The 561,419-nt window shown below is 47.2% G+C and overlaps 4 protein-coding genes, 3 long non-coding RNA genes and 1 other non-coding gene across 23 annotated transcripts; 5 read left to right on the plus strand and 3 right to left on the minus strand.

Moving 5' to 3' along the window:
- Positions 1-13,494: 13,494 nt before the first annotated feature.
- EHD3 (EH domain containing 3) lies at positions 13,495-43,108 on the minus strand. The gene is made up of 6 exons (XM_006079616.4): positions 42,221-43,108; positions 31,710-31,886; positions 27,798-27,895; positions 19,597-20,009; positions 18,731-18,895; positions 13,495-15,658 (listed from the first exon to the last, which is right to left on the minus strand). Exons 1-6 carry the CDS (start codon positions 42,445-42,447, stop codon positions 15,131-15,133), a joined length of 1,608 nt encoding a protein of 535 aa, XP_006079678.2. The 5' UTR covers positions 42,448-43,108; the 3' UTR covers positions 13,495-15,130.
- Positions 43,109-60,250: 17,142 nt separating this feature from the next.
- CAPN14 (calpain 14) lies at positions 60,251-98,081 on the plus strand. Of its 3 annotated transcripts, XR_006543481.2 has the most exons (23): positions 60,251-60,350; positions 69,624-69,894; positions 71,144-71,213; positions 72,076-72,194; positions 72,309-72,445; positions 72,862-73,036; positions 73,678-73,743; positions 75,661-75,746; positions 79,208-79,282; positions 80,474-80,637; positions 81,973-82,136; positions 82,657-82,665; positions 84,531-84,736; positions 86,125-86,161; positions 86,880-86,936; positions 88,268-88,325; positions 90,867-90,931; positions 92,122-92,190; positions 93,352-93,430; positions 94,225-94,341; positions 94,706-94,761; positions 95,038-95,179; positions 96,638-98,081. XR_006543481.2 is itself a non-coding variant. In XM_025261308.3 (22 exons), exons 2-22 carry the CDS (start codon positions 69,670-69,672, stop codon positions 96,662-96,664), a joined length of 2,061 nt encoding a protein of 686 aa, XP_025117093.2. In that variant the 5' UTR covers positions 60,251-60,350; positions 69,624-69,669; the 3' UTR covers positions 96,665-98,081. The 3 variants fall into 3 exon arrangements, 2 of the variants coding, with proteins under 2 accessions (XP_025117093.2, XP_025117094.2); XM_025261308.3 differs by lacking the exon at positions 95,038-95,179; XM_025261309.3 differs by lacking the exon at positions 95,038-95,179 and having other exon boundaries at positions 69,696-69,894.
- A 3,616-nt stretch (positions 98,082-101,697) lies between these two features.
- LOC123328567 lies at positions 101,698-110,866 on the plus strand. Of its 3 annotated transcripts, none has more exons than XR_006543483.2 (4): positions 101,698-102,008; positions 103,940-104,062; positions 104,325-104,480; positions 106,828-107,000. It is a non-coding gene; the product is annotated as an uncharacterized LOC123328567 (long non-coding RNA). The 3 variants fall into 3 exon arrangements; XR_006543484.2 differs by lacking the exon at positions 101,698-102,008 and adding an exon at positions 108,386-110,866 and having other exon boundaries at positions 103,595-104,062; positions 106,828-106,909; XR_006543482.2 differs by lacking the exon at positions 101,698-102,008 and having other exon boundaries at positions 103,683-104,062.
- A 15,621-nt stretch (positions 110,867-126,487) lies between these two features.
- Positions 126,488-343,588, plus strand: GALNT14 (polypeptide N-acetylgalactosaminyltransferase 14). Its single transcript, XM_025261310.3, has 15 exons — positions 126,488-126,741; positions 267,203-267,372; positions 289,581-289,679; positions 298,271-298,338; positions 300,678-300,743; positions 300,870-300,991; positions 308,949-309,036; positions 309,755-309,839; positions 312,945-313,048; positions 323,946-324,072; positions 326,165-326,257; positions 331,105-331,188; positions 331,671-331,815; positions 341,702-341,821; positions 343,008-343,588. The coding sequence occupies exons 1-15, from the start codon at positions 126,613-126,615 to the stop codon at positions 343,164-343,166; spliced, it is 1,659 nt and encodes a 552-aa protein (XP_025117095.1). The 5' UTR covers positions 126,488-126,612; the 3' UTR covers positions 343,167-343,588.
- LOC123328568 lies at positions 131,413-133,749 on the minus strand. Its single transcript, XR_006543486.1, has 2 exons — positions 133,611-133,749; positions 131,413-131,720 (listed from the first exon to the last, which is right to left on the minus strand). It is a non-coding gene; the product is annotated as an uncharacterized LOC123328568 (long non-coding RNA).
- On the minus strand, positions 165,950-166,021 carry TRNAW-CCA. The gene has a single exon. It is a non-coding gene; the product is annotated as a tRNA-Trp (tRNA).
- A 78,798-nt stretch (positions 343,589-422,386) lies between the features above and the next one.
- CAPN13 (calpain 13) lies at positions 422,387-511,570 on the plus strand. 12 transcript variants are annotated; one of them, XM_044926106.2, is made up of 23 exons: positions 422,387-422,912; positions 445,470-445,698; positions 454,767-454,845; positions 456,452-456,567; positions 461,758-461,891; positions 468,746-468,920; positions 469,861-469,935; positions 476,283-476,368; positions 480,645-480,719; positions 482,749-482,894; positions 484,875-485,014; positions 489,053-489,064; positions 491,139-491,341; positions 492,586-492,622; positions 492,951-493,007; positions 494,625-494,682; positions 494,776-494,834; positions 496,722-496,790; positions 498,989-499,064; positions 501,053-501,254; positions 502,294-502,349; positions 502,912-502,969; positions 511,053-511,570. In XM_044926106.2, exons 2-23 carry the CDS (start codon positions 445,501-445,503, stop codon positions 511,063-511,065), a joined length of 2,124 nt encoding a protein of 707 aa, XP_044782041.2. In that variant the 5' UTR covers positions 422,387-422,912; positions 445,470-445,500; the 3' UTR covers positions 511,066-511,570. The 12 variants fall into 12 exon arrangements, 11 of the variants coding, with proteins under 11 accessions (XP_044782041.2, XP_044782046.2, XP_044782042.2 ...); XM_044926111.2 differs by having other exon boundaries at positions 501,126-501,254; XM_044926107.2 differs by lacking the exon at positions 511,053-511,570 and adding an exon at positions 510,068-510,260.
- Positions 511,571-540,088: 28,518 nt separating this feature from the next.
- On the plus strand, positions 540,089-542,134 carry LOC123328569. The gene is made up of 3 exons (XR_006543488.1): positions 540,089-540,216; positions 540,762-540,888; positions 541,943-542,134. It is a non-coding gene; the product is annotated as an uncharacterized LOC123328569 (long non-coding RNA).
- Positions 542,135-561,419: the final 19,285 nt, after the last annotated feature.

Consider the following 561,419-nt stretch of genomic DNA (forward strand, 5'->3'; position numbering starts at 1 on the left):
GTCCTGAAGGAAATCAATCCTCGATGTTCATTGGAAGGTCTGATGCTGAAGCTGAAACTCCAATACTTTGGCCACCTGATGCAAAGGACTGGCTCACTGGAAAAGACCCTGATGCTAGGAAAGATTGAAGGCAGGAGGAGAAGGGGACGACAGAGGATGAGATGGCTGGGTGGCAGCACTGATTCAATGGACATGAGTTTGAGTAAGCTCGGGGAGTTGGTGATGGACAGGGAAGCCTGGCGTGCTGCAGTCCATGGGGTCACAAAGAGTCAGATACGATTGAGCAACTGAACTGAAGTGAATTAGGCTTCTAAGTTATAGGCATTATAGACCCATTTTACAGATGAAGAAATAGAGGTGTGGAGAGCTGAAATTCCTTACCCAGAGTCCCTTGGGTAATAGCAGAGCCAGAAGTTATTCTAGTTCTGGTTTTTTCCAGGATACCTTGTTTGTGTCTAACTCCTGACAAATATAAAGGGGAGAGATTTGTCAGCCTTGGAGAATTTCCTAAATTCTAAGAAAAGATGCACTAATAAGGAATTGTGTGCCTAAATCCTGCTCCTGTGAAACCACTGTTAAAAGAATTGGACGCAGGCTGGGGGAGCCCGGGGGAGGTGAGAATGTGGCTCTGCAGGGATGTGGCCAGATGGGAGTGAGAGAATGTCGGTGGAAGTTCTAGCAAGTCCACCCCTACCACATGGTATAGGTCTGAGATCTTGCTGCCCAGGCAGCACTTTGTAAAAATGTGATCCAAAGCAGAGGCCGGGCCTGGGACCTCGGCTGTAAGGAGCTTTATATGTCAGGGGCCGAAGACTAACAGTGAAAGCTTGACCTTAGTTGAAGGGCAGAAAGCTAAAAGGTCAGTGACCAGAAGGTTCAAGATAGCTGGAACAAGTTAACCGAGAGCTTCAATGGGGAATGGCAGAAGACACTAAGCCTTCAGCCCTGAGCCAGGCTAACTGAGAAACTGAGAATGTACCCAAGTGTTCTTTGTGTACCAAGATACTCCCAGTGGAATAAACATTGATGTAGAGAAAGCCTTCCTTTCCAGGTCAGTCTTTCTACCTCTCCCAGGATCCTGTAATTCTCTCTACATCCCCATACTGACCCATTTGAATTTTGTAGGATAACCATCTCTTTCTGGTTTGCTTGGAACTTCGCTAGTTTTAATGCTCAAAGTCTCATATCCCAGGAAATTGTCAAGTTAAGGGCAAATCAGGATGGTAGGTCACCAAAGATTTCCCCCCGACCATTGACTCCTTCCTAACCTGTGCACATGCATCCTCTTTGCGAAACAATTCAACTTCCTTTATATATATATATTTAAACTTTTATTTTTTAATTTTTGGTTGCACTGGGTCTTCTTCGCTGTGCGAGGGTTTTCTCTAGCTGCTGCAAGCGGGGGCTATTCTTCATTGCAGTGTGCAGGCTTCTCGTTGCAGCGGCTTCTCTTGTTGCGGAGCACAGGCTCTAGGGCACACGGGCTTCAGTAGTTGTGGTACATGGGCTTAGTTGACCTGTGCGTGTGGCTTGAACCCCTGTCCCCTGCTTTGGCAGGCAGATTCCTATCCATTGTACAACCAGGGAAGTCTTCTGCTTCCTTCTGAGCTCCTATTCCATTCTTCTTTGTTTATAGGTTGCTAAACCTCCCCAACACGTAGTCCTTCATCTCCCTATGTCCCCAGCCCCTTCTGCGTGACTCCTGAACTTCCCCCATCAAACTTCACCAGTCTTTGTTTTTGGTAGCTTTTCTGTTGCATTTAGTGCTGTTGGTTTCTGAGATCCTGTCTTCTCCTCCCAGTTCTGAAGCTGCTGCTGCCCTGTCTCAGGTCTAGGGAACAAGTGTACCCTCTGCTCCCTCTGCCTGCTGGGATGCCCTTCCAGGCTCAGGTCTTGGTCCTGTGCTCTCACTGATCTGCAAGATGCCTGAAAGAGTTAGGCAGTTGACATGATCTATTCGGCCAACTGAGTAGGGATGGCATGGACCAGAGAGTCTGTGCTCCAGATAGAGAGGTATTCTCTTTAGTAGATTTTCATAAGAGCTGGCTACCCTTGGTTTGTGTGTTTTTGGAGACAGCTGTTATCTGAAGTCCAACGTGGGAATGGGATATTTCTACCCAAAGGCACGGAAGTATATCTGGATGTGCCTTAGGCAAGAATTCAGGCATTTGAGGGAAACATCCCATCCTTGTCTTGGGAGAAGAATTCTTGTCCTTACACTGGGGTGAGAAGGCTCTCTCCTCACCTGACCTTGTGCCCTTCTTCCTCTCAAGCAGGGAATCAAGTTCCTAGTCACCAGTCAGAACCTTGATGGGGACAGACAAGGACTAGCTTGTCAAGTCCTAAGAGCATTGTTAATGTGGAGAAAAATGCTGCTATATGATGAAAGGCTTTTCACTCATCAGAGACTTATTATTCTTTCCACTGCAATTAAGGTGTAGAATGGAGCAATACCATGACAGTACAATGTCAGCAACTATGGATCAGATGGGTCACGAGACATTTCAGACATGAACAAGGTCAGCAGCCCAACTAAGCTGTTTTAGTGACCAGTGTCACAAGTCCTGAAAGTACTTTGGAGAATAATTTGTCTATTCTTCTGGTCCCTAGTGGAGCTGTATGAGGATAACCTCAAATTTTCTATATTCTAAATGTTTCCCTAAGGAGTTTGAGCCCTTGGCTCCTTTCATGAAAAATATTCCTTCATTTCTTTAGAAAGCATTTTTTTGGGATATTAAAAGTAGACACAGTTGTATCTCTCTTCTTGAAAATTCTCCAGTTAAAGACGGGAAGAAAACAAGAATATACCTAAGAACAGCCACCCTTCCCATGGCTAATCCCAGCCCTGACACTTCATGGATATCAACCTGGGCCAAGTAACAGTCAAGTCTCATCCGAGTCCATGCAAGGCTGGAGGTTTCTCGGATGGCAGCCCTCAAGGGATCCACTCACTGGGCCTCTGCCACTCTGTCCAGCTCCAAATACCAGCTTGTTGTCCCTGACTAGTCCAGGCAGTTTGGGAGAAAGCAACAAGAATAGGAAATGCAAACCTGCTCACAGTAGCTTAGAGCTGCTCAACAGACAAAATAAAGACACTTCAGACCCTTAACCAATAGCTCTGACTTATGTTATTAGGTGCTGAATTTGTGGGTGCATCAAGTGCAGGAAAGGGAGAGATGGTCGAGGACTTGTGACCAGGGCTGAGAAGAGAGGAAGGCAGTAACAAAGCAGGGTGGATATATTGCAGAGTTGCCTTCTATGGGAGGGTGTTGGCAGGCGGCACGGGAAGGAAAGGGTGCAGAGCCTTACATCTGACGGATGTGGCTCAAAGAATAGCCTGTCCAGGTGATGGGCTGCAGAGTTGCTGGTAATGGCATTGGTGGCTGGGTGAGCTGACTGGTTCGTAATAGGTTCACATTGTCCTGCATCTGCAAATGGCTCAGTTGGAAGCACTTTTCAGTGGTGCCTTTCCAAAACTGGAATTTCTTAAAAGAGACAGGATAGGAAGATTCTGTTTTGCAAAGTTGTTCTCAGGTACCCTTCAAAACTGTTGTATCACTGAGGAAACAGGACAAACACAAACATCAACACACATACATACACACACACAAAGATTCTCAGCTGCTCTCTCTTACACACACACACACACACACACACACACACACATACACACACACACACACAAATGCTGAAGCCCTGTAGACACAGTGATACTCCTAACATTTGGAAAAATTGTTGAATTAGGGCCAAAACCTACAATAACTGAAATAACTTTGTATGATATCTTTTCGGGCAGAGGGAAGAAGTCAGGGGAAGAGCATTGGAAGGATTGCCTTACTCTTCATCCTTGTTTGATTAATGCTCACAGAGAGACGGTGTGGGTTGAAATCGATCATATTCCCCACACCCCACCCCTCAATCTGCCTTTTTTATTTAAAAAAATGACTCTGGTTTGAGATACATGAATGATACATTTAGTTTTCAAGGGAAATTTTGCTTTTGTATTAGAAGAAAATGAAAGAGTGCATTTTTAGAAACTTATCTAGAGAGTTGTATTTCCTGAGCTGTAAGGAAAAAAACAAATTCTTTCCCTTCTCGTGACTTATCTCCTTTTCTCTCAACAATAAGTCATCTTGGGTCTTTTTTTTCCATGCCTGGATCAAATGAGACCAACATGGAGAGAAATGATGGGACATGATGGTTTCGAAACTTGGTCATGCTGGAAAGGCAGGCCCTGAATGGTAGAACTAAAATGGGAGGGGCTGAGAAGGAGGTGTGAGAACCAGGGGACAAGTGCTCCCAAGATAAGCTGCAGCTTTGCAGACAGCTAATTAAATGAGCACCTATTTTCTTTTTTAAAAACTTCTTATTTTGCATTGGAGTATAGCAGATTAACAATGTTATAATAGTTTAGGTGTACAGCAAAGGGACTCAGCCATACATATACATGTATTCATTTTCCCCTAAACTTCCCTCCTGTCCAGGACTCCACATAACATTAAGCAGAGTTCCAAGTGCTTTACAGTAGTTCTTTGATGGTTATCCATTTAAAATGTAGCAGTATGTACATAAAATAAGCATCTATTTAAATCTTTCTTCTCTAGACCCCGGATCCCTCAACTCAAAACTCAACCCCTCTTAACACCTAGCAATCGTTGACTGCATTGTCTCAGTGAGATGGGAAGGGAGCCAGGTGACCCAGACCCCAGAGTTCATGCCAGGCAGCACTTCCCTCACTGTGACATACAGCTACTGAGTGCCATGTGGGCAGAGAGGGATCTGATTTCTTTCTTTCTTTTCCATTAATTGGCTTTATTTTTAGAGCAGTTTTAGGTTCATGGCAAAACTGAGCAGAAGATATAGAGAGTTTCCATACACCACCTGGCCCCACATACACACAGCCTCCCCAACTCTCAACACCCCCACCAGAGTGGCATGCTTGTGACAATGAATGAACATACACTGGCGCATCATATCACTCAAAGCCCACAGTTAACCTTAGGGCTCACTCTCGGTGTTGAACCTTCTATGGGTTCTGACAAGCATATTTTGCTCCCATATATCCCACAACCATATTTTGCTCCCACATTATCCCACAGATGCAAGTGTTATGAAAATGATATCGTGACTGTGAAAGATACCATATCCAGAAAGGATTGGTCCAGACATGCGGGTGTTGATGGATAGTTGTAGAGATCCAGAGCTCCATAGGTGCCTGTCTGAGGCTGGTTGGACACGATGATTTCCAAGGTCCCGTTCAGCTCCAGGACCCGTGCTTCTGTGGCCTAGGCCAGACACAGTCAGGAACTGGCTTTATGAAGGCATGTCCTACAAGGGGTGCTGTCCTCTCTGACCAACATGGTCTTCACACAGCAATTCACTGGAGGTCACCCTGTTGCTTGAAAGTACCTGAAAATTTCCTTTTTTCTCAAGACTTTTCCAAGATTATAAAATGATTGAGACTATGGAATAAGATCAACATAATTCATTAAACTATTAACTATGTCTAGCTTATGCGTGTGTGCTAAGTTGCTTTGGTCGTGTCTGACTCTGTGTGGCCCTATGGACTGTGGCCTGCCAGGCTCCTCTGTCCATGGGATTCTCCAGGCAAGAATACTGGAGTGGGTTGCCATGCCCTCCTCCAGGGGAATCTTCCTGACCCAGGGATTGAAGTTACATCTCTCACATCTCCTGCATTGGCAGGCAGGTTCTTTACCGCTAGAGCCACCTGGGAATGTTATTTATTTAAAAAACTACACATAATATATAGTGTGGCTCTGGTGCTAAATTTGATGCCTCTTCACTGAAGCACTGGTGACATTTTACTTTAGGAGGGATGTCCTACTGTTCCCCTTTCTGTGACCACAAAGCCATAGTAGACTGGTCACGGAAGGTACCTTGGGTCCTCCCATCAGTGTTCCAGGCAGCTGTTACTTGTCCATGGCCACTGGGATGTGGAAACCAGCTCTGCAGAGGCTGATCCCCATCAGATATTCTTTTGTTGCCCCAGTTTTTTTTCATCCACTGATCTTCTATTATACCATACAAGTCTGCAATTAAAAATTGCAATCTCATCCTTATCACTAGGGCTTTCACAGCTAATGTGGGGAAAAGTGTGTATGCAGTGGTTCTAGACTTTTGCTTAAGGACAGCATCTTCACCAATTCAGGTCCTAAGGAAGTGTCCTTCCCTCTAATGCTTCCTTTTGAAAAGTATGCTCTCTCCATCATCTATGGACCCCCATCTCTCTCTGAGCTGAAGCACATCCAAGAACAGGAGAGACATACTTTTAGTAAGAAAAGACAAAATTACAGATTGAGAGTGATTTGGAAAAAAATGATTTCATTATACAAAGGAGAGTCCTATGGCCCTTCTCCTCATCACTAATAAACAACCCTTTGGCTGGAGCTGCCTGAGATGTAACTCTGGAACCATTTCACCTTTTCCCCTGCATTCCATGGTGCCAGCTTCTCCCAGTAATTCACTGCGGTGTGCCAAATAGGTTTGGTGCCACATGGCACTTATTTTCTGGGAAGGCTGACTCTTCTATTTGCATGGTCAACTCACTAGTCCCCATGAGACCAATCTCTGGTTGGATTTATCACTGAACCATTGACTGTTCAATTGTGCCAACCAGTATTTATCGGGCAACTTCTCTCTGCCAGACCCTTTCTTTTATTGCAGGTTGGCTTCCCTGGGAAGCATCCATCCCTGGGATGGAGTTTAGCATTGTTGTTATTGGTTAGTTGCTAAGTTGTGTCTGACTCTGCAACCCCATGGACTGTAGCTCGTCAGGCTTCTCTGTTCATGAGATTTCCCAGGCAAGAATACTGGAGTGGGTTGCCATTTCTTTCTCCAGGGGATCTTTCCGATGTGGGGATCAAACCCCCATCTCCTGCATTGGCAGGCGGATTCTTTACCACTGAGCCACCAGGGAAGCTCAAGTTTAGTACGCAGCAGGTTTATTGGAGGATGCTCTTGGAAAGGGGAAGGGAAAGATACAGGAGGAGGCTGAGGGAGGTGTTGGGCTGCAATGTAGTCATGAGGGGTGGGCTGAGCCCGTGTGGAGCTCTAAAGTGAGAGGGCTCTTCAGAACTGTTCCAGGTGGGGCCAGGCTCTTATAGCCCCTCACTGACCTTCACTGGTGCAGCTGTCCATGGGAAGAGGGGGTGGCATCGTGGGAGGCAGATCACTGCCACCAAAGACAATTTCTGGAGATGTCTTGAAGTTAAGGGCTGGCAGCTGGCAGCCCTGCAGCTGGGGACATAAGCACTTGAGACAATCCAGGTGACACAGCAAGGCAACCCCTGCCCTGTGCTTAGCTTAAGCCTTCCAGGCCCTGGGGAGGAGTTCATTACCTGGATGGTGAGAACCAACAAGGATGCAAATGACAGTTTCATGAGGGGGCAGCTGCAGACAGAGGTGCCAAAGCCCTAGGGATCTGCAGGTGGTGGGGCTGCTGGTGGAGGTGGAAGGGCCACTTGCTTGGGGGGAGTGTTTGAACTGGGTCTGAGAAAAGCCTGGCTTGCAGATTTTTGTTCTTATCCAGTCGAGACAGCTTGATTGAAATCCTTGGTGCATGAAGCGGGCTTGCTTGTACACAGACCATGAGACCTGGATTCCAAACCAGATGTTCGGTCAATCCCCAGGGCTGGGGAGTGACGTCTGACCAAGTGCAGCAGCTTGGAGTCAGTTTGCTTGTTTTCTCTTCATCTCAAGAAGTTCCAGGAAATGTCACTGCAGAGGTCAGGGCTGCTATTATCTCAGGCCTCACTTCCCGTGGCCCCTGGATGTGCCAGGAGATCAAGAGGACAAGCTACATCTGCTCTGGGGCCTGGACAGTTACTCTTCTTGGGGCAAGAAGCACCCTCTGACTTCTTTGCAGTTCTCTATTTTCATGCCATGGTCTGTTCCTGAGGGGACTTGCTGAGGGAACTTTCTGGAATGAGGGGAATTACTGTGTGCTGTAGGGAAAGCTGTAGAGGCCTTTAGGAAGCAGATAAGATCCAGAGGGGAAGCCTCCATAGGAGCAGGTGCCTGCATGGTGATGTGTCCCAATACCCACCCAACCCTGAATCTCCTGCCTTCTTTGCTGGATTGATGGACCCTCTCCCACTGGGCCATGCTGCTAGATTCATGCCTGCGGCCAGAGTCACAGCCACAGCATCTGGCCCCATGGTCACAGTTGCAGACTGTTGGTTCCTCCAATCAGCCAGTGGTCCCCATGGACCCAGCCCTGAGAGAGGGAACAGACATGGCTGTTGGGAGTAAGGGTGTGTGTGTATGTGCTGGAGAGGGCAGAATGTCCAGCTGGGAAGCAGTGGTCCTCTGGCAACCTGGATGGAGTGGGAAGGAGAGCAGGAGAAAAAGAAGAGTGGAAGTGGGCTGTGAAAAAGGAGCCCTGGACTAAAGTCAGATTTCACCAGCAGAACCATTACACCAGTATGTCTGAGATTCTCTCGAAGGTGAACCAAATCCTGGGCCCATCCCACAATGGGGTTGGGAAACAATGAGGGTCATCTCCTCTTTACTCTAACCTGGTGTTTCCTACCCTCTCAGCTCCTTGTCTCAAACCAACATCAAGAGGTGCTATTTAAAAAAACACTGGCTGGCAGGAAAGGAGACTTCACCTTACCCAATGCTGTGATTCTGGGACTTTGTGAATGAGGATAAACATTTGACATTTGGGTGGTGTGTTCAATACCCTGGAGGATCTGCTCTGACCTCTCTGACCTATGACATCCATAGGTGGTCTGTGTTGGAGCCAGGCTGTCATGCTGCCCCTGCAGCCCACCAGTGAGTGCACCATGACTGTTCACAGCCCTCAGCACCAGACTGTGGTGGCCAGGAGTCCAGGCAGGGCTGCAGGGCTCTGCATTTATGCCAGTGGCAGGGGCCCCAGTGGTCTAGGGCCTATGGGTCCCTACAGGTTGTCTCCGGGCCCAGGGCACCTTTCAGGTATTCAAGCACTGCAAGCCTTGCGCTTCCCAGCTCCTCCACACCTCCTTGTCCATTCTCCTTTCTCTCTGTGCCTTTTCAGGCTTGGTTGCTTTCCTTCCTCCTTGTGCATAGGAGTCTCGCCTCTTCTGTGAGACATGAACTGTGCCTCTTCCAGCACATAACAACAAAGCTTACATATACAGTGTGCGTGTTACTGCTGAGCTTTCTTTGTGTTCTCATGATAGCTCTGAATAATTAAAATGATCCCTACTTAGGGGGAAAATGAATGGGGGCACAGAGAGGCCACATGGTTAATTTTGATGCTGGACTTCAGGTGGCCCAAGGCCCTGCACTTCCTGTGTCATCTTTGGGTAGTGATGTGCGTACATGCTGACGTGCATGTACACTTCCCTGGGGAGGGGAAACACTACCCATGAAATTCTACGGGAGGAGCTAGAACTGCTATTTTTAAAAAAAAAACATTTCCTCATTTTATGGTCTTAAGTGTTCTGAGTGCATACATCCATACACCCTAGATTCTTAGAAAGGGATTATTACTTTGAAAATTCCCCAGTCATTTTTCTTTCTAGAAAGCCCTATCATCCCTTCTCTTGCTCATTTATCCAGTAAGAACCACTTCAGGGTATCCTCCCAACACACACACACACACACACACACACACACACTGTGGTTCTTGGGTATGCTAGGTATGGAAGGACCGAAATTTCTAACCCTTTCAAGTTGGGTGACACACAGCACCCCCTCCAGGAAGCCTCCCCTGCTGCAGCCTGGTCCTCTCTGCACATCTTAGCGGTGCTCAGGCGCCCTAGTTAGGTGGCATATGATCATTTACATTCCTGTCACTTGCAGGCCCCTGTTTCATCTGACATCACAAGCAAGTCTTCTAGCTTCTTGAGCACAAAAAGGAAGCTGTAAAGTCAGGAAGCTTCTGTGTGAGCTTCTGGGTCCACCTCTGGCATGATCCACTTCAGCAAACTCTCCCTTGAGTATATCTGGTGGGCAGGACTTAAAATCACAAGGATGTGACTTGAAGGATGTGAACCTGGTTGCAAGGGAGTCTGGGAATTGTAGTTCTTCTCTTTCCAACCTGTGCATTCTCTGTCTACCTCAAGGCAGACAAATACCCAGTCAATCCTCAGTGTCTATATAATCACAGAAAGAAGACAGGTCCTATGAGTATTTGCCTCCATTAGTGCAAAGTTCTTCAGCTTAAAAAGTGACATTGAAGGACTGGGTCTGGTACATTACAGCAGATGCCTCAGACACTAAAGGACTTTGTGCCTATCACCTATGCCCTCAGCTTCAGGTGACCTTGGTTCTTGAGAAAGCAGAAGCTCAGTCTCCTAGAAGACTTGCCTGTACACTTACTCAATGGATTGAACTATGGAAAGAACTTAGCAGGTATTTTGGCTGTGATAGTTTAGGTAATGCTGGAGGAGAAATAGCCCATGACTGTCAGTGGCTTAAAATTAAAATGACTATTATAAACAGTGCTGCAATGAACATTGGGGTACATGTGTCTCTTTCAATTCTGGTTTCCTCAGTGTGTATGCCCAGCAGTGGGATTGTTGGATCATAAGGCAGTTCTATTTCCAGTTTTTTAAGGAATCTCCACACTGTGCTCCATAGTGGCTGTACTAGTTTGCATTCCCACCAACAGTGTAAGAGGGTTCCCTTTTCTCCACACCCTCTCCAGCATTTATTGCTTGTAGACTTTTGGATTGCAGCCATTCTGACTGGCATGAAATGGTACCTCATAGTGGTTTTGATTTACATTTTTCTGATAATGAGTGATGTTGAGCATCTTTTCATGTGTTTGTTAGCCATCAGAAGCAACCTAGATGTCCATCAGCAGATGAATGGATAAGAAAGCTGTGGTACATATACACAATGGAGTATTACTCAGCTGTTAAAAAGAATACATTTGAATCAGTTCTAATGAGGTGGATGAAACTGGAGCCTATTATATAGAGTGAAGTAAGCCAGAAAGAAAAACACCAATACTGTATACTAACGCATATATATGGAATTTAGAAAGATGGTAACGATAACCCTGTATACGAGACAGCAAAAGAGACACTGATGTATAGAGCAGTCTCTTGGACTCTGTGGGAGAGGGAGAGGGTGGGGAGATTTGGGAGAATGGCATTGAAATATGTATAATATCATATATGAACCGAGTCGCCAGTCCAGATTTGATGCATGATACTGGATGCTTGGGGCTGGTGCACTGGGATGACCCAGAGGGATGGTATGGGGAGGGAGGATGGAGGAGGGTTCAGGATGGGGAACACATGTATACCTGTGGCAGATTCATTTTGATATATTACAAAACCAATACAATATTGTAAAGTTAAATAAAATAAAATTAAAAAAAATTAAAATGACTAGAGTTTGTATCTTGCTCATGCCACCTGTCCAGTACAGATTGGTAAGGGATTTTAGAGAGACCCAGGGACCTGGGCTCACCAAGGCTCCCACATGCAATCCTGGCCAGGCAAGAGAAGCAGAATGTGGCAAACTGCATGCTTGTTTCTGCCCAGAAGGGTCATGTTGCTAACCACCATAAGTTGGCAGCCAAAGCCTAACTTTAAAGGGATGGAAAGTTCGGTCCTTCCTGTGCCTAGAGGACCCAAGAACCACAGTGTGGGGAACACTAATTACCTCCACAGGGAGGTGGGGAGAGCAGCGTCCTTACTTCCTCCCGTTTCCCTCATGGCTCCAAATAGGATTACTGACATTTCCTATTACCATTTTTTTGTCCCTCCAAGCACTGAAAATTTCAACTTTAAAGATACTGATAAAATTTTTACTTGAAATGGCCTGTGGGAAACCAGCACAGTCCCCAGGGGCAAAATTCTCATCATGCTTTTCCTCAGATACATCAGTTTTTCTGAGTCTGTCATGATTTTGTGGGCTGGGAATGCTATGTGTTTATTGTTGTAGAAAAACCCCGTCTTCCTTGGATTAGAGAAGGGAGACGATGGGCCCGAGAGGCAGACCCCAGAGGTTTGGGGTTCAGCTCGAGCCCCACCCTCACCCCCAGCTTTCTCTGACCGCCTTCCACCCTCCCGCACTATTGGAGGCCATTTTTGACTCTCATGAGCCCCCACTTTGCCTGCCCACCCTCATCCAGCACCTGTCATAGTTCCTCATTGTATTATCGATGTTTGTATAGATGTCTCACTTCCCCATCTAGGCTGTGAGCTCTTTGAGAACTGGAACTTGATTTGATTTGATCCACCTAGAACTGTCCCCCCCTGCACAGATGGCATGTATTCAGTATTTTTGAACGGCTCAATGGATGTCTGAGTCTCATCTTAGGGTCTTTTCTGCAGGAGATTTTCAGTGTCTTCTGAATGGAAAAATGGATGGATAGAGGCATGGATGGATGGACAAATTAGAGAATAAGACTGAATCTGTACAGAGGCTGGTTAGCATCTCACAGGGAAAATAAGTCTGTTCCCCCAACGTGGCTCTGCTAATCAGCTAACACGTAAACAAACGTCTGCTCCTGGAACAGAGGAGACCAGTGGGAATGGGGTGATGCAGGGCAACCTCTCACCATTCTGCAAACTGAGGCCAGGCCCTGCTATGGCAGTAGTGTTCCCCGTACAAGACTGAGCGCTCAGGTGCCAGGGGCAGGTTTTCTGGGGGCGGGGCATAGGGTGTGGCTCTTCCCGTCTGAGCATTTCTGTGGTCCAGACTGAGTGTGGGGAACGGCAAGCCAGGCCAGTGGGGCCTCTAGGGCTTCCTGCCAGCAAGACTGCCATGACAAGGCTCTGCCCTCCACTTTAAATGTCCTCCAGGCTGAGGCAGGAGAGTTTCCCAAGCCCCCAGAGACTACGAGAGGTCAGTAGGTCCAGGCAACAGGGGCAGAGGGACAGCCCCAGAGAAAGTGCTCCCCATCTGTCCCCTCATCTGTGGGGAGAAGGCTCAAACACCATTTCCTCTTTCTCAGGAGATGGGAGAAGTGTCAACACGGAATTCCCATGCCTCCCAGATCTCTCCGGGGTGGAGCCTTGAAGAAGGGAGGGCAGAGACACAGGGAAAGGAAGGGCAGGAAAGTGGCACATGTGTGTGTCCAAAGGTGGGGTGAGGGGACCAACAGACAGCCCTCTCCATCTAAAATAAAGACAGAAACCTCCCCTCACTCTTCTGTCCTTCCCATTCCTCTTCAGTTGAAATAAAGGCATAGAGCTGAGAAATGGTCCTCTGTTGGGCTTGGCAGCTGAATTAGAGGAGGCTGGACCTCTGTGCCTTGGTTTCCCTTTGGCCTTCATTTCATGAGAAAGAGAAATGTGTGGATGCAGAAGGAAGCCCAGGAATTGGGGACCATCTTCCCTCCAGAGTGGCAGGGTTGTTCCACCGGGCAGCCTGGGTAGTCAGTGGGCCTGGAGAAGCACCAGGCCAATGGGACGCTACCTGTGGATGCTGGCTATGGGTGGCCCCGGTCCTCTGCCAGAGATGCCCGAGTTAACCCAACTCCTCTCCATCAGCCTCCCATGGAATCATGCTCCAAGGCCGAGCAGATACCAAAGGATAAATGTGCTATATTAACATGAATACTAATGACAAATGCACTGCAGTAGTAAGCACATAGTAGATACATAGAATATTTTCTATATAGTCTGAACATAGATACAAAATAACTTATACTTGTTTTCGTTTTTCCATCACAGTAGGAGCATAGCGTACAAAGTGATTGGTTCAGTGGCCACAAAGCAAGCCCAGGGAGAGACTGTAAGGGCGGCTGTAGGGCATCAGGAATGGTGGGGATTTGCCAGACACTGCAGAGTCGTGGGTCCTGCAGAGACCACGGCCTCAGACCTCTTGAACTGGCCTTCTCGACAGTCAGCAGGAGGTCCCACTTGAGAAGAGTTGGAGGCTGCATTTGAGCCAGGATGATTCAGGCTGCGGGGTGGGAGGCGGAGCAGAGTCAGAGGCAAACAGCACCCAACAGGCCAGCTCACATTCCTGCTGCTGCTGTTGGGCTTCTGTGAGGTTGGGAACATGGGGCGAATCTCCAGAAGGCACGGTTTGCTTCTGTGCTGTGACAGATGGCCAGACTGATGGCCCACCAAGCGCTGGCTGGCCCCTCTCCCTTGCCAGCCTTCTCTGGGAGCCCGCGCGGGGACTGCGTGCTCAGCTAACTCCTCACATTTTGTCATTAGCCGGAAACACAGGGATCCTGTCCATCATCACAGCAGAGGCCAGTCTGTGGCCCTAGCTCCATCACATGTGAGCTGTGTGACCTGGGAGGGTCACCTGAACTCTCCTGAGTCTCAGGCTCAAATGGGAGGGGCTAACACAGACTTCCTTGGAGCATGATTAAGGACAACTTGGAATAAGGTATATGAAGCGCCTGATGCAGCTCCTGGCACTCAGAAGGGGTGGATAAATGTGTCAAGTACAAGCATCCACACAGAGGCCAGGTGGGAAAAACAGGAATCTCACAAAATCTGTGGAATAAAACCACCACTGACTGGCTACGAGAGCAACGGATGACAGGACAATTTCTTTGCTTTCTTTCCTGCCAAGTTTTTCCTTTCTCTCTCTGGTTCTGGGATTCTTTGAAAGGAAATGCAAGCAAGTTTAAAGCCAGGTCTGCTGAGGCAGTCAGAGCCTCAGCATGGGAAAGAAGAGGGCTCACGGCTGTGGCTACGTCTCTTCAAGTCTGCGGCCTGGTTCCCTGAGGACACTTCCCCCTTCACTCCCCTCCCTGCGGAAGCCCCCTCCCCTCCCATCTCTTGGCCCCAGAGCAGATTTCATGTTAGCAAGTCAAAGAGGTGGGGATAAAGCATAGAAAAAAGTGGATTGTCTATTAAGTGAAAAGCCTTTTCCATCTGCTCTGGGTCCGGGGAATCTGGAGGTGGGTGGGCCATCTGTGGCCGAGTGAAAGGCCTCCACAGGAGAAGGTGGGTCTCCGGGCAGTGGGACCAGGGAGGGAAAGAGGGATGGAGACTGAAGCATGACTCCTGGGACTCGAGGTGCTTCTGTGTTTCAGCCACAGATACTTGGAGATGTATCCTGGAAACCTGGGGATCCTTGTTCCCTCTTATCTGCAGTGCCAGTCTCAACATCTGTGTGTGTGTGTGTGTGTGTGTGTGTGTGATCGCCTCTCCCATCTCCTCTAACACCTGCCTGCTCTGGACCTCCCCCCCTTCCATCACTCGGTGGCCTTCCTTTTGGAGGGGGGTAGAAGGTGGGCGGGCAGCTCGTTGGGCAGCTCGTGCCCCTCCAGCTTGACCTTGATGAGGTGGTTGGCCAGTGCGAACTCCTCATCATCCAGCATGCCATCCTTGTCGATGTCGGCCAGCTTCCAGATCTTGCCCAGCACGCTATTGGGCAGCTTGGAGCGCACCATCTCCTTCTTGGCGTTGGCGCCCGTGATCTTGCCATCCACCGGTGACAGGGTGTAGAAGATCTCATCGTACATGGGCTTGTCCCTGGCTACCACCCACTCGGCATCATCAATGCCCTCCCCGGCCCCCTCCCCATAGCCATGCCCGAAGGGGCCATGGAGGGTGCCCTCGAATGCTCCACCCTTCACTATCTGGGCAGGCCGCTGGGTCTCCTCCTGGCGCACCAGCACCATGAGCTGGGCAATGTCATGAGCCAGCATGTCATCCACCACCTCCAGCAGCTTGCTTTTCAGGGGCTGGAATTTGCTAAAGTCCTGGGCTTGTAGCTGGTCCTGGGAAGAGAGAGAGAAAAAAGGTGAGGACAGAAGACAGTGGGCCCAGAAAAGATATGAGAGAAAGAGACAAAAGATATATTGACTCTTGGTGGATTTTTCAGAAGAGAGGCTATTGCAAGGGTTGGAGAAGAAAGATTTAACAACTGGTTTGATCTATTTGGGGCTTTCCTGATAGCTCAATTGGTAAAGAATCTGCCTGCAATGCAGGAGACCCCAGTTTGATTCCTGGGTTGGGAGGATCCACTGGAGAAGGGATAGGCTACCCACTCCAGTATTCCTGGGCTTCCCTGGTGGCTCAGTTGGTAAAGAATCTGCCTGCAATTGAAGACCTGGTTCGATCCCTGGGTTGGGAAGATCCCCTGAAGAAGGGAAAGGCTACCCACTCCAGTATTCTGGCCTGGAGAATTCCATGGACTGTATAGTCCATGGGGTTGCAAAGAGTCGGACACGACTGAGCGACTTTCACTTTCACTTCATTTTGATCTGTTTGGATTCCTTTAGTGTTCTAGGCAGCAAATACAGTCAGGCCTCCATATCTGAGGGCTCTGCTTTTGTGGATACTACATCATTTTATATTATAATGAACTTGAGCATCCATGGATTTTGGTATCTGTGGAGGGTCCTGGAACCAATCCCATGTGCATACCAAGGGGCAACAGTCATTAAATTTCTCAGTTCCTTTTGGCTATTGATTGAACAGTGAGTGGCTCTTGAATGCACCACCCCTCTGAGACTGAGTCATGTGGGTCTCTACTTCAATAAGGGTTACACTTGAAAACACACTCCACTACATGAGCTCATTCTCTTCTCTTCCTCATGACCTTCTGAGAGTGGGAAATCACATTCTATCACCATTTAGGAAGGAAAAAGGGAGGTACAGGCAATGAGAAATAAATCACAGTAGAAGCCAAAGGTCATTCTCAAGCCAGTGGTTCTTAATCAGGATGCTTGAGGGACTATCTGGAGAGATTTTTCAATGATCAGCTTCTCCCTGAGGGTTCTGTCTCAGGAGGCAGGAGCAGGTAGGCAGGTTTTATAAAAGCTCCCCTTCTTGCCTTCCCATGACCACCACACTACATGGTAAAAGAAATGTGTTCTGCTTTGCATGTCTTTGCCATTTTTAAAGGTCCCAGGTCTCAAATATCCCCAGATTCTCCTTGGCCGCTATAATGACAAGATGAGAGCTTCCGGCTCCCACCCTGGCTCTGGCCACAGCAATCTCGGGACACTGGGAGGAGGCCAGTTTACAGGGGACAGTCTCAGGACAAGCACACTACAGAAAAATTTAGAAAACACCCATGGCTATATTTCAAGACCAAGTGTGAGCCTGGGCATTCTCACCTCCATTCCAGGGTGGGGCTGGGAGTGATGTGGAGGGTGGAGCAGACAAGCCCTTTCTCCTGCCCTTGGGCACAACCTCCCTGGCCCCTGCCCCTCCCAGCCTGTCCATGTCGAGGTGTGTTTTGTGGGCTCCCAACTAGGGGTCCCAGTGTCTTCCACAATGAGTACTCCCATCAGCCCACACATATGTCCCCACAGTACAGTTATTTATGTACTGAACCAGCATCCCTAACAGAACCTGACATCAGGTGGGCAAACAAGCGAGAAGGTGAAACCATCTGTGTTGCAAAAGAATTCCTCACATTAAAAAGTCATATGATCCCTTTCAAATGTCATCTTCCCCAAAGTTTGCTTACAGATCATTAAATTCTTAACAGAAAGAGAAAGTGAAAGTTGAAGCCCAAATTATGTGAAAACAATTCTGAAACAAGTGACTGGCTCGATGTGGACAGTTACAGGAACGAATGGATACACGAACAAATGCATACTCTGGACGTCTATGTTTTTCTTTCTTTTTCTTTTACTAGATAGGAAAGTAAAAATGCATACATTTGGGACTACACTGATGTTCTGAAACCCTCTAAGCAACAAGGGCAAAAACAATATTACTGCTACATCTGCTATTTTTCCTAATCCTCTAATTCTTGAAAACTTTTCCTTTTTAAATAATTACAGAATCATGGAAAGTTGCAAAAATTGTGCAGAGGTAGGTTCCTTGTGGTCATCTCCCTGCCTCCTCTACTGGTGAAATCTCACCTAACTTGCTATTGCATTTAAACAGCATAGTCTGTGCCAGGCCATGCTAACTGCCTTACAAACATTAATCTGATTTCTGCTCACAATATCCATATAAGGTGGTGCTTTTGTAGCCTCAACATGTAGACAAGAGACAGAAGGTCAGAGAGGATCCAGTTAGCAGGGTGTGGTAGGTTTTTGCTTAGACCTTGGACAGCTCCTGGGGTTTTTATTTGCAGCCTATGTGCTGCTACTGCTAAGTCGCTTCAGTCGTGTCTGACTCTGTGCAACCCCATAGACGGCAGCCCACCAGGCTCCCCCGTCTCTGGGATTCTCCAGGCAAGAACACTGGACTGGGTTGCCATTTCCTTCTCCAACGCATGAGCCTATGTAAACATTACTAAAACCACAGGCAGGTTAATTACATTTGTAAACCTCAGTTTGCTCACCTGTGAAAGGGGGATGAAATGCCTCCCCGAGAGGGTTGTTTTGGGGGACATAAGAAACTATGTGTGACCGACCCTGGCCCAAGAGAGGTGCCCATGGTGCACTCCAAAGATGACAAACTCCTGTGCAGACTTCTGCTTCTCGGTGGCGTATGTTCAAATCACTGCCAAGGCAGATCTCAGCAGTAAGCTTAGGCGATGAAGGGCCAAGAGACTGTTTGTCAGGTGACTCGTCCTGTCTCACATGATGTGGTGGGGATCCCAAACAGGTGGTGACCAGGACAGGGGAAGGTTATAAGCTGGAGGTATCAGAGCCCCCTCTAACACCGCTACCCACTGGGAGCATCAGGGCTCCATGTTTCTCCCAGGGCCCAGGTCTGGCACCTGTTGGGCCAGTGTCAGCCCAGCAGGAAGGGCAGACCCAGGGCTACCTGCCTGCCTGTTGATTCTGGGCTGAGTTTCTCCAGGACATCCAAGGGTGGTCTACTCCAAGCTTGAGCTGCTCAGCCAGCTCATCCCTTTCCTGGAGCCCCCATACACTGGTTACCTGCATCCTCTTCAGGTTGGGGAAGTCCCCAGGTGAGATCTGGTGCTCCCGCTCAATCTGGCCATAAATCTCAGCCAGATTGTTCACCAGCTCCTTCTTCTTGTTGTCCTTTCCGAACATGGAGGGCATCTCCTTCTTCAGAGAGCTGATGATGTAGGCGTGAACCTGAATAACAGGGGCAGGGAGAAGCCTTCAGATCAAGACCTCTAGTTCTTTCCTTTACCATCAAGATCAAGTTCTTTCCTTCCCTCCAGGGCACCTCTCACCCCATCTTTTCCCACAAATCCCTCCTCCTGCTCCTACTTCTGAAATAAGTTGTCTCCATCCTCTTTCTCTTCCATTGCTTACAGCGCTGAGCTGTTTCACTAGATCTTGGGGAAAGGGGAGCTTGTGAGGAGGTTGAGGTCAAGGCAGTAACAGGGATGGTAATTCTGGTGATGATGTTGATGAGGAAGACGGTAACAACAGCTGACACGAACAGAGCACTTGTGAGGATGCCGGGCACTGTGATCAGGGCTTTCCCATCTTTATTCTATGTTGTCTTCTAACCCTTTCATTTCACAGATGTGGAAGCAGGCACAGAGCAGCTAAGGGCCTTGCTGAGATTGGGATCACACTGTAAACTATGGAGTTGACTCCGACCTGGCCATCTGACACCAGGGCATGTCATCCTAACCACCACACTACCCTGCCCCACCCCCTCCGAGTGCGCATGGCTGATGCTCACAGGCAGTGACTACCGGACATCCTCACACGGGCAGACAGTAGCTCAGGGCTGCAGGCAGTGGCCCTCTCCCCTTGCAGCTGACCGCATCCCCAAACCACCGGCCCCGCCCATGCTGGCCCTCTCCTGGAGGCAGCCTCACCTTGGCCAGCCTGGCTCTCTTGATGAGATCATTCAGCTTGCGCAGGGCAGCGTTTCGGGGCAGGCTCTGGATGTCTCTGAACAGGTCCTGCTCCTCGGCCTCAAAGAGCTTCCGGTTGTCTGGGATGAGAAGCGGGTGGGACCAGAAGGAGCCGATGTAGACCCGGATCACCTCGGGCGTATTGACGATCTTCCCCAGGGACCACATGAGGGCCCCGTACACCCGCATCAGCTGCTGCGTCTCGATCTGGTCGGCCTTGTTCAGCACCACTCGCATCTTGTCCTCGTGGTTCTTGAGGGCTTTGATGACTTCCGAGAACTCATCGGAGATGTCCAGCTTGTGGGCGTCAAAGAGCAGGATGATGCGGTCCACCCGCTCGGCGAACCACTCGAGGATGGCAGCGAAGTCGTACCCTGTGGCAGAGCAGAGTCAGGGGGAGGGGCCTTTGGGGTGAAGGGTAGGGATTTGGGGTGGGGCAGCGGTGCAGTGGAAATAACATGGTCTCAGGAGTCAGATCTGGGTTCAACTCTGGCTCCTCCATCTTTTCACTATTTGGCCTTGAGCCAGTTACCGACTGTCTCTGAGTCAGTTTCTCCATCTATAAATGGGCATACGAAAAGTATCTAGTTAATAGATTTTTAAGGACCAGAGATGCTCAGCTCACCTAGCAGCTAGAGAGGAAGCAGCTTCACCTCTCAGTCTCCTCTTCCATATAAAGGGCAATAGATGGGAATGTGAGGCTTAAGGAGGTAAAGTGCCTTGCTCGAGGGCACACAGCCCAGGAGCAGCAGCGCAGGGATAAGGATGGAAGTGTTGGGCCTTCTGTCGCTCCCCACTGCCACACCGCTGGCAGGGCAGTAGGAGCCCTTCCTTAGGTTCTGGGTGGGCTCAAAGACCCTGGCTTCCAACACCACAGGGTTTTATAGGCAGAGACCTTGGGGTCCCACAGCTCTCTGGCACCATTGAGTGGGAGACTGAGCCAAAAGGAAAAAGCCAGAAGTTCCCGCCCTGTCTCACAGAGGAAGATTAGAGACCAGGGAGGGTCATCCGGCAACTGCCTTGCCATCGAGAGAGAGGCAAGCAGCCCTGCTTGTCTGTAACAAGGTCCTCAGCGTGAGTACAGCAGAATCCCCTGGAGAGACTGTTAGAGCCTCAGACTTTGATTCAGTTCACATCACGACCTCAATTCACCCCCACACCACCCTCTGAGGCAGGCACAGTCCCACTTTCCAGAGGAGAGACTCAGAGATGAGAGGAGAGTCAATTGCTGGTGTGTGTGTATGTGTGTGTGTGTTGGGGAGAGGGTGTTCAGGACTAGACCTGGCTACAGGGCCCTGGGCATCCTACACAGTCCTGCGGGCAGTGGTCCTGCACCTGCGAGCCCCCTGCCTCCTGCTCCCCTCCTTGTGCCCAGGCCGGACTCACAGCTCCACCGAGTCCCAAGGTCCCTGCCCGCCTGCTCCAGGGGGGCCTGCAGCCTGCACCCACTCCCTCCCCCGTCCCTTCCAAGGGCTGGCTCTGGCTATATTTAATCTTCCTCAGCACAGCCAGGTGGAGGGCGGCTCTCACCTCAACTCCAGAAGGCAGTCCCTCAGAGCCATAGGCAGGAAAGTAGGCAGAGGGCTCAGAAAATCAAGGCAAACTGACTCCGGGCCCCAGTGCCCCAACAACCTGGAAAACAGGTCGCGACCTTGGTGCTGCGGTGCCTGGAACCAGCAAGCTTGCCCTCTGCCGTGGCTGGGGAGGGCAGTGGGGCTCAGTGGCCTCTGCCCTTCTGCTGAGGCCTGCTCCCAAATCTAGCTGGACAAGGTTTTGGCTGTGGTGGTGCCGGCTATGGGGAGGGCGGCTGCGAAGAGCAGACTGCCCCTTCCCTATGTCCCTCCCTCCTGTGTGGTAGATTTCAGCCCTCACTGCTCAGCACACCTCATGTGGCCGCTGGTGGTAACTGCTCACCATCAGCTGGGCAGTCAGAGCAGCTAGTCCTGGACACTTGACACGGCTCAAAGCAAGCCGCTGAGACTGCCCAGGGCTTAGGACCAGAACGCAGGTCTTCTGGCTCTAAGCCCAGCTCTCCAGCCACCCCTCCACGGGCTAGGGAGATCGAAGGGGCCAGCTAAGCTACAGAGAAGAGGCTCTCGGCCTCTGAGCCCTCGCCAGTCCACAATGATGGTAGCCTTGTACAAGGAGGCTCCGCTGCAAAGACCTGGAGGGAGTGGGGCAAATCCCAGAAGCCTGACTGGACCCCGCGTGGGGAGGGGCAAGAGAGGGACGACACCGGGTCAGTGCTGCCAGAACAGGGCCGTGCCTATCCCTACGGCTGGGTCAGGTGCCCCTCAGGCAGGCGCCGGCCTCTCGGCTGACCCAGGGAACCATCAGGATGCATTGTCCCCCCGCTGCATGGGGAGCTGGCGGGGCAGGGCCTGCGCATCCTCCTCTGCTTCCCCGCTCTCAGCATGGTCCCCTGCACACAGTAGGTGCTCTATCAGCATGTGCTGCTCAGAACTGAAATGTGAGACCTGGTCTGCCTTTTACATCCCAGGGACAGTGAATAAGCCATCCCTGGGCCTCAGTTTCCTGGTCTCTAAATTGGAACCTGAAGGAAAGCTACACGGCTCAAAATAGCCTGGAGTTGAAACTCCCCTCCAGATCCTCCCCACCATTCTATACAGAAAAAAGAACTTTCTCCCCCGAAGAAAGGAATGGATATTAAGATTGATTATGTTCAGTTCCCAGCTAATCCCAGTCTCCGGCCGGTCTCAGGAATTCCTTGCGCCAGTTGCTGAAAGCTAACTAATCAAAAATAATCACGAGGAAAAACAGACCCCCTCAAAACGATGTATCTCTGCATCTATGTTTTCTATATATACCTACTCTCTTCTTGACTTAGCGCAGCAGCTCACTAATCTGACTGCTGCCCCTTTTCGCCTCATTAAAGGTGATCTGTTCCTATCAAGTGCCGGTCTCCTTCTTTTTCTGAACTTTGCCTTCTCTAGTTCCTATACCTTACAGAACCCACCACACCCTGCCAGAGGCTGGTTGTGAGGATCCAATCAACAACGAGGATGCAGGTGAGACTGCCTGTGACCCTGGCTGCTCCTATGGCTCTGCCCCTCTATGAGGCTTCTTTCAAGCCCGAGTTTCCATGACTTGGGTGTGCTCTGAAGGGGTCATCTGAGGAGCACTGGTCTGGACACGCCCACCTCTAGTTTCTGCTCAGCTATCAACTTGCTGTGTGTCTTGGGGCAAGAAGCCTTCCTTCTCTGGTCCTTGGTCTCTTTGCTTGTTAATCCCAGGGAAGGAAGGCTGGGGGCTGCTGTCTTAGATGTCCTGGCTGCCCATATGAAGGCTGCTCCTGCCTGAGGGCAGGCAGATGGCTTCTGGGAACCCTTTCTAGGATTTCAGAAGCACCGAGGCCTCCTCTTCATCCTTCCACTTTTGCAAATTCTGCTTGCTCTGGCAGGGCTGGCTATCAAATTACCAGTGGGGGGATGCTGAGAAAGCTTCCTCCCCTGGTGTGGCTGCGAGGAAATGAGAGTCAAGCAATGACTCTGCCAGCTGTCTCTGAAGCTCAGCCTCCCTGCTCCTGGCTATAGAGTCTCGCGGGCTCCAGGCTGGGTATCTAATTGGTTTTGTAGACTGAGATTATGCAGATCCAGGAAAGCACGGAGTAGACCTATTCAGGAAAGGGGAATGGGTTGCTCTCCCATTTAGTTTCTGTGTGGATTTAGGCAAGTCTGAACCTCAGTTTTTCAGCTGTAAAATGGGGATAAAAATGACTGACTGGTGAGGGATCAATGGTAGAACCATGGTTACAAGAGAGCCATGGGGAGGGCCCAGACTCAGTCTGGAGGCTCTGTCGGGACATCTGGGGTGGTGAGCCCCCTTTCCCTCGCTGGTCCTGGGAACGGCTCAGAGCCCCACAACAGAGCTCTCAAGTCCCTGCAGTAACCCAAAGGCTTATGAAATGTGGACTAGTGGGTGGTGGGAGATTCAAGCCCTGGAAGACTGGTGGTGAAGCTGGCCGTCCTGGAATTCCAGGTAGCAAGTCTGCCTCCTCTGGGAGAACAGGTGAGCAGGCCCCTGGAGCAGAACCTGGGCAGCCTACAGGCCTGCCCCCCACCCCAGGCAGGCTCCAGGGCACTGGAAGGAAGAAAGCATTTCTAAGTAATTCCAGGCAGGAGGAAATCAATGAGACAAACAACAATAAGTGCAGCAACTCCTTAGTCATCAACCAGCTTCCTTCACAGCCCGAGAGGCAGTGCAAGGGTGCTGACAAGGCAGCACATTTCTTGGTATTTTCAGCCACACAGTCTCATCTGACTCTCATAATTCTCCATGTGCCAGAAGGTAAACAGGCAGACACATCTAACAGGGAAGGGAGAGGGAACAGAGAGGTGAAGGGGCTCGCCCCAGCTCACACAGCCAGGTGGTGGTAAACTTGGGGCTAGGACCCAGATCCTGACTCCCCTCTGTGTTCCCTTTTCGGCTCAGAGCCCCGCAAGGCTGGAGCTCTGGGTGCTGAGCTTATTTGAGGTGGGTACATAAAAGGTCCTGTTCCAGAATCTGTCAAGATTTAAAGACATCTTAGAGAAAGAGAAATTAGAAGGTATCAGCTTGCAAAGTGTGGGACCAGTTAAGATGACAGAGGCCACACTACATGCCTCCCAGAAGTCACCTTGAAAAGCGGCCCAACAGCCTTGTCCCAGGCCTCCCAGGCGGCCACAAGGTGTCCGTGCACCCTTTTGAAGGGACTCGGGACTCTGCTACTCCGCCCTGGCATGTGACAACCCTACATGTGTATGTATAGCATGTGGTCTGGGGGCCTGGAGGCCCCTAAGTGAGGGCGCCAGGAACAGGCCAGGGACGGGAGACTGAGGATCGGCCCTGACCCTCCGGTGTCTCCAGGGGAAAGCTGCAGAGGAGAGAGTGCCCCCTGGTCTGCAGATGACAGTGTGCCCCCATTCCTCTTCTCTGAGCTCCTCGTGGGCAGGCAGGCCATGCTAATGTGCTGAAAAGCTACTGGACAGGGAAGCAGGAGACCAGAGTTCCCATCCCGGCTGTGTGACCTGGGCAAGTGTTTTCCTGCTCTAGCCCTGCTGAGCTCACCTGCACAGGGCGGGGTCCGCTGGAGTGATGTGTGCAGTGCACCGTGGGGTTGCTTTTCTAAGGTGGGGCCTGTGGGGGTTTCTAGCTGGGAGGCGGACAGGAAATGTGGTTCCCAAGTGTGAGGACACTCAGGCTTCCGGAGCCTTCCTCTTCCGCTGCATCCTTGCTTCTTCCCAGTAATGAGTCCCGGGCTGGACACATCCTGTCACTTCCAGCAACTGCCTCCCTGCCCCTCTCCCGCCCACCCCAAAGCATCTGCATCCAGAGACAAGTGTGGGCCGGGACTTCCCAGGTTCAGGTTCCCGGATGTCCCTGTTTCCACTCTCCCACAAGACACACAAGACACCCCCAGATCTGGGCAGAGGGGCCACATCCTGACCAAGGACCACACTTGGCCCAGCTCTAGCCTGGCGCCTGAGTGCTCCACCTGTGAAGTCTGAGGCCTGGGAGGGGCCTCTGGGAGAAGTGGCACACCAGGCCTTGGCCCAGAAGAAGCTCAGTGTAAATGTGATAATGATGCCTTGTTTCCCTGGTGAGACACAGCCTTGACCCTGGCATGAGGCTCAGTGAGTGGAACATGGCTGGATTTCAGGCTTGACTCACCGCCTCGGTCTGGTGTGTGCCTGCTGGGCTATCCAAGGACTATCCTGGCCCTGGGCTGCAGGAATGCAAGAAGCACCAAATCTGTGCTGTGGCCAAACCCAGAGTTCTGAGAGCCTAGGCTAAAGGCCACAGGAAGAGTGTTTGGTTCCATGCACATAGCCTGTGTGCGTGCATGGGGGGATGTGTGGAGGGAGGCGTGATGTATATAGATAGAGGGTTATATGTATATAGGTAAACACTGAATTACCGAATTCTATGGCTGATTGTGAAGGATGGGGGGTGGTCTTCATACTAGAAACTTTCCTTATCTAGGGTGTCCCTGATATCTGAGGGTATCCAATCCCCATCCTCTATTTTCCTGGTCTCTGTGGAGTGCTGAGGTCAGCCCTGCTGCCCCAGGCTAATAATGCAGGACTGGCAGCTCAGCTCTCAGCTCTTGTTTTTATCCCAGGCTACTTTGCCAGCAGCTGCATTTATAGTCTAGGCTCAGGAGGGCAGAGATCAAACAGCTCTGCAGAGACACACACTGGGCTATCACTTCTCCCAGAAGTGGGGCGAGACCTGGTGGCAGTTGGCATGGGGTGGGAAGGAGATAGGAAGGGCAGGCAGGAAAACTGAGCCCCCAGTTTACTGTAGAGAAGCCACTGAGGTCCAAAGATAAAGTCAGGAGAAAGAGGAATAGGAAAAGAACAGAATGGAACAGAAGCTGAGGAAGGCAGGCATCTCTAGAAGCAGGGTTGCCATGTACAGTTGCACAGGGAGTGCACTGCACAACTGCAAGGAAGGCCATTGTATTGATAGATTGCCTTGGCGCTGTTTAATAGGGAGGCCCTGGGTGTCATAAAAACAAAAGAAGGGAGCTCACTGTGATCCAGTTCCAGAGCTGATGTCCAAGTTTGCATTACTGTCTGTGGACAACACGAGGTCAAGTGATTACCCTTTGTTACTCACAGGGACATTAAGACGCAGGGGAAAATGTGACCTACTGAGACCCACAGGTTCTAAAACCCAGTGCTCTAAACTCCCAGTCCAGTGCCCTTGGAAACCCAAAGGCTGGAATCTTCTCTGGACCCGCGGTCAGGCTGTACTTGTAGGAACGTAGCCACCCAATGCTTGGGGAGTTCAAGGGGAGAACTTTGTCTTCCCTCTTCCATGAGGAAACACAGGCTGTCTGTGTAAATCCCCTTTAGGCCTAAACTCAGGAGGACCTAGAGAAAGACTTAAGGGGTGATGGTAGGGACTGGTCAGGAGGAAGGGAATAATTAGGGAAACAAATAGAAGCATACAGCTGTCCAAGCTGCCCCCTGCACCCCACTATGGGGCCCTGAACAGAGTGCTTCCAAAGGGCAGGTAGACCAGAGGGAGGGGGTGAGATGCCCCTCCCCACCCAGGCCATTGGTTCTATGCCCGCCTCACCCCTGCACCACCATACATGCACCTCACCCCAGGCATGTGTGGGAGGAAGGTGGGTCATCACCAAAGGTCGCCCAGAGAACTCTTGCCTGTGCAAAGTCTTCCCTTCCCAGAAGCTGCCGTCTGAGTGCTAGTTTGGCTCCTGCCCAGCTCCCAGCTCCAGGACTGGGGTGGGCATGGCTTCATCAGCTTTTCTTACCAGAAATACAGCATCAGCACAGAAAGGGTAGGGGGCTGCCTGGGGCACACAGCCTGGTGTGGCTGGAGAGGCTGGGGGAGCATAGTCATGAGCTGTAGCTTTAAGACTTTTGCAGTATCCATCTAGTATTTTAGAGCTAGGAAAAACCCAGTGATGCTGGTGGTGGTGATGACTGGTAAGAACTCATTTTTACTGGGCACTTGCTACGTGCCAGACAGGAGATTTTTCACTTGTGTTATTTCTTTTAATCCTCAAACAACCCTAGAAGGTAGATAGACTTATGTCCCCTACTGTACAGGTGAGGCGGCTGAAGGAAAGAAACCCTCCAGGTCACTCTGCCAGGTGTTGCAGGCTCAGAACGCTGGTGGTCTGGTTCCCAAGTTCAGGCTCCTGACCTCCCAGGCCAGGGACCTTCCTCAATGAGCAGTCACCCACATCTGCCGGAATGAGCATTTTCAAGGATCCAGCTCCCTGCTCTCACACACCAAAGCACACTGTCATCCTCACGCTGTTGGCTGAAGTCCTCTACCAGCACTTGCCTCCCCTGCAGAGCTGCCAGCTCCTGGGGCAGGGACAGCAGGACCTTCAGAACAAGCCAGGGTCTGGCCCAGGAAGAAACCCAATGAGGTGAGTAAGGCAGACGCTGATATGTCCATTTCACAGATGAGAAGCCTGAGGCCAGCTGCTCCTGAGTGACAATGGACCTAAACTCTGGTGCTAGCCCCTGCCTAGGACCACCCCACATAGCACACGAGGCAGCACTGACTCATTAGGAGGCAGCAAGGCCCCAGGAACCTCTATCCTGGTATAGAAGCCGGAGAACATTCTGGAAAGAACACAGCACAGAGCCAGGGCCAAGCCTACCAGGGCCCTCACTTACCTCTGCTGATCCTCTGCTTTTCTCCAGACAGGATGCCTGGTGTGTCGATGACGCTGATGCTCTCCAGCACGGGGTTGGGCAGCTGGGCACACACAAACCTGCACGGGTGGGAAGAGACGCGTGGTGAGCCGCCATTCTGCCCTTGCCTCTCAGGCACCCTCCTTTTGGCCCCATACCAACCTCTCCTGCCCTGGGCAGAGGTTCCAATGCAGACTCCCAGCCCAAGTTAGACCAACCCCCATAATGGACCCAGGATCTGTACTTGGAGGAAGCCCTCGGGGGCATCCTAAGGCAGCTGTGGGACTATGTCTGTGAGCTCCTGCTGGCAGGGCCACCAGGATGTCCAGCGCTCAATCCCTGCCTCCCTAGGAGCACAGTCTGGTAGAATAGTGGAGGTGTGCACAAGGATATGGGTACCATGGGACCAGCACCCCCACGAGGTCAAGTGAAGGACTCAGGAGATCCAAGGTGGAAGGAAGGCTTCCGGGAGGAGGAGACACTACAACTGGAGTTGAAGAATAGGCCACACCACGCAGGAATGCTTATGTGGGCTTTTAAGAGCCTGTCCAAATACCAAACATTGCTATTAGGATAGCGTGCATGCACGCTAAGTCGCTTCAGTCATGTCCGACTCTGGGTGGCCCTATGGACTGTAGTCGGCTAGGTTCCTCTCTCCATGGGATTTTCCAGGCAAGAATACTGGGGTAGGTTGCCATTTCCTTCTCAAGCCTTAATCAAGGAAACATTTCCAGTGTTACATACCAAAGTCTCCAAATACAAACTGGTAAACCTCAGCTGGATCCTTCTTACTTCAAGCCTTCTCTCTTAAATGCCATTTTTGGTGGAAGCCAACAAGGTGTCTGACCATCACAGTTCATGGTCCCACTGTCTTGGGAACAGACAGGGAAGGGAGCCTCTGCTCTCCAGTGAGGTGGCTGCAGAAATGCAGGTCAGGTGAGGAGGCCAGGGATGCATGGGAAAGAGAGTCCAGGAAGCCGCACAGGAGAGACAGAACCTGAAGTAAGACCTCAAAAGGTGACCAGCTTTGCTGGGAGGACAGGGGTGCAGGCAGGAAGCCAGGGTGTGTGTGTGTATGTGTGTGTGTATGTGTGTAGCTAGGTGAAGATACAGAAACGCACAGAGTGGAGATGGCCATGTAAAGATGGAGTCAGAGACTGGAATTATTCTGATACAAACAAAATGCCTGGAGTAACCAGAAGCTGGAAGAAGCAAGGAAAGATTTCCTCTATGGGCTTCAAAGGGGGCATGACCCTGCCAACACCTTGATTTTGAACTTCTAGCCTCCAGAACTATGAGTCAATATTTACTTTCAAGCCACCTAGTTCATGGTAATTTGTTCTGGCAGTCCTAGGAAACTAACAGAAGCAGGTGGAGATGCCACACGGAAATGAGAGGGGGGAGGGGAGCATGTGTGTGTGTGTGTGTGTGTGCGTGTGTGTGTGCGTGTGTGTGTGTGTGTGTGTGTGTAGGCACCAGGCCAGGGGACACTCTCACTGAGATGAGAACCAGAAGGCTGGAGCAGCTAGACACGTGGCCAGACAGGGAGGTAGGGGCCAGATTATGAGGGCCTTGAAAGCCACATTAAGAAATGCAGATTTTATACTGAGGGTGATAAAAATCCATTGGAACGTTCTAAGCAAAAGAGTGATACAATCTGATATGGTGGTTGTCAGCTTCTCCAGATCAGTCTGGTAAATACTTACGAAGCACATGCTGCGTTTCTGGCACTGTGCTCGATAGTCCATGGCGCAGCCCCTGTCCTATTAAAGCCCATGGTTTCCTCTATGCCTTGGGCCCAGCCAGATTCTTGTCCATAGGTTCTAAGGCACACCCCAGCATTCCTCAATAAATTCCACATTTTGCTGAAACCAGTTTGAGCAGGGTTGCTGTCACTTGGTGACCAGGAGGACATGTACATGGGGCTGGTGTTTGGGGCCAGGGCTCTGGTTGAGCATCACCCAGGCCAGGTGCATGGAGTGAGAAGGGCAGGAAGCCGAGGGGAACGCCAGGTCACAGGGGCCAGAGCAAGAGGGGGCCGGGGAAGACTGGAGAGGGTCTGCCAGGGAGACAGGAGGAGGCCAAGGAGCTGAGAGGGGATGGTGGTTGAGAGATGGGGTGGGGTGGGGACCGAAAGTGCTCACGGCTTATCACAGAAAGGTCACGGACAATGTTCACATGGGCAGCTGTGACAGGGAAGCCGTGTTCCACAGGGTCGGGGGCAGGAAGGAGTGAGGAGGTGAAGCTTGGCTGTGGAAGGAAAGCGAGGGGGTAAGAGCTAGTAGGGCCTGCTGCAGGGTTCTCAAGAAGATAGTTCCCTGCAAGGGAGGGTGGAGCTGTCAGGAAGAGGAGTAACCGACAGAGCCGTCCCTGGGAAGATGGCTGGCTGTAGGGGGTTCTTGGTGGGGGGTGGGGAAGCGGCAGACCCGAGGGTAAAAGAGGATGTAGCTCTCTGGGCTGCATGGCGGGGGAGGACCGACGCAAACAGGCTCCACTTATGGACAGATTGGAACCAAACCAACTGCAGGGAACCCGGGGATACATGATTCCATCTTCTCTAGAATGGGAAGCAAGGTCATCCACTGCAAGAGGAGGCTGAGGAAAAGGCTTGGGACACCCCTCAGAGAAGGGGAAGGGAGATGTCAGGGGGGAATAGGGTCCCTGGGCAGTACAAGGACAGGAAGCAGGCACCCGGGGTGCCGCCATCCTGTACATGGCTGCAGTGAAGCCGGTGGTACATGGAAGGGCCTCCCCGACTCCCTGCCCTGCCACGCTCCTTGTTTTTCCTCCCAGGGGACGTGCCTGGCTGGTCAGTGAACAGTTCATGTATACATCTGTCACTCAGCTGTGGCGGCTGTAGCAGAGAAGTCACAGTGTTCCCGCATTAAGCCACATTCTTGAATCCTCTCTGCTTATACATATACACACACACATATATATATACACATTTTTTTTTTCAGTTTTCTCTTCCTGAAATGTCGTTTTTTTAACCCTTTGCATGTGACTTCATTCATGATTGAATATCTGTGTCAAATGCCAACTTTCTCACAAAGTCCTCTTGCCTTGGAGGAGGACGTTTACTCTCATCCTATTTTACAGATGGGAAAAGTGAGACGCAGACCAGTTATGTAATCTATCTAAGAGCATGGTGCTGTTGGATGGGCTCTTAACCCAAAGCCCATAGTCTTTACTTTTACTCTAAATGCCTTCAATTATAGAAAGTAGCTTAAATTTTTTTTAATGCAATATGCATGCAAAATTGTGGTGTGGACCTACATTATAAGCCTGATCAGGGGATCAGCGCACACTCTAGGTAAGCAGAGTAATGGGAAGGCCTGGGTCAGCTTGCGGAGCAGCCGCTAGAGCTTCTTCCACTCAAACTGACCCAGTGACCCTGGTGTTTACGGGCTGACTTGTCTCAGGGGAGGGGACTTGTCCAAGGTCACATAGTGGGTTTAGTAGGAGAGACAGTGATCAAAGCCAGGGCTTCTACCTTAAGTCCAGGGTCCCTGCCACCAAGTAAAAACAATGTCCAAAACAGGAGAAACCTTCCTCTGCCTCCTTCTAGCTGGCTGAAGAGCCCTTCCATAGGATAGGCAAAAGCTGGGATCTACAGAGGGCAGCCCTCTCTGCTTTTCCTGGAGGGACGTGTGGATTAGAGATGGGATTTAACTAGTTGGATCCTTCCCCCAACTTGATCAGGAGAAATCAGGCCAGTGTTAGCAGCTTCCATATCCCTAATCAATGGTGGTTTCATTCCCACTAAGAAAGGGACAATCAAGAGAGATTCCAGGTCTGGAAAAGATACAGGGTCTCCCAAGACCCTGCCCTGCCCTTTCATACTCCAAGGAGAAAAGAGAGCACCCAGGATGCGTGCGTTCCCTCTGTACCCACCTGTTCAAGAAGGCATTGCCAAAGGCGTTCAGTTTCCTGAAAGGTTTCTTAGGATCCACCACCAGGGCATTCCCGGGGATGATGCCCTCCATCTCGCCTTGCATCACCGCAATGAAGGAATCAGTGGTCGGCTCGGGCCCAATCCTCATGCCCGGGAAATCCTGTTCCAGGAGATACCTGGTGGAAGGGAGCACAGTCATAATGGACGGATGCTGTGGGCAGATCAACACCGCCTGCCCACAACAAGGCAGATGCTGGGGTGAGTCACGGTGGAGGGGCAATCAGGGAAATTTCATGGAAGGGAGAGATTTTCACGGATGCAGAATCCAAAGACCTTTGGGAGGAAGTGGGATTTCAGTTGAACTTAAAATATCAAATCTGTCCTTGGTCCTTTTCTTTTCACCTCCATGATGTGGAGGGGTGGGTGGGACAAGCAAGGTTTGGGCTCAGAAATAAAGCATGGCTTGAAACTGATTCCTACACAGAATACTGTGGACTTTACAGCTAATGGGAGTCTGCCAAAGTACCTGTACACAGATGTGGTTAGAATTAGACCACCCCGAGGCTCTGCTGGCTGGCCATAGGTGGTTATTGATCTGTTTAGCCAGTCATTTAATGTAAAGAGAGCTCATACATGATAGAAAGCGTGTGAGGGGTTCACTAGGAAGAGGATCCCCATCCCACCCTAGACTTTCAGTCCCACCCTCTAGCACAGCCCCCAGGCTGTGGCCCCAGGGCATATGTGTTTTTCTTTGCTCTCCTCCAGGCCTGAGCATAGAGAGCCTGAGGCCACCGCCCCTCTCCACAGCCCCCTTTGGAGCCCACGGTGAGCCAGAGAATGAAGAGAACAAACTGGAAGGAAAACTGGACTCTTTGGCAGGAGCTCAGAACAGCTTCGGAGAAGGCAATGGCACCCCACTCCAGTACTCCTGGCCTGGAAAATCCCATGGGTGGAGGAGCCTGGTAGGCTGCAGTCCATGGGGTCGCTAAGAGTCGGACACGACTGAGCAACTTCACTTTCACTTTTCACTTTCATGCATTGGAGAAGGAAATGGCAACCCACTCCAGTGTTCTTGCCTGGAGAATCCCAGGGATGGGTGAGCCTGGTGGGCTGCCGTCTCTGGGGTCGCACAGAGTCGGACACGACTGAAGCGACTTAGCAGCAGCAGCAGCAGAACAACTTTGAGCCCAAATTAAGGCTGGACTGCAGGCTGAAGAGTCCAGTGCTGCCCTGGGCTGGGACTGGCCAGAGGAGAGTCCCAGGGGCCACGACGGACAAGAAGCTAAGGGGTGGGTTGCCCAACAAACAGAGACCCTTGGGTGAGCCCTCAGCGTGTGCCAAGACCCTCCCCCTAAACCTTAAGGGGCCATGTTCATGCCCGGAGGGAAAGGTCAAGGAGCCCTTAGGAGAAGAGATGGCAAATCAGAGACTGCTGGCCAGGAAGGGAGCCTGGGAACTCCTGGGCCAGTGGGCCTCAGCCACTGCACGTGGAGCCCGTGGAGCTCCAGCTAACAGTGCTGGGTCCAGCCCAGGGGTTCTGACCCGCTGGTCCAGGATGGGGCCCCGACCACTGGTCTTTTTCAGGAACTCCCTGGTTGATTCAAATTGCAGCCGGGGTTGACAACCTGCTCTGGACACTGTCAGTATGCCGATAGCTCCACTGATATCACCCTCATCGCTTCAGGAACGTAGCTCCTTCTGGCAGCCCCAGCAGGTGCAGCTGGGGTCTCTGTATCTGAGCCCTCCACATCTGAGAACACAACCAACTGTTGAATGTGGGCCCTATGGATCCGGAGGGTCTGCTGTGCTGTGCCATTTTATACTTGCAGGGGCTTGAGCATCTGCAAGGCAGGTGGGGTCCTGGAAACAGCGCTCCGTGGACACCAAGGAACGAGGGACAGCTGTATGGAGGAGCCCAAGGCTTTGAAGGGTTATGGGGCTTCCTCCACGTTAAAGAGCTAATAATGGAGCAGGAACCCAAACCCTTATCAGTCTAACACCAAATCCTTCGCTCTTCAACTGTCTCTACCCTAAGGAAATGCTCTTTGTCACCACCACCCGCCCCCAGCCCCGTGCCCACCCTCTGCGCAGCAGGCGGCAGCCAGGGAAACTGGCCGGGGTTTCTTCCAGCTCATGGGCATCTCATTGTGTTCTGAGCTGTTAGGTTACTCTGTGCTTCCAGAGCAGTTCAGTTGCCACAGGGCTCGCTCCCCAAGGAGTTAGCAGGTGAGCTGCCATGGAGGATATGCTGCTGGGGGCCACCCACCTATACTGGCAGTTTTAGGTTGGTGAAGCCCCCTCATCTCCCTCCAACATCTGGGTGTGAAGACAGGATTCCCTCCCATCAGAGGCCCATTCTGAAAGCTGGGTTGTGATGAGAATGTATCACCCCAGCGGCCCATGGGCAGGGCTTCCTCTTTCTCAAGCACACCTCCTTCAGAGCCTCAGGGGAGAGGCAGGGAGCCTCAGGGCCTGGGGCCAGCAGACCTGGTTTCTCTAACCTTCAGAAGGTTCTCGACCTCTGCGAACCTCGGCACTTTCCTCTATAAAATGGGAGGTCATTGTCCTGATTTATTAAGCACTTGTGCCAGACAGTGTTCCAGACTGTCCATGAATTATCTCGTTTCATCTCACGTTTCCTCTGATGTGAGCACTATAACCCTTACCATCAAATGGGCCTCATAGGTAAATCCATCTCACTGGGTGTTCTGAGGGTTAAATTAGTTATAGACCATAAGCGCATAAACCAGTACCTAGCACCTAGATCACCATCCCAAAGATCAAAGTATTTGTTGCAGGATCAGACGGTAAACAATCTGTCTGCAATGCAGGAGAACCCAGGTTTGATTCCTGGGTCAGGAAGATCCCCTGGAGAAGGGAATGGGAACCCACTCCAGTATTCTTGTCTAGAGAATCCCATGGACAGAGGAGCCTGGTAAGCTCCATGGTGAGGAACAAAGGGTGCTGCTCCCCAGCAAAGCCAGGGCCACTTCCTGGGATGTTTCCAGAGCCTCAAGCGGCCCAGCAAGAGCCCTTCGGCTAAAACCACATGACCCTGGATTTGCTGACCACACATGGGTCTGGAGAAACACAGAGTTCAGTGAGTCCCAAAGCAAATCCAGGGACGCAGTCAAGCCAAGCAGAGAACCCGGGGCTGGGTAAATTCTCAGGGACATCTGGGTATGACCTGCAGCCCCGAGGGCCCCCTTAACAAAGCCAGCACTGTGTCCAGAAAGGAAAATCTATTGAGGGCTCTCGTGGCTGCTTTCTCTGTGGGGAGAGATACAGATCGCCTCTGTTGTCAGGCAAAGACATTCCCACGGCAGGGTAAAAAAAGAAAAGTTAATTCAGGCCCGGGTGGCAGCAGCAGAGATGGGGAAGCATGAGAACAAGGAGGGGCTGGCGGGCAGAGCACCCACTGTGAGCCAGGTGCTCTTCTGTGCCCCTTCCCTGAATTATTCCACTCAGTCGGTCCTAGAAGTGCTGCAGGATGGCTGAGTTATTTCAGTTTTGCAGGTGAGCAAATGGAGATGGAGACTGCCCCCATTCAGGGCCAAATACAAATATTTAGAGGCCCAAAGAGCAGAGAAGGTTTGGGTGTCTCCCCGACCTGCCATCCAATGTAAAAGAAATAAAATGGATATAAGGAAGACAAATGCAATTCAGGTTTTTCCCATGAGGACTATTTTTCCTAAGTTTCCTATTGTTTCCTAACATCATCTCCCTCATTTTCCAGTGTCCTTCTTGGCTGGCAATCTAAGCATGTGGCTTGTGTTACTGGCACCTGAGCACTCAGGGTGAGGCGTAGCCAAGAATCAAGCTAGTCTGCTTCTGGGGCCCCTGCCTCTGCCACGGTGGGGCCAACCCTCCCTGCTGTTGGGACAGCACCCAGGGCGGGGCACAGAGGGACCGGGGCCACCAGCAACGCTGCCCGAGGCCGTGGCTGGGCTGGACCCGATGCCTCAACTCAGTTAGGGAATGCGCCTTGATGGGTGGCTGCTTCCCTGCAGATGTGACCTTGGACAAGTCCCTCCAGAGCCCACTGCCTCAGTTTCCCCAGTTTTTATAAAGTGGGGCTAATCCTGGGTTTCTTACTAGCTCAGGGGGGCAGAGTGAAGGTTTTGCAAAGACACACATGAGTTTTGGAACAGCAATGGCTACACCAGATATGGGCTCACATTGGCACAGATAATAATTAGAGAAAACACATGTCTGTAAGTACCCAGTGCATTTCTACCTGGACGGACTCCAAACCCAGGGTCCTCGCACCTCCGTGAAGATCCACATAGCTCTTAATTTGCATATCTTGAGGTGGACACTAAAGGCACACAGCACTTTCTGCCTTGTGTTACGGGTACTTGTGTTAGGTTAGTTAGTGTTAGTTGCTCAGTTGTGTCCAACTCTTTTTGACCCCATGGACTGTAGTCCACCAGGCTCCTCTTTCTATGGAATTCTCCAGGCAAGAATATCGGAGTGGATTGCCATTCTCTTCCCCAGGGGATCTTCCTGACCCAGGGATCAAACCCAGGTCTCCTGCATTACAGGCAGATTCTTTATTGTCTGAGCCATCAGGGAACCCTATTTGCATTATACATCTGTATCTTTGGTCTCTCTAAACGTTGTGTACTTCAGCTTTAAAATGGGGTCAAGACAATACTACTTGTCCGGTTGGCCTCACAGGGTTTCGGGGAGACTGTAAATCACTCCAAAGACACAAAGCGAGGTAAGAGATGGGTGACTCAATGGCCGAGTTGAGGTCTGAGTCAGCTCTTTGCTTTATGGAGTGGTCACCACTGTCCCTGGCGTACAGAAACGTCTACCAGGGGACAAAGTGACCCAAGCGCAAAGGAGACCAGTAGCCAGACCAGTAGCCAGACCTCCTACTAGCCTTGCCTTGCCTAACCACCCCTGACACAGGCTGGCCTAAATAACCCTATGAGGTATCTGACATTATTTGCATAGTGATAAGGACACTGAGGTTCAGAAAGCTTAGATCCTTCTTAACAAGGTCTCCTGGCTGGAATGGGTGGAGCCTGGGTTCTGCTGAGCTTCCCAGGTTCTTCCTGTGGCTACATTCTCCTGTCAGTGGGAGTGGGATGAGCCTTTCCCCAGAGGTCCTTCTCCCAGTCCCGTTTCTCCTGATGACCTCTACACCTGACTCTCAGTTCAGTCCCATTCAGTCACTCAGTCATGTCCGACTCTTTGTAACCCCATGGACTGCAGCATGCCAGGCTTCCCTGTCCATCACCAACTCCTGGAGCTGACTCGAACTCACGTCCATCGAGTTGGTGATGCCATCCAACCATCTCATCCTCTGTCGTCCCCTTCTCCCGCCTTCAATCTTTCCCAGTATCAGGGTCTTTTCCAATGAGTCTGTTCTTCACATCAGGTGGCCAAAGTATTGGAGCTTCAGCTTCAGCATCAGTCCTTCCAATGAATATTCAGGACTGATTTCCTTTAGGATGGACTGGTTTGACCTCCTTGCAGTCCAATGGACTCTCAAGAGTCTTCTCCAACACCATAGTTCAAAAGCATCAGTTCTTCAGTGCTCAGCTTTCTTTATAGTCCAACTCTAGCATCCATACATGACTACTGGAAAAAACATAGCTTTGACTAGATGGATCTTTGTTGGCAAAGTGATGTCTCTGCTTTTTAATATGCTGTCTAGGTTGGTCATAGCTTTTCTTCCAAGGAGCAAGCATCTGTTAATTTCATGCCTGCAGTCACCACCTGCAGTGATTTTGGAGCCCAAGAAAAAAAAGCCTGTCACTATTTCCATTGTTTCCCTATCTATTTGTCATTAAGTGACAGGACCGGATGCCATGATCTTCATTTTTTGAATGTTGAGTTTTAAGCCAACTTTTTCACTCTCCTCTATGACTTTCATCAAGAGGCTCTTTAGTTCCTCTTCACTTTCTGCCATAAGGGTGGTGTCATCTGCATATCTGAGGTTATTGATATTTCTCCTGGCAATCTTGGTTCCAGCTTGTGCCTGACTCTCAAGACAGATCTTAAGCCAGACATCAGGAGGTAGACCAATGCTCTGTCCTCTTTCCCTTGAGTAACACTCAGGCCTTTGTAAGAGGCAGGCAGATGTCCACCTAGTCACACTTATGGACTAGCAGATCAGATCCCTGACAGGAAAAGGATGTCCATGGACCTCGGAGGGGTGACAGGAGCAAGGAGCTGCCAGGGCTGTGGCTAGCAGGAGCCTGGCAGAGGACAGTGGGTCTACTGGAATGGAAAGGGGCCCCTTTACTAGCCCTTCAGCTTATTAGAGAATCATCCTTTCTTGGGGTGATGCTGCTCTGAGCCCTGGGCAGCAGAGATGCCAGAGAGGTGACAAGACAGGGTACAACCACAGGTAAATGCTGAGTCACCTTTACAGGAGGATGCAAAGAGCCCCCTGAAAAAGGGAGAGCGAAAGGACCAGCTGAGTAGCCACCCAGCCCCCTCCCCACCATGTGCCCGTTCATACTGTAGAGGCTCAGTCATGCTACAGAAGGGCTGGGAGATGCTCAAGACCAGCTGAGCTCTCCCTAAGGAGACACAGCCCACTCAGCTCCAGCAGCCCCAAGCCCCACACCCAAAGCCCCAGGCCCTCTACTACAGCATGGCCACAGGCCAGCGAGGCCCTCTTTGAGGCCTTGGGATCCCGGGCCTTATAGCCCCTGGGGCAGCCAGCCATTCATCTCTGTGACCAGGGGGCCAAACGGTGCAAAGGAGGAGGGACTTGAGATTGCAGGCCACAGTGAGGAAGAATGAAGAGAGAAAAACAGCAGAGGCGGGAGGAGAGGCTGTCAGGCCAGAAGGACACAGAGCTACTGTACTAGGAAGAGGCAGCCTATGTTGGAGGAAGCAGCCACCCGGCCAATTTATTGTTTATTTTATTACCCTGGGTTGCTGGGCCTTAGGCCAGTGAAGTTGTTTCAGGCAGAGATCATAGCACATTAATTAGTTATTAGAAGAATGTCCTTTTCTGCATGTTCTTCCTGAGACAAGAAATAGACCCTGAGGCAAGGAAATGTAACTGAAAGGAGATGGACGCTAGGAGACGGAAGGCTAAGGGCCAGGGGATGAAGAGGCAAGTCTTTATTTCCAAGGGAAGGGTCCCTCTCAGGTTCAGGCTGGAATACAAGATGTGAATGGCCGTACTCAAGGCAAGAAGCGGGGAGGGGAGAGGCTGCAGCTGTGAAGGAGGCTGGATTCTGCACCCAGGCGCTCCTAGCCACCCCAAGTGGAACCTTCTCTGCTTTGGGGAAGGCGTGTGGTATCAACTGACTCTTTTGAAAAGCAACTTAAAAATGTGACTCTTACTACCAAGATTAAAAAATCAGAAAAAATTAAACAAACAAACAAGCCAAAACTCTGTACAACCTTTGGCCTAGTGATTTCACTTCTGGGAATCTCTGAGAAAACAGCCTAATACGTGGAAAAGTATTATACATAGAGATAGTCAGATTGATCCTACAATAATAGAGCAAAATAAAACTAGAAACAACTTCAAATATTCAGAAGAAGTAGATTGGTTAAATGAATAACTGCATATACATACAGTGAAATATCATGCAGCTCTTAAAAATAATGCTTACAGAGATTTAAAAATTTACTCGAGAAATGTTCATGCTATAAGTGAAATAAATCCACATACAAAATTACATTATGGTATGATCTCAACTGTGTTATAAAATAGCTAAAAATACTGGAAATATGTATTATATGTATTATATAATATGTATATATACACATATACATATATTATATACATACATCATATATATGTGCTAAGTCACTTCAATTGTATCCGACTCTTTGCCACCCCACAGACTGTAGCCCACCAGGCTTCTCTGTCCATGGGAATCTCCCAGTCAAGAATAGTGGAATGGGTTGCTATGTCCTACTCCAGGGGATCTTCCCCACCCAGGGATCGAACCCGAGTCTCTTATGTCTCCTGCATTGGCAGGGCAATGGACATGAGTTTGAGTAAGCTCCAGGAGTTGGTGATGGACAGGGAAGCCAGGCGTGCTGCAGTCCATGGGGTCGCAAAGAGTTGGACACGACTGAGCGACTGAACTGAACTGAACTACATATAAAATATTTAAAATGGTTTCCCCTGAGTTGTAGGATGATGATGGGGCATTTTTTCATCTTCCTCAAATTTACTCTTGTCTGCATTTTCCAATTTTTTAAAAAAAATTACTGTTCAGTGGATTTAATGAGAAGAAAGGAAAATATGTAATTTGGTTTTGGAGGCCTTCCCTGTGCTGCCACCCCTCCTCCCCTGCTGGGATCTTCTCTCTAAAAGAGAGACAGCTTTTGATGCACGAGCTAAATTCGGTTACTGACATGAGTGGGGAGGGTGAATGCTTGTACTCAGCGGATAAGAAAGAGGAGGGCTCTGCCTCTCCCGGCCTTCCTGTCTCCCTCAGATAAGGAGTAATCTATAGCAATTCGGCTCTGCCACCTTCTTAGACCCAGTTAACAGCCAGCATGACTCAGGCAAAGCCAGGAGAGTGTCTCAGACAAGAGGCACTTAAACACGTCTGCTGTTCTGGGATCTTGCCCTCGGGGATGTTGGCTTCCCCCCACCTCCCCTCCCATTCTGCAATGTCTACTGGGAGCTCCTGTAGCAGAGACCCCCCGCACAAGGCCCCAGGGAGCTAGGCAGTAAGTGCTGGTGCCCCAGGAAGGAGAAGTTCTAAACAACCTACTAAGAATTATAACCAAGGTGTGGCCAGAGGGCTGGGGAAGGCCACGTGATGGGCAGGAGCCATGTGTAAATGGCCTGTGCTTCCCATGGGGCCAGGTGGAAATGCATGTTACAAAGGAAACCTTGCACAGAACCAGGAGGCTCTGAAGTGTCTTTGCTGCAATGGGTGTTTAACAAAAAAAGGGAGATGGATTAGATCAGGGGCTCTTGCCCTAAGGTCCAAGGCTTGGACTCCCAAAATTATATGTAAATTTGGGATGTAGGTACTTTTTTGTAAAGATGGGTTCACAGACTTTATGAAAAATTAAGAAGCAATGAATTAGATTATTTGCAAGGGTCCTTGCAGTTCTAACAATATAAGACCTCCAAAAGCCAACAATCCCCCTGGGTACCCAACTTCAGAAATCACTCAGCCTCTCAAGCTGAGTGACTCCAAGGCTGTCCACCCCACAAGGAAAAACTCAGCTGATGTCCTGTTCAGACATGTCATGTTAATATGGTGTGTGCCCTGCTCCTGGCTTGTGTTAAAAGCTTAGCACTAAAATTTGAATCTAGAAAATCAGGAACTAGACTGTGAACTTTTCTGCTCTCCTCACCAAACAAAGCACAGTGCTTTGCATGTTGCAGGTCAATGAATGGAAACAAGAGCATCCCTGCTTTGAAACCTTCCATAGGAGATGAGCACCATTGACTCTGCGGGGGCAGAGGGGAACTGAATCCATCACCACTTTCTACGAGCATGACTCTCAACACAGAGGGCCACTCAACACAGAGCACCCTCAACAGCTTTCAGGCCTGTGAATGTGTGAATGAGGCCAAGGAAGATGGCCTGGCCTTGAAGGCTATGTGGCCTGAGGGCTGGAGAGAAGCCTGTCTTCTAAAGATACGAAAGGTCCTTATCGCTCTGGTGGACAATAAGTAGACTTCTCTTGAAGGCCAGGAGGACAGCTGACTTCCTGAGGATCCCTACAGCCTGAGGATTCTGTAATTCAAGGGGATGGATGACTCACCCTCAAAGTTATAGGCATTGAGCCAACCATCTCCTCCCATGCATCTAGGACCGCATTCCCAGGTCAGCCTCCCATCCTGTTATATGGCTTTGGACAATTCATTTAACCTCTCTATGCCTCAGTTATCTTGCCTGCCAAGTCAAGGAGCTGGATGAGACCGTGGCCAATATTCTGTCCACCTCCAAAAGACTTTAATATGATTACGAAGCCACGAAGATCAACAGGAAACAAAACAGCATTCTGCCTCTAGACACTGCTTGTCTTCAGTCGTCAAGAGATATTTGTAAAGAGCTCTGATTGGAAAAGGAAACTGATGAAAGAAGGACAAGCGGGCTCCCTAGCCCACCTCCTTGGCTGTAACTGTAAAGCCCCCGTGTGAGTGACTGAAGCTTTTATAAGGCAAGGGAAGTGGTCCTGACCATCAAGCGCATGTCGCTACAAGGAGAGGGTGTCAGACACCCCCACCAGCCTAAGGTATTCTTGTGACCAGGATATGTCTCACTTGTGCCTCCTGGGTTTCAGTTTCACCATCCATAAAATGGGTAGCATAGGGATGGCTCTGAACTTTACACTTCATGGGCTGAGTGCAGTGGAGAGGTGCTAGGTAGGATGGAGCAAGGGACCATCCAATGAAATTATAGGGTAAGCTTTGGACAACCCCTACACAAGGATTTCTTCAGAGATTTCAAGTGAAGACTTATCTCTTGTCCCCAGGAGGGACATCGGGAGTGAGCAGAGGGTCTAACGCTGGGCAGCTGGGTGGGCTGCTGGGGGACCCTGGCTGGCTCACCTGATGAAGGTGGTCTTCCCGGTGGAGTACTGGCCCACCAGCAGCACCATGGGCTTGTTGTCGAAATCGGCATCCTCCAGGGCAGGAGAGTGAAACTCGTGGAAGCGATAGTGCTCTTCCAGCGGCAGCAGCTTGGTCCTGTAGAGTTTCTTGAGCCCATCGCTCACGGTCTGGAAGACCTCGGGGTCCTTCCTCCGGCGGTCGTCGGAGCGCAGCCAGCTGAACATCGCGGCCACCGCTCGCCTGCTCGCCCCCGGTGCGCAGTCCCAGCAGGAGGGCGTGGAGTCGGCGACCCCGGGTCCTTGGGGAAGGTGTCCCGCAGGGAGGGCCCGCCGGGTTCCCAACCGCGCCGCCGCCTCACCGGAGCGCCGGGCTCAGCCGCACCATGGCCAGGACTCAGGGCTCGGGGGTCCCCGGGTCGACGGCGTGGGACCGCGAACGCGCTCTTCCCCTGCTCCCAGGACCAAGCTCAGCCCCGGCTTCATCCAGCAACCAAGGCCGGAGAGAGGAAAAATATCTGGGTTGGGCGGGAGAGCTGCGATTTGGGGAAAAAAGTCAAACCTGCAATTAAAATGTCAGATGCCCGGTCCCCCGGTCTCCCCCAGCTCTCTCCCACTTTGGCTCGGGTGCAGTTAAGGGATGCTTCGAATCTGCTCCCGCCCGCCCCGGAGGCTCAGAGGAGGCGGCGGCGCTGCCCAGCCCGCGGACAGCTCAGCATCTGCAGCCGCAGCCCGCAGCCCCAGGCTCGGGTTTAAATGCCAGCCGTGCAGGAAGCCGGCTCGCGGAGGAAGTCCCCGAGTACTGGCAAGACTGGCTCTGCCCTGCGGCCCCGGCGGGGAGAAGCTGAGCAGGGCGCCGCCATGTTTGTGGGCAGTGGCCCCACTGGGGACCCGCGACCGCTCTCTGCATGGGAAGGAAGGGATGCTGAGCTCTGTGGGAACGCTCTAGTATTTCATTCCCGGCCTCTGGAGGTTTGATTTGGGAACAGCGCCCTCTCAGGGACAGCTGCGAAGACAGAGTTGACCTGCTTCACACTCTCCCTGCTCTTTAAATATAGGCTTTCTTTTAGTTACTGAGTTCAGTTCCTTAGGATGACAGGTTCTCTATTGTTAGGTAGTATTTTTCTTAGCGCATGGAAAGAAGAGTCCAATATTAGCTTGCCCCAAATGACCAACCCTATCACTACACAAACTTTTCGCTAGATCTAGGTGAAGTTAAACTACTCTCATTCATTCATTTGTTCATTCCTTCCAATAAAATCGAACAAAATAAGCAAAACGTCCACAAGCATTAAGCCAGTATTACGGCAAGATTTTGGTGACTGTGGTTACAAATTTGATCACCAAAATAAGCACATAGAGTCTCTCTCTTCCAGGAACTCCAGCCAGGCCAGGTTTTAAGAGGAGATAGGAACAGAAGGCCTGGGTGCATAGCAGGAGGAGGCATCCTTTTTGTCTGGATAATTTGAGGAAGGCGTCACAGAAAGCCTGACTGTGAGCTGGGTCTTAAATGATGAACCCACAGAGAAGAAGGGGGACATTCCAGGCTGAGTAAAGGGCACTTGCAAAGGTAGGGGAACATGGAAGAACTTGGTGGGGTGAAGGCAGAGTCAACAGTTTGCTGCCAAGAGTATGGAATTCAGGAGGATGGGAGGGAGTGACTGAGGCCAGGCAGAAAAGGTTTTACAGAAACAGGAATCACAGAGGGAATAAGGAATCAATAATAATGTTATTATTAATCATGGTTAACATGGACCAAATGCTCACCATGTGCAGGGGCCTGGGCTAAGTTCCCAGCAAGTATTGTTTCATTTAACCTTCGTAGCCTCCCTGGTGGCTCAGATGGTAAAGAATCTGCCTGCAATGCAGGAGACCTGGGTTTGATCCCTGGGTTGGGAAGATCCCCTGGAGGAGGGCATGGCAACCCACTCCAGTATTCTTGCCTGGAGAATCCCCATGGACAAAGGAGCAGACATGACTGAATGTCTAAGCATAGCACACAGCAGCTCTATACGGCAGATCACGTCCCCATTTTCATGCCAAGGAGAAGCGGATGAGAACAGCTGGCCAGGCAGGTGTAGGCAAAAAGGGGTGCATTGTCTGCAGGGAATTTAAACACAATAATAAAACCAACTCAAAGTCGATCTGCTTTATATTTGCACCAGTGACAAAACACTCCCTGCTGCCAGGGCAGATGGCTTCCACATACTCCTCTCCACAGATGAGGAAACAGAGTAGGCTCATAGGCCAGGTGGGACTGTTAATATGGGTAGCGGTGCAGGGGAGGGACTGGAGAAACAAGAGAGGCTGGAGGCCAAAAGACTGACTTGGAAACTATTCAGAAATTCAGGAGTTGGAGTAATTGGGATAGAGAAAAGATTATATTTAGGAGATTTTTTTTTTAATGGCATAGAATTGACAGATCTTGGTAAGCAGTACTATGGGTAAGGCCGAGTCTAGGATAATTCTGAATTTCCTACTGTTGTGGGCAAGGTTATGGCAACCCACTACAGTGTTCTTGCTTGGAGAATCCCAGGGGTGGGGAAGTCTGGTGGGCTGCTGTCTATGGGGTCGCACAGAGACGGACACGACTGAAGCGACTTGGTGGCGGTGGCGGCGGTGGTGGGGGCAAGGTGGTTGGAGACACTATTCCACCAGTTTGGAGTCAGGAAGAGAGCAGACTTGGCATTTAAAGTCTGAAATATGCTCATGGTGCCTGTGGGAACTCCAAGGGGAGGAGCGAGGCAAGGTACAGAGATTCGGGTGGGGATCCTCAGAGGTGGGTGCTGGCTTGCGTCTCCTTGGTTACAATTCAGATCTCTTGACCCTCTTCTTGATCCCCAGAGCTGATCTCCTCTTTCTGAGCTTTCTGCACCTTGATTGAGAAACCGCTCAAATGAATATTTCACCCTTGGTGTTACTTTAGCACTGGCATGTGAGCGTACAAGGCAACTTTCAAAATTTTTAACAACGCACATGGCATAGGAATGGAGCAATCAGAACACTCATCTATCTTACCAGTGAAGCAGGGCCTAAGGCCCCCTGCCCTTTTTGGGTAGAGATACAAAAAAGAGTGAAAGCATATTACAATAATAAGACCCACAAAGAGCATTCAAAATATACAATTAATGCCTGTCTTAATAAGAAAAAATTCCAATAGAAAGAATTAGCAGAAGACTCAAAAATTCCTTTTATAAAAAGAGACTACAAGACTGTCCTATAAATATGTTAAACCACATTAGTAGTGTTTGGGTGATGGGGAGGTCTGGGTCTGTCCATGGAGAGAGGCCAGGATGGCCAGGGTGCCAGCAGGGAAGTCAGGGGGTTCCTTTATTGGAAATATTTCAATATTTTAGTAACTAGTACAACCATGATATTGTGTACAACTCAACATCAGCCTGAATACCTAATTTACTCAGTACACATTGATACATGTTACTCTAGCTCTTGGTGGTAAACAGTTGGTGAAGGTCTTTGGGACACTATGGACTTTAGCCCGCCAGGGTCCTATGTCCATAGCATTCTCCAGGCAAGAATATTGGAGTGGATTGCTGTGCCCACCTCCAAGTGATCTTCCTGACCCAGGGATTGAACCTGCATCTCTTATGTCTCTTGCATTGGTGGGCTCTTTACCACTAGCACTACCTGGGAAGCCCTAAGAGTTGGGAAATATATCTTTTAAAAAAAGAACCAAGTAATAATGCAGCATGTCTATATACTAGCAATAAAGAGTTACAAAGGAGAGCTTTTTAAAAAGCTACAAAAAAAAAATACCCTAGGGATAAATCTGACAAAAGATGTGCAAGACTGTTAAATGAAAAATGATAAAAATCAATGGGAAGACATGAAAGAAGTTCTAAATAAATGGGAGAGATGTACTATGTTCAATTATGAAAAGATTTCGTGTAAGAAAGATGTGAATTCCTTACAGCATAATTGCTAGATTCAATAATTGATAGAATTTAAATTAAAATCTCAACAGGGTTTTTCATGGCAATTAACAAGGTGATTCTAAAATGTATATAAGACAGTAAATAGTCCAAGAATAACTAAGGTATTCCAGAAGAAGAATGAAGAAGAGAGGCAAGTATAAGGGTAGAAGGAGGAGGAGGGGAGAAAAAGGAGAAACACAGCAACAACGGCAATAGCAACAGTTAGAGGAGGGAACTTGCCCTAGTAGGTGTCATTATCAAGTTGCAGTGGCTAAGGTGCTGAGGTTTAGCATAGAGATAGACCAAGAGAAGACTGACCCAGTAAAATAGCCGGCAAATGGAAACCTGATATATACAGAAGTTGCAGTAGAGAATGCATTTATAAAGTTAAGAAGAATTCCTTCAATAAGACACCAAAATCACCGCACATGGTGATTGCAGCCATGAAATTAAAAGACACTTGCTCCTTGGAAGAAAAGCTATGACCAACCTAGACAGCATTAAAAAGCAGAGACATTACTTTGCCGACAAAGGTCCGTCTAGTCAAAGCTATGGTTTTTCCAGTAGTCATGTATGGATGTGAGAGTTGGACCATAAAGAAAGCTGAGCTCAGAAGAATTGATGCTTTTGATTTGTGGTGTTGGAGAAGACTCTTGAGAGTCCCTTGGACTGCAAGGAGATCCAACCAGTCAATCCTAAAGGAAATCAGTCCTGAATATTCATTGAAGGGACTGATGCTATAACTAGACCTCCAATACTTTGGCTACCTGACGTGAAGAACTGACTCATTTGAAAGACCCTGATGCTGGGAAAGATTGAGGGCAGGAGGAGAAGGGGATGACAGAGGATGAGATGGTTGGATGGCATCATCGACTTGATGGACATGAGTTTGAGCAAGCTCCAGGAGTTGGTGATGGACAGAGAGGCCTGGCATGCTGCAGTCCATGGGGTTGCAAAGAGTCAGACATGACTGAGCGACTGAACTGAACTGAAGACACCAAAGTGCATATTGCAAATGAGATTAATACATTTGGTAGTAGTAAACTTAAGTCACTATTATTCAACTGACGATACAAAACAGAATGTGAAGATATTTGCAATACATGAAGTCAACCAAAGGACATTCAAAATATACAATTAATGCTTGTGCATCTATAAGAAAAAGACAAACATTCCAACAGAAAAAAATATATTAACAAAAGACACAAAGATTTCTTTTACAAAAAAGACTATGTGACTCCTACCCTATAAAAGTAAGAAAAGATGTTGAACCTTATTAGTAGTTAGAAAAATGCCAAAACACAATTGGACAGCACTTCACACACCAAAATGGACAAAAAACACACACTGGATGATACTGAGTGGTGGTGAGGATGTGGAGCGATGGGAACTCTCGCTCATCACTGGTGGATGTGTAGACTGGCATAAATGCCTTGGGAAATGATTTGGCATTGCCTGGCAAAGCTCAGGGTGTATGTGTCCTCTGTTCGCTCTGCAATCCCACACCTACGCTTTATCTAGAGAGACTCTTGTCCATGTGCAGGTGCATGGGGAGAGAATTATGCTGAGGGCAGCATTGTTTTTAACAGCAAAATATTATAAGCAATGCAATTTTCTTCACCAAGAAAGTGGACAAATTGTGCCATGTTTATATGATAAAATTAATTTCATACAGATTCTTTACCATCTGAGTCACCAGGGAAGCCCATAATAAAATAAATAGTATACAAATGAGAAAATGCGGAGACCGGATCTGATGCCAAAACATAGCACTGAGTAAAGAAAACCCGAGGTAGTCTATGATGCGAAGCATATGAAATACCATGACTCTTAAATTTTAAATCATGCAAAAAGCATTTCTTGTTGTTCATGATGCTCAGAAGTTTTTTAAAATGTAAGGGAATATGTGTGTGGCTTTCCAGGTGGTACAAGTGGTAAAGAATCCATGTACCAAGAATGGAAGAGAAATTGGGGATGGGTACACAGGTGTTTTCTACTCTATTTGCAGTGTTTTATTCCTTAAATTTGAAAATGAGTATTTGGCTATTTATTTATCATTCCCCCTATTCTTTAAAAAAAAATTCCTGGGTACACAAAATTAGATTTTTTTTTCATAATTTTGATTGAAGACAAACTCCTTATACCTGGCTTTTTGGTTATATTTTTTTCTCTTTTTGTTAAACACACTTTTAAATAACATAATAAACCCCTGGTGTACCCATCATCCAGTCTAAGAACTGGAAAAATTAGCAGTAATTTGGATGTATCTATGTGTTCCTCCATTATTCTGTCCCTGTCTCCTAGCTACCCCCAGAGCTAGACACTATGGAATTTATTCCCTTGGTTTTTAAATTAATATTATCATTAATAATGGCATATTGTTGAGGTTTCATGCTTTAGAACTTTGTAAAAAGCATATCCTGCAGCACATAGTCCTGAAACTTTATTATTTTCCTACTCAACATTTTGTCAGCATTTGCTTTCAGCCCCATCTGGCTCTTAGCGGCCTCCCTCCTACCACGTGCTGCTCTTAAACACACCACCTGGCTCCTATATTCTGTTACCCAGAGGTTCCCAGGCAGTCAGCCCACAGTGCCTGTCCCCCCACATCCTCACTGACCTCAGGAAAGTGGCTTCACTCTTCCAGTTTCAGCTCCACTATGAGTAAGAGTGTATTTTTAGGGTGAATGGAGACAACGCATGTCTATTGCTCAGTGACTGCCTGATCCATTGACAGTGCTCAGGGTATATTGTTGGCTCTTAATATAATAGTCTGTTATTTTTGTTCATTTTGTGGGTACTGCCTTGTGTTCTAGACCTATTTAATAAGCCAGTTTAATTTCATCATCAGTGAGTCACTTGTTTTGGTTCATTTGTATTGTAACCGAGGGTGACTCATGGGGTCCAAGAAATACAATTGCTAATAGTGGAATCTGTGGCATTTGCTATAGGCCCCTGAGGGTGGCACTATTAAACTGGGCTTTTGCCTTTTTTTCCCTTTTTCTTTCCTTTCTCACCAAGACCACCAAAGTCGTGTTAGAAGTAGAGGGATGAGAGTATGGAAACTACACTGGGAACCTGGAATTAAAAAAAAAAAAAAAAATGTGCCCTGGCTCTAACTCGGGGATGTTAGAGAAATCAGAGTGACAGTCCAAGTAGGGACCAGTGTCCACAACCCTAGAACCTGAGCCTCTACCAACCTGGCCCCTCCCAGGGGTGTACACCTTAGTTTACTCATTTTGTTGCGCTCTGTTGAAGAGGAAAGTGCATCAGCTCAGCCAATTCCTCTTATTGGGAATTAGGCTAAGCTGTTTAACTTCTTTTTATGACAGTATCCTCATGTGTGAAACCAGGTCTAAGAATGACTGCACAATGCTGTTGTGGGGAAAAATGGACACAATGTAGGTTACGGACCTAATACAGTTTTATAATCTCTGTATAAATATCTATCTATAGACATATATGGCACAATTATATATAAATACATATATAAGTATGTATAAACAGTAGTTTATGCTCAGTGAACAGTAGTTCACTTTCACCCTGAATGAATGAAAACTGGCTACATACAAAGAAAGGGAAGTCTAGAATAAAAATAAGGAGATGAGGAATTGTACTCAAGAAATTTATAAACAGAAAAGGAGACGAAGTAACAGGCTGAGTCCAGTTGTTCAGTTGTCCCTCAGCAGCTTGCCCCATTCGTACCTTTATTGCCACATGTGGTTAATTGCTGAGACTGTCATATACAGCAGCTCTCATGGGGGAAAGATAGTTTCATCCTTAGGTGTACCAGGCAGGAGCTCACCTGAAAAGTCCAACATCACAAGGAGGAAAGCCCACACTGTGGCAGCGGATGTCTGGCTTTATTAAAATGTCTGCTTGATGATCCCCTACAGCTCAGTTTTCTCTCTGAGAACCTCATCTCCCAAAGGCAAGACATTTGTAACTTACAAGGTATGAGCTGTAATTAGAAAACCTCATCACCTTCATCATCAGTCTCTGTTTTCATAACACTTGTGTTTCTAGAGGGTAGGCATTGCCCTCGTAGCATCTGGCCCTCACAGCAATGCTGAAAGTGAAGATAGGAATGTTTCCTAGAGAGGCACGCTCATGCCCAGAGAGGTTGAAAGCGTTGCCCATGCAGGCATCCTCTGTGGAGCTATCTAACATCCTACTTCCTTTCTCCTTGACCCACAAAAGATGTGGGGCAGCCTACCCAAGTCTCCTAAATTCTGAAAAGTAATCCAACATTTGAGGCATTAGATGGAAGGGGAAAGGGGCAAGTAGAGGGTGCAGGGAACATGTTGGGTGGAGGTGAACTCATCCAGTGCTCCTTAGAGGCGAGCAGCATGTGCAGCTCTGAGCTTCTTGATGAAAGCAAAACCAGAAGCCAGCTCTCGGTTCCAAGCCCAGAAACATTAATCTGTCCCTGCAGGTAGTATGTTGATTGCACCATCCCACCAAACAACCCCTCTTGGGTCATAAAAGTGACAAAGCAGTGAAATGACAAAAGTACAGGAATCCAGAGGGACCCCGGAACCAGTACAAGTCCTGAGCAGCTTTCCTAGGTGGTGAATTTTGCCTGTCTCCCTATGAGGGGAGGAAGAGGAAGCTCCTTGAGGAAGGCTGAGTTCTCATCTCTCTTAAACTCTAAATCAGGGGCTCCAAACTTGACTCATTGTGGAAGTGGCTCTTGATGAACAGAGAGGCTGGAAATGGGAATTGCCTGCAGTTGGCCCATGAATGTAAAACAGTAAGGCTATGACCGTCACAAAAAGAACCAGCAGAAGGAACCTGGTAAAGGCAGTAGATAGGAGTGGGCATTATTTAAAAATACAAAAACAGACAGTAGTGGACGTTAGAGCCTGCTCCAGTCTTTAAAAATCTGCTACTCAGCAACTGCTGTCTCAATTTTTCTCTATTTAAAAATTGTATCTATTTTTATTTTAGTTAGTTTGTGTTTTGCTTATAAAATTATTTTTTTTACTTATTGAAGTTGAAAATTGTTTTCTAGGAAAAGCTATTGGTTTTATTCTTTATGATTTCTTCTATTACTACATTAAACTTAGAGTTCTCCTGCTCAGGAATTTGAATTTTTCTCGAAATTATTCCGTAGTTTGAAATTTTTATATGTAACTTTAAAATTCATTATCAGATTTTTTGTTTTGGTATAAAGTTGTGGGATGGTGATGTATTCAAAATTATTTCCAGATTCTTTACAGTTCTCTGTTAAATAGTCTTCTGTTCTCTTTTGGTTTACCAAGTCTTCCTAAAGATACATCATTATAAATTATTGGATAATTAAAGCCTTATTTCAGAGTTATCCTGTTTCAGTGAGCTATGTGTCTATTTTTAGTAGCATGCCACCTAAATTACTATGATCATATGATACATCTTAATATCTGGTATGACTATGCACTCTTCCTTGCTAAATCGTTTTAACAATTTCTGAGTTTCACTTTCTTCTTGTCTTTGCTGTCTTCCCCCTCCTCTTCCTCTCATTCTTTTGTTCCTTCTAATTGAAAAGTAATTATGAAATTTGGGGGAACTTAGTTTCCATCTCATTTATGTTGATAGATAATTATTTATCCTCTACTTTTTCCCCAGTCAACATTATACCATGCGTGTTTCACATATCCTGGGAAACTACTCGAATAATTAAATTGGGATGAAGGCTTATAATCAACAGTATGGAGATTCCATAATTTAATTAACCATACTTCAATTGTGAGCATGTAAGTCATTGGCAGGAATAATTGCCAGCATTAATGAAAGCTCTATTTCAGAGTTATCTATTGTGTTTCACTGAAAGATGCACACCTTTGTACATAGTTCTTCATCTATAGTTTTATTTACTTAAAATATATTTTATAAATGGAACCATTGGGAACATTGTTAATTCTTTAGATACTTAGATCAAATTGCTTTTCAAAAGAGGTACAACAGTTTGTGTCTCTATTGCAATGATGTTAGAGTTCCTATGGTTTTTTCCACCCTCTAACACTGTATGTTATCATTTAAATGAATTCACCAATCTCAAAGTGGAACATAGCTCATTTTAAAAAAGGAGTGTATATATTATTGCAAAAAAGTTTGAAATTTTTATTTGTTTAGCCTGGAGAATCCCAGGGACGGAGGAGCCTGGTGGGCTGCCATCTATGGGGTTGCACAGAGTCGGACACGACTGAAGTGACTTAGCAGCATAAGCCATTTCTATTTCTTATGTGATTGTCTATTTTTGTTTGTCCTTCATTTTTCTAAAAATATTTAGTGTTTTTCTCGTTGTTTTGAAAATTGTTCCTTGTTTTCACAATAAGGACATTCATCTTCTGTCTCTGTGTTTATCCCTCCAGACTAAATTTAAAGATGTTTTGTCAATTACCTTCTCCTCGTCTCTGCCCTCCCCAACAAAACAAGATCATTGGGGTATTTTTTTTTTTTTAATCAGAGTCTCAATAAAACTATAAATTAAATTTTGGAGAAGTAACATCTTAATATTTGAATTTTCAATCCAAGAATATGATACAAGTTTCCACTTACTGTTTTACATCTGTGTAAATTTTTTGTAGTTGCCCTCAAATAAGTAAACAAGTTTCCCTTAAGATTATTCTCAGTTATTTTATATTTTTATTGTTACTATGAAAGTTATCTCTATTATGATAATTTCAAAATGCTTATTGCTATATGGACTTCGTTGGTGGCTTAGATGGTTAAGAGTCCACTTGCAATGTAGGAGACCTGGGTTCAATCTCTGGATCAGGAAGATCCCCTGGAGAAGGGAATGGCAACCCACTCCAGTATTCTTGCCTGGAGAATTTCGTGGACAAAGGAATCTAATGGGGTTGCAAAGAGTCAGACATGATTGACCAACTTACACACACACTTACTGCTATATATAGGAATGCCAAAATATCTTATGTACTTTTTTTTTTTTACTAAATGCTCATTTATACAGTACTTTTTAGTTTATTCTGTTTTCAAGTTAAGTGAGGATCAACTAGTGTTTTTCTTCATTATTAATACTATTTAGGCTTATAATTATATTTCATATTTTGCCAGAAATTTTAAAACAATGTTGGGAATTTTAAAAAGAGACTTCTTGTTTTGTTCCTGATGTCAGTGCTATTCTTATAACTATCTGGATTCTTCTTTCTTTCATCTCCTTAGCTTTGGAATTGTGAACTCTTTCAACACTTATGCTTTTTTTTCTTGGTCAGATAAAAAATATTCTTGGCATCAGGCACGTAGCATCCTCTTAGATTTGACAGATACATGTGTTTTGTATATAGAGGGCTTTATATACATAATTACGTATTTGTGTTATGTGCTCTGAGTGTTCTTTCTTAGAAGCCTGGGTATATGGTGATGCTGTGAATAGAAACTGAGAGCACAGGAGAAGCAGTAGGTTTGGGGAGTGAAATCTACGATAGCCATAAGGATACGGAAGCTCAGGCTAGGATCTTCTCAGTGGGTTTTCCTTTTGTAGGATGAGACAGAACTCACATGTCTTAACATGTGACATGAGATTACATTGACAGCAAACTCAGTGTGAGTCAACACTAAAATGTAGCTGCCAAAAATAATTATAAGATTGAGCTGCATGAACACAAACACAGGAGATGAGAACTATCAATGCTGCCTGAAAGCCTGCTATAATGGTGGGCACTATGCTAGTTGTTCTTAGACAGATGGCTTACTTCATTTTCATGACAATTCAACCTCATGATTCTCCCAGAGAGTGAGCAGAAACTTAGTACCTAGAATGACGCAGAGCAGGGCATGTGCTACGGTTTTTATAAGTGTAGGTAAACCAATTGATATACCCAGATGTGGTCTGATGTGGTATGGTTAATAGTAAGGGAACCAATCACTATGTAGCATTATGAATAATAGCATTATGAATAATTTTAGGAACTGAGATTTTAAAAGTTGTATTTGGAGGACTATTCCCTGTGAGGGCAAAAAATATGAATATAGGACGAGCCAGAAAGAATTAATCTACTACTGTGATATTACCACTTGCAAGATTTGGGTACCGTCTGTATGCCAGTAATCTTAAACATTCCTGTCTCCTGTCTGAGCTTTCCCTGGATATGCTGTAGGCAGCTCACACTCAGGCCCAGGGGTTAAGAGTTTCCTAAAGCTCTCTGTAACCATTAAATCCAATCATTAAAGAACAATCATAATTATTATTTTAACACAATTTACTTATTATTATGGACTGGCCACTGGACTAAATGTTTTGTATTTATTATGAAATGAATAGAGTTGAATTTTCCCACTTATGTTACAAGGTATATATTATCCCTATTTTGTAGATAAAACTGAGATGTTAAAGCTGAGCCAGTAAGTGGTTGGAGCTGGGTTCAAACCCCAGGTTTCTCTGGCTGTAAGCACAAGCTCTCTCTAGGACACAGACTCCAAAATCCTAGAAAGGGCAGATCAAGGTAAAACACGCCAGGTACTCAGAAGGCTCAGACCTGAGGGTGACTAAGTGACTAATGTTTTCTGAGCTGCTGCCTCGTCTCTGAAAGTCCAGACACTCAGTCTTCAGAGATCAGGTTCTTGGATTAAAAGGAGATTTGATTTTCTATATTTTGAAAGGCATGTACAAACCCTTCCATGGAACTGTGATGCCAGGTGTGTGAGTGCTTAGTCACGTCCGACTCTTTGCAACCTCATAGACTGTAGCCCTGAGGCTCCTCTGTTCAGGGAGATTCTCCAGGCAAGAATACTGGAGTAGGTTGTCATGTCCTCTGCCAGAGGATCTTCCCAACCCAAGGATCAATCCCAGGTCTCCCTCCTTGTAGGTGGATTCTTTACCATCTGAGCCAACAGGGAAGCCCTAAGAAGCCCATAGGAGAAAAATATATTTCAATATAAACCTCTGCCAATGTCCTGTTGAAAACCTGAGTCCACATATTCCATAAAAGCCTGCTGTTTTTTTGATATAGAGAAAAACCCTTATTTTAAGAAAATGCAAGATTGAGGATAGCTAGTAGACACAATTGTTAAGGTGAGGGTTTCCTTTGATTGGCGGCCTGGAAGCCTTCAAGCTAGAGACACCACTTTTAGAGGGTCTTGTATGGCAGAACTCTCAAGAATTAGAGCTGCTGTATCAGCAGTTCTATGGAGTCATCACCCCGGGTGGGATGCTACTGGCCTTGGGGCTTTTTCCCCTTTCTTTCTTGAATTTTCTGGGCGTTAGGCACTATGTCTTACTCCTTTTGTACCCCTGAGATTAGTCATGGTTTATTTACCATCAGAGCTTCTGTCTTAACAGAAACCTTGCCACTACCTCTTGGAAGGAAATATAAAAACAACACTGTTCTCCTTAGCAATTAATTTTCCCTGCAACGAGCATCATAATGGCAGACAAATGTACTGCCAGTAGCTATAGTCGAGGTTACAAGTCAAATGGAAAATAAACAAACCCACACCGATAGATAAGTAGAGGTAAAATTGTGAGACACTCACAGGAAAGTGATGTCAGGAACTAAATCAAGGTAGAGAAGAAGAATGGTAATATGTTCTGTAGTTGTGTATCAATTTGGACAAGTTTAATAATTCCTAACACAATTAAGAATAGAAGCAGAAAACAAGAAATGTACCCTGTGAGGCACTGAAAGAAAAAAGCCTAGACAACATTTTTATTTGTCCAGGAACCAGACTAGAAGCTAAAAAAGAAATGAAAAAACAAATCATAAAGTAGACTTTTTTGTTTGCTTGTTTTCTCTCTTTGATCAGTCTTTGTTTGGAAGAATAATTCATAACTTCATAATTTTATGATCTGAGGGGGATACCAGGAGGGTCCATCATGTGAAGACGTTCTCCCCCAGGCTTATTGTTAATAGAAGTTCTAGGTTTCAAGGCTTATGTTTTGTCATTGAATCATTGGCATTTGACAATTTAACTGTCATCAATCATGCCTATCTTTTCATAAGTAAGGTTATCAAATTCTTTCCAAAGGTCATGGGGGAAAGCATGTTAAAAAAAAAAAAAAGAGGTGAGCATGATAGATTAATGGATGTTTTGTGAACTTGCTAGAGAAATGCCAAAATGTACTTCCTGTCTAACTGAAATGTTATGTACCATATATGATACATATGTCATAAATACATGTGTCCCAGGCATTGCCCAGTATGATCCCACGTGCTACACAGACCTGCTCCCCTGGACCAATATTAGGTCAGAGAAGGTAAGGTAGGGAAGACAGTAACCTGAATGGAGGGTGATGGAGGGTTCTCTTGGTTCTGCTCCCGTTTCACCTCCATCCATCCATCATTTAGTGACCAATTCTGCCCCAAGGCTGGGGAAATAACCAGGGCCTAATCTGGGTATTTTATGGGCTCTTGACATCTGGTCAATAATTCTGCTCTTTTCTTATTTGGTTTTCTGATAAGCAATTGCCTTACATCCTAAACCATGACTTGCCTATAGCTCAAATGCTAAAGAATCTGCCTGCAGTGCAGGAGACCAGGATTGGATCCCTGGGTCCAGAAGATCCTCTGGAGAAGGGAATGGCAATCCACTCCAGTAAACTTGCCTGGAGAATCCCATGGACAGAGAAGCCTGGCAGCTACAGTCCTTGGGGTCGCAAAGAGTTGGACATGACTGAGCGACTAACTCACACACTAAACCCTCTGCCCTGAGACAGAGGTCAGCCACACATCCGTTACTTTTCTAGGAATCCAGCTGTGCCCTGTGGTTAGGTTGCCATGCTGTTTTTGACCCTCTCTGATGCTGCCTGCCTAGAGCTGGATCTCAGTATATTTCTGTGTCTTTTACCCTCATCCATTCCAGACCATTCTGCCCTGATGCCTGCCCTGCCTCCCCCATCTGAATGACTCCTGGGGCTTCCCCAAGCCCTTCCCAGATACAGCACACCTTAACAATTCAAGTTCACTCAGGTTAGAGTCCTTCAAACTCTAATTAAGTCTCTGACAACTTAGGGAAACACCCTCCTGCTGAAAAAGTACCTTGTCTGTTTTTATTTCCAAACTTCCCAGTGAGTTTCTTAAAGAATATTTTCCTATGACATTCTGAATATATTTTCAGTGTGAAGAAATTAATAACTTAGGTCTTAGAATTTACTTTGGAAACTTGGAGATGACTTTTAATTTATGAGCTAGCCCACAAAGCCTCTTTTTATTATCTTGGTTTTTGGAAAAATTTCTAATGCTTAAAAGTTATACATGGAACCACCAATTTTTCCTTTTCCTTTCTTCCACTCACAAATCAAATCCCTTCTCTTTTCTTTGTTGGATCCTAGTTTTAAAGACCTGCAACCAACTGAATAGTGATCAAGCAGGAAGAAACAATGGAGAACTTGTCAATTTATTTTATGAAGCTTTGGTGTTGCCATAAACACCAGGACTTTAAATCCCTATCTATAGTGCTGCCAGAAGTAACACTTGATATAACAGTTCCTGATTTTCTTGTTTTACTCTTACAACCACAAAAAAGGAATCAATGCAGAGAATGGTTAGATTGCTGTGAATAGGTTCATCAGTAGCATTTTTCTTGAGTCCATATATATGCATTAATATATGATAATTGTTTTTTTCTTTCTGACTTACTTCACTCTGTATAACAGGCTCTAGGTTCAGCTACCTCACTAGCACTAACTCAGATTCATTTCTTTTTATGACTGAGTAATATTCCATTGTAAATACTTACCACAACTTCTTAATCTGTTTATCTGTCAATTGTCATCTAGGTTGCTTCCATGTCCTGGCTATTGTAAATAGTGATGCCTTGAACATTGGAGCACATGTGTTTTTTAGAATTATGGTTTTCTCAGGGTACCTGCCCAGGAATGGAACTATTGGATCATATGGTAGTTTTAGTCTTAGTTTTTTAAGGAATCTATCTCCATACCGTTCTCCATAGTGACTGTGCAATTTATATTCCTACCAATAGTGCAAGAGGGTTCCCTTTTCTCCACACCCTCTCCAGAATTTATTGTTTGTAGATTTTTTGACAGGGGCCATTTTGACCAGTGTGAGGTGGTACCTCATTGTAATTTTAATTTGCTTTTCTCTAATAATGAACTCTGTATATTTTATAAAACATGTTTGAATTCATGCCTTGATGGGAGCCTTAAATTGGTGATGAACTGATTTTTCAGAAAAGAAAATTGAATTTTCCTTAACTAAACCAGCAGAATTTTACTCCCTAGTCTTTTGACTCCCCCAAACCATTGCTCCCGTGAACCCCACACCACTTTCAGACCAAATATCCCGAGGATGGGATGGCTCTGTAAACATGAGGTCTGGCCAAAGGTTCGAAGCTTTGGATTTGACTCAGGAGAAATGGAGACACACTTTCTTGATCAACATGATGGAAAGTTAGTGGAACATGACATCCCTGGAACTTCGTCACCTCTCTGTTGTGTACTAGTTATAGTTATCTTGATCAAATTTCTGCTCTGGGCCTCAGTTGCCCCTTTGTAAAAGGAGTATGATAAGAAGTTGTGAAGATTCAGAGATTCTGCATGCAGTGTGCCTAGCATTGTATCTGGGATGTCAGATGTGCCAGTAAATGTTGGCTATTGTTTTAATGTGCTCAGGCTGCCATACTAATATACTGTAGACTTGGTAACTTAGACAACAGAAATATGTTTTCTTGTGGTTCTGGAAGATAGAGAACCCAGATGAAGTCTGGCAGGGTCAACTTCTGATGAGAATGCTCTTCTTGGCTCATAGATGGCTGCTTTCTCAGTGCATCCTCAGATGGCCTTTCCTCAGGGCACAAAGAGAGAGAGCATAGGGACACTAATCCTATCAAATTAGGGCCACATCACAACAGACTCATTTCTTTCCTTATTCCAAATACTCCAGTATTCTGGCCTGGAGAATCCCATGGACAGAGGAGCCTGTAGGGCTACAGTCAATAGGATTGCAAAGAGTCAGACATGACTGAAGTGACTTCACATGCATGCATGTGGGGTTATAAGGTTTCCATATATGAATTTTGAGGAAGATACAAATATCGAGCCCATAACAACTAATATTACCAGTATTCTTTTCTTTATCAGTATTACTGAAATGGGGCCTCCCTGGTGGCTCAGTGGAAAAGAACCCACTTGCCAGTGCAGAAGATATGAGTTCAATCCCTGAATCAGGAAGATTGCAACCCACTCCAGTATTCATGCCTGGGAAATCCCATGGACAGAAGGAACCTGGCAGGCTCCAGTCCATGGGGTTATGAAAGAGTTGGACACAACTGAGTGGCTAACAACAACAACAAACATTACTAAAGTGAGTGTGATGGTAGTTGTACAGAAGGAGCAGGGTGTGAGAGATTAGAGTCAGGGCAAAAGGCCATTGCAGAGAAGCAGGTAGGAAGGGAGAGGAGGGAGGAGTTCTAGAGGTAAGGGGCTCTTTACCATTGACATGTATTGAGCACCCACTGGGTGCCAGCCATTGCTCTGGGGCCTAGCGATCCAAGATGTGCAAGCATGGAGTCAGACGAGCTAGAACTGACTTAAACACTATGATGAAAATCTGTGCAAGTCATGGTGGGAACCCAGGAGATGTCTTCATAAAAGAGCAGCCACATGAGTGACAGGAATTGTTTGGAGGAATAGCCCGTATGAAATGGAAGGGAACAGTCACTAGGGGTCACCATTTCTAGCTTTGAGTAGTCAAAACCATGAAGACCAAATTGGCAGACTAGTGGGACTTGGGAGTAGATTTGGGAAGGGAAGGGGGCTCTTTCAATAGCAAAAAGGAGTCACAAAGTTCCTCCTCAGTGGGAAATATCCCTGGTTGCGGCATCAAACTCTGAAGACCGAAAAAGAAAATAAGAATTGTGTTATTTCCTGCAATGAAATAATGCTCTAAGCCATATCGTCACATACCCTCCCGAGACTGGAAGTGAGAAGATGACTAACCCTTCTCAAGGCATTACTGGAACATGTTCTGTTCCTACGTTAGCTCAAGAAAATGATTGGATTTGTATGATAACATCACAAAGCCCGGGGCATTCCCCGCCCTTTCAGAGAAGTTGGGGAGGAGGGGGAAGGAGCAGGGTGGGGAGGGGCCAAGGCTCTGGGAGGCGGGAACTCAGACTCAGCCCAACACCTGTGCCTAGAATGAACCGGTTATATAAGGAGCTATCTCTGGCAGCTGGGTTCTATCTGCATTGGGATTAGAGCCTGTCCAGTTGCTTAAAGAAACAAGATCTCCTGTACAGGTAAATTTCTGTGGCTTCAAAGGTGGGTCTAATTTAGCCTAGAGCCCCCCAGGTCCTCTGTGAGGTCTGGATTCAGAAAAGGAGAGGTAGTGGCTTTTGCTGATATGAACTTTGCAGGTCAGAGTGTCTATATAGGCAGAGCCCTGGCATCTGGAGATCTGAATTGTGTTCTCAGCTTTGCATCTGCTCACATGTGTAACCAAGAACAGTAGACTTCAGCCCTTTGGGCTCTGTCTCCTCATTCAGATCAGGGGGTCTTTGGACCTGGTTGATTCCTGGGGTCTCTCCAGCTCTGATTTCCATCCATGGTGATTTGGTAGAGTTAGCAATGCTGCAAGTTGCTGTCATTTCCCAGGGCTCAGGCCCTTCCAGGGATCTTCTGAGCCTGCTCGATTTGAGGAGGGCGCTGGAAGGGGCCTGGGCCTTGTGGGTCTGATGTTCTGGGAGGCTAGCTGCTCTCTGGGTGCTAATAGGAAGCGAGGTTGGCTTGATATCCTCTGTCAAATCAGATGTGAAGAAACACTGATGATGATGCTCACCTTCTGCGAGAGTGAAATGGTCCCTCACGTGATAGGTGTCAGTGTGGTGCTAAGGGGTGTCCTTGGCTTAGATGAGAAATCTAGAAATCACAATGCTGAAGCATTTTGCTGGCCTCTAGGCATCGGAGGCTGGCAGTGGCTGTGGCGGGAGGTGGTTAGCCCTCAGCTCAGCGTGTAAGTCTGTCCCGTGAAGGCAGAGGGAGATACTTCGAGACACAGACTGAATACTGGTTAAACATTTTTGTTCCAGACATGCCAGGTCCAATCTATAGGAGCTCGGGGCTAGAACTGTGATTCTAACTTTGAGCTAGTGAAGTGGACCTAAGTGTCTCAGTCTGGGGTGATCTCCTGGACCTGGCAGGGTGGGATGATATCTCTAACTTTGGAGAGTGAGGATTCTTGGGTGGGCTGGGTACTGACCATTACACAGAGTGAGCTTCACGGGGAAGAGAAGACAGCCCTCTCTCTGGGCCTGTGATGTAGTTGAGAGCGGAAATTCTGATTCATCCTGCACCCCTGCCATTGAGGGCCCATGGAGAGGAGTCTAATATAAAGACTTGGTTAACAAGTTGAATCTATTGCTTTTTAATTTCCATTGTAAATCTCTCTACTGACCGTCGAAACAATCAGTAGGAAGGAATAGAATTGATATAACTATTAGCTGCACAACTGTTTTGGGGACAAATCTCTCCACCTCGAGGGTAACCGCTAAGCTGATTTCCAACACATAGACTGGTTTTGCCTTTTTTGGGAAGTTATGTAAATGGAATCATAGAGTTTCCGTGTCTGGATGTTTTCGCTCTGTACTGAGTTTGTAACTTTCATCTGTAGGGTTGGGTGTAGTTCATGGCTGTTCACTCTCACGCTCCGTAGCATTCTATTGTGTGAATGTTCCGCAGTATTATTTATCCAGGTTCATGGCCTTGTGGGGAGTTCTCAGTTCAGGACTATTTTGAATAATGCTGTTATGAATTTCCTTGTACGTGTTTCGTGGTATACAAGTCCAAGTGTTTCTATTAGGTAATACCCAGGGATTGCTGTGTCAGAGGATGTATATGTGTTTACTTTTAGTACTGACTGCTAGATAGTTTTCCCAAAAAGATTTTTTTCCAAAGGATTGTTATTTTAAATTTATTTTTATTTGTTTATTTTTGGCTACACCGTGCAGCATGTGAGATCTTAGTTCCCTAACCAGGGATTAAACCCGTGTCCCCTGCAATGGCAGTGCAGATTCTTAGCCACTGGACAGCCAGGGGAGTCCCCCCAAAGATGTTTTCGATTGGCTTCCTTTTTCCAAAGTGTTGCCTGGGTGTCTAACTGCATAGCTCGGTTTTCTGGAGTTGTGCTTATCATAGCCTGAGATGGGAGGCCATCCATTTCTCGAGTCCAGGACCAAGGTTTTTTGGGGCAGGAAGTGCTGTTACCCAGCATCATCCCCCCTCCCAGGTCATAACAGATTCAGGGTTGTTCTTTCATGGTTGCTCCTTTTACAACAGTCTCCTTCTCATACAGCCACACAAGCTCAGAGGTCCTGAGAATACCTTTCTTGAGGTGTAAAAAATCTGTGCATCTGTCAGGTAACTCAGCTGTGAGGAGAAGCAAAAATGTGCCGAGGGCCAGAGAAGGCTTTTGTGGATGAGGGGAAATGAGCTGAGCTTTGAAGAATGAATGCAATTTGAACTAAAGAGGGCAAGACACATCTTGTGTTTGTGTGCGACTGAAAGGTGTGTTGGGATAGAGCAGAGGGTGTGCGCTGTGGGTTGTTTACCCAGAAAGAGGTCCAAACCCTGAAAGTCTGACCATGTGGGTTTGAGGCCACCCTCTGTATGGAGGAGGGGAAGGAAATCTATTTTTATTTAATCAAATAATGCAGTTCAAAGCCTGTGACTCTCTTCAGATGCAAATACTTCTGAAAATAAAAAAGAACTCATTTACATCTGTTTTAAAACTCCTTCCTATTGAGATGTGTTTTGAAATGTCCAGAGGGAGAAAGATCAAAAAGGTTGGTTCTTCAAAAGTGTGGGAGATGGTGGAGAAATCAGAGTAGGGAATGGCTCTAAGACCAGGGTGCTGCTGTTTCCTGAGGTGGGAACTCTAAGAGCAGAAGCAGGCGAGAGGGCAAGAGCATGACCCCACTGAGGTTCCAGTCTAAGAGCCTGTAAGAAAGTGAAAAAAGAAGATGTGTGAAAAAGATGCCCCAGGGCTCACCCTAGTGAGTCTGGGCAGCTAGAGCCGTTGGAACTGCTGCTCAGGACACCAAGTTCCTTCTAGCCTGATGTTCAGTTCAGCTGCAAAGAGTGACTAATATCAGGGTCTGCCTTCTGCAGGGGCCAAGTGAAGGTTCTTAAGCCCATGGAAAGTTACATGGCAACTTAGGGTGTACACTCCCGTTCTGGGGGTGTCTGCACTTCTACAAAGATCTGTGGCAGTGTAGTGTCTCATGGAGTCAGATGGAAGATGAGGCAGCTGAGAGTGGGCAGGGAACTCCATCAGCCAAGTTCTTACATCTTCACATAGGCATGTAATCACCCCAGCATTACCAGTGAAGGCAGGGAGCTTCCGGCCTTTTCTCCCCACCAACCCCAAACCCAGAATCCTCTCCAGGTGCCTGGTTGCTATGGAGACTCCTTTGCTTTTTGAAGCTGCCCTTGATTTTACTTTGTGCCTTAGGGCATTTTGCTTTAGATCCCGCATACCACCCCCTACAGCCAACCTGGATGAGAAGAGGTGTTGTTAGGGAGGCCACTGAAACCAAGTCTCAGCCTAAACCAGTCCCAGGGATGTGATCAGAAAAGCAAAAGAGCAGTCACATGGTTGATATCTCACAAAAAGTTTTTCCATCCTTTTCTCCTTCAGCTTTATACTAGGAGGGGTGGGGAGGGCAGGTTTTATGATTCCTTACATTTTACAAATGAAACATCGATTCATTCATTCAGTCAGCTGGTCAGCAAACACATATCAACCATTTCTTTATTCATGACTGGGCTCTGCGAATCCAGGAAACAAATCTTATTCTTGTCTTCAAAATAGTTCATAGTTGGACTGTGTTCTTTATTGTTTCCTGAAAGACAAAGTCTTGGGATTTTCTATTAAAAATGCAATCTAAATGCAGACAAGTGTCTAAATGGTAAAAACTTTCAAGATCCTTTCCAACCATTAATTTTGTAAAATCATTTCCCCTTTCATGAACCGGTCATGATCTGTTCATAGAGATATGGGTTTTCCTATTCGTCATCGGTACCCACAAAGCCACCTGAAATCTGCTCAGGAATGCCTGATGTCATCACCTGTAAAAAATGTATTAGAGACCAGACTTTAGCAGAGAGAAATGGCAAGCCATATCTTTAAGTCTTTTTGAGGCACAAATGTAACTCAAAATGTTAAAGAGTGTTAAAAAAAAAACAGCCCAACAATGAATCAATTAGAGATAAAATTCTGTTGCATTAAGATAATTTATCAGTGATGAATTCAATTAACCACATTTTATTCTGTGAATTCCTCCTTGGAGCTTACCCCTGTGTCTAGCACTGTGTAGCAACAATCCATCTGGGTTAGATAGTGCTTTAAAGCAGACTTCCCTGTAACAGGCTGTGGTGGTTTAGTCGCTAAGTCGTGTCCGACTCTTGTGACCCCATGGACTGTAGCCCGGCAGGCTCCTCTGTCCATGGAATTCTCCAGGCAAGAATACTGGAGTGGGTTGTCATTTCCTTCTCCAGGGGATCTTCCTGACCCAGGAATCAAACCCGGGTCTCCTGCTTTGCAGGCAGATTATTTACCCACTGAGCTACGAGGGAAAGGGCTAGGCCTTAAATATTTTTACTTGCTGGTCATATGATCTCTGTTCCAACTATTCAACTGTGCTGTTGTATGTTGCAAAAGCAGCCATGAATACATAAATGGGTAAGCATGGCTGTGTTTCAATAAAACTTTGTTTACAAAAGCCAATGGTGGGCCACATTTGACCCATGGATCACAGAATGCCATTCCCTGCTTTAGAGTTTTTTCAAGTCACTTTACATTGTTGTCTCTTTGAGTCCTGAGAGTGGGCACAGGATATGTCATCTCCATTTTACAGGTAAGCCAGACAGCTGGGAGATGGTAAAGTGTCTGCCCATGGCCACACGGTAAGAGGTAGCAAAGCCAGCCACCTCTGGGTTTTCTAATTCCAAATCTGGCACACCATGAACACTGTACAATGACCGTTACAGAAAAGAAAGATAGCTTTGCCCACGATAAATCAGCCAGGGCTGATTCTTAGTCTTGTTCTTTTGTTCCAACTGTCAAGAGAATGGAATTGATCATTTTTTCAATCCGATGCTTTTTATCATGTAGACAGAGCCATTGTGCAAGGAGCTTAGGTTTCTATTCCAGTTTTACTCAGATAACTCAGTGGGCTGTAGCGAAATGCCAGAGCTCTCCGGGAATCAGTCATCCTGTAGGAGGATTCTACAGGTCCACAGTACCTGTGAGCAGGGATGTACTTACTTCATTTCCTTTTCAGAGCCCTAACTCTACCCTTACTGGTGGGTCAACACCCACATGTATGTATGTGACCTGGTGCTGTGCCTGCACACAGTACGTCCTCAGTAAACATCTGAATGAACATCAGGGTAGGGACCTGAGGCATGGAAGAGACCAGAGCCTCACCTGGTGCTGCTGCTCCAGTTACTGTTCTAAGGCCTCTTTGGGATCACAGGCACCAGGGATCCTCCTCCCCATCATAAAGCTCTCTCTTACCCCCAACATCTACAGAGAAGGCAGGTATAGCCAATAAGGCAAGGTGAAGACTGAGGTTCTGACTATTGATTTGCTGAGTTCAAATGGATCCTGACCTGAAGAATGTGACAGAGAGGTCCAACTCCCTCTGGGGAGCCAAGGAAGCGCTCAGGCCAGACAGCATGTCTTTAGGCTTTGCTGGCTAATATCTGTGCCCTGGTTAGCAAGGCTCTGTTCATTTTCATGATCTTGTTTTACTGGCCTGCTCCAACACTGCTCACTCACAGTGTTCGAAGTGCATTTCCAAATATGACCGAGACCCATTTAGCCCTTTGTGGAGAGCTGTGGCAATCTGGGAATAAGCCAATTTCTTGAACAGCTTGTTATACACGGAAGACAGGCAAGAATTTCCAACAAGCCACATGTGGGTCTAGACTCTCCTGAAGGTGACTTAGGAATACTTCTTTAAAGATATATATGTATATTGCCTCATCCTGAAATTTAGAGCAGGGGTATCTTGTGAAGGGCATGTTGTTCTCTGAGCCCCACAAGACACCAAGGCTTGTGTTGAGATGCAGTGTTTTCAGGCCCAGAGAGGAAACTGAGTGTGAGTCAGCACTTGGTGAGGAGGTCATGACCCTGGGCTGGATTCTGAAGCCAAGGGACCCACTACCGTTTGTCATGTCACAATCAGTGAAGAATGGCTGTTCGTCCGCGAAGGACAAAAAAGTAAGAACTTGCCTTTAGGTGCCTGATGTTTACAAATGTAAATGGTGGAAGAAACTTGTTGGGAAGGAGGTGGGCTGGAGGAAGCTTTGCCTGATAGTCCATACCAGGAAGGAAAAAGCGCGGGGAAACACAAGACCAGACTAACTGCTTTTGGATCCCTCTAACCCAGGTTCAGGAGAGGATTGAGTCTTCCCCCAGGAGGTATGCCAGCAACTGTGACAAATAAGAATTTTCAGGAATCAGAGTGTCCTAACCTCAGAGGGAGGTGAGGGTGTGAGGCTAACAGAATTGCACCAGCATTAACCCCTTGGGGGATAAAAGACTGGTATCAGGCAGGAGAGGTTTCAATGCATGAATCACTCAGTGCAGAGCCCACAGTGGGGTCCAAGGACAAGGCCATTCTGCAAACAGGTCACTATCAACGCATGACGAGCTAAGTGTAAAACAAAGGTCAGTGTTTAGAAACTTTCATAGCAATTGACCAAAAAAAAATTATTTCTGTTGAATCTGAATTTTCTTTTTAAAAGGAGGGCTTGCATTTTGTATTATTCTTTAAAATTTTCTGTTTCTATTTATTTATTTTGATTAGATTTCAGTGACAAATTGAAAATAAAAGAATACAGGTCTTTCATGAATGATAATTTGAGAAGCACCAAGTAGAGGGCAGTAGGGATTCCTCTACAGTAGGGGGTCAGAAGGTAGTCAGGATGAGGGAAGCTCAGTGATGGTTAGACATTCAAAGAAGGCTTCCTGGAGGAGGGATCAAGTTGGATTTTGGAGGATGGGTAAGATCTTGACAAATGAAGAGGGCCCTCAGGTCACTTCTATTGCTGTGGGGGAATGCTCAAACTTCATTTGACTGTGTGTAGGTGGCTTTTAGTGCAAATACATTCTGTCCCAAGGGCTATACTTCACACAAATGTGAGTTTCTGGTATCGAGGGCTGAGCACTGTAATGGGAATCAGAGTCCTGGGTCCTGAATTCTGGGTTGGGCTTTGATTCAATTTCCTCTTGCAACTGGAAAGGTCATTTAACCTCCCACTAGACTGAGAAGTCAATGGCACCCCACTCCAGTATTCTTGCCTGGAAAATCCCATGGGTGGAGGAGCCTGATAGGCTGCAGTCCATGGAGTCGCTAAGAGTCGGACACGACTGAGCAACTTCACTTTCACTTTTCACTTTCATGCATTGGAGAAGGAAATGGCAACCCACTCCAGTGTTCTTGCCTGGAGAATCCCAGGGACGGGGTAGCCTGGTGGGCTGCCGTCTATGGGGTCACACAGAGTCGGACACGGCTGAAGCGACTTAGCAGCAGCAGCGGCAGACTGTCAGAGCCATGAAGATGGGGACCATCTCTGGAGAATGGTGCCTGGCCCAGGACTGGCAGATGACAAGTTTCCAACAAAATTTTTGATGAATGAATGGGTGAACAGATTTCAGTTTTAACACCTGGAAAATGAGGCAGACTAGAAAAGGCTGGTGATTTTCAAACCATACAATGAGAAACTTTGCAAATATGCACTGGAGTCCAAGCTGCAACTTCAAGTCTCCACCCTTGAGTTTCTGTGGGGTTTCTTTCATATGAAGAAAGAACCCCACTGCTAAAGTAATTTTGGGAAATACTAGACAACATGTTTTTCAAGGCATATTATTCTGGTTTTGACATTTTCTTTTTCTAAGTGGATAAGAATGCAAATAATAGAGGCCATGAAATCACTCACTTAACCAATCACAACTGCACAAAAATAGATGCAGGAGATCCAAGGATATGCTAGAATATTTAGATTGGTAGGGCCTATGGCTTGCAGAGCTTTTAATATGAAACTCATGGATTAGCTTCAAAGGAGGGACCCACTGACCCCCTAAAAAATACATGTAAAATTTAATATGCCATTGAGTACCAGTTGAGAATGCTATGGTTGAAGCATAGCATTCAACCAAATGCATGAAGCAGGCATCTGGACAGTGGCTGACATAAAGAACCTTACAGAGTCTGGATACTACCATGATTTAAGTAAGCCAAAGTTTTATCCTTCTCATGTAAGAAGATATCTACAGGAAAACCACCCAAAGCTGGTGCTTTGTTCAAAGCAGTCACTGAGATCCAGACTCCTCCTAGCATGCAGCTGTTCCCTAATGATTTCAAGACAGCTGCTGCATCTTTAGGCATCACATCCACTTTCCAGGAAAGGGAGTGGGAGGAAGTAAAAAATAGTGCCCATTGAGGCTTTAAAAAAAATATTTATTTATTTTTGGCTGCATTGGGTCTTGGTTGCAGCATGTGGAATCTTTCATTGTGGTGCATGGGCTCCTCATTACCCATGGGCTCCAGAGAGCCTGGGCTCAGTAGTTGTAGTGTGTGAGCTCAATTGTAGCATATGGGATCCTAGTTCCAAGACCAGGGATCAAACCCTGTGTTGGAAGGCAGACTCTTAACCACTGGACCACCAGGGAAGTCCTGAGACTATCTTTTTTTATCAGTGAAGTTACAGCTTTTCCAGAAGCTCCACCTAATAGACATTCCCTGCCACCTTGTGAACCAGGTGCTATGGTGGCCATCTTATCCGTCAAGAAGCCCAGGGAAATCAAGTTTTGCAGCTGGACAGCCAAAACTGGAATTCTACCAATAAGAAAAAAGAGTGAAAGGCTAGGTTCAGGCAACTCTTGGCCTTTGCCACTACACATGTGTGACTTTTTTTTCACATTGCCAAAAATATCTTCAAGGAAGTCGTTTTGAAGAGAGTATCAAGAGAGGAAAGCAAGAGACATGGTTTTTCAGGGAAGATGGAGGAGGACATGGGAGCAGGCGGAGGGCTGAGTGAGAGCTCTCTGACTCCCTGGAGGGGCAGAGAAGGGGCAGCCACGGCCGCCTCCAGGTGTAGCACATGGACCCCAAGTCCATGAACAGAGCCTTCACTCCTGCTCCTCTCCTCCCCGTGTCCCCACTAAGCGGGAGTATCCCTGTGACGCTGGCACAGTCAGGGGCCCAGGACTCAGCCCTGAGACTGGGGAGACCCTCCTTTCCGACAGGACTCCTGTGGGAGCCCGGACCTCCCGCCAGGAGCCCCCACACTTAAACAAGCAGTGCTCCAGGTCCCCCACTACCTGGGATGAGGATAAACCAGGCGCTTCAGTCCTGTTCTCATAACCTGCACCCCCGCTCCCCCACCGCCACCCTCAACTCGCCCGCACCACCAGCACATTCCCTCCACCTTCCTCTTCCTCCCGGGAGGCCTAGCAAAACCTCAACAGAATGTGAGGACACTGGGCACCCTCTGCTCTGTTTCAGGCGCGGAGACTGTCCAGAGCGCCCTGGGGTCTGTGTGGTCCCGGCCATGGCCATGTGTTTTCCTGTCTGCAGAAACTGGAAGCTGGGGCGTAAGGACTCAATGGGCGATTTTTCGCAGCTCGCCAGACAGGACTACGAGGCCCTGAAGGAAAGGTGCCTGAGGGACGGCTGTCTCTTTGAGGACAAGAGCTTCCCGGCCGCCCTGAGCTCCATCGGCAGCGGGCCCCTGCTGCAGAAGCTGCCGAGCCACCTGCAGTGGAGGCGGCCTCCGGTAAGGGGCCTCCGGACCCCACGCACGCAGTGTGCGCCCAGACCATCTTCCCAGGGCTCGGGGCTTACTCACTGTCATTGATCCCCATGTGAAGGGCTCCAGGGAAGTCCCCACATTCCCATTTTCCAGAGAAAATCCAGGGTGATCCTGAAAGGGGTCTAAGCACTCCCTTACCCCCTGCCCTGAAGTACACGGAACAGTTGTGTACTTCACCAGAAGTGTACCAGAAATATATCTCAGTGTACTGCTTGGGTCCATCTGACTGACCAATACCATCTATCAGAGAGGAAGTTTAATACTCCCCTTCCCAAATCTGGCTGATGAAACACTTAGGTGAAGAAGCTACTAATCACTTTACAAAAGTCTTCTCTTTGTGAAATGCATCAACAGTTCCTTTAAAAGGCAACTTCTTAATGTGTTGAAAGGCAACCAGCTCCCCCAAAATTGGTTAACAAGTTGAAGATGGCTGGTGAACGGAACGAAGTTACTCTGGGCTACAAATCCTCCCCTTTTCTGTCCCGGATCAGCCAACCCCATCAGAGCCTACAACCCCAGACTTACTAAGTCCCTCTGTGTGTAAATTCCCCAGTAAACCTCCTACACTAAATGATAGCCAAGACTCTCCTTCTCCTAGAGAATCTAGGGAACTGCTGAGGTAGCGAGTCTGTTATGCCCCTGACTTTGTGGTGTGGTGCCCAGGTCTCCCGTTTGCTGGGAGACCTTGTGGAAGGGTGCCCAGGAAAAGACAGAGGGATTTAGGGTGTGCTGTGGAGCAGAGACCATCCCCCACTCTCCCCTTGACCCCACCCCTGCCTGCATCTCAGCATGGAAGCCAAAGAGACAGGTTAGACTGGGGGTTGGGAGTGGGAAGGAAGAGTTGCAAGGAGAATAATGGGAATGAGAAGATCTCTAGGAAAAATGAGAACACCCCAGAAAACAGATGCTTCCATTTGTCACAGGTACTCCAAGAAAAGTCCTTTTAGGTACAAGTGCTACTTCTCACTATCTACCCAGGGTTCTCTAGCACTCTGACTTAACACAAGCAGCAAGAAGGAATGAGAAAAAAAAAAAAAAAAAAAGAAGGAATGAGAAATACAGTGGGGAGAATCCTGAAATAGCCCTGATTTCACACATGTTCTGTATCTATGTGCCCAGAAGTCTAGTTCGGGGACATGGGAAACTATGGTCACTGTAGCTCCAGGGGCTTCTTTGTTCTCCATCAGAAGGACATTTCTGTCTGTTCCTGCAGGAGCTGCACAGCAACCCCCTTTTCTACTCTGCCAAGGCCAAACGGCTGGATCTGTGCCAGGGATTGGTAGGTAAGTCTGCACAGCCCCGAGACACACCTGGTACCTGCCAGCCCAGCTCAGCCAAGGCCGAGTGGGGTGGGGAGGAGGGGGTTCGAGAGATCCCAAGAGAGGAAATGGCCACCCTGAGATCCATCTTGACATGCTGTCATTTTCTGGGAGAACGATCACAACTGGTCGGTCCTCTGAGGATGCATGGGAACGCCACACCTTGCCTAACGATCCTCCTCCCTAACCAGTCTCCAGGTCTGGGTTTCATCTTGGGAAAATGGACTCACTCTACCATAGTTCCTGTAATGAGTCCTTCTTGGCACACCAGTCACTAGATGCTTTAGGATCTGAGCAGACCTATCTTCAACCCAACTCCCTTTTTAGAGGAAGAGGAAAAACCCTTGGCCATGAGGAAAGGCACATGTGTAGTCATACCCATTTCACAGACAGAGAAATGGAGTCCAGAAGGGTTGAACTTTTCTCAGAAGTGCATAAATCAGTTACAGAAGCAGGATTTACAAAGGTGTGGTTGGGTTTGGGTCCCAGTTCCTGATGTTGGGGCATATGGGAAACTAAAAACTAGTCTGGGAATATAGTTCAGTTCTTGGTGTCAAGTCTGATTTCCAGACAATGTTCCCTACCCCTTGCTCTGCTCACTCACCATCTTTCTCTCTGATGCAGAATTCCCTTCTCTTAAACTAGGCCACAAGTCCAGAGAGGGTAGCAACTGGGACCAGGCATTTCTTGCCTGCAGTTAGTCCTCTAGATGCATGTGGACACTGGTAGCTTGCGCAGGCCTGTACAGTACATCCACGCAGATACTTGCGGTCTTCGCATGTATGTCCAGCAGATTCATGTGAATTCCATGTGCTCTCTGGCTTAGGTGACTGCTGGTTCTTGGCGGCTTTGCAAGCTCTGAGTTTGCACCAGGACATCCTGAGTCGTGTTGTTCCCCTAAATCAGAGTTTCACAAAGAAGTATGCTGGCATCTTCCAGTTCTGGGTGAGTGTCCTCTGGGTGCCCTAGCCTGGAGGAGGCCATAGGAAAGAATGTTCTGGAAGAGTCATATCTCTGCTCCCTGGGCTAACCATCCTCCATGGCCTTCTCTCCTTTCAGTTCTGGCACTTTGGAAAGTGGGTTCCGGTTGTGGTAGATGACCGACTACCTGTGAATGAAGCTGGCCAGCTGGTCTTTGTCTCTTCTACCTACAAGAACTTGTTCTGGGGAGCTCTTCTGGAAAAGGCCTATGCTAAGTAAGACAACCGCACAAACCTTTCACCTTTGCTTCCTGGCCCTTCCCTCCTCCTCTGTCTCTGTCTCTCTCTCATGAACATTGAGGGAGGGCAAGAGGAGGCAGGGGAAGTTTATCAAGTGAGATACGAGGCCTAGCTCAGCAAATATAGAAGTGACACATCCAGGGTCTCTTATGTGAGGGTCACCCCATCGGAACAACCTTTCTGGAGTCTTACCTTTCCCTGATGGATGGACTTGTGCAGTAGGGATAGAAACTGAGTATGTATTTCTTTTTTGCCCCTGGGATGGGAGGAAGGGATACCAGACACATGGCCTAGAAATAACCAAGCAGAGGGGTTCTTTAGACTTGTTTGGGCTGTCCTGTGTACAGTAGAAACACTCTTCCTTCTCTCACATCTGTTCCTTTCCTGGGCAGGCTCTCTGGCTCCTATGAAGACTTGCAGCGTGGCCAGGTGTCTGAAGCCCTTGTGGACTTCACTGGAGGGGTGACAATGACCATCAAGCTGGCAGAAGCCCCTGACAGCCTCTGGGATGTCCTAACCCGAGCCACCTACAGCAGAACCCTGATTGGCTGCCAGACCCACTATGGGGTGAGACTGGGCTGTGCCCTGGCAGGACAGCGTCCTCCCCACTCCCCTTCCCTTCACCCACCAGCTGCTGCTCTTGCCTCAGTGTATGCCCTGGACTCCCCCAACTCCCTCACCCAGAGTCCTGATGTTCAAACTAAACCATCAAAAAAAAAACAAAACAAAAAACTAAACGATCAGAGCCGAGCCCCCGGGGCAGGCAAGAACCCCATAGAACACAGATGGTGTGCAGAGAAGGGAGCTAACATTTCTTGAGTGTCAACTACATGCAAGGGAGTTTACCGGCTCTGCTAGCTATCACTGTCTGATTTCATAACAAACAAGAACCCGGAAACTGTAGTAGGAAGTCCTCAGTTTAGCCCTGCCTCCACTAATGACCATCGTGTCACCTCACATGACTTAGCAGCTCTGAGTTGAGTTGCCCTCTGGAAAGCAGGGTGCCAATCACTGAAGAATGGCACCCTGACTTCTTCAAAGGCTCAAATGAGACTGTGGGTGCTGAAGAGCTTTGAAAATTGTAGGGAAAGACCACATAGGTCTCTCCCAACCCTTCCCATAAACCCTTGCTCCAGCCAGCAGGTCCCCCTGACTTCCAGGTTGGCTCTATCCCACAGAGCACTGACAGGAGTTCTTTATCTCTGCAGAAGGAGCGGGTGCTGGAGAATGGGTTGGTGGATGGCCATGCCTATACACTCACAGGCCTCAGGAAGGTGAGTGGAACCCGGGCCCTCTGTCTCTCTTCTGCCTCTCCCTTCTCTCCAGGGCTTCTTCCCAATGCCTTACCTCATCTTGGTGAATGTTACTATCTGTGTCCAGTTTAGGGGTCAGTTCTCTGGTGGGCCTGCCGAAGCAGGTGGTGGGCTCCCCAGACCTCTGTGCCACTTTTCTCGGGTGAAATGGTGGGTTCAGGCTTTGCTGCCTCCAAGTATCATCCCAGCCTCTCTTGCCATGGGGCAGCCCTGGCCAATCAGCCATTTAGCCCCGATGGCTCAGCGGGTAAAAGAATCTGCCTGCAATGCAGAAGACACAGGAGCTGTGGGTTCGATCCCTGGGTTGGGAAGATCCCCTGGAGAAGGAAATGGCAACCCACTCCAGTACTCTTGTCTGGAAAATCCCAGGGACTGTAGCCCATGAGGCTCCTCTGTCCATGGGACTGCAAAGAGTCAGATACGAGTGAGTGACCAAGCATACACACAGCCCTCTTGTGTCTCGTAACCATTTCTTGAGCTTTGCTTTGCCCTGGGCTGCTAAATGATAACTTTTCTATCTGGGATTTCCCTTCAAATTCCTGCTTCTTTCCCACATGCTCCTTTTCAACAGTCTTCCAGTTTCCTTCCATTGCTCTCTACCTTTTGAGCTTTATTAAACATTGAGAGGAAGATGAACCAGACAGGGACCCTATCTACAAAGAGCTTACCATCAAGTATGGAGACAAATCATATTTAAAATCTATAGGGAAGCAAAGTAGAAGCTGAAAGAAGGAAGCAATAATGAAAGTCTTCTGGGGTTTAGAGGTAGGAGAGAACATTTATCTGGTTGGGTTGGAGGGAAATCAGAAAAGGCTTTGTAGGGTAGGCGGCCTTGAGTTGGCCCTAAAAGGTGGGTAGATTTGTGTCAGGGGAGAAAGGCCTTCCTAATGGAGGGAGCAGCAGGAGCGGAGCATGGAGATAAGGAATCAGCAGGTTGAATCTTCGAGAACTTCTGCTATTCTGTAGAGGATGCAAATTCCCCAAAGTCCTCCAATTCCCTTAAACTCTGGTTCAGATTTTTTCAACTCCATTCACACCTGACTTCTATCTCCTAGATCTCCATCAATCATATTTGGTGTGTTAAGAACTTTTCCATATTTAGATAACAAAATTTATACTTTAAAATATTTATTTTTATGATTTTATATTTATTTAACAAAATTTAACAATTAGTGTGTGATACTGTCTTAACTGCTTTACCAGTGTTAACTCAATGCTCACAACAGTCCTATGAGTAGGTACATTAGTAAGAAATTGGGAGATGTAAAGCAAGAGAAATATCTTTTTTACAGTGTTTTCTAAAGCCAGATGTCTGAAATCCAGGGGACCTTAGTACTATCTTCCCTCTGATGGCTTGGGGAGAATCCTTCTGTACCTCCTCCCACGCAGGGTGTCTCCAGCTTTCCCTAGCTTCACACGCATAGCTCCAGTCTTTGCCTCCATCTTCACATGCCCATCTCCTCTGTCTTTCCCTTTCTCTTCTGTAAGGACATTTGTCATTGAATTTAGGACCCACACTAATCCAGGGTGATTTCGTCTCAAAATCCTTAACTTAATTATACCTGAAAAGACCCTTTTTACAGATTAGATCAAATTGACAGATTCTCAGTAGACATATCTTTGAATGTTCAACTCATGCAATAGACGTGATCATTAACTTCTTTTCACAGATCAGGAAACAGACACGGAGAGGTTAAGTAACTTGCCTTAGGTCTCACAGAGAGTAAAACAGCAGAGCCATTTTCTCCTCTGCCAACTCCTAGGGCCTTTGAGGTTCATGTCAAGGTCTCAGCTGCAGGCATGAAATCACCCAGATATCTGCAGCATTTGCTGTTGGCCCTCAGCCCAGCCACCCAAACTGGTTCTCATTTCGTGCAGGTGACCACCAGACATGGACCTGAGTATCTCGTCAGGCTCCGGAACCCCTGGGGGAAGATAGAGTGGAAAGGAGACTGGAGTGACAGGTGAACGTCTGAGGCTGGCTGGGAGGGGTGAGGACGGGGTAGGTGAAGGCTGCAAAGAAGTTTGTTGTTGGGACACAAATTCCAGTGCATGCTTTTGGTCTCAGGTTGAACCAGGAAAGCTTTTAGACTATGTGGATCAATCCCTCATGTTTATAATTATTATTATTTTAAATTGAATAATAGTTGATTTATAATGTTGTGTTAGTTTCAGGTGTATAGCAAAGTGATTTACACAGACACACACATGTACATATACAATGCTTAAATATACAGACCAATCTGCTTGTAATGCAGGAGACCCAGGTTTGATCTCTGGGTGGAGAAGATCCCCTGAAGAAGGGCATGGCTACCTGCTCCAGTATTCTTGCCTGGAGAATCCCATGGACAAAGGAGTCAGCGGGCTATAGTCCATAGGGTTGCAACGAGTCAGACACAACTTAACGACTAACACTTTCACTTCATTCATTGTAATAATTAAAGTTAATATTTATTGAGAACTTGCCAGCATTGTGCTAAAGCTTTTGAATTTTGATCATTTCATTGAGTCCTCCAAACAACACTATTATAAGGTAGGTGACTTCATCTCCATTTACTTATGAAGAAACTGATGCTTCAGTTCACTTCAGTCACTCAGTCGTATCTAACTCTTTGGGATCCCACGGACTGCAGCACACCAGGCTTCCCTGTCCATCACCAACTCTTGAAGCTTGATCAAACTCATGTCCATTGAGTCGGTGATGCCATCCAACCATCTCATCCTCTGTCGTCCCCTTCTCTTGCCTTCAGTCTTTCCCAGCATCAGGGTCTTTTCCAATGAGTCAGTTCTTCGCATCAGGTGGCCAAAGTATTGGAGCTACAGCTTCAGCAACAGTCCTTCCAGTGAATATTCAGGACTGATTTCCTTTAGGATTGACTGGTTTGATTAGGTGAATTCTTTAAGGTCTCACAGCATGACTCAAGCAAGGTCTTTGGCATCTAGTCCAGTGCTCTGTCTAGTCAGTGTACACTTGGACTTGTCGAGTCAGCGTCAGACAGATCAGGCTTGGCCCCTACACTCTAATTACACTTAATGACCTCTGGGCATTCTGATTAGATGCCTACTTTTTGATTGTTTCTGCCTAAAATCAACCCTGTGGGCTTTACAGGCTACAGGCTGGCATAGGGCACAGGCAGAAAGGCAGACCAAGTGTTATAGTCCTCCCCCCTCTGGCAATGAAGATTTATAATACTTAACTCTACATATCACTTGGGGGCTTTCTTGATAGCTCAGTTGGTAAAGAATCTGCCTGCCGGAGACCCTGGTTCAATTCCTGGGTCGAGAAGATCCGCTCGAGAAGGGATAGGCTACGCATTCCAGTATTCTTGGGCTTTTGTTGTGGCTCAGCTGCTTAAGAATCTGCCTGCAATGCAGGAGACCTGGGTTGGATCCCTGGGTTGGGAAGATACCCTGGAGAAGGGAAAGGCTACCCATTCCAGTATTCTGGCCTGGAGAATTCCATGGACTGTATGATCCATGGTGTAGCAAAGAGTCAGACACAACTGACTGACTTTCACTTTCACATATCACTTAAGAGTACAGAAACATTTTCACATGTGTATTATCACTGAATCATTTTTACGGGTGAAAAATTGAAGGCTCAGAAAAATAAGTGGAATTTTACTCCTGTTAGTTTGTACTGCACTCTATTTATTATATTTTAATAAAGAGAATTGTCAGAGGGACTGGGTCTATGTAGAAAAATGGCATCCAAAGATATAAATAAATTTTAAAGTGTTACAGAAATATAGCATCATAATGTTGTTGCTAGTAGTTTGTTTAGGAAAACAAGTGCTTGTTTTGAGAAAAAATGATGAGTTAAATTAGCTTTGTTAGCTGTGTGATCTTAAGCAACCTTCTTTGAGCCAGAAGTGTGATAAGGATTAAATAAAATGATGGGCTTTATTCCATAGTGTCTAATCTGCAGTTAGTCTCATCCAAAGTAGTTTTCATTTTGAGTAAATATTTTTTAAATCTAGAGATACCATTTGAGAATATCGTTCACTTCGCTTTTTATTATGTCCATAGTTCCCTTTACATCTTTGGGAACATGGAGCATATTTATAATAGGTGTTTTAATGTCCTTATTGACTAGTTCAATCATATTTCTCTTATTTCTAGGTCAGTTTTTATTCCTGGTCACAGATCACATTTTCTGCTTCTTCATACGCCTAGTAATTTTTTATTAGATGCTGGACATTGTACATTTAGTTGCTTAGGGATTAAAATGATACTTTGAAGTTTTCTTTTAAGACAGATCTAGGAAAAACTGTATTGAGGGGATAATTTGACCTCACTACTCAGGTGTAGACTCTGGGTTCTTTACGGAAGACCCCATGTATTCTGTAAGGGCTTTTAACCCTGGCTGGTGGGAATTCAAATGATTTCCAACCTGGTGTCAACTCTGGGAATTGTTCTCCATATAATCCAGTCTTGTGGGGTTTCATTTCATGTATGCACAGATTCTGGTTTAGCCAAAGACTCAAGGGACCCCCTCTGAAGTTCTCTGGAGCTCCTTCCTTAAGTGGCCCTCTTCTCTTGGGCACTGTCTCCAGCAAATTCTAGCTGCCTGGTCCTCCCTGAACTTCAGACTCTGTCTCCTCCACTTAGCAAGACCGCCGGCTCTTTCAGGGTCCCTGTCCCTGCATCACTGTCTGGGGAATTAGTTTCAGGCAGGAGTCTAGTCAGCGTTAGGGCTCACTTCATTTGTCTCCCTCCTCTTGAGGTCACGGTTCTGTGCTGCCTGCTGTGTCCAAAAATGATTATTTCATGTATTTTGTTCCATTTTTAGCTGTGTATAGTGGGGAAGTGATACATGAATGCCTTACTTTTTTATGGCCAGAAATAAAGTCCAAAATGACAGGTTGTGAAAAAAAGAAATAGCAATATAGATTCCAGTGGTAGTTCTGACATTTAATAACTTTGTGGCTTCAAGCAAGTGACCTGATCTCTTTTAACCTCAATTTCCTTACCTCTAAAAACGACAGTGGGGCTTCTCAGGTGGCGCTAGTGCTAAAGAACCCACTGGTCAGTGCAGGAGGCATAAGAAACACGGGTTCGATTCTGGGTCGGGAAGATCCCCTGGAGGAGGGCATGGCAACCCACTCCAGGATTCTTGCCTGGAGAATCCCATGGACAGAGGAGCCTGGAGGGGTACAGATCATAGAGACACAAAAGAATTGTTCACAACTGAAATGACTTAGCACGCACGCACACAAAAATGACAATAAAAATCCCTAGTTTGTAAAGTTGTTGTTATCCTTAAATAAAACATGTCAAGAGCCTAGTCCAGAGCTTGACTCAGAGTAAGTGATGTGCCTAGACTGAGCAACTAAGCCCATTATAGAGCATTTACTGAAGAGTTTCTTGCATGTCCTCTGTAATCCATTCCTCCCCCATGAAAACATTTCTTTTCTGTTTTCAGCTCGAGTATGTGGGACCTACTGAGCCCCAAGGAGAAGATTCTGCTGCTGAGAAAAGATGATGATGGAGAATTCTGGTATTTGACACAGGGACCCAGGACGGACGCCCTGGCTTACATTAGGACATCCATTCAGCAGACATTTATAGGGTGCCTCATATATGCCAGGCATTTCTTTTAGGAGATCAAGAAGACCCTTTAGGGGCTCACAGCCTAGCAGGGCAATCCAACATCCACAGTCTCTGTGCTAAGAGCAGAGACCTGTGGCATGGAGCTCAGTGGGTGCTCAGAGCAGAGAGTGTGGGTGGCCACCACCTCCTCTATGATTGCTGTTTCTTGCCAAACTATAAGCTACTCCACCTGCGCCCTCCAGAGCAAAGCGGTACTACCCTACCCACCCCAAAGCCTCTAACCTCTTTTTATGAATGGCCAATGCCCTAAGCTGATGCTGCTTTTGGGTGTCTGACATGAGACCCACCTGTTCCTCGTTTCCTCCGCATTTCACCCTTTCCAACCTGTCCCACGGGCCCCTCTTCTCCCCTTACCAATCCTTTTCAGACTTATTCTTAAAGAGGTCATTGAACTCAAGAGCCCTGGAAATACTACTTTCCTGTTACAGAGTAAACTGAGTATTTGCTGGTTCAGGTGGCATGCCTCGGGCCATAACATTAGCCTGTAGGGGCAAAGATTTTTTTAATCAATAGATGAGTAGGAACAGATCTGTGTGATTCTCACTGAACGTGTCTAAATCAACGCACAGCTATGAATACCCCAATTCTGCTTTATCACCGCCATCAGTGGCACAGGATCATTGCCCTCAGGCAGCCGTTGCTGGAGGCTGCTTTCAGCCACAGAGTAGGGTTTCTCCGTAGCACCACTTGCTGGTGATGGACCCTCATGCTGCTCCAGCCAGCCCCACTCACCTGGGTCTGCATTAGGGCATGACGGATGGGGCCCTGGGTCTGGAGAGGGCTAGGCGGCTGATCCTTAAGTTGCAGCTTCCCTCTGGTCCTGATGACTGAATGTCATCTCCATGGGCTTCCCTGGTGGCTCAAAGGGTAACGCATCTGCCTGTGATATGGGAGACCCAGGTTTGATCCCTGGGTTGGGAAGATCCCCTGGAGAAGGAAATGGCAACCCACTCCAGTATTCTTGCCTAGAGAATCCCATGGACAGAGGAGACTGCTGGGCTACAGTCCATAGGGTTGTAAAGAATCGGACGCAACTGAGCGACTACACTTTCTTTTCTTTCTTTTATTGTCTGCACAGGATGTCACTGCAGGACTTTAAAGCACATTTCATGCTTCTGGTCATCTGTAAACTGAGCCCAGGCCTGCTGACTCAGGAGGTGGGCCAGAAGTGGTCATACACCATGCTGGAGGGGAGATGGGAGAATGGGAGGACTGCTGGTGGCCAGATGAAGTCGCCCCGAGGTGAGTGTGTATATGGAGGCCAGAGGCTTTTGCGGCTAAAGTGGCAGCTTCTCCAGGCAAAGGCAGGGCTGTGGGCAGAGCCGTTCCCCGGGGCACCTAGCTGAGGAGGTAGGGGGCTTTGCTGGCCAAGCTGTGTGTGCTGGCCCTGGGCTGTGTCCAGTGGGAAGATGGGACACCTTTGTCCTAATTTGCACAGAGGCATAGAACTCTGTCAAGCTGCCCATCTGTTGCGGTTGCAGCTTTCTAGAGGGTGGGTTCTCTTTCCCCCAGCACCAGGAGGCCATAGGTGCACATGCATAATAGATAAGTTACATCTTTCTGTGATTTTTGGACAAGCCCTTTGATATGCTGAAGTAACAACCCGGTAACAGGCAGGATTGAAATTAGTATTTATATTGTATGTATCAGGCCCTCCTTACTTAGAGTTTGATAGAGAAACAAAGTCAAGGATTCCCAGGTCATCAAGTACAAGAGATGAACATATATACATTCTCCAAGTGGAGTGGTTTGGGGACTGCATCCCTTTCTCCACAGTGGAGGTACTGAGCCATCTCCATGGTAGGAAAGATTAGAGGGGTAGGATCTCAGCAAGGTCACAGTGGTCTTAGCTCTGACTTTCTCTCCCCCTCAGCCCTAACTTTCTCTCTCCTTCAGTGTCCCCCCAAAGGCTGAAGCTGCTCATAAGCTAAGGCTTGGTCCCCGTTAAAATGCAGCTGCCCTGGCACCATGGGCATCTTCTCTCCAATTAGTTAACACAGTCACCAACCCAGGCAGTGAACATACAGGACACAAAGTCTGTGCCAGGCAGTGTGCTGGGCCAAAGCTATTAATACAGGGAGAGTAACCTTTGGTCTCAGAGAAGGCAATGGCAACCCACTCCAGTACTCTTGCCTGGAAAATCCGATGGACAGAGGAGCCCGGTGGGCTGCAGTCCATGGGGTCACTAAGAGTCGGACAGGACTGAGCGACTTCACTTTCACTCTTCACTTGCATGCATTGGAGAAGGAAATGGCAACCCACTCCAGTGTTCTTGCCTGGAGAATCCCAGGGACGGGGTAGCCTGGTGGGCTGCCGTCTATGGGGTCACACAGAGTCGGACACGACTGAAGTGACTTAGCAGCAGCAGCAACCTTTGGTCTGTGTGTCCATAAAAGAACCCGAGGTGGAGGAGGTGGGTGGGAAAGGGACAGAGCTATGGTGGAAGAGGCCCCAGCTCTGTTCAAGTGGCCCTGGAGTGGGAATCCCAGGGAGGTGCCCGGGATCTGTGCCCCTCCCTGTGGTTTGGCAAGCAGGATGCTAGGGAAACCTGTCTCACCTTGCTGTGTTTTGCCCCAGACACATTTTGGAAGAACCCACAGTTCCTGCTGTCAGTCTGGAGGCCCCAGGAGGGCAGGAGGTCCCAGTTGCTCTGCAGCGTGCTGGTATCCTTGCTCCAGAAGCCCAGACACAGGCACCGGAACCGGAAGCCTCACCTAGCCATTGGCTTCTACCTCTTCAGGGTCAGTAGGCCTCTCATGGGGTCTTATCCTTTCTTCCTGTTCCCTGTCCTCTTTACCATCTGTCTCTCTGTCTGCCCACCTCCTTTGTCCACCATGGGTGCAAATCCTGTCTCTGTCCCTTGGGAATATGTGATCTAGAACAAGCCACCTCCTTGCATTTGAATATCAGTTTCTCCATCTGTAAAACGGGGACAGTGATAATTATGCAAAGGATGGAGCAGAAGAAGATCCTGTGGATAAAGCTTAGCATTGTACATGGCACAGTACAATGTCGATACAGTTGATACAGTTAATTCTGGTTCCCTTTGTCCCTTTCCCCAGGCCAAGCTTACCTTGCCTCACCCTTTTCCAGAATTTCTAAAGATGGATTAAAATGTCACTGACTAGAACTACAAGTCTGCTGGGAGGGGCGGTGGCCTCTGGGTAGAGCCTTCCTGTAAATCAGCCTCTATTAGAATTTGTGTTTGTGAAAGAGCTGGATTCAGCACCTCATGAGGCCTCTTTCTTTGTTGTTTTTCAGGTGAACCAGGTGAGTCGCACACTTGCCCGCTGGCCCTGGTTGGGAGCGATGTCTCCCGTGGCCGGGGTCGCTGTGACTGCAGGAGCCTTACGTAAGGAGCTCTGGAAAGCGCTGGCAATAATGCCAACTGCCTGTGTGTGCAAGCACAGAACATCTGCTGCTCTTTTTAATCCAAGGTCCCCCCTAAAGTCCCTATGCCTGTGCAGAGAGGTCTGAGCCTGATGCAGAACCAATAAATTTTAGAATTTATTAAATCTCTACATAAATACCTACGGCAAATATTTCAGACTGTCACAGCAAAGGAAGAATGATAAATCACAATCTTGCCTGAGTTATGAAGCCCATCATAAAATAGATCTATAACAGAGGGGACAACAGGAGTCTCTGCAACCCTCTACCTAGGAATCAGGGATGAAAGCTTGGGAAAACAAAACAGAAAACGCAGGCAGAGGACAAGGATAGCTCTGTTTCAGCTGCAGTGGCAGCTTAGAGGGATCAGTTAAGAAGGCCTGAGCTCTCCTGGCCTCTGAAGGGTGGCAGCTATTATTTTGTTTCCCAAAGAAAACAGGAGTGAAAAACTTAATTTTCTCAGATTAGACGCATTAGAGTAAAAGGGTTTTTATAAAGAAACCATTTTGCATTGGGTGTCTTAGTTCGGTTTGGGCTTTTTTTTTTTTTTTTTTTCTTCACTCCCAAGGGAATACTGAGTGCTCCCAAAGTTACCTATTAATTTAAAAAGAAAAATTTATTTATATCAAGCCTATTCCTAAATAGAATTTAGGTCAACACTACAATAAAAAGTGTAAACAGAGCAAAACCATGAACCAGTTATAGAATTCAACTGGCAAGAAAAAAGTTATAAATGGACAAGGGAGAAGGAAGCAATTGATTCTACCAGGAACACTACACAGAGGATAGCTACTGCAGCTGATTGTAAAAGTGAGTTCTGAGATTCCTGAAAACCAGGGCAAAGACAGCAATGGACTGATTCTCTAGTTCTTATTGTCTCAATAAGAAAGCAAGCATGACCAAGAGATACATTTTGTTTCCCCAGCCCTGAGTGGAATCTGGGCAATGTCTTGATGTGGTAGGTAGTGTCTTTATCAGCAAATGTATGCATCCCCATGTGGACCACCCCTCCCTCCATAGCCCTGCATGAGCGCCAAGGGAAGAGGAAGTGAGAGAGAAAAATAGGGCCAGAGAGGGAAATAAAAGAGGGAGGGAGAGAGAAAAAAAATATGTTGTAAAAACCAAACACAAACCAGATCTCTGATTGGGTCTTCTGGATTTTGGCCAGTCCTCTTTCCCTTTTATGAGGCTATATTCCCTGAGGTGGTGTGGAATGTCCAGGTGATCAGTGTGGAGGCAGATGGCTGGTGGTATGTGTGTACCTGTGACCATAATCATGTCATAATCAACCTTGAAACTATAGCGCATACTTAGAGGCAGCATCAGGAAGGATCTAGAACATGGGCACTGGGGCTTAGCTGCCCTGGATTCCTGTCCTGGCAGAGACTCTTACCTGCTGGGTAACTGTGTGCAGATGACCTAACTTATCTGAGCCTCAGCCCCTCAACTGTAACGTGGACGTGTGGACATAGTGACCTTCCTCACCTCATTCTATGCATGATGTTGTTTTAACACAAAGTCAAATCAAACGACCTATGTATTCAGCCTCATGTAAGGTCCCAGCAGAGGTGCCTACTCAGGACATGTCCTGGTGTTTTCTCTCCACTCCTCACCCCTCCACTGGGGGAGGTTGCATTTGGCAAATCAGAGGCCACTTTTGTCCTGGCTCCTGGACAAGGTGCCCAGGCCTGACCACAAGCCATGGGTGATCACCTCATCTGTTGCCTTCTGTCCTCCATTTATAGAGCTTTGATGCCCAGAAGAAACTGCCCTCTGAGTTCTTCTGGAAAAATGCTTCCCTGAGTTGCCGTGCGACGTTTTTCACAGAGAAGGAAGTGAGCCGGGAACTGTGGCTGGAGCCAGGGACGTACGTGATCGTACCCTGCACATCTGAGGCCTGCCAGGAGTCTGAGTTCGTCCTCAGAGTCTTCTCCAGGAAGCACGTCTTTTAGTAAGGGCCAGGCCTCTCCTGGACATTGGGGTCCACTTGGGCCAAGGGAGGGAGAGTAAGGGGAAAATGGTGGAGGGTGGGGTCTCTGTGACCACACAGAAGAGAGACAGGGCGAGCCCGAGAGCAGGACAGCCTCTGCATGGAGACACCGTCACTTTTTCCTCCCTACTCTCCTAACAAATGAACACTCTGCTAGAGAAAAAGCTAGAACAGGCCTGGGCCCTGCCCCCCAGGAGCTCAGTCTGCAAAGGACATAGGTATGTGAGCAGTTATTTATGTTACACTTTGTCTGGGGCAAGTGTTTATTTGCCCGGGGTGTTAGGAGAACATCAGGAGGAGCATCTGAGCCAACTTCCCATGGTCCTAGGGGAAGCAGGGGTGGCTTCATGGAGGTGGTGATTCCTACAGGAGGCACTGGGATTGTTCAGATGAGGGAGGCTGTCATCAACTATCAGGCTCAGACAATTCAATATACACACCCCGCAGCCAAACTTATAACAGGCCTATCTTAGGTTTAGTTCCAGACCACTGCAATAAAGCAAATACTTCACTAAAGAGAGTCACAGGGGTTTTTGGTTTCCAGTGCATATAAAAATTATGTTTATACTGTATTGTAGCATTGTGCAATAGCATTGTGTCAAAAAAAACCCCAATGTGCATACCTTAAGTAAAAAATACTTGATTGCTAAAAAATGGCAACTATTGTCTGAGCATTCAAGGAGTTAGAATCTTTTTGCAATAATAACAACACTGATCACAGATCACCATAACAAATAAAACAATAATGAAAAGTTTGAAATATTGTGAGAATTACCAAAATGTGACAGAGAAATGCAGTGAGCAAATACAGTTGGAAAAATGGCGCCCATAGACTTGCTCGACACAGGGTTGCCACCAACCTTTAATCTGTGAAAAATACATTAAAGGAAAGCACAGTGAAATGAGATAGGCCTGTATTTTGCCAAGGATTGTTTTGACATGACTGCCCTTCAGTACTTAGGACCCAGTTCTTTCTCCTTCATGTTTTGGGCGTAGGTAGTTTAACTTGGTCCTGGGTCTCACCGCCCTGTGAGACTTCTGAGTGTTAATGTGTGAGTGGAAGTAGTTAGATGAGGGCGTGGGGGGAGGAAAGGGCACATGGGGTCGGGGTAGAGGGCTCATCCTGAGCAAATGCAAGGGGTGAGAGCGCAGGGCAGGTGGAGAAGTACAGCTGAGTGCTGAGCTGTGTGCCAGACTGCACACTTCAAGGGCCGGTGGGGCATGAGGTGGAGCCGGGCAAGGCCCGCATGGTGCAGTAGCTAAGGAGCTGGGAAGATGAGGGAGAGTATTGGCTAAAAGGCTCTCAAGGCTATCCCCAAGAAGTAAATCTGTCTTTTCTCCCCTCTCAGTGAAATCGGCAGCAATTCCAGAGTCATCTTCTCTAAGGTGAGTTTTCAGGTAGATTTGCACGTGACTGGATCTGTTCACAAAGCCAGGGGGTAGGCTTCTCCCCTCACCTTTAGGGTTTAGGGGGAAGAGGTCCACAGGTCCTGCAGGCCCTACTCTATGGCACATGTGTGCGTGCTCAGTTCCTCAGTTGTGTCCGACTCTTTGAGACCCTATGGACTGCAGCCTCTGTCCATGGAATTCTCCAGGCAGGAATACTGTAGCGGGTTGCCATTTCCTCCTCCAGGGGATCTTCCCAACCCAGGGATTGAACTGGAGTCTCCTTATCTCCTGCATTGCAGGCAGATTCTTTACTGCTGAGCCACTGGGGAAGCCCTTGATGGCGCATATATTGTGTTACCTATCATGCCCTAAAAGTCCTCAGATTCTGCTGTTTTGGTACCAGGAAAATTGCCCTTCTGATCAGGTCCTTGGTCTTGAAGGCCCAGAGCCCTTGTGCACGAGTCACACATCCATGCTCTTATTTCTCTCTACCTGGTGTTTCTTCTGCCCCTTAAGTGGTTTGCTACTTCCCCCAAGCCACTGAGGGTTAGAGAAACAAGGGATGTATGTGAAGGCTATGGCAGAAAATTTAAAGCGGTGCTCAAGGTCAAGTTTGTAGATTTCAGAGGCCTGGGGGCCATGACCCATTAGCGTATGCATGAGAGTCCATCTGTCCAGGGAATGACCTTGTCCTTCCGTATGTCTGTTTCTATAGGAAATTGTAGACCAAAGTGAAGGGAAGGATGAATTCTTCACCAAACTCTTTGAAAAGGTAAGTTGACTAGGGAAGATAACGAGGAGCAAGAGATACTGCGGAGCCTCTAATTTCATGAAGCATGGGTTTGTCTCTGCTTGATCCTGGGTATAAGTTGTGATTTAAGGCTTCCTAGTCCCGATTGCCACTTTCCAGGAGAGCCCTCAAGTTTTTAGACAAATGGGTAGAGCTGTTGTTTTCAGAAACTTCTTATAAAATGCATATCTGCTCTTGGAAGCTACCTTGATTTGCTGTGGGAGAAACAACTTCAATTTTTAATCCCTGAAAAAATGGAATATGGCAGGGGTGAGACTCAGTGTTGGGAGGGGAGGGTGGAGCGAGCCCTGGGGTGTCTGGAGGAGGGAAACCCAGGGAGAAAGACCCCGTGGGTGGCCCCCTGTGGACGATGGGACCAGTAAGAGGCACTGAGGAAGAGGAAGGCTACCCACTTGGTAGCCTTTCAGGTTCTTTGCTTGGACTGACCCAGGTCTGAGCACCAGCAGAAAGCCACCCCATTCTTAACTTGTAGGACAGTAAACTCAGTTAGGAACAGGGCAAGAAATCTGGGTCTGACATCCGAGAGATGTCATTAACTGGAAGAACATGCACTTCCTGCATTAGTAACACTCCTGATTTAACTCACAAGTTGCCTGCCTTCCCATCTTTTCTCATTTTCACACTGGCATTTGCTTAGTATAGTCAGAGAGGCTACATCAAAATCTTCTGTGTGTTGTTTTTAAGAATTTTCCTCCATGCCAGGGGTTTCCAAACATTTTCTGCTGCAGTCCTTTTATCAAATGGAATCTCATAGAGAATCCAGATATATAAAGATATATAGAACAGATAAATATAAAGGTATCATATCCATTTTATAAGTTCAAATTTATGGTACTTACATTTCATTAACATGTTTTAAAGTCAAATGCCCATGTAAAGAGTGGCTTCTGATGAAGTCTAGAATGGAAATCTGGACTCTTGGCTAAGGATAGTTAAATAAGAATAAAATTGAAACTCAATTGCTAAACTTTTGCAGCATCTCTATAGAACCCAGTTTGAGAAACACCTCTATTAGTCTACCTCTTAAGAGTCCTGCCCCGCTGGGGCACTCTGAATTTGACACCCAATTAAACTGTTGTTGAAGTTCTTATGAAATTTTGGATTTAATTATATGTCTAGTCATGTCCTTATGTATAAGAAAATGGTGTAACTTATTCTGCCCAGAAATGGCATATATGCTGTGCTAAGCAGATGTGGGAGAGGCCTTTCGCAGGCCTGTTTATCTGTGGGTTCTACATCCAATGAGGCTTCAGGAATGATGATTTTCTCCTGACCCTCTGCTTCCACTTCAGTATCCAGAAATAAACGCAATCCAACTGCAGAATATCCTGAACCACATGCCCTGGTCAGGTGAGTATTTCAGTCATTCCTGTTGGACTCAGGGGACACGACTTTTCTGAACTCTGGGTCTGCTTCTCTTTCTCCTGATGGGCCATGTGAATGCCCACTGGTCTCCCCAGCAGCTGTGTCCTACACCAGGGTGGGTCGTGTGGTCTGACAGAGGTAGAGGAATTTATGCAGCTTGGGAAAATAGCTCTTTTTTTTTTTTTTTTTTTTTTTGCTTAGTTGTTTGTGTAGAGATACATGGTAGAGAAAATAAAGATTTCTGCTAGTTTGTGAAGAATAGCTGAGTATTCCTTTCTTGGCTTAGAAAGTCATTGTGGAAGAATAGCACTCATTTCTTCAACTCAGCAAATAAATAATTAAGTATTGAGTAGCTTACCAGGGAGATCTCTGATGAGCTCATATTTAAATTGATTAACCTACAAAAATCGGATAGAAGGGAGCTCATCACATAGGAGAACTTCAATGTGGATGCCTTTGTGTGAAGCCTGGCATAAATCATCAGGAAAGCTTAAAGCCCATCTAAAAGTATTTTATATGTAGATTTTGAATGAGAAGAACATAATTTCTCCAGGCAAGAGAATGAACCTCAAAATGAAAAAAGTAAACCAAACAATTGAAGGGTATTTGATTGCTTCTCTTTTATATGAAGCCAAGACTTCAAACCCAAACAAACTCAGAAATTGCATAATTTCCAGATGGTTTCTCAAAGCCACACTCGAATATCATAAAAGAGCCAGAAGGCGAGGCTCTAGAAATGATAGAATATGAGATGCGCCCCCTCCCTACCCCTCATCAGAAAAAAAAAAAAATTCTATAGAAATTATCTAAAAGAGATGGCTTCTGCACATTTAAATTTTTAAAAGAATGGATGGACACATCGCTTTCATTTATTCCTATGAGAGGAAATGGACAGATCAAAGAGCTACTATAGATTTTGGCAAAATAGTTGGTAAAGTCTCCCATAACAAGTGATGAAGTGGGGGTTGGAAAGTAGCAATATGATTCAAAATTTTAGCATCAATCCCAAGAGTTTTATAAAAATGAAACCAGAGGAATAATTCTATGTTATCGATCAGAGTCTACATGTTTAGACACTTAGATGAATCTCTGTATTCTGCCCTTGGTCCCCCTACACGTCCTCAGCTTTTATCAATGGCTTGGAAGAAGACAAGACACAAAGGCTTATGAGATCTGCAGATGGCACAGAGCTGGGAGGAATCATTAATAGACAGCAGAATTGAAATTCAGAATGCTCACCACAAGCTGTGCCCAAGCCAAAAAGATGAAATGCAGTCAGGGTGATAATTAAAAACTGCCATTTTGTAATTTTTAAAAAATCGGTTGCACAAGTTCATAACAGAAGAGACCTCATCTTTGTGGCAGTTTATTTGAAAGATATCTGGTTAATTTAGTTGACCTTGAGTTTAACATGTGCTAATAGTTTTAAGTTGCTGCTAAATAAGCTAATCCAAATTCAGACAGTATTTAATGGAAGCTTTAGATGTGTGTTTTTGAAATCGTGTTCCAAGAAATGTTAGAAACCAAAAGGTTTTAGTGAGTGTTCCATGAAATAAAAAGGGTTAGGTTCTATGGTCAATTGAGCTTAGGTAATTCTGCGTTAAACAAAATTCCAATGTTGACTCCTCTATACCAATCACGTGCTAAGGTACATGATGATGGAGAAAAGGCTTGTAAATACAAAATATTTCGAATGTATTTGAACTCAAAACCCTTTCTCTGCAAAACATCTCCCTTGGAACCTAATTTGGGAAATGGAGACTGAAAATTTTGGAAGTGATAGACCCACTGTACTCTGCTTAATCCAATTGCAGCTGCAGGCGTGTGTTCCAGTCTTGGTATCACATTTTAGGGAGATGCTGGCAAAGCATAGCTCATGGAACAGGGAGGTGTGGATTTAGAAACCATGTCATCTGGGGAAGCGTTGGAGAAATGTTTAGATATTTAGAATGGAGGGGAGATGTCAAGGAGGGGACAGATAGTTATTTATGTTTTTCTGGAGGTAAAACTAGGGCTAGTGAATGAATGAGAAAAGAGGTTCCTTTGGAATTAAATGAGAAATTTCTCCTGACCTGGAGCTATGGATTCACGTGAAAAAGAGAGGTCCCATCGCTGACAGGAGCACTGTCAAGATGTCTGAGGCTGTCTCCCAGTTTGGGTGGGAGCTTGGACAAGTTGCTCTTTCAGGCTGGGTAGTCTGTGACCAGCTGGCTACCTGCCTCTGCCACTCCCCCAGTTACAAAATGTCACCTCTCTGCCACTCCACCAGGTACAAAGGGCCATGTTCATCTGTCCCACTGTGTAAGCCAGAATGTTCTCTGCAGGGTTTTACTGATTTCCTTGGGGGTAGGAATCACCCCCTGCGCCCCCACCCGCCAAGCCTTCTCTCTCAGTCTCCACTGCTCTTACTCTCCCCACCCCCAACATAAATGATGCTCCTTGGAACCTCCGGAGGGTCTAGACAGCACTGCCTCTCCCTGCAGTCCCAGGGCCACTCCCATGCAGACTCTTTCTGTTCCTTCACAGGTCTAGGAAGCAAACAGCCTCTCTTCAGTCTTGAGGCCTGTCAGGGAATCCTGGCCCTGCTGGATGTATCCTTCCAGGTTTGTGGGTGGATGCATTCTGCTGTTGGAGATCTTTGGCCTGGAGCCAGACTTCCTGGGGTTGAGACCCAGCCCTAGCACTTAACTAGGGCTCCGAGGAGTGACAAAGTCCTCATGTGTAGCCTAGGGGTGGTGTTAAAGCCTATTCTGTAGGAAGTGAAGTGAAGTTGCTCAGTCGTGTCCAACTCTTTGCGACCCCATGGACTGTAGCCTACCAGGTTCCTCCTCCGTCCGTGGGATTCTCCAGGCAAGAGTATTGGGGTGGGTTGCTGTTTCCTTCTCCAGGAGATCTTCCCAACCCAGGGATTGAACCCGGGTCTCCCGCATTGCAGGCAGACGCTTTACCATCTGAGCCATCAGGGAAGTGGACAAGTTAACTGGAGTTTAATTACCCACACCGCAGAGAGGCACATAGAATGGATAGTATGAAGAGGGTTGCAAATACAAAGAATCTTGTTAGCAACTTTGCAGAGGCCAGGGGCGATGGGGGATGGTGGTCAGGTGTGCAGGCTTTGGGGCAGGTCCCAGCCTTGTCACCAGATGTATGGACTTGGGCGAGATCATACTCGCTGAGCTCTCATTTCATCATCCAGAGCAGGGGGCAGTTAGTAACTACCCCAACTGCTAGGTGAAAATGAAGGTCAAGTGCGTAGCTCAGCACTAGGCCCACCGCCAGGGCTCCAACAGACCTGGCGTGTGGTGGTATTTTTGACTCAGTCTCTCTGACGTGGGGGGACTTGGACATGGTCTACAGAGCCAACCATTCAGCTGTTAACTTGTCACAAAATGACTAAATAGAAAAGGCCTCCTCATCTACCCTTGTGCCTGAATCCATCCATAAGTTAGTTTTAACAACAGTGATAAAATATTTACCATGTCTTATTTAAACTGTATCAAATTGGCCACATCAGAATACCCTGTTTCACTAGATGGAAGCTGTTGTTACGACCATCATCCCCACCTCTCTTCCCAGCGTTGCTGTATTCCAGCTCATTCTGTCCTTTCCTAGCAAGGGCCAGGGAGCCCTGGGCTGGAGACCAGTCAGGTGAGGCCAACTAGGCACGTCCAACATTGACTGTGGTGTCCCAATTGCCCGCGACTCTGTGAAGGGCCCATCACTGCCTCCAGAGGCGAGCGTGAAACTCCCGTGGTGGCTTTGACCTTAACCCTGCTATCAGCTTAACGCATCCGGCACTGTGAGTATCCAGGAATTCAGGGACCTGTGGAAGCAGCTGATGTTCTATCAGGTGAGAACAAGTGTTGAGCCGGCCTCCCGCAGGACGGCGCAGAAATGGCAATTCTGCAAAACTTGTAAAAGACCTCTCCCTTTCAGCCCTTTCTACTGTGAGGTAGTTAGAATAGGAAACACGAGTCCAGAATGGTGTGGCTAAAAGACAATGAAGGGAAAAGCCGGCGAAAATAGAACAAAGAGAGGTCCGAGGACTGGAGTGAGGACTTCAGGTAGAACAAACAGCACTCCTGGCTAGCCCAATTTACATAGGGCAGGCCCGGGGGGAGGAAAAAACATATAAAAAGAGGAGCCAAAGGATCGGGTCTCCCCCTCTCTTTACGTCTTTGGGTTGGCATGCCCTCACACCTCAAGGATGTATTTTCCTGCTATTTTCTAAATAAAATTGAGCTGTAACACGGAGCTGTAACACTGATCTGTCTAAGAGCTATAACACAGTCTGTTCAAGACCTGAGAGCTATAATGTGGTCTGTCCAAGACCCAAGAGCTATAGCACGGTCTGTCCGAGAGCTATGACACGCCGAGGGCTCTAACGTCTGTCGCTTCCAATTTTTGCTGAGATGAGACAGAACCGAGGAGAATACCCTCGCCGGACACTACCCAACCACTCACCCAGTTTTCCCGAGTGTCCTTCTAGTGTTTCTTACTTTCTCTTCCAAACCCAGAGAGCCTGTTGCAATAGTCCTCTGGATTTTGAAAGTGACATCCGATCATGTTGCCTCCTTCCTTACCTAACTAAAAGGAAGAGACTCCCCGTGGCCTTCAGATCAAGTTCACACCCCTTAGCATGGCATTTAGAGTCCTTCATAAATTGGCTCCTGCCTACTTTTCCAGTCGTTGCTCACAACCGTCCTCCTGTCTCCTGAGTCATCAGGTCGGAAGCCCTTCCAAATTTGGATGATTCGCTTAGATTAAGCATGTTTATCTGTATCCCGACTCTCCATCCCTCATGATGGAAACACTGCCCGCTCTTACAGCCTAAAGGACAACTGGGACAGGGGGTGGGATCCCGGCCAGGAGACCGCAGCCTGTTCTTGTCTGGGCATCTAGGCCTACGCTCACTAGCAGTCTTGCAGGCTTGACACTGGGGTGCAAGGGGCTCTCAGGGGGTGCTTGGAGATGGCTGGCTTCCTCAGCCTTTGCTTTGTGTTCTTCCCAGGAGGTTTTCCACAAGCAAGACACTAACCGGTCAGGATCCCTGAATTGGGCCCAACTGCGGGCTGCCATGAGGGAGGCAGGTAGGCACACAGCAGGCCGGGAGTGGGGCTGGGGGTGGGGCAGGGGTGCGTGATGTCCTCGTGGTGGTTTAGTCACAAAGTCATGTCTGACTCTTGTGACCCCATGGACTGCAGCCTACCAGGCTCCTCTGTCCATGGGATTTTTCAGACAAGAGTACTGGAGTAGGTTGCTGTTTCCTTCCCCAGGGGATCTTCCTGACCCAGGAATCAAACCCAGGTCTACCTGCATTGAAGGTAGATTCTTTGCCAACTGAACCACTAGGGAAGCCTACAGTTGTTCTAAAGAGCAGAGTTACTCCCTGAGTTCAGAGGCCCAAATATGTGAATCTGTGATTAACTGAAACATGGATTATTATCAGTATGTTCACAGCTAACATTTACTGAGGGCTGGCACACCCACACTTTAGTCTTTGCCAACACCCTGTCATAATCCCCACTTTACAGAGGAAGAAATAGCAACTCAGATAAGTTAAGTCACCTGGGGCTTATCTCCGGGACTCCCAGACTCCAAAACAGATTGTCTTGACCACTAAGCAGACTGCGTCCTGCCTGGAAGGCCAGTAACCCACTTGATCAAGAGATCCTCCTGGTTGCCTAGGGGACAGGGACGGAGAATGGAGAGAAAATAAGATTAGTAAGATAAGTAATTAATTCACAATGAACCCTGTCAAAGAAGACCCTGGGCTATTAGAATTCAGGTCCTGGAGATAGAGGGACAATTTAGGGGCGTCAGGTGGGAGGGGAGCTAGGTGTGAGGTCCCAGCGCCCACGGCAGGAGCCTGTGTTCCACGCAGGAATCATGCTCAGTGATGACGTCTGCCAGCTGATGCTTATCCGCTACGGCGGCCCCGACCTCCAGATGGACTTCGTCAGCTTTGTCCACTTGATGCTGCGTGTGGAGAACATGGAGGGTGAGCTGGGGAAGGAGAGTGGACCAGGGCTTCCTCTGCTCTCCCCGTGGATTGCCTGCCTGTCCCCAGTTCAAGCGAAAAGAGGACGCTGCCAGTGCAGGGAACTCTGGGGAACGCTGGCTCTGTTTCTGTGAAACCTGGCTGTATCTCCCCAAACTCACAGATGCCTTGCCTATTCCAGGGCAGAGGTGTGGGGCGGCCTGCTTAGAACAAGTGTGGCACGTGTGGTTGCACCAAGGCCAAAATTGGGTTCCCGGGTGAGGGGATGTATGGGAGGAGCTAGTCCCTTATGTTTCCAACACACACACACACACACACACACAAACACATATTAACTGTGTTCCTTTCTGCTGCATTTTCACAGATGTCTTCCAAAACTTGACCCAAGACGGCAAAGGGATATACCTCCAGAAGCCAGAGGTAAGACCTTCTCCACGGGATTGAGTCTCATCATCTTAGGGAGTGGTGGCCAGTGCGGGTCCAGGGTCTTGTGAAGGAGAAGGGTGCTGGGGACCCTGCATTCTGCTGAGTTCAGGGGGCAGCACTTCATTCATTCATTCAGGCATTGTTTTGATGGGGCACCTGCTGTGTGCCAGGCACGGGGGAAGGTACAAGTGTTTGTTGAATGATTGAAGTGATATGCTGAGGGGAAAACAACACTGTGTCTGACACTGATTATCTTCCCCGATGACTCAGGTTGCATGGATTTACTGAGCACCTTCTATGGGCCAGATGTGGTGTTAGATGGTGTTTGCTGCATAGACATTGGAGTCTGGAGTTGAATCATCTGCCCTTTCTTTCTCAAACATTCTCTGGGACTTCCCTGGCAGGCCAGTGGGTAAGACTCTGTGCTTCCACTACAGGGGGCGCAGGTTCAATCCCTGGTCGGAGAACTATGATACCACATGCAGGGTGGCCAAAAAAATAAAACACATTCTCTGTTTGAGCTGCTTAGGAAGGGACTGATAAAAGCTGGGGTTTCTCTCTTGACCCCAGATGTCCATTTTATGGAATAACCTTCTAAGATATAGAAGGTTCCCTGGTGGGCTTCCCTGGTGGCTCAGATGGTAAAGAATCTGCCTGCAAGGTGGGAAACCTAGGTTTGATCCCTGGGTTGGGAAGATCCCCTGGAGAAGGGAAAGGCTACTCCCCACTCCAATGTTCTGGCCTGGAGAATTCCATGGACTGTATAGTCCATGGGGTTGCAAAGAGTTGAATACGATTGAGTGACTTTCACTTTCTAAGATATAGGGACCCACAATGTGTCTACCCTCAATCACTCCCATGTTTGAGTGTGAAGGTGGGATGCAGCTAGAGAGGCAATGGTTTTAGAACTCCTGAGCCCATCCCCAAGCAAAGGTCCCCAAGACCACCTCCTGAACTCAAGCAGTCCCTCCATAGCCACAGACTCAGCACTGAGAGAGCAGGACAGTGTCAGTGTGGCAATCGACACAGGATAGCCCACAGCTTGAGGAGGCTTCTAAAAAGCAATGTGCTATCACAAGAGAATGGATGTTACAAGCCACAGCACCCCTTGTAACCATCTGTGGGCAAATCATGTTACACCTCTGGGCCTCAACGTCCCAATATGTGAGATGAGCTGGGTGAGCGAGGTGGTCTCTAAGAGTCTCTGCAGCCCTGATCATCTCTGGTTCCTTAAGGAGATCCTCAAGGTCATTCAAGGAGGTCTGAAGGGAGCAGCAAACTTGTCAGGATTTCACTCTGGGGTTTTCTCTGATCCCTTTGGTAATGTGACCATTATCACCTTCATCATCACCAGCGTCAGCATCACCCTTTTTATGTAATTGGCCTGGGGTGTGGCCTCTCCAGAGATCCCCACTGTGTGAGTTAGAGGGACCATTCATCACACACACATAAAGCTGTCAGACCAATGCGCTCATAAATGTAAACATGTAGAATATGCTCTAATGGACCTCTGCTGCCCAGTCGGTCCACACACCTGCACACTGCTATCAAGAGCATGCCAAATTGAATTCATGGGGGAAAATTGCATTGCGAATTGAATGTAGAATCAACCAGCATCTCTGACTATCATCATTCACAGGCACCAGGAGAAGTCAAGGTTGATTATATTTCAGGTTGATTTATACTTACCACCGGATGGTGTGGTCCCTCTGGCTAAGTCATCCATTAATGTCCTGTCTCCATGGCTTCCCAGGAGTGAGGGGGAGGAGGCCCCAAGTCCAGTCACCAGGTGACTGAGAGATGAAGCATCCTTAACTGAATGTCAGAGATGGGTCTGAATGGACTGTAACTTGCTTCCCCATTATTCCAGTGGCTAATGATGGCTCTGTACTGCTGAGAAGGCTGGAAGCTCACTGATCCTCACTGAGGACTCTGCATATGGACCAAGGGTGGCCTTTAGGTGAGACCAACCCACGTTCAACCCACCTACAATTCTTCAGGACTGTGTCTCCAGCTATCACCTTCTCATCTGGGAGGATGGGCAGCATACAAAAAGAGAAGTGAGGGAGTAAAGATTGCCTTGGGGTTGTCAAGACCAGCTCTTTTCCACAGTGACCACAACCACAAGCAGAGACGTGGCCTGAGTTGACTCTGGGTTGGTGTGCTTGTCTTTGTATGATACTGCCTCCATGGGTGTCCAACTTAAATGACCTTAGACATGCTATGTCATCATATTTGGGGTAAGAGTCTAGGTTTCAAGATCTGAAGAGGGAATGATATGTTTATAGACATATGTAAATTGGCATCTATAAACTGGTAGCAGCATAGGCTAAGTTTTAACTATCTGGGGGTGGAGTAGACCCATATTGCACTTTCAAGAGTGCAGAAATAATACAATTGGCAAGGTTTGGGGGGGATGGGCTGGCTCTGGCTTCTGAGGTCACTGAGTGATCTTCTGCTAACAATATCTCCAGATCGTTGGATTTGGTGTGTACCAGTAGATTTGGTGGGCTGCCGTCTCGGGTCGCACAGAGTCGGACATGACTGAAGCGACTTAGCAGCAGCAGCAGCAGCAGCAACAGTAGATTTGAAACACCCAGCTTCTTAAAGGGCTTCCTGCATATGATGGGTGTCAGTCTGTTTACCTGACCTATGGGCTATCAGGTCTACTTCAAAGAAAAATAACAAATCCATGCTACATCATAGAATTAATCAGTAAATGGTCAGTATATCTGTTTTTTTTTTTTTTTTTAAAACTATGTTCATACCTCATTTTCATGGGATCCCTACCAACCCAGAACCCAGATGGAAAACCAGAGCATTGGCCATTTTCCAAGGCCATACATTCTATTTATAAGTTAGAAACCTACAGCCATTTGTTAAAATTCTATTTATTATTCATTTACAAACTGTTCTAACCAATGTGACTGCCTGGTTTCCGGGCCCATAGCAGACTAGAGGAGGAGACTGAAAGCGGGGGATCAAAGGGTGTCTTTTGGCAGAACTAAAGGAAATTTGACAGCCTGGTAGATGGGCAGTATGGGAGAAGGAGGGAGCACTTTCAAAGCATGGCTCAGGGAGTAGAAAAGCATTTTATTTAGAAAAACCTTTATTTATTCCAAATGATGAAAAATACAATGGTTTGTCATAAAATGACCTGTATACTACTACTTGAGGTATTACTGATTTTATAAATAGTGATCCTGTATTTATATTCTTTTAAAGAGTTTTATGTCTGTTTATTTATCAATATCTCTATCTTCGGATTCTGCCATTGTAAATATTTTGTTTAATTAAATTGTTATTGCTTTGCACCATGAAGGCAATTTTTCAGATTTTGGGGGAAGGTTTCATGACATGTGGATTGCAGAGTGATGGTTTTGCTGGTGCGGATGGAATCAACGCTGCAATGAATTCCGATAGTCCCTCTTTCTGCTCCTTGGTGGTGGTCTGAGAGGGCCTCCTGTCACTCATGTATAACCTCCACTCCCCTGAGTTTACGTATCACTGTGTGCTGTGGTGACTCACAGATGCCCTGGGCCTGCTGACCTCCACCCCCGATGATTCCCTCTGCGCCCCCCAAAGCTGAGTACTGGAAATGAGGGGCAAAGCCATGTCCCTACCCACATAACCCCTCCCATCTGCTGTTACCCAGGGCGTGGGAGCAAGTAAAGCTCCAGGGCAGGATAGACTACTGAAGGTCAGGATGAAGTCACGCTGAAGATCTGAGTGCTGGACGTCAGTGATTTCCAGAAGTCAAAAGCCTAAGCTTGTCATGAGGTGGAAAGTGTGCAATCCAGAAGTCCAGCGACGAGGGAGCAAGGAACCAGTCCTGAGGTGTTAGGTGAGGGCAGGAGTCCAAAGGGTTGGGTTGTCCAGAAGACCAGCCCAAGTAGGCAGAGCATGCCAAGGGAGCCTGTCCTAAGCTTTATCTCAGGGGGAAAAAAGGATTCTTATTGATAAAAGAAAAGGGACTAAAGTACCTGCCCTGTTTATTTCTTTATTCTGGTTTTTCTTTTCTCCTTTCTCTCATGGTTTGTATAAAGGTTCAGTTGCTGACTGGGAGCTCAACCCAATGCTCTGTGACAGCCTAGAGGGATGGGATGGGGTGGGAGATGGGAGGGAGGTCCAAGAGGGAGGAGATATATATATACTTGTGGCTGATTCATGTTGATGCACGGCAGAAATCAGCATAATATTATAAAGCAATTATCCTCTAATGACAAATTAAAAAAAATTCAGTCACCACAGAGAACCTTCCAGATTCCAGTTAAGGCCCAGGGCAGGGCAGTCAGTTGCCAACTGTAGAGAGTACTGCTTTCCTACTGTTGGAACTCTGGATTAGAGAAATGATTTTAGCCTCTAGGATTTCCAAGCTGATGTTTTCCCAATGGAATATATGTTTTTATATTTAGGAAAAAAAGGCAAAAATGAGTTCCGTGGGCCCTAGGTAGGTAAGAGGAGGCCAGCTCTGCCTGGCTTGTGGGTGAGCAGGCTGTGTGTCCAGCTCTTGGGGAGTTCTGGTAAGACGGCCCTTTGGGGTCATGTTGCTGGCCATAGTGTGTGAGTTACCCTGTCTCCAAGGGTTCTGAAGATTGAGGGGTACAAAGTTCAACAGCAATGAAAATGGGGAGGGGTTGGGCAGGAAGAGTCTAGCTCTACGACCTTGGACCTCAGGTTACCATTTGTAAAATGGAGCCCAAAATGTCTACATTACTGGGTGATTATGAAGACTAAATAATGCCGGTATGCTATCCGCACTCAGTAAATGAAACTCCTTTTTTTTTCCTTAGGCAGTGCAGATTTTTTCTTACAACTATTATTTATTTTTTAAAATAAATAATGTATTTATTAAATATAAAAAATATATAAAACAAAAAAAACATGTCTTATGTTTTTAAGACATGGTCACTTATAACCACCACTCTTCTGAAACGCCCAAGGTCTCACTCTCCATCTTTACTTTCCTCTTCCTCTACATCTCCTCTCTGAATGTGTTGATTGTGATTATGATTTTGACTGTTAGTCACCCAGTAGTGTCCGACTCTTTGCCATCCCATGGACTGCTTGTAGCCCGCCAGGCTCCTCTGTTCATGGAATTCTCCAGGCAAGAATACTGGAGTGGGTTGCCATTCCCTTCTCCAGGGGAGCTTCTCAACCCAGAGATCGAACCCGGGTCTCCTGAATGTGTTACTCCTTCCTTGAAGTGTGGTCTCAGGAGGTCCAGCCCAGTCTCCAATACCAGGGGTCCAACTCCAGGCACCTCTGAGAAAGGGGCCCTCTTGTAATGAGAGCTCCTCTCAAGTCAAACAGACGCAGGTGCTGCCTTCTGCTCCCCTTGAACTTCAGAAGCAGGAGAAGGTTTACTCATCAGAACCCCAGGTTGTCAGCGAGGGGTTTTCTGGACCACAGACCAAGCAATTTCTGGAAACCATGCTGACCAGCAGTTGTTCCAGCCTTGAAAAATACAAGCTCACAGACTTAGGGAACGGACTTATGGTTGCCGAGGGGAAGGATGAGGGGGAAGGGATAGGTAGGCAGTTTGGAATGGAAATGTACACACTGCTATATTCAAAACGGATAACCAACAAGGACCTACTGTACAGCACATGGAACTCTGCTCAATGCTATGTGGCAGCCTAGATGAGAGGGGAGTTTGGGGGAGAATGGATACATGTATATGTATGGCTGGCTTCCCAGGTGGCTCGGGGATTTAAAGAATTCACCTGCCCATGCAGGAGATGCAGGTTTGATCCCTGGGTCAGGAAAATCCCCTGGAGGAGGAAATGGCAACTCACTCCAGTATTTTTGCCTTGGAAAAATCCTATGGACCGAGGAGACTGGCAGGGGCTACAGTCCTTGGGGTCACAAAGAGTCAGGCCTGACAGTAACTGCACACACACACACACGCATGGCTGGGCCCCTTCGCTGTTCACCTGAAGCCATGACAACATTGTTAACTGTCTGTATCTCAATACAAAATAAAAAGTTTTTTAAAAAAGATGTGAGCTCAACCTGATTTCTCAGATGGGGCCGGGGGCGGGGGTGGGGGGCTCAGCCATCTGTGGCATGTACTGAGGCTGTATAGACACTAGATGGCGCCCTGTTCCCATGCTAGGGCTCCTTCCTGGGAGCTGGACTGCCGCTAACAGCTTCAGCCCCTAGCCTGGGAAACCCTGGCTGGTTTAGAGTCCTGATACCTGACTCAGCTCAAAAAGCCACTTTCAGCCCCACGTGGGTTCACTCCCTTTTTCTTGTCTCCTTTTTCTGCTTAGGTTCTAATTGTTGCACTGCACTTCATTTTATACAGCTTCTTCGTTTCTGGGGGAAAAAGCAGGCTGTGCTTCTAAGCCCTTGTTTCAAATGCATCTCTGATGATGCACCCAGTTCTCTCACCCTTGGACCTCAGGGCCTGCCTTAGTGCCTAACTCACGTTTGGTTTTTATTGAATGAATGGATGACTTTTGAAACAATTCAGGTGAATCCTGTCATTTAAAAAGCCAGCATCTATTCAAGTTTCTAGCTGAAAATATTAGTACATAAAGGTCGCCTAGGGACAAACGACTTTCCTCTGAAAGGTCCCTCAGATGTTGTATAAGGTTTGGTTGCATGCTGATGCTGAGCGCAATTTGCCGACCAAGGGGACAATTCGGACCACCTGTGAAAAGCGTTATCAAGCTCTATCTGAAAACATTTTCCACATCTTGACATTCCGGGGACTCAGGCATCATTTTCCCTTACACATTCAGAATTCAGTGGTATTAACCAATTGGGGAAAGTTCCAGAGACTTTTGCTTTCAGGGTGGCAGTGGCAGCTCTGTGGGCAGTGGGAGGGAGCGGGTCCTGGTTGTTGAGACATGCATGGGGTCGCAGAGTCGGACACGATTGAGCGACTGATCTGATCTGAAGCCTCAACAGCTCCCCCTGCTGGCAGAAGTATATGAGGCCAGCAGTCGCGCGGCCCAATACAGGCAGGGAGAGGAGGTGGAAGGAACAAGGCTCACCTAAGTGGGGAGTCTGGGTGTTTTTTGTTCTCCTGGAAAGCTCTCCATGGGGCCTTAGACGCATTTCCTAACTTCTCAATTCAACTATTTACAAGAGTTATGTGTGCAGTTGGAGGAGGCTGGACTGTGTAACTTCTAAATCTGCCTCTGGCTGGAGATAAATTTGCCAAGAGCACAGGCTGGGCTTGAACAACAACAACAAAAGCCTGCCTGAGTCTGGCTCCACCATTTACTGGCGTAAGTTACCTTTGGCAAGTCGCCAATGTTTCTGTGGTCTGCAGGATGGTGTGGATCACGTGTCATGTGTGGTTAGGATGGTGAGCTGCTTAACACCAAGCCAGGCCTCTGCTATGGTTTACCGTGGACCCACAGGAGGGGCCGTCTCCACTCTGCAGTGGCCCCAGGATTCCCCCAGGCATGAAGCCAAGTGGTTTCTGAACCAGGGCAAACCAGAGGCCTCAGGGCTCTGATGCCTGAAACCCAAGCTTCAGTTCTGCTTGGAAAACATGGCTTTCAGAGCTTTGATACAAAGAATGTTCCCCAGATTCATTTTCCTTTTGGCTGAATGAAAGGATCAAAATGATCTTTTTGTTTTGACTTCCTATTGACTTCACATCAAATCACCCCCAAGAGGGAGTGTCATCGAGCTTGACTGTCCACTCACTCAATTAATGGCCAAATTGCTCTTGAGCAGTAACAGGAGAGGCAGCCCAGCCAAGGCCACACAGTGGCCACAGCAGCCTTGCTCAGGCAGAGAGAGCAGACCAGCCTGCAGCCCTGGGCCAGCCCCTCTGCTCTCTCACCCTCGGTTTCACACACACACCCAGGGAAGTGGACTTGTTCAGGCCCCACAGCAGGGCTGACTCCCATTTTGCATGGTCCAGGGTTCTCTGGGTACAGCTTGGATGGTTGACAGACATAGAACATTCTTTTCCTGGTCGTTGGCCAGGAATCAGAGGAGTCAGAGATTGTTAGAGGGCCTTGGCCAGGACTTTTATGCTGGAAGGACCCCTGCCTCTGGGTGCGGGCAGGGCGCCTGGAGGAGGGAGTTACAGGGAGCAGTCCTGGGGACTCTGGAGGTTGTGTGTTTGCAGTTTGGTTTGTAGGTGATACCTGGAAAGGGGCCTGAGAGACTGTTGCTCAGGGCTGCTCATTGCTGCTTGGGTGCATGTGTGTCTAACGCCCAGGGTCCCAGAATCGATGGTTTCTTCAGATCAGGGTATGCGGGGCTGGAGGCTCAGGAACTGAAAGGAATTCTGAATCCTTCAAGTTCTGCTGTGAAAGTTGGGTCCTTAAGGGAGTAAGAATGACTCAGGAGTGGGCTAGTAAAAGCGCAACACACCTGACCAGAAGCCAGATGATGTGAGCTTACATCCCTTCTGCCAGCAACTGGAGGTGAGGTTGGTAGCCTTAGGAAAGTATCTGACCTCTCTGAGAATCGGTATAGTCATCTTCTGATTTGGGATGGTGACTCCTTCCTCCCTGGATGGTGGCAAAGATTACGTAAGATTGTGAGTGTAAGAGAGAATTGCAAATTGTAAAGTGGGAGCTACTATTCTAATGCATAGACCTGGAGTCATGTGTGTTTGCTGGATTATTTGAGAATATTTGATTCTACTCTAGAAAATAAGGGAGCCAAACAAATAAGGAGGATAGATAAAAATTAGTATAGAAGCAAATGGCTTGAAAGACCAATTAGAAGTAGATAAAGAGAGTGAACCACAGCGTGAATGCAGATAGGAAGGGATGGAGAAGAGTGGGCTCTGAATATTCATGATTCGCACTAAATATACATGAGGCACGTGAAGCATCAAATATTCAGGCTATGCCAAACGTACACGAGACCCATGAGACACTCGATCTTCAATCAGCTGCCCATTGGTGACGCCCATCTGGTCCCATTCTAACCCTTAGAAACACAGATAAGCACCTCGGCTTTCAGCTGACTAAATTGATGATCTGCAGCTGTGCCCCGCTGTCCCTGCCTGAGGCTCACTGATAGAGCACCTGTGTGGCTGGGCCCAGAACCTTCTGTCTTTTACTCAAAGCCTCAGCTCTGTTGCTTGTGATCACACCAACAGCAGGAAGGGCTGATGTGGCAGCCAGGACGGAACACCCAGGATTCGGTGGTGTGGTCTTTTCACAATACCCTGAGTATCTCTCCCCAGCTTGTGTTCGCTGTTTTAAATTGATCCAGTCACCCACTTGAGCTGCGGCTCTTGCTTTGGTCTGCGAGCCCTTCGGCTTGGTGATCTGTTGGCAGTGGAGTTGGCTGCTATCCTTGCAGCAAGGTAATCCCCCCACGACACCTGGGGCCAGAAGCGGGGACTGGGCGCTGGGGGTGGGAGGACTGCATGCTTCCAACTCTCTAGCCCAGCTGCTGAGATGCGGGTGCTGTGTCTGCATGTGTGGTGGGTGGAGGGGTCCCTCAGGACTCCCCTGCACCCCCGGTCAGGTGGGTCAGCTCGCACGCAGAGTGCTGAATGATGCCCAAGAATACACTGTGGACAGCACCCCAGGGATCCTGCCACCCTTCTCCCCTTGTCCTAGAAGGACAGAAAGTCAAGTGACTTCAGCAACCACCTGACAGAATTTCCTGCTCTCCTTATTGGCCTGGCCAGTGTTTCAACTTCCTTACCATCGCCTTCCTGCAGACTCTTCTGAACGTCATCCTGAAGAGACTACGTGTCAGAGAGCAAAGAAAACTGGGTCAGTGCCCTGCCTCGGTCACGTACTCGCTGTGAGATGTACATGAGTCACCTAAACTCTGGGCCTCAGTTTCCTCATTAGTAAAACGATGCCTGACCTTGCACTTACAACAGGTGATGTTTATTCAATAACCCCAAGTACAAACAAGGCAGGTAGTTCTTTATTTTATTTTACTTACTGTGCTGCTGCTGTTGCTGAGTTGCTTCAGTCATGTCCATCTCTGTGCGACCCCATGGACTGTAGCCTGCTAGCCTCCTCTGTCCATGGGACTCTCCAGGCAAGAATACTGGAGTGGGTTGCCATTTCCTTCTCCAAGGGAATCTTCCTAACCCAGAGATCAAACCTGTGTCTCCTTCATGGCAGGAAGTTTCTTTACTGTGTGAGCCATGATTGGAAGTCCCTGTATTAAGAAGCAGTGGGAGGTTGAGGAAGAGAAGAGATCAGCTCCTGTCTGGGCCTCTGAGGGGCTGTACGGTAGTGGGACTTTCACAGCTCAAGATGCAGCAGGTCAGAAACCCCGGGTCACCCGGAAGTGACCAGTCTCTGGACAATGGGTCCCCAGTGCCTGCTCATGTCCTTGTAATGCATTCTGGAAACGCATCCACCCAGAGGAGGCTCCTTCAGGGTGACCAAATGCTCATGCCCACCCTCTAAGAAGCACCACCTCTGGGAACCTGGAAAAGCAAACAGATCATTAAATGGCTAAACAGACTTAAAGCCCAGGGAGTGAGACAAGCCTGTGCCACTGCTGCACAGGCCTTCCGAGTGATTAAATATTTGTGCTGCCAGATGCGCACTCCCATCGTCTCCCTGGACAGCGCTCCACAACCGGCAGGCTCTGCCTTCCCGCTGCGCCCCCATCAGCTGTCAGTTACTTCCATCCATCTGCTGGCGCTTGTATGACATCATCTCCATCTGAACACATGGAGCGTCTGTCGCAGGCCGCGCCGAGTTTACAGATCATTATACGTTGATTGCGTTTTTGAGTGGCTGCTTCCCTGAGCCTGTGGGGAGGGCCTGTAATTCACCAGGGCAAACTCTCAGTCACTGCCCCAGCCCGACTTACTCCAGGAAAGATTTCCTTTTAGACAGTTAATCCCCATCAGGAGTGTAGATTCCCATTAGTTTTGATCAAAGAAATTCTCTGTGATCTGTCCTACCCTTCAAGCACCATGAGTGTTAGTTTATTTCACTAATAACTGCTGCCTTTAATGTTGCTGGCAGCCCATGGGAGCTTACATAAATATCCTTTAAGCTAAAAACAATAGAAAGTGTTGCAGGGGCCTTAAGGAAGGCCAGTCTTTGAGTTAAGAGTTTGGGATTTTGAAACAGAAAGCTTTTCCACTCCTCAAAAATAATTTTTTTTTTTTTAATAAGGCAAGCAATTCAATCTTGTGAATAGGCATTTAGAAATTAATTTTTTAGAAGAAACAAAGACCTTAAAGTTCAACCCCAGGTCTTTATCTTCAAGTGTGAATTTCTCCCTCAGACTCCTACATTTTTGAAGTTCCATTTGGGGAGTACCTACTTGTCGCCTGCAGCTTGGTTTCCTAATGGTTTGTAAGAGCTCTCACTATTCACTCCCATTCGTAAGGGAAGTGGTCTTTAAAGGAGCTCAGTTTTGCTTCAGAACTGAGGTTCTTGATTGTTTGCTTGGTTTAGACAAGTGGACTCTGGGATTTGGGTAACTGACATGCTGTGGAGAAGGAAATGGCAACCCACTCCAGTATTCTTGCCTGGAAAATTCAATGGACAGAGGAGCCTGGCAGGCTCTAGTCCCTGGGGTCCCAAAGAGCTGGACATTACTGGGCAAGTTTCCCTTTCGTTTTCAGAGGACCTGGTTACCTCTTCAGTGTGTCTGACCAGTGTGACCTTATATCAGATTACCTGGGGCTTTTAATTGCACAGCTTTCAGGGGCCCATGTGGCACTTTCAGGGCATGGCATGTTCTCCCAGCTTATAGATGATTTTCTCTTGGTTGAACTTCAGAATGGTCGATTCTCAGGGAATGCAGGGAGGCACCTTCATTCACCACTTAAATCTGAAATCTGGGGCCAAGATATGAAAGTCCAAGTTTTCACACACACAAAAAATCACTAAAATGATTCTGATGTATGCAAGGTTCTGATGTTATTCAGAACTGACTTTGCTTTGCCAGATTTCATTTGTTCCCTGTTTCTTTCCAAGATGCGCTCCAGAGATAGGTTTCCAGAACACACCAGAGTCATATAAGGTACCCATAAGTTGGGCACTGGTAGCACTTACCTCTTGGCATAAAGGAGAATGCTGGGCGGTGTACATTTCTGTATCCTTCCTCTTATCCCTCTTAGATCTGCACTTTCTCCAGAGCTCCCCAATGTAAAGAGATCTGAAGATGCCTAATGTGACCTGTTGGCAGTGTGTGGGTACCTTTCTGAGAAGAGGACGAAGTGAGCATTTAGCTTCCTGGTGCTGGCATGTACACGTTCATTTTAGGGTCTTCATCTGCTTTGGTAGATAAATCACAAACATTTCCATGAATAACTGTGTCTGTTATGCAAATTGGTTTCCGTCTGCTGGTCTGTTGAGAATAATGTTCCATAATTACAACAGTTATTTACTTATGGGCAAATCAGCTTTCCTACCACCTTCTCCATTTGGGGGAGGCCTCCAGCTGCCATGGGAGCCTGTGTATCTGGAAGGGCTGGGGGGGCTCTGCCTTTGTGGGCCTGTGGTCTGAGTTTGCAGGTCCTGAGACAGAGAAGGATCCAAATGCCATACATTACTTACTTGTACATTTATCCTAGGAGTGTTTATTGAGCACCTACTTCATGCCAAGAGCTTTGCCAGGCTAGGTATTTAGAGATGAACAGACCCAGTCTTGTTCTTCATCATTCACAGTCTGGTTAAAGAGAAGTCAGCATGGTGTTCTGGTAAGGGGGTCAGTGCAAGGGGTCATGTAAGTCCAGGGGGGATCCATAATCCAGGATCAGGAAATGCTTCCAGGCAGAGGTGACGTTTTCTTACTATGCAGGTCTGTCCTGCTGTTACAGATTCCTCCAAACACCAGGGAATTTTCATTCTCTGTTCCCTCAAAATTAAATGCTGTTCCCCCCTCTTTTTGGCTATCTCCTCCCGTACATCTTCAGGTCTTCGCATAAACACTGTTTTCTCAGGGAGGCTTCCCCTGGCCTTACTCCCCACAAATCTAAATGATGATTTCTCTGGCGCTTTTCTTTCCTACATTCCCATTCCTTTACAACACAATATATGTGTATCTATGAGCCTGCGTGTGTGCTAAGTTGCTTTAGTTGTCTTTGACTCTTTGCAACCCTATGGACTATAGCCCACCAGGCTCCTCTGTCCATGGGATTCTCCAGGCAAGAATACTGGAGGGGATTGCCATGCCGTCCTCCAGTGGCTCTTCCAGACCCAGGGATCGAACCCATGTCTTCAGCACCTCCTGCGTTGGCAGCTTTTTTACCACTGGTGCCACCTAGGAAGCCCATTTGTATCTATGTGAGTCTTTAACTGTTTATTGTTCCTACCAGCTGTAAGCTCCTCAAGGTAGATTTTCCTCTGCTGTGTATATAACTGTCTGCCACACAGAAGACACTCAGTAAATGTTGGGACACGTGAATGAATTTACCCAACAAAAGCAAGTCAAGAAGCCTTCTGGATCTCAGTTTGTTCCTCTGAAAAATGGGATTCAGGTGTGCCTGCTTCATAGGATTTTAGAGTGTGGTTACCTGAGCAATGCCCCCCTCTCCCCCAAGATTTTCACATCCTTGGAACCTGTATCTGTGTGACCATATATGGCAAAGGGGACTTTGCAGATGTAATTAAATTTTGTAATTTGAATGTAATTAAACCTTGAGATGGGGAGATTATCTTAGATTATGCAGATGGGTCTGGTGTAATTGCAGGGGTCTTTGTAAGGAAGAGGCAGAGAATCAGAGGGACAGAAGGTGATGTGGTCACAAAGGAAAGAGAGACCAGGAGATGTTGTGTGACTGGCCTTGAAGGTGCAAGAAGGGGCCCCAGACCAAGGACTACAAGTTGGAAGAGGGAAGAAACAGATTATCCCAGAGCCTTCATAAGGAAAACCCTCCCTAACCCCTCTGACACTTTGAAGCAGCCCTGCAAAACTCATTTTGAATTTCTGACTTTCAGAGCTTTAAGAGAAAAAAAGGTTATTTTAAGCCTCTCTATGTGTAGTAATTTGTTACAGCAGCAATAGAAAACTAATACATGTAGGGATCCAATAAGATCTTGTGTGGGAAGACTCTCAGAAAAACACAAAGCCAGGAGTCATTATTAGTTTATGACAACTCACCCCTTGTTTATTCCATTTCTGTGCAGTGCTATGTAAGTTTCAGCGACGATAATGAGGCGAGATGCTTGAATAATAGCCTTACACCCCAAGGAAGGGTATTTTTTTTCATAGTTTATAATTGCCATAGAGCTTGAAAATCTTCCAGGTCTTATAGTTCTTAATTATGCTCTCATGCATATGTATCAATTACCCACATGCTCCTACCTAGCTTGTTACTGCAAAGATATTTTAAAATATATATATTTGGAACAGTTTCCTCTGCATGCATCTCCATCTGAAAATATCCTATGAAATATTTCACCTCCACTGCAATAATCCGTGCCGGTTGGGACATGCTTGCCAATCTTCCCCTGCACGATGAAATTAAACCTCCTCTGTTGTCTACTGCAGTCTCAAGCCTGCTCATTCTACCTGGCAATTCTCTCCTTATAACTCTCAGTGGCTTCATTGCAGATTTGGTTCTCTGGGTTTGTGTCTGCTTTGGTGGGTATGGCCTGCAATCCAGGAAGGATCAGGGATTGCCTGACCCAGGAAGTTATATTGAAATGGCAGTGCAGGGGAAAGAAAGGGTGTTGATAGTTTTGCTCACTGTTTCTCCCTATTAGAAGTGACTCTGCAGGGTCTGTACTTCTGGGCCAGTGAATTCTCAGAGAGTCTCAGTGCTAGGGAGGCAGTTTTATCTGCTGGTGAATGACTTTACCAAGTGATAGCACGTGAAGTCCTCCAGTGGCCCTTTCGTGGTGATCTTTGGATTTACCTGACTCAGTTTTCCAATTTGCAAGTCGATTTTCTTCTTTCCTGATTCTCCCTTTTCCTGCTACTCCTTTTCTTCCTGACTATTTCTCTTGTCCTGGAGCTGCCCATAAGAACTATGCCTCCTTGTCTCTGTTGGGAAAAGCATCTGTAAATCTTCATCTGGCATTTTCATCTAAAGGACCGATGGCATTCTGTGGGTGCGCTAAAACATGGTGGTCTGCCTTGATTTTTTAGCTGTTATACTGAACTTAAAAAAATTTTCTTTTGTGAAAGGGGAGATTTTACCTGTGGAACCTCTATTTTATAACGTACATGTTTTATCATTAGGTAAAACATTTAACCTCTCTCCATCTTGGTTCCTTCATCAATGGAGGTGGTAATATAAACACTGTAGTGTCACTGGGAAAATTACATGAATTACGATGCAAAATGCTCGTCACACCTGGCCTACAGTCACTTGTAAAGTACTTATTGTCTCCTCTGCCCCCTCACTCCATTCTCATGCTTGAGATGCATACATGCTCTCTGGTGGATTTGCTTTACAGAAGGATTCTGGGGTTCTAGTTGAGAGAGTCGATTTGGTTTGTCCCAGGAGAAGCCTGGGAATCTGTGTTTGGATTCCCAAAGCTGCCCAGGTGACACTGACTCGGGTGTTCTTCAGACTGTGCTTTTAGAGGCTGTTCCGTGGGCTGTAAAGACGGCGAGCTTGCACCTTGAGCATCCTCAGGGCAGAGCTGTGTGCTGCCGGTTTGTGGTGAATCACAGTGTCCGTCACAGACGAGACGCCCGACGCACACTGGTCAAAGTTCAGTGAGTACCTCCATGCACTTTCCATATTACCTGATTTATTTTTTCAAGTTTTACTCCTCACTGGGCAATCAGAAGGCTGTGTATAAAGTACACTAGTGTGACCACTCATCCTCAAGCCTGAAACATATCCTAGGCAACATTTGAGTCCCCATTCCCCTCCATTCCTGCAGGTCTACAGCTATCCATCTTTCCATAAGCCCCAGTTCCAAGCCGTGTTCTCTATGACTCCCTCTCTGGTTAGAGTTAACATTGCCCTTCTCTCCAACCAGCTTCTGCATATCATGTAAGATAATTTAACTCACACAGGTTATGTATATTCATTGTCTCTCTCAGCAAACCGCACGCTCTCAGTGGTTTCCAGACCCACCCCCCTTTCCCATCTGGACCACAGTTGGCTCAGTCCCAGCTCCATCATCTTGCTTGTGTTTATGACATGAGCTTCTTCTTTGACTGAGTCGGGTGACTGTGAGTTCTATATCTTTTCAATAAACTCTCCTTTAAGTAGGCTAGCTTGAGTGGGTCTCATTCATTCTTTATCTTCAAAAAGAAATGTGAGAAGCAATTGGGCATGTCATGGAGCAAACAGTTTACATTTGAATTTGAGATGAACCTGGGTGTACTCACCTTTCTTAAAGACGAGAGCCACAAACACAGCTTCAGAAGAAGCAGGCTGGAAATATCATGCTTGTCTGTAGCTAAGCTGAAAGCCAGTTCCTGTGTTCATGTATAAAGTCAACATTCTCTGTTACTCACAGCTGCGTGAGGGAGACTTTCCTGACTGGATATCTGACCCAGCACGACTTGGGCTCATAGCCTGCTATGGGGGAACTGCTGAGACTGAGGTTCAGTGTGGAAAGTCTTTTCTGCTGCCTCGGGAGATGGTTGTGGAATTGACAGGCACAGAAGGAATCGACCTAGCTCTTCCCTCTTCCAGTACAAGGGCAGCCTGGCCTGGCAAAGGGCTTATACAGAATTTCCCCTGTTCTTTAGGTTATTTCTAAGGTGTTAGCACCACGCCGATGCTCTTGTAAAATCACACTGGCTGCTAGTCCCCTTGGATGGTGTCTCAGCCACCAGCTCTAAACGCCTTCAGATGTTCGAGCCAGCAGACCCTGCACTGTCCTCGTTGGCCAAGGCACTGTCACCTGGTCAGCAGGTGCTTATGGAGAGTCCCCGGGTGCCCATCTCTGTACCAGGCGCTCTTGCATTTGGCTTATATGTGTGAAGAAAACTGTTAATTGCCCGCTGGACGTGCTGTTCTGGAAGGGTTCTGACACTTCGGCGAGCATTGCCAGGGCAACCAGACCAAGAGTCTGTTAGTTAATTAACATTGCAGTGATCGCGCCCTATTCTAGCTTCTAGAGAAGAGGAAGCTGGCTGGGATGTTTTCATCCTCTGTGAGGGGTGGGAGGGAGAGAAACAAGGAGTTTCACAGTAGAGGCTTTTTCTCAGTTTAAGGCCAACTGGGACCAGACACGGAGAGAACTGATGTTGCAGAGAGTTACAGACAAAAGGAGTTCAGCTCATAATCATGTGGATGTTCAGCAGAGAAATGGTTGAGGGTTTCTTAGGACAGAAGGAAACCACAGCACTAAGGGTCTATCAAGGGCAAAGCTTAATTGCTCTGGGGTTGAGCTGGGGTCCAGGTTTCATGCAAAGGTTAGCCTTCCAATCAGGGCTCCTGAGAAGATCACTTAGAAGGGCTTTTGTAGAAACAGTTGGGAATTCATGAAGAAAGACACGCCCATGTGGATTTTGTTTAATTTTGTGTGTATGTATGTCATCACAGAAAGCAAGGAGTGACTGTTCAAGTTCCTCATGGATTATCTGGGGCAATCACTCTTTGGTTTTTGTGATCACACACACACACACACACACACACAATTAAACAAAGACTGTGCCCATAATGGGCTTCCCAGGGGGCGCTTGTGGTAAAGAACCTGCCTGCAATGCAGGAGACATAAGAGATGGGGGTTTGATCCCTGGGTCAGGAAGATCCCCCGGGAGGAGGGCATGGTAGCCCACTCCAGGATTCTTGCCTGGGGAATCCTTGGACAGAGGAGCCTGGCAGTCTACAGTCCATGGGGTCACAAAGAGTCAGACACGACTTAGCACATGCCCATAATGGTTTTTGACATAGGGATACAAATCATTTCTGCTCATAGTCCTGGCTGCCTTTTGGTGCTCTGAACCCCATTATGCAACCAAAGGTCTTTGGAATTAGGGTGGACTCCTAAGGAACTCATTTATAGGTTGGGCACAGCCAATCAGATTCTATCTTCAAGAATTGCACTAAAAAACTGAATTAGTTGCTAGTCAGGAGCCTGTTTGGGGAGGGCAGGACACGGTCACCTGTGCTAGGCAGCCATGTCGGCACGAGCACCCAGACACAGAGAAAGCACTCGGGCAGCAGAAGGGGCAAGGGTTATTCACTTATTCATTCACCCACCCATTCATTCTTCACTCATTCAGTGCTATTCACTGGGTTACTTCTATGCACTATACCCTCCTCAGGACACAGGTGAGGCAGCAATAAGTAAAACACAGTCCACTTCCTCATAGAGTCTATGTTCTAGTGGGGCAAAAGGGAAACATAAAACAAATAAACGTACACTACATGCTCTGGCAGTAGTAAACACTATGAAGAAAAGAAAAGTCACTAGGACCAGAGAGATAGATGGAATTGAGAGGCTGCTATTTTAGATAAAGAGGACAGGAAAGGCGAAACAAGGGAACTATAAAGGTAGCGACCTAGGAGGAAAGAGTGAAGGGGGTGGCTGGGAGGATTAGGGACAAGGTTTCCTCTGGCCACAGAAAAGGAGAGAGGGATTCTTTTGAGATCTGGCTGTCCTTACTCTCCTTGGGTTCTGTGAGATCCCCTGCTGTACATCTAGTGAATTACCCCTTTTTGCTTAAGCCAGTTTGAGTGGCTTTCATTTTCTTGCAGTTATCGGATTTCAAAGTCATCTACAAATCCACAAGGTGAGTCTAAAGCTTTTACAAGTCACCCTAGAATTTCTGTCAAGGCGCCTTAGTCGGAACACATGGCTCTCTATCGCCACCTGGTGCCGGCTCCCTTGAGGTGCAGGTGCCTTAACAAAGGGACAGAAACCAGTCTGTGAGCAAAAGAGATAAACGCAATTGTTTCTTATCCCAGTTTTAGCGAATTTTGAAAATGGAAGGAATTAAAATCTTGAAAGCATTAAAAGGCTATTTATTCATGCTGGGATCCACCCATTTCATCTGGAGGATTCCAGGGAACTTAGATTAGTTGTGATTTCTTTGAACTGAGGGCAATAGCTGGTCCTGTCTTGGAGTCTGGTCCCATCGCTCTGGATGGCTCTGAGTGATTCTACATATAAACCTGGGGTACAGTTCATTCCTGGCCTTTTGATCTCAGTCTAGCTAGAGAATCAACCAACAATATGGGATCTCTCTAGAACTCTGTGGATCCCCAAGATCCCACAGATACCCCAATGTCAAAAAGGAACATAAAAAACACTGTAGCTTGAGGTTCTGACTGCTGTTGGACTTGTGTTTAAGGGAAACGGTATTTCTTGAGTTCTCTGATGCCAGGCACTGAACATAGGCCATCTTTTTCTATCCCTAAGGAATTAACCTTATTGTAAAGATGGGGAAGCAACTCCTGAGATTAAGCATGTTGCCAGATCAGTCAAATTCTGGGTTGCGAGCTCCAGAAGATTACTCTGGTGGATGGAAGCAGAATATTAAAAGGAATTTGGGAAGCTCACAGAGAACCAGGGCTAAGTTTTGAGAGGTTTGCCTCCAGTTGCTCTGGTCTGATGAGCAGACAAGTAGATACCAGATTCGCACCACTGCCATTTTTGTGCAGGTACTCAGCTTCTGCTGCTGTGAGTACCAGGCCTCTTCTGTGCCAGAGATTCAGCACTTCAGCTGTCATGACTCCCACACCCCTTTGTTCTTTCTCTTTTGTCTCATCAGCTCCCATGTAAAAATTTGGCCAAGCGGTCTGAGCAGGAGAGCATAAATCTGGGTTTTAGCTGCAAGGGAGGCTAGGAAAGGATGTGCTGGTATTCCTCAACTCTTTTGAGAGAGGCTGTTTCAGTTCCTTATCAGGGAGGGAATTCCCCCTAAATAGAATGCGGTTCAGGTGTAGGCAGCCAAACAGAGTCATGTACCCTCCAGAGCTGCCAATATATCATGTCTGGTGCCACTGGGGAATTGGCATCTCTTTCCAGAGTTGTCCTTTCTGTCAATACAATGGAAGGAGATGCTGGCTTTTAAAAATTCATCAAACAAATGGAGTATTGAGTATTTTCATCATGTCGCTAAGTGGTGGGGGAGGGGAGCCAAGGTCAGAAGACACGGTCCTTGCCCTCAGGGTGATAGCTTGTCGAGGTCATCACATGGTGGTGAGTGGTGATGATGGATGACTAGTGTATTGATTGCCTTCTGCACCAGGTGCTTTGGATCTGTTGTCTCTAAATCCTGACAACAACCCTGCAAGGAGCTATTTGTAATGCCTTTTTTTTCAGATGATGACTTGGCGCTCAGAAAGGCTCCATAACACGCCCACATTACACAATTAAGAAGCAGCAAATCCTAGACTACAAGCAGAGTTCTGTCTGGCCAACTCTGACCTGGGGATACTGGGGGCCAGAAGGATTCAGTAGCTTGACAAAAGTCTGCAGCCGATGGCAGAGGTGGGATTAGAACCCAGGGCTCTGACTCTGGTCCCTGTGTGCTTAGCCGCTAAGTCAGATTGGCTTGACATCATCTCATGCCAGGTGTAGGCTGGCCTGCCTGCCCCCTCTTTGCATTTGTTGTTCTGAAGGCCTTTTATTCAGCCTCGAGGTTTAGAACTTGTCCTTTCCAGTCCCATGTTTTTGAGGGATGCTGTCCACCTCAGGTGATTTCAGGAGATGCGGTGTGTCATTAAAACCAGATCACCAGAGACCCTCTGAGGACAGGCTAAGTGAGAAGCAGGACATCGAGCAGCTGAGCATGGAGGTCATTTCCCGTTTGACTTTCCATCAGGAGGGCTCACTCTAGCCTGTGTGACTCCTTCAGGAGAGAAGCTCTCGATATTACCTCCCCTCTGTGAGATGGCAGGATGCTGTCATCTGAGGGCAGTCACCCTAACCACTGGTGAGCTCTTTCCATAAAGGACAGGGACAGACTGCTTTCTTTAAAAAACAAAAAGTTGCTGTATTCATACCAACTATTAACATATACACACAAATTGTAAAGCTTAAGTATAGAAGTCATCGCAAACCGATGGCAATTCAACATTTGGGGCTAGTGGCCAGAATGCTCGAGTGGGATGGGACCAAATCAGACTCCCACGGTGGAGGGGGCATCTTCAGAGGTTGAGGTGGCCAGGACAGGCTGCTGGTGGTGATTAATTTCCTAATGAGGAAAAAGGACTCCTGCAGAAAGAGCATGCTCAGAGCCTTGGTGGGAGATGTTTTGTGAGTGACATTATGAGGACATGCCTTCCAACTGGACAGGTCTGGGAGCATTGAGGGCAAAAAGGAGAGGATAGTCTGAGAGAGGTTGGGGGGAAAACAGACCGAATTAGAGGAGTTGGTTCTTTACACCTTTCTCTCCCACCTCCCATCACTGGTCCAGCTTCCACCGTAGTGATGTAGCCTTGTTTTCATCTTGCTGCTTAATGTACCCATGGTCTGTATGCAAGTGCTTAAATATGTTTATAGTTGTTGTGTGAGCATTACTGGATCATTTCTATGCAGTTCCTGTAAATGTGAGCCTATTCCACCTTCTCCCCTTTCATCTCTCTCTCTCTGTCTCTCTCTCACACACATACACACCACCCGTGAAAACCTCAGAGCTATTTGCTGCACCCTGGGGATTGCTTTGTCTTTGAGAGGCCAAAGAGAAAAACCCATCAGCCGTCAAAGATTTTAATTATTTATTTTTAATTACATAAGCAATGCATGAATATGTTCTGGTTGTAAAAAATTCACATGATACATATAAAATTAACATCTCCTTCAAGTGAAGAATTTTAAATAGCTCTGGTCCTCACCTGTCAGACAACAGGTTTGCCGTGGACCAGTTCCAGGGGATGTGGGAGGACCAGGAAGGGGGTTAAAGCAGCATGGAGCCCTTGTTATACAGGGAAGGGTGGGGAAGCTGGGGTCACTGGTTAATAAAGTGGGGGGGTCTCTAGTTGAACCTACCCTTTCTGTTTAGAAGCTGTGGACTCTGCAGAAATATTCTTTTAGGTTTTTGCAGTTTTCTTTTCAAGGAGTGAGGAAGAGGATGTGTGGGCCCCTGCTCCTGTATAGAGATTCACTCTCTTCTCTAACACATGGTGCTTTAAGGCAGTTGGCATCAGAGGCCACTGCTCAGCATCTCGGCCCGATGGCTTCTCTCCAGGGGGCTGCCTTCCTGGCTCAGACAGAAGAAGAAGAATCTTCCTCACACATCCTCTGTCCCGTCTGACTTACTGAAGGAGTTTTGTGATATTGGTTCATACCCTCCTTTAGTTTAAAGGACCTGGACCTACTTGGCCGTGGCAAGCAGGAAGACTTTCATCAAGTACATCTCTTCTCATCAACGTTTTATTAATGAGTATTTCCCTGTGACTCAATTTACCCCTTTTCACATTTGCTGCAGAACCACATGGAGATAAGCCAAAGGTTTAGGAGGAGGGGCCAGAAGGGCACTGAATCAAAGAGAGGTTGAAGTGGAAAGAATCTTAGAGACCATTAACTTAGTGCCTCACTTTACAGGTGAAGACACTGAAGGCCGGGGAAGTTTGGCCTAACCCTCCAAGTTCCACAGGCAGGGTTAGAAGCAGTAGGAGAACCAGGATTCCCAATTCCAGGCTCTCAGGTCAGTGCTGTGTCTACTGCCTCAGAGTCAGAGTCCAAGCTGTCACTGAGATCCACCTGCAGGACCTGGGCACGTCATGACAGTTCTTGGTCCCAGTTGCCTTGTCACTCCTATCTACCTTAGATAAGAACCACTGCTAAGAACGTCATGAAATAATGACTAGGTGCCTTGCAAATCACCAAGCAATTTTCAAGTACAAAAAGTGAACTGCATTTCGGTTATTGGCAAGACAAACTTCTTCATCATTCAATCAAAAATCATCACCTATCTGAATAAACTTTTTTGGGAATCTGATCAGAAAGGTTTGCTTTTCAGTTTGTTTTTAAGTTTCCTAGGAACATGGTTATGAACTGAGTGTTGTATGTCCTTAGGAAATTATTTTTAATTCAGTTGTTGTTGTTCAGTCCCTAAGTCATGTCCGACTCTTTGTGAACCCATGGACTGCAGCACACCAGGCTTCCCTGTCTTGCACTATCTCCCAGAGTTTGCTCAAACTCATGTCCATTGAGTTGGTGATACCATCCAACCATCTCATCCTCTGTTGCCCCCTGCTCCTCCTGCCCTCAATCTTTTCCAGCATCAGGATCTTTTCCAAAGAGTTTGCCCTTCACATCAGGTGGCCAAAGTATTGGAGCTTCAGCATCAGTTCTTCCAATGAATATTCAGGGTTGATTTCCTTTAGGACTGACTAGTTTGATGTCCTTGACATCCAAGGGACTCTCAAGAGTCTTCTCCAGTGCCACAATTTTAAATCAGTTAGGTGTGATCACAATGTTGTAGTTATGGCCAGGATGTCATTAATTTGGAGGACTGTGTGACAAAGTGCTTCTGAGTTATTATTTAGGTGTTACATATCATGTCTGTAATTTACTTTTTAATGGTTTAGCAATTATAGATGCAGGCTTGTGTGTGTATACACACATATGGTCAAATATTAATATTTGAGTCTTGGTGGTAAGTGTGTTCTGTGCCTGGCTGTTGAGTAGATTCTTAGTCTAACTTCCTATATGTATGAGAGTATTTTTAATAAAATGACTAGTAAAACAAGTTTTCCAGGTGATCCTGATTTTCTATAATGGTTGGAGCCCACTGATGTGGAGCTGTGAGCCACTGACCAGCGACAATGTGTGAGTGGAAAAATCTTTTTAATTCCCTGCTTGGTGTCTTGTCAGAATTGGAATCACTTTTCCTCAGCAATACTGGTGAGGTTCTATTTCCCATGGCTTTGTTTCTCCTGTCTGAGTCATCTATAAGACCAAAGCATTGGAATGACAAACCATCTTTAACATTTCCAGGCAGACCTAGAGGTGACACTCAACTTGAAGGTACTGATTAGAACAGTGGTTCCCAAACCAAGGTGCCGAGGAACACTACCCAGAGAATTTCAGCAGGCTTAGGATGAGACACAGGCATCTGATTTAACAGCCATCAGAGGCAATTCTGATACATCTATATTTGAGAGCCATATTTTAGACTACAATGATCTTAAAGCCAAGTTCATGGGTTTGATTCCAAACTGAAGAGCTATTTAATTTTGCAGGAAGCAAAGTCGTGTTCCTTAATGATATCCTGCACATCTCACTCTATTCTATCATTTTTTAAATAGGGGTCCTGGTGGGAAAAAGTGAAAAATAAAAAAGAAACAGGACAAAGAAGGTGAATGGATCAGAGCAATTTACTATTGTAAACACATGCACAATTTATTCCCCTTCTTATGAGGACCTGATGCAGTCTATCGTAGAGGTGGCTGCATTTTGTTGGTGGGAGAAAAGAGGCTTTATTTGTTGTTCTCTGATTACCAAGTATATTCCTACCTCAAGAATTTTGGATGAAAAGGTAAAAAAATCTCTTGTTAGAATCAGTGAACTATGATCCAAATGAACCATGCTTTTAATGAAAAACATTTTATGGACACTTACATGGCAAGCCTAGAAGGAGAAATTGAACCTTGAGAAACAAACAAACAAAAAGAACACTCCCCCTTCACCCAACTACTTTTCTTATGAACACTTCCTGGACGCCTTACACCACCCTCAAAGAAGCCAGGAATCTCCCCGCAGCCCTGGTTTCTGCAGCAGGAACCAGCAGGGTCTTTCACAGGCATGCCACAAAGCACCTTCCTGTGTTCTTATGTAATACGTCTTTGCAGCTTAAACCTTTAATTAACCAGAGATGTCATCGAGAAAAGTTTGCCAAGGAAGAGGATGCCTGGTTTAATTAAAAAGATCTTTAATAGTTATTAAGGAAATCAATTTGGAATTCAGGCCTGAGAGCAGTGATGGGGGAAGAAGTCACTGAAAGGAACTTTGCCATCTCTCTGGGTAATGGATTTTAACCCTTTGATCTGCATTGCATCAAAATCCCGGGGACAGTGGTCCAGGGGGAGGCAGAGGGATGCTTATCACTCATCACTTTTGAATCTACCTTCCAGATCCAAGAGGCGGGTCTGCCTTATATATGGAAAGCCTAACCTTTCTGTTATGCAGTTATCCTGGCAATTGAAGGAAATATAAAACCATTATAAATTGAAAATCTCCTACCTCATAAGTATAAGCTATTTTTTTTTCCAAGAGATGCATTATTTCTCCCTGAGGATTTGTGCTTGGACGGTACATCAGGCATCTATTACTGCTCAAACCCACCTTCTTTGGATCAAGCCAGAAAAAAAAAAAAAGGGATTTGGCTCTAAGGAGCACAAGGGAAATATTATTTTCACTTGTCTCATGAAAATGATGACACAAAAGGTGAACTAGCCAGAGGATGGGCAAAATAAATTGTCTGTGTTGAGGAAAACTGCAAAAAGGAAAGAGATTTTATTTTTTTTTATAAACAGCATCCTGCCAACAGGGAGTTAGTTTTAATATCATCCTCTGAGGCAGCCCTGTTGAGTTCAAATGTTAAAAGCACTTTTCAAATAATCTATGTTTAATTAATATTTGTACAGCACTTAGCAAGGGTATCTGAAGACAGGTGCAGAGTATGGCTACAAAAATGATTTTCCTGTTGCAATGTTAGCTCATTCTCAGGCAGATTGAAGCACCTCCACCTGGAGTTCCTATCATTACTCAGTGGGAACTGAGTGGAAACTGAGAGGATGGACTAGATCTTTCAGCACTCAAGCCTGCATCCTAATCATCAGCTTACACTTTCTTGAGGAGATGAGAACAGGCTGGTATTTATTGGTATTCCTTACAGCAAATTGCCCAGAATCTGGGCCCACAATATCTTTGTTGATTGCTTGGCTGATTACCTGAAACTTCTGGGCTTATTAGTCCCCAAAACATCTCAGTTCCCTGTTTCACTTGGTCTGTTGAACCTAATGAGGGGTGTCACTTGGGAGAATTAGGGGTTTGGGGTAGAGGCATTATAATGCAGGCTCCACTGAAGAACTTGTCTTGCTGGAAATAGATCAGGTAGCTTCTCTAAGCTCCACTTTCCTCAATTACAAAATAAGAAGCCTTGGAGTAGATGGTCTCCAAGATCCCTTCTGGTTCTAACATAGTTTGATCCACTATTTCTCCTTTGTCTTCACTGGGTGTGTCTGTTCTAAGTTAGTGGACTGATGGTACACAGGAAATCTCAGTGCTTATTGGAACATTTCTGCCTGAGTACGGATTGTAAACTGGCAAGCAGCAGCCTGGATCCAGTCTGCAGATCTGTTTAGTTTAGCCTACCTAATATTTATTTTGGAGGAAGGGTGGGAATTGAATTAGTTTACAACAGTTAAAATCCAAGATATATCCTGAAGTTGGACTTGTGTTTCTGTTGAGATGTTGGAAAATTTTGGTACTGCTTCATCTTCACGCTCAATGATCAATTAGGATTACTTTCTTGTGAGTCCTAAATGGACCCCACCACTTCCCACTATGTCTCCAACAAGCTGAATGTCAGTCCCATTGTTTTCATTGTGTTTATGCTGTTCCTGACCTCATCCCACTTCACTCATTCATGGCCCATAGAGGCATGTGGGTAGAGGAAAAGAGAATTTAAGGAATAATTAGAGTCCAATGTCAGGAACCTCCTGTCCTTTGAAGAGACATCTGTGCCAGGATGCTTCTTGAGATGTGTGAGTTTCTAGGTGGATAAAGTGCCTTCAGTTGGGTGGATAGGATCAGACATCCATTGACTGATATGGGTAGCACAATGATTTCCCATTTAAAGCCAGCTCAGTATGTCCACATTGTCTCTCTCCTTTGAACAAATGTTGTAAATATCATTCACTCAGAATAGTGCCCCGCAGGAACACTGAGGCTACCCCAAACTCAGCACATACACAAAAGAATTTGAACAGAAAAGACCCTTTTGTCACCTAAAATGATCAATCCTCTTTTAGCAACATCAGTGGAATCCCCTTGTCCATTAGAGTGGCCATCTAATTTATTGCCTAAAATAGAAATTTATTAAAAGTGAAAGGAGGCACTATTAATAATTATGCCAGGAAAATACTTCCCTAAACAAACTGGGGCATGTGGTCACCCTGCTCAATGTGCAACACCCACTAATGACTTGATTACAAAAAGCTGCCATTGGCCGCAGCAGGTTGTCTTGGGACCCAGGTTCGTCCCATTTCCACCCCTGGGGCCTGTGTGGCTCCTCTCATTGTTGAAATTCCAGATTGGAGAGGACTCATCCTGTTTCCATTTCTTCCAGGAATTGAACTCTCCTGTCCACTTCTACCTTTCTCTGATGCTCTAAACTTAATATGGCATCACTGACTCAATGGACATGAGTTTGAGCAAACTCAGGGAGATAGTGAAGGACAGGGAAGCCTGATGTGCTGCAGTCCATGGGGTTGCAAAGAGTCGGACACAACTTAGCAACTAAACAACAACAAGACTGTCTTTGACGCTCAGAGATGATGCACGTGACCATTAGATGTGGCTCTCTGAAATTTGGGTCCTGCGGAATGGATGAAATCTCTGTTTGGATCTCTCCATTTTTTTCCTGCCCCTGTTCCCCTCTTTCAGAGACCCTGCTAGGTAATTCAGGTTAAAGAATTTCCCTCTACTTTTCTTTAAGCTAATTGGGTCATCCGTTCATGCTGCTAGAACTTTACATTTTCCATGGGGGGAGGGGTGGTCCCTGGCTCAGGTCCCTGCAGGACACCAGCTCTGAAGATCACACCATTTTCACAACCAGCAAAGGCATATCATTGCAGCAATAGTGAGTTTTATACTTGGCATTTGGGTGAGGAACAAAGAAAGTTTGGGGGCATTTCAAATAATGAAAGAAAGGAGCAGGCTTTTGAAATGCAAAGATATAAATCCCTTTCCAGGAGGCAAATTATACAGTGGAACAGAAGGGAAAAGAAAGGGAAGGAGGGGTTGAGGGGAGTAGGGTGGTGAAAGGAGGTGTTTAATGGATAGAGAAAGATCCAGAAAGGTGAGGCTCAGATCCCTCAGATAAAGCCACCCATCTACTCAGCGAAGATAAGAGGAAAAGCTGGTTGGCTTTATTCTTTTGACAAAGATGTACCAACGTGGCAGAGAGAGGAAGGAAGAGGGTTGGTGACAGCTCATTCTCATTTACCACTGAACTATCCTATCACTCACTCTATAAAAAGGAGTTGCAGGAGACACGGGACATACAGTTTGACAGAATCTACAGCGGCAAGGAAAAAGAAGAGGAACAGAGAAAAAGGGAGCTGATGTATTATTTACAGATAGAGAACTTGAACAAAGCAGGATGCAAAAACAGGTCCAAAGACTCATGTTTGTACGACTGTGGGATAAAGGCAGACACCTCTGAATTCTTGCTGCTGTACCTTTTGCTGCTGGAGACCTCTGTCAGTGCTGGGCCGGCGTGCCTGTGTGTCAGCTCATTGCTGTGCTCCAATCTGCCCTGCTTTTGGTTACATTTCCCTGCGGCCCGGAAGGGGTAAAGTTCTCACCAGGAAGCTGCTGGGCCTCTGTAGGTGCAGTCTCATTAGGCTGGGCACAGAGGGCATCTCGCTGGTAGTGGCAGGTCTAATAAGCATGCAGATGGAAGACACACGCGCACACACACACTCTCACTGAAGTCACGCAGTGGGCAGAGAGGAGGGATGCGGGGAATCGGATCCAAAAGGAACAAAAGGCTGCAGTCTCTGCAGTGAGCTGAGTGAGAGTGACAGGAAGACAGCGAAAGGCAACCAGAAGCAAAGTGTGAAAACCCACAGCCAAAGGCGCTGGGGAGCATATGCCCTGGACTTCAAGGCTTCCTCCTCTTCTCAGCTTACATTGGCTCCATATGCTGCTTCACATAGCGTTCCCGGGCCATAATGGGTTTTATTCCATAGTTTTTATACGAACGCGGATGACTCACATCTGCTCCAATACCCAATTCAGTCTCTAATGTCTTCGGCTGCTAGGAGAGAACTTGCCAATTGACAGGAGTGGCCAAAAAAAAAAAAAAAAAAAGCTTCAATTCAGGGATAAGGAAGGTTACCACCCCATAGGTGTGAGCTGGAAGGCCTTTGAGAGGGCAAGACTTTAGGGATGGGAAACAGACCCTGGGAAATGAGGAATTTGCTCCAGACTATCAAGACCTGAATGTACTTATTTTTCGTATTCCCCTGTCATGTTAAATCTTTTGCTAGGAACTTTTCTTCCCCATATAGACTGTGATGAGAAAAAAGTCACTTGGATTAATCATCAATGATAGCTAATCCCCCACTGGGATCAACTGTGTTCTGCATTACTTAAGATGGTTATTAAAGTTTTAAATATTTGGGGGAATGCCTGGATAGGCTGGAGGCTGGGAGAGACTTAAAGGGATGGGCCCTGCATGGAGACTCAACCTGGCTTCCAGATGTTTGAAGTCCCATCCGAAATCAATTTCAAACCTAATGACAGTGACTGGCTTGATAACCCAAACTAATATGGCTTTTGGCTGGATCAGGTAATGACACTTGGCAAAACTGGATTCCCTTGACAGCTTTCATAGGCCCAGGGAATCTCCTCCACTTGAATGGAGGACAAAGTAGTAATCAAGAAGCAAGCACCTTGAAAGTTGATAACCGCACTCCCAGGCATCACAGGCCCCGGATGGAGCTGCCATGGGGAAACCAGGGCCTCAGTTCCCCAGATGCCAGACAGCACGAAGCACCTTACAGCCTCAGCAGCAGGCGGTGTGTGCTGCTGCGACCATCTCGAAAGCTTGGCGGTGGTGTTGTGTAACTGTTTGCCATCTGTTACTCAGAAGCAGCACCACAAAGCGCTGAGCAATGGACTACGGAGCTGCGGCTTCTGCCTGGAGCTGACAGCATCTCAGCGACTTGCCTGGGGGTCCCCTGCAGAGCCTGCCGCAGAACACTTTGCAGGCTCCAGACCGCAGGTCCAGGGCAAGGCTGCTGGAAGGGATCCAGGAAGCTCATGATACTGCAGAGAGGGGTTCTCTTGCTGCTGCCCCCAGCCCTCCCAAACCGTGATCTACCTGGACCTCTGCCCAGCCAAAGCAGTGGCTGGGGAGCCTACCCCAATCTTTCAGAGTACAGAGTTCTAATAAAGGCAAATGGTTCTGTGTGATGGTCTGAGAGCTCAGCTGAATCTTGAGATGGGCTGGCAAGAGTGCTCAGCTTTTCTGGGCTGTTTTATTTTCTATCTTTGTTCCCACCCAAAACTTCTTATCTACAGCTTAGCCAAAAACATGATGGAGCTAGGAGGAAAGACTGTCCTGTGACTGAAAGACAATGTACCAAATACAGGAGCAGATGCCTCCATTTTTGACTCCACTTTTTTGCTGGCTTTGTCTTCCTGAAGAGTGAATTCTGGAGCCCTACTTTACACCTGCCCTGCCTCCTATGCTGGGCCCTGTGGGGAGAGGCAAAGAGGATGATGGCTACAGTAGGAGGTGCATCACTTTCACCTCACCAACAACTTGATGAGATAAGCATTCTTCCAAGTCAGGCTCACATATAAGATGGCACTGTTCCCCAGGGAGAGCAAGGTGTCGTTCTCCCCCTCTTTCAGGGATCAGATGATCAAGTAACACCAGCACCTTGCACTTAGCTTTCACAACTATTCATTCACTTGTAAATCGTGCCCATTTCACAGATGAGGAATCTAAGCCTCCTGAGGTCTCCATGATTCACACAGCTATTGCGGCTGACTGGGGCCAGGAACCCCTCATCCAGTGTTATCAGCGTCATTCCAGCCTAGCTGAGGCCCATGTAGCAATCCGGTTCAGACTGTGCTCTGCCTCTGGACCCAAGTAGTTTTAATCTTCAAGAGGAAGAAGGATGCACTTCCAAAAGGCAGGCATTTGGGGAAAAGGGCTTTTGAAAGATAGCCCTCTGCACCCACTATCCACCTCCCTCCAAGTCACTTTGCAGTGTTGACTTTGCAGTGTCAACCACATGGTTGACCCAACTTTGGACCCCACCCCACCCCCTTTCTGCAAACACAGAGCCCTGATCCTCAGGGAGAGAAAACTCTTAAGGGAGGTAATTGCACCTTAATTTTTAAAAGGATTTCTTTAAAGTTAAATTTAGACCAACTCAGCGTTCCATTAAGCAGAAAAAGTTGCCAGGCACCTGCAGGCAGGCAGAGAAACACCCTGGGGAGTTGGCTGAACTGGCCTTGGCCCTGAATGGCCAGGAGAGTGACCCTGGGGTGAGGCAGCAAGCCTGCCAGCGTCCTAAGGTCCCAGCGCCAGCTCCCCTAGGGTGGGTGCACAGAGAGCGGGACCAGGCTGCGAGCGCCACGTGCAGACCCCCGCGGCGAGCGGGAAAGTCCTCCCAGACACCGCTCCTCCAGGCACCGGCTGGCCTTTGGGTCCCGGCGTGCAGCTGGGGGCTGCGGGTCTCGCGGACGCACCGTTCCAGCCCCGCCCCGCCCCATCCCAGGATGACCCCCGAGCTGCGCGCGGGGCTCGGCGCGGGCGGCCCCAGAACAGCACGCGGCGGTGTCTCGGTGGGCAGGCGGCGGTAGCGTCCGCTCTTAGAGCCCAGCTCGCTCCCGCCCGGATTCCCCTTCGGAGTCGGTCTGTCTGTCGGTCCTCCCTTCCTCCCTCCCCCGTCTCTCCCTCCCTCCACTCCCCGCTGGAGCTCCTCGCGGGGTGCCGGGCACAGCCTCGGATTCTTCCCTCCCCGCAGCTCGAGTCAGTTTCCCTCGCGGCGGCGGCGGCGGCAGCGCGGGGAGCATCTCGGCGGCCACCGCGCTTCTCCGGCTGGAGCGGTCGTCCAGCTTGGCGGCCCCTCCGCCCTCGCCTGCCGCGCCTCGGGGCACCGCGTGGTCCCCGCTTCTGCTCGCTGCTCTCCCGAGCAGGCGGGGCGCCTGGCAGGCTCCCGCCGGTCCTCTCCCGCTCCGGATCCCGGGGCTAGCGCTCGCGGGAGCAGGGCACTCTCCAGGACACCTGCCCCGCCGACCCTGACCGCCAGGGGGTGCCCCCGGGGCGCAGTGACGCCCAGAGGAGAAGGCAAGCGGGACCATGCGGCGCCTGAGTCGCCGCCTGGTGCTGCCAATCTTCGGGGTGCTCTGGATCACCGTGCTGCTGTTCTTCTGGGTAACCAAGAAGAAGTTGGAGGTGCCGACCGGACCCGAAGTGCAGACCCCCAAGGTACGGGGTTTGGCTGCGCGCCAGGCGCGGGGCAGTGGTTGGCATGAGGGCGCGCAGCTCGCGCGCGGGGTTTGCGGGCTCCCGGGAAGCCAGGGCGGGGGTCTGGGCGCTGCGAGCAGGTAACCCGGCGCCGGATGCGGCTACAGTGTGATATTTCTGGATTTTACAAAAGCTCAGGGGGCATCCCCGGCCCCGGGCTGTGTGGAAGTGGGAGTGGGTGTGGGTGGCGGGCGCGAGCTGGCTTGCGGTGCGGGGCTCTTAACTTGGGTACAGCTCGCCTGGGTCCCGGGGCGGCGGGGGCGCAGCGGTCGAGCCGCCCGGGGGTTGGTGGTCCGTGGACTCTGCGAGATAGTAGCTGGTGGGGGTCGGGTGGCAGGGCCGGCCGGCGCTTGGCGCCCGAGAGAAGTCTGGCGGCCGCGCTGACCTGCTTCCTTCCTGCAGCTGCCAGGCCGGAGCAGGGGAGGCCGGAGGCCCGGGGGTGCTCCGCGCGCGCGTGTGCGGCGCGGGGGAGCGCCCTGCAGCGTCCCGGGCGGCTGGCGCCCGGGCCCACCCAGCCTGTCGCAACCCTTGCTTTATAATTGTCTTCGATCTCTTCATCTGCATTGGAAGTTGAAATGAATGTGCCCTGAACATCACTAAAGAGCCTGTAAAAAAAGACGCCTTGGTATTGGTGGGGAGTTGGGAAAATGAGAGTCTAAGTGGCTTTTCCAACTCCTGCCCAGGCGGTTCATCTGAGCGGAGCCACTGGGCTCTCCCTGCAGGCTCAGTCTTACCTTTACTCAGAGCCCCCATTCCTCGGTCTCTTCTTCCACAGACCTGGCCGTGGGACACAGAAGGGGGCCTCAGGGGGGTTTCCTGACCAGCCAGGCAACATTTATGAACAGGGTCCAGAGAGGTCATCCAGTAACTGTGAAAGAGCCCTTGGAGAAGCTTATGGTCCCAAGCAGGAGACTGAAAATAATGGGGAGAGAGGGGAGTAAGCACAGCGCAGAGGACCGACTAGGTGCCAGGTACATGTGGGTGCTTCATAAATAGTTGTAGGAGTTGGGTGGGATTCTCCTTATTCCATATATTAGGAAACTGATTCAGGCTTGCCTTATTATGCTACTGATTTGAACTCAGACCTCTGATATTCAGGATCTTTCCACTGTATCAAGTTGCCTCTGAGATTGCCTTTTAACTGTCTTTGGGCACTTATATTCTGAAATCTTGCCAATGCTCGATTGAATTCCCCAAGCATTTATTGATGATCTGCTGTGTGCCAGGCAGTGTGCTAGCTGCTGTGGGTACAGAGATGCAGAACGTATTCTCTGCGGGCAGGGGATTTGCTCAGGAATGGACCAGGACCATTCAGTGTGCCGTAGGTGTCATGGGGGCCTGGGGACTTAATGGAGGAGGAGGAGGAGGGCACAGGGAACTGAGTAGAGAAGGAAGAACAGTAGGTTTGGCACTAGGTAGGGAGGGCATTCCAGGTAGAGGTTAATCGCACCAAACAGGCTGAGAGGAATGACACAGCATGCTGGGTGAGTTTGGCACAATTCGAGCGTCAAAGCATGTGGCTGATGGCGGGGATGAGCTTGGGGGTAATGTGTAAGAGTCCTGTGGGTAGGACCTTGAGGGTTCCAGGGGGCCTTGAGGCTGCATTAAGCAGGGGAGTGACAAGGTCAGATGGATGCCTTCCAACAGCCTTCATCACACTGGATCGATTTTCTCACTCACTTCGGACCCGCCCATAGATCTGGGGAGCTTTTCCTCTTTTTCCCTGGGTGGTTCTGCTCCTTGTGATGCAGTTAATGATGCCTGCGGGGACATGAACTCTCTCTGTTTTGTGTTGAACTTCATTACCTTAAGCTTGCTTATTCTAGTTTACTCCAGGGAGCTGGGACCAGAGGTCTGTTTCTCCCTTTGTGCACTTTGTTGTTCTTCCTTACCTGCTTCTTCTCATCCCGCCGTGCGTTGAGCACACATTTACCCAGTGCAGCCACAGGCCAGGTTCTGTGCTGGGTTTGGGCATTGCTATGAGGAGCACACTCTGCCTCTGCCGTCTGGGGGTGGCTCTCACGACTTCCTGGTTGAGGCAGAATTGCAAACAAATGAGTAGTGGGATGGGGTGGGAGCAGGGGTCTCATGTCAGATATAGTGCTGTGCAGTCACGGAACAGGGGTCTCCTAGTTTTGACCACTTGCTCATTGTCTTAACATCTTCTTTCTCCCCCATTTTCTGTCTCCTTTATAACCATGAATTTTTTAGACTTTAACAATCTTGATACTTCTTATTGTTGGTCACCCTTTCTTGTTAGTCTATTTCTTCTTTCTTTCACCTGTATTATGACTTTGTGTGTCTACTTATATATGTTGTGTATATTCGTGGGTGTATTTTGTGTCTGGTGGATGAGCACCCCTCTGCATCTTGGTGCATATGTATCTGAGGCGAGGGATGGAGAGACAGAGAGAGGGCCTTCTCAGTGCCGCAACAGTTGTTCCCATCACTGATCTATCAGGAAATTTGCATGTCGGGTCCCAAGGAGTGCAGTAGGATTCCAAACCTGACTCCATGTCAGAACCAACTAAGAGAGCTCGTTTAATATACATGTTTTTATATTTACTGCAGAGATTATGATTCTGTGGGTTTTGGCAGAAGGTCCTAGAATCAGTATTTTTTTTTTTTTTTTTTACAAGGGCTCCATATGAATCTGAAGTAGCCTATTGATGGGTGGTTTTGGAAGCTAGATGAAGAATACCAAGTCTATGGGGTCTTTTGTGGTTCAGTGGGCCCTGTGTAAATATGGCCGAATAATTTCATTCTTCTTGAGTTCCTGGTGGTCCAAGCTTGTGTGAGCATGTGCATTCATGTGAAATAACAATAGCTAGCATTTGCATTGGATCTCACAAATTCACAAACTCCATTTCACATGTATTAGCTCATTTAAGCTTCACAATGACCACAAACAATAAGGCAGATCATACTTTAATGCACATGAGATTGAGTAATGAGGTTAAACAATTGGCCCAAGATAGCAGGGCTATTATTAAGTGGCAGCATCAGCACAAGAATGGAAATGGATCATCCTGGCAACCACCCACAGCCTGTGCTCCTTCCTTGCCACAAGCCACCTGGATGCCTGGGTCTTTGCTAGGGGATGATGGGGTGAGGTCAGGGATGTTTACAGCTGCATGGTGCCCACCTACTTTCCAAGCACTTCATGACTCATCCCTAGGTGCTGGTCTTTGTGGAGCTCCAGGGAGGTTGGTGCAATCTGTAGGTAAACCATCTCAGAGGGAGTCCTGCCCTACCCATGGAGGAGGCCATATGGGGCCGTGGAAGCGCTTCTGGCTGGACAGAGTGAACCCTGCTGGGACGGGTCCAGTGGGAGGCTGCATCGTCATTGGGTGGTTGCAGCACCCTTGGTCTAGGAATCATTTGCCAGGGCAGAGATTGTTTCCTCAACAGTAAGAATTATCCAGGGACATTTGTCTATTGTAGGGCAAAAAATTTGGTTGTTGGGTGAGTTCAGTATCCCAGGTTTCTCTAGATGTTGCTTCTGCCCAGTCCTGGGGAGAGCTCTTGCCTTGGATGTGTCTGAAGCCATGGGGACTCTGCCTAGGGCTCTTCCCAGTGTGGTAGAGGGGTCAGTTTATTTTCCAAAGCAAGAGCAGTGGGCTCCCTTCCCTCTGAAATATTTAGAGAAGTTGAAATGGTGGAGGGATTGGACAGGAGAGGGCTGCAGCCAGGGCTCCTTGGCTGGGGACTTCCCAGCTTGTCCATTCCATGCAGCCAGTTGCCTTTGCTGGGGACCAGGCCCTGACTCTCTTCCTCAATGTAGGAAATATCCTCACTCACCTGGCAGTGGGATCTCCAAAGTGGGCCTGATAATAAAATAAAACCTATGCCCCGTCACAATCCAAGTGATACGGAGAAGCCAGGCTGCACTCTTGGTTTAAGAAAATTAATTGGGTTTTTTTCTTAGTTTCAAGAAGGGCTGGTTCTATTAATAGCTCAAATAAAGATTTAAGTTTGACTTTTCAATGTTGATTTGATTTTTATGGGGAGTCCCACCCCCAAATTCAGCAAAGCTCTAATTCCTAATTGAAAATCATGTAACAAGCTTGATGCTTTCATTTAAACAGGATTTTAGCAATAAGTACTGTACCACTAAAAAAAAAAAGAAAAGAAAAATGTTTCCATTTTTTCTCTCCTCTATCATTTGTTTGCCATTTGGAGAATTATTCAATAAATGACAGAGTTTTGTTGTTGTTGTTTTTTTTTTTAAACAGCATATTTTTCTCTTATTTTCAAGAAACTAAAATTTAGGCCAGGGGCTTGTTGCTGCTGCTGCTGCTAAGTCGCTTCAGTCGTGTCTGACTCTGTGCGACCCCATAGACGGCAGCCCACCAGGCTCCTCCGTCCCTGGGATTCTCCAGGCAAGAACACTGGAGTGGGGTACCATTGCCTTCTCCGAGACCAGGGGTTTAGGGCTTAGTAAAAGAAGAATGTGAGGCCTGAGGGTACTTTTGGAGGAAGGTATTGGAAATGTAAAGGCTTTGAGTAAAGTGCCTCGGGCCCGTGTAAATGTATTTGTGCTGTGCTAGAAATATGGCAAACGCTGTCAGAAAGGAGCTTGTTTTCTGTAATATTTGCATACTGCACACGCCTTATGTATATAGCACCGTCATTGTATTCCTCATTTATTAGATAATTTCTTCCACACACACACACAAATTCATCAGTTTTAGAGAGAGGCCCTAATAATCCGCTGAAGCTCCGAGGGCATATTTTAGATTCTGTTCAGGGAATTTCAACTCTGGCACGACCAGAAACAGCCCGTTTTCAGATGAACCTTCATCCTTCGTGAACATTCGTGCCTGTGTGTGCTGGTGCCCATGCTGGGCACTGTGCTGATTTCACATCTAAGGCAATTCCTGGAGAAGGTGGCGGGGATGATGCTGCCTTCGTGGCCCAGATGTGGCTACCATGAGAAGCTGGGAAATATGAGACTAGCAGTTTAAAACTCCAGGTATTCAAGAAATGGCATGCCTTGCTTTCTAGATATTAACAAGCTTAAAGCAAAACAGAACAAAACAAACCACCGCCCCCCCTCCGCCCACCTCCCCAAAAAGAAACCAAACCCTGAGCTCCCTTGTACTCCTCTCTTGCCTTGATCAGCCCCATCATGCTGGTGGGAATTTCTCTTCCCTGGGTCATTTTTGGCCTGCCTGGGGTTGTACCCTTGTCCCAGCTGGTATGCTCCCCCAGGCTGTATCCCAGGGACCCACAGATCTATTTTAAGGGAATCTCTTTGAGTCAATCTGGGGACCTGTCTCTCCCTCTCTGTCCCTAAACCCTTGTTCTCCTAAGTTGCCTGGTGCTTTTGGAAACAAAGACCAGGAATCCCCATCTCAAGATTTCCCAGAGGCCCAGAATGATACTTGCTGCAATCAGAGAAGACACAGGGACAAAACCAGAAAGGAAAGAGAAATTAATGTCCCTGTCACAAGCTTCCCCAGCCTGTCTAGAGACTACCCTTTTCCAAGGTTGCTCATCTGTTTGTATCATTTAAAAGTGCTAATCTCCACTCATAAGAGGTCATTTATTAGCTCAACAGGGACAGAATGAGGTTGCCCTTGGCTGATGCCTAAGGCCCAGGATCTTTACAGGGCCAGGTTCACATGCCATCTCATCTGCTTCCTCTGCCTGCATCCTTTCCCACACCTCTCCCATCCCAAATTTCCAAAATAGTCTTATGCATTATCAGGCACCCAGGAACAAATTTTGAAGTTAAAGAAATGTGTTTCTGTGCCTCTGTTTTGTTTCTAACGTTTACAGTTATGTCATTCTTCCAGAGCATTTTGAAGTCCCTGATGTATTTTTCGGAAAAGGAATCTGAATTAGAAAGTAGGGACAAACTCCCGGCTCCCCTCTCTGGGGGTGTCTGTGAACCCTGCTATGACTTTTGCACATTCCACTTGAGATCAGTGTTATAGACCTGCCATCTGTTTGGGGAAGTGAGTCTCTACAGCTGACTGCTGCCTCTTCCTGCTTGCCCACAGTGACCCGGAGCTGGGTAGTTGTCCTTCTTCCTTGTCTGGACCTCAGAGACTCAAACTGTGCACCAGGGTCAAAAAATGGAGACCCCAGCCCTCTCGTGGCAGCTCCCATCATGTCATAATCAAGTGTGGGTTTGCCTTCTGTTTTTTCTAATATGCCTGGGAGCCCAGGTGTCTCTTTCTGCCATTGGTGGTGCCAGGGATCACTCAGATAGTCTTTTCTGGGCTCAGTCTCCCCATCTGTGAAATGGGAGCAGCACACTACAGCCCTGTCTATCCATCTCCCACTTGCCTTGCCAGCAGTCTGAGTCATTTTGCGTTACTTGTGAATAACTCTTGAAGTGAAACCTCATGGCTTTAAATAATTATACCACGGATACTCTGAGTCTATTACTTATCTTTTAATTATTTTACCAGAAACGCTAGATTAACCAAACACTAAATCAGTTTCTGAGTCCTGAGATGTTGAGCTGATTAAGAAAGAACCCCTTTGGGACAGTGAAAAACACGTGCATGCACACACACGTGTACACTGGCACCCTGGGGAATTCTGCAGAAGCTCCTGAAATTTGCTGGCTCTGGCATTTTGGTATTTGAGGATAAATGGCCTGAGATGACCTTCTGGGGCAGCAGCCTTTGCATTCGGTAGCAGCTGCCGCCATCAGAGGACCTAATGGACACTAGGAAGCTGATGGCAAGAGGAAGGGAGATACGTCTACAGTGAGAGGAATGTATATGCCTCCCAGGGAGTCCTCTTTCCTCCTGCTTTCCTTTCCATCACTTCCCTCCTCCCTTTACCACATTCTTCCTCCTTCTCTTACTCACATTTTCTGGGAAGCAAGAGGGCCCTGGAGCAGAGAGGCACAGGGCACTTGGTCAGGAGTCCCGGAAAGAAGTCTGGAGGCCTGGGAGCCTAGTACCTCCCTGCAGGCTCCGACCAAGGTCAGGAGCGGCTTGCCTAGCTGCTGGTCTGGATGCAAAGGCAGTTCTTCCCGAAGGAGGGATGTGTCTGCTCTGGCCACCCTGATCCATTCTGCTCAGATGCCCTTTATCAGCACAAGCCCTCTTGGCTGGAATTAAGGGGCCAGTGGACCACTGCCTTCAGACAATACTGATTTCAAGTATAGAGTCTCTTCTGCCTACCATTTCCCACAGACGAGATTAGGCACTTAAAAAAAATAATTAAATTCTCCTCATATCACTTGTCTTCTTAACTGTGAGCACTACAGAGATCTTTCAAGGAAATGCAGGGGCGAGCAGCACAGGCACTTGTTCCTGCCACTGGATCTGAGTGCCCAGCCAAAGAGAGCCACCACCCAGCTGCCTCTTTCTAATGATCACGTTGTTTGAACCCAATTTGCATCTCATTCACGGCCAGGAGAGCATGAGGAACGTCTCCAGGGTGGGTAGGACCGCCCCATCTTGACACGCTCTTTCCCAAGAGGCAATCAGTCCCTTTCCTCAGTCCTCACTAAGGTTTGGAAATTAGGATTTTTTCCTCTAATGGCCCAGGCTGAGGATTTATGTAGCTCCTGTTGTTCCTCTGAGAGCACTCTAATCGTTAATTTCCCCCCCCCCCCCCCCCCCCCCCGCCCCCAGCCACAGAGAGACTGAGCCGATCAATATTTATGCTCCCATCACTTGCAGCTGCAGTGTGTAGGCACAGTGGAGGCCAAACTCCTTGATGGTCATTGAGAAATTAGCTGGCATTCGTGTTTCAGGCTCATTGTTTTCTAGGATCTCTGGGAGATCAGACCACGTGGTCCATGGATTAACTAAGCCACCCAGATAATTGGCTGTTAATAGACGGGCAGTTGATAGCTGCCAGCTGAGTGCTGAATTGACAGGTCCTGATTGTGGTGGGCTGGTGGTCTTCACCTGCAGAGGGACTGCTCGAAGACCTGAATGATTAAAGGTGAATCAGAAACTGGAGGATAAGAGAGACCTTCCTCCCTCCTCCTCTTCATGTGATGTTACCGAGTTTACAGAGCATTTTTATTCACAAATGCCTCCTTTGATTCTTCCTGCAACCGCATGTGGTGGGTGTTATTGTTACCCTCGTTCTCTGAAGTAGGATGAAAACTGAGGTTACAATAGGGAGGAGACAGGCAAGCTCGCCCAACCGTTACGTGGCCTTGAACTCACTCTTCTGAACTGTAAAGCCTGTGCTGTTTCTATCATGGCTGTGCTCAATGTCCGGCTAGCTTCCTTTTCCAGGGAAAGTGGCAGTTCTTTTATATGTGTATGTGCTTTGTGTATATTTTCATCTGGACAAAAAGCTCATGCTCTTGCTGAGAAATGATCTCTCTACCTCTGATAAAACACCAGCATTGCTTTTCTGCACGTAAAGGGGAATGGTGGGTCAGGTTAAGGGAACTGTACAACCTGTCTCTGAAGGGCCACCAGGACTTTGTGTTTTCTCCCAGGACAGGCGAGTTTAACTCAGTCTCAGACCCAGCAGAAACATGCTATGGGTGATTTGGGGAAGATCCTGGGCTGGACTGGCAGACTCGTGGTCCTGGGAGAAGTGGAGAGAGGCTTTCGTGCCCCTTCAGTCCTGTTGTCGGTACTGGCTCTGTCTTTCTATTAGTGACCGCCCCCCACCCAAGCCCCCACCCAGGATTGGCAAGGTTTGACAGCAGGAAATGAAGCTCTGCTGTCATTCAAGAGGCTGCTCAACGCAGAAGTCAATGGGATCCTGCAATTAAGACGGAAACTGTTGATCTGTATCCGTTTCGTGATGAATGTGGTTCTTAAACAATCAGAAGCAATTCCCCTCTAAGAGGAAAAATGTCATTTGAAAGAACCTAAGATGTATATCTTATTTGAAATGCGAGGCAGGTAAATGGGGGAGTGACTCCAGGGAAGTGACTTTGGAAGGTACCCAGCATCACCTGAGAGAGCCTCCCGGCTCAAAGAGAGAGGGCGCCCCGCTGCGTCGTGCTCTTCAGCCTTGAAGGGCCAGGGTTCAGCCATTTGTGGCTGCTTTGGGGGTTGGGTGTGAGTAAGGGAGTTGCTGCCCGTGTATATGCTTAAAGTTATGACAGCATAAAATCAGGAGGTTGCTGATATCGTCCTGGTATTGTTGTCTGCAATTCTGGTGAGCTCCTAGAGAGCTCATGGTAATGCTTTTGTGATGTGGCCTGAATGTCACAGTCTGTATTGCGGGATCCTGGGCAGAAGCATGACTTTTCCACTCTTGTGCATTTCTGCAGAGCGTGGCAACATTAATGGGGACAATATTTTTTAAGGATATGCTTGGAGTAAGAATGGAAGGAAACGTAAACCTAGTGAACTCTGATATTTTCCCTCTCTGCTCAAAAGTCCTGATGGTTTTCTAATCATTTGTTTAATTCTGGATCAGATAAACTCTCTGTAATTCTCTCTGCCTCTCTTAACACTGAGATTATGGCTTTTGCTTCAGGTTTTAGCTTTTCTGCTAAAACTGAGTGTGATTTTGGAAGCAGTGTCTTCTAAGCTGAACATATGTATAATATATTAATATTCCTATAACCCTGCAATGTCACTCCTAGCCATAAACCCCGAAGAAATGCATTTGTATTTCAACGAACGCCTTGCATTCCAATTAAAGTCAGCATTTTTTTCTGTAAAGGGTCAGATACAGTAAGTCCCCCATATAGAAACAAGTTCCATTCTGAGAGCACATTCGCAAGTCCAGTTTGATCGCTAAGTCCAACAACGTTGGCCTAGGTACCCAACTAACATAATCAGCTATATAGTATTGTACTATAATAGGTTTATAATAGTTCTCACACAAATAATACATAAAAAACAAAAAAATAAAACATTTTTAATTTGGAAAAGGAAATGACAACCCACTCCACTGTTCTTGCCTGGAGAATCCCACGGACAGAGGAGCCTGGCAGGGGTCCTCTGGGGTCACAGGAGTCGGACACAACTTAGCGACCAAAGAGACAGAGAATCTTACAGTACAGTACTTTGAAAAGCACAGTATACAAAAACTGGCATACAGGGGCTGGCATCAAGTGAACAGGCAAGAAGATTTACTGGCTGGAGGAGGGAGAGGAGGTGGGAGAAGGTAGAGCTGAAGGACCGTCAGCAATAGGAGACAGAGGGCAAGCTGCCGTTTCACTCATGCCTGACATTGATGGAATGCACGTTTGCATCTTTGAAAGTTTGCAATTTGAAGGTTCATATGTTGGGGATGTACTCAGAATCTTTTTTTTTTTTTTAGATCATATGGTTTCTGTTGTAACTATTCGACTCTGATATTGTAGAGTGAAAGACATTATGTAAATGAAATGAGTGTGGCTGTGTTCCAGTAAAACTTTATTTATGGACCCTGAAATTTGAGTTTCATGTAGTTTTTCCCGTCTCATGAAATGGATCTCTCTTGGTGTGATTGTCAAAGATTTACAAATGTAAAAGCCATTCTTAGTTTGCAGGGTGTCCTAAGACAGGTGGCAGGCCAGATTTGGCCTTCAGGCTGTGGAAAGAAAGTAAAAGTGCTCAGTCATGTCCGACTCTTTGCGACCCCATGGACTGTACAGTCCATGGAATTCTCCAGGCCAGAATACTGGAGTGGGTAGCCTTTCCCTTCTCCAGGGGATCTTCCCAACCCAGGGATTTAACCCAGATCTCCTGCATTGCAGGAGGATTCTTAACAGCTGAGCCACCAGGGAAGCCCAAGAATACTGGAGTGGGTAGCCTCTCCCTTCCCCAGTGGATCTTCCCGACTGATGAATTGGCTGTGGAATTCTACTTAAAGTACAAGAACAGGCCAAACTAATCTTTGGTGTTTGGAGTCAGCTTCATGGTGACCCTTGGTTGGCCTCAGTGACCAGAAGGGAAACTGTGGGGCCGGGGAGTGGGGAGGGCGCGTTTGGGGAATTGGTACCCTGTTAGTTTCTTGATCTGGGTGCTTGTAACTTGCACAAAGTATGTTCGCTTTGTGGAAATTCACTGAATGCTTACTCTTTTCTGTTTGCATATGCCACCTCAATAAGGCTTTTGAAAAGAAAAGAATGAACTGAGTGGGTGGCTTCTGACTCCGGGTGTTAGCAACTCCTTTGAGGTCAGGGTACAGAAGTTTTCATTCTTGTAGCCACTGGCTTCTGTTTCTGAATGGAGAACTGTCTTGATAGATCTTCCTAATTTCCCAATTCCTATTCTCTTTTACATACAGGGAGATGTTTCACAGCTAGTGTGGTACAGGTACCAGCCACCCAAAATACCATACCTGAAAGAGTTAACCTTTTAGTTGCTGAGTCATAGGAAGATGGATAAGGGAGGGGAATTCTAAAGGAGACCCAGGCAGTGGGAACTGCCAGTAGGAATTCGGCTGTTGGAGCTGCTCCATAGTGAATCTGGGCTGAAATCTACCTTTTTATTGTTAAGATGTGGAGGCTTAGTTACATTTGTTGTTGGTTAGTTGCTCAGTCCTGTCCGACTCTTTGCGACCCCATGGACAGCCCAGCAGCCCGCTAGGCTTCTCTGTCCATGTGATTTCCCAGGCAAGAATACTGGAGTGGTCAGGATCTTCCTGACCCAGGGATCGAACCCATGTCTCCTGCATTGGGAGGTGGACTCTATATTGTCGAACCACCAGGGAAGCCCTACTTACAGTGAATGGAATTATATGGCATAAGCTACTGGCTTGTCGGAGAAAGCAATGGCACCCCACTCCAGTACTCTTGCCTAGAAAATCCCATGGATGGAGGAGCCTGGTAGGCTGCAGTCTATGGGGTCGCTAGGAGTCAGACACGACTGAGCAACTTCACTTTCACTTTTCACTTTCATGCACTGGAGAAGGAAATGGCAACCCACTCCAGTGTTCTTGCCTGGAGAATCCCAGGGACAGGGGAGCTTGGTGGGCTGCCATCTCTGGGGTCGCACAGAGTCGGACACGACTGAAGCAACTTAGCAGCAGCAGCAACTGGCCTGTAGAAAACCAGTTTTCCCTACCACCCCCCATCCAGCAAAAGAGCAGAGAACTAAGAACTCGAGCTCCTGTGAGTGCCAGGTGCTTCCTGTGTCAGACATCTGTCCTAACAGCCCTATGCAGTAGGCATCGGTAGCTTTGTTCTTCAGGTGAGCAACATCAAGGCTTAGGGAAGTTAGGTGACTTTCCCAAGGTCATGCCACTTACCAGTGGAGGAAGTGAATTCCAACCCAGATCTGTCTGGCTCCAGAACCCACCTCTTCCCACTTCACCATGCTCACCCCGGCTTCTTTCTCTCCCCTCACAGTCACACTGAATCTGGTCTCCTAAAAGAGATGCTGAATATATTTTCCCCTTAGCAACCTGTCGTTATAGCTGGCCTCTGTTCTGCTTCCTAGAATTACACACATCTTGTTGTGACCAGAAGCGGTTGAATGAAATAGTTTATATCAGAAGCTATCTCTTCCAGGACAAGTCATTTTAAAACAATAGGCAAGGAGAAACTTTACAACACTTTCAAAGAGAAATATACTGTGCTTTCAGCTTTGTTTGCTATCCCTTGTGAACACGTCCAACCTATAGAGGACTGGAGATGTTTCTGGTCCCAGGGTTAAACTTTAAAAAAGGATGTCTTCAAGCTGTCACATTCTTGAGAGTGTGAAGGAGCTTTCGGTATGCCTCCAGACTGATTAAAGAGGGGATGGCATGGACTTAATCAACAGATGCTGAAAATGCAAAGGCCGTCGTGAATTGAAAACAACCCCTCCCCCACAGCACCCCTCGGAGAGGAATAGTCCTGTATTCAGCATAATAGCACCAATTATTTGGTTGTTTGTACTGAGGAGTTGAAAGCTATCATGTGCCGGGAAAATACTCAGCATGGAGCAGTAATTATGGATCAGCTGATAATAAAGGATGCTCTGGATTGACTACTAATTAGATTATTAGCACCAAAAACAAATACCTGCTATTAACCATGAATAAGCCACATTTATGATATTTCCTACTTTTAAATATATATTCCTTTTTATAATGTGCAATTTCCTTTCTTCCCTTTTTGTGCCAAGACTTCCCATTTTCCCCAGTCATATTAAGCATCGTTGTCTGTTCAGCTGTAACCAAGTGGTTTTCTTGTTTCCTTCCAGTCTCTCGAAAGGGGCTGAGAATGCTGACGAATTGAGTGTCACATGTCAGACCCTATGTGAGACGTGCTAGGTGTTTTCAGGGGAGAAGTCAGGGTTATTCCAGAGCAGGATCCAGGTCTTTCCCAAGGAGCACAACATCTTTATAAGGGGTATGGGGATGTATGGACTTCCCTAGTGGCTCAGATGGTAAAGAATCCGCCTGCAATGTGGGAGACCTGGGTTGAGAAGATCCTGGAGAAAGGAATGGCTACGCACTCCAGTATTCTTGCCTAAAGAATTCCATGGACAGAGAGCCTCGTGGGCTACAGTCCACGGGGTCACAAAGAGTCAGACACGACTGAGCGACTTTCACTTTCACACTTTCTTTTCACAAGGGATTGTACGTTTTTCCCTGTCAAATACGTGCTGGAGTTAATTGCCAAAGAAATGACCCAGTTGCTTTTTTTGTGGCACTTTGAGGCTTGGTCCTTGTCTTCCCGATCTGAGGAGATGGGATGGGCATTTGGGTGCTTTGAGTGTCTGCTCCCACCCTCCCCGGCAAGTAAGCCATCTTCCTACAAGTAGGTTGACAATGCATTCCCAGTAGAATGAGAGTCTAGCTATCTTCTGCCCAGGGCAGATGTGTGTTCTGTGGGTAGGACCATGTGGGAAGAGCCCTTGGGAGCCCCCTGGGATGTCTGCAGGGAGCAGCTGGCTATGGTAGGAGTCAGAGGGCAGCTCTGGCCACACCCTCAATAAGTGGTGAAAGAGACTGTCAGGAGTCCTGCAGGAAGTGCTAGTGATGGAACTTGTTTGTGACCACCATTATAAGCTAGGAGGGAGAAGCTTCCTTGGGGAGAGGGGTGAACAGCTGCCTATCAGGAGAAATGCAAGTTGCTCTATCTGTGTTAAGTATTCGTTCTTTCCAAGGCCTACCACAAGACAGGCAGGCGAGATTTAGCTGGTACTTGCCAGTACAGTCATACTTGGTGTTTAAGACTGGCACCTTTCTGATTAAATAGTGTCTGAGCCATATAGATTGTTCAGATGTTCTCTTTTGAATATTATCTCTGGATGATGTATTGATTACTCTTATTTTACCATTGAAGAACTTGAGGTTTTATAGCATCCAGTGGGAACTTGCCTAAGTCTACAGAGCTCAAAAGTGTTGGAGCCAAGACAGGTCTGGTTGATGCTGGGGTGCCAGTGAGGGAGTCAGCAAGTGAGAAAGACAGTGATCTCTTTGAAGGAGTATCTCCCTTTGAGCACCCATTCAGCCTGGGGAGAGAGGCTTGTCAAACACGGGGAGACAGAGTGGGCCAGTTCCCCTGCACCAGGCCATGGGGTCAAGCTCATCTGTTCATCCAGCAAACCTATATGGGCATTGTTGGGTGTGAAGTGCCGTGCAGGACGTGGGAGATGACTGAGCCTGATTCTGCCTGCCTTGCCCTGGATGAATTCTTAGAGAACAGTAGAGTGTGGCCCTGTGGCCCCTAGCTGGTGCCTGGCTATTTCTGTCTCTAGAGCCCTGACTCCTTCTTGGACTTTAAGGTGTGTTGCTTTATTCCTGGAAAGATAGAACTGTGGCCCTGGGATGGCTGTTTAATGGTGAAAGGGGCTGCAAGATGGCTGGAAGTCTTTTCTGTGCTTTGAGTTAAAATGGGATGTAAGGCCAAGGGAAATGGAGAGAATCTTTACACGGGTTCGTCAGATGGAAGTTTGAGACAATTGCTTTTGAATTTACTAGCAGTTGTTCTGCAAGGTTGAATTTCTTCCCCTGATCATGTCAGTCTGCTGTTAGCTCAGAAAACTGTGGTTGAAGTTTAATCTCCTCCTTAAAGCTTTTTCACTAAAACAGGAACCTGTTATTCCACAGGGCCTCTTATTAGAAGTAGAAGGATTTAGGGTGGCCTTTTAAAGTCAGTTCAGTGAGTTTTGAAGAAGTCCATTTGCCAGGACCCACTTGTCCCCAAAGTGTCTGGTCTTTGAAAAGCACAGCACTAGTGGAAAGATAATGGGAAAGGAAAACCAGTCTCGGGATAGAAAAATAGGCTAACTGAGCAACCCACTTTAATTTAGTCAAGGATGCCTATTGTGGCTTTTATACTGTTTTGGACACTGTAGACCGGGGTTGGCCCATGGGCCAAATTCAGACTCTACCTCCTCCTCTGCTTAGTCTGTGGGCTAAGAATGTTTTTTTAAAGATATTTTTAGTGGTTGGAAAAAAAAAAAACTAGAAAGGAAAATATTTTGTGACACATGAACATTATCTGAAATTCAAATTTCAGTGTCCATAAATATAGTCTTATGGGAACCATCACCCGCAATTCTGTGTTGTCTGTGGCTGCTCTCACCCTCCTGTGGGTGGCGGAGATGATAGCTGAGATGGAGACTAGGTGGCCCACGAAGCTGAAATTTTTGCTGTCTTTTTAGGAAAAGTTTGCTAACCCCTGCCTTAGACCTTCGGAGAAGGCAAAGGCAACCCACTCCAGTACTCTTGCCTCGAGAATCCCATGGATGGAGGAGCCTGGTAGGCTATAATCCATGGGGTCGCTAAGAGTCGGACACAACTGAGCGACTTCGCTTTCACGTTTCACTTTCATGCATTGGAGAAGGAAATGGCATCCCACTCCAGTGTTCTTGCCTGGAGAATCCCAGGGATGGGGGAGCCTGGTAGGCTATAATCCGTGGGGTCGCTAAGAGTCGGACACGACTGAGCAACTTCACTTTCACTTTTCACTTTCATGCATTGGAGAAGGAAATGGCAACCCACTCCAGTGTTCTTGCCTGGAGAATCCCAGGGATGGGGGAGCCTGGTAGGCCATAATCCATGGGGTCGCTAAGAGTCGGACACGACTGAGCAACTTCACTTTCACTTTTCACTTTCATGCATTGGAGAAGGAAATGGCAACCCACTCCAGTGTTCTTGCCTGGAGAATCCCAGGGACAGAGGAGCCTGTTGGGCTGCCGTCTATGGGGTCGCACAGAGTCGGACACGACTGATGCGACTTAGTGGCAGCAGCAGCGGCATTAGACCTTTGCTTCTCAAAGTGTGTTTTGGTGGTAGTTTGTTAGAAATGCAGTTTCTCTGGCCACTCCACAGCTACTGATTGAAAATCTGCATCTTGACAAGATGCTCAGGTGGTCAGTGCCACATTTCCCTATTTATTGAATTCAGCCTGATTCTGAGCTCCCATTCCCCTGGGTTGAGGTGGGGATTCCACATCTATCACAGGTTCACAAGGGTCGAGAAGGCTTCCTCATTGCCTGGTGACATGGGAAGAGCCTGGACCCTTTTAGCATCATGGTCATGTCTGTAACATCATCATTTTAATGCTCTCAGGCTGGTGGGTTCCTTGTGATGCCGGGAGCCTGGAGCCCAGGGCCCAGCCTCCCTAGGGGCACCACAGAGCCTTTCCTCTTGGACCCTGATGTCCCGGGGGTACCCACCACTTTCAGGACTGGCTACCTTTGCTATCTTGCTAAGCTGGAGGAATTCCCTTTTTCCATCACCTTCTGGGCTACTCATTCTTTCAACATACCTAAGCTTTTATGTACCGTTTCCCTGGGAGGGAGGGAGTGTCCTGTCCGGGTTATATGCTGAGGTTGGGGGCTGGTACAGGGCTGGGGTGAGAGTGAGTGGGTGGAATGCAGTGAGGATGAATACAAATGAGGATCCTGGTGCATTATTCTACCACTGTAGTGTGTTAGGGTGTGGCTGGGGGACATGACCAGTGCAATGCAGTGGCAAATCTAGGATATCTTTCTGCAGAACAGGAAGAAATTCTGAAGGAATTTAGAGAAAGGGCGATTGTGTGGGTGGCAGGAGTGGAGAAGTTCTTCCTAAGTTAGTGGGACTCAGCAAGAGTGGCCAGAGGTCCATGCAAACCAGGAGCAGCCCAGATGGCGGAAGAGTCTGAAAATAAAGCCATTTGCTTATTTTTGTTCTCAGATGTGAATGTGTATGAAAGTAAATGGATCTCTTCAGTTGGGAATGTTATAGTCTACTCACTGGGACTTTGTTCAAGAAATGTTTTATAATTTAAGAATTTTTAACTGCTTGGAGTACATTAATTGCTCTTAAAGGGGCAATTCCGTGAAACTTGGACATGGCATTCCCTTTCTTTTACTCCCTGGCCTAAATGAGAGCTGCTGTGTTCTGCATTTCTCGTCAAGGCTGATTCTGGTTTTTCTTGACCACCTATTTTCCTCTTTAGTTTATGTAGCTGCTCTTAGTGAAACGCCTCATGGAGAAGTCATTTTTTCCATCTTGAATGAGGTCTTGGCAGGGCCATGGCCAAAAGTTACCTAGAATAGTGAAGTCTTCTGAGTTCAGAAGACCTGAGTCTGTGTGTATTCATTGATGGATCAAGGAGTGAAGACATCCTGGCTGGTGTTACCAGAAGGATGGATTGAGATCAAGGCCAGGGAGATTTCATTCTTCTTATATATACCAGGTAACCCAAAGGCTGGTGCCTTCCCTGCTGGCATTTGCTGAAATGTATGGCTAATCCACTGTATCTCTCTCCAAATTATCTTCTTGGGAAACTAGACTAGAGGAGGACCTAACACAGTGGACATGTGATGTGCCAAACTTAAAAAAAAGGATTCAAAGTTTTGTCCATAGTAGAATCCTATTTTGTTAAAAGCAAGATCAGTTCAGTCCAGTTGCTCAGTTGTGTCCGACTCTTTGCGACCCCATGGACTGCAGCATGCCAGGCTTCCCTGTCCATCACCAACCCCCAGAGCAGCACACTAGGCCTCCCTGCCCATCACCAACTCCCAGAGTTCACCCAAACCCATGTTCATCCAGTCGGTGATGCCACCCAGCCATCTCATCCTCTGTCGTCCCCTTCTCCTCCTGCCTTCAATCTTTCCCAACATCAGGGTCTTTTCAAATGAGTCCGCTCTTCGCATCAGGTGGCCAAAGTATTGGAGTTTCAGCTTCAACATCAGTCCTTCCAATGAACACCCAGGACTGATCTCCTTTAGGATGGACCAGTTGGATCTCCTTGCAGTCCTAGGGACTCTTAAGAGTCTTCTCCAACACCACAATTCAAAAGCATCAATTCTTCTGCGTTCAGCTTTCTTTATAGTCCAACTCTCACATCCATACATGACTACTGGAAAAACCATAGCCTTGACTAGATGGACTTTTGTTGGCAAAGTAATGTCTCTGCTTTTGAATATGCTGTCTAGGTTGGTCATAACTTTCCTTCCAAGGAGTAAGCCTCTTTTAATTTCATGGCTGCAATCACCATCTACAGTGATTTTGGAGCCCAGAAATATAAAGTCAGCCACTGTTTCCCCATCTATCTGCCATGAAGTGATGGGACCAGATGCCATGATCTTAGTTTTCTGAATGTTGAACCTTAAGCCAACCTTTTCACTCTCCTCTTTCACTTTCATCAAGAGGCTCTTTAGTTCTTCTTCACTTTCTGCCATTAGGGTGGTGTCATCTGCATATCTGAGGTTATTGATATTTCTCCTGGCAACCTTGAGTCTAGCTTGTGCTTCCTCCAGCCCAGCGTTTCTCATGATGTACTCTGCATATAAGTTAAATAAACAGGGTGACAATATACAGCCTTGACATACTCCTTTTCCTATTTGAAACCAGTTTGTTGTTCCATGTCCAGTTCTAACTGTTGCTTCCTGACCTGCATACAGGTTTCTCAAGAGGCAGGTCAGGTGGTCTGATATTCCCATCTTTTCAGAATTTTCCACAGTTTATTGTGATCCACACAGTCAAAGGCTTTGGCATGTCAATTAAGCAGAAATAGATGTTTTTCTGGAACTTTCTTGCATCCAGGTTGTTAGTTTGCTTATTTTAGAGTGGAGGGGAGAGATGAGTAGAGGGCATTAGGGGGAAGATAAACCTAAATCAATCAGTCAATAAATAGACAGCAATGAGAAATACATGGGCTTCCCTGGTGGCTCAGATGGTAAAGAATTCACCTGCAACACAGGAGACCTGGATTCAATCCCTGGATGGGGAAGATCCCCTGGAGAAGGAAATGGCAGGAAATGCCATAGACGGCAGCCCACCAGACTCCCCCGTCCCTGGGATTCTCCAGGCAAGAACATTGGAGTGGGTTGCCATTTCCTTCTCCAATGCATGAAAGTTACAGATAGCTTTTTATCAGTCATATGTAGTGCAGATTTGTTTCTAGTTAATTGTTAAACTCTTGACTTTGTTTATAGTATATATTACCATATAATTTTTGCCTGTTTTTAGATAGTTAAATATGTCTTTAAAAGTAGTTAATGAGTGTTCTGTCTTGTTTTTTCATTAGAAAGATCTTCCTAACTACTAAGTTGTATATAGAACATCCTAAATTTCCTCTTCTATATGAATTAAAAAAAAAAACTTTTGAATCTTAAGTGCATCTGGATTTTAATTTCTAGTTTGCAGTAGGGATTTAACTCCGTTTTCTTCCAAATGGATAGTTATTTGTGTCAGTATCATTAATTAAATGTCATCGTTTTCTCCACTAAACATTGAGTTTTAACTCTAGGAACTCTACTTGGCTCTATTGATCTATTTATCTTACTATACCAATATCATACTTTTTACTAGAATTTTCTTAGTAAACCTAGAGGTTACGTGTTAATTAGTTCCATTAGATTTTCTAGGCATAAAATCATATAATTATCAAAATGAATTAAATTATCTCTTCTTTTTGAATATTGATCTTGATTATTTCATTATTTTGTTTTGTCACATTCATGAGGACATTCAAAATGAAATACCCAAGCATATAAGACTCTTGATTTTGATGCACATGGCTATAGTATTTTATTATTTACTACTTCACATTTATGAAATATTCTTTATCATACTGTAGTAGTTTCCTTTCATTTCCTGCATTACTTTAGGTTTTTATTAGAAATATTTTTGGATTTTTAATTACATTTTTATTGAATCATATACTTTTTCTGTTTTATTGATGCAGTGAATTATTTTGACTTCTTTATTTCTGAACCATCCTTGCTTTCATGGAATAAACCCTTCATAATTATAGTTTATTTTTATTTATGCTGCTGGATTTTATTTGTTGGCATTTATTTGGAAGTTTAACAGCTATGTTCATGAATTAGATTGATTTATAGTTTTTTTGGTACTCTATCAGGTTTTAAATTTAAGAGTATACTGCTTCCATAAAGTTGAGTAGACAGATTTGTGTCTTTTTAAATGTTAAATAGTTAACATAATAGTTTAAATAACTTTGACATATCTGACATACATAAAAACTCAGCTCTGAAGCTGTTAACTTCTTAAGTGGTAGCCATTGATTCCTTTGAATACCTATTTTCATTTTTCAATCCAATCTGAAAATGTTAGTATCTTAATAGGAATATTGAACATATCATAATTAGTGAAATAATTGATATATTGAATATTTACTTCTTATTTTTCTTTCTTCTTTTTATTATTGTCACTATTTTAGCCAGTTGTTATTTCAATTTCTGTTTCCTTTTTGAATCTGGACATCTTACTTTACCATCAACACTGACTGTTACCTTCTTTTTCAGGGCGTTCAAATAAGTACTTCTATAAAAACAAGATACCGAGTTTTCCCCACAAAAATGTTTCACTCATTTATTATCAATCTAATACATCAGGCTTTTTAGGGTACTTGTACTTCTTTACTCTGTCTTACACTTAAATAGGGGGGACCTTTACAAGATTTTTACTCACCCTCCCCCCACTGCCACTAATTTCTAGGTTTTGCTAAGATAATTTAACATTTCTAGAACTAAATGTTAGTTTTCTCTTTGCGGAGTGTCTCTTTTTCAAGTATTCTTGTCATTTTTGTTACTTTATATTATCTGTTTAGAGTCAACTGTGCAAATTACACAGTTCATCACTCACCACTGTTTTCTCTTCATCTCATTTATCTTGAGATTTTTGTTTGAATTCATTCATTTTTTGACCTGAGTATCTTCCTGAAATGGGGTATGTTGGTTATATTTTCTACAAATGCTTGCATATCCACATATATCCTACCAGTCAGACAGGTGGGGTAACCTCTGGCTTACCTGTCTGGCCGTCTGTGGATGGCTTTCCACTGTCTTCTAGGTTCCCAGTTTGCAGATGGCAGGTAATTAATAGCTAATTACATTTCCTTTATAAGTTACTTGTTCTTTCTGTCTGGAAGCCTGTGAGATTTCCTTCTTACCTTCAGAACTTAACATACTTTGGGTTAAGTCCTTTCCCGAGACTCCTGCAAGAAGCCCAATTCCATTTGCAGACATCAAGGGAAACCCTCTTCTTTCATTTGTTTAATTCTTGTCTATTCTTTTACTTGTTCCTTTTTCTCCTTCTGGGATTATTCCTATTCACAAATTAGGTCTTCAGAGTAGATCTGCTATCCAAATTTTTCTTTTCCCTAATTATTATTTCTTTGTATGTTTGCTCTTATTTATTTTTTATTTTTTCTATTTGATCTTCTGAGCCACCAATTCTGGTCAGTACTGTAACCATTCCTTACTCATTCATCTGATGAGATTTTTACTTTGAAAATCATGATTTTTTGTTCTAAAAAGTCTTCTCTTTTTCGTGTTGTTGGAACATCAGTTCAGTTCAGTTCAGTCGCTCAGTCGTGTCCGACTCTTTGCGACCCCATGAATCAGTAAGTGCTGTTATTTTTGTTCGTGTTGTTCTTTGGCTTCAGTGGCTCAGTTGGTAAAGAATCTGACTGTGATGAGGGAGGCCTGAGTTTGATCCCTGGGTTGGGAAGATTCCCTTGGAGAAGGGAACGGCTACCAACTCTAGTATTCTTGCCTGGAGAACTCCATGGACAGAAGAGTCTGGCAGGCTACAGTCCATGGGGTCGCAAAGAGTTGGACACAACTGAGCAACTTTCACTTGCCCTCTCCAGCATCTCTGTTTCATCAGCAGACTTCCCCTTCTGTGTTCTGCTCATTCATCTCTCTGGCTTCTGGTCTTCTCTGTGGGCAACTCTTTTCCTTTGTTGGATGATTCGCTGCCTTCAGGTGAGAGCAGCAGAGGGTGGTGATGGGATTACAGTCTTGGCTCCTGTACTTTGGAGTGGTTCCACCTGGCAGGTAGCCAGTTCTTGGAAATACCAGAAGGAACTCCTGAACTGCTCTGGCTCCAGGCTAGAGGGGACTTAGCAGGATTATCCAGCTTCCAGCCCTTCCTCTGGGCCACAAAGCAGGAGGTCCTCTCTGAACACTCACACCAACTGAGCTGCCTTGCTCCTGGGGTCCATCCCGCTCTGGGCTAGGCTGCCCACAGGATTTTGGGAGCTCCAAGTTCACTCTGGCCTCTCTTCTGCTGCTCTCCAGGCTCTCTTTCAACCCTGCATCACTTTTTCCATCCAGCTCTGCAGGACCTGAGGTCTCTCTCATCGTAGACTCCAGACCACACCTGCGTGCTGGCTTCAGCGACTGCCAGGCTCACAACAGCAGCCTGCAGTTATTCAGATTGGCATTGAGAGAGATAACTCCAACTGTCAGCAAGGGCATGTTCAAGACCATTGTCTAAAATTGCTCCATCAACTCCTGAATTTTCAGCAGTGAGTTTTCAGAAACTTTCCAGCACATTGTTTTGAAATTTAGATCTCTTTGTGAAGCAGTTGAGTTCTAGGAGGAAGATGAGAAGACAGTCTTTGCCTCGACTTTTGTATCTTGCCATCTTCAAGGAGGGGCTTCCCTGTTGGCTCAGTGGTAAAGAATTTGCTTGCCAATGCAAAAGACTCAGGTTTGATCCCTGGGTTGGAAAGATCCCCTCAAGGAGGAAATGGCAACCCTACTCCAGTATTCTTGCCTGGAAAATTCCATGGACAGAGGTGCCTACAGTCCATAGGGTCACAGAGAGTTGGACGTGACTGAACACCGCCCCCCCCCCCCCCACACCCACACCTTCAAGGAGAGGGGGTTTTACTTTAGTTTTGAAAGAATGTCTATGCATTGGAAAATGTTACTGTGATTTTATAGTAGCTGCATAGATAATACCACTGGATTGGCCGAATTTATCTGGACCAAAATTACTTCCTTATGGAGTCGTTTAGCCCACCACAAAGTAAGAGTTCCAGAAGCATATGGCGGTGGGATTCTCAAATCAGAGGAAGGAGGACTTGGTGTAGCCTGAGGATCAAAGAGGAGTGATTGGGGCTGGCAGGAAGTAGAAGGTTTGAAGTAGAATCAGGGCCAGACTCAATGGTGTTGTAGATAATGAGAATGTTCCATAGAGTGGACAGGATGCCAAGTGGACCCTGGGTCACTAGAAAATTCTTCGGTCAAGATGTTATCAGATGTCCTTTTAGGTTGGGAGAACTGGAATATGACCTAGGTCATGAATGTTGGCCGTTTTCCCTTGAAGACCGTGACCTGTCACAAAGCCTACCTTACGAAGAATTCAAGAGATCCTCGTGTTTTTCAGAATTTATTAAACATTGGTTCCATACAAAAAATTGTGCCTAATGCCCTCCCACACATCTGGTTTACTCTTCACCCAGTGATCTATGTTAAGCGATGTTTCCCCAGTTTACCTAAAGAGCAAGAATGAGAAGTGAAGTGACTAGTTCAAGGTCACAGGTCAATAAATGCCTGGCATGATTTATTTGCTGGGCAGGAGGCCCAACTCGCATGTGATAGAGTGGTTGAAAAGCATAGGTTTTTGCCCAGAATTTACTCAAACGGTGGTCGGAATAAGAAAGCAACCGTGGTACATTGGTTACCCTGTGCCCTGTGCTGGCCCTCTGTGAGGAATGTTTCAAGGACCTTCTGCTGTATGGGCAGGAGTGTGACCACTGGCGGTCTCCCCAAGGACAGCCTTTTACAGAATTGGCTCGAAATAGTAGATGAGGTCCTCTGTGAAACAAGGAGGCCTACAAAGAAGAAAAGATGAAGAAACACACAGAGCTGGAAAGAGAGAAGGTGCCCAGCTTCGTTCGTAGAGGCAACAGCTACGTGGGGGACTGTCCTGTTGCTAATGGCACTTCTGGTGGCCTAGTTTAAAAATAAAAAGCAAATAAGATAGAAGAAAGAAGCAAAACAGATGTAGTCAAAGGAAGAGAAAATCAAATTGAAACTCCCTCTTGCATAGAAAAAAATGACAAAAGCTGATAAGGACCTTTGAAAAAAGTCTTAAGCAAATGTCAACTTACCTGCCTCAACTCACCTCATTTTAAAAAGAAACAGAGGCTCTCAAGGTACACTTCAGGAGTCTCCAGAGGGCTAGGTTTAAGGGTGAGCTTTGGGTAGTCTATGATAGTTTATTTTCGGTTTGATGGGCTGTGGTTTGAAGTCCTGGATGAAAGCCACACAGGGGGTGGACAGGAAAGCTGTCCTAGTCAAACCAGCTTGGAAGCCAGCAGAGACGGGCTTTCCTGCCATTGATTTAGTGAACAGATTAAATTCTACAAACGTTTAGATGAACATCTGCTGTGTGTCCAGGGAGGAACTCAGCCTTGTGGGAATAAAAGTTTAGCCCTGGTCCTTATCCCTGGAGACTTGTGAAGTCTTGCAGGGTGGCCACCCTGGGAGGCCCGCATGTCCTTGGGGGTCACTTCTGCAGAGTCCTGGGGTCTGCCTTTTGGGCAGCTCAGTGATAGCATTTTCATATCTGCAGCCTAGACGGTTCCCTGGGGCTTCAGAAAGGAAGCAGGGGGCCTGCGTGTGTTTTCTGCCTCATCCCGGCTTGTTCCTTTGAGACTTTGGAGCACCCATGGGTTTCAGTTCTCTTGCTCTGCTGGGAGAGGGGATGGTTTGTCTAGCTGCGTCTTACAAATGGCCTGCATACACCAGGGAGGACTAAAGTCTTTGACTCCAAGTCATTCAGGGGTTTGGAGTTACAGTCCAAGTTTCCTTAACCCACATGAGTCGGGTTGAGTCACATCTTTGAAAATCTGACTTGGAGATTTTTTTCCCCTTATGAATCGAGTGCCTACGGGAGAGTTGATGTGAGTCAGTTTTCCCATTCAGAGAAAAAGACCAATCAGCTTGACATTAATCCCCCCAGATTTTCAAGCAGATGGTTTTCTGAGCACTTAAGAAAAAAAACATGATGGTTGCCAGGGCTAACATGGCTCTTCTCAGGACAAAGCATGTCTTCCTTCCTGTGGCCATTCTGTGGGGGTCAGGGCAAAGACACAGCAAGGGAGGGCCAGCATCTAGCCCGGGTGCAGCCACTCCTTCCCAGCACTCAGCCCAGGGGAGACAGTGCTAACGGTCCCCTCTGCCAGCATACGGCCACAGTATTCATGGGAGCCAGCGCCAGGCTTGGTATCTCCTGTTCTGCTTTTGTTTTGCTCATTAAAGACTGCCTTCTGGGTAAGAAGCAGGGTTCTTTCTTTCTTTGTGTGACTTTTTAAATCCTTGGCCTGTTTAATTTCCAAGATGCCCAGTGTGTGGAAGACTTGTTCTTTGGGGTCAGTGCAGGTAGACAGCCTCTGACTTGATGAGCCAATGAATGGAGTATCTGAAAATGGGGGCCAGGAGGAGGTATTTGTGTACTTCTTTGTATTTATAGTGAATAAAGAGATTGAGGAAGTAAGAAGGGGAGAGAGAAGGATTGAGTCTGGCAATTCAGACACCTGGATTATTGTTTCAAAGACAGGCAGTGCAGAAATTAAACCACTTTTTTTTTTAAAGAGATGGGGCACAAAGACAAGGAAAGAATGGATTTGTTTTTAACGATTTCAAGTAGAATTGAGGCTGTTCCTGCAATTGTTGGAAATAAAATTGGTTAGAAAATGATGTCAGCAGAGTGGGGACTGTGAACCAGGAAAATAAATGAGCTCTGAAATCACCTTCTATTTTATAAATATTGTTTCTGGAGCTGAGAAAATTGAGACAGATTATTCCTTCTTCTCTCTCCCCAGCTATGGGTGGAAGAAACCCTGAGTATCCCATTTGGACCTTGTGAGGAGCGTCCCATCTTGTCCTGGCGCGCTAAGTAGCTTTGTCTGCATTTAGACACACTCCATTTCCCTCTCAAGGACCGCTATCAGCAGTAGCCAATTACAAACACACCTCATAACACATTATTGAGACACACTACACACAAATAAGCTGGAGAGATGTTTAATGATTGTACCGCATCGCGTCCATTCCAATCTGTCCGCACTGCCAGAGGACGGAGGGGCCAGGCCGGGGCACGAGCATCTCTGTGTACGTGTTCTTATGTGTATTTCATTTTCACTGTGCCCTAATTGGACATAATTCGGGCCAAACCAGTTTACACTTTCAAGGAGGGAGAAAGGGCATCATTTCACAACCTGACAGGCTCCTTTTAAGCCTGAGATTCCTTGTCTTCAGTTTTCTAAAAGTATTGGAGCTATTAGCTGCCTGAATTCATCTGAGAACAAGGGGTGATGTGTTTTCCGACTCCATGGGTGGTTTTCTTCTGTTGTCTGTTTCTCATGGAGAAGCAAAAGGTGGGCAATTTAGAGAAATGCTACTTAGGCAGTCACTTCCTCCACTCTTACATCTATGGGTTTGGTTTTGCAGTAAGAGTTTGCTGAATTTTATTTTCTCTGCCATTTGCCATCTCTGTCGGTTTTGAAGTAATGACTGCATTTTGCCACAGCGACAGCTGCATTCCAGGCCTGGGAGAAGTCGTGGCTGGTTCAGAAAGCATAAGGCCTTCCCTTGCAGTGTGGGGTTAGGGGGATCAGAGCTGGGAATGACATAACAGACAGGCTCTGGAGGGTAAACTGGAATTCTCACATGTTGAAGCAGGGAGCCTTTGGGTTTATCAGACCCACTTGCTCATCTTACATCTGAAGATGTTGGGACTAGAGAGATGGTACCCTCACAATAGTACTCGGGGCTTCCCTGGTAGCTCAGCTGGTAAAGAATCCACCTGCAATGTGGGAGACCTGGGTTCAATCCCTGGGTTGGGAAGTTCCCCTGAAGAAGGGCAGGGCAACCCACTCCAGTATTCTTGCCTGGAGAATCCCCATGGACAGAGGAGCCTGGCGGGCTACAGTCAATGGGGTCACAAAGTCAGACATGACTGAGCAGCTAAGCACAGCACAAGAGGACTCACTAGTTGGTGGTGGAACTTACCTGGAACCTGGCCTCTTGGCACTGAGTCCAAGCTCTTTGCATGCTGCCTGTTTCAAGCTGGGTACATAGGCCTTCATCCAGTGTAGAGCTCAGTGGGGAGGTGGGAGCAGCTGAGGGGGATGTTGGGGGGCCCGCTGCACCCTCCAGCCATGAAAACCATCATGGAGCATGCAGACAATGAACACTTGTGTAGTTCTCGTTCCCCAAGGAAACTCTTCCCCTTCCACAGAGCCTTCTGAATGAGGGCATATGATTTCAAAGGATTATTTTATCAAAGGGTTGTTTTAATCCTCCTTCTTTTGGAGAAATGGTATGCCCAGCGTTCCTCCCCATGTTGCCTGGCTTTCATTTCACGCTTGTAGTTCTGAGCCTTTCTTGAAGGGTAGCAGAAAGAAGAGAGAGCAAACCTTTATATCTGCCTTGAAATCAGTGAGGAAGGTTTTCAGCTGGACGGAAACCTGGGTCAGGTCTTCTAGAGCCTGTTTGTATAGCTGAGCGGGTGACGTGTCCAGCCTCCCAACTTGAAAAAATTTACTGTTCACACTTCATTCATATGTTCCCTAGTCCTTGGCAAGCGAATTGCTTTTGAAGAATTTATGTTCCCATCTGCCACTTCTATTACTAAGGGTGATGTTTGTGACTGATACGGTGACGGCAGAGTCCTGAGGCCTTGGTGATTTGACATTGCTCGTCTGTAGCTGAAACTTTGGGGTTCATGTGGGGTCATGAGTTTGGTATTTCCTGAATCACACCACCTGGCTGAGGGAGCCCGTGTTTGCTCCCAGCCAGGAGGATGGTGCCAAGTAGTGGCACATTCCTACTGCTCCTTTTGCAGCCAGCCAGGGAGATGAGACAGGGCAGCCAGCAAATTGGTATTTTGAAGAACCTGCTATGTCTGTGGGTGTGAGTGTGGGTGGTGTTCGGGAGGTGGTGAGAGTCTGGAGTCTAGTCCTAAAGAACCAGCTGTTTCCTGGCTGGTGGTCTACAGAAGAGCTGGTGCTGAAGGGGACGTAGGATGGGAGGTAAGACGATCAGCACCATGGAAAGCATCCTTCCTAACCACAGGAGACTTGCCTCACATTTGCACCTCCCATACTCTGCTTTCATCATCTTCAGAAGGAGCTGGGAGAAGCACAGCTGTTCCTTCTGCCCATTCTGCTGACGGGGACACTGAGGCTCACGGGGTGACAGGTTTGAGATGCTGTGATGACCCAGTAGAACAGGCAGGTGGAACTTTCAGCATATGATTGTTTGTGTAAGATGTGGTGACCCAGTAGAACAGGCAGGTGGAACTTCCAGCATATAATTGTTTGTGTAAGGCACCCTCTTTTGCTTTCCATTCTTGGATATTCTACAAAAGCAACAAAGAGAATAACTTAAAACTGCAAAGTGTCATTTCAGGTGGAATTAGAGAATAGGTATAGTCTGAAATCTGTGAAATCTGAAATATGTGCAAGGGCTACCCAGGCAGCTGGGTTCTGAAGAGGCCACTGGCAGATATGAAGAGGTGTCGAAGAGCAGTGGAGGGGCCTCAGGGCAGCAGATGGCAGAGAGTGTCAGCAAGATATGTGTCCTGGAGGTGCGAGGGCATCCCAAAGAGCCCCAGCTGTGTCCCTTATTTGCAAATATTGGGCAGGGACTGGCATGAGCCAACTGAAGGATGGTGCCTCTTGGTCCTCTGTTTTGCTTTAGAAAAGCAGAGGAGGTGGGTTGATACAAAGGATCCTCCAGAAAGACCTATTTGCAGAAAGTAATGTCTGTGTGCAGCAGAAAAACATCATTTCTCCCTCCCTCCCTTCCTTCTTACCTACATTTTTCTTGAGATCTAACATACATGCAATAAAACATGTAACTATTTTTTAGCTTGATGAAATTTTATACATGTGTACACTGTGTAACCATCTCCCAGTTCATGATCTAGGGCATTTTCAGCACCCGAGAAATCTCTTTGTATCTCTTCTTAGTCATCCAGTCGTTACCCCTTCCCACAAAGAGCTGTGTTTTTTTTTTTTGTTTGTTTTTTTAAATAGTAGTGAAGGGTTATCCTGGTTCTTCTGTCTGTCCCTCAAGGACTTCCTGCAAAAAAGCTGGTCTGAGAAAGTCCACTCATACAATAGTAAGTAGTAAAAGAGAAATGAGAAATTGAGAGTATTGGTAGAATAGAAGCAAATATTTTACAGTGAAAAAATATCAACAGTAGCCATAAAAAGTACCCCAAATAAGGAACATTCCCAGGTAAATGTAAGGAGGAGATGAAAATAATTGCAATGAAGTATTTCACCATGAATTTAAGGAACCCAATGAAGCAATCATTTCTATGAAAGAAAACTACAAAGCAGAAACAAGAATTCTGGAACGGAAGACAAGATGGCAAGAGGTGGTGAAACACGAGCTGTCAGAACTCAAGGAGGAAATAGGAGAAAAAAGGCAAATCTATCTCAGAAATGAAGATCAAGTTGGAAGGACCTCAAGGGAAAATAGACACTAGAAAATTCAGTGCAGAACACAGATAATAGAAATGAGGACAGTGAATAATGCAATTGAAATAAGGGAAGTGCTCATAAAGATTCGGGAAAAAAAATGGTAAATGTAGAAGACATGTAGGAAATCCAACAGAAGCATCATTTAAGTTCCTGAAGGAAAACACAAACAATTGAATAAATATTTAAAATATAGATTAAGAAAGCTTTCATGATATACAAGAAGATTTAATATCTAAATGTTGAAAGAACACAAACTTGGGCTTTTGGGGGAAAATTACCCAGAAAAGTTAATACCAAGATATAGCCTTAGAAAGCTATAGGCATTATAGAAAGGAGATCAGTCCCTTCTTTCCTTCTTTCTCTCCTGCCCCTCTCTTCTGTGTCCTCTCTTCCCCTTCACAGCAGAGTAGAGAGTAGGTGTGGAGCTGGCAGGCACAGAAGCTGGCCGGATGATTGGGAGATTAGTTATGGGGCAAATGAATTAATTTACTGAGCAAGTAAATATATAGAGAGAGGCTAATTGGATCCAGGTTTTTCACTGTTCGTGAGAAGATTTATAAACAAGTAATGAGGGAGGGCTAGAAAGAACCTGGGGTGCTGGGATGGAATTAGAAATATGCATGTGTATGTGTATATATGTGCGTGCTGCTGCTGCTAAGTCACTTCAGTCGTGTCTGACTTTGTGCGACCCCAGAGATGACAGCCCACCAGGCTCCCCCGTCCCTGGGATTTTCCAGGCAAGAACACTGGAGTGGGTTGCCATTTCCTTCTCCAATGCATGAAAGTGAAAAGTGAAAGTGAAGTTGCTCAGTCGCTCAGTCGTGTCTGACTCTTAGCGACCCCATGGACTGCGGTCCACCAGGGTCCTCCGTCCATGGGATTTTCCAGGCAAGAGTACTGGAGTGGGGTGCCATTGCCTTCTCCAATGTGTGTACATACATACATATATTTCCTAACTCATTCTTCTGAGATGGTCTGGAGGCAGTAGAACTGCAGCAGCAGTGACTGCACGCTGAATACTCAGATCCTGGTCTCGAAGTACTATTTTCCACTAGGAATTACTGGAGCTCCTCAGAGAAATGGCTGATTTAAGAGATGGGGCAGAGAAAGTGTAAAATGAACCTGAAATATTGTTTTGCAGAAAGTCTGGAAAAGATTGTAACATGTCAGAAGGACACAGAAACCAGTTTGGAGTATCTACGGGCCAAATTGAGGACAGTATGAGCATCAAAGTAAATAATGATTATCAGATTACAACCTATTGTGTAAAATAGGAATCCATGTGATAAATGAATGAATAGATGAATGAATGGATGGATGGATGAATCAGTCAATATACAGATAAAGAGATAAGTGCGGGGGGAGGGGGAAAGTTTTCCTTATAGCAGAATGCCAACTGAGAAACAGAAGGAATGATGGAAATAGATATTCATCACTTGACAGCTATCATAATGATAGTTTAAACAGGCAGGAGTTGTCAATGAATGCTAAGTCTTGTGGATGGAGATTTCATAAGACTCAGTGTTTCTGGCAAACTGGAATAGCTTCCCCCCAAGTTGTAATCAAATACAGAGGAATCATGGTAAATTGTCAGTGGCCAAACCTGGCAGACACTGCCTAGGCCAGATGATCAAAGTTAGCATTTCTAGTGGTGGAGTGGGTTGACCTAGGGCACCCTGGATGTGATGCGCTGAGAACACGGCATCATTTCTCTTGTATTCCTGCCAAGAGTGCATGGTCTTTGGTCATGGGGAAGCACTGAATGTACCGTCGCCCTTCAGAATGAAAGGCCTGAAACTGAAGCTTTGAAGGACTTGAGAAACAAAGAAAGACTGAGGGATTGTTCCAGATTGGAGGAAACTGATAAGACTTGACAATTAAGTGGAATACATGTTGATGGATAGAATCCTAGACTGGGAAGGGAAAGGAGGCTTTGTTAGGACAGCTGGAGAAATTTGATCCGGCCTGTGGATCAGGCTGTACCATATCAGTGTTGAATTTTTTACTGGAAGGGTTTGTATGGTGGTTATACTTAGGAGAAGGATCCTTATTTTGGGGATGCATACATGTATTTAGAGGTGATAAACACCATGTCAAAAGAAAAATCTCTCTCCACAGATGGGAAAATTACAGTAAAATATTCTCATTTAGATAATTTGTGTGGAGAGGGTATAAGAGTTTGTATTGTTCTTGTAGCTTTTTTTTTTTTTTAATGTTTGAAAAAGTGAAAAGTGAAAGTGTCAGTCACTCAGTTGTGTCTTTGTGATCCCATGGACTATAGCTTGCCAGACTCCTCTGTCCATGGAATTCTCTAGGAAAGAATACTGGAGTGGGCAGCCATTCCCATCTCCAGGGGATCTTCCTGACCCCCCAGGAGCCTGGGTCTCCTGCATTGCAGGCAGATTCTTTACTATCTGAGCCACCAGGAATGCTCAAGGTTTGAGATTACTTCAAAATTAACGAAAGGACCATGAAAAACACAGTTGCAAAGAAGGAAGGAGAGAACAAAGGAAGAAATAAAAGAAAAGAAAGGTAGAAAGGAATGAAGGACAAGGGAAAAAAGATAGGAAAAAGGAATTCATAGAGAATCTGGGCAAAGAAATCAAGTCACTTAGGAGGAGAAAAATAGCAGGTTGCCCCCAGTTTCCTCTGCAGAAGCATTAAACTCCTGGAAGTCAGTGAAACGTGTACAAGATAAGCAAGGGAAAAGGATATGAGCCAAAATTTACATCCATCCTAGCTGTCTTTTATGTATAAAGACAGTTTTGAGCATGTGATAACTCAGGGAATATTGTTCCCGTGAGCACTTCCTGAGCAAACTAGTAGAGGATGAACTTCAGCCAACAAAGAGAAGACAGAGGGAGAACAATGAGTAGTTCCAACTGTCAATCTATACTAAAGCAAAAACAAATATAAGGATTAGAGCGACAGAGGAGAATGTAAATATTCTGTGTCCTGATAATGCAGAAATAATACAGCCAAAAAATACTGGAAGGGGAAGGGGTAAAAGTTAGTTGTCTGCCTCATTCAATACTAGCAGGGAGTCAAATAATAAAATTTAGAGCTGACAAATGAAGTAATATAAGCATAATTATATTTAACAATAAATGGTAAACATTACGAAAGATAATATTATTGACTAAAATCAGGTGATGGAAGAGAAACACAGCCTAGCCAGAGTCCGTGGTGCCAAGGGGCTCTGTAACGTGCTTGTCATCTCCCGCCCTGTGTACGGCTGCCACTGTGTGAAATCTCAGTGAATTTTTATAACCGGCATCCAGGGATTTGTATCTTTTTCTCTTCCCACCCCAACCACGTCTTTGCTATTCTGCCTCTGTGGAAAGGGAAGTGAAGGGGAAAGGAGGAAATACACCAATTTTATCTTTGCTTGTACTATAGGACTCATAAATCACATCTAAAGACATAGATTAAGATTATTATATAATGTTGTAGTTATGAAATGTAACCACTAGAATAAAAACATGAACCTTCCCAGAAGAATCCTACAGGATAAACAGTCACAGAAAGACTAAAAATAATGCCAAGAAGCCAAGAAACATGATATAAAATGAGAATGAGGAACAAACCCATTTGTCATATTGCTAAATATAAATGAATTTAACTCACATTTAAAAAAAGATTTTCAGATAGGATAACAAATCACAACCCAATTCTGTGTTGTTTAGAGTGACATCCCTAAGGAAAGTGATATAGAAAGGCTGAAACTACAGGAAGAATGCATAAAGGAGCGCCAGGAAAATGCTTAAAGTGGTTAATAAAAAGTAAGCATAAAACTAAAGTAATAATCACAGGCTTGCATCAGAAAAAGTAGTGTGTGCTGTGCTTAGTTGCTCAGTTGTGTCCGACTCTTTGTGACCCCATGGACTGTAGCCTGCCAGGCTCCTCTGTCCGTGGAATTCTCCAGGCAAGATACTGGAAAGGGTTGCCAGGCCCTCCTCCGGGGATCTTCCCAACCCAGGGATCATACCCAGGTCTCCCACATTGAAGGCAGATTCTTTACCATCTGAGCCACCAGGGAAGCCCAAGAATACTGGAGTGAGTAACCTATCTCTTCTCCAGGGGATCTTCCCGACCCAGGAATCGAACCAGGGTCTCCTGCATTGCAGGCAGATTCTTTACCTCCTGAGCCATCAGGGAAGCCCAAGTTAAAATGCATTAAATGAAATAAAGGAATTTCATTATGCTTAATTGTACATTTCACAATGAAAAAAACCCAGCAATACTGAGAAAAAAGAAATGTCAGGAGATGCAAGAAATAGACCAAAGCACACTAGTAACAGATCACTTTAATTTGCATGTTTTAGTCTCCAGATAGCTGGACAAGAATAAAAATCAATATTGAAGACCTAATTAACATAAGTGATAAAGCAGATCTGATTGATAAATAGCAAACCCAGTAGATTAAGTGAAGACAATGCACCTTTCAAGGGCCCATGAAACATTCACAGATATTGACCATGTATTAGCAGGCAAAGTTAACCTCAATAAATCCCCCAAATTGAAGAAAAAATGCACACAGTATTTTCTGATTAAGCAGCATTAAGCTAGAAAATAATACTAACTCAGAAAATCAAAAGGCCATTCCATTAAAAGTAAAATCAAATCAGAACAAAAAGACCCCTTCAATGTATGGCTCAAAGAGAAAAATAGAAACTGAAATTTCAGATTTTCTGGAAAACAGCAACTGATATAAACACTAAAATCAGGACAGATGTGATAAAGCTAAAGCAGAACTCAGAGGGAAAATAATGACTTTAAATATTTACACAAAAGAATGAAAACACATGAATAAAGTCATCTAAGTCAAGGAGTTATAACAGAATAAAAAGATTATAGTAGAGGGAAAGCAGAAGGAAGAAGTAGTTAAAAGTAAAAATTAAGGAGTTAGAAAACAAAGCAGTTGGAATAAATTTCATACCTGGTTTTGGGGAAAAAACCATGAAATGGATAAATTGCTAGTTTGTGGGAGCAAGTGCAGAGATATCAAATAAAAATGATATGTGGGAAATAGTGACAAAAAAAGGAAGTTAAAGGAACCACAAATGCTACTTTGCTCAGATTTATGTAGATGTATCTGAAAGTCTGAATGTACTGTATTATTTTCCAAGAAAATAAAATTCACTAAACTGACCTCAGAAAAGAATCCAAAATGTCTAAGGCAGAACACAAAAAACAAACAAAAATTCCTTTTCAAATGGGGATACTCCACCCCAAAGAAAAAAACAATGCAGATGGTTTTACAGAAGAAATTTTATAAAACCTTGAAGAAACAGGCAATTCCAGTACATCCCAGAGCATAAGCAAGCAAGATAAATAGTTACCAAAATCTAACAAAGAAGGCAAAAGTAGAAAGACAAAGACTAATCCCACTTATGATATCAATTCAAAAATCCTGGGGAAAATGGCAAAGCAATTTCAGCAATACAGTTGAAGACTAATAAATCATAATCAAGAGAGTTTTAGTCTTGGAATGAAGATATAGTTTTACATGAGTGAACATTAGCAGAAAAATGATATGGTTATCTTGAGAGAGTAGCACTGACATACATATATACATTCAGTTCAGTTCAGTTCAGTTCAGTCGCTCAGTCGTGTCTGACTCTTTGCGACCCCATGAATTGCAGCACGCCAGGCCTCCCTGTCCATCACCAACTCCCGGAGTTCACTCAGACTCAGGTCATCGAGTCGGTGATGCCATCTAGCCATCTCATCCTCTGTCATCCCCTTCTCCTCCTGCCCCTAATCCCTCCCAGCATCAGAGTTTTTTCCAATGAGTCAACTCTTCGCATGAGGTCGCCAAAATATTGGAGTTTCAGCTTTAGCATCATTCCTTCCACAGACCACCCAGGACTGATCTCCTTTAGAATGGACTGGTTGGACCTCCTTGCAGTCCAAGGGACTCTCAAGAGTCTTCTCCAGCACCACAGTTCAAAAGCATCAATTCTTAGGCACTCAGCTTTCTTCACAGTCCAACTCTCACATCCATACATGACTACTGGAAAAACCATAGCCTTGACCAGACAGACCTTTATTGGCAAAGTAACGTCTCTGCTTTTGAATATGCTATCTAGGTTGGTCATAACTTTCCTTCCATATATAGATTACCATGTGTAAAATATATGGCTGGTGGGAAGCTGCTGTATAGCTTAGGGAGCTCAGCTCTGTGCTCTGTGATGACCTAGATGGGGTGGGGGTGGTGGGAGGAAGGCTGAAGAGGAAGGGGTGATATGTATACATATAGCTGATTCACATTGTACGGCAGAAACTAACACAACTTTGTAAAGCATTATATTCCAATAAAAAAGATATGGTTATCTTCATAGATGTTGAAAGGCCTTGGAGAAAGTTCATTCATCATGTTTTATTAAAAATACATATATATAAGAAAACAGGAACAGCTGGGTACTTTCTTAACATGCTAAAAATACATTTATTTCAGACTAAATGCCAGCCTCATTCTTAATGGGGAAATGCTACAGGAATTCTTAGTAAAGAAAAGAACAAGGATCTCTACTATTAGTACTGTTATTCATCACTGAGCTGGTGATACCTTCCTATGCAACTAGATAAGAGAAAACAAGTAGAAGAGAGAAATGGGGAGGAGCCAATAGTCACTATGTGAGATCCTGTGGCTGCATGACTGGAGAACATGTAAGAAATCACTGTAAAACTATTTCAGACAGTAAAAGAATCCCATGAGATGGCAAGGTACAAAAATTAGTAAACAGAAATCAATACCTTGCATATATACAGACGTCAAACAGAATGTACATTGGAAAAGCCCTCAGTTATAATAACAGCAAAAAACATAAAATGGTAATAAAACTTGGCAAGAAGATATATAGGGTATATAAAAAGACTTTTAAAATATTACAGAAGGTTACAAAAGGAACCTTGAGCAAATGGAGAGATAGCTCATGTTCACTGATAGAAAAACAATAGATGTCATTCTCCTTATAAATTTAATACAATCTAAATAAAAGTACCAGTAGATCCCTTTTTTTAAAAAAATAGGTGAGTTTATTTTAAAATTCACATAAAAAATGAATAAGAATAGTCAGGAAAATTCTGAAAAAGAAAAACCGTTTGGGAAGACTGGCTCTACCAGATATTAGGATTTATCATAATGCCTCATTTATTGAGGGACTTCCCTGGTGGCTCAGTCGTAAAGAATCTGCCTGCCAATGCAGGAGACTCAGGAGATGCAGTTTTGATCCCTGGGTCAGGAATATCCCCTGAAAGAGGAAATGGCAACCCACTCCAGTATTCTTGACTGGAAGATCCCATGGACCGAGGAGCCTGGCGGACTACAGCCTGGCGAGTCTCAAAGAGTTGGACACAACCGAGCGTGCACTGCACACTTGCACTCATTCATTGAAACAGCGTTGTAGGCACATGCACAAATAGTGAAACAGAATGGATAGTTTAGAAATAGACTCAAATACATGTGATTATTCAGTATTTGATAAAGGTAGCATATCAAGTCACTGGAGAAAAGTTTAAAAGTTTAAAGAGATCCCTATGGGAGAAGAATAAAATTGGAATACCATAGATATGCCAGGATAAAATTCAAAACAAAAATAAGATTTAAATGTAAAAACAAAACTATAAAGATGTTAAAAGAAAACACAGAGAAGGCTTTTCTAACCAAGATTTAAACCTAGAAGCTGTAGAAGAAAAATCTGATATAACTTGATATGTATTTACATTTGCTTCTATATGCATGGAAAATTCTGGGAGGATATGTAACAGACTAACAGTGGTTTGCATTTAGGGGTGCTGATGTGAACTAAGGGTGGACAGGGGTGGAGGGAAACTTTTCATTGTGTGCCTTTTTTCCCCCAACATGTAAATGCATTCATTTTAAAAGGGATTATTATACTAATAGGATTATGACATATTCACTGATAGATTTATATCACAAAATGCACATCCTCTTATCCCCTACCTACAGAACAGTTACATCTGCTTCTACTCCAACAAGATGTAATTTGCCTAAACATTTCCCCCTTAATAAGTCTTGAAGATAGAGGCAGAGCGTCTCTGAGTCCACTGTTATTCAGGTAACGTCAGCATCATCTCGAATGACTGACTTTTACAAGGCACTGGAGGGTTTGTTTGCAGAATGCAGTGCATTTGCTGAGTGTGCGGTTTGCATCTCCCTTGACAGTTTGGTATGGATGTGGATCAAGTGTTAGATGCTTGTTTTGCAGGTTTTTAATAGAGATGTGCAATGATGACTAATAGCAGTCTTGACCATAAGACAGCCTAGGATGTAAACTGGCAGGCGTGGAATGGATCATTGAATTCACTGGTCATCATGGAAGGCACTCGGCTAGTCAGTGCTGAGCTAGAACAAAAGCCTTGAGGTTCTGAGCTGGAACCTGCCAGTTCTGGGTTCTTTCCTATCTCCCCCTTCCCCATGGCTGGGTCAGTACAGTGTGTCTCTGTGGACAGAATGAAGGAGGCTTAGTACTGGAGGATGAATGCCCCTTGTGTTAGGGCACTTGCACGTGGACTACAGGAAACAAGAATTAAGCGAAGGTAAACTCAAAGTCCAGGTAATACCCTTGGTCTCGCTCTGTAACAAAAACCCTATTTTATTTTCTCATAGCCCGTAACACTCTCAGAAAGATCTTTCTGGATTGTTGTTGCTGTTCGTTTGTTTATTTTTTAGTTCTGTGACTGAAGAGTCCTCATCTGGCTTGTCTACTCCTGTATCTCTGATGCCAAGAACTCATCCCAGGTGCTCAATAATTACTCATGGGAGCAGTTAGTTCTCTGCCCTTGGAGTAGACAATAGAGGATGGAGCAAACATGTGGTCTAAGTGTGCGGAGAGGAATTGTCCCCAAAAGACATTGAGAGGTGACAAATAGATGCCAAAGTATAATAAATTTTGGCATGAGGCCAAACTGTAACAAATGTCCACTGAAATATAACAAATGTCCACCCTACCTCAAAGACTTGCAGGTAATCTTTAGTTCTCTTCTCCTTCCTTGTGCCTGAAGCAATGTCTTGACATTTTTAGGGCACAAGGAAAACATGTTTTCCCTTTTGTTGGATTTGACTCAAGAGGATGGGGAGAAGCTTCCATAATGGTGATAGGCACCTCGCACACCACTTAATACTCACACTGCACTGTGGGACTCTCCCCAATCCTTCCCCAGCTAGAGGATCCTGACTGCTTCTCCTTGATCTAGACCCAGAACTAACTTGATGGTGTGGAGTCTAACAGCAAGAAAAGAGGAGTATGGTTTTAGGAATGAACTTTCAGTGGGACACAGCCAGACAGAGGACTGAAATCCAAAGATGTCTTGATTCCTAGAAGCTGTGAGTATGTTAGGTTACATACTAATATGTATATTAGGTTACAAAGGGGAGTTAAATTGCTGATCAGTTGACCTTAAAATAAGGAGATTATCCTGGGTTATCTAGGTGAAAGTGAAAGTGAAGTTGCTCAGTCGTGTCCAACTCTGCGACGCCATGGACTGTAGCCTACCAAAATCCTTAGTCCATGGGATTTTCCAGGCAAGAATACTGGAGTGGGTTGCCATTTCCTTCTCCAGGGGATCTTCCCGACCCAGGGATCGAACCTGGGTCTCCTGCATTGGAGGCAGACGCTTTACCGTCTGAGCTACCAGGGAAGCTATCTAGGTGAGTCCAATGTAAATATCAATACAAGAGTCCTTAAAGGGGAAGAAGGAGGCAGGAGAGGTCAGAGTGATGGTGTGAGAAGGACTAATCCAGTGTGCCTAGCTTTAGCAGGGGTCCCCAACCTCCAGGCCGCAGACCAGTACCTCCTGTCAGATCAGCAGTGGCATTAGGTTAGAAAGAAAGTGTGCAATAAATGTAATGCCCTTGAATCATCCTGAAACCACCCCTCACCCCACCCCCAGTCCGTGGAAAAATCGTCTTCTACAAAATCGGTCCCTGGTGTCAAAAAGGTTGGGGACAGCTGAGATAGAAGTCAAAGTCAAGAAATACAGGAGGTCTCTGTAAGCTGGAGAAGAGAAGGGAACCCATTCTCCCCTAGGGGCTCTGGAGGGACCATACCATTGCAGACACCTTGATTTTAGCTCACTGACTTGTGTTAGCTTTCTAACCTGGAGAACTGAAGGAGAATAAATTAAACATTGTTTTAAGCCACTAATTTATGGCAATTTGTTACGGCAGCCATAGAGAAGGAATACAGGTCCCATCCCTCACATTTAACTAGGCACAGAAAGGAAGAGGGACTTTTTCTAGGTCATAAGTGTCAGCTACTTTGGGAACTTGTTTTAGATAAAGGAGTTGCCATGCTGAAAATATTCCATAAATACTATGGGAGATAACCTGGGAAAGCTTAGGATATTAAATAGCTAGTCTCAGAAATAAAATTTCCTCTGTTTTTAGCTAGCTTGCATTCCCTCTATGGAGGGTCAAGAGCTGTAAAAATTTTCAGTGACCTGATGTAATCATTGCTTGTCCTGATGAGCTGGCAGGTTGACCTTCTCAGGACCAAAGAACATCTTGGTGAAAGGTAAAACATAGGAAGTTGAGGCAGAAACCATTTTCATATAAATGGAAGTGGGGACTTTGGCATATGCACTTTTTTTTTTTTTAGGATGATTTACCCTGTATTCAGTTAGCCTAGGTAGGAAAGGAGTGGGCTTCTCAGGTGGTGCTCATGGTAAAGAACCCGCCTGCCAATGCAGGAGAGGTAGGATATGCGGGTTCAATCCCTGGGTTGGGAAGATCCCCTGGAGGAGGGCAGGACAACCCATTCCAGTGTTCTTGCCTGGAGAATCCCCATGGACAGAGGAGCCAGATGGGCTACAGTCCATGGGGTCGCAAAGAGTCGGACATGGCTGAAGCCACTGAGCACGCACACAGGGAAGGAGTATCTTAATGCAGGGCCCGTGCTGAGGCAGATACTCAGTCTGCTCTGTTGTCCAAGCTGAGGCATCTTTGTTAGCACACCTGGAACAAGGACACTGAGTTCTGGGTGGGATCCGAGTGGTTACCCTACCTTGTTTCGTGTTGATGACATTAAGCTGTTGCAGTGACAGATGTCTGCCACGATGCAGTCATCTCTGGTTTTGCCACCTTTCTTTTTCCACTCCCAGTTGTTTCCATGATTGTTCTTTTTTCTTTTGTAGTTTTCTTGGTTTATTCAAACATTTTATGGCAGCTTGATTTATAATAATATAATTAAACTTATTTTCAAATACTTTTTATTTGAGTTAAAAAAATTTATTTAAATTGGAGGATAAATACTTTACATTATTGTGATGGGTTTTGCCATATGTCAACATGACTTGGCCATAGGCATACATGTCCCCTCTCTCTTGAACTGCTCCCCCCCCACCTCCCTCCCCATCCATGACTGTTCTGCTGTTCATCCCTCTTTAGTTCAGCACATTATTTGTACTCTCAGTGACTCAGCCAGAATATGTTCATTGATTCCACGCAAGACTTGACATTTGCCTGGTGGTTCTTTTGTATCAGTGTCCGACTCTCTTTCTCATTTTGATCTTGATACTCCTCCCCCGTGCCTCTAACCTGACTTCTGGCCCAATCCGTTCCTTGGACAGATGAGCTACTAAGGGCAGAGAGGAGAAATGACCCACGTGGGGTCCCATGTTATTGGGGCAGCAGTGGAACCAGAGCCCACTTGCCTCTACTCCAGTCTTTGCCCCTCACCAGCACATTGCCTAGTGTCTCTATGGGGACATCATTGCTGGACCAGAGGCAGCCTGTGCCTTCCAGTCTCAAGACCAGCCTTGTGTTCTATGGGAAAATTACTTAATCATAAACCTCCATTCTCCATAAGCAAAATGGAGAGAGCAGAGAAGAAGCTGAGAGATATCTGGGGAGTGGTAAAGTCTGGCATGTGCAATAAAAATGAATCAAGGGAAGCTCAAGGACATCCTATTGCAAAGAGAGTGATCAAGTGCTTCTGGCCACGTGTTGCCCACGGCCACTTTCACAGATAGCTTTGGTCTCTGAAGGGACCAGGTTAAAGCTTGCAGCCAGGGTAGATCTTATTGCACCATAAACAAATGTGACTGACCTGAATTCAGTGGGCTTCCATCCCATCAACATGCTCGGGAGGGACTTCTCAAGTCCTGCTCAGCGTAGGTCTTGGAATAACCTGGCAGCCTTACTGTTATGCTCCCGGCTGTTTTTCTTTACAAGAGGTTGCAAGTCTGCAAAAGGGTTTTTCAGTCCATTTGCATTCAACACCTGCTGGATGCTACAGAAATAAAGTGATGTATACATGATAGATAATAATAAGAAATGTAGCACTTGTCATTTGTTAATGCTGCTATTCATTATTCTTTGCAGCAGTGTGGTATGATAGATTCGCGTTATCTTCCTCCTAAAGAGGAGAGACAGAGGCCTGGTGTGTGGGAATCAACATACCACGTCTTTGGTTCCTGCTCAGGATGTGCAGCCCAGAGTTCCCAGGCGCTGCTTCTAGAAGTAGCATGGCCTTCTCAGCTGTACAAACATGGCCTCTGGGAATATTCTACCCTGTGGATGCTTGTGGTGTAGTTAAGGAAGCCTCTGTAAGACGAGCAGTCTTCTAAAAGATGAACAGATGCTGGTCACTGATCACTGCATTTTATATTCACAACATTGTATATTCACTACTTGGAGAATATGTAGTGATGGGGAACTCATTGCTTGAGGCAGCACTGATAGCCAGGATGCTTCTTTAGGTTGAGCTGAAATGGGTCTTCAGTCTCTCATTTACTTCTTACAGCCACGGAGAAAGATCCTTATCTTCCTTCTTCCTAATAGTGTTTTGGATAATTGAAGCTCCCCTTTAATTATGTCTCTAGCCATTCTTCCTGTGACATGTGTCTGAGTCCCTGGACATTCCCGGTTGACTACCTGAATGTGATCCATTTTGCCCATACCTCTATTAAAGTAGAATTCCCAGAGTCAAATCGAGACTCATTCTAGATCTTTTTCTGGAGTAGCCTTGGGGTAGTCCATTCTGAAGGAGATCAGCCCTGGGATTTCTTTGGAAGGAATGATGCTAAAGCTGAAACTCCAGTACTTTGGCCACCTCATGCGAAGAGTTGACTCATTCGAAAAGACTCTGATGCTGGGAGGGATTGGGGGCAAGAGGAGAAGGGGACGACAGAGGATGAGATGGCTGGATGGCATCGCTGACTCGATGGACGTGAGTCTGGGTGAGCTCCGGGAGTTGGTGATGGACAGGGAGGCCTGGCGTGCTGCGATTCATGGGGTCGCAAAGAGTCGGACATGACTGAGCGACTGAACTGAACTGAAGTAGAAAGAAGTCTATATTGGAAGTTGGCAGACTTTTCCATTGAAGAACAGTTAGTAAATAATTTGGCTTTACAGGCCATATGGTCTCTGTTGCAGCTACTCTGCTCTGCTGGTGTAGCTTGAAGGCAGCCGCAGATAATATGTAAACAAGAGAGCATGGATGTGTTTCAATAAATCTTTATTTATGGACATTAATTTGAATTTCATATAACTTTCGTGTGTCACAAAATACTCATCTTTTGACTTGTTTTTCCAACTGTTTAAAAATGTAAAAACTGTTCTTAGCTCATCTTTCATACAAAAATAGGTGGTGGGTCAGATTTGGGCAGTGGACCATAGCTTGCTGACCTCTGGTCTATGTCTGTATTTAAGATCTGGGGATCTCCTTCAGTCAAAAAAAATACAATTCATGGTATTTCATCCATGCTGGAAATACCACCATTGATGAAGATGGAAACATTGCCCTCCATGTAAAAGGGAAGGAAGGTCAGAGGGTCTGTTTAAAAGTGAAAATATTTTGGGGTGAGGGACTCCAATCTTTACAGTCTTTAGTATGAATCACTATTAATGACTTACCTTGTAAAACGCTTGCCAGTTCATGAACACACATTATTTAATTCTATCCTCATGGAACCTGTGAGGTGTATATTAAAATATCTAGCTTCACAGTAGAGGCGGAAATCCCTTAAAGATGAAGTGACTGCCTCGGGCTTCATGGTTCAGGCAGAACTGAGGCTTAGTCCAGGCAGGTTGAATTCTCTGCTGCCTCCACTGTTAGGCCATAGCAAAGCATTTACTCAGCACCCACCTGTGTCTAGCACACTGCTAGAGAAGGAAATACAGGTGGTAAGACACAGCCCCAGACCCAGAGAGCTTAGAGCCTTAAATACTCAGGCTCAGGTATCTTAGATCTTTAGATACCTAATGTTATTGTCATTGTTTGGCTAGAAGGTAAGAGTAGGGTGCTTCTGGAGTCTCAGTAGAGGGGACCTTCACCCAGCCCAGCCATAGACTGGAGGGCTTCTTGAGGGACCTGCATGTGTTCATGCTAAGTCTCTTCAGTCGTGTATGACTCTGCGACCCCATGAACTGTAACCCGCCAGGCTCCTCTGTCCGTGGAATTCTCCAGGCAAGAATACTGGAGTGGGCTGCCATTTCCTCCTCCAGAGGATCTTCCTGACCCAGGGGTCAACCCACATCTCTTCTGTCTTCTGCACTGCAGGTGAATTCTTCACTATTAGAGCCATCTGGGAAGCCTTCTTGAGGGATGCTTTGCTCCAGTAGAGAAGGGAAGGTGGGCTGGCTTGATGATTCTGGCGTCTGGAAATGAGGGGAACTTGGGAGGGTAGATTGAACCCCTCTAGGGGATGGAACGTGAGCAGCCTCCCCAACTTTACATGTTTGCTGTGGTAGCCCTGCAGCCTGGGGTGTTCTCTGGACCAGTCCTGTTTCCTCCACATATAACTGGTGGGTGTTGAGGGACCTTGTGAAACTGTCAGGCTCCTTGAACCGAGACTTCAAGGCACACTCTGCTACCCTGGCTCAGGCTAGGAAGGCCCTCGAGAGCTAGCTCCCTCTGATCTCTCCCAGGTATAAATAAGATCTGCATAACTGGGATGCAGGAAGCAGTCCGGCTGCTTGTTATTTCTGGGACCCCTTGTATGAAATACAGGCTCCCAAGCATCACCTGTCAGATCTGCTGCCCTTTGTTTCATTAAAAATAAAACAGAAAACCCTCTAAGCAATGGCATTAAAGCGCATCTGGAAAATAACCCTTCTGCTTTCCCAGGGAAGATGTCAGTACGTCTGAGGCAGGATTGATGAAGGAATTTTTGAAGCAGTCCAGAAAAAAAAAAAGACGGATCAGGCTTCAGGGAAGTTGGCATAAGAAGTGAGAAATAAAATAACCCCAAACCAGAAAATGTGTCTGTCTCCAAAAACAGTAGTTCTAGTGGGTAACTCTTTAACAGCTGGCCTTGCCTGATTTGTTTTGGTCCAACTCAGCTATTCTAGAAGATGCAACAGTGACAGACAAATACTTTTTCTTCTTAAGCTGGTTAACATGTAATTATTAAGCCTCCTCAGCATGACCAATGACATCACTATGTCATTGGTAAGCAGACAGCATGGCCCACGTGTCTTATCAGGCTCAGGTCCAGCAGAGTGAAGGGGAGGCGTTAGTCCTGCAGGAAGCATTGAGAAGGCTAATCAGTATTGGACGGGGGTTGAGATTACAGATGCTGGAGGACAAGCGAGGTGTCATGGTAATCTAGGGTAGTTAGGAAAAGGTTTCAAGGAGAGAGCAGGGCTTATTAGAATCTAAATCAGTGGAGAAAATTAGACATTTAAGGAAAGGCATATAGCAGGCAAAAAGGCCCACCCCCCCACCACCAAGGACACGTCCTACAAATGACCTTGCATCTTTATTCCTTGAGAAGTTCGAGTCCATCCAACCTGAGCTCCTCATCATCCCTCGACCAGACTTTTAAATCTTCTGATGTCTGTACCCATTTTTTTCTCTGTTATTATAATGGAGGCTATATCACCCTCCACTTACCTTAGGCCAATGTTTCCACTTGTTCTCAGGACCTCCTTCCTTCTTGCTTTCTCATGGATGATGCCCTTCCAAAGCTATCTCACATCTCCCAGGCAGCAAAATCCTCTTTCATGTCAGTAGATCATTTTCCCATTGGTATACACACATACTCTAGTATCACCTATCTTAAAAAAAATAAAAATATTTGAACACATACTTCCCCTTGTATCACTCAGTCATGTCTGTAATCATGCTGCATAACAAATAAACACAGTGTCTCAGGCATTCGTATAATAAGTGTTTGTGTTTTGCTCATTGGCCTTTGTGTTGTGGCTAGGAGTCCACAGATCTAAGCTGGGTTTCAGGTTGTGGGTTGTGTCCTAGTCTGTTCCACATGTCATTCATCCTCCTTCATCCAGAAGCTACCCAAGGTGTGTTCTTCTTGTTGAGAAAGGCAGGAGCCACAGAGAGTGGGCCCCATCAGGCAAGCGCGTTTAAAGCCCTTGTTCAGGGCATATCTGCACATCTCATTGGCCAGATCAAGTCAGGTGTCCAGGTCCAACGTTAGCGGAGTGGGAAACACGCTCCTCTCCTGTGGGTGGTGGGAGAGAGATCTACCACAGTCTTTCATCGTCAGTGCCTTTGCTCTGTTCCTACTGATAGCCAGACCTCTGGAAGGGGTTTGCCTGCACATGGGTGTCCCCAGTTCCTCACCTCCTGTTCTGCCTTCCGTCTCTTCCAGTGGCTTCTGCCACAACCACTCCACTCTGGTCAAGGCCCCTCTGGTCAAGGTCACCAACACCGTCCACATTGTCAAAGCCAATGATGTGTTTCTACCCTCATCTTACTTTCTCCATCGCTCAGCAGCATTCCACCCAGGAAGCTGCTCCCTCCTTCCAGAACTCCTTTCTCTTTGGGAGTTCATGGCTCCACTGGGTCCTGGTTTTACTCTCCCTCCATGACTGCCCCTCCTCAGCTCCCTCTTCTCTCCACCAGCTCAGGGGTGGTGTTTCTCAGGATGGATCTGAAGCCACTCTTGTTTTCTTTCTCTAAACTCCATCACTGTTCACAGAGTTTGAGGTGCTATCTCTGTGCTGATGACTCCTGGAGGTGGGTGTCTGGCTCAGGGACTGGGTGTTCGCCTCCTCTCTATTCAGCTGTCTTGATGGTGCTGTTGGGATGCCATGCACAACCCTTGGAGTCGGTACATCCAAATGGAATTGTTTTTCTCTATAATGTGCCCCTTTAATGTCCCCATCTACAGCCATAAAGATCTTAAACAGACTGCATTGGCACCTGCCTCAGAGCCTTTGGAAGGGCTGTTTCTTCTTCCTGGAAAGCTTTCTGCCCTCCTTCTCCACACCCCACCCCTTCTCCTGGCTGGTGTCTTGCCTTTGTCCAGACCATATGGTCCAGTGTTACTACCCCCAAGAAGCCTTCCTTAACTGTTCTCTCTAAAGGAGGCCACTCCCCTCACACTGCTCATTCTTTATGTCCTGTGTTTCCTACCAGTTACCGTAATTAGTCATTCTTTCAAACTCATTTGTTCTCTTGGATTTTTTTCTGTCACTCTAACTAGAATGTACACTTCCTGGCAGGCACTCAGTAAGTATTTGTTGAATTAATGACCTTGAAAGGCCCTCGGAGATTATCTAGTCCTCTGTTTGCCAACCTACAGGCTGTGGATCCCTGGAGGACTGTGGAATTATTACCCTGGGTCCAGGAAGCCACAGTGTGCCAGTAATAATAGACCTCACTCATCGATGTACTACTGCTTTTCGGATGATGGTGTTGTAATGAATAAGGTACAAATTCATCTGAAGGTATTACTACATTCACAGGGTCTTTTTATCTTACCTTCTAACATAATTCATAGAACTCTGTCCTTAGCTGCAAACCCAGCTCCAGAGGGTTGAAGTTACTTTCTCAAGGTCACACTCTGCAGCAGTAGGAAGGTCTGGAGGGGGATGGGAAGTAAAGGTCAGGGGCCTGGGGAGCCATGCAGCCTGCTGATTAAGAGCATGCTGTGAGCAGATGCTCTGGAGAGATCTGCTTCTGCAGGCAGGCGGGCCCGTGGGCCTGGGCTGACGTATGAGACTAAAAGACAATGACCTGGAGGGTAGTAGCAGGTGAAAGGGTTGACGAGGTTTCAAGTCTATGTGCCCAGAAATCACACTTTAGCCTGGAATAGTGTGGTGTGTCCAGAGGTCTTGGAACATAGTGAAGGCCTGATGGCCAGGGTGGGACGAGACAGAGTGAGTGTCACCCACGGGCAGGAACTGAGCATTTCAATGAGAGAAGTGATGAGAAGGCACAGGTGAGCTGAGGGGCCACAGCAGTGCACAGAAAGGAAGTGGAGTGACTTCCAATGATCTCATTAGAAGGCGGTGGGGGAGCGATGACAGGGAGATGGAGAAAGTGTGATGGAGGCGGCGGAAGTCAGGGTGCAGCTTGGGTTTTCGTGGTGGGGCCACCAGTGGTCAGGCCCGGGACTGCAGAGGCAGACTCTGCGGCTGTGCTTGCGAGCATCTTTTAGAGACTCTGAAGTTTATGTCTGAGCACTGGCTCCCCTCTCTCTGTCTGGAAGCCCTTCTTGTTGTTCTGATCCTGGTTTGCCTTTTGGGATGACTGCAAGACCAGGAGTGAGGAATGGAGGCTTCAAGTCAGGCTCCTAGCTAGACAGGTCAGTCTGGCATGGTTAAAAGCTGTTAATGGGGGGATGCCCATCGATTCTGTTTGGCTTAATGGCCTGGCACCCGGGTGGGTTAGCAAATGTTGCTCAAAATAATCTTCCCTATGTATGGAGGGCTACTCTGTACTGCATGCATGCTAAGCATGCCAAACGTGCTATTTTTTAATAGTCACACCAGCTATGGGTGAGCCAGGTTATAGATGAAGAGACTGAGGTTCAGGGAGGTTAAGTGACTTGCTGAAGGCTGCCTAGTTACCAAGGGGCAGAGCCATGATTCCAGTCCTAACCTGTGGGATGTATGAAGCCATGCTTCTCCTTCAGTAGGCACCACAGCAGTGTTTCCAAAGAGAAACCCCCTGTCCATCCCACCCCCCAGGACCCAGTGAAGCTGAGCATCAGGTCAGGGTGTCAAAGAGCTTAATAAACATAGAGGAGCTGGATACATCAACCACGAGGCTTCGAACACCACACAGGATGGCTGGCCCAGGGAAGACTGCCTCCAGCCCCAGGTCCCTGGGTCCTCACATCAGCCACCATCAGTTGGGAGCATGTTCCTAATCCCCATCCCCACCCACATCTTTAAAGTTCCAGAATCAACTGGTTTTGCTTCAGCCAGCACACCCAGCTCCTCAGAAGCTTCGTTGCATGAACAGCTCACTTCTCTTAGCCTCGAATTCCACCTCACTGAGATTGCTTCCTCATCAAAAAAAAAAAAGAGACATAGTAATGCTTATTTTGGAGTCTTATGCTGAGAATTAAATGAGGGTAAAATTTGCAAAATAGCCTTGTGTGGTGGCTGCTCCCAGTGCCTGTCTGGCGTGTGTTAGCTCAGGCTGAATTTGGAGGGTGATAAACATGCAGTTTGGGGTTCCCGGGTGGTGCAGTGGCAAAGAACCTGCCTGCCAATGCTGGAGACGCAAGAGATGTGGGTTCGATCCCTGGGTTAAGAAGATCTCCTAGAGAATTAAATGGAACCCACTCCAGTATTCTTGCCTGGAGAATTCTATGGACAAAGGAGCCTGGCAGGCTACAGTCCATGGGGTCACAAAGAGTGGGACACGGCAGAGCACAGCAGCAAAAGTGCAGTTCTGTCTGTCAAGGGTGCTTTTTCCGGATTTACTATATAGCAGCAGCCTCTAGGAATCGTGTTCCTAAGCCCATCCCTAAAACCTCAGGGAACCGAGCGGTTCCTGGCAGCTTCTCCCACCAACAGCCTCTCACCAAGCATCCTCCAGGAGAGACTTGTTTCCCCTGTTGTGGGATTCATCAGCGGCAGGACAGGGAGTTGGAGCTCCATTGCTCAGTCATATCCTACACTTTGCCACCCCATGGACTGCAGCCCACCAGGCTCTCTGTCCATGGAATTCTCCAGGCAAGAATACTAGAGTAGGTAGCCATTCTGTTCTCCAGGCCATCTTCCTGACCCAGGGATCGAAGTCGCGACTCCTGCATTGCAGGGAGATTCTTTACATTTGAACCACCAGGGAAGCCTCTGAGGTTGAATAACTGCCCTCTTGTTGGGTTGCATTTAGGGTCTGGTGACGGATTATAGGGAAGGCCTTAGGCCTTGGCCCCTGACCCAGGAGACCAGGGCCTGCGCACTGAACCAGGGCTCCCTGACAGTAACCCCAGCTGAGAGCCTAGGCCTCTCTGCAGAGACACATCCCAGAAGGCAGCAGATCAGAACTCTGGGCTCGTCACACCACTTATTCAGATGCCATGCGTGAGGCTGAGTGCCCACCACCCTCCAGGTTCATGCAGTGAGTGAGGCTCTGTCGGTACCCAGTGAAGGGTTGGGAGACCAGCTGAAACTCAACGATCCCAGGAGCAGCCAGACCCGGCTTCCTACCATTGCCTCCCATCCTCTTGTTCTGTTTTCTTTAACTGGAACTGACGGGAGGAAATGATTAGACCGGGCAGCTCATTAGCGATCATTGATTTACCACATTCACTTCACCAGGTGCTGTGACGGGAAAGGCCAGACCATGATCCGCAAATAAGAAAACTCAGTTTTCCCCACAGGAAGATGCAGTACCTGCCTCCCTGACCCTGCTGGCCTCTGATGGCCACAGCTGAAGGCACTTAAGCCCACCTGCAGCTTCTGCCCCACCCCAGGCTCTGTGATCAGTTTGAAGGGTGAGAAGGACCAGCCATCCTGGTTTGCCTGGTTTAGTACTGGATAAACCACATCTTGGGAAATGGTCAGTTTTGGGCAAACTGGACAGTTGGTTACACTAGCAGGGATGATTTCATCCGCCTCCTCATCAGCAATAACTAACATTGAGCACTTCCCATGTACCAAGTTGACCTGTGCCACATATTCTAAATCTTTAGAAAGTCGATAATCCCCTTCAGGAAGCTGAGACCGGGTGACAGTTAATTTACCTGGTCAGTTTCTGCATGACTCTCTTTCCCCAAACCCCTAATTCATGTTCTTAGCAGCAGGTCAGCCTCCTGCAAGGACTTCTGTAATCCTCTGGTTCCCCCTAAAATCCTGCCTTGTCCCTGTCTCTGGCTCTCAGCCCCTGCTATGGCTGACATCCGCTGAGTACTGCAGTCCCCCAGGACCAAGGTCAGCCTTGTTCCTGACTTCCATCCTGGAACTGAACAAAAGCCTGAATTGTCACACTTGAACTTCTACCGCTGAGGCTTGGCCTTTATACCTGCACTTAGATCCCACGGGGCTGCCTGCTTGTCACTTAGTGATTATCGTTGGTGCTTGGTTGGCCTTTCTGGAATTATCTGCAACTGGTCTGGGCTTGCAGAAGGCTGCGCTCTTGCTGTGTTGGCAAGGCGTGGGGAACACAGCCCTTTTCATATCACTCTGAATATCCTATAACTAGAGAGACAAATAGACCACTGGAAATAACATCATGCACTCCAAAGGCATGTATAAATGACTTTTGGAAAGGGTGGGCTCGATTAAAATCAAATTGATTCAAATCATGATTTGAATCACTAGTCAGGAAGAGTCGATTAAATCAATATTTTCCCTTCAAAAATGCATTCGTTTTTGATATAATTTTAATGCACAGCCTTCACAACTCTGACAGAGATAGATGTGGTTTTCATTTTTAGAAGTTACATACCATGCATTTTTAAGCTGTGATTTATTTTGACATTTCGTTGAATCAATTTTGCAGCCACGTCTGAGTCTTGAGTGATGACTTGGTTATTTTATTTACCAAAGCTAATCAAACAAATGTGTATAATTTTCCCAACAAAATAAGCATGTGCACTTTTGAATGTTCAACTGTTTTTTTCTGTAAATGTAAAAATGTGTCTTTGCTGAGATGAAATTAGGCTGTTTTGGGCAGATCCAACCCCAAAACACTTTTTATAGTTGGAGTTAACTCAGTCTTTACCTTTCCTTTCTGCTTACGTGCATATTAGGAAAGAAAGGGTAAGCTTTTCTACTTTTGTGGTTCCCAAGTGATTTTAAAATTTAGACTGAATTTGTCTTCTTTGGGAGGCACTCTTGAACCTGTCAGTCCTAAAGGAAATCAGTCCTGAATATTTATTGAAGGACTGATGCTGAAGCTGAAGCTCCAATATTTTGGCCACCTGATTTGAAGAATGACTCATTGGAAAAGACCCTGATGCTGGGAAAGATTTGAAGGCAGGAGGGGAAGGGGATGACAGAGGATGAAATGGTTGGATGGCATCATTGACTTGATAGACATGAGTTTGAGCAAGCTCTGGGAGTTGGTTATGGACAGGGAAGCCTGGCGTGCTACAGTCCGTGGGGTCGTAAAGAGTCAGACATGACTGAGTGACTGAACTGAACTTGAACCTGTAGAGAAGAAATAGCTATGATCACACAAACTTGATATTTGTCCTAATCGTTGTTGAGAATCCAGTGCTTGACTTCTGCCAGCCTTTGGTACGACCTTCATGAAGCTTTGTCAGCATCTTTCGTGATTAATTGAGCTTTACCCTGTCTGAAACAAATTGTCTTCATGAGGATCAGTGGATTTTATTTTCAGAAAGTATTTTCACAACAACAAAATCTTTTAAGACATACCTTTGGAATTGGATACAGCCTTAATAGGGCTGTTTATGGAAGGGCTATTCTCTTTCCTTTTATCAGCCTGGGAAGGTTTTGGGATGGACCCCCATACGGTAGTAGAGGTCCAGGTAACTTACTTGGGTTCATCTTTTCTGATCCTATTTCTGTCCTCAACTCATGACATTTTCTCTTAGCGCAGGACCACATGAATTCTGTGCCTGCTGGGAAATCAAGTGTCTACCAGTAGATGAATGGATAAAGAAAATGTGGCTTATATATGGAATGGAATGTTATTCAGCCATAAGAAAGTTGGAAATCCTATCATCTGTGAGAACGTGGATGAACCTGGAGGACATTATGCTAAGTGAAATAAGCCAGACACAGAAAGAGCAACACTGCATGATCTCATTTATATGTGGAATCTAAAACAGTTACACTCATAGGAGCAGAAAGTGGAATGGTGATTACAGGGGGCGTGGGAATGGGGAGATGTTGGTCAAAGGGTACAAAGTTTTAATTATGAAAGATGAAGAAATTCTGGAGATCTAATATATAGCATGATGACTCTAGTTAATTAGATTATATACTTGGAATTTACTAAGAGGGTAAACTTAATTGTTCTTACCCTCCCCCCAAAGTAACTATGTGAGATGAAGGATACGTTAAAATAGAAAGAAGAGACCTGCAAAGAAAGAACCTGCATCTTTTAAGCTGAAACGGGTGCCCTCTAGTTTTGTTTTTCTAGGACTTGGAACATAAATACCTTTGTTTCACCCTGTTCCTATAGTTCTAATTGAATTGAATCATAACATTTTAGGATTGGAAAGAAAATACACATTTCCTAGTCCATCCTCAAACTAATTCTTTAGTGTAAAAATTATTGTATGTGACTTGTGTAGGTCACAAGCCTGGGACGAGAAACCCTGTCCTCTGAGTCTCCTAGCACAGTGTTTCCTGTAATAATTCATGCTTGGGTTTGAGTAATTTCTCCTCTTAGTCTCCCTCTTCTGGAAAGTAATGGTTTTTAAAAACTAATTTCCATATACAAACATCTAACTTTTGTTTATTTATAGCTGTCCTTTGCTGGACTTTCACAGAAGTGCACTTAGAGTTTAGGTATAGAATGGATATTACATGGTTTTCTGGATGCCAGATTTAGCAAATGAAGATAGGGGATGCCCAGGTAAATTTGGAGTTCAGATAAGCAATGAATACTTTTTTAGTGTAAGTATGTCCCAGATATTGCACGGGGCAATGTATGTTTTACTTATACCAAAACTTAACTGGGCTCCTGTATTTTACCTGGCAGTCCTATTCTCCCTATTATTCAGGGTAATATATTTTATTTGGTTTCCCATGCTGTTTCTAAGCATACACATGAGCACGTGTGACTGTTTGCAGGAGCAGCTCTTCCTGGCCATCATCTTCCCTCTGGATGTGGTGCCTGGGCTATGGCTCTTGGTTCAGACAAGCTGGTTTCCCAAAGATATGGTCACTTGAGCCAAAAAGCAGAGCATGCATTTCTGTTTCTTGTTGCTTGATGTTTTCGTAAATTAAAAATGGTCTACAGCTGAGAATCTGGGCCCCTCATCTCTGAATCCAACCCTGGGCCCGCTATGAAGCTCCCTTGCTCTCCCTCCAAGGGCCTGGGATGGGTGTGCACAGTGGAAGACCTGCCCATGCAGCTTCCTGCTCCAGTGGACCCGAAGTGTCTGAGTCTGCAGCCCTGTGCTCCTCTGATCTATACACTAACCCTGCTTTGCCCTGTCTTTCTGGCACCCGCTTTCTCCCAGCCTGTATCTTGTCCCGTGCCTTGACCTCCCTTACCCGTCTCTTTGTTGATCATCTTGGTGGCCTCACCAGGCTGCCCAGCTTCTGAATCTTTGCCATGAGTGAACACTGTCCTGAGTGGGCAGGAGCCAGAGCCTAGGGGCTCCCTGGTCCTGGCACTGCAGCAAGGCTGGCCCCAAGACAGCTCACGTCAGCAGGGTAAGTGGGCTGGTTTGACCTGGGTCCAGGGAGTGGAAAGAGAAACCTTTAGTAGGCCAAATCCTCCCAGGATTGCTTTGATGAGAAATTCCAATCTTGACCCTTTCTTCTAAAGTCATTTAGTTGGCTTTAACTCTGGGTGCAATTTTCTGGTAACCTTTAAAACAATAGGGTTTTCTTATCAATCTGTGTTCCTTTAATAAGGGAAGGGCTGATTAAGACAGGAATGGAGCGGCAAACCTGGTGAACTTATGTGTCTAATGTTATCAAACCTAATTACCATCTTCAAAGCCTGGCTGAAACGCGCAAGTTGTTGAGCAGGATCATTACCATTCAAGTTTTCTCCTCCTTAACAAGCCTGAACTTTCTCTGCCACAGCAGAACCTGATACTTTTGACGGTTGTCCCTACTGACTAATGAACATAATTGGTCGTGGCCTTTTTTCCAGCCTACTCATTTCAGACCCAGCACAGTCTGTGCTGGAGCCAGTCTTTTCTTAAGATTTCCTGTATCTCTGCACTTTTGCTCCTGCGTTGTCACTTCTGGCATGACGTAGCAATGTCCTTAGCTCCCAACCTGAGCCTTGTGGCCTCCCCTGGTTGCTCTTGTCCCCAGGGTGGTACTGAACCAACTCCATCTGTGACCTGGTACACACTTCCCTGTGGATACAACAGGAGGAATCTTACGTTCCTCGGCCCGTCCACAATAGCCTTTCAGTGTAGACCTACGCTGACGTGCGATGCATGTGCGAGGGAAACTAGGCAGTGCTGTGGCTGCCCACCTCATCAGGGGATGAAACCCAGAGGTGATGAAAGTGAGTGAGAAAGGTATGTATTTTGCTGGTACCTAGGGAAAAGTCGGTTTAATTAAAGAGAGATGAAGAGGTAAATAGAGATTTCTGGGGATTGTACAAGGGAACTTCTGGGCACTTTCGGTGTCATTATTGGATGATATAACTGTTTAGTATTTTAAATTTTATTTTACGACTTAGACTTTCATTTGCCTTCATGAAGGAACTCAGGCTTATCAAACAAGATTAGTGAGCATCTTTGGAGATTTGTAACAGGAATGGAAACGGAGAAAGTGATATTTAGAGAGAAGGAAAGAGTATTATTTCCTGAGATAACTGAAGGGAAAGCAAGGACAGATGTTAAGTAGGGAAACAGATGTTATAATGGAGGGAAGAAAACTGTCTGAAATGGCAGGAGCTGAGCTGAGGGTGGTGAAAGATGGGTGTGCATATTGGATTTCATAACCTCCTTGAGGAATACAGGTCAGAACCTACACTTTGTAATTAAGACAATGCCCTTTATATTCAGGCAGTGCGGGAGTACTCACTGTTGTGGCCACTGGGCATGTCACTGAACCAAAACTCTTTGTTCCCTGTTTTACTATCTATAAAATGGGTCTAAATAATGCCCCTCTCTTATCGTGAGACTCAAACAAGCTGATGTCTAATGGCTTAGCACAGTGTCAGGCATACCTAATCAGCAAAACTGCATTTATTAAAAGGATTGTTACTATAATAATATAAATAATAACAGGATTCAGTGCCTTGTCACAGGGACAAGGATGTGGTGGGGTGGTACTGTGCAGAACTCAGCACTTGTATAGGACACTTGAAAGGGCACTCTGTGTATGTCTGGCTGGGGTTTATGACCATCTAGCTACCTGAGGTGACCTTACATCCTGGTTCACCTTGGCCAGTTCCATTTATATCTTTTTCCCAGTGCAATTATTAGCAGTGTCTCCTTTCATTCTTGAGAGCATTCCAGTGTGGATGACAAATCATATAGTTATCCTACATGTGGTTCTTACTGTCTAAATCAGTTAGACAGTGTTATTGTATTATTCATTGTTTCCTATTTTCTCAAATGGATTATGAGTTTCTTGAGGCCACTCTTTATATGCGTATGTGTAAGTCTGTGTGTATATATCCACACAGGTACACACACACACAATTTAGTACTTCTTCTGTATTTGCATCAGTGCTTTAACAGTGCTCATCAGACAGAGAGGTCGTGCCCTCATTCTAAGTGGTCATCTCTCTAAGACCCTCCCCTCCCACTGTTACTGCTTTATGAGGCCCTCCCTCATTGCTCAGAGGGAGTCATCAGAGGACATCGGGTATGAGGAGACGTGGAGACAGAGTGTTCATAGGAGCAGGGTTAGTTGCTCAGTCATGTCCGACTGTTTGCAACCCCATGGTCTGTCCGTGGAACTCTCTAGGCAAGAATACTTTAGTGGGTTGCCATTCCCTTCTCCAGGGGATCTTCCAGGGGATCTTCCTGACCCAGGGATCAAACCCAGGTCTCCTGCCTTGTAGGATTCTTTGCCATCTGAGCTACAAGGGAAGCAGAGTTGGTTCTAAATGAACTGTGGACTGATGGGTTTGCACCCTCAACTTCTCCTGGGTCAGTCACTGAACTTCTTCAAGTCTCCGTTTGCTCATATAGAAGAGTGAGCAACCTGGAAGGTTTGTTGGAAGGATTGCATTGCATGGTGCCTGACCGTAGAGGATGCTCAATAAATGGGAACCCTGAGCAGGACAGCCCTCTAAATACACATGGACAGCATCATGTCCCTGCTTGCTACTTCTCAGTCTTTCCTCCACTTCTCCCAGCTGTTCCTTCTATATTGTGGCTTCTGGTCCATGGGTGACCTGGGTCTGCTTGTGAGAAGACAGTTTCTGGCCGGATTGACAGACAGGTCAGTTCACATGGCTGTTGGAGTTCTGGAGTACTTTAGAGACTTCTCTCCCAGATTCATGAACACATGTGTAGAACCTGCCAGAGTCTCAGAGCCCAGTGTTAGGGAGAGGTCTTCCTACCGTGGGCTTGGTACTTCCTGCTTGCCTTGAAGTTCACTCATGTTATGCAAACGGGATATTTGTGATTCAATAATCAATTCAACAGTGAAAGGCAAAGGAGCAGCCTGCCAGCCCTGGTGGAGTAAATCACCCCGTAAGCATACGAAGAGCAGCAGCCCCTAATAGCTCTTGTAAACATGCTGTCACTCTTGGGCTTGGGCGCGGTCCAGCCAGACCTCTCTCTGATGTTTGTCTCTATTTCTCGGAAGCGCTGTGAGAACCAGCTGTGACATGCATCCTGTACCAGTTAAGAAACACTTTTCCAACACGTGTCTCTACCATCCCAAGATTGTTTCTAATTGTCTGCAGGTCAATCAAGAGGTCTTTTTGGAGCCACTTCTGGGTGGGGACCAGGGGGGAGGCTCAAGGATGGTTGAGCCAGATTTGTGTGTGAAAGATGCATGGGGATGGTGGAAGCCCTGTTCTGAGTCACACTCTGCATAGAATAGTTACATCTTTTGTCCGAGATCCTAGAGCTGCTGAGTGTTGGGTCCAGGCTGTTAGATTACAGTTAGAGCCCTTAAGGTGCTATTCCCAGGCGACCACTAGCTCCGATCACCAAGAAGAGGTGATTTTCCCAGCAGAGATTGCCTGGCCTCTTTGATTCCTGGTGTTTCCTCTGAACCCGGGTATTTTCCTTACCCACATCTTCTTCCATGTATCCAACACTCAGGTGTTTAAGTGCACAAGACAGTTTATCATCATATGTTGAGAAAGTAGGGCTTAAGATACACAGACAATTAGCAAGGCCAGAGCAGAGCGCAGGAGCACAAGTTTGGAGTCTGGTGGCCAGGCCACCCTATTCGGCACTCTTCTGCCTGGGGTCCTAGTGTGAATGGCTTCCCTCACCCTCTGGCCCCATCTGCAAGGGGAGGGGAAGTCTGCTGGTCCCCATGCACTGTGAGGAGTCCTGCAGGGACATCGTCTGTTATGGGACAGGATGTTCTCCAGGTCTGCTTCAGCTGCAGGAGTCTGTGGGTCAGTGGGTCCACTAAGGGGCAAGCCGAGGAAGGCAGAACTGTTCAGGCAAACTAGAGCAGGGGAGGGGAGTGAGCACCCCTGAGCCGGGGCCACCCTAGGCTCCCCCTACCCCCCGTCCACCCAGCACAAGGTGATCATGCCCTCCATTCCATCCTCCCATCCTGAAATGCTTCTCTTTCCCCAGGTTCGTCTCTTCTTCCATGTGTCTCTGTCACTTCCCTTTCTGCCCCTCCCGATTCCCTCTTTGCTCACACAAATGAACTCTATACCCCACAGTCCACACTGTCCCAGGGTGACAGCTCCTTCTGGGGGTGCTCAGCACCTCCAGTCCAGATGTCTGATTCAGGGCAGCTCCCACAGCATGGCCGGCTTTCTGGGCCTGCAGTTCATGTAGCCGCACATGGCTCTGTGCTTGGCTTTAAGTCTGCTCTTGAAATTCTTAATGATTTTTTGAACAAGGAGCAGAACAAACTGCACTTTTGTTTGCACTGGGACCTACCAGTGATGAAGCCAGTCCTGCCTCAGAGAGTAGAAGCTCACCGAGGGGTCTGGAGGATGGGAGAGACACCAGAACTGAGAGAAGGACAGAGGTGCGAGCAAGGGAGGCCCAGACACACCAGGCCAGGTGAGGGGGAGGGCCTGGGAGCAGCTCCGAAGCTGTGGGGCAAGTTCCTGGGGCCAGATGAGCCTATCAATTCTGTAAGACAGGACAGGCCAGTAGGGACACTCAGAGTCAGAAGCTCCTGGGCTCTGACTCTGTGTGGCTGGGCAATGAAAGAACCTGGAACAGCTGTGATGAGGAAGAAGATGTCACTCTTCACCAGTTTCTGAATGAAGCTTCTCTGTCCACCTTTGGTTTTAGATCCAGGTGACTCCTTGAAGCCTCTGGCTCTCCGTTATGCTCCACTGTCCTTTGGACATTGTTCAAGAAGCAGCTGCGGAAGCACAAGTCCGAGGAGGACTCAGGTTCATGATAAGCATCCTTGGTTGACCTTGGTTCTACTTTTCTCCAGGTTCAAGGAAGGCCCTGGCATCTCTCTGCCAGTAAAGACGGCCCTTACTGCTCCTGCAAGCGTGTGCCCAAGCCCGAGTAGGGCCACCTCCCTCTGTCCTGCAAACATTGAACCCACACTTCCAAATCTGCAGTTTTGCAATTGGGCAAAGGATCTTGGATTGTTCCACCCACTCAGTGGTTTGGGCATTTGCTACACACTGGAATTTGGATGCACCTGAAAAAAAATTCAAGCTCCAGGATATAGGATTTCAAAGTAAAATTAGAAGTGTGGTTCACAGCATTGCTTGTTTCGGCTGCACCGGCTCATGGCTGTCAGCCGCCTCCCCTTGGGCACACTGATAAATTGCTGCTGAGCAGTTTTCGGGCTGGTAGAAAATGAATGAATCACAGGGCTTGTGGAGCCTAACTGCAAGATTGTGTAAGTTCAGTGTGAAATGGCAGGTGGAAGTAGACGGCCTATGAGTCAGAGCCCTAACAGGGGGACAGAAACACCTCTGTGTCTGAGGACAGGACCTCCTGGGCAAGATTTCTACAATCCTTTTGTGTTTAGAAGAATGTTTAGGACCTAGAGTGTCCCCTTTATAGCCCTCAAACTGACATCCTAGGTTTGTTTCTGGGCTCCTTTTGGGATGGTAGACAAACACTGGCTGGATTTCCAGCTGGTACTTGGCAAGTGGGTGAGAACATGGGAAGCAGGCTTGAATGCACAATTGCGTTGAACATCCTGGGACTCCGTTCAGGTGGTTTGTCTCTTTCCTTCCAGAGGCTCTTGGAAGATGCTTTGTGGAACTCCGGGGAGAGGTGTAGGTGGATGGAGGAGAGTGTGGCTTGGCTGTGGGCTGAGTGATTAAGCTGTTCTCCGTTCCTTCACCGGGTCTGGGCCAGTGTTGATGGATCTCTCTCCTCCTTGTCACAGTGCCGGCTTCTCACCAAGCAAGGCTGTTCATCAGCCCATCGGGATGGGGGAGACAAATGACAGCAGTAACGTGAGCTGAGGAGGATTAGATAAAACCAAGGAGCTATCACACACAACAGTGGACAGTCATTTAAAAGGAGATCCATCTTGTTGTTGCCCGAGGCCTCTCGGGAAGAAAAAGACATCTTCCTATCGCGAGTTTGGTTTTTATTGTGGGGGGTCAGCTCCTGCGGCGAGCTCTCCCAGGGTCAGGGGGAAGAGGGAGGGCTCCGGAGATGCACCTCCCGGTTCACACTGGGTCTGCCTGTCCTCGGGCAAGACAGCACATTTAACCTCTCGGAAGTCCATTTCCTCGTTTGTCCAGTGTGGGTAATAAAAGTATTTCCTTTACAGGGCAATCATGAAGGATAAATGAGGGGATACAAGCAGAGTGCTTAGGATGGAACCAGGATGCAGGCAGTGATAAGCGTGATGATTGTAGGGTAGATGCTGGCATCTAACCTGTCCATAGGCAAATACACTCCAATGAACACAGACCCTCTGGCCTTCCTGATGTGGCCTGGGGGTAAATAATCATGAGGATGTTTAATGCTGTTTCTGAGATACTGATTTGCTCCCTACCCCTCTCCAGAAAGGAAGATAAAGGGCAGGACCCAGCAACTTATTTTTCAATAGCTTTATTGAGATATAGTTTATATACCATAAAGCCCACTCATAGAAAGTATACATTCAGTATTTCAGTGTATCCACAAGGCGTACAGCCATCACTGTCCGTACAACCATCGTACTCTTAAAGCATCTTCATCCCACCACCCCCACCCCGCCAGCCCCTGATGCCCGCTAGTCTACTTTCTGTCTGTGTGGATTCACCTGTTCTGGACAGTGGATACAAATGAGCTCATACAGTGTGTGGTCCTCTGGGACTGGCTTCTTTCACTCAACTTGTTTTCCGGGTTCATCCACATGGTAGCGAAAGTAATTGGGAAATAATATCGCCCGTTCCTCAGTCAGTGGGCACTTGGGTTGTTTCCATTGTATTGTGATTAACCCAGCATCCTCTTAAACACCCAAGGGCTCCGCTGCTGTCCTGGGCTGCCAGGGGCTGGTGGTGAGGGGCGGTGTGCTACTCCCAGGGTGACTCAGCATCTGATTTGGATCCTCTGGGGCTGGGAGGAGAAGGGGGATCGCTTAAAGTGAGTATCCTGTTAGGGGCCTTTCTTGCAGTGCAGCCCTTTATTCTCCTTCAAAATCAGCCAGAACCCAGGTTCCTGCAGGGCCGGGCCCCACAGTTGTGACCAGAGGCTCCAGTTTGAGGAGTGACTGGGATCCCCTTTCTGAGTAGAGCTGGGGGCGAGATGGGGAGTGGAGGCTCCTAAAGTTTGTTGCTGTCTAGACAGGGAGAATCTACACCTGCAGGAAGGCAGAGCAGACTCAGGGACGAGGCCTTTCTGCCTGCATCTCCCCTGGAACGTGACTTGTGGAAACATGACTGCTGAGTGTGTCCAGATTGCCTGGAGGTGGCTCAGCCACCGGGGGACATTGAGCTGGTCACTGAGCACCTCTGAGCCCCAGTCCTTGTCTAAAAAGTGGAGTGAGTCACACCCACTTTCTAAAATGTAGATGAAAATTCAGTGAGCTGATGAGAGAGGAAGCAGAGTGCGGCGTCTGTAGCAGAGGGTCATTTTTACTGCACAAGTGGGATCTGTGCCTGTGTCCTCCCTTTGCAATAGGACAGGCTCCCCTACCCTTGATGCTGGGTAAACTGTGGCATGGGAGGCAACCCCAGTCTTAGTGCCCCTAGGGGCTGAGCTAGGGATCCTGCCCAGTTACACAATAGATCCACTCACCTGCATGTGCCCCACTTTCCTGAGCAAATGTGTCTGCCTGTCACAGGACTCTCGGGGAGAAGCTCAGTATTCTGTTAAGTCCTCAGGATGCAGTGGAGACAGCCCAGGCCTCAGTGATTCTGCGCCTCTGTGCTCACCAGCTCGTGGGCCTCTGCCCCTTGTCCTTGTCTTGGAGAGGGGGCTGCTGCTCCGGTCTCTGGGCTCCCTATCTGGGTGCCAGGCTGGGCCCCCAATTCTCTTCCTCATCTTCGCTTGGATCATCCGGGCTGGAGGGGCTCTTCCTGCTAGCTTACCTTGCCCTTGTCCACAAATAGTCATGTATGGGTGTGAGAGTTGGACCAGAAAGAAAGCTTAAGCACCGAAGAATTGATGCTTTTGAACTGTAGTGTTGGAGAAGACTCTGGAGAGTCCCTTGGACTGCAAAGAGATCCAACCAGGCCATCCTAAAGGAGATCAGTCCTAAATATTCACTGAATGCTGAAGCTGACATTCTCTGATGCTGAAGCTGAAGCTCCAATACTTTGACCACCTGGTGCAAAGAACTGACTCATTGGAAAAGACCCTGATGCTGGGAAAGATTGAAGGCAGGAGGAGAAGGGGGTGACAGAGGATGAGATGGTTGGATGGCATCACCGACTCAATGAACATGAGTTTGAGCAAGCTCCAGGAGTTGGTGATGGACAGGGAAGCCTGGCATGCTGCAGTCCATGGGGTCACAAAGAGTCTGACACGACTGAGCGACTGAACTGAGAACTGATGGCCAGGGAGGTCTAGCGGCTGGGTGAGAAGGACAGGGTGCGTCTGCTCCCCCGGAACTGGAGGGAGGGAGTCTGAGTGGATAAAGTAGTCCCTGAGGGAAGGATGATGCCGTGGCTGCTGGGGGCAGAAAGAAGTCCTTGGCTGAGCCGGAAGTGGGCACCATCCAGCCGCATCACTGGTGTTGGTGGGTGTGGGCGCCCCTTGCTGGAGGGTATTGGGATTGGAGTTCTGAGCATCCCTGCACGTGGGTGAGGTGGGCCTGCAGCCGGTGCCCTTCCCAGTCTCCCCCTTCTTGGCCTTTCTGCTCAGCGCAGAAACCAGTATCTGTGGCCGATTTTATCTTTACGGCGAGATCTTTAGGATGAGGATGTTTTGGCCGAGAGGTAGTTCCTGTCCAGCCCGTGTCAGCATTTCTGAGGGGAAGAGCTCTAATTAAAGCCTTCCCTGCACAGCTCCTTCCCTGCTTGCTCAGCCTGAGGACATAAAGAAGCCCTTTATTTCTCTTGCACCAGCAAAACGAGACCCTTAACAGGTGGCTGGATGCCCTCTCCCCTAGCTCCACCCCCTGGCGGCCACTGGGAGCCCTGGTCAGAGTCCATGAGTAACAGGGCCACTGGCCCAGCCTCAGCCTCACTCTTGTAGCTTCTGACAGGCTCTTGAGTGCTTTACAGCAGGGAAGGGTGTTATAAATGCTTCCCTCTGCTTCTGACAGTGATGCCCTGTGCCCTGGGGTGGCCTAAGAATGGCGCAGCTGAGGAGTCTGTTGGTGGGAAGCATCTTACAGTGGGTACACAGAGTGGAGCCTTCGGGTTGTTGGGAAGAGGGGAATCGGGGTCCCAGGAAGGGAGCATCTGCCATGTGATGTCCTGCTCTGGGGGAGGTACCTTACCTAGGATCTCATCTCTCTCACATAGCAGCCCTGGGAGCAAGCTGAGGAACAGAAGGCTCAGAGAAGTCGAGCCACTTGCTCTAAGTCACACAGCTAGGGAGAGGCTGGGCAGGGATTTGAATCCTGAGCTGAAGGCATACACTCTGGGCACCGCAGTCTACTGCCTTTTGGGGCAGTTGGTGGGGCTATTTGGCACAAATATGTCAAAGCTAGAACCCAGACCCAGGCCCACCTCCTCCCTCTGCCCTGCTGTTCTGCTCCCCTTGGGTGCCCAGGGCAAATTTGCTGGACACCCAGGATTTGTTGGGCACCTGGGGAAGATGTGTGAAACGGCTGATTGTGGTCTTTCTCAGAGCAGAAGGTTCCCATGCAATTTAAATGTGAGTCCTTTCACAATGCTTTGACTCACACATCATTTTTTAAATCTGATGATGGTGAGCAGAACCTAGAAATCTATGAGACTCAGGAGGGGCCATTACCAAGTTGATGGGTCTGAAAGGTGCGTGGCAGCATTAGGGCATCCAAGGCCTTCCTCCTGGCCTCTTACTGGTGGGATGCTGGCAACCCCACCCCGCACCCTGCCAATCTTGTCCACTGAGATTTATCAGACATTGAACTAGACTTGACCTTAATTCTAACCACTCTTGAAAATTATTCCCCTACTTTTCCTGTGCAGAAAATGGAGCCAGAGAGAATCAGTGGACTTGCCTAAGTTCCCACAACCTTGTAATAGAAGGGAGGGATCTAGACTAACTCATAGCGATGCTCTTCCTGGGTCATCTCAGCCTTTTGTGGAGGGAGGGGAGAGGAAGGGGGAGGCTTAAAAACAGAAGTGTAAAACAGATGAACTTACTGACAAAGCAGAAATAGAGACACCAATATACAGAACAAACTGATCATATCAAGAGGGGAAGGGAGGGTGGGGTAAACTGGGAGATTGACGTATATGCACTACTATGTATAAAATAGATATATGTATAACTATGTATAACTAATGAGAACCTACTGTATAACACAGGAAATTCTACTCAGTGCTCTGTGGTGACCTAAATGAGAAGGAAATCAACAAAAGGGGGGATACACACACACACACACACACACACATATATATAGCTGATTCACTTTGCTGTACAGAATTAACACAGCATTGTAAAGCAACTATGCTCCAATATAAAGTAACAAAAACATAGAAAGCAAACAAAAATCAGGCATTGTCTCTGCCCTCCAGGCGGACTTCAAGCGTCCATATAATAGTTAAAATAATAAAAGGGTGAGTGATAAAGTATGTAGATGGATGCATAGATTTCTAACTCAGTGGGAGCCCAGAGCGGGTCTTCAGGGCTGATCTGGAAAGGAAGAATTTGGTTTGGGGCTTGCTATCCAGCGCCCCCACTTTTCATCCCCGAGGAGAAGCGCAGCCAGCCTGAGACTGTGAGCGCTTAATCTGCCGGGAATGAAGAAGGAGATGAATCTCTTTAACCGTGCTAACGGTTTTTCACTGCTCTCTCCCTTCTCCTCTGTTTATTCTGGAGATCAATACAGACAAAGGAAAAGTTATTCCCTGGAGAGGACCTGGCTGTGTAGTTTTCAAAAATATCCTGAGTCCTTATTTCCTGGTCCTGCTTGCCTTCCGCCACCGCGTTTATTCAGAGCAGAGCCATTTCTGAGAAGCAGCACTGGGTTTGGTGTGGGACCTGAGCACTCTAACTACTGCAGCCTGGGCCTTGCAGGGCCAGTGGAGGACCCGGAAGCCTAGGTCTGAGGGATACCTAGCACAAGGAGCACAGCTCTTTCCTTAAGACAGAGACGTTCGCTTCCTGAGCCAGAGCCTTGGTGGGAAAGCACTGCAAAGGCAGAAGACCCATGCTGGGTGGGGAGCGAGACGTAAGTACCCTCTTGGCTTCAGATCTGAAGGGGCAGAGGTGTCTGACAAGATCCTGTTGGATGATCTGAAATCTGCCAGTCTAATAGAAATCAGTTTCCCCTGAACCATAGATTCTGGCATGTAAACATACAGTCTTGACTACTCTATAAGTTAATTGAATGATCTAGGGAATTAGAATGGATGTTAACTTTCACATGTTACCCTTGGTGAATCCTTTTCGTAGGATTGATGTCTGCCGTGTCACAGATAGGAACCAGATTAAAGTGTAGCTTTGGTTTTAGGGGACCAGGGTTTGGGACAGACTCTACAGCCCCAGTTTCCCCTCCATGCTCCTATAGAATCTGGGTCTCTGAGGGCGGTAGGGGAAAGCACTGGAGGAGTTGGCCCCGAAGGTTGTCACTAGCTCTGATAATCTAGAAACTAACTTACATTATCCTACTCTCTCAGTTGTGTCTAGACTCTCCACAGAGCCTGAAAGCCTTGCGGGCAGACACTACCTTCATTTGATTTGTGCACACAGTAGGAGCACAAAAACAGATTAGTGCCCACTGGAGTCTCAATCTCTGTTGCCACTGGAATCAAGGGTTTGCAGCAGGTTCTTTGGAGGAGAGAGCCACTCTGCACCAATGTAGATGTGACATCCGTTCCATGTTCTGATGGACCTGGCTAGGAAACTTGCTGTTTTCCTCTCTTGGCATCTGTGAAAAAGGACTCTGCCCAATAGGGTTGAAATGAGAATGAAATTCTCATCTTGGAAGTCCCCTCCTGTCTTTTCAAATCTTTTGCTTCCAGGAAAGAGTATTCTCATGTACTACTGGGGAGGAATTCAGTTCATTTTTAAGATTTTATTGAACCTGTTTGGTTCAGGCACTGTATGAAATGTTAGGAGTAGGAATGAACTTAAACTTAGATCTTGTCTTCAAGGACTGTTCAGTGTGAGTGGGGACAGTAGGTACATGGGGGCAGGTTTATAAGATGTAGTGATGAATACTCAGAAAAGAAGCAGGTTTAGAGTCAGTTGTAAGACTTTATTCTGAAAGGGCCAGGAAACTGGGCTGAAAGTATGAGCGATAAAGGAAAGAACAGTCCAGGAAGGGGAAATAGCATGAGTGAACCCTTCATGTATCACGATGCTGGAGCTCTCAAGGTCGCACGGTACTCTGGGGTAAGTGGGGAGGGTCTTTGGAGGTGAGACTGGCCAGAGGGTTTGGGTGCACAGTACTCTGGGGTAAGTGGGGAGGGTCTTTGGAGGTGAGACTGGCCAGAGAGTTTGGGTGCCAAGGGGGAAATTTGAAGAGTTTGTTTCCAGAAGGGGACATTTGTGGTCATTCCTTAGTTTTGGGGAAACCATCCTGATGACATTTTTGAGGAAGCAAATTGGAGTGAGGAGCAAGAGGCACTCAGTTGTCCTAAGGAGGGATGATGGGAGTCCAGACTGGGATGGGATGATTTTATTTGGAATGGGAGTGAGGAAGGAGGCAGATTCTGGACATCTTTGGAAGCAGAATTAATAAACCCGTTTGTGAAGGTTGAGGAAGAGAAATTAAGGAAGAGACCAAATGTCTGGTTTGAGAAACTGAATGGAAGAAAGAACTTGCAGCTGAGTTTGGAGCTGGGTGGAGAAAGAGCATGTTGGGCTTGGGAGGTGGAGATAAGGCTGGAACCAGGCTGGGTTTGCAGGGTTGATGGCATGTCCAAGCGGGACCCCTGGTAGGGAGTCTGCAGCTCAGAAGAGAGCCCTGGTGGAGTTTGGCATTTGGATGATGGCTGACTGCCTGAGTGTGGATGGCCACTGCAGGGGTTGAGGGGGTCACTTGAAAGCTGGGAAGAGAAACACCAACACTTAAGAAGGAAATGGAAAGGAAGATGAGAAGAAATGCAGGACAAAGAGCCAGGAGAAGACCTGTCTGTTCTTAAAAGCCTACTGGGAAGAAATCTGTGATTCCTGCAGCCTGTTCATCTCATATCTGTCCTGGGGCCTGCTGTGTCCTGGACTTCCCCACGGGAGTCCTGGCTGGGGAGGTGGAGTGCAATCAGACTCCGGGAAGAGTCAGCTGGTTCTGCAGAACTGAGTGTCTCCTGGGCCACCCCGGCTTCCCTTGGAGAGAGGTGACCCCACTGGGCCCCAATGCCGAGACTCACTGGGAGAGCTCTTTAGCTTAGACGCATCACCCAACTCCGGCTGTGGGATGTGCAGCTGGCCCCCAGGAACCATGCTGACAGCTGTGGGCCTGTTAAAGGTGCATCGAGACTGGGGAGGCACCCCCCTGAGGTGCTGCTATGAACAGCATTTAATAGCCAGACTGTAGTTAATGGTTAGCAAATGTTTTATGAACAGATTCCTCGTGCTCTGTAAAGGCAGATTCAATTTATTCAGAATGGATTTGCTTTCCCCTGTTAAGCTCCAGAGTGTGTAATCAGCTCCTTCCCTCCACCAAAGGGCTTTCTCCCTTGCAGAGGTGGGGCCTCTTTAGCACTGGTCCTGTCCAAGTTCAGTAGGAGGCCCTGGGTGGGAGGCAGGTGTTTCTGTAGGTCTCGTGTGGATTGTTGGCAAAGCGGAGGCTTGAAGGACTGATTGATGCTGGGCAGAGAGGGGCTGCTGGAATAACTGCATGATCATAACAGCATCTCCCCAGCCTGATAGAAAATCCCCTGACCTGGGCCCCCCCGCCTCTAGTCCCAGCTACAAGGCTAGTTTCCTCATCACTCTTGGTGGAGCCATTTAGCTCCTCTCTGCCTCTGCTCTCCTCATCTGTGAAGTACAGCTAATAACACCTCTCACCCTCTCGGGTGTGCTGTAGGGATTAGTGACCATGAAGCATCTCAAGCACTGGGGAGGGGAGAGGGCTGGGGGTGGCGTCCTTGCTAAGTGTTCAAGGAGTGTTGGGAATTCCTGTTGAAAGCCGGGGGTGGGGGTGAGGGGGTGGAATATAATTTGGCATCGCCAATACATCATACATTAAATTGAATTTCTGGTAATATTTATTCAGGCCAAGTTACATTTTACGAGAGGCACAGAAAACACTGGATTGTTTCTATTCAGGAAGAAGTGGGCTGCAATGTCTGCTTTTAACCCAAGAAAACTACCACTGTTTTCTCCTTAGTGCTGGATGGGTGAGGAAGAAGGCAGAGACTCCAGGCAGGCTCACTCACCCTTAAAACAAAGGTTAAGAAAATGTTGTCCCTTGGGAAATAAAATAAAATAATTAGGACTTTAAACTCTCCAACTTCTACTTAAATGTAAGATACTTCCTTTGAGGACTTCCCTGGTGGCTCAGTCAGTAAAGAGACTGCCTGCAATGCAGGAGACCCAGGTTCGATCCCTGGGTCAGGAAGATCCCCTGGAGAAGGGAATGGCAACTTACTCCAGTACAGAGGAACCTGGTGGGCTACAGTCCATGGGGTCGCAAAGAGTTGAACCCGATTGAGTGACTAAACCATCCCATCACCAAGATGCTTCTTCTATCTCTCTGCTTTTTCCTGACGGTATTTTCACTAAATTACACATTCAAACCATAAACACTCAATGACTAGTAGACAGACAGCCCTGTCTCTTTGATACATTTATGTTTCTCAGTGCAAGAGGCTGTCTTTCCAGCCCAAAGACTTACTGAAGCATGGGGGTTTTGTTGAGTCCATCTGAGCTCTTTCTGTGGGAAAGCAATTGAAACATTGGTAAAGAAACTTTAAGGATGAGGCCTGGTTTTGGTTTTCAGGAGGTGTATGATGCTGGACAAGTCTTCCATATCCCTGAACTTTGTCTCAACTCCCAAATATGTAGGATAGTAAGGCTCACTTTATAATATTGTGAAGATCAAATGAGCATCATCTCTGAAAGCTCCATGCACCTGTCAGGTGTGGGGATGTATTACTGAAGTGGGAAGAAGAGGGAAAATGAAGAGGAAATCTAGGGGTGTCACCCGCTAAGCCAGATGGCTCCCCAGCACCCAGCCTGCCCTCCTCCTCTTCCTCCCATGGGGAATGGTCCCCTGGTTGCTGAGTGCTCTGAGAAGCAAGAGGCCCCTGTGTGTCTCCAAGAGACCTCTCCCGGAGTGCTTCTGGCCATTCTGGACTGGAGATCCACTAGGTCTGTTTACCTGGAACAAGCAGCAGGGTCACCTCTCCTTGGAGCACCTTGCTGGCTCTAATATGAAGATGACTTACCAGGAGCTTCTCCAGCCAGCATCCTGCTAGACTCTCCATACACACCATCCTGCTTCATCCACACAGCCCCCCATAGGAGTGGGTGCTGCAATTCCCCTTCCATGGATTAAGAGGCTCATATTGGTTGGGTGCCTTGTTTAAGGTCATATAGCAGGGCAGGGATGTATCAGCTGGCAAGAAACAGCTGGCACACACTGTGGCTCAGAGGATCTTGGAGGATAATTGCTTTACAATGTTGTGTTGGTTTCTGCCATACAACAACATGAATCAGCTATAGGTATACATACATCCCCTCCCTCTTGATCCTCCCTTCTACCTCCCTCCCCAATCCCACCCATCTGGGTAATCACAGAGCACCAGGCTGAGCTCTCTGTGCTATGTAGTGACTTCCTGCTAGCTATCTATTTTACAACTTCCAGATGTTCAAGCTGGTTTTAGAAAAGGCAGAGGAGCCAGAGATCAAATTGCCAACATCTTCTGGATCATCGAAAAGGCAAGAGAGTTCCAGAAAACATCTATTTCTGCTTTATTGACTATGCCAAAGCCTTTGACTGTGTGGATCACAATAAACTGTGGAAAATTCTGAAAGAGATGGGAATATCAGACCACCTGACCTGTCCCTTGAAAAACCTATATGCAGGTCAGGAAGCAACAGTTAGAACTGGACATGGAACAACAGACTGGTTCCAAATAGGAAAAGGAGTACGTCAAGGCCGTATATTGTCACCCTGCTTATTTAACTTCTATGCAGAGTACATCATGAGAAACGCTGGGCTGGAAGAAGCACAAGCTGGAATCAAGATTGCCAGGAGAAATATCAATAACCTCAGATATGCAGATGACACCACCCTTATGGCAGAAAGTGAAGAACTAAAGAGCCTCTTGATGAAAGTGAAAGAGGAGAGTGAGAAGGTTGGCTTAAAACTCAACATTCAGAAAACGAAGATCATGGCATCTGGTCCCATCACTTCATGGCAAATAGATAGGGAAACAGTGGAAACAGTGGCTTATTTTTTGGGGCTCCAAAATCACTGCAGATGGTGATTGCAGCCATGAAATTAAAAGATGCTTGCTCCTTGGAAGAAAAGCTATGACCAACCTAGATAGCATATTAAAAAGCAGAGATATTACTTTGTCAACAAAGGTCCATCTAGTCAAGGCTATGTTTTTTTCAGTAGTCATGTATGGATGTGAGAGTTGGACTATAAAGAAAGCTGCTGCTAAGTCACTTCAGTCGTGTCCGACTCTGTGCGACCCCATAGACGGCAGCCCACCAGGCTCCCCCGTCCCTGGGATTCTCCAGGCAAGAACACTGGAGTGGGTTGCCATTTCCTTCTCCAATGCATGAAAGTGAAAAGTGAAAGTGAAGTCGCTCAGTCATGTCCGACTCTTAGAGACCCCATGGACTGCAGCCTACCAGGCTCCTCTGTCCATGGGATTTTCCAGGCCAGGAGTACTGGAGTGGGGTGCCATTGCCTTCTCCAAAAGAAGCTGAGCACAGAAGAATTGATGCTTTTGAACTGTGGTGTTGGAGAAGACTCTTCAGAGTCCCTAGGACCGCAAGGAGATCCAACCAGTCCATCCTAAAGGAGATCAATCCTGGGTGTTCATTGGAAGGACTGATGTTGAAGCTGAAACTCCAATACTTTGGCCACCTGATGCGAAGAGCTGACTCATTTGAAAAGACCCCAATGCTGGGAATGATTGAGGACAGGAGGAGAAGGGGACGACAGAGGATGAGATGGCTGGATGGCATCACTGACTCAATGGACATGAGTTTGAGTAAACTCCGGGAGTTGGTGATGGACAGGGAGGCCTGGCATGCTGCGGTTCATGAAGTCGCAAAGAGTCGGACACAACTGAGAGACTGAACTGAACTTCCCCCACTGTGTTCACAAGTTGATTCTCTTCTCTGAGTCTCTATTCCTGCCCTGCAAATAGGTTCATCAGTACCATCTTTCTAAATTCCATATTTATGTGTTACTATATGATATTTGTTTTCTGTTTCTGACTTAATTCACTCTGTATTACAGGCTCTAGGTTCATTCATCTCAGGTCAACTGACTCAAATTCGTTCTTTTTTGACAGTATTGTTTCATTGTAAAGAGCTGTAGGCAGGGGTAAGGAAGCCAGCAGGGGACAGAGAACCCCCCAGGGGCCAGCACCAGTAGGAAGCAGTTACTCTCTAGGGCTGGAGGGGCAGGAGAGGGGTAGTGTTACTGGAGCAGGTGCCCAGGCACAGGATGGGTCTGCAGGGGTCAGCTCCCAGGGTGCAGAGCAGGGTGGGAATGGTCAAAGAATATATATCTGAGGGCAGATGGAGAATAACAGCATGCCAACCTGATTCTTCGGAGAAGGCAATGGCACCCCACTCCAGTACTCTTGCCTGGAAAATCCCATGGACGGAGGAGCCTGGTAGGCTGCGGTCCATGGGATCGCTGGGAGTCGTACACGACTGAGTGACTTCACTTTCACTTTTCACTTTCATGCACTGGAGAAGGAAATGGCAACCCACTCCAGTGTTCTTGCCTGGAGAATCCCAGGGACGGGGGAGATTGGTGGGCTGCCGTCTATGGGGTCGCACAGAGTCAGACACGACTGAAGTGACTTAGCAACAGCAGCAGCAACCTGCTTCTCAGGCATCAAAATCAGGCCTCGTTACCCTGTCACTCAGCTCAGCTAAGTGTTACATGTCCTCTCAGGTAGCCTGTAGTTGTCATGTGATGACACAAAAGTGAAACTCCTGGTGACTGTCCTTCCTGACAATTGTAAAGAGGGCTGTTACCTGTCCTTTGCTCCTGGAGCCAGACCTGGTGCCTCAGTACCTGAATGGGGATTCTTAACTAGCTTTACACTTAACACGATGCAGCTGCTACAGCTCTTTTGAACTTTTTTTCCATCTTGTTGAAAGGTTAGTTGCTCAGTTGTGTCCGACTCTGCAACCCCATGGACTCTAGCCCACCAGTCTCCATGGAATTTTCCAGGCAAGAATACTGGAGTGCAATGCTATTCCCTTCTCCAGGTGCTCTTCCCATCCCAGGGATTGAACCCAGGTCTCCTGAATTGCAGGTGGATTCTTTACCATCTGAGCCACCTGGGAAGCCCTTTTCCCTCTTGTTACTGCCTTGAAATTATAGTAGTTCTTAAACCACTGCTAGATTTTGTTGAATGCATTAATAAAGAAACACATATATGCTATATCAACTTAAGATTTGTTGAAAAACCATATTTGAATAGAATGTTTCTTCTGTAACACCATGCATTTAATTTTGTGCATGTATAAGCCTTTTTCTGAGAAGGGCTTCCCCACAGCACGTAGCCCCAGCCAAAGGCTCAGAACCTCTGGATGGTCTGGACCCTACCTAAGTTGTTGCAGCAATAGGTCTTGCAACTGGATTGTGGTGATGCTTCGGAGGTTTAGGTCATAGGACCCAGCCAGGGGCTCCCCAGGTCCCGAGGTTGAGAGCCCGGGGCCAAGAATCAGGAGTGTTCTGGGATGGTTCTGGCTCTTTCTGCCTCTGGATTTACTGATGCAAACACCGATCCTTTCTCAGGATCACACTTCTGATACAAGTGTCCTGAGGAGGGAAAATGGGAATGGATAAGCCTACTGAGTAGACAAGGGTAAACCAGCTCATTACCTTCAACTCAAGAGTTTCCTCAGTGTGTGGTCTGTTCATCCCCTGCCGTCCTCAGGATCACTTGGGAAGCTTATTAAAATGTAGATTCCCACTCCAGACCTCCTGAATCAGAATTTGGGGAGCAGAACCTGGGAATCTACATTTCATGGGGTTTTTATTGTGGTTTGAGGGCATGCTGATATTTGAGACCCAGAACTGCTGCTTTGATTGGCTGTGCCCTGGGGCTTTTAATTTGACCTAAAGTTCAAGATTTTAACTGGGTCTTCAAGAACACATCTAACTTCTAAACGAAGTTCCAGTCCAGTTGGAGGCAAGTGTGCATGGGAAGAGATTCATGGCTTCTCAAATTGTGCTGGTCTGTCTGGCTCCTGTCCAGCGTAACTCAGGGTCTTCTTATCAGGTTCAACTGTGGCTCCAGCTCCTCTCTGGCTGGACCATTTTTCATAAGAGAAATAAGGCAACCAGTGACTGCACTAACAGGGTCTCATCTCCCCTGCTCTGGAAGCCACAAGAAGAAACAGATCCATTGGACCGTCCTTCAAGTAGAGACCTTCAAGACCTTTAGGCCATCGTAGCCAGGGACTGGCCAGTAGGGAGTCTCTGCCCTTTGCAGTGAGCCTACTCAAAGCTTCTCATTACAACAGGAGGCCACTCACAGCACCCAGTACCCTGCAGGTGGGTGGAACAGACATTTGGGTGTCAGGGGCACATCAGAGTCAGAGAGCAGGTGATGGTCTAATGGCCCCTTTGGCTCCAACAGCTGGAATCTCAGCTGACCTGGGCTGTTCTCTTTCTACTCTAAAAGTTTTGCATTGCAATGGCCAGTCAGTGGATCAAGTGAAATGACAAGGCAGTGGTTTATCCAGCATCTTTAATCCCAGCATTTAAAGAGCTGTTCAAAGGTCAGCTTCCGAGGAGTTAGTGCCCATGTCATTTAGCTTTTTAAACTATTAGGGAAAATGAAAAGCAGTTTACTGGCACCTTGCTAATGGATGCATACTTTCCAAATTTTCATTAGCCCTTCTGAGGATTGCCAGTATTATATGGATGATCCGCTTGACAACAGGAAGCCTGAAGATTCATAGTATCTGTGCTGCAAATAATTTCAGCTTTCATGTAAATTACTCTCTTTTCTAGAACGGGATTTCTTTTATGTGCATTATTTTCATGGCCAAGTCTCAGCCTCTTTTGCTCTGATGGTGTAGTAGGCAGACCTCTGGCCCAGGTTTCTTGTTCTCAATAAGGCTTGGGCCTCAGTCTTGCCATCCAGAAAATGGACAGCTATTCCTAGTCTCTCCTCCACCGCAAGAACCTTTTCATACTTTTTAATCTTGCTCTGAGATTGCCTGTCTTGAAAGATGTTTTCCACTTAATAAACGGCTTTGATGTTATAATGCTTTTGTTTTCCCACTTTTAATAGTCAAAACATATTCACTAATTAGAGTGTCTGATTAGCAAGGGAGCCAGTAATACTAACCCAGTTGAGATCCTTGTAGTCAAAGGCAAAAAAAAGGTGACATCTTATTTCTCTTGTGGGGCTCAAGGGTAAGCAAACAGATGAAGTCTGTTAGGCTTTGGAATATAAGAAATTAACTCACAGGAGTCCTGAAGGTTGGAAGCTTCTGGGTGGTTGTTCTTTCTGTTCGTTTATTTGTTCTTCATTTGTGCACTACACTTCACTGCAGGCAGCACTTGCTGGGTGCTGAGGGTGTAGCTTCAAAGGGGACAGGCAGGAATGCAGGAGGACCGGTGAACAGAGAGGCCAGGCCCTGAGAAATGCCATCATAATGACAGGACAGGAGGCTGGGAGGGAGAGAGATGGGGCCACTTTAGATCAGGCAGTTGGGGGTGGTCTCTGCGGGAGGAGACATTTAAGGTGAGACAAGAAGGACAAGAGGGAGCCAGCCACGCCAAGGTTACCTTTGGCCGCATTGACAGAGTGGCCTAGTAAGTCTACACATGTGTGAATGTGACTTCAGTCTTATTGCCAAGCATTTTTTTTTTTCCAAAAAATCCAAACAGCCATAAAGTAGACAGCTCACCCCAGGGGCTCGAAGCATTTGTCACATTTCTGTGAAGTGTCTGTCTCCTTGTCTCCCTCCCTAAATAATGTGTGACCCCTTTGAAGACGGGGACCCTGACTTGCTCTTCCCTGTAGCCACAGAGCCTGATGCTGTGCCTAACTCAGGGGGTGCCTGCAGTAAATTCAGTGGGTGGGGGAAGGAAGGGTAGAAGGATGGATGGAGGGAGGGAGGGAGGGAGGCAGTGTTGATTTTCACTTTGCTCAGGCTTTGTGGTGGGACATTCTTGCCAAGTAGTGACAGAGGCTCAAAGATGGGTGGGAACTGGTAAGTGGAGTCAGGAAAGGTCTTCCCAGCCTTCTTCAAGGGACTGATTTGCTAGTCCCTTGAAGAGTGTGGTCTGAAGACTGCAGGCAAATGAAAGGTCTTTAGTGAAATATTAATGCCCCTTGTTAAGAAGGCATGGGTGCCAGAATAGCTAAGAAGCCAATCTGATCAGACTTTTGAGCTGCCTGGAAGCAGCCCTGTCTATAGGGAAGGCTGGGAATGGGAGCAGAGGACAGTCCTGGGCTTCAGGCTGCAAGTGTAGTAGGGGCCTCAGGGGATGTGACAAGATGTCCGGGTTTCATGATTCCTGGGGCATTTTTGTGGGTCTTACTATCAAAGGCAGTCCTGCTCGCACCACACCTGGTTAAGATCTGATCCGCGGCCATCAGAGCTGGAGATGGGCCGGAGGGGAGGGCAGGGCAGGTGGGGAAAACAGGCTGAGAAGAGTTCACCTCACCTTGCGTGGGGAGCTCACCCTGCTGCAGGTAGAGTGGGTGAGTGTACACCTGCAGGCAGCATTGGCTTTGGGGGCTATAGCTGTCTTCAGTCAGGGAGGATGGGGTACCCAAGAGGAAGTGGCCTTCCACACAGTATGCCGGCTTTAGCCCCTTGACCCAAGGTCAGGCAAAGGGCCTGTGTTTTAGGCAGGTCCCCATGATAGCTCAGTTGGTAAAGAATCTGCCTGCAATGCAGGAGACCCCAGTTCGATTCCTAGGTCGGGAAGATCTGCTGGAGAAGGGATAGGCTATCCACTCCAGTATTCTTGGGCTTCCCTTGTGGCTCAGTTGGTAAAGAATCTGCCTGCAATGGAAGACCTGGGTTCGATCCCTGGGTTGGGAAAATCCCCTGGAGAAGGGAAAGGCTACCCACTTCAGTATTCTGGCCTGGAGAATTCCATGGACTGTATAGTCTATGGGGTCACAAAGACTTGTACACGACCAAGAGACTTTCACCTCAACAGGCCTCAAAGAGGGGCTGAACTGTACCTCAGCACAGGCTTAAGAAGGGGATCACAAAACGAAGGCCTGGGGCCAAGGGAGGGTCTGTTGGGAGCACTGGGGCTATGCTTTGCTGTGTCTGGAGCTACTTAAACCCTTTCTGTCTCAGCTAAGGGGTGGGCCCAGCTATGAGGAAATGGGATGAGAGGCATGGAGGCTGGGGACCAGCAGGACCTGACTCTGTCACCCCCCTCCCCACTCTGCCACTGATCCCGGCTCTCCTGTGCTGGAAGTAGGGCTGTCAGGTAAGATACAGGATGCCCAGTTATATTTGAATTTCAGAGAAACAACAAATAATTTTTTCATTATAAGTGTACCCCAGATATCACACGAAGTGTATTTGTAGTTGATCTGAAACTCACATTTAACTGGGCATCCTGTATTTTTATTTGCTCAATCTGGCAACCCTGATTTGAAGGCAGATGACAGATGCTCCCAAAGAAACTGCCGATTTCTGGCACATCGGCTGCCTGGCTGTCGAGGCTGCTGGAGCCTGTGCCTCTCCTCTAGTTCCTGAGCACGTGTGCCCCTGCGTCAGCTGCTGGCCTGAGGAAAGCAGCCCGAGTGGCCGGGCTGAGGCTGAGGGAAAGGGTGTCCGGGCCGAGTGGAGAAGGATATCCCGGTGGGCCCCAGGCTGCTGCTCCTTGCTCCCCTTCCTGGAAAACTGTCCAAAATGAAAATGCCCTATGTCCCACTTTGTCCTTGAGTGTGTTCTCCAGCGACACCTAGCACGTGACCTCAAGGATGTCATCCACCCAACTACGTGGGTGGGGAGGGCCGGGCTCGCAGGACGTGAGTGACTGTGAGCTGTGTGGGGTGCTGGGGACATCATCACCCTGACCTGCAACTCCCGGAAGCCCTGTGGAGGTTACTGGTTTCCTTGACGCTGAGAGAAGGAAAGCAGCCCACCCCAGTGGCTGGTTCCGCTCTGTGCCACGCTAACCGGTGCCCCTGTGAGGGTATCTCCTTGGCAGCCGGCATGTTTGTTCTCCTCCCCGGGGGAGTTCTGTTAGCCCAGGCACATGTGGCTATGGGTGGCTGTGTGTGATGGGCTGTTATTTTTGAGTTGAAAACGAGAGGTGGGCGGGATGTCCACTAAGCTATTTCTGAAATGTTTGCCACTTCCTGTCCCTTTTGAGTACAGGGAAAGACATTCTCTTAAGGTGATCGATATGAGCTATTTATTTCAGTGAGGGAACGATGAAGCTGGGGAGCACCAGTGATGGGGAGTCACCATCTCCAGACTCACAGAGGGGTGTCACTGGGACCTGAGGTGAGGTCGCACACAGGGAAGGCCCCTTCACTGTGGGCTGCTCCCAAACCGCACCCACCACCCATGATGGAGACTCCTCACCTCCAGGAAGGTAGCACATTCAGTTTTGTTTTTTTTTTTTAATTAAACTTTTAGTTTAGAATAATTTTCAATTCATAGGAAAGTTACAGACATAGGACAGCATTCCTGCATACCTTCACCCAGTTCCCCACAAATGTTATCCTCTTACATCACATGGAACTTTTGTCAGCGTGAAGAAACCAACATGGGAGCATTAACTCTGGGCTTTGTGTGGATGTCACTAGTTCTGTTCAGGAGCCAGTCCAGGAGCCCCGTTGTGCTCAGCGCTCACCCACTTTCCAGGCGGGTTGGGTCTGTCTGCATCTTGCTTCTTCTCACCACACCTTTTCCAGGTCTCCCCTGCCCCCCCGGCAGATGCGTGTCACTGACCAGAGCTCGTGGCCATGTCTGTTGATCTTTCTGCAGAGGCCTAACCTGGAGCTTTCTTCCCTCGTTCACGCTGGGAGGAAGGAAGCCACTCTGGCCACTTGGTAAATATTTTACAACATCTAATGGAATCAAGTTGTTTACTTTGCAGGAAATAGAAAGGCATTCGTTAAAGACAGTAACAAGCTGGCTGGTTGCTGACGCTTCAGGTTTAGCGAGAGACCTGGGAGCTTGAATGATTTTTACTTTAAGAAGCTTTAGTGCTGGCCTGCTGCTCGAGCATCCCTGAAGTGACTGGCTTCTGCTGCGTCTGGGGCAGGGCTCTGATTGCCGCAGGACCTAGGAGCCAGGGTCCCCACAGCCTCAGACTCACTAGGGACCTCGCCAGGTTTCCTGCTCAATTCTGTCCCAGAATGTGTCCCCTGCCCCAAACCTCATTCCTTCAAAGTTCTCTCTGTGGCCTCCTCCTCCCCAACCCGACTCTCCCAGCCTGTACCCTTGGGGGTGTCATCCCGAGCCTATTGTGTCTGAGCCCTACTGGGACCCTGATGAGCTGTCCCATCAACACGGCTCCTTCCCCGTGGACCTGGCTTTCTTGTCTGGAACGAGAAGGACGGTGCTCAACATGCAGCCCAGAGACAGAGTGGAAAGGGCTTCTCCTCCCGGTTGGGTCTGGGAGTCCCTCGTTGCCCAAAACTGCCTTATTTCCTGCTCCTGCCCCCCCACCCCTACCTCCTTTCCCACCTCTGTTTTTCTGTATTTGGCCCCCCAGGAGTTTCATTTCACAGACGAGTGAAATAAAAATATTTATTATTTAAACCAGGGCACATAAAGGCTGCAGTAAATTGTTTTGATGCCGTTTACAAGCTGTGCCTTATAGTAAAGTTTAATGTGAAGTCACAAGGGAATCAGTGAAAGAGGTCTGAGTGGAATCACGAATGAAGGAGAAACGGATCTTACAGATCTTCAGGTTTGCAGTTTCATCCCCTGCTGGCTTGTCACGCTAAGGAGAGCACTGGCCTCCTGGTCCACCCTGCTCTGCCCCGTGGCTTCTGCTTCCTTTACTCAGCTGGCGGCCCATCGTGCACTCCTCCTGCACCCCCATTTGTCCTCCTGACCCCTGGAATGTGCATACCCAGTTCCGGGTCCTTCATGGCTGAGGGCGTCAGCGGCCTGCTGGTTCCTCGGCACCTCGTTCCGGCACCAGCCCAATGTCCCTGGGGACCTTTGGTCAGCGCGGCTCTGGCTTGGAGCACTCAGGAGCCTCCGACTGGATTTTGGGATTTATGAGGATCCTGGGTCCTCTTTCTCAGTTGTTTTGAGTGATAGTCATTCCCGCTTTGAGCATTTCATCAGTGCACGTTTGCATGTGATACCTGAGAGCAAGCTGAGAGCCTAAGAAGTGGGGACCCACGACAGATGGCACTGAAGTGGACAGACGGACAGCTGCACCCTGAGTATAGCAAACAAGTGAGCCAGGGAATGGGTCTGTTACAGTGCAGAGAAGTAGCTGCATGAAATACATATTGCGGGAACCTGCAGGGTGTTCGAAGATAGCAGGGGAGACTTATCATGGCCCAGATGCTCTCTCATTTGTGCGGGAAGACTGGCCGGGCAGGGTGAGGGGAAGGGAGGAAAAGGAAGGAAGAGGGGTCTGTGGGCTGGACGGGGCATCAGTCCAGTGAAAGGGTCCTGGTAGGAATGAGCAGGTCAGGGGAAGTGCCCTGAATCCTGGTAGTGGGGGAATTCAGTCCTCATCACAGGGACCGAGGGGCTTGTCTGGGGTCTGGGGGAGAGAGCTGACCTGGCCCAAGGTCAAGAGAGTGATATTGTTGTTGTTTAGTCGCTAAGTCGTATCTGACTCTTTTGCAACCCCGTGGACTATAGCCCACTAGGCTCCTCTGTCCATGAAGTTTTCTAGGCAAGAATACTGAAGTGGGTTGCCATTCCTTCTCCAGGGGATCTTCCCGACTCAGGGATCAAACCTGCATCTGCTGCCTTGGCAGGCGGATTCTTACTGCTGAGCCACCAGGGAAGCCTGCAAGAGAGTGATAGCAGCAGCATAAAGTGAAGGAGTCAGTACAGAGCTCTCGGTACCTCGAGGGAGAGAGGATGAGACTGTGGCTCACGTCGGGGGCTCAGCATGGGGGAGCGATGTGGGGAGGAAGGTGAGACAGGTGTCAGGGTGGGGAGGCTGTCCCCAGGCCTGGTCATCTCTAGCATTCCGTCTCCCTCTCTTTCACGTTTTCTTCTAAGAACCTGGCCATTGATTTCTTTAGCCTTCAGAGGCTGGCAAGTGGTGAGTTTGGAAACTGGATGAAGGTGGGGTAAGACCCACTCCAGGCTGGAGCTCCCTGTCCGGGCCTTGCAGTCCAGCTTCCATGAGGGCTGTCAGCTAATCGGTGAATGAAGTCGAGCCCTCTCCTCCCTCTGCCATTCTGCCTCATCAGAGTCTCCAGGGGGAGAAGTGGCTGGTCCAAGGTACATCTGGGCATTCCTATACCCCTTAGCCAAAAGCCATAGAGCCAGCAACGCATCAAGTCTGTAGTTCCTAACAGAAAGCAGGAAGAAAGATGAGTGCAGGTATCCTGCTATGTGCCCCCCACCCCGGCCTGGGATGGGCAGCGCATACACCCAGGAGCCCTCTTCGGGGTGATGAAGTTATCCCTGACTCTGAACATCACCCCATCTGGGCCCACAGCCACTGGGTTCATGGTCTTTGCATCTGGGCCATTTCTCCCAGAGAGCTGGGAGCTGGCTCTCCGGCGTTTGGAGTCATCCCACATGCTCAGCAGCTTTGGATTAAAATGTTCTAAATCCGCCTATTATGGACCCTAAGCTGGAGCCCCAAAGGGCTGGCACTTGGCTGCGAGCCAGCGCTCCCCCAAATAGGTTAGATACTGGCACTGAAAATGAGCCTGGAGACAAAGCTGGGTGGGTCCTCTTTCTGGTCCTGGCTGCTGAGAAGACTGCACCCCAGCTTTGTCCTCTTAGGGAGGGAGTCCCATCTGCAGAAGGTTGACATGCAGAGTCCAGGGACTTCTCGCCAAGTTTGTGTTTTAGTGTGTCTGGGGTATGGCCTGCATTTTGACAAAGATCTCCTGGGTGGTCCTGACATGTCTGCCGCCAGATTTGGAAAATCTTGCTCGAGTCCACCCTCCTAGAAAGACTCCCTTCATAGTCAGTAGCCCAGGTTGTCATAGATTTGGTTGTGGGAAAGAGACTGGGAAACACCCTGGGGCCTTCCTCCAATTTGATTTTAGTTATACAGAGGGAGGAAATGTTACTGTAGTGCCCACTAGACTTCAGAGTATAGAGTCCTTGGGAAGACCTGATTCTGAAGCTATTCAGAGCCCAGGGAGTAGCTGTGAATGGAGCCTGGGCCCCGGAGACACCCTGTCTCATAGTGAAGGGTTGAGGTAGGGAGCAACATAAGGAGGATGACTGGCTCTTGCCAGTGGTGGGGGAGGCAGGGCTGCTGGGGGGTCTCCTCGCTGCTTCTCTCAGCTACGTGAGGCCCATTCTCAGCCTCCTGCCGGATGGACTCTGCTCTGTGCTCTCCTGGAGGAGTGCTCCAGCCCGGTTGGTGGCTGGTGCTGTGCTCCCTCTGTGCTGTGGGGTTCCACTGGGAAGGACAGTCTGTCCTGGGAGATTTAGCCCCTCAGAAGGAAGCAGGAGGCCTGGATGGAGTCTATTTCCAGCCTCATCACTTCCTAGCATCTATGCCCAGGTGAGGGCTCAGCCTCCCTGAGCCTTAGTTGCTGCATTGGCACAAGGGGTGGGGGTTGATTTCTGTCTTTCCTTCTCTAGAGAAGCATTTCAAAGACCACATGAGTTGAGAGATGGGAGAATATCTTGAAATTCCTGAAGCAAGTCCATGAACTTACTATTTGGGACTAAATGAGTGAGCTGGGCAGTGAGGAATGGCGGGAACTGCAGGGAACTGGGCAATAGAACTGGATTCAATTAGACAAAGTCAGTACTATGGGCTCTGAATAGCTCATAGATGGGACCTAAATTTGGCTTTGCAGGCCAGAAGTTCACCTTTACTATCAAGTGTTATTCAAAAGTCAGTTAGCTGTCATAGATTTCCATACCATGTCCATCAGCTATGATATAGTAGCATTGCAAACAATGCCCTGCAAAGTGTTTTATGCCTGGACTTATATATATATAAAATGTTCTGTGTTGTGCTCAGTTGCTCAGTCGTGTCCAGCTCTTTGCAGCCCTGTGGACTGTAGCCTGCCAGGCTCCTCTGCCCATGGAATTTTCCAGGCAAGAATACTGGAGTAGGGTGCCATTTCCTGCTCCAAGGGGTCTTCCTGACCCAGAGATCGAACCCAGATCTCCTGCGTCTCCACTAGCACCATCTGGGAAACCCCATATGTTTACGTGTGTGTGTGTGTGTGTGTGTGTGTGTGTGTATAGAGGCTCTAAGAGATGAGCTTAGACTCAGATCTGGTCTTTGGTGCTTAAGTTCAGTTCAGTTCAGTTCAGTTTAGTCGCTCAGTTGTGTCTGACTCTTTGTGACCCCATGGACTTCAGCATGCCAGGCTTCCCTGTCCTTCACCACCTCCCAGAGCTCGCTCAAACTCATGTCCATTGGGTCAGTGATGCCATCCAATCATCTCATCCTCTGTCGTCCCCTTCTCCCCCTGCCTTCAGTCTTTCCCAGCATCAGGGTCTTTTACAATAAGTCAGTTCTTTGCATCAGGTGGCCGAAGTATTGGAGCTTCAGTTTTAGCATCAGTCCTTCCAATGAATATTCAGGACTCATTTCCTTTAGGGTTAACTGATTTGATCTCCTTGCAGTCCAAGGGACTCTCAAGAGACTTCTCCAACACCACAATTCAAAAGCATCAGTTCTTTGGTGATCAGCTTTCTTTATGGTTCAACTCTCACATTCATACATGACTACTGGAAAAACCATAGCTTTGACTGGACAGACTTTTGTTGGCAAAGTGATATCTCTTTAATATGCTGTTTAGGTTTGTCATAGCTTTTCTTCCAAGGAGCAAGTGTCTTTTAATTTCATGGCTGTAGTCACCGTTTGCAGTGATTTTGGAGCCCAAGAAAATAAAGTCTGTCAATTGTTTCCCCCCTCTATTTGCCATTGAAGTGATGGGATGGGATGAAACAGCTGCACCTCTCCTCCTGAGAACTACCCTGAACCCAGGGCAAGAAAGCCATCTCACCTCTGGTGCTTAGACATGTTATGTTGTTTCTATTTTTCCTACTCTCATTTATGTGTGTGTGTGTGTGTGTGTGTGCACGCGTGCAAAATGTGGGTAATAACAGCACCTACATCGTTAGAATCCTATGTGGATTAAATGAGACAATCCAAAGCTAGATCCATAGGCAAAACACTCTCCGACATACATCACAGCAGGATCCTCTATGACCCACCTCCCAGAATATTGGAAATAAAAGCAAAAATAAACAAATGGGACCTAATTAAACTTAAAAGCTTCTGCACAACAAAGGAAACTATAAGCAAGGTGAAAAGACAGCCTTCAGAATGGGAGAAAATAATAGCAAATGAAGCAACTGACAAACAACTCATCTCAAAAATATACAAGCAACTCCTGCAGCTCAATTCCAGAAAAATAAACGACCCAATCAAAAAATGGGCCAAAGAACTAAATAGACATTTCTCCAAAGAAGACCTACAGATGGCTAACAAACACATGAAAAGATGCTCAACATCACTCATTATCAGAGAAATGCAAATCAAAACCACTATGAGGTACCATTTCACGCCAGTCAGAATGGCTGCGATCCAAAAGTCTACAAGCAATAAATGCTGGAGAGGGTGTGGAGAAAAGGGAACCCTCTTACACTGTTGGTGGGAATGCAAACTAGTACAGCCACTATGGAGAACAGTGTGGAGATTCCTTAAAAAACTGGAAATAGAACTGCCTTATGATCCAGCAATCCCACTGTTGGGCATACACACTGAGGAAACCAGAAGGGAAAGAGACACGTGTACCCCAATGTTCATCGCAGCACTGTTTATAATAGCCAGGACATGGAAGCAACCTAGATGCCCACCAGCAGATGAATGGATAAGAAAGCTGTGGTACATATACACAATGGAGTATTACTCAGCCATTAAAAAGAATACATTTGAATCAGTTCTAATGAGGTGAATGAAACTGGAGCCTATTATATAGAGTGAAGTAAGCCAGAAAGAAAAACACCAACACAGTATACTAATGCATATATATGGAATTTAGAAAGATGGTAACAATAACCCTGTATATGAGACAGCAAAAGAGACACTGTTGTATAGAACAGTCTTTTGGACTCTGTGGGAGAGGTAGAGGGTGGGATGATTTGGGAGAATGGCATTGAAATACGTATACTATCATATATGAAATGAGTCGCCAGTCCAGGTTCGATGCACGATACTGGATGCTTGGGGCTGGTGCACTGGGACGACCCAGAGGGATGGTATGGGGAGGGAGGAGGGAGGAGGGTTCAGAATGGAGAACACATGTATACCTGTGGCAGATTCATTTCGATATTTGGCAAAACCAATACAATATTGTAAAGTTTAAAAAAAAAAAAAGGAATGACAAAAAAAAAAAAAGAGACAATCCATGAAAAGCTTAGCCTAATGAGTGCCCATAACTTGCTAAGTAAAAGTCCAGTATGATGGTTGTTGCTGTGTTATTGTTATTTTTTTCTGCTTTGTTGCACAAAGGATTGGAGGGCTATATGCAGTAGTAACAGGTAATACAGGATAAGAGATGGTGGTAAAGAAGAGTCAGAACTTAAGAGCAGACAAGGGTGACCCCAGAGGTCTCATGTGGTTCCTCTGGAAAGTCTGTATTTTACTTTGAGCTTCCTGTTAACCAGCGAGCCCAGGGAGAAATGGCCAGTTATAAGCTTCTTATCAAAATGGAAGAGGGATCATGGACGCTCCTTCTGGATCCACCCTTATCTTTTGTTCAAGAAAAAAAGTGGAAAAAACTTTCATCCTTGGTTGAAATGACTGTGAATGTACCTGAATAATAGGTGTGTGGAGTTTGGAGACTAGTGTTTCCTCACTGGCAGGTCTGAGCCCAGTGTAATACCTTGGTTGTTTTTAAACCTCAGTGGTCTTCAGACACTGGGACCTAGAAATTGTCCCCTCATGGCTAGTGCCTCAAAGTTTAAGATTTGGGCCAGTGTTCTCATCTTCCTGAATGTGCCAGATCACGGGTGCTGCTCAGATATTTCAGTAGGTCTATCCTTGTCTGCACCTTGTACCTAACCCTCTCCTGCAGCAAACTGGTCATTCTTCTCTTGTCGACATACCAATAGCTCTGACATCTGCCTTCTCTCCTCCCATCTTGAAGCCCTTTATTTCTTTTTTTAAAATGAATAGAACATTTTTAAATGAATTAAGTTATTTATTAGTTTTGGCCGTCCTGGGTCTTTGTTGCTGCACGGGCTTTTCTCTAGTTGCTGTGAGTGGGGGTTGCTCTCTGGTAGCGGTGTGCGGGCTTCTCATACACTGGCTTCTCTTGTTGAGGAGCATGGGCTCCAGGGTGCACAGGCTTCAGCAGTTGTGGCTCCTGGGCTCCAGCGCACAGGATCAGTAGTTGTGGTACATGGGCTTAGTTGTCCCTTGGCATGTGGAATCTTCCCGGATCAGAGATCATAACCATCTCTCTTGTGCTGGCAGGTGGGTTCTTTATCACTGAGCCACCAGGGAAGCCCTTGAGGCCTTTTCTGAAGGTTTTTGGGTGGTGACTTCCTGTGAGCATACTGACTTGGGTTCCTGATGCCTTTGGTAGTTCTGACACCCCATACTTCTGACTACTCAAACGTTCCTAGGAGAGAATGTGACTAGTATGTAATTTCTAGAAGACTCCTTTCTGGTTTGTGCACTGTTAATATGGAACATTGAAGTACAGCTTTCTAGAGTACCCAGACCACACATCTGTTTATCTTACTCTGATTTATATTCTATGCACAGAAGGATACTTAAAGCAATGTCCTGATGAAGATGGGGGTAGTGTCAGTAAATGATAATAATTGGGGCAGCACAAGAGGAAAATAATACCTGATTTAAATGCAAACCTTGAGTTTTCAGAGGAAGGCAAGCTCTGTGCAATGTGTTTATTTTAAGAAGGCAGTGTGTTGACTTTGCAAACCACTGCTGAATGAAATGAGTGGTGCATTATTCTATTGCTGAGTCCTTCCAAATGTTTTTGGGAACTCTGATTTTTTACAGACAATGCATTTTTACGACAATGCATGTCCTTAAAAGTCTTACTAATGGAACATGAAGAAACAATTATTGAAAAAAATTGATTTTTGAATGATTAAAGTGAAGTAAAAGTGTTAGTCGCTCAGCAGTGTCTGACTCTTTGCAGCCTCATGGACTGTAGCCCACCAGGCTCCTCTGTCCATGGGATTCTCCAGACAAGAATACTGGAGTGGGTTGCCATGCCCCCTTCTCCAGGGGATCTTCCCAATCCAGGGATCGAACCTGGGTCTCCTGCGTTGCAGGCAGATTCTTTACCATCTAAACCAAAGGACCTTGTAAAAAGTTGTTGGTCCTTTGCTAGGCTGCTATAGGGTCCAGTACATGAAGTGGGCGGTCAGGAAACTCAACACTGTTCCCAGATGGTGGGTCGTTCTGGTACTGATTTCTGCGATGCAGGAAGGCACCCGGTAGCCTGGCTGGCCCTTTCCCTGGTCATCCTTTACCCCTGTCCACTCCAGTACCGGTTTCACCACTGTGAAACTGTGTTGCACCTGTGATTCATATAGATGTCAATATTGTATTGCATTATAATTCTTTGTTTTCATGTTGATCTCTCTGGAATGTGCAGAGGGACCAGTGTGGTGTGATGTTGTATTAATCTTCACATGCACATGAGGAGGCCCTCAGTATATATTTGTTGAATACATTAATTTTGGAAAAACAGTAAAAAATAACCACCTGGTCCATCCCTTCTGGTAAGGTGGATGATCCCAGAGAGTTTTAAAACCTGGTCCAAAGCCCTAGATCCAGAATGTGGCCCATACAGATTGGATCTTTAGCTTTGTGTTCAACTGCAACGTTTTTGGCTGGAATTGTCAAGCTGTGGTTTTTCCCCTTCTTGTTTGATTACACTGTTTTTTCTTCTTTATACTTTCGTTCATTGATTCATTCTTATGTTGTTTATTGAACAGCTACAGTGGGCTAGGTACAGAACAGACAAAGAATGCTAATGGAGCTTCTGTTTTAGCAGAGGAAGATAGCCAATAAATAATGAACATAGTTAATAAGGAAAGTATATTGTATGTCAGAAGGAATTCATGCTATGCAAAAAAGAAACAGGAGAGGGATTTCCCTGGCAGTCCAGTGGTTGGGATGCTGTGCTTCTCATGCAGGGGGTGCAGGTTCGAGCCCTGATCGAGGAACTAAGATCCCATGTGCCACAGAGCACCCCCCAAAAAATGTGTAAGCACTTTCCCCAGTGCCTGTTCAATACTAGGTATTCACTAAATGTGAGGTTGTTTTTTTCTTTTTTTTTTAATGAAAGAAACAGGAGAACAAGAAGGGGACTTGGAAATACTGAGGTGGAAGCTGGCAATAGAGTACAGCATTTCATGGGGTGAGAGTGAGAAAGTGAGATTTGAGCAAAGACTTGAAGGAGGTGAGGGATTCCATCTACTGCTCTCTGGAGAAATGTGTTTCTGGCTGAGAAAAGAACTAAAGCAAAGGCTGTAAGGTAAGAGTGTGGTTGGAGTATTCAAAGCCAGGGGCTGGCAGAGAGGAGTGGACTGCATGAGTGTAGCAGGAGGTGTAGGATGTGAGATAACCAGAGCCATATCAAGTGGACTCTTGTAAACTGTAAATAGGAGTTTGGCTTAGATTTGGAAGGAAATGGAGAGATGTCGGGGGCTTACCTGGTGGCTCAGACGGTGAAGGCTCCGCCTGCAAGGTGGGAGACCTGGGTTCAATCCCCTGGGAAGATCCCCTGGAGGAGGGCATGGCAACCCACTCCAGTATTCTTGCCTGGAGAATCCCCATGGACAGAGGAGCCTGGTGGGCTACAGTCCATGGGGTCACAAAGAGTTGGACACGACTGAGCAATGAAGCACGTATGGAGATACTTTGAAGGGTTTCAAAGAACGGAATGACATGATCTGAGTTGTTTTTTAAAGAGAACAGACTGTTGTATTGAAAACAGACATTAGGAGGGCAAGAATGCAAGCTGTCCGCTGACCCACCGGGGAAGCCCGATATCTTTTAGGAGACTATTGAATGATCCAGCCCCAAGATGCTGGTGGCTTGGATCAAGATGGTAGCCACAGTAGAGGTGGAGAGAAGACTCTGATACCGGGTGTGTTTCAGAGGGAGGGCCAGGAGGGCTTCGTGATGGACTGGATACTGGGGAACCCAAGGTTTTCCCCTTAGCAGATGGAGGGATGAAATTGCCATCTAGGCGATGGAAGGGCTGTGGGTGGAGCTGGGTCCCCCTTCCCCACCCACTGCACTGGTTCCCTTCCTGGGAAGGAAGAGGAGTGGGGAGAATGTGGAAGACCACCCATCCCGGTGAGATGACAGTCACCCCTTCTGTTTTGAACCCTCAATAATCTTTTTTTCTTCACCAATTCAAATGCTGCCTGTTCAGTAAGCTCTTCAAGATTCATCCCCTCCTTTATGACATCTACCTTGATTAATTTTACCTGGCTGAAGTCTCCCAGTTCACTCCATATTCATACAGAGATATGTTTTACTTAACAGGGGAGTTTTTAAAAAGAGAGGTGTAAGTCACCTTTAAAAAAAACATTAAAGCCTGGCTTATGTTCACCAGGGGAATGACTTAAAGTGCTCTATTATTAATGCTTTTGTAAGGTGAAGAATCCTTTTGTTGGATGACTATGGATCTCCAGTAATTTTCAGTTTTGAAAGATCAGGTTGAAGACATATAATACTGATTGCACACTTATATGATATGTCTCCATACATGAGGCACCTGCTAGGCATCTCGTTCCAGGGCCCACTGGGACCTCAGACTCAGTGCATTCTCACCTGAGTGCCTCATTTTCTTCCTCAAGGCTTGTCCCTCTGTAATCCCTGCTTCACTCAGGCCTGAAACCTCAGAGTCATCTCTTGATGTCTGTCCTTGCCCTTCTGTCTGTCCCTCGTAGCCCTGGCTTGTCACTTCATGCCTGTGAACTCCCTTGCGTTTCCTGCATTCTCTCCATGACCCTCTGCCTCTATTATAGTTCAGGTACATGGCCTTCTTAACTCTTCTCCCTGTAACAATTCTAGCTTGTTCTCTAATGCATCATTTCCCATTCAGCTACGCAAGCAAACTGCCAAAAGCATCATTCTTATCATGATCCTTCTCTGCTCAAAGATCTGTAATCTCCCCATCACCTTGCCTCTAGCTTGCAGCTAAATACCTGAGTGTGTCATCCAGACCCCTACCTTTACCAGCCTGCACGCACCTTCATCACCCCTGCCTTATTCTGCTCAAATCCTTTCCATTTTCAGAGACCTCCCAAGCGTCCTTTCCTACTGGAAGAAGTCTGTTCTTCAGATGGAAATGACCTGTCTTTCCACAACACTTTATGCAAATTATTCTCTTAGCCAGTATCCTCCTAGTGCATCCTTACACTACTTCTACTCTTCCTCCCCAACCTGTTTGCTTGCTGCCTGCTGGGAGCTGTCTTCATCCTCACCTTTTTCTTTCATGTCTTATGTGAAGTGAGTGCTTAATAGAGATGTGCTATAGGACTGTACAGCTGTCCTTTTCCTTTTTCTTATTCATGTTTTGCTGTTGACATGTGCTGCCCCCATTAAATTATAAGTTTTGTGAAGTCTGTAACTGCCTTTGGTTTTTTATGTCCATCCTTACTGTACAATCCCCATTGCATGCATGCTCAGTTACTAAGTTGTGTCCAGTTCTTTGTGACCCATGGACTATAGCCCACCCCCCTCTACCCCCCGTTTGTCTGTTCATGGGATTTCCCAGGCAAGAATACCAGAGTGGGTAGCCATTCCCTTCTCCGGAGGATCTTCCTGACCTAGGGATCAAACCTGCGTCTCTTGCACTGACAGGCAGGTTCTTTACCACTGAGAACAGGGAAGCCTACAGTCCTCATCTCTCTCCCTCTCTCTCTTTAGTCGCTAAGTCGTGTCCAATGCTTGCGACCCCATGGACTGTAGCCTGCCAGGCTCCTCTGTCCATGGGATTCTCCAGGCTAGAATACTGGAGTGCATTGCCATTTCCTTCTTCAGGGGAAGGAAATTCCCAACCCAGGAATCGAACCCACGTCTCCTGCATTGCAGGCAGATTCTTTACCAACTGAGCTGTGAGGGACAGCCCCCATAGATGGTGTTTATTATGCTAAGTGCTGAATTTTCCATTAGCCCTTGTGTTTCAAGGTTGTATAGCCCTAATGGTAGAAATACAGCAAATTGGCAATTCATCCCAGGCACTCTGGCCTCTGGTTTGTTTATTCATTCATTCATTTATTTATATCCCACGTGGAAGGTACAAATTTCAGGCCACAACAGTAGGGTGCAAGAAATGTCACATTTCTTTATTTCTCTAAATCAAATTTAATCAGTGCCAAGCTTCCACCTGCTGAGCTGGCAGGAAATTCAATCTGTCTTCTGAGAGGCCCCTCTCCCATCCTCCCTTTGAGGATTGTATAAAAGCCTCAGGGTTCTCATTAGTTCCGAGGAGCTGAGGAAGGACCCTTTTGTTTGGGGTCCATACCGGTCACATCCTAGCTCACGTGATCTGCAGAACAGTGGCTCCTCTGCTTTTGTGTTAACAAAGCTGGAGGGCTCAGTCTGGAAGCCTCAGGTACTTTCTGAGATCTCCCATGGTCCCCCAGCACTACAAGGAGAAGAACCCTAGCCTTTACCTCTCAAGATTTCTCCAGAAACCAGGCTCCATCACTCCAGGGGATATTCTCAAAAATTTCTCCACATGAGAGAGGAAAAATACTTCTTGTTCTTTTTAGCCTATTTCAGTATTACCTTCCTAAAATCAATACCAGAGTGATTTTTCTGTCATACATATCAATAAACTGACTTATGCTCAGCACACATGTTATAACTTTGTGACAGTATAGAAACAGAAATAACAAATTTGGACCAGGAAAAGAACTCAAAGTCCCAGTAGCTCTAATTGCTATAGTTAAGCTTCACATTTGATTCTAAACTTTCTGTTGTTCAACTGAAAAGGGAGATGTGGCTTCATAACTTTGTTATCAGAAAGGAGGAATCATAACTCTATTATCAGAGAGGGAGAAACAATCAGTTTCTCAAGAGAGGCAAAGATTTTTCTGTTTCTTGATTCTAAACTAAATTTCTCTTGTGATTAGAGGGGCCATGAAGCTAAGCCTCTGAGGCCTCCCATGCAGGCCCTGTTACTGCCACTGCCTGTTGTCAACCACCTGTGAGTGTAAGTGTGCCCAGGGCCCTACACATGGGAGCGTTGAGCACCGACGCTGGCTCCTTCTTTTGCTACCTTTATCTTCCATTCACATGTCTAAGTATGGCCAGATATTATTGATATCATCACCGCACCACAGTCTAAGTGGAACAAAGGTGGAAATAAACATCTACTAAAGATCATGACCTAAGTAAACCCAAAGGTATGTCCAATCTGCGCAGGTAGGTTCTGCTCCTGATATTGCCTTTGGTTATTGATGGCTCTTGGCCAATTTTTTCTCCTGTGAAATCTCTTTGAGCATCGGAGCTGGGACTCTTACCTTCATCATTGAATCACCGGTGTCTCTCATGATGCCTGGTTTTGAACAGGTGCTGATGAAATCACTGTGAATTCATATGCTTTGTTTTTTTTCCCTCTATTTCATATCTGTAGCATCATCTTTTAAGTTACCCTCCAGGGTTTCAGAAATAACGTGGAGATAAATGAGAAAAGAGTTCCTCCAAGGTGGACCTTTTTCCACCTCATACTTGACAGGTCTAATGAAATAGGTCTGAGGATCTATCATGGACTTAAGAGACATAGGAGAATTAAATGAAAGTATAGGAACATTGTTTCATTAAATAGAGAATATCAGTAAAGGGATATTATATATATATATATATATATATATATAGTGATACATATTTCACTATATATATGTATACGCACACACACATATATATATGAGAACCAAATAGCCATTCTGGAGCTAAAGAGTATAATAACTAAAATGAAAAGTTCACTGGAGAAATTCAGCAGTATGTTTGAGTTGGCAGAAGAAAGAATCAGTGAACTAAAAATAAGTCAATTGAGATTATCCAGTCTGAGGAACAGAATGAAAAAAGAATGATGAAGAATAGACAAAATATAAGAGACTTGTGGGATGCTATAAAGTATACCAGCATGTGGGTAATGGGGCCCCAGAAGAAGAGAAGAGAAAGTGACATGAAGAATATTTGAAGAAATAATATGCAAAAGCTTCTCAAATTTATGAAATACATTGATCAACACATCCTAAAAGCTCAATGAATTATAAGTAGAGTAAGTCAACGAAATCCATGCTTAGGTACACCACAAACCATAGAAAGTCAAAGACAGAGAGAGGATTTTTAAAGCAGCAGGAGAGATGTGTCATGTACAAGGGATGTCAATAAGATTTACAGCTGACTTCTCATCAGAAAGCTTGGAGGCCAGAAGTCAGTGGTTTGGAATATTCAAAATGCTGAAAGAGAAGGATTGTCAACCAAGCAGTTTATATTCATTAAAAAATAAGTAAAGGAGAAATTAAGACATTCTCAGATAAACAAAACAGAGAATTTGTCATTAGAAGACCTGCTGTACCAGAAATACTAAGGAGAGTCTTTCAGGCAAAAGTAAAAAAGTAACTCAAATCCATGCAAAGAAATAAAGAGCAGTAGGAAAAGTTACTTTACAGTGTAAATGTACTTTTTATCTGTTATTCTTTTATTTTCCTATCTGATTTAAAAGACAACTATACAAAGCAATAATTATAAAGCTGTGTTGATAGGCTTATAATGCATAAAGATGTGATTTGTTTAGCAGTAATAGCATGAAGTAGGGGAAAAAATGGAGCTATATTGAAGCAAAGTTTTTATATACTATTGAAAATAAATTGGTATTAATCCAAACTAGATTGTTATAAATTAAGATGTTAATTGTAATTTCCAGGGAACTCATCAAAAAAAATAGTTCCAAAAAAAGAAGAAGAAGAAAAAACAGTGGGTAATAAAATGGTACACCAGAAAGCATCCATATAGCGTAAAGAAGTCAATAATGAGAAATAAAGGAACAATACATCCATATAGAAAACAAATAGCAAAATGGCAGACATAAATCCTACCTTATCACTAATTACACTGTATTTAAATAGACTCAACACTTTAATCAAAAGGCAGACACTGGCAAAATGGATTTAAAAAAAAACACAATCCTGTCTACAAGATATATTTTCTATTCAAAGACACAAATCAGTTAGAAGTAAAAGGAGAGTTAAAGCTATAACAGGCAAACAGAAACCAAATGCAGCTATACTAATATCAGACATATTAGAAATAGAAAAATTTGATTTTTTTTGGAGACCAAGAACATTTTATAATGATAAAAGGGTCAATTGATCAGGGAGACATAACAATTATAAGCATAATCACTTAACAGCAGAACCCCAAAATATATGAATTAACAGAACTGAAAACTCAGCAGATGGCCGACAAGGAAAAATGGCTTGGACACTAGAGACCAGCTAGACTTAACAGATATCTATGGAACACTTCACCCAACAATAACAGAATAGACATTCTTCTCAAGGGCACATGGGTCATCCTCCAGGGTAAACCATGTATCAGGCCATGCAACAACTCAATAAATTTATAAAGATTGAAATAATGCAAAATATTTCCCCAGCCATGATGGAGTTAAATTGGAAAGCAATTACAGAAGGAAATTTGGAAAATAAGCAAATATGTGGGAATTTAAGCTACATACTTCTAAATAACCAATGAATTAAAGAAGAAATCACAGAGAAATTAGAAAATACTTGGAGAAGCATGAAAATGAAAATACAACATACCAAAACCTATGGGATGCTGATAAATCAGTGTGCTTAGAGGGAAATTGATGGCTGCAAATGCCTATATTTAAAAAGAAGAAAGATCTCAAATCAATAACCTCCACTTCCACCTTGAGAAATTAGAAAAAAGCAGATCAAAGAGATGGAAGGAAATTAATAAGGATTAAAGAAGAAATAAGTCAAATAGAGAATAGACAAGCAATCAAAAGATTAGAAAAAGACCTCAAGTCAGTGATTGGAGTACCCAGCCTTAGGAGGCTCAGGGGAACACTCCAGGCAGGGCTGCCAAGGATGGGTACCATTTTGTGGAAGGTCCTGGTGCTGGAATAAGCACCCTGTTTTGAAGTGTGGGCTGGGAGAAGTCCTTGAAACTTTTTTCCTGGAAGAGTAACCAAAAAAATGAGATAGGTATTCTAAAGGATTATCTGGAGTCAGTGTTCATTATTTGGGGTGTCCAGTGCATTTTAAAGGCCAAGGAGTGAAATCAGTAAAGTGAAGCTAGAGATTGCTAGAGTAGTCCAGGCAGCAGGGACAGAAGTCCAGGGACAAGCCACGGCAGTGGAAGGACAGATTTACTATAAAATGGATTCGTACAGAAGAAAGACTTCATAGGATTTGATGGCTGTCTGGATCTTTGCTTTGAGAAGTAAAGAAACGAGCAAGACTGAGTTCAGTCTTGGCTCCATCATGGACTTGCTATTTGACTTTAGGCTATTCTTCTGAGCCCCCAGGCCCCTCATCTATGAAACAAGACTAGCAGTGCTTGCCTGGCCTACATTCTAGGATTTTTTGTGTGATTGAAATGGAATAATGGGCATAAAAGAGGTGTAACAGCCACTTGTGAACGTTCAAACTCTTGACCAGTATGAGGATTTGTTTGCGGTTTTCATGAGTTCTGTTTCTGATGTGCATTTTCAGTAGTGAGCCCATCCAAGTGGCTGAGCTAATGGTTGGAAATGTGGGAGGAATTCTGGAGAGAAGTTGGTGTCAGAATCAACGTTTGTGCCTGACTTGCCTATTGCCTATCTCAGGGAGAGGAGTGGAGAGAGAAGTGGGGTGGTGGTGGGGTGGGCAAGGACTCTGCCAGCTGGGAGATGGATCTCCTTAGGGGCAGAGGCAGGCCAGGGTGGGAAGGAAGTAGGAACTCACTTGGGGACAGGGTTTCCCAGAGCCTCAGCTCTGAGTTGTGAGAGGGAGAAGGTAACAGGTTTGGGGATGATGGGGTATCTGAACTACACACAGGAGTTTCTGTGGAAAGTGATGGAAGCAAAGGCAGCCTTATCTGATTTTAGCTGGAGCATCAAGGGTAAGGAAAGATAGGTCATGGGAGACAGTGTTCGTTTAAATGCCTGGCTTTGGATGAGAGAATTGGGACAGTCTCAGAGTCTTGCACTGAGGTGTCATTGCTCTTTATTTTGAAATAGAAACTCTGTTGTGGTTCTACTGTGTGAAGTGTCAGGGTCCTGAGGGAGCCACCAGCGAGCACAGGTGCATGCGGGTTTGCAAGTAGGAGCCATGCCACACATCACATAGAGGGGGGACCCTCATCCACAGGAGCAGGAGGGAAATGCTCACAAATTAGAGATACCCTAACGCCAAGTTTCAGGGCCTGTCTGAGCACCTGGAGAAGGAGCCCCCCACCCACCCACCCTCACCCCAGGCCAGCAGTGCTCATTTTGGTGACTTGATGCCTTGACTGCCATTTGTCCCCTCCCCTGATGCCAGTCCATTCCCCAAGTCAACTGCTTGCTGATCACGGTATAGAGATAAACCTGGGCTGGGTGTGACTCCATGTCCCTCCCAGCTCAGGGCCCCTTTGGGAGCTAACCGATTCAGTGATGCCCTTAGGGTGTGGGAGGCAGCCTTTCCTGGCTCCGTGTCTCCCAGAGCCTGGCAGAGCCCAGCTGTTTTTCCAGCGTGAAGCAAAGTGCTGCCTGAGGCAGGGCTTCCTGGCTTTGAAGTGCAGGACTCATCTTCTGCTCTTCAAGGCAGATCAGTGGGAGGTTGATCTGACCTTAATGGCTCAGCGGTGCTGCTGGTCTGTGCTGAGCAGGGGCTTCCTGGGCCTGAAAGAGTTGGAGGGTGGAGGTGGGGATGCAGAGAGGAACATTCTCAACATTCTCTCCATTCCCTTGTCTGGAAGATCACAGAAGCAAGTTGTGACTGTGCTTCCATGGACCTCTGGGCTGCTTCTGTAATTTCACAGTCCCAGGATGCTTTTTTAAAAAAAAAAAATAATTTTGCATCTCTTTGTTTCTATGTGGGAGGAGCTTGAATTGTCTCTGCTTTTTGGAAAAAAAAAAAAAAAAGCAGAGACATTACTTTGCCAACAAAGGTCCGTCTAGTCAAAGCTGTGGTTTTTCCAGTGGTCATGTATGGACCTGAGAGTTGGACTATAAAGAAAGCTGAGCACCTAAGAATTGATGCTTTTGAACTGTGGTGTTGGAGAAGACTCTTGAGAGTCCCTTGGACTGAAAAGAGATCCAACCAGTCCATCCTAAAGGAAATCAGTCCTGAATATTCATTGGAAGGACTGATGCTGAAGCTGAAGCTCTAATACTTTGGCCACCTGATGCGAAGAACGGACTCATTGTTAAAGACTCTGATGCTGGGAAAGATTGAAGGCAGAAGGAGAAGGGGAGGACAGAGAATGAGATGGTTGGATGGCATCATCAACTCAATGGACAGGAGTTTGAGCAAACTCCAGCAGATGGTGAAGGACAGGGAAGGCTGGCATGCTGCAGTCCATGGGGTCACAGAGTCGAACACGACTGAGTGACTGAACAATAACAATCTACTTATTTACTTTTTAACTTATTTATTCTACTTATTTGCTTACTGGAGATGACAATTCAAGTTCAGTTCAGTTCAGTTCAGTCGCTCAGTCGTGTCCGACTCTCTGTGACCCCATGGACTGCAGCACGCCAGGCTTCCCTGTCCTTCACCATCTGCTGGAGCTTGCTCAAACTCATGTTGCTTGAGTCGGTGGTGCCATCCAACCATCTCATTCTCTGTCGTTCTCTTCTCCTCCTGCCCTCAGTCTTTCCCAGCATCAGAGTCTTTTCCAATGAGCTGGCTCTTCACATCAGGTGCAAAGATAAGTAGACATGAAATAAATAGATAGTGAAAATTATTTGATATCTGTTAGATAGATTTAAAATATTTTTCAAAATTGGGTCATCTCCCAGGATGAAGAAGTTTTTTATTCCTGTGTAACAGGATGCTTTTTTTTTTTTTAACTTTTTATTTTGTATTGAAAGTGAAATGAAAGTGTAGTCGCTCAGTCCTGTCCAACTCTTTGGGACCCCATGGACTGTGTAGCCTGTCAGGCTCTTCTGTCTGTGGAATTCTCCAGGCAAGAATACTGGAATGGGTTGCCATACCCTTCTCCAGGGGATCTTCCTAACCCAGGGATCGAACCCGGGTCTCCTGCATTGTAGGCAGATTCTTAATCATCTGAGCCACCAGGGAAGCCCTATTTTGTATTGGGGTGTAGCTGATTAACAATGTTGTGATGGTTTCAAGTGAACAGTGAAGGGACTCAGCCACAAATGGCTATGTCTCCATTCTCTCCCAAACTCCCCTCCCATCTCAGGATGCTTCTTAATATGCTGGACTGCAGAAGGCACCAGAAAAGTAAAAGCAGCAGAAGTCAAGCTCAGCTACCCTGAACTGCCAGCATCATCTATTTCTTGAAGCCTGGAAATGAACATTGCCTCTCCTTTGGTTGCTGTTCAAAGGGAGCCCGGCACGGTGGTCTCCCTACCTGATCCCCACACCCTGACTTCCTCTTCCCCAACCTGGGCTCAGGTAGGAATGAAAGTTCTGGGGTGTCAGTGGTTGGAGGCATCTCGAGTGGGTGAACCCCCAACCAGCCAGCCCCACAAGTTCCCCAGGGACTGTGGGTACAGAAGACTTTCTGAGAAGGGGTTTGGGCCTGAGCCCTTGACTAGTCACCCACTTTAGGAATCTGGTCTCAACATCATAGACCTGAAGGGTTTCTTTGTATTCATGAGTCTGGTCCTGAGCATCTATCCCTCTCCAAGGCCATCATGGCTTCAGCATGGCCTTTCTGAAGGACGAAGAAGACTCCTTCTAAAGGCAGGATGTTCCCCAGCAGATAGTATGGCAGCTCCAAGGAGTTCCTCTCAGGAGGCAGAGGGGGCAGGGCACAGCTGGGCAATGCCAGGGACAGCAGGCCCCAACCAGAGGACACTTGCTGGAGCCAGAACACGTTACCCAGAACACATTCTCCTCCTTCTCCGGGTGGGGAGAAGAAGGGAGCCTCCGCCCTTCTTACAAGTCAGGATATATAGCCAAGATCCTGCACCCAAAGGCACATTTCCTTTTGAGATTCGAAGGGTGGCAGCTCTTTTCAGGGCACAGGCAGGGCATGTGCAGACTTCCTTTTACTACATTCCACCATGTTTGGATGCATTATGATTTCGAGAGGTGTGCCAAAAAGCTGGGACGGGTTGAGAATGAAGAGGATGCAGCTATGTGCTCCAGCTGCTCACTGTTTGGAAGACGCACATATTACAGTCTGTATGATGTGCCCTTACAGAGTGCTTGTCAGAGCGTGGGTGCGCCGTGGCTGCCCGGAGCAGAGAAGGACTCTCTTCCGGGAAGAACAGTAAGTGTATCTATTAGGATATGGGCTGAGCTGCTGTAATAAAGACACCAAAAATGATAGTGGTTCCAGCAAGATAGACGCTGCTGCTTCTCTCTCTGAACAGTCCAGAGGTGGCCCAAGGTGGGCCTTGATCCACAGTGTGAACTCACACGGAGAGCCCAGCTGTTGTGTTGCTTCTCCACATCTTAGTGTGTTGTCCTTGTGCCCATGGCTGAGACTGGCCACCACCATCCCATCCATGTCCCAGTGCAGGGGAAGAGGGAAGGAGAGGAGCAGGGACTGCCCATTTCCTTTATAAACACTGTGATCTGTACGTTATACACGTAATAGCCACTCATCTTCTATTCATTAGGTGGTTCCATCTAGCTCTAAGGCAGGCTGGGAAATACAGTCATTAGCTGGGTGAGTATGACCATCTGAAAGTCAGAGGTTCTGTTCCCTGGTAGCTCAGCTGGTAAAGAATCCGCCTGCAATGGAGGACACCCCGGGTCGATTCCTGGTTTGGGAAGATCTGCTGGAGAAGGGATAGGCTACCTACCCACTCTAGTATTCTCAGGCATCCCTGGTGGCTCAGATGGTAAAGAATCTGCCTGCAATGCAGGAGACCTGAGTTCGATCCCTGGATTGGGAAGATCCTGGGAGAAGAGAACCGCTATCCACTCCAGTATTCTTGCCTTGAGAATTCCATGGATAGAGGAGCCTGGTGGGCTACAGTCCATGGGGTTGCAAAGAGTTGGACAGGGCTGAGCGACTTTCACTTTGTGTTTCCAAATGAATGCAGTGGAGAGAGACTCAAGGAGACAAAGACCAGTCTTTGCCTGAATGGCTTCACTGCCAGGGGACGCAGGTGCTACTGGAGGGCCGGGTGGTCGGATGCTGGTGGCTATGAGGAGGCGTTTGGGATGATAGTGGTGGAGGCACTGGGGGTGATGGAGGTGGCAGAGGCACCTATGGCAGTGAATGTGGTGGGGGGCACGGCAGAATATGTGTGAACAGGCAGCCTGGCTATTCCTGACTTTGGTTCTTGGTGTGAGAGTCATGGAGCTTATCCAACACTTCATTTTGCAAATGAGAAAACAGATCCAGAGAGTTGAAGTGACTTGCTCAAGGTCACACCCCTCTTGAGTTGCTGAAGAGAAACTCAGAGCTGGGCCTCTGCTCTTCCGGGCCAATATTCTTCCCTTCCCACACGTTAGAGTTTTCGTGGGTGGGACAATTTGATGTGTGAGCACATAGGGAGCGCCCAGGGGAGCTGAGGGTTGTAGGAACACGTGAGACCTGCTACAGATGCCCTCAATCCTGGCCCCCCGCCTGCCTTCTGAAAAGCAGTGCTTTCAGTTCGTTTTTTTTTTTTTTCCCCCTAACACAGCCGATCCCTCAACCGTAAGCTCCTCTCTACCCGCTGCTACTTAGCATGTGAGCTGTCCTTTCCCGCTCCTCACCTTCCTTTCCCCGCTAGACATCGTGGCAATGAAATACCACCTTGGCAGAGTCGGGGAATTTGTCATTTTTACATCTCCACATCCTAGTGTCTTCTGCTCCCAGTGACAAATAAATCCCCGGGCTGATGGCTGGCCCCGGCCATTCATTAAGCAAATAAAGCCCCAGCGTTTGAGCCAGAGACTCGTAAATAATCCCTAGTGTTTTATCCCCGTCTCCTGCTGCCTCCCAAGCTTTGCATATTTATAATACAGGAGCAGTGTTTCTGACACAGCCTATTATGGGTGGGAGACACGGGGGAGAAGGACAGACAGTGGAGGCCCAGTCACCGGGCCTGGCTGTGGGCAGCAGTCCTACAGCCCTGGGGTGTTAAAATCTCCCTCCAGCAGGGCTGAGTGAGGGGCTGTGTCATGTTGGGCCCTGGAGCCAGACCCGCTCTGGTTCCAGCTGAGATGCAGAGGAGGACAGAGACCTGGGCCGAATGGCAGCTTCAGCCCATCCTGTCCTGGGGGTAGAGGACCAGCATCTTGGAGAAGGAAGTGACTGTAGTGTGGGGGATCCCGTGGCAGCTAAGTGCTGGTCGTGAAGGCTCCTCACAGAGGCCAGGCACCCTCAGGCCTGTCTCCCTGGGCAGTCTCATGGGTGAGGAGGTCAGACTTCCGCAGTGGGGAGCAGGAGGAAGATGAGAAAAAGTTTACGCAGGTAACAGTGAGGATGAGGAGAATAGACACTGAAGAAGAGCATCTGGCTCATAGGCACGTGCATGTGGGTTCCATGCCTCACTGTATACATTTGAATGATGGACTCAGCAAACCTCTGTTATCTGAGAAGGGTGTCACCATGCAACACCCTGCCCCCCTGTACACCCACACACCCACACGTGCACATGCACACACACACACCGTAACCCTCTTAGCGTGTCACATCCCCCAGGCAGCATTTGTTGCCTAAAGCCTACTAGAGGCAAAGACTATTATTTATGGAGGTGTGCAGTGTACACAGGTATGCGATGGTGGGTGTGAATTTCATTTCGGTTCCTATTTTAACCACAAAATGTGGTGAGAAAGAGACACACAGGTAATGGGCAGTAGATACTCTATACCAGTCCCGAAAGGGAGGCTGGGGACACGCTGTTAAGCCGCTGTTATCCATGTACCAGGTTTCTTCTTAAAGTAGCCATGGTCAGCTGAGCTCACCCAGAACCCCTTTTGTCTAGACTCCTTGTGCACTGGCCTAGGACCACTGAGTTTTCAGGTTTGCTCTCTTTATTTGGCCCTGTCATAACCTCAGTGTAGGAGAATGCTGAGAGCAGAGCTTGTCTCTAGCTCTTGGTGAGAGCATGTGGGTGTCCCCTTTAGTGGGAGGTAGCCCAGAGAGTTCATTTAACATGGATTTTGATGCATCCCTGAACTGTATTTTTTTTTTTTTAATGCATGGAGGATTGAATGAGAAGGCACAAGCAGAAAGGGAGAGTTGCATTCATAAAATGTTAGCTTTTGCTGTGTTTGCAGGTATGTGTGCTGTGTGGGTGAACTGGCCGCAGCATGTCGTGTATTCCTTACCTGGAGTTGCAGGTGGGCAGTTTCGGGATGGCTGGAGAAGAAGGGGCTCTGAACTTGGAGTTGAAGGTCCTGGATTTGGTTCCCAGGTGTGCCCTTGAGTCCTTCTGCACATGTTCACACACCTGACTCAGGCCAGTCCTCTGTCTATACAAGAGCATGATAGAAATTACCAGTCCCGGTGGCATGGTGGAATGGTCCAGTCATAAGACAGCTTGGAAATAAGCCAGGTTGGCGTGGAAACAGGTGGTGCTAGTATTAAAGAACCCTCCTGCCAATGCAGGAGACATAAGAGATGCGGATTCAATCCCTGGGTTGGGAAGATCCCTTGGAGGAGGGCATGGTAACCCACTCCAGTATTCTTGCCTGGAGAATCCCATGGACAGAGGAGCCTGGTGGGCTACATTTCATAGGGTCGCACAGAGTCGGACACAACTGAAGCAACGTGGCACATTCCACAAGTGGAAACTCAAGGCTAGAGATTGGGAAAGGCTGGTCCACCGTCATCTGACACATTAGTGACCAAGGCAGGACTGGAACCCTTTGTGATCCTTGCCCAGCCCCCCTTCTGAGAAGCCATAGACACAAGGGCATTAGGAATCTCCTTAGAAGCAAACGTCTCCATGGAACAGCCAGGATAACCCCGAGTCACCCCATCCTTAGCCTCATTCATCTCTGAGCCAAGGCAGGGCAGCCTCTTACACCATTACAGTCCACACTCCAGCGTCTGTCTGGGGAGAGAAGACAAGATATTCTGCATCCAATTAAAAGCAACAGGAGAGTGTAAGGGAGACAGAAAGTAATTCTCCTTCTTGGAAGCCAGCCAGGGCATCCTCGTGCCAAGATTAAGAAGGATAATAACATCAGCCATAATAGTGGGAAGGAAGAAGTTTCTACAAGGCCTCAGGGACCTGGCAAACTAAGAAGAGGAGAGGGGGAGTCAGGATGGACAGTCTGACCTTTGCAAATCTGGAGAAAAGCCAGTGTCCCAGCCTCTCACTGGGGAGAAATGACCTCCTGGAGGTGCCCTTGGGTCTCCGGCCGGCTCTGTACCCTTGGCATGTCTGAGGACGAGCCCACTGCCATGGTTAAATGCCAGGTGTCAGCTGGGCAAGGCTATGGGACCCAGTTGTTTGGAAGCAACCAGTCTAGATATTGCTGTGAAGGTATTATAGACATATGATAATCACTTAAATCAGTAGACTTGGAGTTAAGCCGGTGACCTTTGGAGTGTGGGTGGGCTCCATCCAATCATTTGAAAACTTCAAGCGAGGTTTCCTGAAGAAGAAGGAGTTCTCCTCAAGATGCTATCCTAGAAAGCCTGCCAGAGTTTCCAGGCTTTGGACTCGAGCATCCACTCTTGCTGGAGCCAATTACTTAACATCTCTCCCTCTCTCCTGTTGGATCTGTTTCTCTGGAGAAGCCTGACGAATACTTTGCTCGGCTTATCGCCAGATCTCCTGTCCCAGGTCCCCGCACCCTCCTCCCCACCCAGGTTAGAGCTCTCAGAGCTGACCTCGTCTCTGGCCTCCTCTTCTCTCCACCCACATCCAGTGGGCCCACAAGCCTGTGATGGTTTTCCCACTACTGTGGGACTATCGTTTGGTAGTGCCCATCTCACTTCCAGCCCTAACTTAGCATTCTCTAGCTGGTCCTGTTTAGCTTCTCGCATCAGGGCGATTGTGGTAGCCTCTGTAGCTGTCTCGTGCGCTCTTTCTCCACCTCTCCATATTAGAGACTATTAGTGGTGGGAGGGTGGCTTGCAGATCATGAGCTCCAGCTCATCAGTTCTGGAATCAGACCTCCTGCATTGGATCCACGCTTGTCAACTTCCTCACAATACCATAAATCTTTTTGTCTCAGTTTTTCCATCTCTGAAGTAGGTACAATAGTAACACCTACATCTTGAAGTTATAAGAAGGATTAAGTTAGGTGAGCCACTTGAAGTGTTTAATACTCAGATCAATATTAGTTTCATTGTTATCACAGAAAAAAAAAAAAAAAAAACTGACCCAAATGGGGATGAAGTGACTGGCCTGCTCAAGAGTCTGTGGTGTAGCCGAGACACCTGGCAGATGTTTTGACTTCCGGTCGCGGGCTCTTTCTCTCCTGTTCCAACAGCTCACCATCACTGCCGGGAAGGCTGTTCTGGAGCCAGCTGTGTGGAATTGCTCTCCTCCAAAGTTTTCAGTGGCTCCCCATTGCTTCTCCAGATAAAATCGATACTTTGGGACCTGACACTTATTCGGCAAATATTTGTTGAGTAGGATTATATGCTAAGCCTTGGACTGGGTGTTAAGGATACCCAATGGAGTTCCTGTCCTCATGGGGGTTATATTCTAGTGAGAGGAGAGAGAAGGCAAATAGGTGTATAAAAATCTCCATGGTGCTAATGAAATGCTGTGCAGAGAAATAGAACAGAATAAGGGGAAGGGTAGCCCAGAGAAGTCCTCTGGAAAGGCGAGGTGAGATATAAGCAGGAGGAGGTGAGACATGCAGCTATCTCAGGGAAAGACTTTCGGGTGGAAGTAATAGCACATGCAAAGGCCCTGTGGCAGGTGCTTGGCAGGGGTGGTGGAGGAATAACCAGGACCCCAGTATGACTGGAATGGGGTGACTGAGGAGGAGGATCAGGAGATAAGAATGTGTGGGGTCTTTGAGCCATTGAAAGGTTTTTGTTCCCGAGAGAGCTGTTCAGCCAGGAGATGGTTTGGTGAAGAAGTGTGTCATGACTTGACTTATATATTCAAAGGATAACTACTGATGACTTATGTGTGCAGAATAACCTCTAGGGAGAAAGGGGAGAAACAGGGAGGCCAGTTAAGAGTTCAGATGAGGGGTGACTTTGGCTCGGGCTCTGGCGATAGTGGTGGGGGTGCTGAGAGGTCACCTGGGATGTACTCCAGGTTTCCTGTCAGTGAGAGGAGTCAAGAGCAGCACATGCATTGAAGGCTGGAGAATCGAGGAGGATGGATTTGCCTCATACTGAGACGGGGAAGGCTTAGAGGAGAATGTTCAGAAAGGAAATCTGGTCTTGGGCTGGGGACGTATGTTCAGGATATATTTTAGACCTTAGAGTGGAGATGCTGGGTAAGCAGTTGGAAATGAAGAGGGAGAGAGGTTGGAGATAAAGATATAAATTCAGGAGTCATTTCTATATTGAAATCCTGGGACTTGATGAGATCATGAGGGGAGTGTGTGTGGATGCAGAAGAGAGGATGACTGGCCTCAGAATGGGGGTACTTCAGTGCTTAGCTGGGAGGATGAGGCTGAGAAGGGGTGGTCAGAGAGGTGGAAGGGGACATGGAGAGAGTGGGGTTGCAGAGGTGAAGGAGGAAGGCACCCCAGTGGGAGGGCTGTAGCTGCTGTGCAGTGATGCTGTTGAATGAAGCATGCTGAGAATTAGGACTTATCTATAGGATTTAACCTCTGTGGAAGGATGACCTCCATATGGGTCACTCACAAATCATAGCTGACCTCCATAAGGGCCATTTCAGTAGAGAGTAGGGCTGAGAGCCTGATGAGGTGGGGCTCAAGAGAAAAGGGAAGGAGACTGTAAATATGGGATCTTTTTTCATACAAGGGGATTATTGCTAGAGAGCAATCCAGGGGTCAAGGGAGTGTTTTTAAAATGGCAAATATGTTATTAGGTGTATGTGCTAGTGAGCTGATCCAGGGGAGAGGGAAACTGTGATGATGTAAGATAAGACCGAGAGGATACAATTACAGGAAGGAAGGAACTTGAGGCAAGAGGGCAGGCAAGTAGCATTCCCACACTGTCCTGAAAGTGGTCCCTCTTGGCCATCTGTGCTGTCTGCCTGGGCTTTCGAGCACTTTTATCATCAGTGCTGACTTCACTAAGCAGATGAAGTTCATGCTGAGGGCAACAGCATAGCAGGACCACTGTGGGTAGGGAGTGAGGGAGGGAATTCAGTTCCCATCAGCTTACCCAGCATTTTGGTATTGGAAGAGCCACAAAGCTACTGTCCATTCCAATATACTTGTAAATATACTTGTAAGCTTTACTGTGGCATGTTGTGTTTATTTAGAATTATATATGGGAGGTGTCACGATTTCTTCTGGCCTTAGGACCCCTAAAGATCCTCATCGGATCACCCTCACACCCCCTTCCTCCCTCAGGAGGCTGAGTGCCTTGAGGATGCATTGCAGCCCACCTGTCTTGGGGCCCCTGAGGCATCTCCTTAGCTCCTAAAGATACATTTGCTCTGTGTGAAAACACTGTTTAGCAGAAGTGTTAACATGGCAACTGGAGGCCCTGTGTGGGATGGTATTTTGACTTTGAGAAGGGTAGGGTGGTGGTGATGAATGGTCATACTGCAGAACCTGGGGAGAACAGGACTGCAGGGGTGAGACTGGGGTCATGATCCATAGACTCAGCCCAAGGGGAGGCTGACCAAAGCCAGGTGTTACAATGGACCCCACATCCCAGCATCTGCCTCCGAGGAGACCCCCTGGGGTCTTTGTGGCCATATTTCGAGTGTGCCAGTGTCCACATTAAACGAGAAAAAGGGCTTTGATTAGAGTGCTCATCCATATTTTTCCTGAGAAAATCAAGTGGATGTCAAAGAACAGCTCTCCTTTCTCCCTTCTCTTCCTTTCCTTTCTGACCCACACCTGCCATCCATCCATACACATATTCACAAAACACAGTCAGGGTCTCTGAAAATATTCTAGCCCACGGAGCATAGTCTGCAGAGCCACAGGGGAAGAAAGGTTCATCTCTTCTATTGATGCGTCTGCCTTCCAGGCTTCACTGTGCACACAGATTATCCCATTTTTACGAATTAGGACAATGCCCTTTAAAGTGGATGTGACATCCCCATTCTATAGACGAGAAAAACTGATCCATAGAGAAGTGAAGAAACCTATGCAGGGCACTCAGCCAGAACAGGACAGAGCACACGTTAACCTCCAGTCTCCTGGCTTCCAGGATCCAGGCCAGTGCTCTTTCTACTACCCCAGGGGTCGGAAAATGTTTCCTATAAAGGCCCAGATAGTAGATATTTTAAGCTCTGCAGGCCATATGGCCTCAGCTCTGCTGCTGTAGTGAGAAGGCAGCACATGGTATAAATGAGTGGGTGTGACTGGGTTTCCATAAAACTTTATCAGTGGAGGTGGCGGCTGGATTTGGTCCAAAGGGCCGAGAGAGAGGACCCCAGACCTCCTTCACAATGTCTCCTCCCTTCACGCCCTTCTGTGACCCCAGCTTCACGAGGCCCTTGCGGGGTTCCTTCCTTGTCTACAAACGGGCCCATGCCTGCAGCACCTGCTGGCTTTTCCAGCTCCCGCGTGCGTCTCTCTTAGCTCCAGTATGGGCATTTTCCACTCCTGCCTTCCCTCTAGGCCCATTGGCAGGTGATTAAGAGCCCAGCTCTACATTTCTGACAGCAGTGGCTGGCAGGAGGGACCGCATGGCTGAGATAAGCGAGCGTGTACTGGGGAAGGGGGCCGGCCACGTGGGACGAGGGTTTTGTTCCTGGAGAGGAGTAATAAGCATGTAATTGGCTTTTCAGAATCATGCAGGCTACTGGAAAAGCCTGTCTCTGTCCCACACCATGTTCTCTTCTGAGCGGCCGAGGCTGGCTCACCCAGAGGAGGGATGAGCTAGATGAATTCTGGGTCGGCAGGTGGGGGCTACTTTGTCCTCATCTTGTAGGCTGTATGATGCTTGGGAGCCGAGAGGCAGGTTAGGAAAAGACAGAAGGTAAGTTGTTCACAGCAGCAACATCCCCCCAGCACGAGGCAGGAGAAGTGGGTCTGGGAGGACCATTCCTAGATCCAGCATGACTGTTGAGAAGAGAATTAAGTAGCTTCCCTAGGGTGCTGGGGCCCTTCGGGGTCTGTAAAATAGACCATCTTTGCATGACCGACAAGGCCGCCTTGAACTCCAGGCAAAGGTAGGAATTCTATATGCTGCCAGGGGGGTGGATCTCTGACAATATTTGATGGTGGGGAGGGCAAGGGATGTAGGAGGTCCCCTGCTTCTCTCTAAGCCTCTCTGTTTTCTGGGTGTCACTGACCCACATGAAGGTATTAACAACTGCAGCCATTTTTTTTTTTTTTATGAAACTGTTTTTAGAAAAACCAGCTTTCACTGTAGGTTGTCTTTAGTTTAATCCCCCTTTAACGAACACAATTAAAATAACATCTATAGCATGAATCTGTGTTCACGTCCCGGCTAATGATCCTGCGCTGCTTTGCGTGTTTTAGCAATGAAACATGTCTGTCTAGCGTGTTTGTTTCCCAGTCCCTGATCAATCAGCACTGGCCCCTCCAGCAGGGATGCTGTTTGTAGGGTAGATGGTTTGAGGACCTCTCACTTGTATTCTAGTACAATCCTGTGCTTAGATTCTGGCACAGTAAGACTCTCTTACCCTTGTAGAGAGCTCTTAGGTTGTCAAGGCACTTTAATATGCACCTTTTTACTTTATCCCCACAGTGACCCTGTGACTTAGGTAGCTCCGGTATCATGACTTCCATCTTACAGAAGGGCTAATGGAGGCTCCAAGCTTGGACTTTTGAGGTCACACAGGGCCCAAGTGCTGGCCCCTGGGAAGGGAGCCAGGTTAACCAGGGAAGGCCCCTGGTTAACATCGTGGAGAAACACGTGCATCTGCCAGGCCAGCCCTGTCATAACCTTCATGACCTTCCGTGCAGCCTACTGTCTCCTGACTCAGATGGTGTGTGTGTGTGTGTGTGTGGCCTGCTGCCTAGCCCAGGCCCTGCAGGGCACAGATAGATTCTCAATGAGTGGTCATTAAATGGGTGAATGGACAAGTGACCCTGGGCCCTTCCTAAGTGACACATCAGGTGTCAAACTATAATTCCAGAAGGAAGAATTCTTGACAAATGAAAATTAAAGCAACACCCACTCAAAGTAAGCTCTGATGTCAACAAATTCTCAACCTGATTCTAAATTAAGTCTGCGCTGATTTGTGTTGACCTAGAGTTTCTGTAGCCATGAAATTAAAAGATGCTTGCTCCTTGGAGGGAATGCTATGACAAACCTAGACAGTATATTAAAAAGCAGAGACGTTGCTTTGCCAACAAAGGTCTGTCTAGTCAAAGCTATGTTTTTTCCACTAGTCATGTATGGATGTGAAAGTTGGACTGTAAAGAAAGTTGAGCACTGAAGATTTGATGCTTTTGAACTGTGCTGCTGAAGAAGACTGTTCAAAGTCCCCTGGACTACAAGGAGATCAATTAGTTAATCCTAAAGAAAATCAGTCCTAAATATTCATTGAAAGGACTGATGCTGAAGCTGAAGCTCCAATACTTTGGCCACCTGATGCGAACAGCTGACACATTGGAAAATACCCTGATGCTGGGAAAGATTGAGGGCGAAAGGAGAAGGGAATGGCAGAGGGTGAGATGGTTAGATAGCATCACTGGCTCAGTGAACATGAATTTGAGCAAACTCCACTGTCTGGGAGATTGTGGAGGACAGAGGAGCCTGGAGTGCTATAGTCCATGGGGTCGCAAAGAGTCAGACACGACTTAGCGGCCTGAACTACAATAACAACAGAGTTTTAGTTGGAGGGCCCAGTGGAGTCATGGCCACCTCCACCCTGAGAAGGTACCATCCTTGGGGCTTCCATCCCTCCCACCCTGGAGGCACACAGGGTGGTGATTTAGAATGTCTGACTGCCTTCTGCCAGCTTGTGGCCTTGGGGACGTGACTTAATCTTTCCTACCTCGTGGCATTGTTCTGAGGATGATATAAGATGATGTCCAAGAAAGCACTAAGTGTCATGCCTGCAGACGCCTAGCTCGTCCATCACCAGTCCTGTCACACAATTATTTGTGGGGCCCAGGGTCACTGTTCATTCACCCATTTAATGACCAGTTGCTTAGAATCCATCTGCCCTGCCAGGCCTGGGCCAGGCAGATGGCTGAGGGGTCCACCACACAGCCTTGAGCCCGCAGGCCACAGTGAAAGGCCATGCGGTCCTGAGGGCGACACGCTGAGTAAAATTGTGTGTTTTATCATCACCACCCCTGACCCCATGCTCTCACATCCCCAAGAACCTGCACACATTTCCTTACTCCTCACTCTGTCCCTCCCCAAAAGTCTTCATTGTTCCAGATATCATTTGTCTCCAATGAAAGTGAAAAGTGAAAGAGAAAGTCACTGAGTTGTGTCCAACTCTTTGTGACCTCGCAGCCTATACAGTCCATGGAATTCTCCAGGCCAGAATACTGGAGTGGGTAGCCTTTCCCTTCTCCATGGGATCTTCCCAACCCAGGGATCAAACCCAGGTCTCCCATATTGCAGGCTGATTCTTTACCAGCTGAACCACAGGGGAGCCCAACACCTTCCCAATACCACAAGGGAAGCCCAATATTGGAGATCATTTGTCTCCAATACCTTAAAAAAAAAAAAAAGGAAGAAAGAAAATAGTCCACTCCTCCAGACTGTTCAGCAGAAATGAATGATAAGTGGCAATTATTCCTCCAAACCCGGGCAGTTATTCCTTCGAAGCTGATGCCGCCGGGTGTCTGAGATGGCTGACCTCCTTCCATCGTCCAGGTTGGCCCAGAGGCCTTGCTGCTCTGCTGGAGTGAAGCCCCAGAGCTCTGGCCCGCCCTCCTGCTCTTCCAGAGTTTCTCCCTTTCACACATCCCCAGGCCCCTTTCTTCTCAGGAAAATTGCTTTTCTCGGAGCTGGGAGGCCGCTGAATTGTTGGTCCTGACCTGAGTCAGGACGCAAGCAAAGAGCCACTCCCAGGGTCCAGGGCCTGCAGGAGGGTAATTTCACCCTTGTTGCTATAACTACAGACGCCCTTATTACTCACACACACGTCTCACCCTTGTTTAACAACATATTAAACCATTAGTCTCCATGCCAGTGGGTTCAGTTAGTTCACAGTGGCAAAAGCTGATCATTAAATCCCCTTTTCCCTGCTTAATCTCTTTTAAATTGGTTGCTTTTTAATTTCATCAAGTGCCCTCTCTCTCAACTGTTTCATCACTCGGTGCAGCAGGGCTGCATGTTCCTAGGTGAGAGGGGCTGCTAGGCTTTCTGGGTCTTCCCCCAGTGGGCTCTGTGGACTGCAAGGCCATGGGGCAGGGGCTAGCCAGCTCCTTTTCCCTGCAGAATGGTCCCTGTGAAAACTGGGCACCGTGAAAGCGTTATGGGCTTTACTCTCCTCTCACCCATATCTCTCACCCATATCTGACTCAGTACCTGAGGCAGATGATTCCAGTCTTTAGACCTTTTGCTGCATCAGTCTGTCTAAGAACCTGGATCCCCTGTAGGTAAAAGTTAAAATCTTGTGTTTTTTCAGGAGGAAATTTAGGAAGTCATAAAAATAGACAGTATATATATATATATATATATATATATATATATATATATGTCTGCATGCAAAGTTGCTTCAGTCATGTCCGACTCTTTGCAACCCCATGGACTGTAGCCCCCCAGGCTCCTCTGTCCATGGAATTCTCCAGGCAAGAATACTGGAGTGGGTTGCCGTGCCCTCCTCCAGGGGCTCTTCCCAACCCAGGAATGGAACCTGTCTCTTATGTCTTCCTCATTGGCAGGCAGGTTCTTTACCACTAGTGCCACCTGGGAAGCCCCATATATGTGTGTGTATGTATATATATCGGAGAAGGCAATGGCACCCCACTCCAGTACTCGTGCCTGGAAAATCCCGTGGATGGAGGACCCTGGTAGGCTGCAGTCCATGGGGTCACTAAGAGTTGGACACGACTGAGCGATTTCACTTTAACTTTTCACTTTCATGCATTGGAGAAGGAAATGGCAACCCACTCCAGTGTTCTTGCCTGGAGAATCCCAGGGATGGGGGAGCCTGGTGGGCTGCCGTCTATGGGGTCGCACAGAGTCGGACACGACCGAAGCGACTTAGCAGTAGCAGCAGTATGTGTGTGTGTGTGTGTGTGTGTGTGTGTGTGTGTGTGTGTATATATATATATTACTTACAGTAAATTCGAATTGCATTAAAGATGTAACGGGCTTCCCTGGTGGCTGAGATGGTAAAGAATCTGCCGGCGAAGCGGGAGACCTGGGTTCAATCCCTGGGTTGGGAAGATCCCCTCCTGGAGAAGGGAACGGTTACCCACTCCAGTATTCTGGCCTGGAAAATTCCATAGACAGAGGAGCCTGATAGCTTACAGCCATGGGGTTGCAAAGATTTGGACATGACTGAGAATCCCTGGGTTGGGAAGATCCCCTCCTGGAGAAGGGAACGGTTACCCACTCCAGTATTCTGGCCTGGAAAATTCCATAGACAGAGGAGCCTGATAGCTTACAGCCATGGGGTTGCAAAGAGTTGGACATGACTGAGAGACTAAGCAAAGATGTAATAGAAAGAGGCATGTTCGTATTGTTAGAACCCTGTCAGTCCGTGGTTGTACTCTGTACAGTTATGGCTGAGCACCTGGATGCCAGGAGATGCTCCAGGGAGTCACCCTGCGTGCCAAGCCTGTTCCTCCCTTCCCCTGCTATGTAGCAGCTCCATCCCCTCACCTTACCTCAGTGACCCTTCTGGTCAGATTATTTAACTATTTTCTGTGCCTGCTGGTCTCTTGATAAGAGGAATGAAACCTGACGGGGTGGCAGCCGTAGCTTTAAGTGTAAAGAGCTCTGTTCACTTAGGTGGGACTTAAGGGTGGAAGCATCCATTGGCACCCAGGTGCTCATAACTGTATGGAGTGATGCACATATGGGCCCACTCCTACTCCTCAGTTCCCAGATCCATCCGTGAATTCTGAGTGTTGGCTATAGAGCTGTATTCTGGCCATGGGAGCATGGTGGCACCCTGAGGACTGGCGTCCTGTCTTCTCAGGGCACCATGACCATGCTGGTGCCTCAGCTATGCTCTCATAGGCTTGTGACTTTTCGATGGCATAGTATGTTTTAGGATCAGTGGATCTGTAGTCTTGTATACACTGCTTTTCCCCTTTGAGATAAAGCAAGTCCCTTGGTATAGGATGATATCTTTTTGGGGAATCCTTTGCTGGTAGGTCAGACTTTCTGTGAGCCTCAGCAGTGGTACTAGTCGAGGCTCTGTGGACAGGAGATTCAAACACATACCTGGAATGTGTGTTCATCTGGAAAGGATGAATCTCTGGCTGCCTTTTCCATTGTGGGAGGGTGCAGTGTACACCCTTGAACAACACAGGGAATGATCTGAATATAACTTATGGTTGGCCTTCCGTATCCATAGTTCCTAAGATCCCACCCACAGATCATGTAGTACTGTTTTATTTACTATTGAAAAACACCCATGTATGAATGGACCTCTGTAGTTCAAACGCACATTGTTTAAGGATCAACTGTAATTAACTTGCACCCAGTGGTTGGTTGGTCTCCAGCAGCCAATGGATGGTGCTATACTGGACTCGGCCCCCATTGTCAGCAGGTTGACCATGCGGCTGTGGCTGTGGCTGGCTCAGACTTGGTGAGAGAGAGCCCAAGCGGCTAAACCCACACATACCCTCTGTCTTTGCCCCCATGACTACTGCTTCATTCCTGAGCCAGTTGGGAATGCACTAGGGTGGCTGAGGACAGAGGCTGGCTGGCTTCTGAGGAGTTGTCATGGCCACTGCCTGTTCTGCTATGGATGTTCTTGGTAGACATGAGCATGTGAGAGTTCCTCACACGTGCCAGCGTCCATAAGGCTATCACGTGCTTCTACCCCAGACCTCCTTGTCTCCAGTCTTTTAATCTTGCTCCTTCCAGGCCCTTGACCAACCAGCTCAGCCGTTCACCACTGCTCATCAGGCCATGGACGTCCTTTCCTTGGGCCACTCCACACAAGATGCAGAACTGGGCACCTCGTCTGAAGCTTTACCCACTGGGAGGATTTCCCTTGGCATCATTCTAAGGCCACATCAGGATGTGGCTAATGCAACCACAATCTGTTTGTGGTTTGCATCCATCTATGGATCCAACTAACCTGTAAATAAAACCGAAACTTTCCCTTTTATCTGTCGTGGGAAATTCCGACCCTTTCCCCATGAGGCCAGATTGGTGAGCTGAGTGAGCAACGTGGGTGGAGTCGTTGTAAGTGATGACCAGGAGGAGGAGTCTGGGCCACTTGTTTGGGCAGTCTTCTTTCTGGACGTGCTTTAGCCTAGTTCTGGGTGTTCCAGCTCCGTTTTGTGATGGCTTCTCTAGGGCCTACTCAACCTTATCACTTGCTAGGTCCCACACTCTCCAGTTCACTGTGAGTAGTTTGGGCTCTGTGGTTGCTTCACGTCTCATGGTTAGATTTTTCTATGCTTTTCCCAGGGTTAGGGGGATGTGTGTGTGTGTGTTAATATTCTGTTTCTACTAGAGCCCAGAATTGTCTCCTGCATATAGCTCCATGCCTCAATGGTGTATGTAACATTGCTACAAAGTCCTATGGTTCTATGTTGCAACTCCCCTTTTGGTTCCTTCCAGAAGCGAATGCAGTGTTTTTCTCTACCACGATACCTCTAGTACCATGGGATCTTCCAGGTTATATGTTCTGAGTGTCAGAACTGCTTGACATGTAGCTTTGATCTTCTGTGGAGCCCGTTTTTGTTCTGGGTCTTTTTTAAAACCAGTAAACTTTGAAGTTACCTGATAAACAGTATTCCCAAGTATGGAATACGCTGATTGCAAACCTGTAGACACCTAGCAAGTGCTGTGCTTCTGTTTCAGGGGGAAGGTGTGAGGTGTGCGCCTGTGTCTTTCACTTTGGAGGGGATGTCCTGACAGTTCCCAGGTCCCGCGATCCCTAGAACCTTAGCCATTGGTCAAGGCGTTGCATCTCCCACACTGTGCAGCACATGTGTCTCACCAAACTTCCAAGGTCCTTGCTAATTCTCCTCGTCTAGCTTGATTAACATGACGTCATCAGTGTAATGGACCAATGTGATGTTCTGAGGTATGTCCAGATAGTCTGGGGTCCTTTGGACGAAATCGTGACAGAGAATTAACATAGCCCTGGAGCTAGCCTGTGAATGTATGGTTGTTGTCCTTTCCATATGAAAATAAACTTCTGGTCTTCCTGCTTGAAAAGTTAAAGTGAAGTTGCTCAGTCTCCAGATTCTTTGTGAACCCATGGACTGTAGCCTACCAGGCTCCTCAGTCCATGGGATTTTCCAGGCAAGAGTACTAGAGTGGATTGCCATTTCCTTCTCCAGGGGATCTTCTCGACCCAGGGATTGAACCCAGGTCTCCCGCACTTTAGGCAGATGCTTTCCCATCTGAGCCACCAGGGAAGTCCTTGAAGGGTGTGAATAAACGCATCACCACATCAGTGGCCGTGACCCAAGGCTGTATCAGTCTGTTCTAGTGAAGACACCACCTCTGGCATAGCCACTTCTCTTGTGTCCACTATCCGGTTAGATCTGTGGTTGTTTATTATCATCTGCCATAATCCATCTGGTTTTTGCCTTGGCCAGGGTAAGATGGTGATTTAAATAAGCATTGATAGGCATCACTGCCTTGTCATTTTTAAAGCTTTGTGAGTAGTGCTTATTTCCCAGGGGAAATAGGATTTCGGAGTCTTCCACTTGTCCTTTCCTATCACAGTGGCTCTTACACTATAGGTCAGAGAAGCAATGTGGTATTTCTGCTATCTATTGTACATATGTCCTTTCCAGTTTTGTATTGAAGAATCAGAGAAATGACCACCAGGTAGGCCTGTGGATTGGGCCAGGCCTCCATTTCTCAGCTGACCCCTCTCTGCCCCCAGTCCAGCAGAGGGACTGTGATGGCACTTTGGGTCACAAGGTGTCAGTAACAAATTAGACCCTGAAATTTATGGTCCTCAAGAGATCTGGCTATGGTTACCTTTTTGAAAGAGGAATAACTTTTTTCTCCACCTAATTCCCCTGCAGCCACCTGATTCCACCTGCTGGGACACACCTTTCCACCTGTGTCCTATCTGGTCCACCACACAGATGTTAGAAATAACACAGTTTCTTCCATCTGCAGTCAGTGTTGGGGTCCTGTTGCTATCTAGCCAGTATGTTATCCATCTCCTTAGAGTCTGACCCTGGAAGCAGAGCCTGAGACAGGGGCCCTTGTGAAAGTGATGTACTTGGGATGGGCTTCCCGGGGGAGGGACCTTAGGGAAGCAGGACAGGGCAGGGATGTACTCCTTGGAAACCTCACTTTAGCCTGGTCCCACAGGGAACTCTGGATGAGGAGTTGCTTCAGAGTTGGTCCCACTTTCATGCAAGAGGACTGGCCTGGGGTGCCCTGTGCCCATCAGTCACTAACTTCTGGGTTCCTCCCAGAAAAGGACCCTGCCGGACTTCTGCTCACTGGGGTGAATTCTATGGAGAAGGAGACAGCTTTGAGTCATTAGGCTATCAGCAGCCAAGAGCCAGCTGAGGGACGAGCATCCTGAGCCCAGGAAAAGGCTCAGGGTGGGACACTAATGCATCTAAAGGCACCTGAGATCCTCTATGGACCTGCTGTTCTGATCTCATTTTACCCGTGAGGAAACTGGGGCATAAAGAGATTGGGTAGTATTTCAGGGGTCATCTAGCAAGTAAGTGTCCAGGCTGGGCTTTGAACCCACACTCTCCATTCTTTGAATTTGGGACTATGTACATCATTGTCATGGTTCACTGCTTTCCAGGCTGCCAGACCAAGGCCTGCATCTCTTTCTCTCTCTCTCTCTCTCTCTGTCTCTCTCTCTCTCTCTCACACACACACACACACACACTGGGCACATCAGGGGCAGGAGTGTCTGGCATTAGTAGAGTGGACTTAAGTAACAAGGTAGGAGGACTGTTAATTTTAGAGAGTTCAGTGGCCCATGAATTTGGACAGATGAAGGCTTTTTAAAAAACAACCTTTTATTTTGAAATGATTTTAGATTTATAGAAAAGTTGCAAAATAGTAAAAGAATCCTCCTATACCCTTTACTCAGCTTCTCCTAATATTAGCATCTTATATAACCATAGTATAATTATCAAAACCAGGGAATTAACACTGGTATAATACAGTTAACCAAGCTACAGACCTAATATAAACTAGGCTGCAGTTTAAAAGTTTCCCCAGTTTTTCCATTAATGTCCTTTGTCTCTTCTGGGATCCGAGTCCAGATCCCACTTTGCCTTTGATTGGTTCTGTCTCCTAGGTCTCCTCCAGTCTGTGACAGTTCCTCTCTTTCTGTGTCTTCAGTGCCCGTGACAACTTTGAAGAGTACCAGTCAGTAATTTTGTAGAATGTCTCAATTGAGTTTGTCTGATGTTTTCTCCTGACTGGATTGAGGTTCTGTGCTTTGGGTGAGGATGCTACAGAGGCCACTCTTGGCGCATCATTTCAAGGGTACCTGCTGTCAATATTTCTGCTTAGTGTAGTGTTAACCTTTTCCCCTTGGCTAAGGTGGTACCTGCTGATTTTCTCCATTGTGAAATTAACCATTTTCCCTTTTTGTAATTAATAAAAATCTTAAAGGGATATACTTTCAGTATATATATATATATAGAGAGAGAGAGAGAGAGAGTCAAATATCCTGATTTGACTCTAGTTTTAGGATAGACGGATGCAGTTTTTATGCTGTTTCCTGGACTCTTTTAATAAGGTAGAGTTGACTTCTTTCAGCAGTTCTCTGGTCAGGAGTGGAATTTAGGGGACTCTGTGCAGGTTGAAGGCAGTGCCTCCCAGTCCTCCCTGCAGACAGCCAGCTGACACCCCTTTCTGGCTGTTAGTCATGGTTGGTTCTGTCACGGGAACATTATTAGCCTTTTCTACTTCCTTTCCTCATCCCTTCCCCTGTTCATTTACACTTCAGTCCCCGTGTTTCCTGGCCTTTCCCCCTCCTTCCTTTGGTTTGCTTGTTGAATCAATTGTGGCCACAAAGACTCCCTGTGGGGCTTGCAGTCTGCTCAGAACTCTGCAGACAACACTTACAGTAAACCAGAGAACATAGAGATCACCAGCTCCCACCCTCATCCTTCACGGGTGAGAAAAGACACAGAGAGGTATGGAGAGGAATACATGAATGCCACAGCTGGGTCTAGAACGGGGCTTCCTGACCTCCATGCTATCTATTCCCCAGGGTGGCCTCTCCCTCGGGGCTGATCCTGCAGGGATCAGAAGGAGGTCCCTGCCGACTGGCTGCCTGGAACCTCATCACCTCTTACCTTGCTCCTTACCTGTGGGGGAGTCTGGCTTCCTGTCCTGGCTTCTTGTCCTCAGTCCTGAGAAAGGGGACTGCTGTCTCTGCCTGGTTGTAAACTAGGGGCCCCATGTCTGGCTGTGGGGAAAGCTTCCCTATGCTGTGTCTTGGGGCATGGGACAGAAAACCCAGAGTCTCCCGCTAGTATCCAGACCAAGAGTGGTGGTTCCTCTTCTTGCCTCTTGAGGACCGGGTTGGGGTGGGGGTGCTCACCTTCATTCCCAGTTTTGACCTCATCTTTGAGGTCAGTTTTTCACCTCTTAGGGAGCAGTTATTGTGCGCAAGTCACTGCTTTTTATATGCATTTTCACTGAATCCTTAAACTCTATGAGATAGGCATGAGTCTCCCCATTTGGCAGGTAAAGGAACTGAGGCTCAAGTAGGTTAAACAGATTCCTCCAAACTGCACAGATAGTGAGTGTTTGAGCTAGCATCAGAGCCCAGGTCTTGAGAAAATGTAGGTCTATTTTTGTTCTTATTAGCAGCTTTTATGATTGCTTACAGAGATAGAAGCCTAAAGCCATTATCCACATTATTATTATTTTCAGATTGTCAGAGTCTATAACATTTTCACAGTTTTATATGAACATTCCCATAGCTGTTTCTTTTTAATTTCATTGTTAAATAGATTTGATGTGATCCTGGTTCTTATGCACCATTCCTGGGCTTTTCATTCTGAACCATCTCTTCATTGGCTGGATGTTATCATTTAGTACAGCAGTCCCCAGCCTTTTGGGCACCAGGGGCCGTTTTTATGGAAGTCAATCTTTTCCATGGACCTGGCCGGGGGGGTGTGGTGAGGGAGAATGCTTTAGGTTTCTCCTGCAGCTCACCTCCTGCTGTGCAGCCCAGCTCCCAACAGCCCACAGGCTGTTACCAGTCCAGGGTTGGGGACCCCTGATTTAGTAGATTGTTCAAAATGGACTCAGAGGTGCTATGATCCCCTAGGTCCTTGATGATGGGAATGTCAGTCTCTTGCCTTCCGTGCTTGAACAGGTGGAGATGCTGTCAGGTCACACCTGGAGTCCAGCCTTTGCGTCTATTCCTTCGCTGTCAATGAATGTTGCTCTGGGGAGGTTTGAGGTCAGCAAGTGCTTTCCCTTTTGTAGATGAGAAGATGACTTAGTTCTGCCTGGGTTCTTGATGATTTCTGTCTCAATCGACTATGTTCAATACCCAAACCAAGAAGCATCTCTGGGGCAGTTGTTCCGCGTCAGTTTTTCGTGGAACGTGGTGTACTCCTTGGTTGTACACATGCCATTCTTTATTCTTCAGTTCAGTTCAGTTCAGTCGCTCAGTCGCATCTGACTCTTTGAGACCCCATGAACTGCAGCACGCCAGGCCTCCCTTTATTCTTATCAGGGGCTTAAAAAAAAACAAAAAACAAGAATGAATACCTTTTTGTGTGTTCTTCCGGCTTCAGGTTCGCTGATTTTCTGATGTTGGGTTACCTTTGCCGTTTCAGCGTATTTTATTTTCTCTCTTCTAGTTGCTTCAGTAACTTGAGCGCTCCTCCTCTGCGCTCTGTGACTTACCCAAAGGTGCTAAGTTGCTTCAGTAGTGTTCGGCTCTTTGCTACCCTGTGGACTGTAGCCCACCAGGCTCCTCTCTTCACGGGACTCTCCAGGCAAGAATACTGGAGTGGGTTGCCATGTCCTCCTCTAGGGGGTTTTCCCCACCCAGGGATTGAATCCGAATCTCTTATGTCTCCTGCATTGGCAGACAGGTTCTTTACCACTAGCGCCACCTGGGAAGCCCCATTCTGTCAGTAGGATCCAGCTATATTTTAGAAAAGTCACTCCAGCAGCAGTGTGAAAATTAAACACATCTCCAAAGCATATCTGTTGGTCAGCTCTGCAAAGAGGCCATGTTGTTGTTTGGTCACTAAGTCGTGTCTGACTCTTTGTGACCCCGTGAACTGCAGCAAAGAGGCCAGGGGAATGTCTTTTGTACTCGGAGTTGGCGTGCTGTGCAGTAGAGCAGTTTCTGAAACAGGCTGACACCCCCTCCCCTTCCTTATCCCTGCCCCACTGCAGACACCCTTAGCTTCTGAGGGAAGCTGAAGAATGCCCAGCTTCTCCTCCCACTGCTGTTCCCTCGTGGACTTCTGGAGATGGTTTCTAGAGCTGTCCAGATGCCAGCCAGGGCCAGGGGCTACACATCTGGATAATAGATCTCAAGGTTGTTGTGTTTTCCCAGCACAGCACAGAGCAGGGACCAATTATGGGGTCCCTCTGCACAGCAGGCCTCATTACTGTGCTCAGCATGGCTGGGCAGAGGCAGACAGAGCTGGGGAACCGGCTTTGGCCCCCTGAAGGGCAACTTAGCAGGGTTGGTGTGGGGAGGAGAAAATCATTGATTCCTTCTCTGCCACCCAGGTCTGCCCATGTGAGCTTGTCTTCAGGGAGGTTCTCACGCCTCTGTACCAGTCTCGAGAGCCAGCTGCCTCCTGGGGCTCCAGGGTGGCCCTGGGTCCTTGATACTATAAGCAGAAGTTTGTATCTATGTCTGTAAAGACATTTCTCTGGGGAAAAGGGCTTCCATCACATTGAAAAGGGGGCTGTCTATCCTCAGAATAGTTAGAAATGCCTGCTCTATCTAACTCCTACACTTGACAGTTGAGGAAAACTCACCAGAGACCCGGGGAGTAGAAGCAGTTTACATAAGTATGCAAGGGAGTGGCCAAGGCAGATCTAAAAGTCAGATCTCCTGGCTCCTTCCGGGAGTTCTTGATGCCTTTCTGGTCAATCACTTCCTGCTCCACAGGTCACCATGTTGTCTTCACTTTACTAACAAATGAAGTTGTAACTTCCATTTACTGAGTGCTCGTGTGTGCACAGCACAGTGCCCAGTGCTTTACTTAGTCTATTTGTTCACAAAACAGAATCATGATTTTACAGACTAGGCAGCCAAGGCTCTCCCAGTGGAGAGGGAAAGGCTAATCGCTTGCCCGAGGTCAGAGACAGTAACTGGAGGACAGAGAGGGCACACTCAACTCTTTGGGGCATCCATTCTACCTGTCCCCACCTCCCCTCTCTTTGGACTCCTATCTCAGTCTGCTTTTTCTCTCTGGGCCCAAACCAGGGCTTCCCCCTCTCTGCAGCATTCTCTGATGGGCCCAGCCCTTGCTGGTCTTCCTGTCTCTGGGAAGACAGGACCACGGCAGGTTCTTCGTAGGTAAATGATTTTGGTTCAGCTCTTGGTCCTGCTACTTCCTTGGTGACTGCCCTGGGGCATATTTACTTCTCTCCTAGCTCTGCTTGTGTGTGACATGGGAATAGTACTATCCAAATCTTGGGGATTTTAAGAGGATTAAATGAGATAATTAACATCCATTGAGTCATTTATTCAACAAATATTGGAGAACCTACCATGTATCGGGTTTCCCTGGTGGCGCAGTGGTAGAGAATCCACCTGCGAATGCAGGAGATGCAAGAGCTGTGGGTTCTGTCCCTGAGTTGGGAAGACACCCTGGAAGAAGAAATGGCAACCCACTCCAGTATTCTTGCCTGGAAAATTCCATGGACAGAGGAGCTTAGCAGTCTACAGTCCATGGTGTTGCAGAGTCAGACAGGACTGAGCACACATGTGCACCATGTACCATGCACTATGCCAACCGTGGTGAACAAAACAGAAACAGTTCCTGCTCTCAAGAAGGGTGTGGCCAAGTCGGAGAGACAGGCATGAGATATATATTATAATGAGACAATTTTGCCTAATATAGGCTGTGACTTCCGAGTTCTATGAAAGAGATGTATAAGGTTCTAGGAGAGTATAGGAGGGACGTTTTTTCAACCTCAAGATTCACAGAAGCCCTCTTTAAAAATATAACACGTGGTTTGAGAGCCGATGGATGAAGAGGAATTGATTAGATGAAGAATATCCCAGGCAGAGAGCATGGCAGGTGTGGAGGTCTGAGATGATGTATTTTTTGCAAGAGCTGCCATAACAAATTGGGAGGCAGACTGCCTAAGACTGGGAGGCTTAAATTGCAGAAGTTTGTTTTCTCAAACTTCTGGAGGCCTGAGGTCTAAGATCAAGGGGTTGACTGCTGGCTTTTCCTGGGGCCTGTCTCCCTGGCTTGTAGATGGCTGCCTTCTCATTGTGGTCTTTTCTCTGTAGGAGGGCAGATTTACCTGGTATCTCTACCTTTTTTTTTAAGATTTATTTTTTATTTAACGTTTTGGCTGTGGGTCTTCATTGTTGCATATGAGCTTCGCCTAGTTATGGTGGGGGACGGGGTACTCTCTGTGGTGGTGCACAGGCTTCTCATTGCGGTGGCTTCCCTTGATACAGAGCACAGGCCCCAGGGCACACGGGCTGCAGTAGTTACGGCTCACAGGCTCAATTGCTGCACAGCATGTGCGATCTTTCCGGACCAGGGATCAAACCAGTGTCCCCTGCACTGCAAGGCAGATGCTTAACCATTGGACCACCAAGGAATCCCTCTACCTCTTTTTATAAGGACACAAGTCATATGGGATTAGAGCTCCACTCTGATGGCCTTTTATAACCTAATCATCTCTTTGAAGGACCTATCTCCAAATGCAGTCACATGGAGCAGAGCACACCCAAATAACCTCATTTAACCATAGTAGTAGTGAAATCGCTCAGTCGTGTCTGACTCTTTGGGACCCCATGGACTGTAGCCCACTAGGCTCCTTGGTCCATGGGATTTTCCAGGCGTGAATACTAGAATGGGTTGCCATTTCCTTCTCCGGGGGATCTTTCCAACCCAGGGATCGAACCCAGGCCTCCCGCATTGTAGGCAGACGCTTTACCGTCTGAGCTACCAGGGAAGCCCAAATGACCTCTAAAGGCCCTGTGTGTGTGTTCAGTTGCTCAGTCTTGTCTGACCCTTTGCAATCTCATGGACTGCAGCACACCAGGCTTCCCTGTCCTTCATCATCTCCTGGAATTTGCTCAAATTCATGTCTATTGAGTCGGTAATGCCATCTAACTATCTCATCTTCTGCTCCCCTCTTCTCCTTTTGCCTTCAATCTTTCCCAGCATAAGGGTCTTTTCCAATGAGTCACTCTTTGCATGTGGTAGCCAAAATATTGGAGCTTCAGCATCAGTCCTTCCAATGAATATTTGGGGTTGATTTCCTTTAGGATTGACTGATTTGATCTCCTTGCTGTCCAGTTCAGTTCAGTTCAGTTCATTTGCTCAGTCATGACCAACTCTTTGCGACCCCATGAACCGCAGCACGCCAGGCCTCCCTGTCCATCACCAACTGCCAGAGTCTACCCAAACCCATATCCATTGAGTCAGTGATGCCATCCGACCATCTCATCCTCTGTTGTCCCCTTTTCCTCCTGCCCTCAATCTTTCCCAGCATCAGGGTCTTTTCAAATGAGTCCACTCTTCGCATCAGGTAGCCAAACTACTGGAGTTTCAGCTTCAACATCAGTCTTACAATGAACACCCAAGACTGATCTCCTTTAGGATGAACTGGTTGGATCTCCTTGCAGTCCAAGTGACTCTCAAGAGTCTTCTCCAACACCACAGTTCAAAAGCATCAATTCTTCAGTGCTCAGCTTTCTTTACAGTCCAACTCTCACATCCATACATAACTACTGGAAAAACCATAGCCTTGATTAGACGGACCTTTGTTGACAAAGTAATGTCTTTGCTTTTTAATATGCTCTCTAGGTTGGTAACAACTTTCCTTCTAAGGAGCAAGCGTCTGCAAGGGGCTCTCAAAAGTCTCCAGCACCACAGTTTGAAAACGTCAGTTCTTCAGCGCTTAACCTTCTTTACGGTCCAATTCCCACATCTGTACATGACTACTGGAAAAAACCATAGCTTTGACTAGACAGATCTTTGTTAGTAAAGTAATGTCTCTGCTTTTTAATGTGCTGTCTAGGTTTGTCTCCAAACATAGTTACGCTCTGAGGTATTGGAGACTTCAACAGATGAATCCGGGAGAGCCAGAATTCAGAAGGGGAAGAGCTTGACTTGTTTTATAAGCTGAAGTCAGGCCAGTGTGACTAGAGTATAATAAAGAGGGGAAGGGAGAGGTGGGTGAAGCTGGAGAATTTGCAGGGCTAGATCAGGAAGGGCTTGGAGGGCCATGGTACAGATTGCAGATGGTGTTCTCAGTGTAGCGGGAGTCCCTGGAGGGATTTTGAGCCAGAATGGGAGAGAGGGGATTGGGTGTCATTTTACAAAGGTGACTCCTAAAAATGAATCGTCAGAGCTGGAAGTAGAATACGGAGTTGGGGCCTATTGCAGTCAGTATTTCACAAAGGAGTCAGCGGTGGTGAGCATTGTTGTAGAGATGGAAATGGTGAGGGGAAGGGTGGAGAAGGTAGGATCTATAGGACGTGGTGAAGCGTTAGCTCTGTGTTGGGGACGGGGAACAAGCAATCAGAGTAAAGATGATGTTGAGAGAGGAGTGTGAAGGGTGACTCAGATTCCTGGCTGAGCAGCTTTACAGATGGTGGTGCTGTTTCCTCAGTGGGGACAGGCTGGAGGAGGTGCTGGTTGTGATGGGAAGAGCAGGAGTTCCATATGGGACCTACTCAGGGTGAGACACTTGTGAGACATCAAGTGGGCATGGCAAGTAGGCATCTGTTTAATCTAGATGTGAGCTCAGAAGAGATCTGGACTGGAAAGATGTAGTGAAAATTATCCACCTGTAGAAGGCTTGGAAGGAGAAGACAATGGCACCCCACTCCAGTACTCTTGCCTGGAAGATCCCATGGACGGAGGAGCCTGGTGGGCTGCAGTCCATGGGGTCACTGGGAGTCGGACACAACTGAGCGACTTCACTTTCGCTTTTCACTTTGATGCATTGGAGAGGGAAATGGCAACCCACTCCAGTGTTCTTGCCTGGAGAATCCCAGGGACAGGGGAGCCTGGTGGGCTGCCGTCTGTGGGGTCACGCAGAGTCGGACACGACTGATGCGACTTAGCAGCAGTAGCAGTAGCAGCAGCAGAAGGCTTGGAAGACATAGGAATGGAATAAGTCACCTGTGAGGAGCATATAATGAAGGTGGGAGGGGGGAGCAGGATTAAATCCACAGGCAGTTCCAATGTTTAGAAACCAGGGAGAAGGAGAAGCCAACAAAGAAGATGCGGAAGAGGGCAGAGGATGAGGAAAAGCCCAAGAGAAAGGGCTCCTGGGAGCCAAGAGGTAATCGCCCCAGAAGGGGATGACTTTGGTTGGGGCAGATGCAGCTGAGGATTCAAGGAAGAGGAAGGAGCCAAATCCTGGCTCTGTGGTGGGCACCCTGTGGGTACCCGATTGACATGGGGTTCTTTTCCTTATCCCTCTCTCTATCTTGATTGGTTTTTATATGTCTGAATATCTATCGCCTTTTCCCTCAGTGGACAGTAAGAGCCCAAGAAATAATGACTGAATGAAGAAGTGAATGACAAGGGCAGTGAGATGGGTGGTCCCCAGGGTGAGGCATAACTCCCCTCATCTCCTCTCCTGCATCCCTGGGCATTGATTTTGTCCAAGGGTGAGGCTGGGCGCAAGTCTCCTAGATACCGATGGCTCCTGTCCAGCAGAGGACCCTCCAGGGAGCCACTTGCCATGCTCATCAGGCATCCTGGCCTGAGCAGGACCGAGACAGTCCCCCTGGCTGTGGGCACAGGGAGCCGCCTCCCCCAGCAGGTCGCCAGAGTCCCGGTTGCCTTTCCTCCCTGAGCGGCGTCAGCTGCACTGTAATCACACAATTATGATGTCATTAAAATGTCACAATTGGAGAAATCCATATAAACAAAGCATTAACAACCGCTTGAAAGTTGTAGTCTTTACCACTAATGACCTACTTTCTCTACATACCCCGCACTCCCGCCACCCCGACTCAGCTGCCGCTTTCCCCAGCCTCACTTTCAGAGGCAGACCAGAAGGTACAGTCGTGTCTGCTGCCTGGTAAGCCTTAATGTTTAATGTGCTTGGAGAGGCTCTTTGATGAGTCCAAAGATGGCAGGCCAGGGGGAACCTGGCGCTGAGCCACTTAGCAAATGAGATAAGAGGATCCCAGCACCCAACCCCACCCTCTCACCTTCCCCGCCTTCCCCACCCCGGGTCCCCACCTGATGATGGAAGAGCCTGCTGAGAGGATGTGTGTGCTGTGCTAAGTCGCTTCAGTCACGTCGGACTCTTTGTGACCCAGTGGTCTATAGCCCACCAGGCTGCTTTGTCCATGGGAGTTTCCAGGCAAGAATATTTGGAGTGGATTGCCATGCCCTCCTCCAGGGGATCTTCCTGACCCAGGGATTGAACTCGTGTCTCCTGTGGCTCCTGCATTGCAGGCGAATTCTTTACCACTGAGCCACTGCGGAGAGAATCCGGTCCCTGGAAAACTGAGGACAGTGTTGAAAGACATGAGAGTCAGATTTGTGCCATTGGCTTTGACTCCTTCCTTTTGGGAAGAGATTGAATGAGACTTAGCGAAAGGCATGTAGGAGGAAAGCATCCTGCCCAGGGCCTTGGGCCAGAGCGAGTCCAAGCTGAGAATGCAAGGGAGTGGAGAGGCACAGGGCAATAGGGCTTTAATGGTTTTTACCTCATTCCCAGAATAGTGCTCTGGAGAAGTTAAGATACTGACTTTTGTCACTGGAGTCTAATTTTCAGGCACCAAGGAAATGGATTACTTAAAGGAATCTTGCAGTGAGTGCTCTTATGCAGTAAAACATAAACCAAAGCAGCTCTGGCCAAGTGATTAATCTCTTCCTGATGTATCTGAATTGCAAATCTGGATTCCCAGAGAGTCCCATTTGTAGTTAAAGTCAGAGTAAGCTTTATTCTGAAGAAGCGAAAGAGAAGACCACTCCGGGTTTAAAAATTTGAAGTAGAGGATAGGAGGTGTTTTATTTTTATTGAAGTATAGTTGATTTATAATGTTGTGTTAATTACTGCTGTGCAGCAAAGTGATTCACTTACGCATAGGTCTATCCTTTTAATATATATATTCTTTTCCTTTATAGTTTATCATGTGCTATTGAATATAGTTCTCTGTGCTATACAGGAGGACCTTGTTTATCCAGTCTATATATAAAAGCTTATATATGCTAACCCTGCCCTCCCACTCCATCCCTCCCCCAACCCCATCCCCCTTGGCGACCACCAGTCTGCTTTCTGTGTCTGTTAGTCTATTTATGTTTCCTTGATAAGGTTCATTTGTGTCACATCTGTAATCCAAAAAGACACGAGCACCCGAGTGTTCATGGGCAGCACTGTTTACAATAGCCAACACCTGGAAGCAACCTAAATGTCCACTGGTAGAGGAACTGATAAAGGAGATGTGGCACGTGTATACAATGGAACACTGCTCAGCCGTAAAGAAGAACGCAGTCATGTCACTTGCAGCAACACGGCTGCAACTAGAGATTATCCTACTGAGGGAAGTAAATCAGAAAGAGAAAGACATAACATATGACATCACTTACACGTGGAATCTAAAATACGACACGTGAGGATAGAAGATGTTTTAAATATCACTCTGGCACTTGACATCCCTCTCAGCTCAGGATTAACCTGCAGAAAGGATTGTGCCACAGGCGCTTTAATGAATGGGCAAGAACGGTCAGTGACAAGCATGTCGTTGAGGGAGTGATTATTTGTGCTTCCTGGGGTGGGAGAAATGCCCCCGTGGGTCTTATTTACATAAGCAAGTGCTTTATAAACCCCTTCTTTATAGTTCATGTAAGACATCATAGACGAGATTCCTGCCAGGCCGTAAAGATGGTCAGTATTTAGGTCAGGCTTGTAAGGATTTCTCCCAGTTTTTCAACCCACAGCCATCATCACTCCCTGTGTCGCCTGCAGCACTAAATTTGCCCTTGGCGGAGGCGGGCATCCTGCCCCCACCTAGTTCAGTGGCCATGACGTCGGGTAAGCTGGGTCTGCTTTTGACATAAAAGAGCCTCTTTCATTGAAAGTCAGCCAGCAGCCCCCATGGAGTCCTGGGAGATAAAAGTCCTTTAAAGTTATTTACTCCAACCCTATACCTACATATTCAGCAGCTGACCTAGTTTTGAGAGAGCTGGAGGGTATCTGGGTGTCACCTTATTTACAGAGCGGATAGAAAATGCCCTAAGCTCTGGGCCCTGCCTGCACATGGTATCTGGGGAGATCTAGCCGGCACCTCGGAGGCAAAGAGAGAGGAACAAATTCTTCTCTGTCAAGCGCTAGAGGATTCTTGCTAATGTCACCTTTGGGGAATGAATGACAGGGCTTAAGGGACGCAACTCTGAAACTGTTTCTAGCCAGAAAATCCAGTTTAGCACCTTTTGACCTGTTCATTAGGGGAGGTGTTTGTAGGATAGCCTTGGTGGAGAGTGTATGACAGGCTTCTGGCGGGCACCTCCTCCCCTCTCCTTCCTTCATCCTTCTCTAGACAGAGCTGGGTTTCGAAGCCTCCTTCCACGAACGACCCTCTGCCCTTGTAGGTCCTAGTAAAGGACACGGCAGAGCCTACCCGCCTTGGTTTTAGTCACCTTGACTGAGTTCCTTTAGTTCCTCAAACCTCAGTTTCACCTTCAGTTAAAATAGGTTGGTAGTATCACCTGCTTCAGGTTTGTCCTGAGTACTCGGTGAGTGACATTTTTAGGACAGAGCCTGACACAGTAAATGCTACACAACTGTTAGCTGTGGCTGCTGTTCTGAGCGGCTCTGTCCAGTGTGCGAACTGTTCACCTCTTCAAGTCGGTCCCTTTCCCTGGCTTCCCACAGCCATTTCCATCTTGGCTCCCCCAAGGTCACCTTGGCCTGAGAAGAACCCAGAGGGAGATTTGGGGAAGCTTCAAACCCTGGTGAACACACTCCTTGTGAGGGCGACTGTAGGGTTGGCCATCCCAGCTCTTGGAAGCCAAGTCCCAGGAGGTACCCAGGAGACCCTCCGGGGCCGCTGCGTTGGAGAGGGAGAGGGGCCAGCCCTCGAGCAGGGAGCCCTGATGCCCAGGCTCCTCAGCCTGATGGGAGCCTCGGCGTCTCAAGCAGGTTCTGGTTTCTGACCTCACCTCTGAGATCCTAGGATCTCTACCCAGAATCGCCCAGCGTGGCTTCCGTGCCTGCCCCAGGTCCCACCTCCAGCCACGTAATAAAGGGAGTTTGCACAGAGGCCTCGCAAAGCTAGATTTCTAGCCTTCCAAGCTGGTGATGACCTGGTTAAAAGTAGTTTCCTGGCTGTGTTGTTTGCATGGCTCTGTGTTCAGACCCATGTCTGAGATGGGGCTTTTGGGTGGATGAGCCCTCCCAAGCCCCAGGCAACATCAGCAACCTGTCCCTTTCATCACAGGCAGACAGGAAGGAGGTGCAGTCAGAGACCCCATTTCTGCCACAGGGAAGGAAGAAGCTGAACGTAAATTAGCTGAGTGTAAATTGTAAAATAGTAAATTTTCTCCTCATTAGCATTCTGTCCCCAAAAGGAATAATAGTAACCACAGCAATGCTGACAATAATAATGGGTTACTTTCGCCTTATGTTTTGCCCAGCAATTTTTCCTGTCTTATTTCTGAGACTTAATTTAGATCTGGAAAATCATGTGGGGTAAAGGTTCATCTTGCCCCTGGGGTGGAGGGAGAAACCTACCATAAGAGGTTGAAGGGATGTGGTAGCAGAACCAGGCTCGGGGCCAGCTCGCCTGACTCCTGTTCTCTTATGGCATCTTCGGGACCATTGAGGGGAATTGCAGGATCTTCTCTGGTGCTGTGCATCCCTTTCTTTGCCCACCTCCACCTTTCCACACCTCAGAACTCTCTGCTGCATTTCTGTCTGGGTGAAATTGGGTTGAAATGTACAAGGGGCCCCTTGAAGGAGAGAGATGTCACAAAAGCCTAATATGTAGAGTGAGCACCTTTCCTTTTATTTCATTCTTCCCTCCTTTATCTTTCTTTACCCCCTTCCTTTTATTCCATGATTGTCCCTGGGTCACAATTTGGTAGATTGCAAACTCAACCCACGGGCATATATTGTCACCAACAATGGAGGATGGCTCCTCCATCCATGGGATTTTCCAGGCAAGAATACTGGAGTGGGTTGCCATTTCCTTCTCCAGGGATCTTCCTGACTCAGTCGAACCTGGGTCTCCCTCATTGCAGATAGACTCTTTACCATCTTTACCAGGCAAGCCCTGTTTCACCCAAAGGGGAGATTTAAGGCAGCGTCACTAGGCGGGTGTTGTGTGGCTCCTGGAAGGTCTTTGCTCACATTTCTGTTTCTCGTGTCCCTGGAGGCATGTTCACATGTGGCCCCTGCCACACACTGTGGTTCAGTCCTGCCCCTTGAAAACTGCTTCCTTCCAAAGCTACTCCTTGAGGCTAATGAGACTTCTGATGATGCCTCAAGATATTTCCTGGCTCTGTATAGGTGAAGAGGGAGACCTCTTCTGTCACTGGGGAAATCCAAATCTTGTTTTTAACATTTTGGTTTTTTTCCTGCTTCTAGTGACCGTGAGGCTCTATCTCTGTCCTGCTATGGCCACGCTGTTGGGCTACCCCAGGAGAAGTGGCCTCCTCTTCCCTCACACCCCTGTCCTGGGACATAGCTGCAGTGTCAGTCACCTGTCAGACCTCAGTCTTTTGAGATCCCACGATGACTCAGCTGTCCACTCCAGAGACAATGAGTTTCAGCGTCTGGTTCTGTTCCACTGGGGGCCTCCCTTCCTGAGCCTACTTCCGGTCCTCTCTCCCAGGTGTAGGCCCTCTCCTTGGTCCCTCCTGAATACTGGTTCCATCTCTTCACGCCTGCTGCCCTCCTGTGCCAGCTTCCTGGTGATGGGGCACAGCCACCCACTTTGCACCACCATGCAGTCCGCCAAATCCTCTTCCTCCCGAGCCGCGGGTAGTTACTTGGCTCCCTCTGCACTTGATCTCTTGCTCCCTGGGTTCCAGAGCTGGAAGGGACTGAGGCTTCTTGTGTTCCCATGTCTGCTTACTGTTCCACCTTAGGACTCAAAGAAGATGCAGGGATCAATGCTGTGGCTAAGACCCGCTCTCTCTCTGTCTTCCTGCTGACCAGCAACTGGGAGGTGTTCTTCAAGCAAACAACCAGTGACCTGAGATGCTGATATCCATAAAGGAGCTCTGGGTTTGGTCTTTGGCGGTAGATGTATAAGGTGTGGGGTAGGAAGCAGACACATAGCATTAGAACTCACCCACCCTGGCACGTGCAGGGGGACCAGACCTTCTTGCCCAGTCACGCTGATTTATACTTCCCTGGCATCTCCCTATCACGCTAATTAGCAAGCAAGTTAATCTCCATATAAGGCTCAAATTGCATGAGATTTTTTTTTTCCTATTACAGAAACAAAAGTTGGGCTTCTGTCCATTCTGTTAATCACATTATATTTCACAGTTGGAGTTTTCAGGCAATTATAATAATTATCAGAACTTGTCTTCTACCAGAAGGCTCATAGCACCTCCCAAAGCTGTGATGTGCTGAGTGTGTATTTTGGGGCAGTGGTGGGGAGGAGAGATTTAGGCTATGGTGGCTCTGGTCAGAGACCAAATGAGACTGAATCCAGCAACAGAGGGGCTCTTGATGTGGGGCCAGGCCATCTGACCTCCCAGCAGCTCAGAGAAGCCACAGCAGACCCCATCCCTTGGCACCTGGCTCTTGAGGGAGTGGGGGTAAGAAAGAAAGTGGGGAGAAGAGACAGAAGGAGGTAGAATAGAAAAGTAAACTCATCCTACTGAATGATCTGCTACCTCATTTGGTCTGAGAAATTGCCCTTTCCTCCTCTATTATATGTCCATTCCATCTACCAAATTCTCTAAGAGTGACTTTCATATAATTAATACTAACCATTAAACTACAACATTGAAGGAGCAATTGCCTAATTCTGAGGAAAATTTAAATTTATTACCAGCACCCGAGATAAAATGAATTCTAAAGAGAAGAGAAAACCGTGCAGAAGATAAATAGAAAGCCAAGTGGGATATTGACTTGATCCTTCTCCAGTGCAGGGTAATTTGGCTTCTAAAGTGAGTTAGATCATAATAAATTAAATTTAGATTTCTGCACATCAGTTAAATAACTCCCCAGACAGAATTCCAGTGAGAGGGAGAGGTGATAATACATGGTGGAAATATTAAAATGGAGATCTTATCTAATAATCCATAATTGATGTGCTGTCCCCAGATGAGGGGGAAGGATTTTGCAGCTCTTGCCTGTGTCGTGAACCCAGGTGGGGTGAACGAGGGCTGGCTTGTCCTTGCCTCTTTGTTTGAGCTGACCCTGCACACTGTGGGGAGTCTGTTACTGGCAGTCACTCTCTCACAGACCCAGTCTGGCTAAGTAGGACTTACCTAGCAGTGTTGGTCTGATGTGGGATCATGCTATCCTCTCTTGACTGGCCCTCTGGAAACGCAAGGTCACTCCCTGGATGGGTTGACAGCAGAATAGTACAGAGGTGGGCAGATTTTCCTGTATTCTTGTGACTGCCTAGCAGGGGGAGCAAAGAGGCCCCGTGAATGAGTGACACATCTGGTGATGGGGAAGGAACACCTGTTTTGAGGTCAGAAGTCTTGGGTTAGAGTCTCAGTTGTGAGCTCCTATCTATGTGGTCTCAAGAAAGTTCTTTTGCTATCGTGAGCCTCAGTTTTCCATCTGCAAAATGGGAACAACCTAACTGGCCTTGTGGGGCCAAGTAGGGATAATATAAATGAGACGTTCTTGTGAAAACGCTATGAAGATTGTAAGCATTTGTTTGACTTTCAATCATTAATATATATATTTTTTGTTTCTAGAAAGTCTGTTTGATTCTTTTTCCAAGAACTTTTGTTCTTTGCTAGTTTTTCATTCCACATTTCAAGCTGCATATGTTTTATTCTGTTACTGTAATTTCTGTGTTTGAATTTCTTGGTGGATCAGAATATGTTCTTTATAGTTTCCACTGACTCTCCCTTATAGTGACTTGTTTCCTTGTGTGTATGATCATTTTTTATTTTGAATTCATCTTTTGGTGAGCTACGTGGGAATCCTGGGAGCTGCCTTGGGACTGCTTTCCTCCAGATAAGGTTTATGTTTGCCTTTGCCATGAGCCAGCTCACAGCTAACCTGGGACCATTTAGTCCCTGTTCTTGTCCTTAACTGGGCTTCCCTGATGGCTCATCAGGTAGAGAATCTGCCCGCAGTGCAGGAGACACAGGAGATGCGGATTTGATCCCTGGGTCAGGAAAATCCCCTGGAAGAGGAATGGCAATCCACCCAGTATTCTTGCCTAAAATCCCACAGACAGAGTAGCCTGGTGGGCTACCAGTCCATGGGATCACAGAGTCAGACCTGACTGAATGACCAAGCCTTAATTATGGAAGACTCAGGTTCAGTGTCTCCATCTTTTAGGAGGTGGGCTTTACTTTCTCGATGACCATTACCCCTGGGGCAGCCTCACATGTTATCTTTACTTACTATCATCTATCCCACCTCTGGCTTCACCACCCTATATTATCCCTGGCCTCATCCCTCATCTCATGGTGAAGATTTTCCTTCTAGAAAGTCCAGCAATGCATTAAAAACCACATTTGTTTTTAATTATGCAAGATGTGGCTGTAGTTTAGCATGGAAGTCCTGGCATCCGGTCTGCCATGGTGCTGGAAGCAGACAGCTGCAGTGGGTGAAAGGCAGGGGCAGTGCCCGGGGTGGTGCTAGGAAGCAGAGGCTGCAGTTCTGGAAGTAGCCTGGGTACAGGGAGGTACGGGAACTCCAGACTGCATGGCTGGCCGAGAAGCTGGGTCTGTAGGCTTTGAGACACACTTCTCAGTTGTGTGAACTTGGGCAACTTATTCATCCTCCCTGTGCCTGTGTTCTCACTGGGAGACTGGGGATGCAATTTTCTGTGGAATATTGGGCTTGTAAGGATTAGACATCATTTGGGGGACCCCTCCCTCTAGGGTTCTGACAGGGGAGCTGGGATGGGTAGTTTTATGTGTTCAGAAAGTAGTGGGCATTATCAGAGGAACAGCACTTTAACAGAGCAGCTTCCATCTGCATATGAAAGCTAGACTCTGTCGTGAGCAATGCCTCTCTCCTTGTTCCACACATATGGAAGGCTTTCCAGGGTATTTGAATTCCTTGATGAATCCCACCCGACTTCACTTAGTCGTGTTCTCTTGATCCTTTGGTAGATCTTTGCACTCCTCTGGGTCATTTTTTCTGAGATACAAGTCACGTAATGGGGGGCTGGAAGACCTGGAGGACACAATAGTTGTCATTCAATATGTCAAGGACATGAGAAAGGAAGGTCAGATTTGCATCAAATATCCCTGGGGATAAAAACCAGCTCCCAAAGGGAGATATTACAAGAAGACAAATTCTGGTTCAAAATTAGAAGAAAACTTCTAGAAGTTATATATAGTCCTTTGAAGCTTGGAGTGGGCATCTTGGGGGCCTCTGTGTTCCTAACTGGATGAATGTGCATTGGATCCAGCAGAATGTTACACTGGAGTTTCACACATTGGTTGGATAGATGAATTATATCGTCTTTATTTTTTTTGTTTTTTTTTGTTTTGGATGTAGACCATTTTAAAAGCCTTTATTGAGTTTGTTACACTATTGCTTCTGTTTTATGCTTTGGATTTTTGGCCATGAGGCATATGCGATCTTAGCTTCTGGACCAGGGATCAACCCACACCCCTTGACTGGAACATGAACCCTTAACCACTGAACCACCAGGGAAGTCCCTGTACTGTCTTTAAATGATCAGTTCTATCATTTTTTTCAATGATGACCTTCTCTGTGCTGTTCTATCACATTCCCATCATCCTGCAGGAATCTGCCTGCAGCCCTCCCCCTTTTCTTGGCCTGGGCTGTTAGGACCAAGACCACTGTTGGGAGGAGAACAGCTGCCCAGATAGGGGAGTGAGGAGCAGGCAGGGGGAGGTTAAGAGGGGTGTACAGATGTCTTTGCTTGGAGGAAGATCTCTAAGAAAAGAAAGAACTGGACCTAGAAAAATGGTGGGAAACACATAGACAGTCTTTGAAGACCCAAGAAAATGGCAGTGAAGATGAAGCCAGGCAGAGTCACCTAATGGCTGAACACATGGAACTGAAGCCAGGCTACCCTGGGGTTCAAATCTTGGCTCTAACACCTCCTATCTGTGTGACACTGGGTAAGTTACTCAATCTCTCTGTGCCTCAGTTTTCCCAGTTACAAGATGGGGACAGTCCTATTGATTCCATTACAGTAAGTATTGTGGATTTCCTGGGTGGCGTAGTGGTAAAGAACCTGCCTGTCAGTGCAGGAGACTTAAGAGACATGGATTCAATCCCTGGGTCAGGAATATCCCTGGAGGAGGGCACGGCAACCCAATCCAGTATTCTTGCCTGGAGAATCCCATGGGCAGAGGAGCTTGGCGGCTACAGTCCATAGGGTTGCAGAGTCAGACAGGACTAAAACAATGCACACATCAAGTGAGGGTTAAATGTAAATGTTTAGGACACATGGTGGATGCCCCTCAAGGCGTTAGCTGTTACAGGGTGACTCTGAGATGTTCCTTGAGGATCAGGTGCAGTTCAGAGTAGGATGGAAGCCTTAGCAAGGGCTAGAGATTTTCCCATTTGAAGAAGAAGAGAATGAGAGCAATAAGAGAAAACTAGCAGTGCCAAGCTGCAGGAACAAGGGGAAGGAGACAAAACCATTAGTGGAACAGAGAGGCAGCCTCAGAACCTAACAGAAGGGAAGGCTACCCCCGTGATTCCTGAGCCAGATAATCAGCTGGAAAACAGAGTGAGAGAAAATAGGCCAGGGAAGGATGGAGGGAAGGGGTTCCAGATTTCTCACAGAAGCCTGGTGGGAGGAAAGACATGAAGCAGCTTAACAGATGTGCTTTTGAGCTTTTGATTTTGGTGCCAAGTTATTTAAGCACTGGTCTTGGCCAGGGGGTTGGCTGGCTTAGTCAGAAATTTTCTGTTTAAAAGATGATCTTTGTTTCTGTTTGTGGCTTTATACCCCTCTTTGGAAACACGCCCACTCTGGACTGAATAAATTTTGGTCAGAAAGTTGAGTGAGGGCAGCCTGGGGGTAGCCACGTGGGAGTGGGTGCAGTTCTGGGGTTGGCCCTCTGGGGGCTCCTGTGTCCTTGTTTGGAGCAGCAGCATTCTACTTCCTGGGCTGGGAAGGCTTGTTAAGGTGAAAATGCGTGTTCGGAAGCTTTCTGGGCATTCACATGAGCCCAGGAACCAAGGAGCCCAATGCATGGGTACAATGTACATGCTCTGGGCCCTTAGACACCAGACGTGGGACTTATGGATTGAAGAGCTTGGAAATCAGCCCCAAAACAGGCCTATGACGTCACTGCCCCTTCAGAAGTCCATGGAGGACTGTGGTCACTCTATTCCGAGGACAAGTAGGGCAAGAGGGGCTGGGGTCCTTTCTCTGAGCATGTCCTCCACCCTACTCCTCAGAGGGGGTCTTTCTCTGCTCACTCACCCTCAGTAGAGGACAACCTTTGTTCTGTCCATGATGCTGGGATGCTCTGAGGAGACTCTGTCGGGGGTTCCTTCACTTACCAGCTGTCAAGCATGGATGAGCCACCTTACCTCTCTAAGCTGACCCCTCCTCCTCCAAATGGGGGATTCTGCCATGCACCTGCAAGGTACTTTGTAAAACAGAAATTGCTACTCAACTGGTAGTGTTGTCTTAAACATAGCTTCACCATTACTTAATGCATCCAGACTTCACTATAGGAATACCAAGGTCCCAGGACAGGGAGATCCCCACAGTGGATCCAGTGCAGGGAAGTGTGAACCCGCTCCATGCCCGTGACTATCTGAGGGAGTGGTCCCCTGCAAGGCCACCTCGACTGACTGTTCAGACAGTTTCTCTTGCCAGCCTGGCTGCTGCTCTGGTTCTAGGATTTCTGGAAGCCAGCTCAGTTCTCATGGCACCATCTCCAAGGATGCCAAGGGTGCTTAGCTGCCCTAGGGTGGCGATTGCTGAACAACACCCCCGGCCTTGTGCCCTCTTGGCCTTGAGCCTGGTCTGGTGTGAGTAGAGAGTGGGTGTGGGGATGAAGCCAAGGTTGGTCGAGTGCTGTCTCTGTAGGTCAAGTGTCATCTCTCCAGCCCCCGTGCCTCCCCAAAGAGCCTGCCTCACCACCAACTTCTCCAGCCAATGGGTAGAACCATCCACCTGGACCCCAGCAGGCTTCCCTTCCCACCAGGCTCAAGGGCTAAGGTCACCTCTCAGCTGGTCTCCTTGCAGAGCTCTCTTCCCTCCCCTCCCTCCTAAACATGTAGCCAGACACTTTCCCCCGACCTGCTTCATACAGGACCATCTATGTTCCAGAATGTTCTTTCACTCATGCTCTCTTTGCATTCTCAGCTCTGGCTTCCCCAGTCCTGAGCTAGCCATTCCCCGATGGCTCTAAGCTGTCGTGTCTCTTATCTGGATTTTCACTGCACACACTTCCCTTCCCATCTCCCCTTCAGCAAAGCAAAATCCCAGCTCATCCTTCAAGCCCTAACTCATTTGATGTTTTTCTGGGAGGCTGTTCCTATTCCTGTCCCTCCTCTGTTATAAACATCTTCATGTAACGTTGCAACCCGCTGGAGGGCAGGGGACTGCCGTCTCCGCATCTCCTCCTCCCTGGCACACTGCACTCAGTTCAGTTTAGTCGTTCAGTCATGTCCAACTCTTTGCAACCCCATGAATCGCAGCACGCCAGGCCTCCTTGTCCATCACCAACTCCCGGAGTTCACTCAAACTCACGTCCATCGAGTTGGTGATGCCATCCAGCCATCTCATCCTCTGTTGTCCCCTTCTCCTCCTGTCCCCAATCCCTCCCAGCATCAGAGTCTTTTCCAATAAGTCAACTCTTCGCGTGAGGTGGCCAAAGTACTGGAGTTTCAGCTTCAGCATCATTCCTTCCAAAGAACACCCAGGGCTGATCTCCTCTAGAATGGACTGGTTGGATCTCCTTGCAGTCCAAGGGACTCTCAAGAGTCTTCTCCAACACCACAGTTCAAAAGCATCAAATCTTCAGTGCTCAGCCTTCTTCATAGTCCAACTCTCGCATCCATACATGACTACTGGAAAAACCATAGCCTTGATTAGACAGACCTTTGTTGACAAAGTAATGTCTCTGCTTTTGAGTATGCTATCTAGGTTGGTCATAACTTTTCTTCCAAAGAGTAAGTGTCTTTTAATTTCATGGCTGCAGTCACCATCTGCAGTGATTTTGGAGCCCCAAAAATAAAGTCTGACACTGTTTCCGCTGTTCCCCATCTATTTCCCATGAAGTGATGGGACCAGATGCCATGATCTTAGTTTTCTGAATGTTGAGTTTTAAGCCAACTTTTTCACTCTCCTCTTTCACTTTCATCAAGAGGCTTTTTAGCCTCTTCACTTTCTGCACTGTAGGGGCCCACAAATTATTTTGAGATTTGCAGTAAATTCAGCTGGGCATGAGCCAGCTGCATGGCCCTTCCTGCAAGAGTGGGATGTCAGGGTAGCCCTGAGGTCATGTTCCAAGCACAGATGACAGCTGTCAGGCTATGGCATGGCACAGCCCAGGCTGGGGTTTCAACTCCCCCCCTCAGTGTCCCCATGTAGCAGCAATATCACAGGACATTAATAAAATCAATTATTGGATAAAAATCACTGGTTTCCAATGCTTCATTTTGTGCTATTAGCAGGAGAATGCTGTTTCAAAAGAAGATAACAGAGAGAGTGTGAAAGGGAGAGATCAATTACCTGATAAGCTGGAGGGGTGCCTGAGATGAATGTGCATGTGGGCACGAGTGGCCCCCCTCTACCTGCCAAGTGTGGGCTGAGCGCCTGCACTGCTGTCTGCGGTGCCTGCCCTGGGCTCTCCTGTTAGGTGCCTGGAGGACAGAAGGGCATCCTGGGAGTGATGGGATGGGTGGTACCCAGGCAGCTTCAGATACGTGCACAGGGCCAGGGGTCAGTAACACATGAATGAACATCTCATCCTTGGTGACTGTGCCAGCCCCGGGGCTCCAGTCCTCATGGTCCATGTCAGGGCCTGGTCAATAGTTTTTTCCAGATGCAGTGTTCTTTTGGCTTTCTTGAACCTAAAAGGTCTGAGCTTTGCTGATACAGACTGCCTCTCCCCTAGTGGGGGCAGTACTAGCATCCACTGGGCAGTGACTATCAAGGGAAGCACCCAGCTTGCAGAGGCCCTGAAGCCCAGACCCCTTACTGGCTGTGAGGAATCTCTGGTGGCTGCAGAGCTGGGTGGGCAGGGCAGAGGCGGCAGGCCGGGGTCTGGGCAGGAATCGGCCTCCCCCTGTGTGAATCTCCTTGCCTCCTCTGCACTGGAGGGTCCAAGAGTCAGAGCTCTGCTTGGGCTTGCTCTGCCACCATCCACTGGAGGACCTCAGACAAGCCAGTAACCTTTCTGAAACTTTGTCTTCCCTACCCTGCAGAGGGTCTTGGTGAGAATGAATCAAGATGATGAATGCATTTTGATATTTGGCAAAACTAATACAATTATGTAAAGTTTAAAAATAAAATAAAATTTAAAAAAAAGGAAATAAAAAAAACAAAAACAATAACAACAACAACAACAAAAAAGATGAATGCAGAAATCGCTTTACACATTCTAAAGTGCTGTCTCCTCATATGATGAGGGTTGTTACTCGCTCCCCCTTGGAGGCTTCTTAAAAATAACTATAGATTCCTGGGTTGCAGAAGGAAATGGCAACCCACTCCAGTATTCTTGCCTAGAGAATCCTGTGGACAGAGGAGCCTGGTTAGCTGCTGTTCATAGGGTCGCATAGAATCAGACACGACTAAAGTGACTTAGCATGCCTGCATGCATTGGAGAAGGAAATGGCAACCCACTTCAGTATTCTTGCCTGGAGAATCCCAGGGACGGAAGAGCCTGGTGGGCTGCCGTCTATGGGGTCGCACAGAGTCGGACACAACTGAAACGACTTAGCAGCAGCAGCAGCAGCCTGGGTTGGAGAAAGGAAGGAACACACAAGGTGTCTGTCCAGCAGGTATCACCCCCCCGTTATAGATGGATCGCTTGCTTTCCATTGCTGCCCTTCTTTGGCAGAGCAGGGAATGGCAGTCATTGTGTACCTACTATGTGTCAGCCATTGTGCCGGCACTTTCCATCACATGTCTAAAATTACCCCAGAGAGGTGGCCTCTGGGGTTAGTATTCTAGAATCCAAGTCCCAGCCCTGTTGCTTCCTAATTGTGGTATCTTGAGCAAGGTGCTTGGACTGTTGAGACGGCCTTGTCTGCGTATTGGGAATACGAGCAACATCCATTTCCTAAAATTATGAGAATTACATGATATAAGTGTGTATAGGTCCTAACCCAGTGCCCGGTATATGAGTACAGTACTCATTAAATGGTAGCTGCCATTGTCGTCATCATCATTTATTATTACTGCTGATGGTTTTATTAATGTCCTACATCTGCCCCATCTTTGCATTGAACCTTGCTGGCACATGCTTGGTCTCTGGGCACTGACAGAGGGAGCTGAGAGGGCCCGGAGCTGTCCTCACCGACTTCCCCTTCATGTCCCATAGATTTCGGATGGTGATTGGGATGACCTATGGGACCAGTTTGATGAGCGGCGGTATCTGAATGCCAAGAAGTGGCGTGTCGGCGACGATCCCTATAAGCTGTATGCTTTCAACCAGCGGGAGAGTGAGCGGATCGCCAGCAACCGGGTGGTCCCAGATACTCGTCTTTTCAGGTACTTCCTCCCGACCCCTCCCCACAGTCATGAGGGGTAAGTTCAGTGCTGGAAAAATGGGTGTGGAGTGTAAGTCATGAGTGGGAGTCCCAGCGGTTCTTAATCCAGGCATCTCCTAATAATTACTTGGGGAACTTTTAAAAAATGCTGATGCCAGCCTCCAACCAGCTGAAGCATCACTTCTCTGAGCTCCCCAAGTGATGCCAGTGAGCAGCCAGGATTGAGAATCGCCACCACAGGTAAGTGTTTCTTGAACTTAAATAATCTGAGGTTCTTGTCACACTGATTCAGCAGGTCTGCGGTGGGGCCTGAGAGTCTCCATTCCTGTCAGACTCCCAGGTTCTGCTGATGGATGGTCCAGGGCTCACATCGAATAGCAAAGGCTTAGAACAATAGTTCTCAAAATGTGGTTTCCCAGACCAGGAGACCAGCATCAGCATTACCAGTTAGAACTGCAGGTTCTAAGCTTCCCCCCATAACTACTGATTGAGGTGCTCCAGGAGACCAGGATCTACATCGCCAGTTAGAACTGCAGATTCTAAGCTTCCCCCCAGAACTACTGAGTGAGGTGCTCTGGGGTGGGGCCTGGTGACCTGTGTCTCAGCATGCACTGCCAGTGATTCTGATGCCTGCTTAAATTTGTAAACCACAGAGCATCAGCTGGCACTGCAGCTTTCTTTTGTGGATCAGATAAAGTCCATGGTTGGTGGGTGGGTCCAGCTTAGAGGCCCTGGGTTTGAGTAGACAGTAGGCCCTGGAATAAAGATGCTTACCTGCCTACACTATGCAGCCCTCTGCCTCTGTCCAGGAGACAGGCTTTGTCTCAGTTTGTTTGGAGACCTCTGGCTTCTCTGGTTCCTTCTTGCCCCCTCCTCTCAGTTTCTTCAACCACAAGGGTCAATATGCTGCCATCCTGTTGGCAACTGGCATCACCTTTACCAAGAAGCTCCTACTATAGCTCTTGGCCCACCCTGGGGACCCGACTCCATAGACACAATTTAACCTCTTCCTTTTCCCATCATGCCTTGCAGCTAAGGTTAAACTAGTTATAACACCAGTTGCCCTCTAGGGGGAGAAATCTGTGATGTGTGATAGGAATTCAATAAATGTTAGCTGAGCAGATGAAAGGGAGAGTAAGCCTGGAAAGACAATTGACTGCTCTCTTCCCATCTGCCTTACGAGTAAACAGGACAAAAGGAGCTAGAGGAAGTCCCCTTCTCCATATCCTCCCATCCTCATGGGCTTCAGATAAGGAATCAGGAGAATAGCCTCCATTAAAGGGAAAAAGGCCTTTTCCCTTAAAGAATTCTCATTACTGAAAAGAGAAGAGTGAAGAAACAGCATGTGGGAGGGGGCTGAGCTTATTAAATTTGCTTCCAATTTCCCTACCACAGTAATTGCATTGTGAGTTATAGGATGCATTAGGACAGTGCCTGAGACCCAGAACTATTAGCTGAGCATTAGAGCAGGTGCTGCTGAGAGGGTGGGCACTGGGGGGCATGGCCTAGGAATCCACAGTTGCACAGGTGGAGTGAGGAGGGGAGAAAAGAGGAAGGCTGTGAGGGTTTCACCAACAGCCCGCTGTGCTGGCTGAAAAGCCAGTGCACTGAGGGATGGAACCCCTGAGAAACTGGTCATATTGGGGCATCATGTGATAGAAGCCTCAGAGGGGCAGGGGGCTTGATCCTCTGTGTGAAGTTGATCAGACTCACCATCTTTCTCTTGGTCCTTTTTCCCATGGAGTCCATAGTATTTTATGGGAGGCAGTGGGGTTTACCCGTAGCCTGGAATGACTGAGTTGAAGAGTAAGAAATAAGACTAGGGAAGGTTTTGAACTCCCCATTCCAGGGTTTATGGGAGTCTTAGAGTCCATGGGGTAGGTGGTGAGGATAGTTTAGAAATGAGTGACTACAGTTTCCAGTGAATCTATTCATTCACCCTATGAGGTTATCAACCTTTCCCTGCCCACCCCACTCCTTATGTAACACTTGACATTTTCACAATCTTGAGACAGAAAGCTGCTGTCTTGGGTCTTCAGTCATGTCTTTGCTGCTGCTCCATCTCCTCATCCCCGATTCAAGTCCAGTGAGAGGAGTTGAGCAAGGTGACCAGCAATGGCCTTCCACCCATCCCTGCCCCATCTTAGGTTTGTCGTCTCATCTGTGCTTGAACCAGGTAACCTTGAAGCTTTCTCACTCCCCGAGTGCCACACAGTTGTGATGGGTTCGTTCTTCCATGGTTGACCTTCTCTTTTTCATATATAAATACATACATACACTCTGCTCTCCCACCCGCCTTGGTCTCATGTGAAGACTACACGGGTGCTTCATCAGAGCATCCAAATTTTCCCCTAAGGCCCATAGTTCTGTTAACGTGGATGAGAGCCTTAATTTCTAGTGGTCACAAGGATGAATAGATGTGGCTGCCTGTGTTGGGGATGGGGTGGGGGTGGAGTGCCGTAAATAACTATTTCAACGTGAGGAAGAGACAGTGTCTAGCTGGGGTGAGTCTGAGAAGATTTCCCAGGGGAGTTCCACTATTTATAAAGCATTGACTGGTCCAGCAAATAGTCCCCGTTTCTCAGGCCAGGCGCTCCCACCCATCACCACATTCTGGTGACAACAGCTGGATTTGCCATCATCCAAGTAGCACATAAAACGTCTGGCAGACAGGAAGCCATTAAGTGGAGGCACACCCCTCGAGAAGGGGGAAAATATTTTGATAAAGCACATGTATATTTTTGCTGTTGCCTGGCAATGCTTACTATGGGGTTGCTTTGATTGCAGGGGAGCAGGTGGCAGGGTGGATGCACCCAGAAGCTATGGGCTGGTGGGGGGTGGTGTTGGTGAGAGCTGGGAAGCCTCGTTAGTTCACCTCCCCCTGGCCAGGCTGGGTCTGAGTGTTCCACTCGGCATATCCTCCTGGGCTCTGTCCAGTGCGGTGCTAAGTGGTTCGAACAGTGGGATGCCTATCGCTTGCCTGGAGGGAAAATTCCACACTTCGATACATCTCACCGGGAAGACATTTTTCCTTTGCTCTTTTCCATCCTGGGAAATGAAGGGGCTGTGGCCCTGTCTAGGATTGCATTTCTCCTTCCTTGTATTTACTCGGTTGGAATGGCTGTCGAAGATGATCATAATTTCTCTCCTTGTACTCGTCACTGAGTGGTAATAGGATAAAAATCTTTGTGGTTGGAATGGCTAAGCATAAAAAATGTTCATATTCCCTCAGAGTCAAGGCGATTCCACTAGCTCAGCACAGAGTTGGTGAGTCCACATCAAGGTGGAGGGAGGGGAGGGGAAACCCATCACAGACACTTAGCTTTGCAAACAGGCTCGCCCATCCACTGCATTCTGGCCCCTCCTGTGCACCATTTTTCAGCACAGGAGTTTGTGAGCCTGGTGACAGAGGTTCTGAGAGCGCTTCACTCCAGAGCACTTCAGAGTTTCAAAGAGCTTTGAGGGGAATAGTGGGAGGAGTTTCCCAATAGCCTGGAATCTCAGCAGGAGAATTGTGTCTGCTGCCCTGAGGACCACCTGCAGGGCCGGGAAGGGGTTCTCACCAGGGTCCGGGGGAAGAAAGACCACAGAGGCTGAGACAGCAGGTGTCTCTGTGCCAGGATTCCTTCCACTCTGGTCCCATGTCTCTTGCCTGCTGACCCTGCAGGCTCTTCCCTCACCCCCTCCCCCCAATCCTGTCTGCTCTGTGAGTTTCAGACAGATTTCCCTTATAGTTAATTCAGTAAACATTGGACCACTTTCACTTTCACACTGGCCCTATCTTTTCATTGTAGCAACCCTGAGAGATGCCCTAGGCAATACATCCTTGGGCAGCACAATATTCTGAGAGCCCCTGCTGGTGGGGAGACCAAGCTCATTCTGAATTGGGAGCCTGCCCACGGAGGTGGAGTGCAGTGTGGGATCTTGGCTCTGAGGCTCTGACATCTTCAGGGTAGGGTGTTGGTTCTTAGACCTCGGAGTTTACTCGGGGGTGAGATGGGAGAGATGTGTGAATTCCAGTCACATTTTGCAAGACAGTTTGTTCATTCTCGTGCTGTATAGTATTCCTTTGGAGGAAAATGTTACAATTTGTATATCTAGTCTACTGTTAATACTTATTTAGGGTTTTTCCAGTGTGAAATTCTTCTGATAGAGCGCCTATGAGTAACCTTTTATTTATCTCCTGGCGAACAGGCATATAGGTTCCTGTAGGGTGTGTCCCTGGCAGCTTTTCTAGATATTGTCAAACATCTAAGGAAGTGGTCATACCATTTCCACCCCACTGGCAATGCAAGAATTCCAGCGGCTCCGCAGCTTTGTTGCCAGTCGTTTGCTATTGTCTGTCTCTTTCATGTTAGCCTTTCTAGAGCCTGAGCAGTGGTGTATCACTGTGGTTTAAGTCTGCCTTTCCCTGCTAATCAGTGAAGTGGAGTACCTCTTCCTAAGCATATTAGCTACTTGTATACTTGATCAAGGGTCTTGCTCCTCCCCTGTTCATCTTGCTATGTCCTTTGCCCAGGAACCAAACACGAAGCCTGGCTCTTAGTCCGTCCTCAGTCATCTGCTCCTCTTCTGATTAGTTTCTGGCATTTTGTCCTGTATCTGGGCAGCGTGATAAAATGGGGGAAACGGCTGGACTGAGCATGAGAAGAGCAGAGTTTCGTCTAAGTTACTTCCCAACTCCTCAGCTCTCTGGGTATGTTTCTTCACCTGTAAGAAGTAAGAGAGCTTCCCAGGTGATGCAGTGTGAATCTGCCTGTTGATGCAGGAGACATGGGTTTGATTCCTGGATCAGGAAGATCTCCTGGAGAAGGAAGTGGCAACCCACTCCAGTATTCTTGCCTGGAAAATCCCATGGACAGAGGAGCCTGGCGGACTACAGTCCATGGGGTTACAAATAGTTGGACATGACTGAACAACTGAGTGCAAACACACACACACACACACACACACACACACACACACACACACAAGAAGTAAGAAGTAGCTCAGAGACTGTGAATAAGGTTACCTCTAGCTCTGCTGCTGGTGGAAGATACTCTGCCAGTACATGCCAGAAGTGACTTAGAAAGTGGTTCAGGATGGAGGCAATTTCCAGATGCAGGACTCCCTCTGTCTTAGCAGCACCTCCCTACTCCTCAAAGCCCTGGATTAATCCTTCTTCTCACACACAGGAGGCAAGGGTCCCACAGAACCCGTAGAACCATCCTTTTAATTTGCTGCCATGGCCATTTCCATGCATGACCTCCCCCTCCCTCTCATGCCTTCCCCTCAGTGGAGGTGACCAGACTCCCTCCCAACTGGAGATCCAAATGTAAGCTGGTTTAACACCGTCTTTGCACTTATTTGAACATCTCAGGACCTCTTAAACACAATGACAACAAAACTGTTTGCCCCTGGAGTTGACATGTCACGTGGATGGCAACTTGACTGCAAACTGCAAACTGGCCTGCCCACGTTTTTCAGTCTAAGTATAGGAAGTTGGAACATGTGGCTTCTTTCCCTTTAAGACCCAGGATGCTGGCATGTGCAGTTACCATTACCCACTAACACTTTGAAGAACACTTGTGGTGTGATGCCCCTAATGCAGAGAGAAACAAGGCTGGCAGGACTGGCTCGATGAGGTCCAGGGGATCTCAGGACACCTGCCGCAATTTCTCAGTGAAAGGCTGAACCTTGTGGTGAGTCCCTCAGATTAGGATAATCACATCTTATATTTATAGGAGACTTTCCTAAGCCCTCTCACATCTCCTGCCCTTGATGTCCTCAGTACCCTCTGGGTGAAGGGGCCATTGTGATTTCTCAGTGGATGAAAGAGAGGCCCAGGCAAGGCTACTGGTTGGCTAAGTGGCAGGTAGGTTTCCTCACCATGTGAACTTGGAGAGAGAGCATCTTTGCCACTTACCAGCTGATCCTGGTGTGAGTTACTCAACTCCTAAGCCTCAGTTTCCTCATCTTTAAAATGGGAATAATAATGGTACCCAGGGTTGCTGTGGGAGTAAGCAAATCCATCCATGTCAAATGCAGAGCCTGGTCTTTAACCCCTCATAAGCTTGTGGTGACTGTTAGCTGTGGTCGTGAGCAAACTGGTATTAGTCTGAGGACCAGCATTAGCACTCAGACCCTGGGATCTTTTCACTGCTTCGCAGCTGTGGGCAAAAGCAGGTCCAGGAGGTGGGAGAGGGTGACTGAAACCAGGAGAAAGGGGCGACGTGGGTAAGTTTGGAGAGGTCCTGGCTTGGCACCTGCCCCCAACGATGTTCTCCGAGAGCTAGGTAGGCAGGGGTGGAGGGGACGGGGGCAGGGAAGTTGTGCAGAGAGCATCCTGCCTCAGCCTTGGCTCTCAGCACCCAACACTTCACTTGCCTGAATGTCAGACTTACTTTGAAAATGAGAACGTTGAAACAAGCCATGAGGCAATCACAATGCCGCATCTGGTAAAATTTGCACTTTTCAGATCCTAGGGATAGATGCCAAGGCCAGCAGAGGGAGTGATTTCAGGGCTGGGGGCCAGGAAGTACAAAATGTGTTTGACAAGAGCTGAAAAGAGCAGAGAGGAGATGACAGCTGTGGGTGGGAGAAGCCGTGGGAAGGAGGCCACCCGTGTGGTCCTGGTGACAGACAGTGGGATGAAGTGACATGAGCCCTGGGCCCCAGGGTGCCAGGAAAACTCACTGAGGAATGTGTGATGTGACAGAAGAAGGGCTCTGCTGGGGGACCTGTGGAATCATGTAGCAGCCGGGCTTCCATCTGGGCTGGCGAGGGGCACAATCAGCAGAGGCCCCTTGCGGAGTCCTGGGTGTCCTGGACGCAGTAAGAGGAGCCACTTACGTTGGACTGAAGCAGATTATATCCAACAGCTCTCACCTCCTGCGCTCACCTCACCCTCCCAGTGACCCTGAAGCCAGCCCATCAGGCATCGTTACCTCTGTTCTCTGGTTTTCCCGCTTCTCCCTGTCCCTGCTTGATTCATTAAGTAGACACTTCCTTTTTTCCCTTGCCGCAAGCCTTGCTGAGCCTGCCTCTCAAGACACCAAGTACCCAGTCTGCTTTCATGTCTCCGTCTCAGGGCAAGCCCACTGCCCACCCTGTAACTCAAGCCTTTGGTGGCCCCCCTCCTCGCCCACCCTTGATTTGTTGAGTCTAACTCCTGGATAGCTCTTGGCTTCTGACTTTGCTCCCTGCTCATTGCTGCCCCTCTACCTGGGTGACAGCAGAAGCCCCCAGCCACCCTCCCACTGGGCTGTGGTCCCACACCCGTCCACCCTCCACGCCTCCTCCATGGACAGCATCCCAGAGGCGGATGCATGGAGCCCCATCCAAAGTCCTGCCCTGCTGCCAGCTCACCCAGCCCCTGAAGCCACGCCCACCACAGCCAGGCCCAGGCTTGCAGCTGCCTGACTGTGCACGAGGGTTCATGCCTTCTCACCTTCTCATCCTCACAGCCCTCTCTGCTTGGGATGCTCTCTCACCTTTCAGGAACCCGGGTGGGTGGGGTCCCCACTCCAGGGAGACATTGTGCCCCCTCAGGCCAAGTAGGGCAGCACCTCCCACTCCCATGCTCACCTCTGAGCAGCACCCGTTACCCCATTTTCAAGCTCTCCCTCTCCCCTCCTTGAACGACCTGGGCAGACGTGCTGGCTTATCTTTGCACCCCCCTCCAGAGCCCCGCAGAGAACCTGGCACTCAGATGCTTCATCAGTCTCAACTGAAGACTGATGGATTCAAAGAACACCCCACTGGATTCATTCTCAAACCATCTGAAAACATCAGGGTTTGCAAGTGCAGGCGTGGGAATGAATCCTCAGAGCACAGGGAGAAAATCAAATCACGGGAAATTTAAAACCACCTTCACTCAACAAAGAATTCTCTGTGTTAGCACATAAATCCAGGACCATAATCAGCCAACATTTATTGATCAAACTATTCCCCTGACACGTGGTAGGCACCTTATATATGTTCTTTCAGTTAAGCCTCACAACAACTTTGCTATGATCCGGGGTTTAGAGAGGAGGAAAGTGACTGCAGTCAGTTGACGATCTGGCCCATGGGAACATCAAGCAGTAGAAACGTGGCCACTACCCATGGAGAAGATGGCACAGCTGTGCAGAAGTGGGAGGGAGGCCAGGGAGCCCGTGAAAAGTGCAATGGAGGCACTGACCTAGGCTGAACGTTGCACAAATAGAGGCAGCTGTATAAAGGATGATGGCTGGATAGGGAGGCATGTGGAGATCATGGTGCGGTTATGACCAAGAAGGAGTGGACTGGGTTAGTAGGGCTAGAAGGCTCAGGTGAGGGAACTATCAGGCAGGGCTAACACAATGGTGGGGGCTTTGGGATGCAGCCAAGGTTTAGCTTAGATAACTACCAAAGGTAGGGAGACTTAGATATGTGAAGCAGGATGTTAGGAAGATTAATATGGAAGGTTGGGGGGAAGGAATGAGATGAGGTGCAGTCAGAAGGCTGTTGCAGTCCCACAGACCATGGGGTTGGGCCGGGCTTGGGCACAGGGAAGTGAGAATAAAGGGATGGAGGTAAAAGTTGGTGCATGACTAACTTGGGGATGGACCAACCGTCTAGAAGGGTGTGGGCAGGCATGAGAAGTCTTGGCTTTTTACCTCCTCAGCTCAGACCTTCCACAAGGCCACCACTGTGAATTCCCTGGAGAATAAGAGATGCTTGGCCTTCAAGCAGATCATTCCAGATCTCAGTGTGCTGGGTCTGACCACATCCCTGGAGTCACTAGGGTATCTTCCCTCAACTGTTTCAGTTAGAGGAACATTTCCCCCTTCAGGTAAAGGGAAGGAATGACTCTTCTCTGATCCTTTAGCTGAAATGTCTAATAAATACCAGGAAATAGCTCAGAAAGATCAAGGGGGGACATCCTTCCTTCTGGACAGCCAGACTTGTGATTTTCCATCTTTCCAGTACCTTCCAGTGTGCAGACTTCAAGAACAAAGACAGAGAGAAAGGTCAATATGAACCAAAGGTTTTCAAGTGAGTGAGCTGGCTGACCATCAAGGGGCATTCTAGTGGAGCATGAGAGCTCAGAGTTGGGAGCCAGGCCATCTGGTGTGACATCGAGATGTGGCTGCTTACTGACTGTGACCTCACAGTCTTCTCCATGATGGTCTCAGAGCACCTTCCTCAGGGAATGATTGTGCAGATTTAAAGCTCTTGGAAGAATACCTGAGACATAGGGTTCTGTCACTGTTATCTATTATTACTACTGTGTAATGTGATTCAAGCAGGACTAAAATAAGACTTGGAGAAGCCCTAGTCTCAGACACTGAGGAATCTTTTTCAGGAAACATTTCAAAAATAAGCCTTGGCCCACCTCCACACTTCCGGGTCCTGGCTAGACTCTGCACTTGTCTTTTGAGAACATGCTCCCCTGTGCACACACATGCACATATGCGGGCACCCAGTTACCATCTGGGTGGTGCTTGGTACCAACTGACATGGGGCCTGGCAGCATCCCAAGAGAAGCCTCTTTGCAGCTTCCTGAGAACAGCCGATCTCCTTGAGAAAACGGTGCGGCTACTTCCCTGTGGTTTCCACCAGACCTCAGTGTTCCACTCCCTTCAAAGGGGCCGCTCAACAAAAGGCCAAAATTAGTTGTCTAGGAAAACACAGTGGTGCGGAGTGGAGCCGTGGTCATTTCTGGAAGGTCTAAATGCGACAGAGGTGTCCGCATTCTGCAGGTCAGGTGTGTGTCTTGAGCCCAGATAGCACGTGATTGCTTGGGTGGCAGCAGTGTGTGAGGAGATAAACTGGGGCTGTGCTGTGTGGTGCTCAGTCATTTAGTCATGTCCCACTCTTTGCAACCCCATGGACTGTAGCCATCCAGGCTCTTTTGTCCATGGGGATTCTCCAGGCAAGAATACTGGAGTGGGTTACCATGCCCTCCTCCAGGGAATCTTCCCGACTCAGGGATTGAACTCAGGTCTCCCGCATTGTGGGTGGATTCTTTACCATCTGAGCCATCAGGGAAGCCCAGGAATACTGGTGTGCGTAGCCTATCCCGTCTCCAAGGGATCTTCTGGACTCAGGAATTGAACCAGGGTTTCCTGCATTGCAGGCAGATTCTTTACCAGCTGAGTTACCAGGGAAGCCCAAATTGGGGCTAGAGATTGGAAAACCATACCAACTCATTCATATCAGCAGCACCAAGAACAGAGCTGGGGATGTTGGTTCCAGAGCAAGTGTGGTGATGTCGTGTCTCCTGTGTTTAGTGTCCACACTGTCTGTGGAGGGTGGACATAGGTGCATTGTTATTTAGTGGAACAAATGCTTGAACTATATGTTCAGATACCATTTGATATATCTGTGCAGATCTGATCTGTAGAGTTGGGGAAAGGAGGAGATGCTGAGGGAGATTTTCTCAAAATTTAATTTTACAGTTTATAGTGCTTTTAATTATTCTGAGGTTGTGGCCTTTTGAGTATTTAAACACCCTTTCTTTGATGAAATAACAATGATGCTAGATGCTGAGAGTTTTAAAATATATTTTTGCTGCAAAAGAAAATGGTGCAAGTCTAATAATGGCCTTGATAATTTTTGAAAATTTTATTTTGCTCACATGAAAGAACCCAGTATCTAGAAACTATTGTCTGACACTAATGTTGAAATTTTAATTTGCATTATATACAAGCTTTAGTAATGACCTAGGACAATGGTGTCTAATAGAAATATATGTAAGCCATGTAGGTAATTTAAATTTTTCTAATAGTCACATTTTAAAAAGTAAAATTTTAAGTGAAATTAGTTTTAATAATATATATTATTTTAACCCGATCACCTGGAGAAGAAAATGGCAACCCTCTCCAGTGTTCTTGCCTGGAAAATCCCATGGACAGAGGAGCCTGAAGGTCTACAGTCCACGAGGTTGCAGAGTCAGATACGACTTAGCAACTAAACCACCAGCACCACCACCATTCATGGTATCATTTTGACATATAATCAATGTCAAAAAATTACTGATGAGGTATCTTATGTTTGGTATCAGTGTTGGAAATCTTGTGTGTATTGCACACTTACAGTGTATCTCCATTCTGATTTATCGCAAGTGCTCAATAGCCGCATGTGGCTGGTGGCTACCATATTGGACAGTGCAGGTCTGGGAGAAGAGAGCATCCGAGCTAACGTCTGGCAGCCCTACTGGATAGGATTCCGTCTCTTCCCTCCCATGTAAGGAAGCATTGTTCATCCCCAGGACTCATTGAACAAGGGGAACATCCCAGTGTTTTAAACACAGCTGAGTATTTTCACTGCAACACAGAATGCCTCAGAACCTCCACAGACACAAGATGACTATCCCAGATGTCTCCCTGGACAGCATGAGCCAGAGGCTCCCTGTTTTCCCCACATGGTACCATTCTCAGTTTTGGGACTTGTTTGGTCTCCTCTGTATGACTCACCTTGGCACCTCACCCAACTTGCAGTTCTGCAACTTCCTTGAGCTGGTGTAACCTGTCACCTGGCAAGGGACATTTCTTCCTCTGGCTTTGACCCCATGAAAGCCTCACCTGCTTCCTCCCCCACTCATCCACCACTCATTATTCAGATGTTTATTATATATGTCTACTGTGTTTAGTCACCATGCCAGGTACTGAAGTTAGAACTACAAATGAGCCCTGGGTTTCACTGCAGCTAACAATCAGCAGAGGAGACAGAGAAGTAGTTCCCAATGCCTGATCATAAACTGCACTGGTAGGGGGAGTGCAGAGTCCTAGGGGAGCACATTAGAAAAGCCTTAGATATCAAGAAAGGCTTCCGGGGGAAGTACCTTCCAAGCCAGGATTAGAAGAGGAGAAAATAGCCAGGCCTGGGAAAAGAGGAGAATGCATTCCAGACGCACGGGACTGGGGCCAGCACCTTCAGAGGTCCGGAGGGACAAAGAGCAGGTCAGGCAGAACGTGGCTGAAAATTGGAGGATGTGACGGGAGGAGTCAGAGGTGGTGCCGGCTCACCAAGGATGGTAAGCGGTGATTTGGAGTTTCAACTTTATTTTGTGAGCACTTCGGCAGTGTTGAAACATGTTAAAGATGTACAGTTTGGAATGGTCATTCTAGCTGCGGCATGCAGGAGAGATTGGATAGGGATAAAGTCAGCTAGGAAGTGGCTGCAATAATCCAGCAAAGACATGAGGGGAATAGAGAGAAACAGTCAGGTCAGGAGATAAGTAAGAAGGATTGACAGGACTAGGTTTAGTGAGATTGGATGTCGGGGAGGTGGAGGCAGGATTTGAGAATCTCTCTTGGGTTTGGGCACATGATAGGTGGTGAGTTGGGAAACATGGAAGGGTCAGCAGACTTGGACAAGGTGAGAGAGGCGGAGGGCAGCTGAAAAGGTCATCACATGGGGACATTCAAAAGAAGATGTTCATCAGGTTAAGGTTAGGGTTGGGATCATTAGCAAACAGATGGGAAATTGAAGGCTTAGAAACAAGTAAAATAATCTAAAGAAAAGGAAGATTGAGAAGAGAATGGCTTAGGAGAGAATTTTGGAGGGGAACACCAGAATTTCAGAGGGGAGAAAGAAAAGGAAAACCAAACCAAGAAATAGCTTAAGAAGGGGAGAGCCATGCTAGGGTAATTTCACCAAAGCCAAGGGCAAAGAACCAAACATTTAATGATATGTGTGACCTTCAATATTAACCTCTACAGAGTTGACAAGCAAGATAAAGACTGAAAAGTTTCTGTTAGATTTAGCAACATGGATCACTTCCTGGCTTTTTGACTAAGATCAAGTGTAGATTGAGCGACATAGAGAAATAATGGGGAGTTTGGTGGGAATGTTTTGAGGGGACAGGCTGATAAAGGCCACTGGAAAACAGTGGCCAGTAACCCTGTATGGACTGGGGCCACTGTAAACCATCTCAAAGTACCCCGTGACCTCCCTCAACAACACCCCCAACCAAGCCTAAGTGCTTTAAGGAAGCAGTCAGTTCAATAGACAAGAACTAGGAAATCTTAGCTTGGCCACTACCTAGTGGCATGATCTTTGCGGGTCAATTCACCCACTGTTCTGGGCCTCAGTTTACACATCTTAAAAAAAAAGAGAGCTGGAAGCAGTGTTTTTTAAAATCTGTGTCCTACAAAATTCTGTGTGGTAGGATGTTAGGTGGTTCAGTATATCCCTTAAATATAGAGTTCCCGTTATATGTGAAGGATTACAGGGCAAGGTCAAAGCTTGGTTAACAGAGGCTAATGGAAGTCTCAGTGTACAAGAATGAATCACCAAAAAAGTATTCTAATAGTTTTCCAGTATTTCTCATGCACCAAACTTATCTGACTCTTGTAGACTTTCTAAAAATATATTTATTTATTTATTTGGCTGTGTCAGGTTTTATTTGCGGAGTGTGGGCTCCAGAGTGCACAGGTTCAGTAGTTGTGGCTTGTGGGCTTAGCTGCCCAAAGACATGTGGGATCTTGGTTCCCTGACCAGGGATAGAACCTACATCCCTTGAGTGGAAGACAGATTCTTAACCACTGGACCACCAGAGAAGTCCCAACTCTTATAGACTTTATTCACAGAGCATGCACAGACTTCTCTTGGAAATACAGTCCAGCAGCTCACAGTGTAGGAACTGATCACCAGAGGAGCTCCGTGGTCCTTTCCCATCCAGTACGGCAGCAGTCCAGGAGTTTGTATGGAGCCAAAGAGGGAAAGATCTTCCATCTACTCTGGGCTGCAAAATGGAGGCAGAGACCGAGCCTTTAGGGCCTCCAGACAACGTGTCCTTTACATCCTGGTGACTCCCTGCGCCAGTTAGCTTCCCAGTTTGTCAGCAAAGACCCTTTGGGGCATTCTTGTAGTACATCGGCAGGAAAATGCAGAATTGACTTAGGAGATCACCATTCTGATCTACAGCCTGCAGTTAATAATGACAGTGGAAGTGCTCTAGAGTTGTCAAGATGTAGATTTTTCTTATAAACCCGATGCTAATGGAAGTAGGTGGCTAAGAAATCTAGAGGGTCCTCTGAGGAGCAGGAATTGAACTGCAGACCTCGAACTGGCCTGACAGATAGATTCAACCAAGAACAAGGCGATGGTTGGTACAAGGGAATGTTTTTATTGGCCTAAATAGGCCCACCCTGAGAACAAGTGCTCTGCCAAATGGCCTTGTGTTCATGGAATGGAGGGATGTCTGTGATGCCATCTAGGTCAATCTTTCTTAACTGAACTTCTGCAAGTGAATCACACCTTAAAGCCTTCTGACATCATTGTAGGAAATGCATTAACCTCTGTGCATGGAAGGGTACTTACTAGTTATGCACCATCCATGGGAGAAGTAAGAAGAGAGACACTGCAACAATTTTTCCATGGATTGTGATTCATATTAAGAAGTCCTCAAGAGCTGAAATTAGACTGCAGCCATGAAATTAAAAGATGCTTGCTCCTTGGAAGAAAAGCTATGACAAACCTAGAGAATGTATTTAAAAGCAGAGACATTACTTTGCTGACAAAGGTCTACATAGTCAAAGCTATAGTTTTTCTAATAGCCATGTATGGATGTGAGAGTTGGACCACAAAGAAAGCTGAGCACTGAAGAATCAATGCTTTTGAATTGTGGTGCTGGAGAAGACTCTTGAGAGTCCTTTGGTCTGCAAGGAGATCAAACCAGTCAATCCTAAAGGAAATCAATCCTGAATATTCATTGGGAGGACTGATGCTGAAGCTGCAGTACATTGGCCAACTGATGCCAAGAGCCAACTCATTAGAAAAGACTCTGATGCTGGGAGAGATTGAAGGCAGGAAGAGAAGGGGACGACAGAGGATGAGATGGTTGGATGGCATCACTGACTCAACGGACATCAGTTTGAGCAAGCTCCAGGCGATGCTAAAGGACAGGGAAGCCTGGTGTGCTTCAGTGCACGGGGTCACAAAGAGTCAGACACAACTGAGCTACTGAACAACAGCAAAAGAGCTGAACTATGAATATTGGAACAGCCCCCACAGGTACCCCTTAAGAACTTCCCTCTCTATACTGGGGCCCTAGGAATCCATACCTGACAACATCTTGATGCCAGCAGAGCATGAATGAAGGGTCCAGTGGAGGTTCTGGAGTTCCATGCTGGGAGAATTGTGATGCCTTTGCATAGCTCTTCCACTAAGTACCCCAGGGGATTTACCTTTGACTCCGCAGGGAGTGAGAAACCCTGGTGAAGTTGGTTTTTCAGGAGCTAAGGGTACCCGTATTCATTGTCTGTTGCTACATAACAAATTACCACAAAATTTAGTGCCTTAAAATAATGTTTATTGGGATTTCCCTGGTGGTCCAGTGGTTAAGACTCTGCACTTCCACTGCAGGGGACGTGGGTTTGATCCCTGGTCAGGGAACTAAGATCCCACATGCTGCCAAAAAAAAATAAGGTGCAGCCCCCCCAAAAATAATAATGCTTATCATTTAAGAGTTTCTGTGGCTCAGGAATTCAGGCATGGCCAAGGTGGGTCTCTCACAGGCAGTGTTCAAGGTGTCATCTGGGGCTGCAGGTATCTCAAAGCACATCTTGGGGCACATTTCAGGTGGGGGGCCCTCTTCCAAGTTCACTGACATGGTTGTTGGCAGAATTCGTTCCATCACAGGCTATGGACCAGAAGCCCGCTTTCAGTTCCTTGCCATGTGAGGCTCCCCTTCATGGTAGCGTGTTTCAGCAAAGCATATTAGCCCAAAAGAGGGAAGTCACCATCTTTTGTGACCTAATCACAAAAGTGACATCCCATCACTTTAACTGTAGTCTGTCCTTTAAAAGCAAGACACCAGGTTTTGTCCACAAGGAGGTAGGGGCTGGGGGCCTTCAGCTGCCCAGCCCAGAGCCCAGTCCAGTTCCTAAGCAGTTCACTTCCTGCCCTGGCCCATTTACCTCCTTCCCAGGACACTGCTGCTGCTGCTGCTAAGTCACTTTAGTTGTGTCCGACTCTGTGCGACCCCATAGATGGCAGCCCACCAGGCTCCCCCGTCCCTGGGATTATCCAGGCAAGAACACTGGAGTGGGTTGCCATTTCCTTCTCCAATGCATGAAAGTGAAAAGTGAAAGTGAAGGCGCTCAGTCGCATCCAACTCTTAGCGACCCCATGGACTGCAGTCTACCAGGCTCCTCCGTCCATGGGATTTTCCAAGCAAGAGTACTGGAGTGGGGTGCCATTGCCTTCTCCTCCTAGGACACTAGAATTTAATTATGTGCTCAGCAATTCAAAACATGGCGGGGTCAGGGAATTGCAGATCTCACTGTTATCTTAAGTGTCTTTTATGAGATGCAGGATTTCTATAACACTAAGTGAGAGTGGCTGTGGAGGCAAGGAGTCAGAGCAGTATATATTTATGTGGATGAACAAATTAATCTGCATGTGAAATCCCAGTGAAATTGACATGAAATAAAAATTTCATGCCTTACAGTGTATCAGTGTTGCCCATGAAATGAGATTAAAAGGAATTTCCGGTTTTACAGCAGTCGTACTTTTTAGACTGCTTGTGTTTTTCTCTTCCGAAGAGTCAAGTTGGAACCTAGAGGCTAGTCACAGATTTGGCATTTCATAGGTTTAGGTCATCTTCCTTTTCCTCCTAGCTGAGAGTGGACTTTCTTGCATAGAACTGAGCTGGGGATGGAGTAGATGTTCTTAGTCTCGGTGTAGAGGAAGCTGACATTCTGGAAGAGTCATTGGACCAAAAGCTCTTCCCCTTTTGTCCTTGCTTTGTCACACACATCAGTTTTGGGGAAGTGTTGGAGGCAGGGGGATGGGGAGGAAATGTGGTCCCTGTGGGGCCTCTTCTGGGCTCGTGTGGAGGACACGGGGGACAGAGATGAAAGTGGGGAGCAAGGGAAGGCTGTGCCCCAACCAGCTGCATGGGAATCTAGATCATCACTCCCTTGGGGACCGTGTTCTGCCAGAAACTAGCCCCAGCCCTGCTTTCCATCATATGCCTGGTTCCCTTGGCCTTTGTGACCTTAGAGTTCAGGCAAGTGGCCCATGTGGAGATGAGAACCCGGTTGTTTTATATGCCTGATCTGGTCTGTGGAGTGAGTGCTGGACCTTCGGAAACTGGAGGGACAAACCATAGCTTTCTGTTTAAAAACAGGTTCACATGCCTCCCAGGACCTCACTGAAGTCACCCTGCCCCTGCCTTTTCAGGCTCCATCTGGGTGTTATGGAGCCTCTGTCAGGATGTTCCTGTGGCGGCTCAGTTGGCAGCGTCCCGGTCTTCCTGTGGCTACCCAGAAATGGCGGGCAACCTGGCCCTCCCTGCGGGGTTCTAGAGCTTGGTCGAAAGTGCGCCTTGGGGTGGTGATGGCGTATGAGCCCAGCGGTCCACACAGTCTGCAGGGCACAGAGTACACTGCAGGGACAGCTGGCGGCCAGCGGCACGGAAAGGTGGTGGCTTGGCGACATGGATGTGCGGCAGGCCCGGGCTCACTAGCTGCAGTGAGTTACCTGATCTCTGCGTCTCAGTCTCCTGAGCGAATCCATACAGTGCCTCTCCACCCTCCACCCCTACCCTTGTAGGGCTGTTGTGAGCATTAAATATGCAGGTGCTCAGGACAGCGCCTGAGCAGGGATCACTAAATGGTCATTTAAAAACCTTCCCTGAAGCGGATCATTTCATCACAGCAGTTGCTTTCCAGCTCCCAAGTGATGAGGGTTTGGCCCAGTGTGTCCTACCCCAGGCCTGTTTGATTTCCACTGTGCCATTCTGCGTCTTTGCGTGACCTTTCCCCTTTCTCTAACTGCTCTCAGCCTCCCCTCTGGGACACTAGAGCCTCCCTTCAAGATTTTGCCTTCTGGACACCGAGGATTGTCAGTTCTGGACATATTAGTAACAGTAATTACGCTGTCCTCTCTGCTTCAGAGTTACTGAGTCTGCCTCTCCGTCAGTCCCTCCTGCTTTTACACTCAAGAATAAAATCCTGAATGTTTATAATTAACGACCACTTCTTTTCTTCCATAAGGGTGGCATCCTACACGGGAAGACCATGTGTCCAAGAAGCAGAGGACCACGGTCGTAGCCCCGGCAGGCACACCGTGGGCAGGCCCGGCAGGAGCCCTCCTGCCTGATGATAAAATGGGGATGAAGATCATCAGAACACTCTGTTTACGGGTGACTGTCAGTTTAATGAGCTTGTGCAATAAAATAAAAGGCATGTGCACACATTACATTTCTGGGTTAACTGACAGCCATCCTCGCTTGGTATGTTTCTAACATCCCCACTTTGGCACCTGTTCAGGTGCAGAGACGAGGCAGGGTAGGCAGCAGAGCAGTGATTGGCTGGTGGAGAGATGGAAAGAGATGGAAGAAGAAGCTCTGACCCCGTGCCAGGGGTTAGCATCTCAGAGCACCTCTCTGGAAGCATCCTCAGTGGATAACTAATGGTGAACACTCAAGAAATGGATGGTTAGGATGCACTGGGAGACCCACCTGAACATGCAGAAATGAAGTCAGTTGACTCTTTAAAAAAAAAAAAAAGAAAGAAACTACCCGTGGAAAATCAGCTCAGAGGAGCGTGCATTATTCAGGAGCTGCTGGCACTCAGGACGGCAGCTCCGGGCTGGCATCTGTCTGCACACACAGCGGTGGTCCCGCCCTTCCTCTCCCGATTCCACCCCACCCCCAATCTTTGCTGCTCACAGCTCTTTTCTCCAGTAAAACCCCTGAATCTTTAATAAATTATAAACATGCTTTCTCGTCCGTCTGTCGGCGCCAGATCTCAGTGTTGGCAGCTGTCTCCATTCCCCTGGTGCCCCTAATAGATCTAGCTGTTTGATTAATCTTTTAGATCCTCTCACAGAAAGCCCAGGCACCATCTGACTCTCCTCACGGCAACCAGTTTTAAGGACTTTTCCAGGCACCTCGGCCTTGTTGCTGCCCGTGCCCGGGGCTCATCCCTAAGTGGTTCTGCAGCTCCCCCTGGACCTTGGAGGGCAGGCAGGTGGCTTGTGCACAGGGCTTGGGAAGGGGGACCCTGCCCAGCATCAGCTCCTTGGGCTCCTGCGCCTTTACCTGGGTGAGGTCACAGAAGGATGCTAGGGACACATATCATGTTAGAAGTCTTGGAATGTGGATGCAGCCTATCTCGGCCACTCACCAGATGCGGGACTTTGAGCAAGATCCCGAGCCTCAGTTGTCCTCTGTGGAGTGGAGGTTCTCAGAGGCTGTTGTGAGGGTCAGAGGAGATAAAGGATGAGTCCAGGCACTTGAGCTGTGAGCAGGGGTGGGAGGAAGATACTACCCTGTGCTAGGAGCTGTAAAGCACCTCCCTCCTAGAGCTCACCTTCCCTGGGCCTGTGCACACAGGAGGCATGCATAGGGCTTCTGCCCTGCCTCCAGGAAGAGCCTGTGTCCTTTATCCTGGAGGCGCAGGAGGCTGGAGGGGGCTGAGGCCCGTGAGCACAGCAGCACAGGTGCCCACGGAGGCCTGTTACGCCACCAAGTTCAGCCCAGCTTAGGAGGCTGGACTGGGTTGTCTCCAAGCCCCTTCCTTGGCTGAACTCTTGAGTTTGCAGTTCTAGTCCATCAGCATTGAACGTAGCCTGGAGGGACAGTTCAGCCACTGTGTAGTCATAACAGTAACAATTCTCACCACCATTTATTCAGCAGCTGTGAAATACCACATGTTTTGCCTGCATTCTCTGCAGTCTTCACCTCTTCTCACAGGTGATAACATTGAAGGTCAGAGAAGAGAAAGGACATGTCCAAGGGCACACAGCCAGTTTTTCAGCAGATCCAGGATTTGCATCAGCACCACAGCCCAGGTTTCTTTCTCTAACACAGATGCTATGTTCTTTGCTCTCTTCTCCCCATCTTGCCTCCCAGTGCCCCTCACCCACGGCGGGACAGGGCAGAGCCACTCACCGAAGGTGCCTTTCCGGCCCATGGGAGACTTGGCTCCACCCGATGGGAGGAGACTGCAGCCTTCAACGTGATGTTCAACATCATGATAGTTTTTATTTGTCGAGCTAAGCACCTAACATTGTCACAATCTCGGGGGGGAAATCTACAACTGAAAATTTATCTCCACGTTCCAGATGAGTCTTAGAAAAGTATTAATAAATGTGAACGTCCAGCTACACAGTGGAGCCTCAGCTGCCGAATGGTTTTTGCAGCATTTTGTTCGAATCAACCGCACTTATTGAATGTCAGCTACAATCAAAGCTTCTGATTACTGATGCTTGGAGAAACTTGAGCAGGAGAGCCGTGGGCCCAAGCCCTGCTTTACAGATGAGCAGACAGCAGCCTGGAGAGGCGAGTGGTTGACCCACCATCTCACAGAGCTGCTCAGTGGGATCCAGGCCCCCTGGGGTCAGTATTCTGTGAGCTGCTTCCCTGGGCATCTGGCATGCAGGTCCAAAGAGTGCTGTGATGGGGATACTGTACCCCATATCTCTCCATCCCTATGTCACCCTGAGACCCAGCACCTCCTCCTCCATGAAGCCTTCTTTACTCCCCAGGAGGCCCGCCTCCCTCTGCTCCCCCAGAACCTGTGAGGCCACACTCCCTCCCAGCTGGATGCCTCCAAGGCAGAAAAAGGGGCCTGTCCAGCCTTGCTCAGGTCCTCTGTGTTCAGGGTTTGATCTTACAGGAAAAAGTGTTCAGAATTATCAGGGAGGCCGAATGGGTGTCAGGCCCATTGGCCTAGGATTGAGGTTCTTAAGTGTTTCAGTCTACAGGCTTCTTTGAGAATCTGCTGAACGCTATGAACCATCTTCCCAGGGAAAAAACAAACACATATTCATATACAAGTTTGCAGATGACTTCAGAGGGCTCACAGTGCCGTTGAAGTCCATCCTTGGGTCTCTGGACCCCAAAAGCCCCACACTTGGAAAGAAATGGAAAAACAGGCAGAGGACATGTTGGCTCGCCGAACATCTCTTATTTACATCCTCATTTACTATCCCTGGAACAGTGAGAAAAGAGAGGCGGCATTGCCCAGGGATTGCCCCTGGTGGCACCGGCCTCACTAGGTGGGTTTGTTTCCATTATTATAGTAATTTTCAGGCTGCGGGCTACAATTTTCACTTGCAGTGAGGTATTAAATTCAAATTACCCTAGATGTAATTGTCATACAAAACGATCCTGGACACGGGGAAATGAATGTCTTTTCAAGACACAGGTTTGTTGCATATGCCGAGTTTTAGGGCTCAGTGTCTTTAAACGTGCCAGATTTTGGTGTAGGTATTGGGGCAGCAGGAGGTCGGGAATCAGCACGGTGTGGTGGGCTGGAGCTGCTTGCCCAGAACATGGTGAGATCTCGGCAGGCTGAGATCGGCACAGACTGGGCTGTGGAGCCTGAGTTTGAGCGTGGGCTTGTGCGGCTGCCAGACACCACTGTGCGATTCCTCAGGGGTGCGGGAAGTCCCGCGCTGATGTTCTGTGGTGGTTGTTCAGTTGCTCACCCGTGTTGCGACCCCATGGGCTGCAGCATGCCAGACTTCCCTGTCCCTGAGTAGCTCCTGGAGTTTGCTCAAACTCATGTCCATTGAGTCGGCCATCCAACCATCTCATCCTCTGTCACCCCCTTCTCCTCCTGCCCTCCATCTTTCCCCACATCAGGGTTTTTTCCACTGAGTCAGCTGTTTGCATCAGGTGGCCAAAGTATTGGAACTTCAGCATCAGTCCTCCCAATGAATATTCAGGACTCATTTCCTTTAGGATTGACTGGTTGGATCTCCTTGCTGTCCAAGGGAACTCTCAAGAGTCTTCTCCAGCACCACAGTTGGAAAGCATCCATTCTTTGGCGCTCAGCCTTCTTTAGGGTCTGTGTGTTAGTCACTCAGTTGTCTCTGACTCTTTGCATTCCCATTGAATATAGCCCGCCAGGCTCCTCGGTCCATGGAATTCTTCAGGCAAGAATACTGGAGTGGGTAGCGGATCTTCCCAGCTCAAGGATTGAACCTGGATTTCCTGCATTGCAGGCAGATTCTTTACCATCTGAGCCACCAGGGAAGCCCCAAAATGGCTTGTATATCCACTTAATTTGACTCTAAGCCCAAGTTTCCCGAGGTTGGTAGGAGATCCCACTGTAATCATTCTCAGAGCTTCCTTTCCATGCTGTAGGACCAGGTGAGGCTCTGGGGTCTTACATGGTGCTGTGCAGCTGTGGCCCCACCAGACACCAGGCATCATCCACTCCAGCGATGCCCACGGTTCCGGCCCTTTATGTCTGCTCTGTCTGTAAAGTCCTTCCTGTCCTGCTGTCTTTCCTTCTCCAGATGCACCCTGCTGGTGTACTGCGCAGACCTCCCTCCCACCAGCATCATCATCGCCTTCCACAACGAGGCCCGCTCCACTCTGCTTAGAACCATCCGCAGGTAAGAGCCTTCCTGTCTGTCAGCCTCCAGGCCGGCCCTCGGTGAGGCTGTGTCTGTTTACTGGGGACTGCTTCAAGTGTTTCTAAGCACCCGCCAGGCGCTGCTCAGCACACTCCATGTGTGTCCACTAGGGTAGTCACTCCTCACATGCCTATGGGGGTGGCCTTTATCCTGTTATATGGGAGGAAAGACGGAGGCTGAGGCATTAGGCTACTTATGGAAGGTCACTGAGAGTCACAGAGGACTTGACCCCAGGGCACTTGCCCTTAACCACGGCACAGGTTACCTCTAGGACAAGAGTTCACATTTTCACAGCCAACGAGGGAGCTGGGGCCCCGAGAGGCTGAGTACATCCTCCACCCCCAGCATTCAGTGGGGTTAGAACTCTGGTCTGCCAGGTGTGCCCATCCCAGCCCCTGCCCCTCCACTGCCTCCCGCACCCCCACCAGGGACCGTGGTGCAGGTCAGATCAGCCCAAAGGGAACAGCTGATGTCCACTTTCTTGCCCGTCACCTTGTATTCCAGCTCCGGGCCCCCTCAGGCCTCTCCATCCACCCTCAGCTCCTAGTCAGGGCCAGGCCCTCGCTCTGATCGGTGTTTTCTCGCTGTGTGTGGCCCGCATGGATTTTCAGTATGCAGCGCCTGCCCTCAGCAGAACTCCCCTTAGAGCACAGTCGGGCCCCTGGAGACTTGGCTGGGAAAGCTTCGCCTCCCCTGCCTCTAAGAAGACCTGGGTTGTGTCGGCTCCCCTTCCCCACGCCGCACCCCGTCCTCTCCTCTGGAGCCCCTCCCATGGCCACCCTCCCTCCAGCATCACCTGGGCCGCCCCCCTCACTCAGGTCCTCAGCATCACTGGCCCCTTAGGTGGCACCACTGTCACTGAGTCCCCTGGAGGGCAGACGCGCCTGGGCTCATGCTCTCAGGGACTGGCCACTGCTGTGCTCGCTTCACAGCGGAGGAAACTGAGATCAGAGATACTAAATTAAGGCCTACTGTTGCTCAGCTGACAACAGTGAGGCCGAGTTTCGACCCTTGCATTCTGACTTCAGAGTTCTCAGCAGCTTGACAGGGCAAGGCTAGTCCCAGAGGTGGCGTTCAGCTTCTCTGGGGGAGGAGTTGGCACCGGGATGCCCCCAGTCACACTTCCAGCAGAGCAAGGGGCTGGCTGGCCTTGGGGTAAACTGCCCCACGTCCCTGGGACACAGCCCCTTACAGCCCATCCTGATCTGCTAGCCCATCACATGGTCAGCTGATCCCAGAGAGAAGGAGGTGAGATTAAATGTGGGCCAAGAGTACGATCAAGCACAGCCAAACCTCTTGCCGTTTCCATCACCAAGCCACACCTTCTGCTCTCCTTCTCATATGGGCATGGCTGTGGGCAGGCGGGGTGGTCCGGGTGTTGGGAGGGTGTCAGTAATAGGCTGACTCTGATGGTGGGCAGTGTCTTAAGCACCACCTGTCACTCATGATACATGTCCACTATGTAGGGTCACCGTGTCCCTTGAAAACTCAAGAGGGCACAGCCCAAATGTGCTGTCTTCAACCTGGCACTTCCCACATCTCTGGGGGCAGCTGTCCATGCCCAGCTATCCTTGGCCACAGACTGACTGGTTCCTCCTGCCAGCTGCTTGTCCCATCTGCCCTGGTTTCTGTATTCACCCCACAAGTCACTGCCTGATTCGAATTTGATTTCCCAGCAAGGCTTAAGCTCTTGACAAGAAAATGTCCCAAGTCACCATCAGGTGTCACCGTGAGTCTGGACGTAGATTAATAAACTGCCTTTGTGATATGTGAGCTGGTGCAGTTGTGTGGGGGCACAGGGCTCAGCGGTGGTTCAACTGATGATTTACCTAGGTCTTTTCTGCTGAAGGGAGAAGGCAATGGCACCCCACTCCAGTACTCTTGCCTGGAAAATCCCATGGACGGAGGAGCCTGGTAGGCCACAGTCCATGGGGTTGCTAAGAGTCGGACACGACTGAGCAACATCACTCTCACTTTTCACTTTCATGCATTGGAGAAGAAAATGGCAACCCACTCCAGTATTCTTGCCTGGAGAATCACAGGGACAATGGAGCCTGGTGGGCTGCCGTCTATGAGGTCGCACAGAGTCGGACACGACTGAAGAGACTTAGCAGCAGCTTCTGCTGAAGGGAGAATGGAGTTTCTGAACCTTGCAGACAAAGCAGGTCCATGGGGAGCAGAGGAAAGTGATTCCATAGTGCCAGACTACAGCCTGCCCCACCATGCAAGGTCGCATCTGGGCATGTCTGCCGGATGTTTGCATGAGGACACCAGAGCATCCGAGAGAGGCTTCCTACCTTCCAGGCTGGCCACGCACCTCCATCCTGCTCAGTACACACACACATAAACACACACACACACGCACACACTCACACTCCTTCAGGGATCTCTTCTGGGCTCCTTCTCTGCATATCTCAACTCTTGCACTTAATGCATTTTCCCAGACATAATCCTCAGAGTTCACTGAGGATTGTTGATGAAGGCCTGTATCCTATTCATGTTTTACCTACCCTCCCTGTGGCATCCGGATCAGTCCTACAGCTTAGAGCTGCCCTGATTAATTGGGGTAAAAAACTGAGAACTGTGCTGGCCTAGAGCAGCCATTCCTGGGTCTGTATGGCTCTGGAGCACTTTTAAAGGGGCACCCCACCTGGGATCTGAAGACCTGTGTCCAGTCCCCACTCTACCATTTCCTAGCTTTGTGACCTTGGGCATGTCATTAGCCACATTGGTATTGATGATGATAAAAATACCAGTCATGTTTCAAGTTCTGTCACATTTCCCACAAGAAGACATTACCCTTGGACATTTGGGGGCTGTTATAATGTGAGGACCCCGACCCCCCATGTTTCCTTACACTGTGTTTATGTCCTCGGGGGCACTTCAGGTACTGCCCCCAGACTCATCCCTTTCAGCTCTAAGACGTATTTCTTTTTCTTCCTGCTGTTCCTCCAGCTGTTTATAATAGTAATAATGATACTTTATGATAATAATATTAATATGTTAATATTAATATTAATGCTGAGTTTTATGGTCCACAGAACACATTCCATCTCTCACTTCATTTGGAGCCCCATCAGAGTCTGTGAAGTGAGGGTGCGCATAGGGAATGGAGGCCGAGGCCAAGGCCACAGAGCTGGGAAGTGCAAGAGCCAGGACTCAGGTTTCTGGTTTCCTGGGGGGAATCTGGGGCAGTAGGGGTCTGCCCCAGTGTCTCTGTCCACCAGCCTGAAGGAGGGCCTCCCCAGAGGCCCTGGTGCCCTGCACTCTGGAGGGCGAGGGCATACTTTTCAGAAGGCCCCATGAAGTGCCAGACGCTACGCCACACTCTGCTGGGTGCCTTGCTGGCCGAGCCCAGGACCTCTTTTCTGCCTCTCTGGAACTTCAGTGTGAGCCAGCCTCCCGCCTCAGACCCTGTGGTCCATGAAAACTGCAGAATGGGGGCTCAAGAGCCAGGTGTGAACAGATGGTCTTAACATCATCAGTGGGCAGAGTGGAAGACTTTTAGGGGTGGAGGCGAGGAAGATTACTTCTGGGAACTTCCACAGCCAGGTGTCACTTGCCTTGGGAATCCGTACTTCCCTTGTATCCCCTGTTCTGCCACACAAATAAATCACTAGCCACTGGGAGGGAATTGAATGAAGAACACTTCCTGTCTCACTTTTGTCATTGATGGAAGGATCTTTTCTAAGGTGTTTTTCATCTTCGAGTGAGTAAGTTGCTCAGTCATGCGACCCCATGGACTATAGCCCACCAGGTTCCTCTGCCCCTGGAATTCTCCAGGCAAGAACACTGGTGTAGGTAGACATTCCCTTCTCCAGGAGATCTTCCCAATCCCAGGGATCAAACCTGGGTCTCCCGCATTGCAGGCAGATTCTTTACCATCTGAGCCACCAGGGAAGCCCGTTTTTCATCTTTAGTTCTCTAGAATTTAGATGGCTTTGCTGCCAGGCTTTGGCAAGGGAAAGATGCTTGAGGAACTGGGTGGGGAGGACTGAGCTGCCCTCTGGTTCCTCCCACCCAGCACCTGGCCAGGCCTTGGTCCCTCTGCCCATCCCTGCCCAAGTTCCTGCATTAGCCAGGGGAGGGGGCTGGGAAGGTGCACATGGGGGCACTCAGAGCCAGGCAGAGGCACAATGGGGTGGGCGATGGCGGGAGGGAGAGAGTCATGGTCTTGATGAGTTAGGGCACTTTTCTCACTTAAGGACAGAGAAAAGCCCTGAACACCAGTTTCGCTTCACTGCTGCTGCCACGAGTCCTTGTATATTTATGAGACTTAGGGCCTCCTCTTTCCTTTTGGGGCATCCTCCTGCCCCCTGCCTCCCATGGGGGCTCTGGAGCATGGCCAGTTTATATCTTGATTCTCCTCGCTGTGGCTTTTCATAATAATCTAGATTTAGAGGAGCAATCTCTCAGATTAAAGTGGTGAAGAAATTGGATGCTGGGGCCAGAAAGATATTCCCACTCTGTCCTTACCAGCTGTGTGACATCTGGGTACCTCTTCACCTCTCTACCTCAGTTTCCTTTTCTGCATAACAGGAATACTGTTAATAACAGCCTCAGATGATTGTGGCGAGGAGTGAAGGAGTTCAGGTGGTTAAAGGCCTTGGAACAATGCCTGGCACAGAGTGAGCCTGGACGGGCGACAGCATGTGCCATGAGGCACCTCCGGCCCAGGGAGACAGTAGGGTTCTAATGCCATGGCTCCCAAGCTTGAGTGGACATCAGAATCGGAGGGCTTGTCAAAACACAGTTTCCTGGGCCCCACCCCCAGATATTCCAACTGAATACATCTAGAGTAGGGCCCAAGAATTTGTGTTTCTAACAAGTCCCCAGGTGACACTGAGTCTGTGCTAGCTCCAGGATCACACGTTGAGAACCAGAAGTGAAGTGGTATGAAGTTTTGGTCACTCAATTGTGTCTGACTCTTTGCGACCCCACAAACTGTAGCCCGCCAGGCTCCTCTGTCCATTGGGATTCTCCAGGCAAGAATACTGGGGTGGGTTACTATTTCCTACTCCAGGGAATCTTCCTGACCCAGGGATTGGGCTTGGATCTCCTGCACTGCAGGCAGATTCTTTACCATCTGAGCCACTAGGGAGACAGTATCGTCACAATTATCAAGCCCCAGATTCCAAGAGCGGCTGCTACATGCCAAGCAGGGTGCTAAGCTCATTTCCTTTGTTTCCTGCGGCTGAGGCAGTTGTGCTGATGGTTCCATACTTCCTGAAGGTCTCCAGCTAGTGAATGGCAGATACACAGACACAGCACTTGAACCCAGACACAGCACTTGAACCCAAGATGGCCTGACTCCAGAATGACTAAACTCAACTGTCAACCAGCCTCAGGTCTTCATTCAGCTGGCATTTATGGAACGTCTGATAAATGCTGCCTGCATAGAGCCCCGTGCAGTTCAGAAAGCAATTTCAAATACATTTCCTCATTTCATACACACAAAAGCCTGTGAAGTAGGTCAAGTATTAATATCGCCTGCTTTTACAAGGAAAATGTAATTACAGATGGAAATGAAAGCTGGGAGCTGCCCGGCGTACCGCTCAGGATCGCACAGTGGTAGATGGTGGAGGCCGCGTGGCCTCCCACGCTGCCGTAACCAGCCTCCTCTCGGGGGCCTGGAGCGGGGGGCAGCTGTGGTTAGGGTGCAGTGGGCAGAAAGTGTAGACCCTGCGGGCAGCTACCTTCTGGCAGAGAGTGAGCTGTGGATAGGAAACCCATTTCCTGGATAATTCCCAGGCTCCAGTGACTGGGATGTGCCCGTGAGATGAGCACCCACTTCCCTGTGAGACTGTGAAAGAAAGGGGCACAGAACAGCCACAGTGGGGTTGAAGTAAGGGGAAAACCGGGCCCTGGAGAGAAAGGAGGTCTGGCTTGGCTGCAGAGGGGCTGGTGAGGTGTCCTGACAGAGAACTGGTAAGACCAAAGGAGAGACGGAGGTGCAAGCCCCCAGGGTCTGTGTGGCAGGGATGAGGGTAGGGTGTACAGAAGAGAGGACCCAGGGGGACCATCTGGGGACCTGAGCCAGGTCCCCGGGGCTGGACTTGACCTTTCTCCTTCTCCAGCCACCCCAGGTGCCCAAAGCCCCTGCCCATCTCAGTTCCTCTCAGCCCCGAGCCACTTTTTCGGCACCGCCCCCCACCCCATCACTCCAATTGCTCTGTTTAGAGGAGCAAAAACCAGCCAGGTGTTACCAGGAAATAGTCTAATTAGCACTTACTGCTGACGATTTCGTTCTTTTTTTTTTTTTCTTCCTTTTTTACACTCTGGACATTTTTTATTCGCTAATCATCTCTCAGTTCAACCAGCGCAGAGCTGCACGCGATTTACCTTTTGATGTTCACAGAAGAGAACTCTTGAATTTCAAAGAGCGGGCAGGGATTCAGGGGGAGGGGGACGCAGATCGCGTGAGAAGCTACAGCCGTAATCAAACCTCATTAGAGGGTATTCTTCCAGCAAGTTTTCCTTCTCTCTCTGCCTCCCTCTCCCCCTACCCTCTGATTGGAGGGCTGGTTGTTGAGTTCGGCGTGTTTGCTTTCGATGATGGTGGTGAGGTTCCCCTCGCACCACCTCCTGCTCTCCGGGTGTTCACCTCCCAACAGCAGTGGGCTCAGGGGCTGGGGTTGGGGTTCCTCTCTCCACCTCACTCTAGTTGCCATGGTGAGAATTAAGGCTTCATAAATAAAGGTAGCTCCAGGGGAAGTTCTCCTCCTGGGAAGTCTCTGCATCTTGCTTTGAAAGGACGGCTCACCAGAAACAGGGCTTGGTGAGCGCCTCTGCCAGGCCTATCTGAACCCCTCCCCACTACACATGGGGCTCTGGGTGTCCTGTGGCAGGTGGCATGGCCCAGGAGTGTTTCCGAGGAACCGCACGGTTTAGTGTGTTTAGAGAAGCAGGATGCAGCCATCTCAGTCAGGACTGAGACTCAAAATAAACACGGAAACCTAGTCTTGCCTGGAGGGAACAGATTCCCAGCTCAGGAAGGGAGATGAAGTCAGTTCAAAAATCACCGCTGATCCAGAAAACAGTAATAATTGTTACAGCTTTTTATCACTGTTATCAGCAGACGCTGTGCTGAATGCTTTAGAAACGTTCCCCTTTAATTCTCCCTACAGCCCTATGAATGATGGGTACTACTCTCATTATCCCCGTTTCAAGGATGGGAATACTTTACTGCACAGAGCAGGAAAGTAACCTGGCCAAGTTCACACAGCTTGTAGTAAGTAGCTCCTAGACCGCAGCTGCTGAGGGCCGGGTTCACGTCTCCCTCGATCCGCATCACCTATGCAGTGCCTAGCACAAAGAAGGTGTGCACTAAACATCCTTGGAGGGGACGGTCATGGGCTAAGGTGCAGCTGCACTCTGGCAATACAGAGAGTAGCTTGACGAGGCCACTGCCCCTGGGAGGTGACCATCTGGAGGGGCCAGAAAACCAGCCCTCAGAGTCAGGCCGCAGTGAGACGTGCAGGAAGCTTCAGATACAAACAGCTGAGGGATCCCGGAGGAGGAAGCAATTCATTCTTACTAAGTGGATTGGAAAGCTGTTAGAGAGGAAGTGACGTTTGAATGGGTCCTTGTAACAGACAAGGGGCATCTCACGCTGTGACAGCAGAAGGGGAACCGGCCTCAGCTGTAAGACGCAGGATGTCTCCAGACAAAGGCACTGGGCATGAGGAGGCTGGAAAGGGTGCTGGCTCCAGCCTGGGAAAGGCCTTGAAGAGCGTGCTGAGGGTTTGGGGTGTAGATCGTGGGGAGCCTTTTTGTCAACTTCTCTATTTGCGTTAGTGAGGGAAGTTGCACGATTGAAGGTCAGATCTGTGCTTCAGACAGCTCACTCTGAAGGTCACAGGAGGATGGCCTGGCAGCAGGTCAGGCTACTGCAAAATAAACAGGCAGTGGTCTGCTCCCTGGTGGTCCAGTGGTTAAGAATCAGGCTGCCAGTGCAGGGGACACGGGTTCAAATCCCTGGTCCAGGAGAATCCCACATGCTACTGAGCAGCTAAGCCCGTGCACTGCAGCTATTGAACCTGCTGCACTCTAGAGCTCGTGTTCCACAGAGAAGCCACCATAATGTGAAGCTTGTGCACCACAAGGAAAAGTAGCCCCTGATTATCACAACTAGAGAATGCCTGCCTGCAGCAAAGGAGACCCAGCACAGCCAAAAACCAATAAATAAAAAAAAAATTTTTAAATATGTGTTTAAAAAACCAGGCAAAAGAGGTTGAACCAGAATGGAGGCATAAGAGGTGAAGGTGATCTGAGTGATATTTTCAAGGAGAACCAGCACATTCTGGGTCACTGGTGTGATTCAGGATTTCGGGGAGAGGGAGGGTTGTTGAGTGTGGCTCTGGAGCTCTGGGTGCTAGGTGGGTGCTGTGATATTCACCAAGACAATGCAGAGTTGTATCCCAGTGGCTCAAAGGTGAGCATGTGACCGGACAAGTTTTTGGGTTGCTTAGAGTCTTTATTCTTCAGATACAATGGCGTCTACTTAAAGCTCAGGTTGCGTAGATTTGACTCTTAAAGTCACAGTGATCTTTCCTCTTTCCATCTCACAGCATATTAAACCGCACCCCTATGAATCTCATCCAGGAAATCATATTAGTGGATGACTTCAGCAATGACCGTAAGTACCACGGTTGTCCTGTGCTATGGACACAAGTGTCTGTTCCCAGGCTCTGTGTCGTGGGCAGAGGTGAACCTGCAAGTTCCCTGGGGATGGAGGAAAGCCTGGGTTTGTAGTAGGTGTGGAGGACATGGAGTGTCCTTGTGAGTCAAGAAGTACATGAACCTTACGTTAGGGAAACAGCGTCTCAGGTCCTCTGCTATGAGTCTTTGAGGACCTAACCAGATCTGAATTGTAGGTTCTTAATGGGGTTGGTGGGCTTCCCAGGTGGCGCTAGTGATAAAGAACCCGCCTGCCAATGCAGGAGACATAAAAGATGCGTGTTTGATCCCTGGGTTGGGAAGATCCCCTGGAGGAAGATACAGTAATCCACTCCAATATTCTTGCCTGGAGAATCCCATGGACAGAGGAGCTTGGTGGGCTACAGTTCATACGGTCGCAAAGAGTCAGACACGACTGAAGAGACTTATACACACATGCAATGGAGTTGGTATGTGTATGCGTGTGTCTCACTGCCCCCAACCTGTTGATGCATTCCTGGACTTGAAGAGACACTGCACCTTCAAAGAGCCCCCGAGCCCTGAAGCAATACCCGTGAATAGAGATTCCCGACTCCTGTGCTCTGATAATCCACCAGCATGAGCCAAGGTCACCTACCCTCTTCCTCTCATTCCCATGGCAGGACTTGTGGGGGAAGAGGGGGCTCTGTCTTTGAGACATCCCATCACTTGGCCATGACATAGTGAACAGCTGCCTTCCAACTTTCCAACCACTGGTCATTACCCATCTCCTAGCTATCCTGCCCAAGAACCTGGGTCCCACCCAAGTTCACAGTCCAAGTCCACCTTCCCCAAGAAAAGCACGTGGGAGTTTTCAGATACCTGTGTGTTCAGTTTGACAGGGACGATCATTGCAGAAGTGCTGTTGCACTTCAGGAATGTAGTGCTCAGGTGTGTAGGAATCAGGTAGTGCTGATTCCTGTCTAAGAGCTGTCATCACAGCCTGAGTGCCGCTGCAGGCAGTCAGCCACATCCAGGCAGAACCGCCTCTTAGTGATGAACCAGGGGAAGCAGGTGATGGCCTCTGGGGACAGCTCTGAGTCCCAAGGGAGTGGAGTCTTTCCGCACCAGCCCTGATGCTGAAAGTTTGACGTAGGAGCCACTACCACACGGGGGTCTACTGTCGGAAGGCTGGAAACCCACACACCTAACATAGCCTTAGGAGCTTGGGAGTTATGCACAAGTGGGTCATGTACCAGATTCAGGGTGATCAGATCGGACTTGAGTTCTGAAACTCGGTGATCTCCTCTCCCTTCCCCAGTGTGGAAGGGGTTAGAGGCAGGGAGCCACTCATCGTGTCGGGAGGTAGCTGGTACTCAGGCTGGAGATTGGGAACACTGCTGAATTTACTTAGAAGCAGAACAGCTTCAGTGGTTAGAGCATCACCTCTGGAGCCAGCTGCCTGGCTTCAAATTCTAGACCTGTCACTGGCTCACTTACCAGCTATGTTCCTTGGGCAACTTCTTAGCCTCTACATGCATCAGTTTCCATATAAAATGGAGATAACAATAACATATATATGGTTTATATGAGGATATAAATGTGTTGATACATTTGTGTGCTTAGAGCAGTAACTGGCTCTGAGGAAGCCCCTGTAAGTCTTTGTGGTCACTCCGTAGAGTCCAGAACTGAGCAGAGAAGCTAAAGGTTGGTAAAACCAGTGAAGCAAAACCACAACTTATGATAATGGAGCTCAGAGCCAAGAATTGGTGAGCCAGAAGAGTGCTGGGGCAGGCAGGCAAGCCAGGACAACCCAGGCTGAGTGCCCAGGATGGGTCTCTTGCTCAGCCCCACACATTTCCCCCATGTGGAGAGTTGAACCAGCTCTGCGTGATAGATATACTGGAGAGATACCCTGATAAATAGGGTCTCCTGTATTGAGTCCGTGAGCTGAAAGGAAACGCCATAGTCTGTCTCATCCATTCTCTGGCCTCTCAGCATCTTTTTCCTAAACCCTACCAAAGTGAACAAGACTCCCACCTCATGCTTCAAATAAGCTATAGAAAAGGAGAACTGTCCCCAGGTGACCATCTGGCAGTGTTCTAGCAAGTACGCAAGTGCCAGTGTGTGACCACCTTCTCCAGAGGCCCCTTGCAGAGACCGGGCCATACTGTATGTGGCTAGCCATGGTCAGTCAGCACCTTCCAAAGCCCACAGTACCCTGGAGTCAGGACAGGGCAGTGTGGTTGGGGGTGGGGACGACAGGCAGGGTGCCTCACCTACTCTGCTGGATCACCTCCAGCCCCGGGGGCTCAATCACGTGACCTCTTGTCTTTGTAGCTGAGGACTGCAAACAGCTCATCAAACTGCCCAAGGTGAAGTGCTTACGCAATAATGAGCGGCAAGGTAGGTCTGCACTGTTGAGTGGGCCCGGGGCAGGGAGTGGGGACACATTTGGGTGTGTGTTCAGTGTGGTCTCCTTGGATGATGGAGCGGTGGGGGCACTCCCTTGGCCGATTGTCCCTCCTGCAGGTTTGGTGCGGTCCCGGATCCGGGGTGCTGACATCGCCCAGGGCACCACCCTGACTTTCCTTGACAGCCACTGTGAGGTGAATAGGGACTGGCTCCAGCCCCTGCTACACAGGGTCAAAGAGGTGAGTGAGGCATGTTCTGTGTCCCCCACTTTCTCCAGCTCAGCACTTCATATGTACCCACAGCCCCTTGGGAAGTGGAGTGGGGGGCAGATTGCAGTGCCCATTTTATAGATGAAGAGACTGAGGGAGAGCGGCCTGCCTGGGGTCACGCAGCAGACAGTGGTGGAACAAAGCCCAGGATGTCTTCTTTGCCTCACAGTGTCACCTACAGCAGCCCTGCAGGTGGGGCACCAACAGCTGGGACATGACGCACACAGCTTCCTGGGCAAGAGAACAGCCCAAATCAATTTTTCCCAGATGTTAGAAGGTTCCAGAAAGGGAGCCCCGATGAGTGCCATTTGTGAAAATGAGACAGAAGAATTAACAGGGCCTTGTCACCCAGTTCCTGAGGCCTCCATTGTTCCTCCAGCCATGTCACTTTCAGCCAAAGACCAAGACACAGGGGGCTGGATGCCAAGAGATCTGAATTCCTTGCCTCTGTCTGCCCTTATGTTATTCTAGAACTCTGTCTGCTTCCTCTCTCTGTGTCTCTTATTCCTCTTGAAAGTGAAAAAAAATTTTTTTAATTCGCCCATCAATATTTTATATCCCCCAAAATCTATCCACCCTCCACCCCTATCTACAGAAGGCCCTGCATTTTTAGATGCCAGTGTCTGTGACTGGCATTCATGCTGCTCATTATCCCCCCGAGTTACTGACTCTGCAGCTGCTCTGTGAAGTGGGAGGCCAGGTATTTTTTAACATATCCATTTCACACATGAGGGTACGGCTTCAGGGACAATGACATAACTTGGACTGATATTCCCTAGCTGGTACCACCAGCCCTGAGACCTTCAGTGTCGCCTCAACAGCATCTCCTTTGTGCTTTGTGCTGTGGTTATTTCCCTTCTCACTCTTCGAGGTGACTCCTTGACTCCTACCTGCAAAATGACAGTGTCAGGTAATGGAAGAATTGAGACACGTGAACTGCTCAGAATACTAAGAAATCCTTTCCAACTTTGTTCATCTGATGAGAGAACCTAGCTGGATGTACAGAGTTCTCATGCATGAGCCTGGATGTTACAACCCATCCCATGGCCACTTTCCCTAAAGTTGGGAGGGCTCATATACACGTGTGAGGGTGAAGAGGTCTGGATGGAGACGTGGTAGGTTATGAGCAGACCAGTCTATTGAGGGACCTCACCAGGCACTGGAGGCCCTTCCAAGCTCTCCCTCCCTTGTGCTCCATCTGTAAATGCAGCCAGCCTCCCAGGTCTAATACTCTTCCAAAGTTGGGCTGTTCTCTCCCACTGACTGTGTCCCGACATTCCCAGTGCTTCATCTCCCACCAAGTCCTTCCTGTCCCTGGATGCCCTTCCCTTCCTCTTCACTGCCCCTTGCTCTCCAGGGCCTCATTTATGTCTCCTCTCCTCCAGGAAGACTTTTCTGACTGTGTGGCCAGCAAGGATCTCTCCCAGAAAGAATTGTCCATTTGGCCCCACAATTTCCTTTTCTGGGTTTAGCTCTCTCTTTCTTCTAACAGATTGCAAACCCAAAGAGGGCACCAATCACCTCCTGGTGATCCTAGAGTAAGTGTTTGGAATGATAATAAGAAACTAGATGCAGTGGGAAGTGATACACTTGGAATAGGAGGAAAATGTGCTTGCTTCCTGACTATAAGTTAACAAACAGGTATTTATTCAGGTATTCAATAGAACACTTGTTTTGGGCAGGGTTTTGAGGAAGAATTGGGGATGGACCACATAAAAGGAATCTACATCCTGCTTAAGTTCCCCAATCCAGAAGCTCTTCAAACCATGTCGTTTAGGGTTGTTATGGAGACTTCTTTACATAGTTGAGCTCAGTCTCTCCTCTCCTTGAGGGTGGAAAGAGGGCAGGTCTATGGGGAAAGAAATGTGAGAGGTCTGGGGATGGGGCTGAAGTTTCCAGCCCTTTAATCAGAGGGTTGGTTCCTCTATAAACCAGCCTCCATCCTTCAGAGAGTCACCTCATTAGTATAAACTTACTAATATAATGAAAGAGGCTCATTATGAGAAGAAAAAAGGTTCCTGTCACCCCAAGTGAAAGTGAAAGTGTTGGCTGCTCAGTCATGTCCGACTCTTTGCAACCCCATGAACTGTAGCTTCTGTTTGGATTTCTGTAGCTTGCTGAAATTCCTCAGGCAAGAATACTGAGAGGATTGCCATTCCCTTCTCCAGGGGATATTCCCAACCCAGGGATCAAATCCAGGTCTCCTGCAGGCAGATTCTTTAGCTTCTGAGCCACCAGGGAAGTCCCTCCTGTCACCCCAATTAGTCAGGAACTTTCAAGAGTTTTAAGAGGAACAAAGGCCAAATATATTTCTTATTATATCACAGCACAGTGTATATTGCATTTTATCTATCCACTTATCTACTAATGGACATTTGGGTTGTTTCTGCCTTCTCACTGTTGTGAATAATGCTGCTGCGAACATTCATGTGCAAGTTTTCCCCTGAGTACCTGCTTTCAGTTCTTTAGGGGACATGCCAAGGAGTGGAATTCCTGGGTTGGTGGTGATTAAGCGAGGGATCTGTGTCCCACATCCAAGCTGATGTGTCCCTGCAGGATGTCATCCTCAGGCAGCCTTAATGAACCTGGAGGCCCTTCCTTTCCCTGTGGCTCTGAGTCCACCTCAGAAGCCCTTCTTTGAAAAATGTCCTCTTGTGCATCCCTGGCCAGCTTCACCTGCACAGCCATCCTCCTGTAGGAGTCATAGAGCCCCAAGAGTGAGCTCGGCTGCCAGGGCCAAGCTCCCAGTCCCCATCGCTGTCTGACCTAACGCTTTCATAGTGGAGGATTGCTCAGACAAACCCTGACTGGTCCCACCCTGCCCCTACAGACCCCGACTCTTGATGGTGAGATGGTTCTGCTGAGACACCCCTTTCTGGATGGGGAGTGTGTGTGTGTCAGCCTCTGTTTCCATGTCTTTGGATGTGTCTCATCTCAGAGTAAGACATGATTTGATCTTGTGAGCGCAAGTGGAAATTTTCAGCTGTAATTGGAGTTTGGGATTTTCGAAAATAGAGATAAGAGAGAGGCTGGGCTCGAGCTGTCAGAAGCTGTCCTCAGCTGGTGTTTTCCACATGGAAAATCTCCTTGATTTCCCTTCCTTCCCTTCAATTACTTGATGATACTTGAAGCAAGCACCAAGTTGTTGGGTTTCTTTAAACAGAGTCTTCTTCCCTCTTCTCCTTATCTACATATTCCTTTAGTAGGAAAAAAAAAAGATTTTAAGAAATTTCCATCCCAATAACATTTGGCAAGCTGATATAAATAATGGCTTACATAAGCTTCAAAGCCCTTTCCCATGCTTTCCTCTCTTGTTTCTTCCAAAAGCCCTGTGAGGAATGCAAGATAGTTTTGCAAATTATAGATTGTTTTTGCTTCATAGATGAAGAAGCAGAGCTCCTCAGAGTATGCTGCTTTGCTTTAAGGTCAAATGTATCCTGCATGGCAGAACCAGAATAGGAACCCAGGTCTCTGGCCCTGTTCCTGCTCCCCTATCCCTCCCTCCAGGCTAACAGAAACCCCGTGCTGTCGTCCTCTGCTCTCCTGTGCACCACCTTCCCCAGACAGCAAGGCCTTTATCATCTCTGTGCCAACCACAGTCCCTAACCCATAGTAGCTGCTCCAGTAATGCTGGCGGATGCAATGAGTGAACAGTCATCTCTGGAAGTCCCTTGACTGCCCATTCACAACGTGGTTTTGATTACGGTGGAGAAAGAAGAGACATAACTGGAGGGGTGATTGATGGCCTTTGGCTCTCAGTGGGGGTTGGGGGTGGGCTTGGATTTGTGTAGGGGAGAGGGCAGGGCCTTGTTCTGGATCTGTCAGGCATTCCACCAGATGCTGCTGGAGCTTACCTGTGGACCTAGCCTTGAAGATATAGCCACCTGGGCACACAGGCAGGAGCCTGCGGGGATCTGAGCATCTTTATGGAGAATACATCCATCTCTGGAGAAGGCAATGGCACCCCACTCCAGTACTCTTGCCTGGAAAATCCCATGGATGGAGGAGCCTGGTAGGCTGCAGTCCATGGGGTCGCTAAGAGTCAGACACAACTGAGCAACTTCACTTTCCCTTTTCACTTTCATGCATTGGAGAAGGAAATGGCAACCCACTCCAGTGTTCTTGCCTGGAGAATCTCAGGGACAGGGGAGCCTGATGGGCTGCTGTCTATGGGGTTGCACAGAGTCGGACATGACTGAAGCGACTTAGCAGCAGCAGCAGCATCCATCTCTGAGCCTACAGAAGGCAAGGCCATGTTGCTCAGCCATAATTGGCCCACCTGCTCTGTCTCCAGCCACTGACAGTGTCCTCAGAGGGAGTTCATAGCTGCCCTCTTTCATCCAGTGCCAACTGAACACCTGCTGCCCAGCAGGCTCTGGACTGGGGGGTGGGCAGGGGCTGCTGGGGAATGCAAAAATGGAGCAGATGAGACCCCCAAGGTCATTCAAGAAGCTTGTGTCCTGGCTTTAAGAGGTCATGTCTAACATCCCCTGCAGCTCTCTCTTAAGGTCTTGGCTCCACACATCACTTAACCCTAAACATCCCTCTCTGCCTAAATGGCCCTCCATTGTGTCTGAACCAAGAAGTTGCCATGGCTAAGTTGTGATGGGAATAATAGAAGGACAGAAATGCTCTGAGAGAGTTTCTCAGGTAGCGCTAGTGGTAAAGAACCTGCCTGCCAGTGCAGGAGATTTAAGAGATGCAAGTTTGATCCCTGGGTTGGGAAGATTCCCTGAAGGTGGGCCTGGCGGCTTACTCCAGTCTTGCCTGGAGAAACCCATGGACAGAGGAACCTGACAGGTTATGGTTTATAGGGTCACAAAGAGTCGGACATGACTGAAGCTAGTTAGCACGCATGCATGCAGAAACCCTCAGAACTCACAGGAGAGTACCCAAGAGCCTGTCGTAGCCCAAGAGGCTGTGCCCATGGGTGGCTTCTGGGGAAGTCTGTGGCCAGAGTAAGCAACCAGCATTTTATTTTGCATTTCACTTTCCAAATATTGAGGAGAAAGTTTAAAAAAAAACAAAACAGGATTTCAGTTTGGGGTTTCTAAGACCACCCTCATGTTCAATAATTCACTAGATACGCATGGTTACTGTGTATTACCACAGAAGGATATGGATTAAAATCTGCAGCAGGAAAAGGTACATAGGGAGAGTTCCAGGCATGATCATCCTAGACCTGGTGTGTGGGCAGCACTTGATTCCTGCCACCAGGACATGTGGCAACATACATGGAGACCTGCCAAACAGGGAAGCCCACCTCAGCCTTGGTGTCCAGGGTTTTTATTGGAGGTCAGCCCTGTAGATGTGACTGATCACTCCACAGTCTCCATGCCCCTCCAGAGGTTAAATTGAGTTGGTACCACATGGCCCAAGGCTCTCACCACAAATCTCCTTGTCAGCAGAGTCTGATATAGCCCAGGGCTCCCAGGTAAACAGAGACACTTATAAGCAGAACAAGTCAAGGGCTTAGAAGATACCTCTTAGGGGTTGGGCAAGGGCTAAGACAAGGGCTAAGCATATCTTTAGGTCAGTCCTTTGCTGCACAAGGGCCTACCTAAGGATTCGGTGAAGCTGCAGAGGCCAAACTCAGCAGACAAAGGCAAAAAGAGGACTTTGTCAGCCCCACAGAAGAAAGTCAGTCTCTGAACTTCTGAGAACATTTCAGATTTCAAGTCAGGAGTGGGGTGTGTCTCTGTGTCGATAGTGGTGTGGGTGGGGGTGGCTGTGTGTGCATGCAGTGTGTGTACCCACTTGGACACACGATGGCAGTGGCCCCAGAGCACTGTGGCAGCCAGTCAGATACGACACTGACTGTGCTGGAAGCATCTGTGCACATCCTAGAGGGGGAAGCAATGCACTGAAAATGAGCATCTCCTTCCACGGGAGCCAGTTGGCTTCAAAGGCACCTTGTCACTGTCGGAATGAGTCCTGTATGGAGACTGAGGCTAGATTAAGTCTGTGAACATCAAGGCAGGTACTCAGTGATTCTGAGCTTAAAATAAGAAGACAGCCTCATTTAGGGGAGAGATTGAACCAGGAAATTAAATCCCTGCAAGAGAAACAGAAGTTTCTGCCCATGCTGACCAGGACAGGGAGGGGCAGAGGACTGGAAAAGTGGTACTGCCTGGCTGGTCCAGGCCTGTTGGCTCTTCCCAGCTCCGGGACTCTCATTCATCCTGCCCTTGGGGCCCAGTTTCCCCTCCTCCACATCAGTATAGGCGAGTTCACCCAGCAGTAAAGTGAAAGAAGTGAAAGTGAAGTTGCTCAGTCGTGTCCGACTCTTTGTGACCCCGTGGACTGTAGCCCACCAGGCTCCTCCATCCATGGGATTCTCCAGGCAAGAATACTGGAGTGGGTTGCCATTTCCTTCTCCAGGGGATCTTCCTGACCCAGGGACCGAACCCAGGTCTCCCACATTGCAGGCATATGCTTTAACCTCTGAGCCACCTGGGAAGCCCCAGCAGTAAGGAACTTTTTAAAACTACATGTAATGCCTTGATGGCCCCTGAGAACCGATAGATTTGTCTTGCACATTTTGAAACTATCCCCTTGATGACTTTGCTGCTTATCAGCAGGGTAGCCTGGGGGAAAGAGCAAGTGACGAGGCTGGAAAGCTCATTGTTGTTTAGTTGCTAAGTTGTGTTAGACTCTTTTGTAACCCCGTGGACTGTAGCCCGCCAGGCTCCTCTGTCCATGGGATTTCCCAGGCAAGAATACTGGAGTGCGTTGCCATTTCCTTCTCCAGGGGATCTTCCAGATCCAGAGATTGCACCCGCATCTCCTACAGTGTGGCTGGTGGATTCTTTACCACTGAGCTACCTGGGAAACCCAGCAGAAACTAGATACAGGCCTGTTATTGATGGTCTTGGATGCTGGGCTAAGGAGTTTGAACCTTGTTTTCAAGGCAGTTCAGGTTTTTAGCTGTTGAGCTGCAGAGTGAGATTTGAAAGTCAACTGTGTCAGCCACCTGTATAATGACAGGGAAATGGGTAAGAAGGGGGAGGGGGAGGGCCAGGAGTTCATTGCCATTGCCTTGTACTCCAGGGGCGAGGGGATAAAAGAGAGCTTCCATTCAGAAGAGCAGTTTTAGAGTTACAGTCAGCAGGGTTGATTTAGTTGATGGGCAGAGGTGGGGCCTCTTAAGTTAGTGCTGGAGAGGAAGGGGGACATGTTGACAGAAGTAGGGAACCAAGGGAAGGAACGTGTGCGGGGAGGCTGGTGAAGGCACCACTGCGGTGCTTTGTGAATCCGCATGGAGGGGCGGCTGGTGTACTGGATCTGCTTGAGTCGGGAAGTGAGGAGCAAAGTCGGGGCTGAAGTTACAGACTCGAGTATCACAGGCGACAAGCGAAGTTAAGAATCTCTGGAGATGCTATTCTCAACTTGCCCATGAACCATAGGCATAAAAAGTTAAGTACTGGGAAATTCCCACTGTGAGGGGAGCTGTTGAGGTCACCTTCCCAGCTGACTGTGTCCACTGCCTCCTGAGAGCCCCGTGGCACTGAAGGGTCCCCTTCTTCCTGGAGTCCCTTTCCTCTGTGAGCAGCACACTCCAGCCAGCCTTCCCGTGTCCCCACCACGCCTGGATGGCCATGAGAAGGCACCCAGGAGCACAGGAAAGGCCCCACCACGCCTGGATGGCCATGAGAAGGCACCCAGGAGCACAGGAAAGGCCCCACCACGCCTGGATGGCCATGAGAAGGCACCCAGGAGCACAGGAAAGGCTTTTAGCATTGTAGGCATTGTGGAGAGGTCACAGTGTCTGATGGCCCACTTTATACATGAGAAATGTTGAAATGCAGAGAGGGAAGTGCTTGGTCAAGGCCCTGAAACCAGTCTCCGGCCCTCCCCCACCCCACCTTCGCATCCCAGGCCTGCCTTCCTGATGCCACCATCTGAGTGCAGGCCTTCTGTTTTCCAGGACTACACACGGGTGGTGTGCCCTGTGATTGACATCATTCACCTGGACACCTTCAACTACATTGAGTCGGCCTCAGAGCTCAGAGGGGGTGAGTGCGGCCAGCCAATGCCCTCGCCCAGAGGGACTTTTTCCTCCTAGTCATTGCTGCCAAGGGAGAGAGAGGAAAGGTCTCCTAGTGGTTTTTCTGGAGCCTCCAGCCCTGCATCCTGTAATGTCAGTAGCTGCAGGGTGGCCCTGACCACGGGGACTGTGCATGGAAGGATCAGAGAGGGGGTAGGTCACCCCGGGGCCTGAAGATGGGAGGGAAGCAGGGCCCCCCTCCGCCCCGCCCTGTGGGGCCTGCATTGTTCTGACACCTCAGCACTGGGTGCCTCTCTCTCCTTAAGGCCCACCACAATTGTGCCCAGGGCTGAGCGCTGACTCCCAAACACCGACTGGGGGTGATTCAACCCCTCACAGACCTGCTTACGCCTCCAACTCCCAATACTCATGGCCAAGGGCCTCACTCTGGAATTGTCCATCATGTCCCCCTTTGGTACCACTCTTGGGGTCTCTCAACTCCCACTCTATCCTCTGCCCTTCTTCCCTAAGTCCACCCAGCAGAGAAGGCTCAGAGAGGCAGGAGGGGCTGGAGAAAGAGAAGAAGCAGTGGAAGGGAAATCAGGCAGCTCTGTTGCCAACCAGCCTGGGTGAGACCTCTTATCCCAGGACCACCTGGGAAACTGGATATGTTCATGAGCCCGAATGAGCAAGCTTTGCAGGTACATCAGAGAGACTGAGTCAATCATGTGGATGCTATGTTTCAGGGTTTGACTGGAGCCTGCACTTCCAATGGGAGCAGCTCACACCAGAGCAGAAGGCTCGACGCCTGGACCCCACTGAGCCCATTAGGTGAGTCAGGGCAAGGGTGGGGTGGGAAGATTCATTACCACTTGGCCCTTCCCTCTGTTGTGTGCTATAGGGAAGCTGTCCATAGGAGAGGCTCAAAAGATTGGTCAGAAACCAAGAGGACCTTTTGCCAGGCCAGTGCCACTTTTGCCCTTATTTTAGGAGGGTTCTGTCCTCGTGGAGATTTCTTCTGGAGGGATGGGGGCTGCTGGAGACCCGTGCTGAGGACTGGCTCAGCATCATTCACATCTACCATGATGTACTTACGTGCATGTGTGCTGAGTCGCTTTAGTCATGTCCGACTCTTTGCAACACTATTGACCATAACCCGTCAGGCTCCTCTGTCCATGGGATTCTCCAGGCAAGAATACTGGAGTGGGTTACCATGCACTCCTCCAGGGGATCTTCCCAACCCAGGGATCAAACCTGTGTTTCTATGTCTCTTATGAACTCCTAAGGTGGGTTCTTTACCACTAGCGCCACCTGGGAAGCCTTGATGTACTTATACTTCCTGCTAAATGTTGGAGAGTTCCACGTGGTCCCATTTGAGCCTCTGGCAAGGGGAAAGAAGGTTCCTTAGCCTCCAGGTCCTGGATGTCAGGATTCAGCCCAGGAGGGTCGTCAGCCATTGCTATGGGTAGGGGCTGCTGTCAAGGAGTGGCCACGGCTACGTGCTCGCACACATGACTGCTGTGTCCCGTGTGAGAACACCACAGGGGCGTCAGCTCTGGGCTGCTTGTGTGGTGCTGTAGATGGCCCTGTCGACCTACATTCTCACCTCCAGCCCTCACTGTGACCCACAGCACAGTGGCCGGATGGCTGCCTGGGGTTCGGGCCCATCTGAGGGCTTGGCTGTCCATGAAATGGTCTCAGCATCATGTGTGTGGCCTTGATATTCCTAAGACTGGAGAGGACGTGTGTTCCAGGCCTGTTGGGAACCTCCAAGCCAAAACTTATCTGTCTCCAGTGGAGCCTCAGGAGGCCAGCAAGTGCTTGAGGATGTGGCGAGAAGACCAGGGAACTAGAATTGCTCCTTCTGGGGAATGCAGAGATGCCCTGGGCTCCTCAGGGGCACCTCTACATCTCGGGGCCTGCATAGAATAAATGTCCGATCATTCTCATTGAACTGTGTGTGTGTAAGTTGCTCAGTTGCGTCCAACCCCATGGACTGTAGCCTGCTAGACGTCTCTGTCCAAGGAATTCTCCAGGCAAGAATACTGGAGTGGGTTGTCATTCCCTTCTCCAGGGGATCTTTCCAACCCAAGGATTGAACCTTGGGTCATCCGCATTGCAGGTGGATTCTTTACCATCTGAGCCACCAGGGAAGCCCTTTCAATGAACTGACTTAAGTCAAATAGAGACCTAAAGGGCTATGAAGACACAGACAGTGGAGATTGGGAGAACCCTGCGGTGGAACCTCTGTCGCAAGCACCAGCCGGCGCCTCCTCCCTCCTCCAGCCTTCACGATCTGGAGTGATGCTGAGAGGGAGATGGGAGCTACGTGGCACACCAGACAGTGCCCTTGTTCCTCGAGGGAGAGCAGAACCTTCTGATCATCCTGAGGGCCATGCAGCACAGCAGTACCTCGGGTACTCGCCACACTCCCTGAGTCACCTGATGCAGCAGTAGGCCGAGGCAAGGACAGGGTGGCTCTGGTTTCCCTTCTCTGTCCCAGGGGTGGGCTTCTCAGGGCCGGTTCTCTTCCTGTGGGAATATCTCTGCTCAGCAGAGGACAAGTGTTTCCAGTCGTCAGAGGACAGCAGGATGTCATGGCATCGGGAGACCAAGCTTCTGACCTGCTCCGTATCAACTGACTGTTTGACATAAAGCTCCCTTCTCTGTCTGGACCCACTGAATGAGGGGCCTAGTCCCAGGGGCTCGCCCTCCACCCCCAGCCCAGATACCCGTCCTTGTGCTTATTGGGTTGTTTGACTGGATTCTGCAGCCCTTTCCGTTCCAAGTAGCTTCTTTGGAATCTCTCTCAGCAGTCAAGGACAGGGGAGGTGGGGAGGGCCCCCAAAGAAAGAGAATGAAGATGAAGGCTGCCACAGCAGAGCACCACAGGCTGCGTGGCTTAAACCATAGAAATGTGCTGTCTTGAGTTCTGGAGACCAGAAGTCCAAGTTTGAGGTGTCAGCACGGTGACTTCCTCCTGAGGGCTGTGCCGGACCCCATCCTGGGCTTGCAGAGGGCCACTTTCTCTCTGTGTCTCCTCACCTCATCTTCTTTCTGTGCATGTCTGTCTCTGTGACTGAGTATCTCCTTTTATAAGGACACCAGTCCTATTGGATTGGGACCAGCCCCATGACCTCATTTTAGCTTTATCACCTCTGTGAAGACCTTTTCTCCAAATAAGGTCACATTCTGAGGTATTGGGGGTTGCATCCGTGCTAAGTTGCTCCAGTCGTGTCCGACTCTTTGCGACCCCATGGACTGTATAGCCCACCAGGTTCCCCTGTCCATGGGATTCTCCAGGCAAGAATACTGGAGTGGGTTGCCATGCTTTCCTCCAGGGGTCCAGGGGGATCTTCCTGACCCAGGGATTGAACCCGCATCTCCTGCATTGGCAGGCGAGTTCTTTACCACTTTTGCTACCTGGGAAGCCCACTGCGGGTTAAGACCCCAACACATTTTTCAGGGCATATAATTCAATCTGTAGCAGAGGGGGGAAGGGGTGGGAGGGGAGAGAGACCAGTCTCAAGAAACAGATGTGCTGTTCACAGTGCTGCCCCAGCCCCTCTTCTGTGCCCTGTCAGTGGCCCACAGTCCCTGCCCTCTGTGGTGGGGCTCCCAGGAGACCCCCACTGGGCAGGGCCTGTGAGAGAGGCAGGGAAGGCTGGACTTCTGAGCAAATTTGGAACCAATTAGCCTGTCTGCAGGGTCAGTAGATTTACAGTCAATGGGAAAAGTCCCAGAGCGTGTTCTTGTTTGGGGTAAGTGGGCCATGTGTGGGTCTTTCTGAAGAGGAGCAGAAACGGGAAGAATATGGCCTCAACCTCATGCTCAGGTCACAGGGGATGGCCTCAACGTCAGGACCGAAAGGGCCGAAGAACATGACCGTGGTCCCCCACCCTTGACTGACCCTCTCTTTTCCTTCCAACTTTACAGGACTCCCATCATAGCTGGAGGGCTCTTTGTGATGGACAAATCCTGGTTCTACTACCTGGGGAAATACGACACGGACATGGACATCTGGGGCGGGGAGAACTTTGGTGAGCCGCTGGTTCTGCATCTTGGGGCCTGGCCAGGGGTCTCCGTGTCCTTGGATCACCTGGGCCTGTGATGAGGGCCAGGGAGATGGGCAGCAGGTCACTCCTTTGGGGGAAGACCATGTGGGGCATCAGAGGAGTGGTTGCTGGAAGTGGGGAGGAAAGGAGATTGGGGCCACGTGGATGCTGAGGACCAGGGAAACATGCCCAGGGGACTCTTAGGGAGAAGTTGACATGCAAAAGTCAGAAAGACCAAGGAAGAGTGCCAAGTCCGAGGGTGGGCTGGGGGCAGACCTGAGCTAGGAGTGCTGAACTTTGGAAATTTAGAGTTGGAAGGAGACTGGGGATAAAAGTATGAGGAAGATTGAAGGCACTGCCACTAACATCTGGACCACATCTGTTGGCTGCTCTAGGGGTATAGCCTGGGTTAATGAGGAGGGTCTGAATATTCACTGGATGGACTGATGCAGAAGCTGAAGCTCCAATACTTTGGCCATCTGATGCAAAGAGCCAACACATTGGAAAAGACCCTGATGCTGGGAAAGATTGACAGTGGGAAGGTGACAGAGGATGAGATGGTTGGCATCACTTACTTAATGGACATGAGTTTGAGCAAGCTCCAGGGGATAGTGAAGGACAGGGAAGCCTGACGTGCTGCAGTCCATAGGGTCGCAAACAGTCGGACAGGACTGAGCGACTGAACAATAAGAACAACTGGGTGACTGCTACAGAAGCCCTGGAGGCAACTTGCCTTTATCTTTTCTTGCAAAGTGATGCAGAGTGAAGGGGATGGAGGGGCTGGGTTCCAGGCTCTGCTGCTGCTGCTACTAAGTCGCTTCAGTCGTGTCCAACTCTGTGCGACCCCATAGATGGTGGACTGTGCAAACAGATGGCCAGTTGTGGCCGCAGTGGCATAGGGCTGCCATGTACAGATACAGGAGAAAGTGGTCAGACACCCATTCCGTCTTGCTGAGGACACTGACTGACCCTCCAGTTTCCTCATGTGTTAGAAGTGTAACACACGGGTGCTTGGGGGTTGTTGTGGAAATCCACGCAGGTAAGTCTGTAAAAGCTCTGAGCACCATATGGACACAGTTCGTGTTAGTTACTGTTCCTTCCCTGCAGCAAGTGAGACCTAAGAGATGACCAGTATGTAAGCTGTACAAAGCAGGGACTTGGTCTGTTTGTTCTTGGCGAGCTCCGTACAGTGTGAAGGAGGTTTCAGTAACTATTTGATGAATAAACCAGAGGAGAGGAAGAGTAAGAGTCTGGGATGTCAGGGCCCCTTCCCCCTCTCTGGACACCGGGAACGTGTTTGGCACAGTCACCCCCGAGCAGTGGTGCGAGCCAGGAGAATGATCCATGGGGCTCGTCCTGGCATTCAGCGGTAATGCCATGCATTGTCCTCTGCCATTGTTTTCTCCTGTCCCTGCCTCCAGGCTGCTTTATGGCTTTCTTCCTCAGTCACCAAGAGTTATTTTCTGGAAATTTATGGCTGTTGGCCTGACCAACGGCATCTGTTCTCCCAAACTGGGCCGTGTAGAGAAATCCATCAGAAAAATCCATCTCCTGCCATATGGGGGCCAGATTGGAAACTCCGCAAACAAAGCAGAAAACCCCAGCTCCTACAAACCAAATATCCTGCCTGGGACTCAGTCCTGGGATCCCATGAGGGTCTTTGGAGTGGAGTTTGAGGTGGGATCTCCCTGCACCAGCCCAGGAGGACTTGGAGCCAGGTACGCCCTTGGTGTTCTCAATGGGGACGAGATCTCTCTCTCTCTCTGAACAGAGCCCATCAGATGTCCTGATGGTCACAGTACCTTTCATGATTCTTCATGGTGTGCTCTAGCCTTTCTTCCCATTCATGAAATCCTTTCTACAGCTCTTCTGATAGATAGCAGTCATCCAGTGTCCGCTCGAATGCTATTTATGATGATGTGTTTGCTGCTTCACAATCTGGCAAGTTCTATCATTGAGAATGTTTGTGGTGAATTGTTAGTAAATCTTCTAAGCCAAACCAGAGCCCAGCTTCCACCTGCTGGGCCTTGTTCTGCCCTGTGGACCCTCACAAAGTGTGTGTGATCCTTCCTTACCATGGCAGCCATGTGTAGATGCAGGCAGCATGTTATTTTCAATGATGTCACATTCTGGTCCAACCTACCAGTGCGTCTGTGCTAAGTCGCTTCAGCCATGTCTGACTCTGTGTGACGCTATGGACTGTAGCCCATCAGACTGTTCTGTCCATGGGAATCTCCAGGCAAGAATACTAGAGTGGATTGCCATGCCCTCCTCCAGGGGATCTTCCCGACCCAGGGATCGAACCCACATCCCTTATGTTTCCTGCCCTGGCAGAGAGATTCTTTACTACTACTGCCACCTGGGAAGCCTCAGCCTACCAGTACCATCTCTCCATAGCAATGTTGGCACACATCTGCTCACATCCAGGGTGATCCCCTCTAGCTGGCTTCCCAGTGGCCTGGCATTAACAAGTGTTGATTGGAAAGGAAAGTAGAGAGAGACTTCAGGGGAGGTGTGGGAGAGACATTTTATAATCATCACAAAATGTTTTAAACCACACACACAAAAAAGAACCCTGCAGACAGCTATCACAGGAAATACTGTTTTCCCCAATTCCAACATTCCATTTGTTAGAGCCAGCTCCTAGCACTTTAAAAGTCATTTCTGGACATTTTTTTTATAGCATTTTACAAGCCAGAAAGAGCAATGCTTTTTTTTTTTTTAAGAAAAATTGAAGTATAGTTCATTTACAATACTGCGTTAATTTTAAAAGTGAAGTGATGTCGCTCAGTCGTGTCCGACTCTTTGCGACCCCATGGACGGTAGCCTACCATGCTCCTCTGTCCATGGGATTTTCCAGGCAATAATACTGGAGTGGATTGCCATTTCCTTCTCCAGGGGATCTTCCCGACCCAGGGATCGAATCCGGGTCTCCCACATTGTAGACAGACACTTTACCGTCTGAGCCACGACCCACAGAAGCTCGATGTTAGTTTTAGGTATACTGCAAAGTGGTTCATATACATATACAAAGTGGTTCATATACATATACCTATAGATTCTTTTCCATTATAGCTTATTGTAAGATATTGAATATAGTTCCCTGTGCTATATGGTAGGTCCTTTTGGGCTATCTATTTCATATATGGTTATGTATAGATATTAATCTCAAATTCCTAATTTATCCTTCCCCCACTCTCCACTTTCCCCTTTGTTAACCATAAGTTTGTTATCTATGTTTGTGAATCAATTTCTATTTTGTAAATAAGTTCATTTGTATCATTTTCTTAGATTCCACATCTATGATATGTGGTCATATGATATTTGTCTTTTGCTGTCTGACATTTCATTTAGTATGTTAATCGGTAGATCCATTCATGCTGCTGCAAATGGCATTATTTCCTTCTATTTTTATGGCTTAGTAGTATTCCATTATGTGTATATATATCTATATACATATCTCTTTCTCTATCTATATATAGATGTATATACATATATGCACCACATCTTCTTTATCCATTTGTCTATTGATGGCATTTACGTTGTTTTCATATCTTGAATATTGTGAATAGTGCCGCTGTGAATGTGGAGTGCATGGATCTTTTCAAATTAGAGTTTTCCATCTTTTCTGGATATATGTCCGGAAGTGGGATTGCTAGATCATATAGTAGCTCTATTATTAGTTTTTTAAGAAGTCTCCATACTGTTCTCCATAGTGGCTGCACCTACTTGCAATCCTTCCAGCAGTGTAGGAAGGTTTCCTTTTCCCCACACCTTCTTCAGCATTTTTATTTACAGACTTTTTGATGATAACCTTTCTGACCAGTGTGAGGTGGTACCTCACTGTAGTTTTGATTTGAATTTCTCTAATTATTAGTGATATTGAGCATCTTTTCATGTGCCTGTTGGCCATCTGTATGCTTTCTTTGGAGAAATGTCTGTTTAGGTCTTCTGCCCCTTTTTTGATTGAGGTTTTTTTTAATATATCAAGTTATATGAGCTTTTTGTATATTTTGGAAATTAAGCCATTGTTGGTTACATTGTTTGCAAATACTTTCTCCCAGTTCACAGGTTGTGTTTTCGTTTTGTTTGTGGTTTCCTTTGCTGTGCAAAAGCTTATAAGTTTGCTTAGGTTCCATTTGTTTGTATTTGCTTTTATTTCTTTGGCCTTGGGAGACTGACCTAAGAAAACAGTGGTACTATTTATAGCAGAGAATGTTTTGCCTATGTTCTCTTCTAGGAGTTTTATGGTGCTATGTCTTATACTTAAGTCCTTAAGCCATTTTGAGTTTATTTTTGTGTATGATGTGTTCTAACTTCATTGATCTGCATGCAGCTATCCAGCTTTCCCAACACCACTTACTGAAGAAACTATCTTTTCTCCATTGTGTATTCTTGCCTCCTTTGTTGAGGATTAATTGACCATAGGTGTATGGGTTTATTTCTGGGCTCTCCATTCTGTTCCTTTGATCCATATATCTCTTTTTGTGGGGAATAACAGCAGGAAGAGATATCTCTTCTTTCCCAAGACATGAAATTTCTGTGTGTTCCAGATGTGGTTGCTTTTGTTGCATCGATTTGATTTCACAGCACAAAAGCCCATGAGATCACTGGACAAGGCTCCGGCTAGGGTGACTGGGACCATCCTCAGTGGGATGCTGCCTCACCCGCCCATCTCACTTTCATCGTCTGGGAGCGACCTCAGCAGCCACTTGAATGCCAGCCCTGCTATGCACTCAAGCAGCCGACCCTGGTGCCATTATTCCCACAAAGCGTTTCTAAGAGGAACTGAAGAGTGTTGATAATTACATCTGCAGTTCAGCATAGAAGCAGGCTTTAGGGAAATGTGGCTTTTAGCCTTTTTTTCCCCCAGAAGTTGTTTTGCATTAATATTGGATGTTTAAACTCCAATTTGCATAACACAGGATACATGAAAAATATCTAATACATCTACTCACTTTAGCTTTTGGTCCTTAGAGATGAAAAGAACCTATTGCCCAGTAGAAGTGTGTGTGTGTGTATGCATATGCATGTGTGTATGTGTGTGTGTGTCTGTGTATATATGTATGTGTGTGTGTGTGTGTGCATGCATGGTGGGAAGAGGTGTACATTTCCAAAGTGGAGGCCTTGGTACATATATGAGGGGAGAATATGGGATTTCTGGATTTAAAATGGAGGCGGGTGGTTTCCAAAGCATAGCAGATACAACAGACAATACTGAGGAAAGAGAGACGAGGTGGGTCCCAGAGAGGAGCCGCCGCCACCACCTCCCCCATCCCCAGAATGTATTCAGGGACGTTAGGCTGTGTCAGGCTTGGAGGGTCACGTGTGTGTCAACATGGGCTGTGGGGTCAGACAGGCCTACTTGTGAATCCTGTGGTCGTCCCTGGCTGCGTGTCCCTTTAAAAGTTACTTTCCCTCACTGAGTTTGCAGATGGCTACTGCATCCTAAGCTAGGCCAGCAGCCCGGATTATTCAGGGGCGCCCAGTCTAATCAGGTGGGCCGTTTAACGCAGAGAACTTTCTTTGACTGGAGAGAGAGGAGATGGAGCAGAAGCAGTTGAGAGATTCACAGCCTGGGAAGGATTGTCCAGGTGTGACAAGGAAGGGATCGTGCAAAAGGAAGAAGGGGGCTCCTGACCTACAGCCAGCGAGGAAGAGAGGACCTCAGTCCCATGACTGTGAGCAGCTGGGTTCTGCAAACAAGATGAGTGAACTGGAAAGCCTCAGAGCCCCCAGACAGGAGCCCGATCCTGCTGATGTGGGACTTGGGAGACCCTCGGCAGAGGGCCCGCCCAACCCCTGCCCCCCCAGGCTGGTGTGGTAATTTGTTAGGGCAGCAGTGGAAACCATTAAGCACCCAGGGCCGCCTGCCTCCTCTCTTGACTGCGTGAGCAGGCTTGTCAGAGGAGTGCCCTGTCAGACCCGCAGCGACAGCGGATCCCTCCCGCTTTCGCTTTGGCCTCACCCTTTCCAGGTTCAGGGGCTCAAGAGAAGAGAAGTGGCCTCATCTGAGAAGAGCATCCAGGTCTGATGAAAAGTCATCTTCCCCCCCAGGTGGGGCTGCTTGCTAAGCCCCAGGCCCAGGTGCAGTCCCTTAAGACCACCCATTTCCAGAGGCAGGGTGGAGAGGTAAAGGGTGTGTGCCGTGACACTCGCTGGGCGGCCCATGGTGACCGTGGTGAGCCTGTGCTTACCCTCAGAAGTCGGGAGCCTGGCTGCAGCCCTGACTGTCCCCAGTGATGTGAAGCACAGTTTTGCTCACAGGTTCAAGCCTATCCTTTGCGGCTCAATAAGATTGCTTCTATTCAAGTCTGTGGACTCATTAAAAAATAAAAACAGAGGTTTCTGGCCAAGTGGCCCAAAGAACGTAAAGATTTTTTGAAAGGAAAATCTCTGTCATCGCATTTGTCTCTGTGGACTTATGGGCGACTGTCTCTTTCTGCCCATCACTATCCACCCCAATCCCTTTGTCCTCACAAGATTTCACTTTGTCCAATGCTAAGTGGCTGATGCTGTTAGATAAAAGATATCTGTGTACAGTCCATGAGGCTCCACTTAATACAGGTTTACTGCCTTAAGTAGAGCCGGGTCTAATGCTCCCTTTGCCTTTGTCCAGAAAGCAGGCTATCAAAGGAAATTCCAGCCTTGACCTGTGTGGCTGAGAAGTGGCAGAGGATTTGGTGTGATTCTGGGGGAGGGAGCTGTCTCCTCTCGCCTGAACTCCTGTCCACCATCACAGCTTGTCAGGTGGACGTTGGTTCTGGAGAAGGGTTGGGGTTTTGTGAGCACTGGTAAAGCTACTGATCGGTCGATGTGGAGATAGAAGGGAAGAGCTGAGAATAGAGAGGGTGAGGAGGGCAGTTTCTTCCCAAATATTAATCTGAAGTTTAAAGAAAATAAGGTAACAGCACCCCCAGTGTGGATGGAATAATCACACATCTCCCTGCCTGGAATTCAGAGCGGATTTAGGTCTGCATGACATTTGTCATCGGGGAGTTTATGCGGGTGCTGACTCAGCAAGAACCACCTCCTCCCCCAAACTCCCTACATTGTCTTTTTGCTCCTTCACACGAGAAAGTGATGACTTTGCAGGAGTTGCTGACATGTAGAGGATCAGGGCGGTACCTGCAGAGCCCGCTGCTTTGTGCCCCGGTCTATGGCCCCCACTGCCTGGGGCTTTGGGATCACAAGGCTTTCCCAGAGGCTTCAGCATAAACCTGTGAGTCACCAGGCCTGGCTCCCAGTCCTGGGAGGATGCACAGCGTTATCCTGCAGTCGTGGTGTAGATATGCGTAGGATAACTAGAGGGATGTCCCAGGTCTTAAATACTTCACGTTGTGGTACCCAAACATCCTTACACCTCTCTGAACACTTCAAGCTTCCTCACTCAGACTGCCTTGACTCTGGCCGCAGTACAGCAAGGCACGCTGCTCAGGTCATCTTGGTTATGACATTCTGGACTCCGGAGCAGAGACGCTCTTACTGCATCTCAGGCTGCAGGCTCTGGGGGCATCAGTTAACCAGAAGGAGAGGTGAGACAGGCAACTGTCAGGAGTGGATGAAGGAGTAGATGAGGTAGAAATGGGACAGCTGGTTATAGATTGGCCTCTCTCGTTCATCTGTGAGTGCCCTGAAGTCAGTATCTTTGTGCCTGCAGCAGTATTGGCTGATGGTGGGTGTTCACACTGAGGGAGATGGGATCAGGGCAGGGGCAGGAGTTTTGGACCTGGGGAGATGCGCTTTGAATGCTAGCTGCCCACAGTCCCATCAGGACTGCTTCTGCTTTGAAAAATAACATCCACAACCATGAGTGGGCTTGTTGGGACAACTCATAAGTTACTGCCTGGGAGAGGACCCAACAAAGCCCACCCCTGGAGTAAATGAAGGGGTCCTTTCCTCCCGTGGCTTGTGTCTGCAGAACTGAGACATTTTCAACCACAGACACAGGAAAACAAGCAGCGACAATGGTTTTGGAGGTGGAGGAGAGGAGGCAGGCTACAGGGGGCTATGAGAGGAAGCTGATGGGTAGAAGATGTACTGCATCTGAGGGCATCCAGTGCATCTGGACAGAGCCACAGGCAGCCATGGGAGTTGGTCCTGGAGGCCAGAGGAGAGCTGGGCTGGCAGAATGGGAATGCGTCCTCAGCATCAAGTGAAGGTTGGGCCAGATGAGGAAGCAGGGACAGCAAGGCACTCAGACCCAGAGCCTTGGGGTGGAGAATGCCAGGATCCCAGATGGAAGGTAGAGAAGGACCAGGGTCAGGGGTCAGTACTTCCTGAGATGGGGATCTGTGCACGATGGTGGCAGAGGAGAAGGGGGGGGGCAATAGATTCAGAGCAAAGCAAATTGGTGGGTGAAGGAAGCACAGGGAAACAGGTTTAGTGGGAGCTGAGGGTGTGGAGACTGCATAGGTTGGAGGGATTCATTTTGCAAATGAGGAGGGACATATGTCTCATTTGAATGCAAGTAAGGAGGAGACCACAGAAACGTATGCATATTTTTGGAAGAAAGCTTGCACAAAATTCACAGGTTATATCCATAAGCAGGGCCTCCATCTCAACTTTTGAGGGGTGTGAGGGTTTTCCTTTCTGGGAGCTAGAGCAAACCCTGTTTTGAGATCCTGGAGAGGAGTTGATTGGAGTCCAGTAGATCTTAGCCCTGGAGACTAAATTCACACACATACCTTCACAGTTCGCTGCACTGAGCCCTCCCGCCCCTCCGAGCATCACTACAAGGTGGAGAGCTGGATGTTGGCCATCAGCTAAGCTCACTCATCATCTCCCACAAACACTAGGTTGGGGCCCACGATTCCACCAGTGCCCCAGCCAAATGCCAGGTTACCATATATCATTGACTTTTGTGGGGAGTCAAAATCTCCAGTGTTAGGTCCACAGATTTCAAGGGCCTCCTGTGTCAGAAGCAGGAAGCTGCAAACCGTCTAGGAAGTTGAAAGTGGGCACAAGGGGGTGATGTCATTGGCATCCATGTCTTAAAGAAACTGGCTTTAGAGGAGTGTTTTGTGTCACTGAGCTTTCCATCGCACTTAAGAGTTTTCACATTTACTCTCGAAGTTCCACTTCAGTGATACCAACAGCAATCCTGTGGTGTTCTTTTATGATCTTCATTTAACAGGCGAAGAAGCCCAGGCTCAACTAGGTTTCCCCAGGGATGGGGCTAGTAGATTTATGCAGACTCAGGGCCACTGACCCCAAAGCCAAGTTCTACCAGTCTCTCCCCACCATATGTTCTTGCCGTCATTTGGCAGCAATCTTGAGAAGTGCCTTCCTCACCCTAGTGTCCACGTTGCCTCTACTCTGAGGGAAATCTGAGCAAGCTGGGAATGAGCTCTATCCTGCTGGGGAGAGCGCCTGGGCAGGTAGAGACAGGTATCGAGGAAGCTTGGCGTGCAACTTTCCCAGGGACACAAGGCAGGAGTCAGGAGGGGACAGGGAGAGGGTGAGAGAGCAGGTGAGGATCAGGATGAAGAATTGGTGTCCAAGCACTTGTTTGCAGGGTTGAAAAGAAGGGAGAAAGACAGCAGGACATGGGAAGGACAGAGGCTGAGGGAGAGGACCCCATGGTAAGGAAACCCAGGAAGGTGGGGCCCAAGGGGCGGAGGGGCGGGGCACATCAGATGTGGTGGGCAGTAGTAGAATACCCACATCCTTGGTCCCTGCTCGTGGACACCAGCCTGAGTGTTTCCTGAAGCAAACTCCTCTTTCTTCAGCTTGACTATAGAAGCATGGCCCAGGCAGGCATCCAGATGTGAAACCGGCTCTTCCCACTGGTGGTGTATCCAGCGGGATGCAGGGGGCCAGCTGCACTGGGTGCAGTCAGGAAAGGGCTGCACCATCTGTAGGAAAGTTACAAGCAGTAATGAAACGCCCTGACAGCATTTAGCGGTTCCAAACAAAGGCAGTGACGGGGTCCTCCCCCACCATGCTGGTATAGCACCGCTTCCTTCTCGGGCAGGACCACTGCTCCAAGCCTGCGGGGAGCACCTTCAAGGGAGGAGGGCACCGGCCAGCATGGTCTCAGCCCACCCACCTCTGCTGACTCTACCTCACCCCCTCCCTGAGGTCCCTGCTACAGCAGCCAACCGGAGAAAATGGGTTTGTGTGCAAATCCCTACCCAGGCGAGCACCCCAGCAACAGCTTCGAGGCTTCCAGCACTTTCTATGGTTGTTCACAGCTCTTGGCTATTGCTCAGAGATGTCCTTGCAGGAGATAGAATGGCCTCGGCATTGACACCTTGTCCAGGAGCCTCCTTGGAACTGGTCTTGTCTGTCCCATCCTGGCCATGTGGCTTGCCAGCTTGTCAGAGTGGGAAATGCACTAACTCTATGACAACCCCTTCTATCTGGACCTTGACCAGCAGAAAATTCTCCCATAGTCTCTAATGGAAGTCTTTCTCCTTGGTCCTGGTTCTGACCTTCTAGGGTCATAGGAGCTGGTCTAATCCATATTCCACCCTGAAACCTTCCATATGCTCAAAAGCAGTTCTCTCATAGTCCCTGGGCTCCTCTGTTCCAGGCCAAAGCATCACACAGAGGCCCCACCCTGCTGGCCCCTGAGAGTGTTCCAAAGGCGCAAGCAGAGCCCTCCATGTGTTCCCCTGTGTCCGCCAGTTTCCTTGTTAAGGCAAGCCACCCTCCCAGGTGTGAGTTATCAGCATCCTCGTGGTGGGCAGAGAAACCGAGGTAGCAGGCCTGTGGAGCACACAGTCTGGCTGTGGAGTTGGCGCCCTAGGCAGGCTGCTGGCAACACTCCCCTTGCCCTGGGACCTGAGATTCCCCGGCGCCTGGTGTCTCGGTGCTGCCGTCCTGTGCTGCTCAGTCTAGGAGGCAGAGCAGTGATGGGGGCGTTGCTGTCTTGCAGAAATCTCCTTCAGGGTATGGATGTGTGGGGGCAGCCTGGAGATCGTCCCTTGCAGCCGAGTGGGCCATGTCTTCCGGAAGAAGCACCCGTATATTTTCCCAGATGGCAACGCCAACACGTATATAAAGTGAGTATGTGTTGTGGGGGTTCAGGTTCCCTGGGGGTGGCAGTGGCCATGGGCTTTTCTGGTGATGGGCTGTGGCTGTCCCAGGTTCTCTGGTAGGTTCGGCTGCCTGGGTGTCGTGAATGGACAGGGGCTGCGTGCTATGCTTGCTGGGCCACAGCCTGGGCGAGAGAGGTCAGGCCTGCCCATCCAGGTCCAGGCTGGAGGCCTTGGGGCCTTTCTCCACCCTTGACTTCTCCCAGGCTTGGCAAGGCCCTGCCTGTGGCCTCGGGGGCTTCTAATCACTGGGCAGCACCCTCCTGCAGGGCTCAGGGCTCTGGGCATTCTTTGGGGCAGGGGGAGGGCAGCCATTTTTGCCCCTGAGTTCTAGAAGATCCCCTGCAGGGATCTGCAGGGATCACCTTCAGGCTGGGTCACCAGGGGAAAGGCCCTTGGGGAAGATTCGGGAATGGGGAGGCACAAGTAGATACAGCCCAGGTGACCGCTCCAGGGCCTCGCGGGTGCACAGAAACGGCCAGGCTGGCATAGTCCCTGAGGCCCTGGGCTCCTTTCCTGGGGCTCGCCACTTCCTGCCTGGGAAGGTCGAAGATCGTAGGGTCTCAGTGACCCAGCGATGCCCACTTGCCTATTCTTGCTTCCTTGCTCCCTCCATATACCCGTCTCCTTTTCATGATTTCTTCTCCTTCAACCTTTTCCCTCTTCTTTAAAAATAACTCTGTACCTCCTTTTCTCCTGCTGCTCATCTTTTCCTCCAGCTTCTTCTCCCCTTCTCTCTAGTCCTCTTGTCACTTGACAACTTCACTCCCCATTTATTCCTCCTTTGCCCTTTTTCCCTCGTTTGGTCCGTTTGGGGGAGGCGGAGCAGAGCGCCTCTTTGAGTGTTTTTCTTCCCCTGCAGTGTTTTCTTCTGGGTTCTCTCATCCTCGGTTACTCGCACGTGTGGACAGGTGTGGGTGTGGACAGGTGTAGCAGAGCTATAGGCTTGACCAGTGAGAAAACTGACCTCATGCTGGGAAGGTTAGGGTCATGAGAACCCCTTTAGCAGGGATTGGAACAAAGGCAGGGCTGCCTGGGGTCTTGACAGGGAAAGGTGAGCTGGAATGCCTGGTGCAGGAAAGTCAAGGGGTTATGATGTGGAGTGGGGGGCAGAGCCTCAAGCTCTAGAAAGTTCTTTGCATTTGAGACTGGCCCCTGTTTGCCACCAATGGAGTTGAGGGGAAACTTGGGGTAGTGTGGTCTCGGCAGCGTCCAGTGTGCTGATGGTTAGGCCAGTGGAGGGAGCCAGCAAGGAGCTGTCTTCAGCGCACCAAGAGCTGGACTGCGTGTTGAAAACTCCTTCAGGTCCACGGGCTTGAAGGGCAGGCCATGCCCTCTCAGTGACACCCCCGAGTCCACGCACTCAGGCCTTGGGAGACGCTGCTCAGGCTTCTGATTGTTTTCCCGTGTCTTCTGTTCCTGGTACCCTGGTGTCCCCGACAGCTGAGTGACAACATCCTCCATGTCTGTCTCTTTTTCTGGGACCTTTGGGGTCAGACTCACTGCAAATAGCTATTTAAAAAAAAAAAAAACTTCAGAGTCCTGGCAAACATTTGACCAGGATGGCTTGGTTACTTCATTCTTTACACCTGCGCCAAGCTAATCACATGGCCGGTGCAAATCTCGTGTGTAACTGGCGTCCCCCTTGGAGTGCTGCGCCCTTTGCTGATGGGGAGAGTTCTAGAATAGGAGCCCACGGATGACCAGAGATGAGATGGTCAACACTCTTCCCTCTTGTACCGGCACCAAAGGGGCATGCCAGATTCTCCTGGCTTTTTTTCTGTTTTTCTGAGAGCCATGGGAAGTTCAATTTCTGGTATAATTTCTCTGGTCTGTGCCTTTTGGGAAGAGGGTATGTCATGACTACTAAAATCCTGTGTCTTGGGGGAGAGGCCCCTTTGGAGACTGGTGGGCTCAGTACCCTGGGGAGAATAAAGTTACTGGACCTTGGTGGCTCCCATGGGGGAGACACTGCCCACTCATCACATGTGTGTATTTTACCTAGATATGTCCCCGGTCCTCTCAGACAGCCCGTCCCTGACACCCCTTGTCTCCCCAGGAACACCAAGCGGACAGCTGAAGTGTGGATGGATGAATACAAGCAGTACTATTATGCTTCCCGGCCATTCGCCCTGGAGAGGCCCTTTGGCAAGTAAGTGTCTCCCCTGGTTGGTTTGTGCAGACAGCCCAGAGCCCCAGCTCACTGGCCCGAGGCGAGAGGGTCTCACTGGCCGCCAGACCCCTCCAGGGCCAAGGCTGGGCCTGTTCTCCCTTCCTGTGCCTTCTTGCTCCTGCCTCGTCCTGGGCACAGGGCTCTGGGCCACGCCTGTGGGAGACCCTGGCAGCCTGGACCATCCACTCAGTGGGTAGAGCCATGCCCCGTGCAGTGGACTGGTATTTCCAGCTTTTCACAGAAAGGTGGGATGCTGGGTTAAGCAGCTCTGCTCCCTCTAGATTAGAGTTTCCTCCTTCTCCCTCTCAGCTACCGAAGCCTAAATCCTCCTCTTTTTAGGAGGAACAGTACTGTGTAGACCACCTCTAGAGCAGGGCTCCAGCTTCTTGTGGGTGGAAGAGGACAGGGAGAGGGGTTAAGGGCCAGATGCCATTTCATGAGTTGCCTCACTAGTCCTCTGCAAACTGAGAAATGGGTATAATTACCCCTGTTTTACAGATAAGGAGCCTGAGGCTTCTACAGCTTCAGGTACTCGCCATGGGTCCCACCATTATAGGAGGAGAAGCTCAAAACACACCTGTCTGATCCCCCCAAACTTTGTGATGTTGCATTCCCCAACTCAGGGCTGGTTTGAGTAGAGAAAAATGGCAACTTGATTGATGTTATATTCATCTTTTTTGCGAGGGGGTGACTGGTGGCTTTTGTCATGTGATGTCCCTCAGTCGTACTAAGGCTGTGGAGCAGATGGCATGTTTGCAGCCTACACGCCATCGATCGAGCCCATCACTCCCAGGTGGATTAAATCACGAGCCTGCCAAAATGTTTGCATTTCTGAAACTGAAAGCCCACGCTGGTCTCCGCTTCTCCTCAGAGCCTCCCACAGTGTTTCTTCTGAGTCCTCAGCTAACTTCCGGTTCATTGGCCATGTCTGTCCACCCCTCCTTTCTTCACTGCCTTCCCTCTCCAGCTTGGGTTCTACTTTCTTGCGTAAGCAGAGTGCTTAAAAGACGTTGTCCTTGAATCTCTTGCCATGTTGGGCATATACCCACCCTCCCAGGCCTCCCTTTTGACCTTGGGTGAACCTGCCTTTGTGCCTTTTCCTCCCTGTGGGCAGGCTGCTGAACAGCTCTGGGAGTATCAGCCGGTGCTGCTAAGCCTCTGTGGCCATCCGGCTCAGGGAGGCCCTCAGCGGGGCTCTTAATCCTGCCCCCTTGCCCGCGGCATTCTCCCTCAACCTCCATTTGTACCTTTTCCATTTTCCCCAGCGGCGGAGTCCACCCTGCTTTCACTCACAGCACGTGACACCTCTGTTTTATGGATGAAGTAGACAGCACCAGCTTCCTGAGCCCGACCACCCTGTACCTGCACTATCCTCCTGTCTCTTTTATCTGGAAGGATAAGGGGTGCCTCCCGCTGTGGCAGGCCAGCCCTCTACCTGTTCCCCAGATGCACTCTTCTCTCCTGCATTCATTCATAAATCAGCACTGATCAAGTTCCCACTGCCTGGATTCATCTCCTCCTGCCTCTCAGCTTCTCAAACTTTAATGTGCACACGGATTTCCCGGCGATCTTGTTACAGTGTGGATGTTGGTTCAGTAGGCGTGCATTTCTGCGAGCCCCAGGTGGTGCTGTGCTGCTGGCCTGAGGACCTCAACTCAAGGAGCAGAATTCCAGGGTGATGGTTTCCAGACTCTCTGCAGTCTCAGTCACCTGGGGAGCTTCAAAAACTGCTGCTGCCTCTATTCCAACCCCAGAGAGTAGACTGAGTCTGGGCTGTGTCCTGGGCTGTAGAATTTGTAAAAGATGCCCCCCCCCCCCAACTAGGTGACTCTAACCTGCAGACAGTGTGGGAGCCCCTGTTCCAGGGGACTTCGCCCGCCCTGTGCCTTCACACTCCCTGATCACCCAACTCTCTTCTTTATTGCATGGTTCCCATTAGTATTTAAATTTATTCTGTATCTTACATATGTTTTAAAAAATAAAAAAGAGAAGGAAAGAAACTATAAGAACTCTCCCTCAATCCAACATTGCTCATCACCTACCTTGTCTTCTGCTTCTTCAGAGCCAAGCTTCATGAAAGAGCTGCCACGTCGCTGTCTGTGGCTCCCCGTTTCCCTGCTTCTGACTGTGAGCTGAGGCCATGGCCTCCGTCCCCTACGATCACTCCCACCTAGCCCACCCATGGCCCCCTGGGACCCTTACCTTCCTCGATTACTCCATTGATATGAGTCTTCTCCCACCCAAACCCCTTCAGGCACCCCTCTGATCTTGGTTTCTAGAATGGAAGTCTTGGCTCTCATCCTGAGATTCAAGCTGCACCCTCTCTGCCCACTCTGCAGGCTCAGGTTCCTCTGCCCACCCTTGTATGTTGGTCTTCCCTGAGGATCTGTCATAATCCCTTGTCTTACTCCAGGTTTTCCCTGCCATCAGCCACCTCTGTGCTGCCGATAAGCATGTTTCCATCCCTCTCCTGCACCTCTCCTCTGAGCTCCAGCCCTTAGAGAAGGAAATGGCAACCCAACCAGTATTCTTGCCTAAAAAAATCCCATGGACAGAGGAGCCTGGTGGGCTATAGTCCATGAGGTCTCAGAGTTGGACGCAGCTGAGCGATTAAACACATCCTGCACCTCTCCTGAGCTCCAGTCCTTATGTCCGAATAGCAACTGGACATCTCTGCCTGGATGCCCCCCAGGCTCCTCTGACTCAACAAGTTCTAACTGAACTCTTCCTGTTTGCTCCTAAACTCACTCCTTTCCCCATATTCCCCACCTTAGCTCTTCCATGCATCCTGTTGTCAAACCAGAAATCTCGAGTGTCAACTTTGACTTCTCCCTCCCCATCCTCCCACACCTAAACAATCACCAAGTCCCAGAGATCCTACCTCACTCATACACTGATCGTCTGGATTCTTGCAAATACTGAACGTTTAGCCTTTTTCAAAAGATGTCATTCCTGTCCTCATGTTACTTAGCATCTGGTGAGGAGATGCAGTTAATGCTGTATAAGAAGTTCCAGTATCATGAGGGTGCCCAGTCCAGTCTTTGGGGTGGAAGGAGGCGAGGCTTGAGAAAGCAGGGCTGGTTCTGTGTGGTTGCCCAGGAAGAACAGGGTGTATGTGGAAATCAGGTGTACTGGTGGAAGAGTAGAGAGAATGAAACCTGTCCCTTCTCTCCCATCCCACCCTACTCCCCTGCCAGAAAGCATGGTCAGCACCGGGTTTCGACAGTGATCTCCTAACTGCTCTCCCAGCTTTGGGCACCAATCTCATTTACCTTCAGTTGCTATTGTTGGTCAGTCGCTCAGTCGTGTCCAACTCTTTGAGACCCCACAGACCCGGATTCCCCGTCCTTCACTATCCCCCAGAGTTCACTCAAACTCATGTCTGTTGAGTTGGTGATACCATCCAACCATCTCATCCTGTAGTCCCCTTCTCCTCCTGCCCTCGATCTTTCCCAGCACCAGGGTCTTCAGTGAGTCATCGCATCAGGTGGCCAAAGTATTGGAGCTTCAGCATCAGTCCTTCCAATGAATATTCAAGGCTGATTTCCTTTAGGATTGGCTGGTTTGATCTCCTTGCAGCCCAAGGGGCTCTCGAGAGTCTTTTTCAGCACTGCAGTTTGAAAACATCAATTCTTTGGCACCATCAGTAGATGCTCTTAAAGGAATAATACTGTCACACTGTACTCTGTTTCAAACCCATCCGTGGCAGCCCATTGCCCTGAAAATAAAGGCCAAGCTCCTCCTTGGTATTTCACAGGACTTTTATGACTGCACGTTCACCTCTCCATCACTCACCTCCCTTCTCCAACTTCCCCCACACACATTCTAACCTGCACCACTGCTACCCCCAACAGACCCCTCCCCTCTTCACATGCACTAATCTCTCTTTGCTGTTCCCCTGCCACTACCAGGGGCCCCCACTTTACCCTCTTTCTGGTTTGTCTAGACAATGTCCACTTTCCTTCCAGCTTCCACATCACCACCCAACCACCACCAACCCAACAAGCAAGGGGCCACCTCTGAGGTGCTCCCACAGCCCCTGTATACCCACCCCACATCCACCCTGGGCTGTGAGCACCTGGTTCATTACCTGTCTTTCTTGCTTGAAAGCTCACCATCAGGTCCCTCTTGGGCACAATGCCTGGCACATACTAGGTACTCAGTAAATGATGACAGAGGATGAGATAGCTGGATGGCATCACTGACTCGATGGACGTGAGTTTGAGTGAACTCCGGGAGTTGGTGATGGACAGGCGGGCCTGGCGTGCTGCAATTCATGGGATTGCAAAGAGTTGGACACGACTGAGCAACTGAACTGAACTGAAATATGTGATTCAGAAGCCCAGAACCAGCTAAAGAAGAGAATTCTTTGAGGCTGGCTTGGCTGGGATGGGGGTAGCAGGTGGGGGAATAAGGGTGGTATTTTAAGAGCAGAATCCAAAGGGGGATTTGTGAGTAAGCAGACCCAGAGCCCTGGCAGTGAATTATTAACAACACACCAAATATTCTTGTAGCTTTGTTTTTAATGAAAAGTAAAAACACCCCCAAATTCTATTTCCAAGTAAAAGCACAAATCTTTGGTGTCATCACCACTCCACTGTGAGGTAATTGCCAAGTGTTTCCATAGCTCTCTCTGGGGCTCTCAAAATCTCTCTTAGTTAATTTCTCCAGCACCCTCCAGATATTCGTGGGTGCAGAGAGAGGGCACAGGCTGCACGGGGCACCTCCCAGCCTGGAGGGTGGGTGCCCCTGGGCCCATGTGGCTGGTACCTGTCTCCAACCAGCTGTGTTTTGTCTCTGTGTCTCCCCGCCTCTGCCGCCCCCAGCATCGAGAGCAGACTGAACCTGAGGAAGAACCTGCAATGCCAGAGCTTCAAGTGGTACCTGGAGAATGTCTACCCAGAACTCAGGTATCCACCCTGTGCTTTGAGCCTTTGCTGCCTGCAGAGAGAGACCCTCTGCTAACTTGGTTTGGAGAAGGGACTGCCCATGGCCTTCTGTATGAGGGGTTTTAACTAGATGGAGTTCTGAAAAGACCAGTTGGCTCCACTTATCCCGGAAACTAGAGAGAGAATTTTATTCATTGGTGGCATGAGGGATTGAGGTTGGCTTCTAGCAGTATTTCTCAGCTGCTGGGGTTTGAGCTCTGGAGTGTGACCTCAGGGCGTGGACTCACTGATTCCAGGCTCCAGACTCCTGAGTCATTCCTTGCTGCCTCTTTCCTAGTGGCGCCTCTCCCATCCTCAGGCCCTGAGTAGTACAAGTCATTGTAACACAACCAGGGCGACGTGCCCCTGCCATTTTCCAGACACTGTCCGACCTGTCCGACAGCTGGTGTTACTGTTAACCCTAAGAACCGTGGATTCTCATCCCTCCCGTGGCCTTCCTCTAGGGTGCCCAAGGACTCTTCCATCCATAAGGGCAGTATCCGACAGAGGCAGAAGTGCCTGGAGGCTCAGAAGCAGAAAGACCAAGAGATCTCCAACCTCAAGTTAAGCCCCTGTGTCAAGACCGAAGGCAAGGATGCCAAGTCCCAGGTAAAGTAACCTGGGACTACTTGAATGGCTGGGGATACTTGAACATATGAACGTGCTTGGCCTCTGCTTCCTGCTTTTGCATGAACCAGATGTCTAGTTATACCTGGAGCTCTGCAGCAGAACACGAGAAGCACAATTCTCCTCACTCTGGGACTGGGTTCACTCTGCTAGGTTTCCAAATGCATGGGCTTTCTCTTAAGACGCCTCCCCAGGCAACTTTGCACCTCTAGGGATTAACCATTAAATTAGCAGGAGTTGAACAAGGATGTCCAAGCTGCTGCTGGTAAATGTGGGCTGGATCAGGCAGGGTGGGCAGCACGGCCACCTCAAAAGTATAAGATGCAAACTGAAAAGCCACTGCCTCCAGGATGAAATACCTGCTCTATCAATCTCCCTGCTGATCTAACCCTGTCTTCCAGGCAGTCACATCAGTGGCGGTACGGCCTTTCCCATTGTCCACCATTCCGGTCTCTGGGCAGGTCCCTTGATCGTTCTTCTGCCCTCCACAGGCCTATGGATCCACCTCTGCTCTCTCCTGCTTCCCCCAGCTCTAGAGACCTCGGCCGCCCCTTCTCAGAAAGGTTTCCTTGTGCCTTAGCTGATTCATCAACACTCTGTGAGTGTTCTGCCCTCTGAGGATCGAGCTCTTTTAAAAGTCACTGGCACATTCACAGCCTGTCTCAACCTCTGTAACACTTGACCTGCTGGATGCACTGGAGCTTGTCCATCTCCTGACTTCCCTCCTGGCTCTGGGGACACTACGTGATCCCGATTATCTTGCATTTCTGTTCTTTCCACTGCTTGTTTTTACTGCTGGCTCCTCTCCCCAGCTCTCAGACCCTTATGGTGAATATTCACCAAGGTTTTCAATTCACTGTTCTTTTCTCTGTGAGTGGTTTCTTGGAAATTTTATTCATGCTTTCAGCTTTAGTAACCTTGTCTGTCTTACTGATTCACAAATTCAGTGCCTTCACCCAACCATGAACTCACTCATTCATTCATTCATTCACTCGACAAACATGTACATTCTCTGCTGACTGTGGAGATGCACAGACGAGAGGCCATGTTGTGGGCATCGGTGGCCCCTCGAGGGATCTAATGTTCCTTGAACAAGTCAGCAGCCACTGTGATCTAATCTCTGCCCTGGAGAAAGTTTGGTCCATGATGCTGTAGAAGTGCAGAGCGAGGATGTCCAACCTCTGCATGAGAGTTGGGAAGTCTTCCCAGAGGACCTGAGCAGGAGTGGTGTCCTCAGAGATGAGTAGAAACATGCGGGTCAGGAAGGGGAAAAAGGGCAGGTGGGTAAGTCCAGCATGTACCACGCCCTGGGCCTGGGAGGCAGAGTGCCTTTCAAGACGTGGTCAGAGGGGTGGAATGTGAGGGAGCTACGAAGGTGAGGCCGGAGAGGAGGAGGCACATCACAGCCTCTTTTCCCAGCTGAAGAGGTTGAGTTTTATCCTCAGGAGTAGGAGCTGTGCAAGCCCAGGAGATGGATGGAGTCTGGCGGGTTTACACTTAGCTGACCCTCCCAGACTCTCCTTCTCAAACACTGGGCAATCGAGTCAGTCCACGGCCATGACAAACCCCTCTGAAATTCAAGCCAACAGATGGCTCCAAGCACCTATCAGGCTCCCCAGCCATTGCACCATCCCACTAATTCTCTCTGAGTGGTCACCTTTCCCAGGCTTTGAGTTTCCAGTCCTGACCATCATCTCCTATGGCTCCTGTTTCTGCTGCATCCCCCATTCCTGCAAGGCCCAGCCCTCCTCCCCTCAGAACAGCTGTTCTCGGCCCAGGCATTCACTTCTTCAGGCCAGATCAGCAGCCCTCCGGCACTATTGACAGTTGGGGCCGGGTCACTCTGTGATGGGGACCATCCTCTGTGCTGTAGGCTGTCCAGCAGCTCCCCTGGTCCCTGCGCACTGGATGTCAATAGCATCCCCCACACACACACCAGTCATGCCAATCAAAGCTGTCTCCAGGCTTTACCAAAGGCCCCTGGGGGACAAGACCACTCTGCTTGGGAACCGCTGTGTTAGATTATGGCCACTGCCTCAAGTAACATGCAGCCACCAGACCATGGTTCCCCATCCCCATGCAGCCTTCAATGGCTCCCCAGTGTGTGCCACAAAAACCCATGGCCTTGGCCTGGCACTTGAGGCATCTACACCCCCAGCCTCCAGATTGCCGAGATTTTTCCAAAAATCATCCTGCTCCAGCAGGACATGGGAGGGGGCTGCCTGAGTCAGACAGGAAAGGGGGAAGGAGACAGAGGTGTCGACTGTGCTTGAAGTGTGGCAGCGCGGCTGAGAATGACACCACTTGTCAATGACGTTTTATGAAATGTGTGAGGAGGTAACACACGTCGCGCTCTTCTGATTCTGTGTGTGGGCCCTGCTCGTGGGGGATTGCAAACAGCCAGAATGTCATTGCCCCCCTCTCCCTGGAACAGAAGTTTGCCTTGTCTGTTTGTAGCAGAGTAGGGGTTCTTCTGTCTTTGGTTGCGTAAGAACTGGCAGCGGGTAGCCACAGGCTCTCTGGGTCTCAGGAAGGAGCCCCCCTACTCCTGTAACCTGGCCAAGGGAGATGCTGCCAGGCCTTCATGTAACTGGGAAGGAAAGGCCCTCTTCTGGCTGACGTTCTGGTGGAGTGAGGAAGGGGAGAGGAAAGAGCTGTCACTGTTATAAACTACAGCTTATCACGGAAAACAGGCTTCAAGTGAGCAAAGAGTTCTTTCCTAGAAGATCTTGCCAAGCTGTCACTCCTCTCTGCTTCAGAGAGAACAGTTGGGTGTGTGCGGCAGCCGTTCGAATTCGGGATATGGAAAGAACACACGAGTTAGGAAGATGTTCCGTTTTCATCAACAGGTGACACCTACTGAGTGTGCGTGGTGCCCCGGGCACCAGGCTGCGTGCTGGGATACAGGGTGGGACTAAGCCGGGTTAGACACAGCTCTCTCCTAGCGGGGCCCACAGCCAACAGCAGGCCTGGGGTGCCTGTCCAAGTATTCTGATGATGTTGAACCCATGAAGAGTAATCCACATAGTTATTTCAGCCAGACTGGTCCCCCAGGTGTGTGCCTGGGAGGGCATGCATGTGTTTCTGGGTGTGTGCGTGTTTGAGCCTGTGTGTGCATGGAGTGTACACCCTTGTGGGATTGCCTTAGGTTACCTTTCTCTTCCTTTCAGTGTCTGCTCCTCCTTCCTGCGTAGACTCCCTGAGCTGTCCTCCTGTTTCCCAATCCCTCCTGCTGATGCACTCACCCTCCTTTCCTCCTCTCCCTTCCCACATCTCTGGCTTTTCCTACCCCTTGGCCATTCAGAGATGTCGCATTGCCCCTCAGACCCCGGACTCGCTCACCTTCTCTCCTGCCCCCACCTCTCTGTCTCTGAGAGGCCATGTCAAGGAAGTGATATAAAAACCCAGTTAAGTAGATATTATCCTCATTTTACAGATAATGAGACTGAGGTCTGGAGAGATGATCCTAGGTCAGATGCTAGGAAGTGAGGAAGGCAGGATTTGAAAACCTGGCCGCCACACTACATCTGCTGTTGCTGCTGCCGCAGCTCGAGTCATAACTGGTTCCAGGGCCCTTTTATTCCACTGAATCTCAGGAGAAGATGTCCGTCTCTGAGGCCCCTCCTCCAGGTTGTAAATATTAAAACTAGAGATCAGCTCCTCCTTGACAGGAGATAGCCGGCATGAGGTTCTTCCTCTTGGCTACTTTCCAGTGGCAGCCCCTGTGAGAAGGAAACCAAGGTCACACCCCATGTCAGGGAACTGGGAAGGGGCAGACCCGACATCGACGGGAACTGAGCAAGAATGTGAATGGAGGCCCACTCTCCGCAGACTCCGCACCAGCCCAGGGGACACACATGGCTCTGCCTTCCAGCCTGAGCTGCCCCCTTTCTTCCCACCTCACCTCTGTCCCCACTGTGAACTCCCAGCCTGCATCTCACCATGTGGTCACTCCCCTCCAAACAGTCCACTTAGGGCCTGGGTGTGGGTACTAGGGACTCAGTCAATCCTCTGGAATGGACCCAGGGAGAGAGATCCATGCAGGTCCTGAATTGGGCTCAGGTCATTTGGGTGGTGGGTTCTGGGGTCCTTGACTGGTGAGCAGAGCATGGGGGTCTGGGGCCTTGAACTCTGCTTCCAGTTGGCCACTCACTCCCCAGGTGGCATGTCCCTGGGGCACGTGGGTGTCCATGATGTTGAGAGAAGTCCATATGACCATGGCTGTTTTCTGGCTCCAATGCTGGCTTACCACCCTGCTCTATCCCCAGGTCCACCCATCCCTCACCCTGCCTTACCTTCCTTTCTCCGCTTGTTTGTCAACCTTGGGAACAAAATAGTTAACCCGAGTGTGTTTTCAAGATGATGGCAGCCTGGTACCTTGGGTAGAGAGTGAGAGAAGTACACCATCAGTTTGTAAATATGTGAAGCCCCAGGAGTCTCCTGGGTAATAAGTTTCCTGTCAATTTTACTGGATTCCCTAGAAAAATATTTGTGAAGGATAGAAAAAGACAGATGTACCAATATAGCCATATCCCAATTTAAAGAAATGGGAAAAATATACAACTTTTCAATGTGTCCTCCTACCTGGAAGCCCAACAGTTCAGGCTACTGGCTTGTGAAGGATTCAGGCAGGCAGCTGGGTGGCCTGGAGATGAAGATCAAAGCCCTTCCCCCCAAACCCACACTCGCACTGGCGCCTCTCCATGAGTCTACATGTGGGACAGGCTGCCAGCAGTCACTTCCCCACCTGACACCACCCTTCCTCCCCAGCTTTCTCAGCACACCCTTGGGCATGGCCCCAGCCCGACTGCCTCTCAAATGTCTCTCCTGGGAGGTAAAGCAAAGGCAGTTTTCCAAAGGGAGACCTCCAGGGCCGTCTCTCCTGTTGGCATCCTGCACCAGCACAACCAACAGGCAGTAACTGAGCTTGTGGTCCGTGGCCAGCACTGTCTGGACATGTCTGTGCATCACCCTCCATGTAAGGGGCTGCTGTTACCTTCATTTCACAGATGAGACCAAGGTGCAGAGTTAAGTAGCTCATCCAGGTTTGGGGGTTCATAAACAGGCGAGCCAGAATTCCTGCCCCGGCAGTCACTCCAGGGCCCAACACAGTACATACTGGGTGTATTCTCACAGTGTGGGAGGAAAGGACAGGATGGACTGGAAACGAAGACTCCAGAGTGAGTCTAGTGAAGATGCCAACTTCACTAAAGGAGGGGAGCGTGTCCCAGAGCCTCCCCTGGTTAGAGGGCCCCAAACTGGGTGTGGCTGAGCTCTGTCCTTGCGGGTGATGAAGACTCCCAGCACAGCCGATCAGTGCATTCGGGGGATCCTGCAGCTATACAGGTGCATCAAGAGGTCAGCTAAACTGAATGTTCACTTGAATCCACCCGTTCATGCCCAACATCTTGTCTGAAGTGGGCTTCCAGGGCATGTTTGATGGACCAGTGTGATGCCCGGTGTGGCCTAAGAGGTTCAAGGCCAGCCCACGGCCCTGGCTGTGCTAGGTTCGGATCCCATCTCACCGAGGGGGTCCCACGTTCACAGTCAACCCTGGGCTCTGCTCCTGGTGTTGCCCAGAGCAACCATTGACCTCGGTCCCCCTCCCATCAAATTGGACCTACCTCCCAGAGTGGCTATGAGGGTCACGTAGACCATGAAAGTGGAAGATCTAGGACAGGAGCAGCCCTTGGCATTACTTAATTGTGGCTGCCTAAGCACAGAACAGCCAGCAGGGCTGGCTCCCATCCTCTATTTCTTCTCCATTGTTTATTCTTCCCCACACGGGGGAATTTTTGAAATGGAAACTGACCACCAGCAGAAAATGAGCTGCACTTCTGCCTAAAAGAAAACACAGCCCCCTAACTTCTGTCAACCCAGGAATGTTTCTATGTCCTCACCCAACCACTGCTCCTTCCCACGTGTCGGAAAAATATTGTTCACGGAGATTCGGCTCCAGGGGCCAGGCCCGTGGGTCGGTGTTCCACGTGCATCTTCTTACTTCACCTGCACAGCAATCACATGAACCATGTCAGTACTCCCATTTCACAGATGGTGTAAGCAAGGCTTAGATACATTGACCAAGGCTACCCAGGTCATATGAGAATCTTGCGAAAGCCATCTGCCTCCAGAGACCAAGCTCTTAGCCTAGGCTAGGGTTTCTCAACCACAGCACTATTGGCATTGGTATTAGATGATTCTTCATTGTAGGGACTGTCTGTGCATCGTAGAATGTTTAACAGCATCTCTGGCCCCACCTTACTAGTCAGTAATATCCCCAACCTAGTCATAGTAGTCAAAAAATGCCTTCAGACACTGCCCAATGTTTCCTGGGTAGGTGGCTGGGGGCAAAAGCACCTGAGATGAGAAATACTACCCGAGGCTTATTGCTTCTTACCTTTTAGAGGTGGCTCTGGACCATTCTAGGGTCAAACCCTGTGCTGAGCCCCTGACTTAGCTTCCTGCCTACTTCCTTCAGAACTTTGCTCCTTCAGGTATCTCCTCATGAGAACTTGTTTCCTCTCTGCTTCTCCATCCAAGGCAGGATGGTGAGCCCCAGGCTGGGCGCCATGGGGTCTGCTCCCCACTGACAGGCACTACCATCTCCACTCACACTGGCAGCTCCAGAGATGTCCTCTGAGCACGGAAGGCCTGCAGGTGGTCCAGCCTGGACCATACCCTTCCCATCATCGGTCCCCATCTTTCAGGGCAGGAGCAGAGCAGGTCAAGGGCCAGGAGGAGATGCCCTTCTGGGGCATCGCCTCCAGGATGGCCTCGGGTCTTCCCGTGGATACGGCTGTCTGTGTGCACTGGGGTGGGGGCTGGGACTTCTCTCGTCCCCCAGATGAAGCAGTCAGTGCTTGCCGATCAAGGCCAGGCCGGCCTGAGCCACCGGTGCTGCCTTCTTGAATTCATTTCTGACTCTGAGATTCATTTAATAAGCCCATTCATCACCGGCCATTCTGGGAAGCCAGACAGGCCGCAGAATGGGAACTGGAAACCCTCTCCTCACTTCCTGCCCTGCCTGCTCCTGTGTCGTGCTTCCCGTTAAGCTCTCTCCTCTCCTCTCCTCTGCGCTCCTCTGGGGAAATGCAAGACTGGATTATTCTGATGCCAGTAAAGCACCAGCTAATGGAGAGTCCACGTGGTGTGAGGGCTTCAACCCCTGTCTGACCTCCCTGGGGGGTGGTCGGCTCGGCCCCCAGCCCCACAGTGTACCATGTGCGTTCCTTCCTGAAAGACATTTGTGGATGGGAGCTGTCTCGGGGCACAAGGACCACCTCTCCCCACCCTCCCGCCTGCCATCCCCAGCATTTCTGGGTTTTGAAGCCCCTAAGATACTTAAAAACAAATGCCAATATGGGCTTCCAGAAATTGTGGTATATGTTAAGTTTTGTGTTTAATCAGTTAACTTTTTTAACATAAAAAAACACAAAGCCAGTGTATTTTAGTAATCATAAGATAATGACAGGGTTTATTTTTAAAATGCTAATTCATGGTTCACTGCAAGCTGTGTGGTCGGGTAACAGGACAGAGCAATGAGCCTCATCTTTCTGCATCTCTAACTGTGTGTTTAGCCTCATTTCCCGACAATGCGGAAGTCTAACACTGAGACCAGTTGTACCATGGGCCTAGGCAAATGGCCCCCGGGCAGCCCTGCCCACAAATACTGGCCCTTCTCTCCCCTCTCCACTGGCCAGGGGATTGTCTGGGTTCACACCCAGGACCTGTGCCCACTTTCTTCATTACTCTCCCCAAATGTTTCGGACCCTAGAACCCACTGCTGAGCCTGATTCAGGACCCGAGTGGGTCTCTCTCCCTGGGTCCATTGCAGAGGATGGACTGTGTCCTTAGTACCCACATCCAGACCCGAGGGGACCCCTTAGAGGGGAGTGACCATGTGGGGAGGTGCAGGCTGTGAGTTCATGATGGGGACAGAGGCAAGGTGGGAAGTAAAAGTGGGCAGCCCAGGCTGGGAGCCAGAGCTGCGTAGGTTCCCTGGTCTGTTGTGGGGTCTGTGGAGAGGAGGCCTCCATTCTTACTCTTGCTCAATTCCCATCAATGTCAGGTCTCCCCCCTCCCCAGCCCCCAACATGGGGTGTGACCTTGGTTTCCCTTCTCATAGGAGCTGCTGTTGGAAGCTGGCCCAGAGGAAGAACCTGCTGCCAGCTGTCTCCTGTCAAGGAGGAACTGATCTGTAGTTTTAATATTTACAACCTGGAGGAGAGACTCTCAGAGACAGACATCTTCTCCAGAGATTAAGTTGAATAAAAGAGCCCTGGAACCAGACATGATTCCAGCAGCAGCGGCAACAACAGCAGAGAGGTTGGGGAGAGTGGGTGCAGGGGCCGCTTCCTGTAACTGACTTAGGGTGACCTCTCTGACTTTACCTTCCTCCTCTATAAAAGGGGGATGATAACAGTACCTCCCTAACTGGAGTCGCATGATTAAGTTAACATGTGTAAGCTCCCAGAACAGCGCCTGGTACACAATAAGTGCTCAAGAAATGCGAGCTGGTGTTAGCTATATCCTCATGGTTCTGGTGTCACCTCCGTGCATGTGGGTGTCTTCCCCTTTCAGCTAACCCTGGAGGAAGGCAAATGGTACGTATAAGATGGTGATGTTCACAAGGCCAGAGGAGTATTATGCATTTCCTAATGTTTTTATTATAAAACAGTTTTGAATAGATATAGGACTTGTTGGAGGAGTATGAAGAACCCCTGTGGACACATACCAGGCTTCGGGAATTTTCAGTTCACAGCCAGTCTTCGTTCGTCTCTATGTCCATCCTACTCCTCAGGAGGAGTTTATGGGCTAGGTCTTTTCCTGGCACTGGTGGCCTGCGATGGCAACAGAGCGCCAGCTGGACAGTGGGGGTGTCATGGAAGAGGAGTGGTACAGCGCTTCCTGGGGTCCTCTCTGCAGTTCCCCTTGGGGCATCCAGTTCACAAATCTTCTCTATCCCGTGATGAAGGCGAAGGACAGATGCTCTCCCTGTTTTACAACCTGGGGAAAAAACCTCTTGAAGGTTCGAGTTTGACAACTATTATGCCAGCATTCCTGCCCCTGATTTAAGAGCTAGGGCTGCTTCAGCTGTTGGTTGCTGTCTGGTCTGTGGCACTTGGAACTTGTTTCTCATAATGAGCCTCACTGAATGCCCCTTTTCATCTGCCACCAGATCTCTGCTCGTCCTTCCAGTTCCTCAGCTCCTCCAGCTGCGGGAGCCCCAGGGCCGAGTGCTGGGTTCCCGTGGAGCACTGGTGTGCATGCACCCTCTTGGAACAGTTTTATTTCTTGTGACTGCCTTCCTTCCATCCTGCTCTTCTTCCACCCCTCCGTCAGAACACCTCCTCGTTCCCTTTGTCCCTCTGTCTTCCTGTTGTCAGAGCTCTCACGTTCTCAGGGCACCGATTTGGACGTCTTTTCAAAGAAGAGATGTTTTAAAGACAACTGCAGGGGGTGGGGGGATCCCTGGTCACGTGCCAGGTGGCTGCTTTAAATGTCAAGTGTGGGGAAGAGACACGCATTGGAACGAGAAATTGGAGGCTGTGACGCTCAGCTGGGGTGTCGTTCAGCTTCCTGCCCAAGCCCAGAATTGTTCCTTGCCTCCCAGAGGTGACCTGCCTGCCCCAGGCTGGTCCCCTTCATTGGAGTAGGGGCGAGGACTTCACTGGAGGTGTGACCTGAGAGTCTCTGACTCTTGAGTGGCATTTTCCCAGGTGACCTGTTGACAGTGGGGTCCTCCTAGGACCCCCACCCCAGTGCTTTGTACCAAGCTGTGCTAGTTGTCACATGTTGGCACAGTAGTGTCCCACCAGGGTGGCTTTCAAGCACCCTGAGGTGACCCTGCCTGGCCTCTTCTCTCCAGATCTGGGCCTTCACCTACACCCAGCAGATCCTGCAGGAGGAGCTGTGCCTGTCAGTTATCACCTTGTTCCCTGGTGCCCCGGTGGTTCTTGTCCTTTGCAAGAATGGAGATAAGAGACAGGTAAGTGCTCAGTGCGTCCGCCCTGGGAGGTGGCCGCCTGTGTAGGTCTGAGTCTGTGTGTGGGAAAGAGGCTAGAGAGGAGGGAGAGTTGATAAAGAAGACATCCTTCTGGCTAGGAGAGAGGAGGGGAACTCTGGTCCCATCTGTGGTGCCCAGGCAGCCATCAGCTGCCACGTGAAAGCCTGTTGACCGCGTTGGACCTCTGCTTGCATGTGTGTTCTGTACTGCCCAGTCCTGCTCAAACGCCTGCCAGGATCCCAGAGCATGCTGGGACAGTCTGCAGGCCACTAGGATAAGCAAGACTCGAACCTCTGCCTTCGGGGGCCTTGCTTGGGCTCTGGCAGAACGTCCCACAGAGTTCATAGCACTCTGGATGCATGACGTGCCTGGTTCCTGTGGGGGCAAAGTCGTTGGCTTCACCCAGTTCCCACCAACTGAGTCTTATTTGGTGGGAAGGCCCATTTTTATGGCTCACCAGCTGTGTGACCCTTGGCAGGTTCGTGGACATCTCTGAGCCTCAGTTTCCTCCTCTGTGCAATGAGGCTGGTGATGTACATCATACAGGGCTGCTGTTTAAAGCAGTTCACCAAGTCATCCATCCATGACACCTGGTCAGCGGTAGTTCCCCCATACCTGTCCATCCCCTCCCTCTTTGTCGTGTGTGGTGAGGTGTGGGATGCAGCCACAAGAGACCCGCCCTCTGCTTGGGCCCTCATGTGCTGAAGCTCTTTGGAGGAGCAGAGATTCAGGCGCAGGGAGCTGCCCTTCCATCCCTGCTGCTTCACCACCCGCCCCCCTCCCCCCAGCCACTCTCGCCCACTCCTTCATGATGGTGTGGATAGCGAATGTGGGTCATTTCTTTCGTTGCTTCTGTGACTAACTTGCTTCACATTTTCTGGCCTACTGCTTGGAAAGTTATTGCCTTCTAATGAGTTTTCCTAGCAAACATATTGATTTTGCTTTTACTTTTTCTAATCCAATTTTTTAAAAAGCCAGCAACAATACCTGGTAAGGCAATTAGTTGCAGCTTTCTTCCTCCTTGATATCATGAAGTCAAGTCTCTGGATGACCCTAGCCCTGTGGTGTCAACATTTTTGATAACACTGGAACTCCTGATACTGTTGCTAGGACCCAGGGCCTTAGTCGGAGAATCCCGCTTAATCCTGTCCCCTCTCCGACTCTCCAGCAATGGACCAAGACTGGCTCCCGCATCGAGCACATGGCGTCCCACCTCTGCCTGGACACAGACATGTTTGGCGATGGGACCGAGACTAGCAGGGAAGTCGTCATCAATCCTTGTGAGTCCTCACTCATGAGCCAGCACTGGGACCTGGTGAGCTCTTGAGGAAGCACTCGGCACGAGCAGGGGCCATGGGGCGGTACTTCCCTGGGTGAGACGCAGACTGGAGACCAGGCTGCACGTGGCCGTATGCTTAGCAGAAGCCCTGAATGGGGAGATGGACGCAGAGCTCCCCCCCACCCCCCAGGATGGGAGCGGTTGTCTCAGGGAGGATGCAGGCAAAGATGCAAGCCGAGAGGAACTCGAAGACAGATCCCCGTGTTCTCAATGCCATTAAGTTCCAGTCCTGGCTGGGTGTGCCCCGGAGTGGTGTCTGGAGACAAGAGATCTGATGGAAAGTGTTGATGTTTGTCCCCTGTCTTAAAGAGGCCAGAGAAGAACAGCTTTCCTTGTCACTAGGCCAGGACTCCAGTGAAAGATGAAGAGTGGAGGTTGTTTTGAAAACAAATAAAGAACCTTAGAAGTTTTGTCTGTCTCTTACTTTGTTTCCACTTATGTTAGCTCGGAGCTAGGTTAAGTTCTCCTTTGAATTGGGGCATAGGGCTGATGGGGACTCATGGATGAAGAGGAGGACAGGGAGATGGAACCCTGCACCACCGACAGGCTGTGCAACCTTGAAAAGAGATAGAACTTCTCTGACCCTTCATTTCTTATAATGTCAAGTAGGGGAGTTGCAGTGTTTCCTCCCAGGGGAGGCATAGTCTCTCTCATCCAGGGATGCTGCATCTATTTAGGAACTCCAGGCTCTGCCTGGGGAGACCCTGCTGCAGTGGATCCAGGGTAGGATCCAGGCTCCTCCCTGGCTGGAATCACTGCCCTAGGCATCTCTGTGAACCCTTATGACTTTATAGTCTGTGGCCATTGGTTCAGGAGTTTCTTCCGCTAACAAATCCCCAGTCTGGTCTAGGAATTGGTTCTGTGGTTGTCCATTCTTAGTAACTAGGGTTTAAGAAAAGAACAGACCCATATTGTTTAAAAGTTCCCAGAATATGCCTGTACATTCTCAGCCAAGGTGAGTTCACTGCATGTCAATTAGTAATGGTCTTAGCTGTCTATCACCAAGTAACAAACGACCCCAAAACATAGCAGCTTAAAGCAAAGCACATCTCTGATTGGACAGTTTCTAAGGGGCGTGGCCTCACTGGGTCCCCTGCTTCAGTCTGACTTCAAAGGTTGTAATCAAGGTGTTGCAGTCGGTGTTGGTTCCTCACTGTTGGCCCAAAGCTGCCCTCAGTTCCCTGCCATATAGGCCTCTCCAGCCCAGCAACGGAGCCAAGCAAGCCAGGAAGGCAAGGGTGCTGGCAAGATGGAAGTGACTGCCCTTTCCAGCCTCATCTCACAAGTTACCTTCCATCACTTGTGCCACATTCTGTTTGAGAGAAGCGAGTCATAGGCCCAGCCGCACTCAAGGGGAGAGGACCTCACAAGAGAGCAGGTGCCAGGAGGTGGGGGTCACTGGGATCTGTTTTAGAATCCATCTCCCATCTTATACACTAAACAGGTATCTGTCTCCCCTTCATCCAGAAAGCCTTCGGCGATGCTGTTCAAGCTCCTCATTATAAAATCTGTTACTGAGGTAAGTGAAGGGCTGAAAGTGCACACCCAGCATCTCCGCTGGTGACTGGATTTGTTTATGCTTTGTCTCCTATGTTTGCCATGTTTAGTTACAATTTGGCTCTTTTATGGGGCTGTGTCACTTTCCACTGTGGAAAGGAGACAAGGCCACAGTAAAGACATCTATAGAAGAAGTGTTCCACTGGCTTCTTAAGCTATGTGTCCATGGGGTTTAAACCAGGCTTGCAGAGAAGAACAGATAGTTTCACCAGCGCCCTCTCCCCTAAGTCAGGGGAGCAGATTCTACACTAGAATAGCTAAGGGAGCTGGTGCTGTCCTCATCTGAGTCCTTGTCTCCCTCCATATCTGTAGCTATCTGGGACTTCCCTGGTGCCAGGAAAGCTGACTCGTGCCTTGCTTCAGCTCCAGCACTGGGCCTGACACCTCACACTCTCTGTGAAGGTCTTCCTAAATGGTGATTGGAAACATTATTTCTTGTCCAAGATGAAGTGACATTACTTTTTTACTCACCCTGTGAAGTCACAGTGTAGGTGACCATAGGTCTCTCAAACACCCAAGGACATAGGGACACCGAAATGGAGGCCTCTATCCCAGAGGATTGCCAACATCCACTGGATCATCGAAAAAGCAAGAGAGTTCCAGAAAAACATCTGCTTTATTGACTATGCCAAAGCTGACTGTGTAGATCACAAAAAACTGTGGAAAATTCTTCAAGAGGTGGGAATACCAGACCACCTGACCTGCCTCCTGAGAAATCTGTATGAGGGTCAAGAAGCAACAATTAGAACTGGACATGGAACAACAGACTGGTTCCAAATCGGGAAAGGAGTACATTAAGGCTGTATATTGTCACCCTGCTTATTTAACTTCTATGCAGAGTACATCATGAGAAATGCTGGGCTGGATGAAGCACAAGCTGGAATCAAGATTTCTGGGAGAAATATCAATAATCTCAGATATGCAGATGATACCACACTTATGGCAGAAAATGAAGAAGAACTAAAGAACATCTTGATGAATGTGCAAGAGGAGAGTGAAAAAGTTGGCTTAAAACTCAACATTCAGTAAACGAAGATCATGGCATCTGGTCCCATCACTTCATGGGAAATAAATGGGAAAACAGGGGAAACAGTGTCAGACTTTTTTTGGGGGGGCGCTCCAAAATTACTGCAGATGTTGACTGCAGCCATGAAATTAAAAGGCGCTTGCTCCTTGGAAGAAAAGTTTTGACCAACCTAGACAGCATATTAAAAAGCAGAGACTTTGCTGACAAAGGTCCATCTAGTCAAGGCTATGGTTTTTCCAGTAGTCATGTATGGATGTGAGAGTTGGACTATGAAGAAAGCTGAGCGCCAAAGAATTGATGCTTTTGAACTGTGGTGTTGGAGAAGACTCTTGAGAGTCCCTTGGACTGCAAGGAGATCCAACCAGTCCATCCTAAGGGAAATCAGTCCTGAATATTCATTGAAAGGACTGATGCTGAAGCTGTAGCTCCAATACTTTGGCCACCTGATGTGAAGAGCTGACTCATTGGAAAAGATCCTGATGCTGGAAAATACTGAAGGCGGATGGAGACAGGGATGACAGAGGCTGAGATGGTTGGATGGCATCACCGACTCAATGGACATGAGTTTGAGTAAGCTCTGGGAATTGGTGATGGACAGGGAAACCTGGTCTGCTGCAGTCCATGGGGTTGCAAAGAGTCGGACAAGACTGAGCGACTGAACTGAATCAAATCCCAGAGGAGCAAACATTTTTTTAAAATCTCCGCTGCTTTGATGTAGCAGAAAAGCTTAGTCTCTGGGTTACTTTCCTCTTCCTAGTGAAAGACTCCAGGATGATAACAAAGACTGTGGAGGAGCTGGGGAGTAATCTGCTAATGGAGATACCAAAGGTTCATATTTAAGCTGCAGGGTGTGCATCATAAGGCCTCCTTAGTGGAAAGCAGAATTTAAAAACTGATGCAGATAGCTGCTTATAAATAGCTATATCACTGTGACTGTGTGGGGTTATCCAAACAGCCTCTCTTCACTAAGTTGATACTGATGAAGCCAAAGTAAGAGTAATTTGTGATTTAAAAGCAAGACTAGCAGCAGTTCCAAAGCTCCACCGATTCAAGACAAAGCTGATGAAACCCGGATAGGACGGCAACCTGCCCCAGTCTGAGATGCCTGCATCCTGCAATTATACAGCAGAGCATGTGTGGCCAAGCTTTGCCCAGAGGCCAGGTCTTGAGGTAGGTGCTGAGTTAGTTAGAGGCCTCAGTCAACCTGATTGTTGAGCTTAAATATCAGATTTCAGGAACCTGGAGAGCTCACTTTGTGGGTCACTGGTGGTTGTGGGTGAACATTTGTTAATGAAACAAGTGTATGAAAACAGAAGAGACCCCTACTCTTCACATTTTCCAGGCTTGCAAGATTGAGACCTGAAACTGAGCTTGAAGAGTCACCGCTCTGGAACAGTCTCATTATGCTGCCAGGTGAGGAGGTGACTGGGTGTGGCAGAAACCCCTCACCAGGGATCACATCTGGCTAATGCAGACAGATGGGAGCAATATGGGCTCCTAAGTAAATGGTGTGGTGTGTGAATTGAAAGGAAATTCATGCATACATTTTATACATTTATGAACTTGAGAGAGGCAGGGGCTTCAGGAACTCTCTAGTACCTGGATTAGAGTTGGAGGGATGAAGGTGTTGAGTAGATGGGCAGAAATGGGAGTTTTTCAGTAGTTCCGGGGTCAGCATAGGTGGCCAAGCTGGGTGCTATATTGAATCTGAGGCTCACTCTCTTGGCAGTTTCTTTTCTTATGTGCTGTGTGACTTCCCTGTGTAAGCTCACCTCAGCGGGCGTCGTTTCCTCTGGGCTGTGGAAGTATGCCTCAGGGAAGGGTCAAGTTTGCCTCTATTGGTTTCCATTGAATTCAAACCAGTTTGTACACTGATTTTTCCTGTTGTGGTTTCCACTGAAAGATGTGGAACCCCACATCTAAGCTTGGCACAAGCTTGGGTTTTGATCCTTTGCAGATTATCTTTTCTTTACCCAAATTGTTGTCCTGCTTCCCTGCCAACTAGCAGGTAGGTGGGGTTTGTTTAGCTCTTCTAAAGCTTCCCTGGTGGCTCAGATGGTAAAGAATCTGCCTGCAATGCAGGAGACCTGGCTTTGATCCCTGGGTCGGGAAGATCCCTTGCAGAAGGAAATGGCAACCCACTCCAGCATTCTTGCCTGGGAAATCCCACAGACCCAGGAGCCTGGCAGGCTACAGTCCATGGGGTCGCAAAGAGTCAGACATGACTAAATGATGAACACTTTTACTTTCTAAAGCATGTACCTAAGTCTCATCTCTGGCCCCAGCCACTCATGAAGCTTCCTATGTGCCTCCACTTGGGTGAAGCTGGGGCTGAAGCCCCAGCCCTGGTTATAATAGGTATCTGGCTTCAATTCCCTTTTAGCTCTCATTCACCACGCTGACTTTGAATTCCCATTCATTTTCAGAATCTGGAATTTCTCCTTTCTTCCTCTCAAATGCAGCTGTGATTTCAAATTGTTTTATTGTATTTTATCCAATATTTATATGTGTTTGTGGCAGGGAGCTTGTGTGTCAGCTCAGACCAAAATTCCTTAATGCTGTAATTAGCCGTCAACACTGTCTTTCCCACTGGCTCTGGGACCATATCTTAGTGAAGACACTCCATAAATTTCTGTGAGTGAGTGAAAGAGTAAGCCAGTGATTCTTTAGTACCACTTCCCAATTACCTCCTGGCTATAGCTACCAGACATTAGAGTTTTAAAAAGACAGCAAAGGCAGAAATGGAGGACTGAGAAGACAAATTTATAACAATGAAATCTCGTTATAATACACATGGATTTAGGGATCGTGCATATTTTACTTCATAATGACAGAGTTTAATACTGAAAGTCCTAACTGGAAAGAACTATCAGTTATGGAAATCTTTAATACTGCAGTGGAGCCTGGCATGAGAGACTCTGTTCTCATAAACTCTGGGGGATGGTGGTGGGAGGGTAAGCGGGGTGCACTCACGTCTCCCCTGCAAGCATCTCAGGTATATTCACCTGGCATCTGGTAACCTGGGTCCCACTGGCCTTCAAGGAGAGGCTTACCTTTTACCTGAGCTCCACCCTAGTCTACCTGCATGGGAGATAAGCCTCCTCCCTTTCCCTACCCCCTACATTGCTCCTAGAGACAGGACCATGACTTATCTGTTCCCTTGGCACATGATGGCACCTGGGCAGCGTCTGGCACACAGAGGAGCACAGCGAAGTGTTGCAGGAGAGGTCTGGCAGCCGCGCACACGTGTTGGCCTCTGGGACATCCCCCGTGGTGGGCGGGAGCCTCCACCCCCGAGCACACAGAGCCAACCTCCTGAGCTCCCCAGTGGTCTAAGGCAGCCCAGCTCAGATTAACAAAATCCCCAGCTCCGGGCGCTTTTCCATTTGCCATGGAGCTGACTAATTTAATGAAGCCGTCACAGAGCAAACCTCAGGGCTTATTGGAAAAGGACTCGAGCACGACATTATTTCACAGCAGTAGATTGCATCATTTTCATTTCACAGCTTTCCAATGGGAAATAATAAAACAAAATTACAAACATAATGAAGAAAGAAAGGAGAAAGGAAAAAAAAAAAAAAAAACCTTGGGTGAGAGCTGCATCCTTTGTGCTATGAAAGGGCTGGTTACCTTATTCATTGGAGGCAGTAGATATTACCTGGCTTCGCTCACAGGAAGGAGCACAGCCCAGGATGTTCCACCTGCTGCTGAAGATAACAGGCTGCAATAAGTCACTGCCCGGCGCAGTGAGGAGCCTGGAGCACCCCTGCAAAAGGCTCGCTCAATGGCCTGAGAAATTCCAGCCTCCAAGAGTGCAGCCCTCCCAGGCCAGCCACAGTGCTGGGCTGAAGGGCTGCTGCTGGTGATGGCCAGGCAGGGTGTTGAGGCGTCGGCATGCCCTGCACCTCCCTTCCCTCTGGAAGAGAAAGTGGCAGCACTAACGGGGGGCTTCATTCGTCTCCAGTATGGAGGAAAGAATAGGCCCCTCCCTTCCCTGTATGAACTGAAAGCCAGGGGCTAAACAGGCATCACAGGAGAGACCAAGCTCTTGCCAAAGCTGTGCTCGTTTACCACACTTGAGGTGTAAGAGCGGGGAGGCAGCTGGCTCATCTGGGCCTTTCATTCCATCCTGCAGACCTGGCCCCACAGTCAAGAGACTGAATCCATCCATCCAGGGCCGAGTTCCTGCCCTGCCTTGCACTTTTCAGTTATTTTTCATAACTTTCTCCTCAGCTAGTGGAAGGGTTTGAGGTCCCCCTCTTTCCCCCAGGGCTCACCGCCTCCCCTTGCTTCTCCTCCCCCTCGTCTTTGTCGACCCCTCCTTGTGCCTTGACCCTCCTCTCTTCTTGCTCCTACAATTAAGACTTCACCTCTGCCACCCTCTCCCTATCCACTGAATAGTGTCCTGGTTTCTCCTACCCTGACATAAAGAAAAAAAGCCTTCCTTGACCCTGGTCTCCCCTTTTTCTTGGCCCAACATGCTCCTCTAAAACACAGTAGCTGGTTCCATGGACTTGGGTTCAGATCCTGGTTCTTCCAGTTCCCAGCTGTGTGACTAGAGGCAAATGACTTAACTTCTCTGAACTCAATTTTCTCCTCTCTACTTCGGGCTAATAGTTGGGTCTATCATACATGTTTATTGTGAGATGAAATGAAGTGACTCGTGGGATGCTCTCAGCATGGTGTCAGGCACGTGTTATATCGAAAAGTGTCTGTCGTCGTCATAGGTCTAATTGTGAGAACCAGTTTCCAGAGCAGGGCCTGGAAGTGGGGAGGGCTGACCCTCAGCCCTCGAGAAGTCACTTAGAAGTCAAACTGGGGCCTGAGACCCGCTATGGGGTTGTCAGGAGAACCCTTTGACAACCTTGCTCTTTGGTTCTGAATTGGTAATGGGCCAGGAGGGGAGGAAGCCGAGAGGAGCGGCCAGGACAGTGAGGGAATGGCCGTCCCCCCGCTGCTTCCCCCACCCTCGCTGGGCTCGGCCGTTCGTTGCCTGCAGTTCACCATTTGCCTTTCCCGGTGCTGCCTCAGCCTGTGTGTTCATGGTTCACACATGCACACTGATGGCTCTGTCACCCGCGTGCTAGGCCCCACGTGTGCCGTGGCTTCCGCGGGAGGCCAGGCTGTGCACAGCACCCGTAGTGTCACAGACGAGGACCAGGGACAGGCATGTGAGGCAGGCACGGTAAAAGAAGCCCAGCCTGGCGCATACCCCCGAAGCCCCCTCCACCCCCGCGGGGTGGTCATGCCACACCCCAACACCCAGGAATGTCTCCAGCTTGGCTTCCAAGCCTCTGTTTGAATCTTCTTTCTACCCTGAGAGTTCAGCTGTCGTGCCTGAACTCTGCCCCTGTTCCCTTGTCCGCCTGGCCCTGGCGTGGCCTTCGGTTTTAGTGTTACCCCAGACGCTGTTGGACGCTGTGTCCAGAGTGGCTGCCAGTGCTCAGTACCCCGGGCTTCCACCTGCCTTCCTGTGGGGTCCCCTGCTCCAGGAGTGGGGTCTGATCTATCTCACCACACCGGCTTCATGGGACACTCAGTTCTGAGCAAGGGGGTAGGATGTTAAGAGCCCAAAGCAGTTCAGACAGAACATCGCATCTGAAAAAAGGTTCCAGTAAAGAACTATGAGAGTCAAAGGAAGAAAAGAGCCCATGTGATATGAACTTGAAACATACCTGAGACTTCAAAATGGTGGACTCAGGGACGTGTGCTGGGTGATAAGAACAGCCTGAACAAAGCGCAGAAGCAGGAGAGGATGGGGCTTTTTTCAGAGAATGTGGAGCAGGTCAGCTAGCTGCTGGTATAGAAGACATGGAAGAGAGCAGAGAGCCAGGGAAAGCGGGGTGTCAGCTAAGGCCAGAGAGGGGGCTTCCAATGCCAGGCAGAAGATGCTAAACTTCACTGGGTAAGTACTTGTGAGCTACTGAAGGTGTTGGAGCGAGGAAGTAACATTGGCCAGGGTGGAAGAGGAGAAAGCCAGATGGCAGAGTTGGGGTAAGATGGTTTGGGGATGAGATTCTGTGAAGAGGGTGCCTCATGGAGATTCCAGAAGTAGCCTACAGAAAGTATGAGGCCTGAGCTATGTCACTCTCGGTCAGAAAGGAAAACAGACAACAGTTATGGGAGATTCTAGCAGTGGGCGTGGGAGGGGAGGAGAAGGAGGAAGAGGAGACAGAGCAAGGCGGGAGAAGGGCCTTGATGTCAGATGGATTCTGCTCTGCCTGCTGAGCAAGTGCCTTTGTGGGCCCACGTTTAATTGAGTATCTGATAACCAGGCTTAATTATTTAATTATAAAACATTGCAGATACAAAGGAAGACTGGTAGCATAGCAACTGCTTGCACAGCGATTCCTCTGTGCTTGGCATTGTTCTAAGAGCTTTAAAGAATTTAACTTAGTTAATCCTCCTGATAATAGTAGTGACATAATATAATAACAGCTATTACTATCTCCGTCTTACAAGTGAGTGACGTGAGAGCCAAGAAGGTTAATAAGCAGGGGAAGTGAGATTCAAGTCCAAGAAATCCACTCCAGGGCTCGGGGTTTCCAACCACAGGACTACGCTGCTTCTCACTAAAGGGACAGAATAGCAGACATTCCTTTCCTCACCAGAAAGAACAGGCTACAAATGCAGGGAAGTCCCTCGTGCACAACTCCCTAGTGGGCTCACTTGTTTTCAAACTAAGTAGTTCTACATGTTTAACACCTGGTGAGCCATGTTGACCCTCGGATTCAGGCATTTATCAGTCATCCTCCACGAGGTAGGATGGGTGAAGGGAATTAGTGTTAAGGGAGTTATAATTATTTTTATTATTTATTTGACTACCCCAGGTCTTAGTTACAGCATGCAGGATTTTTTTTCTTTGTTGTGGCATGTGTGATCGTTTTTTGGTTGTGGCATGTGGGAGCTAGCTCCCTGACCAAGGATCAAACCCAGGCCCCCTGAGCTGAAAGCACAGAGTCTTAGCTAATGACTACCAGGGAAGTCCTTAAGAAGCTATAGTTATGTGCCAACTATATGCTTATGGGCTCTGTAGTCACTATTTTGTGGAATGCTGACAGCATCCCATGAAGTTGGTTATTCTTTGCTTTTACATATGGGGAACTTGAGGCTCAGAAATGAAATAACCAGTCAAGGTTGCCCACTGTTACGTGGCAAAGCTGTCTGCCTCTTCTCAGTGACCATGCTGCCTTCAAAGCACAGCCATTCAGCCCCCAAATGCATATGACAGTCACTAAGCAATAAATATTTACTGGGCACCTGTCATAAGACAGGCGCTATGCCAGGAGCTGGCCACTGACCTTGCCCTCAAGGACAACAAGTGAAGGATAGAACAGAGTTTTATTTCAGAGAGAGTGGAGGATGCAGGGGTAGAGAGTTGGGGGGAGGGTCGGGAAGGGTGCATGACTCAGTGTGACCATGGCTATAAGAGATCCCTTGAAGGCAAGGGGCACAGAGGAAGGGATGAGAAGGCTTGGCAGAGGCTGGGATGGCTGAGTTGTGAGGCCAATGGGACTAGAAGAAGAGAAGGTGGAATTACAGACCCAGGAACCCAAGTTTGCATCTCCACACTGTCTTGGAGCCCCTGGCTCAGCCCTAGCAGTCACGGAAGCAGGGGGGCATTATCCTTATGAACTTCATTGAGAAGTTGGAAGACAACATGGGATGGAAGGAGGGCTGAGGCATCTCCTAGGAACACCTTTGTGGACCCTCCAGCAGGAAGGACTCGGGGAGACTAGGTATCTCCTCTGCGTCCCCATGATACCTTTTGTCCCCATGGAAGGCTCTGTGTCTCCAGGTCCTTCTGTGGGAACAGCACCTGCACAGCTGATGCAACACTTACTCCATGGCCTGCACGGGTACCTGGCCCCTCACCCCCATTTGTTTGGATGCTCCTCCCAGGGTATGTGTTGAATTGAACCACCTGCATGGACCAAACTAGACCTTCCATGTGAAGCTGCTCCCTGGTTTAGTCCCGTATCCCACCAGTCAGGCCAGCATCATAGACATGTTTCTGTCCAGAACAGGCCCTTGCAACATCAGCAGCACCGACAGGCTCTAGTTGGATCATGAGGCAGATGAAAACCTCTGAGGGATACTCAGGGGCCTCTGCCCTGAGGCCCTGCGGACTGACAATACAGACTCAGAAGGGGCTTTGGAACACTCAGAACTGTCTCCAGGAGCTCCGAGGTCTTGAGGACTATTCAGCCTTGAGCAGGACTGACCCTTCTAGAATGGCAGGGCAGTAGGCCAAGAGCCCAGAGGGGTGACTACTGACCTCCCTCCCCACTGCAGGTGGCTTTGGGACATCCAGACCGACTCAGCTTCAGGGTAATGGCTGACTGTGAAGTGATGCCTGGGAAGGGGAACCTGTAGGAAGGCCAAGGTGGGCACCAGCAGTCATGTTCCAACCACAGGACATAGTTCAGATTCTAGAACCAGAAACTTCCATGTGGAAGCATTGGCTGGGAATTGGCGAGGCCAAACCTGAATTCTCCAGTATGAAACCAAGTCACTCCTGGGGAAATGGTGCAATTACTGGTGCCTCTTCTCTACCCAGTCTAATTGCAACAGCCCAACTGCATTGCCTTGCATCGTGTATTCTCATGGCAGAAGGAAAGAAAAATCTAGCATAGTGAGCACAAAAGAACTTTGAAAGAGCATTTCTAATCCAACTCCAGCTTCTTGGCAGGCCTGTCCCCAAATCATAGCAGCCATTTGCTTCTATTTTTAAATGCCTTCAGAAATCACTCAATTTTCTCATATCAAATCAATACTCAGTGGTGCCTACTTTGTGCAAGAAGTCAGGGTTTGCTGAGGCTGGGGTGAAGGGAAATGCTCTTCCCCACCTGTAGCCAGGCTTCCCAGGTGGCGCTAGTGGTAAAGAACCCACCTGCCAGTGCAGGAGACATGAGATGCGGGTTCAATCCCTGGGTTGGGAAGATCCCCTGGAGGAGAGCATGGCAACCCACTGCAGTATTCTTGCCTGGAGAATCCCCATGGACAGGGTAGCCTGGGGGGCTATGGTCCGTAGTGTTGCACAGAGTCGGACACAACTGAAGCGACCTAGTACTTACGTAGGCACGCCTGTAACCACCTTGTGAGGAGGGGGACATTTGCCTCTGTTTGCAGAGCAGGAAACTGTGTTTCAGAGCAGTGCAGTACCTTCCCCAAGGACACGCGGCAAGTAAGGAGGGAGGGGGTGGACAGGCAAGGCTGGACCCACCTCTTTCAACTCCAGATCCCAGCCCCCTGTTCTCTTTCCTTTTTTTCCCAAAAATCTAATCAAGAAAAACATGAAACTGATATTTTATATGGGCTTCCCTTGTGGCTCAGCTGGTAAAGAATCTGCCTACAATGCAGGAGACCTGGGTTTGATCCCTGGGTTGGGAAGATCCCCTGGAGAAGGGAAAGGCTACCCACTCCAGTATTCTGCCCTGGAGAATTCCATGGACTGTACAGTCCATGGGGTCACAAAGAGTTGGACACAACACAATATTGTATATAGTGTAACTAAGGAGTTCAAAATATAGCACATTTTAAAAATTGTCATTTTTGTTCATGATGAGGAAAGCTGCGATGGGATGACTAGTTGGGCTGAAAAAAGGTCCAGCCCACTGACAGGCTGGGCCAGCTGTCTATGTCGTTTTGTAAAACTCAAATTTATAGTTGTTAATTAATTTTTATCAAAGTAATACTTCAAGTAATGTTTACATACAGAAACCCCCCATTCTATACACACTCCCTCCCCTCAGAGAGACCATCCCTCATGTTTCCAGGGCTTTCCCCTGGCATTTACCTCTGTCATTTGAAATTATCCTGCTACTTCTTGAAATACCAGTTTTAGACATTATCTATTGACTTTGGGCCATGGTAGATAAGGATTTCATTTTTCCACACCGCTGCCTACATTTCTCTCCTTTTATCCCTCTGACATATTTTATAAAATAATTTTTGGCAAAGATCAATAATCAGCCCTGACACACTGAGCCAAATGGTGAAATGCAACCAAACTCCTTTCTCATACAATCTCTTGTTTGCCTAGAATTAATAATTGCTTCATTTGTTGTTAGTTTACCTGGTTTTCTGTGAATTTTCACCCTTTCCTCAATTTTTTCTATATGTCATAGTAATACTTTCATAATTTCAAACAAATCCTCATTTCCTTGTTTTCTTTTTTGATTTTGTTTTCTTTTGCTTTGTTTTCCTTAAGAGTCTTCACTTAGAAGCCCTCTGTGCAAATGTTCCAACGTTGATTTCATTGCATGCTGCTTAGCAGACATGCTGGGAACTTTTTTCTCCAGCCTCTAATTTTGGTTCCCCTCTTTCCTGAGTCATATATCTTCTTATTTCTTAATTTTCTCCATTTTATTTTTTTTTACTGGACAGCATCATAGAGTACATTCCTAAGAATGGGCGCATTGTATTTTTTTATTTTGAGTTTGTACACGCATACTTTTTAGTTGGAAAAAGTCTTTATTCTACTTCACAATTGTTTTCTACTTTGTTTTTGTATGCAAACCTAAGATGAAAGTTATTTTCCTTACAAATTTTGAAGGCATCGCTGTCCAGAACTGGGAAGGGTCAAGTTTTACACTCCTTGCAAGGTAGCAGCTGGCTGTCAGTTTCACCAGGACAGCATATTACTCACAGCAGTGAGAGAAGCCAGAATATCAGCTGGTTTTGCACCTACTCTCCTAACCCCAGTTCTCATAGGGGGCACAAAGAGGACCAAAAGACCCCTGCTCACACAGGCAGTGGTTGTGCTACAAGAGAGGAACCCTGAGCTTAGGGAATCCAAATCTTTTATAATGGGTGTCCTGCCTTTGCTCTGGACAGAAACACTATATCTTCCAAAGCTCTTCACTCTTCAAATATGCTTGGAAAGGTAGTGCATCCAAAACAGAGGGCAGCTGGGGCCTCTCTCATCAGACACTCGGAAAGGCAAGAGACACATGGCAAAGTGTCTCCTTGCCTCCCAGCTCCCCACACTGCTCCTGAGCATCCACTGACATCCACGCAGCCATTGTCTGTAGTTTATTTCACCCTTGGAAGCCCTTGGATCATCTTCTAAAATTTCAAACATCAGCTTGGAGACTGTTATATCCTATGTTTCTAGAGATTTCTCTATACTATCCCTTTGATTATTAGATGGTCTCCTTCTCTTTTGTACCCTCGCATGGAATTATCTATTTTTCTTTGGATTTATTTGCTTTGTCATTCAGGTTGGAGGATTTTCATCAAGTTTCCAGCAGTCTATAGATGTAACAGTATATTTAAGAATGAGAGACTAAAACAGCTGGTAATTCTGTATCTGTGGCCAGGGCATGCCACCTGCTGGGCTGAACCATAGGGTAATCAAGGGTGATTTGGCCTTTTCATTGGGGGGCGGGGCTCCCAGTTGTCAAAATCAGTAGGTGTTTGCTCTTGACTCTTAATATTTTCTCTAGAAAATAGTCTATTGGTTTCCTACCTGGGAGATTTATGCCAGGCTTGGCTTTCTGGAAGTAAGGCAAGGGAATAGAGCTGCCACATTTCAGAGAGCATGTTTACGAAGGAGAAGAAATAAATAGGTTTGGTTACCTGTTGCACCTTGACCCTATTGTCCTCCCAGTGGTCCTGCCCTCATCCCTAGTCTCTGAGGGGCCAGGCCTTAGCTTAGAGCCTGAGCCTCCTCTTCTCACAAGGAGGAAATTATAATGCCTGGAAATGGATCCAACCAACAGGATATATGCTTCAGTACTTCCTGATTCATACTGTGCTCTCATACAAACATTGTCACTCTTTATGGGTCTGTTTGAAGGGGGATGTCTGATGTACTGTCCCATAGAGAGAACCTGGGATCCCAGTGGTGGTATTTCTTTATAGAGCTTTCTTCAGGAAATGACTGTTTTCCTTTTTCTCTTTATGTAATTTTACCCTGGTTTCTTGGAACCCTTCTTTTTTAAAAATGTTCTTCATTAAGTATTTGTGGGCTCGTCACGCTCACTTTCTGAGCATCTGGTCCACATGCCTTGAAGTCCTCCTGCCTCTTGGTAAACCTTGGTAAACTCATCAAGCGTTTGAGTTTCAAGGTCATTGCTGTGAGGAGGGCTTATTTAGTCATCACCGGGTAAGCTCACGCACTCACAGAGCAGGAGGGCCCATCGTCTCTTCTGACAGTGTGTCCGATTTACTCCATCAGAATCTCCCCGGCTCTGGAGCCTGAAAATCTGTATTTTGAGAAAACCTCCAAAGCGATTCTGGGGCCCACCTGGTTGACGGGGTCTGCACACCCTTGCTCTACCCGAGGAATGCCTGAATTTGGAGCTGTGGGGTCCCTGGACCACATGTCCATAAGTCAAACTACCTGCCTATTCCAACCTCTACCAACCCACTGCCCTGGCTGGTCAGAGCCTAAACCCCAGACCTTAAACTCTGCATCCCTCTTCAGCTATGGTCCTCCCACCTGGCTGTTCTCCATCCTCACACTGGCCTCCTGGACTCAGGAGGGCTGATTTGCCCTTTCCAGAGCTCATTTCCTCCCTTCATGTCATCCACCACCACTCTCTGTACACCCAAGTCTGCTATCTTGCTCACTCTGCCCTGGCCCACCTGGATCTGCCTGAGCTCTGGGTCCTGTAACTAGAAAGGATGCTACTGGGTATTATGCCATTTGGTTTAATGAACACTGCAGACAAAGAGCACTGAAGAGGAAGTGGTGACCTTAGGCTGGCATCTCAGGGAAGCATCACACTGAAATGGGGTTTCAGTTGGACCTTTAGTGGATGAATACTTTTGCATATTCAGTAGAGGAGAGTGAAGTCAAGTCTAGGATATTCTTGTCAAATGTCTCCTGCTATTACAAGTACTACTACTACCACTCTTCCTGCTGATAATCATATATATTACCAATATATATATATTACCAATGAATCTCTATGATAAGCACTGCATATCTGTGTATGTGTATATATATGTATAATTTATATATATTATTTGAGACTTTTGACAACCCTACAAGAGAGGTGTGGTTGTCCCTATTTTACTTATTTATTTTTAATGTTTTCATTTAATTATTTATTTGGCTGGACTGTGCTGGGTCTTAGTTGCGGCATGTGGGGTTTAGTTTCCCAACCAGGGATCAAATCTGACCCCTCTGCATTGGGAACGTGGAGTCTTGGCCCCTGGACCACCAGGGAAGACCCCATCCCCATTTTAGAAGTGTAGGAAATGAGGCACAGAGGAGAAATGTTCTTCCAGACCCCAAGAATACCAAGTGCTAAGAGGAGGACTGGCAGCCCAGTCTGCCGACTGATTTCTTTTCTCCTTGCAGTTTGCTCCTGCTGCTTCCCTGTAATTAAAGAAAGCAGCTCTCCCCTCTGGGAGCAGCAGCCTCCTCTCCGTCTTCCCAGGGAGACTTTTGCAAATAAAACTCAAATCAAATCACACTGTCTCCCCCTGCCCGCCACCCCCTCAGCTTGTAGACCTGCAGGCAGGCTCCTCCCTCGAGGGCATCCATTATTCTGGTAGGTGAACTGTGGCTAATGGTGATCTTGGTAATTCGGCAGCCCTGAGAGTTGTCTGAAAGCCCGGTTCACTCTACACCCTTTTTCATTCCCCGTAGCTTTCTGAGACATTTACCCGGAGACTAAGAACATTCATGGTTCGATGCAGCCCCAGATCTGAATGACTTTGGGAAACTTACTAAGTGCTTTGAGAGTTAGGCAAGCAAGAAAAGATTTAACTTTTGTTCTAATGAAAGCAATTTTTATCATTTAAAATATGGAAAACAATCCCACTTTTGCACTTCAGACACCAATATTTGCTAGCATGAGTGGCCCTATAAGTGCACAATCCATGAAAATCTTAGATTTGCAGAAAAGTTAAACTCGAGGAGATTATTTATGTGTTTACCAGGATGCCTTTGTGCAGGAATTGCAGTAATTTGAAAACCTGAATCCTAGGTCAGGCCCTGCCACTTCCTGGCATAACCTCTCTGCACCTCAGTATACATCTCTGTACAATGGCAAGATGTCAGATTATGCCATTTCACCTGTCCCTCGAGGTTGTCATGAGAATCCAATGGGCCATAGACTGTAAACCAAGGCATATTTAGAAAGGGGAGGCCCCTTTGATAGAAGGAGAGGGCTGGGGCGAGGGCAGAAGGCCATCCTGTCCAGGGATGGTACCCCAGGTTGTTGGGGAACCAGCCCCCTTCCTAGTTTGATTAGCTTGTGAACAGTCTCCCACCGCAGAACAGAAGCCACTCCAAGTCCCATTATCCTGCACATTCTCACCCTGCAGCCCTGCTATTCACTTAAACACCGCAGCTCCCGAGTACATTTTAATCTCTGATCATTAGTTACAAGATTTTCTTGTTAATTCTGATTCAGCAGATTTTGCTGAGACAACGCTCTTTTTTCCCTTTTCATTTTGGTCACGCAGCACATAGCCTGTTCAGACAGACAATAAATCTGGTGGCTAACCTCCCTCCCGAGAATGAATCATCCAAAACTCTGCAAAGGACACAGCCCCGGGGGTGGCCACAGGGAGGGGGCCTCCTCTCAGGCTCTTTACAGGTGACTCTGGGGGAACTTCGTGACTCTGGCCCCGGGACACAAACCCGCCTGTGGTGATTACATCGGATGTAACAAGATTACCCCAGAGCTCAATAGCAGGCAAATCAGGGAGGAAGAAACAAAAACAGAACAGCCTAGGACAACTCAGCAGAATCAGTTCCTGCCGCTTTTATTAGATCACAGGTATCATGGATTGAATATGCTGTGGTTTTATCTAACCTGGAGATACCGACAGAATTTTGCAACCAGCAAGATTGATTTGGGGCCCTGCACTTTGTTCCTTTTTCCTTCCCTCCTTGTTTCTGGTTGCTTGCCCTGGCTTTTGGCACGAGTAGGTTTATTGTTCCCCTTGGTCTGGTAGGTAACCCCTCCTAACCTTAGACCTAGGAAAACGATGAGCTCATTCAAACTAAAACGTTGTTCTGATCAGTTGCAAGACCCTTCCCGGTGACCAGTGGTCTTTTCAGACATTCTTAAGAAGAGCAGACACTCATGGAGGATTTACCATGAACTGGGCACTCTTTTTTAAAATTAATTTTTATTGGCATATAGTTGCTTTACAGTGTTGTTTCTACTATACAGCAAAGTGAATCAGCTATATGTATACGTATATCCCTTCCCATTTAGGTCACCACCATTCTCTGTGTTATACAGTAGGTTCTCCTTAGTTACCAATGTTATGCATGTGTGTGTGCTAAGTCGCTTCAGTTGTATCTGACTCTCTGCGACCCTATGGACTATAGCCTGCCAGGCTCCTCTGTCCATGGAATTCTCCAGGCAAAAATACTGGAGTGGTTGCCATGCCCTCCTCCAGGGGATTTTCCTGACCCAGGGATCGAGCCCAGGTCTCTTACATCTACTACATTGCCAGGTGGGTTCACTAGCACCACCTGGGAAGCCCTATCTATTTTATACATAGTATCAGTAGCATATGTGTCCATCTCAATGTCCCAATTCATTCCATCCTGTGTTTCCCCCTTGGTATCCGTGTTCTCTACATCTGTCTCTGTTTCTGCTTTGCAGATAAGATCATCTATACCATTTTTCTAGGTTTCACATATATGCATTGATATACCATATTTGCTTTTCTCTTTCTGACTTATTTCACTCTGTATGACAGTCTCTATGTCCATCCACATCTCCACAAATGGCCCAAATTTGTTCCTTTTTATGGATGAGTAATTGTGGTGTTGGAGAAGACTCTTGAGAGTCCCTTGGACTGCAAGGAGATCCAACCAGTCCATCCTAAAGGAGATTAGTCCTGGGTGTTCATTGGAAGGACTGATGCTGAGGCTGAAACTCCAATACTTTGGCCACCTCATGCGAAGAGTTGACTCATTGGAAAAGACCCTGATGCTGGGAGGGATTGGGGGCAGGAGAAGGGAACGACAGAGGATGAGATGACTGGATGGCATCACTGACTCAATAGACATGAGTTTGGGTAAACTTCTGGAGCTGGTGATGGACAGGGAGGCCTAGTGTGCTACGATTCATGGAGTCTCAAAGAGTCAGACACAACTGAGTACTGAACTGAACTGAATGTTCCATTGTATATACATGTACCACATCTTCTTTATCCATTCCTGGGCACTCTTTTTAACACTTCTTATGTATTAACTCACTTAACTTCACATCAGCCCTGTGAGACAGATGTAATAATCTCCCCCGTTTTGCAGATGATGAAACTGAGGCACACAAAAGGGTAAATACCTCTCTGAAATCACCCATGTAGTAAGTGGCAGGGCTTGGATTTGATCTCAGTTCCAGAGTCCATGCTCTTAGCAGTTGCATCTTATTGATGAACTTGACTTTGTTGCAAAAGACTGCTAGAGTGGCATGATGCAATCTCAGGATAGCTCAGTCTTAGGGAAGAGAGAGGGCCTGGGTTAGACCTATGACAGGGATGGCCTGCAGGAACAAACCTAGCTATTGGCTGAGAGGAGGTCCAATCTAATGGAATCCAGTCCAAGAAGTAACAGTCCAGACAAGCAATGCTTGTCATGGAAGATGACATAGGCTGAAGGAGTGTCCCAGACCAACAGATAATTCAGGGCAAGAAACATGTAGCAGGGCAGGCATCAAGGGTAGCTGCCAGCAGGCCAGGGGACCCAGATTGCCTTACAAGATGAAGTGGGCTTGGGAGCTGGGGTTAACAGTTAGGAATACCTATCCCACATAATATACAAAAAGTAACTGAAAATGAAATGATGGCCTAAATATAAAAGCTGAAACCATAAAACTCTTAGAAGGAGCCACAGGGGTAAATCTTCATGACCTCAAATTTGACAATGATTTCTTGAGTATGACTCCAAAAGCACAGGCAACACAAGAAAAAAGCAGATAAATAATAATTCACCAGAATTAAAAAGGTTTGTGGATCAAAGGACATTATCAAGCAAGTGAAAAGCTAGCTTATAGAATGGGAGAAAATATTTGGAAATCATATATCTAATAAGGGTGTAGTATGGGTCAGAAATATCACCTGGAGAAGGGCATGACAACCCACTCCAGTATTCTTGCCCAGAGAATCCCATGAACAGAGGAGCCTGGTAAGCTACAGTCCATGGGATCATAAAGAATCGGACACGACTGAAGTGACTTAGCTCACACACATCCAGAATATATAAAGAACTCTTACAACTCAACAATAAAAGGACAAACAGCCTAACTAAAAAATAGGTGAAGGAGTAAAGTAGACATTTCTCCAAAGGAAACACAAATGGCCAATTTCACATGAAAAGACACTCAACATCATTAGTCATTAGAAACATGCAAATCAAAACCACAATGAGATACCACTTAATATCCACCAGGAAGGCTATAATAAGAAGAATAATACCAAAGAAAAAACACCTGGAAAACAAGTGTCGACAAGGATGTGGAGAAATCGAACACTTGTACATTGTGTTATATAACACACGGGAAATATAATGGTTCAGCCACCGTGAAAAACAGGTTGGTGGTTCCTGAAAAAGTTTAGCATAGAGTTTAATCACATGAACCAGCCATTTTACTCCTAAATATATACCCCAAAGAAATGAAAACAGCCACTCAAACAAATACATGCATCTGCATATTCATAGCAGCACTATTCGCCATAGCCAAAAGTGGAAACAATACAAATGGTCGCCAACTGTCGAATGGGTAAACAAATTGTGGTGTATACATCCAATGGGATATTATTTCGACATAAAAAGGAATGAAGTACTGATGCATGCTGCAATGTGGATGAACCCCGACAATATTGTGCTAAGTGAAAGAAGCCAGAAACAGAAGGTCCCATATTGTGTAATTCCATTTATGTGAAATATCAAGAATAGGTAAATCCATAGAGACAGACATTTGGTGGTTTCCAGGGACTGCGGGCAGAAGGAAATGAAACGTAACTGCTTCATGGGTACGGGGTTTTGTTTTTGTTTTTCTGGAGTGATGAAAATGTTTTGGAACAACCGAGTAGTGGTTGCACAACATTATGAATGCATGGATGAACAGTGCTGCGGAACAGCTCACTTTGAAATGGTAAATTTTATGTCATATGAATTTAAGCTCAAATAAAAAAGAATAAGGAAGGATCTTGAGAGTCCCTTGGACTGCAAGGAGATCAAACCAGTCAATCCTAAAGGAAATCGACCCTGAATATTCATTGGAAGGATTGATGCTAAAGCTGAAGCCCCAGTACTTTGGCTACCTGATGCAAAGAGCTGACTCATTGAAAAAGACCCTGATGCTGGAAAAGATTGAAGACAGGAGGAGAAGGGGGCAACAGAGAATGAGATGATTGGATGGCATCACTGACTCGATGGATATGAGTTTGAGAAAGCTCCAGGAGGTGGTGATGGACAGGGAAGCCTGGTGTGCCGCAGTCCATGGAGTCCCAAAGAGTCAGACATGACTGAGCAACTGAACAACAAAATGAAGTTAGAACAACCATGGCGCCAGGCAGAGACCAAGGCAGATTCTCGGGTACATGAACAGGGGTATCCTTGATGTGGGCCATGTCTTTGGTGCAAGGCAGTAGCCGAGTTATTAGCCAGGAGGTCTGGGGTGAAGCCTTGGCACATAATGAGGGCTCCTCAAGTAGGTGTAGCCCCAGGAAAGGGTCAAGGGCACAGCCAGCAGGGGAAATGGACTGTGTTTAACGGGGCACAAAGGAACCTGGGGTCCTCTTTCCAGGAAGGCGATTTTCAGTGAGGAGAGGCAAAAGCAAGAAACTATGGCGCAGAGGTCAGCCCCTGTGATCCAGCCATTCCTGGTCTGCCTCCCTCCCTCCACTTGTGTGAGCCTGGAGCTTAGACGAATGCATTTGGCTGATAATGGATCCCAAACACAAAGGAACAGGCGGGAGGGGTAGAGATGGAGGGAATGTTCTGTTGTTCAGAAAATGAACAAAACAGCTGGAGGTAAAGCTTTTGTTACAGGCTGCCATCTCTGATTCATGCGTCTTTATAATTCTGACTATGGCTTGAGGGAGCCAGGAAGAGCGATTATTACCTCGAGCGCTGCACCCACCAGCATGGGGTTTATTAGAAGCCAGCCTCGAGCAGCATCGTGGCAGGTGCATCATTATGCAGAACAGGTTGTGGCCTGAGTGGAGAGCCACTGCCCCTGCTCAGATGCCCAAGGCAGTGGGCTCAGAAAGCCCGAGGCCCAGGGAAGGACTTTTGGGGCTCTCCCGGGAACCCGCTGCTGCTGGCGTGAAACATGCACGGAGGCCTCAGCCCAGATAGAGCAGAGTGAAGCTTTGGGTGCCTTGAGTTGAGGTCTTCCAACCTCCCTCTTAGCCATCATCTAGGAGTAGCTGGAAAGGAAAGGAATTTGTAAAAAGGAACAAGAGGCCTCTGATGACTGCACCACTCGGTGCCCACCCTCTCCTCCCCTTCTTCCTTCCTCGGCTTCTCTTTCTCCTAAGTTCTCCAAACTTGTCCGTGTCCTCCTTACCCAAACTCTAAGGCTGAGCTGAACGGCTGCCATTCCAGAGGTGAGACTCTCATCATCTCTTCTTGTGATGGCTTCTGCTCCATCCATGTTGGGCCCTACCCTCCAGCCCCACCTGTTGTCCCCTTGCCTCACCAGGAGGCCATTAACATGGTCTCCATTTCAAGGTCTTTCCTGATTGTCCACCCAGATATGCCCTCCCTGCCTAAACAGACTAGGACCTTTTTACGCCTTTCTTGATGGCTTATCTTATTCTGTCTCAAATCATGGTTATTTCCGGACTTGTCTTGACCTCCCTTACTAGGCTGTATGGGCTCACCACTGAACCATTTCACACCAGCTCAGGGTGTTTGTACATGCAAAATGATTATATGTTTAGTGAATGAATGAATGAACTTTTCTAACCTGAGTCATGTGGAAGACAGTCTAGGACTCTGCCAGCCAGGAACCCCTGTGCACCAGCCGTGACTTAATTGCACAGAAAGCCCTTCTATCACATCTCATTAAGAAAAGACAGCAGGGCAGAGGCTCTGGGAAGTATGATACCCGGCCTTCTGCTCTTTCATCAAAGGGGCCAGGCCTGGAAAGCAAAAATAAGGGAAGTCTGTTTTTATCAAAACTGAACCTGACTCAGTTTTCTCCTAGGTGGGAGAACCTCAGCAACATCAGCCACTAGGGAAGGGGAGGCTCCGTCTCCTGCCAGTTGAGCAGAAGGCCAGGCAGAACCGGTAGTTCAGGGGGCTTTCAGGATGGCAGGGCCCAGCCACGTGAGCTGGGCCTCTTGTCAGGGGGTTCCCTCTCAGCCCAGGACATAAAGCAGCTGCTCAACCCCCTCATACTCTGGGCAACCCCAGCAGGCCGGAGGCAGGAGGCGGGGTTTGGAGGGGAGAGGGAGGTGTTTGGTGGTGGGGCAGGCCCCAAACAGACAGGTCCCAGGCATGGGATTGGCCCTGAGCCCAGGCAGATATCTGATAAGGGTGGGCTAGTTAACTCCTGACCCAGCGGGGGCTGGAGACCAGTGTGTGCTTGGCTGGAAATCAGGACTGGCTCACGGGTTGGGGGCGGTCCCTAACACTCACCCCCAAGACCTCTCTTCCCTTGAGCCCTTTTCTCCCACTCTGAATTCCAAGAAACAAGGCAGGAAAAAAGAGAAGCAAAGCAACAAAGGTGGGAGGGAGGGAATAACAGGAAAGTACTAGGGACAGAGGGCTTCCCTTGTGGCTCAGCTGGTAAAGAATCCACCTGCAATACGGGAGACCTGGGTTCGATCCCTGGGTTGGGAAGATCCCCTGGAGAAGAGGAAAGCTACCTACTCCAGTATTCTGGCATGGAGAATTCCATGGACTGTCCATGGGGTTGCAAAGAGTTGGACATGACTGAGCGACTTTCACTTTCACCAGGGACAGATACAGGTTTTCAGGGACCTAAAACTCAGTTTGGTGAGGGGGGTTCTCTCAAAACATGAAAATGCAGCATTGGGTATTGGCAATTTCATCTCCCAGGGGAGTTAACCTCTGCCCTAGTCTGAAGCCATTGTGTGCAAGGGGGAGGGCAGAAAGGAGCAGGGAGATAGAGGGCTAAAATGTCCCACAGAAGCAGAGGCACAAGCCATCTCCCCACCCTGGCTGTTTCCCTCACTCCTCTCTAGCAGACCTGGCTGGGCTGCCCAAGTTGGCTCCCTCCCACCCTCCCCCCTCTCCCAATTAAAAAATCTATTCTGTATTTCCTATGTGCAGCACCCTTAATATTAGGTCTGAAAACAATTTGTAATCAGTTGCACTAATTAATCTAATTGAATTTAATTTCCCTTTCTTGGTGTTAGGGGTGAGCGAACTCCATATGCTGACTTATGTAAAGCAATATGCAAATTTGTATCTTGAGCCCAGAGCCCTGCAAATGTTTTTGATTACAAAAAAAAAAAAAAGCTATGCTGAGGGCCCAGGGAAGCACACCACTGCAGTTTCCGGCCTGACACTCCTCTCGTCCAATGGCCTTGCTGCGTCACCAGTGACCTGGTCACCCTTGTTCCTGCCCCAAACTATATTTATGGGTCCCTCTGAGGGATCCCTAGGAAGCTGAAAAACATCTTTTCTACTTTAACTCCCCAGAATCTGAGTTCCTTCCCTTTGTTAAGCTGCTGTTCCTCCTCACTCAGCCCTTCTTTAAGCTCAGGAATGGATTCTAACTTATTCTGAGAAGTCAGCTGAGCACCCTGTACTGCTGGTGAGGCCTTCCGCATGGGGAGGTGGAGAGCAGTGCTTTGCTGGCTGCTCCAGATCCCACTGGGCTTCCCTGATAGTTCAGTTGGTAAAGAATATGCCTGCAATGCAGGAGACCCCGATTTGATTCCTGGGTCGGGAAGATCCCCTGGAGAAGGGATAGGCTACCCACTCCAGTATTCATGGGCTTCCCTTGTGGCTCAGCTGGTAAAGAATCCACCTGCAATGCGGGAGACCTGGGTTCAATCCCTGGGTTGGGAAGATCCCCTGGAGAAGGGAAAAGCTACCCACTCCAGTATTCTGGCCTGGAGAATTCCATGGACTGTAGAGTCCATGCGGTTGCAGAGTTGGACACGACTGAGTGACTTTCTTTTTCACTTTCTTTGCAGATCCCACCAGCAGAGGGCAGTGCTTGGAGGCCTTGGCAGGAACCCACAGTGCGGGGAGTCCTGGCATGAGGCCCCAAGGACTTCTCTCAGCTTCCACATAGACTGGGAGGTGTCAACCATGGATGAGAGTGGAACAAGTGTCATGAGCCTTGATTAGCCGTGACTACGTCCCAGAGTCCCTGGTAGAGCCCTTACCTCAAGAGCCGCCACGTGGGCACCGAGGCTGTGACTCACAAAGGACTCCTACCCCTGGTGCTACTGCTCTGTTAAAACACAACTTTTGGATTTACATCCAAATAACACAGGCTGCACAGAGGAGGCTGGAGGACTGCAGTCCATGGGGTCACAAGAGTCAGACACGACTGAGCACAAAACCCAGGCTGAGAAGGGGGAAGCGGGTGGGGTGTAGGGAGCAGAGAAAAAACAGGATTGGCCATGAGCTAAAAATGGGTGAAGGTGGATGATAGTTCATTGGGGTTTATTATACTTTTATATTTCCATATATATTGGAAATTGTTGATCTTAGTTTTCTGAAGCTGGACCTAAGAGCTGGCTTTCTGTTTCCCACTGAATGGGAGCTTACAGTGGTAATAAGTTAAACTAAAGGAGGGACTTCCCTGGTGGTCCAGTGGCTAAGACTCCGCATTGCCAATGCAGATTCGATCCCTGATCAGGGAACTAGATCCCAAATGCCGCAACTAAGAGTTTGCATCCCACAACTAAGAGTTTACATGCTGCAACTAAGACCCAGCACAGCCAAATAAATAAATAAATATATATATATATATATAAAAGAAAAACCAAAGGAGGATTTATTGTCAGCTCTTGCCGCTCCAGTGTGGATGCAGGCTACATACACTCTTATGCCACCTCCCTAGGCAGGGTAAGGGAAAGGCAATCTGTGGGTCACGGGCACGGGGAGGGGGAGCACTGTCACGGGGAGGGGGAGCACTATCACAGCCACCCGCCAGTCCTGTGGGGCCCCAAGTTCACTCACTGGGCTGGGGAAGGACAGTGATCCCGGCAGCAGGTTCCAGACAGTGAAACAGCAGTGCAACCGACAAGGGAGTGGAGGGCAGATCAGTAAAGGAGACTGAGGAGAGGAAGGCCTGTTAGGCAGTTTTGCAGTGTTTTGGCAAGAGAAAAAAAAATGTGAGGGTTTGACTAGAGCAGGAATAATGGATATGGAGACAAAGGCACAGATAAGAAACATTCCCAAGGACAACCCATAGCGTTTATCTATATGTGAGATGAGCGGGCAGGAAGCTTTGAAGGTTGCTCTGCATGTCTAAATGGGTAGTGAGGTCATTAATGGAGACAAAGAATCAGGTCAGGGAGGAGGTTAGGGGAGATGCTGCAGCTGCTGCTAAGTCGTGTCAGTCGTGTCCAACCCTGTGCGACCCCATAGAAGGCAGCCCACCAGGCTCCCCCGTCCCTGGGATTCTCCAGGCAAGGACACTGGAGTGGATTGCCATTTCCTTCTCCAATGCATGAAAGTGAAAAGTGAAAGTGAAGTCGCTCACTCATGTCCGACTTGTAGCAACCCCATGGACTGCAGCCTACCAGGCTCCTCCGTCCATGGGATTTACCAGGCAAGAGTGCTGGAGTGGGGTGCCATCGCCTCTCCACAGGGGAGATGAAAGGAAAGGCAAATGGTTTTCTTTCAGGCAAATTTAATTTCAGGCACAATAAGAACCCAAGTGGTGTGATCTAAGGAGGTTGGGTATTTGAACCCAGAGCCCTGGGATGAGATGGGAGCTGGAAGGAAAGATGTGGAAGCCACAGGCATGGAATTGACACAGTGCATGAGGGCAGTGAGATCCTCCTGGGAGAGAATCCAGGGAATTCCAGTGTTTCAGGGGCAGGAGGGAATGGAGACAGAGACAGCAAAGACTGACTGAGAGGGGCAGAGAAAGGAGATGCAGTCATGGAAACCAGGAGAGGAGAAGGTGTCAGGAAGAGCAGTTAGTAATGCCACAGACTCAGAGAGGACTTGTAAAATCAGTAGCACAAAAATATTTCACACAAACTCTTACCCACTGGATTTCCCATAAAGAGGTCAACACTGACTGTGGCAAGAGTTTGAGGAATTTGTGTAAATGCATATCTCTTGCACTCAAAATTCACATCACACTTAAGAAATCATTTTTTTAAATAAAAGCAATTTCCAAGCCTAGGTCTGAAATGCATGAAACCCATATTCTTCCCTAAATCCAACCTTCCCTCCAGTATAATAAATGTACTTGAGACATTATTCAAAGTTCTTCAAGACCAATGAAAAATTTTCCAATCTAGACTCTGATGGGAGGAAGAGTTCATTAGTAAGAATAAATCTAGTCGAGAAGGCAGAGAGTAGAAGACAAGGATTGATGGGTTAAGTACAATTTAAAGGGGCCCCAGGGTGCTTTTGGCCCCTCCCTCCTTGGCATAGGACTTTATGTCACCATTGCTAATTTTCTTTTTAAATCTTAGGCATCATTCAAAATTTCAGTCAACCCCAAATTTATTAAGGGTGTACCGTGTGCCAGCCACATGCTGCGTGCTGCAGATAAGATTTTTAAAAAGTTGATTAAGACAAATTCAAGCCCTTGAGGATTCAGAGTTCAGTAGGGGATAAAGAAGACCCAACAGGAGAACCCCATAGACAGAGGAGCCTGGCAGGCTACAGTCCAGGGGGTCACAAAAGAGTTGGACACAATTTAGTGACCGAATGACAAAAACAGGAGATTTTATCACAGAGGCTTAGAGGTATGAAACAGGAGTGGCCAAGTAGGTCACATAGAACCGAGCCCCAATCCCCTTACCTATCCGGGGCTCCTCCCTGGATTTGAGCCTCTCAAGTCCAGGCTCTGATTTCACAGGGCATCTTACTTAGCCAAGCATCAGAAACTATGCCAGGGCTTCAGAGGAAGCCAGATAAAGGCATTCAAATCTGTGCCAGATTCACATGCCAGTGGCTACCTGGCTTGGAGTTAAAAGCTTACCAAAGGCACTTCATTAACATTTTTCATTTTTCTCTGCCGGTGGCCAGACCTCTGTCGGTTCCTTTATCTCTTCCAGGTAGAAACCCCTCTTTAAGACTACTGATGGTCCCCACAAAGGACAGAGGGCACTTCAGCCAAATTCTTTGGGTCTGCAGAGTGGGGCTTGTCACCAAGTTTCTGAGAGTCTGTCTGCTTTGAAGCCCTCCTTGGTTGCCAGTTTCTGAGGATGGCTGATCGTTTTCCAGCCTCTCTGCGTTTGAGAACGATTAGATGGTGGAAAAGAGCCATGCCTCTGTGCTTGCATGATAAATACGCCAGAGAAAGGTGTAGGGTGGGAGGTGTTAAAATTGCTGGCAGGAAAATAAAAGCTGAGCCAACTTCCTTCCCATTGAGCTGCTTCTGAGAAAGAGGGTGAGGGCTTAGAAAACTGAGCTAGAACTAGGACGATGAGAGTGAGTCACTCACCTCAGGCATTAAATTTCCAGGGGTGCCAAGAATTCAGTAAGAGAAATCACATTCTAAAACAATATTATGAAAAAATCAAGCAAAAATGTACAAGGAATAAAAGGTCAAAACTTTAGGTCAAGGTACTATCAATAGGATCCATCAGATTGTGGAGTTGCCCTGAACTAGATGGGAAGTGCTGAGGTTGTTCCCAGGAGATGCACCTCTTGCTAACCCTAAGAGTGAAAGTTGCTCAGTTTTGTCTGACTCTTTGCGACCTCATGAACTATACAGTCCGTGGAATTCTCGAGGCCAGAATAATGGATTGGGTAGCTTTTTCCTTCTCCAGGGGATCTTTCCAACCCATGGATCGAACCCAGGTCTCTCTCATTGCAGGCGGACTCTTAATCAGCTGAGCCACAAGGGAAACCCAAGAATACTGGAGTGGGTAGCCTATCGCTTCTCCAGCAGATCTTCCTGACCCAGGAATCAAACCGGGATCTTCTGCATTGCAGGAGAATTCTTTACTCTAACCCTAAAAGCCAATTGAATTTCCTCCTCCTGCTTAAAAACCTCTCCTATTCCCAAAAGCAGCAAGATAACTCTTTACCCTGTGATTGCAGCTTTCCCCATTGCCCAGCACACTCTAGCCATAGCAACCTCCTTCTCTTCCCAGGATCAGTCAGTTCACTCAGTCGTGTCTGACTCTTTGAGACTCCATGGACTGCAGCAAGCCAGATTTTCCTGTCCATCACCAACTCCAGGAGCTTGCTCAAACTCATGTCCATTGAGTCAGTGATGCCATCCAATCATCTCATCCTCTGTCGATCCCTTCTCCTTCAGCCTTCAATCTTTCCTAGCATCTGGGTCTTTTCCAATGAGTCAGTTCTTCGCATCAGGTGGCCAAAGTATTGGAGCTTCAACTTCAGCATCAGTTCTTCCAATGAATATTCAGGACTGATTTCCTTTAGGATTGATTTGTTTGATCTCCTTGCAGTCCAAGGGACTCTCAAGAGTCTTCTCCAACACCACAGTTCAAAAGCATCAATTCTTTGGCACTCAGCTTTCTTTATAGTCCAACTCTCACATCCATACATGACTACTGGAAAAACCATAGCTTTGACTGGACAGACCTTTATTGGTAAAGTAATGTCTCTGCTTTTTAATATGGTGTCTAGGTTTGTCATGGAGAAGACAATGGCACCCCACTCCCGTACTCTTGCCTGGAAAATCCCATGGACAGAGGAGCCTGGTAGGCTGCAATCCATGGGGTCGCTACGAGTTGGACACGACTAAGAGACTTCACTTTCACTTTTCACTTTCATGCACTGGAGAAGGAAATGGCAACCCAGTCCAGTATTCTTGCCTGGAGAATCCCAGGGACAGGGGAGCCTGGTGGGCTGCCGTCTATGGGGTCGCACAGAGTCAGACACGACTGAAGTGACTTAGCAGCAGCAGCAGCAGCAGCTAGGTTTGTCATAGCTTTTCTTCCAAGGAGCAAGCGTTTTTTAATTTCATGGCTGCAGTCACCATCCGCAGTGATGTTAGAGCCTGAGAAAATAAAGTCTGCCCTGTTTCCATTGTTTCCCCATCTATTTGCCATGAAGTGATGAGACCAGATGCCAGATACCTGTTCTCTTTCCCACCCCAGGACCTTTGCACTGGCTGATTCTCCATCTAGAGCTTCCACCAGCTCTTCCTGTATGAGACTTACTGTCATCCTTCAAGTCTCAGCTCAAGTGCTACCTCCCAGAATACTTCCCAACTCGCTGGATTTAAAATAGGTCTCTCCTATATATGGATGATCACCAGCTTCTTTTCCTCTTCCTTAGCACGTTTCACAGTCTATAATTATCTTGTTTACCTGTTCATTATCTCCACAGCTGCAGTGTAGGCTCCATGAAGGCAGGAACTCTGTCATTCCTGTGGTGCTGTAGACCCTGACATACTGCCTGACACAAAGAAGGGACTCACTAAATATTTGTGACCTTGATAGTTGACTGAAACTCCTTTTCAGGTATCGTCTCCTCTGTTAAGCTTCCCAGTACACATGTTCTCACCACCGCAGAAGTCACTGCTTCACACTCTGTGTCCTCAGAGCCCTTTTAGTACATCTGCATTGCTGCATTCTACCTAGCTGTGCACACACCCAGCTCCTCCATGAAGCACTATCTCCTGGAGGTCAGGGACTGGGTCTTATGAACCTCAGTATTCTTGAGCACAATGCCCAGCACAGTGTCTGACATTAAATGCTCAAATAAATACAAATGAAATCTACATTAAATCAAAGTAGTCAGGGGCACGTAAATGTGTTCTGGAAATGTAAGGTCTAATTAAAATTTTGCAAACCAAATAATGTTTCAATGGAAGTAGAGGAGTTCACTGCTTAAAGGAACCCTATGGGGAATCCTACTGCAGAGAGAGAATCACCCCCTTACTTATCCTTTAGTTTTTAATTTTGGATGTTCATAAATCCGATCTGCTAAGTCACTTCAGTTGTGTCCGACTCTGTGCAACCCCATAGACGGCAGCCCACCAGGCTCCCCCATCCCTGGGATTCTCCAGGCAAGAACACTGGAGTGGGTTGCCATTTCCTTCTCCAATGCATGAAAGTGAAAAGTGAAAGTGAAGTCGCTCAGTAGTGTCCGACTCGTAGCGACCCCATGGACTGCAGCCTACCAGGCTCCTCCACCCATGGGATTTTCCAAGCAAGAGTACTGGAGTGGGGTGCCATTGCCTTCTCCGTAAATCCAATCAGGTTGGTCCTAATCCTGTGCACATTCTTCAGAACTTTCAGATGTGCGTCCTCAGCCCTTCAGAGGTTATTGTTAGACTCTGAGAAACCTGTATATTTTGGGGGGTCTTCAAGATGATCTCCAGCTCCCTCTATGTTTTTTTCTTTACCTGAGGAAATACAAACTTATGGGCACCCCCTGCTCCATGGAGAAGCCTTACTTGATCTCTACTAGACAGGAAAAGGAGCTTCCCCAGTGGCTCAGCAGTAAAGAATCTGCCTGTAATGCAGGATATGCGGGTTTGATCCCTGAGTCAGGAAGAGGCCATGGAAAAGGGAATGGCAACCAACTCCAGTATTCTTGCCTGGAGAATCTCATGGACAGAGGACCTTGGTGGGCTACAGTCCATAGGGTCGCAAAGAGTTAGACACAACTGAAGTGACTTAGCATGTACGCAGCCAGGAAGAGCTGGCATCTTGGAACAAACCAAATGCCTATGATACCTGAAACTGACTGACCCAGTGCCAGGATGCTACATGACACATACAGTCAAAGAATGGCAGAGGGAGGCACATACTGAAGAAAATCACTGTTGCAAAGTCTTTACATTCAGTGTGCAATATTTAATCTCTGTGAGCAGTTAAAGATTCCGTTATAATCTCTAGAAAATTTGTGCCAAAAGGTACAGGTTAAAAATCAGTAGATATAGTAAAATGAAATAATAAGAAATATTCAATTAACCTGAAAGTAGATAGGAAAGACAAAACAGAAAAACAAAAAATTGATCGAACCAACAGAAAATAAAATAGCAAAATGGTAGTCTTATTCAACGATATCAATTTTGACATAAGTTAAAATTATATGGTTTAACATAAAAGGAAGGGGTTGTAAGAATGGATAAAAATCAACACCCAATTATACATCATCCATCAAGGGACATATTTTAAATATTAATAAACAGGTTGAAAGTAAAAGTCCAGAATGGCATGAAACTGTTAATCAAAGAGCTTTGAAGTCATTCTATTAATATTGTACAAAGTGAGTTCACGGTAAAACAATATTATGTTTCATAATGATAAAAGAATTAATTCTTCAAGAAAACATAACAATAATAAATTTGTATGCACAAATACAGACCTTTTTTTGTGATTGCAGACCTTCAATGTATATGGAACAAAAATACAGCATATCAAAATTAAAGGGAGATCTAGACAAATCCAATATCATACTCTCAGGAACTGGCAAAAATGGACACAAAAATCTGCAAAGACACAAATCTGAACAACACTACACACCATTTGATTGAACTGACATTTATAGAATAGTATACTCAACAACGGCATACAGATTCTTTTCAAGTGCACAGAGAACAGTCACCAAGGTAAAACATACATCAGACCACAAAATTAATCTCAGTACATTTCAAAAGATTGAACTCTTCTGGCAGAAAACAACAAAATTCTGTAAAGCAATTATCCTTCAATTAAAAAATAAATTAAAAAAAGATTGAACTCTTTTAAAGAATCAACAGAATTAAATTAGAAATCTAAGATAAGCTATATATAAAGGCTTAAATAATTAGAAATTAAACACTACATTTCTAAATCAGTGGCCCAAAACATATCCTGGGCCACAAAATAAATTTCCATACATTTCAAAAGATTGAACTCTTTTAGAGTATCAACAGAATTAAATCAGAAATCTAATATAAGATATATACACAGGCTTAAATAATTAGAAATTAAACAATACATTTCTAAATCAGTCATGAGTCAATGAAGAAATCACTAGGAAAATTAGAAAATATTTCATACTAAATAATAATAAGAATACAATATGTCAAAACTGTGTGATACAGCTAAAGCAGCACTTAGAGGGAAATTCATTGATATAATACCCACAATGGAAAAGAAGAAAGTTTTAAAATTAATTATCTACATTTTTACCATTTAAAAATGAGCAAATTAAACCCTATGTAGATAGAAGAAAGAAAATAATAAAGATTTGAGCAGAAATTAATGAAATATAAAACAGACAATAAAGAAAACTAACCAGAGCCATAAATGTAGTCCTTTTAAAAGATTAATACAATCAATAAAACCTCTAGCTATATTGATCAAAAAAAGAGAAACACAAACTATATTAGGGTCTGTTATCACTACAGATCTCACAAACATAAAAATTATAATAAAGATATAAACAAGTTTATGCCTATAAATTTGATAACTTAGATGAAATGAATGAACTTCTTAAAAAACGCAAGTTTGCTAAAACTGACACAAATTAGAGAATCTGAGTAGCCCTGTATTAAAGTCATTCAGATCAGATCAGATCAGTCGCTCAGTCGTGTCCGACTCTTTGCGACCCCATGAATCGCAGCACGCCAGGCCTCCTTGTCCATCACCAACTCCCAGAGTTCACTGAGACTCACGTCCATCGAGTCAGTGATGCCATCCAGCCATCTCATCCTCTGTCGTCCCCTTCTCCTCCTGCCCCCAATCCCTCCCAGCATCAGAGTCTTTTCCAATGAGTCAACTCTTCACATGAGGTGGCCAAAGTACTGGAGTTTCAGCTTTAGCATCATTCCTTCCAAAGAAATCCCAGGGCTGATCTCCTTCAGAATGGACTGGTTGGATGTCCTTGCAGTCCAAGGGACTCTCAAGAGTCTTCTCCAACACCACAGTTCAAAAGCATCAATTAAATCACAATAAACTCCCTAAATCCAGGTGGTTTTATTGTTCGTTTTATCACCAATCTTATATAAACACTTTCAAAGAATAGAGGAGGAACATGCCCCACTGTATTTCATGAGGTCATCATAAGCCTCATACAAAAATCTGACAAAGCTTCTACAAAAATTACAGATGATAGCCCTCTTGAACACAGGGACAAAAATCATAAACAAAATATAGCAAGTCACATCCAGAAAAAAAGATAATCCATCTTGACTAAGTGGAGTTTGTCCCAGGAATGCAAGGTTATTTCAACATTTTAAAATCAATATATTTCATCACATTAACTGAACAGAGGAGAAAAATAATATGATCATCTCAGCAGATGTTGAAAAAGAATTTGAGAAAATGAAATAATACCCAGGGAAAGGAACTTCTTTTGGATTAAAAAAAAAAAAACTGGGTAAAACTTTATGGTTTACATTATACTTGGTTGTAAATGTTGGATGCTTATTAAGCATTAGAATCTGCTGCTATACAGGGAGCTTTTCTAGTAGGAACCTAATGGGTCATGGGGCGTTTATTGGTTAGTTATCTGAGACTGCAGGGAAAATGTTCTAAACATATGTTCTCAGGCTAAAGTGTTTGCCTCCTCTTCAAACTGAAGAGAGAAGTGTGTGGAGAAATTCCCCATGAATGGTGAGTTTGGACAGAAACTTTGTTCATTGGTCCAGGTACTTTAGTGGTTCACTAATTGAGAATAAGACTATTAACCAAAATTTAAAATATGCCTATACTTCAATCCAGAATATCTTCTTCAAGGTTTCTAGCCCACAAAAATAGTAATATGTACAAGGATGATCACTGCAGCATTATCTGTAATGGAAAAAAACTGGAGAAAAATGAAATTCTATCAATAGATTGGTTAAGATTGTGGAATACTACATAGTCAGTAAAAAGGATGAAGTCAATCTGAATGCAAAGACATGAAAAAATATCTGTAATATAGTTTTTTAAGAGCAAGTTGATACATAATATTTATAGTACAGAACACACTTTTATTAATATTAATTTTATTTATACATATATAAAACAAATGCCTGAAGGGTGCATACTAAAATGTTGATCCTACTTGCTTTGGGTGGTAGTGCTTGGAAGATTTTAATTTTCTTTATGTTCATTTTCAAATGTTTCAACAAGAAACATTTTTTAAAATGTGAGCCACCAATTGTGAAAAATAGATATAATTATTCCCCTTACTGGGAGCTAGAGGGTGGGGAGTGGTTCCATTAGAAGCCCAGCTGTGTAACTTTGACAAAATGAGGTTCTTATCTCATCTCCAATGAGAATTATTATAATATTACATTGTGCAAAGAGTCATTGTGAGCATTTGTAAGACCTTCTGTGCTGATATACATATTCTCATATGAGTCCCTAGAAGTCTTGGGTGTTGATCCATGAAGCAGGCAGAGTTTAAAGCATCACACACACCACATCCACACCCCTTGCATGCACATTTAATACTAATGATGATAGAACATAGTCTGGGGACAGTCCTGTGCGGTGTGCTTTATATCTGTTATTTCTGAGCCTATACAAAGCCCAGAAAAACATGCATAATTCAACACTCACTTTATTTAATACATATTCACTGATCATCTACTACATGCCAAGCACTTTTCTAGATGCTGGGGATACAGCACTGAATAAAAATGACAAAAACCCCAGCACCTTCTGTAGTAAAATGTTCTTAGAAGAGACAAGCAATAAACCTAATGAATATCTGTAATTTAAGGAGTTAACAGTAAGTATCTAGTGTGGTTGAAGGTAGTAGATACTAAAGAAAAGTACAGTGAGATAAGGTGAATTGGGAAAGTGAGAAGGGGTTGAGCTTGCAGGATGCAGGGGGTTGAGCTTGCAGGATGCAGGGGATTGAGCACAAAAGGTTGATGAGAGTGGGTGTTCTTATAAAGGAAACTTTTGAGCAAACACTTGAGGAGGATGAAGGAGTGAGTCAGACAAATATCTGGGCAAGGGTTTTCCAAGTAGTGGGAACAACCAGTGCAAAGGTGCTGAGCTGCAGTGAGGAGCTATGGAAGCTGCACGGAATGAGTAAAAGGAGGTAAGGTCAGAGGGGGAACATGGGACCCAATCCTAGGAGGCCTTTTAGGTCAGCATGAAGACTGAGTTTTACCCTGTATGGAACAGAAGCTGTAACCACAGGGGGAGTGAAGTACACAGATGTAAGATCTGATCAGAGCTTTTAAAAATTGATTGAAGACAGGTGGAGCAGAAACCAGGACACCAGTTAGGAGGCTACAACAATAATCGTGTCTTGGGCAGGGTCATATTCCCATTTTAAAATCAGGATATTGAAAGTCAACAGGACTGTCTGGCTCATAGTCACACAGTTAATGAATGGAATCCAAGACCATCTGACTCCAAATCTAGTGTTCTTTTTTCCAGAAAGGAAAACTGGGCTTTTTGTTGTCCTGGGAGTTACTTTATTGCCAGTATCCTCACACTTGGTTGAGAGGGGGGTATCACCTCTCAACCCCGTTTCAAGCCTCTCTCCAAGCCCATCATCTCTCCTTCCAACCCTCCTGCCCCTGCTACCTGCCAGCTGTGAAAACAGAGCTGATGTAGGTGCTTCACCAGTGCTGGGAATGCCGTTTGACATCCTAATGTTGGTTTCAAGCGTTTCTCGAACACCTGAAACAGCCTGGGGTGGCAAGTGACAACCATGGTAGTCAAGGCTGGAGAAACTGAGGCACTGTCAGATCAGCAAAGCACCCCACAGTCACACAGCAGTTTGGAGCTGGAGTCTCTTTCCCTCCCCGTTGCCCATTTAGCATCTCCAGCCTCCTGGTCTGGGCTGCTGCTGCTGCTAAATCGCTTGAGTCGTGTCCGACTCTGTGCGACCCCATAGATGGCAGCCCACCAGGCTCCCCTGTCCCTGGGATTTTCCAGGCAAGAATACTGGAGTGGGTTGCCATTTCCTTCTCCAGTGCATGAAAGTGAAAAGTGAAAGGGAAGTCGCTCAGTCGTGTCCGACTCGTAGCGACCCCCATGGACTGCAGCCTACCTACCAGGCTCCTCTGTCCATGGGATTTTCTTTTTTTTTCTTTTTAATCAATAAAGGTTTATTTTCTTCTAATCTTATAAATATTAGGCTCTTCTTTACAACAGATTTCATAATAGGCAGCACTCAGAAGACAATGTTGGTATAAGTTGTTTTGGAACATCATCAACGTATATGCCATTCTTTCAATGCTGGAACAGCCACTGTTTCTTTTATGTTACCTTAGGAGTTTATTATCTAACCCCCTGCTGCTGCTAAGTTGCTTCAGTTGTGTCCGACTCTGTGCGACCCCATAGATGGCAACCCACCAGGCCCCGCCATCCCTGGGATTCTCCAGGCAAGAACACTGGAGTGGGTTGCCATTTCTTCCTCCAATGCATGAAAGTGAAAAGTGAAAGTGAAGTCACTCAGTTATGTCCGACTCTTAGCGACCCTATAGACTGCAGCCCACCAGGCTCCTCTGTCCATGGGATTTTCCAGGCAAGAGTACTGGAGTGGGGTGCCATTGCCTTCTCCGTGGTCTGGGCTACTGGGTATCAAACAGGCTGTTCTTGGTCCCCAGTGGCTCAGTCCCCATAGGGTGCCTATGCCCCTTGGCAAGGGTGAGCCTGCAGCAATCTGACAAAGCTAGGGTGAGTGATTGTTATTTCCTCACACAGCATCCATCAGGAGACAAGCCCTGGCATTTATCTAGCCGTGGCGATTGTTATCTGGTAGTGATGTTCTTCCCTCTGACAGTATCTTTTAAATAAGGGTCTGTCTGCTGCTGATTTCTTCCTGGGGGTTGAACCACAATCAAACCCAAGGCAGCAGGGGCACTGGGTGGGGATGGGAGAGACAGAAGGTGATTAAGGAGGAGTCATTCTCACAGCTGAGCCAGAGAAACTGCCCTGAGCTTTGACTCTGACAAATGTTTGGGAGGATACAGAACCCTCATTGCCACTTTAGCAAACTTCTATACATAAATGGAACAGGCCATCCAGGAAATTCTCTGGATAATGAAGTTCTGGGTATGAGGAAGGTGAAAGCCTCTTGATCTCTGTTGCTTGCCTTCCTGTCATCAGACTGGAATCAGAAATGGGTTTCGATTGAGGAGCTCAGAATGAACTATCATCAGCTGGTCCTGGCCCCCTGCATCAGAAGACCCCACCGACTCCAGGATCCTGGACCTCAGGAAAGTCTCTAAACTTCTCTGAACTTTGATTGGTTCACCTGCCTAATGAGAATGGGAATGACCCCTTTCTCAGGGGCTGCTGTGAGGCTTGGGGGAGATTATAATACCGTGTCTTAGAGACGCCGTGGTGACCATGCAGTGCTTTTCACATGCGAGCTACTGCTGTCCCTCTTCGGGTCTAGGGTTTGGTTGATGTCAGGTTGCTTGCCCTACACTGTCCCCCATACCCGTCCTGTTGACTTAGAGGCTAGCCTTTTTTCTATTGTTGTTGTTGCTGTTTTTTAGTCTCTCTCGTGTCCAACTCTTTGCGACCCCATAGACTGTAGCCCATTAGGCTCCTTGCAATTTCCCCGGCAAGAAGACTGGAGTGGGTTGCCGTTTCCTTCTCCAGAGGATCTTCTCTACCCAGGGATCAAGCTCACGTCTCCTGCATTGGCAGGCAGTTTCTTTACCACGGAAAGACCAGGGAAGCCCCTTCTTTCTATTACTTTGCCTCTTTTGGTCTTAGATTGAAAGCTATGGTCCAAGTAACGAGTCTTGGCAACCGAGAGTCCTATATAGCTGAGGCTGTACTAGCCTGTGGGGATTTGAGAGGATGTGTGATTCAGTCTGTGCCCTCGTGGGATTTACTAAGGTTCACTTTTGGACAGATTGAGCCCAGGAGAAGTCAAGGTACAATCATGAACTGCTCTGTAGGTGGATTCTATTTACTGAGGGCCTTACATGTGCTAAATGGTGCCAGGTGCTTCCATATCATTATGCTGTTTAACACTCTACAACCAATCTGAGAGGAAGGTGTCCACATTTTACAGATGAAAAACTGCTATTTGGAGAGGTTGAATGACCAACCCAAGACCACCCTGATGACAGGACAGCGGTGAGGGCCATGTCTGGTTATTCTCCAGTCTGGGGCTCTCTCTCCTATTCCAATTAGAGTATCAGTTCAGTTCAGTCTCTCAGTCGTGTCCGACTCTTTGCGACCCCATGAATCACAGCACACCAGGCCTCCCTGTCCATCACCAACTCCCGGAGTTCACCCAAACTCATGTGCATCAAGTCGGTGATGCCATCCAGCCATCTCATCCTCTGTCATCCCCTTCTCCTCCTGCCCCCGATTCCTCCCAGCATCAGAGTCTTCCAATGAGTCAACTCTTTGCATGAGGTGGCCAAAGTATTGGAGTTTCAGCTTTAGCATCAGTCCTTCCAAAGAAATCCCAGGGCTGATCTCCTTCAGAACGGACTGGTTGGATGTCCTTGCAGTCCAAGGGACTCTCAAGAGTCTTCTCCAACACCACAGTTCAAAAGCATCAATTCTTAGTGTGGTGCTTTAACCCGTCTCATACGGAGAAGTGAAAATCCCTGGCTTGCATTCCAGGCAGCTGAGGCTCTGGGAGGCTCCTATGCATTGATTCTCGTTGCTTCCAATTCTGAGGCCTTGCTACCATTGGGTACTATTACCCGTAAGCTCCTTTTGAGGGACTTGGAGATTGAAAACCCAGAGGAGAATTGCAAATCAAAACCACATGAGATTACTACTTCATACTCACTAGGATGATTATTGTTTTAAAAAATGGAAAATAATATGTGTTGGTGAGAGTGTGGACAAATTAGAGCTTTTGTGCATTGCTGATAGGAATGTAAAATGGTGTGGTGACTGTGGAAAACCATATGGCAGTTTCTCATAAAGTTAAACATAGAATTATATGATCCAGCAATCCCCCTTCTGGATTCATACCCCCAAAAATTAAAAGCAGGGACTAAAACACATTTGTATACCATGTTCATAGTAGTATTATTCACAATAACCAAAAAAAGTAGAAGCAACCCCAGTGTCCATTGATGGATGAATGGATAAACAAAAGCTGGTGTATACCCACAGTGGAATATTACGCAGCCCCGAAAAGGAAGGAAATCGGAACACATGCTACAACATGAATAAATTTTGATGACATTATGCTAAGTGAAAGAAGCCAGACACAAAGGGACAAATACTATAGATTCCACTTCTGTGATGTACCAAGAACATCAAATTCATAAGGACAGGAAGTAGAATGCAGGTAACCAAGGACTAAGGGGGAGGCAAATGGGAGTTACTGTTTTACAGATAGAATTTCTGATTGGGATGATAAAAAGTTTCTGGAATTGATCATAGTGCCATTTCCACAACACTGTGAATATACTTAATGCCTTTGAATTGTACACTTAAAATGATTAAAATGGTAAATCCTATGTTATGTATATTTTCAGTTCAGTTCAGTCACTCAGTCATGTCCAACTCTCTGCGACCCCATGGACTGCAGCACACCAGGCCTCCCTATAGTAGTAAATGTGTATTTACTACTATAAATGTATAGTAATAAAATGTATATTTTATGACAATAAAAAAAAAGCCCTCAGGGAGAAACGCTTCACTTGAAGAAAAGGAATTTATGCTACCAGTTCCTTTCACTAGTGAGTCTAAGTGATGATAATATTTGTTTCAGTTCAGTTGCTCAGTCATGTCTGATTCTTTATGACCCCATGGACCACAGCATGCCAGGCTTCCCTATCCATCACCAACTCCTGGAGCTTGCTCAAACTCATGTACATTGAGTCAGTGATGTCATCCAACCATCTCATCCTCTGTCATCCCCTTCTCCTGCCTTCAGTCTTTCCTAGCATCAGGGTCTTTTCCAATGAGTCAGTTCTGCATAGTTCAGTTCAGTTCAGTTCAGTCCCTCAGTCGTCTCCGACTCTTTGCGACCCCATGAATCGCAGGCGCCAGGCCTCCCTGTCCATCACCAACTCCCGGAGTTCACTCAGACCCACATCCATCGAGTCAGTGATGCCATCCAGCCATCTCATCCTCTGTCGTCCCCTTCTCCTCCTGCCCCCAATCCCTCCCAGCATCAGAGTCTTTTCCAATGAGTCAACTCTTCACATGAGGTGGCCAAAGTACTGGAGTTTCAGCTTTAGCATCATTCCTTCCAAAGAAATCCCAGGGCTGATCTCCTTCAGAATGGACTGGTTGGATGTCCTTGCAGTCCAAGGGACTCTCAAGAGTCTTCTCCAACACCACAGTTCAAAAGCATCAATTCTTCAAGTGGCCAAAGTATTGGAGCTTCAGCTTCAGCATGAGTCCTTCCAATGAATATTCAGGACTGATTTCCTTTAGGATTAACTGGTTTGATCTCCTTGCTGTCCAAGGGACTCTCAAGAGTCTTCTCCAGCCCCACAATTCAAAGGCATCAATTCTTCGGTGCTCAGCTTTCTTTATAACTCTCACATTCATACACACCTACTGGAAAAACCATAGCTTTGACTAGATGGACCTTTGTTGGTAAAGTAATGTCTCTGCTTTTTAATATGCTGTCTAGGTTTGTCAGCACGTTTGTTTAGAAATCATTAACTGCTCATCAAAGAAGGGGCAGCCAAGACACTCAAGAGACGACAGGGCAAGTGAAACTGCTTTGCAGTGTTAATGTAACTCAATAGGAAATGAAGATTTGATTCCGTAAAACTCACTCTCACTTTTTATGCAACTTTCTTCTGAGCCCATCTATTGTCCAAAGCAAACAAACCTACATCAGTATTCAGAGGAGCTACAAGAAAAACCACAGGTCCCTTTAAGTCACTCAACAAAGCACATTTATGCCACATGTTTCTCGGGCTTTTAAAAGGCAATGTTCTGTGCCGATGGTCCCCCTGGCTGTATAGATAATTGTAAAACAAACTCCATATTCCGCTGACACCCTTTCTAATTACATCTCACCTTCATTAGGCTATTAAAGTGATAGATGGTAGCAATTACATTGAACCCCACTGAAAACTCTCTATCTGTGATGCGCAGTGACGAGAACATGAGTTATTTACCCAGAAGCCAGGAAGAACTTGGCTGCCTCAGCCGAGCCAAGCAAAGAGAAACCCCATGTGACCACTAGCAGCACGCAGGTTCCTGGGGCTGTGGCAGGAAGCGGAGTGGCAGAGTATACAGCTGGTGCTCACTTTTCTACTGGCCTCACAGATGCCTAGGTATGGAAAACAGAAACTAGCATCAAGTGTTACATTAATGTGTACTGTGTGCTCAGTCGTGTCTGATTCTTTGCAACCCCATGGGCTGTAGCCCTCCAGGCTCCTCTGTCCGTGGGATTTCCCAGGCAAGAATACTGGAGTGGGTTGCCATTCCCTTCTCCAGTGGAACTTCCCTAGCCAGGGATCGAACCCCAGTCTCCTGCCTCCATCTCCTGCGTTGTAGGCGGATTCTTTACCACTTTCACCACCAGGGAAGAATTACTTAAAATAATATGAATGTACTCAGAAGAGAGTCTCCAAAATGCTGAAATATTCTCAGTCATTCCATATGAAATGGCAACCCACTGCAGTATTCTTGCCTGGAGAGTTCCATGGACAAAGGAGCTGGGCAGGCTACAGTCTATGGGTTCGCAGAGTTGGACATGACTGAGTGAGTATCACTCTCTTATTCATTCCATTTGAGGAGCAGATGAAGGAATTAAAGAAGCTGAACCTGGGAAAAAGATGGGAGCAGAGTGGCCATTGCTAGATATTCCAAGATGAAGTCGATGTGTTACATCTACGTGGCCCAAGGGAGATGAATTTGGTGCAAGCAACAGAACACCCAACTCTAACAGGTTCCCATAACTAGGGCATACAGTAGTTTGCATTATTGGAGGTGCAGAAATAGATGGGCTTTGAGGGTGGTTGATTCATGGGCTCAATGATATAATCTAGGCCTCATGTACTTTCCGTTCCTCCACTCCATTCTTTAGCAGCCTTGCCCTAAATTGGTGACTCCAGAATGTTTATGACGGATGCCAGTAGCATTATGGGCTGTATGCTCTCTTATTCTCTTCCAATAGGAAAGCAAGGGCTGACTTCCTCTAACTCTCATGAAAATGAGGAAAGCTCTTAGAAGCCTTCAGCAAATATCTCTGATCTCATTGACTGGAACTGGGCCACATGCTCATTTGTAAACTACTTACTGTGTAGGGAGGATGGGATTACTCTGGTTAGTTAAGGCGAATCATGGTCCACCTGGAGCTGCTGAGAGGTCAGCTTCTTCTGAGATATCAGGGAGAAATTCATGGCAGGACCGGGAAGGAAGGAAGGGGATTGACATTTGGCAAGGCCACAGACAGTAAGGAATCCACCTGCCAATGCAGGAGACTCAGGTTCAATTCCAAAGTCAGGAAGATTCCCTGGAGAAGAAATGGCAAGCCACTCCAGTATTCTTACCTGGAGAATCCCATGGACAGAGAAGCCTGGAGGGCTATAGTCCATGGGGTCACAAAAGAGTTGGACATGAGTTAGCAACCAAACAACAACAAAACTAAAGACCACAGACATTGTTTGCTATAGAGAAAAACAAGGACCAATAGTAGAGGAAGAAATGACTCATAAAAAGAAGAGCTTTTAGGACTGGGGGCAGATGTGTTGCATCCATTCCATAGCTGCCCTCTTTGATACCCATGGCAGACAAGGTTAATTAATCACACTACCACTGAACCTGGACAGCCTCAGCATCCTCCTTAACTTGACTATCCAGGAAGTTACTAACAATAAATTAGAGACAGCTCTCAAAAAGAACCCCTTTTGTGCTGCTGTTTTATCAGCTAGGACTGCCCAGAGTTGAAATGGGCAGACTTGTAAGGTAGTGAGCTCTCGGTCACTGGTGGTATCCAAGCATAGGCTATGTGACCTGCAGAGATGCTATCTGGGATATTCGACCACAGGTGAAGGTTGGGATCCAACTGTCCCCGAGATTTCATGACCACAGAGGGATCGGGAAGAAAGCTGGGGTACTCATGCAAGCTGCAAATTAGCGATAGGGGAAAGGTTTGAGAGCCTTATCCTAGCTCTTGGCTTTCTCTCTGTGGTCCTGAAGCTGCAGATTCCTTACTTGAGATCTTACTCCAGGCATCCCCACTCCTTCTCCAGTGTACCCATCCTATACACAAAGTATCTATACCTTTGCCTGAGGCTTTAATTTGTGCACAGTCTTTCCTTTTAGCTTCCAAACTCTGGTTCTCATTAAAACACACAAGTGAGATGGGCATCATCATTTTACTGATACACATACCTGAGAGGTTTGTTGACTTACCCAAGATCACACAGTTAGGGTGATGGTAGGGTTGAGATGGGACCTTGGGTCTCCGGTCTTGCAGCCCAGAATGTTCCTCTGGAAGCACAGGGCTGTGGGGCTCAGGTGTCCTCATCTGGGCATACATGTGATGGAGACAGTACTGAGATGGGCATGAGGGTCAGATACCTGAAGCGTTGTCCTCATGCTGGGTACCATTGGAGGCTTGAGTGCCAGCAATTCCAAGGACTCTGAGTGTTGTGGGTCATCTCTCCTGCCTGGGTTTCACTTCTTCCATCCACCTCCTATGGCCTACAAACAGGAGATGCTGGAATGGTTAGGATGCTGTTGGGCCAAGATGAAAAATGAAGACTCTTCCTCCAGCTTCTCCCTCTATATCAGATACTCTAGTGGGAACCTGAATGACTGCTTCTTACCATGGGCTCCTGGAGCCTGTAACCTGGCTAGATGGGGGTGGGAAGGTGGGGAGGTAGTCTGAGATTAAAGCCACACCTTGGCCAGACACACAGCTTCTGTAGCCCTGCTCTGTCTCTTCTCTTAAGCTTTTTCAGCTTGTAAACTATGGAGAAGACCAGCACAACGTGAAGCAGGGAACTGAAAAGTTCTCTCTGAAAAGACCACTTGATTTCAGTGGTTTCTGGTGGCACAACCAGCACTCTGAGCCCTCCTCTGTGCTAGGCCAGGGGAAGGCACTTCATGCACTTTATCTGGGCGGTTCTTACTCACAGAGCTGTAACACAGCAGTCTTTCAATCAGCTGCTAGAAATCCAACAGATAGGTATCATAGGGCCTCATCTTAGTAGATGCTAAAAGAATAATTCACTGAGGGACTCAATGAGTGCTTAAACCCATTTTATAGATGAGTAAACCAAGTTAGGTGATCCCCCAGTTGAAGACCAAGACCACCTATGAGTTAACAGCAGAGCTGGGACTGGAACTCTGTCTTCTGCCTCCTACTCTGGTCTGGGGCAGGACTGGACCATCTCTACCAGCCCTCTGGGCTCCCCAGTAGCTGGACACTTGGGTTCTGGACCAGCAAATAAGTCTATGGGGCAGTGCTAGGCAGCAGGACATTCTGCAATGGTGGAAATGCTCTACCTGCTCTGTAATATACAATAGCCACTAGCCACATGTGGCCATGTGCTAGTGTGACTGAGGAGCAGAGGTTTTAATTCACGCAGCTAGTGGCGACCATGTCAGACAGCACAGCTCCGGCATGTTCTCTTCCCCAGGGTACAGCATCACAGCCTCTGCCAAATAGGGATGCAGTGGAAGTTTGCTGTTGGTGATGCTCAGAGAAACTTTCTTATAATCTTGGCAAAACACACCAGGTACCCCCAGATGCACCAGTTATTCTTCAGTGGCTATGCTTCTTTCTACAGAAGGGAGATGAAAACAAAATTGGACGACTTGAAGCAGAAAGCCTATTGATTTTTAATCCTTTTTTTTTTTATCGTCTAAGAAGTTCAAGGTGTATTCCTCATGTCATGGCATTCCTCTCCTGGAAATGGTGAGAACTGACGTGTAAGGCCTGGATGGCATCAAGTGATATGAATTAAACACACTTTAAAGAAAACCTCTCTAGTCAACATTAGTTTTTCCTCAGTGAAATGTTTGGACCTTTACTAACTATTCTTTCTCTTTGGGTTCTTGCCAGCAGAGGATTTTTTTTTTAAATAGATTAAACCATGAATCCATTAACCAGTGATTTAATTTCTAAGCCCTTATTCTTTTAAATTATTTTCTCATCACATAATAGAACCAAGGCACATCTGACCTAGAAAACAGTTTAGGCAACCTCCAGTCCGTAAAATTGACGGGATCAAAGAGTTAACACTTATCCAGGTTTATGCAACCACTGGATTGTGTTCTCTCCACCATAATTGTACGGATATATAAAATTCTCCCCATTTTACAGATGGGTAAGGAGCTGAGCTAGCATTTCTATCAAGGCCTACCTGGCTCTGAGAGTGGGACTCTTCCTCTGGACCTTAACCTTTCCAATCATTTCTTGGACAAGGACACGGAGACCCAGAGAGTTGTCAGAACTCCAGGGGTAAGGGCCTGACCCTTTGTTTTTGTGTTCCATTCAGCTCCACCCTCTGACCTCAGATTTACAGTCCCACCCACACTCAGCTTGTACGTGTCACCCCTTCTCCCATAAAAAGTAACAATGCCTTCATTTGCCATCCAAGCCCCACCGACCCAGTTTGGTACCAACCTTCCGTGCACCATCCCTCATCCCCGCTCAGTCAAGGAGGCGTCTGAGCAAGTTCAGTGCTTGCATTTCTTCTATACTCTCAGAATTGAGCTGCTTTTCTTGCCACAGTGAATATATACATATACATACACACACAAAAATTACATACCTGTATACTGACAAAGGTGTTTTGGCATTAAACACAAAGATGCTTATTATAGCAATATACATTACAGTAAAAAGTAAAAACAACATACACGGTCACCATAACAGAAATGTTAAGAATGAAGTATTTCTACTCTGTAGATTAATATAAAGCCACTGAAAGGCAAATAGGAGCCCATGACAGGGGAGCATGTGGCTTCCCACAATGGGCACAGCTAAAAGAGGAGAGAGTCTATCTCCCTGAGGCATCGTTGGCATATACAGCATTGAGCAAAACCAGAAATGGCTGAAATGGACCCCAGGATAATAATAACAACAAAAGCAGTGAAAATGTGAGCTAATCAAGCTTTGCATTCATTTTTAAGTTAAAGTTTCCAGTACTTGCCAGCTTCTCCTTGAAGCGGTCCCTCAGGGTAGCTGGGAGAATAAAAAACCACAATGCGCTTAGAGTCGAAACCGTTAGTTGAAGGCCCAGCTGGGTCACTGAGACTTCAGGGTGCCCATCTGTTAAATGGGGGGGGATTCCATGTACTGAGGAGCTGCCTTGAGCAAAACGGGTAGCTATTAGCATTCCCTGGAGTGTGTCTCCCTGCTGTTCCATTGTTCAGGGCTTTCTCCAAGCACAGGGAGAGTTAGGGCAGCTTCCACATGACAGCCAGGCTGAAAAGGCGGCCAACCACTACCGCTTGGATTTGCCCACCCACCAGGTTCGGCCTTAACCTGAAGAATCAAGTTGTTATGCAGCCGTTTGTCCACAAGGTGGCAGGCATGGGGAGTCAGGAACCCGCCATGGCTCCCCCTGGAGTCCTGCTGTATTTGTGGGTTCTACTGAACCAGAATATTAAAACTGGGCCTAGCTATGATGGTAATAGCTGCACATACCTTCGGGGCTTCTCATGCTTTAGCAACCGTTTAGAGGACTATTTCCAGACCCTGGTCAGTGCACAAGGCAATTACTACTATGTATTTCCATAGAAGATTATTGTCGACAAATGTTCTTACAAATTGTTTGGTTCAACTGGGTGTGCTGGTAGAAGCCATGGTGGAATGATTTCAGCCCTGTACTGTTATACTTCAGCACTGACCTGGAATCTGTCCTCCAGGGCCACGTAGGTTGGGAGCTGACTGCTTATCTGATTTGCTTTTTAAGCCTCTAACTCAGAATCATGTGAGATGGCGAAGGACAGGGATTTCCAAATTTCTAAGCAGCAGAGGATTTTTTTTCCCCAAATGAAATCAAGTTTGGAACGTATGTGTTTACTTTATAATTTCTAATTAATAATACTTTTTTTCAAAGTCAATCAGTGACAACACTGAGATTGTTTTGATTAACAAATAAGATTAAATCAGGAACCGCGGATGATAGTTGCATTTTTATATCAACTTCAGTATCTGATTTATATCTGTATTTTATTCAAGTTGTATTGTATTAATAATGCATAACAACTAATACTTCAGCACGGCTCTGAGTACTTCAAGCATTTTAACTCATTTAAGCCTCGGGACTCTTAACAGATTATATTATCATTCCCAGGGGAGGAAATAGAGACCCAGAGACTTGGTTAACACTTGGTTAGTGACCCAAGATCACATAGCTGGGGAGTGGCCAGAGCTGGGTTTCGAATCCAGACAATCTAGATCCATAATCCAGGGTTGGAATAACTAGTTTCTTATGCAGCTCCCAGTAAAAAGCCATATATATATATATATATATATATAAAAGTATGTAGTTGTAGAGAATAAATTTTAATTGCCTGCCCTGCAAACTTGGGCTATACCTTAATTAAACTGGGAGGGCAGAGAAGTCTTATTCCCTGTTCTAACAAAAAATAATAGATAACCAAGCCCCTAAAGCACTCCCATTAGGATTTGGGAAATAGTTTGAAATTCCTGACCCAGAGCACCAGGGACATATTGAAGGAACAATCAGTCTGTCAAACACATGTGGAGAGGACCCTCAGGGTACAGCAGAGGCAAAGACATTGGCTGGCATTTCACCAAATGGAAATCTCTAGTCTCTGGCACTACCAATAGTCCCCATTACAAATCTTTCCAGCTGGTAAACAGAATGATGCCACTGACATTTAATTGAAATGTCAGCACATTTAGAAAGAGCCCTGATGAAACTGCCAAGTTAAAGTTATCGCTGATGACTTAAGCTAAATGGAAACAGAAAATCACCACTAACACCCACCACCCCCGCACATACACATACCCGCACTGTAATATCAGACAGAGAGAAAGCAGAGAGCTTCAGCTGTCCAAGAAAAATTTACAGATAGTTTTTAAATGGAGTTTTATTCTAGCTACGAAAACTATGAGGCAATTGGAAAAACTTGTGGAGGTAATCAGGTCTGAGACAAGCCAATGGCCATATAAATCAATTCAACAAGCACACACTGATTAAATTGTGTTTGGATAGTAATATTACCTTACATTTATTTGCATAGCTTATGGTTTATAGAGGACATAGTAGATGGCAAGAAATGGCCGCAATTCTTCACCACTTCCTGAATCTTCACCTTCTGCCTTTGTACTTTGCATGTTGGGCTTAACCATGTGATTTGCTTTGGCTAATGAGTTGTCAGAAGACGTGACATAAGCAGAGGCTCATTTCCATTCATCCAGCCCTACCCTCTGCCATCGCCTTTAGAAGAATATACCTGTGGGACAGAGCCAAGTTGTCCTAAGACCATCATAGGTCGGCAGTGGCTAGCCAATTCCCAAGAATATGAATGAGCTCCTTCATATCAGCAGAGCCATTTAGCTGTGACCTGAAGGTGACCACAGTCATATAAGCAAGCACAGTGGGAGTAGCCAAGCGCAAATCAGCTGAACTCCACAGGCTTCTGAGCTAATTCAGTGTTTACCATTGTATGCCGCTGTGGTTTCTGAGGGTTTTGTTCAACACCGCTAATGTGGCAACAGATAAGTGATGGAGAGACTTGCCTTGTGTGACCTTCTGTGTCCCCTCCTTGGGAAGGAGTGTGGGAAAGGGGTTATATCTCCCATTTTATAGATGAGAACGCTGTGATTCATAGATTTTAAGTGGATTGCCTTTATTCCACAGCTGCTGCTTCTGATGCCTGGTTCTCTGTGCTTAAGTCATACAGCCTATCTGAAGTACTTAGCCAACAGTATTAACCTAGAGGCTGAATCCATTTTTTCATTTTAGATCAAAGGGGCAGTTTTTATAGGTTGAAAACGCAGAGGGAGAGCAGAGGTTTCAGAAGTTCTTGGGCCCGAAAGGCAGAAACTGTGCAAGCATTGGCTTTGCGGGCCACCGTGCCCACCCCCCACCCCCACAACCTGGAATACCTCCCTCCTTCTCCGGGTTCCACTCTGCTTTGGAGAGAGATGTGATTCAGCTCATGTCAGATGTGTGTTTCTCTTGCCGTCACTCTGTGGCGAAATGGCAGGCTTCGTTCTACCTTGTCTTGCTCCCAAGTTGGGGGTGAAACACGATGGGTCCCAAGGAGGTAACCCTTACCTGAGGGAGGACGGGATTTCTGCCTTTCACAAACAGCTAAATGTAAGCAGATCCATTTGCATAAAGTGGATTGACACCTGCTCACTGGCCACCCTTCTCAGGCACTCAGGCACCCAGAGGTGGGATAAATTCCAAATTCCTCTAGCCTGTAAAGACACTGCTGCGGCTGCTGCTAAGTCGCTTCAGTCATGTCCGACTCTGTGCGACCCCATAGATGGCAGCCCACCAGGTTCCCCCATCCCTGGGATTCTCCAGGCAAGAACACTGGAGTGGGTTGCCATTTCCTTCTCCAATGCATGAAAGTGAAAAGTGAAAGTGAAGTTGCTCAGTCGTGTCCAACTCTTAGCGACCCCATGGACTGCAGCCCACCAGGCTCCTCCATCCTTGGGATTTTCCAGGCAAGAGTACTGGAGTGGGGTGCCATTGCCTTCTCCGTTAAAAACACGAATCACACTGATTTTAACTGCCTCTCTTAAGCACTGATCTACTCTTACACTTGCTGAAAGCTCATCAAAGGCATCTGACCTGTTTCATTCATGTTTCTATTTCTGTATCTCTCCTGGAACTCCCTCACCTCCAACAGCAGTCACCTTCTATAATGCCTGACATATATTAAAAACTCAACAATCGTTTGCAAAAAAGTGAAAACCCAAACAAGCTATTGGGCATTAGATTCCCAAGAGTTCCTCTGAGAAGTAAAGGTACCTCCTCAGAGCCTTTGATGAATTCCCCTAAAAAGCTAGGAGTGTGATAGAATAGTATGTGCTATTACTACTAAGGAAGGTGTCAGGAAGACCACTTACTCTCATTGGCCTTTAGTTTCCTAATCTGCAAAATGAAAACAGCAGATGTAGCATCTTAATACTATCACTTAAAAAAAAAAAAAGAAAAGCTCATTTTTCAAGAACCTATGACACATGGAGGAGGGAAGCAGAGTGGTGAGTGGTAGGCATGTCTTTTGAAAATCTTTCCACGAGATTCTGATATTCTCTCCCACCCCCAACATGAGACTCTTTAGTTTAGGTCTGAACACAAGAGAATTGGGTTGGAATGGAGGAGTATATGGTGTTCTGGGAGAACTCAGAAGTTCTAGATAATTTTTTTAAAAAGGAGTGAAGCTGAAAAAGGAGTGATGCTGACTCCCAGGAGAATGAAGACAGAAAACGTTCAGAGGGCAGGGAAGAGGTAAAGGGAAGTCACCGCTGGATGTTTTATTATCCACGTAGACTGAGGATAAATATAGAGAAAAGTCCAAGGCTATGATCCTGAATGTCTTATTGAAGACCTTGTGTGTTTTGGGGTAATTCTATGGTCCAAATTCATGGAGTGCATTAGAAGTATGTGAGGGCATGCTCAGGACCATGAGGGTGCAGGATGTGGGGGAGGGAGAAGCTAGGAAGATGCTTTCATTCCCACTGGCCTGGTGGAAAAAAGAAAATCTAAGATGGAGTAGGTGGTGGCTGTGGAGCAGGAACCGAGAAGGCTTGTTACATGGTCTGCAGGAGAAAAGGCCAGGAGGGGCTATAATATCCAAAAGACAGCCCCAGAGAGGATGTCCAGCAGAGCTTTTGAGATGTGCTCTGTAACTCTGGGCTCTGACCTTGATTTAGTCAAGGCCTTCCCACTCCAGTATTCTTGTCTGGAGAATCCCATGGACAGAGGAACCCCACAGGCTACAGTCTGTGACGTTGCAAGAGCTGGATACAACTTAGCGACTAAACTGCTGAACTACTTCATCATGTGGCTCCTGGACTATTGCAGGAGCCTCCCAATGAGTCTCCGTAACATCTACTTCAAGTTATGTTCCCCACTAGTACCACCAAAGTGATCTTTTCCCCTCTGCATTATAGGTATGTTAAAAGTATAATCACATACAGATTTATGTATTTAATATATGCATATGTATATATATTGTTCTTTGTAATTATTTTATTAAAAGGGGATTGATTATGTTATACACATCCTTCTGTATCTTTCCTTTATCATTCAGCCAAACACATAGAATTTCCTCTAAGTTTTCTAGTAGTTCTGCAATTCACAATTTTTGTTGCATAATAATCCACAGGATAGATGTACCAGCCTATTCAGCTTGGGATCACTGTAAACAGCAATAACCAATTCAGTAAACACATGTGTGTGTATATATATATATATATATATATATATTCCTTTTGTGTCTGTGTCCTTAGAAACTTTTCTTTTTATTTATATAAGCTAGGTTCACAGAAGTTAGACTGCTAGGTCAAAGAATATATGTACTTATACTAATGATTGTTGCTTTCTAGCTTCCAAGAAGCTGTAAATTTATCACTATCCTAACCAGCAGTGTCTGAGGACACTCTTTATTCTCTGCACCCCTGCCAGCAATACATATGATAGTTCTTTTTAATTTTCACCAGTCTGGCGGGTACAAAAAGATACTTCATTGTTATTTTAATTTATGACTATCAGTGAACTGAGTACATTTTGTGCCATCTGCATATGCCCTTCTATGAATTGTATTTTGATACAATTTTTCTGTTTATTGTGATTTAGTTTTTTGTCAATTTATAATTTCTCTTTGTGTGGTAGAAGAATTGACACTTTACCATCTGAATTACAAAAAATGTATTGTCTTCTTATTATCTTTGTTCTGTCTTTTTTTTGTCAGAATGCAAAAATGAAATTTTTTATTGAGGTAAAATTTGCGTGTCATAAAATATACCTTTTAAAGTGTACAATTCATTGGTTTTCAGTGTATTCACAGGTTGTACAACCATTAGTCCTATCTAATTCTGGGACATAGTCATCCCCCTGAAGAGGCCCTGTACCTGTTAGCAGTCACTCCTCATGTGCCTCTTTCCCAAGTCCCTGACAACCACAAATCTGATTTCTGTCTTTATGAATTTGCCTATTCTTGACATTTTCTATAAATTGCATGGAATCATGTAATATGTGGCCTCTTGTGTCTGCTTCATTCTCTTGGCATAATGTTCTCAAGGTCCGTCCACGTTGTAGCATGCATCAGAACTTCATTCCCTGTCATGGCTCAATATTCTCTTGTATGCTGGTACTGCTAAGTCACTTCAGTCGTGTCTGACTCTGTGCGACCCTGTAGACGGCAGCCCACCAGGGTCCCCCGTCCCTGGGATTCTCAAGGCAAGAACACTGGAGTGGGTTGCCATTTCCTTCTCCAATGCGTGAAAATGAAAAGTGAAAGTGAAGTCGCTCAGTCATGTCCGACTCTTAGCGACCCCATGGACTGTGTAGCCCACCAGGCTCCTCCATCCATGGTATTTTCCAGGCAAGAGTACTGGAGTGGGGTGCCATTGCTTCTCCGATTCCCTTGTATGGATACACCATATTTTGTTTAATCATTCATCGGCTGATGGATATTCGGGTTGCTTCTACCTGTGGTCTATTGTGAACAGTGCTGCTGTGAACATTCGTATACAAGTTTTTGTACAAAGATGTTTTCATTTCTCTTCTGTCTTTACTTAAGAGTGTAGCTGCAGAGTCACATGGTGTCTCAATGTTTAACCTCTGAGAAACTGACAGACTAGTTATTTTCCCAAGAAGCTGCATCATTTTACATTTCCCAGTAATGTATGAAGCTTCCAGTTTCCCCTCCTATTATGTGGAAGAACTTTTATAAAAGGGTTAGTGCTAATTCTTCTCTCAAAATATTTAGAATTCACCAGTGAAACCACTTGGTTCTAGGCTTTTCTTTGCAGAAATTTTTCTGTTATTAACTCAGTCTGTTTAGTCATTATAAGTCATTCAGATTTTTCTATTTCTCCTTAATTAATGTGTATCTTTCTAGAAACATGTTCATTTTTTCTATTTTTTGGCTTGTTGGCCCACACTTATTGATAGTATTCTCATAATTCTCTTTATTATAAGATCAATAGCAATACCTCCTAATTTTAGTAATTTGAGTCTTCTTTCTTTTTTACCAGTCTGGTTAAAAATTAATCAATTTGTTGATTTTTTTTCAAAGAATCAAATTTTTATTGTATTGACTTTCTCTAGTATTTTCTATTTTATGTTTTATTTGTTTCCATTCAAATCTTTATTATTTCCTTCCTTCTCCTTTCTTGAAGTTTAATTTACTCTTATTTGTCTAGTTTCTTAATTAGGGTAGACAGGATTTTGTTTTGAAATCTTTCTTCTTTTTTCATATAGTAGTTTACAGCTATAAATTTTCTATCAAGCATCACTTTTGCTGTATCACATAGGCTTTAGAAAATTATATCTTCATTTTCCTTCTTCCCAGTTTTCTAATTTTCCTCATGACTTCTTCTTAGACTCATTGGTTATTTAGGAGTTTGTTGTTTAATTTTCATGCACTTGTTAATTTATCAAATTTCCTTTTGTATTGATTTCTAATTTCATTCTATGTGGATAAAGAACAAACTCTGTGTGATTTTAATCCTTTTAAATTTATTAAGGCTGGTATTGTGGCCTAACATATGGTCTATCGTGGAGAATGTCTATATGTACTTGAGAATGTCTATGCAGCTCTTGCTGGGTAGAAAGTTCTGTAGATATCTGTTGGGTCTAGTTGGCTGTAGTGCTGTTCTATGTAGGGAAGTATTCTATTTTTTTAATTGATTTTCTGTCTAGATGTTCTATCCATTATTAAAAGTAGGATATTGAAGATTCCAACTGTTATTAAAGTGTCTACTTTTCCCTTCAATTTGTCATGTATTTTGCTTCATGCATTTGGGAACTCTTTTGTTAGGTACATATGTGTTTATATTTCAATGTCCTTCATTGTCTCTTGTAACAATTTTTGTTTTAAAGTCTATTTTCTGATATTGGTACAGACATAACTCAGACTTCCCTTGGGGCATAGTGGTTAGAATTTGGGGCTTTCACTGTGGTGGCCCAGGTTAAATCCCTGGTCAGGAAAGTGGTGTGGCCAAAAAGAATAAAATAAAATTAAGTTTTAAGGGACACCTGGCATGCTGTGGTCCATGAAGTTGCAGAGTCAGACATCACTGAGCAACTGAACTGACTGACTGAAGTTTTAAAAAAATTAAGAGGTATAGGTACACCTCAGAGATATTTCAGGATTGGTTGCAGGCTACCACAATAAAGCAAATATCCCAGTAATATGAGTCACACAATTTTTTTGGTTTTCCACTGCATATAAAAGTTATTTTTATAGTAAACTGTAGCCTATTAAGTAGAGAAGGCAATGGCAACCCACTCCAGCACTCTTGCCTGGAAAATCCCATGGACAGAGGAGCCTGGTAGGCTTCAGTCCACGGGGTCGCAAAGAGTTGGACACGACTGAGTGACTTCACTTTCACTTTTCACTTTCATGCATTGGAGGAGGAAATGGCAACCCACTCCAGTGTTCTTGCCTGGAGAATCCCAGGGACAGAGGAGCCTGGTGGGCTGCCGCCTATGGGGTCGCACAGAGTTGGACACGACTAAAGTGACTTAGCAGCAGCAGCAGCAGCCTATTAAGTGTGTGACAGATTTATGTCTAAAAATGTACATATCTTAATTTAAAAATACTTTATTACTAAAAAATGCTAAACATCATCTGAGCCTTCAGTAAATCATAATCGTTTTGCTGATGCAAGGTCTTGCTTCAGTGTTGATGGCTACTGGCTGATCAGGGTGGTGGTTGCTAAAGGTTGGGTGACTGTGGCAATTTCTTAAAATACTGATAAGACACTGGTGAGGTTTGCTGTGTTGATTGACTTGCTTTCATGAATACCTTCTCCTTTCATGAATGATTTCTCTGTAGCATGCGATGCTGTTTAACAACATTTTACTTACAGTAGGACTTCTTTCAAAATTGGAGTCAATCCTCTGAAACCCTGCTGCTGCTTTATCAACTAAGCTTATGTAATATTCTAAATCCTTTGCTGTCATTTCAGCAATCAATTAAGTTTGCCATCTTACATGGGAACAGTCCATGGCACCCCAAAACGATTACAATGGTAACATCAAAGATCACTGATCACAGGTCACAATAACAAATATAACAATAGAAGTTTGAAGTGCTGCAAGTATTACCAAAATGTAAAACATACACAAAGTGAGCAAATGCTATTGGGAAAATGATGCCAATAGACATACTCAATGCAGGGTTGCTGCTAACCTTTAATTTGTAAAAAATGCAGCATCTGCAAAGTGCAATAAAGTGAAGCACAATAAGACACGTATATCTGTATAGCTATTCCAGCTCTCTTTTGATTACTATTTGTGTGATGATATATCTTTTCCATCCTTACACTTTCAACCTATGTATGTCTTTGAATCTAAAGTGAGTCTGTTGTAGGCAGCATATGGTGGGATTATATTTTATGGATTCTTCCAGTCTCTGCCTTTTGATTGGAGTTTAATAATTATATTTAATGCTAAATCTGTTTGCATTTAATGCAATTACTAAAGAGGTATTATTTACATTTGCCTTTATGCTATTTGTTTTTACATGTCTTTTTTGTTACTCCAGTCCTCCATTATTGTGTCATTTGTGTTAAATATTTCCTAGTAGTATACCTTAATTAAGTCCTTTGTCACTTCTTTTACTATCTATATTTTTTAGTTATTTTCTTTTCTTTTCTTTTCTTTTATTAAAAATTTTTTTTTAATTTTATTTTTTCTAAGTAGCTGCCCTGCTGGCTGCCAGGCTGCTGGTTTTCACAGAGATTGTGAGCTATTGATCTTCAGGGCTACTGCAGAGCTGGTGAGAGGGAGATGAAAATAGGACGAGCTAAAAAGTCATGTGTCCACTGTTCTTATCAAAATTCAGCCACTTTTCTTGTATAAATGCCCCTTGGATTTCTTCAACACTTTGGTTAATTTTCAGAGTTCTGAAAAAGTTTGTTCCAAACATTTTTGCTAGTGTTATCATTGCCTTTATGGAGGAGTGAATTTTTGAAGGTTCTTACTCTGTCATTTTCACTGATGTCTTTGTAACATCTTTTTTCCCCATAAAAAGTCATATTAATGTGTATTTTCTGTAAAGGTTTGCTTTTTAAATTTGTATGCAGTTAAATATGTCTATACTTTATTTATTCCTGGTGTCCACTGTTCATTAGCAAAGTCTCCTCAACCTTAGACTGTAGTCTTCTAGGTTAATGTATGGGGCTTCCCTGGTGGCTCAGATGGTAAAGAATCTGCCTGCAAGCCAGGAGACCTGGAGATAGATAAATACCATATATAATAAAAGTGTGTATATATTATGCATGTACATAATACATTCAAAGATATGCATCATGGTTTTGTGCAAACAACATACATATTCAATTTATATAATTGTATATATCAATATAATGATGTAATGAATTGTTTTAATAGATACTCTCATATGGGACTACCTTTAGTATAAAATTTGCTTAATCACAATATATTTTTCTTTAGATCATTGCCAGATTCTATTTGCTAATATTTCTATTTGAATTTTGTACCTATGCTTATAAGCAATATTGGGATATAGTTTGTATTCCTTGTTGTCTTTATCAAGTTTCTTTTTTTATCATCTGAAACAGTTAAATGGAAATTACCTTTCTTAAGTTACATAAAATCTCCTAGTGATTTTTTAAAATATAATTCACTAATCAGTTTGTCTATTTCTTCTCTAGTAATTGAGCAAATCAAGATTTTCATTTCCTCTTAAATCAATTCTAATGGGGAGTGTTTTACCTAGAATTAATACATTTACTCTGTTTTAAATATTGCTGGTGTAAAGTTCAAGAATGTAGCAGTGCCATGTCTCCTTTTTATTTCCAATCTTGTCTATGTTTACGCTTTATTTTTTCCCTGTTAATGAGACTTGCAAGAAGTATATCTGTTTTATTGTTTTTCTTTTTAAGAAAATCAGATTTTGGATTTATTTATCCTTTCCATTTTAAAATTTCCATTTCACTGATTTCAAAGAGGAAATTTAAAAAGAAATCACTTCCTAGCTATATACGAGTGAAAAATATAACACTTCATACAAAATAATACAAGACGCTATAAAAGCAGTACTTAGTTATTAAAGAACACTGAAAAATAAAGGAACCAAGGGCTCACTTTAAACTATAACAGTGAAATAAACCAAGCAATCAGGAAAAAAAGAATCAATAAAGACAAAAGTTAAAATCAAAGAGATCTTTCAATTCTGGTTCTTCCTTGCTTATATGTTTTATCTCTACCTACAAGGGGTAAAAGATAAGACCAGCTTCTTAGCATAAAGCATGGCACCTAAAATCACTTATCATCTAGTACCTATTTACCTCTTAGCCCCATCAGATGGCACTCTCCAACACAATTCAGGCTTCAACAATACCTAGTTGCCTGAATTCCCAAATACATTCTCTTCCTTGCCTTTATTTTATTGCATTTTATCCCAGTTCTGTGGAATGAACTTCCCATCTTCTTCCACCTGGCAAGCTCCTTTTAATCTTTCAAAATCCAGCTTTATGGCATCTCGGTAGGAAGTATCCCCAGCTTCTCCACCAGATAAAAAAAAATTTTCTTCTTCTGAGCTCCACCTCTGCCTGTATATATCTTCACTGTTAATTTTGTACAGTGTTTGCATCTGCCTCTTTATGAGACTAGGAGCACCTTGAAGGCAGGAATTATATTTTACTGGGTTCTCTAATGACTCCCAGTTCAGTACCTGGAAAGTATTATCAGCTTGAAAACTATTTATTGAATGAGTCAATGAAAGCCGTGACTGTAATATCCAATCATTCAAAGTCCTTGTTTGCTGGAATACTCTATCACGGTGTTTTATATATTTGCTTTTTCTACTTTCTGTACATTTGATTCCTCATAATCTTTTACATAATACATTCTGCTCCCATCATTTGAATAAAATGGCTTAACCCAAAATCTCCAACAGCCTTCTTGCTACTGAATTATTCAGTGACCCTCCTTTTCCCCAGGTCTTGTTTGGCCTTCAAGTAGCATTTCTCCTGTAAAACCCCTTCTTTTTGATTCTTCCCTCCTTTGATTGTAGGGCAGCATTCTCCCTGCTGCTGCTAAGTCGCTTCAGTCGTGTCTGACTCTGTGCGACCCCATAGATGGCTCCCCCGTCCCTGGGATTCTCCAGGCAAGAGTACTGGAGTGGGTTGCCATTTCCTTCTCCAATGCGTGAAAGTGAAAAGTGAAAGTGAAGTCGCTCAGTTGTGTCCGACTCTTAGCGACCCCATGGACTGCATTCTCCCTAAGCATATATTTTAAATTGCTTCATTTAGCTGCTTCTAAACAAGTTTCATCCATGTAGCTTAGTCGTTGTCTTCATTCTTTTCTGAATGGCTTCATGCATTCCTATGGGGACAGATGGAAAATTTTTTGAGGCTCATCCATGCTGTTTTCCACAGTGGCTGTACCAGTTTACAATCCCACCCACAGTGCACAAGAGTTTCCTTTTCTCCACATCCTTGCCAGCATTTGTTATCCCTTGTCTTTCTTGATGATAGCTATTCTAACAGGCGTGAGGTTATAAATGATATAAAATCTTGTCCCCCATTCACACGGGGCTCCTCCTCTGTGGAGCACTTCTTCTGTCTGTCTCTTTAGTTCACCTGCCATTCCGTTTTATTGAAGTATAGAGCCACAGAATGTCAGAACTGAAAAGGGAAACTGAGGCCCCACAGTTGGAGTGACTTGTCTAAGGCCATATGGCAAAGAGCCAAGGCCAAGGCCAGATCCACTTTCTTAAGGACAGTATCTTTCCCACTTGACTCTCTGTCTGCTCCCTCTTTATACCACCTTCTTTCAGATGCCTCCCTAATGGGAGACGGTGTAAGGGAAAGTGTCAGGGAGTGAAAGGAAATCCATAGGCCATGGGGCCCATCGTGTGTGTGTGTGTGTGTGTGTGTGTGTGTTTCCCTCCTTTATACTCTATTCATAGCCCTCTGTGTGGCTGCAATCAGGCTCCTGGAAATGAGCAGAGAAGTCTCTGATCTTGACAGGATCTGTGAGGAGAGAAGTCGTCACTCCTGGCTCTTCCCAAATCACTCACCTTCTAAAAGATACCCAAAGCCCACCCAACCTGGGCTCTGGCACTCTCTACCACAGCAGGGTCAGAGGTGAGCCCTGAATGGCTCACACAGACACACAGCCTTGACATGTCACTGTCACTCAGAACCCAGATCCCTAGAAATTATGGACATTGATAAACACATGACCCATCTCACTCCATCGCCTTGGCAGATAGCAACCCAGCGAAAGCCTCTGACCTCTGTCCTGCTCTGACCCTCATGGCTCAAACACAGAGCAAGGAATAGCTCAAAGGGATGTCAAGCTCCAGCATCCTCCAATATCAAATTTTTAAAAGTGCATTACCATTAATAGATGTGGTTTTATTTTAACTGTTTGGAATTTGAATAGCATGCTATAACCATCCCCATAAATTGGACTTCTTTAGATTTATTAAGCTATTTATTGAATGGTGGGTAATAAACATTCGGGATTAACAGCTCTGCAACTGCTCTGAGACAGTTACACAGAGAGTTGCTAAAATTCCATAAAATAATTACGAATCAGTCACCATGCTGACAAACCATAATTGTCAAAAGTTCAATGCAGACTCAGGGCCTTATTTAAAAGTTTGCTCTTATTTGCAGCTTTGATGTTCCTCTTCCTTTCTCCTGGCATTTCCTTTCTTTTCTCTCTTTTTCCCTACTTTCTTCTTATTCCCATGTCCTCTTCTCCTCTTCCCCCATTCCTTATTGTTTCTTTCACTTACAAAATATGTAAGAAGTAGCATGATGTAAAGAAAAAAGTTGAGATGTAGAATCCATGACATCTGAGCTCAAGCCAGGGATCTGCCACCTGCTGCTTTTGGGACCCTGGGTGAGTCTCTCTTGGCCTTTCTCTCTTTAGATCAATGCAGAGGCATATGCAGAGCATCCAGAATATGAGGCTTTGGATGACTTTTGCCTTACTTCTCTCCTCCTCCTCCCCCTACTTAGTTCATCCTGAGCGTGACTGCCAGACTGGCTCTCCTGCAGTTCCATACTCTCCATGTCTCTTTTCCATGACTCCTCTGACATCACAGCTCAGCTGTGATATCGAGGCCCATGTGGCCCCCTGCCTTCCAACTTTATCACTAACTTTATCACTTTATCGAGGAAGGACCTGGCATTATCTGGATTTTAATTCAAGTCAGATGAAAATAAACATTTAAAAATTGTGGTTAAAATATATATATATATAAATATATTAAATAAATATACATAAATAAATAAATATATAATAAATATAAATAAATAAATAAATAAATATATATATATATATAAAAAACATGGGGCTTCCCTGGTGGCTCAGTAGTAAAGAATCTGCCTGCCCATATAGGAGACACAGTTTAGATCCCTGGGTTGAGAGGATCCCCTGGAGATGGAAACAGCAACCCACTCCAGTATTCGTGCCTGGGAAATCCCATGGACAGAAGAGCCCTGTGGGCTACAACCCATGGGGTTGCAAAAGAGTCAGACACGACTTAGCGACTAACCAACAAAATATAACGTGAAATTTACCATTTTAACTTTAAGTATGCAATTCAGTGATGTTGCATACATTCACACGACTGTGCAACCATCGCCACCATCCAACTCCAGAACTCTTTTCATCTTGCAAAACTGCAACTCTGTGCCCATTAAAGAGCAATTCCCCAGAGCCCTCTCCCCTAGTTCTAGGTAACCAGCATTTTGTTTTCTGTTTCTATGAATTTCACTAGTGGAGTTTCCTCATATCAGTGGAAATGTACAGTATTTGTCCTCCTGTGACTGGCTTATTTCACTTAGCACAATGTCCTCAAGGTTCATTCATGTTGTTACAAGTGACAGATTTCCTTCCTTTTAAGGATGAATATTATTCAGTTGTATGTTTATACTACATTCTGTTTATCCATTCTTCCATCAATAGATACTTGGGTTGCTTCCACTTTTGACTGTTGTCAAATAATGCTGTGAATATGGGTGTGCTAACTTCTGCTTGAGGCCTTGCTTTCAATTCTTTTGGGCATGTACGTAGAATGAAATTACTGGATCATATGGTAATATTATATTTAAAATTTTGAGGATCTACCATATAGTTTTCCATAGTGGCAAAAATGGTTTTAAAATATCTTCCTTAATTTTAAGACTAATATACATGCTTTATGAATGATTTGGAAATGACTGTAAAAGAAAATGAAAATTATTCATAGCACCACCATTCAAAGATAATCTGGTTACATTTTAATGCTAGACTTGTAAAATGAGTTTGGAAATGTTCCCTTTTCTTCTGTTTTTCGAAAGATTGTGAGAAGGATTCACTTCAGTTCAGTCGCTCAGTCGTGTCTGACTCTTTGCGACCCCATGAATTGCAGCACGGAGGCCTCCCTGTCCATCACCATCTACCAGAGTTCATTCAAACTCATGTCCATCGAGTCAGTAATGCCATCCAGCCATCTCATCCTCTGTTGTCCCCTTCTCCTCCTGCCCGTAGTCCCTCCCAGCTTCAGAGTCTTTTCCAATGAGTCAACTCTTCGCATGAGGTGGCCAAAGTACTGGAGTTTCAGCTTTAGCATCATTCCTTCCAAAGAACACCCAGGGCTGATCTCCTTTAGGATGGGCTGGTTGGATCTCCTTGCAGTCCAAGGGACTCTCAAGACTCCTCTCCAACACCACAGTTCAAAGGCATCAATTCTTCGGCACTCAGCTTTCTTCACAGTCCAACTCTCACATCCATACATGACCACTGGAAAAATCATAGCCTTGACTAGACAGACCTTTGTTGGCAAAGTAATGTCTCTGCTTTTGAATATGCTATCTAGGTTGGTCATAACTTTTCTTCCAAGGAGTAAGCGTCTTCTAATTTCATGGCTGCAGTCACCATCTGCAGTGATTTTGAAGCCCCCAAAAATAAAGTCTGACACTGTTTCCACTGTTTCTCCATCTATTTCCCATGAAGTGATGGGACCAGATGCCATGATCTTAGTTTTCTGAATGTTGAGCTTTAAGCCAACTTTTTCACTCTCTTCTTTCACCTTCATCAAGAGGCTTTTTAGTTCCTTTTCACTTTCTAGCATAAGGGTGGTGTCATCTGCATATCTGAGGTTATTGATATTTCTCCTGGCAATCTTGATTCCAGCTTGTGCTTCTTCCAGCCCAGTGTTTCTCATAATGTACTCTGCATATAAGTTAAATAAGCAGGGTGACAATATACAGCCTTGACAGACTCCTTTTCCTATTTGGAACCAGTCTGTTGATCCATGTCCAGTTCTAACTGTTGCTTCCTGACCTGCATATAGGTTTCTCAAGAGGCAGGTCAGGTGGTCTGGTATTCCCATCTCTTTCAGAATTTTCCACAGTTTATTGTGATCCACACAGTCAAAGGCTTTGGCATAGTCAATAAAGCAGAAATAGATGTTTTCCTGGAACTCTCTTGCTTTTTCCATGATCCAGTGGATGTTGGCAATTTGATCTCTGGTTCCTCTGCCTTTTCTAAAACCAGCTTAAACATCTCGAAGTTCACGGTTCACATATTGCTGAAGCCTGGCTTGAAGAATTTTGAGCATTACTTTACTAGCATGTGAGATGAGTGCAATTGTGCAGTAGTTTGAGCATTCTTTGGCATTGCCTTTCTTTCAGATTGGAATGAAAACTGACCTTTTCCAGTCCTGTGGCCACTGCTGAGTTTTCCAAATTTGCTGGCATATTGAGTGCAGCACTTTCACAGCATCATCTTTCAGGATTTGAAATAGCTCAACTGGAATTCCATCACCTCCATTAGCTTTGTCCGTAGTGATGCTTTCTAAGGTCCACTTGACTTCATGTTCCAGGATGTCTGGCTCTAGGTGAGTGATCATACCATCATGATTATCTTGGTCGTGAAGATCTTTTTTGTACAGTTTTTCTGTGTATTCTTGCCACCTCTTTTAATATCTTCTGCTTCTCTTAGGTCCATACCATTTCTGTCCTTTATTGAGCCCATCTTTGCATGAAATGTTCCCTTGGTATCTCTAACTTTCTTGAAGAGATCCCTAATCTTTCCCTTTCTGTTGTTTTCCTCTATTTCTTTGCATTGATCGCTGAGGAAGGCTTTCTTATCTCTTCTTGCTCTTCTTTGGAACTCTGCATTCAGATGCTTATATCTTTCCTTTTCTCCTTTGCTTTCCGCTTCTCTTCTTTTCATAGCTATTTTAAAGGCCTCCCCAGACAGCCATTTTGCTTTTTTGCATTTATTTTCCATGGGGATGGTCTTGATCCCTGTCTCCTGTACAATGTCACGAACCTCAGTCCATAGTTCATCAAGCACTCTATGTATCAGATCTAGTCCCTTAAATCTATTTCTCACTTCCACTGTATAATCATAAGGGATTTGATTTAGGTCATGCCTGAATGGTCTAGTGGTTTTCCCTACTTTCTTCAATTTAAGTCTGAATTTGGCAATAAGGAGTTCATGATCTGAGCCACAGTCAGCTCCCGGTCTTGTTTTTGCTGATTGTATGGAGCTTCTCCATCTTTGGCTGCAAAGAATATAATCAATCTGATTTTGGTGTTGACCATCTGGTGATGTCCATGTGTAGAGTCTTCTCTTGTGTTGTTGGAAGAGGGTGTTTGTTATGACCAGTGCGTTCTCTTGGCAAAACTCTATTAGCCTTTGCCCTGCTTCATTCCGTATTCCAAGGCCTAATTTGCCTGTTACTCCAGGTGTTTCTTGACTTCCTACTTTTGCATTCCAGTCCCCTATAATGAAAAGGACATCTTTTCTGGGTGTTAGTTCTAAAAGGTCTTGTAGGTCTTCATAGAACCGTTCAACTTCAGCTTCTTCAGCATTACTGGTTGGGGTTAGTATTCTTTAAATGGTAGAATTCACTGGTGAAGCCATTTGGCCCTGGACTTTTGTTTGTTGGGAGGTTTTGATTACCGATTCAATCTCCTTACTTATAATTGATCTGTTCATATATCCTATTTGTTCATGATTAAACCTTAGGAAGTTTTATGTTTCTGCTGATGCTGCTAAGTCGCTTCAGTCGTGTCCGACTCTGTGTGACTCCATAGACGGCAGCCCACCAGGCTCCCCCGTCCCTGGGATTCTCCAGGCAAGAACACTGGAGTAGGTTGCCATCTCCTTCTCCAATGCATGAAAGTGAAAAGTGAAAGTGAAGTCACTCAGTTATGTCCGACTCTTAGCGACCCCATGGACTGTAGCCTACCAGGCTCCTCCATCCATGGGATTTTCCAGGCAAGAGTACTGGAGTGGGTTTCTGGAATTTATCAATTTCTCCTATGTTTTCCATTTGTTGGCATATAATTATTCATAGTTGTTTCTTATACTCCTTTGTATTTCTATGGTAACAGTTGTAATGTCTCCTCTTTCATTTAAAATTTTATTCTAGTCCTCTTTTATTTCTTGGTAAGTCTACTTATAGTTTTGTCAATTTTGTTCATCTTTTTAAAACAATAGATTTTAGTTTCAATGATCTTTTCTATTGTCTTTTTACTCTCTATTTCATTTATTTCCACTCTATTTCGTTTATTCCACTCTGGCCTTTTTTTTTTTTCTTCCTTCTCCTAACTTCAGAATTAGTTTGTTCTTCCTTTTCTAATTCCATGAGGTACAAACTTGGTTTGCTTATTTGAGATCTTTCTTCCTTCTCAATGTAGATATTTATCACTATATACTTCCCTCTTAGAACTGCTCTTGCTGTATCTCACTACTTTTGGTATGTTCTGTTTCCATTTTAATTTATTTTACAGTCGCTTTTCTTTTTTTCCAGTTTTCTTAAAGAATAATTAACATATCATTGTATATGTTTAAGGCATACAGCTTCATGATTTGCTTTATATGTATCATGAAATGATTATCACAATAGTTTCAGCTAACACCAGGATTTTTCATTTCTCTTTTGTTTTCATCTTTGGTGCATTGGGTATTGAGGAGCATGTTGTTTAATCTCCACATACTTGTGAATTTTTCAATTTTGTTCTTATAATTGGTTTCTAGTTTCATACTACTGTGGTCAGAAAAGATGCTTGATATGATTTCAATCTCAAATTTATTAAGCCTTTTTTGTGCTCTAATATGGGATCTATACTGGAGAATGTTCTGTGCGTGCATGAGACGAATGTGCATTCTGTTGCTTTTGGATGGGACGTCCCGTAAATGTTTCTTAAGTTCATCTGATCTAACATGTTAAGTCCAATATTTCCTTATTAATTTTCTGTCAGATGATCTACTCATTGATGAAAGTGAGGGATTGACGTTTCCTACTATTATTATATTTCTATTTCTTTCTTTGGGTCATTTAATATCTGTATATGCAAGTGCTCCTCTGTTGAGTGCATATTTACTAATGTTATATCTTCTTGGTGAATTAACCCTTTTATTATTATATAATGGACTTCTTTATTTCTTTTTACTGTCTCTGGTTTAAAGTCTGTTTTGTCTAATATGAGTATAGCTAATTCTGCTTTCTGTTGGTCTCCATTTGCGTGGAATATTGTTGTCATGTTCAGTCCACTGTGTCCCTTAAGCTAAAATGAGTGTCTTGTAAGCAGCATGTGTTTTGGTCTTGTTATTTTCTTTGCTTGGCCACTCTGTGTTTTTTGATAGGAGAATTTAGTCTATTTATATGTAAGTTGATTATTGATATGCATTGACTTACTATTGCCATTTTGTTCATTTCTGGTGTTTTGTAATTCCTTTGTTCCTTTTTTCCTCTTTTCTTTCTCTTTTTTTGTGAATTGATGATTTGCTGCTGTAGCATGCTTTGATTCCTGTCTCTTTATTTTTTTATGTATCCAATATGAGTTTTTGCTTTGTAATTACATGGAGGTTTACATAAAACATCTTGTATTTATAAAGTCTATTTTAAGCTGATAACTTAACATATGAAAGGTCTACATTTTTAACCCCCTCCCATTCTGTGTTTTTGATGTCACAATTGCATCTTTTAACTAGTGTGCTGCTGCTACTAAGTCAATTCAGTCCGACTCTGTGTGACCCCATAGACGGCAGCCCACCAGACTCCCCCATCCCTGGGATTCTCCAGGCAAGAACACTGGAGTGGGTTGCCATTTCCTTCTCCAATGCATGAAAGTGAAAAGTGAAAGTAAAGTCGCTCAGTTGTGTCTGACTCTTCACGACCCCATGGACTGCAGCCTACCAGCCTCCTCTGTCCATGGGATTTTCCAGGCAAGAGTACTGGAGTGGGGTGCCATTTCTTTCTCCATTTATGTAGTGTATTCAATAAGAAATTATTAGAGTTAGTATGACTTACCCACCCCATTACAACACTAGCATCATCTACTCAATGAACATGAGTTTGAGCAAACTCTGGAAGATAGTGAAGGACAGGGAAGCTTGGAGTGCCGCAGTCCATGGGGTCGCAAAGAGTCGGACACAACTTAGCAACTGAACAGCAACATTAGAATATTCTAAATTTAACTATATGTTTTCTCTTATCAGTGAGTTTTATACTTTCATATGTTTTCATGTTACTAATTAGTGCCCTTTTATTTCAGCTTAGCATTTCTTGCAAAATTGGTCTGCTTGTGATCAATAGACTCAGCTTTTGACTGTGTGGAAAACTCTTTATCTTGCCTTCAATTCTGAAGGACAGTTTTGCCAGATAGAATCTTCTTGGTTACCAGGGTTTTGTTTTTTTTTCTTTTTCTATCAGCACCTTGATTATATTTTCCCATTATCTTCTGTCCTACAAAGTTTCTCTAAAAATCCGCTGATAGTTTTATGAGGATTCCCTAGTACATAACAAGTTGCTTTTCTCTTGCTGCTTATAAGATTCTCTTCTTGTTTTCAACTTTTGATTATATAGTGATAATGTAATGTGGTGTGAGTCTCTTTGGATTCATCTTTTTTCATACTTTATGGTATTCCTGGGTCTTAGTGTCTCTTTCCCCAAATGAGAGAAGTTTGCAGTCATTATTTCTTTTAGTAAGCCTTCTGCCCCCTTCTCCTTCTCTTCTGCTTCTGGGACCGCTATAATATATAAATTGGTCCACTTGATGTGTCTTACAAGTTCTTTAAGCTATCATCACTCTTTTCATTCTTTCTCTTTGCTCCTCTGATGGGATAAACTCCATTGATCTTTTTTTTCCACTTGATCTAGTCTACTGTTGAACCCCCTCTACTGAATTTTTCATTTGGATATTATATTCTTCAGCTGTGTGAATGTATGCTCTACACTTTTTTATACTCTCTCTCTTGGGCTTCCCTGGTGGTTCAGCTGGTAAGAATCTGCCTGCAATGCAGGAGACCTGGGTTCAATCCCTGGGTTAGGAAGATCCCCTGGAGAAGGGAACGGTTACTCACTCCAGCATTCTGGCCCAGGGAATTCCATGGACTGTGTAGTCCATGGGGTCACAAAGTGTTGAACACAACCGAGTGACTTTCATTTTCACACTTTTTTTTAATTCCCACTTTGCTTTTTTGACCACAGTGAACATCTTTATGACCATTATTTTGAACTATCAGATAAATCTCTTATCTCCATTTCATTAAGATCTATTTCTGGAGATTTATCTTATTTTGTTTGGAACATATCCTGTATTCTTCATTTTCTTTGCCTCTCTGTATTGGTTTCTGTACATAGGATAAAACAGCCACCTCTCCCAGTCTTGACAGAGTGGTCTCCTATAGGAGATAAATTCCATCAGTCAGCCTGGGCTAAACTCATGCTTGTCTCTCAGAACTCTGTGACTGTCCAGGCCACCATCTTTGCTCTCCCAGTACTAGAGTGGCTGTGCCAAGACCTGTCTGTGTCCCAAAGGAGAGGACTGCATTTAATGCCTAGATGCAGGCTGGTGAGAAGTTAGATTCTCAGGCGGCAGCTGGGAGAGTAGCCCCTTCCAGGGAGAAACTGGAAGACAGGCAGTTTTGTCTGCTCCCTCTCTACTGGGCCCATGTGTGTAGCTGCGGTGCAAGTGCTCCACTCGCCACTGCTTCTTTGATTGCTACAGCTCTACCGGGCTCATGAATGGAAGCTCTTTGGCTATTAGAATCGTGCAATGCAGGAACCCATCCATTGGGTAGCAGCTGCAAAAAGTAGAGCCTGGAGGTATGTACACACTCTTTTTAGGGAGATACTGGCAATCTGGGTCAGACCACAGGAAGACAGCAGAGGAGATGTCCACCAGCTTCCCTGATCCTTTGAGAGGATCAAAGCCAGCCCCTAGATAAGTGATAAATTAGAAAGCTGACACTTTGGCAGCAACTCGTGAGATGAGGTCTTTTCAGGAGAAGACTGGGAAGTGAACGTTTTGCCTATCTCCTCCGGGCTGAGCCCTGAGGGGACAGTCAGTTAAAAACTCCTTTGATGGGTATAGTCTTGTGGTATTCGTGAATGGAAGCCCCATCGGCTATCAGACCCAGGCAATCTGGGGATATGCACCTTGGGCAACAGCTGCAAAAGCGTGGGTGCAGATGTGTGCACAAGCTCCTTTATGAGAGAAACTGGTGATTTGGGGCAAGTGATGAGAGACAGTGGGGGAGGTGTCTGCCAGCTACCCAGCCCCTGAGGAAGATCATAACAGCCCCTAGATGTGTTCTAAATTAGCAACCTGACCCTCAGGCAGCAGCTTTGAAAGTTTTCAGATGGAAAACACATGGACAATCCCAAACACATGGGATGATCATAAAAACAGATAGTCTGACGTTTAGAAGGAGATTGTCTGCAAGTTAACCAGATGTTTTTGAACTGTGGTGTTGGAGAAGACTCTTGAGAATCCCTTGGACTGCAAGGAGATCCAACCAGTCCATTCTGAAGATCAACCCTGGGATTTCTTTGGAAGGAATGATACTAAAGTTGAAACTCCAGTACTTTGGCCACCTCATGCGAAGAGTCAACTCATTGGAAAAGACTCTGATGCTGGGAGGGATTGGGGGCAGGAGGAGAAGGGGACGACAGAGGATGAGATGGCTGGATGGCATCACTTACTCAATGGACGTGAGTCTGAGTGAACTCCGGGAGTTGGTGATGGACAGGGAGGCCTGGCGTGCTGCGATTCATGGGGTTGCAAAGAGTCAGACAAGACTGAGCGACTGATCTGATCTGATTCTTACTGTCTGTATAATATTCTCCTGAGGAACCAACTAGATTAAAAACACATTTTTAAAACAAGTTTCAGAAATGAAATGTTGCCCGTTGGGAAATCTGCCTACTCTATCCCTATCATAACAGGCAGGATTCCAAACCACATCCAAATTCAGTCTAGCAAAATCTTACTTAATCCTTTCAAATAAAATAAAATAACAAAGTAAAATAAAATGTTTCCTTCAGTCCTTCAGAAGGGTTTAGATCACAACTCTTTAAAAAAATCCTTGATATGAAATTTTCTAGAAAGTACTTGTGTGCATGATAAGTCACTTCAGTCAGGTCCAACTCTTTGCAATGCTTGAATTGTAGCCTGTCTGGCTCCTCTGTCCGTGGGGTTCTCCAGGCAAGAATACTGGAGTGAGTTCCCAGAGGATCTTCCTGATCAAGGAACCAAAACTGTGTCTCCTGGGGCTCCTGCATTGCAGGCAGATTCTTTACCACTGATCTACCCTAGAAGGTATAGTCTCACTTAAAAATTTGAAACTAAGAGAAATTCTCTTGGGCCCATGTCATAGCCAACTGTATCTCAGGTTCAGCCAGGAAAAAGCACACCTTCAAATTATACAAGTCCCTACAGGGTCAAGATTAAACTCCTGGCAGCTGCTACTGTGATCAGTATGGTTATCTGAGGAAGGAACATTTATCTAAACAGTGAACCAGACTCACTATTTTCTATATCTGCTAATACATAAGCATTTCTCAGGAATAGGGTGTCTCTGCTTTAAAATCTTAACGCTTTGCACGAAAATGAAAGTGTTAGTTGCTCAGTCATGTCTGACTCTTTGTGACCCCATGGACTGTAGCCTGCCAGCCTCCTCTGTCCATGGAATTCTCCAGGCAAGGATACAGAGTGGGTTGCCATTTCCTTCTCAGCGGATCTTGCCAACTCAGGGATCGGACCCAGGTCTCCTGCATTGCAAATAGTCTCTTTACCGTCTGAACCAAATAGCCTTGGCATAGGAAGGGTTGTCTAGTGGTGAACTTTTCCCCTTAGTAAATTTCTCAAGAATGAGGCTCTTATCTCTTTGTAATCCTTTATATTGATTTACAGCTTGAAAGGTAATACTTTGTGTTTATTAACTGGAAAAGAAGGAAGAGGAGAACAAGGTGGAGAAGGGAAGGTCCTGGTTCCAGTTTTGATGGCACTCCTAGAGGGCAAAATATCCCAGGAGGAGAAAGCTCTACTGAACATTTACAGCTCCTGTGAGGTGAGTGTTGGAACGAACTTCTGGATCCTGGATCCCAGGGTTTCTAGGTTGTGCTCCTGCTGCTGCTGCTGCTGCTGCTTCAGTCGTGTCTGACTCTGTGCGACCCCATAGACGGCAGCTCCTGAGTCCTCCCCATTTCCGGTGAGGCACTTCAGGGACCTTGAATCGAGGGTGGGAGAGAAGGCAGGGAAATGTTATTTGGAAGCCCGGGTGCATAAACACAGATTTAACAAATCAGTCAGAGAAGCTCTTATGTTTTAAATTGTGGTACCTCACTCCAGTATTCTTCCCTGGGAAATCCTATGGACACAGGAGCCTGGCGGACTCCAGTCCATGGGGTCACAAAGAGTGAGACATTCCTGAGTGCACACATGGACAAACACAGTTGGTGCATCGGATGATGCGGTATGGCAGGTAGATCCTGGTTCAGGACCAAGACATCTGGTCCTGAATGGCTTTCCCCTTCTGCTGGACACGTTAGCAATTAATGACTCTCAGTTGAGTCCCTCTCCAGGCATTTCCCTGGATTGCCCTTGGTGGAAAAGAAACACCTTATCCAAGGTCATGCTCCCTCCTCAGAGGCAGCATCACTGGTCCATGTGGGGTATATATAAAAGGCTTGCTCTCCCTGGGCCATCCAGAGTCTAGATCTGCCCTCTATGAGGTCTGCTGAGACCTTTGCTGTGATGGCCTCTATCCACTTACTTCTGTTTGTAACTTCTCTCTATCCTGTCCTTTTTCCTTCATCCCCTTACCTTGAAAGCACTGATCCCAACAACACTCCTCAATAAACCTTGTGCACGTAAATCTCAGAGTCTGTCTCTCTGGAACTTGCCCTAAGACCATTAGACGATTAGTCATCCACACACTGTGAACAAAGGGGATACAGAACTACACAACTTCCCTCTGCTGCTGCTAAGTTGCTTTAGTCGTGTCCGACTCTGTGTGACCCCATAGACGGCAGCCCATGAGGGCCCCCACGTCCCTGGGATTCTCCAGGCAAGAACACTGGAGTGGGTTGCCATTTCCTTCTCCAATGCATGAAAGTGAAAAGTGAAAGTGAAGACTCTCAGTCATGTCCAACTCTTAGCGACCCCATGGACTGCAGCCTACCAGGCTCCCCCGTCCCTGGGATTCTCCAGGCAAGAGTACCGGAATGGGGTGCCATTTCCTTCTCCAATGCATGAAAGTGAAAAGTCAAAGTGAAGTCGCTCAGTTGTGTGCGACTCTTAACGACCTCATGGACCGCAGCCTACCAGGCTCCTCCGTCCCTGGGATTTTCCAGGCAACAATCCTGGAGTGGGGTGCCATTGCCTTCTCCCTCTAGGACTCCTGAAGGCTGGCACCCTCCCCAGGCACCACCCAGAGCAAAGATAGGAGTATGTGTAGGAGAGGCATGGGGGCTCCAAGAAAGAGCAGGCCTGGATGGGGCGGCAGAGCTGGGGCCTCCAGGCATCCAGACCATGTGGTCTGAGAACTGCACTGGACGTGCCACCACCCCGGAGGGAGATAGGAGAGAAGGGACCCAGGACGTGAGAAAGAAACCTGTGGTTCTCAATCGCACTAGAATCACCTGAGAATCTTTTCAAATATATTACTGCCAGGAGCACCCTTACTCAATCAAGATTCTGACTTGACGGATCAGGGGTGGGGCCCAGGGACAAACATTTAAAAAATGTTCCCAGGTAATTCTAGTGCATAGGAAGAGTGGAGAATCATTTGGCTAACAGAGGTGCGCAGACAGGAAAGGCTGATGACTTTCCCTGAAATCCCCTCTACAAGTTTACTCTGCCCCCTGCTGGACTGATCCTGATTTACTACTCATTGGGCTCCAGGCTGAGCTCACGGAGGGCAACCCCACCTCCGACCGTGTGAAGGCTAGAGGACCCCTCTTATAGCACCAGTGTCCCCGCAGGGACCATGTGTGCATGTGATGAGGGTGTTGGCTTTTCTAAGTAGCGGACCAGCCCCAACCAGGCTACTCCAGGTATTCAATATCAACTCCCAATTTCCTGAGATGCTTATCAAACCTGTGGATTCTCTGGCCCCACCCCAGACCTACTGAATACGAATTTCTGGGGTGAGGCCTGAAAATCCTCATTTTCAACACACCCCTACCCCCTCCAATGAACCTTGTGCATCTAAGTTTGAGAACTGGTACTGACAGCATCACGGATGGCATCACGGACTCAGTGCACATGAGTCTGAGCAAACTCCAGAGATAGTGAAGAACAGGAAGCCTGGCATGTTGCAGTCCATGGGGTTGCAAAGAGTCGGACACATCTTAGCGACTGAACAACACCAAGTGAGAGTTCACTTCCAGGAAACCCTTAATGCCCCAGTTTGCTGATAGGGAAGCCTTGCTTTCTCTGCAGCAGAGGAGTCCTGGCCTGCTCCTAGTTTTCTAACGCACACTGGAATAGGCAGAGTCAGCTTCCTGGATGACCAGTTCAGCTTCCCACTGAGCATCTGAGCACAGCCTGAGAATCCTCTTCAGCAAATTCTTTCCGGTTCTTTTTTTTTCCCCCTTTTAGCCGCTCTCGTAAACATGGCTTGTGAATTGTCCCAAATACTTTTTTTTTTACATTGTGCAATTGAATCAACAGTTTTGCATAATAAAAGGTTAACATGATGAGCGATCAGAAAATGAATAAAGCTTGATTGTTCAGCTTAAGATTTGCCACTGAGCACTCTGTACTTCTCTCCAGACTCTGCCTGTTGTCTAATGATTGCCCTCTCCAGATTAAGTGTGGCTCTGAGGTGGATAAAAATATTCACAGGTTCAGATGCGTCCCCCTCCCAGCAGCATCGTCTCATCAAAGAGGCACGACTATTTCTTTGACCTCCCTATTGGCTTTTGGGAATCAAAACTGGCATATCTGAGCTTGACTGAAATCTCCTCTTTATGAGGCACCTCTGTGTATTCCTTGGACACGGTACTGAGCAGTTTGTTTGACTGTGCTGGGTCTTCATTGCTGCCAGGGGGCAGGCTTTCTCTAGTCCTGACAAGCAGAGGCTATGCTCTCCTTACGGTGTGTGGGCTTCTTACTGCGGTGGCACCTCCTGCTGCAGAGCACAGGCTCTAGGGCTCACAGGCTCTAGGGCTCACAGGCTCAGTAACTGTGACTCACGGGCTTAGCTGCCTCACTGCTTGTGGAATCTTCCCGGACCAGGGATCAAACTCATGTCCTTGCACTGGTAGGCAGATTCTTTATCACTGGACCACCAGGGAAGTGCCTATTGGGCAGTCTTAACATCCTCATTTAGTTACTCTGTGAGGGTGCCAGCATCCATAAAAATGAAATGACTTTGATTCTCTTCCATAGAGTATCCGTGGGCAGTTAGCAGCGCGGTAAGGAGCACAGTGCAGGTTTTCTGCCGGTTTATACTTAGGGTTTTCCCTTTTATCTCCAGATCTCTCCACCTTCTCTGCCTTTTGTTTTCCTGGGGATTCATTTACCTGCTCTGTTAACCCTCTTCAGAACATCCCTTTCTTTCTGTACTCCCAAATGACCATAGGCGTCCTTTTTAATTAGTTTTCTTGCTCATTACGTTAGAGGACAGATGGGGGAGCCCACAGACCCCCAGGCAGAAGCTGCACTGGCCTAACGGGGCTCTCCGAGATTGCGTTCTGAGAGGGTCCCTGGATCCCTGGAGGTCTCTGCCATCAGAACTGACAGCCTCTTTCCAGGTGAATCACTCAAAATTAAGCAATCCTGCCATAGACCCACATGAATTTGGGTTGGTGCTGCCTGTCAAGGTCAGGACGCAGTTTGGAAAAGATTTTCCAGATGTGAGGCAGAATGAGAGGGAAAGTTTATTAGAGTGGGAGACTGTTAGAACAGCGGGTCAGCTCAAGGGAGAACTGACATTGAGCAAGGGTCCTTAGTCCACTTTTATACCCAGGGCACAAGGAGTGGGATAGGGGTCTTGTGCGTCATTTGCTGATTGGATGAGGCACATATACTGGGTGGGGGTAGGGAGAGTAAGGCAAATATCTTCTCCCTATGGGGTAGGAGGGGAGACAGGTTATACTGCTCAGGAGGACCTGAAATCCATTAATAGTTACAACATGGGGGAGGGAAGGACAGTAAAGGTCTGGTTTTTCTGTTCCTGCATTCCAAGACCCCTCTTGGTTTTATCTGCTCTTTCACCCTTGGGTCACCACACTGCCATCAGGCTTGGTGGATTCCTGATCCCTGCAGGAACCTGCTTGTCATCCTTTGTCCTGGCCACACTGCCTCTTCCTCCCCAAAGTCTGCTCACCTCCAAGGTCAATCACTGACTTTTCTGGGCAAGCACAGCCTTTCCCCACCTGGTTACCAAATGCCTTTCCTCTCTCGGCAGGCCAGTCTGAACCATCTTTGAATCCTAATCTGTACTCATCCCTACCCCACCCCATTTGTCACCTTTCAGAAAGAAGGGAGAATTTTCCACACTCCCCTGGGGGAGCTCAAGAATGAAAGTTTGGGGAGTAACCTGACTCTAATCCTCCCGAAGCCACCCTCGTGTGTGTGGGCTGACCTAAGCCTTCTTGCCTCCAGTTTCTGAGAACTTCTTTCCTGGGGATGCAACCCGAGAAGGAAACAGCAATCACAGTCCTATATCCTGTCATCTCACCCACATCGCAGCCTCAGGACAGTGCTGGTCCACACATCCTTCTTGGGCTGCAATGGCAGTGATCACCCTTGGATTGTGCTTTCATGGACCTGGGTGTTCAATGATGGAGCCCTTGCCCTGAAGGATGCTGGAGCATTGAGGGCCAGAGCAGTGCCCAGGGACCTGTGCCTACACATACACATGTCTCTCAGGGTGCTGGCTTCCTGCTTCTTTAGCACAAGCAGGACATGGATTCCCCCTTTCCCTTTCCACCATGGCCACCATATCAGAACACAGGAAAGGGATCCATCTCCTTTCAGCCCCCTCATTATGAAGGTTTCCCTCGTTATAAAGAAAGCACAGCTCCTTTCTACTTAGCCAGATGCCTCTGTATTTCTCAGGTCAGCAACATGTGGCAACACCAGATAGAGGCACATCATGCTGGTCTCGACCCACTCTGGTACTCTTGCCTGGAAAATCCCATGGACAGAGGAGCCTGGTAGGCTGCAGTCCATGGGGTCATGAAGAGTCAGACGCGACTGAGCAACTTCACTTTCACTTTTCACTTTCACGCATTGGAGAAGGAAATGGCAACCCACTCCAGTGTTCTTGCCTAGAGAATCCCAGGGACGGCAGAGCCTGGTGGGCTGCCGTCTATGGGGTTGCACAGAGTCGGACATGACTTGAAGCGACTTAGCAGCAGCAGCAGCACGCTGGTCTCAGTTGGTTTCTTCAGGCAATACTTATGTAGACTTACTTGTTATGGAAACAGAATTTTATGAAATGGATGAAGACAAGTTTCCTTTCCCTTTCTGGACTTTCTCTTCATCAGTGTCAAGCTCTCCTTCTCTAGCCTGAGGCATCACCTTTATCCTTCCCTTATCCTTCCCCAAAGAGTCCATGGTTTCCACCATGGAGGTCCCAGCCTCTCTCCTAACAGTAGCTCTCTGAACTCCCACCAGCCAGGTACTATGTCTGGCTTCACTAAATAGCCACTATAAAGCCGCTCATCATTGCATAGTTACTGTCTGTCAGGCATGGTAGTAAGCAATTCACCTGCCTTTGCATTTTTTTTTTTTTTATTCTCATGATGGCTGATGAGTTAAATTCTATTATCATCTCCATTTTGGAGTTAAGGAAACAGGCTTAGCATTAAGTGTGTGTGTATGCAGTCATTCATGTCTGATTCTTTGCAACCCCATGGACTGTAGCCTGCCAGGGTCCTCTGTCCATGGGATTCTCCAGGCAAGAATACTGGTGTGGGTTGCCATTTCCCTCTCCTAGCATTAAGTATCTTGTCCAAAATTCCACGATAAGTAAGTGATTGATTGTGCCAGGACATTTTGGTTTGAAAACTTGAGTGTTTATGATAGGGACAGAGTAAAGTGACGAAATAGGTGATTACATAGTTTATCCCACTAGGGGACTGTAAGTACAAAAAATATAGGAAACCCCTGTAAGTTAATGATTACTCAAGAAAGCAGGATTGCTTTACCACAAAGCCAACCAGGCTTGCTTAGCAACAAAACCATGTGACAGAAGCATGAGGCATGCCCCCAAACAATAAAACAATGGAGGCAGGAGACCCATATCCTGCCCAGTGAGGTAAATAAGTTAACGATCCCTAGGACATATTCTGCACACATAAAAAACAATAATTCATGGACCTAGCTTGCCCATGCCCCAGGTGGTACAGTGGTAAAGAACCCACCTGCCAATGCAGGAGACACAAGAGTCATGGGTTCATCCCTGGGTCAGGAAGATTCCCCTGGAGGAGGAAACGACAACACACTCCAGTATTCTTGCCTGGAGAATTCCATAAATACATGAGCCTGGTGGGCTACAGGCCATGGGGTCACCAAGAGTCAGACACGACTGAGTATACACACACACACTTGACCATGAAGGGACAAGAAAACTCCCCTGCTCAGCTTGGAGGAGGAGCTGATGAGGCAGCATGACGTCTACTCAAGAAAGACAAGGAAGCTCTCCCTGCCACCCCTCCAGTTTTCCTTTGATTACAAACCTGTAGCCCAATAAGTTCCCAGGGTGTGGCATCTCTCACCTGCCCATTTGTAAAACTCACAAGCATCCTATTCTAATAAATCACTTCTTACCCATCACTTTTCCTCTCACTGAATTCTTTTCTGCACTGAAACATAAAGAACTCTGGTACCAGAGCCCTTCAGAACCTCCCCTCCCCAGGAAATACCAACTAACCAGTTTCATTTATAATGCTTCTCTTGAAGATATTGTTAGATTTGTCACCTATTGCTCTGAGTCTAAGAATATGACTTGCCTGATTCATACAGAGTGCAGCCCACAGCACAGCACTAAAGCTGAGTGAGCTTGCACTTTACACTTCTTAGCCCTAAGAAAAATCATCTCACTTTGTTGACTTTTTCCACCCACAGAGGAATGTAAAAACCCATGAAATCTGTTAGATGAGCCACTTGATTACATGGCAAATACTCTGGATACCTGTTTGCCCCACCACAATAGTCTCCTTTGTCATATTTTGTAGGGACTTTTGGTTTAATCCCCTAAATCAACTCTGAATTTGTTTTCTTAAAAGAGGAAGAGGATAGAGCTTATCAAAATGCACAGGACTGGGAATAGTTGACCTTGAGGCTCTCCTGGAGGATAGTGATGGGAAGGAGATCCCCAAGGGGGCTTTGGGGTGCTGGTAATGTCGGCTCTTAACGTGTCTGTGGGTGATTTGGGTTTCACTTCATCCAAGTTCCTCAAGCTGTCCACTTGGGATTTGTACTTTCTCACCACGCTCACTCCTGCCTGGACCACTTCACCACCTTCTTTTCTTGGCAAACGCTCCACTACCCATCACTCCTTAGCAGGGCCTCCCGCGTCTCATCAGTAGAAACAAGTTTTCCTTCTTTTATATTGTGAGTGAAAAATACTGCCAGCCATGTCAGTAGACACAGGATGTTGCAGTCATCAGCCACTACAAAAGCCCTGGATGGATGGAGAGAAACAAGCCTGCCCACTGCCAAGGACCTCGGACTCTGTGGCCACCCCGAACAGTACACCCTGAGGGGACTCAGGCTGAGAAAGAACAGGATACTGGCCATAGATAGCCGAGGTGCATATCAAAGGAATGATTCCAATGAGCCCGAACCCTTGCCTCTTCCCATAAACAGAGAAGTGCTAAATTACTTAACTGGAGATACCTGATTTTCTTTCATTAACGGTAAACTTTTGATGTTCCAATGACCTGGTCTTTGTTACAAAAACTCCTATAAATCCTGGTTCCTCCCTTACCTCTTTGGAGCAGTCCCTCAGAGCTATCTGAGAGGCTGCCTCTCAGGCCTGAAGTCCTAAGAATTCTCAACTTACAGGCTGTGCATTTTTTTTTTTTCAATCAAGGCCTACAACACGAGTGGACCATGCTATCAGGGGTCTGGAGTCAGGAAGTGCCTGCCTTACACGCTTCATCCCTTTCTCCACCATCCATTAAGTACGAATGATGCAGAGACCTTCCCCGGGTCTCTCCACGCCCAGAGTTCATCGAGTCTGCCATTTACATTTGTCAAAAGGAGATGCTCTTCCTGCACAAAGCCCATGTGGTGTGACTTACTTTGAGTAGTTGCTCTTGATGTGTGACACCTGGTGAAGGCACTTGGGATGTGAGAAAGAGGCACCAAGGAAGGGCATTTCCCTCTTCTCTCAGCCCTTCCTCTGAAGGAAAAGTCCCTGAAGTTAAAACAAAGCAACTGAATTATTTGGAAACTTCGGATGACCACAAATCAGGCGGCCAAGAAATCGAAAGCTCGGGACTCCAGGAAGTGAAATGGGATCAGGTGGAGACCGGCTTGGGGGAAGATCTGCAGTTCAATCCAATATCTTCTCTCCAGGTCCCAGGATAGAGTCACTGTTTAACTAAGGTGGGGCGGTGTCTGCCGTGCCCATATATGGAAGAGCCCAAGGGGAAGAAGCAAGCAGACACCCGGGCAGCCGACCGTCAGCCAACTGTTTCTGCAAAGGAACTGCCACTGTGCAACCACCAGTATCCTCCATTACCCTCCATCCTGCGGAGCGGCTGCAGCCAAGCCGGCGGGACCCACCTAGTCCCAACGTGGCTCCCTGCGGGGGAGTCCTGCTGACCAGGCTGCATCAATACACCTGTCTTCAAAACAGGTAGGGTGTGAGGGGTGACCTCTCAGGACTTTGGACCAAGAAAGTGCTCCAAACTTTAGTAAGCATGTAAATGTCTCAGAGACTGTCTTAATTCTGTAGCTTCGACATTTCCACCCCCAGAGATATGGATTCAGTAGCTCAAAAAAGCAGATGTCTGTGATGCAAAGGGTCCAAGTACAAGTTTTAAGAAAAACTAGGGCAAAGGGTGAGTTGACTCCCTAAATGAAGATAACCTCAACTTTGCCCGTTTCATACAGTGAGAGGATCTCTTAATCGGCGAGTCACCTTTGCTTTCTGCTCGTTCAGTCACAACCTGGAGGGCTACATTATCATCAGGGATACTCTGATGGCAGGAACCATGCCTTTGTTTACCACTGTATACTTTCTGACATACAGGATAAGCAAAATTACTTGTCTTTTAAAAAAAAATAGCTCTTGGTTTCATTGATGCCTTCTATCATCTTTTTGATCTGTTTTATTTATTTCCTCTCTAATCATTTCCTTCCCTCCGCTGACTTTGGGTTTTGTTTGTGCTTTTCCTAATTCTTGTAGGTGGTAAGTTAGGTTGTTTCAGATGTTCTTGTTTCTTGAGGAAGCCTGTATCACTATGAACTTTCCTCTTAGAAGTGCTTTTGCTACATCCTGTAGATTTTTTGAAGGGTTGTGCTTTCATTTTCATTTTGTCTTGAGGTATTTTCTGATTTCCTCTTTGATTTTCTCATTGGTAGTATTCAGTGAGGGATTCCCTGGAAAGAATGCTTTAGAAGAAAAGGTGCTAGTGAGAAATATACAGATTAATGATCCACCTACTGACCCTGATGGTTAACTCTGTGTGTAGCTCTGCACTTGATCCTCACATGTGTGATTTCTAATGCTATCATCTGGGCATGTTATATAACCTCTCTGGGTCCCAGTTTCCTCATCATTAAAATGTAAGATGTATAGAACAGTCTTTTGGACTCTGTGGGAGAGGGCGAGGGTGGGATGATTTGGGAGAATGGCATTGAAACATGTATAATATCATATGTGAAATGAATTGCCAGTCCACGTTTGATGCATGATATAGGATGCTCAGGGCTGGTGGAAGACAGGATGACCCAGAGGGATGGTATGGGGAGGGATTTGAGAGGGGGATTCAGGATGGGGAACATGTGTATACCCGTGGCGGATTTATGTTGATGTATGGCAAAACCAATACAATATTGTAAAGTAATTAGACTCCAATTAAAATAAATTTATTTTTAAAAAATAAAAAAATAAAATGTAACAGTAGTGTATGCTTCACACAAGCATGCACTTTTATTGAAAAGATTAAATGAGATAATATATGTAAAGTACTTAGCAGATAATATATATAAAGTACCTGGCACATGATAAGTGCTCAAAATATTCTAGTTATTACTGTTGATATTGTTCTATCCTGGGTTCTCTACAAAACAACGCTTGAGGCAAAGCTTGAATGCTAATGCCTAACTGGGAGGTGCAATCCCAGGGCAGCAAAAGTGAGGGAAATAACAAACGAGGAGAGGAGGATGGGAAGCAATACAAGGTGATGTATCGCCCACGTCCCTTCACAAAGAGAAATAGCTACTTGGCTAAAGCAAGACACCTACAACTAGTTTTGCAAAAATGCTGGGTCTTGGAATAATCCACAGGAGAGATGTTAGAGAGGAAATTTACATTTAGGCTCCCTTCTGTCTTCCATCTCTCATTGCTCAAAGTTTGCCCCATGGGGAATTAATGCTTCTGAACCTCTGGCTTGTGCATCTGGCCCCTTGGCAGTCACTGGGAAATCCAGATCCTACTCCTTGAGGTTTGGCACCTCACCTCAGTCCGGAAGAGGTGAGAAGAGCCTCTTCTTTGCCCAGAGTCAAAGAAAACCCTCAAAAGAGAGATAAGGTTCCCAGAGACAGTTGAGACCACGAGGACCTGAGACTGCACATACGGTTCCTGCCCACTGGGGAGCGAGCCGTCTGGAGTGACCTGGGGAGGATGAGTTGGAGATAGTAACTCTTAAAATCAGATAATCATTTGATACATGACGGGCCCCAACTTCCTAAATCCCCCGAATGTGCTTTAGAAGGAGTTTAAATTAGTAAGTGGGAAGTGTATCCTCTCCTTATGGATGGAGGAAGAACCGTGCCCAGAAATCCGTGATCATACTGAATATTACACAGTGTTTCTGGGACACATGTAATTATAGAACCCAGGAAGAAGGCTCTGCCATGTCCTCAGAATACATCGACAAGCTACTTGGGAACTTTCTAGGCCTCTTCTGTATTGAGTAACACGTCAAAGCATTGGGAGATGGGAAGGAGAAGCGTTTCATGCGAAGATGTTTGGATTTTCTGTGTTTGCACGTGATGAACTTAACTGAAAGGAAAGCTGTATTCCAGTTTCACTGCCTGCCCAACAGTATCATGGAGTGTGCATAGAACATTATCAGTTCCAGAAACACAGAACGTTACAGCTGAAAAGCACTTCAGAGAGTAAGTCCAACTTGCTCAGTGTTCCAAATGGTGAAACGGAGGCCAGAGAAGAGGCACGGTTCATGGACTTAATGGAGTGGCTCAGACTCCTTGCTTCCTGGCAAGGGCTCTCCTTGTTACCCCACAGGGTGCCTTGGGAGGGACCCATCAGCCATGAGTCCCTGAAGAGGCTGAGTCCACACGGCGAGGCCACCTGCTAGAGAGCACAGTGGGGTTGCCCCATCCATGAGCCACACCAGTGGTTTCTGCTTTCTGCCGCTCTTGTGCCAGGCTGTTCATCTCCTTGGCAGTCGGCCCAGCATTGAACCCAGAGTCACTGGCAGACGATGGATAGTTCTATTCTGAGTACTCACTTCTCTGGCACCTGGTCCCCATCAGGGGTGCTGCAATGCTCTGTAAATCTGAAGCCATATGAAGGCTTCTCTCATCACTCCCTCTCCCGAGGCCCTTGGATTAGAGATTATCTCAGACCCCTCTCAGCTCCAACAAAACAGAAAGTAAAGATACCCCTCAGCAGGGCCCATGACAAGCTTTGCTTCCAGGCCAAAGCACCAGCCTTGAAGCTGGGAGCCAGACAGCCATCTACTCCCCATGCTGCCCAGACACCTCTTGTCTGATCTTAAGCCTCAGTTTCCCCTTCTGCAGAGAGCCCTGGGTAGTCTTCCTCTGAGGCTTACCTTTCCAGGGACCAGAAGCCTCCATTCACAGCTTCCAGGCCATCAAGGCAAGGAACGCCGCTGAGACTATTCTGAAGCCGGGGAGCCACCCAGGGAAAGCCCTGGTCTAGGTGTTAAGTTCCATTTTAAAGCTCGAAATTTATGTTCATTCTCACCTTCTCACCGTCTCATATCCACTCTCCTTGAGAAATAGTCACATGCCCTCCCCACTCACAGTGAATTTACCTCTGCCCCAAGTCCCCTCTCTTTCCTTCCCTCTCCCCCATCTTTGTTCTTTCTCTCCAACCCTTCTCCCCATCCTCTCTCCCCCTGCGAAGCCCTGAGGTGTGCGAGGTGGCGCACAGCTGAGAGTGGTTTGCACGGGGCTCTTTTCCACTGGAGAGCAGTTAAGTGCCTTATTTTCCCCACTCGGGTGGCTAAATTATTCTCGATGTGTTAAACAGTGTAATTAAACACATACACACGCGAGTGCGCCGGGCCCCTCCCCCCACCCTTCCTTGCTCCTTGTCAGCAGAGAGCACAGTCAGCCCCAGCCTTCAAGCTCTGTTAGTTTTAATTTGAGTTGTGGAATTAGTAATGGGTTTTGCCGGAACACTGTTGTGGGAAATAGATCGCTCCTCATGCGGGGTGTGGGCACCATTTCAAATGAGTATTTGTTAAGAGAAAAACCGTCCCTTGTCGTGTTCTGCTACATTACATCAGATATATTTCCACTGTTCTGGAAAAAAACACGAGCTAGGAAAGAGCTGTGTGCAGCCCTCCCGGCAGGGAACAGCTGAATGCTGCTTCCGGTTTCTTAGTGGATTGAGAACAAAATGCAAACAGCATCCCTCTTGGCAGCTGGGATGTGCTAAGCTCAGCCCAGAGGCCAGGTCACCAGGGCCAGCCCTGCACCTGTCACTATGAGGTCTGTCCTGTCCTATCACTGACAGGAGGGAACTGGGTGGTTTAGAGGCAAAAATACAATGTTGAAGACAAGCAGTTGAGTGCAGAGGAACTCTGCAGGTCAAAGTGAAAGGATCTGCCCAATTCAGGGCTACTTCTGCACCCCTGTTTTATAATCACCCAACCTCATCTTGACTGTCTCCACTTACGGGTACTCAGGCCCTCCTGGTTCTGTGGTCATCGCTGCCATTACTCTCTTACCCTTGACTCTGTCTAATAAGACAGGTGCTAGCCATGTGTGTGGGTATTTAAATATAAATTCAGTTCAGTTCTGTCACTCAGTCATGTCCGACTCTTTGTGACCCCATGGACCATGGCACACCAGGCTTCCCTGTCCATCACCAACTCCCCGAGCTTGATCAAACTCATGTTCATCAAGTCAGTGATGCCATCCAACCATCTCATCCTCTGTCGTCCCCTTCTCATCCTGCCTTCAATCTTTCCCAGCATCAGGGTCTTCTGCAATGAGTCAGTTCTTAGCATCAGGTGGCCAAAGTATTGGAGCTTCAGCTCCAGCATCAGTACTTCCAATGAATATTCAGGACTGATTTCTTTTAATGAATTAAATTAATTTAAACTTAAAATTCAGTTCATTAGTTGTATTTGCCATATTTTAAATGTTCAAAAGCCACATGTATCTAGGGCTACTCTGTTGGACTCAACTCTGGGGACCTGGGAAGGCCTACTGTTAGAAGTCCAGGAGTAACTGGCCAATGCCTGAGGTGCCCCTTCCTGTCACAGGGTAGGGCTGTGGGTACCTGAGGAGATCCTGGTGGTGATGGTCACAAGATCTACCTACCTAGTTGTCGTTATGTTCCATGCCAAGCCCTTTACAAGAAACTTCTCATTTAATACCCACCTACTGTTAAAAGGCTGGTTTTATTGCCACCACCTCCAGTCCATTTTATATGTAAGAAAAGGAGGCTCAGAGATATTAAGGACACTGCTTAGTCATTAAGCAATATCTGGATTCAAACCAAAGTTTCAACCTGATTCCACATGCTCTTGACCACTATTTCACGATGTCTTTTTTTTTTTTTTTTAAGAGATAGGGCAAAGCCCAGTTTTCTGAAAGGGAGTATTGGGAGTTAGAGAAGCAGCAAAGGTTCCACCTGTGGGACCAGAGATTGTTAAATTTGTGCTCTCTAAGACCAGGATTATTCTAGAGGGCTGGGGATTAGGACTACAGGGCTGCATCTGACAGTCACTGTAAATCGTTCCGTCTTTCTCCCAATAGATATTCTTAGATTTCTAACTTCCCAGGAATTAATCTCTAGATTCCTTGTGTACTTAGCTGATGGCAAGTTTGTGCCAATTAGAAAAAGTCATCACCTTTTCTGGATGGATATAACTGCATACTAGGAAACCATCCTTGCAAGCAGACTGCTTCCTCGCTGGCAAGGTACCCTCTGCTACTCTCTTTGGATACCATTGAAGATGTTGATGTGTCTCTTAAAGTGTGGCCCCCAGAACTGAGCACAGAGGGTTAGATGGCCACGAGAAGCTTTGATTAGGGGGCTGGAGGTGTCCTTTCCAAAGCAACCCCTTACTACTGTGACAGCGGAGCAGATTGTGTCCAGTCTTTTACCACATTTAAAGCGGGAAGTCAAGTAAGGCACACACATGATTCTGAAATGAAATTTAACCGAGGCAGAGCCCACTCACTGTTTACTTGCAATTAACTTTAAAATGTGAAGACAGCTTTGTGGTTTCATTGGTTAAATTCCATCTTCTCGATTTTGAGGTCCTTTAGAATTTTGTTTCTGCCATCTGCCTGGTTAATTGTAATGTTTTCTTTCTATCATTAGAAATGATGAAAGTGTTGAAAAGTATTTTCCTTTTCACTTCAACATCTTCATCCAGGACCAAGATAAAAATGTTAGTGCAAGGGACAGAGCTTTGTGACTATTACGGTACGATGATTCCAAGATAATCTGAAATCATTCATCTGTGATTTCTGGTTCAAACTGTGAATTATATTTATTATATTTTACTTTACTGTGCTATACTGTGCTGTACTTCTATATAATACTACAGGATACACACAACCTACTCAGTCTAGCTTGATTTTACCATCTTGTATATAAGGAATAAAGGATGATTTTTATTGGACAATTTTTAAAAATCAATATATTTTATCTATCTATATGTATATAAATCAATCATATACATATGACCATATATATGGTATTCTCCTATTATTCTAAAATTGGAAATCTATTGTTAGAATAAAAAAAAAAAAAGAAAAGAGCAAGAAAGTTAAATGATTAATTTTGGTAAGGCACTATTTGCCTCTAGAAAAACATGCACCATTTCCTAAGTACTCAAAGTGTTTCTTTACAAGTTCATTTCATCATTTTGCTATGAATATCATACTGCTTCTTTACAAGCTCATTTCAGAGTTTTGCTGTGAATATCATACTTCTTAGAAACATTATTATAGGGCCATAAAAATTTTTAATCAATACTTTGGGGAATGAATGTGTAAATTTTACAAATGAACTTCCTGTTTTTAAAAAGAGAAAGTCTCACAAAGTTTCTTAAATTAAGTTCCCATAAGAATTAACATATGGCTCAATTAAAAAAAATTAAACTTCTAAGCAAAGATTCATAACATGTTTATATTTGTATACAATGAATATCTCTGTTCATCCAAAGACATTATAAAGGAGGTAAAAAAATAAATAAACCTCCAACTGGGAGAAAACGTTTGCAATGCATATGACCAACAAAATAGAAATATCCAGAGTAAATAAAGAATCCTCCAAGTCCATAAGAAAAATATAACTTACAGACAAATAGGCATAGCTGTGAATATTCATCTCATACAAGAGGGAGTACAAGAATAAACATATTGAAAGATGCTCGGTCTACCAGTAATTTCAGGGACACATAAATTAAGACTGCAAGGGGTTGCCATTTTGCTCCCACCAGATGGACACAAATAAGAATCCTGCCAATATGCAGCATTAATGAGGAGACAGAGCAACAGGAACTCTTTTACATCACTGGTGAGATTATAAATTGTTAACAACCTTAGAAAATACTGAGGCATATGTAGTAAAGTTGAATATATGCACAAGTGAAACCGAAATCCCACTCAGTAAACATATCATTTCTCATACGCACCAATAGTATGTTAAAGTTCCAGCCATTCCATTTTGCCTCACCAATACTTAGTATAGTCAATATTTTTAATTTTAGTCTTTCTACCACATGTATGGTGGTATCTCATTGTGCTGTTAATGTCCATTTAACTGACAAGATGTCGAACATTTTTCATATTGGTCCTTGCCTGTTTTTGTATACTTCTTGGTAAAATGTCTGATCAAATCTTTTGATCATTTTGAATGGATTATCTTCCTTTTATTATTTATGAGTTCTTTATATATTCAGAGTGCCTGATGAACTATGGACAAAGATTTGTGACATTGTACAGGAGACAGGGATCAAAACCATCCCCAAGAAAAAGAAATGCAAAAAAGCAAAATGGCTCTCTGAGGAGGCCTTACAAATAGATGTGACAATAAGAGAAGCAAAAAGCAAAGGGGAAGAGGAAAGATATACCCATTTGAATGCACAGTTCCAAAGAATAGCAAGGAGAGATAAGAAAGCCTTCCTCAGTGATCAATGCAAAGAAATAGAGGAAAACAATAGACTAGGAAAGACTAGAGATCTCTTCAAGAAAATTAGAGATACAAAGGGAACATTTCATGCAAAGATGGGCTCAATAAAGGACAGAAATTGTATGGACCTAAGAAAAGCATAAGATATTAAGAGGTGGCAAGAATACATAGAAAAACTGTACAAAAAAGATCTTCATGACCCAGATAATCACAATGGTGTGATCACTCACCTAGAGCCAGACATCCTGGAATGTGAAGTCAAGTGGGCCTTAGGAAGTATCACTACGAACAAAGCTAGTGGAGGTGATAGAATTCCAGTTGAGCTATTTCAAATCCTAAAAGATGATGCTGTCAAAGGGCTGCACTCAATATGCCAGCAAATTTGGAAAACTCAGCAGTGGCCACAGGACTGGAAAAGGTCAGTGTTCATTCCAATCTGAAAGAAAGGCAATGCCAAAGAATGCTCAAACTACCGCACAATTGCACTCATCTCACACGCTAGTAAAGTAACGCTCAAAGTTCTCCAAGCCAGGCTTCAGCAATATGTGAACCATGAACTTCGAGATGTTTAAGCTGGTTTTAAAAAAGACAGAGGAACCAGAGATCAAATTGCCAACATCCGCTGGATCATGGAAAAAGCAAGAGAGTTCCAGAAAAACATCTATTTCTGCTTTATTGACTATGCCAAAGCCTTTGACTGTGTGGATCACAATAAACTGTGGAAAATTCTTCAAGACATGGGAATACCAGACCACCTGACCTGCCTCTTGAGAAACCTGTATGCAGGTCAGGAGGCAACAGTTAGAACTGGACATGGAACAACAGACTGGTTCCATGTAGGAAAAGGAGTACGTCAAGGTTGTATACTGTCACCCTGCTTATTTAACTTATATGCAGAGTACATTATGAGAAACACTGGGCTGGAAGAAGCACAAGCTGGAATCAAGATTGCCGGGAGAAATATCAATAACCTCAGATATGCAGATGACACCACGCTTATGGCAGAAAGTGAAGAGGAACTAAAAAGCCTCTTGATGAAAGTGAAAGAGGAGAGTGAAAAAGTTGGCTTAAAGCTCAACATTCAGAAAATGAAGATCATGGCATCTGGTCCCATCACTTCATGGCAAATAGATGGAGAAACAGTGTCAGACTATTTTGGGGGGCTCCAAAATCACTGCAGATGGTGATTGCAGCCATGAAATTAAAAGACACTTACTCCTTGGAAGGAAAGCTATGACCAACCTAGACAGCATATTAAAAAGCAGAGACATTACTTTGTCAACAAAGGTCTATCTAGTCAAGGCTATGGCTTTTCTAGTCATGTATGGATGTGAGAGTTGGACTATAAAGAAAGCTGAGCGCCAAAGAATTGATGCTTTTAAACTGTGGTGTTGGAGAAGACCCTTGAGAGTCACTTGGACTGCAAGGAGATCTAACCAGTCCATCCTAAAGGAAATCAGTCCTGGGTGTTCATTGAAAGGACTGAAGTTGAAGCTGAAACTCCAATACTTTGGCCACCTGATGCGAAGAGCTGACTCATTTGAAAAGACCCTGATGTTGGGAAAGATTGAAGGCAGGAGGACAAGGGGACGACAGAGGATGATATGGTTAGATGGCATCACTGACTCAATGGACATGAGTTTGGGTAAACTCTGGGAGTTGGTGATGAACAGGGAGGCCTGGCTTGCTGTGGTTCATGGGGTCGCAAAGAGTCGGACACAACTGAGCGACTGAACTGAACTGAACTGAACTGATATAAGTCCTTTGCCTAATATATGTGCTTCATATGAATATTTTTTCCTGGTCATGGTTTGCATTTTTGTTAATGGTGTCTTTTACACTTCTGATTAAGTTTTATTTATCCATTTTTTTTCTTGTAAGGCTCATATTTTTGTGTATAAAAGACCCCAAGATTGCAAATATTTTCTATATTTTCTTCCAAAATATCTTTGTGATCCTTTTGATTGGATTTTGTGTGTATTGTATGAAGGAAGGGTTTGTGTTTACTTTTTTTTCCCAAGTGAATATCTTGTTGCTCTAGCATAAGTTTTTGAAATACATTTCTGTCCCTGTTGAATTGCTTTGGAATCTGGACAAAAATTAATTGACCACATATGTTTTGGTCTATTTCTGGATCTCTACTCTGCCACATTGATCTATTCATCTGTCTTTTTGCCAATACTGTATCTTTATAACAAGTTCTGAAGTTAGGTTGGCTAAATCCTCCAATGTTTTCCTTTTTAAAAATTCTTTGGTTATTCTAGGCCTTTTGTGTTTAGATACAAATTTTAGAATAGGCTTATTAATCTCTAAAAAAAGAGCATGCTAGAATTTCGGTTGGGATTTTATTGAATCTTTTGGAAGAACTGTAATACTTAGCCATCTAATCAATGAACCTGATCTATCTTTCTGTTTATTTAGGTCTTATTTAATTTCTTATCACAATATTTTGTAATTTTGATATGGAGAGCTTGGATGTCTTAAGTTAAATTTTTCCCCAAGCATATATAATAAAATGTTACTATTTTCCTATTGTTTGCAGCTTGTATCTTGTGATCTCAAATTCAATTATTAATTCTAATAGTTATTTTGTAGATTTTGTTTCTGAAATCCAAATATCAAATAGGGGTCATTTTTTTCTTCTTTCTGATCTTTTTCTTCTTTCCAATCTTTTTGCTTTTTATTTTCTTGTTGAAATGGCAAGGACCTCTGGTACAATGTTAACTAAAAGCAGTGACACAAACAAACGCCCAGGTCCAGACGGCTCACAGCTGAATTCTACCAAAAATTTAGAGAAGAGCTAACACCTATCCTACTCAAACTCTTCCAGAAAATTGCAGAGTAAGGTAAACTTCCAAACTCATTCTATGAGGCCACCATCACCCTAATACCAAAACCTGACAAAGATGCCACAAAAAAAGAAAACTACAGGCCAATATCACTGATGAACATAGATGCAAAAATCCTTAACAAAATTCTAGCCATCAGAATCCAACAACACATTAAAAAGATCATACACCATGACCAATGGGCTTTATCCCAGGCATGCAAGGATTCTTCAATATCTGCAAATCAATCAGTGTAATTCACCACATTAACAAATTGAAAAATAAAAGCCATATGATTATCTCAATAGATGCAGAGAAAGCCTTTGACAAAAGTCAACATCCATTTATGATAAAAACTCTCCAGAAAGCAGGAATAGAAGGAACATACCTCAACATAATAAAAGCTATATATGACAAACCCTGAAGGAAAGTTATGACCAACCTAGATAGCATATTCAAAAGCAGAGACATTACTTTGCCAACAAAGGTCCGTCTTGTCAAGGCTATGGTTTTTCCAGTGGTCATGTATGGATGTGAGAGTTGGACTGTGAAGAAGGCTGAGTGCCGAAGAATTGATGTTTTTGAACTGTGGTGTTGGAGAAGACTCTTGAGAGTCCCTTGGACTGCAAGGAGATCCAACCAGTCCATTCTGAAGATCAGCCCTGGGATTTCTTTGGAAGGAATGATGCTAAAGCTGAAACTCCAGTACTTTGGCCACCTCATGCGAAGAGCTGACTCATTGGAAAAGACTCTGATGCTGGGAGGGATTGGGGGCAGGAGGAGAAGGGGACGACAGAGGATGAGATGGCTGGATGGCATCACTGACTCGATGGATGTGAGTCTGAGTGAACTCCGGGAATTGGTGATGGACAGGGAGGCCTGGCATGCTGTGATTCATGGGGTCGCAAAGAGTCGGACACGACTAAGCGACTGAACTGAACTGAACTGAACTGAGGCCTCCCTGTCCATCACCAACTCCCAGAGTTCACTCAGACTCACGTCCATCGAGTCAGTGATGCCATCCAGCCATCTCATCCTCTGTCGTCCCCTTCTCCTCCTGCCCCCAATCCCTCCCAGCATCAGAGTCTTTTCCAATGAGTCAACTCTTCGCATGTGATGGCCAAAGTACTGGAGTTTCAGCTTTAGCATCATTCCTTCCAAAGAAATCCCAGGGCTGATCTCCTTCAGAATGGACTGGTTGGATGTCCTTGCAGTCCAAGGGACTCTCAAGAGTCTTCTCCAACACCATAGTTCAGAAGCATCAATTCTTCGGTGCTCAGCTTTCTTCACAGTCTAACTCTCACATCCATACATGACTACTGGAAAAACCATAGAGATCTCTAATGTTTATAAGATCTGTGATGAGAAAGAACTCTTATCAGTGATGATATTGCTGATTTGTGTTCTCACTCTTTTGTTCCTTTCTCATTTGACTTTGGGTTTGTCAATTCTGTTGATGTTTTCAAAGTATCTTTTGAAGCATCTTTTGCTTTGTTCATTTTCTCTACTTTTTTCTCTTTCATTTATTTCTGCTCTTGTCTTTATTTACTGCCTTCCACTTCTTTGGGGTTTTCTTAATTCCCTTATTATATCACCTTTGACTCATGACTATTTAGAAATATGTTTAATTCTGGATATTTGGGGTTTTCTTAAACATTGTTATTAATTTCTAATTTTAATTCTGTTGTGGTTCGAGAATACTCTGAGATTCGATCCTTGGAAATAATTGTGTTTTATGGCTCAGCATATTGTCTATTTTGGTGATTATGTATCACATGTTTGCAAAGAAATGTATACTACAGTTTATATGTATAAAGTAGTATATATGTCAATTAGGCTGAGATGATGGATTGTGTTATTCAGATATTCTGTTTCACTAACGTTTTTGTCTAGTTTGTCTACTAGATGATGAAAAATGCATGCTGAAATTTCACTATAATTATGGTATTGTTCCTGTCTTTCTTTACTTCTGTTAAGTTTTGGTTTATATATTTTCAGTTTCTATTATTAGGTTACATTTATGATTTTATTTCTTTCTGATATATTTTTACCAATATTAAATGTCCCTGGTAATTTTATCCCTGGTAACACTCTTTGTTATGAAGTCTGACTAATCAATCTACTAAAAGTATTCACACCAGCCTTCTTATGATTACTTTTTGTCCACTTATATTTCTTTTTGTCCACTTTTTTCCAAATTATTTGTGGCTTTGCATTTAAAGTATGTCTTTAATAGGTAGAAAATAGTTTAGTCTTACTGTCAATCTCTGACTTTTACTGGAATTAAATATTTAATTATTAATATGATTGGATTTAGGTCTATTTTATTTGTTTTATCCACTCTTCCACTTTAATTGATTTCTGTTGATTATTTGAATATGTATTTGTATTCCATTTTAATTTGCCTATTGGATTTTGGGTATATCTCTTTTTGTCAGTGGTTGTCTGGGAATTAGAGTGCACATACTTAACCTTTCTCATTCTATTGTACCACTGCATTCTAAAATTAAGAATATTTGCAACCATATGCATCCCTTTAATTCCCTTCCACTATTCCTTATTTATAGTTATCATATGAATTATACCTGCATATATTTAAAATCTCTCCTGATAATGTTATAATTTTTGCTTTAAACACATATGTACTTTAAAGAATTTAAGAGGAAAAATAGTCTTATATACTTATTAAGATATTTACTATATACCATTTCTGAAAATTCAATTTTCCCTATTATTACTCACTTTTATGATTTATTACTGTTCTTTATTATTTATTTATTACTTCCTTTATTATTTCTTCTGAGACATGTCTCTGCATGATGTCTCTTCATTTTTGTTTGTCTGAAAAGCCTTTATTTTTATTCTTGAAATTTTCACTGGATATGGAATTCTAGGTTGACATTTCTTTCTTTCAGCCGTTTAAAGTTACTCCACTGGTTTCTGTCCTCCATGGCTTTGGATAGGAAATTTGTCAATATTGTCTCCATTTTTCCTTTCTGTTTAATGTGTTATTTTTCTCTAACTTCTTTTAAGAATTTTTCTTTCTTTTCTCTAACTTCTTTCTTTATCTTTGGTTTTCAACAGCTTGATTATGATGTGTCTAGTTATGGTTTTCTTGACTTTGCATGCTTCTCTAGTTCATAAATTTATCATCAAATATGGGGGGTTTGGGGCCATTATTTCTTCAGGTACTTTTTTCTGCCCTGATATCTTGATCCTCTCCTTCTGGATTTTCAATTACACATAAATCAGACATTTTGATATTACATCATGTGTCTCCCGTGGTTATATCCTACTTTACTTTCAATGTTTTATTCAGTCTCTTCTTGGGATGGATACTTTTTATTGATCTTTTCCCTCATTCCACTTATTCTTTCCTCTGTCACCTTCATTCTGCTTTTCAGCCCATCCAGTGAATTTTTTATTTCAGATTTTACATTTTTCAACTCAAGATTTAGCTTCTATTTGTTTCCTTTTTTTTTTTTATAACTTCTGTTTCTCTATTGAGATTGCCTACCTTATCATTCATTTCTAGTGTGTTTCCCTTTATTTCAGGAGCATAGTTTAGTAGTTGCTTTAAAACCTTTTCTTTGTAATTTCCACATTTAGATCATTGCAACATTCTCATTTGTCAGTTGTGTTTTCTCTTGTAAATAAGTCATCTTTCCTTAGTTCTTTTATTTTGAGAAGTTTGAGATTATATTCTGGACAAAGTGGATGTTATGTTGGGTAGATTTTGTGTTCTGTTATAATCTTCTGGGGAATGTTGATTATTTTTAGAAGCAGGAATCAATTTTATTAAGTTCAGAGTATACATTCTAGCTCACCTTCTGTGGAAAGTGATTCAAATATCAATTTATTTCTTTAAACCTCTGCTGTACTGATTTGGCTCTGGATCACACATCTATAATACAGATAGGTTAGGCTAAAACAAGTGCAAGCTTGCTAACATACTTAGACAATCTCATTCTCTGGTGCCCTCTCTTCTCGACTTCTTTCCCCTAGTGTCTTCTCCCTCCAGGTCTGTAGGAATTCCTTTCCCAGAAAAACAGCAGGGTGTCCACCAAAGCTTCAGTTATCTGTACTGGGACACTTGATGACTGAGCCCCATCCTCATGGCAAAAGTATGAGAGGGAAAAATCAAAGACCTGGAAATTCACCCTCCTGCTTGTTTCTTCTCCAAGTTTTGACTCCCCTGTACAATTTGCCAGCTTTTGTTTTCAGATTCCCAGTTTTTATTGTTTCCAGAGGTTATAGTTACAGTTATAATCAGGAGGACAGGTGGATTGTATAGGGGGCTTCTTATATTGCCATAAAGGAACTGGAACTCCTCTCTATAATTTTTAAAAGCTGAAAAATAAGGAAAAGTAAAATAATTCAATATAGAAATGCATAAATATGTGATAAACCTGTTTTTCAATAAAAGCAAGAGAATGATAAATACAACATTCTGGTTTTGGCCTCCTCTGGGGGAGGAAAGCACAAGTACCTTTATAAGTATTGGTGTGTTCATAACCTTGGTGGTAGGATCATGAGTGTGAGGTTATGATATTTCATAGTCTACATAGCTTATGTAGGTCAAAGGCTAACAAAATGAAGCAGGTCAAAGGCTAACAGAGTTTTGCCAAGAGAACGTGCTGGTCATAACAAACACTCTGTTCCAATAGCACAAGAGAAGACTCTACACATGAACATCACCATATGGTCAATACCGAAATCAGATTGATTATATTCTTTGTAGCCAAAGATGGAGAAGCTGTATAGAGTCAGCAAAAACAAGACCAGGAGCTGACTGTGGCTCAGATCATGAACTCCTTATAGCCAAATTCAGACTTAAATTGAAGAAAGTAGGAAAAACCACTAGACCATTCAGGTTTGACCTAAATCAAATATCTTACTATTATACAGGGGAAGTGACATAGATTCAAAGAATTAGATCTGATAGACAAGAGCCTAAAGAACTATGGATGGAGCTTCATAATGTTGTACAGGAGGCTGTGATCAAAACCATGACCAAGGAAAAGAAATGCTAAAAGGCAAAATGGTTGTCTGAGGAGGCCTTACAAATAGCTGAAGAAAGAAGAGATGCTAAAGGCAAAGGAGAAAAGGAAATATATACCCATTTGAATGCAGAGTTCCAAAGAATAGCAAGGAGAGATAAGAAAGCCTTCCTCAGTGATCAATGCAAAGAAATAGAGGAAAACAATACAATGGGAAAGACTAGAGATCTCTTCAAGAAAATTAGAGATACCAAGGGAACATTTTATGCAAATGTGGGCACAATAAAGGACAGAAGTGGTATGGACATAACAGAAGCAGAAGATAGTAAGAAGAGGTGGCAAGAATAAACAGAAGAAATATAAAAATAAGATCCTCATGACCCAGATAACCATGATGGTGTGATCACTCACCTAGAGCCAGACATCCCAGAATGCAAAGTCAAGTGGGCCTTAGGAAGCATCACTATAAACAAAGCTAGTGGAGGTGATGGAATTCCAGTTGAACTATTTCAAATCCTAAAAGATGATGCTATGAAAGTGCTGCACTCAGTATGCCAGCAAATTTGAAAACTCAGCAGTAGCCACAGGACTGGAAAAGGTCAGTTTTCATTCCAATCCCTAAGAAAGGCAATGCCAAAGAATGCTCAAACTACTGCACAATTATACTCATCTCACATGCTAGCAAAGTAATGCTCAAAATTCTCCAAGCCAGGCAACAACAATACGTGAACTGAGAACTTCCAGATGTTCAAGCTGGTTTTAGAAAAGGCAGAGGAACCAGAGATCAAATTGCCAACATCTGTTGGATCATAAAAAAAGCAAGAGAGTTCTGGAAGAACATCTACTTCTGCTGTATTGATTACGCCAAAGATTTTGCCTGTGTGGATCACAACAAACTGTCGAAAATTCTTCAAGATATGGGAATACCAGACCACCTGACCTGCCTCCTGAGAAATCTGTATGCAGGTCAAGAAGCAACAGTTAGAACTGGACATGGAACAACAGACTGGTTCCAAATCGGGAAAGGAGTACGTCAAGGCTGTATACTGTCACCCTGCTTATTTAACTTGTATGCAGAGTACATCATGAGAAATGCCAGGCTGGATGAAGCATAAGCTGGAATCAAGATTGCCGGGAGAAATATCAATAACCTCAGATATTCAGATGACACCATCCTTATGGCAGAAAGCGAAGAAGAACTAAAAAGCCTCTTGATGAAGTGAAAGAGGAGAGTGAAAAAGTTGTCTTAAAACTCAACATTCAGAAAACTAAGATCATGGCATCCAGTCCCATCACTTCAACACAAATAGATGGGGAAACAATGGAAACAGTGAGAGACTTTATCTTTGGGGGCTCCAGAATCACTGCAGATGGTGACTTCAGCCATGAAATCAAAAGATGCTTGCTCCTTGGAAGAAAAGCTATGACCAACCTAGATAGCATATTAAAAAGCAGAGACATTACTTTTCCAAAAAAGGTCCATCTAGTCAAAGCTATGGTATTTCCAGTAGTCATGTATGGATATGAGAGTTGGACTATAAAGGAAGCTGAGTGCTGAAGAATTGATGCTTTTGAACTGTTGTGTTGGAGAAGACTCTTGAGAGTCCCTTGGACTGCAAGGAGATCCAATCAGTCAATCCTAAAGGAAATCAGTCCTGAATATTTGTTGGAAGGATTGATGCTGAAGATGAAGCTCCAATACTTTGGCCACCTGATGTGAAGAACTGACTCATTGGAAAAGACCCTGATGCTGGGAAAGATTGAAAGCGGGAGGAGGGGATGACAGAGGATAAGATGGTTGGATGGCATCACCAACTCAATGGACATGAGTTTGAGTAAGCTCTGGGAGTTGGTGATGGACAGAGAAGCCTGGTGTGCTGCAGTCCATGGGATCACAAAGAGTTGGACACAACTGAGTGACTGAACTGAACTGACATAGCTTATATATTGTCTTATATATATCAAAGTAGCCTAATTTAAAAACTAACAAATGCAATTGTTTGTAAAGTTTAAAGACTTTGGCTGTGCTGTGTTGTGCTTAGTTGTTCAGTCGGGTCTGACTCTGCTACTCCATGAACTGTCCATGGGCTACATGGACTCTAGGCTCCTCCGTCCATGGGATTTTCCAGGAAGGAATACTGGATTGGGTTGCTGTGCCCTCCTCCAGGGGATCTTCCCAACCCAGGGATCAAACCCACATCTCCTGCATTGCAGGCAGATTCTTTACCATCTGAGCCACTAGAGAAGCCCATGTATTCTTATAGCTATCCATCTCTGAGTGGTAGAAATGCATGAAAGTTTAGGACAAGTTTATTGGAGTCAGAGAAATAAGAAATTAATATCTTTGTATAATGTTTCATGATTTATATCTCATCCACCTATTTTTTCATTTTATTTTTCAACAAAGTATCATTGTACCCATTTGACAGAAAAGAAAACTGAAGTTGTAAGTGCTTAGAAAACGTCTTTGGGCTCTATGACTAATAAGGGGCAGAATAAAAACTTGAGTTGGAATCTTCTGTAGTCATTTAACTTTGGGACATTTTTTTTCTTCTGAAGTCCATCTTCTCTTTATGTTAGAACGGCTCTCATTAAAAAGTCTACAAATGATAAGTGCTAGATAGGGTGCAGAGAAAAGGAAACCCTTGTAAACTGTTGGTAGCAATGTAAATTGGTACAGTCACTATGAAAACCAGTAAAAAACTAAAAATAAAGCTACCATATGATCCAGAAATCCCACTCTTGAGCTTATATCTGGAAAAGATGAAAGTACTAATTCAAAAATATACATGTACTCCACTGTTCATAGCAGTGCTGTTTATAATAGCCAAGAAACAGAAGCAACCCAAGTGCCCATCAACAGATGGTTTAAGAAGATATATAAATATACAATAGAATATTGCTCAGCCAGGAAAATATTGTCATTTGCAGCAATATGGATGGACCTAAAGAATATCATACTAAATAAAGTAAATCAGACAAAGAAAAATATGATATCATTTATATGTGGAATCTAAAAATTAATACAAGTGAATATATACAAAACAGAAAAGATTCACAGACATGGAAAACAAACCTATGATTACCAGAGGGGGAAGGATAAATTAAGAGTATGGGATTAACAGATACAAACTACTATATGTAAAACAGATAAACACTGAGGTTTTACTGTAGAGCACAGGGAACCATATTCAATATCTTATAATAACCTATACTGGAAAATAACCTGTATATATATGTGTATTATTATTATTATATGTGTATATATATACACATATATATCTGAAAAAAACTTTGCTGAACACCTAGAACTAACACAATATTGTAAATCGACTATACTTCAGTTTTAAAAAAGAACTTGATTTCAACTCTTTTTGCCATTTTTCTAGCTTCTTCTATGCCATTTTCATTTTAAGATCAATAAGATACCGCAGCAGCAAGACTAGGTATATTCTGACTATCGGGTAGGCCTTCCATCTTTCTTTTTTTCTTTCTCTTTCTAAGATAGTTGAGTCTTCTCCTGCCTTTGTTTATTTTATAAAGTGAAGCAAGTATGATATAGAAGAAAAGGAATAAGCCAAAGAGTCCTTGCCAAAGTGACAGGTGGGAATATTGTTTGGCCTTTTCTGCTGCATGCAAAAGGGAGATGTTGTCAAGTTCTGTAAACCCTTTATGCCCAAGAAAGCGAGTCTACAGGCTCTTCCCTGGCAAAGCCATTACCAATTCAAAGAGCAAGAAGGTGAACCCAGTAGGTGTGATATCTGTGCCTATTGAGGCTCCCTTCCAGCCTATTCTCTTTTCCCATCAGTATTCTCCTCCCTCCCAGAGCAGCAGATCACCTCCTCCAGCAATGAAACCAGGCCTCCCGCCTGGCCCCCAGAGCCTTCTCCTTCCTCTCGGCACTCTTGGTTAGTGGAAACAGAGCAGTGGCAAAGCCAAGGACATGGGTCTGATGTACCACTCCTGACCCTTACCCATGCTGGCCCTTCTGGGCCTGGCCCATCATTCATAAGAGCAGATCCTCCTCTTAGAGGGTGTATGACTTCTGCATGTCCTTTCATGGCCAAAATGATAATAATGTTAATTATGCTAATAACCACTGTTCAGTGACCAGTTTCTGTTGATTAGTCAGTGCTAAACATTCAGCAAGCATGGTTTCATCTGAGTCTCACCACAACTCTATAGCTTGTGTATGAGTATCATCTCCATTTCACAAAAGAGAAAAGAGAGTCTTAGAAGGGGGATTCCTAAAGCTACCCAGTCCACTGCCCAGTAGTGGGCAGTAAGGGCCCTGCAGATGAGCCTGGATCTGATCCCCAAACATAAGGCCTTTTTTTAAGAGTCTCGTGGAGAAGTCAAGCCAAACTCTTCTGACTCATTTTCAGCTGTAATTAAGAGCTGCTTAAGAATAGTCCCATAATCATAGGTCAATGGCTTGGTGGTGCTGTATTGGTTCCACCATCCCTAAGCATGTGCAGAGTTGGCTGACCCACAGTTTTCACAACTCTCCCTTACCAGGTGTCATTGCCTTGTCTTTACTTGGAAACCAAATTCTATTATTATTTTCTTGTTCTTGAATTGTACCTGACTGTTATTTCAGCTTTATCACTCTTACATAATTTGTTGTAGGTTTTCCTCTTAACCCTATAGTGAGTGGTGAGGTACACTGACATATTTTCACCTGTTATTTTCCAAGAACTAGAATGAAGAAATGTATATATCATACAGGACTAAACCAAATAAAATTGCCCATATTTACTTTCATATGGTCCAACCTAGTAGTTCACATATAAATTATTCTTACTTCATTTATTGGGCAATTGTATATATAATTCTCTCTAAATATGTGTGTGCAGTGATACTTCATTGGTGCTATTTTGTGTATTTATTTGTGTTATCTAAATAACTTGCAATATACTATTATATATTAACTGTAAGAAAATTATAAATTATTTTTTGTTTGCATATTTTTTCTGTGATCCAAAATCTTGATTATAAGCTCATATTCTTTCTTTATGAGTTGTTCATTCATGTTCCTCTCTAGTTCTTTGTCATCATTCGATTGCTTTTTCACTGTGAAGTAGGTATGGATAGGACATGTGAACCTTGGGGTCTTTTGTGTCACCTTAACAGACTCTGATCAAAGAAGCTTGAAAAGTACACGTGTAAGTGCTAAATAGGTTTTTCAAGTCCCGCAGCTAGTAAGTGTGAATTCAGATCCAACCCAGCTTGTCTAGCGGATGGAGGATGTGAAACATATTTTGTTAAATGGCATCAGTTACACCCCTGTAGCTTCCTGAACAAGAAAACCCAGACTTCCTTGACTTCTCTTTAGAGAAATTAGGACACTGACATTTATTGGCTGCCTACTGTTGCCAGGTGGCTCAGTGGGTAAAGAATCCATCTGCAATGCAGGAGATGCAGGCAGACATGAGTTTGATCCCCTGGTTGGGAAGATCCTCTGGAGGAGGGCATGGCAACCCACTCCAGTATTCTTGCCTGGAGAATCCCATGGACAGAGGAGGCTGGTGGGTTACAGTCCATAGGGTCGCACAGAGTCAGACACGACTGAAGTGACTGAGGATTATTCAGTCTGTTAGGTCCAACCTCATTTAATACAGCAATAAACACTCCAAGATTGGTATTATCAATCCGTACAGGTAGAGATACAACACAGGGTTGAATACTAACTCACGATTGCAGAACTGGATATGTAGGTGGTGAGAGCAGAAAGCAAACTCAAAACTTATTTGATTGTTCATCACACTGCCTTTTCTTTTTCCTACCCCACATCTCCATAGTCTACCTATATATACCTATATATAGGTATATATAGCTATATACCTATATATATATATATATCAAGCCCTATATATTTTACCTATAAAATGACTCTGGAATCTATCTCTCCACCATCTTTATGACCACTGCCATAACACTGACCCTCCCAAGGACAAATGCAGCAGCCTCCCAACCTCCGCCCTGTCTCAGACCCTCTCCATTCCGCCACCTAGCCTCCAACTTGTTCCGTAATCCCACACACGGATCTTCAATGGCCCTGCAGTGCTTGAAGGGTATAAAACAAAAACAATCCAGCTTTCCAACCTACCTTCCTGGCCTTGTCTGGCAACACTCTTTATCCCCAACCCCAACTCCACCGACCCTCCAGCCCCTCCCATTCCCTCTAACACCCATGACCTTTCTAATCCAACTCCTGGTCCTCCACGTACTTGCTACTTGGGACACTGGAGGGACTTTTTAAAAAATTTATTTATTTATTTATTTTGCTGTCCTGGGTCTTAGTTGTGGCATGTGGGATCTAGTTCTCCTCAGGGATCAAACCCATGCCCCCTGCATTGGGAACACAAAGTCTCAGCCATTGGACCACCAGGGAAGTCCTGGGACTTTTTTTTTTTTTTTAATCTACCTACCAGTTCTCCACCTGGAAAATTCTTTTCCCCCAAGGCCAATTGCAGGGTGAGAACTCGTGGGAGAAACATTTCTGGGCAGTTCCTAGCTCCTCCTCTATATAGCCACAGGACTTTTTACACATTTTTAAGTAGACCATTTCTGTTGAACGATAGCTAGTTGTTGAAATGTCTAATATATTTTGCCACTTGATAACGAGCCTCCAGGGGATAAATATCATGTCATATTTATCTTTGAATTACCGGCATTCAGAAAAGTGCCTGGTACAAGGTCAGTACTCAGTAAATGTTCATTAATGTACAAATAGTCTCTCATGCATGTAAGAGCATCCTGAAAAGCTGTTCGGTATGCAGATTGAAAACTGACCTGGAAGGAAGTTTTCTTGGATTCTAGTCTGGGCTTGCCCCCCACCAACTGGCTGGGTCTACAGGGACAGAACTTACCTGGTTCCAGTCTCACTTGTAAAGGTGGCAGACATCTGAATGCCTTCCAGGGCTCACATCCAGTGATGCAAAGTACTTGACAGCTTATTCCTAAAAATACCTCTTTTTCTCACCCAAAAGGAAAGATCTGATACCTCTTCTAAGAAGAATCATGGCACACAACCAGCAGTTTCCAGCCAAGACCCCCATCATCAAATTCAAGGAGCAGGACTTTTACTCCTTGCGGGATCATTGCCTAAACAGAGGGCTGCTGTTTGAGGATGAGACATTCCCTGCCGAGACTTATTCTATAGGTCTGCAGCTCCTCAAGGGAAAAAACCTCTCCAACCTAAGCTGGATGCGGCCAAAGGTGAGTGAAACTCCCCACCTGGGACATGCCCAGCTCCTGGGCCCTCTGACTGTCTCTCATGGTACTTCCCACTGAAAGGATGGGCTTGAAACCTGGTTTTCAGGGCTGGCCCAAACCAAACTGGAAGGAGACTGAAATTCATCTGATCCCCTCAGCTACAGTGTTGCATCCACAGTGGGATGGAAAGACTCTATACCAGGAAACAGGACCCCTGGGTTTTAACCCAGTTCTAACACAGCATGTCACTAGGTTACGTGCCTCAGGATTCCCTCATAAAAAATGGGGAAGCAAAGGTATGAGGATTGTAGAAGTAGCTGTAGGGTCTCTTCCATCTCCATAAACGAGCCCCTCTGTCAGTGTTCATCACTCTTTATTCTGTTCAGGTATCACTGTCTTTTTCTTTTTTCTTTCCTAGTTAGAATTTACTCAAAGGGAAGATAGCATGTCAATCATTTGTACAATAGGATGAATTTCAACAATTGCCTTGCCTCTCTCACATGTATTGGTATTTTTAGTCTTGTAAAGGCTGATCACCTATAAAAGAGTTTTAGACATCAGTTATAAAATTAAAGAGATATTTTGTGGCAATGTTCAAACCCCCTGACTCCCCCACCCCAACAGATGACCACTAATTCCACCTTGCAGCCAAGTGAGCCCGCTTGGCTTTTCTAGAACTATCTCAGTTTCAGGACATGAAGCTCCAAGGGAAATTTCTCAGTCCACTAAACATTCTTGTGCTGGCATTTTCAATGATACAAAGGACCTGTCTAAGGGCCACTTTGAGGGCACTGATGCTCAAACATCCTGTTCATGCTTCCAAAAGCCGACAGCAGAACCTAAAACAAGAGGACAGAGTATAATGTCTAGTAAGCTAATGATTATAATATCACTAGGGTTACTGAATGGGAATGAAATGCCAAGCACTCTGTGGAACACACTCAATGAAGCCAGGTTAGGTTACACAGAATAGGGGTTTTCTGATGACAGAACAAGACATAAACCCTGGAGTAACCATCTCTTGACCCTACTCCAGTACTTTTGACTAGAAAATCCCATGGACAGAGGAGCCTGGTAGGCTGCAGTCCATGGGGTCACTAGAGTCAGACATGACTAAGCGACTTCACTTTCACTTTTCTCTTTCATGCATTGGAGAAGGAAATGGCAACCCACTCCAGTGTTCTTGCCTGGAGAATCCCAGGGATGGGGGAGCCTGCTGGGCTACCGTCTATGGGGTTGCACAGAGTCGGACACGACTGAAGCGACTTAGCAGCAGCAGCAGCAGCAGCAGCAGCAGCAACCATCTCTTGTCCTAATTCAGGACTGATTTGTAGCTTTGGGGAAGGCGAGGGTGAGTGGGGATCTGATGGGGTTTAGGATGCTGCTTAGTTAAGATAGAGAAGGAAATGGCAACCCACTCCAATATTCTTGCCTAGAAAATTCCGTGGATTGAGGAGCCTGGTGGGCTACAGTCCATGGGGTCGCAAAGAGTCAGACACGACTGAGCGACTTCGCTTTAGTTAAGATGAGGGTGCTTCAAACTTCTAGGATCCATCTTACCAGCCAGAAGCAATAAGTCCCCAACAATGACTCCCTTCTGGACTTCACTCCTAAGGAGAACTGAGCAGAGAACTCTATTTAAAGCTTGGAAGGATTATATTTTTCCCCCCTTTGTTATTTTCAGATGAGATTCTTTTAGAATGTTGTTTTTTCACAAGGTACTGAGCAATAGATGTGAGACTATATTTATAGTGTTGAAGAATTTATAACATTTTTATTTAGAAAGGATTGAGTTTTTTATCTAATTCCAACAACATCTCAACTTGTGATGTCTTTTGGGGTCAAGGAGAAACTGAGGCAAACAGAAATGAAATGACTCACACAGAATCATTCCAGGAACCCATAGTAGAGGCAGCCAGAGGCCAAGTACATTTTACTCCCATTCTTCCTCTCACCCCAAAGCTTATCCATCCAAAAACTCTACCAGGGGATCACTTTTCATTCCCACATTTCTTTTAAAATGTATATGTTGATATTTCTTTGTATCCCTTATCGAAACTGGCAGCATTGAACACTTGTATTTTTCAGAGCTTTCCATACGTCTTCTCTTTCTCTGTTTTTTGTTCTTCCCAGTTTTATGAGGGAATGGGTTCAGACAGGTGATGTGACTTGCACAATGTGACATAGTTAGGGAAAGAGCAGGATTTAAACTAAACTTTCTGACTTCACATACTACATGCGTGCATCTTCAGTTGCTGTCGTGTCTGACTCTTTGCGACCCCATGGACTGTATGCAGCCCACCAGGCTCCTCTGTCCATGGGATTCTCCAGGCAAGAATACTGGAGTGGATTGCCATTTCCTTCTCCGGGGGATCGTCCCAGGGATCAAAACTGCATCTCCTGCATTGGCAGGCGGATTCTTTACCACTGAGCCAACTGTGGGAAGCCCCCCACATACTGCACTTTTCCTCATATTGTATTTTAGGCTCCTGTTTGCTACTAATAATACCTTGTGCATCAGTAGAATCTCCTGCACTGTCTGAGTAACCAGGAATCAATCTCTGTCTATGTTCTGCCCTTCTTTTCATTTTTTTAGGTGAAAAGAATGAGGATAAAAATGGTGCCAGTGCCTAACAAGATTATTTTAAGGAATAAATGAAGACAATACATAGAACATTGTCTAGCACATTGTAAGAACTTACTAAACACTAGTTATTGTTACTCTGATTAATTTGAGAGGGATGGCATTGCATAGCAGCTACAGGGGCCATCCCCTAGGATTCCTTGGGCTTTCACTGTCTAGTCATCTCAGCTTCAGTCTTCAGCTAATTTCAGCAGACACTTTTAAGGAGAAATGTGGGTCAGAGGAAACCATCTGGGGAGCCCAGAGGAGGCTGGCAGGGAGTGTGCAGCGTGCTTTTCCTCTCACATTCTGCTGTCTATCTCTATTAGAAGGGTGCCTCCCAATCTAAAGCTTGCTCAGTGCCGACCTGACTGCATCCCCTAAACTTCAGTTATATAGCAGCTGAGGTGGCACCAAGGCTCCCTAGGCCATTTCTGCATTCTGTGTTTTCTAGACAATGGCAAAGCATCATACTCTAGGCAACTGCTAAACCAGCATGGGTATCATTCTACCTCAAGTACTCATTCAGGCTTGGTAGGTTCAACAACAGAGCAAGAGTCAGGGACATGAAACTAGGCTTGGCTTTCTACATGAAGAAGAAAAGTTGTTTCTCATGTAGTTTATGTTCTCTCTCTCGTTTTGTCTACCTCTTCCTTCTTCTTCGGAGAAGGCAATGGCAACCCACTCCAGTACCCTTGCCTGGAAAATCCCATGGATGGAGGAGCCTGGTAGGTTGCAGGGTCGCTAAGAGTTGGACATGACTGAGCAACTTCACTTTCACTCCTTCTTCTTCTCTCCTCTCTCTCTAACAATTAAACCTGATCTATTTTGCTACTGTTCCTCCCATTGCTTCCTTCAGCTTTTCTGGGTTTAAGGAATCAGCAACCCACTCCCCAGACTCTCCCTTCCCCCGACCAGCAGGCAGTCAGGTTCCATAAATGCCTGTGACTGTGCCCAGAGCAAAAGGCGCTGAAAGGACCCAACTCCTCATCCTCCTCAATGCTTCCCGTAACCCCAGCCTCAGGAAAGACGATGCTGGGAATTACACCTGTACTCAGAGACTCTACATGAGATTTCCTCGAACTAAATTTGGTAGAGTCACTTTCTTCTAAAAATTTTATCTCATGAATAGTATCAAATTCCATTTATCAAGCATGTCTCTATGCTAAGTATTAATCTAAGCACCTTACACACAACACTTCATTTAGTTGCCATAACAGGCCTCTGAGGTAGATGATATTGTGTGTGTGTATGTTAGTCGCTAGTGGTGTCTGACTCTTTGCAATTCCATGGACTGTAGCCAGCCAGGCTCTGTCCATGGGATTTTCTAGGAAAGAATACTGGAGTGGGTAGCCATTTACTTTTCCAGGGGATCTTTCCAACCCATGTATCGAACCCAGGTCTCATGCATTGCAAGCAGATTCTTTACCATCTGAGCTACTAGGGAAGCCCAGATGATATTATCCTCATTCAATAGATCAGCACCATCCAAAAGAACTTTCTGCGAGGATAGAAATGTCCTTTATGCAAATACAGGAGCCACTAGTCACATGTTGCTATCAAGCAACTAAAATATGGCCAGTGTGACTGAGGTGTTGAAGATTTAATTTCATTTAAATGTAAGTAGCTAATATAGCTTGTGGCTACCATATTGGAAAGCACAGAATTGTAGATGCAGATCCTCACAGCAGAGTTGCCAATATATCAGCTGTATATGCATGTTCAGTCATGCCTGACTCTTTGACTCACCCCCAGGCTCCTCTGTCCATGGAATTTTCCAGGCAAGAATACTGGAGTAGGTTGCCATTTCCTTCTCCAGAGGATCTCCCTGATCCAGGGATTGAACCCATGTCTCTTATGTCTTTTGCACTGGCAAGCGAGTTCTTTACCTGCTGAGATGGATTTAATTTAATTTGAATGTAAGTAGCCAATATGGCTTGTTGCTGCCATACTGGAAAGCAAAGAATTACAGATCCTCACAGCAGAGTCACCAATATGTCAGAGTAAGAGATGGAAATTTCATCTTTGTCTTCATTCTTTAGTGGAAAACATGTTCATTACACAACTGAAGAAAGCGCTGTGGGCCCAAAACAGGTTCAGGGTTCAGCACCCAGCCCCACTGTGGATTCTGGCCTGTGGCAAGCCCAGAATGTCACTTACCCAGATGACAACATTCATCTTCCAAGTAACCAGAGCAGAGTTTCCGAAAGGACCATTTACTAGATATGACTCACCTTGGTTTCAACATAGGTTGTCCCAGAAAGGAAGGGGTTAATGATAGGTAACAGAAGGCAACAGACAATTAGCACAGCACCAAAGAACTTTGATTCCAATAAAGCAAAGTTCTCTAGCAAAAAATAGAAAAGGGAGTGACGCTGCCACCTGGCCCTGCCTGAACTCTGGCCACTGGCTGAAAGGGGCTGTGTCTGAAGGCCAGCGCGCTAAGCCTGGTGTTTCCCCATCCCAGAGCAGCAACTGTCTGGGGCAGGGCATGAGGAGCTCTTGAAAAGAACACAGGAATCACCGTCCAGAACATAGGAAGTGATGCCACATTAGAAAGACACCTCCAAGGATGTGGGCAGGGGAGTGCCTGATGTACCACTTCAGATATGGATGTGGGTGTGGATGCAGAGGGCAACAGGGAGGCAGAGAGGGGAGAGGTCGGGATCTTCTATAGGACACAACCAATAGTGACTGCACAGATATAGCCTGTGGCTTCATCTATTATAAGGAATTGGCACATGTAGTTACGGAGGCAAGACGTCCCACAGTCTGCTATCTGCAAACTGGAGACCCAGGAGATCCAATGGTATAGTGCAGCCCATGTGGGAAGGCCTGAGAACCAGTGGGGCTGATGATGTCATCCCCAGTCCCTGGGCAGCAGTCAGGCAGAGAAGGGGTGAATTCTCCCCTTCTCTACCTTTTGTTCTGTTCGGGCCCTCCATAGATTGGATGGCACCCATCCACGTTGGGGAGGGCAATCTTCTTTACTGTGTCCCCTGATTCAGATGCTAATTTCATCTGGAAGCACTCCTTTGAAATAATGTATAACCAAATATCTAGGCACCCTGTGAGCCAGTCAAATTGACACATAAAATGAACCATCACAGCTTTCTTCTGTACGGATGATGTTGCAGAGGCCTCAAAGGGCCAATCCATGTCACAGAATCAGAAAACACTGAAGACCCTGCCTGCTGGTGTGGTCCACAGCAAAGGCACTATGTGGGCGGAGTGTCTAATGCACAGCCTGCCTCCTGTGTGACCTAGGATAAATCACTCAGCCTCTCTGAACCTGCTTCTTGCCCTGCTGAGCCTCAGAATCACCAGAGGAGCTATGCAGATCCTGAACTCTACCTCCACTGACCTACAGAATACAGGTTGTGGGAAGGCGACATCCAGCAGCCTGCATATCTGCAAAACTTGTGGGTGATTCTGAGTCACTCCCGGGGCGGAGGCTGCCCATCACCAGTCCTGTCACATTCCCTTGCAGACATGGTTCACCCGGCCCACGTGGTGCCAGGGCACCTGCCCAGGGCCAGAGGGTTTTTATCTTCCAAGCATATTGACCTGTTTTCTCTGAGGGCCTGGTCTCAAAGCCGGCCCAGCAGACTGAAATGCTTCTGGGTATAATTTCTGTCTCCTCCTACCTTTGCTCTTTTGGGATTGCCCAGGACCCTTCTTAAGCCAGGGTGAGGAAGGAACAGGTAGCTCAGGAAAAGAGACAAAAAATGCTAGTTTTGTGCCCAACTTTGATGCACACACTTCTAGTGTTTGTCCATGAACTTGATGTTGATGACTGATTTTTGGTTTGAAATAATTGCCATTTAATCTTCAAAACATTAAAGTATCCTTCTGTTCCTACTTGGCAAAAATTTCAGTTTTTTAATATTCTGGAAAATCAGAAAAATTTGTGCATTTATGAAATGACTTCATGGCATTTACTGGAAAGAGAGCAATTATTTTTCTTTTGGCCTATGTAAATGTCATTTGATGTCATCAGATATCCTGATAGGAATCCATCCTGGCATCCTACATTTCTGTGGCAAACCCTACTTGATGATAGTGGGTTAGCTGTATAATTTATTGTTGATTTCCTTGCCAGGGATTTATTTCAGTATTTTTCCATAAGTGAAATCAATCTGTGTGTGTGTGTGTGTGTGTGTGTGTGTGTGTGTGTGTGTATGTTTATGTGTCAGGTTGGGCATCCTGGCTGTGCTGGCTTCTTAAAATAAACAATGACAGGATTCTTTTTTTTTTTCCTAATGCTGAAACTACAAGCGACACAGGAATTGTTTATTCCCTGAAAATCTGAGAGAACTCAGCAACAAAATTGTGTGTAGAAGCCTTGACAGAGATATTAGGGAGATATTCTTTAATCATTAAAAACTACTATAGCAAGGTTATTGATTTTCAGGTGATTTACCAACTTGGATCATTTTTGGCCATATTAATTTTTGTCCAACAATCTTCAGTATGTTTTAAACCGATTAGTATAAAATTTTACATCATGTTTTTATATTGTTAAAACAAGATTTCTAATTTTATTTGAAATAAGATCCTCTACCATATTAGCCAAAGATTGGGTCTAAGTAAATCTTCTCCCCCAATACAATGTATTTGCTAATCTTGCTATGTTTCTCTTTTGTAATTCACCAATTGTTCTCTTTATCATTTTCTCCCACCTATATTTGTGAGGCTCTTTTTTCTTTCTTTTATTTTATAATTTGACTGTGTAAATCATGTTTTTATTCTCTCTTGTTTAATAATGAATGCATTGGAGACACTAGGTTTATCCATGAGTGTGGTCTTTTTAATTTTGCAAATATTACAGAAGCAGGGAATCAATATTTATTGAACAGGCCCCTTGTCTGACACTATGCTAATATTTCACATCCTTCCTCATTTGTAAAATAATGAAGACTCCTGTTTGGCAAGTCCATCAGGAGATCACTGTGAATGAGGCATCTCATCCTCCACGAGGGTTTGGTCACAGCAGCCAGGACATCATGACTTTCTCATTTGATGCCATTTTCTTACATATGAAGAAACCAAGGCTCAGCAAAGTAAAGGAAGTTGCTCAAGGTCACCCCAGGAACAATGCAGACAGGATTCCACACCAGGTTCTGCTCTTCTGACCCTCAGCACACCCACCCCTGCTCTGCCCATCAGGGTGGTAAACCAGGAGTAAATGACGAAGAAGCTGCAGCGTTCTTTATGCAGTGGTCAAGAAACCTGAGCCAAAACCCAAACGCCTTCACCTTCTTTAACTCCCTTGAGTGGAGGATCTCCAGCCAGCCTCCACTAAGATCTTGAGTTCCCTCTTCCAGTAGAAAGGGAGGGGACAACTAGAGCCACTGAAGCACCCCAAGCTGCTTTGACGCTGGGAGAGTGGCTCCCTCTTGGGCCCTGTGAGAGCTCTGCCCTTCCTGTTGGTGTTAAGAGAGACCCCGAGTTCTTTGCAGCCAACGGTAGGGCAGAGGGTCAGCTCAGGGCCTCCACTGCAAGGACTTGGGCCTGAGGGCCCCTCTCGTGGTCATCAGAGAGGGCCAGTTGTATGCAGAGAAGATGGTGGGAGGAGGCCTGGTGCGGTGAGCTGGCTGAGTTGTTTGCAAGCACACACACCTTTGTTTGCCCCTTGGAGGGAGGCTCCACCAGGAAACAGGAGGGCAGTTTACGAAGGGCTGACAGGTCTCACTAAGATACAGGACTCCACATGTTCATGGCTGTTGAGCAGATGAATCCTTTTCCACTTTGCAGCCCCTTTCTCTGGGAACTCTCTTGTCAATGTGAAAAGAAATGACACAGGAACAATTATACCAAATCATGCAAATCCATGCAATGGAGATCCAGGACACAGAGAGGATGCTGAGGAAATCCTGTGGGCTCCTGGTTGCAGGAAAACCTAGAAGCTGCCTGGGGTCTTCCAGAATCAGTCTGGGTGTTAGCCAGGGAGTGGGCAAAGACCTGAGTAATACACAGACTGCATCCTGTACAGCATGTGGCTGGACTTGAACCTGGAGCTCCGAATGCCTATACTGACTTCTCAGAGATGACATTTCACAAGGAAAGTGTGATTATGCTTGTAAAAGTTTCCTCTAGTAAATTCATCCTTTTCTTTCTTGGCTGTTTATAGACTCTTAATGAAACACTGCTGTTGGGACCAGGATGGCTGATCATTTGATGTAAGGATCCTGGTCCTTATCTCCACGTGCAGTCTGCCCATGCATTTACTGCCTATCTGGGCAGTTACACATACGCCCCTCTGACATCTGCCTCCCTGTTAGCAATAAAACCTGAAGAATGAGGGGAACTTTCCTAACTCAGATCCTAAACACCTCTTTACAAAGTAACCTCTACTCCTCAAAGACGAGGAGAGTGATGTCTTGGGACCACACTGGGAGACAGAGGGATAAAAGATGCTCATGGCTTTCCCCTGCTCTTTTCTAAGGATTTATTGAAGGGTAAGTCAGAGCCTCTCTTCATCCTGGAAGGTGCAAGCAGATTCGATATCCAACAAGGAGAGGCAGGTAAGAACTCAACCTCTTTCTTCTTGACCCTGGATGGAGGCAGGCTGCCCAAAGTCCACCTCTGAGCAGCGGTGGGTGGAGAGAAGTGCCCCCACCCAGACCCATAGAGACCGACACCCTCAGTGTTGCTGTGGTTGGACTATTCATGCTCAGACCTTCAGCCTGTAAATCAGCTTAGCAGTGGGTGTGCAGAGCCCTTTATGGAGAGGAATTGTCAAAGAAAAGGAGAAAATATACACAGAGTTTAGTCTGAGTACTGAGTAGAGAGAAGTAAATGTTTATTGAACTTCTGCAAGGCTTTGCTAGATACTTTGCATGAAATAGTTCATTAACCCTGCAACATCCTCATTTTATATATGCAGAAGCTAGGGGTCCAAGGGACACAATAATGTCTTTCATGTCACAAAAGCAATACATGACAGAGTTGAGTTTGAATCTAGAGCTGTGTGACTCCCTCCAACCCACTGGGCAGGCACAGGGTGGAGTTGTTGCTGAGACCTGAGGAGTGTGGCAGGAGAAGGGAGGCCCGTGGGCGGTAGCAGGTGTGGCTATGCAACACCCCTGAGCCGAACCCTAGGAGTGGGGGGCGAGACTCCTTGGGGTGGGCACGTGGACATGGAGCCCAGAGACATAGCAAAATAAGATACAACCCTTGGGACTCCTCTGGTGGTTCAGTGGCTAGGGCTCTTTGTTTCAAGTGCAGGGGGCCCAGGTTCGATTTCTGGTCAGCGAACTACATCCCACATGCCAGAACTAAGACCCAGTGCGGCCAAATAAATGAATAAGACACAACCCCTCTGACAGCAGGTTCTACGTCCTTAGAATGTCACTTTCCAGTTAATGCCCTGGCACTTGGACTTCACCTGGTGAATTTGATAGAAGCCTGCCTGGCTTGCTGTCTGTGTTGGAGAAAGTCCCCTCCAGCCAGTAGCCTCCTGACGGGATAAGGGACCTCTCCCAGGGCATCCCTGTGGCTTCTGCACCCAGCAGCATGCCTGACTTGAAAGGGCATTCAAGCCATTGTGTGAAGATGGAGAGAAGACTCAGGAGAAGAGGGTGAGCTTACTCAAAAGGGCTCACAGAGGCCTTCAAGGAGAAACTCAAAGCCATGTTCCCTCAAGGGGGAAAAGGGGAGAACCTGGATATGGGCTGGAAAGGTCCCGACACCAGGAGGGACTGAGTATTAGCAAAGAAAAACAGAAATCTGTTATCCCCAATTTTAGAGCGCACCATTGCCACTGATGCTGACAACAAAATTGCTGTAATTTTGGTTCTGGGCACTTTGGGCCAAACGAGAATCAGAAGGCAAGTTGGCCCATCAGCTTGGCTGGGGCTCTCCTGACGCACTACCATCACCATCAGAGCAGCACCAACACCACCATCCCTATCACTACTCCACCCCTACCCCACCGCTGTCTCCATAACTACCAGCATCACCTCTATCTTGTTTGGAACTGACCCCAGTGAATCTTTCCCCCAGTTCTCCTCTCTCAGACAGGAAAAAAAAAAAAGCATTATTCGGAAGGAGGTACGCCAACTCTGAGTAGTGCATCAGGTGGATGCTGTCCAAACAGCATCTCACGACTTACGTCCCCCTCCCCTCCAGGAGATTGCTGGTTCCTGGCAGCACTGGGGGCCTTGACACAGAGTCCACAGTATCTGCAGAAGATCCTCATAGACCAAAGCTTTTCATACCAGTATGCGGGGATTTTCCATTTTCTGGTAAGTATGCTGCTGGGATGCTCCTTAAATGGGATTCTCTGTGAGCCTAGGGAGGCAACTGTCTGGAACGTTCTCTTGGTCTAGCAGCCTGAGATGTGGGAGAGACACATAAGTGTTAGTTAATGTGTGTTAGTGCCTCAAAAGGATCTGAACTCAGAATCTGACAACACATAGGGAAGATAAGAGTTAACATGTTTTCATGTAAATATTGGGTTGGCCAAAATGTTCATTTGGGTTTTTCCATAGCATCTTATGGAAAGATCTGAATGAACATTTTGGGCAACCCAATAAAAAGTATGGCAGAAACAATCAGCCAAAGAAAAGAATTCCTGATCAAAGACCCTGTACCTCATTGAGGTTTTGTGTGTCTGTCTGTCCTGGGCCACACCCTGTTGTTTTGATTACAGCAGCTTCAGAGTGACTTGTGACAGCTGGTGGCACACGTTCTCCTTCATTATTCAGTATCTTTCCCTCAAAAATATTTTATCTTGTTGATTCTTGCACATTTATTCTTCTGTGAGAATTTTTAAATCATTGCATCTAATTAAAAAGAAAAGCCACCATGAAGCAGAATAGAGCAGCATTAAATTTATGTATTAATTTGGAAAAATCACATTTTTATTATTGTAATTATTCCTTTCCAAAAGCACAGTGTATCTTTCCATTTATTCAGAACTAGTTTTATGTCCTTCAATAAAATGTTATAGTTATGTTTTGATATTCCTTCCATACCCTTCTTGATAAATGTATTCTCAGATATTTTTCTAACTATATGTTGATGGAAAGAGAATGCTAGTCCTTTTTTTATATTAAGTTGTATCTAGCCACCTTATCAAATTCTCTTATTCTAATTTTTTCTTTATTAATGTCTGGATATTTTTTAGTTATTTAATATTATCCACAGATAAAGATAATTTTGTCTCTTAATATTTATAGAGTTATTTTGTTTTGCTGTATTAATTAGAAGATGTAATTTTGAATGAGGTGACAAGAGCAAAATTCTGCCTTCTCTTGAGTTTAGTGGCATACTTTCTTGGTATGCCATTCTTTTAATCCACTGTTGGATTCAATTTGCTAAAAATTTATTAGAATTTTTGTATCCATATCACATGTGCAATTGGATTCCAGATTTTTGTTGTTTTTCTTTGGAGTTATACTAGCTTTTTAATATGAGCACATTGAGATTTACTTTGATCTGAAATAATTTGTATAATGGTTGTTAATCATTATTGGTTCTTTGCAAGTGAAATAGACAATTGTTAAATTGTCTAGACCTATCTCCTTTTAAATATGAATTCTTTAACTCTTCTAATGTGTTCAATAGCTATTGATCTGCTTGGGCCTATTATTTCTTCTGAAGTTAATTCTTGAAATTTATATTTTGCTGGAAGAATCAACTATTTCTTCTATAGTTCTAAATGCATTGCCCCAAAGTTGCTTATATAAGTCTCTGAAAATTTACTTAATTTCCTCTAATTTGTGGCTAAGTGTACTTTATCAATCTCTTTGCTATATATTTTTAAATATATTATCGAATGTTTGTAAGTTTAATATATGCAATCAAGTTCTCTGATTTATAGATTATATAATCTGCAATTATCTCTTTTGTCTTGGCTTATTTTTTGTCTGTTTTGGCATATTCTAAAAGAAGTGAATTAAAGTTCTTTCCCAAAGTTATAGTTTGGAGGGTTCCTTTTATGTTCTGACTTTATAGTTTTCTTGCTGTATTCTTTTCTACCCAAATAATTATGTTTTTACTCTTCAGTTGTTAGAATAAAACTTACACAATATCCCTCTTTGTTATGTATGAGGCTTCTGACCTTGACTTCCTCCTCACCTGATCTTCACGTTGCTATTCTAGATTCCCGTTACCTACATTTCCCTGTTATATTTTTGCTCATCCTTTCACTATCAATTTTACTTTCACTATGTTACAAGTATGTTTCTTGTCCACAGCATATTCAAAACTCATTATTCACCATTGTTTCCTTCAGCCTTCATTTCCCCTTAAGATTTTTGTTCTAACTTCATTATCATTTGGGAGGAGTAATTCCTTGAATAGTTTCCTCAGATTACATGAGTAGTTTTTCACTTGCTGTGTCTTAAAAACAGTATTTCAGTTGGGTTTAGGATTTTTGGATTACATTCCTTTTTCTCAAAGATCTGTAAACATTTTTCCATTGTCTTGTATCTTCTCCAATGTTGCAGAAGAAATATCCAATCTATCTTCTTGACCTTGTATGCAATACATTCTTTCAAATTGCAAATTTATATGAGGCACTCTCTCTCTCTCTCCTTGGTTCAGAAATTTCTTTAGAATATGTCCAGATATATGCCTTTTTTATAATTAAATGTATTTATTTTTAATTGAAGGATAATTACTTTACAGTATTCTGTTGGTTTCTGCTGAACATCAACATGAATCAGCCATAGGTATACCTATGTCCCCTCCCGCTTGAACCTCCCTCCCACCTCCCTCCCCATCTCACTCCTCTAGGTTGTTATACAGAACCCTGGTTTAAGTTCCCTGAGTCATACAGCAAATTCCCATTGGCTATCTATTTTCCCTGGTGGCTCAGAAGGTAAATCGTCTGTCTACAATGTGGGAGACCAGGGTTCGATCCCTAGGTTGGGAAGATCCCCTGGAGAAGGAAATGGCAACCCACTCCAGTACTCTTGCCTGGAAAATCCCATGGACAGAGGAGCCTGGTAGGCTACAGTCCACAGGGTCGCAAAGAGTCCGACACAACTGAGCTACTTCACTTACTTACTTAATTACTTAATGTCTATGTTTCCATGTTACTCTTTCCATACATCCCACCTTCTCCTTCCTCCCCTACTCCGCTGTGTCCGTAAGTCTGTTCTCTATGTCTGTGTCCTTTTGAAGAATAATCTTGCCTGGAATTCAGTGAGCCCTTTCATTCTGAAGACCTGCCTCCTTTTTCTACTCAGCTGTTTCCTTCTCTTTTCTGGGCATTCTCCTTTATCCTGTTTTCTCTTCCTGAAGTCCAATTATTTGCATGCTAGGTCTTCTAACAGATGATGCTGATATTACTGGTCCAAGGATCACACTGAGAAGTTAGCCGGAGGGGGCAGGGTTTAGCATTGTCCAGACTCACCTCAAAGCTACAAATGGTGGAAAGACAGGTGGTTAGGACAAATTGAGGTCTAGGCAGGGTATGCTCTGCCCTTCTGGAAGGTGAAGAAAGTCCCACGATTCTCCAGAAATAGCTGCAGTGATGACCTCTGTACATCTGTTCTTTCTGAGTTTGGGCACAGTTCTCAGGAAAGAGCCCTGTATCTGGGCAACTTGGATGCTTTGCCCAAAACCCTTCTGGTTTCCTGCAGATACTTGGGTGCTGGTCAGATGGCCCAGCCTGCTTGTTAAAGGGTGCAGACATTATCTAGGGGCCAGCCCTCCTCATCCAGAGAAGTGAACTAGGAAACACAGATCACTGACCTCACTCTTGACCACCCCATTTTCATCAGGCCATTTGCATCCTTTCTGGGAACAATGATCTCACCTGAGGTTCCCTTTGTATAGGGAGAGCAAGTCTGGTCAGCTCTACTGGCGTGGGAAGGTGCGAGTAAGGGTGGAACCAACCAGAGGGGCTCATTCAAGCCAGGACTCACTCAGTCTTGATGGCATACTGTGTGCTGGGCACTATCCTAGGTGCTGAACAAAAAGGCTATTGAAAAAACGGTTCCTTCTTTTTTTTTTCCTTTCTTTTTCCTGTGATCCCACTCTCATAATCTCATCCGATCCCAGTCACAGTGTGAGGTAGTTCTTACTCTCACACCATTTGACAGATGAGGAAACTGAGTCACAGAGAATTAAGTATCTTATCCAATAGCTATTGCTCAGGACAAAAGTAGGCCTGGAGCACAGTTCCCCTGACTGGACACTGGCTCCTACACCTTGCCATCCAGTTAAACTCAAATGGGTCTGTCCTTCTGGTACCCTCCATCCAAGAGCCAGGGTTATCTTCCTTGGTGCTTCAGACATGTTCAATGATCTCACTCTAATAGCATCTCTGTTAGCTCCCCACTTCACCCGCCTGTGCGTCTGACTGCAGTGAGGACGCAGACCCACAGCGGTGAGAACACCAGCTCCAGTGGACTGGTTCATTAAAGACCGCAAGAACACCTTCTTTGTTTTGTTTCCCCTGACATCTCTGTCTTGGTCTCCATCTCTGCTTCGATAATGCATCCTCATGCAGGTGCAACAGACCAACACCTGGGACATTCAGCTGTGGACATGGCCATGCGGATGGCTCCCCCTCACCACGAGCAGGTGATGGATCACATCTACCCGGCCTTACTCTGAGCCCCGCTGTCAGAGGCTTGCCTGCGTCAAGACTCAGGCCTAAGACCAGAAGCCCTGTTGCTGATCCAGAGACCAGCAAACAAACTCCAAAAAGCTGGTTTTGTTATGAATTTTCATCATTTGGCAGTGTCCCCGGGTGAACCATGAAGAGTTGAATGCTGAAGATTAAACCAGTCTGTTTTGGAGAGGAACATCTGGTTGGTTTGTGCTCTTGGCGGCAGCAGCGCCAGCCCGCTTCATTGCTGCTGATCTGATGGCAGGGCCAGCTGGACGTGAGGACAGGAGGGCCAGGGCGAGGCTCAACCTGCTCAGTCCTCCCCAGCAACCTCACGTTTGGTGGCCTCCGGGCCCTGCCCACTCTGTGGCTACCATCTGGGATGCTTTCCCACCTCCTTGCCACCTGCAGGAATCCTGCCCGTCTTCCCTCGAGCCTCCAGCTCCCCGAAGGCTCTCCTTCCCCATCAGGACACTCCCAGTCACCCATTCTCCTCTGCTATCAGCATCTGCTCCCGCCATGCCCATTTTGTACAGAAGATGTACCTGGAGCATCTTGCGTGTGTTGGGAGCTCACAAAGGACATGCCAAAGTGAGGCAGGAATTAGTAGCAAAGTCCAGCTAGACCCGAGACGCCTTCCTCCCTGCCTGTGTTTTCCTTGACTAACTCGACCTGTGACTCACCTGTCAGTGGAGATGACAGGCCCGTCCCCTGTCTGCAACCTGGGCTGTGATTTTGATCTGCATAGACTTGTCGCACTGTAGTGGTCATGTGGCGATGGTGGTGATCTTTTGGCCTGGGCTGGGGGTCAGCACCTCCTTCCTGCCCCAGCTCTACTAAGGCATATATTTTGCTTTCTCTCCTCCAGTTCTGGCGGTGTGGCCAGTGGGTGGAAGTGGTCATTGACGATCGCCTACCTGTCCTGAACAACGAGTACCTCTTTGTCAAACCTCGCAACAAGCGAGAGTTTTGGCCGTGCCTGCTGGAGAAGGCCTACGCCAAGTAAGGATGGGCCTGTCCCTATGCCTGGGGCCTGGATACTGGCCCTGCCCGCCCAGCCACTAGCCCTGACAGATGCTCCCCACCAGTCAGTCCTGAGACCTTTGGCTACTGCTGCTGCTGCTAAGTCGCTTCAGTCGTGTCCGACTCTGTGCGACCCCATAGACGGCAGCCCACCAGGCTCCGCCGTCCCTGGGATTCTCCAGGCAAGAACACTGGAGTGGGTTGCCATTTCCTTCTCAAATGCAGGAAAGTGAAAAGTGAAAGTGAAGTCGCTTAGACCTTTGGCAACTCTGCTCAGTTCAAGCAATGCCCCTGGGAGCCTCAGAGCCTTTGCCACCTTGTGGGACATCCTATATAAATAATCACGTGTGCAAGGGTGTGTTAGACACAACCATTGGGAGGGACCCAGAGGCACATAGCGAGGGATGGGCAGGGCAGAGCTGGACAGAAATAGGGACTGACAGTGGTATTATTTTAGAGCTGGTGTACAGGCCCAAATAAAATACAACATCATGGTCAAAGTCTGCTGAGAGGGCAGAGAAGAGAGACAGCAGTTCTGACTTTCTGACTCACAGAGAGTCAGCTGACGCTACACAGTGGAGGTGGCGGAGAGCGAGGCCTTAAAGGATGGGTGAGATTTCAGCAGAGGGAGAGGGGATATGTGGAGAAGGCAATGGCACCCCACTCCAGTATTCTTGCCTGGAAAATCCATGGACGGAGGAGCCTGGTAGGCTACAGTCCACAGGGTCGCTGAGTCGGACACGACTGAGCGACTTCACTTTCACTTTTTACTTTCCTGCATTGGAGAAGGAAATGGCAACCAGTGTCCAGGGATGGAGGAGCCTGATGGGCTGCTGTCTATGGGGTCACACAGAGTCGGACACAATTGAAGCGACTTAGCAGCAGCAGCAGAGGGGATATGGGGGCATGGACATCCCCAACAATGGGAATGATATGATCAGCAACCCCAGCAGACAGTCTGGGGCCTGGTGTGGGTACCGTGAGATTGGATTTATGTGTGGGGGGCAGGGCAGGAGCTGCTTATTATTTTATGGTCTAAACACCCTGTGTCAAGGACTATTTTCTGGTGTTCACAAGCTGAAGTACCTATAAACTCCTCAAGTCACGTGCTTCACTTGCACAATTTGGGTTGATTTTATTCAGCAGATGTTTATTGTGCCTTTAGTCATAGTCTAGGCACTGCACTGCATGCTGGGATAGAGATGCTCAGGCTGGCCCAGGTTGGGTATGCAGGAGTCATATGTGTGTAAGAGCCACATCAAGAGCCGCACAGCTGAGGGACACATCACAGCTAGGAATCAATACTAGGAGACAGAAGGACAGGGGACCACACATTTCGGGAGAAAATGGGTAGTAGAGAGTGTTCTGGAATCAAGTTCCCCAAAGATCTTCCTAACCAATGTTTCATATGATGAATGGGGAAGCCAAGACTCTGAATAGTGATGTGATGGCAGGTGCAAGTGATTAACTTGAGTCTACTGAGGTCTTTTTTTTTTTTTTTTTTTTTTTTTAATTTTATTTTATTTTTAAACTTAACATAACTGTATTAGATTTGCCAAATATCAAAATGAATCCGCCAGAGGTATACATGTGTTCCTTGGTCGTGTGATCAGGCGACATTATTTGGCAAGACTGAAGACCCCATCCCATCCAGTCTTAGGCTCTGAAGAATGGTTACCACCCCATAGACCACCACCAGTCCCTGTCCTGCTGAAGGGCACATAGCTAGCACTCTTTTTATACATTGTTTCTTTTGAGTCAACTTGTTCAAAACTAAAGCTGTTACTCATTTCCAGTGTCAGGAAGAGCTGGACATTAACATTTGAGAATGAAGCCCAGAAAACAACCAAGGTGGTTCAAACAATCTGTATGTTTTGGGAGGTTAATTTACTTCTAAGCTTCTTATGCAAATACTGCCATTATCTTTCTTGGGTGGATTTAGCGTTCACCATACCAGGGCTTCATTTTTATTTTTTTTCCTTTATTGAAAGGGGGGAGCAAGATGGTTCACTTGGAGAATTAGAGAGCTCATGAATGAAGTGATGACTTTGACTCCATTTTGTTAACAGCTGACCTAAAGCTGTCATTCAGCTTGAAAAGAAATGGGAAACTGGACTCAGAATCCACATTGAACCCCCTGAAGAAATCTAGAGCAGGAGAAAATGTTGCCAACTCCAAAGCTATTTAAAAGCTTTTCCCTCCATCCAAAGAAGGGGATTGTAGAATGTGGAGGAAATCAAATAGAGCACATCAGAGCTAGAGGGAGCCTCTGTCAGCATCAAAGCCTACCTTCTCTGAAAGATGAGGAAACCGAGGCTGGTGGGGGATGAAATGACTTGCCCAGGGTCACACAGTGTTGGAGGCCAAGCTGGGATCAGATCTGTCCTCCCCAGGCACATGCCTATCCATCATCCCTTGACACTGCCAGTCCTAGAAGAAAAGGATTTGTCTTTTGCTTCTTTTTGCTTCAGTGTCTGGCCCACAAGAATTGCAGAAGTATGGAGAACCCACATGTCTGAGTGGAGATGGTCCTCTTTCCCTCCCAGGGTATAGACAATACCCAGTGAACAGGTGGATTCCAGACTTTGAAACACTGTTGCAGCTGGGGAGTCTGGAAATGAATTGGTCAAGTGAGTCAGATGTGGAGGGGAAAAATATATATATTTGCCTGGCTTTTTTCCCCAGAGGTCACAAAACAGGAGAATGGGGGACAAAATCTGGTAGGCTGCCTAGCATCCTTTTTGGGATCCCTGCAACTCAGAATTCCAGCCTTTCAGCATCCTTCCTGGATATGATTTGACACCTGAATTCTTCCCTCTCTCCTATCATTGTCAGGTAGAGAGACGTTTTCCTAAAATGAGGCTGAAGCTGAGGGGTGAGAACAAGGCTCTCTCAGAATTCCTGGGTCCAGGTGACAGGCTTGGTGACAGGTGTGGCAAACGCAGCGCTCTCTGTCTTTCCCTCCCCTTCTATTTCCTGTCAGCCAAGGAGGCTGAGAAGAGCTGCCATGTCCCTGAAACACAAGCAGGATCTGTGAGCTCGTGTCTGAAAAGCAGAGAGAGAGCTCTTTGTCTAAACACTCAGCCACTGCTGGGACAGGATACACAGGCATCAGGGAGACGTAGCGAGAGGAGGCTGCTGGCCGTGGACTCTTCCCCTTTCGTTTGATGTCTCTGTGATGGCTGCTGAGGGTAGATTGCTGACATCAGATACAAGAGTCATATGTGTGTAAGAGGTTGCTAGCATCAAGAGCCACACAGGTGAGGGACACATCCCAGCTAGGAATCAATACTAGGAGACAGAAGGACAGGGGACCACACATTTCTGGAGAAAATGAGTCGTGGAGAGTGTTCTGGAATCAAGTTCCCCAAAGATCTTCCTAACCAATGTTTCATATGATGAATGGGGAAGCCAAGACTCTGAATAGTGATGTGATGGCAGGGGCAAGTGATTAACTTGAGTCTACTGAGGTCTGTGGTCGTGTGATCAGGCAACATTATCTGGCAAGACTGAAGACCAGGGACCATCCAGTCTTGGGCCCTAAGAAATGGTTACAACCCTACAGACCACCACCAGTCCCTGTCCTTCTGGAGGGTGCATTGCAAGTACTGTTTTTGTACATTGTTTCTTTTGAGCCACCTTGTTCCTAACTGAAGCTGTTGCTCATTTCCAGTGTCAGGAAGAGCTGGACATTAGCATTTGAGAATGAAGCCCAGATAACAAGACGAGACCTGTAGACACTGAGGTTGTGGCCCTGGAGTGACGGGACAGAGCCAGCAGGGCCTTCCTGGTGTGGCTCTGGTGCAGTTCTATTTGAAGCCAGAACGGGGTGTGGCAGCAAGGGAGGTGGGTCATGCTGGTGGGCTCTGGAATAGATTCTAAAACCCTGGTCTTGGGCTTCCCCGGTAGCTCAGACGGTAAACCATCTGCCTGCAATTCAGGAGACCTGGGTTTGATCCCTGGGTCGGGAAGATCCCCTGGAGAAGGAAAGGGCAACCCACTCCAGTACTCTTGCCTGGAAAATTCCATGGATGGAGGAGACTGGTAGGTTACAGTCCATGGGATCGCTAAGAGTCAGACACAACTGAGAAATTTCACTGGTTCACTGGTCTTGGTGACCTTCTGGCACCCTCAGCACCCTCTTAATCTATGACCCAGAGCCTGAAAACATGTGGAAAATCAAGTGAGTCAGATATACTGAGGCCCACCTGGGCATAATCGTGACCAAAGGGAAGCTTTGCAGTTGACTCAGCAAACATTACAGAGATAAGAGTCTAATACCAAACATAACCCTGGTCAGAGAGAGGAAGATAAGATTTAGAACCAGTTTAATAACAAGTCGAGATCCGTCTGTCATCTGTTTCCTGTAGAATGGCCCTTGGGTTCTATGGGTTCTTTGCTTTCATTAATACAAAGCTTTCTCAGCATCCATGGTGTTTGTACCTGGGACAGTGTCCTGCTGAGAGTGGCTACTTGATCTGTGTTTGCTGGAGTGGGTTTATGTGAATTTTGGGGGTCTCAGAGGAAGAGAACAGCAGAATTGGAAGTATGCTGAGAGAGGGGTGTCTGAGGGGCCCCGGAGCAGATCCGGGTGAAGGGCTGAGGACTGGGAGGGGTCTTATCCGAGGCCATGGGCCCCAGTAGAGGTGGCAGCAGAATGGACCCACGCCTGACCTTCATCACCAGAAAGGAAGCCAAGGCCAGGGCTTTCCCTGGGAGGGGCTTGGCCCCTGCTTGCCTGTCAGGGACAGGATAGCTGAGATCCCTGGCCAGGGCCCAAGTGATCAGGCAGTGGTGGGGAGCATGCCCACCAGACAGCTTTGACTTTGGGAGGCAGGGTTTCCCACCCAGCCTGGCTCACCTCCATGTTGTTGTGGGTTTGCCCTGCCTGTATTTTAGGACCCCACAGTAACCTTTCCAGGTCACCCCATTGATAGGAATTTGAGTTCTCAAATCAAATATGACCTCATCCATCCGGCCCCTGCTGTAGGCTTTCCCCATGATCTATCAACCTTGCCTCTCCCAGGAGCACCAGTCAGTCCATCATTGGCCCCACTCCACCACGCTCTTCCAGCTCCAGAGCCTCCCTGATTTGTTCTTCCTCCCCAGAGTGTCTGTCCCACTGTCCTTGTTGTTCAGTCGCTCAGTCATGTCTGATTCTTTGTGACCTCATGGACTGCAGCACGCCAGGCTTCCCTTTCCATCACCAACTCCTAGAGCGTGCTCAAACTCATGTCCATTGAGTCAGTGATGTCATCCAACCATCTCATCCTCTGCCGCCCTCTTCTCTTACTCTCAATCCTTCCCAGCATCAGGGTCTTTCTCAATGAGTCAGCTCTTTGCTTCAGGTGGTCAGAGTTTTGGAGCTTCGATATCAGTCCTTCCAATGAATAGTCAAGGTTGATTTCTTCTAGGATTGACTGGTTTGATCTCCTTGCAACCCAAGGGACTCTCAAGAATCTTCAATACCACAATTTGAAGGCATCAGTTCTTCAGTGCTCAGCCTTCTTTGTGGTCCAACTGTCACATCCGGACATGACTACTGGAAAAACCATAGCCTTACTTGGATAAAACTTAGTTCAGAGTTGTGCTCCTTCTCAGAAACTTTCCCAGAACCCCCAGTCACTTCCTCTCTGTTCCAAGTTCATCCACGCACTCTCATAATTAACAGACACCTGAGGAAGGCCATGACATGTCCTTTGAAGGGGAGAGCATCTCTGTGGCAAGTGCTGCTATTCATGGGGGACAGTAGAAGCAGGGGAGCAGGGACTTGCTGTCCCGATTGTGCCCATGTGAAGCACACCTCCGTGAGCCAGACCCTCTCCACATGCTGTGTGTGCTTTACTGGCAGCACCGCTGCAACAGCCCATTCCCTGGATGAGCAGAGGGGGCCTTGAGAAGCTCAGCCTCCTGCCCGAGCCTGAGACATCATGACAGGGGAGGCCAGGAGTTGGCCCAAGCAGATTGGCTCTTGAGTTGAGACTGTCTGCCTCACCATAGGTGATTGGGGCTGCCATAGTTGGGAGAAAATTGGGAGGAAGGCAAGATAGGGGCAATAAGGCTGGGCTTTTCTTGGGGTGTGGGTCCCAAAGCAGAAACCCCATGGGAGGGTGGGAGAGGCACTTTGGAGCACGGGTCTGAAAGTTTAGGTGGTTTGCTTTGGGGATGTGTATGGAAGCCTCATCCTCACCTGTGTTACCTTCAGTGACATCACCTCCCTGATGATTCTTGGGATTGGGGGAGGGTTAGTTCTGAGGATGGAAAGGGGAATGCTGCATCAAGCTTCACACAAGAGTAAGGACTAAGGCTGCTTATGGTCACAGAGGACATCAGAGTTGTTGACTGTGGTCTCTTGGAGGCCAGAGGTCTCACCTGTCTTTGAATACAAAGTACCCTGCACACAGCCAGTACTTACCACTGTTGTTAAACAGGAAACAGTGGATCCTCATTGTATTAACAGCCAGTCTTTAGTAAAGGCTTTCCACATGCTAGGCACTATGTGAAGCCCAGCCCTAGGAGGTTAAGTAACTTATCTAAGGTCAAGTAGTTAAATATCTGGGGAATTGGGGTTTGCCCTTGGCCTGTGGCCCCAGCACCTGCATTCCTAACCTCTATATAATGCTGCCACCTGTGAGACCGGGAGAAGGACGCGATAAGAGTGGCGCATTGCTAGAATCTTTATCCAGGAGAACAGAAGTTGGGCGGATGGCCACAGCCAAGGGGTGGTTAGGTAAATCCTTCCCCTGGGAAGTACACAGAGGTCCAGTGTGCTATCTCCCTTCCTGGAGGCACCAGAGGCACCACTGGGGTTGATCTGCCTTCCTCTTTCTCAGGTTTCATGGGTCCTACGCCAACCTGCACTACGGCTACCTCCCCGATGCCCTGGTGGACCTCACGGGAGGGGTGGTCACCAACATCAGCCTGCACTCATCCTCGTCTGACCTGATGACGATGGTGAAGACAGCCGCGGAGGCAGGCTCTCTGATGACCTGCAGCACCCTGGCCGGGGTGAGTGGATCAGGGATCTTGTTACACTGGTTCGAGTCTTTCCTCACCCCAGAGTGTTCAGCCACTGGCCCATTCAGTTAGTAAGGGGAATGGCCAAGTGACCACTACGGAGCACTGATGCTGTGCTTTATTGACACTGCCTCATTTAATCCTCGCAATGGCCCTCCATCTGAAACAGGGATCACAGAATTCACTTACAGAAGAAGAAATGGGCTCAGAGAGGCTAGGTGAAATGCCCACCATCACACAGCCAGTAAGTGGCTGAGCAGGGCTTCAAGTGCTGTTGTCTAATACTGAAGCCTTTGCCCATTGCTTCCTGTGACCAGAAGCAGTGGGGTTCTGAGTGATCAGGGGAGGCCCTTTGATTCTCACTGGCTCTAAAAGCAGCACCCCAAAGGCAGCATGCCCCATTCTGAAAAGCTCGGCTGACCCTCCAAATTATCTGATTCTCTTCCAAGGCAGCCAATGCCCTATCCGTGCGGATCCTTCCTTCACTCTTTAGCCAAATGGGTCACACACCACTGGTCTGAAACACCACCTGAAACCAAAATGCACTTTAAATCCCAATTCCTCACGGCCTGGAGGAGGCAGGTCTCCCCGACTCCCACAAAATGCCCAGAAGATATGTGTTGGGGTATGTCTCGTTGATAACAAGCCATTAGAGAAAAGCAAGCAGCCCAGGTCCTCAGGACCCAGTGGGTTTCTGTCTGTCATAGGGTGGTCTCCTGAGGTATGAAGTGCTGGGGCCTCAGACACCCTACAGCCTTCAAACTCCTCCTCTCTAGGAAAGAGATCCAGGAACACATGGCATTCCAGCGTGAGTCAGTGGGAGGCTTTGTCATCTAGCCCCAGCTCAGCTGCTGAGTGAATTGTGCTTTTCTGGGTTTTTTCTGAAGAACGTATGAGTGTTTACTGCTTGGTCTGCTTCCCTCCTTTGAAGCCCACAAGCGAGTCCATGACAATGGCAAATGGGCTGGTGAGCCGGCATGCCTACACAGTGACTGGTGCTGAGCAGGTAAGGCTCCCTGTGGACACGGTGCCCCAGAGTTCTTGCTCCCCTAAGCAGGAATCAGAATCACATGCCGAGTTGAGCCCAGCAAAGCTGAAATGGGTACTGATCACTCTTGCCTCCGCTTTGTCCAGGCCCATCACGGACAGCCTCATTCCCTGTATTCGTCCAAACGTTCTGGCATCTGGTATCCCCATCCCTCAGGGACACCGCCTCCCCTCGCCCCAACCAGAGATCTTACTCTCTTTAAATGACCTCAGAGAGGCTGAGTATCTAGCCAGGTTGGGGGATTGGCCCCAAAAGAAAGCAGAATAGCTACCCAATTGACTTTGGAGGAGAGTTTGCCCTGAAAGGGTTTTATTTGCTACATACCAACATAACTATGACAAAGACTCTCCAAAATGTAGGGTCTCAAACAAGATCAAGTTCACGCCTCAGGTGAGCAGGTGATTCCAGAGCTGGTAGGTGGCTCTGCCATCTGTAACATGGAGCTTCTACCTGTGAGTCCAGGGAAGCTGCCTCCTGCCTCCTCGTCTCCCAGCCTGGGGAGGAGAAAGAGGCTAGGGACACTTACACACCCATCTGGAAGGCATGTATCAGTACAGGCACACACCGTGGCCTCTCGGATCCCATGAGTCTGGACCTAATCGGGCCCCCCAAGGCCCAAGGCTATCTGGAAAACATACCTGGTAGGGCCGCCATATGCTCAGCTAGAACTTTATTCCCACAAAAGAGGGGAGGGTGGCTCTTGGGGGCACAGTCTTTCCCCCAAGGCAACAACTGACTTGGGCTGGACAAAAATGCATGTCACCAGTGTGTGTGGTAGCATTTATTCTGGAAAACATGACTTAAGTCCAGCCTCCTCCATTCATAAATGAGAAGCCAAGGCCTGAACGGGGAAGGTCAGGGTCGCATAGCTGCTTGCAGTGGCTGGGCTCAGACACCACGTCTCCTCAGTTCCCATCTATGCTTACCATGCAGACATGCTATCCTTCCTGGCCTCGTGATGATTTCCCACAAATGCCCCCCCACCCCGATCCCTCTATTTCTCACAGCTCTTGAGGTCTGATAATGTTTTCTAGGCCCTTAGAGACAGAGTTACAAACCCCAGGGTCCATTTTTCACATGTATTTAGGGAGCAAGGAATTCAAAGCCTCAGCTTCTATTTCTGGCTTGTTTCTCGTATCTCCTTTCCCTGTGCCAATCTGTCCTTCTTGTCCATTGACCAAAGGCCAGTTGCTCTACTGTTTTGTGTTTGGGTGAATGTTCCGATCTGCAAAACAGAGGCAATATCTTCTGTCTCCTGCCCGCCTGCCTGCCTCCCTAAGGAAATCAGTACCAGAATGCTTCCTCTGCACAGCACCTGGAGGAGAGTAGGCACCTAATAGATGCTCTTGGATCAGTGGATGTGGGCACTTGCCTGAGTGAATCAATGCATTTGTCCTTGGCCTGTGAAAATGACATCACAGATCCTCCATCATAGAATGTATGTGAGGAGCTCAAATATTTCTCAGAAGCAAGAAAGAGGCCCTGACAAACCCAGGCCACGGAAGATCCCAGTCTCAACGGCTCCAATGCACTTCATCTGGAACTGGCCACGCCCTTCTCTGAATTCTCAGTGGAGACAGACAGTACTGTTATCACATCTGACCACGGATGGATGCTCTGCTTCCCCAAAGCTCCCCATCCCAGATGTGGACAATTCTGGGCTAGGGAGAGCAAATTGGCTTTCTCATGTGCCAGCCTTGATCCCGGCACTGCTGCCTAGATAACTGTGTCGACAAGACTTTGGCTCTGCTTCCAGACTTGGAAAAGAGAGCTGTGATCAATGAGTGACATCTGTGCTGGGCCTGGAAGGAAAGAGCCGTGGTACCTGTGTGATGTGCCGGCCATTCCTGACAAGGCCCTTTTCATACATTGAGATGGCTTCTGTTTCTTCTCTGAACACAGGGGAGAAGGCACTTTGTGTATCGAGAGGTCCAGATGGCTGTGGAATGTGAGTCCTGCCAAGGCTGGGCCTAGGGATGGCAGTGACAGAGTGGCCAAGTAAACTTCTAGGGCAAGGTCAGGGAGGCAAACTGGGGAATCCAAGTGTGGGTTTAGCTGGGGTTTGGGCTCCTGAAATGTGAAGTCAAGTGGGCCTTAGGAAGCATCACTTGAACGAAGCTAGTGGAGGTAATGGAATTCCAGTTGAGCTATTCCAAATCCTGAAAGATGATGCTGTGAAAGTGCTGCACTCAATATGCCAGCAAATTTGGAAAACTCAGCAGTGGCCACAGGACTGGAAAAAGCCAGTTTTCATTTCAATCCCAAAGAAAGGCAATGCCATAGAATGCTCAAACTACCGCACAATTGCACTCATCTCACATGCTAGTAAAGTGATGCTTAAAATTCTCCAAGCCAGGCTTCAGCAATACGTGAACCATGAACTTCCAGATGTTCAAGCTGGTTTTAGAAATGGCAGAGGAACCAGAGATCAAATTGCCAACATCCTCTGGATCATGGAAAAAGCAAGAGAGTTCCAGAAAAACATCTATTTCTGCTTTATTGACTACGCCAAAGCCTTTGACTGTGTGGATCACAATAAACTGTGGAAGATTCTGAAAGAGATGGGAATACCAGACCACCTGACCTGCCTCTATATGCAGGTCAGGAAGCAACAGTTAGAACTGGACATGGAACAACAGACTGGTTCCAAATAGGAAAAGGAGTCTGTCAAGGCTGTATATTGTCACCCTGCTTATTTAACTTATATGCAGAGTACATCATGAGAAACGCTGGACTGGAAGAAGCACCAGCTGGAATCAAGATTGCCGGGAGAAATATCAATAACCTCAGATATGCAGATGACACCACCCTTATGGCAGAAAGTGAAGAAGAACTAAAAAGCCTCTTGATGAAGGTGAAAGAGGAGAGTGAAAAAGTTGGCTTAAAGCTCAACATTCAGAAAACGAAGATCATGGCATCTGGTCCCATCACTTCATGGGAAATAAATGGGGAAACAGTGGAAACAGTGTCAGACTTTATTCTTTTGGGCTCCAAAATCACTGCAGATGGTGACTGCAGCCATGAAATTAAAAGACGCTTACTCCTTGGAAGGAAAGTTATGACCAACCTAGATAGCATATTGAAAAGCAGAGACATTACTTTGCTAAAAAAGGTCCGTCTAGTCAAGGCTATGGTTTTTCCAGTGGTCATGTATGGATGTGAGAGTTGGACTGTGAAGAAAGCTGAGCGCCGAAGAATTGATGCTTTTGAACTGTGGTGTTGGAGAAGACTCTTGAGAGTCCCTTGGACTGCAAGGAGATCCAACCAGCCCATCCTAAAGGAGATCAGTCCTGGGTGTTCTTTGGAAGGAATGATGCTAAAGCTGAAACTCCAGTACTTTGGCCACCTCATGTGAAGAGTTGACTCATTGGAAAAGACTCTGATGCTGGGAGGGATTGGGGGCAGGAGGAGAAGGGGACGACAGAGGATGAGATAACTGGATGGCATCACTGACTCGATGGATGTGAGTCTGAGTGAACTCTGGGAGTTGGTGATGGACAGGGAGGCCTGGCGTGCTGCGATTCATGGGGTCGTAAAGAGTCGGACACGACTGATCGACTGAACTGAACTGAACTGAACTGGGTTCCTGGTGATGCTGCTCATGGCCCTGATGTTTTCCCCCCACAGCACATGCTTTGAGTTGTTCTTACAATGCATTAAGCAGTCTGAACAGGACATTCTCCTGTGACAGTAGGTGATGAAAACCGTGTGTCCTGCACGGTCCATTCCCGCCATTCCTGCCATTCTGTGGCTACTGACACTTCCCAACGTGCGCTCTCAGCAGTGCCAACCTGGTGAGATGCTCTGTGAAAGCAGTATTTGATGTTAGTATTTAAAGGCTCTGAGAAGGCCTGTATTAACAATGTAAGTGCAGCTTGGTTTTAATCTACTGTTAGCCATGAAACAGTTTTCTCTAGGAGTCACTATTAACCACCTATGGAACTCACATTCAAGAGGATACTTTCAAGGAATTATTATCCTGGGAAAGATGACCTGGATCACCTCTTCCCTGTGGCCCACTTTCTGAGAGATCTGACCAGGGTCAGGGTACAGTCAGTAGCCAGGAGAGTGATTCAAGAAAGCTCACTCATTGTCAGATGCAGCTGTGACCTTGGCCTTGAAGGTGACTCCTGAGCCCCTTGGCCAAGGCCCATGTGATAACAGAGCCCTGTCAGAAAGAAGTAACACAGTCAGACAAGGACCCAAGAACTTGATTAAAGATTCTTCCTTCAGAAAGAGGGGCTTATAACTCTGACCACAAGTGCCAAGATTAAACCAGCCCATAAATGCAGCATGCTTTTTAATCTGCTCATCCTCCCTCTGGGCGGGACACAGACAGGAAGATAAATGAAATTGGCATTTTTTACTACACACCTAACTGGGTTGGTGACTCCCCGGGGCAAGGGGATGTGTGTTTCTCTGCACGCATCATTTAGCGCTGCCTCAGCCCCTTCCAGTCCCTGGCTGCTCTTCTCCCGTGCCTGCCTGAGCCCCTGACTGTCCCTTAGGCACTGAAGGTGGCTTATTAAGCTTTTTGGACCACCAGAAGATTGTTTCTCACATCCCTGTTCCATGGGCTCCATCATATGCTGGTGGTTAGTAATACACCATGTACAAAGCCTGGGGTCCCAGGGGATGGGGCATAGAAGGGGAATCCCCATCTCATGTGGCATTAAAAGTCAGAGTACCTTCCACTGCAGTGTCAGCCAGACAGGAGTAGACAGAAAAGAACTGTACGCAAGCTAGGTTCATGTGCCCTTCTCTGACCCCATTGCTCTCTCCTGTATGTGTGTTAGTTGCTCAGTCATGTCCGACTCTTCACAGCCCTGTAGACTGTAGCCCACCAGGCTCCTCTGTCCATGGAATTCTCCAGGCAAAAATTCTGGAATGGGTTGCCATACTCTTCTCCAGGGGGTCTTCCCCACTCAGGGATTGAACTCCGGCCTCCTGCCTTGCAGGCAGATTCTTTACCATCTGAGCCACAAGGGAAGCCCCTTGCTCCTTCATGGCACCACCCTTTTGGTAATCACATGCTCGCCCAGGGTTTCCATGCAAGGTCAAAGTCTCAGCCGCATCCAAGAATGAGCTGGGCCATGGAGCAGCTGTATCCTTTATCCACTCCCAATTCCAAAATTAAGAGCCTGGGCTTTGGAGACTGACTGTGGTGAGGATCAGAATTCCTCCTCTGCCACTCACTCTGTGGCCTTGGGAAAGTTGCTTAGCTTCTCCGATGCTCATTCTCCACCTCTGCAAGACAGGGGTTACATGAACATCTACCTGGGAGGATTGAAGGCTATAGCGCGCATCACACGCTCGGTCAGGCCTGGCTCTGGGCCTGCCTCCACACACGTTTCTTTTCCACGTGGGAATATTCCACTCAGAACTTTCTCCTCTGACCTGGAATCGGTGAACAAATCCTCCCCTTCTTCACCCCTCTGTCTCTTTCGACAACATTAACACTGATCAATATCACAGCTGCAATTCAATCAAGCTTTAATTCCTCTCCACAGGCAGAGGCCTACTGGATCCAGGAAGTTAAGTTCAAAGGGTTGTGATTGTTTTAACTTGCAACAAACAGTCCTGCCCTCTGGCCTCAGTGGTTTGCTGGCCTCCTATCTGGGAGGGATAATGATGTGACCCCTTCCACCTTCACCCCCTACCCCCCAGGAAGGAAGGAAATTTCAGAGCACTCAGGAGATGCCCTTACAGAGACAAGCTGCTGGAGCCAGGTGCAGCCCCCGCCACCTCCCCCCCTCCTCCGCAATTGCAGGCTGGGGGAGGGCTCAATTCCCAGGCAGTCCTCTTCCTGCTCAGATCAGCCTCCTCTATTGGCCTTGCTCAGGACAGTGCTGTGGAGACCCCAGCACAGCTCCCAAGGGGCTGCCAGCCAGGAAGCAGCTATTTCTGTGGAATAGAGATGCTGGCTGCAACAAGATGTGGAGGAGGCTGGGGACCCATACAGATCTCCCCTCTGCAGCTGTGGCAGCACCATCCTCAGTGTTTATCTGCCATGCAGTCTTAGCTGGCGCACGCTTTAGGATGCAGTCTTACGGAATGAGGAAGCCGCACCTGCCTTCAGGGTGCTGCGCAGAAAAAAAAAGGACCATTTTCTTCTCGATCTCATTCCAACTCCACACGGGCAGAAGCATTGATTTTTTTTTTCCTTTCCATTTTTTCTTCTGGCTGAAGCCAAATGAGGTCAGAAGTTAAATTAGTCCTTGGAGGTGAAAAGCAGCTGCATTCATATCCCTTCTGCCAACTTTTGCTGGAAAACACTGACAGTTTTCCTTTTCTGTTCTTTGCAGATTGAGTACAGGAGGAGCTGGGAGTATCTTATCCGCCTGTGGAACCCCTGGGGCAAGATCGAATGGAGAGGGCGCTGGAGCGACCGGTATGGCTTCTGGAAACCTCTCTCTCTCTCCTTCATGGGCACCTGGTGTTCAGAGAGCACCCTGGCCCACGAGGGCAGCAGGTGGACCTCCCTTCGAGCCTATCCAGCTCACACCTGTGTGGGACTGTCCATCCATCACACACTCCCATGATGCCATTCACCAGGCATCATTTAGACACCTACTGTGTACTCTGTACTAAGTACACTGCAGGATGGGAGCTGTGGGACAAGAGATAGTGTCTGTCCTCCAGTGGGTACACCAGAGTAGTGAACTCATATACTACTTAGAATAAGTAAAAAATTAAAAGGGGTGGGGCAGGGCAGACGCTGGGTTCTACTTGGCAGACAGAGATGGAGAGCAGGAGCCTCAGCCCATAAAAGGATCCCATGGGATTCAGGTCCTGCTGATGCTATGTCATCAGGATGGAAAAGCCTTCTTCTAGAGGGGGAGATGGCAAACTGAGGCAAAGATCTGGCTGATTTTTTGACTCAGTCCACCTGTGTTTGTCTCTCCTGCCCTATCGGTCCAGACTCACCTTGCTGGTGGTGGGAGTGACGAGGGGAAGTGGGTCTTAGTTGTGGCCGTGTTCCAGGCAGCTGCTCGCTGGCCCAGCTGACCTGTGGGGCCCCCACTGTGTGGTCTGTGGTTTCTGGGGAGCTGGGCTGGCCTTTCCCAGCTGCCAGGAGGACTAACTCCTGGTCCCCACCCCTTTGCTGACTAAGAATGACACAGCAGTCCTGAGCGGGGATGGAGGGCCAGCCACAGCAGACTGGCTCCTCTTGGCTCCTCTCCTCAAGTGAGGCCCATCCCATCCACAGGCTGCTGAGGACCTGTGTTAGGTCCATGGAAAGAGTCCAGAGGCCAAGGCAGCCTAGCACAAGGAAGAGATGATCCAAAAAGAAATGCAAAGCATTCAGGAGCACAAGAGAACAGGCCCAACAAGCAGTGAGCATCAACACTACCTCCAGAAGCATGTCCTGGAGGTAAAGGCCAGTGTTGCCCCTGTCCCCGTCCTGACCCCTGTGGCCCAGGCTTTGTGGTGTTTGATTACTGTGTGGGTCCCGGGATCCTGTGTGAGCCCCAAGAGCTGAGGTGTCTACACAAGTGGGGCTGGAGGGTAGTAACGTGAGAGAGATTGAGAGAGGAAATAGGTTACCTCACTTAGAGTAAACCTGTTGTAATCTCAGATACTCTCTGAAAAAAGGGCAGCTAATCCCCTCTCCCCCGACAGAAGGGGAATGAACTTGCAAAACCACGAACCACTGGACAGCAATTTTGCTCCCTGCCGCCCTCCCTCCTTTTACTGTACCTCTGTTCTTTTCTTCCCCAGGGGTATCCATAGCGCTACCAAGCCCCTCCCCCGACCTTCCCCATCATCACTCCAAGCTGCCCACTGTGGCGGGGGCTGTCAGATTAGCCAGAATCCCTGATTGAGGCTGGCCACGACAGCAGGAGTAGAGGAAGGGAAGGTGTCTGCAGTACATCCTCCTTGAGTGAAAGAGGCAAGAAATTCACAGGAGCTGATGTTCTGGCCACAGTCCCTGTTCAGTTCAGTTCAGTTCAGTCGCTCAGTCGCGTCCGACTCTTCGGGACCCCATGAATCGCAGCACGCCAGGCCTCCCTGTCCATCACCAACTCCCGGAGTTCACTCAGACTCACGTCCATTGAGTCAGTGATGCCATCTAGCCATCTTATCCTCTGTCGTCCCCTTCTCCTCCTGCCCCCAATCCCTCCCAGCATCAGAATCTTCCCTGTGCTAGAGATCAAATGGCCAGTGAAGGCAACTAGGGACCCCAGAGGTGAGGGAAGAGAAGCTTCCCACGGGCAGGTCTGTTCAGGGATGGATGGATGGGGTTGAATGGAGTTCAACCAAAAAAAAAGGTATAACTCACTTTGAAAGTGATCCCTAGGTAGGAGGGAAGTGTCGGCCGCTGTGCCTAGCCACATTTGTTGGTAGTGTGTTAAGGGCCAGGAAGCTGGCCTGGGGAGTGCAACAAGAGAGAAAGAGGTGTCACAGCCTGGAGCCAGGGAGCCTGGTGCCAGCTGAGAAGTTTAGATTTGTGCCCTAGGGTCCTGGGGTTCATGAAGGCCTTTGAACGGGGCAGAGAAGTGTGCAGAGCAGGAATGGGGGGTGGAGCCCACCACACCTTCTCTGGTGGATCACATGACTGAGGGCTGAGGTTCACAATCCCCCACCAATGACCAGGCTGGAAGGAAGTGGCATGGCTGCATCCTCACTTTCCCCATGCGCTGGTCAATTCCCTCCCTAGTTTTTAAGAACTGGAGACAGATCGGGAGAGCGGATGGTCTAATCTCAACCATAATAGAAATTTCAGTCACACACACTTAAAGGCAAACTTGCATGAATCAATAGCGTATTGATTTACACTACATTTATTTTCCCTTACACACTGCAGAAAATGTAATTATCACTTAATTATAAAATTACCATTTTACAGTAACACATCTGACTGGCTCAGCCTGCAGCCAGAAGCCTGAGTGATCCCTGCCTTGCTCTCCTGGCTCAGAGGTGACCCACCCCACACCCTGCAAGTTACTCCCAGAGAAAGATCTCATTACACTTTTGTGCCTATGGGGCCCATCTCCTATGAGCATGCCTCTGCTTTGAGGAGCAGGCTGGAAAGGAAGGGACAGCTACTCCCTTCTTCCTATAAGAGTATCCTTCACTGTAGACCCTAGGACTAGCTTCTGGAACACATCGTCCCAATGAAGCAGACAGCTTTAATTGTTTATTAAGCCAGCATAAAACTATAGCATTCTACTCTATGACTTCCCTGGTGGCTCAGATGGTAAAGCATCTGCCTATAATGTGGGAGACCCAGGTTCAATCTCTGGGTCGGGAAGATCTGCTGGAGAAGGGAATGGCAGCCCACTCCAGTATTTTTTTCTCTCCCCCCCTCCCCCGCCCCCGCAAAAAAGGGGCTCAAAGAAATGTAGACAGCTTCCCTGTGGCTCAGAGGGTAAAGCGTCTGCCTACAATGCAGGAGACCCAGGTTCGATCCCTGGGTCGGGAAGTTCCTCTGGAGAAGGAAATGGCAACCCACTCCAGTACTCTTGCCTGGAGAATCCCATGGATGGAGGAACCTGGTAGGCTACAGTCCATGGGGTCCCAAAGAGTCGGACACGACTGAGCGACTTGACTTCACTTCTTCTACTATATGCCAAGGCATGTGTTCAAGCCCTGTGTCGGATGATATTATGCAATGCTGAGCAATGTCATTGATCTCATGGACCTTGGAGGCTAATGAGGGACAAGATATATACAGGCACTAGTATCAGAGGGTGCTCAGTGCTGGGACAGGAGTGGTACAGTGTGCTGTGCGGGCTCAAAGTAGGGGCACCACAGTGGGGACAAGGAAGGTTTCCCAGCAGCAGTAACTTTAAGGAGGAAAAATGAATAGAAGTTATTGGGCTTCAGGACTGAAAGGAGGAGGAGTATTCCAGGCAGAGGGAGCATCATGGTGAAGGCCAAGGTGGGGTGGAGGTTGGGTGCTGCCATGGCCACCGAACAGACCAGCATTTCTAAGAAACAAAGATATTCATTATTGTTGGAGTGTGTAGTTCAAGGGCAGGGAGAACAGGTCGCTGCTCAGGTAAAGCTGGAGAGGTGGGCAGAGGTCAAGTTCTGTTTCAGAGTTTGAACTTCGTCCTGAGAGTAGTGGGGCAGTGCTTCATGTGTTTATGGAACTGCCATAATCAGACTTCTGCTTTAGAAAGATCGTTTTGATTGGAGGTGTGGAGAATGAATAGGAAAGTGGGCAGGGCTGAGTTCTGGGAGGCCAGTCCACGAGGGAGATGAGGGTTCTTGAACTTGAACACAGCAATAAGAATGGAAATAATTGGATGGTTTTGAGAGGGGTTTAGAAGGTAGAATCAAGGCATCATTAATATTTGGTGATGGCTTGGATGTGGAGGGTACAAGAGAGAATAACCCTTCATGTTCTCACTTGGGCAATAGGAGAAGGCAGTGGGTGAGTATGGTTTGGAATAGGTTGATTTCAAGGTCATGGTGGGGCTCTGGTGGAGACAAGGGATGAAGCACAGCATGTATCCTTCTGAAGGTCAGGAAAGAGGATAAGGCTGGGGACAGTGTAGAAGCTGTCAGCATAGAAAGAATCGTCAGGTAGAATGACACTGTCCACTCGCACCTGGAAGCTTCTGGAGGCCTGTGCAAAGGGCCCCTGTCAGGGCACGTGTGGTTGAAATGAAACATCCTAGGGGATCTCATCCTATGGTCTGTCTCTCCACGCCCAGGTCTCCGGAGTGGCAGGAAACCCACGACCAACGGAAAAGCCAGCTGTATGAGGATAAGGACAATGGCGAGTTTTGGTACTGTATTTCATTATTTGGTACTTTTAAAATTATTATTATATTTTAAATCTTGAACCGTTGCCCAAACCCTCAATCCCCACCCTTTCCCTAAACTTTTGTGAGAATGAGGATTAGCTTTGCAGAGACCTATATAGAAGGAGCTTATTTTCTCCACCAAGACACCAAAGCTTTGAAAAAGATACTGTGTGTTCTGTCTTTGCATGAAAGGTCTTTCAACTTTGCAATATTAGAACTTGCAGCAGATGTTAATGGTGAAAAGGAATATTGGCACTGAAGCTTTGAAATCAGCAGTTTCCTGGCAACCAGGATGCATGGTTATCAGGCATGTAAATTCTTTGCTGTCTTTTTGGAACCATGGAGTACCACAGTCTTTCCTGGCATGAATCGTAGAAGAGCAACTTGAGGTTAACCTCCCAGCCCTCTCTCTGGAGTTCTGAGTAAGATGTCAGTGTCATCACTCAGCAGCTATGTAAGACTAGGTGCTTTAAAACATATCATCAGATAAAGAAGATGGGGTACATATATACAATGGAATTTGACTCAGCCATTAAAAAGAATGAAATAATGCCATTTGCAGAAACATGGATGGACCTGGAGACTGTCATACTGAGTGAAGTTAAGTCAGACAGAGAAGGAGAAATATATGACATCCCTTATAGGTGGAATCTAAAAAGAAATGATACAATGAACTTACAAAACAGAAAGAGACTCACAGACTTAGAGAATGGCCTTTACAGTTGCCAGGGGCAAGGGATAGTTAAGAAATTTGAGGAGGTCATGTACACACTGCTGTATTCAAAATGGACAACCAACAAAGACATACTGTATAGCACATGGAACTCTGCTCAGGGTTACGTGGCAGGCTGGGTGTTGGAGGGGAGTTGGGGGAGAATGGATACGTGTATATATATGGCTGAGTCCCTTTGCTGTCCACCTGAAACTATTGAAAAATTGTTAATAAGTTATACCTTAATACAACATTAAAAAATTTTTATTTTAAAAAATTTAAAAAACATCCTCAGCCCTACACTCACATTGTAAAGGATAACATGGACATTTCTCTGATGAATTGTCTAGTTTTTTTAGCCACATATTTAAATAAAATTTAGCGTGTGTGAAAAAGAGACTAGGTCTAAGTAATTGAGAATCAGAGGGACAAATATAAATTAGACGGAAAAATATTTCCAGTCTTGCAACTTTAATCACAGGCGTGATTTTAGGTGTTGAATCCATTGTATTCTGATAAGGGCTTCCCAGATGGCTCAGTGGTAAAGACTCCACCTGCGATGCAGGAGACACAGGAAATGTGGGTTCCATCCCTACGTCGGAAAGATCCCCTGAAGAAGGAAATGACAACCCATTCTGGTATTTTTGCCTGGAAAATCCCATGGACAGAGGAGCCTGGCGAGCTACAGTCCATGGGGTCACAAAGAGTTGGACACAGCAGAGAGATTGAGCACACATAAGCACGAGACTTCAATAGTGCATTTGGCAAAGGGCCTATGGAAAGGTGATTTTATTAGCAGAGTGTAGGACCCAGGACAGAAAGAGACTGACAGTCATCTTGCTGGTCAGTAAAGGGGCCTGCGGAACCCATAATTTAACTGTGTCCTTGTCCTCCCCATAATTTGACTGTGTCCTTGGGCTTCCCTGGTGGCTCAGCTGGTAAAGAATCCGCTTGCAATGTGGGAGACCTGGGTTGGATCCCTGGGTTGGGAAGATCCCCTGGAGAAGGGAACAGCTACCTAGTCCAGTATTCTGGCCTGGAGAATTCCATGGACTATTCCATGGGGTTGCAAAGAGTTGGACACAACTGAGCGACTTTCACTTTCACTTGTCCTCCCAGGAGAAATCAGAAGGGCATTTGCCCACAAACGAACCAGAATGGGGTTCTGGTCTTTGGGTAGGACAGTGGTAAATCAGTGGATACTGTAGTTGACAGGCAAAGGGACAGTAAAGTGATGGGAACCTCCACCCAAGGAACAAACCAGTGGTCACTAAAGCGATATGTCTCTGTTTATAACAGGATGTCATGTCAAGATTTCCGAGATAACTTCTTTGGCCTGTTTATATGTAACCAAGTTCCAATCAGCCTGGACCATGGAAGCACGCCCCATGAAAGATGGTCCCAAATGATGTTTAAGGACCACTTAATTCCAGGAAACACTGAAGGTAACTATGACAGTAATTATTCTACCAGGTGAGAAGCTGCCAGCTCTTGCCCTATCCTGGCTTAAGCTCTCAGTGGCCCTTGATTCTAGACCATCAGCCTAAAGAAGGGGAGGACTTTGTCAGCCCAAAGGGACAACTGTGTTTCTCCAGGAGAAATGATTGCTGGAGGGGGTGGGTGGGAGGCTCTCAGATGCACCTCCCCTGGCTTCCTGCTTTCCCACAGCCCTTCTGCTAACCTCCACCACCTCCCAGGACTAGAATGGGGCCGTTGCACTTCAGTGATTATCCAGGACTTTGGGAGGGCTGTGAGAAGAACTCTGGACATGTGTCAGGGCCTGAGTTCAACCATTGTCTTGGCCACATTTTGGCTCTGTGGCTCTGGTCTCTCTGTCCTCAGTCTCCCTAACTGTTCCCAGTGAAATTAGTCATCTCTCTCTGCCCCTGGAAGCCACAAAGCCCCATCCAGGCACCAGGGAGCATACTCCTGCCCCTGTTGGTTGATGTTGGTTGGTACCTGCAGCACCGTACTGAGGTCCCAGAGGTGGGCGCCTCAGAGCCTGTCTTTGGGCTCCTAGAAGATGAGTTTTATTGATGAGATTTTAAGGGAGTGAGTGACAGTCTCACTTTGCCTGGGCTCCCCATTTGTGACATGGATGAGTGAAATATCACACTCTGAAGATGAACCTGAGTGTGATCACACACCTGGATAGGAAAGGCTATGCAAACAATGTATTTGTGTGTGTGTGTGTGTGCACTTGCACCTCGACATGCGCATTCCCTCTCCTTGGCCCCAGCCTGCCAAGAATAGTGTGTTTGAATGATCTCACCACCCACCCTCCCCTGTCTTTTCACTCTGCTGGTCAGAGAAGCTAGTCACCAGGAGGCCATGGGCAGATTCTGAAAAGTCACTGAGTCACTCTTAGGCAGCAGGTTGACTGATTTAATATTCCTGAGCCCCATCTACCCGACTGTGGGGCTAAAGCCCTCTTCCCTAGATACAGTGCAGGTCAAGGAACTAACCAGAATTATACATTGGCGCCATCTTTAGTAATTCCTTACAAGGGAGAGAGGGCAGGGAGGCAGCCAACAGCACCAACTATGTGCTGCTAAGTGCACTTGAGTGTATCATCTTTGATCCTCACAAAGCTGTGAGGTCATATATGTCTCCCTCTTGGCCTTTCAGAGCTTCCCAATTGTGCCTTAACCTTCTGAGGTTTACTAATTCATCTCTATCTTGATTTATCTTCATTTATTTTTCATATGTTATCTCCCACGCATTTGAATCTAATGGTTTTCACATTAGTGATCTCCCTCTGGCTTTGGTGAGGACACTTGGGTAGCAGAGTTCTATGAATTGACATCTCTCAGCCTCTCTTCCTGTCTTCATGTGTGCTTGGGGGTTTGACATCATTTCATGGCTCCATGGTTGTCACCAGTGCATAAGCTCATATATACCTGAGGCCTCTGGAATCCCACTTATTATAAGAATTCTTTATGTTTAGTCACTAAGTCATGTCTGACTCTGCGACCCCATGGACTATAGCCCACCTGGCTTCTCTGTCCATGAGACTTTCTAGCCAAGAATAGTGGAGTAGATTGCCATTTCCTTCTCCAGGGGATCGTCCCAAATGCAGGGATTGAACCCACATCTCCTGCATTGGCAAGCGAATTCTTTACCATGGAGCCACCAGGGAAGCCTTTTGTAAAAATAGCCCTCCATTTTACAGTGTAAGAAACATTTTCACCACATAGGAACTATACTTTCCCTCCTTGTTTTTAAGAAGAGACTAAGGCTCACAAAATAAAGCAGCTTGTGCCACAACTAGTAACTATGGGGACTGGAACCCTGGTCGTAGGTCTTCACATCCAGAATTTCTTCCACAACCCACTGAACTGGGCTTGGCTCTCTGAAGTGATCATGGTCCCATCCCAGAACCCCAGGGACAAGCTGAGGTCCAATCGCTGCTGTTTTTCATGCAGGATACCAGAGGGGCATGCAATACATCTTCTCTGTGCCAGACAGCATGGAAAACAACAATGTCATCATGTCCTTCAACATTGGGCCACAAAATTTAAAGGCAAAAGACAGGACATTTCCACTGAAGTATGAGGTGTTCAAGGTAAGGCAGTATGTTTCAGGGCTTGTCCTTTGGGGACATTTCCATACACCTTGGGTGGAGAAAGCAACTGACTAGCCTGGGAAATTTCACTTGGCAACAGACTCAGAGATAAAACCAAAAGGGCAATTGAGTTCACCTGGTTCAAGTCTATAAATTTGCAGGAAAACCTGAGACAGAAGAGTGCAATGGGCCACACCTCCTGTCCTTGTCACTTGTCACAATTTCCTGGTATGCTGGTGGCTCTAATGCTTGTTCCTCAAAAAGTAAGCTGGTCCAAGGCCAGCTGTTGCAACAGTGCATATTCCCAGGACCGCCCTCCAACCTGCTGAGTCCCAGCCAATTCCCCTGGGCAGAGCCTGAAAGTCTGCATTGTAATGAGCTCTCTGGAGACTGCATATACCCAGGAATGTTTGAGGATCATTGGTTACACTCTGGGAGGAGTTTAAGGGAAAAAAACAGTCCTGGGTATACATCCGGGAGGTACATTTTTCTCTCACGCTGAAACTAAAGTCTGGTGAAAGTTCCATGGTTGGCTTACAAGCATCTGCTTGGCTACTCATCCAAGGCCAGGCCTTCCTCTCTACCCAACCTCCCCTTCCCTCCCCTCCCCTCTCATGGCTCTCCCAGCCAGCCCTTCAGCTCTGAAGGGGTCATCTCCTTTCCTCGCCTACTCATACTCACCTGCATACACCCTAACTGTGAGTAGATGATCAGGGAATTCTTTTTTTTTTTTTAATACCATGTAAAATAAAGGAGTTATGAAAGAAAATCTGACACCCTTGATCCCTTCTCCTTTCCCAAATAATTTAATGCATCCCAAAGATCAAGTGAAGGGTCCTCAAAGCATACACCCTGCAGCCTCTCTGCACAAACATCCAATGCTGGGATCCTCTGTCCCCATGTCAGAGGTGAAGTGACATTGTCAGAGTTAATGGCAGAACTGGGAACTGGGCACCAGATGTCTCTCAGGCCTTCAGTATACCCATCATCTGTGTGACTGGAGCTCTGATTATGGCATCTTTAGGATGGATCCCAGGAATGTTAGCCGAGACTAAGGCAATATTCACATCTAGGGCCTCAGCCCCCTCATGGACAGGCAGAACTCCTGGGTCCTGAAACAGTCTTGTGTACTGGCTATGGTTCACTCTAACAGGAAGGCCTTGCTGATAGAGAACTTCAGAGTTCCAAGTGTGTTCACATTCATTGTCTCAAAAACCCTAGTACACCTGCTTTTATAGATATGGAAGTCACAGGTCAGGGAGAATGAATGTCCCGCCCAAGGTGCAGCAAGATGGTGACAGGGGTGTGCCTGAGACCAGAACTTGTGGCCCCAGGACCAAAGCTCTCAGCAGGACTTAGGCATGTGCCTTTCTGGTGATGCTCACAGTGCAAAGAAAAACAATGCTTCTGGTTCTAGAAGGTGGAGAACCCTTTGGATCCTGTTCTCTCTGAACACATTTCCACTTCTAGTGCATGAAATCAGTGGAAAAGACCATACTTTTGAGGCGCCTCAAACCAGCAGAGACTATCAAAAGAACATCGTTGGATGCTGTCGTGGACAGTTGTCCTTTTCATCACCACTGGGTACATGTGAACCCTTTCCATGTGGGCGGGGACTAGGCAGGGCCTGGTCTCCCACTGCAGCAAAGAGGTCAAATATTGCCTCTCCCAGCCCTTGGATACAAAGGAGTAGACTGTTGGGCCAGGCTTGTCCAATCAGATATTCTTGGTCACTCGAGGGCTCGAGTCTTGAGAAAGTAACTAAAGGACGTGGGGTCAGCTGAAGGATTCTTTACAGCGAATCTTTGGGCCCATGAGCAGCAATGCAGTCAGATCCGGTGGTGGTGTCCAGCTGTGTAGCCACCTCTTTTCATTCCTGCCCACCTTCCAAGCTGCATTCTTTAGATTTCCCGTTGACTCTGTGACTTTCCTTTCCATAAATGACTTTTTGCTCACTCCACCCTAGATTGGTTTCCATTGTGTTTGGCCAAGGATCCCAATTGATTCAGGTGCCTCCTAAGAGGACCCTGAACTTCAAAGTCCCCCAGCTCCCTACCTCTGAGAAAAACAAAACAAAAGGAGTTGAGAAAGGCTGGGATGGAATGAGGCATCTGGTATACCCAGTCAGACTTTTACAGTTCAGGACCAGACAGGGCTACTAAAAATATTTCAGCCTACTCTTCTGTTTCCTAATGTGAGAAGTCCAGAGAGGATATGGGGGCTGTCCCCATTGCACACAAGTTGGGTGTGTACTTTGTATTGTCATCTATGATTCTATGTTGCTCCAGAGCCAGACAATGTAGCAGCCTTGTGTTTACTGATTTGCCCAGAGTCTTTATGGTTCAGGAGCAAGATTTTAATCATATCTGTTTTCTAAATGTTGCCAAGCCCGTTTGTCTACTTTCCAACTGCTGCTGCTGCTAAGTCGCTTCAGTCATGTCTGACTCTGTGTGACCCCATAGACTGCAGCCCACCAGGCTCCCCAGTCCCTGGGATTCTCCAGGCAAGAACACTGGCTGCCTTATTTCTCATCTGCCCACCTTGCTGAAGGGTCATGCAGACCTCAGCTTCCCAGGAGGTTCAGTGGTAAAGAATCTGCCTGCCAATGCAGGAGACATGGGTTTGATCCCTAGGTCAGGAAGATCCCCTGGAGAAGGAAATGGCAACCCACTCCAGTATTCTTGGCTGGGAAATCCCATGGACAGAGGAGCCTGGTGGGCTACAGTCCACGGGGTCGAAAAAGAGTCAGACAGGACTTGGCAACTAAACAACAACAACGTGCAGCTCCATGAGCTCCTCAGGATCCCTGGAGATCCCACTGCATCTTGTAGGATCCTGATAGAGAGGGTTCTAAACACCAAAGAGCAGTCCAGACCTTGAAAACTCGAGAGACATTTGTGGGGTCCTTCCACAGTTCTGCTGAGAAATAAGCCATGTTAATGCCAGCAACTATGCTTTGAAGTCTCCAGGGCTCCAGTGGTGTTGTGGGTACAGGGCTGCCACCTTGGCATGGGCTTGTGACCCTCCAAGTGCTATGGGAGCATGGCTCTGCCTTGTAGCAAACCAAACATGGGTGATATGCAAATAGGCAGGGAGAAGACCGAAAGGAAAAAGGGAAAGGTGGACAAGCTTCATCCTCCCCGAGGCTGGACTTTCCGCCTCCCTTCCAGCTCACCCCTGAGCTCCAGAGATGTCTAAAGAAGGCAAGTCAAATGGTCTATACGCCTAAGTGGAGCCAAGGATCAGCAGTAGAATAGAACTGAAACCCATGCCAACATGAAATACAGTGCCTGGAGGTGGTGGGTATTAATTGAAAAGGAAGCAACACAGCTTTCTCTCTTCTCACCTCTGCTACTGAGACCACAGAGCCTCGGTTTCCACACTCATAGAATAAGGAGCCTACCTTCTGCTTGGGATTAGTGTGACAACCCAATACATTACATGGAATTACTTGGTAAACCCTGAAGTGGCTTAAAAATGGGACTCCATCTTCAGTGCTTCCTTCTACAACATGGGCAGACTGGAACATGGACATCTCCCCAGACACACATATACATCCCTACAAACGCTGGGATACAGTGGGGCGGGGACATTAGAACAAGCTCCCATCATGCTTTACAGTAATCTGACAGAACAAGTTTCCTTCTCATTGGAGCTCCAGAGCTGGAGAGTTTACACTTGATCCAGGTTCTGTCTTCCCTCCAGTCCCCATCACCATTTACCTTTTCCTGTCAATTTTATCATCATTGCTGTGAAGAGTAGCCAAGCTGAGATGATAAAGGAAGACTCTCCTCTCCTCAAACACCTCCCCCACCCTTGATTTCCTTCCCCTTCAGGTCTCTACAGCAGCTGGCTTTCCTTTCTTGCAGCTTCACATGGGGAAAGAGTGATGGTGCCCATTCACCCCCCGGATGTTCCAGGGAACAGGCTGGGCATGCAAGATAAAGGAGCACAGAGCCCTGGGCTAGGCTGCTCGGATCTACTCACATTTGGGTTTTTGTTTGGGTTCCTGAACCTGCCTTTCTTCTCTTCCCACAGGTCGACTATCAGGTATGGCCACCGCCCTTGCCATCTGTTGTTACTGCTATGCCTCTTCCAACACCCTTGACCTCCATGTGTCTCTTGCTGTTCGGTGGCTGCCAGTTCAGTCTTGCTATGTCCTGCAGCAGACATAAGCTTAGAACTTCCAAACAGGTCAACAACACAGGAAATATTTCAGCTGTGCTCATCTAAAGCTGGATTCCTTGGGTTGTTCTCTGGCTTGACGTCCCAGAGAGGCTGCAACCATGAAAACATCCTCAACATTTGGCTCCTGATAGATAAGATTGATGCTGCTGATTCCTTCTAAGACGAGAGACAGGACTAATGGGTATTTTTAGCCTCCTGTATTCTTTTTCAGCCCCCAAATCCACCACAACTAGGATGCATGCAATGCAAATACAAGCTCAAGGCATGTCCTCCAACCCTTCTTACAACCACATCCCTGGCACCACCCTCCTGCTAGCTGCTGCCGCCACTACGACCCCACCCCCACCCTAGTAAATATTGTGGGTGAAAGGTGACCAAAATATGGGTAAGGATGGAGAAGGAAAGACAGAGTTTGGGAAACCTAACCTCACAGGCACTCAGACCGCTTAAATAGATGTGCGCTCCATGCCAAAGGGAGGTGCATGTGACCAGACCGAGGATGGAAGGGAGAAGAGATGGAGCAGCGTGGAGCCACAGTCAATGAGTAGTGACTGCAGCCTGCTGGCAGGTCCAGGGACCCTCCTCCAGACCTCCCAGAGGTGCCGCGACGGAGAGACAGAGGCTGGGATAAGAGCCTCTGAGCAGGAGACACACAGAAGCCCAGGCAGACTGCGGACAGCAAGGCCTGTCTGTCACAGTGGCGGCACAGCCACAGAGCTGCATTCAGGGTCTGACTCTGGTTCTCAGCATACCAGTCATGAAATTAGAACTTCTGGAAGGACTTCAAGGGCAGCACTCAAGTGCAAGAAACAGGTCAGGGTTCTAGTTCTCACAGCTGGAGAATGAAATGAGGACTTGATTAAAGAAAAGGCATGAGCCCCTTCCCTGGAATTACAGGGTCAGGTCTTGTGATTGTAGGAGGCTCAAAGCCCACACACCTCTGTACAAACTGCCTCCCCATGTGCGTGTGCACACACACACATATACACACATACACACACACACACACACACACACATGCAGAACAGTGCTGACTCTCTGGAGAACTGATCTCATCATTGCTTTTGCCAGAAAGGCCCAAGCGAGGTAGGCTCCAAACCTCCTGGGGCTGCTGCTGCTGTCAGCAGAACCACTGTGGAGCCTCTGCCCAGCTCCCTGCTGCTCAACAGCCACCGTGGTCTCCTCGTGCAGCCCAGCCTGGTCCCCAGCCCCTGCAGAGAACCTCTCCCGTCTCCGTTTCCCCGCAAGGCAGAGCTCACAAGTAGTCATTTCACGCTGCGTGATCATTCTAAATGGAATCCCAATCTCAACTGTATTGGGGAAAATTTATTTAGTAAAGGGTTTTTATTATGTAATAGGTATGTGACATCCGGTAATAGGAACTGCATTATATTTATTGTTTTGTCTCTAAGCAAATATTGAAATAAAAGGAAAATGATCAGGGCCTATTATTCTCCAGTAAGAAGGCATTTCAGGACTTCACTGGAAGGACCAGACAGAGGGAGTTGAAAGGCCCCCAGCTGCACAGTGCTACAGGGGTCCAAGAGCACTTTGCAAAAGAGCCCAGGGAGAAGGGACTTCAGGGGCTCTGAAGGTAATCTAGGACTGGAAGAATCTCACTAGTTTTCATGGAATTCGTCTTTATATATAAGCAGAGCAATAAACACAGAAGCCCAGGATGCTGTAAGATTTAATGAGGTAAAACCATGTGCCATATTTCCTTGCATTCATTGCAGTGTTAGCATCTATATTAAATAACAGTCTGAACTCTACTGCATTTTGAGACTTCAGGTAAGCAACTGTGTCTCCCTTTTCAGGGCCTGTAGGGCTGTTCTGAGGGATAGTGAGGGGCCTGGGAGATGGGGGGTCTCTCCCAGTGTCTGGGGCCCATAGAATAGGGGGTTTCTCACCAACTCCTCCATCCCATCTCCTCCAGTTCCAGCACTTCCAAGACAGATTGCCATCCACCTTCTTCTCCCAATTCAGAATTGCTGAGAAGGGCATTGTGTCTGAAACCACGTGCAACCTCACAGAGTGCTTCAGTCTGAGCCCCGGGACCTACGTGGTGGTCGTCTCTGAGGGCAGAGAAGCTGTTGAATTCTTGCTCCGAATCTTCCTGAAGATGCCAAACAGTGACAGGTACAGAACTTCTGGGATTCTAAACGTTTTTATCCTACTTAGTTTTATAAGAACACATCATATCATTCTGTGCAGCAGTGCACTGTGTCAGTGGGGGACACAGCATGGCCCTCACTCTGGAGAAACTCAATGCCAAGACAAAAAAGAGGGTGGGGATATTGCTTGATGGAAGGCAGGGTCACATGGGAGACCACAAGGGAGGGACCCATTTCTGGCAAGAGGGCCGGAGGAAGGCTTCTTGGGGGCATGGCATGTGAGCTAGTCCTTGAGAAAAAACATAACTCAGAGTTTCAAAGGGGAGGGCAGTGCTGTTGTTCAGTTGCCCGATCATGTCTGACTCTTTGCGACCCCATGGACTGCAGCACACCAGGCTTTGCTGTCCTTCCCCATCTTCCAAAGTTTGCCCAGATTCACGTCCATTGAGTCGGTGATGCCATCAAACCATCTCATCCTCTGTCGCGTCCCCTTCTCCTGCCTTCAATCTTTCCCACCATTAGAGTCTTTTCTGATGAGTTGGCTCTTTGCATCAAGTGGCCAAAGTATTGGAGCTTCAGATTCAGCATCAGTCCTTCCAATGAATATTCAGGGTTGATTTCCTCTAGGATTGACTGGTTTGACCTTGTTGTAGTCCAAGGGACTCTGGTGGAGGAAAAAAGCATGAGCAGAAACAGGGAAGTGGGCGAGAATGGGGCTCATTGAAGAATCAGCAGAGCTGTCCGTAATGTGCAGGAAGGTGGTACATGGCATGTGTGGTAGTTGTCTGAAATGTGGCCAGAATGTGGGATCACTGCCAAGTTGTCAGTTAAGACTGGGACCAACAGCACACCCGCTGCTGGGGCACCGAGGCAGGCACCACTGCTGCCATGGCAGTCTTCACAGTTGAGTGCAGATGAGGCTTTCTCAGTCCAGCATGCCATGCAGTCACTGTGCCATGACTCAGAGTTGGAACCTAAGACAAATCTTATTTGCCATCCTGGCAATGGGGTCACTAAACACCCATATTTGGGTGTGAAAGGAACAGTTTACTAAATGATTTGAAGGCCAAGGGAGGCCTGCCCTGAAGACTGGACATGAGGTCACGATGTTCATCTGTCTCCTGACTGCCCACTTCACAGCTCGCTGTGCTGAGGCATGTCCTTGGCATAGATGCCCAATGCCTCCAGAGGTGCCCACCATACGTAAGCATGAGCCTCTTCTGAATAGTGAGCTGGTCATCCTGGTCACACTGTCCCCTGGTTTTCTAGGAACCTGGACGGCAGTCTCAACCTGAGAGCCCTGCAGGTGGGTGTGCCGCAAGGCTTGGTTGGCAGCCTTCAGTGGATCACGGCCCATCCCCAAGAGCTTCTACCTCCTTCTTTCTGCCTCACCACTGACCAGTGAATGAGAGACACCACAGCGGGCTGGTGACAGCTCCAAGGGGGCAGGGACGAGGGAGAAGCCCAGGCTTCAGAGGCCAGGCTGGACCGTTTTCCTATTCCCCACTAAGGTTTGATCCAGTTGCTGGATGAAGCCTCTAATTTCCAAGTGGGAGGTTCTGGGTCCCTCACTGTATCAGACAGGGGATCCCTTTCCCAGAAATTTGATGTTGGCTGTTCTTCCTTACATCCAGGCAAGTCTTCCAGAAAATGGCTCCCAGCAGAGCACTTTCTACAAGTACGCTCAGCAGGTACTGTACTTAGCAACGTGGCCATGAGGGGCCCTGCCTAGGACAGGGATGAAGAGGTGAGAGGAAAGAAAGCCTCTCCCAGGTCCTTACGAGGCTACAGAGGAAGATGACCAGCCTCTCTCCCTGGATGCCACCAGAACTGATCCAGGGAGACGGGACGCCCCAACTGGGTGACATCTGGGGTGAAGTGTAGTTTTGAAAGGGAGGGGCTCCTTATAGGAGGGTGAGATGTATAAATCTTTAAACAAGCCGTCAGCAATGCCCCTGGAAATCTTCCCTTCTCCCGTTCTGCTGCCTCCCACTGCCGTTGGCACCCTTCCTCCTGGGAGCTGGCCAGCTTTCAGAAGGCACCACTAGCCTTCTTCCTGCCAAGCCACCTATGTGCACAAGGGATTTTCTTAATGGTTTAATAAGCTGTTATAAAGATCCTTGACTTGTCAGGAGAAAAACAGCTGCCAAGGGCTCCACACTATGGGCCTCTCACCATTAGTAATCATGTCAGTGTGGAAACGGAAAGCCATATGGGTGACCGTACGCACTGAGCTGGCCTCGGAAAGACAGGTGGGCAGTTCTCGGGCCCTCGCTCTGTCAGACAGGTGGCCTCCTTCCCCAGAAATGTGGGTGCCCAGAAGACCCCCAAGGAGGCGTCCTCTTCCCCCTGACCTCGTGGTGCTCTGCAGAGCCCCTGCTGGAGCCCTCTCGCCAGCTCCTTCTCCCGTGGACAAGCTTTCCCAGGGTGGTGACATCTCATTATGCCCTCGCTTTTACCAGGCTGGGTGTGAGAAACGCCTGCATGGGGAACAGCTCTGCTTCTCCATAAAATCATCATGGAAGCCACTGCCCGTAAAGCTGGTCAGGGTCCCCAGCAGAAAAGGGAAGGCAGTTAACACCTTCAGGAGTTCAAGCCAGGAAGAGGGTCTGGCCCCTCAACCTCTGTTGCTTCCTGTTTTTCATCCAAGGGAAACCATGATGTCTCCCTTTCTGGCTTCTGTGGCTGGGAAAATGAATGCTAAGTCGTGTGCTCAGTGAGAGCAGCTTCTCTTAGCCTGGATTCCTGGCATGTGTCTCTCCTCACCATACACACATAGCACATAGTAGCCATGTCTTCTCTCATTCCCATCTTTCTGGAAGCAGATGGGGACACACACCTGCAGGGCTGAATTGATTCATTCAGCAATACTTCTCCCGAGGGGCTCCCAAGTGCCTGGTATGATGGGGAGGAAGCAAACACTGCTTTCAGCCCAATCATGAATACAGAGAGAAATGCAAGGTGACCCTCCCCGGGTATCAAGTGTCAGGAGTGATAAGCACTGCAGATGTTCAGGGAGGGAGTTATGGCCTGGAGCAATCAGGAAAGGCTTCATGGGAATTCCCTGGAGCCCTGGTGGTTAGGATTCCATGCTTTCACTGCTGAGGGCACAGGTTCAATCCCTGGTGAGGTAACCGAGATCTCAAGTCGTGCCACGTGGCCAAAAAGAAAAAGGAAAGGCTTCATAACAAAGGTGAGATGGGAACTTAAGTGCTCAGAAATCCCAGTGCTTTCACAGTCAGGCAGGCATGGCCCCTCAGTTCCTGAGTACTGATGTGGTTCCTGCGTCCCTTCCTCGTTTGGAGCAGGGGCTGGACATTGATGCCACGCAGCTTCAGAGCCTTCTCAACCGGGAATTCCTAAGAGGTAAGGACCTGCTGGCCCGGCCCCATCCCCATGCCCACGCCAGGCCAACACCGCCCTCTCTGACCTCTCAGTCCTTTCTGCTCTTCCGCTCAGGACCCCCAGGGGAAGCGTTCTCCTTGGATGAGTGCCGCAGCCTCGTGGCTCTGATGGATGTATCCTTTGCAGTCACCACCCACCCCCCACTGCCTCCCCAGCACTGAGAGCCTGTCTGCTCCATCAGCTTCCCCAGGGATCTAACTGGGACAGTAGAGAATCTTTTTTCACTCTCACTGTTTTCTTCCTTGATTCTAAGGGCTCACCAAAGAGCCTGGGCTTCTGGGGACTCTGCACGAACTCACTAACTCTCTAGACCCACCATGGCAACAACAACAACACTTACTATCTATCAAGTGTCTACTGCACCCAGGATGGTACTGATAGGTATTTTTTCCCTTGTAGTTCTTGTAAGAATCTCTGTGATATAAGAAGTATCGTCCATGGTACAATGGAAGAAACGGGTTCAGAGAGGTTTAGTAATTCACCCAGATCGCACAGCTAGTCAGGATTTGTGCCTGGATTTGAACTTGAAGTTTTCAGCTTCCAAAGCCCATGTTCTTCACTGCTTAGCAAAGCATAGTATCCTAACTTCTTTCCTTCTACCCCTCTCCTTACCCCTGCTCAACAAACCCCCAGTTCAATAAAGGTAACAACCACCAAAGTGAAAGTCGCTCAGTCGTGTCCGACTCTCTGCAGCCCTGTGGACTATACAGTCCATCCAACTAATGGAGGAAGCCCTAGGTCTGCATGGCAGTTACACCCTGTTATTACTATTCTGTTGCATTGACAGATGAGACTGGGCTGGGTAGTGCAGTGACTTGCCCTAGTTCTGTGGCCACAAGTGGCTGGACTGGGACCCAAGCCCAGGATCTCCTGCCTCCTGTCCTGACTTCCACTCCCCTGGGAGCCATTTCTCCCCTGCCACTCCATCTCCCCGCTGGTGGGCATATCCTTCAGGGGTCACCTTGCAACTCTCCCCTCGCTGTGCACTGTCTCCCTGAGGGGACACAGATCCCCCAGCTCTTTCACTCTTAACAAGGCTCTACTGGGGACATGAAGCTGGGCATTGTTGAACAAAAGCCATCTTGATGAACTCATCAGTCAGGCCCTGTCTCTTGACTGTTGTACAGAATCACTCGGAGACGCTGCTCATCCCTGCAGATAAATCAGAATGACACTCAGGAGCCCTGCAGCCTAGGGCAGGTAACCCCAGGGGAGGTCATGTCTGTTGGACCCCTGCACAGAAGACCAGTCTTTTCTACCCTTCCTTCTGCTCACCCGTCAGCTCCCCTCCAGTGCCACAGAGATCCATTCTTTTCATTAGTTCTCATTAAACTCTTTGTATGGAAGGACCAGGCTTCCCTGGTGGCTCAGATGGTAAAGAATCCACCTGAAATGTGGGAGACCTTGGTTCGATCCCCAGGTTGGGAAGATTCCCTGGAGAAGGATATGGCAACCCACTCCAGTATTCTTGCCTGGAGAATCCCCATGGACAGAGGAGTCTGACGGGCTACAGTTCATGGGGTCACAAAGAGTCGGACACTACTGAGCAACTAAGCGCAGCACACAGCATGGAGGGACCAGGGCTGGCTTTAATACCCAGAATGTGGTCCATCCATGGCTGCACACTTAGCACATGTGCTCGTCTCTCAGCCCGCCTCAGGAGTTGCAGTCACCTCCCCACACTGCTGCTTCCCACTCCCCTCTACAAGGGGGACCCACCCCAACTGGTGAAGGCTGTGTTTGGGGTTCAACCTCTTTCCATGGGTGCAAATGACGTTGGCATCCCTTTCTCAGGGCTGCCTTCTTCTCATTGCCCATTTTCTCCTGTGAAATGAATCTAAGCCAGGTCTCTTTTAGATGCATCAGAGCCAGCTGGTGTGGGGTCACATCCAGGTGACTCCGGACCGCCTGTGTTACTAGGTGATGGATGGAGCCTCTCCATGCCTGAGGCCCCTCTGCTCACTGCACACAAGAATGCTTGACTCTTAACTCCCCACCAGCTGAAGGTGAACGGGCGACTTGACCAAGAGGAGTTTTCAAGGCTGTGGAGCCGTCTCGTCCACTGCCAGGTACCAGCATGTTCTCTCTTGACGAGTGTTCATTCCAACTGGGTTGGCACAGATTTACTGGGTGCCTGATTCTGCCCCAGCATTGAGGGCTGTGAAAGAAGGGGAACCTTACCCCACCCTCAAGGAGAGCCCCCGTTTTGCCTGGGGAGATGTGCGTGCACTGCTGGACGGCTCAAGGCCATGCTCAGTCAGGTGGCAAGCTGAGGACCACTCTAGGGGGCCAGAGGAGAAAGGGTCACAGTGGACTGTAGCTGAAACTGCCGGCTGGCACCGCCCTCTTCAGTTCTCTGTGGGCCCACTGCAGCGTCCCCCAAGCCACTAGTTCACCTTGTTCCCTTCCCCTACCTCTGCCAGAAAACAGATCAGAGTCACAGTTGTGGTCTGTGGCCTCTGTGTGGCCTCACCATTGTTCCCAGGACAAAGTGGAAACTCACTAGCTGTACCCAAGACCCTCTGAGTTAAGATCCACTTTGGGGTCTAGGAGAAGCCCCTTCACTTATCCCACCTGCTCCTTTGAACCCTAATGTAAGACTCCTCACTTTCCCTTCCCTGCAATGGGAGCCTGCCTGGTGCCCACCCAGCCTGAGGGTCCAGACCCCAAAGCTCCGTGGGGGCCTTGCCTCCCCTCTCCAGATCCGGTTAGTTCCCACTCAGCTCCCAACACTTGAACTCACAACAATAAGATGAAAACACTTCCTGTTTAATGCTATTTATTTATCACCTACCTCTGATTGGAGTGATTGGGTTTCCCCCTGGACACAGCAATGACTGATGGCCCATCCATTAGACTGCAGGTCCTCCCGGGCAGGGAGCCCTCATGTTCATCCTTTTCCCCAGCGTCTCCCACAGTGTCCAGCTCACAGCAGATGCTAAAAAGTGCTGAACAAACGACTGAGCAAGTGCATGACACTGAGTCCCTACCTAATTGAGAACATCTAGGACTCTGAACTCACAAAAGCCAAATAAGGCCAGGAAAAAGTTCTCAAGCTGCTCTTCCACTGTAATTGGCTCTCACAATCAGCCCGGACTGAGCACCTACTGGGGGTATTTTGCTTTGAAACATCCTGGGTTCAGTCCTCTGGTGCTTGTCTGTCTCATCAGGGCACATGACTCACCAGCCCATGTTCTCACCTGGGAAATGGGAGGAGGCTGAGGGTTAGAGTGAGAATTAGAGGGAGGTAGAAAAGTCCCCAGAGAAGGCAATGGCACCCCTACTCCACTACTCTTCATGGACGGAGGAGCCTGGTAGGCTGCAGTCCATGGGGTCACTAAGAGTCGGACACTACTGAGCAACTTCACTTTCACTTTTCACTTTCATGCATTGGAGAAGGAAATGGCAATCCACTCCAGTGTTTTTGCCTGGAGAATCCCAGGGATGGGGGAGCCTGGTGGGCTGCCGTCTAGGGGGTCGCACAGAGTCTGACGCGACTGAGGCGACTTAGCAGCAGCAGCAGCAGCAGCAGCAAAGTCCCCAGCAAATGGAGAACTGCCCTGTAAAAAAATTGAGATGTTCAGGGGACTCCACCCTGAGGCATCGCCTGGTCCCACAGACAGTTCTCACCTGCCTTCCGTGCTGCCTACACTGCTCTCACTAGTGTGCAAGGTGCTCTCCTAAGTTCTTTATAAGATGTGCTCATTTCTTCCTCGCAGCAAACCTACAAGGTAGGTAGTATATTGGCCTTGTGCTACAGAGGGGGTGGACTGAGGCCCAGAAAGATTGGGTCACTTGCCCAAGGTGGCACCGCTGTAGACAGTTAGGCTGGGATTTATATCCAGCAATTTGGTTGTGCAGTCTGTGCTCCTAATGCCCATCCTAGGCAAGCTCTTTAGTGAGCTCGTCACATCCCTGGAAAGTGACAAGCTGCCCCGGGTGGAAGGAACCCAGTCTATGGGGTGTAGAGGCTAAAGGAGAGCAGGTTGGGAGGGGGGAGGTGCAGGCCTGAGAGAGGGGCCCGCAGCCCTGCAGTTGACAGGTAGGAGGTCTGTGGACTTTAACAAACGGAACCCACGCTGCCTGCCCTTCCCCCTCTCCCTCCTCCTCCCCACCATCCTCAGCTGTGCACCCATCGACTTCTGAGCCGAGCCCATCATGTTTTAGGGAAGCAGCCTCCAGGGATGGGTACAAGATCTTCCAGGACACCCTCTTCCACGTGGGCACTGGGGCTCATACGGGTTTCTTGCTTCTTCCTCCATATCAGAGTGTTTTCCAGAACTCCCCAAAGAATGCTGGTGTTTTCCTCAGCTCAGATTTGTGGAAGGCCATAAGGGACACAGGTAAAGCAGACAACCCTTTGAGCTTTGATGATTGGGAGTGGCAGGGGCGTGTGTGTGTTTGGTGTATGTGTGTGTGTGTGTGTGTGTGTGTGTGTGTGTGTCCGCCCTCTGTGGACCTCCTGGCTGCAGACTCCAACTCCACCCTCCCCCACCTGAGTTCTCACCTGCCAGTCAGCTCTCCTAATTGCCTTCTCTCCCCAGCACAGCGCTAACCATGAAAAATGACCCTGAATGGTTGATACCCTACCAGAAATCTAACTTGCTTGAAGACACATCCACCTAAGCATCCAGGCCATCAGGATTAAATACTCACAGGCCAGCTGATGCCCTCTCTTCACAGAGGGTCTGGGGTTAAGTGAGATCACATGTATCTGTTTGCTTCAAGGAGGCAAGAGCTTTCAGTCCTGGGAGAATGATAATAACACCGAAGGGCGAGGATGCGTCCGAGTTCAGCCATAACTTGCACGCACATCACCTCCTTTGATTGTCTAAACAGCTCTTGAACTGGGCAGGGCAAGAATCATTGTCCCCACTGTCCCTGCAGGGAAATGGCCCACAGAAAGGTGAAGTCAGGAAATTGCCACCTTCCCTAATGAAATGTAAAATCAGACTCCCACAGGTCACTGCTGAAAGGGCAGCCTCAATGGGTCTCCCTCCTGGGGCTCCTGGCCTGGATGCAGAGCAGGTAGAAACCTGAGCGCCTGCTCCCCACCGCTCCCCCCACTTCCCCCTTTCTCCTTCCTCTTCCACTTATAAAAATATGTGTTTATTTGGCTGCGTGGAGCCTTAGTTGCGGGAAATGGGCTTAGTTGCCCCACAGCATGTGGGATCCTAGTTCCTCGACCAAGAATCAAACCCACATCCCCTGCATTGGAAGGGGGATTCTTAACCACTGGCCCACCAGGGAAGTCCCTCCCCTCCCTTAATTCTTCACAGCAGAGGGTTGTGTTTCTCACACTTGAGGTTGAGGAAGAAGCCCCTGGGGGCTTATGGAAGCAAGGAATGTTGAGCCTCACCACCCACCCCAAGGTACTGACTCAGGAGGACTGGGGTGGGACTTGAGAACCGGCATCTCTGACAAGTTCCCAAGTGAGGCCAAAGCTCCTGGTCTGGGGATCACACTTTGAGAACCACTGAATGGCCAGTGGAAGTTGAAACCTTTAAAGGATACCTCACCCATGACTCCAGAATAATAAAAGGGAGAAAGAAAATAGCTGAAATTCAACTGAAAAGCTTGCAGGGGCCAGCAGGTAACTGAAGAGGGCCATGGAGCTGATGTGATTTGCGGGGGCAGTTTGAGAATGTACAAGCTGCAGGCATGTCCTATCTAAAGGCCTTCGTATTCACGTTTTATTAATTCTGCAGGAGAAACCAACGTGTCTCATACTGTGTGGGGCCCGAAGGCCACCAGCTTTGTCCCCATGATGAATGGTCCGGTTTACAGGGTCCTGGTAGCTCACTGGGGTGCATAGACCCCCCCGGATTTTCAGTCTGCCCTTGTCGGTTCTGTGGTCGGTGCCTCCCTGGAGCTTATAGCTAGACACATAAGATCACAAGACCCAAAGAGGGCAAGGCAGCTCTATCCTGCCCACCTGAGGGCTCTGCTCTGAGGACCAACCTCATCCCTGGATGACCAACCTAGGACTGAGCCCCTTCTCCAGGAACCGCACATGAGACCACACACGGTCCAGGATTAGGTGAGGAGGGCTGTTGGAGAGGGTCACCAGCAGAGGGAGGCCTGACAAGGTGGGGCTGGGAGCAAACTTTTCAGGTGTCCTGGCAGCTCCCATCCCCCACAGGAATTATCAGATGATTGTCAAGGGTCAGGAATGTTTTGAGTTGGCCTCTGGCCAAACTCTAAAACAGCATTGTTGTGGCCTGGAATTTAACATTCTGAAGAGTCAAAAGTACACAGAAGAGGAGTGGACTGGCCGCTGAGCCAGGTGGAGGAGGGGATGGTGGTGAAAGGCCACGTGGTCTCCGCACAGGTGTTTCTGATCTCCCGAGGTGGAGGACCACAGCCGTTCCTCCCTGCTCACCAGCTCCCCCACTGTGTCCCAGGCTTCCTCGCAGGGATCTCCATCACCAGCGAGCTGCTGGACCTCATGAAACTCCGGTACAGCGACAGCACTGGCAGGGTCAGCTTCCCCAGCCTGGTCTGCTTACTGATGCGGCTGGAAGCCATGGCAAGTAAGTGTCACCCGGAGACCATCACGCTGACCAGAGAACACAGCAGAGGACCAGGAATGCACTCTGGCTCCAGGCCTGGGCAAGGCCTGAGTAGCGGGATGGGCTGGAGTCCTGCAGAGGAGCCCTCATCCTGAGGGGCAGAACCAACATCAGCCTAGGTGACCGTGTAGCTGTCCTGAGACCCCGGCCTCCCTTCTGCATCCTTTTCTCCCCGGGACAGTCCACATCCCAGATCATTTATTTCCTCTTCACCCTTCTCAGCACCTCTCTCACTCAGGAACAAGGTTAAGTTACCGTGGCCCCCCCTCCAGATTGTTTACGGTTCAAACCTACTCTTTAGTCATGCAGTAAATGGCTTGATCTCTGCCGAAGGATTTCACAAATGGTGTCTTGGTGGATGCAGGAGGTCCCCCCAAGGCCTCAGAAATCCAGCTATGTAGGCCAGAGTTTTGGACACTTCTTAGCAGCATACCCCTTTGTTTGAAATGAAATTTCACATGAAACCCCAAATCACAATAGAGCTGCAAACAGAGCTGTGGTGGCTGAGTTGATGTGGGGTCTGGCCTCCACTCACATCATTCCGCACCCCCCCAACCTCCTCACCCCACCACGTGGTCCTTAAACCCCACAGCTCTAGCCCCACACCTCTGTACTAGGCAGTTAACAGGACAGAGAGAACAGAGCCCTGGGAGGGTAAAGGAGAAGCCAGAGGCATAATCTGCTCCAGAGAAGTCACAGTTGGACAAGAGCACTGCCCTTGAAATATCTCCTAAGACAAGACCTCTGAATCTCAACGGCCAAGAATAGAGGGTCTGAAGTGCAGAGAAGCTAGAGAAGGGAGGGGCGAGGTGGGCAGAGCAGTCAGGGAGCTTTTTTGAGAGCTGAGCCTTGAGCTGTCTCACGGGTGTGGAGTTTAACTGGGAAGAGAAGCGGAGAGGAGGCCAAGCACAGCCTGTGGCTTCTCATGGGATCAACACGCTGGCTTTCTTCTCATGTGGGCCCAGGCCTGCCCTGATCCCTCCCTTCCTCTCTACCCTAGAAGCTTTCCAGAACCTCTCCAAGGATGGAAAAGGACTCTACCTGACAGAAATGGAGGTGAGGTGCCTTCCCCTCCCAGAGACAGGACACAGCCCTGGCCACCTCTCCTCACCCGAGTCCAGGGGGCATTTCCCTCCCTGAAGCCATTGAACAGTCTGTCAAAGGCCAGCCAAGCTACCAGCCCCCCTGCCTCCAATTACTGCCTTTATATATTGCTAGCTGCCAAGGCTGCTTTAGGATCTTGGCAGACAGATTTTATTTTTTTCCAATAGCTTAATAAAGCAGAGGATTATGTGGGAGTCATAAATCCAGGAGGGAACTAAAGAACACCTGCTGAGCTCACTGTACATTAAACTGACTCCCAGTGAGTTTTAGAGAGAGCCTCCTGGCCCAGCCAGCTGGTCGACCTCAGCTGTCCCTCTCAGTGCCCGGCTCTTCAGGGAGTAGCAGACGACAGTGTTGTAACGGGGCTGAGACCTCCTGCTTGGGTGGGAATTAACTGGAAAGAGTCGATGAGACTAGACTGGGATCTTTCAAAGGAAGAGGAAACCATTTGCCCCGCTCTGTGTTAAGCTAACAAGTTTAAAGATTGGTTGTAATAGGGATGTTTATTTCTCAGTGGATGAACCTGGTGATGTACAACTGAAGCCAGGAGAAGAACAGGCATCAGAGCCCAGGTAAGACATGGCAGCTTTGGAATCATTTCCTCCCAAGGGCTCAATGTGTCTTTCCTTCCAGGAACTACACACAAGACTCTCTCCCTGGGGGCAGCCTCCCCATAGATTACAGAGCCCTCATCTGTGTGAGTCAAGGCTTACAAGCTGCTTGGCCTGTGAGTTTCAAAGCCAATACTGCAGATTTCATCCAAGTCTTATGTACATTGATAAAGGGTGTGGCCTGGAAGTTATGAGTGAGGAATTCAGAATTTTTTTTCACTTATTTGTATTGAGATATAGTTGACGTTTAACACTGTGTTCATTTTAGGCATACAACATAATCATTTGATATATGTGTGTATTGTGAAATGATTACCATGAAAAGTTCAGTTAATATCTATCACCTCACATAGTTACGTTTTTTCTTGTGATAAAAACTTTGACAATTTATGCTCTTAATAACTTTCAAATATACAGCACAGTATTGCTAATGATAGTCACCATGCTGTATGTTACATCCCCAAAACTTATAACTGGAAGTCTGCATGTGACGCCTTCACCCATTTTGACCACTCCCTCACCTTCCGCCTGTGGTAACCACCACTCTGTTGTCTGTATCTATTCAGTTTGGGTTTTTTTATTAGTTTCCACATGCAAATGAAGTTATACAATATGTGTCTCTCTCTGACTTACTTCACTTAGCATAATCACCCTCAAGGTTCATCCATGTTGTCACAAATGGCAGAGACACCACAACAGACTGAATAATATTCTTTTGTATGTATATATAAATATGTATACCACATTTTCTTTATCCATTCATTCACTGATGGACACTTAGATTATTTCTGTGTCTTGGCCATTGTAAATAATGCTGCAGTGAATATGAGGGTGCCTATATCTTTTCAAGTTAGTGTTTTTGTTTTCTTTGGATAAATGCCTAGGAGTGGAATCATTAGATCCTGTGGTAGTTCTATTATTAATTTTTTTCAGTTTAGTGACTATTTATAGAAGAGCTCCTACATGGCTATGTGCTGGACTCCAGGGATTCAAAGATTAAGAAAATTCACATGGCTTCCACCCTTAGTTCCTCACTATCTAGTGGGAGAGATAGTCTTGTAAATAGGAAACTGTGCCTTTATATACAAGATTCAGTGAATGAGGCTTGGGTGCTGTGTGGATACTAAGAGCAGATGCTTCAGATGATTTCTGCTTTGGACAAGGTGATATGCTTGAGGGACACCCATATGGAGATCTCCCATGGACAGCTGAACACACAGGTCTCTGGGGAAATCAAACTTGATCCTTGCCTTGGAGGGTCTTGCTGTGAAATGAAAGAGACAGAAATGTAAATATAATAGATCAGTTACAATACTCTGTAGCGAAGGCTAACACAGAGGTTCACGCAAAGATGACAATACGGCTAACTTGGCCTGCAGGTTGTGATGTCTGTCTAGGAGACAGCCCAGGAGCTGAGTCTTGAATGATTCAGAGTTGTTAGCCAGAGTTGTGGGTAGTTGTTGAGGTCAGCGTTCACATGGAATTCTTTGGATAGACTGAGCAAAGCTTCAAGGCACAAAGACATTACCAGCTGGGGAGCCAGTGAATGATATGCAGGCAGCGGGTCATGGGAGGTTCTCTTCTGAGGGCAAGACACACAGTTTACAGTCTACCTTGATGCAAGTAAAAGGTGGCATGCTGTCCCCACTCACGTGAGAGGTGTTTTTTCATGGTCCTAGGAGTCAGTTCAATGTCCTGTGGAGAGCAGACACCCAGAGCCTATTACTTACTTTTAAGGAATCTCCATACTGTTTTCCATAGTGGCTCTGCCAATTTACATCCCCCCAATAGTTCACAAGGGTTCCCTTTCTCCACGTCCTCATCAACATTTGTCTTTTTGATAGTAGATGTGAGGTGGTCATTCTACCAGGTGTGAAGTGATATCTCATTGTGGTTTTGATTTGTATTTCTCTAATAATTAGAAATGTTGAGCATCTGTTCATGTGCCTATTAGTCATCTGTATGCCTTGTTTGGAAAAATGTCTATTCAAGTCTTCGGCCTATTTTTTTTATGGGACTGAGTTCTTTATATAGAGTTGTACGAACTGTTTATACACTTTGGATATAAACTCCTTGTCAGTCACAGCATTTACAAACATTTTTCCCAATTCACAGATTGTCTTTTCATTTTGTTGATGGTTTCCTTTGCTGTGCAAAAGCACTTATTATTGTTTTTATTTCCTTTGCCTTAGGAGACTGATCCAAGAAAATACTTCTATGATTTATAGCAAAGAGCATTCTGCCTATGTTCTCTTCTAGGAGTTTAACATGAGGGAGTGTTCAAATCTCATTGTTTTACATGTGACTGTCCAGTTTTCCCAGGGCTGCCTGTTGAAGAATCTGTCTTCTTTCCATTGTATATTCTAGCCTCCTTTGTCATAGGTTAATTAACTATAGTTATGTGTATTTACTTCTGGACCCTCAGTTCTGTTCCATTATCTATGTGTCTGTCTTCATGCCAGTACTGTGCCATTCTGATTATTGTAGCTTTGTATTATTGTGTAAAATCTGGAAAGATTGTACTTCTAGCTTTGTTCTTTTTCCTCAGCATTGCTTTAGCAATTTAATCTTTCATGGTTCCATGTAAGTTTTAGGATTATTTGTTATGCTTCTGTGAAAAATGTTCTTGGTAGTTTGATAGGAATTGCATTAAATCTGTAGATTGTTTTGGGTGGTACGGTCATTTTAATAATGTTAATTATTTTAATACAAGAGCATGGAATATCTTTCCATTTCTTTGAATCATCTTCAATTTCCTTCATCTCACCAACAATTTTCATTGTCTATCATATTTGTGTTAGCTATCCTGGAGGGTATGAAGTGATATCTCATTAAGGTTTTGACTTACAGTTTCCTGATAGCTTGTGGTATTGAGTATCTTTTTGTTGTCTACTGGCCATTTGTATATCTTCTTTTGAGAAATGTCTATTCAAATCCTTTGTTTAATATTGGGTTTTTTATCATTTTGTTGCTGAGTTGTAAGATACAGACACACATTACATACATACATTCTTGTTACCAGTCCCTTATCATATATGTGATTTGCAAAATTTTCTCCCATCCTGTAGGTTGTCTTTTAAGTTTCTTGATGGTATCATTTTCAGAATTTTATCAAGTCTAACTTATCTGTTTTTCTTTTGTCACTTAACACTTTTGGTATTATGTCTAAGAAATCATTGCCTAACTTAAGATCATGAATTTACTCCTGTGTTTTTCCCCTAAGAGTTTTATAGTTTAACTCTTACATTTTGGTCTTTGATCCATTTTGAGGTAATTTTTGTGTATGGTGTGATGTAGTGGGTCCATCTTCATTCCTTTTCTGCCAGAAGCTTCATCAGGCAAGCCTGGATGTACTCCCATTGTGAGAATACTTCTGTTCCTCTCACTCATCTTCAACCCATCTGCCCTCCTCTGATTTACTAAACTGCTGTATTAAAAGCAATCAGACAACTCCTCTTCCTTCCCTCCTGTCACATCTGTTTCTTTTGAACAAAGCACACACTTCCGTTGTCACACTGGGGGCAATGTTTAAAGTTGTTTGAAATATTGAATTCTTTTTTTAAATGTTAAATATTTGGCTCTGCTGGATCTTAGTTGCAGCGTGTAGAATCTAGTTCCCTGACCAGGGATTGAAACTGGGCCCCCTACTTTGGAAGCATGGAGTCTGCCACTGGACCACCAGAGAAGTCCCTCAAAGTATTGAATTCTTACTTTAAATAATGCTTTAAATACTCATGCTTTGGTATATAGTCCTTGGATATCTGAGGCTATGATGATCTTAACTGATTGCAGAGTCTAGAGGTTTCATACATGCTAGTCACACCCGCTAACAGTTTGTCTAACTGATGTCATCTACATTCATGTTGATCTACAGTCAATATGGCAGTAAAGTGCCTTACTCTAACAAAGTTAGTATTTAGAACAACTTCCCACTACACATAAATAACGTGTCTCGAGGGATGGGCCACCTCCTCCTACTCTGCATGAGGGTGAAATATGAGCAGCAGAGGCCCAGGTCCTGCTGATTTACCAACAGCCATTTTCACAAGAGTGGGTCTACTTCCATCCTAATAAATCCCATCTCTCCAGCCTTCAGACCAGAGAAATTCTTTTTGAGAGGTAGGAATCTATATTTGCCTCCACGGATAGGAAATCTCTCCACCTCCTTTAGCAAACATGCACCCGGTGATTACCAGGCACCTTTCACACCTAGGGTGTCCACCTTTCCAGAGCTGACCTTTAAAGAGAAATGTATCAAACTGGGATGATAACATGAACACTCCAAGGGCATAAACCAAGCTGGAGAAAGAGCTAGAATTCAGGAAACAGGAGGCTCAACACCAGATCCATCACTGGCTAGGGAACTCCAGAGTCCAGGGCTGTACAGCTAAATGGGAGAGCCAGAAACCCAGCGGAAATCAGGAAGAGTGATCTTTGGGGAAAAAGGATCCACCTGCAATGCAGGAGACCCAGGTTCATTCCCTGAGTTGGGATTGAAAAGGGAAGTTTTCAGCCTAGAAAAGGGAAGTGTTATCTAATCCGACTCTTTGCAACCTCATGGAGTGTAGCCTGCCAGGCTCTTCTGTCCATGGGGATTCTCCAGGCAAGAATGCTGGAGTGGGTTGCCATGCCCCCCTTCAGGAGATCTTCGCAACCCAGGAATCAAACCTAGGTCTCCCACATTGCAGGCGGATTCTTTACCATCTGAGACACCAGGGAAGCCCCAATCTAATCACTTATTCATGGGTAAAATAGTATTCAGAAGGATTTTGAATTTCTGCTGGAGGGTTTTGGAAGAATTATTAGGATAATGACATAGACCAAACAGATTTTTAAAATGAGGTAATTATTAATTCCTAGAAGAACAAAGACTTCTAGAAGAAAGCAAATTGAGTTTTTCTTCACTCAGCAGAGAACTGTACATACATAATTGTAATAAAATAAAAATGGAATATTGATTTAATAAAATATGTGACACAAATATATTAGAGAAAGGAAGGAGAGAAGATACAGGCACAAAAGTGGGTTAAGAACACCCCAGCTTCATCTTCCATCACGAGATGTCAGTAGGCATTTAAAATTGGTAAGTCAAGGGGGTAACCATATAAAATATTATTTAGAAGTAAGGAGTTCAGAAGAAAGAGTTACGAAAGAGGAATTCCATATAGGAGTGGCGCAGGGGACTGCTGTTCTTTCTTCATGCTTTGTATGAATGTCTTGAATTTTTAAATGTATCTTGGGCTGGACTTTTATGAAAGTAAATAAGAAAACTAGCATATAATAATAAATAAATAAAATAAATAATCTGAGAAACAGAGTTTAAGACTCAAGAGAAGAGGAGGAAGATGGAGAGCAGAGTTGAGACTGTTTCTTTACCACGTGGACAGGAAAGTAGGTTGTTAGAGTTGTAGAAAAAATGTCCATGCAAGAACGTCACTTGAATCCAGGAGATAAGCCCTTGAGAAAAGCCACTCTTCCTGGGAGTCCTCTGGGCAGAGGAGAGTTGCCCCTGTTCTCAGCCCTTCAGTCCTGTCCGTGGGGTCATAGGAACATCTGCTCCGCAGCTTTCCCTCCACTCTGCTGCAGGTACTCTGGAGCTAAAGGGGCAGTGGTTTGCACTCAGACAGGGCAGAGTAGGGTGGGTAGGGTGCATCTGGAGAATTTTGAAGAATGAAGTAGAGTCACTGCTGTCCACTGGAGCCATGGGTGTGATGGAGCTCGGCCAGCCTCGCCAGCACGTGGTACACTCTGTTGCCTGGTGGTCCTGAGAGTAGCATCTGTGGGAAGGGGGCCTGCCTCTGCAGTCACTCAAAGAAAGGAAAAGCTTCTTTACTCACCCTGGGCCTTCTGTGTTTGAGTGTCTGTGTCTTTCCCTAGGATGAGAATCTGGCTCTTGTTCCATTGGGCTGTGCTGCCCCCATGGGTGATATACATCAAAGCCTGCCCTGCCTGGATGTAGTCAAAGCTGCCTTCGAGGAGCCTGGGCCGGGTCCTCAGCTGGGTCAAGCTCTGGTTCGCCCAAGGTCATAAAACAGGTTATCTGAATATTTCAGGACACCAACCTGGAATCCCAGGAGAAAGAAGCAGAAGATGTTCCCTTGTGGGAAAGCAGGGGAAAAGCCGCATCTCGGTCCCCTCCCACCAACCCAGTCATTTCTCAGTCTGTCCACCCACAGGATGCTGTGCGTGACATGGGAGTGGATCACTGGGTGTTTGCAGAATTAATCATACTCTCTGATATCTGAATCCTGACTGTTTCACAGCCAGATGGCAAAATAAAACATGGTTCCCATAAAGGTCTTCAACTTCATGACAAGTAAGATCTTAGTTCTGGATGAAAAATACCTTTGGGGAAGGGGAAATCCAACCAGCAAGGCAAGCACCTCCCTCCCTCCTAATCTGTAAAGTCATCAGATAGTTCCAAAAGATCACGACCCACTAGAGTACAGAAGAGATTCCAGAGTGACCAGGCCAGACCTCACTCAGGAGAACTGGCATTTGAGAACTCATTCCTGGATGCATCTCTCCAGTGAGGGAATACTTGCAAATGTGTGTGTCAAGAATAGGAGGACAGGAACCTTTCAGAGTGTGACTTGTCTGAGAAGAAACAATCAAAATGTCAGTGGCATGGGCAAGGGTGTGCCATCATGCAAATACCCACACTCAGGAACTGGGTTAGCATTTGGACGTGGATGTGTCCTGATCAAGGAACAAACATACAGCCAACTAACTGCCTCTCACAGGGGCTGCTGCTAAGGGTTTGCAATCATTTCAGTAGCACAGCAGGGTGAGACACGCAGCATAGCCTGGGCCACATCATTGTGCATCCTTGCCCTGTGCTTGGCTAACCAGGATAGATGGCCATGGTTAGCAGCCTGGGCTTCAGAGGTAGACAGAGCTAATGCCTGAAGACCCCAAGTCCTAGGCTGTTATGCAAAACAATGAGTCCTGACCAATCAAGACAGATTGTTTTAAAATAAAAGGAGAAAGTTCAAAAAAAAAATGAATGAGCTATTTTGGCAGGACTCAGAGATGACCTTCACCTGCTTGTGCTTTCAGGTAGAAAGTCCAACACGCCTGCACACTTTGTTGAACCAAACACCTGGACTGAAACCCAACTTGGCCTGGGGAGCCCTCAAGTGGAGGAGCAGGAAGAACAGTCTTGCTTCCCCAGAGCCGGGGGTGACCCTAGTGAGGATGGACATCTGAAAGTGCATGTACACACACACACATACGCGCACACACACACACACACACACCAGGGATGCCCAGCCCTAGAGAACAGCACACATGCGCACGTGTATGCACACACACACACCAGGGAAGCCCAGCCCCAGAGAACAGTTCCATATACAAGCCCACTAATCAGGGATGACATCAGTCGTGCTTCTCCCTAGAACAGAAACAGTTTCCTTTGAGCAATTGCTCCTCACCACCTCCAGGCAGAGGCAGGATTGCAGTGGAGCAGCACAGCACATGTATGCCCCTTCCCTCCCTAACCCCTATGCCCCATGAGGGCCCTGACCCCCAGCACAGAGTCCACAAGGACCTTAGATGATAACCAACTCAGTCCAGTGACGGGTTTTCCAATCTCAAGAACATGAACCTCACATTCAATTCACTTGTGTTTTAAATTAAGAATGGAGATACTATAACTTATCCAATGTAAACATTTAAAGCCTTAAGTTTCATATAATAGCCAATTAGGAGGCGAGGCTGGGAACAGGGAAAGGGGAGAGACTGTGGAATAGAAGTAAGGTTAGGTGGGAGGGAGGAACAGAGAGTGCAGCAGGCAGCACCAGGCAAGTGTAAAACAGGAGCCGCTCAAGGTATCTTACGAAGGAGGAGTTTAACACAGGGAGCGAGTTGCTCACAAAGCTGTTGGATCAGCTGGAGGAGCACAGTCCAGAGAAAGAAAGAAGAGTGAAGTCGCTCAGTCGTATCCGACTCTTTGCGACCCCACGGACTGTAGTCCACCAGTCTCCTCTATCCATGGAATTTTCCAGGCAAGAGTACCGGAGCGTGTTGCCACTTCCTTCTCCAGGGGATCTTCCTGACCCAGGAATCGAACCCGGGTATCCCGCATTGCAGGCAGATGCTTTACCGTCTGAGCCACCAGGGAAGTCCTAGGCCAGGGAAGATCGCCACTAAGTCCCAGGTTCACCACCAAGAGAGAACGATGAAGCTGCTGCTGCCACCCTCGCCAGACATTATAGGGAGTGGCCAGAAATGGTCATGGCTGCCTGTAGCCCTAAGCGGGTGAATTTCTGGACAAAATTTCACAACTTCTGAAGCCCACGTGTCTGCCCACCCTGCCCAGAGGCAGCATAAGGCTTCTGCCTCTCTGCTGCCTTCCAAATCCTAAGTGCAGAGGAAAGAGAAAAATGTGGGGAGAGGGAAAGACAAGCAGATGGAGATGGAGAGCTGGGGCGGTGGGGGGAGGATGATTCAGACAGACAGGGAGAGGACAGATGAGGCATGCAGGGAGCAATACAGACAAATAAGATGGGAGAGACCAGTGACAAGAGATTAAAACAGAAGGAGGAAGGCTGAGGTTTATGGGTGTTGATGGGAGTGGAGGCCATAGAGCCCAATCATTCAAAATTGGTTGCCGGTGGAAATGCTGACTTACGATGCCAATCAGGTTGTGGCTCTCAGACTTCATTGTGCATAAAAGTCACCTGGAATAACTTTTATAACAAGCTTTAGAAATTCTGATCCAGAAAGTCTGACGCTAGACTAGTCTGTGAATCTGCCTTTTTTTTTTTTTTTTTTAAAGCTCAAGGGCTTCCCTTGTGGCTCAGACGGTAAAGAATCCATCTGCAATGTGGGAGACCTGGGTTCAGTCCCTGGATTGGAAAGATTCCCTGGAGGAGGGCATGGCAACCCACTCTAGTATTCTTCCCTGGAGAATCCCCATGGACAGAGGAGCCTTGTGGGCTGCAGTCCACGGGGTCACAAAGAGTTGGAGACAACTGAGTGACTAAGCACAGCAAGTGATGCCTGTGGTCCTTGGATGACTTAGGAATCACTAAGGAATCACCTAGGAATCACTGCTTTTGCAGCTCCACTGAGTGGTGAAATGCACTGGCTGCAGCAACCAGGGCGGCTGTGAAATGCCTGATGAATCCAAGCTTAAGTTCTGCTCTGGTCAGAGGTCTCTCGCCATGCTTCCCCACCCCAGCCCCTCACTGCTGCCTAGAATATCTGAGATCCCTCTCACCACCTCCCAGCTCACTGCTCCCCTCCTTCCTGCTCCCCGAGAACTGATGTCCTAGTTGATTTTTACCTCTAAACAAGCTCATTAAGCAATAATCCTAGAAGAATCCATCACTCTGACAAGGTTGTTGATTAACCATCCCCCAGCCGAGCCTAAAGTGCTTAATATCCAGGCGGAGTGGTCAGTAATGAGTCGAGCGGCAGCACTGGCCTGGTTCTGAGCAGATGGATGCGAGGTGGGCAATTGGGCCAACTTTGCAGCCTGGTGGAGGTCAGTGGAGAGGAAGGTGGACGGTCTCCAGGCTGCCCAGGCTGCAGCAAGTGCTAGACCCTTCCAGCCAGATTCTAGGCCGTTATTTCTGAGACCACTGAATGCCCCCAGAGGGTATATAAGGATATGAACAACTCTGGACAACGGACAGGAGAAGGACCACTTGAAAGGGGCTGGACACAGAGACGTAATTCCCCAACCTTACAGCTCTGCCAACTATCTAATTGCCTGAGTAAGAGAAGAGACAGGCAGAATGATAAAATGACTGCCTTCCTGAGATCAATTCAAGTCCAGACTGTTATGTCTTTCTTTTTCTCCCCATAGTTAGACTCTTGTTTTAAACACCCCTCTGTTCCCGTAAAAGATTTGCTTTCTGTGCGTGGAAGTGCCTTGGACAGAGCAGGATGTGGCAAAACACTGCCCCCTGGAGGTCACAGTTGTTACAGCTTCAAAGCATCCGCCTCCCAGAGGTTCCTTTGAACTCAAGTCTCCAGTGTGGGCTCAGTGGCAGTCTCCAGCCAGCCTGGCCGTTGCTGCCATCTAGGCTGCCCTGTGTGCACAACTGCCCCATCACCTGCCTGACTCCATCTCATTTCTGTCCCCCCTCCCTTTTTGCATAACGACTGGATGACATTGGTAAATACTCTTGATCAAGGGGAAGGGAACTGATTCCCCTACCCCCGGCTGTGCAGCTCTGATGGGATCACTGACATGCCATGTCATCCCATGTCTTTAGATGTTTCCAATTCTGTTCAGGCACAAAGGGAAAATAGCATAGAGTGAGTGCCAGTAGTGTTAAGAGAATGAATGGCTGAGCTTGTGTAGTGTGAATACAGGGAGCATGGCCGAGTGGACAGAGCACTGGGCAAGTCCTCTGGAGTCTCAGGTTCAAGTCTTGGTGCTGCCTCCATCCAGCTGCATGTGCTCTGAGGACGTCCCTCTCTGGACTTCCTTCTTTAAAATGAAGGGGCTGAACTTGGAGATGTCTGAGGTCCCTTCCATGGCACACACTTGGGGGAGCCAAAGCCTAAGGATTCTAAGTCACAGTCATCATTTGCCGCTGCTGCTGCTAAGTCACTTCAGTCGTGTCCGACTCTGTGCGACCCCATAGATGGCATTAAGGGGAAGCAATTAGTCAGGAAAAACAAGCCCCAAGGGCACCCCACTCCAGTACTCTTGCCTGGAAAATCCGATGGACAGCGGAGCCTGGTAGGCTGCAGTCCATGGGGTCGCTACGAGTCGGACACGACTGACCGACTTCACTTTCACTTTTCACTTTCCTGCATTGGAGAAGGAAATGGCAACCCACTCCAGTGTTCTTGCCTGGAGAATCCCAGGGACGGGGGAGCCTGGTAGGCTGCCGTCTAGGGGGTCGCACAGAGTCGGACACGACTGAAGTGACTTAGCAGCAGCAGCAGCAGCAATGAGGCAGCAACAGCTCTCCAGTGTGGGCTCAGTGGGAGTCTCCAGCCAGCCTGGCCATTGCTGCCATCTAAGCTGTCCTGTCTGTAGAGAGAGACCCACTCTCTAGGGAAATAAACAGGACTCTTTTCCTTTGACCTGGGAGTTGCTGTTCCTTTTACCATGTTTTCAATGACAGAAGTTCAAAATCCCCTTCACTGTATATTATAGCATAAGGAATATGGTCAATAATATTGTAATAATTTTGTATGGGGACAGATGGTTACTAGACTTACTGTGATCATTTCATAATGTATGCAAATGTCAAATCATTTTGTAGCTTGCCTGAAAATAATAAAATATTGACCATCAACTATATTTCAATTAAAAAAAATTTTTTTTAACTGTATGCATGGGATGAAAAAACAGTGCTCCTCCATTCAGCCAGAGTTGGTCTTTAGCTTTGACCTTGCTCTGGAAAGGTGGAATCCGGGCCACAGTGCCGCCTGGGCTGGTGGTGGTGCAGTGACACCTAGTGGCCATTTCTACTAATCACAGCCCAGCTCAGCTTCTCTGTACTTGAGAAAATCCCATCCTTTCTGTGGCTGAAAGGGCTGCATTAACTCTCAGTCAATGCAACTAATGCAGGGCCCTGGGTTGTAATCTCAGTCTTGCAAATGCCTCTCTGTCTGGCCACCTTCAGTATCTTCAAATGGGATTTTGGCCCTTACGTGCTTCCCTTCCAACTGCCTTGCTCTCTGGACCACCACGACTAGGACATGTAGTCAGGGATCTTAGGTCCATGCAGAGGGCAGGATGTCCCTACTGGGAAGGCACAGCCCAGAGTTCACCACTAGGACCCTGGGGTCCCACCAATGTGATCATGCACGGTCCTGCCACACCCACCTCCAACACAGCCTTGAGACAAGAGCACATGGCCAGAGCACTGACCACAGATATTCCATCCAAGGCTTGCCTCCATCCTGGCTACCAGCTGCTGAGGTGGGAAAAAGTAATGGAACCAGTCAGAAGAAGGCATCATTGAGCCAGCTTCCTATGGGTTGGGTGGGGAGGGGAACTTCACCTGCTAGTCCCCAATTTGGGTACCAGAATCTTGCCCTATTGATGGGATCTGTGGGGTTCACGTATACCTAAAGAACAACATAAATGGGTTCTTTTTAACACATTCCTCCCTTCACTGACACCTGCACAAGCTGCATAGAGGAGAAAGAGGGCTGTGCACTGAAGCTTCCAAACCTCCCCATAGTCACTCATAGTCTTTCGGCACGGCTGAGGACACACAGGCTGAGCTTTCAGGCTCTTTTCTGAGTCACACATTCTTCTTGCCCTAGAAGAACTGTGCTCCCTTCCTCTTGAGCCATGCCCCTCATCACTAGTTTCTGGTCCTTATTTATGAGTCTTTCTCCTAGTGTAATCTTTGAGAGCTACATGATTTCTGCAGAGGACTGTGGTACTTTTCTTTATGGCTGTGTTCATGTCACCGTCACTCCCTACAGCTTCCCCTGGACTGTCCCTGAGAAGCGTACAGTGGTAACACCCAGGAACCCCTTGAAGAAGGAAGTGAGTCGTTCAGGTTGGGGATACGATTTCCAGAGTCACCACAGCTTCTGGTGGTATGCGGTCATTTCCCCCTGCCTGTTAAATAGTGTATGTAAAAATACTTTTACACACATAGAGAGCACACGAGCTATCATTTTTAAATACCTACTCTATATTCGCCAGGGTCCATTCAGGAGACAAAATCAGACCAGACAAAAAAATCATGTTTGAATAGGGAAATTTTAATACAAAGAATTATTAACTAGTGAAAGGTAATTCACTATTAAAAGGGGCAATAGAAGACTCTAGGGAATAGAGGAATAGAAAATGCAGGAAGCAGCTGATGCTTCTAAGGATGAAGGAGATTACCCAACAATGAAAGAAATAACTTGGGTGAGATCCAGGCCACTTTGGAAAGAGTGTGCCTGCCGCCCACTGGATGGTGAAGATGTTCACGGGGCTCCTGCCGACTGGAGGACACCTGTGGGGGGCCTTGCTGGGTGAGAGAGCCCAGACGCTGCTGGCAGTCACCTTGTAGGAAGAAAAAGGCACCCTGGAGCCCGCAGGGGCACGCTACCTCTGTGTGCCGTACAGTGTCCCTCTAGCTCCCTCTGCTGACAAAGCCTAACATTACACCAGCTGGCTTTAACTTTCTTGGGCTCCAAAATCACTGCAGATGGTGACTGCAGCCATGAAATCAAAAGACGCTTGCACCTTGAAAGAAAAGTTATGACAAACCTAGACAGCATATTAAAAAGCAGAGACATTACTTTGCCGACAAAGGTCCATCTAGTCAAAGCTATGGTTTTTCCAGTAGTCATGTATGGATGTGAGAGTTGGACTATAAAGAAAGCTGAATGCCAAAGAATTGATGCTTTTGAACTGTAGTGTTGGAGAAGACTCTTGAGAGTCCCTTGGACAGCAAGGAGATCCAACCAGTCCATCCTGAATACTCATTGGAAGGACTGATGCTGAAGCTGCAACTCCAATACTTTGGCCACCTGATGGGAAGAACTGACTCATTTGAAAAGACCCTGATTCTGGGAAAGATTAAAAGCAAGAGGAGAATGGGATGACAGAGGAAGAAATGGTTGGATGGCATTATTGACTTGATGGACATGAGTTTGAGTAAGCTCCAGGAGTTGGTGATGGACAGGGAAGCTTGCGTGTTGCAGTCCATGGGGTCACAAAGAGTTCGACACAACTGAGCAAATGAACTGAATTGAACACCAGCTGGCAGAGAAGAAACCAGGGTCCAATTGCAGTATTACAAAGCAGAGGAAAGAAGGGCGAATTTGGAGTTGAAAGGCAACAAATTGATAATAGGTCCACCTGCCAGGCCTGGTGTTATGTATTTCCCTAATGAATCTCATATAATCTCAAGAAGCACAATTCTTTGAAATAGTTACTAGAATTCCCATTTTAATGTTAAGTAGATTCTGAAAGTTAGACATAATCTGAGAAGGATACACAGCTAATATACATGGCTGAGCTGGTGTTTAAAGTGCTGTGCTTGTGACTCTCGAGTCCGGGTTCCTACCCAAGCTAACAGTGCCTCTCTCTGTGAAGGAGGAGGGACAGTGAGATCCTTCCTCCCGCTTCCTCCTCCATGAACTCACATGAACCTTCCCAGCATTGCTTCTTGGACTCTCCTGCTTGGAGAGACCAGTGGTGAGGCAGATGCCTTGGGGTGCCCTATGGCGGTGGTTTCTAAACCAAAATCACCGGGAACAGCTTGGTGCAAATAGAGGCACCTGGCCTTCTCTGCAGACCCCAATTTAATAGTTGGGAACAGGAGTAGGGCTGGAGTCTGCATTTAACAAACTCCCCAGAAATCTTGATGTGCCCATAAAGGAGCGCCAAGTGCTCCAGTGCGCTAGAAGAGCAAGTGAGAAGCTGCCTGGCCTTTGCTGGCAGGGGAGGGGGGATGGGGTGCGGAGGGACTGCACACTGATAAGCTCCTCTCAGCCCTAGCGCCCTGCAGAAAGGTCAATGCTGCTACCTGACTTTGGAAATGAAAATCCGATGGGGCACATGGATCTGTTTCATGGGTGATAAAGTTGTAATGGCTCTAATGGAGGCCTAATTAATTCCTGTTTGCCAGCTGGAAAATTGGAAGGTGGGCTCCAGGACCCCTGGCCCCCTTTAGACATATTTTCTGGACAGGAGGTATTTCCAAGCTAGAGCCGGCTGGGCAATCCCACCTGGGTCAAGACTAAGAGCCAGCCACCGTGTGCTAGGAGCTGTGCCCCTCTGTCTCCAACCCTGGAACCTGCTGGCAAGGATTAACGCCACAACAAGGAAACTGGGGGTCTGCCCAAGGCCTCATGGGGCGGAGCTGAAATTCAGGCACACATGAGACTTACTCCAAAGCTGTGTGCATGGCTTGGGAGAGGAACTGGCTCCTGCCTCAGAGCCCCTGCTTGGGGCCAGCCAAACCCTAGTAGGCTGGGGGTTATGTGCTCATGCTCATCAAGAAGTTAATGTCTTTCATTTGGTGGGGGGTTTTAGCATCTATAATACAACTCAGGAAATGGGCATCACGTGCTATTATCTTGGTCCTTCAGAGAGGCGCTAAAACAGAGGATATGGGGGAGGGGTCTGTCCCGGGAAGGCCTCATAGGGTCCTGCTCTGTTACATAAACCCATAGAACTATAGCACCAAGAGTGAACCCTAGGATAAACTGTGGGCTTTGATAAGGACAGGTCAGCATAGGTTCATTGACTGTAGCGTCTAGCGCTCTGGTGGGGGATGTTGATGGTGGGGGACATGGTGGGGCAGGGGGTATGTGGGAACTCTCTATACTTTCTGCTCAGTTTTCCTGTGAACCTAAAAACAAATCTAGTGAAAAGAGAAAAAGTTACTGCCTCTTAATGTGGTTGTGAGAATTATTAAATAAAATAACGTTGTGGAAGGGCCTAACCCAGGCTTTGGCATGTTTCAGGGTCCCTGGTAGCTGAATGAGGGGAGATATCACCCCGTAAGCTCAGTGCAGGTCCAGGAGGACCCTGACAGTGGAGGAAGGGCGATGCTTGTCTCCCTCAAGGAGCCCTCAGGGGTCGGGGATGGGGGGGCTGGAGGTATAAGAATTAAGGACCAGTCTGGGCCAAGTGTTAATCAGTCAGAAGACAGAACAGCAATTTTGGCCCAGGACTGAATATGATAACAGGCCCAGGTCTAGGATTTGTAAGATTAGTCCCTCCCTCTCTCCAGATGAACCTTCTCATAGCCAGTGGAAGGGACCAGAAGAGACTAGTTACTTGGTAAAAATCATGAATCTGGCAGGCCACTCCCTGGCTCTGAAGCTCTCACTTGCTTCCCAGCACCTTCACCTCGCACGTAGGCCTTCCGTCCGCTTCCTCTGCGGTACAGCCACTCTGGGAACTGTTAGTGGAGTAGAAAGAAAACAGGTGACCAGAGACCCAAAGTTTAGACCCAACTCTACGTAGCTGTGTGACCTTGGGAACATCTCTCCCCGACTCTGTGCTTCAGCTTCCCCAGGCTGGATTCCTTTCTTCTTTCCTTCACTGAATACACTATTGAGTGCCCACTATGATCATGACAATCTCTAAGGTTCTCCCTATTGTGATGTTATGTTTTTTTCAGTGTGGTTCAAATGCACTGGGAGAAATATAAAACACACAAAGGATAAAGGTGAAAATGAAGAGGTTCCCTTACTTATGGTATTCCTTCCCAGGCTCTGCCTTTTGACTCTTCATTTCTGTGCCCACCTTTGAGGGAATGGAACACATGTTTGCAAAGTGCTCAGATAACTCTGAAGACTGCTGGGCTGTGACCTTGCCCTCAGTGTCTGATTCAAGATGAAAGTGGATGCTCCCTGACCAAAGTGCTTGATTCTGAGTCCCCCTCCATGTTCACACCTGTCCTCCCTGCCAAACCCCCTCCCCTGCGAGAGGATCCAGAGCTTCTCTGGGGGAGGCACATGATGCTCAAACAATTAGGAGCTCAGCTTCCAAACAGATCAGGTTCCAATTCTCGCTCTGATTTTGCTTGCTGTGTGACCTTGGAAAGTTACTTAACTTCTCTGAACCTTGCTGCCCTCTATCAATTTAATAGAGAAAATAAATGTCCACCTGAACGGGTGTTGTAAGATTAATGACATAAGTAATGTTTCTGGCCACATAAATAGCAATACCACTCTATATGAGTTATTAGGTAACTTGCCTGAGATAACTTATGTAAAGCGATTTTTGCTTGGTAAGAACTCAGGCCCTTCTTTTCCTCACACTCTTCAGTTTCATTTCCTTCCCTGTGACTGCAGGGGGCAGCATGGGGCTGTATATGGAGCCCTCTTTCTCACTCGCAGAATGGGAGTGCTGGCAAGGCCCCTTGGTTGACAATAACCACAGATTGTTTATGGAGCTCTTACCATGCTGGGCGCATGTCACAAACCCTTCCTTTAACCCGGGTAGGTTCATAGCGGGGGGAGGTTCAGTTACCTGCCTTGGACAGGGGAGGGATGATGGACTCTGGCAGGCAGGATCCATAAGGGTGCAGAGCCTAGAATCAAATAATCCCCTAGCTGGCAGCTGGGGCACTTGCCCCCTGTGGTTGGTGGCCTCCTGGTGGGTTGCAGGAGCCCCACGTGGTGGATGAGGACAGTGGGACCCCAGGAGGGAGGGAGTGACCCAACGCCAGAGGCCTGACCCCAGGCAGGCACCCTTTCCTGCAGGGCCCAGTCTCCAGGGAGGGTCCCATTGGCCAGGGCCCCCACTGCCCTGGGACTCAGCCTAGGCTCTCTGAGGGGGAGCTGGGAACCCCAGGAAAGCAAGCACCCGACGTCCTGCTGTCGGCTTCTGCTCATCCAACAGGACCTCTTCTGATCCCCAAGTAATCTTCGCCTCCAGGAGCCACAGTGATTTGTGGATAACTTCCTCCAAATCTCCCTTGGCTAATCCTCCCTAGACTGAACCCTTTAGTGATTGCATTTGGGCTGGTGGCCTCTAATCCCTTGGGCATCAAATATTCCTGGGAGGGCACATGGGCAGCCGTGTGTCCTGCTGGGGCCCAGCAGCCAGCGGATCTGAGCTGGGCACACCCGGGACCCCCAGCTTGTGCCTGAGTCAGCCTCTGTTTCTCCCTCCTTCGAGTCTCACTGGGCAGGAGGTCAGGGAAAAGTCCGGGTCTGTGTGCAGCTGTGCCGGGACAGGGCAGCTGGCTGGCAGCCAGGGAGCTGGGTCCCCGGTCTCCATACCAAGTGATTCTCAGAGGGATGTTCTTGTCTGAAGTCAGGGCCTCAGTTTCTTCCTCTGGTAAATGGGGGTAAAATTAGTCTTGCCTCATAGGGATGAGGATTTATGAAGGTAACATATTTAATGACCTTAAGGCAGAGCCTGGAAACTAACATCACCAGAGCTGGCTAGCTGTGGTTAACCTCCAGTGTCTCCCTGCCACCCCCACCCCTCAATGACAGCCATGGCTGTCCCCTGGCTCCCACCTCTAGAGACGTGGGCCCTGGAACATCAGCTCCCCACACAGGTGTAGCAGTGCAGTGGTGGGAGAGCCACTGTGGGCTGTGTGGGGTCTGGGGGCTTCGGGAATGGTTTCGGTGCTGGGGGAGACCAAGGACCTGCGGCTCTGAGAAGGTGCACCCACTGCAGGAGAGTTGCCCGATGCAGCCACGGCCAGGCTCGGGGACTCAAGCTCTTGCGGGATGAAGGAGCCCAGGGCCGGGGAGGCTGGCAGGCTTCAGTGGGGCAGCTGGGCATTCCTGACAGGGGTGGACCAGCCCACTGGACAGACAGGATGGTCCCAGACACTGCACAGGCAGAGGGATGATTCAGGGGCAGCTCCACAAACTGGATAAATTAATCTTTTTTTTTTAGATTTTTAAAAAAATTGTGATCCATTTTTCTAAAGTCTTTATTCAATTTGTTATGACATTGTTTCTGTTTTTTTTTTGTTTTTTTTTGGCCACATAGCATGTGAGCTTAGCTCTCCAACTAGAGGTGGAACCTGCACCCCCTCCTCATTGGAAGCCAAAGTCTTAATCACCGGACTTCCAGGGAAGTCCCTAAATAACTGAATCTTTGAGATGCAGTTGCAGTACTTCCTCACCAGCAAGTCAGCAGGTGGCCCTGCCCCTAAGAAGGAGATAAGATTGGCTCAGACTCTCTGTGGGGGTTTAGCTCCTTCCCGGAGACGTTAGCTCTGTCCTGACCCCCATCTCTGCACTTTCCACCACTGCTCTGGGCTCACAGTTATGCCCTTGTCTCTCCCAGGGGTGGGCCTCATCATGTAATCCTGTTTCCCTTCCCTCTGTCCATACTCTACTGAAAAACTAAAATAAAAACTAAGCTGTCTCACACTCTCCAGGATAGAGAGTTCTAGACCTTTCCTGGGGTCCTGCCTGCTTAACCCAAAGCATAGAAGCTTGCCCTTGGCCAGCCAGGAGCCACCTGCCAGGGAGACCCCTGCCCACCCTAGCCCAGCTACTTGCAATGTTAGCTTCCTCTGTGGCCCAGAGGCGGAGTCCCGCATCCTGACAGCCCATGTGTTACATACGTGTTCCTAGGAGTGTGTCTTACTGACAGTGTCTGAAATCTCACTACTTACTCTCTCAGCCTAGAAGTCCTCACCTCTGTTCACTTGAGTTCCTCCAAGGAGCCTGGCACATAATGAGGCAAGGAATACAATGACTGCGACTGCGTGTTTTGCAACCCCATGGACTATAGCCTGCCAGGCTCCTCTGTCCATGGGATTTCCCAGGCAAGAATACTGGAGTGAGTTGCCGTTTCCTGCTCCAGGGGATCTTCTCAACCCAGGGGTCAAACTGGCAACTCCTGCCTTATCTCCTGCATTGCAGGTAGATCCTTTACCACTGAGCTACCGGGAAAGCCCCATAAAGTACACTACCATTTGTGTAAACATAAGTGGAAAAAGAATAAAAGTATTTTCTTATAATTGCGTATAATATTTCTACTAAGATAACAAGAAACTTGTCTCACTGGCTTTCTGTAGACAGAACAAGGTGGTAGGGAAATAGAAATGGGAGGCAGATTTTTTTATTGTACAGTCTTTTGAATTTTGAGCCATGTGAAATATATCCTAGCCAAAACTTAAAATTGTTTTAAGTGAAGTATACTCGATTTACAACATTGTGCTAATTTCTGCTGTACAGCAAAGTGACTCCGTTGTACATGTATATGCATTCTCTCTTCCTATATTCTTTCCCATTATGGCTTATCATAGGATACTGAATATAGTTTCCTGTGCCATACAGTAGGATCTTGATGTTTATCCATTCTATATATAACAGCTTGCATCTGCTAACCTCAACCTCCCACTCCATCCCTCCCTCAGCTCCTTCCCCCTTGGCAACCGTAAGTCTCTTCTCTGCATCCCTGAGTCTGTGTCTGGTTCATAGATAGGATCCTTTGTGTCATGTTTTAAATTCCCCATATAAGTGATATCATACGGTATTTGTCTTTCTCTTTCTGACTTACTTCACTTAGTATGATAACGTCGAGTTGCATCCATGTTGCTGCAAATGGCATTATTTCATTCTTTTTATTGCTGAGTAGTAATCCATTGTGTATAAATACTATATCTTCTTTATCCATTCATCTGTCGGTACATTTATGTGTTTCCATGTCTTGGCTACTGTAAATATTGCTGCTATGAACATAGGGGTGCATGTATGTTTTTGGATTAGTTTTGTCTGGATATATTCCCAGGAGTGGGATTGCTGGATCATATGGTAATTCTATTTTTAATTTTCTAAGGAAACTCCTTACTGTTCCCCGTAGTGGTTGTACCAATTTACACTCCCACCAACAGTGTAGGAGGGTTCCTTTTTCTCCACACCCTCTCTGACATTTGTTATTTGTAGAGTTTTTAACGATGGCCATTCTGACTGCTGTGTGGTGGTACCTCTCTGTAGCAAAACTTACATTTAAAAATACACATAAGAAAAAGAACAGAAAGAAACCAGTTGCAGGAGGCAGAAACAAAGACATATTAGTCTCTTACTTTAGCTATGCATAGAGTGATTTGTACTCTCAAAGATTCCAAAGTGAAAATACAAATTCTATTTTTAAAGATTTTCTAACATTGCTCAATAAAGCAAGCATCTGGACTTTTAAATGCAAAAGATCAGTCAGATTTCTGGCTCCCACATAAGAGTGCAGAGCTCTGCAAAGTGCATTGCTCTCACCCTTACCCCCCAAAAGTGCCGAATAATTTACAGAATGACACCTTTTCATGAACTCATCAGAGAACTGTGATGGAAGGCAATAAACTAAGCTGAAATCTAAGGAAAAGCAGGCACCACCAAGGAGAAACGGGACACAGGTCCTCGATTACCTGTTATGGAATTGTACACCATATAAGCTGGAAGGAAGAATCCAACCAAACTTTTTAATGAGATGTTAAAAGCCACGTGTGGGGCCCATGTGGATGTATAGCCCCCTTGAGAGCTGCAGACTTCAGGGAAATCCACACCCGCTTACAGGCCGTTCTCCGTGGGACACACTTGATGCTCACAAGAAAGACGGGGCGAGGGTGAGCAACCTGGGCAGACCTATCTCTTGATTCAGGTCTGGGTAAAGGGAACAGTGCTTTCAGAGAAGCACAAAGTTCCATGCAGATCCTTCTCCCTATATCCTTTATGGAAAAATACATATATAACCACTGGGGAAAGGAGACTGCCTTAGGGCACAGGATCCATGGCAGCTGGGAGAAGAGTAAAATGCTCAATCCTGGGGGAGAGGGGTAAAACTACACGCAGACCAGAAGTCCCCTGCCGATGGGGGAGGGACGGAATCACTGAACTGTCCCCCCACACAGCACCTGCCCAAGCTGAGACCAAAGGAGAACAGCAGAGGCTGCCCCCGACCCCCACCCCGTCCCAACAAATATTGAGTAACAACAGCAATACATTGCTGGGGGAGAATCAAGAGGGTGAAGAGAAATTTTCCCTAAGAGATAGGTGCAAAGGGAAGCCCTAAAGGGAGGACTTAACAATTCACCCCATGTTGATCTGCCTGTTTAGTGCCATTCAAATAAAACTCTAGGCAAAAGTTGTTCATAGAAATTGACACACTAAAGCCAACATTTATATGCAAAAGCAAAGGAACTTGAAGAGCCAAACCAATTTCAAAGAAGAAGAGCAAAATTGGAGGAACCGCATTATCTGATTTGAAGACTTACTAGACTTTCTATAAAGCTACAGTCATCAGGGTAGTATGGTTTTGGAGGGAAATATATACAAATAAATATTAATAATGCTACTGTATAATAATAATATATTTATATTAATGTATATAAGTATATATGTGTAAAATATATGCAAATAAATATATGGTATATATTTTATATATATGTTTACTTCTGTAGAAATGTATTTTATGTAATATATATTTATATAATATGAAAACATATTTTATATGTATTATATATATATATATATCCATCAGTGGTACAGAAGAAATAACCCAAAAATAGATCCACGTATTTAGTCAACTGGTTTTTTGCAAAAGTACAAAGACAATTCACTGGAGAAAGGATGTTCTTTTTAATAAATGATGAGAAAAGAATTAAATATCCAAAACACAAAAAATTAAGAAACAAACTTTAAGCCATATGTCCCACCCTATACGAAAATTACCTCAAAGTGAATCTGTGCATGTGCTCAGTCGTGCTGGACTCTTGGCGACCCCAAGGACTGCAGCCCACCAGGCTCCTGTGTCCATGGAATTTCCCAGGTGAGAATACTGGGATGGGTTGCCATTTCCTCCCTGACCCAGGGATCGAACCCACATCTCTTGTCTCCTGTATCGGCAGGTGGATTCTTTACCCCTGCACCACCTGGGAAGTCCTCAAAGTGGATCTAAATGTACGTAAATGTAGTACCTAAGATGGTAAAACTTCTGGAAGGAACGTAGAAGGAAAATTCTGTGACTTCAGCCACCTGGACCTTACACCTGGAAGCTGTGCAAGACACAGCTGCAGAGGCCTGAGTTGTGTTTCCCCATTTCCTACTTCCCTGGTTTTCCTGGCGACATTTACTTCCTAGAGATGTTTGCAGGTTGTTGGTTATTTCCAAGTAAATGCAGAACTGAAGGTGGGTGTTCATCCTTGGAACAGTTCATCTCGCTGTTTCTCTAACTTGCCCTGCCATCCTGAACCTGACTTCAGCTTTCTCACCGCCCACTCAGCTTTGGGTCAGCCGTGAGCCTGGTTTGCCAACTCCACTGAAGCCAGAGAGCAAACTGTTCACTCCAGCCCCTCACCCTGGCAGGTGCCCCTTGGGCCTTCTCTCCTGCCCTCGGTCAATTTTCTTCCTACTCAGTATGTGCTAGTGAAGTTGGAAGAGAAAAAAAATAAACGCCCAAACCCACAATTTCTTCACTGTGGGTTTGGTCATTTATTCAGTTTTGTTTATTCCTTCTGTCTGTCTGCCTATTTATCCATCATGTTAACTAGGCCTGAGTTAACCACAGAGTCTCAGAATTGTAGTTGTTGAACCAAGGGTCTGCCTTTCTGTGTGTGTGTGCACGTGTGTGGATGTTTGTGTGTATGTGCATGGGTGTGTTTATACAGAAGAAGTGTGGAAGTGAATAGGAATGAGAAACTCTTTTTTTTCCCCTGGAGGGAAAGAGCCAGAAATTACATCCGTTCAAAAATATCCTGCCTCTCTCACAGATAAATATAGCGACATGGGTAGGTGTGTCACCGAATAAAACTCTCAAAACAAATCCGGGAAGAATCACTTGAAGAGGCTGCCACTGCGGACTCTGTCCTGCGGTTCCTCTGTCCCCCATCTCCCGACCCCATGCTCCCCACAGCAATCAGGAGGGAGAGTGAGGAGGGAGGTCTGTGCCTGGTTTCCCCCAGCATTCTGGCCAAGGGGAGGGGTAGCAGGAGCAATGATGCTCCTTCAGGGGTTGCTGGTCAGAGGGTCTCGGTCGCCAGATGTCCACTCACCACCATGGGGAAGAGTTTGAGAGACCACTTCTCTCCGTGACAGAACAGGAGGGCAGCCCCACAGAGACATATTTAGCAAGTGCGGTGGCTGGAACTAAGGACCCATGACTCGGACTCAAGGGCACCATTAAAACCATTTGGCCACCAGCACGGCAGAGACACCTACCAGCCAGAATGGACATTGCCAGAGGGAAGGCATCCTAGCACTGCATGCCAGCTGAGACTCAGCCCCCCTTAGAGGCACATGCAGCCAGTCCTTCCAGCAGCCCTATGAAGGGGGCATCATCATCCCATTTTTCAGATGGGGAGACTGAGGACAGGAGTGACTCAGTGATTGATTCAGGGTCCTGTGGCAGGTCATGGCAGAGCTGGGCACCGTCTCTTCTGAGAGTGTCAGGGAGGCCACCCTGCCACCATGTACAGAGGGGTAGAAGCTGTCCTGGCCCCCAGTCCAGCCTGGCCCATCAGCAGAAGCCTCCACAGCTGGGTCACTGAAGGGGCTGCACCAGCATCCCAAGCCCTGCGGGAACAGAGTTGTCGTGGGTCTTCGAGGAGGAAGGATAGAGCCATTTTGCAGTTGTGAGCTTCTTGCTACCTAACACTCACCTCACCTCCTGCCTCAGCCTGGACTCCTCACTGTCCAGTGCCTCAAGTATCTGTCGGTCCCCCTCTGCCATAGGCCTGGGACACCTCTCTTACCTGGCCAAGAAACAGCACCTTAGGCCAGCTCTGAGCTCCAATAAAAAAGTTTCTTAACATCTTTTGGACCTGTGAAGTCAGACCAACCTGGATTCAAATACTGCCTCTGCCACTCCCCAGCTCTGTAGCCTCGGGAAAAGCAATGCCTTATTTATTAGTTTCTTATTGCTGCCGAAACAAAAGTCCACAAACTTAGTGCCTTAAACAATCTTACAGTTCTGAGGAAAGGTGCCAAAATTGGTCTCACTGGGTTAAAATCAAGGTGTCTGCAGGGCTGTGCTCCTTCTGGCTCCGAGGGAGAATCCAATTCCTTGCCTTTTCCAGCTTCTAGAAGCTTCCTGCATTCCTTGGCTCGTTGCCCTGCATCACTTGGACCACTGTGTCCATCACTACATCGCTCTCTGACTCTAACTCTCCTCCTTCACTCTTATAAGGATCCTTGGGATAACATAGTGTCCCTCTAGATACTCCAGGACAGTCTCACCATCCCCGAATCCTTAATCACAGGCCAAGCCCCTTTGCCGTTTATGGGAACCTCACCACAGGTTTTGTGCATTAGGGCATGGCCATCTCAGGCAGGGGTGGGGAACATTACTCAGCCTACCACACCTCACTTTCCTCATTTGTAAACTGAGGTTGCTAATCTGCACCTCCCAAGTCTGCCGGGACGGAGAAGGCGATGGCGCCCCACTCCAGTACTCTTGCCTAGAAAATCCCATGGATGGAGGAGCCTGGTGGGCTGCAGTCCATGGGGTCGCTAAGAGTCGGACACAACTGAGCGACTTCACTTTCACTCTTCACTTTCATGCATTGGAGAAGGAAATGGCAACCCACTCCAGTGTTCTTGTCTGGAGAATTCCAGGGATGGGGGAGCCTGGTGGGCTGCCGTCTATGGGGTCGCACAGAGTCGGACATGACTGAAGTGACTTAGCAGCAGCAGCAAGTCTGCTGTGAGGACCAGTTACATTACAAAATACTCTGCCTTGTACCTGGCACAAAGTTTAAAATGAGGTCCTGAAAAAGCACTCTTTGCCCCCGCCCCCATCATCTTTCTCTGGAATCTACGGTGCCTGTCCCCAGGCTGACTCTCCGTGGGGACTTCACGAATCCCTGTGGAAATAAAACATGGGGGTGATGAATGGCTCTGACCTCCCAAATGCCAAGGCAGGGCTGTTTGCAAATTTAAAGGTTTCTAGGCAGCAGGAGGAAGAATGTGAGCAGAAACGTGGAACGGTATGTGCAGGGACATAAATTCCAAGGGGTTTTTGTTAGGAAAGCAGAACAGAAAACCATTCCATCTGCATTCCCCACATTGGAACTACTCTCCCAGGTGGGCGGGGCTGAGGCCCGTTCCAGTAATGGGGCACATCTTCCTAGAATCAGGGGTGAAGACCTCAGCAAGGGGGGCAGGACACTCTGAGAGCCAGGTCCATGCTCACTGCCCACGCCCAGGGGATCATGGCTCCGGATCACAGGAGCTGGAGCAGCAGGTGGCTAATCAGAGCACAGACAGGCAGGCCCCCCCTTCTGGGAAGGAATGAGAGCCCTAGGGGGTTGTGTCCTTTATGGAGAGCAGGGGATGGGGGGTCCAGACCCCTAGAAAGCCCTCCCAATCCTCCCTCCACCAGCAGGCTCTCACCCAACACAGTTTAAGCCCATTTTAATCCAATATTCTGATTAGTAAAATGTCTTTCAGCACACCTTCCAATAAAAACATATTTATTTTAAATTATATGGCATGAATTGCTACCCAAATATATCATGCTCATTAGAACTTTCAGAAATATAAGCATAGCATAGTTAAAAGCTAAAAATATATATAAACAGAACATTTTGATCCTGCATTCAGACAAATGAATTGGTGGGCATGCCTCGCTTTGGAGGTAGTAGAAACTCTAGTTGCATTTTGTTGCTCTTATATTTTCTTGAATCTTGTTTATTTGTGTGTCCGATTCAGTGAGCTCCTCTCTCGTCAGGTGGGGTTGGTCTCTCAGTTTCTCCTCCTGGCTTGTTAAGTTGCCAAAGGCTAAGAGCGTTGTGCTTTGGACGGTGCAGACTGCAGGTTACATAGCTGGTGCTAATAAAGTTGTTCAGTATTTTGTGAACACGTACTCTGAACCCAGAACTTTGTGGCCGGCACTGGGGGGTTCAAAGAGCAAGACATGGTTCCGCCCTCACGGAGGGAGCTCTGTAGACCAGGTGTCTCACATGGGCCTGGGGTGGCTAGGCCACGTACATGAGGCCTGAAGGAGCCTGGCATGTTCAGATGAGGTCCCTGGGTGATTCTGGCTGGAACTCAGGAGGGGATGAACGGGAATGGTGAGAAAGAAGGTGGGCGCTGGGCAGGAGGTGGGTGATGAAGATTCCAGGTGGGGAGAGTGAGTGGACAGCCCTGTCTGCATGGCTCTCCCATCCTCAGGCCCACTTGGAATGCTCTTTGCCCCCTGTATCTTCAGCACAAGGAGACAAAAGGGACTAGAGGGCTGGGAAGGAGGCACCCCAAACTGCATTGAAACAGAGAGGCTCTCTTGGGCCTCCACCAAAGCAGTAGACCCGGGCCACAGGCAGAGGGTCTGGTCATCCAGGTTTCATTCACCCGTTGTCCCACTGCCCTACAAAGCCTCCATAACTGCACTGTGAAGCCACTGGGGTTCCTGGTTTGAACAAGGGGCTTCACAAGGCTTGAGTATGGGGCACCGACCGGCTGCTCTCATGGCTCAGCGTGGGAGGCCTTGCTTTGGGGGCCAGCACCCCGCCCCCACCATCCAGCAAGTCTGTGGCTCTGAACTTCCTCCCCACTCCTTGAAGTGGGGGCTGGGCTCTTCCAGCCTCAGGTTCAGATCCCTGGGCATCTTCCGGAGCAGTGAGGGCTCTAGCTGAGCAGGTCATGTCTGCCTTGGATGAAGGATGAAGGAGCTTCGATCCTTTCATGGGAAAGAATCTCACAGGCCAGGGGAGGAAAGGTATGAAGGCTCTGAAGCCCTGGAGGTGGGGTTTGGGGCTGCCACAGAGAGGGAGCCAAGAACCCCACACCATCCCCCCTTGTGCACCACGTGGCCATGGACCTGCAGAACTTGTGTGTGTGGCCCTGTGCCTGGGCCCAGGCTGGAGGTTTTAGGCCTTACCGTGGGAGGGTGTGCGCTGGCACTGGACATCAGAGTTGGCCTTGCCCTAGAGGCTGGGGGAAATTGAGAGAAATTTTGTTTACTGTTTATCCCAGGTCAACAAGAACATGCAGAATCTGAAGGAGCCTGGAAAGGGCTGGGGAGAAGGACGTACCTGCCGGGCTGGGTCAGGATGAGCAGTTTGTCTGTGTCTTCAAGGAAGAAGTGGGCTTCTCTTGTGGCTCAGCTGGTAAAGAATCCATCTGCAATGTGGGAAACCTGGGTTTGATCCCTGGGTTGGGAGGATCCCCTGGAGAAGGGAAAGGCTACCCACCCCAGTATTCTGGCCTGGAGAATTCCATGGACTGTATAGTCCATGGGGTTGCAAAGCGTCAGACACAACTGAGCGACTTTCACTCACTCACTCACTCACTCAAGGAAGAAGCAGAGAGCAGATATGCAGACATTTGCAGGTGGCCCACAGCAGAGGGTTGAAGGGGTCATCTCATATAAGAGATTGAAGCAACGGTCTGTATGATCTGTGCAAGTATGGAAAACGCAAGCTGGAGGGGCCCGTGCTGGTCCATTCAGCACATGCCAACCCATAGAGCCCCAGGGCAAAGTCACCATTGGAAGTGGCACCAGCTCTGGGTGGTGCTGGGGCAGGGATGGTTCTGTGTTAATAGGTGTTAACAGGGACGCACCTCCAGCACCAAGGCAGGAAGCAGCATCCCTCTAGCTCAGCAGGGGAGCCTGCAGGCGGGAGGTCTCTGGCCCCTCTGCTTAGAGACTCTGTGACAGGAGCTATTGCACATCTGGGGGTAGGAGGGTGGGGTCCCTAGGACCTCAAGGGCAAGATCCACATGAGGCTCAGGCCAGGTTGGCCCTAGGGAAGAGGATGAGAGCTGCTCTTGTCTCAGCCCCTGACTCCTGGGCTCCAAAATCACTGCAGATGGTGACTGCAGCCATGAAATTAAAAGACACTTGCTCCTTGGAAGAAAAGCTATGACAAACCTAGATAGCCTATTCAAGAGCAGAGACATTACTTTGCCAACAAAGGTCCGTCTAGTCAAGGGTATGGTTTTTCCTGTGGTCATGTATGGATGTGAGAGTTGGACTGTAAAGAAAGCTGAGCACCGAAGAATGGATACTTTTGAACTGTGGTGTTGGAGAAGACTCTTGAGAGTCCCTTGGACTGCATGGAGATTCAACCTGTCAATCCTAAATGAAATCAGCCCTGAATATTCATTGGAAGGACTGATGCTGAAGCTGAAACTCCAATACTCTGGCCACCTGAAGCAAAGAACTGACTCATTGGAAAAGACCCTGCTGCTGGGAAAGATTGAAGGTGGGAGGAGAAGGGGATGACAGAGGATGAGATGGTTGGATGGCATCACTGACACGATGGACATGAGTTTGAGTAAACTCCGGGAGTTGGTGATGGACAAGGAGGCCTGGTGTGCTGAAGCTCATGGGGTTGCAAAGAGTCAGACACGACTGAGCAACTGAACTGAACCGACCGACCCCTGGGACCCAGCATTGGGCTCCTTATTTGGGCAATAGGGAGGGTGGCTGCACACCCTCTAGGGTCCCTTCCAGCTGTCTTGACTCTGTCCAGGCTCATCCAGGCCCCACCCTGCCCTTTTCCATCTTCCAGCCTGAGCCCCCCGAACACTGGGCCACCAGAGCAGTGACTGGGCACACTGTGGGGTTTCTGAGAAGTTCCAAACAACCAGCAGTTCTTTCCTGAGAAGTGGTGGAGTCATGCTGAGCCCTGGACCCCCCTCCCCACCCCACCATAGGCGCTGGGGAGAAAGTGCCACCCTCTCCTCGGCTCCCGTGACCTCTGTGGCATTCTCTGAATGAGTCTGAAAACAAACCATCAGAGGGAGAGAAAAAGAAACCACCCATCCCAAAATAGCTCTCTGAAGGCTGCCTAATCCCATGCCTTTGCAGCAGAGCCGGTCTGTTATTTTGACAAGGCAGAGCAAGTCACCCGATGGGTCCTTGTGGACTCTCCCTCTTGGGAATGAGTTTGCAGCTCAGGAGTGAGTGTTCTGGTCTTGGGGTGATGGATAATGCCCTCAGACCCGGGGTGGGATGCGGCAGGCCTCCATTTGCAGCTTTCCTTGGTGGAGGGAATAGTTACAGGTTATTTTGGGGCCAGAGGCACCTGATCACAATCCAGGAGAAAAGGTGTGTAGACACCCACCCCCCTGCCCCACCACCACTGCCCCCACAGTCACCGGGACTTAGGCAAAGAATGAGCACTAAGGAGTGCGGCCAAGCCAGGGCATTGCAGCCTGCTTCAGCTGCTCCAGCAAAACATACCAACACTGATAATTAGGGATAAGAACTTAGATGGCTGACATACACTGTGCTGATGGATTTCCATTAGGGGCTGTGCGGCCCACGGACAGAATTCAAAGGGTTCGGACACTTGGATGGGAAAAATCTTTTATACCTTTATATTGCAGCCAAAATTTAGCATTTCTTGCTGTTAGGAGTGTAGGCAAAAGGAACTCAGGTGTTTTAGCTGAGTCTGTGATTTGCCACCAGCAGAAATCCCGGAGACTCTTCCTACCAGACTGGACAGGCTGAAGATATCTTAAATTACTGCTTAAGCTCCTCACGGCTTGAGAATTCCGGGGTTGTTAGGCCTGTCACTAGATCTTGTTGAATGCGTGAACAAAGAAGTATGTGCGGTACTAGATTGCAAATTTGAGGTTTTAGAAAATATTTTGATAACTGTAGTTCAATGTAATTGGTTTCCTTTGTAATCTTATGTATTCTGTCTAATGCATTTGAAAATACTGCTTGGAGAGGTTCATATGCTTCACCAAATCGCCTTAACAGGGAAGGTCAGGATCTGCTTTCCTGCAGATCCTGGTGTAATTCTCCCACCCAGCCAGCCAGTGTGGGTGGTGCGGGGCTGGGGGACTCGTGTGGTTCTGTAACATGTTGGGGATGCAGATCCCTTTGCTTAAACATGAAATTTATCAGGAAGCCCGGCCCAGCTCATGAGGTGAAGGTGGTGCTACTCTGGCTGGATTCAGAAGTGGGGGTTTCTTGCAGCTGCCTGACCCCTCCACCCACCCCTTCCCATCAGATGCCTTCCTCCCCTCCCCCTTTCCGGCAATCTCCATGGAGTGCCCACGTTTCCACTGCGCGCACCTACAAATCATCAACCCAGTTAACTCCTCTCTGGGAACCAGAGAAGCCATGCTACGGCCTCACATTGTTCGTGGCCTAAGTTCTTCAACTGTCCTGCTTGTGGGAAGTCCTGAATGTGGGCAGGTCTGAGGGGACTGGGAAGGAGGGTGTCGTTTGCAATCCAAGTGTCCAGTGTATCTAGAAAAAAAATGGAGAGACAAGGGAGCTTAGCCCAGGGTGAAGAGCACCCTGGGCTAAGCTCTGGGTTGAAATACCGGTTCCACCACTTACTTACCTGTGTGGTCTCAGTTCATCTGTTAATTTGTAGTAATAACAGCTTCTACCTTAAATGCACCTAGAGCCAGACATCCTGGAATGTGAAGTCAAGTGGGCCTTAGAAAGCATCACTACGAACAAAGCTAGTGGAGGTGATGGAATTCCAGTTGAGCTATTTCAAATCCTGAAAGATGATGCTGTGAAAGTGCTGCACTCAATATGCCAGCAAATTTGGAAAACTCAGCAGTGGCCACAGGACTGGAAAAGGTCAGTTTTCATTCCAATCCCAAAGAAAGGCAATGCCATAGAATGCTCAAACTACCACACAATTGCACTCATCTCACACGCTAGTGAAGTAACGCTCAAAATTCTCCAAGCCACGCTTCAGCAATATGTGAACCGTGAACTTCCAGGTGTTCAAGCTGTTTTAGAAAAGGCAGAGGAACCAGAGATCAAATTGCCAACATCCGCTGGATCATCAAAAAACCAAGAGAGTTCCAGAAAAACATCTATTTCTGCTTTATTGACTATGCCAAAGCCTTTGACTGTGTGGATCACAATAAACTGTGTAAAATTCTGAAAGAGATGGGAATACCAGACCACCTGACCTGCCTCTTGAGAAACCTATATGCAGGTCAGGAAGCAACAGTTAGAACTGGACATGGAACAACAGACTGGTTCCAAATAGGAAAAGAAGTACATCAAGGCTGTATATTGTCACCCTGCTTATTTAACTTCTATGCAGAGTACATCATGAGAAACGCTGGGCTGGAAGAAGCACCAGCTGGAATCAAGATTGCCGGGAGAAATATCAATAACCTCAGATATGCAGATGACACCACCCTTATGGCAGAAAGTGAAGAGGAACTAAAAAGCCTCTTGATGAAAGTGAAAGAGGAGAGTGAAAAAGTTGGCTTAAAGCTAAGCATTCAGAAAATGAAGATCATGGCATCTGGTCCCATCACTTCATGGGAAATAAATGGGGAAACAGTGGAAACAGTGTCAGACTTTATTTTGGGGGGTTCCAAAATCACTGCACATGGTGATTGCAGCCATGAAATTAAAAGATGCTTACTCCTTGGAAGGAAAGTTATGACCAACCTAGAAGACAATGACACCCCACTGCAGTACTCTTGCCTGGAAAATCCCATGGATGGAGGAGCCTGGTAGGCTGCAGTCCATGGGGTCGCTAGAGTTGGACACGACTGAGTGACTTCACTTTCACTTTTCACTTTCATGCATTGGAGAAGGAAATGGCAACCCACTCCAATGTTCTTGCCTGGAGAATCCCAGGGACGGGGGAGCCTGGTGGGCTGCCATCTCTGGGGTCGCACAGAGTTGGACACAACTGAAGCGACTTAGCAGCAGCAGCAGCAGCAGCAGCAGATAGCATATTGAAAAGCAGAGACACTACTTTGCCAACAAAGGTCCGTCTAGTCAAGGCTATGGTTTTTCCAGTGGTCATGTATGGATGTGAGAGTTGGACTGTGAAGAAAGCTGAGCGCTGAAGAATTGATGCTTTTGAACTGTGGTGTTGGAGAAGACTCTTGAGAGTCCCTTGGACTGTAAGGAGATCCAACTAGTCCATTCTGAAGGAGGTCAGCCCTGGGTGTTCTTTGGAAGGAATGATGCTAAAGCTGAAACTCCAGTACTTTGGCCACCTCATGTGAAGAGTTGACTCATTGGAAAAGACCCTGATGCTGGGAGGGATTGGGGGCAGGAGGAGAAGGGGACGACAGAGGATGAGATGGCTGGATGGCACCACCGACGCGATGGACGTGAGTTTGAGTGAAGTCTGGGAGTTGGTGATGGACAGGGAGGCCTGGCGTGCTGTGATTCATGGGGTCGCAAAGAGTCGGACACCACTGAGCGACTGAACTGAACTGAATTGACCTTAAACGGCTGGTTGAGGGATTAAAAGAAATAATGCTTCTAAAGAGCTTAGCTGGCCCAGGAAACTCTGCTGCTACCGTTTCCCAGAGGGCTTCCCTGATGGCTTCCCTGAGGGCTCAGCGATAAAGAATCTGGCCACCAATACAGGAGACAGAAGAGTAAGATCCCTGGGTTGGGAAGATCCCCTGGAGGAGGGCGTGACAACCCACTCCAGTGTTCTTGCCTGGAGAATCCCATGGACAGAGGAGCCTGCGGGCTACAGTCCATGGGGTCACACAGAATCGGACAGGACTGAGCGTGGGAGCTCTTTCCAGAGGGAAGAGATATGTGCCTGGCACAGCCTCCTCCCACCCACCCCCCACCCCCACCCCCATCCTCTGTCTTGGAGGCGTCTCCCTGACAGAGTGTCCCTGGGAGCTTGTTTTCACCATCAAGCCCTAAAGTACTTAGTCCTTCCCATCTTTGCAAACACATCCCTTGGTATCCTCGGGATATTTTGTTAGCAGCAGCTGACCCAGACAGCACACACTGTAGCTATTATCTAATCATCTAATAATTAGCTTGACATTTATAAAGGGGCCTCCAGGGCCTTGGGATGACACTGCCTTTTTCAGATGCAAGGATACTGTGATTTTGCACTTGTGCAGGGCAAGAGGGGAGCAGAAGGGAAAAGTGATCGAGGTTTTGCCTGCCCTCAACTGCCCTGAGCAGAGGCAGATAGATAGCTGGGGAGGTAACCGAGTGTAATCTTCAGGGCCCCTCAACTGCACAGTCCTGTATTTTCTATGAATTTTGCATAAGTACTATATGTTTCTTCTTTTTTCCTGAAGACACACTCCAAAATTGTATAAACTTCAGACTCAACAAAATGTAATCCACCCCTGGCTTTAAAGCAAAGTTGTCTCTTGGGTCTGCTCTGTCTGGAAACTGACCCTGCATCTCATTGCCATGAAGGGCCAGCGAGCAGATTAGGAGGTACAGGTCAAGAAGGGGTTATAGTGAACTCACGAACTCGGGGACTCGCTGGAGCACAAAGGACCCTGGGACTTCGGTCTTCAGGGAGTCAGAGAGCTCTGCTCGCCACCTACTGGCCGGGTGCCTTGGGTGCAGCCTAGGAGTCTCAGAGCCAAAACTGCCCACAGCTTGAGATTGGAGAAGGAAATGGCAACGCACTCCAGTACTCTTGCCTGGAAAATCCCATGGACGGAGGAGCCTGGTAGGCTGTCCATGGGGTCGCAAAGAGTCGGACACGACTGAGCAACTTCACTTTCACTTTTGAGACTGATACAAAGAGCAAATGGGTCATCTGTCAATGTGGTGACAGAGATGGTGGTGTCAGAGATGATTGAAAAAGCACAGAAAACATTGATTTAGGGATGGAAAAGGCCAGAGATAAAGTCCCTGTCTCAGCCCCTGGCAAGTCATGGAACAAGTTACATAGCTTGTGTGAGCCTTGACTAAGAAATAAAATGGGAAATGAAAACACTCCCCACCCATCATTAGTGGGAGCAAAGGGGCGGGGGAGGAGAAAGCAACCATCTGCTCCAACACCTGGAGCATCGCTGTCTTCCAGTTTCTCTTAGAAGCCCCTGGAACAGATGACCAGGGAAAAGCATGTGGTTTCAGCCAGGACACGGAGGAGACAGGTAAGAAGTAAAGGAACAGCACCTGCAGCAAGAAGACCAGGCTCTGTCATTGCTCTGTCTGTGGTCCCACATCCCAGCTGGGCTCAGACCCCACGGCCCTCTGATACCTTTCCTTCCGTCTTCCCCCCATCTACTTGGCTGTTAAGGCTAACATTCCCACCCTCAGCATCTGCTGCTTCACCCTCGCCTCTCTATTCCTGCAGGCCAGCATCCATTTCTTATCTGGACAAGAGCAGCAGACACCTATGCGGCACTGCAGACAAGAGGCAACAGGTGTGCTGAGCGTTCAGCACTCTGGGCGGTGAGACCAGGCTTGTGGAGGCTGGAGCCTCTAGACCAGCCTCAAGAAGTCTCACCCACTGATCTCAGTGTGAATTCAAATGTCATCATTTTTTACATTGCTTCCATGTGGGAAGTGTGGGGAAGCACCCATCTCTCGACTGTACTCTTCTGTCCACATGGCCCCATACCCAGGCAAGGTGGCCAGGTTTATCTCCACGGAGTCCAACTCGGTGCAGCTTGCCTTCAGGATGGCCATTAGGATTCTGCAAGATGGGAAAGTTGCTGAAACCTACAAGGATGGGCAAGGAGAGCCAGTACAGGGGTCCTTCTTACAGCTTGGGTGCCATGGATTGAGGAGATGTGCAAAGGAGAACAGCCCCCGAGGGCCCCTGGGAAGCTCACTCCTCCTGCTCCTTCATCTGGAATGGTTGTTCTCACACTCCACAGTGTGCAAGCACCACCTGCTGCAATTGTAAGCAATGCAGATTCCAGGGCCTTCTCCTGCACACCCCCCCACCCACATTTTAAGTCAATGTGTTTGCAACCAGACCCAGCAGTCTGCATTTTCAGGGAGCATGCTGACTGTGGACAAAGATCTTCCTTTGAGAAACAGTGCCCTGATGATCTCAGCTAACAGTAGCATTCACCCAGTCTTCCTCAAAAGATTGAACAATGGCATATGGGCAGGAATTTGCAGTAAAAAGCAGTGTCTCAGCCTAAAATCTCAAATCAAACATACCGCTTTGAAAAGACAGAAGAATAAGGAATCCTTAAAAATATGGAAAGTGGTTGAAAGGAATACCATCTGGGCAAACCAAAGTTACTCATCCCCAAGAACATTCTCGCAGAAAGGCAAATTGCATGGAAAATACAAAATGTAATCCTAAAGGAAGCTTTGAAATTCTGGAAAGAATTTATAACCTGTAACCTACGCAGCCCACTGGGCAGAGTAACACAGCAAACTGCTCTCTAAAGTGTGACGAGACGGAAGGTATAGGGAAGGCAGGGAGTGTGCGTGTGGCTGCTGAGTGCAACCTGTGTCCTTACTCACCGAGGTGACTCTGCTGGCTGTTGTGGCTTTTTCTGATCCCCAGGTGGAGAAGGGGTCTGGATCACGGGAATGCCATGAACTTATCAGGCAAGTGACACGATGTTTGAAATCCAGGCTGACTGGCAAATGTGCATCCCCATCCACTGTGATTCTGTGGGGATGCTGGGCTATTCCAGCTGCAGGTATTTACCATCAGTGTGGGGCGTTGCTGCTGCACGCTTCTCTGCCTCCTTTGGCACACCATGTGGACCACTCCGTGACAATTCAGAACTCCCACTTCCCTTGTGGCTCAGCTGGTAAAGAATCTGCCTGCAATGAGGGAGACCTGGGTTCGATCCCTGGGTTGGGAAGATCCCCTAGAGGAGGGAAAGGCTACCCACTCCAGTATTCTGGCCTGGAGAATTCCATGGACTGTATAGTCCATGGGGTCACAAAGAGTCGGACATGACTGAGTGACTTTCAGAACTCCACCCAGAGCATGGAGTAGGTAGAGGCTCTGATCTGTTCTGTGTTAATAGGTGTTAACAGGCATAGCTAGAGACCAGAGAGCAACTGCAACCTGGACAAAAACTGGGGTCCTTCCTCTTTGCTGGAGAAAGACTAGGAGGGGGTATTCTGAAAGAGGCAGCACCATCCGGGTTAATGGCACCCGGCTTTGGCTGGCTGAACACCAGTGGGACAGGCGCCAGCTGACAGCTTCCCCAGAGGACATGTGGGGTTTCTCAGCTTGCGTCTCCACGAGATCTCAGTGAACTGGCTCCACAACCATGATTCAGGAGAAGGTTGAGAATCAGCAGGAGGAAGAGGTGAGAGAAGAAACCTGTTTTACTGAGATATCCATGGAGGAAAGAAACACAGAAGGCTCAATGGGGTCCTTTTAGAGATTTAGTGAACACTCACCAAAGTGGAAAAATGGCCGAGTGTTAAACATCGAGCTGAAGCCAAATACTGCTATTATAGATACCCTTCAGGATAATCAGAAATATAAGACTTTAAGTATGGAATTTGTGCTACACTTTTGTTAGTAAAATGTTTAATGTTCAGATTTCTAGTTTGACTGTATAGACGAGAGGCAACAATGTCTTAGCACTGTCCACCGTGGAATGGCTCCAGCCACCTCACTGTCACTCACACGGACAGTAAGTACTCACTGTCACACATTCTTCTGCCGGTACAAGCTGCTCATAATGGTGATGTCACCGAGCTATCTTGAACTGTAACTGACTTTAGACAACTCTTGGACTCCTGTAAGTCTTTCAGGACTTCTTGAAAGACTCATGTCACGTGTTAAATAACTAAAAATTAAATGTAGCTCATATGGTTTAATTTGTTTATTTTTATGAGTGCTTATTATACCAAAGAATTCTATCAGGATTAGAATTATAATCTAGTCTGTCTTGTTCTGCCCTGTGGTATCCATGTAATTGTTACAAACAGCACTACAGGTGGCCACAATCAGATCCAGCGTTCAAGGTACCTCCCCCATGTGAAACCTCAGGGCGGGGCCTTGGGTAAAGCCCTGGGCTCAGAGTTCGGTGAGTTCTTGGTGCACAGAGCTCCAAGAACCACTCCAGCACGCTGCCTGCCACGGAGCAGGGTTTCAGCAAGTATTTGCTGGATGAGTGAGAGGCTAAGTGGATGAATAAAGATCTAAGTCAGAGTCAAGCTAGGAATAGTCCGCACCTCAAGGCTCTACCAGCACTAGGTAAGGTGAGGTTTGAGGGGATGGACCTGGAGTGGGCAGGTGTCAAGGCCCAGGGGGTCCAGAGGCCACTAGAACAGGAGCTGAAGGCAGGACGTGGCCACCGAATAAAGCCTGTTAGTAGACCTGGGATCAAGGTCAGAGAAGGGCCCATCCTGCTGGGAATCCACAGGGTATACAGAGAAGATGGGACAGGCAGGGAGCTGTGAGAGAGCAGCCTGACTAGAGGTGTAGAGTGGGTATCCTGGCAGACAGATCAATAGGTGTCCCGAGAGCAGGAGACGTGTGAAGCTCATGCAGGGGGCACAGGCCTCAGGAGCAGGAGCCCAGATTCCATCCAGCTTGAGTTGTAGAGGAAATGGAACTTGGACCTAGCAGGTGTCAAGGCCCAGGGGGTCCGGAGGCCACTAGAACAGGAGCTGAAGGCAGGACGTGGCCACTGAATAAAGCCTGTTAGTAGACCCGAGATCAAGGTCAGAGAAGGACTAGCCAGCCTGGCTCAGGGACAAATCCCCCGAGCCATTGAACGTAAAATTTCCCCATCTTAGGAAAGGGTCTACCCAGAGACTGCAGAAGAGATGAGCCTACATGAAGATATTCAAGGAGACCCAGGGAAGGTGTCTAAGAGGCTGTGAAAGCATGAAGTCACACGGGCCATGGCTGTCAGCAGAGGAGGTAAGCCTACGTGTTACACGTTATTTCAGGCTTTGGTTGGAATTTTGCAACCAGGTGTTCATGATAATCAACTGGCTGACAACGATTCTGCGAGGCCTGCAATGTGCCTAGCATTGTGCATCACCTGTTAGGAGTTAGAGGCATGAAACAGTCATCGAACAGATGTGTTTATACTACACATGCATAATGTGTCACTATTCACAGAGAAGAAAACACAGATGTGAAAGGGCTACAGCCAGAAAGTGCTGCACAGGTGGCAGAGGTCAGGGAGGGCTTCCTGGAGGAGGGGGAGGCACCCTGGACCTGCAGGATATAGGACATCAGAAGAGAGAGGGGAGAACATTTACCACTGATTGCTTTGTGATTCCTGACTGCTCAGAACACACCCCTCAGAGCTAAGCAAGACAGTTTGCTAAACTGCAGGAGAGGTGAGGGAAGGAACGGAGAAGTCATCCTTGCCTGGTGTACTCTTGAAAGTCCAGCTAACAATAGGGGATTGGAACCCTGAGGCATGACCAGGCCAGAGCTAGTTGATGGCAAAGTCAGATGAGTGAGGACGTCCAATAGGGCCAAGGCTCCATCATCTTTTCTGACACCAGACAGCTGCCCTCCTCCCCCCCTGCCAGTTGCAAAGGAGGCTTTGGCTTTATGGTGGAGGTTTTGGCTGGTTGGGCTCGGTTGGGTGGCTTTTTCTTTGTTCTGTCTTGTTTTGAAACGGCTACTGATGAAGGGAAAGGAGAGGAAATGATTTTCTTCTCTCTCCTGCGATAGTACCAGTTCTGCCCTTAGATGTAGGCAGGCAAGAAGGCCCTCGCTGGGCCACAGCAGTTGGCAGGACCCCTTTGGCCCTCCTCTGTCTGCACCCCTCCTCACGGCCATCATGCCATGACTGTTAGTTTCCTATATCTGATGTAGCAAGTTACCACAACCTTCGAGGTTTGAATCCACACAGGTTTATTAGAGTTTGTTGGTCAGAAGTCTCACTGAGTATCAACAGGGCTGCATTCCTTTCTGGAGGCTCTAAGGGGAGGATCTCTCTTCTTGCCTTTTCCAGCTTCTAGAGGCCACCAGCATTCCTGGACTTGTGACTTCTTGCATCTCCAAAGCCAATAAAGACTGATCCAGTATTTCTCACACCTCATCACTCTGACCTTCTCTGCTGCTCCTCTTTCACTTTTTAAAATATATATGTATGTTTGACTGCACTGGGTCTTAGTTGTGAAACGTGGGCTCTTTGTTGTTGCATGTAGACTCTTTAATTGTGGCATGCAGGATCTAGTTCCCTGACCAGGAATTGAACCTGTGGCCCCTGCATTGGGAGCGTGGAGCTTTAACCACTGGACCACCAGGGAAGTCCCTCCTTTTTTACATTTAAGGACTCTGGGGATTGCACTGGGCCCCTACAGATAATCTAGACTATAATATATAATCATAAAGCCAACTGACTGGCAACTTTAATCCCATTTATAACCTGCTGCTGCTGCTGCTAAGTCGCTTCAGTCATGTCCAACTCTGTGCAACCCCATAGACAGCAGCCCACGAGGCTCTGCCATCCCTGGGATTCTCCAGGCAAGAACACGGGAGTGGGTTGCCATTTCCTTCTCCAATGCATGAAAGTGAAAAGGGAAAGTGAAGTCACTCAGTCGTGTCCGACTCTTAGCGACCCCATGGACTGCAGCCCACCAGGCTCCTCCGTCCATGGGATTTTCCAGGCAAGAGTACTGGAGTGGGGTGCCATTGCCTTCTCCGTTTATAACCTTAATGCCACATTATATATTTATAGGTTTCAGGGACTAGGAAATGGACATTGGGGGAGGGGGATTTTTATTCTGCCTACTACAGTTGCCAAAACCAGAGGACAGAATATATTTTATTTAACACTCTGTTGACTTGGTTTATAATTTTATGTATTTCGAGGCATGGTGTGTGCCCTTTGTGCTCTTGCCCCAGCCCGCAAATATTAGGGCTGCTCTGGTGTGAGCAGTGATTGTCCCAGGTGAAGGGTCTGCAGCCTTGTTGTGAGTGGGGTTGTTGAATATTCCCTGGCCAGAAGCAGCCCCTTCTGGACAGTTTCCAAGGTCCCCCCAGCCTGTTTCTCCAGAGGAACATGTCACCTTCATTATCTTACATCTGATTCAGATCCAGTTCTGACTTCCAACACTTTAACTCTTCTTACAAAAGCATTCCTCCCAAAGAAGGTACATTTCCCATTCTTTTCGCTTTTTTACTTTTACATAAAAAGGGTAGAAACAATGGAAGAAAGCTTCTACTCACTCCAGCCCCAGTAGTACAGATACATCAAAGGATACCAAGCCCCTTGAGAAGCCAGAGCATGGCTTACATCATCCTGCAGCACACCCGCTAAGCAACTGTGAGATCAACATCTGTTTCCATGGAGACATCACTTCATCACCATTCTCCAGGCAGAGCAGAGAAGTGCATCTGGGAGGAAGGAACATGCTGGGCTGTGCCAGAGAATAACAAAATCTGGTGCTGTGGGCAAAATAAAACTATAATCAAGGTGAAAGATTGATGAGAGAGGGCATTAAAGTGAGAGAGAGGGAGAATGGCCACTGGGTGGGGCCTGGGGGACTAACTGGTCAGAATCAGATGGAAGTGCACATCACCTTCCTCTCTTGATCCACAAGGAAGCCCAGAAAGGCCTCAGACTCCTGCTGAATATTGCCCAGCGGTCCACGGAACCCAAGCCTAATGCCCTTTCCCAGGACCCATCCCAGTGGACGGAAGGCAGTAAGGCACAATGATGCTTTTCTGCACCCTGGTGGCTCAGACAGTAACGGATCTGCTTGCAACGCGGGAGTGACATGTTCCTGGGTCAGGAAGATCCCCTGGAGAAGGGAATGGCAACCCACTCCAGTATTCTTCCTGTAGAATTCCATGACAGAAGCAACTGAGCGACTCATGCTTTCACTTTTTCAGTGGAATGGTCTTCTCCTGTTGCTTCCAGTCAAGCAGCGATGAATCTTGGCCCTTGTGCTCCCCGCCTTGCTTTGGCCCACCTAGCACAATGCATTCCAAGGCCAGCGGCTCCCACTCACCGGAACAAACCTTGTCGCTCTGAGGCCTGGCTTTCTGAAATGACAAGAGCAGAAGCGGAGGGTAGTGGAAGGGAATTAGCAGTTATTGGGTGCTGGCTCTGTGCCGGACATCACACTGTCTCAGCTAACCCTCAAATCCCGTCTTACAGCCTCATTGTACAGGCCAGGAACTGTGGTTCGGAGAGGTGAGGTAGCTTATTCCATGTGATGAGATGAACAACAAACTTCCAGAATGCCTTACTTTGTGCCAGGCATCATTTTAAACTCTTCACAAGTACTAATTCATTTCATCTTCAAACTGCATCTCTGAGAGGGTATCGTTATCCATCATTTAATACGTGGCAGAGCCAGCACTGAGGCCTGGAGTGCCTTCCTACTGCACTCCTGACTCTGCTCTCACGCTGGGGAGAACCCCTCAGGAAGGTGGGGGGCAGGCACACAGGAATGAGGGCCGAAGGATGGGCTGTTGAAACTGGAGGCTGACAGCGGTTTTTCCTGCTGTCCCAGAATTGCAGCCAGGGACCAAAGCTGAGGATACCGAGGACTGAGGGCCTCTGGTCTGAGCTCAGAATTCTACCTGGGGGTGCCAGCCCCTCCTCACAGACTCAGGAAGGGACTGCCTCCCACCAAATGCCAGGTGCCCTGTCCCCCTACCCACTGGTGGTGCTGGAAGGTGCCAGAGGCCAGGGCGGTGGGGAGGCGGGAGAGGGGGCCTCCTCTCCTGCAGCCTGGGTGGTAGACTGTCTACGGTTTGGGGAGGCTGGTGGCCTGGCCCAAGCGGGGCAGATGTTCAGAGCCACAGACCCAAAGCCAGCCCTGGGGCTGCTGCTGCTGCTGGAGGTACAGCAAGAGGAGCCCTGGGCACCCTGGGAACAAGTGTCTGATGCAAGTACCCCCCATCCCCCGTAGTGGGAAGAAGAGGGTGTTTGGCAGGTGTTTGGCAGAGGGGGTCCAAGATCAGTGTTTAACTCTGCTCTAGTTTTCTCCGAAGGCAGAAGCCTTGCCAGGTAGGCTCCAGGCAACAGAGGCTGTGTGTCTGCAAGGAAGATAGGGCAGTCCACCCCAGGTTTTCTGAGCCTGGGAGAGCCCAGATGGACAAGATGGAGGTGCCTGGGGTCTATGTAGATGCTGGAGCACTGGGGTGAGCAGAGAGCAGGAGCAGTGGAGGCAGCTGGAGTGATGGAGCCCCAGCTCTGAGTGGGGGTTTGCAGGGGTGCATTGCCGTCAGGGATGAAGGTAGATACCACCCTTCTCAGGAGGGGTTCAGACCCTAGCTATAGAAGGGACTGCAGGAGCCAACCATGAGCCCCAGAAAGCCTCGAGCGCCACCTCTGCTGAGCCCACCAACCTCATTAGCACCACCGGCATTGGCCAGAACCACCCAGAACCTGAATGAAGTGGGACACCTCTTCCCCACCACTGAGGATGGGCCAGTCATGTGTCCAGAACCTCCTCGCTTTCCCAGGGGTCCCTGTACAAGGAGGTGCTAGAGAGTAAGAACTAGGGGGGTTAGAGTCTGAAGAGGGATAGAGAGAGGGATGTTCAAAGGGAGAACAGAAGGTGGAGTGTGTGAGGAGCAGACCCTTCCCTACTCTCCAACCAGCGAAGCTGCAGACACCATCGCCCAACACAACAGTGCGGAGCTGAGTCTGAGTTAAACCTGATTTGAAGCTGTAAAATGAATCCAATTGAGTCTAAAATACTGAAATAAAACTGCTCTGGTCATCAGAGAGCGAGAAAAAAAATGACATCTGACCAAGTTATCACCAAAAGACACCAGCTACCCAACCATTAAAGGAGGGGTTGATGTGGCCCAGGGGTCGGCAAACTACAGCCCTCGGGGTAAGGATGGTTTTGACATTTTAAAGGATTGCAGGCAGAAGGGGAGATATAGGCTGTATGTGGTCTGCACCACTAATATTTACATCTGCCTTTTACAGAAAAGGTTTGCTGACCCTATTTGTAACCTAACTGGGGAGGGGAGTGCAGCTATTTAAAAAAGTAAAACTTTCGTATTTTAAATTCTATATGAATCCTTCTGTCATTTGCTTCTTTCATTCAACATTGTGGTTTTAAGCCTCATCCATGTTAAAGAGTGGGGTAGTGATTCATTTTCACTGCAGTAAACTCATCATCGCAGTTGGTTCATCTGTTCTCTTAGTGATGAGCATTTAGGTTGCTTTCAGGTTTTTGCTATTCTGCTTCTGGAGATGTTCACGTCTCCTTGTGTCCACGTGCAAAGTTTCTTTGGGATCTATGCTCAGACTTGCTGGGTCAGAACACGTTGATTTGCTAAGTCATGTCCGACTCTTTTGCAACCCCATGCACTGTAGCCCACCAGGCTCCTCTGTCCATGGGATTTCTCAGGCAAGAATACTAGAATGGGTTGCCATTTCCTTCTCCAGGGGATCTTCCTGACCCAGGAATTGAACCTGTGTCTCCTGCATTGGCGTGCATGCGTGCATAGTCACTCAGTCGTGTCCGACTCTTTGCGACCCCATGGACTGTGGCCCACCAGGCTCCTCTGTCCATGGAATTTCCCAGGCGAGAATACCATTTCCTCCTCCAGGAGATCTTCCTGACCCAGGGGTCCACGTGGGAAGTCCATCAGGACATGTGTGTGGCTTCAATTTTTATAAAATAGTGCCAAATCACTCTCTAAAAATGTTGTGTCATTTTATGCCTCCACAGTTAAGTGTTTTTGGGTTATCTTTCTTCACATCCTCTCCCATGCTTGATGTTGGTGGAATTTTTAATTTTTCCTAATCTGATGATGAGAAAGAGTATCTCCTGGTTCTAATTTGCCTTTGTCTAGACTCACAGAGGCTAGGCACACACAGACATTGTGTGATTTTTATATGTTTATGGCAATTTGGGTTTCCTCTTTTGCTCACTTGGGGGGTATATTTTTCTTATTGGTTTGTGGATGTTCTTTATATATTCTGGATATTAATTCTTTCTTAGTTTTATGGGTGCTAGTTATCCTCTCCCAATATGTAACATGTTTGTTTTGGTTTTGGTGTTTTTTGAACAACAGAAATGTCTGATTTTAATGTAATCAAAATTATCAACTTTTCTCTAAAGTTTGTGCTGTCTTGTTTAATTTGATATAAATTTATAACACTTTTTTAGTTCTGCTTTTCACATTTGGATTTTTAATCCATCTGTAAAATATTTTTTGGTGTAGCAGAAATACTTGGTGTAGCAAAAATACTATTTTTTTTTCCATTCAGATAACCAAATGTTTTCATCATTTTGCCATGTATTTGTAATGATTCTTCTGAAATATCTCAGGTTCCCACCTGACTACGGGTCTATCTGAGTGATAATACCATGCTGTTGTAATTACTGTAACTTTATGTCTTGATCCCTGGCCAGAAGAATTCACCCTTTCTACCTGCAAGTACTTTTGCAACATTTGGTTCATTCATTTAGATTCTACAGTTGGTTATCAGGTTCCATTAAAAAAAGACAGAAGTGGATTTTTATTAAGATTGTATTGAAAACATAAGTTAATTTGGAGATAATGGGGTCACACAGAGTCAGACGTGACTGAAGTGACTTAGCAGCAGCAGCAGCAGCAGCCTCGTTAGAATATTGGCTTTTCACATCTATGAGCATGTTTTTTTCTCTCCACTTATATCACAAGTTATATATTCCATATTGTTTAGTTTCCCTCATTCAACATAATTATTTTGAGATTCATCTATGTTCATTATTTTTTGCTGCACAATAGTATCCCATTGTTTGGATATACTTTAATTTGTTTATCCTTTTACCTATTGATGGATATTTGTTACAGAAAGCTGCTGTGGAAGTCTTAATTATGGACATATGTTTTCACTTCTCTTGGAAAATACCCAAGAGTGAAATGGTTGAATCATGTAGAGGATACATGTTTAACATTTTAAGAAATCGTCAAACTGTTTTCCAAAATGGTTGTACTGTTTTATATTCCCATCAGTACTGTATGTTTTCCATACTTCACCAAAAGTTGATATGGTCAGTCTTTTTAATTTTATCCATTCTATTAAATGCATTGTGGTATCTCAGTGTAGTTGTTTTAATTTGCATTTACTTAGTGATTTATGTTGCTAATCACTTTTTCACATGCTTATTTACTATCCATGTATCTTCTTTGGTAACACATCTCTTCAAGACTTTGGCCCATTTTTAAATTAGGTATTTTGATTTCTTATTATGGGCTTTTCAGTTCAGTTCAGTCGCTCAGTCGTGTCCAACTCTGCAACCCCATGAATCACAGCACGCCAGGCCTCCCTGTCCATCACCAACTCCCGGAGTTCACTCAAACTCACGTCCATCGAGTTGGTGTTGCCATCCAGCCATCTCATCCTCTGTCGTCCCCTTTTCTTCCTGCTCCCAATCCCTCCGAGCATCAGAGTCTTTTCCAATGAGTCAACTCTTCGCATGAGGTGGCCAAAAGTACTGGAGTTTCAGCTTTAGCATCATTCCTTTCAAAGAACACCCAGGGCTGATCTCCTTTAGAATGGACTGGTTGGATCTCCTTGCATTCCAAGGGACTCTCAAGAGTCTTCTCCAACACCACAATTCAAAAGCATCAATTCTTTGGCGCTCAGCTTTCTTCACAGTCCAACTCTCGCATCCATACATGACCACTGGAAAAACCATAGCCTTGACTAGACGGATGTTTTTTTTTAGGGTTCTTTATATATTCTGCATACAAGTCCCTTGTTGGATCTATGCTTTGCAAATTTTCTTCCAGCCTGTGGTTTTCTTTAGTCTCTTAACAAAATCTTTTGAAGAGCAGATTTTTTTTAAGGAGTCCAAGTTTATTTATTTATTTATTTGACTGTGCTGGGTCTTCACCACTGCATGGGATTTTCTCTAGTTGTGGCGAGTAGGGCTACTCCCTTGTTGTGGAGCACAGGCTCTCAAGCTTTTGGGCTTCAGTAGTTGCAGCAGGTGGGCTCGGTGTTGTGGCTTCTGGTCTCTAGAGCACAGGCTCAGGAGTTGTGGCCCATGGGCTTAGTTGCTCCAAGGGACGTGGGATTCTCCCATACCAGGGATCAAACCCATGCCTCCTGCATCATTGGCTGGCAGATTCTTTACCACTGCTGCACCAGGGAAGCCCAAGAACAGAGATTTTTAATTTTGATAAAGTCAAGTTCATCAATTCATTTTTTCATGGGTTGTTTTTTTTAATGTTGCATTTTTAGCAATCTTTGCCTAATCCAAATTTACAAAGATTTTCTATGTTTTCTTTTAGAAACATTACAGTGTTAGGTTTTACATGTAGGTCTATCATCTGTGTTGAGTTCATTTGTGGATATGGTGCAAGATATACATTGAATTCTGTGTGTTTGTTTTCTGCATATGGATATTCAATGGTTCCGGGACATTTGAAAAGTAGAATGTTTAAATCACCTATTTAATGTTGGATAGCTTCTCTTCCTGAATCTTGAAGCACTCAAGACCCTCTTTACCGTGATCCTCCACCACGTGCTTTCAAGAAAGACAGAGAAGGCGGAAGGTCTTACACATGTGGCAGTTGGCATGTAGCCTGCCCCCGTCTCAGCCCTGACTGCATCCTCCTCCTGCCTGGGGTCCTCAGTGAGGCATAATGCTGGCTTCTGCTGCTTCCCTATGCTTCCGTATCCAAGAGCGAGATCTCAGCCAGTCACTAGGCAGGCCCTTTGTTTCCTCAAGAACCTGACACAGCACCCTAGAGACAAGGGGTCACAAGGGCATCCCCGAACCCAAGTGTGGAGTCCACCTAATAGACAGCAGACTCCAAGAGGGCTGGGATGTGGCACGGCAGCCCCCAAGGGTGCAAAATCCATGCAGACACTCACAAAAGATGTGTGCCACGTTTACACAGCAGAAGAGAGCAGTGTGGAACAATGTGAGTGATGTGCACCCCTTTGTAAAGTCTTTTTGCTTTACAAAAGAGAAAGAGAAAAAAAGAAAAGTAAAACTATCAAGTGAAAATAAAATTTCCTGAAAATAAAATTTCAGACTCCTATCCCCAGCCTCTGTGTCCAGGAAGCAAGCTCTGTTATTACTGTCTGTGAGATCATATTCTTCCAAAAACATTCTATACATAAAATAGCATATATATATATGTAGTAGATTACACAGACACACTTGCATATTATATTAAATTTTAATACCAGTTGGAACCATTCATTCAATTGTTCATTTTAAATGGGTTTAATGCTAAGGGCCTGGTCCTTGTTCTCAGAGTCCAGCGTGGGGTACAGATAGTCACCGAAAAAACCACACAAATGAAGTATGTTTAGAAACAGACTCAGGGAGAAAATAGGTGTGAACATCTGAACTAAGTCTCGCAGGTGACAGCCCCGTCTGTCAACGTTTGAGGGACAGTCACTAGCAAGCTGGGCACCCTGGCATGGATACATTCTGAGTTGTTAGTATGCTTCCGATTAAGACTATGACTCACTGCCCCCCACCATCTGCTGCACAGGACTCATGTGACTCAGGGCCCCTGCCCCTCCCCGCCCCCCAGGAGTGCTTCTGAGGAACTACAGACAAAATTATTTCATGTGACTCAGGCAGAGAGAGACACAGCCCGGTCTGTTCATGCCCACTGCTCCCCTCCTGCCTGAGAGACAGGGGTGGGCACTGCCCTGGCCTCTGAGTGACACGTCTTTTCAGGGATGTGCTAATGGAGGGATGGTCCCCTCCTGGCAGGGGTCCTCAGAGCACAGGCTGTGATTAAGTTCTCAGAGCAGGAGCTGAGCTCATCAGAGGAGAGTGAGGAGGCATGGCTCAATTCCACCTCTGGCCTCTGCAGGGCCCTCCCTGAGCATACCTATCTGCAGAGACTCCCAAGGGGTCTCTGGTCCTCTGCCATGCCAAGTCCAGGCTGGCATACCCACGTGTTTGCACAGGGCTGCCCTGCCCCAAACACCCAGGCAAAGCTCACTGTCCTTTGCTGAAGCCCAACTCGGCCTCTTGCATCTGCCTCCTTGATTGACTCCACCTTCGCCCTGAATCCTGGTTGGTCCTGAAATCCCAGAGTTCACATCAGGTCTTCCCTTTCCATCAACCCCATCATCTAACCCAGCAGGTCTGCCCCTTCCTTCCATCCTCCTTTTGTGCCCATGCTTCTGCCTCCTTTTGTGCCCTTTCTTCCACAAGAGCTCTTTCAGGACACCCCTCCCCAGTCTTGCTGACTCCAGGCTGCAGACTTCTCCCCACCCTCCAGGTGGTGTATTTTCCTAAACATGTCTTGGTGGCAGCTCCCTGCCCTCCACTGTCATCTCCTTGGGGTCTACAGCAAAGCCATGAACTCATAGGCCCATGGAGGGCAAACAGATGACAAATAGGAAGGAAGCAGGCTCAGGGAGATAGTGAAGGACAGGGAAGCTTGGTGTGCTGCAGTTTATGGGGTTGCAAAGAGTTGGACACGGCTTAGTGACTGTACAACAACAAGGCTGAGGGGACTTGATGAAGGGCCACAGATCAGAGGGGTGAGAACTAGGGCTGAATGGAGAACGCTTGTCCTGTTAGGGGCCGCTATCACTCAGCAGGAGCCAAGTGTGGCTTAAGGGAGCCAAGGTCCCAACATGCCAGACCTTTCAGACTTTTATGAGAACCCAGCTTTGCTTACAAAAATCTCTTAATTTATAGAAGTTGGCAACTAATCCACAAATGAAATGCTGACTAAAGTCCTTGTTCCTGCATTGCGGTCCATTCTTGGTCTGGATCCCACATGTGATTCCAGTGCCATCTCTCCTGACAGCTGACCACCCTGCCCGTGGCCAGAGCTGCACCAGGCTGTGCTGTGTGCTCAGTCACTCAGTTGTGTCCGACTCTTTGCAACCCCATGGACTGTAGCCTGCTAGGCTCCTCAGTCCATGGGATTCTCCAGGCAAGAATACCAGAGTAGGTAGCTGTTTCCTTCTCCAGGGGATCATCCCAACCCAGGGATCCAACCCAGGTCTCCCACATTGCAGATTCTACCATCTGAGTCACAAGGGAAGCCCACGCTGTGACACTTGGCTACTCACCATTCCCAGGACACGTTTTTGCCCATCACATGGACGCTGGTCCCCTATCGCCCTGTGCTTTCCTTTCCACATCTCTCCAAACCCCACCCACCTGCAAAGGGTCACCTTGCTGCCATCCCTTGGCCCCAAGTCTGATTACTCTGTCCCCTTCCACTTCCGTGTTTCCCCTGAATGCTGCCTCTCTGTCCTGGTACAAGATACAGTCAGACCTGTGTCACCAGCTGTGTGCACTCCCATCGTCCCTGCGTGACTGGAGACCCTTAGATGAAGACATTGTCTTCTTCACAGAACCTGCATATAGTAGAGGCCTCAGAGATGTTTCAGAAATTGTGCTAATTAGAACTGAAGAAAGTGGAACCCCCCCACCCCGCAATTGTGTACTGGGGAGTTGGGGGAGTTCTGTGTCCCAACCCCTTTGACCCAGCCCAGCTGGTCATGCGTGGAGAGCCGCACCTGAGGATGCTCTGAGTCACCATCTGAGCTGCGGCCTAATGGGCTCCGCAGGCCTCGTCCTTAGTAATCTGGCCCGCTTCTTGTTTCGCATTTCCCTCAGTTTATGGCTAAAAACATCTGGAGGAAAATGGGCCCTGCCAGAGCGCACGCAGCCGCAGCCCGCCCCTCCTCCGGCACCTGAAATCCTGTCCCCTTCCGCCCATTTACGACTGTTTGCTGTGGAAACGGCTTGCGGAGCGGCCCCGAGGGAGCTAGTGGGAGAGCACAGTTCACGATGGAGCCCACGGCCTGTTTCCCATTCTGACCCCGAGGAGCGAGCGGGGAACCTGGGCCGGAGCAGCCCCGGGAGGACCGGGAGCGCAGTAAACTGCTGGCTGCTTGGCCGGGAGGGGTGAGTGGGGCGGGGGGAGGTCAAGTGGCCTCCAAATGTGGGTCCCAGAGGCCCCAAAAGTTTGAAGCAGCGCTGTGGGGAAGCAGAGCGCCCTGGACGAGAGGCGGCTTCGTCTGCCTCCCTGCTCACAGGCCTGGCCACGTGGTCTCTCCCACGTGCGCAGCCCCTTGGCCCAGCACGTTCCCAGTTCCCCCGACAGGTCAGCTCCCCTGCAGCGCTCCTGGTACCCCTGCGTTGGGTTCACATTTAGATGAGAGTTGTTGCCACTGGAGGGCGCTGTTTATGCTTGGTGATCATTCCCTTGGGCAGAGAGAGAGACTCACAAGCTGCTATGAGACAAACCCCACTGGCAGGGGCTCCTTGGTCTGTGTTCAGATCTCTCGTTCAACAAGCTCCTTTTAAACTCCTCCTGTTTGCAGAGCGTATTACTAAGCTCTGCAAGAGACAAGGCACAAGCCAGAAGTCCTTTTCAGAAGGCTTCACAATCCATGAGGGGAAGTAAAACATACATGTCTTCAAGTGCTGCAGACCCTAAGAAAAGGGGGAGGGGGAACCCCCAGGAGGGCAGCACCTACGTTTGTGCAGATATGGGGAAGGGCATCCGCAAGCAAGGTGCAAATGGCGGGGGTGTGGGGGAGTGGGGTGGGGTGGGGGGGGTGGCAGTGGGGAAAATAGCAGAATTGGGGCACATGAGAAAGGTGGGAGAAGGTCGCCTCATCGAGCACACTCACTGATGGCTTTTCAGTCTTTGGGAGTTGGTGGAAGTCTTGCTTTGGTGGAGGGCTTTTGCTTTAGGGATTCCCTCAACAGTCACAGACAGGGGCTGGTGGCGAACAGAGGAGTTGGCTGATGCAAATGGGGTCTCCTCCTTTTGGGTCAAGAGGCTGTTTCAGTGCTGACATGGAATCACTACCAGACATGGACTAATGGAGGACTCAGATTGCATCTGCAGCACCTGCTTTGGGAAATCCAGCACTGCCAGCCCCTTGGGATAGGGTACTGACCCCAAGGTCAAGGCAAGGCCCTGCAGCTTCCTCTTTCAGGAGATGGTTAGCTGCCAGGCTCCTCCTCCCTGACTCTGGCCTTGACATTGCCAGTTCCTCTGCTCCTTTTCCCTCCAAGTAAATAACCATCTGGTCTCCTCAGAGCCTCCACAGCCTTGCCAAAAATCACACCGTTTCTGTATGGAGCCAAGCATCTGCCTGGATTGTTTTAGTACAATATCCCTCTGGGGCTTCCCAGTTGGTGCAATGGTAAAGAATCTGCTTGCCAATGCAGGAGATGCAGGAGTCACGGGTTCGATCCCTGGGTTGGGAAGATCCCCTGGAGAAGGAAATGGCAACCCACTCCAGTATTCTTGGCTGGAAAATTCCATGGACAGAGGGGTCTGGTGGGGTATAGTCCATGGGATCTCAACAAATCAGACACGACTGAGTGACTATGCACAACCACACACAATATCCCTGTACTCAAGGTCAATGCTCTTGCTACACAACAAGAATTTCTGCAATTCCTCCTTCATATTTGGAATTACTACCTTGAACAAAGTGAAGCACAAGTCTTCCCTTCCTCTCTCATCTCCTTGTGATGAATTCCTGTCTCCTCCAGAGTACTCCTTCTCCACAAGTTAAAGGGCTGACTTTTGTTGGAGGTGGGGAGGGACCCTTCATCCTGATATTGGAGGGCTTAATTTTTGCTTCAAAGACTCCTTCCCAAGAGTTCCCATAAGGCCTAGGAGGTTTATGCAGATTTAGCTCTCCTCCACTTCCCCACCCCTCACCTGTACCAGAGTACTTGGGCAGGTTGGCAGAACAGGCAGGACTTTGACCCAGGGCCACACAGCTAATGAGGAACATCTTCATTATTCAAACAGCATCCATGTTCTTCTACTTAATAAGCCTCCCAGCTCTGCTAATAAAAGCTCTACTCAAAGAGAAGCCACATGTGTCCTGAGCTCACTCATCCAGCACAACAGCTGTCAGGCCAGAGGAGGCCTATGTTCTACACAGATTTCTTATGTTTAGCTAAGAATGATCTAGATCTTATTAGCTGCTTCAGTGAGCAACTGCAGACTTTTGCACAACCCCTCAGTTGGAATGATTAACCCCGTGGAACATTCACATCAGAGGGAGACCATATGCTTTTCAGAACACCCCCTCCCCCGGTACCCTCAGAGAAGTGAGTGACACTGGAGCCTGTTCCCCAGTAGAGTTGTGCGTGATGGAGATTTGGGGAGAATTAGCATGCCGCCGTGATCAGCGCATGAGCCAAAGGAGCTGTGGACATCGTCAGCCAGCCCTCCCCACCTTCCTGCCATTCACATTCTTTGCAGGTGCCCTTTTCCAGATCTGGAGCTGCACTATAATTCCATGGGACCTAGAATAAAAATTACAACTGAAAACCTGGGAAGGACCTTTTTATGGAATGTTACCAAAGGATGATTGTAAAACAACTTGAGGACCTCAAATAAAAGGTATGTGGAGATACACTCAGGAATTGGTCTCTACATCCATTCTGTCCATGAAGGACTTATGATCATCTGTTCCATTTGGAGAGGGCTTCCAAGCTGTGCCCACATTGACCATTTTAACTGATCTACCCTGGGAAGTGGGAAAAAATGAGATTCACCCCGCTTTGCAGGTGAGAACATCAGAACTCAGTGGGACTGACTAGCTTGCTCAAGTCTTAAATTCTGCCCGCACAGGTCTTCCTGTCTTGCCTCTTTAGCACATAGTTGACCACTTCTCCATGACTGACTTGGCAGCCTCCAGGGCCTGCTGAGCTCCAAGTGGCTAAATTAGGTCTTGTTTCTATGGCATGGTGAAATCAATGCCTTCCTGTCTTCAAGAACTGACTGACTCTTTCTAGGTTCCTAGAAATCCTCCAGCTCCGAGGAGACATTGGCTGCTGTCTTCTGGCTCTGGGCCTTATTCCTGCCTGGAGGGTTATGGAGGAACCCAGAGCTCCATGTTCACACTAGTCTGACCTTGGGGCAGCAGGATGTGTCCAAGGCTATGAATTTTGGGAATCCATGTGAGCCCAGTCAACACTAAGTGTGCCTGACTTCCTTCCAGCCTCTGTCCTGCCCCAGCCTGCTAAGTTGCTTCAGTTGTGTCCGACTCTGTGCAACCCCATAGATGGCAGCCCACCAGGCTCCCCCATCCCTGGGATTCTCCAGGCAAGAACACTGGAGTGGGTTGCCATTTCCTTCTCCAATGCATGAAAGTGAAAAGTGAAAGTGAAGTCACTCAGTCATGTCCGACTCTTTGCGACCTCATGGGCTGCATCCCATCAGGCTCCTCCATCCATGGGATTTTCCAGGCAAGAGTATTGGAGTGGGGTGCCATCGCCTTCTCCGCCTGCCCCAGCCTAGGGAAATCCATTTCCCTGATGGTCCAGGGGCTTTTGAATTGGGTGCCCAGAGGTCTGGGCTTCAGCAGAGGGGCTTTCTCATCTAGTATGGAGATCCCAGGGGCTATGTGACTTGAAGACCCTGGAGCTGTTGCTCCCAAGTGCCAAGACTCTTAAGCCTCCCTCTCCCCACACACCAAATTTAGGTTTTTATGAAGCCTAAGTTTCTTGCAAAGATAATTGCATATCACAATATAATGATCATTACTTGCCCCTTTGCCTCTCTCCTGTGGCTCTGGTTACTAAGGCACTTCAACTCCTCTACTGTCTCTGAGCCTCGCAGCAGCCCTTTGAAATAATATTCAAGTCTCTGAAGACTTGCTCTTCCCGTTGCCTGAATCCTGTCTCCACCCTCCTCTACTTCACCTCCCCCAAGCCACGTCTCCCTGATCACTTCCTCAATTAGGACACAGCTAGAACCTGTCACCATGTCTCCTTTCACCTCTAGAACCACTGTGGGCACAAGCCACGTCTGTCTGTCTGTGATCCCACCCAGCTAGTGCCTACCTTCTCTCAGAGTCCTTACCACATCAATGGACTTGGGGGTGCTGAGCTCAAAAGATGACCCCCAAACAATTCTGCCTCTTCGTGTATGTGCTTTCTTCTGCCCCATCCAGAATCGGAACCTATGTCTTCTCTACTTGAATTTTGGCTGGGCCTGTGGCTGCTTTGAGGAAATGACCTGTGCCAGGACTGGCACCTTCTGCCTCTTTCCTCTTGGGATACTTTTCCTGGGGTGCTCTTTGGAATCCAGCCATGATGCATTGGGAAGCCCAGCTGCAGAGCTAGGCCACAAGCAGTCCCTCCAGTTGCAGTCTCTGCTCCACTCTCTGCTGCTGCCATGTGAGCAAGCCACCTTGGATGTCTGGGCCTCCAGAGGACTGCATCCCTGGCCAACATCATGTGGAACAGAAGAACCACTATGCTGAACCCAGGCAACCAACACAGTCATGAGATAATAAGAGTTATTTGTCGTCACTAAGTGTTGGGTGATTTGTTATAAGCGATGGAAAACTGAAACAATTTGTTTGTGTGCTCTGCCAGACTGTAAACTTCTGGAGGACAGGCGCCAGTGTCTTGGTCATATTTATGTGCCCAGCACCTAGTGCAGTGGTCTAGCTCAGTGGTTAAGAACTCAGATCTGTTTTCAAAGGGCCTGGAGTTGATCTCTACTCCACACCAGTTGTGTGGCCGTATCAGCCACGGTTCAGTTAGGGCAGAAGAACTACTAAGAGTATTATAAGCCTAAGAGACTTATTCCAGGAATTGGACCTTAAGAAAATATGGCAAGAGCTGGGAGGATGGAGGTCTAGAAGGGGAGTCAGAGGTTCAGAGTGTCTACTCTGTCTGTCTGAAGTGGACAAGTCAGAGCTTTCTGGGAAATGATGATACCAACATGCTCAGCCCCTAGAGTAGATGGATGCATAGCAAGGTCCAGGGGATGCGTAGCAAGGTCCAGTGAATACTGCCCCCTGTCTACCTACTGCCTCTGCGGGCTCACTGTCAACCTTCCGGTTGGGAGTGGGGGCCCTCTATTATTCTGGAGGATCAGCAGTCAGAGTGACAAGCTAGATATGAAACAGAGGAGAAGGAGGACAAGCTGTGACCTGCTAGATGCCTTTGCATCCGTCCAACACCATATGCAACCAAGGTAACCTTCAGAGAATAATGGCCACTGCTCCACTTTCACCTTCCAAATCTCCTATAACCCATCGCCAGATGGGGAAGGGAATCTGGGAAGTGTAGCTCCCATCTAAACTGGACTGACAGCACCATGCAGCTTTTGGCCTGTAGCAAATTACTTTTCTCTGAGCCTTGGTTCCTCATCAGTAAAATAGAGATAGTAATACTTACCAAACTCAGATTACTGGAAATATTCAATGAGAAATACATGCATAGTTGTCATATTCTAAATTCTCAATGCGTGCTAGCTGTGTTCTTTGTATTAGAAGAAGCCCATTCATGTTTGTTGGATGAATGAATTGAAACTCTTTGGCAAGACATAAAGGGGGCAGGAAATAAGTCATGCCTTAGAAGTTCAGGGCCAAGCTGGAAGACTGTGGACCTCTTGTGGGACGTTTGAGGCCAGAATAAATCTAGAAAATGTCTGTTAGACATCATCTGCGCCAAATGGCATTAAGAATCAAGAAACCAGTACTGTGAGTTCAGTCCCATTTCATATCAATCCGTCAGTTCAGCTCTTCCAAGCCCAGATAAAGGCTTCCCTGGAGACCAGGGTATCCAAGTATCAGAAATCCTGAGTCCTAGCTCAATTCTGCCACTATTTACTCTATAAACTTAGGTAAATCCTTCATCTGCTGTTGGGCTCTGTCTTCCCATCTGTGCATGAAACAGCTGGACCAGATAATCAGAGGGTCTTTCTGTGCTTTCCTTCCACAGGGACCACTGAATGGAGGTGACATTCAGTTCAGAAAACTGCAGCCCACTCTAGAAGGGTCAACTATTCCACCTCACAGTGAAAATGAGACCATTGCATATGTGCAACTCACACTAACTTCTGTAATGCATGCATTCCAAATTATAATTATGGGGATAAATCTGAAATGCATGGTGGTAGATGCAGAGCCAGCCCATATTAGCTACCAGCGTGGGGGGCAGGAAGTGATGTGTTTTCATCACCTACAACGTATCATGTGTTTGACACTCAGCGTTTTATCATCCTTATGGTGACCCTGAGCCGGGCGTTATCATCCCTAATTTTCGGTTGAAGAAATAGAAGCTCAGAAAGGTTGAGCAGCCCTGAGCTCTGCCCAGGTTCAAGCAGTGGCTCCATGATGACTTTGAGGTTGAACTCAAACTGGCTTGTTCTCAGAGCCTGTGCTCATTTCACAGCACAAACTTCCCCTTTGGGAAAGTCCAAAGTTCCACCCTGAGAATGGAATGACTTTCAGTCTCTGCTGAAGACAGGCAACTCAAGCTGGAGCTTTACTGACAAGGCAGGCAGGAAAAAGAGCTGTTGGCACCAGAGGTCAAGTCATGGTGAATGTCAAGGGTACAAATGAGGGCAGGGATGCCAAGCCAGGCTTCACTCATCATATGGTGTTATCTAATTCGTGAACACCAGTATTAGGGCTCCAAGGGAAGCAGAGGGTTCTTAGCCTTCTATCTTTAGTTTGAGAAAGGAGAGGGGGAAAGAAGCCAGCATCAAAACTGGACCTGTGGTGCCCCATGAAGGCTTTGCTCTATCATGGGAAGTTTTGCAAATGTGGACATTTCCCCCCCTTTAATTCTCTAAGGCTGCCCAGAATTTCAGAGATACTAGCCATAGTGTGTGTCTCCAAGATAATCTGCCAACAGTGGGTGGGCCGAAACCAGTTGTGGGAGCTAGGACAGGATCTGGGGCCTGAGAGCACATGTCTTTGACTGGATCTGCACTAAGCAGATATTTGACACATAGCAGGACGTTGATTTGGAGAAGGCGATGGCACCCCACTCCAGTACTCTTGCCTGGAAAATCCCATGGACGGAGGAGCCTGGTCTGGTGGGCTGCAGTCCATGGGGTCGGGAAGAGTTGGACACAACTGAGCGACTTCACTTTCACTTTTCACTTTCATGCATTGGAGAAGGAAATGGCAACCCACTCCAGTGTTCTTGCCTGGAGAATCCCAGGGACGGGGGAGCCTGGTGGGCTGCGGTCTCTGGGGTCATACAGAGTTGGACACAACTGAAGTGACTTAGCAGCAGCAGCAGCAGCCCGACATTGACTGAGTGGCTAGGAGGGTGGGCAAAGTCACTAGGCCTTAGGAAAATCTAGGAGAGATTCCAGAGCAGGTTTTGCAGAAGACAGGGGAATGTGAGATGCTGGTGCTCCCTTTGGTAGGGCAAACAGATGCCTTCATCTGGTGGCCTGCCCTGACCTCACAAGCTCATCACTCTGGTTCCACTCTTAACCCCAAAGTCCATCCTTCACACAGTCCTAGTGTGATCTCTTTATTCACCATGTAACTCAGACAATGTGACAGTTCTCCAGTAGACAAGCAATATGCAATGTACATCTTACACTGTGGCCCGCAAGGCCCAGCTTCCTCCCACCTCCTACCACTCTGCACCTCAGTTTATTTGCTGTAGAAACCAAGCAAATACTCCCCATGCACACTTCAGCCAGTGTAGACTCAATAAGTGCTGAATGACTTAGTAAGTGGGCAAGCAGACCTGAGCTACTGATCAGATTGTGTCTGCCCCTTGATCTTTTTTTTCCAGCTTTACTGAGATATTATTGACCTGCAACATATGTAAGTTTTAGGTGTATATCACACTACAAAATTACTACCACAGTAAGTTTACTTAATACCTTTATCCATTCACATAATTATGATTTTATGTGTGTGGTGATAGCATTTAAAATCTACTCTCTTAAAAGCTTTCTAATATAGAACACAGTTGTTAATTACAGTCAGCATGCTGTGCAGTAGACCCCAGATCTTATTTGCATACAGCTGGAAGTTTGTGCCCTTTGAACCAACATCTCCCTATTTCCACCCAGCCCCTGGCAACCATCATTCTACTTCCCATGAGTTCAGCTCTTTTAGGTTCTGCATGTGAGAACATACAGTATTTGTCTTTCTCTGTTCAACTTATTTTACTTAGCATAATGCCCTCAAAGTGTTAGTGTTAGTCACTCAGCTGTGTCTGACTCTTTATGACACCATGGACTGTAGCCCACCAGGATCCTCTGTTCATGGAATTCTCCAGGCAAGAATAGTGAAGTAGGTAGCCATTCTCTTCTCCAGGGGATCTTCCCGACCCAGGTCAAACCCGATCAAACCCTGGTCTCCTGCACTGACGGCAGATTATTTACTGTCTGAGCCACCAGGGAATGCCCTCAAAGTCAATCCATATTGTTGCACATGGCAAGACTTCCTTCTTTTTTCTGGTTGAATAATATTCTGTTGTATGTGTACATCACATTTTCTTTATTCATTCAGGTCATTGATGAACACTTAGGTTGTTTCCATGGCTTGGCTGTTGTGAATAATTTTTCAATGCATATGGAATGCAGATATTTAAGATAGTGTTTTCATTTCCTTCAGATAAATACACAGGAATGAAATTGCTGGATCATATGGTAGTCCTTATTGCCAAATTCAGACTTAAATTGAAGAAAGTAGGGAAAACCACTAGACCATTCAGGTAGGACCTAAATCAAATCCCTTATGATTATACAGTAGAAGTGAGAAATAG

The sequence above is a fragment of the Bubalus bubalis genome, chromosome 12 (assembly GCF_019923935.1).
Source record: "Bubalus bubalis isolate 160015118507 breed Murrah chromosome 12, NDDB_SH_1, whole genome shotgun sequence".
In the NCBI taxonomy this organism is placed as follows: domain Eukaryota; kingdom Metazoa; phylum Chordata; class Mammalia; order Artiodactyla; family Bovidae; genus Bubalus; species Bubalus bubalis.

What these genes read in the sequence shown, in the direction of transcription:
- EHD3 (XM_006079616.4), bottom strand. Translation starts at nt 42,447, where the DNA reads ATGTTCAGCTGGCTGCGCTCCGACGACCGCCGGAGGAAGGACCCCGAG. An exon ending in GGCAATGCCTTCTTGAACAG is followed by an intron (nt 27,896 to 31,709) that starts GTGGGTACAGAG and finishes CCACCCGTGCAG; the next exon opens with GTTTGTGTGTGCCCAGCTGC. An exon ending in CCAACCTGAAGAGGATGCAG is followed by an intron (nt 15,659 to 18,730) that starts GTAACCAGTGTA and finishes CTCTCTTCCCAG; the next exon opens with GACCAGCTACAAGCCCAGGA.
- CAPN14 (XM_025261308.3), top strand. Translation starts at nt 69,670, where the DNA reads ATGGCCATGTGTTTTCCTGTCTGCAGAAACTGGAAGCTGGGGCGTAAG. An exon ending in GCTGCCAGACCCACTATGGG is followed by an intron (nt 73,037 to 73,677) that starts GTGAGACTGGGC and finishes TTATCTCTGCAG; the next exon opens with AAGGAGCGGGTGCTGGAGAA. An exon ending in GCGTGTGGAGAACATGGAGG is followed by an intron (nt 94,342 to 94,705) that starts GTGAGCTGGGGA and finishes GCATTTTCACAG; the next exon opens with ATGTCTTCCAAAACTTGACC.
- GALNT14 (XM_025261310.3), top strand. Translation starts at nt 126,613, where the DNA reads ATGCGGCGCCTGAGTCGCCGCCTGGTGCTGCCAATCTTCGGGGTGCTC. An exon ending in ACGCAATAATGAGCGGCAAG is followed by an intron (nt 300,744 to 300,869) that starts GTAGGTCTGCAC and finishes TCCCTCCTGCAG; the next exon opens with GTTTGGTGCGGTCCCGGATC. An exon ending in AACGCCAACACGTATATAAA is followed by an intron (nt 324,073 to 326,164) that starts GTGAGTATGTGT and finishes TTGTCTCCCCAG; the next exon opens with GAACACCAAGCGGACAGCTG.
- CAPN13 (XM_044926103.2), top strand. Translation starts at nt 445,501, where the DNA reads ATGGCACACAACCAGCAGTTTCCAGCCAAGACCCCCATCATCAAATTC. An exon ending in CCTGCAGCACCCTGGCCGGG is followed by an intron (nt 468,921 to 469,860) that starts GTGAGTGGATCA and finishes CCTCCTTTGAAG; the next exon opens with CCCACAAGCGAGTCCATGAC. An exon ending in TCTACAAGTACGCTCAGCAG is followed by an intron (nt 493,008 to 494,624) that starts GTACTGTACTTA and finishes CGTTTGGAGCAG; the next exon opens with GGGCTGGACATTGATGCCAC.